Source organism: Cydia amplana, chromosome 23 (assembly GCF_948474715.1).
Source record: "Cydia amplana chromosome 23, ilCydAmpl1.1, whole genome shotgun sequence".
Taxonomy (NCBI): Eukaryota; Metazoa; Arthropoda; class Insecta; order Lepidoptera; family Tortricidae; genus Cydia; species Cydia amplana.
Genome location: NC_086091.1, coordinates 312,983 through 849,434, shown reverse-complemented (window position 1 = coordinate 849,434; position 536,452 = coordinate 312,983). Strand labels below are relative to the sequence as shown.

Here is a 536,452-nt window from a genome sequence, read left to right as displayed (position 1 = left end):
GTTTATTGGTCTGACCATTTCCCACTAGTCATTGAATGTAACTTGGATGTAACTCTTTCAAAAATATATAATTGTAATATTGATAGGTCAAAAGTTTTCTGGGGTGAAAGACAACCTAGTGATATTATCAAATATGAATGTAAATGTAATGATTTGCTAAAAGTTATTGACCTTCCTACTCAGCTCAGTGAATGTGCAGATAGCTGTTGTAATATTGGTACTGACAACTTGCATAGGGAAGTTATTAATAAGTTGTATAGTGACATAATTTATGCCCTTAGTTCGGCCTCAGTATTATGTAAAAATGACTTGCAGAATAGGAAAAATAAACATATAATGGGTTGGAATAAACATGTGGGTGAGGCTCACAGAGAGGCCAGGTTTAGATTTCAGATCTGGGTGGCTAGTGGTAAGCCCCGTTCTGGTCAATTATATGATTCCATGTGTGTAAGTCGCAAAGTTTTTAAAGCCAGATTAAAATGGTGCCAGCAACACCAGGATCAAATTAAATTGGACCGGTTGGCTTCTTATCATGGTAAAAATGATTTTCGCAATTTTTGGAAAAGTACTAACAGATTAAATTACCGGCCTGGGCTCTCTGTGAGTATTGAAAATGAGACCAATCCTGTAAAAATAGCCAACTTGTTTATGAATCATTTTTCTGTCAAGTCTCCCCTTAGTGCAGTACCCAGAAGGGAGGTGGTAGGGGCAGCGGGGTCTGTGTGTACTACTAAAATTACAGCAAATCAAGTAAGTAAAGTAATTAAAAATATGAGGAGGGGCAAGTCCCCTGGGCATGATGGGCTTAGCATTGAGCATCTGCAACATGCCGGGCCACATCTGCCTAGGGTTCTTGCCATGTTCTTCTCCCTTAGTATCAGCCATGCTTACCTACCACCCGATATGATTCGCACTGTGGTTGTTCCTATTGTAAAAAATAAGACAGGTGACATAGCGAAGCTGGCCAATTATAGACCAATTTCTCTAGCAACTGTGGTGGCTAAAGTGTTTGACGCGGTGCTTGATGCTCAGCTTGATAGATATATACAAATCAGTGATGCGCAGTTTGGGTTTCGACCCAAACTATCTACTGAGAGCGCGATACTGAGCCTCAAGCACACCGTCGAATATTATACACACAGGAAGACTCCTATATATGCATGTTTCCTGGATCTCTCCAAGGCGTTCGATCTGGTTAACTATGAGCTCTTGTGGGCCAAGTTAGAAGAGGCGGGGGTCCCTATGGATATTGTGCATATACTTAGGAGTTGGTACTTGTGTCAAGTTAATGTTGTCAGATGGGGAAAAGACATGTCAGAGGAATACAGGTTGGAGTGCGGAGTGAGACAGGGTGGGAGAACGTCTCCGAAACTCTTCAACCTGTACATAAATGCTCTCATCGAGGAACTCAGCAGCATACATGTCGGCTGTCATATTGGCGGTGTATGTATGAATAATATTAGCTATGCGGACGACATGGTGCTGTTGGGTCCCTCACCGGGAGGACTTGAAATATTGTTAAAACTATGTGAGAAATATGCATGTAAACATGGCCTCAGATATAATGCTCTTAAAAGTGAACTTATGGTTTTTAAGTCTGGGACGAAAAGTCCATCTCTTGTACCACCGCTATATCTAAATGGCACACCCCTTAAGCGAGTGACATGTGTCAAGTATTTAGGCCACTTAGTCAATGAAAATTTGCGTGACGACGCAGATATAGATAGGGAACGTAGGGCGCTGGCGATAAGAGCGAATATGATAGCACATAGGTTCAGAAGCTGTACGGCTCAGGTCAAAATTACACTCTTTAGAGCCTACTGTACCTCTCTTTATAGCTGCAGCCTGTGGGCTAATTATTCGCAAAGATCGATCAGCGCCCTACGGGTTCAGTATAACAACGCCTTCAGGGTGCTGTTGCGTCTGCCACGCTTCTGCAGCGCGTCAGGCATGTTCGCGGACGCGCAGGTAGACAGTTTCTCTGCTACAATAAGAAAGCGTGCCGCCGCGACGCGTCGCAGAGTGCTGGACAGTAGCAACAGTATCCTGAGTGTGATAGCGGGTAGGCTCGATAGTAGCTATATGCAGCACTGGTCGAACCTGCACCATTCCTTAGCTCCCTATGAAATGTAGTAGGTAGATAGGGTAATAAGTTAATTTTAAGCACTAACATAGTCTAATTTACAAGCTCCTGCATGTACATGTTCGACTAACATATTATGGATTTTTTGTGGTCCGAAATAAATGATTTTTATTTTTATTTTTATTTTATTTTATTTTTTTATTTATAAAACTAAAAAAAATATATTATGTACATTACCATGCAAACTTCCACCGAAAATTGGTTTGAACGAGATCTAGTAAGTAGTTTTTTTTTAATACGTCATTAATCCCCTTAATACGGAACCCTTCATGGGCGAGTCCGACTCGCACTTGGCCGCTTTTATTTTGCTTGTTTTGCTCTATTTTTTGTTGATGGTGCGGAACCTGTTTTTAGGGTTCCGTAGCCAAATGGCAAAAAACGGAACCCTTATAGATTTGTCATGTCTGTCTGTCTGTCTGTCCGTCTGTCCGTGTATGTCACAGTCACTTTTCTCCGAAACTATAAGAACTATACTGTTGAAACTTGGTAAGTAGATGTATTCTGTGAACCGCATTAAGATTTTCACACAAAAATAGAAAAAAAAAACAATAAATTTTTGGGGTTCCCTATACTTAGAACTGAAACTCAAAAATTTTTTTTTTTATCAAACCTATACGTGTATCTATGGATAGGTCTTCAAAAATGATATTGAGGTTTCTAATATCATTTTTTTCTAAACTGAATAGTTTGCGCGAGAGACACTTCCAAAGTGGTAAAATGTGTGTCCCCCCCCCCTGTACCTTCTAAAATAACAGAATGATAAAACTAAAAAAAATATATGATGTACATTACCGTGTAAACTTCCACCGAAAATTGGTTTGAACGAGATCTAGTAAGTAGTTTTTTTTTAATACGTCATAAATCGCCTAAATACGGAACCCTTCATGGGCGAGTCCGACTCGCACTTGGTCGCTTTTAGTCACTCGCGCGACATGTTTCGGAGAGCTTAGGTCTCCTTTCTTAAAGCACTAACAGTAAAACCGTAACAGTACACCTTATTTTATTTTATTAATTGTTACTATGTCTCACAACAGTTTAAATTCGATGTTTATTTCTATTCAATTTATTTTTGTCCCGATCCCGAAAATATTAAACTCCAATACAATTTTACAAAAACTTACAAACATTCTATTCAACAAACACCTAAACATTAATATTCAAACGTTACTTTCGTAACGCGTATGGCCCAAGGAGCCGTCCTTGAGTCCGTTAGTTACGTTACGTTGCTATCGCGATCTTAGTTCGGTGCCAAGGACGCCATTGTTGCCAAATTTGCAATCATTATAAAGAAGTTTGGACAATGTGACAAACATCGGGTACTCTAGAATTAAATATGGACTAGTTTCTGCCCGCAACTTCGTCTGCGTATACGTATTTAATCAATGATGTTCTTCGACTTCTTTGTGATAAACATTATCCTTTGTAACCTTTGTTTCATACGAAGTTTCGATTCATCTGAGATCAGTTCACTTGTTTGGATGAAGATGAAACAGACAGACAGACAGAGTTACATTCGCATTTAGGTATTATAAAGCTAGAGATAGTAGACATAGGGTTTTCGCTATATATTTCTATGCGCGTGCATGCCACAGATATTAACATGATTTTCAATATAAGCAATTTCTGATGTGCCGTGAGAGAGCTTCAAAAATTTCTACATTGAAAAATATCGGAAAATTCTTGTACCTATTTTTGGATAGGGGTCGAAATTTTCTCTTTCCAAAAAGAAAGTTTGCTTAATTTCATATGTAGTATAATTACATTAATTAAGGCTTCGTCACACAGGCGCATTTTCCGGGCGCGGCGTGAGCGGGGCGGGGCGCGGCGTGAGCGGGGCGGGGCGCGCCGCTTTTACATATAAAATGCTCACGCCGCGCCCGGAAAACGCGCCTGTGTGACGAAGCCTTTACAGTACCTACAGCTAGCTTGGTCGTACTCTTGTACTGTTTTTTTAAATAAATAACGAACATGTCAAGTTTTACAAAAACCTACAAAATGCTAAGAACGTCCTACCAATTACTTTAACTAAAGAACATTATAATGTTCTAACTCTAACCTGCATAGAGTCACGGCAGGCGAAACATTTTAATTTTATTCTGGCGTTCCGCATACAGGAGCCCCATTCAGATACAACAACTTGTTATGGTTTTGATCTTATTTTCATACGACCTTGAAGATGGGTTAAGATGACAGTCCATTTCCACCGACAGCTGCACTACTGTTCATTTTACTATGGAAATTGACAGTAACACCGACGCGTTCAATACCAGGTAGTGCAGCTGCGGTCAGAAATGGATTACGCTGATTGGTGCTTGCGAAATGAAGTGAAAGTCGTGCGTGAGATGCGAGCCAATCACTAAGACCATCGACGGTGTATCAAAACCAGCGCGACCCCGTATCAAGTTGTTAAATCAGAATCGGCATCCAGGATAGCATGGGGCTAGTTCAAAAATGGAGCCCCAGTGTTAGCGAAGCATACACGACATGTTCATAAAGCCCATGAATCTAGTATAATTGGATGAGGCATGAGGGGTGGGGGGAAATGACCGAACGGGATAGTCTTATGTATCTTTCAGTAAGAGTAGCAGCGAAAGCGCTATTATTGTTTGTCCTTGTCACAGTCTCACATATTGTTTTTATTCCCCACCATAAATTTAGTATGTATTATGGTATTTATGGTGGGCAACAAATAAATTCGACCAATTATAATGTCGCATTGCGTATGTTTTGTCCCTCATGGACGCACGCGTATAGCTCATCTATCTCTAGGATCATACCATCTATGATAAAGCCTAATTTGGCTGACCAATACGAGTAATAACAGTTTTGAATTATTCACGGTTAGTTTCATTAGACTTATATCCAACGCAGCTGACGCGCACGAATGAGGGTAGACCGAGCGCGGTCTACACAACTTTGACACCCGCCCGCTATCTTCAGTTACCGTAAACAAGATGCATGTAACTGCGTCGAAATATCGGGAGCTCGAAAACAATACAAAAGGTAATCACGGTTCATATCCCGGTCGATATAAGTGTACGAGTAATAGGTACTTACTGCGGTGCACTGTCCACAAACAAATAAGCCCGGTGTTTCTCCTTGCCAGGTCTGTAGAAGCCATAAACCAGCTGCAGTCGTCATCCCATACCTTTTCCATATTAAAAGCCGTTACAGACGGCCGCACCGGACCGCGTCTTTGGTGCGGTACGGCGCACGTTCGATCGTGTGTAAGGTGGTCTAGACCAGGGGTGCCAGGGGTGTGGTCGTGCACGCAAAGTTCCTCGCTTCGGGCAAACTCGGCTCCGTTCGGCTCAGCATTGCTCCGAGCAATTATTAGAGTTGGCACAACTTGACGTCCCTTTGCGTGCACGACCACAGATAAGATGACTTGAACTTTGACAACCCTAAATAGCCAAAACAGATAGTGCCATATATTAGAAGGGACATCATGATTCCACACTGAACCGCTGTCAAACTTCGGTTTTGTAGAAAGTTTCCTTTCTGTACGGTAGTACTACATATTATTTATTCTGTGCCCGGGTACGTCCGTTAAGGATGCAGCTATAAATGAGAGCGAAAAGATATTTTGACCGCACCAAGGTCGCGGTCTGGTACGCCCGTCTGCGACGCCGCGCCGCGCCGCTACAAATGGCGCCCCACCTCAACATCAGCAGAGCATGTAAATATGTTCAACTCTTTTAGGTTATGCCACGTTGGAACAATTACGTTCGAGGACGGACGCAAGGACGACACACGAATGAACTAACATGTTAAAGTTAGACCAAGAAAAGTCTGCAGCGATTTTGATAGCCCACGCAGTGCAAGTGTTATTTATACGTCATCATTTCATAGAAGTTTGACATTTAAAATAACACTGGCACTGCGAGGGCTGTCAAAATCGCTGCAGACTTTTCTTGGTCTAACTCTAAGACAGAGTTACAAGAATATTGATTGAGTCAATAGTCAATAGTCAAAATATACTTTATTCATGTAGGCCTAGCAACAAGCACTTATGAATCGTAACATACTTATAGTTAGTCCTAAGTCACGGTACGTTACTACATAGACATTACCTTACAGAAGTTTGACTTTTAAAATACCACTTGCTCTGCGTGGTCTGTGTGTGCTATCAAAATGGATGCAGACTTATCTTGGTCTAAGTAACTCTAAATATATACCTATATTCATCCAATACATAGATGTTGGTTGTATGATTTATTGAAATCCAATGCACGAAATAAAATCCAAAAAACTTTGGGAAATTAAGTATTAACGTAGAGCGCAGTAATTTTGGGTTATTCCCACTAGTTACCACCAAGTTGTTACCAGTGGTAACTACTGGGAATTTTTTCCCCACCTTTTACCACTGGTAACTACTGGGAAAAATTATTCCCAGTAGTTACCACCAACTCGGTTTGGTGGTAACTACTGGGAATTTTTATTCCCAGTAGTTACCACCAAAATTTTGTTAGAGTTAAATACTAATAAAAACAGTATAAAATAGTATAGTATAAATATAGAGTGATTTTGAATTACCGAATAAAATCACTTAAAAATAATCTAAATGGATTATTTAATTTATCCTTGCATATATTATAGTTTTTGTACTAGTACCGGTTAAACTGTTTCAATATTTTTTCGTCACTTTTAAGGCAGTTTACTAAAACACTAATCGACTTAATAATGATTTAATAAATCACTCTATATTTATTTTTTATTTTTTTATACTGTTTTTATTAGTATTTAACTCTAACAAAACTTTGGTGGTAACTACTGGGAATAAAAATTCCCACTAGTTACCACCAAACCGAGTTGGTGGTAACTACTGGGAAAAGGTGGTAAAAGGTGGGAAAAAAATTCCCAGTAGTTACCACTGGTAAGAACTTGGTGGTAACTAGTGGGAATAACCCGTAATTTTCTACAAACATAAATTTACTTTATGTAAGCGCTGGTGGCCTAGCGGTATAAGCGTGCGACTTACAATCCCGAGGTCGCGGGTTCAAACCCCGGCTCGTACCAATGAGTTTTTCGGAACTTATGTACGAAATATCATTTGATATTTACCAGTCGCTTTTCGGTGAAGGAAAACATCGTGAGGAAACCGGACTAATCCCAATAAAGCCTAGTTTACCCTCTGGATTGGAAGGTCAGATGGCAGTCGCTTTCGTAAAAACTAGTGCCTACATCAATTTCTGAGATTAGTTGCCGAGCGGACCCCAGGCTCCCATGAGCCATGGCAAAATGCCGGGACAACGCGAGGAAGATGATGATATATTTACTTTATGTGCCTAGTTCTAAATAGCCAGCTTAAAGATGCAGCTTAGTACATCTAAAGTGAGCGGAAATTGGGCAAGTGTGCGCAGACACGGCGCCTGCGCACTCTAATCGACGCACGCGCAACTTTGCACATTTACTATTAGTTACGATGCTGCTCGTATATAGGACATGTACCGAGATGTCAAAAGTACCTAAGTAATTTAGATTTTTCTAGGCGTTGGCTTAGGCAGTATGTGTGCGAGCTATATTTAAATTAAACACATACTTTGGCGGTAACTACTGGGCTTTTTCTCAGTTGTTACCACCAGGGTCAGGTAGGAAAAAATCCCCGTTGTTACCACTGGTAACAACATTGTTTTAATGCGGTGGTAACAGTGGGAATATTCCAAATACCCAGAAGTGTTAAAAAAAGAGTAGGTAGCGTTCGTTCGTGAGCGACGCTGGTTGTACCTATAGTTCGTTTTTTTTTAACATTAGAAAAATGCTTTTTAAATATCAGTAAATTATGAAAGCAAAAAATTGTAAATGATCGTATATGATTTATAATTGTCACATATTTGCCGTGACCTATTTTTCAAGTGTTTTTCAATAAAAAGACACGTCAAGATCGCGTCTTTTTCTAATGCTAAAAAAAAACTAACTATATGTCCTACACCGACATCTCTTTGGTAGTTATGCAGGCGACACAATTATCTCGAGATAGATCCCAAGATAAACCCATTCCATTGTTGTTGACAGGCGTGGAAGCTATCGTATGATAATGTGACGGAAAACTATTTCGTAATTTAGGTGAGCTATTATCATTAGGGTTCCGTACCCAAAGGGTAAAAACGGGACCCTATTACTAAGACTCCGCTGTCCGTCCGTCCGTCCGTCCGTCCGTCTGTCACCAGGCTGTATATCACGAACCGTGATAGCTAGACAGTTGAAATTTTCACAGATGGTGTTTTTGTTGCCGCTATAACAACAAATACTAAAAACAGAATAAAATAAAGATTTAAGTGGGGCTCCCATACAACAAACGTGATTTTTGACCGAAGTTAAGCAACGTCGGGCGGGGTCAGTACTTCGATGGGTGACCGTGTTTTGCTTGTTTTGCTCTATTTTTTGTTGATGGTGCGGAACCCTCCGTGCGCGAGTCCGACTCGCACTTGGCCGGTTTTTGGTAATTTTTGTGCACACGTCATGGTATCCGCCAAGTCATATTGCAGGTCATATTAATGAAACATAGCTGGATAAAACATAGGGTATCCTATGGGTAAAATACGAAATACTTTTTTTGTTCAATTCAGTTGAAGGGTTCTTTCAGAATTAAACGTAACTGTTCAGCTCACAAAGCCACTAGTTAAAAGTTATACTACAATATAGGTACCTGCTTGCTAATGACGATAATAGCCCAATTGGGGACAGGTCGTTAACCTAATTAAGCGAAATAAATAAACTCTAAGTTTAACGAATAAATCCACCTACGTGTCGATAGGCATGCCATCTAATCAGAAACTAAATAACATCACTACATACTATAAAACAAAATCGCTTCCCGCTGTCAGTCTGTCCCTATGTATGCTTAAAACTACGCAACGGATTTTGATGCGGTTTTTTTTAATAGATAGAGTGATTCAAGAAGAAGGTTTATGTATAATTTGTTAACCCGTGCGAAGCCGGGGCGGGTCATAGGTACAAATACTGACCAAAGCCTTTAGAGCCTAGAATGGACCTGCGTCTTCCAAAATAAAACTATTTTATTTAAATTATTTTAAATTTTAGTTAGTTTTATATTCCTGTCTATGTCTTTTAGTAATTTATATTAATAAATGTTTATTCATTTTATTTAAAAATAATTGGATGTTTTCATAGTTAAATTATAACTAATTTCTTTTTCAGATAAACTCTTCCGGCTGCTATAAAATGGCCCTGAAACTGAAATACACCGACGAACACGGCATCCTACACATCAACATGAGCCCCTCATCCACCCCCAAACCCGAATCCGGGTCCGACCTCACCGACGCCAAGTTCGGGTCCGACCTCACCGACCCCAAGTTCGACACCATCAACACTAGATTCCAACAGTATGATCTCTTTGGAGGGAAATACGAAGTGGAAGGGGAACCCAAGTCACTGTTCAGAAGCCGCTACAACAGTATCGAGGAGGAGTTAGCTAATACGCCTTACGCGTTCAGCGGCGAGCGGTCGTTAGATATCACTATTAAACAATCTTTAGACGCGTCTCCGTCTAAAGATATAGAAGACGATAGATTCTTTAGAAACTTGGACGATGGACTATTCGGGCCGCAAATAGATAAGGCTAGTTCCGATGAATCGCCAGCGTTTACGGTGACACAGTTAATACACGCACAGGACCGATATTTTGACTTATCGTCGAGACAGTCGAGTGTGTTGGATAGTCCGCGAAGTGGTAAAGTTGTGGTTGAAGTGAGAAGTGCGCCGGGGTCTGCCAAGAGGGATGAGGCCTTCAAAGTGCTGCCCGGGGAGGCTGTGAAGGCTGCTCCCGCGAATCCGTGAGTATTAATTTATTTATTAGTTTATTAGACGTATTTAGTTATCGTCAGATGGCAACCAAAACTCACTAATTACTGCCACAATAAAATTAAAATTAAATTGTTTCTACTTGCGTGCGTGCGCAGACGTTTCTACTTGATACAAATTTTACTACCACAATTTCAGAGCCATATTGAACCGTAAGGTAGTCCCAAAACAAGATCGATTTTTATTTAATTCTGACTCGAGTTTGCAAACCTTGTTTTGTATCTCAGCTGTGTTATTACAAAAAAGCGGCCAAGTGCGAGTCGGACTCGCCCATGAAGGGTTCCGTATTTAGGCGATTTATGACGTATAAAAAAAAACTACTTACTAGATCTCGTTCAAACCAATTTTCGGTGGAAGTTTACATGGTAATGTACATCATATATTTTTTTTAGTATTATCATTCTCTTATTTTAGAAGTTACAGGGGGGGGGGGGGACACACATTTTACCACTTTGGAAGTGTCTCTCGCGCAAACTATTCAGTTTAGAAAAAAATGATATTAGAAACCTCAATATCATTTTTGAAGACCTATCCATAGATACCCCACACGTATGGGTTTGATGAAAAAAAAATTTTTGAGTTTCAGTTCGAAGTATGGGGAACCCCAAAAATTTATTGTTTTTTTTCTATTTTTGTGTGAAAATCTTAATGCGGTTCACAGAATACATCTACTTACCAAGTTTCAACAGTATAGTTCTTATAGTTTCGGAGAAAAGTGGCTGTGACATACGGACGGACAGACAGACGGACAGACGGACAGACAGACAGACATGACGAATCTATAAGGGTTCCGTTTTTTGCCATTTGGCTACGGAACCCTAAAAAGCGTCATTTTAGCATTTAGGATATAAAAACACAGCTTGAACTGTGAACAACGTTTCATTAATTTCAAATAGGTGAAGTTTTTTGGTTCAACTAACTAAACTCTGTAATCAAGGGATCTATTTAAATTGTATGTATTCATAATCACCAATTTTTATAAGAAATTTAATATTGAGGTTTTTAAGTCCACCGTTTATTAGACTGTGTACCTAGGAGATAGCCTAGACACCACATAATTATCTGGTTGGGTTTTACTTACTAGACCGTAATAATTAGGCAAAGATAGAATCGCATTTCCACTTCATAATTAATCCTTTACATCTCGTAGGTAATCTTTCTCTCTCGTAGGTCTCGTATCGTAGGTAATAAAATTCCCGCATTGAAATAATATATCTGTCTTATTGTAACAATCCATCATCTGTACATCAACATGAGTGCAACAAAAATACTTGAATACTTGAAATTCAAAGTACAAAAATGTGAGTAGGCCTCAAGGGTTATTTCACAATTCAATGTACATATCTACTTACCTAACATTTACAGTGACATCAAAAATACATAGCAATATTTATAAATAAATACCTACACAACAACCAACAACAACATTTTATAAATAACAACAATAAAACATTTTTGACTTCTGACGATAGGTAATGAATATTTGGCACATGACAGGTTGGGTATATATATGTACATGTTATTGAATATAGATTTTCATAATACAAGTATTTGTGGTATGGTACCGATTTAATAGTTATTTGTACAACAAGTGATCAAAGTTTGATATTTCTTCGAGTGCTTATTTTGAGTCCCGTGCAAGCGAAAGATTCTATAATCGCTACGCTCGTGAATCTAATTTAGAATCTTGAGCGTAGTAAGGGACTCAAAAGCGCACGAGATGTATATAACTTTGATCTCGTGTAGTACACAACATTTTTCACCTGAGCAGTGAGAATATACCTATTAGATTAGACAACTTGAAAAATGTAATCCTTCTTCATCACTTAATACCTGCACTCATGTTTTCTTAAGATATACAAACAATTAAGTTTAATTACCGCAATGGAACAGAAAAACAAAACGTAATAATAAATTCCAGTAAAATAATATAGAAATAACAAACAATCGACAACTTCTTTTTGTAAAAAAAATATTTGTAAGATACGGTCCGAATTGCGGATACGTACTTGTCAACTATGGTAGAAATTCTTAAAAGTAAAATTATTAATTTTGCGTGATGATCTGTGTATTTTTTGAGTTCATTATTGTAATTGTACAATAAAATACCTAAAATTTTGTATTTTATCAGTTTTTATCAAATCTTAAACTTTATTTTTATTAATTAATTATTAAGAATTCATACTCGTACGTGGTTTGGAACGACGCGGTCTGAAGTTTTTCGGGGGTCTATTATAAACCGTGAATATATCGTTGAATGTCGTTTTAACTTTTTTTTGTCCGTTTCTTTTTGCTAACAGTGTGAAAGGGACAGAGATAATAGAACCCAAGTATTTCGAACTTTTATTAGACCCCGCATGTTGAAATGACATTTGACTATAAAGGTCACTTGAATGTCATTTTGTCTCACTCAGTGAGCAAAATCGCATTTTGCTCACTGTTTTTAAGAATCAAAGTACCCTTGTTCGAGCTGCTGAGGTGATCAAATTGTATTACGATTTCAGGCAACATAAGAGATAATATGTTGTGCTTAAAATATTAACCTTAATTAATATTAGGTACAGGGACATCAGCAGAAGACACCCAACTTAACAAGCGCCGCAAATATGCATTTTAAAAAGACAATTACATATTTGCGACGCTTGCAGTCGAAACCTTTAGGCCATGGTCATATGACACCAGACAAGCTGTGAAAGAAATTTCAAATAAACTTAGTCTGGGCATAGAGAAAAAAATACATAGAGTGCTCACTCCATACATCAGTTTTAGTACCAAAAAGACTATTAGCATCTAGCATCCAGTAGCGGAACTATCAGTACTGCTACTTGACAATAGATGTAGCAGTACTGATAGTTCCGCTACTCGATGCTAGATGTAGACACTGAAATTAATAGTCTGAACTGATGTATGGAGTGAGCACTCTTGTCTTACTATATTTCTCTATGGTCTGGGTGTCTGCCGACTTCCGGGCGGGCGAATATTTCGCTCAGAGGCTAAGTCTGGCAACTTTAGGTTTTATTTTATAATTTATCTTAGAACATGGACTTAATAAATACACGTACATTTATAAATAAATAGAATGTTGTTTAGTACCTACTAGTAAGTAGTCGACACACGCATAACAAAGCATACTGTTAAATCTAATGACAGCATCTTGGGTTTTTGTTTGATAATAAGAAACATCCGGAATTACAATATGTTGATGATACTTCGTTGTTTAAAACAATCATAATTTCATGACTCAGTTTTGGTTTGTCTTACATGAACAGTTATTTTGAGTTGTAGGTCCTACAATCAAATTAAGGAAAGAAACAGGATAAAAATCTAAGCTAGTTAAATAAACCCAATTCGAATAAATACTGTGTATTCGTATCAATCACAATCTAATTGTTTAAAGTGCTTAAACCAATCAGCCTTGGTTAATACCTATATTATGAAAACTTTATTTTAGCAATAGGTACTTCGAAATAACCAAAGCATTCCCCATTTTCTGGTTTTCGTATCCATTCAAAATTGCGTTGATGGGCACGCTCAAAAAGAAAGCCTGCATTGTAGGTAAATGTCCCAATATCACACAGAGACAATTAGTATAATTAGATTACTTTTAAACTAAGCTTAGAGGTGCAAATGCAAACTAATGATACATTGTCAAATACCGGCACCTATAAAGTAGTATGTAGCTGACGGGGCCTTATTGTCATTGGGGTATTTATAGGTAAGTAATAGTTTTACATTTTTTATTTATTGCTATAATTTAATCCAGTGCAATAGACTTTTTAGCGTGTTGTAACATAATTAGAATAAAAGCAGACGAGAAAATATCAAAATGACATAAAACAATAACGTTTATGAGTTAGGTACTTTAATTTCTAAAACGATTTTACGTAATGAAATTAGAACATTAAACAACCTACTTACGCCTTCACCGCAGCGAAATATAAACTCTTATTACTTTAAAACATTATACAAAATGCGGCTTTGAACTAGTAACATCAAAGTTAAAAATGGAAAATCAAATAGGCGTAAAAATGGCTAAATTAATTACGCGAATGTACATTTTTATGATCTCTAATTTTAATAAATATAACGTAGTCAGTCAGTTTAATATAGTCCGTTAATGTTCTAGGTATTGAGACTGAATAAATGTGCTATGATTTAATTCAAAGTTAATGAGCAAACGGCGTTGTTTTGCTTTTAATCTTAGTTTGAAAAGAGCTAAGAAGTCATATAGGTACAAAAAAAAATCTATAGCTTCTTCATAACCAAGGAGTTTTAGCCGAAGAGTATCAAGTTTCGGCGTTTCCTCGGCCGACTTCCTGACACAGCGGGGTTGCGAAATACATCGCAGCCAGAATAGTGTGTGCTTTATTTTTTAAATCTATTTTTAAGGTTTCTATGGTCCTAATCTATGGGGCAATAATTGCCTGAAAATAAAGATTTTCCATTTCATTTAATCATAATACCGCAGATCGTGTCACTATCCTATCACACTCTAAGAATTGAAAAATGATTACAATGTATTGAAAACATCGTCACTAAGAGACCTGTATTCATTGTTCTTTGTATCATTAGCAACTGTAATTTACATAACACTAACAATAAAAATAACCAACATGATGTCAGTTCTGAAGAGTCAAACATTGGAACATTTACCGTCTGAAATGTCTTCGAATCGTCTCCTAACTATATTTGAGATCCTAACCAACTAAAGTCTGTGATGTATAGTCACAACGTGTGGAAGTGTCATCATTAATGTCAAATTTCTGTGAAAATATGACACTACCTCACTTTGTTTCTGTTCAAGTCCGTGCAAAGTTTGCTTATATTGGTAGTTAAATGGGCTCTATATTCTTTTACTTTTGACGTAATAAATACCTACTAGAAAAAATAGATGACAATTGAATATCCACTGTCACAATTCGCTGAGCTAGAAGAAAGCATAATAACATTTATCAGCCTCTCCGACCATAAACAAAAGGCATATTTTTCACGCACGAACCACCATCAAAATTAAGAGTGGTCCAAATCACACTCATTTGGACCACTATGTACAGTTAGCATCGATATATACTCGTACCTACTGTGCCATCGGAAAGTGTCGAAAATCACGATCTTCCACTTTGAATAAAGTCGGAAACTTGTGATATTTCGAGTTGAAATGTTCTATTTCCAAATTGAAAATTTCCTTTGTGTTTCGTGTGATTGTTTCCTAAAATTTCCGAAAACTTTTCCAACTTTTAGAAGAGTGTCCGTAAATTGCACACGCTCTAAAATTGTATCTGCCACCCGCTAATAGTTTTAAAAATAGGAAATATGTATACAGATCGCGTTCAAAAGTTTCTTCTAATTTTTGATCGAGCGAGCGTGAAGCGTCTCCGTTTTAGCTTGGACTAAAATGCATGCTTTCGTGTTTGAATGTTCTCCTCTGCAGGTTTTATTTCTCAACCGATTCTCGTCAAATGTATTTAGTAACGAGGTTTGATATCTTATATAAATTAGCTCAATTCAGTTTTTGTTTTTGTTTTTTTTTTTTTTTCAAAATGGCAGAGCCAGGGGGGTTCAGATCTACAGTTCACCGAGCCACCAGTTTTAAAGTATCGAGACATATACTTGGTCAACATCTTGACAGTAGAAAAAGGCGGAAAATTTGAAAAATGTAGGCGCGAAGGGATGTCGTCCCATAGATAATTTGAATTTCGCGCCTTTTTTTACTGACAAGATTTGGTTGACCAGCTATATCTCTTTTTATAAAGCTGTTATGGAATACTTTTGCACCCGCTGCTGTCGACGCTGACTGTACATTTATGCAATTTCGGTTATTTTCGTTGATGTTTATTCATGCCGTGATGTAACTCGAGGTTACGATGTTTCCTGATCTCTGGTATAGTTTTAAATCGGTTTTTAAGGTTCCGTAAATTCGACCTAATATAATCATCAAATAAAGTAAAATAAAATACAACAATATAAAAATAATCAGCACAATTCTAGTATCCAAAAAATAAAATAATGAAATTAAAACTTATTACGAGTATATTCTGACATTTCATTTATAGATACTTGGCCCCCCAATAAAATGTTTTATATAAAAATGATAAATCAGTAGGTAGTAATAACTGGGTCAATTTCACCAAACGAGCATTTTTGTCTAATTCCCATGGAATTTTGAAATACTAACATTACACAAAAAAAATTATGCTGATAATTTGATAAAAAATATAATAAACATTAATTTTCTTATGGGGTAAAAATATTCATAAAACTAAAAAAGTTATTTCAATTTAAAATTTTGGTCAGGGCACGGGAATTAGTGTGTCCATGGGAATTAGATTTTACTAGCACGGAAATTAGAACATGGCACAGGAATTGTTTTCTTAACTTATTTTGGTAGTTAAAACTATTATTTATGTATATTTTAATCTACAATAATGTACTTTAACCATACTGAAGCGGCATCGAACATATTTACCTTCTTTAATTTTAGTTTCGGACGACAAATCTACGAAAGTATGATACACTAAAAACTACGTATTTGACTAATCGTTTCCTTGATTTTAATGGCAACTAATCTCTCTTTCTTAGTAAAATGTACATATTTCAAAACAATACCTACTTACATACATACATAGAGTCGGACCAAGAAAAGTCTGCAGCGGATTTGATAGCCCACGCAGTGCAGGTGTTATTTTAAACGTCAAACTTCTATGAAATTAGGACATATAAATAACACTTGCACTGCGTGGGCTATCAAATCCGCTGCAGACTTTTCTTGGTCCGACTCTACATACAAAACTATTCATTAAATTAAAAAGTGTCATGATGTATCTGCATGTAGATAGGTACAAGGTGTATGATCTGGTATATGGCCGTATAGGAAATGATACTAAGAAATAAGTAAATAGGGGCACAGTGAGAAGAAGTTATTGTGTAAGTTAATCTGAAGAAATCGAATATGCTGCCTTCATAAATTCATAACACAAAAAATTGTTTGACCACATATGAGGTAAGGTGGGGTAAGACTATCACAGACAGACAGACATGACGAATCCATAAGGGTTCCGTTTTTTGCCATTTGGCTACGGAACCCTAATAAGGTATCTAATAGTATTACGATTTTAATACCCCCTGGCACTGACTAAAATAACCGACTTGGTTTCCCATTACATCTCAAAACTTTTTTGTAGTAGAAGAACTGCGTTGCGAGACTTGCATCTTTTTACATGTAATGTTTTTGATAGGATCCCATCTCTTTTTGTAGGCTGTCCTTCTTTTCAGGTAATCATACCCATACCATACTGATACTATGTATACACATCTTTATTCATACTCACATCGTACGTCGTAGTGTACCTTTACTTTCCCTACTAATTGTAAGAACTAAAAGGTAACGTTGTTATCGCATATATTTCTATGGGATTACAAACTTATTTATGCAGTTATTAGATCTTTAGAACGTGACTAATATTGCAGTATTATTAGATTTTTATTGGCTTAAAAAGCTAAAACCAAATTACGTTTCAAATTTGGGTATGCTAGAAGTACCTTAAAATAATGATGATCGTGAGTGATTGTGTCAGTGACAAAACTAAGGGATTGTAAAGTGCATTAAATGTTATTTTGATAGAATGTTATTGAGATTTGATGGTACGGCCGTGCCACTTTGTTTTGCTCGACTTGGCGGCGGCACTGCCGTGCCCCCAGATCCTTTGTCCTTCCCCGGGTCTCAAACTATCTCCATGCCAAATATCATCAAGATGATATTGGTTCAGCGGTTTAAGCGTGACGAGATAACAGACAGACAGACAGAGATACTTTCGCATTTATAATATAGTAAGAATAAATATATTTATTTTTTCTTGTATTAGAAAAGCTAATTTATAACAACTAATCTATTAAACGAGCAATTCTTGTATATATTTCGGGGATCTCGGAAACGGCTCTAACGATTTCGAATGAAATTTGATCATATATGAGGGTTTTTTGGGGTGAAAAATCGATCTAGCTAGGTGTTATCTCTGGGAAAACGCGCATTTTTGAGTTTTTAGGTAGGTATATGTTTTCCAAGCAAAGCTCGGTCTCCCAGATATTTAAACTTTATACGGTATACGCTGTCAGCTGTCAAATTTACAAAAAAAAAAACATTGCAAATTTGATTCATTTTGTTTCATGTAACCTTAGGTACAGGTATTATAATATGTAATAATTCCAGAAATAGTTTTATGTTTATATAATATTTTAATTTTATAATATTTTATGATCAATGAATAAGGTAAGGTGGGGCAAGACTAACAGTACAAGGATTCCATACAAGTGATAGTCTTACCCCGGTGTCGTCTTACCCCACCTTACCTTACGTATTAAAATTGCCCGGGTTATTCGGGTCCACCCTGTATGTACTATAGTACTTATACTAAAAAACCGTTCACAAATTTTTGTGCATTCTTTAAGATTTCCTTAAATGCAAAATAGAAAGATATACGTCATATTATTATTACATATAATATATATTCAATGCCAATATACATAAATGTAATAATAATATGACGTAAACATTGCCAATTAACTTAAAGTGCCCCCAATAAAAGATTTGTTGACAATAAATGTAATACTTTCTAATTCCCGTGCCACTTATCAGCTATTTTAGGTAAATTTGCTATGGGAATTAGGGCACGGAAATTAGAATTCGTAATAAAAAAATTCGCCAAAAATTTAAATCGTGTTTGACCAAACTGTTATGTTATCGCTTACATAAAGATACATAAAGGGCTCCTAAATATGACAATTGTTATTGAAAAGCTATGTGGAAAATAAAATTTATAAGGGGCATCGAAATTAGAAAAAAATTGTCGCCCACCCGGATTCCGAAATACTTACGCGATTTGCTCAAACACGCCACGGCTTGACGTACATCCGTTTGCTTTGAAAGACAGCCGAATACTGCCAGTACAGGTGAGGCGGGACACGAGGCGGTTCAAATACAGACGTCGGCTGTCAGAGCCCTGTGAGTTTTGCCGACGAAATTGTACTCGCGCGCTCGGACAAAATTTAAACATCGATCACGAGTTATTTACCACAATTAATTTAATAGTGTATGTGCTCAGTGATAGTAAATATCATCTAGTTTAAGTATTTGACACTAAATTAGTGATACTAATGTAGAATTTTTCGTAGGATTTTTCATTATGCTCAAAAGTAGATTCCGGACAGGGCACGGGAGCAGTAATTTGAGCCTTTAGGTATTTTTAAGTGTACTCTAAAAACCAATTAATCAGTGAATTCATATGGAACTCGGTGTGAAAGTGTGACTTCTTTATGTAAAAAAAAAATGGTAAGTATTATCTGATGCTAACCCGCGATTTTCATCACGGACAGAAAAAAAATCGTGTTCAGAAATTGACCCAACTGCACTCGTTCTGTTTACCGTTTTTACGATTACAAGCTATAATTTTAGCTATCTCTTCAGTGATAAGTAAGTAGTTAAAACTAGAAAGCTGCATCAGAAAACACAATAAAACGATTGCGCACAAAACACACCAGTTATATTTATATTTTCTAGCGTATTATCAATCGTAGAAATGACATTCAGTGTTCAATTACGTATGTTTGATTAGCAGTAGTAGATATGAAATACATGTAAAATACTATACTTACAATAGGATCGTTTCCTATAAATAGGTACAGTCAAAGAATTTAATTTCCTACCCATTTTGTACTATGTCACAATGACAATAGTATGATTTTTTATCTGAATTTATTTCGTGTCCGTAGAAATAGGCTCTGAATTTCTGATAAATTCAACTCATGTGTCGTCATAAAGACTAGCTGATTTGTACTCTTCAAAGGCCGCAAAAATATGTGACACATGTGTGACACGCTCTTATTGCGCTACAAATAAGATCGTGTCAGATATTTTTATGGCCTTCGCTCTGTAAGATATTATTGCAGGAGACTGTACACTACCCTATTATAATGCATCAAATGCATGGCTGAAAAGGAGACTGCTACGGAACCCTCAGTAATGTATGCGCTTCTGTGTACAGTATATGTGGTATGTATGTTATAGGAAACGTGCGTTTCCCGCCCGTGAAATACGGGTCTAGGTGGCGGATATACGATCACCTTGTTTCTTTAAAGGCACATTCACCATTTAAGGTAAATGTACTAGTGCTCGACATGCTAATGCCCAATAGATGACACCCTGCTGTCACCAGAGATGTGACTTATTTGAAATACTTGTATTTAAAATGCAAATACTAAATGCAAAATACCTATTTTGTATTTTGTATTTAAATACCTTTTGAAGAAAACTATTTTGTATTTTATTTGAAATAGTTTTTGGGACCTATTTTCTATTTTCAAAATACAAAATACTTTATAGTAGGTAATGTAGGTAGGAGTTACAATCTCTTCTGATGTTACAATCCTGGCAACTCTCTCATACTGTTGAATCTGTTTAGTAACGTCGCACATGACCACAAGCGTAGCGAGTGGTTAAAAAAGTGGAATCTTGAGTGTTGCGAGGGTTTCAAGGTACGAGAGGAGAACAAACTTTTCTGCCCTGATGAAACTTTTTTGCACAAACGAGACGTTTTCATCACACTAACGAGAGGTATTATACTAGCTGTAAAACATTACAAATCTAAATTAATGCTTTTAAAAATTGTCCGTTATAAACTATCATCCATCCATCCTTCCGGTTAATATGAGCAAACAACTAGAAATTTGCACTAAGAGGACTGATTGACACACTGTTTTCAAAGAATGAAGAGAGTCTTTTCAATTCGGATATTTTGAGTAATACTTTTTAATTCAGACTAGGTATTCACTATTCAGAGTACCTTTTATCGCAAAGTATTTGTATTTTTAAAAAGTATTTTGAAAATACCTATTTCGTATTTTGTATTTTAAATACAAATTCAAAAACTATTTTGTATTTTGCATTTGAAATAGTATATCAAGGAAGTATTTGTATTTTGTATTTAAATACTTTTTATAAAGTATTTTTCACATCTCTGGCTGTCACATCTATTGAATATGACTTTATCTTTTTTTGCTTTTTGAAAGTTCACTGCACTGGAACTTACCATTTTATTTCGATAGATTAGATACAGCCTTATTTAGCGAGTTTTAATAGCACGTCTATGATTTTCGGTTCGTCGACTCCCTGTTAATTTGGCGCCGTTTCAAATATGCAAACGCAAGAGGCCAAAACTACCGCCCACGCCTTTATTAGTGGTTTGTCGAATGATATTAATAGTTTTAAGTACCTACAGGAAGAATTTCTATAAAATATTGTGTGTTGTTTGTGGCGGGGTGGCCTAGGGGTTCAAGGCGTTAGCCCGGATTGCTAAAGACGCCGGTTCGAATCCGGCCTTCACCACTGGAGGGCTTCGTTACTTTTTCTTTAAAGAGGTGGGTTATGAATAGGGAGAGAAGGTTTGAGAGGGGGGTGAGAAGGGATTTTAAGGCTACTGCTACAAAAATAATGTATTCCAATTTAAAATGGAGCTATAGTAATACGCATAATAAAAAAAATGATCCAACAATCTTCCAAAATCACCTTTGTATGAAAACCCCTCTCACCCCAAATACGAGGCACTACGGATGAGGTGGGTTTTCCTCTTTATCGTAAAAATTATGAAATGGAACTAGGTACCCAAAATAAAATAAAAACTAAAACACAAACGTCCGGAACACTTATTATATACACCATTCAGTTTTCATATGTAAAAATAAAATGTTATCGAGGTTTGAATTTCAGTTTTGACCCTACTCACCCCATTTTACGGTATATATGACATCTTTGAGTTTAATTAAAATGTGTTCCTTTTATCTATTCTGGCTGAAGAATCATAAATTGTAAGCTACAGGCTTACGCCAGAATGTTATTGAATGTTAACTTTTTTTTACGTTGCCATAGCATATTTATTTTATCTACATTTAAGATGGTAAAAAAATTAAAAATGATCGATATTAAACTTTCGTGAGACACATTTTAAACTGTTTCACTCACTTGAATTTTTAGTCGCTATTGGCGACGTGTTTCGGGCCTTCGGGGGTCCATCCTCAGCACGTCGCCAACAGCGACTAAAAATTCAAGTGAGTTAAACCGTTGTCGTCTAAAGTCTATTTTTTTATTCGGTAGACTAAAATAACATTTCATAGTATGAAATGACATTTTATGTTCATACCTACTATGAACTGTTATTTCAGTCTACCGAATAAAAAAATACACTTTAAACAGTTTAGAAAAGGCATGCTTTTATATATTTAAAGTAACTAAATTCAAATAGGTACATATTCAAGTTGGAAGTTAATATAATCTTTATCTGTAACAGCTGAGTTTGTACTGTTGCTACAAAATAAATTCATACTAGAATACGGGTGTTTTTCGCAATTACCCGATGAAGGTGATTTGGAGTTACCCGAAACCCTAAACATAACCTTTATTAAAAAACCTTAGATGGTCATCAGGCATACTTTATGCCTGAACCCACATTATTGTCTTATTGTAGTATTTAGAGCGCCCATCGTTAGCGGTCAAACTGTAAAAACTGTTTGTCATCAACGGAGCGTGGCTGCATTCTTTACTGACCTCCGCACTTCCGAGGTACCTAATTATAAAGGTTCCTTATAATTTTCTAAAGGTTCTATTGGAAACTAGTCAACTTTGAAAGGTTAACATTTTGGACGCCAATGACCGATATATCCGCACCGTAGGTTCAACGGTTCAACGCCAAAGACCGATTAATCGGTCACATATCACAGAGCAACATAGACCTACGTGCATATGCATAAAGTTCAATTTCAGTTTTGACACTTCGGTGACGTGGCGTCAGCGTGACAGCTTTTGTGTTTGACACGGCGTCGAAAAGGTTAATATACCTAACTACATAAAGGCAATTGTAGTAAAAAGTAGGATTTTAGATTTTTTTGCAGGTTTTCATTGCTCTCGTCTCGTTGATATGGTGAAAAATCGGTACCTAGCAAAGTGTTTTTAACCTTTATGCCTTTAAACCCTTGCGACACTCAAGATTCTACTTTTTGAAGCACTCGCTAAATTTTGGAATCTTTCGTTTGTTACCTGGTATCTGGTTAAACAACAACTATAACTTTGTCCCCAATGATCTGCAATTCTGCACAACCTATAGTTGCTCTCTTGGCATTTGAAGTACCTACTTATTTACAGTCATGTGTGAAATATTGAATATCAAATTGAACAAGAGTTATACCTTGTGCACTCGTATTTGCGTCATTTGACACATGACACTGACAACAGCAATAAAACGTAAAATATCTTGCACATAGAGAAATTACAAAGGAAGACAATTGCATTGCGAACGTTTACGTTCGACGTCTTTTTTTTTAATTTAGGGTTGGCCGGACACTACCGTTATAAATCGGTAGTCGTCTAAGTAAATCGATATACATTTTTCATTTTAGGTCGCAACAATTCAATTCAATTCAATGTTTTATTCATAAAATATACATTTTACACGTCAAATTTTTAAACATTATAATATTTAGGTAAATTTTGTTATAAATCATTCATATTACAATAGTTATTAGATATTTATAACAAAGTATTATTAAATGTATTATGTCTTCTTATTATTATTTATTAACCATATAATTCTAGCTTTATTTAAATCTCAAATAAAAATTCATTAAACGTCACAATTCGATACCTCAGTTTAGGTGCCATCCAATCGTAATCGCTTGCTGTAACAATCGATTTGGGTTAATTACATCTCTATATACGTCAGTCATAATGTGTCAAAAGACGCAAATAAAAATAATTCCATTATACTCGTATCAATAATTAAGTCAAACTAGATCTTTTTATTTATTCCTTTCCTTTCTATATATTTAGGAAATTCCGTAAACATTGTTCCTGCTCAAAAACCACTCTGTCATCGCCACAAGACTGAAAAAAATGTCTACTGTCATTCTTAGTAAAAAAAAGTGTACTTAATGTCGTTCCTTTGTTTATAGTCTGTAGTTTGTTTTCGTTTTTTAGGAGACCTTGGCAATCGCCGTGTAATGCCAAGAATCAGGTGAAAAAAACATTTGCAAAAAGCTGCGATTCTTTGATTCCGTCTTATTAAAAAGCAGTTAGGTTTTTGTGAGATGGATGCTATAATAACTTATGCAAGGGTATCTTTTTGAGATGATAATGGTCGTATTTTTTAGCAGATAGGTATTAGGTACGATACTAACTAACCTAACCTTTGACGCTATTTGACGCTTTAACTTGCTGAACCGATTTAGATGAATTATAGTAGGTATAGACTATTTTTGTTATATAAAAGGCAAATGGGCAGACGTATCGCCTGATGGTAAGAAATTACCGTCGTTCATGGACACCTCTGAAAACAGACCAAGTGCGCATCACGAGTTGGCCGGTCGAACTATTCTACAGATGGCGCCAGCATAGGTCTTTCTTGACAATCCTAGAGATAATGTTAATTCAAATAAATTTTTAGGGCAAAACCTATAGAACGAAACTAGGAAAAAGTATGCTGGCACCGTCTATACTTTTAACTGTTGCCAACTCTATTTATTGCCTGAACTAACGTCATCTTAACTTAACAACTAGAGCAAGCATCAATATTACAGGTTATAACACAGTTTCCTAACATTATTCCTAACCAGAAACACAATAAAAACTGTTCTCGTTCACTTAAAGAGCTATTATTGAATAGTTAAATGAATATTTCTCCACACTAAACGCTCTGCTGCTTCCATTACGCCTTGTTACGGCAAAAAGTACTAAATATCTATTAGTTTTAAGTGCAATTAGGGTGAGTTTCGTGTAGTTGTAGGTAAACCTTGGTTTTATTTGAATGAATTGAGGTGTTAAGTAGAATACAATACAATATCTTTACCTATTCAATTTAGGCATTAACATAATGCATCTATAACGGCAAAGTCTAAGGCGATCAACATAATATGATGTAAAATATTGAATACTAAATTCGAAAGTTTGTTAGGAAGTATGGATTTCTATATGTGTATATTTCTTAATTTGATATGCTCAGAATGATTTGACTGGAAGGCAGAATTGGATGATATTTGCCATGGACATGATTTGGATAGGTACAGTCAAGGACGTACAAATACAAAAGTAGGTAGTAACTGTATTGTCCGTTATACACATACTACTCTGTGTCGTTTAAATCACGTCTAATATTGGAATAAGGGCGAAAAAAACTATTGGTTTTGGAGTGTAGTTTTGTTTAGTGGTACCTACCTAATTGTAAAATATTTTATCTGGACTTCAGTCCGCTAATCGTATCCATCTGTCAACTTTACTTCAAGTTCCGCCTCCAGGGGAGAGAAAGAGAAATTAGGGATGAATTAACTTACTAAAACAGACCGAATTCCACGCGGGCGGAGCCGCGGGCACAGCTAGCTAGTATTGAATATAATCATTTGTCAAAAATTATATTTGCTATGCACCTTATTAGCACCAATGTCAATACTATTAACTTTGCATACAAATTTCTATACAGGGGGGCCGTAATACATACATGATACATGGAAATAGTCACGTGACTTTTCGTAGCATCAAATTCAAAAAAATTCAAAATTCAAAATTATTTATTTCATGTGATTTACACACATAGCTATACAACAATAAACATACAAGAATTACACATAAACACAACATATACACATTAGAATTGACACATAGCTAGATATAAGTAATACAGTGGTAGCCAAACTTTCAATTTTTGCTACCACTGTATCACACTTGTAGGGGAATGTAGTCCCTCACAGTGGAGTATTATGGGACAGTCTGGTTTCTCCGCTATCATTCTCAAGATGGTGTTGGGACTTTGGGACTGTCCCTCACCCGGCGCATCAGCGATGCGGCGCGCCCACGCAAGGTCGCCTGAAAACAATCGACGCTCGCCTCAGCAAACATCCCTGATGCGATCAGTCATCGCGATACATGTTTTCGTTTTGCGTTTATCGATGTACGTTTGTCATTTTGTCTAACTATTGAGGGTTGATTTTCTTACCAACCGACAGACGTCAATGATCTACTTTTCGCATTAATCAAGTAACACTTAACCCTTAAATGCATGATTTTTTCTTTTTGCCCGAAATTAATATATGTATCAGATAATTGTTTGCAGTTTCTAGGAAAAATAGTTAAAAAAATTATATCATCGATTTTCACTGCGAAATCAGTGTTAAAAGTTGCATAGGCTAAATCATATTTTTGGAAATATATAGCTATTAGTAAAGGGTATAGGAAAAATCTTAACTGCCATCAGAAAGGTACACTATTTATGATGTTCCTATGATAAAGTTTGTAAATATAAAGTAATTACAAACCCCGAAAAATCTGCCCAAAATCACATACTAAAAATCATCAACTTCCAGGTTTTTCCAAGTTTTCCGACATTTCGTCTATAAACAAATGTAATTTTTATAAATTAAAATACTGCGTAAATTTATGTAATAATTCGAAAAATTTATTAGCTTTACTATTGAAATAATATACAGGAGCAAATAGAATTTGTTTAACCCTTAATCTGTGAGCTGTTTAATGCTTTGTAGACATTTGGCAACACTATGCATTTAAGGGTTAATAGCAAACCAAGCGAAATATGAAACTATGCGAAAAAAGTAACGCCTATCAAACTTAACCCCAATATTTTAAACATGAGTTTCTTGCTGAACCAATTCGTAATTCATTATTAAGAATGCATGCATTAATCTACTTAAGCCAATCTACAGTAATCCTTTGCAGTTATTGCATGAGTTATTTAGATTTCTACTTGAAGGTACTATGGGTATAGTATAATGACTTTTTAATTTCTCATGCTCTGAAAGAGGGTCATTGTTGTTCTATAGTTCGTTTTTTTTAGCATTAGAAAGATCTTGCAAGATCAGTGGCGTAGCTAGAGGATATGGCGCCCGGGGCAGGCACCAAATTTGCGCCCCCTCCCCCAAACCAAATGAACTAACGAAAGGGTTACTTTTTACTTATTAAAGTTTACTTTTGATTTAGACAAATAAGTGTTTTTTTAGTCCACCGGTAGCTAACAAGCTTACGACTCATCTGATGGTAAGCGGTCACCGCATCCTATGGACGTCTACACTCCAGGGGCGTTACATGCGCGTTGCCGATCATTTTAAAACTTATACACTTCTTTTTTGGAGATCTCCTTAGACTTGAAGATTCAATATCGCTTGTAAGTTTGGGATCGTAGGCTATTCATAGCGCGCCTTTGGACTGATTTGAAGGGACTAAGGTGCCATCTAGGTGCTCCTGCCCAAAGGCAATTGAGCACACCGAGTTTTTTGGATACGAGCGCAGCCTACCCAGCAAGGTGGCTACGAAATTATTGGACGTCACTGATGGAGATGTCAACACCGAGGCTCCCAATACTCCCTGACATGGGAAAGGTTGTGCCTTGAAAAATTAGGTTTTCTTAGCGGTAAACGCGCAAAATTGAGCCTCGGTGGGATAGAATTGGACTAAATTCTCCCGATCCCACACCGAAACTCTGGATAGAATGCTCTCAATACCTGGACACAGGTTTTTCACGGCATTCTAGTATCACAGAACGAGCGATGTTGGCACGGCATGTGTTATACAGGTTGGTCCAACCTTGCCGTTCAAAAAAATTTTTTAGATTCCTCACGCTGTGGGCTATCAGAATATGTATGTTAGCCGACTTTTCGTAGTTTTCGAATTATGATTTTTATTTTTATTACTTTTAACTTTTGTTGAGAATTTCCGGGGTGAAGCAATTATTTATTAAAAAAAACTATTGAACTTTTTTGAATATTTCTTTTTGTAACATAATCCTTCACAAACGGCGCAGTTGCTAAAAAAAAATCACACCCTCACTTGGCTGAGTTGGGAAAAAAAGACAAACTTTTACGTTCAAGCATGTCAAGCTTAGATGTTGCCCTTACCTAAATAAATAAAAAATACATGCAATTTCAAGGAGTTTTGGTTATTTTAGAAACTGCTAGACCCTACGTTTTTTTAAAAGGTCAAAAAAGTGATACTTATAGTCATAATTTGTCAGAGTTGCCGGTCAAAGGAACTGAGGTGGAAAGCTTCCAAATTAGTAATTCATTATAAAAATCCTCTTTTGTTTTGGACGTCAAGGTTTGGACCACCCTGTATAAGGGTGGCTAAAAAATAACTGCATTTCCGTTGCAAGGGAGGTTTTGGGATTATACTGAGCAATTTTTACTATGAGACCCAACTCCTAAACCGCGAAAAAAAAATTTTACTGTTTCCTACATTTTGGCTGGTCCATTTTCTATGGGAGGTCTTTTGCCCATTTTGGCGCCCCCCCTTGGACGGCGCCCGGGGCACGTGCCCCCCCCAGCCCCCCCCTAGTTACGCCACTGTGCAAGATAAGCGATCTTGACATGTCTTTTAATTGAAAAACGCTTTTTAAAAATCAAAAACTATTACTTATGAAAGCAGAAGAATAGAAATGATCGTATTAATAGGAGCTAAGAAAACGAAATGTGCTCGTTTAACCAAGAGTCATTTGAAACAAACTGTACCTGGTTGGAATTTTCACGTTAAGGAATGTCACAGTGCTTATATTTTAATTGTTGGCTGGCCGCTGGTAAGCCGTCCACAGGTCAATTGTTTGAAAACATGTGCGATAGTCGTAGACTCTTCAAAAATAAACTAAGATGGTGTCAAAAGAATGAAGAAAAAGTTAAATGATATTTTAGCCGCGTCTAGGAAGAACAAGAACTTTACGAAATTTTGGAATGAAATTAAAAAGCACAATTTCAAACCTCAGTTACCAGTAAGCGTGGACGGCGCCCAGCAACCGGCGCTTATAGCCGATATTTTTAGTCATAGGTTCAAAGTTTCACCAAGACCCGTGCCCCAGTGTGTGCTTAAGGATGTGAGCCACAGGACCGACAACGCTCAGCCACACCCTGTTCGTTTCTCTGCCGAAGAAGTCGCGAAGGTAGTTAGAAACATGAAGCGAGGCAAATCGCCAGGCCATGATGACCTTAGCCTTGAGCACATACTTTTTTCGGGTGACGTCATCTATGGGAAACTTTGCACCTTATTTAATCTATGTTTGCGGTACTCTCATCTTCCTGCAGACATGATACATACCATTGTCGTCCCGATTGCCAAGAACCGAACAGGAGACTTGTCATCATCGGCTAACTACCGACCAATATCCCTTGGAACGGTGGTGGGCAAGATATTTGAGCGGTTGCTGCAGCCCAGACTACTCAAGGCTCTCAGAATAGACGACGCGCAATTTGGTTTCCGTCCCGGTCTCTCGACCGATTCCGCGATCGTAAGTCTGAAACATGCGGTGGACCACTACGTGAGTAACAATACTTCGGTCTACGCATGCTTTCTCGACCTTAGCCGTGCATTCGACCTTGTGAATTATGAAATTCTGTGGGGTAAAATGCGCGGCTCCGGAGTACCTGAGGACTTGGTACGCGTGTTCGAGTGCTGGTACGGAAACCAATCCAACTGTGTGAAATGGGGCGACACGACATCTAATAGTTATAGATTAGAATGCGGGGTACGCCAGGGTGGACTTACTTCTCCGGACCTCTTTAACCTTTACGTCAATGACTTGATGGGGAGGCTGAGGAGCACTGGAGTTGGGTGTCACGTGGGTGACGTCTGTATTAACAGTCTCAGCTACGCTGACGACATGGTGCTGCTCAGCCCCTCCATCAAGGGTCTGAGAAAGCTGGTTTCAGTCTGTGAGAATTATGTTGATTCTCATGGGCTGATTTACAACGTGGCTAAGACAGAACTGATGGTTTTCAAGGCTGGAAGAGGTCCGGATAACATACCGGAAGTCAAATTAAATGGAGAGAAGCTGCGTGTTGTGCAGCGGTTCAAATATCTTGGCCATATACTGACGGAAGACATGAGGGACGACAGTGACATGGAACGCGAAAGAAGAGCTTTGGCTGTCCGTGGCAACATGATAGCCCGCAGGTTTGCCGGGTGTAGCAGGGGAGTCACATGTACATTATTTAATGCATATTGCCTCTCTTTCTACACCTGTCAACTGTGGGTCAGGTACTGCAGGAAATCGTACAGCGCCATCCGTGTGCAGTATAATAATATATTCCGGACACTGATGGGGCTGCCGCGTTCCTGCAGTGCCTCTACCATGTTCGCGGAAGCCAGAATCCCTGACTTCTTTGCAGTGGTACGCGCACGCATTGCTTCCTTCTGGGAGGGGATGCGCCGCTCGCATAACACCATCCTCATGTCGGTGTGCCGCAACATCACTTGTAACATGTTTAGGCACTGGCTTTCAGTACATCAAAACGGAAACAAAAAATAGTAACAATTAACTATTTAACTTGTTTTACTTTGCTTTTATTTTAGTTTTAAGTTTTAATATTTAGTTTGATATGGGTGTACTATCTACTGTACGTGATGCCTGAAAATAAAACTTTATTTATTTATTTATTTATTATTTATTTTATTTTATTACATTCATAATTGTTACATATTTGCCGTAACTTATTTTTAAAATGTGTTTTTCAATTAAAAGACACATCAAGATTGTTTACCTTATTTCTAATGCTAAAAAAACGAACTATAAAAAGTGTGCAGTAGATGATACGTTTCTGCACTAGAGCATTTTACGTTCCAAGTATGATTTTTTAATTTTTTTACGACAAGCAATTGGAATTTGTGTTTAAATGGATTTGTTATACAATTTCCATTGTGATATTTAACTCCCAATTCCATGAATAATGATATTTTTGCGTAAATTATTAATTGAAAGTACCCTCAAGAAATACTATAAAAATATATAATTAGTCATGTTTAAAAAAAACACATGCATTTTAATCTCCTCGTATTCGAAATGAAAAGTAGAGTGATTAACTCGGGTGAAAGGCAGCCTTTCATCCCTTGGTTAACAATCTGTAGTTGTTTAGATTACAAATAATCTTACTAAAAACTTACTACTTAACTGTACTTAGTACTTATTTTACCAAGTAGAAACTCCAACAAAGTATCAAATCAATGCGGTAATTTCACCGCTATGAAAATTATATAATGTGCTAAGTTTTTCAAGACATAATGAGGTTAATACGGCCACTCCATGAGATAGTCACGTGCTACGCTGGTATTATTAAGTCATTCAGCTTGCGCTGTGGATAAAAAAAAATGTGAACGTGACATGAATGTATTATATTTATTTATAGTAAATGTATTGTGTCTCGAAAAACCTGTATGGCTAATCGGTAAAATTATTTAACACAACCTCCAGCGACAAATCCAAGTGGAACTTTATTCTACGACTTTATAGGTTTAGGATTTAGGTAAGGTATAGATCTCACTACGTTTGGGATTCTACTGTAAAATCCTTCGCTTCGTTGAAGATGCATTTAATGTATGCCCTCGTCGTTATATTAGGTAGGTACTTACACTAGTTTGTTCTCTTGTGACACAATCTACTACATATTACAGTACATATCATATGGTGCTAATACTTTACCCCACTAGTGCGATAAATAGCACATTACGTAACTAGGTCGAAAATTTATAGAGCCATAATGTAAAACGTACATGTACATGTGCGAATAGGTAATGCGCAACTCGTGTCGAATTGAAACACTAATTTCGGTCGAGTTTTAAAGTATCGCCACTCGTTGCGAATTTCCTATTTTTTCGCACTTGTATCGTAATGTAGGTACGTAATTTGTTATTATTATTATTTTGTTACAATACAATATAAATTTAGTCAACTACCTATATATTTATTACGTTTCCCTAAACGTTAGCCTAAGATACGTTTTCTTGAACGGTAGATACGTTTTCTTGAACGGTATACGGTATACCTATACATACCTACAGTTATTGGACTAATAAAATTAGTCTAATTATACCCTACAAGTAGGGTTTGCAATCCGGATCCGGAATGTATGAAATTATCCGGATCCGCGGATCTTCCCATACATTTCGGATCCGTCGTGCAAACCCTACCTACAAGAAATGGGCTCTCTAGGTACCCAGGTACAGTGCCAAGTCGCATGACAATTGACAATTTTTCACACATAACTGTACCATCTCCGCGGCTAATAGAGTTACTTAAACTATTTTATTTGCATGTCGACGTAATTACACAACCTCTTTATTTGACGCACACGGTGAAACGCCAACAATGAAATTGCCTTTCCAAAGAATAATGTATAATGCACGTTTCGTATGATATTGTAATGAGAAAAGTATAATTTCTAACAAAAGGTGTACAAATAATACGTACCTACTGGTTTTGAGGTTACTTAATCCATAGTGTTTTTTTACTTTTTTGTACTTCGCGGTTGCTGGCAACTTTTATTTATTTATTTATGTAGTGATAGAGGTTGGTATAGACGGTCAACCAGATCTTGTCAGTAGAAAAAGGCGCGAAATTCAAATTTTCTATGGGACGATATCCCTTCGCGCCTACATTTTTCAAATTTGCCGCCTTTTTCTACTGTCAAGATCTGGTTGACCAAGTTATATATAAGTGATTTTATAAGTAAGTAATCATTGGTTATCGCTAATACATACTGTTATTGTACGCACCAATAAATAGTTATTTTCACCACACCAGCTTGGAAAGTCTTACTTTGCACTTCAAAAACGGAAAATTCTTAAAAGTAAAATAATTAATTTTGCGTGATGATCTGTGTATTTTTTGAGTTCGTTATTTTAATTGTACAATAAAATATCTAAAATATAGTATTTTATCAGTTTTTATCAAATCTTAAACTTTATTTTTATTTATTAATTATTAAGAATTCATACTCGTACGTGGTTTGGAACGATGCGGTCTGAAGTTTTTCGGGGGTCTATTATAAACCGTGAATATACTGTTGAATGTCGTTTTAACTTTTTTTTGTCTGTTTCTTTTTGCTAACAGTGTGAAAAGGACAGAGATAATAGAACCCAAGTATTTCGAACTTTTATTAGACCCCGCATGTTGAAATGACATTTGACTATAAAGGTCACTTGAATGTCATTTTGTCTCACTCAGTGAGCAAAATCGCATTTTGCTCACTGTTTTTAAGAATCAAAGTACCCTTGTTCGAGCTGCTGAGGTGAAAATAACTATTGTTTAATTAAGATACACCTACATGACTCGCACAACCAACCATACTAGCCATAGTAATTTAAATAAGCAGTAAAATACACCTGCCTTCTGTCAGTTCAGTTCTGTTTCGCGCCAACATGTCGTTTACGCGCGAAGTCAACTGTCACCGAAACGGTGCGTGCGTTCGATTAAAAAGTTTAGTTTGTACTTTATTATTCTACTTTTTTTTATGTTTTATTATATTTTATTCTGTATATTTTCGTATTATGTATTACTAAAAGAAATTAAAAACTAGCCTAAATCTAAAATAGGCCCTTGAGGCATTGTACCAAGGATGCTGGCGACATTTCCTCGCTGTATCGCAATGCTGATACGTTGTGCGAGGTAGCCGCCAGCTCTTCGGTCACCAGTTACGTCAAGATGCTGGCTGCGTTACCCCGCTGAACTGCCAATAGAGGCAATTACATTAAGACGAAACAGGAGCTGAGATTTAAATATTTCAGCTAAATATACCCGTCTCGCTAACGGAAGCGGCTCCTAAAACTAGTGCGATAAGGACAAGGCGAAAAATCCTGCGCAAAAATCTCAAAAATCGAGGTTTAGTACTCGACTGTTTCCTCCTCCAAAACTTAACCAATCGTAACCAAATTTGGAAATCTAAATGATTATGAAATTATCTGTGTCGGACCGTTTTGCTTTTTTGGCTAATTGATATCAGTTTTGAGTAACACGCCTCTCATTGCGGCATAGTCAATTAGGCCATTATGGCCATTATTGAAGGGCTCTAGCGCCTTAAAAAACAAAAATATCAAAAAAATCAAAACGGTCCGACACAGATATTGACAATATTAATCTGTGTTGAAAAAATCATTGCTCTAGCTTCAAAACCCACGGAGGAAACAGTCGAGTACGTTTGTATGGAGAAATGACCACTCCTGTTGGCTCTTAATAAAGAACCACAAAGAAAAATTTCAATAACCAGATAATTATTTTGTTGCCATAGTAAACTACAGACTGATTTAGTTGTTTATTCCTACTTTATCTAAAGAGAGAAATATGTACAATTCATGAGTCCATGTAAAAGACAGTTGACATTATAATTCGCTAAAATATTTCGAACGGATGTTTATTTTTTTTTTCAAGATATTGGGTTTGCAACTACCACACAAAACTTCTTCGGTATAACCTAAATAGGTACGGTACAACTACAAAAACTCTCAAAGTAATAGGTACGGCTAGACATACCTAATATCACCCTAGGTATTTATTTTACTACGTATAGGTACATATGGTGCTAATTTACCGCCCTAGTGCGGTAACTGGCACAATACGTGCATATGTTAAAAATTTAAAGAGCCTTATGTACCTACTGTAAAACGTTGTCTTATACACGTGCGAAAAGGTAATTCGCAACTTGTATTGTTTCGATTTAAAACACTCCCTTCGGTCGTGTTTCAATTTATCGCCACTCGTAGCGAATTTCCTACTTTTCGCACTTGTATCGTAATCTATTCCACACTTTTCTATGGTCTCCAACATCCATGGTTGCTTCCATAGACAATTAACTCAACACATCAACCAATTGGCGCCAAATTACAAAATGGCGAATCGATACGATACCATCCCACAACTCTATCCTCTAGCCGGCCAGAGACCTATAAAAAGGTCTACTGTTCCATTCTAATTTGAACTTTGTGTTGACAAAATAAAATTTCATTTTGCTTGGCAAGGTTTGACGTATGGGTGGCTAGAGGCTATACCTAATTGATAACAATTAATCGAGTGTGGCAACATGTTCGCGTGTAGGTACCACAATCCATTAGTCACCCGTTTCGCTGTGCGATATTGTGCCAATTTAGGTAATTTTAGATAAATTTGAGGGTCGAGAAGGCAGTTATCACGTTAGTTGTCTAGATTTAAAACGGATAGATAAAATAATTGTTACTTTTAAGAACTGAGAAATATTCTCATATTTATCTCATAGCCTTGTCGGCGGCCGAACGCACTTAATCCGCCAGATCATGAAATCTTCTGTCCTATTACGTAGAGACATTGAGTGCGCCAATCTTGGGATTAGAATGCCGAGCGGACCACGAGCTCCCCTAGTGAGCGGGACAACGCTAGGAAAACGATGATAAGATGAGATAAATAATAGAAAACAGCCAAAATTATCCAGCGCTACCGGGATTCGAACCAACAACCTCTTCGAAGGCAGACTTATAATTAACTAGACTACGCAGGCCCTTAAACTTCATTTAAAACATCGCTCATGAACATTTAAGTACCCGATACGATTATACTACACCTAAGTAGTTTTTAACAACCATTATACCTACTCGTATACTTACTCCCCACAACAAAATAGTAATCAACAGGTGCTCATTATTACGTTTCCCAACATTTTGAGTGATTGAAGACAACAGATTATAGACGACCACGCATAGATGCCGTTCATAAAGCGTTTACAAAGACCGCGAGGTCAACATTTGTGAAAGTTGTGAAATACACAATACACTGCATCCTACACAGTTCAATAATTAAATAAATAAATATTATGGGACAATCTTACACAAATCGACTGAGCCCCACAGAGTAAGCTCAAAAGGCTTGAGTTGTGGGTACGATACGGGTACGATACGGTACGATGTGGGTGAGATAAATAATTAAAAACATAGAAAACATCCATAGCTCAGGCACAAATATCTGAGTTCATCACACAAATAAATCTCTCTCTGTGTCTCTGTTGGGCCCTATAGTTGACTGGTAGAGAATGTCATTTGGCATTAAGTCCGCCATTTGTACATTGTTGTACATATTTTGTGCAATAAAGTTTAAATAAATGCCCTTACCGAGATTCAAACCCAGGACCATCGGCTTCCTAAGCAGGGCCACTACTGACTAGGCAAGGCCGGTCATTCATATTTACTTTGGCCTCTGTTGTGTGCTTCGTCTTACGCACGTGATCTGTAACAGATGCGCCCACGCATGATGCAACTCTAGTTGCACTTGGAGGTAATCAGTTTGGGATTATACTTTACTAATTGTGAGAAAGATTAGATTATAACTGATATCCAGAATTAGGAAGAGTAGTAAAAAATAATACATGTAAGTAGTTAGCTACAGTACCTACTGATGGCACTTTAAAAAATGGTCATGGTCCATAAAAGCGTTATTAACATTAACATTTCATTCAGATTGTAACTCACAATTGCCACCAAAATGCTGACAAATAAACACTGTGTAGGTATAGTATAGACGCCATCAAAAACAAAATACAAACATTAATTAAGAAGAATAATTAAATTAACTTTTTTTTTCGTAAAGTCATTTATTTACAAACAAGATATATACAGTGGTATTACTAAAATAAATTAATAACTAGCTTAAATCTAAAATAGGCCCTTGAGGCATTGTACCAAGGATGCTGGCGACATTTCCTCGCTGTATCGCAATCCTGATACGTTCTGCGAGGTCACCGGTCACCAGTTACAAAAACAAATTATTAAATTAATTAAAGTTCAAAAGCTCATTACACTTCAGTTTCTCGGCCATGGCCTGATGAGTCTGATGGTCCTATAATAGCTCAATAGCTGCATCATACTGCGCATCACATTGCCCAACCTCAAACAATAGACGCGTGTGGGCACGTGTGTGAGAATTTGAGAATTGTGAGTATGGGCGGGTGACTCACTGCTTGGGTTGAAGGGCGTATTAAGAAAGTGGAGGTATGATATATAACCTTATAGAATTGTGTAAAGTCGTATAAAACTGTAAATATAAGTACCTACTATTGTGTGCCCTTACAGGGTGTCATGAACTGGCCTTTTAAATTGTAACACCTTATTATGTAGGTACATGACAATGCAGTATTGAATAAATGAATAAATTGAATAAATGACTAAATGATTGATTTGTATTGTGTTGCTGGTTTTACTTTAATAGTAGTCTATGGCTGTGACCTTACAACGTGAACTTTGAGCCTTTTTACAGCTTTAGCTTTTGGAAAAAGACTCCTAACTGTACATCGGAGGACTTATTTATTACAAATGGCATAAGGTCCACCGATGTACAGTTAACAGTGTGGGCCGTGGGCGATGGTACCATACCATGTAGGGATACTTATAGGAATGATTTAGGCCTTTAGCTTTATACATGTTTGACTAGATCCATTAACATAGTTTTTGAAGACCGAAGGTTAAAATTCTGTAATAATGGCTAACCTCATTGAATTACGGGTGTTTAGAATCGGCTTTAAAAAGTAAATATTCTTTATCTGTCAATTGGAAGTAATAATCTTCACTCTTGTCGTAGTCCCGGTGTTTAACACGGCTCACTAAGGGACAATTGGGATCAGATAGGCAACCTGATGGCGTGCAATAGCAGAAGCCATATATGTCCAGCAGTGGACGAGACTAGGCTGATGATGATGATGATGAAGCAACCTGATTCCAAGAATTAACCGTTAAATTACACCGGTTACCTCACGATGAATCCTTCACTAGCAAGATGAGAGGTAAAATATCAAATAATCTTTCTTAAATTAGTAACTGCAGTCACCAAAAGTGAGATTCTTCTCATCCAACCCACATGCGTACATCAGCTATTGTTTTAGGATTAAGCAATATACCTGATGCTTGCAGGTACAAGTGGTATTGTAGGATGCACTCATCCATTATTGGACCATCCTCAGGCCAAGGCCAACATTCATTTAAAATTATCATAATTTGATTCCACTGCTTATTGTTATTAACAGACAGACACTTTTGGGTTTTGTGCGTTCATTTGGTTAAAGTAGTCTATTTGGAAGTGATTGTAAAATATGATCGCGATTGATTTTAGGATCGGGACGGTGTTCTATACTATGTATAGGTACGTATTAAAAACATTATATATTTCAAAATCAAAAAAGTCGTAAATAACATTAGTACTACCTAATTATGAATGTCAAAGTACATATTAGTTATAACAATCAGTCGTTCACCGTTTATTATCTATTGAAATTGAATGAGTGTAAACGGGATTTTTAAATTAAACCAATTTTCAGGAATTACCTACTTACTCGAGATTTTGTCTATTGTTTTTCTTCAAACTAGATTTAAACTAAAAAGTAATACTAAAATAAATCTAAAAAAAATGTATATATTAGGTACGCTATAGACAAAGAGAAAATTATCCTTATCCAATCCCACACAGGCGGGGCTGTGAGGCTTGGTAACCTATAAATAAGTTTTTTCTACTCCCGTACTTTTATTTGTCATTTAAAGGGTCGTGCACACACCTTTAAATCCCTATATTATAGTTGTCAAGACAAGTCTTTAGTCTATTCCCCAAAAAAGTATTTGTGCCTACACGCAGTATCTTTTTGGCACTTTTACGATACTTCGTGTAATCGCCACTTAAAAAATATTGTATAAAATACATTGTTGCCAACATAATTTTAATTGTCATCTCTGACAGATGAGCGAACCATAGACATGTTTTTTTTTATTTCATTCATTGTTTTCCCGCCCGTACCTCCATTCATGCTACTTCTTGAATGAATAATATTTGTAAAATTTACAATTTTATTTCAAAGTAAGTGCTTGGTCGTAGAAAAAGTATTGTATGCAACCTTGTTTAACTGAGTCAAAAAATACTCGTGGCGTCTTTATTAACAATTTTCGGCTTCGCCTCAAATTGTTACTCACGCCACTCGCCTTTTTTGACCTCTCTTAAACAACGGTTGCATAAAATACTATAAAAGTAGATTCACTTTCAATAGTTTCAATGGAACAAAAAATATCGCTCGTTTACATTCGAGCTATAAACTAAATGCAACTCGACGGGTATCGAACGTAATCCCTTTTGGCGAATGTCGTGAAAGCAACGCGATATCAACATCAACACTTTGCTAGCTAGCAAACAGTAATAGTTATTTGTTTTACAAGGGGGTAAAGTTGTTGTTCTCGTGTTAATATTGATACCCGAGCAAGCGAAAGATTCCCAAATTTAACCACGAGCGTAGCGTGGTTCGAAAAATGGAATCTTGAGCGTTGCGAAAGTTTCAAAGCACGAGGGTTAAACACAATTTGCCCCCGAGTGAAACACAAAGTTTTTCACCACACCAACCCGAAGAAAATATTAACTGTAAGATATCAAACTAAATCAAACAAAATCAAATCCAAATGAATGTTATTAAATATTTGTCATTCGAAATCATAACAGTTTGACTTTTTAAAAGTCAATTCTACCAGCAAAAATAAGAAAACAACTCAAAATTTGCATTTGATTACATTGCCTCACATGTGAATAAAATGCAACTTTGCTGTCAGTTTTTGAACAACCAAGAGATCCTTTACCAGTTGGTGTAGTGAAAAAACTTTTAGTACAGTCGAGTTAACAAACATCTTTATCGTTTCATAAATATATTTAAACGACCTTATTGTCTGTTTCTTAGATGCGCTGTAAACATATTTTTGGAACGTCGGCTTGTATCGATGTTTATGAACTATCGACCGTATATCTACCAAGTACTTTTAATTCACAGAGACATTATTCGTATTTAAATGTGTAGACAGATAGCTACGAATACTTATCGAATATTTTCAATTAGATTGTGTTTTGTTTAAGATACCTAAATTCTCATCTTGGAAATAAAAGTTTCTATAATACCTACTAATCGCTGTGGTTACAAACGAAGGCTTACACGCTGAAGGCGGGCTGCGGTTCCGTTCCACACTTATAGAAAGTAGAAAGGTACTATGTGGCGTCTAATAACATATTGTACTAAGCCTGAATTTCTACGTGTTATTAAACAAGTTTAAAAATTGATAGTAATATGGCAAAGTTATCGTAAATACTTACGAGGTAGGTAGGACGTTTATTTCAACGACACATCATTATCTAGTCGAGGCGAGTCTAACATCTTTAACTTGAGTAAGTTAGTTAATAACAATCAATGTCATGTGTTTCATGTCATGTCAATTTGGAAAATAAATACCTATTTGTTTTTGTATTTATGTCTGTTTTACAAGGGGGCAAAGTTGTTGTTTGACTCCTCGTGCTAATATTAATACCCGAGCTAGCGATAGATCCCAAAATTGATACTCGAGCGTAGCCAGTGGTTCGAAAGGAATCTTGAGCGTTTGAAGAGTTTCAAGGCACTAACTAAGGGTTAAACAAACTTTCCTACCGTGTGAAACACAATTTTCACCCAAAAGCAGAAGATGATGTCTACTTACGACTTGAATACATAGTTATACCGGCAGCCGATTTTATATGTACTTGTGTTGTGTCCATTAATATATCACGTGGCAAGTGCAACGTCCATCAGGTCCACAACCGGCATGCTCGGTGCGCGGAGGGCTGTAATTGTCACTGAACCGTTTAGCCATAGTGCGTTCAATCGGCGCGGCCCAAGTCATAAGGGACAGTCTTTGGAAGAGCTAAGGTTACCTCAACTTAAGGAGGACTCACGCTAGACCGGGCCGGGCCCGGGCCGGGGCGTCCGTCATGTCATTTTCTATGACGGCAGGTCGGTGACTAAAGACCGTATTGCGTATTAGATACTTATGTACTATTTCAAAAAATCCTATCTCTAATAAAATGTACCTATCTCTTCTGCAGACAGAGGATTTACAACTCTAAACATCCGTCGAACAGATTTTCATTTCCAATTATGACATTTGATCTAGGCAATAAAAGGGTTTCTACTTTCTATTGTTTCCCAAAAAGTTTAAAGTTGTAATGTTTTGTTTGCCCGCATTTTCGTTAGTCATAATTTTATTTATTTGGTTCAGAAACGCGTCACTTTTCAGGATTGCCATAAAACAAACCTATCCTAACCTATCTATCGGCTCCTCTACACGATGGGCCAGCGCCGGCCACTCCAAGGGACGCATTTATGCGTTAGAAGGAGCAAGTGATATTGCTATCTCATTCTACCGCAAGGCTGCGTCCCTTGGAGTGACCAGCCATATAGAATAACCTCACGAAAATCCTGAAACGTTAACGGTTTCCGTTTTAGGACTAATGATAATACGACAAACAATACATTATGACTTAAAACTTAATGCTGGACTACTAAAGCAGTCACGAGCAACAACTACATACGAGCGAAATGAAGATGCTTAGATGGGCAGGTGGTGTGACACGTCTGGACAGGGTCCGCAACGAACACGTGAGGGGATCGTTTAAAGTAGCCCCAATAGCGGAAAAAATCAAGGAAAGCCGACTGCGCTGGTTCGGACACATTTCCAGGCGAGAGGATGACTATGTAGTCAAAAAGGTCCTGAACATACCCAACCGATCCAGAGGACGAGGTAGACCCCCGCTACTTGGTGGACCAAAGTACAGAAAGAGATGAACCAGGACAGCCTAGATACGCAGACAACCCAGAACAGAGCTCTCTGGCGCAAACGTACAAGGAGACCCGACCCCAGATGAGCTGGGAAGAGGGTTGGCCAAAGAAGAGAGGAGGAGATGACTTAAAACTTAATGGGAAACAAATACCCCAATAAAATCCCAGTTTCCGCTCCCGCTACCGCCTATGCCCCGCTCGTGCGCACCCGCGCGTAGCGGGCGAAAGTGCACACGTCTACGTAACCACAGCCCTACTTACGAACCGTGTTTAGGTACTTAGCCAACTGTTTTAGTTAAACATGATTACAACAAAACTAAACTATACAACAGTTAACATCAAAACAAAGTTGAATTTTACTTTTCACTACACCAACTGGTAAAGGCTCTCTTGATTGTTCAAAAACTGATAGCAAAATTGCATTTTATTCACATGTGAGGTTTGCCTCACTTTTGCGTTTGATTACTTTGGTAATCAAATGTAAATTTTGAGTTGTTTTCTTATGTTTGCTGGTAGCATTGACTTTTAAATGATGATTTTGAATGATAAATATTTAAATAACGTTAATTTGGATTTGATTTGGTTTGTTTTTGTTTGATATCTTACAGTTAATATTTTTCACCTCAGCAGCTCGAACAAGGGTACTTTGATGCTACTTAAAAACAGTGAGCAAAATCGCATTTTGCTCACTGAGTGAGAGAAAATGAGCAAAATGCGATTTTGCTCACTGTTTTTAAGTAGCAAAGTACCCTTGTTCGAGCTGCTGAGGTGAAAATTTAATTGTTGGTATATCTTAAGAAAACATGAGTGAATAGAGGTAAGTGATGATGAAGAAGGAATACATTTTTCGGGTTCTCTAATATGTTCTCACTGCTGAGATGAAAAGTTTTGTGAACTACACGAGATCAAAGTTATTTACATCTCGTGCGCTTTTGAGTCCCTTACTACGCTCAAGATTCTAAATTAGATTCACTCGCTACGCTAGTATAGAATCTTTCGCTTGCACGGGACTCAAAATAAGCACTCGAAGAAATATCAAACTTTGATCTCTTGTTGTACAAATAACTATTCTTCGGATTGGTGTGGTGAAAAATATTTTCCTTTATTACAGTGGATAGCTAGCTAAGCTAGCAAATAAATAATTCATTAAGGCATTAAGTCTGCAATTAAAGAAAAATAACTGTATATTGTGAATTTGTGAAACTTTATTACTAATTATTATTTACATGTCCACGGTGAAGTTATTTTGCGCGCTGAGGGCCTACCGCCTACGCGTTGCCTCTCTGTCGCACTTGTAAATTCGTACGTAAGTGTGACAGGGAGGCAACACGTCGAACGTGGTTCGCGGTAGGCCCTCAGGTGGCCTAGCGGTAAGAGCGTGCGACTTACAATCCGCCGCGGGTTCAAACCTCGGCTCGTACCAATGAGTTTTTCGGAACCTATGTACGAAATATCATTTGATATTTGCCAGTCGCTTTTCGGTGAAGGAAAACATCGTGAGGAAACCGGACTAATCCCAATAAGGGCCTAGTTTATTACTCTTTGGGTTGGAAGTGTAGTGGCTTTCGTAAAAACTAGTGCCCACTCCAATTAATGGGATTAGTTGCCAAGCGGACCCCAGGCTCGCATGAGCCGTGGCAAAAATGCCTGGACCCGCGAGGAAGATGAGATAAAGTTATTTTGACTGCGACAACCAACATTATCTATAATTTAGGCCACGTGACCTTATGTGGCTTAAATTATACAAACAATAGTTTTCACACACATTATTTTAATTCGGCGACCATGGCTGGATCCTTGAAGTTGACGCTAAGGTGTTGGCGGGGTCAGCGAAAGAAATTGTCGCTTTGCGGGACGAACTTTCTTTTCGTTAAAGTTTGCAAAAAAATGTCTAACAAATAATGTGAAACGCAAAAAGGAGGTACAACTATATTTACCTACCTACTTAAAAATAGAAGTCAAAAGGAACGGATTCAGACACTCGTATTTTTTATATCGATATTCGATATTTTAGGTGGAACAAAAAACTATTAGACATTATCTATTGGATTTTACACAAAAAAAAACTTTTATGGCGGGCTAGGACCTCCGATTTTTGAGTTGTTTGATAGCACAGACTGTGCAAGTGTTATTTAATCGTCATTTTATACCACGTCGGTAAACAAGCATACGGCCCGCCTGATGGTAAGCAGTCACCGTTGCCTATGGACGCCTGCGACACCAGATATATTACATATATTTAATTCAAGTTTGACGTTTAAATTAACACTTGCACAGTCTGGGGCTATTAAAATCGTTGCCAACATAGCTCTAATCTAACTAGGCTACTAGGTTTCAATATTCACAACCGAAACTAACCGACCAATAAGCTAAATTCTAATTACTCACAATTCGTTCCATAGCAAAAAAGTGTTCACCCGACCGTCTCGATCAAGGTGATGGCTCCATTATACCGCTTAAGTATCAATTACTTGAATTATCGCATTTCGCGGGTAATCAACTAATAAATAACTGCATAATGTTATACTTAATCGCCGTAATTGGTTAATTAAACATCTTGTTTCACTTTCGCATTTAATTGAGACGTTTGATTGGTTAATGTTTTTATTGAATTGGTTTGACTTTGATACTTAGATACTTTTACTTCACCAATACTTTAAATTTTACAGCATGTTCACCACTAAGGATATTAATTTAAATTTCATTAACACTCAAGAGCATTAAAAACGGGTCACTTTGTACAGAAGTGAGAACTTAATATCTAAATTTATGTAGATTTTTCCAATTTAGCTAATACGTAGTTGTTAAGTTGTTACCCGTATGCACGTTTAACCCCACCAAGCCAAGTAACTTCAAAAAAGTTGATTACTTAGTTTACACCAAATTAAAAAAAAAACCAACAAGCAGTGGGTAATAAATTTAATTATAATTAATAGATTTATTACTTAAGTGATTCTCTTAAACAACATTAATAATCTTCCAAAAAAGAATTCAAAATACGACTGCGAACTGAATAGCTAAAAAAAGTTATGGTGGAATAAAGAAACTCACATACAAACATGAACCCTGAAAACAAAACACACTCCTTTTTTGGGCAGGCGTGTAAAAATCATGCAGTTTCTATTGTCGAAACAATAGTAGTTTGTGTTACAAAGGATCAAAATGATATATATTTCCGTCAAGAGCGTACATTGAATCCTAAATGAAGCGATGGATTCTAATGTAGAATCCTGAGCGTAATGAGGGATTCAAGTGTTAACGCCCAAGACGAAATAATTTTGATACCGTGTGACACATGTATACTGCTTTTCATATCAACTATGAGGAAAATAAAAAAATCTTAGTGTTGACACCATCTGATGCTTAAAAAGATTATTTAAGCTAAAAAAATAATGTGCAAAAAAATGTAAAGATAGTGTGCTAGAACAGAAAAGTGTTACTTTGATCCCTCCTAGCAGGGAGGAAAAGTGCCACTTTGATCCCTCCTAGCAGGGAAGAAAAAGCTCTTTTCTGAATAGGAGGTGTGAAAACGGTCAAGCAACCCCCTCGACGAAGTTCGCCGTAGCGTTGGTCAACCCCCCTGAGGTCCCGAGGTCACTCGATACTCGCCACTCGAACCGTCAGTCCGTCACGAGCACATAACGATTAAACTATGAACCTAACGGATTACATGCGATGTGGAACATAACTAAGAGGCTATAATCTTATACCTTTAAACAAGCAATTCTTGTATATTTATTTATTTATATATTTTGAGGATATCGGAAACGGCTCTAACGATTTTGATGAAATTTGCTATGGGTTTTCGGGGGCGAAAAGTCGATCTAGCTAGGTCTTATCTCTGGGAAAACGCGCATTTTTGAGTATTTATAATGTTTTCCGAGCAAAGCGCGGTCTTCCAGATATTTTATTATTAAGAGGGAAGAATATGCAAAGCTATTCTTCCTAAGCAAAGCCATAAAGCTAAAGCTATTTCTTCGCAAAGCCTTTGCAATTCCGACAGAAAACGATTTCCACTGTGACTTTAATTAAAAGTGTGGCAGAAAATTAGCTTTCGAATATTTTTTATACCGCGCTTACACGCACATACCTACTCGTAGCAAGGATAGAATTAATTTAATTAATGATTCTAATGTTACTTTTTTTATCTGTATACTTATAAAACAATTAGCGCAAACATGCTCAGTTTAAATACCCATAACACAAAACTGTACAGTTTTACATATTTTTTATATCCATGCATTATATGCACGTAGGGCTACCAGATCCAAATCAGGATCTTCCTGACAAAATTCCTGATTTGTGAATTTTTTTCCTGACGCTCGTATCGGCGGGCAACGGGGAGGTCTAGCCGTATTCGATATCTATGTATGCTTGATAAATAAATTTAAATAATGCACCTTTTTAGGTATATATTGTTAATTCACTAAAATTCCTGACATTTTCGTATTCCGGCCGCATTCTCGACAAACGGCCAAAATTCCTGACATGTCAGGAAAATTCCTGACGTCTGGTAACACATTCGCATAAGTACTCAAATAAATAACAAAAGAATAACCTCACGCATAATAATAAATCCCACGCACCACAATTATGATTTTATGAAAAAATCACCCAACGTCTGACTAGAGTCATCAACTTTTGACTCACTCTCGACTTTTGACTTTTCAAACTTAATTGACTCACTAGGTCACTACTTATCAAGTTTGACTCACTACTTCGCCCATAGTGGATCGTAACTACAAAATGACGGCGAAAATTGCGGTAACAAAGAAAATAAAGAACAAATAACATCCGGTATAATGGGTGCTTTTATACTTTACCGCGATCTACGGCAACGACACGATTTATCATCATGTTAAAACAGAGGGCCTACCACAAACCACGTTCGACCTGCCTCTCTGTCGCACTTGTAAATTCGTACGTAAGTGCTGAGATGAGGCAACGCTACGTAGCGAACGAAACGCAACTGTCACTGTCACACTAATATAGAAGAGTGATAGAGAGACAAAGCGATTCGATGATGAAGCGCAAGCGATTGTCACCTGCAAATTTATCTTTTAAGGCATCCAGCGAACATTTATGCAATGAGAGAAATAAATATGAATAAGTAACTAACTGTATGCATGCAGTCCCTTTTACGGTATCGTGGACATTGAAAATTTCAACTGCCTAGCTATCACGGTTCATGAGTACAGCCTGATGACAGACATACAGGCGGACAGACAGACAGACAGACAGACGGACAGCGAAGTCTTACTAATAGGACGGACGTTCACTTCACAGTACCTACACTAAATTCGACTATAGACCAGAACCCCTAATGTAAATTTCATTCGATAGCGTGACGAGCGTTAGCGTTGCGTTATGGCTATTTTTGTGTGGGATTTTGAACAGCGCGCCAAGCGGGACGTTTTGGAAACTCAAAATCCCATACAAAATCTAATACCTTTAAACAAGCAATTCTTGTTTATTTATTTCTATATATATTTATTTATATATGTATTTCGGGGATCTCAGAAATATATTGACACTTAACGCAAACGCGTACCTACGTCACGACACGCTATCGAATGAAATTTACACAAGAGCCCGTAACATAAGTCACTGACAGTGTGACTGAAAACTGACATTATACGCTATCGAGAACGTAATTTACTTTCTATACATCTCGCTCGCACTAATATGTAAGTAAAAGCGAGATGCATAGAAAGTCAATTACGTTTTATTTTGCCCAGCGGATCAGCATTGCCATCCAGCGGGGCAATGCGGCCAGACCACGAACCTTCCACCTACGCCACGACCACGACCACGACCTAGGCCAATTTTTTTATTTATAATGTTTTATTTTACTCTTATGTCACTGCCAAACTGGTGGTAGCCGCATAGGGGTATAAGTAAGCAGCAGCTTTATCGTGGTGATAAGTCGTGTCGTTGTCGTAACGACCACGCTAAAGTTTAGTATAAAAGCGCCGAATGAGTTGCTGTCTTTAATTTGTTTGTGGAACTGATAAACACGAGGGTTATTTAGTGAGCACTTTTATTCGGTTTGGGAATTAGAATTAATTGTATGACGATTTAGTTTGAAGCGTTTAGGAAATGAAGAGTAATTTACGAAATTAGTTAGTATGAATGATAGGGTTACACATGAATAATATTGCTGTTAATTTTAACAAAACATCATTTTGGAGACATCATCAAATCCTAATTTTGAATGGCCGAAATATGCCTAGTCAAGATGCTGCTAGAGTCTGTTCGAAAAGAGAAGAGTCGTGAAATGTATTGGGCCCCATACATTCCGCAACTCTTCTCTTTCCGAACAGACTCTACTACTACGTACTATATACACAGGTGTGGGTTTCAGCTTAAGCTCTCTTTTCTGGTGACATGACATGAGACAAGAAAGTTGATCGCTGTCAGAATGTAATTTAAAAGTATCTATTATTGCCGGTGTCCATGGGCGACGGTAATCGCTTACGATGGCGATTCATCTGCTCGTTTGTACCTATCATAAAAAAATAATACTACTATATAATAAACTAATGAAGTACCTACTATTGAATGTCTAAAACTGAAATGTTTCTTCTCTTTCAGCGTGGTGCCGACGGCGAAGCGGAAAAAGGAGTCATCTTTCGCGATAATAGCGGAGACACCCGTCGCGTCCCGCCCTTCCAGCCCTCGCTCTCTTCCCATCGAGACCAGAACTGGGAGAGTCTCACCCTTTAAAGGTACTGTAAAACCACCCAACTGACCCAACTAAAGTCCAGCGGCGGTAGCACTGTCGCATTTTTATCGCTTGTCACCATGCCTGTCACGTTCTAAGAAGTGTGCAAGTGCGTAAGGGGCGGGCATAGTGACAGGCGATAAAAATGGAACCATGCGCCCGCCAGTGTTGGCCGAAACGTTAATGCAATTGAAAATGTTGGCCATTAACCATTATAAATTGAACCGTAAACTGTAATCGTCCGTTACGGTTTAAGGTTCAATTTATAATGGTTAAAGGCTAACATTTTCAATTGCATTAACGTTTCGGCCAACACTGGCGCCCGCGTACTTCAACCATGATCCTGATGTTCCACCGTATCATCGTTTTAATTATAAAGTCAGAAGGTGAACATTAAGTATCACATGTAATTACTTTCTCTCTCTCTCTCTCTCTCTCTCTCTCTCGACCACGCTAAACCCTCTGCTAAACTCTCTGTTTTCCCAGGACGTGGCTTCAGAGAAGAGACCTCCCGCCACAACACCCCACGGACCTCCGCGGCTAATTCTCGCGTCAACTCTCGCGCAAACTCTCGCGCCAGCTCTCCAACGCGCAGGCGCACCAACTCCCTCTCCAAGGCGGACAAGATGGCCGCCGCCACCCTCGCCCCCCTCGCTCTCAGCAGGCCGCACTCCCCCCGCAACTTCCTCAAACAAAACATAGAAGAAGTCAGAGAATTAAGTGAGCTGAACAGAGAAAAGCATGAAGCTGAGGCAGAACAAAAGAGAATAGAGGAAGAAGCGGCGTTGTTGAAAGAAATGGGAATTCTGGATAAAAATGCAAGCGCCGAAGTTGTAAGAAGCGTTGTTGGCTCTAGAACTACATCGAGATGCAGTTCGCCTAATAAAATCAATTTGAAGAGCAGATCGAGCTCTCCAGTAGCTATTATTCATTATGAGAACATACCTGCTGATAGTAAAGAGTTTGTTAATGGGATTGATGAGATTGCTAAACCTGTGACACATGTGTCGAGAAGGGCAGTGTCGCGATCGCAGCCGCAGTCTAACAATGGATCACCACAGCATTCTAAGATCCCTAAGAGACAGAGTTCTATGTCACCAAAAAGAACAGTGGTCACTGTCCTACGCGATTTTTCAAACTCAAGGAAACCTGTTGAAAGTAACTTGAACAGGAGTCAGAGGTATATGTCAAATAGTACAAGTAGCATACATGAGACGATAAGGATCGGAGGCGGAGCGCATGACAAAAGGAACATGAGTAAGAGCACTCAGCATTTAAATGTAGCTCCAACTGTCAAAGGAAAACCACCGATTTCCCCCGGGAGGGGAGGACCTCCTCCTTCTAACAGACTTATCAATGCTAAGCGATTGTCGCCCATCGTTGGGACTCCAAACAAGAGCCCCACAGAAGACCTGAAACCAAGCTCTGCCAAAACGCCAAAACCTTCCCCGTTAGCCAAGAAACCAATAAAAACTGCCGGTAATACACCTGCTACATCTAGATTGAATTCTAGACAGCCTAGCAGAACTGTAAGCAGAGACCCTAGCCCGGAGAAAAGACGGCCTCTCACTAAAGTCTCTATTTCCTCTAGACCTCCATCCAGACCTGCTCAGACAAAACCCGTGAATAGGACAGCGAGCACTCGATTGACTCAGAAACCTAATGTGACCAAACCTGAAGTGAAAAAACCTATAAATAGAACGAACAGCATGAAAAGTTTAGTCAGAACACCCAGTACAAAAACACTAAATGAAAAACCACCCTTAGTTAAAAGGGAGAGTAAAAGAGATATCAAACCTAAAGCTCAATCAACTCCTAAATTAAATGAAGTCGGTATAAAGAAAGACCCTGTGAGAGAAGAAACACTACGAAGTGCAAAAAGAGAACCTGCGAAAGTTGAAAAAGCTAAATCTGCTACTAAAGATAAGGTAAAAGAAAAGGTTGAAGAAACTAAAATCGAACAGACCGTTGCAAATACTTCGATGGAAAAAGATGACGTTAAGCGTCAAGACAATGAAACACAATATGACAAGATTGTAAATGAAAATGGTGAAATAGTGCTTTTAACGAAGAAGAGTGTTATTTCAATGACAACAGCTGCTATAACTGCTCAGCCGTTAGACGTCGTCACAAAAGTTACGAACCAATTACCCGCTGCTTTTGAAAAAGCGAGAGAGAAAGGTATTTTCGAAAGACACAGTTCGAAGGACTCACTAGCACCTAAAGATGAAGACAAAGAAAGAGAGAAAGAGAAAGATATCGCCGAAGAAAATAACATAACTGAAGATAAGCCTGAAGAGAAGAAGGCGCCAAAGCCAGCTAAACCTGAAAAGAGTTCAAATTTCATGGATGATAATATCAAATTTAAACCTTTACTGCCGCCTTACACTAATCCCCAAGTGGAGCGAGTGAGACAGAAGATAGATGATATCCTTAAGACGCCCGAAGTTTCCACTGAAAATATATTAACAGCTGCTGCTATAGCTGAAAAAGAAGCTAAAAGCAAGGCTAAGAACATCGCAGATAAAGCTAAAGACGAAATAAAAGAAGCTAAAAGCGAAATTGCAACTAAAGCAGCGAATGCTAAAGACGACATTGTAAAAGAAAGTGACAAGGCAGTAACAGAGATTCGTTCTGAAGCGACTAAAATTGTCGACAGCATTATAACACCAGTCGAAGAGCCTAAAGCCGCAGAAAAAATTGAAGCAGCCAAAAAGACTATAGAACCAATAGTTATGGTTGTTAACGAGAAAAAACCTAGTGAGATAGTTGAAATTATGAGCGGGACGCTGGTTAAAGGAGAGGCGGAAGTGGAAGTGCAGAGTTCTAATTTGTCATCTCCGGGGAACAAGATGGCGGTGCAGAACAAGATGGCCGACGGAAACGATTCCGACAAGTCGACGCACAGCAATGGAGGGTAAGTTTATTAATTATTTGCTTTTTTACACAACACGAGGCGTGTTCAGATATTTGTGAGCGCCTTAGCCGCTCCGGTATAACCGATACCTTTAAACTAAATGGGTCAAAAACGTTTTAGCATGAGATAAGACAATGCTGTTTACCTGTGGAAATCATAAAATAAACCAACTCTAACGCCCGATTTTCGTAATTTATCCTTATACACATCTTAAAACCTTTTACTTCTTTAATTTGTACGTATGATGTCTTAGAAAAATGTAAGTACCCAAATCGTCAACTTTTGTAATTTTTACAGAAGAAACGCAGCCGTTTTTGCCATTGGTTTTTGACCCAAATATGAAATACATTCACATGCATTTTACTCGTAAGTATTCGAAATTAAAAGTAGAGTGTTTAACCCGGGTGAAAGGCATCACTTCAGCCTCGGACTATTAGCGCTCTCACTGCGTTCGAACGCCAAATTACCTCGGCAGAAATGAGTACCTTTCATCCCTTGGGTAAAAATCTACTATTACATTATGTGCCCTAATTGACTGACGCTGCTTAGGAATTTAAATTAATATTAAACAGTATTACAGAACACGGAAATCAAACCATAAGTAATTAAAGACAATTATTCCACATTTTATTGCGTAAAGAAAACTTTCTTCCTCTAGAGTGTTTTCTCTATGCCTATTAAGTTAGTGAAAATGCCCCAGAGAGTGCGGCCTATTGTCTGTGGGCTATCGTTTTCATCAAGCCAAAGACAAATAAATAGTAAAGACTGTATTTCATAACAATGTCAATTTGATCTTATCTTTAGTAGAGCATTACGAATTTACGACATCCGGATAAATGCTCTACTAGCTTACCTGGAATTTCGTACTAAAATTATTTTTGACATTTTAAATTGAAAATAAATTTCATTATTCCTGGGATAATCAGTATACTTGCACTATTTAAATAATTTCTGTTAAGCCGTTTATGCGTTTCAAAGTAATAAAACTAATAAACATCAAAACAAAACATAAATTGTGCCGTTACAGGGTCCAAGAAAACATTTTATATTTGACATCTATACTGTACCAGTGCCATGGTTGCAATGCTTGCAATAAAGAATAATGAATTAGATATTTTTTCAAGTGACTTTGTAAGGTAAACGTATTAGTGCTCGACATGCATAATGCCTAATTTTGAAAATAAATCACGTTTAATTATCAAAAATGTAAAATTATAAAAAAAAAAAAACAGAATAAGCAACAACAAAAACATGGCGCTAGTGCAGGGTGGAGGTAGACGGGCTAGGTATGGCTACACTATCATTGAGACCGAAGAAATGTTGGATGGGTTTGAATTTGTACCGTGTCCCACGGATACACATGCTGGTGGCTCGGATTATCGAAATCATAATTTTGGATCTTAGCCAGCCCATTATTACGCTAAGGGATCTGTCCCAACGGTTAATATTTAGCGATGGCTTCACCGAGATGTTTGATGAAGGTGGACATTTGCGGAGCGAAGATTCCATCGACGGATGTGACGAGGGGAGTGAAATAATGCCCAATAGATGACTCCCTGCTGTCACCTCTATTGACAATGACTTAAGTTTCAAGATGACGTACTGGGACCGCGTCGAGCACCAGTACGTTTACCTTATGTAGGTAGAGAATCTTTTATTATTTGTCTGTCTCTGATAGAGGAATTACGCAGTTAGTCTGTGGTTGCGCTCGGGTGCAGGTGGAAAAAGATAGGTACTTAAATTGTTCGTTCGCGGCAGGTGCACAGATGTCAGATGCTTAATTCTAAGGGCTCATACTCATGGAAATAGAATTTCAATTTAAAGTTCTGAGGGTCTAGCGCGAAAAACGAAATTTAAATTATGCCTCGGCGCTTAAGGCTTAAGGCATTATTGGCACCAGGGATCGGAACCGGTTTTTTGCAAAAACATAGAAATAACCATATTTTTCGAATAATTTTATACTCGAATTGTAGGACTCAGTTGTGTTTTTAGATTACGACGTCGTATTATTAGATTGCCCAATTAGAAATGACCAATTAGCAAAGAACGAAAAAATACCGTTTCCGTTCCCATACAAAAAATACCGGTATCCGATCCCTGATTGGCACACTATTTTTTTGTATTTTTAGGGTTCCTTACCTCAAAAGGATAAAACGGAACCCTTATAGGATAACTCGTTTGTCTGTCGGTCCGACCATTCTGATCGGTTTAAAATTTTAAAAAATACACAAAGTAGTTCTTTCTCTAGGTATAGAATAGATGAAAGGAAAACATATTAGAAATCGGACTTAATGTACGGAACCCTTGGAACGCACGAACCGATAAGTTCCTACAGCAATATTAGGACTATGGGCAAATGAGGCATGAATTATATTTTTATAAGCTTTTTCGTTAAGTAACGAGCTTTTTTGTAGATCAGCTGTCTAAGCTAAGGAAACCAGGTAACTGATTTTCCGGTCCTACAGATCAGTGTTAATTAAATAACTTGGTCAGAAACTTCATGTCTCTAAGTAAGTAATATTTATTAGCACAAGAAAAAAAAACTTCATCCAGACGAACAGAACTGTGCTTAAAAGGTCCTCGCTCAGCTTGATGTCTACAAGCCTGGGGGGCTATCGCGAAAACTGAAATTCGCGAATTGCGGGGATCTTTCTCTTTTACTCCAATGAAGGCGTAATCAGTGTGACAGAGACATATGCCCGCAATTTGCGAACTTCGACTTTCGCGGTTATAGCCCTGCCCTAGTAGCACGGTAGCATTTTTATCGTTTATCACCATGCCTCTGTCACGTTCTAACAAGTATGTAAGTGCGAAAGTGACGGGCATAGTGATAGTCGATAAAAATGGAACCGTGATGAGCCCGCTGGTAATAAATACATAGTTTTCGGCAAGAAAACTTAGCGTGGTCCGTATATCTACGCTATGTATTTCCTGTACTACCGTCTCAATTAACTGTCCATTTGTAAACCTTATTGCAACGACATAAGATCTACCAAATATCGGCTTAGTTGGTATTACTTGGGGGCAGTGCCGTGACCGCAACGCATTTACATATCGCCCTACCAATGGTCAGGGCTGATGCATCCGTAAGAAACACTTGTATTAGGGTGTAAACTCAGGTTACTTTGACCCAATGAAGGGTAATTTTGACCCGATGAAGGGTAATTTTGACCCAATGAAGGGTAATTTGGACCCACATGAAAACCTCATTTAAAAGGGTCTAATAAAAAACATTAAAACCAACCTCATGGCATATTTCCATAATTATAGTGCAATAATAGGTATAACCTGGACCGAGTAAATCTCAATGGCCAAAGTTACCCTCCAGGGCTAAAGTAACCCGACTTTACGGTACCACAATATACTGAACACGTTTTATCTAACTCTTTCTAACAAGAGCAGTGTAATATAAGTACATTGAAATAAAGAAAGAAAGAAAAATATTTTATTTGGAAACTGACATAAAAACAAAAACATGAACGAAAAAGTATAAAAAATAAATTAACTACTTAAGTGTACCAGAGGGCCTACCGCGAATCACGTTCGACGAGTTGCCTCCTTGTCACACTTACGTACGAATTCACAAGTGCGACAGAGAGGCAACACGTCGAACACGTCGCGGTAGGCCCTCAGCATAAGGGCTGAAGCTCAGCATAGGCCCCGCAAGCGTAACAGCCATAACTTCCACTGGATACGGCTTTAATGGAGCTCCCACATTGACTGTTATAAAGTGTTATTATAACTTTATAACATCGTGTGACAGGGACAACATGATAGTGTGAATAGTCTTTTATTATGTTGTCCCTGTCACACAATGTTATATAACAGCCAATGTGGGAGCACCATTATGCGTGGTGGAAAGTAACGTAATAGGGTCATTCTCTCATTTCGTGCAAATCGGTGAGATTCTCTCGATTTGTAATTTTTCTTTTAAATGGTAAACTTTTGGGTTTCGTCAATTTGTGGATTCATTTATTAACATTTTTCTGCTAAAGGCACCTTTGTAACCTTATTACTTTTCATTTAATAAGGCTACTGGTAATGAACTACGCGCTGGTAATGAAATCGGCCGAGATGGTAATTTTATCTGTGGACGGTAATGAAACAAACTTATGAAATCGAACATAAAAAAACTGTATTTCAAGAAAATTAACACCAATTAAAATCGACAATATTAAAAACATGTGTCTTAAGCACTGTGGAGATGATCAAACCGACTTAACATACACTTGGGGTTGACAATCTCAACTTATAATGTTCAAGCTAGATGGTACATTTACCATTTACTTATCATCATTATAAGTCGAGATTGTCAACCCCAAGTGTTTGTTAAGTCGGTTTGAACATCTGCGCACCATATCACATAAAACGTAGTTTTCAAATTTTCAAAAATTAGCATAGACAAAATATATTTAAATCATTCGCGTTTTGTACCTATGTAATTTATTTTTATCGTTTTAACCCTATAGTGTGGGGTGTCGTCGGATAGGTCTTTAAAAATAAATAGGAGTTTGCAAACAACATTTTTTGATAAAGTGAATCATTTCGGAAATAATAATTTAGAAAGAACAAAAAACGGTTATTCCTTCTAACTTTTGAAAAATCGATCCAAAAATATGAAAAAAAAAATCATAAAAATAGTGCTTAATAAACTCATTCAAACAAAATTAAAGCAAACTTGATAAGTTAAGCCGTTTATGAGTTATCGCTAAAAGTCTTCCCTTCTTATTTTATTTAAAAGCCTGGCAACCCTTATTTGTGATCGGATTTTCGCAAGCAACCCTATAACCACATAATAGTGACCGGGAAAAGATAGGCAACCTAGTTGATTTATATTGTACAAGTTGTATACTTTCCATTGGAACTTATTTTGTTTGTCAGACAGATCGGTGAAATTTGAAAAAAATAAATTTTTTTTCAAAAATTAATTAAAAATAGTCTTGACCATATTTCTTTAAGCAACCCTATTTATTTATGTTCAGGAACATATTTTCTTTCATAATATGTAAGTTTCATCCGTCAGACATATCGGTGAAGGTCGACCATCTTAGACTACAAAGGCTCCCCTATTATCATATACAGTTTTAAATGTTTATAACAGCGTAGTATTTATAATTACTAAGCCTCTTTTCATTAAATGCACTGCCTCGAATATATTATCATTACCTTCTTAAGTCATTCATTACCTTCCCCAGTAAAATTGGAAGGAAAAGAAGTGAATGAAACCGATATGAATGAAGTTTTGGAAGTTTTTGTCGCCTACATCAGTTGGCATCAGACCTTAATTTTGCAGAATAAACCATCTGAAAGGCGACACTAAAACACTTCATTACGTATAATTATAATAATGTACACTTGCTACTTACTGTATAAATCACGCGATGGCGATGAAGACTATCGAGAACCACACTCCTTCCCGACCCGAGAGATCGTATATATTTTCGCTAACAGTGGCACACGGGCATCCGCTACGAGATCATGCGGCCAACTGACTGACGAACAATGTGTTGCATCGGCGGTAGGCGCTATATACCCTCGCTATGTAGCAAAATATAGCTAATCTATTTCTCGCGTCGGTAATGAAGAAATTACTTGAACCATACACTTATAAGGCTGTATAGTTTTTATTATTTATTTCTAGCTTCTAATATTATACGATTTAAAACATAACTAAATAAGTCATTTATTGCACAAACAACGAATTTTCTATTTGTAGTATCTTAAGGTTAAAATGTAGGTCAAAGTTATATCTTCACGCGTTACATATAGAGATGAATGAAAAAATTGGGTGTTAATTGTACATATAAAGAAAATACTAACTTTTTTAGAATTGTTCATTGGAGATACATATACTTTAGGCCCTATGTTACAACCTTGCATTAACAGATATTCGAAAACGCCACCACATTTTTGGTAAATTTCCGAAAACACCGATTTGCACGAAATGCGAGAACGACCCTATATTAAATGCGGAATTGGTCCTTCGAGCCGGATAACATATTGCAATTGTAGTAGGATCTCTATTGTTTCCCAAAAATGTTTAGGTCATAATGTATTGTTTGTCCGAATTTTCGTTATTCATACTTCATTTGGTTCATAAATGCGTCACTTTTCAGGATTTCCATAAAACAAACCTAACATATGTATAGGATAACCTTACGAAAATCCTGAAAAGTTAACGGTTTCAGTTGTATGACTAAGTAATGATAATATGACAAATAATACATAAAGCTTTATGGGAAACCAAGGGGGGAATTGCAGTAACCTCAAGCCTGCTAATAACGCCTTCGTATTGTTCTAAATTTTCGAATTTTATTGAATTCGAGTTATAATTGTATCAATGACGGCTGCCTAATTTTCTTTTAGCGTTTATATTTATTCCGAACATGTCGAGGATCTGAAGACGTACATTGGCAAGGAAATTATCGACCGATATTACTTATTAGATTAAAAATTACAATGTAAAAGGTCTCGGTATCGGGCTCAGCCCATTGTGCTGATATATTTTCAATTTCCGCTGCGTACGTGTATGGAGGCCGTTCTGCCGGATTTCCCGCGCTCCACTTTAGGTCACATGTGGGGTCATTTTTTTGCGCACCTACCTATACAATACTAGCCGTGCCTGCAGCTTCACCTGCGAATTAGGTATTTGGTCTCTCAGGTCAGAGAAATGGAATAAAAGAAGAAATCTTTGTCAATTTACTCTATGTCTTAATGTGTAAAACTTCCCATAAAATTTTGAGAACGTTTTAACGGTGCTAAACGGTTTGTTAGGTTTATACTGTCCAAATTGCCATTCTTAATTACTTATACGTCTGCATCTGGTTCGAAGGACCATTTCCGTTATGTAGCTATGTAATGTGAAAATGTATTTTAATGTCTTTAATTTGACGAACTCATTAAGAGTCTACGCAGATTGTAGACCCACGATAAATTCCACCTTGACATTTTTCTGTTTGGCATTGTTTGACTGTTAGAGAATGCCACGAGGCATTAAGTCCGCCATTTATACTTTTTTTAATAAAGTTTAAAATAAATAGATGAATAACTCTTATTGTTCTTTTACTCCTTTGTGAGTGTGAGTCTAAATCTTAATTTGGTCTAAGTATAGGTATACAGGGTGCTTCCTGTAACAGGAGCAATAAATTAAACTGTTGGCTGTACTCCTCAAACTGACCGACATTTGTACAGCAACTTTTAAAAATTATGAATACTTTAGACTTCCTCTTTTTCATACAAAATAAATATTGCCTTCAATGTACGCTGACATCAGTGTGTTTGACGTTGCTTGTCACGCTTTAAACATAACAAAATTTGCAATACATTGCGTCTTAGAATAAACTTTAAAGTGTAATAAAAATTAAAACATGAGTTATTTTCAAAAGTTGCTGAACAAATGTTGGTCAGTTTGAGGAGTACAGACTACAGTTTAATTTATTGCTCCTGTTACAGGAAGCACCCTGTATATATACAATTAAAATGTCTGTCCGAGTGTCTGGCAGACCATGTGGAAAACCCTTAAAACCAATTAAAACCATAAAACCTTACTTAATATTACGTACAAACTCCTTTGTTATTCTTAACGACCATAAAAGCATAGAATTTAAATAATCAACTATGGAGGTAAACAACAAAATTTCTTTTTAATTCACCCTCAAAGAAAGTGGTTAATGCAGTCTCGACCAGTTATAATCTCGAATAGCACGCAAGTCTATACGTAACTTGGCACTCGATACAACCCTTAAAGAAATCGGGCAAGCAGTCCGCCTTGGAACGGCGAACACCACGCCCGCGCGATGACCGCCATCTTGGAAATAAATAAAAACGCTTGCAATAATAAAACGCAATGACACGTGCAGCATCATCGTTCGCGCGCATTAAAAAAAATCAAAACGTCAACTAGTGCTTGCAAAATGATAACGTTTCCGATTAGTGATGTGATTCAATCGGTTCTAAAGTGAATATGATACACAATAGGACTGTCTACATTTTGCCAAATGAACTACTGCCAAAGCGGTATGGCAATGATAACGGGTAATTTTTTAAATCATGTGTAGTTTTTCTGAATACATTTGCGTGTCAACTTAGGCAATAGTCTGACCTTAATAATAATAAATAGCACACATAAGGTGTTATGTGGAATTCTTAATAGCCAAGTAATTTTATACAAATACCGTGACCAAAACGTAAAGGCACCTTGGATTTGTATAATGAGCCATGTCACCATTCTTTTAAGACCAAAATGGCATAGTCACAACAATGAATGAGGGGCATATTTTAATTTCTTTAATTTTTTCAGAGATATCCTAAACTTTCTGGGCTTGGGGTAAAATACATATACTTCTATTCTATGTCTTATCATTGGCTGTTTTTAACAAGCAATAAACATGATTGTATTAATTGAAACATCAAGTAACTGCTCATTAGTAAATATTGTGGTCTCACTCACGCAACTGTATCGTGGAAACGTGACTAATTAATTATATGGTCCTTCGAGCCGGATCAACACGCAATAGCAATGAAAACGATCCCTTTGTACAGAGACGTCAAAGTGACCGGTTTCCGTTGGTCTTAAACGTATATACAACGCACACTTGAGACTCATGTGACAGATTTAGGGCCCATTTAGACGGCGCGCGAACTCGCATGTAAGTTTAGTTACATCTGATCTGATTTAGTTTGATCTGATTCAGCTGACAGATCAAATATCGCAATGTAAAGAGATTAGTATACGAGTTCTCGCACTGTCCAAATGGGCCTTTAACTAGAATTCTACTACAATTCAGAAGAAAAACATGAATAGAGTTAGACCAAGCTAAATTGGCAGCGATTTTGATAGCACAGACTGTGCAAGTGTAATTTAAATGTCTTAATTTCATAGAAGATTGACGTTTAAAATAACACTTCCACAGTCTGTGCTATCAAAATCGCTGACGACTTAGCTTGGACTAAATCTAACAGATTTAGCACTGTTACTCGAGCAAGCCAGCTTTTTAAGTCGAAAAAGGCGGCAAGTTTAAAAAATATAGACGCAAAAGATCGATCTCCCATACAAATTTTTAATTTCGCGCCTTTTTCTACTTATAAAGTTAGCTTGCCAGAGTATAACTAGGTACAATTCAGAAAAAAATATCTAACACATTCATTCATTGGAACCGTATTGATTGAAAAATAATGTAAAACTAAAGAATGTCATTTGTTTTCCAAATTCTAGTTACCTCGGTCAATCCACGCTGCAAAGGTAAACGGAAGCTCGCATGTCGGCGTTCTGAATGCGATACACGAATGCACAAACTATACGAACTACACTACTTAGGGCTTTATACACGATCCATTCTTGCTGTACCTATAGCCTCCTAAGTGTAAGGCCTGAGTGGACGCTCGAGTTGGGAGTGCAGCGGGGCGAGGCGTGCGGCGTGCATGTTAAACAAATGCAAGCGTATAGAAGCGGACTTAGTGCACGCTGCTCACATCACGCGTGAGCCCGACGCCACGCTGCACGCCCCGCCGAACGCTCCGCTTCGAGCGTCCACAGGCCTTACACTAAGACCTACGATTTATTTTACATATCCAAAACATATTTGGAACTTTCATTGAATAACTAGGGGTTCGACATCGACACTCCTTCATACCTTGACATAAATACTGGCATGGAAAAATGAAACCTACCTATTACGTTAGAACTAGTCTTGCACCCAATCATAAAAATAAAAGTCTTGAATTTTGAGGTTGAACACATGGAAATTAACTTAATTAAAATTAAAAACAAAGCATGAATAATAAAGACTGATTATTGGCATGGTTTAAATTTAAATAGATATACATAAACTACCTTATTTTAAATAGTATTATATACACATTAGGTATGCAAATAGCAAAAAGGTTAATCGTTCGTTTAAGCTAACAATAAATGTCATATTTATTGCCACACTTCCACACTTTGCCATGCAAAATCTGCGCAGAATTAGCTTAGACCGACTCTATATTGTATTGTGTGTGTCGCGTTTGAGTTTTTGGTGGCGGCAACGGAAATTACGTAGTACTGACGTCAAATTGCCATTCAAGTTATAAATGCCAATAATGGCTTTCGATAAAAGGCTTATTTTTTGGTGCAACCTTCTATTTTCCAGGATTCAAAAGTGTAGCATTATGAAATATAAGTAGCTTAACAGAAGTTAAAGCATTTTTAGATTTCATATTCAAATTAATATTTAGAGATTTTGCATTCCTTTCAATGATTTTAAAAGTAGGTAGTGAAATACTGCATAGTGACTGCTTCTCATTACATTTTCATTTAACGCAATAATTAAAGCTTACCACTTACAGATTTCCCCAAAGCACGAGCACCACCCCGAAACCCCCCGCGCGCGCACACCGCCAATCAAAAGAGGAAGACAAACCCAAAGATGACCCGAAAAAGCCCAACATCTGTTCCCGTCTCATCGGGAAGTGCAGACAGTGCTGCCCTTGCTGCGGCAAGCCGAAGGTTGATGATGATGAGGTTAAGAATGTGGAGGGCAAAGGGGTTATGAGTAAGCTGAACTGCTGTAAGAGGAAGAAGGCGGAAGAGCAGAGGATCAGGGATGTGGAGAGAGCGGCGGGGAAGGTAAGTTCATATTTAATACAGAGTTACACGTTTACATATCGGCTAAAAAGTCGAACAATCCAAGTTACTTTGGTACTTCTTCTTACTGGTACCAATTAATCTTTTCATCATCATCATTGGCCTGTACATCAATAAAATGATGGTTCAAGCAGCGTCCATAAGAGAGCGGCACTTCCGCAAATGACTATTAAGTCCAATGCGAGAGCGGCAGCCGCGACCGCATCTTAGCTGGCATCAGGAGAATGCCGTGCCGGGTGACCAATCACCGGGCACCAATCTTTTACACACTACGGTTTTCTTTCCATGTTGTAACTATAACTTCTTAACTATATTCTCTTGGAATCAGCTCCAATTCGTGTGGCTCAGTTCTGTTTTATAAAATCCATCTTTTATCCTGTAAAAATATTTTTAGGACTCGTATATTTTTATGATTAAGAAACATATATACGCCTGTCTATGTTCTCAGGCGGCAATAGAATTCGAAAACGAAACGAAGCGCAAACGCAAACTCCGTGACGTGATCTGCTGCTGCGGCCGGCGACGCGTCAGCGACAGCAGCATCTCTGGGGTCCCCTACAGCGTCAGTGAAGATGCGGCGCAAGCTGGGTGCTGCGGGAAAAGAAAACCGGTGGTGGAGCGCCGAGACAGCATACTTAGCGACCGACAGCCTGCCACGTGAGTAATTATTCACTGCAATTTTTCGGACACCGCCAAAGCCTCTGAATTCAGAGTCCAATTCAGTAACATTTGTTTATGGTCAAGGAATCTTAGTGTTTGTAGACTTTGTCACAATAGACATTAGGGCCAATTCGTAATCTTGCTGCTGCCGGCGACGAGCTAGCGACACCAGCAGTTTTTGAGTTGCGCTTGTGTTGCGGGGACACTGATAAAATTTATCATTTGTTTGTTTTGGACAAGACTCTTGGATTAGTTTAAAACGTTATATGACATTTGACGACTGTGAAATAGTATATAATATGCCTTGACATTTTACATTTTTCCCACGCTGTTTGTTGGTGTCGCTTCTATTCCCCCGACCACGCAATTCTCACACGAACACCAGAAGAATAACTCATTTTATATCTTCATAAATCATAAGGAGCTGTTGTGCCTTCGTGGGTTAAACCAGCTACTACCAGCGACAAGGCAACCCTTTGAAAAGTCAGCACAGCTCTTCGCGTGACTTGTCGTCCCGCAACAACATGTTTTTCTATTTAAATACCACTGCTTTGTAAAAAATTAGAGGTGGCGTGACAAGCGAGCGAAGGAGCCAGTTGTGCTGAACAGCCCTTCTGGATTCTGATAAGTACATTGATTTAAAAAAATACATGTAAGGATTGTAAGGTCAAGTAATTAAAAGTCCTAATCCTCATAAATTGATTGATTCTAAAGTGGCGCCCAACACGGGACTTGAAAAGTCCCATGTTGGGCGTAATTTTTTAACTTATGGATTCCAATCCAACTTGTATTTAATTATCCAAATCTGAATCCGGATTCAATATACTATTGGAATCCAGATGGCAAACCTGTATATCTGCTCAATTTTGGGTCCACCTTAAGTTTTCACTTATCAAGAAATTCATTCAACGTGTACCTATGCTGCTAAATCACATTTATCACCGTTGGTTGCTGTAACAGTTGCTGCAACAACCGGCTCTGCACGTGGTTGCGCGGGATGTGTCGCCGCCGCTCCGAGCACTCCTCTAGCCGCAGGACCAGCCTCTTCTCCAAGAACAAGAGCATGTCCCCCACCCTGCCACCTGAGGTAAGCATGTGTTGCTGTAACAGTTGCTGCAACAACCGGCTCTGCACGTAGCTGCGCAGGGTGTGTCGGCGCCGCTCCGATCATACCCCTATCCGCCAAAGGCTTGTAGGATCCCTACAACGATGGATCACCCTAGGTTCCTCTTTAGGAAGAGGTTCCAGGTGGATGAAAAAGTATATCTTTCCGATGTGTTCGCGATTTTGCACGATTGGTCACTTATTCCTATCCACCTTGTCACCATTTTTGTATAATATTATACTCGGCCGTTCACCTACTGTGGTCGCCGAAACAAATGCCATTCAACACACATTATTTTCATGCGGCGAATATCCTTAAACTAACTTACTGATAAATTGCTTGAGAATCCTATTCTTAGTCGTTAGAACGGCAAAACTTTTGTTCCAACATTATCGACAACAAATACTCCATAAACGACTTTAACCACGGCGGCAGCACCTTGAACGGACTTCCAAAAAAACAGTCAACCCTCCGCCAGCTGACCTTAGCCGGCGACATTTCCACGTAAATCATTGACCCTCGGTCCCTCGCATAATGTGGCGGCCAGTTGACACGCAAACGAAGTCATTCTGTAGTCGCAATGGATATCGATATTGACATTACTTGACACTGGAGAACTTAAATTGCTATCAATATTAGTTTTATTAGCGTTAAAGTGATGATTTGTAGACACACTGATTTACTTAAATTAATTGCACTAGTAGTACAAACTATTGCTTTTGAATTACCTATTTAGGTAGGTTAGGTAGGTGCTATTTCTTTGCGACTAGACGTTTAGACAGATTTCAACATATTTCAAAAGGTAAGCATAAATAGAGAGGCAATCCTAATAAAATGTAGGTGTGAATGAAAACCCTTCTACCCTACTTTGTAGTGTTAGATTAGAAATTATAGCAATAAATTTCTTATATAATTATAACTTGTAGTCACCTCACGCTCACTGGTAGGTACCTTCCTGAAGAAACTTATTTAATTATGATGCAACATTCGTGACACAAAGCAATAATTATTGTGGTATAAGTATTTAACTACAGTTTGCAGAAAACGATAAGGATTAATAAACTTCGTGTTTATTCTTCTTACATATTCTATTTTTAAAAAGCTAGGTTAAACTTGATAATATTCGAAGTAACAATTAAAGCAAATGTTTTTAGACACATGTGGCACCAAGTTTTTTAAAAATTGGCGCCCAACATAGGTTTTTGTGAAAAACCTTTATTTTTATTTTTTGTCCACAATTTAACGGTACGTAAGAACACGAAATGGTATTAAAATTATATCTACTTTACTAAAACCAGTATTCATAAACATTTACATTAAAGATCGTCTCTAAAAAAAATGGCGCCCAACATGAGACTTTATTAGAACAACTATTTATAACTTTGAATTAACGACAATAACACGAAATGTAATTATAATTCTCGTTGTACAATATCAGCGTTACCATAGCGTTACTATGAAATTTTAGTTATATATGACACAACCAACTTGTTGGTCTGCAAACTTTTTGATGCATTACCACAGATAACGTCTGGCTGGTAAGGTTGCGTTTAGTTACTGCACAATGTCAACTGGGTGTCGCGTGTGGTGCCGCCTTTTTTCTTGCCGCGATTCAGATCTTCCGCATACATTAAAAATGTTAAGTGGAAAATAAATAGGATGAATAGGAGAGTTGGGACGTGATTCCTTTCCTAGCTTTTCTTTCTTACTAATGTTACGATAATTAAACCGGGTCAGAGGAAGGAACGACAGACATGCGATAGACAGAGGGTCTACCGCGAACCACGTTCGATGCCTCTTTGTCGCACTTTTAAATTCGTACGTAAGTGTGACAGGGAGGCAACACGTTGAACATGGTTCGCGGTAAACCCTCAGATCTATAGTGTCTCATGTCATGAAACCAAGAAAGAAAGCCCTCTGCAGTAATTGCAACATTAGGTACCATATTAACTAGGGAGGACTAGATTTTTAAAGCTTAACTCCTATAATGCCCTTAGGCTTATTACTGAAAATTGTAGAGTCCCTTCACACGTTTGTAAATTTTCCACACTTCACCAAAAAGTATTACCTACTATGGCCGACTCTTATAACTTTTTCACCTCAGCAGCTCGAACAAGGGTACTTTGCTACTTAAAAACAGTGAGCAAAATCGCATTTTGCTCACTGAGTGAGACAAAATGAGCAAAATGCGATTTTGCTCACTCAGTGAGCAAAATGCGATTTTGCTCACTGTTTTTAAGTAGCAAAGTACCCTTGTTCGAGCTGCTGAGGTGAAAATTTAATTGTTGGTATATCTTAAGAAAACATGAGTGAATAGAGGTAAGTAATGAAGAAGGAATACGTTTTTCGGGTTTTCTAATATGTTCTCACTGCTGAGGTGAAAAATGTTGTGTACTACACGAGATCAAAGTTATTTACATCTCGTGCGCTTTTGAGTCCCTTACTACGCTCAAGATTCTAAATTAGATTCACTCGCTACGCTCGTGAATCTATTATAGAATCTTTCGCTTGCACGGGACTCAAAATAAGCACTCGAAGAAATATCAAACTTTGATCTCTTGTTGTACAAATAACTATTTCCCATGAAATTATTTTATGATGCATTCTCTTACAGAACCCTAAAACTACTACTATCGTTTGTAAATATTATTCGACTTTGAAGCTTCTATATTTGCAATAAAAGGAACTGGGTTAGTTACAAGGTTGTTAAACAGTTCGATATTCAATCAAACATATGCATATTATCGAAAGGAAATTGATATAGACAGTCAGTGCGTGGCCTACGACAGCGCGAAATAGTTTAAACCGCAAAACATTCCAATATATTTAAATATTGTGGAAAAGCCCGCGGGAACATTCCCGGTGTTATAGATCAGCAGATTCCTAAATAAATTAAATTAAAAAATTCTAAACAGCGCAAAATGATAAACTTAGTTTTTCGAAGTACGTTATAAATATAAAGCTCGTATGGCCAAACTGGGTTAATAAGGAAAGCTAAAAGTAACGAAACAACCAGATAAAACCATCATAAAACAAATATAAAACGTAAACTTAAATTGTTTGTCTTACGAGATGCTTACGAGTGACATCACCATTCACAACCTTTCTTCAATTAGATTTTTTTATAAATTAAAACTCTCATCCTATAATCATAGGTGAAAGTCTCACAAAGTCGTGCGGTATACAGCAAAAAATCGTTCTTATGCAAAAAAATGCTAAAATACTGATTGATAAATGTGTCCAGGCTCCTTAACAAATATAGGTATAGACGGTACGGATTAATCGTTCGCGTCGCTACATTTTATAAAGTCCTTGAAAAAGTCATCATGTCGACTTTGATGCCCGTGACTCCGGTGCCGTCCCCGCAGTCCATGAGATCATCTAGGGCTCCGTCGAGGGCCCGGGTCCTGCTCATGAGGGATTCCATGAAGGCTGACATCGATTTGGACGAAGATTTGAATGTGGGTATTGAACTTACGAGTGCCATGCAATGCTTCTTGGATTAACAACAGTAATTTAGTCAGTTTACAAAAAAGGAAAGAGTAAACGCACTAATAAATATGACACCTAGGTATAATAACAAACATTGATGCTGAATTTTTAACCTGTCATTTGCTCTCGACGCAGTTAAGCCATCTCAAACCTCAACGTCCTAGATCGTTTCACGTGTATCCTTAAGTATTGTGGAAATTCTTCTAACGGATTATGATTAACATCATAACAGCTATCACTATGCCCGTCACTTTCGCACTTATATACTTGTTAAAACGTGACAGGCATGGTGACAAGCGGTAAAAATGCGACCGTGCTACCACCGCAGCGTGTCTTATGTACGAGAATGGTAGAAAACAGATTTTGGCGTGATAATGTAAGTTAAAAATCATGAAAATTCTTTGGGCCTGATTGGCCTGATGACAGTGGACTTTCCATTTCCAGCATTCTCAAAAATGTGAAAAAAGAAGTATTTCGTTAGCGACTGTTGGAATTAAATCGATCTGTAGGTACCTTCTCTAACTAGTAATCTATTTCTAGTTTCTAGTATGTATTATATTGAGATGTTTTTTTCAGGATACGCGGAAAAAACTTGACCCCTCACTGGTGGAACACTCAAGCATGATGCGCGCTGCGATCCCAGCGCTACCCATCGTGTTGGCCTACTGGTGCCTGCTCTGCAATATAGTCGTGCCTGGATTGGGTGAGTCGTTAGGGTTTCGTACCCAAAGGGTAAAAACGGGACCCTATTACTAAGACTCCTTTGTCCGTCTGTCTGTCAGTCATCAGGCTGTATCTCATGTACCGTGATAGACTGTTGGAATTTTCACAGATGATGTATTTATGTTGCCGCTATACCTAACAACTAATACTAAAAAGTACGGAACCCTCGGTGGGCGAGTCTGACTCGTACTAGTCCGGTTTTTCATCAATGGCATAGATTTCGTTAACGCGAAGCCACAACCAAGCGAGGTTTTCTTCAAGTATGTAGAAAAATGTTAAACGAGGGCGCAATAAAATGATCTTGTAATAACTGTGTTCATAAAAAAAATATCGAAGAAAATGAGCTCACTATACTTGGTCAACCAGATCTTGACAGTAGAAAAAGGCGGCAAATTTGAATAATGTAGGCGCGAAGGGATATCGTCCCATAGAAAATTTGAATTTCGCGCCTTTTTTTACTGACAAGATTTGGTTGACCAGCTATATAAATTAAACTATAGTTGGTCAAACCAAATTGTCAGTAAATAAGAACAAAAAACTATACTCATCCTTTTCTTTTGGGTGCTAGTACTAGTGTAAGACGAAAGTAGTATGATTCTCTCTGTCTATGTTTGAAATGAGACAATCCTTTGACAAACTATAGTTCCATCTATTTACAAACAGAAAAACTAAACAGTTTTGCCTTGAACTAATGCTCGTGTTACAGGGACGGTGTTCAGCGGAATTTTCTGCCTGTGCTTCGGCGTACCCAGGTTCGGGGTTCACGACGGCGCCAAACATAGGATAGGTGAGCAGGATCACATATTAAAATAATCAATTTTTTAAGAAAAAATCGGTAACACCGTTTAAAATCTTCTAAGGGGCTATCACGAATATATTCGATCGTTCGTTCGTGTCTCCGTTCGATCGAAAAGGAAATTTAAAAAATCCTAAATAAGTAATTACTTATATAGGTTTTTTTTTATAGCCGCAGATGTTCAGAATTTTCATTTTATTTCCGTACAGAATGACAGGTGGGAACGGGACGTCGCTCTACAAATGCATAGCGCTCTCTCGCTTGGACATGTCATTGCGTAGGCTTATGAAGACATGAATCCCCCTCCACACTCGTGCGCGAATCGACGAGTGTGTAGGGGGCTTGACGTTTTGTTCCTACTAGTGATTATATTCTCTTTGGTTCCTACAACTTTTACGTTTTGTTGCTGCAAAGTTGGTGCAGTTTTATACTCCGACAAGCTAACTTTGTCAGTAGAAAAAGCGTAAAATTCAAATTTTAATGAGGCTTGCCATCACTCGCTAATTTTTAAATTCAGAACTAACAACACTGCTGACACGACTGGCAGGAATCCCGTGATACCATATTCATACCAGTGTTACCATAGTTAATAAATGAATGATTGCAGGTTCGTTCGTGATCAACTTGCTGGTGGGTTGCGGGCAGCTGTTCACGGTGCTCTTCTGTCTGGTGGGGTGGGGCTGGTCCATTTGGTGGGGAGTCATCATGGTCAGAGTTTCCCGTGAGTATTAATTACCACATTGGCTGATGGCTCCTAGACTTCGCGAGTCTGCATAGGTAGAGTCAGACCAAGAAAAGTCTGCAGCGGATTTGATACCCCACGCAGTGCAAGTGTTATTTACACGTCATCATTTCATAGAAGTTTGACGTTTAAAATAACACTGGCACTGCGAGGGCTGTCAAATCCGCTGCAGACTTTTCTTGGTCTGACTCTAGCTTGGCGGTAGGTTGCGGGCAGCTGATGGTAATGCTACGTTTTATTAAATGTTGGAATGACTGTGGCCCCGTGACTATTACTACTATTAGGCATAAGACAAAGAAGAATCGGTGGTTTAAGTAAGTGTCACTAGATGACGCTGACGTTACACGCATCTGGCTCTAGACTTTTGCAAATTATACTTGGTCAACCAGATCTTGACAGTAGAAAAAGGCGGCAAATTTGAAAAATGTAGGCGCGAAGGGATATCGTCCCATAGAAAATTTGAATTTCGCGCCTTTTTTTACTGACAAGATTTGGTTGACCAGCTATATTTAATGATGGCGCCATCATAGCTTGCCCTTTTTCTATGAGATTTGGCTTAAACGGCTGGCATCCAGGGCATTAAAAAAAAACAAAAATTTGACACAATTCTAGGGATTGACAGGGCAAGCTATGATGGCGCCATCTGCTAAATACTTTGACCGGCCAACCCCATTGTTAGTTAGTGACACTTTATAAACGATCCCACAGTTAAAACCATATTAAAAGTAGCTTTGTATAGTATAGAGGGCAGCAAAGCAATGAGCCCCCTGTTCATTGGCACGAAATGTATGTAAAGGGCCCTCCACACTCGTGCGCGAATCGCGGCGCGAAGCCGCGAACGCGAGTGTGGCGTCGATTTCGCAGATTGTTCACACCTTCGCACATTGTTCCCCGTTTTTTGTCGGTTTTTCGGCCCGCGTCAAAGGAGGCGCGAAGCGCGAACTAGCAAGACTCCACATTACTCACTATTTTGGCTCATCAGTTGCAAGATAAATATTAATTATATTATATAAAGCGGCTATAGTTTACGGTTTTACAACAAAACAAAATGGAAAAATAGCCACAGCAAGTATGATGCCGTAGATAAATGACAGTTAAACTCGATCAGCTGATGCTTTTCCGCCATCTTGGCGCGAACCAAACTGCGAATTTACCGTGAAGTGTGCGAGTGTGGAGTCATACGTCAACGTCGCGATATGTTCGCTCCGCGATTCACGCGCATAGTCTGGAGGGGGCTTTAATGTGAAGTTTTCGATTTAGGCCACTAGATCGCAGACCCTCCAACGCGCACGGCGTATCGACTTATGGTATCATACAACGAGAGCGATACTCGTTTCATCGTTACTCATCACACTTGTCTTTGTGTTTCCAGGTAAATACCGGAAGTTGAAAGCAGAGGCGGCGGCGGAAGAGGCTGAGGCGCCGCCGGTTACTTCCAACAACCACACGGCTCGGGCTTAACGAAAAAAACCGGCCAAGTGCGAGTCGGACCCGCGCACGGAGGGTTCCGCACCATCAACAAAAAATAGACCAAAACAAGCAAAAAAACGGTCACCCATCCAAGTACTGACCCCGCCCGACGTTGCTTAACTTCGGTCAAAAATCACGTTTGTTGTATGGGAGCCCCACTTAAATCTTTATTTTATTCTGTTTTTAGTATTTGTTGTTATAGCGGCAACAGAAATACATCATCTGTGAAAATTTCAACTGTCTAGCTATCATGAGATACAGCCTGGTGACAGACGGACGGACGGACAGCGGAGTCTTAGTAATAGGGTCCCGTTTTTACCCTTTGGGTACGGAACCCTAAAAACACCATCGTTGTAATTGTAACCATAGAGAAAAAAATACATAGAGTGCTCACTCCATACATCAGTTTTAGTAACAAAAAGACTATTAGCATCTAGCATCGAGTAGCGGAACTATCAGTACTGCTACTTGACAATAGATGGTAGCACCGACCGGAAAGTCTTATGCTGTTGAGATAAGACTTTCCGGTCGTTGCTACATCTATTGTCAAGTAGCAGTACTGATAGTTCCGCTACTCGATGCTAGATGTAGACACTGAAATTAATAGTCTGAACTGATGTATGGAGTGAGCACTCTTGTCTTTATTTCTCTATGTTGTAACTAAGTTTGTTACTTGTTAGTAACTAACTACTTATACCGACTCATTGCCTCGGTTAATTTGCGGCCCGTGGCATTTTGGCCGCTTTGTCACCCTATCTATAGGAGTGTAAGTCGGTATAATTAACTACCATTGATTACCTAATCTATCATTCCCCCGAACCTATCGCATATTACATTTTAACTCGTGACTCTGTGACAGAGGCTCACTGCTGTACCAAGCGAGCTATAAAAGCTTAAACACGAATAAGTTCTAGCCTATGTTGAAGAACCGAAAAAGAGAGTTGTAAAAATATGGAAAAGAGTTAACTTAAAACATGTATTTGCCGACGAAATTTTGTTTGTCGGCTGAACATTTTGAATATTAAAATAATTCGAACATTCCCTTTTAATTGGGAGAAATCTTGTAGAAATCTGCTGGTCAGACACATTTTTATCGCATAAAAGCGATACTTGTTTTGTAAAATCAAAACTTCCATTAAAGTTTTCCCGGCCAATTTGTGGTCTTTTTAATGCATCGTAGAAAAGCACAAGAAAGCCCCAAGTGCTAAGTATTATACACGTATAGTTAAGATAGATTAAACTTTTGTATCTGACCAATTAACATTTTTGAATATACCTATATGTATCTGCATCTGCTGCCAATATATTTGGACAAGTACATACCTACGCAAACTACAGTATTATTTATATGGCGCCAGCATAGGTTTCCCATGTCTCTAGTTTTGTTCTATGAAATTTGGCTTAAAAGGTTACCATCCAGGTTATAAATTTCCAAAAAAAAAAACAAGTTGACACATTTCTAGGGATTGACATGTAAACCTATGCTGGCGCCATCTGTAAAAGTGGTTTACAGTTTTGTCCAAATGTATTGGTGGGTACTTCATAGGTACACGTCTATCATATGTAGCAGACAAGTAACGTAGCAATTTATGAATTATTTTCTTATTATGCGTAAATTACTGACAATAAGGGATCATCCCTTCATGTAACGACAAAGTATTTTGTATCAAGGGAAATAAAAAAAGGTGACACATTTTTACTCATTAATGAAAAAAATGATGTAACAAAACTGACATTGAATTTTTTTTATGGTAATATGAGTCACTTTATTTAATTTCACAAGTACATACTAACTTAGGAAAGAAAATAACATGTGCATTATTCAAAAGTATATTTATTTATTCATAAAAAAAAACACAAATTAAATTAAGACAAGATGTAAATGTGACTAAGTAATTATTTCGACGGTTTAAAATTGGCAAAAGATTTTAATTTACATTGTTAAATATAGTTCTTCCAAGAAAATTATACTTAAATCTTCCAATTGCGAAAGGAAATCAGTATTTTACCATTTGCTTATTTTACTAGCAAATGAATTTAAAATGTATTAGCATGAATTGATCATTGTTTCGATTTCGAAAAGTTTAAGATATTGTTTTACAAAGATATTCTAAGTTAAGTTTGAATATAATTCTATATATTATATATTATAGTCGCTTATGTACAACGAATAATCAATAAAAAATTACTTTGATCTTTTTGTTTGATTTCTATGAAATAAGCAAGGCCCCAACGTTCTCGGTTCTCAGTACAAAATTTATCTGTCAAGCCGTAGCCATTTTGGTGGTGGGCAAGCTGTGTATGTGTGCGTTAAAATGTGTATGTGTGAGTTTATTGCACGTTTCTAGGGATGTAGATTTGTCGATTTTAATCATGTTATATATCGATACTCTCTACACAGCGGAACGTAATAGCGATTAATTGAAGCTTCGATATCTTCACTAAAAATAAACAACCGGAAATGCTAATGGATAATGAATACTTTATAAATTTTATAATATAATAATAAACTCTATTATTGCGAAAAACATATTTTATTTGGTTTTAATGTAACATTTATACATATATGTGGCGTTCCATGCCTCCTTTAGACAATAATTCAAATAATTATAACGGGGTCATAATTAAGAGCAACTTATAAGTAAAGAACTTCTAAATTAATGTTATAATAGTTATCTGTTCATTTTAGATAGTTTAGATCCTTTCAAGTAAAATTTAAATTGTAAAAAGGCCGTATAGTTTATCGATATGACTTTATCGTCGTGGCCACATGCCTCTGGTTCCTCATTGTAAATCGTACATAAAATGTGTCTGTGTGTGTGAGGCTACGGTGACAGGTGGCTTACGCTCCATCTTTAAAAATAATACATCTATGGAAATAAGAATGGCTGACATTTCAATTTGGCGCCAAATGTAATTTTTTTTAAACCTATTCAAGACTTAGTAAAAACTGCTTGACGAATCCAGATTGCCAAGCTATACTTGGTAAACCAGATCTTGACAGTAGAAAAAGGCGGCAAATTTGTAGGCGCAAAGGGATATCGTCCCATAGAAAATTTGAATTTCGCGCCTTTTTATACTGACAAGATTTGGTTGACCAGCTATATTTAAGAAATACTTAAACAATGACGCACTGTTTTTAAATAGTAATTGTAAGTGGAATAGCCTGAAATAAAATTAATCCTAATTGAATACTAGTGAATTAATTTAAGAAATATTGCGGTTTTTATCTTTATTATAAAACAACCATTCTCCTATCTCTGAACAGCTCATAATGTTCGGGTTTCAGTCCCTCTACCTTCGTGTGATCAAACTTTTCTTTCCGCTTCCAATGTACCTGCTGAATATGCCTTCTAACAAAGTATGGTGTGTGGAACTTGGTTTCACAGATCGGACACGGGTGGGTCTTCTCCGTGTGTTTCCGTAGGACATGGAATTTACGCTCGCTGGCTGAATTTAGGCTAACATCACACAGATGACAGGGATACGGTCGCTCCCCAGTATGTAATCTGGTATGTTTAATAAGAGCAGTCGTGCTCCCAAGCGTATCTCCACATATAGAACACATCGTCTTACCCTTGCCCATATGTCTGTCTATATGAGCCTTTAGCTTTCTTTTATCTAAAAATCTTTTGTTGCAAATATCACACTCAAACGGCATCACTTTAAGATGATAACGGTTCATATGGGTCTTCAAAATGAAACCATGTCTTGCAGTATAGTCACAATACTGACATTTGTGGCGGTAACTGTGATTTGGATTAATTTCAGCAAAATGCTGCATCTCACGCATATGCAACAAGTACTCCTTTTTCGTTATAAATTTGATATCGCAGAATTGACAGTGATTGTTTCTGTAGGATTCCACTCCATGTGCGTCATTGCAGTGTTTCTGTAATTTCAGTTTACCGGTAAATGTTTCTTTGCAAAGCGGACAGGAGTAGGACCGCTTCAGAACAATTCTTTTGGGTTTCTTCGGTACATCTTCATGTGCCATGGCATGTATGGAGGCTTGCATGTCATTTTCAAATTTAGAAGGGCATTTGTCACAACTGTACGTTTTCTCGGCGGTTGTGCATTCCGCTTCATGCTCATACAAGCTCTCGCTGGGAATAACACAGCTACAGTAAAAGCATATTTTGTAGTCCGGGTGGAATGTGTCGAAATGACTAAAATACTGTTCTCTCAAGTAAAATAATTTGCCACATAATTCACAATTGTCAGCTAACTCGTCCATATGTTTTTTATCAACATGGGATATGAGCGTTGTCAGCATAGTTGCAGTATAAGGGCATTCTAAACATTTTATCTTTTGAACATTATCCTTTTTTTGATTTAAAAAGTGTTTAATAAACTTATCATGCTCACATGGTCTTTTCTTGCATTTTGGGCATAAGATATTTTTGAAAGGAATGCTTTCTACATTATAATTAAAACCTGCTTTAGTTTTGCACAGACCGCATGTATTTAAATGTGCTAATAGGAACTTTTTATCGCAGAATTCCTTGTCACAGTATCCGCACACATAGTTTTTCGTTATTAAATGCCTTGAAGGACGCTCGATGACATGGACTTTTTCTTTGACAGGTTGGTTATTGTGCCACTTGAATTTCTCAAGCTGTTCTAACCCCTTTTCATTGGAGAATATTTCTTCCAAGACTATGACAGCGTTAGCGCACGCGGGGTTGTCTGCCATACAGTTGAGCAGGTCTACAGTCTCCGAGTCGAGCTGAGTGAGGTAGTAGTGGAAGTTTTCGGCTCTGGTTTGCGTGGAGCGTATGAATTGATAGGAGTAAACAAGCTTGGCCTGGCAGTGGTCGCAGATATACTTGCTGAGAATGATTCGGGAGCCCTGAAATAACAAAGGACTATCAAGTCAGAATGTCAGGAGGCCTTCACCCAGAGAGGGATCCATACAAACAAACAAAACAACTAAGATAAACATAGATAAACTAAAAGAAGGAGTACGGAAGAAAAGGCTATAATAATAATAATAATCAAGTCAGAATAATGATTTTTATTGGTGGGTGAAGGAAAGTATGTTGATGCAGGTTTAATTCCTACTTTGGCTATTGAGATCCTTGGTCACTTTTTCATGAATTTCATTTTGTAATTTATAAAGCAGTATAATTATTAAAAAAAAATGTTTTACTATTATTATGTGTTAAGGCAGTTGAAATAACTGATAATGCCTGTATCCAGTCATCAACAGAGTTTTCCGTGTTGAGTAGAATTTACATTGTGCTAATCTAATTTATTTTCAAACTCCCAGTGTCAATACACTGGGCCGATATTACGTACAACATAATCTTATGAACACAGGAAGTAGTCCACAGTGTCTTAGTAAAGATATTAAAAATCTAAAACGCCTGGGAGTAAAGAGGTTTTAGACATTTTGAAATGCTGAAAATTTTGGGGTTAACCTTACCGCGTCTTGAAACAATTCGTGCAGTATTTGCCGGAGGGTTAGCGTGGAGATATATTCACTCTCCTCAACGAGAGGACAGTTGTCTAGATCGTGGAGCTGCACCGCAGACTCGTAGCAAATTGTGCAGAAGCGCGGAGTATTTAGGATGTTCCGTAACTTGGCCAAAGCGGGCTTCGGTTGACTCGTCGCTGAGAACGTCAACTCGTTGAACATTGCCATGGCGCCTTACACATTGAAATATATAGACGTATACAATGTTACATACGATAAAATAAACTAAGTGACAAAGGATATAAAGGATTAAATGCACGAAATTGGCGGTTGCTTGATTGTACAAATCTCTGACATAAAAATGAATGCAGAATGACATGACACCATGACAGCGTCATTCCACAGACAAAAAACTCTTTGACGCTATTTCACCTCAACGGAAACCGAATATTTTGAACAAACGAGTAGGTTGATGTACAAATATTAAAAGGTATTGTTAATTATTATTCACCTTTATTGTCATTATAATTAAAATTCATACAAACTTTTGTATTTAGATAACATCGCAAGACCCGTCATAAAATGTTTTTCATCAAAATGAGCAATTTTTATTTAAAATGGCCGCCAGCCAGCCTAGCATGCATGTTGCTGTGCTACCTATTTGCTGTCATGTTACAGTTAGGGTTGCCAACTATTTTTTGGTAGAATATAGTATTTTCCAGAATAGGGCATCAAAAATATAGTACATTTAAAAAAAATATGGTACTTTTAGATAAAATACTAAACATAAGTGTAACATACGTTTAATCGGAAATATAGTATTATAGCGTACTATATATTTTTCCAAAAGTATATAGTACAGAGAGCCAAAATATAGTACAATACTTAATATAGTACGGTTGGCAACCCTAGTTACAGTGGAAGTGGAACGCACTTATCAAATAATGAATTATCAGTCAAGTCAACTTATTGAGCTTATCACTAAATTATTTGGATTCTGTTATAAATATTGTGAAGTGTTATACTATGTTTGAAAGCTACAACCACAAATCATGGAAAAAATAGCAAGAAATTTTGCTAAGCCAGGCGTTGTGAAAAATTTGAAGACCTTTCTTCAATGCACAACTTTTTGCACTATTTGTTTTGATACCAAAGAAGATAAGAAAGAAGAATTACTACATTTGGACCATTCTCTGGTAACAGAAGACATAGAACAAGAAAAGATAACTCTTAGAGAACTACTGGAAGCTATATTTGGAAATGTAAGTGTCACTAGCTTTAAGCAGTTACCTAAAAAAGTTTATTCATTCTTTGATAAATATTATTTAGGCTTCTAAAATTTTAGTTACATAATTTACCTGAACTATACATGCTTTGCCCTCCTATATATAAAGTTTTGGAGATGGATGATGGATACTTCCTGAACTTTTATAAAATGTTATTGTTTATGTTTTCCAGACTCGAGACTTAGTTACAAGTGAATACATCTGCGAACCATGCAAATCGTTAGCATATAGCAGTTATGCTTTTATTCACAAAACCAAAAGAAATGTCCACATCTACAGTGATTATCTCGAGCAACTTCTCAAGGAGACTACAGAACTGTCGGTAAGTTTCAGCAATGATTGGAAAAGAGCTGTGATTGTTTTAGACAATTATGAGAAAATAGAAAAACCTAAATCCAAAGAGGTAGAAAAATTTATTTGTGATAAGTGTGGAAAAGATTATACACGGAAGAGTTTTCTGATAAAACACTTTAAGAGACATAAAACTGATTTGAAAAGTTTTAACTGTCCGCACTGTGATATATGGCCATGCATACACGAGGAATACATACTAGCCTTCAATGAACAGCGGCAGTTCAAAACGAAACCTATGTCTTGTTTATGTGGCTATAAATTTGGACAGACCCTGCCTTACCTTATTACTCATGTTAATAAAGACCATTTGGATATAAAACCAAATACTTGTAAATGTGGAAAGTCATTTTACTTAGAAAAGCAGTATTGGAAACATTTTCAATACTGTCATAATAATAAGCATGCTTGTAAAACATGTTTCCGAAAGTTCCCAAAGATAAAGCATTTAGAGACACATATGGAAACTTGTGTTGTAACTGAAAAACCGTTTAAATGCAGTAAATGCCCGATTATCTCAGAAAATAAACTTATGCACCAGTTACACACAGTTACACATACTAGGAGTTACCCTAAAACACTTTCAAAAGTCAAAAGGAGGAACAGAATATACAAATGTCTTATATGCGATAAAGTTCTGAAAACTAAGTTGGAATTACGGTCACATATAAACAACAAGCATGAAAAGAAGCCTAACTTATGTTTGTACTGCAATAAACAGTACAGTTCTAGACAAGAATATCTACAACATGTTCAAAGTGAAGAACACAAAAACAACATACCATATGCTTTTAAACACCACTGTACTCATTGCGACTACTCAGCGAATACTCTAGACATGCTTAAAGCGCATATAAATAGAATTCATCTGAATATCCGACCATTCGAATGTGAACATTGCCATAAACGGTACTTCGACAGTACTCAACTGAAAAACCATGTTAAAACTCACACCGGCCAGCGGAAAACTAAAGTCTGTGACATATGCGGAGCTAATTTAGCCGGCCCGACAGCTTTAAAGAAGCATAGAAGACTACATACTGGTGAAAATCCTTATTCCTGTCCGTATTGTGAAGTAAAAACTAACTGTGGGAGTAGTTTAAAGACTCACATAATGCGAAAGCATATGGAGCCAACTATACAGTGTCCGCTTTGCGACCTCAAGTTCCATACAATGAATAACGCTAGAGGACATGTGAGGAAGACACATTGGAAGAGTAAGGAAAAGTTTGATTATACCAAGCTAAAGGGACTGTCGCCGGACGATTATGATTTCTTTAGAGATAGGAGAAAGGCTGTCGTGTAATGCTCATACTCATATATTTTATTGCATTTCATGTGTACAGAGGATCTTAGGGCTAAGTACAGTTTCAACATGAACCCTGCGAGGGTATAGCAACATAACAGACTAACTAAAACTAAACATCTAGATCTCACTTAAAAAATCTTGGATACAATAATATGCTTTGCTAATTAGACTTTATTGTGATGGAAATAAATGTCAAGCATGAATTATTTCTTTGATAAATATGATCTGAATAACGGTGAAGAAGCCAATTATTGAAGTGGGGGGGGGGGGATACAATATGGGTATAGTTTACGCTCATTATTTTTTAGGAAGGCAACACAGAACGAGTTGTCATCCTAACTAACCAAAAATGCGCGGGAAAAACCGGCATTGCCATATTTTCCCTGTGCAAATTCGCAGGGAGTAAAAGCTAGGAAATAATCAAATAATAAATAAAAGAACGGCTATTACGTCATCGATTTATTTCATTACGGTTCATACGGCTATTATAAATTACTAGCGTAAGTTACAGACGAATATGGCCGATATTATGTATTCCTACTCGATCCTACGTGGCATGATTACTTGTGACAAACATATTTCAGGCAACAGGTCAAAATAACCCTTTACGTTTATTTAGGCTTAAACCTCATTCCATTGACGCGACATAAAAAAGCGTCCATGGAAATTGGAATTGAGAGCTTATAATTATAATCTAATAGAAATACAAATGAACTTGAAAATTTCCTTTACACTAAGACATTAATGGACATTGAAAAGCATACTAAAAACTGTAGAATATAAAAATAATTGTTTTTAACATAATACAGGTAGGTGCGTTAGTTTTCGTCCAGCTCTAGTTTTCGTCCACTTGACGAAATTGAATATAAATCTACATTGCTGCACAAATTTGGACTTAATACAATCCTTAATGTCGAGACAATATATCTATCTACATAAAAAATGTATTTAGCAAGTAGTAAATTAAATATCAAATATGTTATTTGCTAATCTGTCATGTGGACGAAAACTAGAGCATGGACGGAAACTAGCACAATGACCCTACAGGACATAATAGTATAGTAATAGTGACTACCATGTCTTAGCTGTATTTATTTCGGTTATGACGCTCTATAAATTGCCAACCTAAAATTTTATGTCACAATACTGTTACTACAAACTCTGCAAAGGGGGTTTTCTATGAATTTTTGAATAAATACGTGCATAATATTAAACCGTGTTGCCGTCTTTCAAACCTAAGCTTAATTATTGTCAATAAATCGAAATCGACAAATGTTGCGATACTGGGTCAAAATGACCCGATTGGGATACGCACCGATTTTGAATATTACCTCCTTGTGAGAAGGTTTCATATTTAATTTATTTATAATTAATAAACTTGCTTATTCTAGTCTATTTCGATTTATTTACAATAGTCAATCATCCATTTTAAAACTAAGCTATTTACAAATTTAGAAAAGCTATTTTAATGATAAGATGTCTGTGTGCGTTCAAGCCTCGTGGAGATAGTACAGACTATAAACACGACAAATATAACAAGACAATAACAATAAAAAAAAACTACAATGTATTGCAACGCAACTCTAACTTAAAATACCTTTTAAAACAAATAGATATGCAATACAATCATTACCCAAATTCGAATAAGAAATACACATTTCAAACATAACTTACCATTCTTTTTAGGCGGTATTCAATATTTAGCACACAAATCTGTATTTATGTCGGAGCTTAGTCATATTTATATTTTCTCCGAAACATTTCTTAAAAGCGTTTATCATTATGACAAAACAACCTACACCACACAGTGCAACTTGTATGTGATATCAGAAAAAAAGTAATTACTAATAGCCAGTACATTAACTTTTCAAGTTTGCACGCACACAGTACATTTACAAATTGCACACCAATATATACGAGTCAATGACGCGTAGCACCGCCAAATACAATAATAATGTGTTTCTAGTTTATTTAAACCGTGGCATAATACGCATAAGTTATCATAACTACAAAACTGAATATAAAATGACAATTAATTTAAATCTCACAGATCAGTGTTAAAAATAAATCTATTTAAAATGGTTTCGAGAAAAATAGTTTGACTACGACTAAGGACGATTTCCCCATTCTACGTTTTTTGTTAATATTATTTAAAATGTTTACCAAAAGGTATTATATTATTAAGTACAGCCAGTAAATGTCTGAGCAGCCGAATTCCATTTTTTGTTATCTAAAAATAAACCTTATTCACTAAAGCTTATGGTGGAATTTAGTTAATTGACTGCTCATACATTATCTGAAACTAACTTTGTATAGTGATAATCCAATGGCAATGGCTGTCTTTTTATGCCTTTACAGGGTCATTTTTACCCACAGGTTATAGTCAGCCAAAAATATCTTACGCCCTGATAATAAGATTGGTATTCTTACATATTTACATATTTTTGACTTTGACTGTACCTTGTACCTAGAAGGATTGTCACATTTTCCGATTAACTACCAGTGCAATTTTGACTTTATTGTAAGTTAATAGAGGTGCTATTACTTTGCTTCTATTGGATTTATTATAAATAGGTACTATTATTATAAATTATAACTAGTGCCAGCGTAGTAGAAAATAAATTTAGGCCAAAATAAACAATTTATTTGATAATTAGCATCGGCCCATAAAGGCAAATAAATTATAGCATCATTTAAAATAATATTTACATTGAAAAATTATTTGTTAAAAAAACTACTTAAAAAAATAAAAAAACGCTCTATGATAGCGATTATCTATGGCAAATTGTACTTAATTATCACTGTTAATTGTGTGGGGGGGGGGAAGGAAATGTTCGTATATAGTAATAGGTATTTAGGTATACATATAGAAGACAAGTATTTTAATTCTGAGATATACACTAACTTATTAGGGTGCGTTTCCACCAGAGATACGCCAGGATGCGTGCATGGCGAGGAATGTCAAACACAAAAGCTGTCACTTATACGCCAGGTCACCGAAGTGTCAAAACTGAAATTGAACTTTATGCATACGCACGTAGGTCTATGTTGCTCTGTGGTATGTAACGGATTAATCCGTCTTCGGAATTGGACGAACGGTGCGGATATATCCGTCATTGACTTCAAAAAGGTTAAGAACCAATAGAATAATTACATTTACCTATTCTCGCTCAGCGCAGCTCTAGTCGCCAGTTTTCTATTGGTTCTTTACAAACACATCCGTCGCTACACATCCTCGCAAGGCTCTGGTGGAAACGCAGCCTTAAGGGCTTTGAAGCAACCAGGATTAAAATAAAGGTTGATGTAAAAAAAAAACGTGACCGGCAACACTATCCGTAAATAATCATAAAAAACATGGGTTGCATGCGATAGCATAAAGTGTCATAAAATTCGTAAAATAACCCTAAAAACGGTATTGGGTAATTCGCCAGTAACTGGCCACCCTAAACTAAATATGAATTTTATTCGCCTATAAACAGAATTCATTTTAGTATGAGGTGGCTAGTTATTGAAGGCTGGCCAGTTATTGAAATCTTATACTAAAATGAATTCTGTTAATAGGTGAATAGAATTCATTTTTAGTTTAGCGTGGCCAGTTACTAGCAAATTACCCTAGGTGGGATTAATAAAAACAGTATGAAAAAAAAAATACCGTACAGGTTTTTCTCCTGGTTTTACCTTTACCCCACCTGACCTAACATTAAAATAAACTTTAAAAAATCTTAAATAGTGTTGCCAGTAAGTTTCTTCAGCTAAACATACAATTTTGGAATTCTTTGGTAAGTCCATACCAAACTTGTAAGGTCTGATTGCCACGATGAAAAACTTTGGTACAGACCTAAGGCCGTGTTCACACCGGGTGCCTGACTTAGTGTGAACCACGCTTTACTAACCTAAAATGTGTCGTTTTCAGAAAAAGGCTTATTGTTGTATTGCCTTATTGACAATAGCAATACGTACGCTTTTTCTGTAGACGTCACAAATGTTGTATGTCAATTTATATGAACACAGAGCTTTCAAAAATAATTGTTTTTTTTATATTAGGTACAATATACCTATGTTCTGTTGAAAATATCTATTATATTTAAAGTGTACTGAATTGATTTTGAGAGAATTTATACGACCTGTAATTTGTGTATATATGTTATATTTATACTTTAAATTATGTTTGTTTTAGAAGTCTTTAGCCTTTGATCGCCAAAGACGTGAACAGACGGGCGAGGCTACAGCCCAATATCAACCTTCGTGCATTCCAATAAGGTTCACTTCACGATGACGCGCCGCACACGAGAGGCGGTGCGTTCAAATTACTTTTATAGTTTTGTATCTTTTAATTTAAACTATGATTATAATGTAAAGATATTCTTATCTTTTTGAGTTTATTTTCTCTCGCTTTCATATAAATTGTCACAAAAACACATAGCACTATAAATAAGCAAAAAAATAATATAAATATAGGAAACAGTAATGAGTATTCCGCGACTTATAAGCTATATATAAACGAATATAAGCTACATACAAAAGCTCTCAATATTATATGAATATACCTACATACAATCGAATTTGAATTGTCAAAATGTTAAAATTTCTTTTTAGTGGCTCGATTCTTATAATAATTGTAAATATTCGTTTTTGAAGTGAAAACTTCTTTAGTGGCGCTGTGCACTTTTTGAGGTGGGGAAAAAATGTTAAACTCGCGACGGGTCACGTGACCTGATCGAAAAACTGTTACAATGTCATTGAGTTTTCACTTCTGCCGGCACTCCCGGAGTGCAACCCGTTGGTTTTTTTTCACTTTGCTTTCGTATTTGTTGATAAAATGTATTTTAAGAATCGACCCAGATTAAAAATGTATTTGTCCAAACATTTTTTTTTAGATAGACCGAAATCTGTTTCAAACTTAAAAATTTAAAAATCACTTTAATTCTAATCAAGCTCTTTAGACAATGGACTTAATAAGCATCCCTTTTATTTCGGACAAACACAAGTCATTATTAAAATACAACTGCAGAATAAGACGATATATCAAACTTGTCGGTATGCAGAAAATGAAGCCCTATACACCTAATTATAAGGCTCAAATTACAAGAAGATATTTATCCTCAATTTTTTAAACTAACCTATACCTATACTAATGGACTTCAATACCTCCTGTATTAGGAGCGTTGCACCACTTTGCTTCATATCGTATACAGGGTGCTTTTTCAACCCTTGGCCATATTTTGCGACGTGAATTTATAGGTCATGCTGATAAAATTTTACAACAGAAATCGCAAAAAAAAAATACTCTGTCAATCTATGATGTGAATGGGACAGCCATTTTTTACGTATTTCGGGTTACTCTCAAGTGAACATTGTTAAGGATGACCCATATATTGACTTTCCAGAATTTGGCGAAGGATTTAAAAAAAACCCTGAAGATAGTCGGACAGTCAATATTACGCAAAATTATTTAATTACAAGATAAGTGATAACTGTTTTTGCAATACCATGAAGGGTTAATCCCACTAGTTACCACCAAGTTGTTACCAGTGGTAACTACTGGGATTTTTTCCCACCTTTTACCACTGGTAACTACTGTGAAAAATAATTCCCAGTAGTTACCACCAACTCGGTTTTTAATTATTTTTCCAGTAGTTACCAGTGGTAACAACTTGGTGGTAACTAGTGGGAATAACCCACCATGACGCATCGATTTCGTCGAAATTAGCGTTGTAGATAATTGATTATACGAATAAAATACAGACCTTTTAAAATTCTGTATAAAATGCTCAAATGAGACTTGTGGAGACTGCACCAATGTGTTTTTTTTATTCACTGCTAATCAAATGCTAATATTACATTTAAAATAGTGAAACTTAAACATTTACGAACATGTATAAAAACAAACAAGTTATTTTTAATTTAACGATTTCCACATTAAACAAACAAAACAGAGTCTGTATTTTGTCAAATATCGTATCGTTTATCGATAATTTACTGTCAGTCATAAACATATAAACGTGCCTGAACGGACAAAAATATCTAAACGAATCACGTATTTGTCACAATGTCCAGATATATGAGACTTTGACTGTAAAATGAATATATTAAAATGGACCTAGCGCGGTTTAGAACCGCTATAAAAGTATTAAGTCACTGTGTACAATTCAAGCGATATTGGGCTTAATTTACTGTAAGATACAGTTGTTTTTCCGCTGGATCTCCACCTGGGATAGGTTTCGTTCTATTTCGTCGTCGTTCGCTATCCTGAAATATTAATAATGCAAAGGTAAATATCAAACTAATACAGGGTGTTCGGTACATCGTTTGCCAAATTAAAACGGCAGATAGGTTGAGTCATTTGCTATCTTCTCATTCATTCATGTGTGTCCGAACCATAGACTAGGAATCCTCTAGACTGAGCATAGCGTTACTCCATCTTCGAGTCAATCCCGTGCCGTGATTGGTCCGTGTCTTTGAACGGACCAATCACGGCACGGGACTCGCTCACCTCGTCCCCCCGCACCCCCGTATTTTTGGCAGCATCGGTTTCATGAAATAATTGCTCTAAACTCAGTCTAGAGGATTCCTAGTCTATGGTCCGAACAAATCACTAAGTACTAAGTTCATAAAGTGCCTTTACAATACAATACAAATCCTCTTTATTGCACAACCTCAATAAAACATTTACAGACAGAGAGACATACATAATACAATGAAGACAGAGGTAACAACAGGCGGTCTTACCGCTAAAGAGCGATCTCTTCCAGACAACCTTTAGGTAGTGGAGAAATGATAATATTAATTAAACTACCTAGTTTAATTAATATTATCATACCTATCCTATATTATTATCCTCCTAAATACCTATTTAGGAGGTGCAAAAACCTAAATTGGAAACTACATAGCTGTGAAGAAAACACCTATAAATATTAAATCTACAACAATATAACAATACTAATAACATACATACTACTTATATATTACATATCGCCGCTATACTTACTCAACCTCGCATCTGCAACACTCATTTGATAACAAAAACACCCGTATTCCGAATGAAAGAAAAGCGACATTTCCATCAAATGATTGTTGCAGATATGAGGTTGAGTAAGTATAGCGACGATATACGGCTTTACTTTATTTATTAGGACATATTTTTGAAAATGAAATGAAACATGAAAAAAGTTTATTGTATAAATTTAGACATACAGTAAATCACGTCCCTGTGTCCTGATCTAGGAAACCCTGTGTTACAGGACCCAGTTTCGTTACTTATACTAGTTTCTTAATCTATATATTGGTAGGTACAAATTGTACAGAGAGTTACACTGTGTGTGTGTGTGTGTGTGTGTGTGTGTGTGTGTGTGTGTGTGTTAGTGTGTAAAAATGCATACTATAATATTTATGATAAGGAAGTATTATTTCAATGTTATTATTATAAAATGTATATCTATGTAAGTATTGTAAATATTTAATTAATTATTTTAACATGTTTAGGAGGAGTTCAGTGTCGTGGTAATCTAGTTGAGTAAGCCAATTAGTTAAATACCGTTTGCTAGGAGGTCTCTTTATGGGATGTAGTTTGCAGAATGATTTCATTACTAGAGCTGAAATGAAGGGGTGAAATCTTTGGGCAAATTTTGTACGCGTTTTTGTGGTTTTCCAGCGCTGACGGCGTCTTGTGTCTGCTTCAAAAATCAACTCAAAAATCAACAATCAACTCACGCTTTCTCCTGCTCGTCCATCTCTTGCACCAGCCTGTCTCGCTCGTTGACAGCAGACAGTAGCTCCTGTCAAAACAAACAAGTTTAAAATAAACGCTATACTTGGTATAGTTTGTAGCTTTCTAATAGACCCCGAAGGCTAATCCTATTGTCTATTGTTCAGTAAAACCGCACGTGCTACTTACCTGCAAAAAAGGGTCCTAATTATTCTATTTGGCACCTGAGCGCGGGCTAGTCCAACGCTCAAACAACCAGTGTAGGTGCGCTCTCCGATAACGCGCCTTTGTTACGCATCTCGATGACACATTTTAGACTGGTTCTGTAGCGTTCGACTCGCCGGCACTCAGTAACCGAAGTACCGATTTTTTATGCAGGTGGTTGTGGCACGTGGCACGAGCGGTTTTACTTAACAATAGACAATAGGATTAGCCTTCGGGCTCTATTAGAAAGCTACAAACTATACATCACTAGCATTAATCATTAGAAAACAACATTGTAGGACACGAAAGATTTTCACAGTTGACGTGAACAAAACGATGACAGATAAGCAGACAGAAGTTTCTGTGGCAAAAACGAGTGTTTGAGAAAATGAAACATCGATAAGTCATGGGTGTGTAATGCTTAATATAATTATAAAAAAAACTATCATACATTTGTTATAACGCCATTTGATATATTATTATACGTTGTAATGTAATTTTTATTATACGTTTCCTTTGTTATATTGTGATTTCATCTAAACTGTCATTGATATAATGCCTATTGAAATATAATTTTTAATTAGTATAAATACATGACCATTATACCAATATTAACATTATGTGTACCGTTAATTAGGTATTGCGGTAGTATGCCATTTATTACGTTATTCAGAATAACGATATATCAAACTGTAATATATGAAAAGTAATTATAAAAAATGTAATGCACCCATAAGTCATAGATTAATATTTCCAAGATGTACTTAACTTTTCTACTAGGTAAGTTACCGAGAAATTTCAAGAATGCCGAATTCCTCACGATGTTTTCCTTCACCGAAAAGCGACTGGTAAATATCAAATGATCTTTCGTACATTAGTTCCGAAAAACTCAATGGTACGAGCCGGGGTTCGAACCCGCGACCTCCGGATTGCAAGTCGCACGCTCTTACCGCTAGGCCACCAGCGCTTCCGCTGCAGATAAGAGATTAAAATAAATCGTCTCAATGAAGTATAATTGTTAGAGATGCACCGGATATCCGGTTACTATCCGGTATCCGGCCGTTATTTTAGTATCCGGCCGGATACCGGATAGTGACCTATTATCCGGCCGGATACCGGATAGTTAAATTAACACATTTTGGGATAAAAAATGGAATCTAAAAAACAGTCACGGTCATAATCGAATCAGTATATTCTTTTAAAACAATATTAACTTAATATTTTCTTTAATAAAACAATTTTAATTAAGTTTGATGATCATTAAAAAAACGAGTTATTTGTCTTTAATATTGGAAATCCATCAAAGGCAAATTGTGATACGTAAGGACATGATAAAACTCGTTACGATCCTAGAAATGTGTCCGCGCGAACGTTCATTACGAAACAGGTCGAAACCTGCACGACGCGCACTTGCAAATCTCAAAATATAGGTATAGTACCGCCGGCCGAATATCCGGCGGCCGGATACCGGATATTCGGCCAGTGTCCAGGCCGGATATCCGGTATCCGGCCAAACTACTATCCGTTGCATCTCTAATAATTGTCACCTGTAACAAGAGCCGCTCCCGCCGCTTCTGTCCGTCCGTCTTCCTCCACTCCTCGACGCCTAAACTGAGCCGCAGCTCTCTCGCCAGTAACTCACATCGCCTGCTGAGATCCTCTTCCTGTTCACTGTATAAAAATAACGCTTTTGTCATTCAAATTAGCAGGTAAATTATGAAAACACCTCACGTAACGAAATTCCAAAATCGTAATAAAAGTTGTAATTTAATTATAATATTATAGGGCCATTTTATTTAAAGTTGTCCCCTACACTTTTTTTTTAATTTGTGAATTTATATATTATGTTATTTCTACTCAGAAGCACGAGCTCTTTCTATCCTAATAGGAGAAAAAAAGTGTCCTAAGGTTTTTTTCCCATTCCGTACCATTTTTTCATAGACTTTGTATGGCGGTTACGGAATGGAAAGATCGAAAAATGTATGGAAATCTTGGGACACTTTTTTTCTCCTATTAGGATCAAAAGAGCTCATGATTCTGAGTAAATCCCAATTTTGAAAAAAAAGTGTAGGGGACAACTTTAAATAAAATGGCCCTATAACGTACCTAGTGTCATTCTATGGAACTTGCTAACTATGTAAACAAACCGCCATATTAAAATTGTCTCTGAAAGACAATTTTTACTAATGACTTTTGTTTACATAATTAGCAAGTTCCATAGAATAATACTTTACAAAGCCGTTAATTTTGATAATTTTATATCCATATAAAATATTCAGGAAACTTATGAACACCAGAACAGGAAAGTTACGTTACACCGTAACACGTCTGGAGTTGCAGACGTATATAGGCTACGGAGACTGCGTACCATCAGGCGGGCTGTATGCTTGTTTGCCACCGACGTAGTATTAAGAGCCAACAGGAGTGGTCATTTCTCCATACAAACGTACTCGACTGTTTCCTCCGTGGGTTTTGAAGCTAGAGCAATCATTTTTTCAACACAGATTAATATTGTCAATATCTGTGTCGGACCGTTTTGCTTTTTTTGATATTTTTGTTTTTTAAGGCGCTAGAGCCCTTCAAAAATGGCCAAAATGGCCTAATTGACTATGCCGCAATGAGAGGCGTGCTATTCAAAACTGATATCAATTAGTCAAAAAAGCAAAACGGTCCGACACAGATAATGTCATAATCATTTAGATTTCCAAATTTGGTTACGATTGGTTAAGTTTTGGAGGAGGAAACAGTCGAGTACGAACCTCGATTTTTGAGATTTTTACACAGGGTTTTTCGCCTTGTCCTTATCGCACTAGTTTTAGGAGCCGCTTCCGTTAGCGAGACGGGTATATTTACCTACAATATTTAAATCTTAGCTCCTGTTGGCTCTTTAAAGAAACAACTTACAGAATGTTAAGTTGCATCTGCCGCCTCAGTAAAGCGTTTTTCTTATTCACGAGATTGAACCACTGAGACATCAGTCTGTCCTCTTCCTGCAAGAAAACATACCATCACTACATATTATAAAACAAAGTCAAACAAATGCTTGTTTACTGAGCTATGTGTAATTAAGGGTCAATATAAAATTGTCTACTTTAGATAGGATGAGGATATTAAATTGTGGTATATATAGTTGCTAATGACTTTATGATCTTACACATGGTATTTGGCTTCACTCCGTATGTTTGTTTCCCGATGTCTGGTTGAGATGATATCTAGTACCTACCTACTTTTTCACATGACAATAGAATATAATATATTAATAATTACTAATGGAACTAAGGTATGTCTGTTACGTATAACCGTTTGTAAGAAATCGCACACGAACAACTATAATTTAAGTAAGAAATAACTTACTTTACGATGGTGGAGGGTAGAATAAGTTTTCTGCCAACAAACTGCTATGCAGTTTGGCAGATAAGTAACAATTATGTAACTTCCCCTTTTAATAATAAATAAATTTAAAAAAAAATATATAATAATTAATGTTCACAAAATAAAACTATTAAAACGGATTATATAGCGTATATTTAATATTGACCACGAACGCTGTAAAGGGTTCGAACCGTCGGGATATACGCGATATAATAGGTCAGATGGCAGTCACTTTCGTAAAATCTAGGGCCTACGCCAATTCCTGGGATTAGTTGCCAAGCGGACCCCAGGCTCCCATGAGCCGTGGCAAAAAAACCGGGATAACGCGAGGAAGATTAACTATCGCGGTAACCGAAAACAATATAATGTTCATAAAGTTCGTCTTTTTGGTTTGTCTGGCCATAATGCTCCCTGCATTAGTAGCCAAGCGGTATCGCCTTTCCAACCGGATATTGCGGCTTCGAACCCCGGCTCGTGTATGCTAAACATAATTTAATGGTCGTCTTGATGAACCGGTCGCTGTGCGGTCATAGAGAAATAAATACATAGATCGCTCACTCCATACATCAGTTTTGACATAGAGAAAAAAATACATAGATTGCTGACTCCATACATCAGTTTTAGTACCAAAAAAGACTATTAGCATCTAGCATCGAGTAGCGGAACTATCAGTACTGCTACGTGACAATAGATGTAGCACCGACCGGAAAGTCATATGCTGTTGAGATAAGTCTTTCCGGTCGGTGCTACATCTATTTTCAAGTAGCACTACTGATAGTTCCGCTACTCGATGCTAGATTTAGACGCTGAAATTAATAGTCTTTTTGGTATCAAAACTGATGTATGGACTGAGCACTCTTGTCTTACTATATTTCTCTATGGTTCGGTGAACCTCTTGAGACCTGACCAAACCGAACTAACTATTGAGGCTCAGTGATCCAAAGTGAATCTTTCTTCCGAATCGAGAGCGTGCCACCATTCCCGATCCTGAGCAACTTCCTGCCAGTTACCGACGCGAAGCTGAAGCACACACACAAACACACAAACACACACACACACACACACTGTCTTCGCAGCGATACCTGGGCCGACCCGAACGGGACCGAATCTTCTTCCTCGCGTTATCCCGGCATTTGCCACGGCTCATGGGAGCCTGGGGTCCGCTTGACAACTAATCCCAAGAATTGACGTAGGCTCTAGTTTTTACGAAAGCGACTGCCATCTGACCTTCCAACCCAGAGGGGAAACTAGACCTTATTGGGACTAGTCCGGTTTCCCCGCGATGTTTTCCTTCACCGAAAAGCAACTGGTAAATATCAAATGATATTTCGTACATTAGTTCCGAAAAACTCATTGGTACGAGCCGGGGTTCGAACCCGCGACCTCCGGATTGAAAGTCGCACGCTCTTACCGCTAAGCCACCAGCGCGAACGGGACCGAATATTACTGTCTATAGCAGGGATGTTGCGAATATCCGCATCCGCATCCGCAACCGCGGAACTTCCGCATTATTTTCAACATCCGCATCCGCATCCGCATAAAATCGATGCGGATTTAATGCGGATGCGGATGTGGAACAGTTCGGCACAGGAACGTCTTAGCATCAGCGTAAGTGCTAGACTGCTAGGTAATTTAGTCATTAGCCAAAAAAACCTATTAGAAATTAGCAGTCAAGCGTGAGTGGGACTTAATGTACCCGGTTTTTTTAAATAAAAATTACTAAAATGTAATATTTGACGTTTTTTATGTACCTATCTTGACATCCGCATCCGCATCCGCGGATGTGAGCCTTTAAAAATCCGCATCCGCATCCGCGTCCGCGGATGTCAAAAAATCGGCATCCGCAACATCCCTGGTCTATAGGCATGTAAATAGGCCATTGCTAACCATGTATTCGGTACGGGCAGGCGTGGCTCACTCCGCGATTTCGTCGCTTTGCTACAGGTAGCTAAAAGTACATCCGTTCGGCCCCAATTTTGGGGAAAGCCATAAGCCGCGCGTGGCGCTGTCGCCACCTAGCGGCCATATCTGTGCTGATCGTAACGGACGCGTTTTGTTAGAGAGTGAGTCTTCTGTACCTAGTACTATTATTTATTCTGTGGTAAGGGATGGAATAGAATTAGGACAGGATACCGGGTCTAGAGGGCGGATACACTGCATGACGAGTAGTTTCCACTTGCGCTGAAAGTACATCACGGATTCATCAGGATTTCAGGGAACATGTTGCTGAGCGATTCTCACATATTTTGCAGTAATTATTTATGTATCTTTGAACTATCAGATAAATTATTATACAATTGAACAGTTTACATAAACCTGCATCGAAGCGTCGAGATTAGGGTATGTTCGCGTTCGACCAACACATGAAAAGGAGGGATTCTTGTGTCACACAACTTTAACCTTTTGGACGCCAATGACCGATATATCCTCACCGTAGGTTCAACGCCAAAGACCGATTAATCGGTCACATACCACAGAGCAACATAGACCTACGTGCATATGCATAAAGTTCAATTTCAGTTTTGACACTTCGGTGACGTGGCGCCAGCGTGACAGCTTTTGTGTTTGACACGGCGTCAAAAGGGTTAAAGAATCTTAATGATCGGGAATAAAATTGGAACATTCCAACCTCCATCGATTATTAAGTAAGAAAAACCCAAAAAGTAAGATAAAGATAAGTAGGTAAGGTAAAATTTTAGATAATTTGTTTTATATAAAACATTACATTTTTCATACCTCTGTATTGTCTGCGCTCTGCATCACACATCGCAGTTGTTTTTCCAAAGCGGCTGCTCTCTCGTCGATGGCGCTTTGCTCCCTTTCTAACGCTTCTAGCTCGCTTTGAATGTAAGATCCCGTTTCTCGGCCCTGTAATAAACAAATATGCAAAATTAGAACTAAGTTTGCAATTTAGAAGAGTGAATAGGCTATTACTGAATCGGTGAGCTCCATCTTAGGCTATGTTTTCACTTTCCATCAGGTGTGACTAGAGCCAATCATTAAAAAATATAGTTTTATCGAACCAAATTAATCAAATCATTTTTTTTCCTAATAACATACCTAAATACAAGAAACAATCGCACTTTTTCTAATTTTCGTTAAATAAATACATTAATTTTTCAAATAATTTCAAATAAATAAATTTTTGCTCAGGTCCCCAGTTTGGAAATAAAATATACCTGCGACGAAGTCAAGAAAGGCTTGTTCCGTTTATGAATTAGCGGACCACTTCAGATGCTTCTAAGGACTACCAGTGTTAACCCTTTAGCGGACATAAGGGTCTCGCAAATTAGGCAAAATTGGACCCTGTGGCTTTGAAATAAAGCTAAAATCATTGTGGGAAATATATTCCCTCTGTTTTAAAAATAATTAACACAGCATTAATGGATACCAACCTCTTCGGCATTCGCATTGTCAAGTAACGCCGCTAGCGGTAGCGGCGAGCGGCCTCGAGATCCCACGGAACCCTCTGAGGATTAAAACAAGTAAGTATAAGCGCTGCTAATTATCTAAAATAGAAATACAATCATGTGTGTCAGTTCTTGAAGGAATAATTCAAGCTGATTATCTAAAATAGAGATTTAAAATTTTTTGAGGGTGTTCTTTCTTGAACGAATAATTCAAGAACTGTTAAACTTAAAATATAAAAGCATTGACGAATATATCTTTAACGTGGTTAAAATCTTAATTAAATTACTCTTTGATTTATTTGCTGCTGGTTAAAGTTCAAATTGGAAGCTTAGAAACCGATTCGTATTTTTTCTCTCCGCTGACGCATCGAACACTACTCGTAATTTTGTATGCGTCGTATTGGCTGCGCGAACCGCGTGGTGTGTGAACAATAACGATAATCTGGCTCGACTGTGTACTGACATAGAGAAAAAAAAATAGAGTGCTCACTCCATACATCAGTTCTAGTACCAAAAAGACTATTAGCATCTAGCATCGAGTAGCGGAACTATCAGTACTGCTACTTGACAATAGATGTAGCACCGACCGGAAAGTCTTATGCTGTTGAGATAAGACTTTCCGGTCGGTGCTACATCTATAGTCAAGTAGCAGTACTGATAGTTCCGCTACTCGATGCTAGATGTAGACACTGAAATTAATAGTCTGAACTGATGTATGGAGTGAGCACTCTTGTCTTACTATATTTCTCTATGGTACTGATGAGAAGCTGGGCTATAACCGCGAAAATCGAATTTCGCTAATTGCGGGCATTTTTCTCTGTCACTCTAATTACGCCTGCATTGGAGTAAAAGAAAAAGATCCCCGCAATTTGAGAATTTCGGTTTCCGCAGTAGCCCCCTTGTTTCTTTGTGTGTTAGTGCAGACGAATTTATGTTTCCATTTATCACTAAAACAGGCCGATTGGGTCGCGGTTAAGTAAAGTAACGATGGTTCTTAGCAGGGATGTTGCGGATGCCGATTTTTTGACATCCGCGGATGCGGATTTTTAAAGGCTCACATCCGCGTATGCGGATGCGGATGCGGATGTCAAGATATGTACATAAAAAACGTCAAATATTACATTTTAGTAATTTTTATTTCAAAAAACCGGCCAAGTGCGAGTCGGACTCGCGTTCCAAGGGTTCCGTACATTAAGTCCAACTCACGCTTGACTGCTAATTTCCAATAGGTTTTTTTGGCTAATGACTAAATTACCTAGCAGTCTAGCACTTACGCCGATGCTAAGACGTTCCTGTACCGGCTTGTTCGACATCCGCATCCGCATAAGCTCCGCATCGATTTGATGCGGATGCGGATGCAGATGCGGATGTTGAAAATAATGCGGAAGTTCCGCGGTTGCGGATGCGGATGTTCGCAACATCCCTGGTTCTTAGATACGATTAACTCACAAGATGGTCGATATATATTTTATTTTTAATTAAACATACCTGACCGATCCGGACTGGCACTCTTTCTGGAGCCAGGACTGGAGTGTGAGCTCTGAGACAGCATCGCTTCTAGTTGCTCTACGCCACCAACTGTGCCATTGAACATTAGTAAATCTACAGGAGGAAAAACAAAAAAAAAAACAATAAGTAAAAACCATAGACTAGGAATCCTCTAGACTGAGCATAGTAACGCTACCCCCTCTGCCACTTATACGGTAGTTTTACTCCATCTTCGAGTCAATCCCGTGCCGTGATTGGTCCGTGTCTTTGAACGGACCAATCACGACACGGGATTCGCTCACCTCGTCCCCCCGCACCCCCGTATTTTTGGCAGCATCGGTTTCATGAAATAATTGCTCTAAACTCAGTCTAGAGGATTCCTAGTCTATGGTAAAAACTAAAAATATAAACTAATATAAATTGAATTAAACGCATATAAAATGATAAATGGACCACAAAATATTTAAAAAAAGTATCAGAAAAAAAACTACGAAAAAAGGTTACTAAGACGATGATGATAATGAAAAATAGAGATTTTTTTTTTAAAGAATAATTAGCATAAAAGGTTTGCTGCGACATAATAGAAAAGGATGTTCCTTCATAGACGAATAATAGAATAGACTAGTAGTAAATCTTTCATAAACGATATCTCTATTTTACAATCAATAATTATTTGTCAACCTTTTCTGATGGCCTGATATAAATCTGTAAGGATTAAAAGGAATAGTTATGTTTTAATTTTAAACGAGCAGAAACGTCTGCGAACGATGCTATTACGCTTAGAATCACCCAAGACAATAATTTCCACTTTTAAATTTATTCTAAGCTTAATAGTAATGTTTAGGATTACATTAGCTCTAATCTTATTTAAGATGTATATTATAAATATTTGTCAAATAACAAACCACGTAGGGTAATTCGCCAGTAACTGGCCACCCTAAACTAAAAATGAATTCTATTCACCTATAAACAGAATTCATTTTATTATAAGGTGGCTAGTTATTGAAGGCTGGCCAGTTATTGAAACCTTATACCAAAATTAATTCTGTTTATAGGTGAATAGAATTCATTTTTAGTTTAGGGTGGCCAGTTATTGGCCGGTGGCCAGGTACTGGCGAATTATTTAACATAGGGTTAAACATAGGGTTAGGGCTATGAGCCTCCCTAGGGCTCATATATGGTGGAAATATTCACTGAATTGGGTACGGTCTTGGTAGCTCAGATGGAAGAGCACTGTACTAGTGATCCAGTGGTCGTGGGTTCAAGTCCCACCCAAGACAGTGAATTTTTCCACTTTTAATTTATTTCGAGGGTTAAATACAATCAAGAAATTAAATAATGATATTGAATGATATTACCTGCAGCGATTTCGTCCATGACGGATTGCTTGCTAATGATCTCCACGGTGCCTCGCGGTGACCGAACTGAGCCGGTTGGTGATGTTGGACTGCAAAAAAATGTATACAACTTTAGACCGACTTATTACAGCCTCTCGAGTCCCCATGTCCTTTTAAAAGGACAAATTGAAGTAGAATTTTGAACTGTTATGGAATTTAACAAGGTTCAAAACTGCAAAATTTATTTAGGAGACAGCGGAAATCCTTAAATCTTTATTTTTTTCCATAGAAAAGGGTTTTTGTTTTTTTGTTTTATTGGGTTTATTTCAATTAAGAAGACTTTTTGAAGAAGAAGAAGGGTTTATTTTATACGAATAAACAAGTACCCAACAACAAATACAAATCAGTAAATTCATTGCATGACACCTAAACAGATAGAACAAATAAAGTGTGATATCTAGACCCCGGATTCTTGTCGCGATCACGTGACAAAAGGGTGATTTGGGGAGTAAATGGAATGGTAGAACAAGATAATACTTAAATTATAAGATAACATAAAAAAGTACGTCATATTTTTTTGGTATACAATTATTTCGTCCCACTGTTCCATTATTCTGCTAAAAGACGTAGCCTAACCGCAAGTCATTTAGAACAACTGTTGATCTGTTACGGAGAGTCCGTTAACAATAGAGCGACGTCGACATTTTAATCTTTTTTTTTGTATTATCTTATCTTAATAAATCCGTATTAATTAATAGGTACTGTTCCATTTACTCCCCAAATCACCCTTTTGTCACGTGATCGCGACAAGAATCCGGCGTCTATGATATCCTTTCAAAGTTCCTAAGGATTCAACTTTTCTCTCATCATCATCATATCAGCCTTTTATCGCCCACTGGTGAGCATAGGCCTTTCTCTAGTACGCCACTTGTCCCGGTCCTGAGCTAAACTCACCCAGAAGTGACCCTATATGTATACAGGGTGTAATCTAAAACGTGATACAAGATAATCAAACCTGAATCTTTTCATGATTCTGAACAACTTTTACTATGGGGTCAATTTTGTAATATTAAAAAAAAAATGAGCTGTTCCATAGAAATGGTCAAGGAGAGGTAGACAAAAATGTATGGCAATAGTTATTTGTACAACAAGAGATCAAAGTTTGATATTTCTTCGAGTGCTTATTTTAAGTCCCGTGCAAGCGAAAGATTCTATAATAGATTCACGAGCGTAGCGAGTGAATCTAATTTAGAATCTTGAGCGTAGTAAGGGACTCAAAAGCGCACGAGATGTAAATAACTTTGATCTCGTGTAGTACACAACATTTTTCACCTCAGCAGTGAGAACATATTAGAGAACCCGAAAAATGTATTCCTTCTTCATCACTTACCTCCATTCACTCATGTTTTCTTAAGATATACCAACAATTCAATTTTCACCTCAGCAGCTCGAACAAGGGTACTTTGCTACTTAGAAACAGTGAGCAAAATCGCATTTTGCTCACTGAGTGAGCAAAATCGCATTTTGCTCGTTTTGTCTCACTCAGTGAGCAAAATGCGATTTTGCTCACTGTTTTTAAGTAGCAAAGTACCCTTGTTCGAGCTGCTGAGGTGAAAAGATTTTTTTTATTGTTAATTTTTGTAAATGACCCCATAGTAAAAGTTGTTGAAAATCATGAAAAGATTCAGGTATGTATATACTTTCTATACATACCTAACAATACCAGCTCTCGCGTTGGCTATCAGCTTTCTCGCTCGCTCTCGTAGCATTTGTTGTCTCTCCTCTTCTGTCATTGGCTATGGGAAAAAAGAGAAAATTAATTTTAATTCTACCTATTATATGTAATACCTTTTATTCGAATATTCTTTTCTCAGTGTTGAAGTTATAGTGTGACATAAAATAGTATAAATTAAATAAAACTACAAAATTTCCATACTAATTTGTTGCCATGTTTAAGCATTTTACGTCAGAAATATGACAGCTACGTAGGAAGTGGCGCCCTCAATAATTTTCTTTGTCGCACTATACGTAAACGCACAGACCTTTTGCTTGAAGCGCTGGTGGCTTAGCGGTAAGAGCGTGCGACTTTCAATCCGGAGGTCGCGGGTTCGAACCCCGGCTCGTACCAATGAGTTTTTCGGAACTTATGTACGAAATATCATTCGATATTTACCAGTTGCTTTTCGGTGAAGGAAAACATCGTGAGGAAACCGGACTAATCCCAATAAGGTCTAGTTTCCATCTGGGTTGGAAGGTCAGATGGCAGTCGCTTTCGTAAAAACTAGAGCCTACGTCAATTCTTGGGATTAGTTGTCAAGCGGACCCCAGGCTCCCATGAGCCGTGGCAAATGCCGGGATAACGCGAGGAAGAATAAGAGACCTTTTGCTTGAATTAAACCCTGAATAAATGAAAACGTATATTGAAAACATACCTTCGTTGGACTCAAATCTCCATTCCTAATCCCATTAACTTGTTCCTTTTCATCTTTCTCCTTCAACTCCTGTCGTTTCTTCTCTTTCGCTCTCGCCTCTCTCTTCGTAGCCTCGAGCAGCTGTCTCGCTCGCTCTTTAAGCTCATCGTGACGCGACAACAATTGCTATAGCCAATCGCGTTAAAGCGTATCAGGTTTCAACCAATGGGAGCGAGGTATTAGACGGACCAATCACAGCGTCGCATTTTGGACCAATCAGAGCGTCGCATTTCGTCCAATAGCAAGCGTAGCACACATGTTTAAAGCGATGTCGATGAGTGATATGTGGATGGGAAAAATAAGTATATTTTTAGTCTAAGGCCCAAGATACACTTGTAAGTTTTACTTACGCAAGTAGGGACACTGCTATATTACAGAATGAGAGATGAATATCGTTATCTCATTCTAACAAATAGCTTTGTCCCTACTTACGTAAGTAAAACTTACAAGACTAATGCGCGATAAATCTTCAAAATAAGCAGAAAATGTAAGTGATGAAGTCAATCTTTCAATGATTTTCTTGTAATCCGAAAGCAAGTTAACAAAAGACAAAAAAAAAGCGGCCAAGTGCGAGTCGGACTCGCCCATGAAGGGTTCCGTATTTAGGCGATTTATGACGTATTAAAAAAAACTACTTACTAGATCTCGTTCAAACCAATTTTCGGTGGAAGTTTACATGGTAATGTACATCATATATTTTTTTTAGTTTTATCATTCTCTTATTTTAGAAGTTACGGGGGGGGGGGACACACATTTTACCACTTTGGAAGTGTCTCTCGCGCAAACTATTCAGTTTAGAAAAAAATGATATTAGAAACCTCAATATCATTTTTGAAGACCTATCCATAGATACCCCACACGTATGGGTTTGATGAAAAAAAAATTTTTGAGTTTCAGTTCGAAGTATGGGGAACCCCAAAAATTTATTGTTTTTTTTCTATTTTTGTGTGAAAATCTTAATGCGGTTCACAGAATACATCTACTTACCAAGTTTCAACAGTATAGTTCTTATAGTTTCGGAGAAAAGTGGCTGTGACATACGGACGGACAGACAGACGGACAGACGGACAGACGGACAGACGGACAGACGGACAGACAGACAGACATGACGAATCTATAAGGGTTCCGTTTTTTGCCATTTGGCTACGGAACCCTAAAAACAGTCAGCATACAATTAAACTGAAATTGAAAGCAAAACAATATTTGATTCTAATCTCTATAAAAACTTAATCTCTAAATTAAAAAAAAAACTCCTATTATAAATAAAATTTGAAAATTCGGATCATGGTTTTTTTTTGTAATAAATGCTGACTGTGTTCCCCAAACCAGGGACCGGAACCGGTTTTTTGCAAAAACTTAGAAATAACCATATTTTTCGAATTATTTTATACTCGAAATGTAGGACTCGGTTGTGTTTTTAGGGTACGACTTCGTATTATTAGATTGCTCAATTAGAAATGAAGTAATTAGCAAAGAACGAAAAAATACCGTTTCCGTTCCCATACAAAAAATACCGGTATCCGATCCCTGCCCCGAACATTTCACAAATACAATAAAACCCCACTTAGTCTGGTTTTTTTTAATATCAGATTCAGAGTCCGTCTAAACTAACTTTGCACCCAGCAGAACAAGGTGTGGGAGTGTCATTATAAACGTCATACTTAGTAATTTGACATTAATTAAGACATTTCCACACTTTGTAAATGCCATGCAGACTTATCTTTTCCCGACGCTATAATGTAACTGAATAAAAAACAGACAAATCTTCATAAAGTCAGGACGCTAAGCACGAAGAATTCGTTCATTGATCAGCCATTTCCTATCTCTATCGCACGCGCATATTGCTGTCCCGCCGATGATACCAGTGTCAATGCCACTGTGAGAGCGAGACAGCAATAGATAGAGTTATGGCGTTATTCATAAACGCGTTACTGGTCTGAATTAGCTATGAATCGTTTGTCTTTATCTGTCATTTTGACTTGTGTATTTGTAAGGAAGAGATGGGATAAACCATAATTTAACTAAATCAGGCCCGTAAAGTTTTATGAAATAGTTATTTACGATACAAGTGCGGAAAAGAGGAAATGCGAAGCGAGTGGCGAAAAATTAAAACACGACCAAAGGTGTTTTAAATTAAATCGACACGAGTTGCGAATTACCTATTCGCACGTGTATCGTACAACGTTTTACAGTACATATGGCACTTTAAAGTTTCGACATACGCACGAAAAGTGTTATTTTACGCACTAGTGCGGGGAAATAGGGCCATATGTACTGTAAAATCCCTATCCCTGTTGTGACAATAAATGCTTTATCTATCTATCAATCTAAAAATGTTTTATAGATAGGAAATGGTGACCCAATGTACAAAATTATTCGTGCTTAATAGCGTCTTCACTTTACACATCTGTAGAATACCCCATAAAGCATAGACGTGGATCAACTATTTCTTGTTGTTATTCTGTCCGGTCAGCCAGGAGAAAATAGTAGCATAGTTTGTTAGAAGACATTGTCCACCACCTTCTTCTGACACGCTTGGTAGACGACCCTCAATGGAAAGGGTTCATAAGTTTCACAAAAAAGCGTGTTTGGTGAATTTAAATGCCTATAAATCAGGTTTTAAAGAGTGACCCAGAAGAACGTAACCATGGCAACGAGTGACAAGAAAAAGTCGATTCACCCATAGAACGCGTACAAGCCACAGCATACAAACATGAGTGCACTCACCGGCGTGGGTTTTGGTAGGTCTGGCGTAGTTTCTTTTACGAGTGGCTTCTCTGTTTCTGGCTTCTCTGTGATCTGTAGCGGGTCCGTTGTTGCGGGTTCTATTTTTGGTTTCTCTGGGGTTTCTGAAAAAAAAAATGGCTGTGCCATAATATTCATAAAGGGAGCGCTAAATAATGGTAATTTATATTTGGCAAAATAAGCCACGTATAAAGTTTGCTTTTAGTAGAATCAATAAAACAAAAAAATGCCCTTTTAGTAATTTTGACTATCAGTTTTTTCTTGCCACAAGACGGGGGTCCGTTGCTCTATCGATTGAATAGATTTACCCAATGGCACTGATTTTTCTAGAAGACCTACCACATAAGTTTGTAAATGTCAGCCATTGGTATTGTACCGACAATATTATACGATAGGTATCGCAAGGTCTATAATAGGCTCCTTTCAATATAAAACCCTTTTTCTGCAATAAATCCTCATTTCTTAAGTCTTACCGTCATTATGTTTGGTGAACGTGTTAATAGTAAGCGTAGTGGTAGCGGAAACAGGTGCGGAAGGCGAGTCCTCGTTTTATAACCTTTTGATAAGTGTCATCCATTGGTAGGGTGTCGACGATAGGATAGTTTATAAAATCCTCATATCTTAACACTCACCATCAGCCTGGTGAAGGTGTTGATAGTAAGCATAGCGGTTACTCAGTGGTTGGCACTTAAGTACCAGTCATTGGCAATAAAAGTACCAGTCATTGGCACTTTTAGTACCAAAACTCACCGCTACCGCTTTAGAATAAAGTTGAATGTGTCAACCATTGGTATGGTGCCGAAAATAGGGCAGATTTGGTCGCGCGAGCTGTATAAAACACTCCTAGTCGTAATTATTAACACTTACCATCAGTAAGCCTGGTGAAGGTGTTGATAGTAACTATAGTAAGCATAGCGGTGGCGGGAACAGTACCAGTCATTGGCAATAAAAGTACCAGTTTTTGGCACTTTTTAGAACCAAAACTTACCGCTACTGATTTAGAATAAAGTTGAGCTGTCATCCATTGGTATGGTGCCGAAAATAGGGCAGATTTGGTCGCGCGAGCTGTATAAAACACTCCTAGTCGTATTTATTAACACTTACCATCAGTAAGCCTGGTGAAGGTGTTGATAGTAACTATAGTAAGCATAGCGGTGGCGGGAACAGTACCAGTCATTGGCAATAAAAGTACCAGTCATTGGCACTTTTTAGAACCAAAACTCACCGCTACTGATTTAGAACAAAGTTGAGGTGTCATCCATTGGTATGGTGCCGAAAATAGGGCAGATTTGGTCGCGCGAGCTGTATAAAACACTCCTAGTCGTATTTATTAACACTCACCATCAGTAAGCCTGGTGAAGGTGTTGATAGTATAGTAAGCATAGCGGTGGCGGGAAAAGTACCAGTCATTGGCAATAAAAGTACTAGTTTTTGGCACTTTTTAGAACCAAAACTCACCGCTACCGCTTTAGAATAAAGTTGAATGTGTCAACCATTGGTATGGTGCCGAAAATAGGATAGATTTGGTACTCGTATTAACAAATGTTACCGTCAGTAAGCCTGGTGAAGGTGTTGATAGTAACTATAGTAAGCATAGCGGTGGCGGGAACAGTACCAGTCATTGGCAATAAAAGTACCAGTCATTGGCACTTTTTAGAACCAAAACTCACCGCTACTGATTTAGAATAAAGTTGAGGTGTCATCCATTGGTATGGTGCCGAAAATAGCGCAGATTTGGTCGCGCGAGCTGTATAAAACACACCTACTCGTATTAATAAATGTTACCATCAGTAAGCCTGGTGAAGGTGTTGATAGTAACTATAGTAAGCATAGCGGTGGCGGGAACAGTACCAGTCATTGGCAATAAAAGTACTAGTCTTTGGCACTTTTTAGTACCAAAACTCACCACTACCGCTTTAGAATAAAGTTGAATGTGTCATCCATTGGTATGGTGCCGAAAATAGGGCAGATTTGGTCGCGCGAGCTGTATAAAACACTCCTACTCGTATTAATAAATGTTACCATCAGTAAGCCTGGTGAAGGTGTTGATAGTAACTATAGTAAGCATAGCGGTGGCGGGAACAGTACCAGTCATTGGCAATAAAAGTACCAGTCATTGGCACTTTTTAGAACCAAAACTCACCGCTACTGATTTAGAACAAAGTTGAGGTGTCATCCATTGGTATGGTGCCGAAAATAGGGCAGATTTGGTCGCGCGAGCTGTATAAAACACTCCTACTCGTATTAATAAATGTTACCATCAGTAAGCCTGGTGAAGGTGTTGATAGTAACTATAGTAAGCATAGCGGTGGCGGGAACAGTACCAGTCATTGGCAATAAAAGTACCAGTCATTGGCACTTTTTAGTACCAAAACTCACCGCTACCGCTTTAGAATAAAGTTGAATGTGTCATCCATTGGTATGGTGCCGAAAATAGGATAGATTTGGTACTCGTATTAATAAATGTTACCGTCAGTAAGCCTGGTGAAGGTGTTGATAGTAACTATAGTAAGCATAGCGGGTGGCGGGAACAGTACCAGTCATTGGCAATAAAAGTACCAGTTTTTGGCACTTTTTAGAACCAAAACTCACCGCTACTGATTTAGAATAAAGTTGAATGTGTCAACCATTGGTATAGTGCCGAAAATAGGGCAGATTTGGTCGCGCGAGCTTTATAAAACAGTCCTACTTGTATTTATTAACACTTACCATCAGTAAGCCTGGTGAAGGTGTTGATAGTAACTATAGTAAGCATAGCGGTGGCGGGAACAGTACCAGTCATTGGCAATAAAAGTGCCAGTTTTTGGCACTTCTTAGTACCAATACTCACCGCTACCGCTTTAGAATAAAGTTGAATGTGTCAACCATTGGTATGGTGCCGAAAATAGGGTAGATTTGGTACTCGTATTAATAAATGTTACCGTCAGTAAGCCTGGTGAAGGTGTTGATAGTAACTATAGTAAGCATAGCGGGTGGCGGGAACAGTACCAGTCATTGGCAATAAAAGTACCAGTTTTTGGCACTTTTTAGAACCAAAACTCACCGCTACTGATTTAGAATAAAGTTGAATGTGTCAACCATTGGTATGGTGCCGAAAATAGGGCAGATTTGGTCGCGCGAGCTTTATAAAACAGTCCTACTTGTATTTATTAACACTTACCATCAGTAAGCCTGGTGAAGGTGTTGATAGTAACTATAGTAAGCATAGCGGTGGCGGGAACAGTACCAGTCATTGGCAATAACAGTACCAGTCATTGGCACTTTTAGTACCAAAACTCACCGCTACCGCTTTAGAATAAAGTTGAATGTGTCAACCATTGGTATGGTGCCGAAAATAGGGTAGATTTGGTACTCGTATTAATAAATGTTACCGTCAGTAAGCCTGGTGGTGTTGATAGTAAGCGTGGCGGTGGTGGGAACAGGTGGGAAGACATCTTCTTCCTCGTCGGAGCCGAACGGGTCCGTGAGCTCCTTGCGCGTCATGAGGCGCGGGCGTTGCACGGGGGATGTGATAGATGGCGCTGGCTGGAAACGGAAATATAGTTGGTCAGACCAAATTTGTCAGTAACACCATAGAGAAATATAAGACAAGAGTGCGCACTCCATACATCAGTTAGACTATTAATTTCTGTGTCTACATCTAGCATCGAGTAGCGGAACTATTAGTACTGCTACTTGACAATAGATGTAGCACCGACCGGAAAGTCTTATCTCAACAGCATAAGACTTTCCGGTCGGTGCTACATCTATTGTCAAGTAGCAGTACTGATAGTTCCGCTACTCGATGCTAGATGCTAATAGTCTTTTTGGTACTAAAACTAATGTATGGAGTGAGCAATCTATGTTTTTTTTTTCTCTATGGTAACACAGAATAAGTAATAGTATTATCAAACAGAACGGCCACGCACCGCCCCGCCCCGACTCGCATTACCTCGCCCCGCGACTGCAATCTGACGGACTTCTGGCGTACTCTCAGTAAAGCGACTTACCCACACCATAGAGAAAAAAATACATAGAGTGCTCACTCCATACATCAGTTTTAGTACCAAAAAGACTATTAGCATCTAGCATCGAGTAGCGGAACTATCAGTACTGCTACTTGACAATAGATGTAGCACCGACCGGAAAGTCTTATGCTGTTGAGATAAGACTTTCCGGTCGGTGCCACATCTATTGTCAAGTAGCAGTACTGATAGTCCCGCTACTCGATGCTAGATGTCGACACTGAAATTAATAGTCTGAACTGATGTATGGAGTGAGCACTCTTGTCTTATTATATTTCTCTATGCCCACACATACAATGACGTGTCGTGGACACATATAAACGCAAATGATTTTTGATGTGTGGCGTGTCCGCCCTGTGTCAGTAAATAAGAACAAAAAAACTATACTCATCCTTTTCTTTTGGGTGCTAGTACTAGTGTAAGATAAAGATAGTATGATTCTCTCTGTCTATGTTTAAAATGAGACAGTCCTTTGACAAACTATAAGATATCGTAATTAGAACTTTTTTTAGCAAACATGACCTGAAATTAGCTCATTTAAAGTCAGTCTACAATCAACATCAGATATATCCAAACGGTCAAACTGTTAATATAAACTGTCTAGTATTAAAATCATCAATATCACTACATAGTAAAAAACAAAGTCGCTTCCCGCTGTCTGTCTGTCCCTATGTATGCTTAGATCTTCAAAACTTCGCAACGGATTTTGATGCGGTTTTTTTTAATAGATAGAGTGATTCAATAGGAAGGTTTATGTATGATTTGTCAACCCGTGCGAAGCCGGGGCGGGTCGCTAGTCGTAATATAAAAGAGCGTTACCTTATCAGGGGTGTACCGTTCTTGCGAATGTCGAGATGGAACCGATACTTGCGAATCCTGTGATACTTGTGACCTGAAAATTCATTATACTAAATTAATTTACTTTTCACACCACCTATTCGGAAAAGAGCTTTTTCTTCCCTGCTAGGAGGGATCAAAGTGGCACTTTTCCTCCCTGCTAGGAGGGATCAAAGTGGCACTTTTCTGTTCAAGCACACTATTTTTAAAATTTTTTGGACATTATTTTTTTAGCTTAAATAATCTGTTTAAGCATCAGATTGTGTCAACACTAAGATTTTATTTATTTTCCTCATAGTTGATGTGAAAAGCAGTGTGTCACACGGTATCAAAATTATTTATTTATTTATTTAAACTTTATTGCACAAAATATATACAGCAATGACCAAATGGCGGACTTAATGCCAAATGGCATTCTCTACCAGTCAACCATAGGGCCAAACAGAGATACCTTCAATTTGTGCAGAGAGAGAAAATATATTGAGTGAATTAAAAAGCAAACTATACATATAAATAAATTAATTAAATTATTTCGTCTCGGGCGTTAACACTTGAAACCCTCATTACGCTCAGGGTTCTACTTTAGAATCCATCGCTTCACTTAGGATTCAATGTACGCCCTTGACGGAAATATATAATTATGATCCCTTGTAACACAAACTACTATATCTTTATTCTTATCTTTCTATTCTATTTCCAGCGATAAGAAAACCGTTGGTATACATACTTTTTCAGTTTATAGTTAAATTTATACTTAAAAATTAACAAAATGTTACCCAGGTCTCGGTCGGTTTTCCATATTCTTAGATCTTCTCGTACTAATTTCTCTACTGAACAGATCTCGTGGTAGCGACCCGTCCGTGTCGTGTCGACCGACTAGATATGACGACTCTGTTTCATCGTTGCCTGTAAAAAACAACGGGTTGCACTCAGGGAGTGCCGGCAGAAGTGAAAACTCAATGACTAGTCCAAAATTCACTATGTATAATTGAGGTTAACGCCATCTAGCGTTAGCGTTAATAACTTGAAACCCCTAAGCACATCACTGTTAGTACGACTCTAGTTATATTAATACCAGTTAGAGCGAAACTCACTAGATGGCATTTAAATCAATAAAGAAAAACTCAATTACATTACATGTGACAGTTTTTCGATCAGGTCACGTGATCGTCTTACGCTGTCTCGGGTTTAACATTTTTTCCCCACCTCAAAAAGTGCACAGCGCCGCTAAAGAAGTTTTCACTTCAAAAACAAGTTTTTGTGCAATAACTTTCTGTCTTTATAAATAAATCCGTCTAGTCTGTGTAATTTTTATTTATTTTATGTTTGATAATCTATTTTTTTTTGCTGTTGACTCGTCAAAACAAATAATATGTGTTTCCTTACCTAATTGTTCTACTTGTAACTCGTTGCCAGTGAAATGCGCCCGAAGTTGGAAAAGGTACGTCATTATCTGAAGAAAAAAAACAATGGAAAAAATCAATTTGGTCAATTTACTACAGAACAATCTAAAAATGTCACTGAATGGAATGTAAATACAAGGTTTAGCTTGCTGGTATCAAAAGAGTATGCATTTTTCATCGCATATTAGATCACCCATAGGTTTCTTATATGATGATTGATGAATGTGTGTGTGCGGATTCAACGTAAATGTGTCGACTCCACTTTAATGTGTAGTCCAAACTGTGAATGTGTACTCACCGCTAGCCTATCAGGTTTGCTTTTGCACACGTCAGCCGCTGACAAAACTTGCGAGATTCCGAGCGTAGCGCTGGCTTCTAAAGCTACTCGAAGATTTTGTTCACTTTCATCAGGTTGTAGGCCAGAGAAGTCACTACAAATGGAGAAACAAAAAATGTACATGTAATAAACTGTTAAATGATATATACATTATTGTATATCTTAGTAATTATTCGTATTTATAAACTACAAAGCTGATACAGGGACCATAAACATTTTCTTCTTTTAACAGAAAACGTAGCGTACTTGGTTCCCCACATAATAATGCCGTAATCAAATCAGGCGTACACATATGCACAGTATTGAATATTACTAGTATGTAGCGATTACCTAATGCTAATTGCTATAAAACGATAAGTAAAGAAAGTTAAATGTTCCTTTGTATTTATTTGACATAACACTTAAAATCAGGCACTCCAGTTAAGTTTTGAAGTAAGTAATTAATAGTAATAGTGCTACTTGAGATTATTACTTTTACCCTATAAAGTACCCAAAATCCTTATACCAAGTTGTTTATTGCTAAAAAAACAAATATAATTATGTAATCACCAAGTGAAGGATCCATCCTTAGAAATTTCTACGAGTAAGAGGCCAATTCGAACATGTACCTGACATCAAACCGATATTAGAATTATATTGGAATCATATCAGTTACCTGTCATTCGCGCGTTCATTTCGCTCAGACTTGTGCGCACAAGTGTTAGTGCGAGACGCCCGCGCGAATAACAGCTAACTGATATGATTCCAATATAATTCTAATATCGGTTTGATATCAGGTGCACGTTCGAATTGGCCTGTATATTGAATCGAATCTATTACGCGCGCTTCGGCCGGTCTCGTAATGAGTGATGCTTGAAGTAATGGTTGATTTTTCGAAGTGATAGTTGGGTCAATCAACTATTTCTTGTTGTTATTCTGTCCCATGAGCAAGGAGACAATAGTAGCATAGATTGTTAGAAGAACTGCTGTACCATGTTCCAATAACATGCTCAGTAGATGTCCCATTATAGAAAGGTCTTATAACTAGCATAAAATGCAAGTTCGTTTCATTTAAATACGAAAAACCTATAATTTTAAAAGTGACTCAGGAGACCGTAACCAACGCATAGCAACGTGTGACAAGAAAAAGTTGACTAACCCAGATAATTTGTGATATTACGAGCATTACTTACACACGTCTAACTTACATGAGATCAGGCCGGAAGCGGTGGATGATGGCGCAGAACGCGAGTCCGGACCGGAAGCTGGTGGTCAGGTTGGTCACCCGACACTGTTTGTATTCCGCTGTCACCATCTGACACCATTCTAGTAAGTCTTGTACCTAAACAAATATAACTATTTAGTACGATAATCACTATATAGTATAAAACAAAGTCGCTTCCCGTGGTCTGTCCCTATGTATGCTTAGATCTTTAAAACTACGCAACGGATTTTGATGCGGTTTTATTTTTAAATAGATAGAGTGATTCAAGAGGAAGGTTAATGTATAATTTGTTAACCCGTGCGAAGCCGGGGCGGGTCGCTAGTTGTTATTATAAAAGAACGAAGATACCACTTAAGTAGAGTAGCTTGTCTCATTTAGTAGTAATAATAAGAGTTGCAGTTGTTTTATTTACCCCAAATAACGGTGCTGTAATCAATTTAAGCGTGAACATGCGCATAGTATTTTGTTATAGTGTTAAGAAATTGTTGAAAATTCGTTTATATTTACCAATTATGTTGTATGATCTTGCTCATTAGTTTAGGTGTAATGTATACTAATAATTGGACAACCGGTCTGGCCTTATATTTGTTCCTGTGTCATGGTTATTTTCTATATATTTAAGTACATATTTGTATATTATAAATATAGTTGTCTGAGCCAAAACACAAACCTCCTTTAACTTACTGTGAGGCTTTGTGTATTTGAATAAAGATGTCCTATAATATTTATTTAAAATGACATAATAAAGTTTATTTTACAGTACATATGGTGCTACTTTCCCGTACTAGTGCGGAAATAAGCACTTTTCGTGGCTATGTCAAAAATTTAAAGGGGCATATGTACTGTAAAACGTTGTACAATACACGTGCGAATAGGTAATGCGCAACTCGTGTCGATTTAAAACACTCCCTTCGGTCGTGTTTTAATTTATCATCGCTCATCGTCGTGTTTCATTTATTTAAATTCGATTATCATTACTCGTCGCGAATTTCCTACTTTCCGCACTTGTTGTTCTGGAAGGGGCCGACCAAAGAAGCACTAAAATGTTACAGTTCCGTGGTCGAGTCGCCCTACGAAACTGAGGGGGAGATTGTAACAGCACCACTTCCAATACGGACAGTTTACCCAATTAATCGTTAGATGGCGCTAGCGGCGAGATAGATCGCGCAAGCGTTAGTCTATCACAGTTTCATGGCATGTATTAGACATTAGTATGCAAACCGCTCACTAGATGTCGGTGGCATCGAGATAGAACGCGCAAGCGTTAGTCTTTCGTAGATTAGTTAAGTTCTAAGTTTGATTTTTGTTTATCTGATAGATTCGATAGGTAACACGGAGATACTCGGAGACTGATTACCTAGTAATTGAAACCGGTGGTTGCTCCTGCATACTCTTGTGGGTCTGCACCCTTTACGCGGGCAGAGTTGCCTTTTTTGTGCACTGTTACCAATTGTAAAAATCCGCCAAGTTCAAAATAAATCAGTAGTCGTTAACTTACTGTCTTTTGCTGATTGGAACGCCCCAACGATCCCGCCACTTACAATCTATTTTAAGATAAGATATAAGTTTTAAGATAAGATATCTTACCGGAGTTTTGTCCTTATCAATCCTCCCAATCTTTTCCTCGCCCGTCGGCGTTTTCTCATCATCCTCATTATCATTCCTATCCAGCCCTATACTATTGAAATTGGACTTTAAATCCAACGGCTTAAGGTTCAATCTCGACACCATCTTCGGCTTGAAGACTACGCTTTTAAAACTTTCTTGCGGCGTGGTCGGTTTGGGAGTTGAAGTCATTTTGGGTTCGATTTTTAAAGTTTTAGTTAGGAAGTCGGGTTTTTTTAGGGTTTCTGATATTTTTAAGTCGTTAGTAGGGGTTTGGTCGGTGAGAGAGGAGGTTGGGGTGGTGGGGGTGCGTTCGTCGAAGCGGAGGCTTTGGACACTGTTGGGCGTGGCCATGTCGCTGTTGGTGAGACTTTGGGTCATCTCTTCCATCTGCTGACGGAGATCGGACATCTGTAAATGAAAATGAAAAAAAAAATGAAAAATGAAAAAATCGTTTATTGGTCACAGTCATTATTGTGTAACAAATTTAGAAAGGGTTGGGACCTCCTAGTAAGTATATCAAGTACAGTAAATAAAAACAGGGATTCTCGTTAATTCAATACAAATAAGAAGCGCTGGTGGCCTAGCGGTAAGAGCGTGCGACTTTCAATCCGGAGGTCGCGGGTTCGAACCCCGGCTCGTACCAATGAGTTTTTCGGAACTAATGTACGAAATATCATTTGATATTTACCAGTCGCTTTTCGGTAAGGAAAACATCGTGAGGAAACCGGACTAATCCCGATACGGGCCTAGTTTACCCTCTGGGTTGGAAGGTCAGATGGCAGTCGCTTTCGTAAAAACTAGTGCCCACGCCAATTACTGGGATTAGTTGCCAAGCGGACCCCAGGCTCCCATGAGCCGTGGCAAAATGCCGGGACAACGCGAGGAAGATGATGATTCTCGTTAATTCAATACACAGACAAGACATCCTCCAGACTGAGCATAGTAGCGCTACCCCCTCTGCCACAAATATACGGTAGTTTTACTCCATTTTCGAGTCAAAGTGTCTTTGTGTGACGTCCGTGTGTTTGAACGGACCAATCACGGCACGGGACTCGCTCACCTCGTCTCCCGCGCCCCAGTATTTTTGGCAGCATCGGTTTCATGAAATAATTGCTCTAAACTCCGTCTAGAGGATTCCTAGTCTATGATTGAATACAATAGGGTATTTGACTGTATTTAAAATACATTATTTTATACCATGCAAGAAATAAAGCACCACAAAAATAATAGAGAAACGTAGAAAGCAGTAAATTTTAGACACAGTTTCTATTTTAAAACCCGTATAAAACTATAAAGAGTAGGTAATTTGATTGTGACGTCACATGCTAGCGTTTCATATAAATTTCATAGTGGCAAAATCGTTTTGACAGTTCGTAAAAAGAAACTGATTTGACTAGTAGTCAAATACCCTATTCACACTTTTATGGCGTTATTCATAAACGCGTTACTGGCTTGAATTAGCTATTAATCGTTTATCTTAATCTGTCATTTTAACTTATGTACTTGTGAGAAAGGGATAAAACAGAAAGGGTTAAAATGTAGTACATAAATATAGTACCTGTCTTGTGGAGTTATCAGAAAGTGTGTAATCATCTTCGTCTAAATCTTCTAGCACCGCTATATCCGAATTGTTGTTGACAGAAAGAAGCGAAGCAAGGGATTGCATGTCCTCATCCCTATAAAAAAAGAAACATTTAAATTATTTTACTTTTTTGAAATGACAGATAGTCGAAATCGTCGTTTTGTCAGAAAATCGTAGCGTACTTTGTTCCCCATATAATGATGCCGTAACTAAATCAGGCCTATGCATAAGCATAGTACGAGTAACCATTAAACTGTCGATTGAAAACTTTAGCAGACGATAGTTTATCTGTTCTTAGTGTGTGTTAGGAAGGGGCTACTCACGTAGCCTGTCCCTCCCGTAGCAGCACACAGTGTAAAGTGAGATGCAATGATGCTGACTGGATCTTTTGTGTCGTCGGTTCTAGGGTTAGAACTAAGGCCCGTTGGGAAGGTTCTAGGGAGGCGTATTTCCGCATGTTGATGGCGCATACCGCGAGTCGACGGCGCTTTCCTGTCGGAGAGACCTGGGGAAGAAAAACAGAGTTGTGTGGATGTGACCATAAATAAATTGAGACTTGCAAGTTTTTGATAGATAACGATGACCTTGAATGTTTTTTTTTATATAAGCGACTGGTTTGTACGCTCAATGAGTTAAATAAAAAACCGGCCAAGTGCGAGTCGGACTCGCGCACAGAGGGTTCCGCACCATCAACAAAAAATAGAGCAAGACAAGCAAAAAAAACAAGCAAAAAGCGGTCACCCATCCAAGTACTGACCCCGCCCGACGTTGCTTAACTTCGGTCAAAAATCACGTTTGTTGTATGGGAGCCCCACTTAAATTTTTATTTTATTCTGTTTTTAGTATTTGTTGTTATAGCGGCAACAGAAATACATCATCTGTGAAAATTTCAACTGTCTAGCTATCACGGTTCGTGAGATACAGCCTGGTGACAGACGGACGGACAGCGGAGTCTTAGTAATAGGGTCCCGTTTTTACCCTTTGGGTACGAAACCCTAAAAAGGACACACTTAGATTGCTTCAGATACGTTCCGAATACTTGTACATCTTTGGAATAAAGTGGTAGGCCTATAGTACCTATACTAGTTATGTGACTGATATTGGAAATACAGTTAGCAGCAGAAGTTGCTAAGCGGGCGAGGTGTTCAAAATTACCTTGACGCGCTCTTATTCTCTTAACAATAAAGTCGCGTCAAGATCATTTTAAACACCTCGCCCGCTTAGCAACTATTGCTGCTGACTGAACATTATTTTGCTGTGACACCATATATTACTGCTGATGAAGTAAAGAAACTTCATTCAACTGGGTCAAGGTGAGATCTTCGATACAGACAGTCCGAATATAAGTTTAATAGGGATGATGACACATGTTGAATTTTATAACAAAATCTAGTAAAATAGATAGCAAACGAGCAATTTATCACAATAATGTGGATATTAAAATAAAATATTGAAAAATTACAAAAATACAGGACCTGAAAGTTTCAAAATTTAAGTTTTTTTTTTTAACTTCCAAAAACGATAAAAGTAAGGGTACCATTCGATTCCTTACATTTCATGCAATAAAATATTGTATAACAACTATATACATAAACGCAATATTTCACCGACAAAAACGCAATTTTCTTGTTTTGTCCATACTACAAGATGGGCGATGACGTCACGGCCCCTGGCCGTTTTGTATAGCGCGTTTCGCGAGTGAAGTGCGACTGTCGGCCTTTGACTACAATTTCTGACTTTTGTGTTACTTTAATGCAACGGGTCCCATATAGACATTTGATCCTAAAAACAAACCCGATCGATTGATTGAAAAAAAATTAGTCATGTAGCCTATTAACTTACATCTTCTAGCACGAAGGTCCAGTCCTTATCTTCTAGCTCGTTCGTGCGAGCATCTTTGAAGAGGGTCACCGCCACCGAACGATTCTCCGGGACCCCAAACATAACGCTGCCTCTGTTAATGTAAATACAATGTGTCTTAGCAAAGGGGTCATCCATTAATTGGGTTAATCAACTTTTTCTTGTCACACGTAGCTATGGTTACGGTCTCCTGAGTCACTCTTAAAATTCTAGGTTTTTCGTATTTAAATGAACCAAACTTGCATTTTATGGCAGTTATAAGAGCTTTCCATAATGGGACATCTACTGAGCATGTTAGTAGAACATGGTACAGCAGTTCTTCTAAAGTCAATTTTTTTATTCGGTAGACTAAAATGACATTTCATAGTATGAAATGACACATGATCTTCATACTATGGAATGTCATTTTAGTCTACCGAATAAAAAAATAGACTAAGAATCTATGCTACTATTGTCTCCTCGCTGATGGGACAGAATAATTTAAATAAGTTAAAGTGACGTCACAAAGTTTTAGGGACCTCCCCCTGTCACATGTAACATTTTCTTCCCACCCCCCCCCCCTAAACGTGTGATGTAATTAATGGATGACCCCCAAAGCATTCGTCAGACGAAATCACAATTCCGAAATACATACAATTCAACGCCATGACCAGGCGATCAAATCGTTCGTTCTAACTAAGCTAAAAGCTTTCTCAACCCCTATCTGGGGGCGCGGCCGTGCCCCAGCCAAGTCGAGAGATGTATCTTTCCATCATTTCCGTCTTCTTTGTTGACTTCTTAGATCGTGCAGCTACTTAAAAAAAACCGGCTAAGTGCGAGTCGGACTCGCGCACGGAGGGTTCCGCACCATCAACAAAAAACAAGCAAAAAAAACGGTCACCCATCCAAGTACTGACCCCGCCCGACGTTGCTTAACTTCGGTCAAAAATCACGTTTGTTGTATGGGAGCCCCACTTAAATCTTTATTTTATTCTGTTTTTAGTATTTGTTGTTATAGCGGCAACAGAAATACATCATCTATGAAAATTTCAACTGTCTAGCTATCACGGATCGTGAGATACAGCCCGGTGACAGACGGACGGACGGACGGACGGACAGCGGAGTCTTAGTAATAGGGTCCCGTTTTTACCCTTTGGGTACGGAACCCTAAAAAGCGACATAATAAGTATTTATTTGTTCCATTCTAGTGTTTAAGCTTCATGATATCCATCCACTGCAATATGTATGAATATGAACAGATCAAGGGTGAAGATCAGTGTCCAACAAAATACCCACTTGAAGATAAATATAATTACTTGAGTGGATCCTTCAAAGATGGCTCCCATTGGACCGGATCCGTGACGACCCGCCGCGAGCGGCGCGTCCACACGATCGACAGTTTGTTTGGTTTCCTGAAACAATAAATAACAATTATCAATGTATAATATAAATTTATTGTGTAGTTAAAGCCATCAAGTATACCTATACATATACAAGGTGCAACAAAAATTGTGGGAATCCGTTTAAGGGCTTATAACCTATTAACCTATATTCGGTATGGTGATCTGATTAGAAAAATTTAGAAGATTTTTTTTGACGTTGTAATTTTTTTATTGGGCAGGTCGTCCAAGTCGGCCAACCCTCCATGCTTTATACAAAGGCCAAAATACAGGCAAATGAAGGCGATGTACAGGCAGCAGCAGAAGTTGCGAGGCGGGCCAGGTGTTCAAAATGATTTTGACGCGACTTTATTGTTAAGAGAATAAGAGCGTGTCAAGGTAATTTTGAACACCTCGCCCGCTTAGCAACTTCTGCTGCTGACTGAACTCGAACTTGGCGGCACGCTTGTTCTCGCGTTGGACTGGCTCAGCTATAAACAACGTCTAGCCGATGATGATGATAGATGTAGTTTACCATTTGGGCGAGGTGTCGAGGTCCACGCGGTGGTAGGAGGCGGTGTACTCGAACTTGACGGCTTGTTCACGCGCTGGAACCGTGTCCACACGGAGGCCACGCGGTGACTGGCTCAGCTATAAACAACGTCCAGCAGATGATGATGATAGATGTAGTTTACCATTTGGGCGAGGTGTCGAGGTCCACGCGGTGGTAGGAGGCGGTGTACTCGAACTTGACGGCTTGTTCACGCGCTGGAGCCGTGTCCACACGGAGGCCACGCGGTGACTGGCTCAGCTATAAACAACGTCCAGCAGATGATGATGATAGATGTAGTTTACCATTTGGGCGAGGTGTCGAGGTCCACGCGGTGGTAGGAGGCGGCGCGCTTGTTCACGCGCTGGAGCCGTGTTCACGCGCTGGAGCCGTGTTCACACGGAGGCCACGCGGTGACTGGCCCAGCTATAAACATAGATGTAGTGTACCATTTGGGCGAGGTGTCGAGGTCCACGCGGTGGTAGGAGGCAGTGTACCCGAACTTGGCGGCGCGCTTGTTCACGCGCTGGAGCCGTGTTCACACGGAGGCCACGCGGTGACTGGCCCAGCTATAAACATAGATGTAGTGTACCATTTGGGCGAGGTGTCGAGGTCCACGCGGCGGTAGGAGGCGGTGTACTCGAACTTGGCTGCGCGCTTGTTCACGCGCTGGAGCCGTGTCCACACGCAGGCCACGCGGTGACTGGCTCAGCTATAAACAACGTCTAGCCGATGATGATGATAGATGTAGTTTACCATTTGGGCGAGGTGTCGAGGTCCACGCGGTGGTAGGAGGCAGTGTACTCGAACTTGGCGGCGCGCTTGTTCACGCGCTGGAGCCGTGTCCACACGCAGGCCACGCGGTGACTGGCTCAGCTATAAACAACGTCTAGCAGATGATAGATGTAGTTTACCATTTGGGCGAGGTGTCGAGGTCCACGCGGTGGTAGGAGGCGGTGTACTCGAACTTGGCGGCGCGCTTGTTCACGCGCTGGAGCCGCTTCCACACGGAGGCCATGCGCGCGGTGGACTGGCTCAGCTGTTAATGAGCACAAATAATTTACATTAGAACAGGTAAAAGCTTATGTAGAATTGAAGGGATGTTTACAAAAACAACATAACTGACTACACTGGTTGACACCTGAAACGATTAACAATGTTCTTAAAAAAGTGTCAACCGCTCTAAGCAGTTATGTTGTTTTTGTAAACATATCCCTTCAATTATTTTAAGGGTCTATTTATATGTCACGAGTTTCTCGTACGCCTTTTCGCATCATAAATACAAAGTTGTCTCTTAGATAATGAGTAGGTAGTTTTATTATTTTATGTACCTATAGAAATGTTACGTGCCTATCTAAAGAACCTCACTTTCAATCAATTCTTATTTTTTTTTTTTCATAATTGTATGTAAAAATAAATAGCAGTGACACAAATAAATCACTACTATCAAGCGTAGTGATAAACCTACAAAGTAAGCATAGTTGCAACAAATAAACGGTTAGATAAGACACAAGGATCACTCTATATTCTCAATTGACCAGTGTCAATGACTGCAAAACGAAGTAAACTAAGAGATAGCAATAACATTATTTTTAATAAGGTCTAATTTAACTCACAAATCACACAATGCTGTTAATTTTTAAATTTGACAACTTTCAAAGACTAAATTTACGCATTAAAATTTTTTGTGAAAGAAAATACCTTTCTTTTCTCATGGTTCAAGTGATGAACGGCATTATTCTTCAAATTCAACCACCTTTCCTTTATTTTTATGGAATTCATTGTCACATTGTCACATCACACTTACGAGTAACAAGATCACCACTATATACCTACACTATGTAATGTAATCAGTGATGCGTGTATATCACACTAATGCATAATATTAACCATATTTTCAATTAAAATCCAAAATCCACGTAGCTGTGTATGTATTGACACAAATTATATGTATGCCTTTAAGGAAAATACAATGTAACATTACTACACGCCATGTTATACATCAAAATACTGAAAATGTTAACCATAATTTATGAACATTTTTTTAGGTACCTACATTAAATAAGATAAATTGTTTTAAAATACGTACAACATTACATTATGTTTAGACTATGTTGATTTGAATGTTTAGATATAAATATGTCATGAAAACATTTCAAAAACATTTTTATCTGTAAAAGGGGACATGAATATTAACAGTTCTGCGAATTATTGTTTAGCTTTAAGGTAAGTAATCACGAAATAAACTATCTTTTAAGATTTTGGTATACATAGTATAAAATAATAATAAGAGTTTTAAATCCCATTAGCTTCACTTTTTGTGTATAACTCTCATTGAAAGCACTTATTTCACGCGAACACACATAAATATACACACAAGTTAAAGAATAAAAAAGGCAACTCAAAAGTAACTTAATTTTGCTTGAATTTCAGAGTAATACTCGTAGTGTGCACATTGGACGTATGTTATTAAGGATAATATAGGACAGACTGTTCCTCCTAGCACTTGGTCTTATCGCGTGATAAGTTAATTGTTATGTTACCCGGCTATGTCTGTTGTTTATTGGCATTGTTTATTTATTTACACAGGATGTGTGTACAGTTGGCGATAATTAGTCTCCGACCGAAACCGGTTTTATGCAGAAACCGAAACTTAGGTCGGACATTAGTATTAGTATATATTTAATAGTAAGTAAAATGGGTCAGTACTTAACTACTTACGACAGTAGTATGGATCGTGAACTAATCGTGAACTCAAATGTTAGAAATTAGATGCCCGATTCATTCGAAACTGTCGCGCTAATAAAATGTAAATATAATAAGATTATAATACAAGCCGCCAAACATATCTATCTATCTATCTATCTAATACCTTTAAACGAGCAATTCTTGTTTATTTATTTATTTATATATATATATATATATATTTCGGGGATCTCGGAAACGGCTCTAACGATTTCGATGAAATTTGCTATATGGGGGTTTTCGGGGGCGAAAAATTGATCTAGCTAGGTCTTATCTCTGGGAAAACGCGCATTTCCGAGTTATTATATGTTTTCCGAGCGAAGCTCGGTCACCCAGATATTTTTTATTAGTAGACAATTTGGTCCTTTAAAGATATCATCGCGATACTGATAATTATTTTTATCGGCACTCCATGTGCGTAATGAATTGATAAGATTACCACAATGCCAGTATTGCCAGTTGGCCACTTGGCTAGACACAGTTGTGTTGTGTGGACATCGACAGTGGCCAAGTACCCGTTCCGCACTGGCTTGCATTTGTTTAGATAAGTACAGTTAGCAGCAGAACTTGCTAAGCGTGCGAGGTGTTCCAAAATACCTTGACACGCTCTTATCCTCTTTTAACAATAAAGTCGCGTCATCATTTTGAACACCTCGCCGGTTTAGCAACTTCTGCTGCTGACTGTACAAACAGCAACACTCTTAAAGGCGAGGCAAAAAGGAAGCGAAGTTAAGTGCTGAAGCTTTGGTGGCCAGGAGCCTGTTATATTTTTTTTGTCAATCATTTCATTTTGATGTAAACTGTACTTTCTTTCAACAATCATCTACTACTCATCAAGATAATTAATATTAAATTCAACAGGAATTTTCTTTATTAAAAATAAGCTTGATATCCTAATTATCATATATATCAAGGTACTCCACCACCACAATAAATGTTCCAGAGTTTGGGTTTAATTAAAGAGCAGTTTAATAATGTAAGTACAGTCAGCAGCAGAAGTTGCTAAGCGGGCGAAGAGCGCGTCAAGATAATTTTGAACACCTCGCTCGCTTAGCAACTTCTGCTGCTGACTGTACTTACATTATTAAACTGCTCTTTAATTAAACCCAAACTCTGGAACATTTATTCACCAAATTCTAGGTACAACTACAACCAATGAAGGGACTATTCTAAAACAGCCTAAATCCAAACTCATGTCACTCAAAACAGAACCTACTTATCTTAGTTATAAAGTCCACTTTTAAACCTCACCTTCAAAAGAAAACACCCAGTCAGCTGCATATTATTGTAGGTGTAGCAATGATCTTCAAAACGTAAACATTCTTACATTTTCTCTCAACCTTGTCCCTATACTTTTAAAGTTCAAATTCGCTTATAAGGAAGTACAAAGTACACCCACTTCAAACTAAATATAACGTTGATGTGCAGATGACCTCATGACGGATGTGTGTGCTTTATTGCTAAGGTCATAGAGTTCATGTTTGTTGTTTAACATTGTTAAGTTTGGAATGCTTGGGATTTTCGATATTGTTTATTTTTAATAGATTGGTCTGGATTAGTCTGGAATATGAACTGATAGTGATTTAACCCTTTAGATACTATTTAATTTATACATATTTGAATTGAATAGGCTACATGACTAATTTTCATTTATGGTATCAATCGATCGGGTTTGTTTTTAGGATCAAATGTAACACAAAAGTCAGAAATTGTAGTCAAAGGCCGACAGTCGCACTTCACTCGCGAAACGCCCTATACAAAACGGCCAGGGGCCGTGACGTCAAGGTCTCTGGAAGCCCATCTTGTAGTATGGACAAAACAAGAAAATTGCGTTTTTGTCGGTGAAATATTGCGTTTATGTAAATAGTTGCTATACAATATTTTTTTGGATGAAATGTAAGGAATCGAATACCCTTACTTTTATCGTTTTTGGAAGTTAAAAAAAAACTTAAATTTTGAAACTTTCAGGTCCTGTATTTTTGTAATTTTTCAATATTTTATTTTAATATCCACATTATTGTGATAAATTGCTCGTTTGCTATATATTTTACTAGATTTTGTTATAAAATTCAACATGTGTCATCATCCCTAGTCATGAACACTATGAATGAACAGAAATACAATAAATGTGGCGATTGTGGAGATATAATCGTCTTGATGAGTAGTAGATGATTGTTGAATGAAAGTACAGTTGGCATAAAAATTTGTATCAAAATGAAAATTTTACAAAAAACTTATCCAACATTTTTAACAATGTACTCGTTTTTAATAGTGGCCCGCCGAAGTTTTGTTTCATTTTTGGCAGGTTTCGGAATAAAAATCATGTTCCGGCCGAAGCTAGAGCAAAATTGAGGCTTTGGTTTCGGAAAAAAATCCTGTTTTGGTGAGACACTTCTTTTTAGGATTCCATACCCAAAGAGTAAAAACGGGACCCTATTACTAAGACTCCACTGTCCGTCTATCTACGACCTGGCTGTATCTCATGAACCGTGATAGCTAGACAGTTGACATTTTCACAGATGATGTATTTCTGTTGCTGCTATAACAACAGATATTACAAAGTACGGAACCCCCCCGGTGGGCGAGTCCGACTCACACTTGTCCGGTTTTTAATCAACAGATGATTTTTTCAATAGGTAGTTTTCTCAATGAGCTCAATATTATATACTTATAGTTCGTTTTTTTTAGCATTAGAAATAAGGTAAACAATCTTGATGTGTCTTTTAATTGAAAAACACATTTTAAAAATAAGTTACGGTAAATATGTAACAATTATGAAACTAAATACGATCTTTTATAGTCTTCTGCTTTCATAAGTAATAGTTATTGATTTTAAAAAAGTGTTTTTCAATTAAAAGACATATGAAAATCGCTTACCTTCTTTCAAGTTCTTTCTAATGCTAAAAAAAACGAACTATAGTAAGAATTGGGATTTATCAGCTAACTCATAATTCTAAATGTATCTGTACATTGAAATTGAATACACATTACAATGAATTTAAAATGATAACAAACTACATTGAAGTTATCAGCCAAACAGAAGGACTTCCTGTTGTTTTACTATAAATAAACAATCAATATTAGTATTTTTATACGGAGCATCTGGTTTTAAGCAATATTGAACTCTGTTTAAAAGTTCACAGAGTGCTATTTTGACTGCTTTCTCAACATACCATCAGCAGCAGAAGATAAGGGGATGAACAAGTGCGCTTTTAACAGTAAAGTTGTGCTCAGAGGGGCTACCGCGAATACCGAATTTCGCAAATTGCGGTCATTTTTCTCTGTCACTCTAATTAGGCCTTGTGCAACCTATACTTAAAAATAATGTAGTGGTGTAAGTAATGCTACGCTTCTACATTATTACTTGATCTCACTACAGGGGTGACATAGTCACTGTGTGACAAAACCCCTTTAAAAATTAAGACTAAAAAAAAAAATTAGGCTTTCATTGGAGTAAAAGAGAAAGATCCCCGCAATTTGTGAAATTCGGTTTTCGCGGTAGCCCCTCAGATCATTACGCACAACTGGCCTGCTTTTAGCTACTTTTGCTCCAGACTTGTACAACATGTAGGATACTCAGGAAACAATAAATTTATAAATAAATAGTTTTATGACGACCAGTCTGACTTAGTGGGTAGAGACCCTGCCTTTGAAGCCAATGGTCCCAGGTACAAGTCCCGGTAAGGGCATTTATTTTTGAGATGAACACAGATATTTGTTCTTGAGTTGTGGGTGTTTTCTATGTATATAAGTATGTATTTATCTATATATGTATGTATATTGTCGTCCATAGTACAAGCTTTGCTTAGTTTGGGGCTAGGGTTGTCCCCAAATATTTATCAGTTTCAGTTCTTGCATTTACTAATGCTAGTATGATGGTTCTTCTAGTATGGTTACTCTACTATTAACAATACAACAATGGAGGTACTTGCAGGTACTCTGATCTGACCAATCCTTCACGATGTGTCCTCTTTGACTGCCTCGATCCAAGTGAACGAACTACACGAGCCTGTCCAACTGGCCACGTGTCCCCACCACCTACCGTGTTGCCAGTAGTATAATGTTATTTTCCCAACTACCCCTGTATTAATCGGGGTAACGCAATAATATTGCCACATTAAAATTATTATTCAACTGCTATCTTTAATGTAAACATAAATAAATCATGACACTAGCTTATAAACAACTTCAGTGCCAAGCACCCAATTTTCTATACACAATGAACCGACTTAGTGGGTCCTTGGCAGTGAGTGTTAAAAATAGACTTTACTAGCATAATATTAAGAGTCATTGTCCTTGGTGAAATGCAGGAATTATGCATAGTCACTTATGCCGAGTGACCTTTTATAGCAATGATTAATTAAGGTCATTTTAATAAGGTTTTTTATGTTCTCCATTGAATGCAGAAGTACTGTAGTGGTGAAATGAAATGTTTTTGTGAGATTTTAGGAAATACGCTTGGAAACTTCAACGAAGGGCGCCAAAACTCGATTTCGCTCTACCCTGATCAAGGGCTCGGGCCGGCACTGTGGCAGGCTTTAAAGTTTGTGATTTTTCATTAGTTGATGTGTCTTCAAAATACAGTATTACTACATCCTTATTCAGACATTAATTAATTAATTAACTCAAATTAAATGTATTCTTCTAGAAAAAATATTTTTTATTACTTTATTAAATTCAATGATTTTTCAGGTTCCAGACACATAAAACATGTGTATTTGTTATATCAGATATTGGTTGTTATTTACAGGGGAGCATTGCAACTGATAAAGAATTCTGTGAAGCATTTTTATCACTAAACAACCATCAAAACCATGTCTTTATACCAGAAACCAGCTTCAACTTCATATAAACATGGCTCCACAAAAGCCCCCATAGCAAGTCGATTTCCATGGCAGTTTACTCCACAAACATTGACATGAAAGGACCACAATGTAAACAGAATATTAAAACGCACAAACAAACAGACGCCGACATGCGCGTAGTACTCTAAGGCTAAAAATAACACACAGCAATCGAAGGAAACCCTACATGCGTCTCGGAGTCGTAAAATTACATCATGCCCCACCAGGGTTCAAGGAACCGGCCGTGATATCATCGGGCATCACTCTCTGCAACGCTAATTAACACAAAAAACCCCGCTCCGCTCAAAATTACGATCACTCGACAAAACCTACGATATACTCACAGAAATCAAAATATCGATGTGTCTCGCATCAGAATAATAAGGACATTACAACACTTGTCACCGTTTCTTTCGCACTGGACACAAAAACTGTCTTTTTATCACTCGTTTCCTACTAATAAATGACTAATTCCTTTTTATAGATGCTTATTTTTTACGTAAATTACTGTGAACACTGCAGAAAATTTCAGTCCATTTTTGACGTTTGTCTAGACGAAATGCAATGTTACTGCGCTGAAATAATAATTATGAAATAAATAGACATTTTTATTTTGACTTTTTTGTATGAAAGTTATTTATAATTTTAATTCAAATTGTGTTTATTACTAAATCTTTTGTATGAACACTGCAAGATACTGCTACTCAAAAGCAAAAAAATTTCATACGTTTCAGAACTGTCAAACTTTTTGCGCTCAAGCAACAACAAAACGCAAAATCCAAAATGAAATCGAAGTGGTCTTTTGATTTGAAGTCCGTAAATTGTCAGATTTTCAAAATATGAAGTAATTTAATAATGATTTACAAGCTGATTGTGTAGTATTTACCAGATGTAATTAAATATATATACCGCAGAAGTGTTTTTGATTGTTACGTGATTATTTTTTTTACAAGCACCGGAGTTGGAGGTTATGAAATAAGAATCGCCCTTTAAAAACATATTTATGTTTAAGCTATACAACAGAATTACGTAAACTATGTCGAGAATACTGCACAATCGCATAAGGTAACCTCTAACCTGTTCTATTATCTGTCACCTTGAAGTTATTTTTACAAACCATTTAACAAAAATATCTTGATTTTCAGGTCGTCATTTACGAAGTCTCCAGTATGGTCATGTGTGGACAAGCGAGCCGTCGCGTTCTCGGTGTGGACGGGGCGCAGCTTGCTTCTCCGGAAACCTGTAGACACCAGTCATGTCCAGAAGAGGAAGTATGGGATGCTGGTGGCCCGGGCGGTCAGAGGGCTCCTGAAGATCAGATATCTGGTGCTCGGAGGCGCCGTGGGTGGAGGCATGACGTTAAATAAGGTAGGTACAGTTTTATAGATCATAAATATGTTTATTGCACTTGTGTTGCACATACTTACCTGTAGATAATATCTGTCTCTCATAAATTGTTCCTTTTCATGTACTATCTATATAAATATAGATCAGGGATGTTGCGAACATCCGCATCCGCATCCGCAACCGCGGAACATCCGCATTATTTTCAACATCCGCATCCGCATCCGCATAAAATCGATGCGGAGCTTATGCGGATGCGGATGTTGAACAAGTCGGTACAGGAACGTCTTAGCGGCGGCGTAAGTGCTAGGTAATTTCGTCATTACCTATAACGAAATCGTCTAGATCCAGAAAAGTCGGCGAAGTTACTGTTTATTAAATATAACGCACCTAAATTCTTGCTCAAATACTAAACGTTTGGTTTTTTAATAAAAAAATACTAAAAATGTAATATTTGACGTTTTCTAAGTACCTAAACTTGACATCCGCATCCGCATCCGCATCCGCGGATGTGAGCCTTTAAAAATCCGCATCCGCATCCGCATCCGCGGATGTCAAAAAATCTGCATCCGCAACATCCCTGATATAGATCTAAAAATTCTGTCTGTTCAATCACCAATCCCACATAGAGTAGAATCCTTACCTTATAAAGTCTTGTGATCAAAATGAGTGTTTAGATTGAAAAAAAAATGATTGCAAACTTTCCATGACAAAGTAATGAAAGAAAAATTACTTAAAAACAAGATACAATTAGAACTTATTAAACTGAAGAATGTCAACGCTAAGTACTTTTTAGAAGACACTTTTAAAGATTGCTGGATTGTGTTTTTGCTATGAACACTCCAAAAAAGAAAATACATTCTTAATAAAAAATTAACTAGCAGAAACATCTGCGACCAGTGCTATTACTCCGGTAGCTGTTTAAGAAGTATAACACTCCTACGGTAAATGCCGCTCGGGTCCCCTAGACCCATAATGTGGTGGATTTGCTGGCTATGGATGAGGTCTTGGTGGCTCAGATGGCAGAGTGCTGGAGTATCGATCCAGAGGCCGTGAGATCAAGACACTCAAAATAGTCTCAGCCATTACATTCTTGTTTCCAGAAATACATAGAATGGAAGGATGGCCTCCCCGACATGGGTTGGGTAAATGAGCTGCTACCCGACGAGAAGCAATGGAACCAGTTCACCACAACCCTCCTCAATGCTAAGGAGAAGATCGGGGACAACCTCAACATTGGTGAGGAAATTATTACTTATCTGATTCGGTTTTAACATTCTGCTAGACTTGTGTATCGATCGGATCGGGATCGGATACCAGTATTTTTTGTATGGGAACAGAAACGGTATTTTTTCGTTCTTTGCTGATTACTTCATTTCTAATTGGGCAATCTAATAATACGAAGTCGTAACCTAAAAACACAACTGAGTCCTACATTTCGAGTATAAAATAATTCTATAAATATGGTTATTTCTAAGTTTTTGCAAAAAACTGGTTCCGATCCCTGATGGCCATAGAGAAATACAGTAAGACAAGAGTGCTCACTCCATACATCAGTTTTGGTGCCAAAAAGACTATTATTTTTAGTGTCGACATCTAGCATTAAGTGGTGGAATTATCAGTACTGCTACTTGACAATAGATGTAGCATTGACTGGAAAGTCTAATGCTCAACAACATAAGTCTTTTTGGTACCAAAACTGATGTATGGAGTGAGCAATCCATGTATTTTTTTCTCTATGGTATGGCTAAGGTAGTTCTAGTTGGGGTAAGTTCAATCCTATAGTTTGTTCATGTTAATAACCTTCAATCTTTTCAATTTATTGCTTGATTGGAAATTGGAAAGTAAGAAGTAAGAATAGTAGTTTGTGTTACAAGGGATCAAAATGATATATTTCCGTCAAGGGCGTACAATGAATCCTGAATGAAGCGATGGATTCTACAATAGAATCCTGAGCGTATTGAGGGATTCAAGTGTTAACGTCCAAGACGAAATAATTTTGATACCGTGTGACACACTGCTTTTCACATCAACTATGAGGAAAATAAATAATCTTAGTGTTGACACAATCTGACGCTTAAACAGATTATTTGAGCTAAAAAAATAATGTGCAAAAAAATTTAAAAATAGTGTGCTAGAACAGAAAAGTGCCACTTTGATCCCTCCTAGCAGGGAGAAAAAAAGCTCTTTTCGGAATAGGTGGTGTGAAAACACTTTTTCTGTGCCATTATGTTTCATTATCATTGATCACATTTGCTTGTAAATTGGTATGAACCAGCACATGTCACCGCTTGTGTCCAAGCTAGTCGTTTGCCGGTAGGTGAGCCCCTGATGCTTGTCGCAGATCCGCGGCTCCGCGACGCCGGACTAGCGCGCGCCGCCGAGCTCAGGGAGTGGCTGGCGCAGAGGTATGAGGATGCTGTCGCTGCTGCCGCTGTCAACAGTCAGAATAATATCGGTGAGTCCGGAGATATAGTATTGGGCCAAAGTATACGTTGATTTTGTAGAATGGCTCTCTTAGGGCCACTCGCACCGATCAATAACCCGGGGTTAACCGGTTAATGAAATGAAAATGAAATGAAATGAAATGAAAAATATTTATTTCGAGCAACTATGGACTCATACAGATTTGTTAGTAGACTTACGTTCCTAATGTTAGTACCTAATTAACTATTACTGTTCGATAGCAAAGGTGGACTGTATTTAGCGAAAAAGGGGCGAAAGAGAGAGTGAAATTTAGGGCCGATGGAGCAAGAAAGTTGGGATAAATTGGGGATAAATAATATGGAAATTGAAACTAAAGTGTGTATAGGTGTAAGCGAAGTTACCTTTGATCCGGAGACAGTGGGAACCAAATCGTTGGTCACCGTTGGAGACCGCTGGTGGTGATTCTGGCTTTCTGTCGCAAGCTAGAGGAAGCGTAAAATCGTTACCTGCAGTCGGCCAACTTAGACCTCAGATTTTCCCCGCCACGGATGAGTTCGGCGTCCTCCGGTACACAACACTGATCTTAATAATGTACTAAGGGTACTTAGTATAGTAGTGCTTTTAATAAAAGGTGCGAAAATAGACGAGAGCAACGAAAGGGGATGTGAACTGGTGGTAGGTTTTTGACACACTGGCTCTGTCAACTGTATGACAGAGCAACAGTTTATTTTTTTAAATATTTGAATTTTAACTGTGACAAGGTGTTGCCACAGTGAATGCGAAAAATACATTGTAATATGAACGGCATAATTGAACATTTCCGCCCACCAAAATACACTAGTATTTTGACTAGACAAAAAGAAAGACGATACAAGTAAAGTTAGAACGATAATACTAATACTATACACAGAATAGACGACACGATAGTAGCGCTCAACGAGCGATTAGACGGGTAAAGGGCACAGCTTGACCACGGGCCGTTTGTACAATCCCGTAGCCGTGCGCACGGTCACCACACGACAAATCCCGTCGGACCCGGGATGAGTGTCGACGATGCGACCCAGAGGCCACTTCATGGGGCCTGTCTGCTCGTTAACCACGAGCACGAGAGCACCGATTTGGACGTCGGTTTGCCGGTCGTGCCACTTCATTCGCTGCTGCAGAGTATGCATGTATTCTTTTGACCACTTGTTCCAAAAGTCTTGGTGCATTTTCTGCAGCAACTTCCACCGTTGAAGTGGCCCTACCCGAACATCCGAGAGATCTTCCTCGGGCACGACAGATAAGGGCTCCGTTGTGAGAAAATGGCCCGGAGTGAGGGCCGATAAGTCATTAGGATCGGTACTGAGAGGAGTAAGAGGTCTTGAATTAAGGAGAGCTTCAACCTGAGTCAAGACTGTCAGAAACTCCTCGTACGTCAACCTCTGGCTACCGATGACTCGAGCCAAATGTGTTTTGACAGCCTTGATTCCGGCCTCAGCCAGACCTGAGAAGTGAGGGCTGCCTGGCGGATTAAATTCGAATTTAATCTCGCTATTCGTAGCAGCATTTCCTACGAGACGGTGCAGAACATTGCTCGCGCCGACAAAATTCTTGCCCTGGTCGGAAACCAACCGATTACACCGACCACGACGCGCGACGAAGCGGCGAAGCGCGGCGAGAAATGCATCTGAGGACAGCTCAGTGACGAGTTCCGTGTGTACAGCCTTAGTCGAGGTGCACACGAAGACGCAAATGTAAGCCTTGTAGGTCTTGTTGCCTCGCCCGCGACCCAGAGCTATGTCAAAAGGTCCTCCGAAGTCGACAGCAGCACTCAGGAACGCTTTGAGCTGGGCTACCCGATAAGACGGCAAGTCGCCCATGAACGGCGCAGGAGCACCGAGTGGTCGAACACGGAAGCATTTCATGCATTTCGACGTGACTGAGTGGATAGCTCGTTTTGGGGACAGTATCCAGAAATGCTGCGCTAGCAAATTATGAAGCGTTTGCACGCCTGGGTGCATGAAACGCTTATGGTACTCGTCGATCAAGAGGGAGGTAAGACGATCGTCGCGGGGTAACAACAGGGGATGTTTAACATCGAATTCGAGAGAAGCTCGCGACAGGCGTCCGCCCACCCTCAAGAGACCCGCGTCATCGAGGAATAGAGACAACTTCTTAAATGCCTTCGGGAGAGAGTTCGACAGATTGTTTTTAACTTTCTCGATCTCCGAGGCAAAGTGGTGTTGTTGAACAGAACGCACGAGGAACATAAGCGCCTGTTTAATCTCCAGGGGTGTTAAAGGACCGTCCAACAGGTTGTTGGACGTCTTTTGGTTTCTTACGTTGTGCGCGAAACGAAAACAATATGCGAGGACACGTTGGAGTGTCCTCAGTGCCGAGAACTTGTTCATTAGGTTGTCTGTCCACGTTTCCTGTACTGAGACAGTGAGGACAGTCACCTTGCGCTCTTCGTGTAGGACATCCACGTCGACTGACAACGTTGACTTAGGCCAGTCAGGTTTGTCCAGCACGAGCCAAGATGGACCCTTCCACCAGTTACTATGGTGGACCAGGTCATCCGGCAAGAGCCCCCGCGACCCGCAGTCGGCTGGGTTGTCGCCAGTCCTCACGTGTCGCCAACAATCGGGAGGAATAATCTCCTGGATGTGGCTCACGCGGTTAGCCACGAAAGTTTTCCACTTGGAAGGGCAAGACTTTATCCAAGTAAGCGCAACGCTAGAATCGGACCACGCCTGTACCTTATCGATTTTGTGGAGAGGCTCCAGAGCTGTTGCGACCGACTCCACCAGGTCGGCAAGCAGTACCGCGGCCAGCAACTCCAGACGTGGTATAGACAACTTACGCAGGGGTGCCACCCTCGATTTACCACAGACCAACTGGACATACTGCGTTCCGTCCTCGCCTGACGTTCGAACGTAAACCACCGCGCAAAACCCTCGCTCTGAGGCATCGCAGAACCCGTGGACTTCGAGCGAAACGAAATCTTTGACCATACGACGCGGAACAGAGACGGACTTCAACGAGGGCAGCTGCGCTTTGAACTCACGCCATTCGGATACAATGTTCTCTGGCGCGTCGTCATCCCATGAGACACCTGAGACCCAGAGCAACTGCATGAGGTACTTCGCGAAGAACGTCACAGGTGAGAGCAGGCCCAGAGGGTCAAAAATCCGAGCAATTTCCGAGAGGATGGTACGTTTAGTGCACCGACGATCTTCGACAGCCACTCGAAAGGTGAAGTCGTCCGCCTGAGGTAACCACGAGAGGCCAAGAATTTTTAGAGAGATGTCCCCAATGGAGTTGAACTCCCGAAAGTCTTCAGAATACAAGTCTGAGGAGGGGACACCGTCGAAGAACTCCTGGTGGTTTGACGTCCACTTCCGCAAATGGAAGCCACCAGAAGCTAATATCGTCGACAACTCCGAACGAAGCTTCCGTGCTTCTTCGACAGAATGAGCTCCAGACACCACATCGTCGACATAGATGTCGCGGTCTAAAACTGCTGAACCAGAAGGGTATTCTTCCCCCGATTCCCTCGCCAATTGAGCAATGGTGCGGAGAGCTTGGTAAGGAGCGGACGAAACTCCGTAAGTAACGGTCAGCAGCCGATAGTCCCGGACAGGCTCATTGACAGACGGACGCCATAGGATACGCTGATATTCAGCATCTTCCGGGGACACTAAAATTTGCCTATACATTTGCTTGACGTCGGCCGTGAAAACAACATTATGCCACCGAAAACGAAGGAGTAAGTGGAAGATGTTGTTTTGCAGCTTCTGCCCTGGTAGTAGCGCGTCATTTAGCGAGATGCCTCGGTTGTCCTTGGCACTGGCGTCAAACACGACCCGGAGAGGAGTACTGGTTGACGAAGGCCTCAATACTCCGTGGTGGGGAATGTAGAAGAACTTCCCCACATCCACCCTCGGAGGGTCACACTCCTCGAGGTGGCGACAGCTTTCGTAGTCCTTCATAAAGGCTACATAGTTTTTGTAGAAGTCGGAGTTACTCAATAACTTCCGCTCCAGCGACGAAAATCTCTTAAGAGCGATGGCTCGAGAGCCCGAGAAGGTGGGTTTATTGGAATGGTCAGCGAAAGGTAGAGGAACGACAAATCTACCTTCTTCTGTGCGACGAAAGTTAGCGAGAAAATATTCCTCGCACAGCTGATCCTCCTTCGACAAGATGACGGTGTTCGGAGAGCTGACATCTTCCAACTCCCAGAACCTCTTAATAGAGTCGTCAATCGATAACTTGCCCACGACCAGTTGGCAACTGTTACCACGGAACCGAGAACGACAGATGTCCGTAGCACAGTCGCCAGCGTCACCCATCAGAATCCACCCGAAAATGGTGTTGAGGGCAGTCGCCTGGCCAGGGGCCCCATGGATTAAACCAGGGCGCAACGAAGAAGCGAGAATGTTAACGTTCAGGAGCAAGTCAACAGGTCCTGGAATGTGCCAATGAGGGTCAGCCAACTCTAAGCCCCTGATATGTCGCCATGATGAGACATCAACGTGATCCGTTGGCATTTCCGGACAGATTTTTGGCAACAAATAAGCCTCTACCGAAATAGCAGTATCAGAATTTCCAAGGCTGGACGAGACGGTACATGACAATGTGCCACCAGGCCTAGACACCACTTCACCGATACCAGTCACGGCATGCTTCCCATATTCTGCCCGGAGACCAAGCTTCTTTGCACATGCCTCGCTTACAAAGTTGCAAGCACTGGCACAGTCAAGCAAAGCCCTTACCGCTACCAAATCGCCTTGGGCATTCTTCACCAAAACCTTGGCAGTTGCAAACAAAGAAGAGGCCGCAACATTACTTGCCACCATTGCCAGCGGATTTGATGTGTCAGGTGGATGTTTCGAACTATTTACAACCACTGCCGGGGAGACAGGCACATTTACATTATTAAAATGCAACAGCGTATGGTGGGAGAAACGACACTGCTCACACCGCTGTTTTGACTTGCAGGACTTGACAGAATGAGATCCCGACAAACATAGAATACACAACTTGTTTTCTTTCACGCATTTAAACCGATCAGCGGGGTCATATTCTAAAAAGGTTGGACAGGATACGAGGCTATGAGCCTGTTTACAAACTACACACGTTGGAGCGGTGACCACCAAGGCCATTTTTGGCTTACTAGAAGGCTTACTACTACTAGGCTGAGGAGTACTAGCGACAAACCCCATTGACCCTGCAGCATCTAGTGCCCGATGTCTTTTTTCAATGAAATCCTGCAATTTCCCAAACTCCGGGATATCATCCGAGTTGTGCTCTAACTCAAACTGCTCCTTTGTGCTCCTATCCAGCTTTGACCACAATAATTGAATAAGCAAGAAATTCTTGTCCGGCAATTCGAAACCTTTCAGGATAGACAGATTCTCAGTGAAAACCCGATGAACCCGCTGTAGGTCACTAGCCCGGGACGCCTTTACAGGTTCACACTGAACAAGCTTGTCATAATAAGTTGTAGCAATTAATCTAATTTTATTATATTGCTTGTACAGCGCCTCATATGCTACCTTGTAATTGTCATCGGTGACAGGATAATTTTTAATAAGGTCATATGCCTCATTTTGAACGCTCGATAACAAATAATGTAACTTTTCAACCGGGGCAATGTCTGTACGCTTATGTACTAATGAGTTGAATAATTGTATAAATGTTACCCAATTGTCAATTTTCCCATCGAAAGCTTTAATTTGCAACTTCGGCAACTTCGGCAAGACCGGCTGCGGCGACCCCGACACTCCGGAAGCCCCAGCGAAAGCCTGCTTTCTATTTTGTAAACGCGACCTCACTGCCCTAACCTTAGAGTCGAACATCGCGGTATGGGAACAAATCTCGCGGTGTTCGCTTCGCGGAGCACTACTTAGAAGCTTTATTTGAGCTTCATGAAAGTTCTTCGCAATTGTACACAACTCACTCTCGTCACACAAAGCTAATTCAGCATCCGACAACATTTGCAAATACTCTATTCTCATTACCTGATAGTCACGAGCAATCATCACCGTATCTACACCAGCATCCTCTTTCTCGACAGATTTATCACCGCCTGCCATATTAATATACACAAAACTCCACAACAATTGCAGTAACTACACAAAAAATGTTCAAAACAAACTGCAATTCACCTTCCACAACTTCAATGAGTTCAATGACTGGCAGCTGACAGTTGACACTTGACAACTATGAAAATTGTTGCCAGTGATATTAACAAGGTGACCGAATGATTTTATTAAAGCACCACTACACGACCAACTTTCTTGCTTACCCTCGAACTTTTATAAGTCTACCCTAAATTTTAAATGTAAAAGATGACAACACAAATTCGATAAGCAACTATGAATACTAAAACGAGAAACGACAAACCATAGGTACTTTATCAAAATATCCGGCTCGAAGGACCAAAATGTTCGATAGCAAAGGTGGACTGTATTTAGCGAAAAAGGGGCGAAAGAGAGAGTGAAATTTAGGGCCGATGGAGCAAGAAAGTTGGGATAAATTGGGGATAAATAATATGGAAATTGAAACTAAAGTGTGTATAGGTGTAAGCGAAGTTACCTTTGATCCGGAGACAGTGGGAACCAAATCGTTGGTCACCGTTGGAGACCGCTGGTGGTGATTCTGGCTTTCTGTCGCAAGCTAGAGGAAGCGTAAAATCGTTACCTGCAGTCGGCCAACTTAGACCTCAGATTTTCCCCGCCACGGATGAGTTCGGCGTCCTCCGGTACACAACACTGATCTTAATAATGTACTAAGGGTACTTAGTATAGTAGTGCTTTTAATAAAAGGTGCGAAAATAGACGAGAGCAACGAAAGGGGATGTGAACTGGTGGTAGGTTTTTGACACACTGGCTCTGTCAACTGTATGACAGAGCAACAGTTTATTTTTTTAAATATTTGAATTTTAACTGTGACAAGGTGTTGCCACAGTGAATGCGAAAAATACATTGTAATATGAACGGCATAATTGAACATTTACAATATTTACAATATATATACACTGCTGGAAACATGCATTTCGCAGCAGTGTCTCATATACTATATACCTGGAGTTACCATAGTTACCAATACAATTTGACACTGGGTTAACGGTTTAACCGCTTAACCCCGGGTTAGTGGGATGGTGCAAGTGGCGCTTAATGAATTAAACATACTTTTATGGGTTTTCTGCTGCTAATCGAAATTAAACTTTCGTGAGACATATTTTAAACTGTTTATTCGACAACGGTTTCACTCACTTAAATTTTTTGCGCGCGCGCTGATGAGGCGTGATTTTTGTAAAGGTTGGATTCGATTTTGACGAATTATCCGCTTGTCTTAGAAATAGATGTCCCTTACTTAATAACCATAAAATCTACAGCCAATTCGTCATTAAAGCGTCGACAAATATACAACGTGTTACATCAGCCACTGAAAGTGGGGTGGGTACTAGTGTTGCGAATAACGCTCATTTCGAGATTTAAAGATAAAAGATTTTTATTCGTGACGATCCCAAAACATGTACGGATTACGGACATGTACAGATACCAACAGCAAGAAAAAAAATAAGTCAATAAGTGTGCTTCACGAAATGGACCCAACTTAGCTATAAAGTCAGCGCTGATCTTCCGTAGGGCCCATTCGGTGATGCCACGACATATAACCCTAAAAATAAGCGTTATTCACAACACGGGTAGTCGTTGTATAGGTCACACTGAGCAACTTTTACTATAAAAAAAATAAAATAAAATAAAATAAAAAATTTTCACTCCCATACAAGATATCAACATCAACCAGCCAAAATGTATGGGACAGTCAATTTCTTTTTTCGCAATTACGGGGTTGGTCCCCCATAGTAAAAGTTGTTCAGTATGACCTATACAACGTGTACCCATCCCACTTTCAGTGGCTGAAGTAACACTTTGTATACTGCCACAACGGTAAAGATCTTGGAGCTGTGAATTCAACAACATCTATCACAATCATGAGGTTATTAGGGTTCCGTAGCCAAATTGCAAAAAACGGAACCCTTATAGATTCGTCATGTCTGTCTGTCTGTCTGTCCGTGTATGTCACAGTCACTTTTCTCCGAAACTATAAGAACTATACTGTTGAAACTTGGTAAGTAGATGTATTCTGTGAACCGCATTAAGATTTTCACACAAAAATAGAAAAAAAAACAAAAAATTTTTGGGGTTCCCTATACTTAGAACTGAAGCTCAAATTTTTTTTTTTTCATCAAACCCATACGTGTGGGGTATCTATGGATAGGTCTTCAAAAATGATATTGAGGTTTCTAATATCATTTTTTTCTAAACTGAATAGTTTGCGCGAGAGACACTTCCAAAGTGGTAAAATGTGTGTCCCCCCCCCCCCCTGTAACTTCTAAAATAACAGAATGATAAAACTAAAAAAAATATATGATGTACATTACCGTGTAAACTTCCACCGAAAATTGGTTTGAACGAGATCTAGTAAGTAGTTTTTTTTTTAATACGTCATAAATCGCCTAAATACGGAACCCTTCATGGGCGAGTCCGACTCGCCCGAAATAGTTCAATGTCGCCAACAGAACCAGCCCCGAAGATCGTGAACAATCTGCAGAGCAAACCCGCGCCGGCGGCGACGGGCGGCGGCCGGGCCAGCGACGACCGCACTTATGGTGAGACCACTCATGCTGTAAAGCAGGGGCATTGACTAGGAATCCTCTAGACTGAGTTTAGAGCAATTATTTCATGAAACCGATGCTGCCAAAAATACGGGGGTGCGGGGGGACGAGGTGAGCGAATCCCGTGTCGTGATTGGTCCGTTCAAAGACACGGACCAATCACGGCACAAGATTGACTCGAAGATGGAGTAAAACTACCGTATAAGTGGCAGAGGGGGTAGCGTTACTATGCTCAGTCTAGAGGATGTCTTGTCTGTGAGCAGGGGTCACCAAATGGCGGACCGCTGACCTATATTATTTTTTAACTTATTTAATAAACGCAAGTAGAAACGGACCGCGATGGTAATTTTTTGAAGTGAAAACTTCTTTAGCGGCGCTGGGCACTATTTGAAGTGGGGGAAAAATGATAAACTCGAGACAGCGTAAGGCGATCACGTGACCGTAAGGGGCGTAAGCCTAATTTAGATGGCATTTAAATCAATAAAGAAAAACTCAATGTTATTTGACATTTGTGTTGCGGACTCCTTTTCAAGACTCTTTACCTATGTTCAAATAATTTGACGTTGTCACGGCAGTATGTAAATAAACATGTCAATGAAAAAGTGTGATCTTATTTGAGAATGATAATAATATATAATAAATAAATAGAATACCTCCGCTAAACGTATGTACCGTGTTACCGGGCGTCGGTAACATAGTGAGGTGAGTTTTCACTTCAATCGGCACTCCCGGAGTGCAACCGTTGTTGCTTTTTTTTAAACCGGACCCCTGATACCGCGAAACCTCACTAACTTTTCACTCGCTCAAAGATCTGTATAAAATGTCTGTCTCAATACTCTCAATAAACTTTCACTTGAAACATCAAAAACACTTTTTTTTTCTCTAGAAAAACGCGTCCATGCTCTTCAAGAGGAAGTCCTGGCGCTCCAAGCTCGCTACCAGCGCGAGCTGCAGAGGCTCGAACAAGAAAACAGAGAATTAAGACAACAGAATATGCTGCTACGTCAAGGCAGACAGCCTCCCGCGAGGAAGATTAAGGTGAGATATGTCTTTTTTCTGTTTTTCTACATATATTCTGTTTGATTACATATAAAAAACACTGCAAACGCTTAATATTTAATAAACAAAAGGAAATGGCAAATGTACGTATCTAATAGGAAAAATAAATAAATAAATAGAATAATAGATGAGTAGTTTACAAGATTCTAGCACTTTGTTATTTATTCAATTATATGCACTAAATTTTATTTTGCCTTTTTTTCGTTAGTGGCTAAGTCTAAATATTATATCTGTGTTGTGTAGATGTTAAGTACGGAGCTAATTTAATTTATTTTAATTGGTAACCTGGTCTGGGCTGAAAAACAGTGCTGCAGTGTCACTCATGCTGAGTTGATGCTGGCAGCATTATGCTGACGCCCAAACCATTTGTCACAGCAAATGTTTAGTTATTAAGTTACAATAGTCTGGTTAAGTTTTTAGATAATAGGTATACCTAATGTTTATAGGTTAAGTAACTTAAATTCTTTTTTTTATATTGTGTGTCATGTATTCGCTGTTGTGTTGTGACAATAAATACATCTTCTTCTTCCTCGCGTTGTCCCGGCATTTTGCCACGGCTCATGGGAGCCTGGGGTCCGCTTGACAACTAATCCCAAGAATTGACGTAGGCACCAGTTTTTACGGAAGCGACTGCCATATGACCTTCCAACCCAGAGGGGAAGGCCTTATTGGGATTAGTCCGGTTTCCTCACGATGTTTTCCTTCACCGAAAAGCAACTAGTAAATGTCAAATATTTCGTACATAAGTTCCGAAAAACTCATTGGTACGAGCCGGGGTTTGAACCCGCGACCTCCGGATTGAAAGTCGCACGCTCTTACCGCTAGGCCACCATCGCTTCTTAAGGTGAGATATGTATACTGCATTAAATAGGGAAATTTGCGGGCTCAGCACGGTTCCATTTTTATCGACTATCACTATGCCCGTCACTTTCGCACTTACATACTTGTTAGAACGAGACAGGCATGGTGATAAACGATAAAAATGCGACCGTGCTACTAGGGTTGGAAGTACTTGGAGGAGGCCTTCACCCGATGAGGGGTTCTGATCCGTCACGATAAAAAGAAACTAATTATATAATTGTAAATACCTAAATTAAATGTAAGTTATTTTTTTTGACATACTTAATCATAATTTTGACATAGATACAATGCAATATAATATTAAATAACTATTGATGTACCTACTTAAAATTTTATTTTATTAATTTGTGTTAACTAGATATTTAGAGTCGGACCACGCTAAGTATTCATGCCAATTGCTATGTCGTTTCAACTGTTGTCATTACGTTTTTATACTAACATAGACTAAGACATTGTAACTAACGATTATAATGGGTCCCAAGACTGAAATAAATGTATATAGGGTGGAAAAAATTAAATTATTGATTTTTATTTTTAATATCGCTAGTCTAAAAAAATCTTGTCTTGAGTACTAAATATTCGACATTATGAATATTTTGTACGACAGACGAGTGTAAGACCGGTTTTTGGAGAATCTTATCATTAACATTAACTTTGTCAATTCAATTTTTTATTGCAGATAATAAATGATCCATATTACATTAACATTTTTAAATTGCATTAAAATTACGCACACTATTAAAATAACAATAAATAGGAACACTTACAAATGATTAAGATATTAAATGTATCGATGTAATATATCGACTAGTAGAATAAAATAGCGAGTGTTTATATTTCAGAATTTTTAGTCCAAATTTTCAACACTTAACCTGTCGAATCCCACGATATGACGTCACCATAAGCGTTCTGGCTCATATATGAGCCGTGGGAGCCTTGGAGGATACAACTAAACGGAGTAGCCATTAACAGGCTTTCCCCTCTGTCGAAAATAGGCGGCCAACGGTCATACACAATGTATGGACTGACGTTTATCTGACATGGCTATTTTTACGTTACGCATACATTTGACGTTCCCCTCCCCCGCAAAAATCGGCAGACTGTTTTGTACAGAAAATTACAGACATGGCGTCTCCGTTTGATTATATCCTCCAAGGTGGGAGCTGACAGATTAAAACATGTGATACTTTTGTAATTGGTCCAAATTTGTAGCAGTTAAAACATTTGACTTCGGTTACCGCGATAGTTACTCATGAAATAAAACTATTAAAACGGATTATATCGCGTATATTGAATTTATACTACATCCCTATGTTTCGAACCCTTTACAGCGTTCGTGGTCAACGGGTGTCTGAGGAAAAACTACACTGTGCAAAACTACCCACTTATAAAATAATGAACCATCATAAACTATACATTTTAAGGCCAGTTATACATGCAAAATTGGTTCATAAAGCTAGTTCTACATTACAACTATTTTGAAGTAAAGATACGCGATAAAGCTACGCCACCACCACCGCGTTGACCACGAACGCTGTAAATGGTTCGAAACGTCGGGATGTACTATAAATTCAATATACGCAATTATCGAACGAGCGAGCGAAGCGAAGTGAAGTTCTTACATTCAACTTGGAGCACACGGCTGGCTAGGGGCACGTCCCGGCATTTCGATGTTTTTAAGCTGAACTATCAGAGGATAGTTTGATACACAATAACTTAAGTAAATTTGTTCTAATTTCAATTAAATTGGGTACATGTGTAGTTGAGGGCATTATATTTTAGTCATTAAATTATGAGCAGGCTCGATCAAGGGGTTATTGAGCTAGAAGAGCTTAGAAGGCTAAAAAGCTATTTGTCAGGGGTCTTGCTATTCTGGTCATCTTTTTTGCAAGAAAGTATGGTCGAGTTTGGTATCAAATAAAGTGCTCGGCTTACACATTTATAATATAGTTTTTAAATTATGTTAAAATAATGATCTTACATTTTGGCGAACCGCGAGTTCTCAGTTCGGGGCGAACTACTAGTTTCATTAAAACATTTCGTTTTCCAGCGCTCCCTAATCGACATGTACTCGGCCGTGCTGGACGAGCTGTCGGGCTGGGACGCCGGGGAGACGGACCGGCTGCCGCGCGTCGTGGTGGTCGGAGACCAGTCCGCGGGGAAGACCTCGGTGCTGGAGATGATCGCGCAGGCCAGGATCTTCCCGAGGGGGGCTGGGGAGATGTGCACCAGGTAGGACAGTGGCTGACCTACTAGTCGACGTGTACTCGGCCGTGCTGGACGAGCTGTCGGGCGTGGTGGTGGCCGGAGACCAGTCCGCGGGGAAGACCTCGGTGCTGGAGATGATCGCGCAGGCCAGGATCTTCCCCAGGGGGGCTGGGGAGATGTGCACCAGGTAGGACAGTGGCTGACCTACTAGTCGACGTGTACTCGGCCGTGCTGGACGAGCTGTCGGGCGTGGTGGTGGTCGGAGACCAGTCCGCGGGGAAGACCTCGGTGCTGGAGATGATCGCGCAGGCCAGGATCTTCCCCAGGGGGGCTGGGGAGATGTGCACCAGGTAGGACAGTGGCTGACCTACTAGTCGACGTGTACTCGGCCGTGCTGGACGAGCTGTCGGGCGTGGTGGTGGCCGGAGACCAGTCCGCGGGGAAGACCTCGGTGCTGGAGATGATCGCGCAGGCCAGGATCTTCCCCAGGGGGGCTGGGGAGATGTGCACCAGGTAGGACAGTGGCTGACCTACTAGTCGACGTGTACTCGGCCGTGCTGGACGAGCTGTCGGGCGTGGTGGTGGTCGGAGACCAGTCCGCGGGGAAGACCTCGGTGCTGGAGATGATCGCGCAGGCCAGGATCTTCCCCAGGGGGGCTGGGGAGATGTGCACCAGGTAGGACAGTGGCTGACCTACTAGTCGACGTGTACTCGGCCGTGCTGGACGAGCTGTCGGGCGTGGTGGTGGTCGGAGACCAGTCCGCGGGGAAGACCTCGGTGCTGGAGATGATCGCGCAGGCCAGGATCTTCCCCAGGGGGGCTGGGGAGATGTGCACCAGGTAGGACAGTGGCTGACCTACTAGTCGACGTGTACTCGGCCGTGCTGGACGAGCTGTCGGGCGTGGTGGTGGCCGGAGACCAGTCCGCGGGGAAGACCTCGGTGCTGGAGATGATCGCGCAGGCCAGGATCTTCCCCAGGGGGGCTGGGGAGATGTGCACCAGGTAGGACAGTGGCTGACCTACTAGTCGACGTGTACTCGGCCGTGCTGGACGAGCTGTCGGGCGTGGTGGTGGCCGGAGACCAGTCCGCGGGGAAGACCTCGGTGCTGGAGATGATCGCGCAGGCCAGGATCTTCCCCAGGGGGGCTGGGGAGATGTGCACCAGGTAGGACAGTGGCTGACCTACTAGTCGACGTGTACTCGGCCGTGCTGGACGAGCTGTCGGGCGTGGTGGTGGTCGGAGACCAGTCCGCGGGGAAGACCTCGGTGCTGGAGATGATCGCGCAGGCCAGGATCTTCCCCAGGGGGGCTGGGGAGATGTGCACCAGGTAGGACAGTGGCTGACCTACTAGTCGACGTGTACTCGGCCGTGCTGGACGAGCTGTCGGGCGTGGTGGTGGTCGGAGACCAGTCCGCGGGGAAGACCTCGGTGCTGGAGATGATCGCGCAGGCCAGGATCTTCCCCAGGGGGGCTGGGGAGATGTGCACCAGGTAGGACAGTGGCTGACCTACTAGTCGACGTGTACTCGGCCGTGCTGGACGAGCTGTCGGGCGTGGTGGTGGCCGGAGACCAGTCCGCGGGGAAGACCTCGGTGCTGGAGATGATCGCGCAGGCCAGGATCTTCCCCAGGGGGGCTGGGGAGATGTGCACCAGGTAGGACAGTGGCTGACCTACTAGTCGACGTGTACTCGGCCGTGCTGGACGAGCTGTCGGGCGTGGTGGTGGTCGGAGACCAGTCCGCGGGGAAGACCTCGGTGCTGGAGATGATCGCGCAGGCCAGGATCTTCCCCAGGGGGGCTGGGGAGATGTGCACCAGGTAGGACAGTGGCTGACCTACTAGTCGACGTGTACTCGGCCGTGCTGGACGAGCTGTCGGGCGTGGTGGTGGCCGGAGACCAGTCCGCGGGGAAGACCTCGGTGCTGGAGATGATCGCGCAGGCCAGGATCTTCCCCAGGGGGGCTGGGGAGATGTGCACCAGGTAGGACAGTGGCTGACCTACTAGTCGACGTGTACTCGGCCGTGCTGGACGAGCTGTCGGGCGTGGTGGTGGTCGGAGACCAGTCCGCGGGGAAGACCTCGGTGCTGGAGATGATCGCGCAGGCCAGGATCTTCCCCAGGGGGGCTGGGGAGATGTGCACCAGGTAGGACAGTGGCTGACCTACTAGTCGACGTGTACTCGGCCGTGCTGGACGAGCTGTCGGGCGTGGTGGTGGCCGGAGACCAGTCCGCGGGGAAGACCTCGGTGCTGGAGATGATCGCGCAGGCCAGGATCTTCCCCAGGGGGGCTGGGGAGATGTGCACCAGGTAGGACAGTGGCTGACCTACTAGTCGACGTGTACTCGGCCGTGCTGGACGAGCTGTCGGGCGTGGTGGTGGCCGGAGACCAGTCCGCGGGGAAGACCTCGGTGCTGGAGATGATCGCGCAGGCCAGGATCTTCCCCAGGGGGGCTGGGGAGATGTGCACCAGGTAGGACAGTGGCTGACCTACTAGTCGACGTGTACTCGGCCGTGCTGGACGAGCTGTCGGGCGTGGTGGTGGTCGGAGACCAGTCCGCGGGGAAGACCTCGGTGCTGGAGATGATCGCGCAGGCCAGGATCTTCCCCAGGGGGGCTGGGGAGATGTGCACCAGGTAGGACAGTGGCTGACCTACTAGTCGACGTGTACTCGGCCGTGCTGGACGAGCTGTCGGGCGTGGTGGTGGCCGGAGACCAGTCCGCGGGGAAGACCTCGGTGCTGGAGATGATCGCGCAGGCCAGGATCTTCCCCAGGGGGGCTGGGGAGATGTGCACCAGGTAGGACAGTGGCTGACCTACTAGTCGACGTGTACTCGGCCGTGCTGGACGAGCTGTCGGGCGTGGTGGTGGCCGGAGACCAGTCCGCGGGGAAGACCTCGGTGCTGGAGATGATCGCGCAGGCCAGGATCTTCCCCAGGGGGGCTGGGGAGATGTGCACCAGGTAGGACAGTGGCTGACCTACTAGTCGACGTGTACTCGGCCGTGCTGGACGAGCTGTCGGGCGTGGTGGTGGCCGGAGACCAGTCCGCGGGGAAGACCTCGGTGCTGGAGATGATCGCGCAGGCCAGGATCTTCCCCAGGGGGGCTGGGGAGATGTGCACCAGGTAGGACAGTGGCTGACCTACTAGTCGACGTGTACTCGGCCGTGCTGGACGAGCTGTCGGGCGTGGTGGTGGCCGGAGACCAGTCCGCGGGGAAGACCTCGGTGCTGGAGATGATCGCGCAGGCCAGGATCTTCCCCAGGGGGGCTGGGGAGATGTGCACCAGGTAGGACAGTGGCTGACCTACTAGTCGACGTGTACTCGGCCGTGCTGGACGAGCTGTCGGGCGTGGTGGTGGCCGGAGACCAGTCCGCGGGGAAGACCTCGGTGCTGGAGATGATCGCGCAGGCCAGGATCTTCCCCAGGGGGGCTGGGGAGATGTGCACCAGGTAGGACAGTGGCTGACCTACTAGTCGACGTGTACTCGGCCGTGCTGGACGAGCTGTCGGGCGTGGTGGTGGTCGGAGACCAGTCCGCGGGGAAGACCTCGGTGCTGGAGATGATCGCGCAGGCCAGGATCTTCCCCAGGGGGGCTGGGGAGATGTGCACCAGGTAGGACAGTGGCTGACCTACTAGTCGACGTGTACTCGGCCGTGCTGGACGAGCTGTCGGGCGTGGTGGTGGTCGGAGACCAGTCCGCGGGGAATACCTCGGTGCTGGAGATGATCGCGCAGGCCAGGATCTTCCCGAGGGGAGGCTGGGGAGATGTGCACCAGGTATAACCGCTCCGCTCCGCCCCTCCGCACTCACACACTTGAATGCACTCTTGGCATCAGCACCCGAGTGCGACCTGTTTGCGTGGCGTTGGGTGTCTGTGAGAAATGAATGCCTGAGATTCTGTGAGGTGATGGATGCGAGGCCTACATACATTAAGGTGTAATTGTGGATGTGATAAGGGACTATAGTGATTTCTAATTGTTTGTTTGTACCTGATTGTTATTCGTAATAGTTATATGTACCTGCTTGGTATACCAAGCAGGTACATACAGGGTGCTTCCTGTAACAGGAGCAATAAATTAAACTGTAAGCTGTACTCCTCAAACTGACCAACATTTGTTCAGCAACTTTTGAAAATAACTCATGTTTTGATTTTTATTACGCTTTAAAGTTTATTCTAAGACGCAATGTATTGCAAATTTTGTTATGTTTAAAGCGTGACAAGCAACGTCAAACACACTGATGTCAGCGTACATTGAAGGCAATATTTATTTTGTATGAGAAAGAGGAAGTCTAAAGGATTCATAATTTTTAAAAATTGCTGAACAAATATTGGTTAGTTTGAGGAGTACAGCCTACAGTTTAATTTATTGCTCCTGTTACAGGAAGCACCCTGTATAACTATAAAATGAAAAATGTTTGTTATTAATATTAATGTAAATGTGTATGTTAATGTTAAGTTTCATGGCGCATTGGATCTGTCTGTAAGGTCATGTAAACATTTTTCAAATAAATAAATAAATAACAAACCTTAATAAAACTTTAACTACTCCTCTGTTAATTAGTACATCCATAGTAAATTTTATACTACTTTTCGAAATTTAAGGTCAGCTAAATTGTTTCAGCAGTTTATGCGTGTAGAAATAGAAGAGAAAGTTACTTATTTATTGCTATATTCTATATTAGCTGTGTTCTCTTATTAAACATTGTGTGACAGAGACAACAAATACTCTTTCAATACTGTCATGTTGTCCCTGTCACACGATTTTATATATCGTTTTATAACTGTCAGCGTAAGAGCAACATTAATTGAAAATAACACTTCTTTTATTTCAGAGCTCCCGTAAAGGTGACCCTATCAGAGGGTCCGTACCACGTGGCTCAGTTCAGAGACTCTGCGCGCGAGTTTGACCTCAACAAGGAGTCAGACCTCGCAGATCTCAGGAAGTAAGTATGAACAGCAACAGTAGCAACACCTTATTGTGCAACGGTGGACCTTATGCCTTTTGTAATAAGGACGAACTGTCGGTTAACAGTGTGGGCGATGGTAAAATGAAAGGCAATTTTTTTTTGAATTCCTGACAGAATGGTTTATATTGTGTAAGTTTTTATAGCTCATTTAGATCGAGAATCTGTGAGATAGGAAATTATACCTTAAAATTACGTTTTAAAATAACTTGAAACCTGTAGCTTTACTTTCGACTGAGGCAGAGTATAATATAATATATGGTGCTTGTAGAGTCGGACCAATAAATGTCTGCAGCGGATTTGATAGCCCACGCAGTGCAAGTGTTATTTATACGTCATAATTTCATAGAAGTTTGACGTTTAAAATAACACTTGCACTGCGTGGGCTATCAAATCCGCTGCAGATTTTTCTTGGTCTGACTCTAATTTTCGATCGTATGGATTACCGAAACATGAATTTGTTTGCCTAGCGTTTTATCGAACGAGCGAGCGAAGCGAAGTGAAGTTCTTACATTCAACTTGGAACACACGGCTGGCTAGTGGCACGTCCCGGGATTTCGATGTTTTTAAGCTGAACTATCAGAGGATAGTTTGATACACGATAACTTAAGCAAATTTAGTCTAATTTAAATGAAATTCGGCAAACGTGTAGATGAAGGCATTACATTTTAGTCATTAAATTATGAGCAGGCTCGACAAGGGGTTATGGAGCTAGAAGGGCCTAGAAGGCTAAAAAGCTATTTGTGGGGGGGTCTTGCTATTCCGGTCAACTTATTCGCAAGAAAGTATGGTCGAGCTTAGTATCAAATGAAAGTGCTCGGTTTACACATTTAAATTAGATTTAGAATAAATTTTTAATTTACGATATTCAAATAATTGGCGAGATTTATAAAAACAAAATAAAATACGTAAATATCATCCCACCAAAAACATTTTCATGTAAAATGTTGCCAAGACGAAACCATAAGGCTCGCACTGACAAAAAGTTATCAGATATCTTGTAGAGCCAACCTTCTAACTCTACACAGGCCCTACCTTCACAGACTCTACACCTTAGTCAAAATATGTGGCTTGACCGCTTCGTCACATGGGCGTAAGGTGAAATATGTATTCACTATTCATTATTATTTTTATTATAAAATAGTTCTTGTAATAATGAATGAAACGGCCAAGCCACATATTTTGACTAAGGTGTAGAGTCTGTGAAGGTAGGGCCTGTGTAGAGTTAAGCTTGGCTCTACAAGATATCTGATAACTTTTTGTCAGTGCGAGCCTTATGGTTTCGTCTTGGCAACATTTTACATGAAAATGTTTTTGGTGGGATTTCACATCTTTTTGTAAGTTGCTTATGACAATCTTCTGATTTAAAGGGTTGCGGGTGATTTACTATTCAAAATCCTGAAATACGTACCTGGGGGGCATCTTTTATATACAATCTGCTTTTTTACTGATTCCCCATACAAACTTCAACCCCCCTTTTCCCCCTAACGCCTGTTTCCACCCCTTTTCACCCTTACGGGGTGATTTTGGGGTTGAAACTATTTTATATCCTTCCCCATAACAATAACTATCTACATACCAAATTTCCCATACAAAATTCCACCCCCCTTTTCACCCCCTTAGGGGCTAATAATTTCAAGTTTTTGAATTTTTCTGTTGTTTTTGGACTAATACTATTTCACATACCAAATTTCAGCTTCCTAGAACTTCAGGAAGTACCCTAGAGGTTTTGATGATCAACAGTGAGTGAATGAGTCAGTGACGAAATCGGGGTTTTTTAGACATTAATAAAATCCAAAGTATAAGAGCTATGCAATTGAATTTTTTTATGCTTAATAAGTCTGCTATTGAAATCATATCCCGAGAGTTTTGTTTATCTGGTATAATCCAAACCCAAGTTAAGAGGGTTCAAAAAAACGACGAAGCGCTTCGAGAAAAGGTAGGTAGTGCCCTTGCGCTTCGCTTTGCTCGTCTTGGCGGGGGCACTACCGTGCCCCCAGATATGGGAAGGCATTTGACATTTGACAAGAAAGATTACGGCTTACCTACTACAGATACTGTCTATTTTAAAATCTATGGTGACAAATCTATCAGTTAAGGGCTCCACAGACCTTGCAATAAATCGCAAGCGGATGTCGATCCTTTGCTGACTAGATTCAATTGATCTAACTAGTAGTTCGCCCCGAACTGAGAACTCGCGGTTCGATAAAATGTTAGATCATTATTTTAAAATTGTAAATTTAAAAACTATAGGTACCTATTATAAATGTGTAAGCCGAGCACTTTCATTTGATACCAAATTCGACCATACTTTCTTGCAAAAAAGATGACCAGAATAGCAAGACCCCTCACAAATAGCTTTTTAGCCTTCTAAGCTCTTCTAGCTCAATAACCCCTTGATCGAGCCTGCTCATAATTTAATGACTAAAATATAATGTCCTCAACTACACGTTTACCCAATTTAATTTAAATTAGAACAAATTTACTTAAGTTATTGTGTATCAAACTATCCTCTGATAGTTCAGCTTAAAAACATCGAAATGCCGGGACGTGCCCCTAGCCAGCCGTGTGCTCCAAGTTGAATGTAAGAACTTCACTTCGCTTCGCTCGCTCGTTCGACTATTTGGCAAACCGCGAGTTCTCAGTTCGAGGCGAACTACTAGTATCTTTACAAGTTAAAGTGCCTGGCGTCCGTTGGCTCGTTGGGTATTGCGGGTCACTTCTGGGTGAGATTGGCTCAGGACCGGGACAAGTGGCGTACTAGAAGAGAGGCCTATGCTCAGCAGTGAGCGATAAAGGGCTGATATGATGATGATGAAGTTAAACGCTGTTATTTTTACTAAACGCTTTCCAACCGATTCCCAATTTGATGCGATAAAATTATGTCCAATTTGTTCTTTTTTGTTTATTCGCATTTTGCAATAGGGAGTATTACTGCAATGTTTTGCCGCCAGAGTGCAGCACTAGCGCCTTTCGTAAACCATAGAATAACTTATACATACTGTGCCTTAAACTGTTTTTTGACAAGTTTTCACAGACAATCAAATATGACATTGATATATCAAAGCGGTTTGTTTACAAAGGGTCTACCGGGAAACGCGAAATCGAAACTCAGCTATCTGCCTCTTTATCGCTCGAATATGCAAGAGTGATAGAGAAGTTGGATAACAAAATTTCGACCTCTCGTTTGTGGTAGACCCTTAGATTGTGACTGGTTGTGGGAGTGGCGCCCCCTACGAAGAGTTTCGCGTAATATTCCCTATTCCTAAGATGTAATTATTTTTGAAAAGATGTGTCCCGCCGAGTTTGTTGCCGGTCCCATATTGGGATACCCTCCTCCAATTGAGGGGGGATTTAAATCTTCTCGGGGCAGAGGTGTAGGGTTGGAGCCGGTGTAGCTTTATTTGACGTTCATAAGCGCATTGTAATTATGCCTACTTGAATAAACTATCTTTTATCTTATCTTATCTTATTCAAAACACATTATTGTTTATTTGCCAACAGGGAAGTAGAGCTGCGTATGCGTAACAGTGTCCGCGGAGGCCGCACAGTTTCTACTGAAGTCATATCCATGTCTGTCAAAGGACCTGGTATTCAGCGGATGGTTCTGGTCGATCTGCCCGGTGTCATTTCAGTAAGTTAATTTCACCAAGTACACAGTTTACGAACTTCAAATGTTGTGTTAGTAATTTCCAGTGATTGGCGATTTGGTTACAGTAGTATTAGTACATTACTGCAGACGCCGGGCAAGAAGGGCTTGCCGGGCGAGTAGGTATAGCCGGCCGACCGTAGGGAGGCCGGATAGTGATACGAAGCCGGCAAGACCTTTTCACGGCTAGGCATGTATAGTGCTTTTCTCAAACATGCAATGAAATAAAAAAATACACCACTCAAAAAAACAAATTTATAATCTTTATAATAAAAATCCAACTTCACAACAAAAGTGTTTTTAATTTTCCTTCCAATCCCGCCATAATTGTTTTTTTTTTACGGAAGTCGTCCGTATTTCGCGTGTGTAGTGTTCGAATAGACCTTATTAGGGCCATTATACACAATTTGATAATAAGAATCTAAATTTCTATAAATAAAATAAATGCAGAGGATTTTAAATATTGTCTATGGTCTCTGGTGACTTACGTATAGACAAAATTTTAAATTTATTCATCAACACATTGAGTCATACAGATTCGTATTCTTAGTATCAGTACGTTCGTGTATAACAGGCGTTAACATGGATATTTTGGTCCGATAACCATTCATTCACCAAAAAAAAAATTATAATTCGGTTGTTTAGTCTGTTCATGGACACAGACCCCATGTTTACATTAGAATTAAAAAAAAAAAAACTTCCCGGCCTAGGCCTTCAATTTCGTATGAAATTCCTTTACAGTTCTCTGGAGTTGCTCCGCCCTAAACGTGATACTTCGAAGCCTGATATAACGCCCGGAGCGTCGACATTTCATTGCATTTTTGAGAAAAAACATTTTATAGGCCCGTATTAGCAATGGTATTATGCAATAAAGATAAAAAATGTGTCAATATGAAGCCTGGAATCCCGGAGTATATCCCATACATACATACATAGCGGTCATCCCCCCTAGTGGCAACTAAGGCCCACCATTTCACTAACCCGGGTTCACCAGTTAAACTTGGAGTTACCATGGTTACCAGTACAATTTGACACTGGGTTAACGATTTAACAGCTTATCCCCGGGTTAGAGGGATGGTGCAAGTGAGCTTAATCGCCCATCACTTATAATTTCTAAACGAAAATTTTCCTAGATCACTGGCCATCTTCAAAATCAATAATTCATAATGGGGGGTGGGGGGTATTACTGCAATGTTCTGCAGCCAGAGTGCAGCACTAGCACACATCGTAAACCATAGAGTGACTTGTACATATTGTGCCTTAAACTGTTTTTTGTCAAGTTTTCACAGACAATAAATTATGACATTGATCCATCAAGGCGATTTGTTTACAAAGGGCCTACCGGGAAACACGAAAATCGAAACAGCTATCTGCCTTTCTATCGCTCGAATGTGCAAGAGTGATAGGGAGGTTAGATAACAACATTTCGACTCTCGTTTGCGGTATACCCTTAGATTGTGACGGAGCCTACTACTCGGTCGACGAATACCTACAAAATAACAATGACTAATTACACAAATAATATTCCGGGGAAACACATGCATCTCTGTATCTTTCGTTCCTACTCCTATTCTGTAAATGAAAAGTATAAATTTCCTTTTATTCCTTTTATATTTAGTAGATTGTAAATTGACATATAAAAATTATAATATTGTAATGAAACAACTAACTATTTAATAAGTGACATATATCCAGAGGCGTATTTACAAATTAGGCGCCCCGGGCCATTTTGATTTGCCGCCCCCCTTCATCAGTGACGATAATAGTATTTTATGCAACCGTTGTTTAAGAGGGGTGAAAAAAGGCGAGTGGCGTGAGTAACAATTTGAGGCGAAGCCGAAAATTGTTAATAAAGACGCCACGAGTATTTTTTGACTCAGTTAAACAACGTTGCATACAATACTTTTTCTACGACCAAGCACTTACTTTGAAATGCAATGAAATAATAATAAAAATGGATGATGATGATTGTTTAATTTCCTAATATGATAGGTTGTTCAGTGCGTGGGATTCTTAAGGGGAATGAAAATTTTATTATTTTTGCGCTACGATGCACGGTTTAGGAGATACAGCCCTATAAATATTTTTTTTTTTTTTAATATTAAGTTAGCTCCCAGTGGCTCAAATATGAGCCAGAACGCTTATGGGTGACGTCATATCGTGGGATTCGACAGGTTAATTAGGGGTTTCTTACAGAGGAATGGACATTTTATTATTTTTGCGCTACGACGCACGGTTTAGGAGATACAACCCATAAACATTTTTCTTTATTTTTTTGTTTTTCGTGGTTTTTAAATATTACTTAGGGGATTCAAAGGGGAACGAAAATTTGATTATTTTTGCGCTACGACGCACGGTTTAGGAGATACAGCCTTATAAAGTTTTTTTTTTGTTTTTTTTTTATTTGTTTTTTTTTTAATATTAATTAGAGGTTTCTTACAGAGGAATGAACATTTTATTATTTTTGCGCTACGACGCACGGTTTAGGAGATACAACCCATAAACATTTTTCTTTCTTTTTTTTTAGTTTTTTGTGTTTTTTAAATATTACTTACGGGTTTCAAAGGGGAACGAAAATTTGATTATTTTTGCGCTACGACGCACGGTTTAGGAGATACAGCCCTATAAAGATGAAAACTGATGATGATGATGATGATTAACCAAAACATGTCTATGGTTCACTCATCTGTCAGAAATGACAATTAAAATTAGGTTGGCAACAATGTATTCCATACAATATTTTTTAAGTGGTATCGTAGTAGGTAGTAGTAGGTAGGTATCGTAAAAGTGCCAAAAAGATACTGCGTGTATGCACAAATACTTTTTTGGGGAATAGACTAAAGACTTGTCTTGACAACTATAAGAGAGGGGTTTAAAGGTGTGTGCACGACCCTTTAAATGACAAATAAAAGTACGGGAGTAGAAAAAGTATTTTATTTAAGAAAAAAAAACCTGCAACAAGTACCTTTGGGGTATGAAATAAAAAAAAACTAAACATTTAACATTTACTCACATAGGCATTTACATTGTTTTCCTATGTACAAATTGGTTGACAAAATCATCAATGACGCTGTCGTAATTTAAAACGTTTGTCAGCTCAGCTTCTATATTAAGAAGAGCTAAGCTATTCAGGCGCTCTTCGCTGATAGTGGAACGTAGATAATTTTTTATTCTTTTGAGTGCAGAAAATGATCGTTCTGCACTCCAATTAGTCACTGCAGTGCAAAGAAAAATGAAAATGGAAAGCTTCTTTAAGGCCCTTATTTTTTATGAGTACCTAAGCTTAGTTGCCTTAAGCTCATTTTATTTTCGTAGGCGGTCAGAAAATGATTTAATAAAACACATTCGTCTTGTAGGTCTACCGCGAGATCTAACGGGTATAGGTACTCTTTGAAGGTTTACGGCACTCCTTCTAACTTCTGCCTCAGACATTGTGTCTAATTTATCTAAGAAGACAAAATTGGCCGTCACTACGTAGTATGACGTTTTGCGCTTCCTCAACTCGGCTAACAATTGATCACAAATTGGGAAAAAGGTACTTATTGACTCGAAAGTGGTCACGTCCCTGTAGTATCACTTCTCCTTTGCGACTCTCGTCATACCGTTTTTTCCTCTTGATAACTCTTTCTTGGTTGAGCTTGTAGTCTTCGGTTGATTTCCTTTTACCTGCCTCTTCAAACTCGTCAAAACATTCTCTTTTAGTTTGAATAAATTTAATTAAGGAGTCATAAAGGTTAGAAACAACCTCCAGATCGGAGTCAACCCCTTGCAGAACTTTTGAAGCTATGTTATTAAATTGCTTCAAAATAGCTCCCCAAAATTCTGACAAGATGGCCGTTTTCAGGGAATTTAGCTGTTTAATCAACCCTATAGCTTAAGCTTAGCTTAGCTTCATTTTTCATTAACACGGTTTGGTTGCCAGAGTCACATTTTATTTTAGTTACGCCGTACTAATACTTCTTGAACGAAAATGTTGCTTAATTTAGGTACTTGTTGGTAGATATTTTAAGCAATTGGTGGTTTGAAGCGTTCGTTTGTTTATTAATTTAAATGTCAATTAAAATATAATAATAAATATATATAGCTAAGTTTGATTATAAAAGGCGCCCAGAAAAAGCCGCGAAGGGGCGGCTTCGCCGCCCCCCCGAGGCCTGCCGCCCCGGGCCATGGCCCCCTTGGCCCTAGGGTAAATACGCCCCTGCATATATCTTTTGTTAATGCATGGTATTTTGATGGCGACTGTACTATATATCATTATTCATATGACGACTGTATTATATAGATTTTATCTGTAAGTGAATTGCAGTGCCCTCTCAGGGTTGTGTTGAGACATAAATATTATTAATAAGACCTACTGTACACACAAAGCAAGGAAATAAATGAAATGAAATGGATTGTGGAAGTGGCGCCCCCTACGCAGAGTTTCGCGTAATATTCCCTATTAAAGCAAGGTTTTCTTTTTTCTAGACGCAGACAGTAGACATGGCGTCTGACACGCGGGACGCCATTAAGCAAATGAGCAAACAGTACATGGAAAATCCAAACGCAATCATATTGTGTATACAGGTAATCATCATTATCACCCTAGTGGTCCGCTCGGCAATCTAATCCCAAGAACAGTTCAAACATCAACATTTATTCAGCAAATAGGCCACAAGGGCACTTTTACACGTCAACATGGAATTTACACACAGCAAAAAAAACACATCAACAATTATAAAATACAACTAAGCCGCAAATATCAAATCAAACTAAAGTATTACATAGAGATGTATAAAGTCTCTAAATGTCGAATTACAAAAAACGCTATAAGTAACAATAGTACTGAAAAAAAAACATAAAGATACAAAAACTATAATCTAAAATTATTTAGAGATGTAAATGTCTCTAAGTGTCATCATAACTAAAAGATTACAATATATAGTAGTTAATCAAATTATCCTTAGAGATGTATAGGGTCTCCAAGAGTCAAAATCCTGTATACCTAATTAAAACATTCATTAAGAAAGAAAATGATAATAAAAATAAAATTGCATACGAGAACCGAGTTGCTTTTAAAAACAGCTACTTTCAAACCAATCATCTTGATTTTGTACGCGTTTCATACTCAAATAACTGATCGGTTGAATAAATTGGGGCAATCAACATTTCATTTTAGTATGTAAATCATCTGAGCTATAAAAACACTTTTTATCACTACATAGTATAAAACAAAGTCGCTTCCCGCTGTCTGTCTGTCCCTATGTTTGCTTAGATCTTTAAAACTACGCAACGGATTTTAATGCGGATTTTTTTAGTAGATAGAGTGATTCAAGAGGAAGGTTTATGTATCATTTGTTAACCCGTGCGAAGCCGGGGCGGGTCTCTAGTCTGTTATATTTTCCAACTTATATTTATAAGCAGTTTTATAAGCAGACTGCTTTATTGAGTAAAAAATGTTTTGTGTTGATATTTTAGGATGGTTCAGTAGATGCCGAGCGAAGCAACGTGACCGACCTAGTCTCATCTTGCGACCCGTCGGGCAAAAGGACCATCTTTGTTCTAACTAAAGTGGATCTGGCTGAGGAAAACCTCGCTAATCCGAACAGAGTAAGTTATTTTCATTTATTTTCTCTTTAACAAGAAAAAATATGATTTTTACACGCTATAAAATTTTATGACACTACAATATTACTACAGTATATTTGGGTAAGTATAGTATCATAGTAATCTCGTGTCTGTTTTCATATCCACTATTTATAATCCTGCACGCAACAAACTGTCTCTGTTTAGCCCAATGGTTGACTGGTAGAGAATGCCTCAAGGCGTTAAGTCCGCCATTTGTACTCTTTTTGTGTAAATTTGTGCAATAAAGTTTAAATAAATAAATAAATATTATTAAAAAAATATTTGGTACGCAAGTTTGAAAAATACCGCTTAATTTTCGTCTCGCTTAAAATTTTTCAAGATTCCACTAGCATTCGACCACTGACAATCCAACCTCTAGACTGAGCTTAGGCCAATTCTTTCATGAAACCGATGCTGCCAAAAATACGGGGGTGCGGGGGGACGAGGTGAGCGAGTCCCGTGCCGTGATTGGTCCGTTCAAAAACACGGACCAATCACGGCACGGGATTGACTCGAAGATGGAGTAACGCTACCGTATGTGTGGCAGAGGGGGTAGCGCGACTATGCTATGTCTAGAGGTTGGATTGTCTGTGCATTCGACTAACGCTAGTCTAACCAGTATTAATCAATTTATTTGACAATAAAATACAAGCAAGATTTTATTTTATTTTTTAACAAGCAGAAACGTCAGCGAACGATGCTATTAAGCTTAGAATAAATTTAAAAGCGGGAAAATTACTGTTTTGGGTGAGACTTGAACTCACGGCCTCTGGATCGATACTCCAGCGCTCTGCCATCTGAGCCACCAAGACCTCATCCATGGCCAGCAAATCTTTCCACCATATAGGTCAAGGCAAAGCAAGATTTGACAAGATAAGTGCTTTGCAGCCTGTCCTAATGGCGTTCTGGATTTAATTGGTTCTGAACATGGTCTAATAAAACATGGTCTTCTCTTCCCAGAGTGTCACTTGCCTACGTCACAATAACATTGCCACTTTATTTCAACATAACATATTACATGGGTACATTATATCTATGGTTAATAAGTTAAAATATTTCTTTATAATTTTATAATTTTCATTTATATGTATTTTATCTTAAATTTTACAATAACAAGTCATTTTTAATTATTCGTTAGCAATATCTTCCGATTCACGAAAGAACTTTCAGACGTTCGGGTAATTCTGTTTACACTACTGGCAACACAGGATAGCGCTGTCACATTTGACAAACCGCCATTTTGTCCCTGACCGTCATCCTTGTCGAACGCGTGTTAATTGTTATTTCCTTCTCGCTCAGTGTCAGCAGTCGCAGTGTTTTCTAAACTTTTCACGTCGTAAGCTTGGTAATTAATGTTTCGTTACGAAAATGGTTAGCTGCTCTATTCGGAACTGTAAGAGTAGGAGTGAAAAGTGCAGTATAGATTTGTTTTATTTTACTATGTTTCTACATGAATAACTTAAAATTAATGCCGTTAAAATAATTTTCACCGTTGGTTAAAATTCTCCCACATTTTAAAGTTTGAGAACCTGTAAACAGCATGATGACGTACGCAAGTGACAGTTAGGTCATTCGCGAATCTCGGAAGAGAGTACCAGGCGGAGTATATTATTATACCATGGTTCTGAAGTTTCTGAACCCTAGCCTTACCGTTTCTCTTTTTTAAGATCCGTCGTATCTTGGAAGGAAAACTGTTCCCAATGAAGGCTCTCGGCTATTATGCCGTGGTGACGGGCCGCAGTAGGAAAGATGACTCCATCCAAAGCATCAGAGAGTACGAAGAGAGGTTCTTTAGGTCTTCAAAGCTGTTCAAGTAAGTGCAAATCCATGTGTCAAGGTTAAAATTAGAAATACTTTTAACTTACGTTTTTTTCTTAGAATCGCCTCCTTTTATCAAAGTCCGGTAAAATGTAGAATATGACATGATACAGATACATATAAATACATTCGTTAGACTCCAAAAACTACTTATATCTGTTATTTTCTGGAAAATCAGCCTGTGGTAGTATTTAAATCGGAACATCGTGAAACCTTGTAAACTATTGCTGGTCAAGCAAATCTTGTCAGTAAAAAAGGCGCGGAATTCAAATTTTCTATGGGACGATATCCCTTCGCGCCTACATTTTTAAAATTTGCCGCCTTTTTCTACTGACAAGATCTGCTTGACCAAGTATAAAAGGGTAGGCAACACGCGTGTAACTAGAGTTGCAAGCGGCCATAGGCTGTGGAGGCCGCCTAAAATTAGTCGGACGGGGTTGATAGTAGTGATGGGTAGGACATCAATTTAAAATGAGTTTGTATGAGTACCTCATTTTCTAAAATGAGGTGTTACAATGTCTTACTTTAAATGAGGTGAGGTACTAGCATATTTTCAGCGTCGACTATTCCATTAATTCAAAAATATTTAATGTATATACATATTTATGTATTCATCACTTCCTTTATAAATAAATAAATAGTAACATTTAATTGGAGTGCAATTCTGGAGGTTAAGAATAGAACTTTTAGGAGAAAGATAATTTTAGAATCAAGTAAAATGAATAGTGAAGTAAGACATTTTAGCGGTACGAAGTACTGCGACAAATTAACAAAATGAGTGGTACAAATGAGGTGCCTCACGTGTGAGCGACTCAACACTAGTTGATAGATAATTCATTCGCTAAATATTGTTATAATAACATTAATAACAATCACATTCCTTTTCAGGGACGGCCTGGTTACGCCATCCCAAGTGACAACCCGCAACCTGTCTCTAGCCGTGGCCGACTGTTTCTGGCGAATGGTCCGCGCTTCTGTGGAACAGCAAGCTGATGCATTCAAGGCCATGAGGTTCAACCTTGAGACAGAGTGGAAGAATACCTTCCCTAGGTAAGATTTAAGAAACCTCATCCCATCCCTAGTGACAACCTGGAACCTGTCTCTAGCCGTGGCTGACTGTTTCTGGCGAATGGTCCGCGCTTCTGTGGAACAGCAGGCTGACGCTTTCAAGGCCATGAGGTTCAACCTTGAGACAGAGTGGAAGAATACCTTCCCTAGGTAAGATTTAAGAAACCTCATCCCATCCCTAGTGACAACCCGCAACCTTTTCTAGCCGTGGCCGACTGTTTCTGGCGAATGGTCCGCGCTTCCGTGGAACAGCAGGCTGACGCTTTCAAGGCCATGAGGTTCAACCTTGAGACAGAGTGGAAGAATACCTTCCCTAGGTAAGTTTTAAGAAACCTCATCCCATCCCTAGTGACAACCCGCAACCTGTCTCTAGCCGTGGCCGACTGTTTCTGGCGAATGGTCCGCGCCTCTGTGGAACAGCAGGCTGACGCTTTCAAGGCCATGAGGTTCAACCTTGAGACAGAGTGGAAGAATATCTTCCCTAGGTAAGTTTTAAGAAACCTCATCCCATCCCTAGTGACAATCCGCAACCTTTTCTAGCCGTGGCCGACTGTTTCTGGCGAATGGTCCGCGCTTCTGTGGAACAGCAGGCTAACGCTTTCAAGGCCATGAGGTTCAACCTTGAGACAGAGTGGAAGAATACCTTCCCTAGGTAAGATTTAAGAAACCTCATCCCATCCCTAGTGACAACCCGCAACCTGTCTCTAGCCGTGGCCGACTGTTTCTGGCGAATGGTCCGCGCTTCTGTGGATCAGCAGGCTGACGCTTTCAAGGCCATGAGGTTCAACCTTGAGACAGAGTGGAAGAATACCTTCCCTAGGTAAGATTTAAGAAACCATGCCCCATCTCGTGACAACCCGCAACTTGACTAGTCTGTTCGGAAAGAGCCGTGGAATGTATTGGGCCCCATACATTTCACGACTCTTCTCTTTCCGCACAGACTCTAGTCGTGGCAGATTGTTTCTGGTAAATAAATTGTCAGGGCCACTGCGGAGCATCAGGCTCATGCTTTAAATCGCGATCCCTTCGGAAACCAATCCCAATGCACTATGACATTACGATTTGAGCCCAAACGTGCATAACTTTGGAACTATTGACACGTCGTAATGTCCAGATTGACCATATTGTAGTCTAAAATTAAGTCTAAATAAGAACTAGTTAGTAGCATGCCGATTGTCAACTTACCTACATATGTTTTTATTAGTAACTGCAGAACTAAAATATATTTTCAAGTTTACCTTGAAAATGCATTTGAAGGAGGAATGGATTTGTTTTTGTTGTCTTGAAGGTTGTCTGGAAGAGATCGCTCTTTAGCGATAAGACCGCCTGTTGTTTACCTCTGTCTTCATGTATTATTTGTGTTTCCATGTACATTTATTCTGAGGTTGTTCAATAAAGAGGATTTGTATTGTATTGTATTGTATTTTAGTTTATAATGTTCTCATGTAAGTGAATTTGTAATTCTTATGAGAATACAATGATATTATATAACCATAGATAGGTTATGCTCATACTTGAGGAGCACAAAAAACACTTCCATATTTATTTTTGTGCCTACGAAGAAATCTGTTATTTTTGATTAATTTTCTCATTCCATCCATCTTTGTAACATTCGTTGTTCAACATAAGGTCGTCTCTTTCTCTTTCGGTGTGCGGGAGCTCGTTAACACGTGCACATTTATCGCTTGTCCAACCGCGTCTAAAGGCAACTTGTCCAATTTGTCACAAGTTAAGCGCTTCAATTCTGGAACGCCTATAACCTATCTTGAGTTATAAATCATTGTGAGAATAAAGAATCTTTAACCGTAAAATGACAAAGATTATTTATTCTAGACAACGCGAGCTCGACCGCGACGAGTTGTTCGAGCGCGCCCGCGCCGAGCTGCTCGACCAGTCCGCGGAACTGTCCGCTATTCCCGCCGCCGCTTGGGAGAAGCGCCTCACCAGCGCCCTCTGGACCACTGCCTCCGGCAAGGTGTTCAATGGTATATACCTGCCTAGTGCTGCGGCGGCCCAAGAGGATGTTGGTAAGCAGATTGTAAACAGATTAAGGATCAGTTGCACCGAACCGTCAGTCACCGTTAAAGCGTTCGCTAAATGTTGTTGTTTGGGAAGTTTCATAGTTCACAGCCGCTGATCAGTCCGTCAAATGAGGTTGGTGCAACTGATGGCCCTAAGTATGATCATTTTTACTTCTCACATGAGGCATTATCCTGTTTGGTATAATTGGTGGCCCATGAGGGGGAGAAATAGCAGTCTATAACCAGGGACAAGAATCCGTAAATCTAACACCGGTCCCCGCCTTGGAGAAGCGCCTCACCAGCGCCCTCTGGACCACTGCCTCCGGCAAGGTGTTCAATGGCATATACCTGCCCAGCGCTGCGGCGGCCCAAGAGGACGTTGGTAAGCAGATTGTAAACAGGTTACATATGATCATATGTACTCAACAATGTGTTTGGTATAATTGGTGGCCCATGAGGGGGAGAAATAGCAGTCTGTAACCAGGGAATCCGTAAATCTAACACCGGTCCCCGCCTTGGAGAAGCGCCTCACCAGCGCCCTCTGGACCACTGCCTCCGGCAAGGTGTTCAATGGCATATACCTGCCCAGCGCTGCGGCGGCCCAAGAGGACGTTGGTAAGCAAATTGAAAACAGGTTACATATGATCATATGTACTCAACAAATATGTACGCTGGTTGGTATAATTGGTGGCCCATGAGGGGGAGAAATAGCAGTCTATAATCAGGGACAAGAATCCGTAAATCTAACACCGATCACTGCCTTGGAAAAACGCCTCAAAGGCGCCCTCTGGACCACTGCCTTTGGCAAGGTGTTCAACGCGATATACCTGCCTAGTGCTGCGGCGACCCAAGAGGATGTTGGTAAGCAAATTGTAAACAGATTAAGGATCAGTTGCACCAAACCGTCAGTCACCGTTAAAGTGTTCGCTAAGTGTTGTTATTTGGGAAGTTTCACAGTTCACAGCCGATTGCCGTTGGTCAGTCCGTCAAATGAGGTTGGTGCAACTGATGGCCCTAAGTATGATCAGTTTTACTTCTCACAAGAGGCATTATCCTGTTTGGTATAATTGGTGGCCCATGAGGGGGAGAAATAGCAGTCTATAACCAGGGACAAGAATCCGTAAATCTAACACCGGTCCCTGCCTTGGAAAAACGGCTCACTAGCGCCATCTGGGCCACTGCCTCCCAAGGTGTTCAACAGGATATACCTGCCTAGTGCTGCGGCGGCCCAAGAGGATGCTGGTAAGCTGATTGTAAACAGATTAAATATGATCATATGTCCTCAATTGTGTACGCTGTTTGGTATAATTGGTGGCCCATGAGGGGGAGAAATAGCAGTCTGTAACCAGGGAATCCGTAAATCTAACACCGGTCCCTGCCTTGGAAAAACGGCTCACCAGCGCCTTCTGGGCCACTGCCTCCCAAGGTGTTCAACGGGATATACCTGCCTAGTGCTGCGGCGGCCCAAGAGGATGTTGGTAAGCAGATTGTAAACAGATTAAATATGATGATATGTACTCAACAATGTGTTTGGTATAATTGGTGGCCCATGAGGGGGAGAAATAGCAGTCTATAATCAGGGACAAGAATCCGTAAATCTAACACCGATCACTGCCTTGGAAAAACGCCTCAAAGGCGCCCTCTGGACCACTGCCTTTGGCAAGGTGTTCAACGCGATATACCTGCCTAGTGCTGCGGCGACCCAAGAGGATGTTGGTAAGCAAATTGTAAACAGATTAAGGATCAGTTGCACCAAACCGTCAGTCACCGTTAAAGTGTTCGCTAAGTGTTGTTATTTGGGAAGTTTCACAGTTCACAGCCGATTGCCGTTGGTCAGTCCGTCAAATGAGGTTGGTGCAACTGATGGCCCTAAGTATGATCAGTTTTACTTCTCACAAGAGGCATTATCCTGTTTGGTATAACTGGTGGCCCATGAGGGGGAGAAATAGCAGTCTGTAACCAGGGACAAGAATCCGTAAACCTCTGCCTTGGAAAAATGCTGCTCAACAGCGCTATCTGGACCACTGCTTCTGACCCCCCCCCCCCCCCTAGATTTAAAGGAGTTTTACTAAACATAAAGCCATGTAGATTTCATTGCTCCCGAAACTTATTATAGGCCTAGATCTCCCTGTAGTCTCCGTTCAAAGCAATTATACCTTGATATTCTAGGCCTGTATCTTGAGCTACTCAGAGCGAATAGCGCTCGACGCGACCAGAACAAGAAGCAAGAGCAGAAAACAGCCAAGAACTCGAAAGAGAGAAACGAAGCGAACGAAAGAGATGACGGTTGTGAGTCCTATCCTTTCCTAATCCTTCTCCCAATTTCTACTGTCAAACAACTTTGTCAGTAGAAAAAGGCTCGAATTTCTTAAGGCGGCCAACTCTGCAAATCCGCCACTGTATGTTAGACTGTTTGGAAAAGACGATCGTTTTAAAAATTATTACTTTTATGTTACCATATGCCTCTTTAAATGAATCTTCACGTTTGTAAAAGAGTTGCTACTGTAAATAAGGGCTCATTTAGACGGCACGCAAACTCGATTTTAGTTACATTGCGGACTATTGAGGTTAAATCCAATTCAGCCGACCGATCAAATACCGCAATGTAATGAAACTCGCATGCGAGTTGTCGCACCGTCCAAATGAGCCCTAACCGTGTCCCTATAGCCAACTTTCCTTCCCATTCCCAGACAAACTGGTGTCAAAACCGATCAAGTTAAAACAACCTATCGACCCCGCGGCACTTCGTTCTGGGTTATGGATCGACCCATACGATATAGATGCCAGTGAGATATAAACAAACGTCATTCGTATTTCGTAGTCTTTTATAGATTCCTATCAATATTTTATATACTGAAAGTAGTATTAGGGATTAGGGTTTCACATCGGAATGAGATGAGATGAGCTATAAAGGTATACCTATTGTCATAATTGTGTCTGAGTTGTAAGTTATTCAAGGTTAATCTTTAATTATTATCATTAATTTATTTATTTTAGTACTTTTCTAGTGATTTAGTGTAGATAAGTCTTCTGGTAGATTTAATTTGTGCTACCTTACATTGATGTACAGGCCAATGATGGCCTATTAGTCCTCACATAAATATTTTCTACATATGTACATGGTTTCTAATTTATATATTAAGGTATTTCGTATGATTAATTACTAACTTAATTAGCTGACTAAAAATTAACGTGAATTTAATATCACCAGCAGTACCAAATTTTTATCGTTTTTTTTTCTACACTCAGACAAATTCAACACGTCAGTGGACATAAAGCTCCGAGAGTGGGCCGAGACGGAGCTGCCCATACAATCCATCCAAGCCGGCCTGGACGCTCTCAGGGAAGAGTTCGAGGAGGTCATGGCCAAGGGGGGGGAGGGGGACCCTGTGTTCGAGGCCCTACGAAAGGTACAATACATACTAATACTAGTGGCTCTGTGAGCTGTAGACCTCGCGAGCAGAGCTTAAAACTGAATAAATGTATGGCAAAAATATTTATTAAAATATAGGTATAGTACATGTAATATAAACAAAAAATTAAAAACTACATAAAGCTACAAACAAAAATTAAACGAATACGCTTAACCCGCGCTTGATAAAGGGTGGATCAACTATTTCTTGTTGTTATTCTGTCCGGTCAGCCAGGAGAAAATAGTAGCATAGTTTGTTAGAAGACATTGTACACCACCTTCTTCTGACACGCTTGGTAGACGACCCTCAATGGAAAGGGTTCATAAGTTTCACAAAAAAGCGTGTTTGGTGAATTTAAATGCCTAAAAATCAGGTTTTAAAGAGTGACCCAGAAGAACGTAACCATGGCAACGAGTGACAAGAAAAAGTTGATTCACCCTAAATAAAAAATACGAAATTTTTAATTTTTTCAAAATAAAAAAATAAAATAAAAAACAACTATACGAAATTTAAGTATAAAAAAAATACATAAAGTTATGTAGCAGTATACAATTACTGGGGATGGAACCAGGGACCTCCCGATGCAAAATAAAAAGGGAACGTTTGCAAAATACGCCATTATAGTTCTTACTAAAGCTGACGAAATTTAGCTACTCATTCTCAAGTAAAAACGAAATATCTAAATACCGCCAAAATCAGCGATACAAATTTTCTGAATTTTTGGCCATTTAATCTATAAACATATCTCAAAAAGAAAAAGCTCTTATGATACCGATACGACTAGGCGGGAGCTATCACGACTCCGCCATTTTGAAAAATTTCCAAAAACCGGATCGACAAAAATTTTTTATTTAGTCATAGAATTCGGTCACAAAATTTCACGAAAATCGGTTAAGGCCGTGCATCGAAAAATAACAGGATCTTAGAAACGTGGCAGTGGCTAGCCCCGGAAACAAACAGTAGTGATTTTCGGATATATGTTTCTTGACTATATGATAAGTGATTTCGTAGTAGTCGAAACACGAATGCTTAAAATTTTCTCGATAGAAAATAAATCCAAACTTACGTGTTCATTTTTCGGTTTTAGCTTCGTGCAACTAGAAAACACATCCATATCCAGAACAACCCACCTTACAGCAAAGGTTTTCATCTCGTCTTAACTTTCAAAGAACTAAATATTAACTTATTATCCTTTACCGATGGATTTATTATCGATTTTTGATTTTACGAATTCAACAGCAAACGCCCATTTTACGCAGTTCGGTTTCTCTTTCTGTCATGCGTCAAAGTCATAAATGCATCCTTTATGCCAGTAATGTTAGATGGCCGTCGTGCCTCAAAGAGGTAAGACCTATGTCACTTCGCGCAGCGCTCCGAATTACGTAAAATTTTAATATCCAATAAACGTTGAGTCGTAACTCCATTGAGTAGTAACGGAATCGGAGGTAAACCTATGATGGTGCCTTCTTACAGGCCTATACGTTACGCATGTGTGCGTGTTTGCTAGGCTACGTCATGCTACGTCGAAATCTATACTCTTTGTCAGTTACAACGGGTTAGGAAATTTCGACAGATATTGAAATGTATCGGTAGCTGTTTGGTGTTTAGCCATCAGAATCTAACCGTAACTTTTTGCTTTATTTTTGATTGAAAATAAAATATCTATAAGAATATATTTTTTGCTTTTTTTCTATTGTAATGATAAAAATAAATCTAGTATGTTTCATGCTCAAATAATTTAAAATAATTGAATAAATATTAAAAACTAATTGATATTATTCGTTTTAATTATTATATTATTAAGTTTGTTTGAATAAAATATTTTATTTCAATAATACGAAAAGTTATTATATTTAAGTACCACTAAAAAAGGTCCTTACTTAAAAAAACTCACTTGCACGGGCCGGGGTTCGAACCCGTGACCTCCGGTTTGAAAGTCGCACGCCACTACAATTTCACATAAGTAATTTACAATGACATGATACCGTGGAAAAAGTGAATATTACAATGTACTGTGTTACTATCATTTTATTTTATAGTTTATTTTGGCTTGACAAGGAGTAATGAGAAAAACGTGCAGAGCGAGAGGATTAAATCTCTCTGTCCCTTTCTTAAAGTAGCCAATCCTAATTATGACATCTGTTTTGATATTAATTCTTTGAACATAATTTGTCGATGTTCTTTTTTATATCATCGAGAAAGATTTTTATTAAAAAAATGTGTTGAATTTATGTTTTATTTATGTTTTTTTGGCATAAATTTCATTACTTTTGACACATTTTGATTGTGATGACAAACGATTTGATGTGATGTGTGAAACGAACCATGTGATCAACGTTGTGTCTAATAAAACTTCATTTAGTCGAAAAAAATAGTTGTCTACTACCGGGTGGAAAAAAATTATGGGCCCTGGAGGGAAAGTGCCTTAAAACCTTAAGTTTGCTCATTTTACTTAAATGAAACATTATTGTTTTTTAAAGAAACAACTGCATTCAAAGATTTTTGAAGTGAAAACTTCTTTAGCGGCGCTAGGCACTTTTTAAGGTGGGGAAAAAATGATAAACTCGAGACAGCGTAAGGCGATCATGTGACCGTAAGGTTTAGATGGCATTTAAATCAATAAAGAAAAACTCAATGACATTACATGAAAAAGGTTATAATCTTGTACGGGCTGAAATACGAGGATCTCACAGTATTATAACTTTATATCACTCAAATATAATTCAATAAAGCTACATCTTGATGAAATCGCTAATAAAAGTGAACTCTAGTACTGGTGAATAAAACTCAAAATATCATGACCAAATATATTTAGATGCGAGGTCTGCAAGGTAACTTTACAATTTCTATTCGAATTTTAAACAATTAACGCTATAAATTTGAATTTCGAATTTTAAACAAGCTCACTGACCAGCAATTTCGGAACCAAAAGTTTTCAATAGAAAGGAGGATGGGTCAATTATACATAGTGCTGCAGACATTTTGGACTAGTCATTGAGTTTTCACTTCTGTCGGCACTCCCGGAATGCAACACGTTGTTTTTTTAGGGTTCCGTAGCCAAATGGCAAAAAACGGAACCCTTATAGATTCGTCATGTCTGTCTGTCTGTCTGTCTGTCTGTCTGTCCGTCTGTCTGTCCGTCCGTATGTCACAGCCACTTTTCTCCGAAACTATAAGAACTATACTGTTGAAACTTGGTAAGTAGATGTATTCTGTGAACCGCATTAAGATTTTCACACAAAAATAGAAAAAAAAAACAATAAATTTTTGGGGTTCCCCATACTTCGAACTGAAACTCAAAAATTTTTTTTTCATCAAACCCATACGTGTGTGGTATCTATAGATAGGTCTTCAAAAATGATATTGAGGTTTCTAATATCATTTTTTTCTAATCTGAATAGTTTGCGCGAGAGACACTTCCAAAGTGGTAAAATGTATGTCCCCCCCCTGTAACTTCTAAAATAAGAGAATGATAAAACTAAAAAAAATATATGATGTACATTACCATGTAAACTTCCACCGAAAATTGGTTTGAACGAGATCTAGTAAGTAGTTTTTTTTTTATACGTCATAAATCGCCTAAATACGGAACCCTTCATGGGCGAGTCCGACTCGCACTTGGCCGCTTTTTTTAAATTCGCTTAGTCGCGCCCGGGAATCGAACCTACTTTTTCCACACTGTATAAAAGAACACAAATGCTTTTCTTCTGGTAACTTAAATGTTCTATCTATCTTGGTGATATGTCAATGCAATCAAATAATCTGAAAAAATAATAATAAACCAATTTATGAATTCCGTTCCTTCAGAAAAATGCGAAATGTACGTACAATTTTTAGGGATATCGTACTTTTCCCAGAGACAAATTTAGTTGGCTAAGAGACATTTTCACTGATTTGGGGTCTGTACTAATAATCTAACATAATATGATAAGGACTTAATCGTTTTAAGCTCAAGAGTGAGTTTTCCTAAAGCTTTTTCTAAAAATTATGTCTTTATTAACGTTAGGAGTGCATTGCAGCATGTCAAATGTATGCCAAAATGTCAAGGGAGAGAACAATAAATTAAGTTTCAATTCCACTTCCACTCATCAGCAAAGTGATATAAGTATATCAGCAGTTTAAAGTTATTTAAGATTACAAAATTAGCGCATCAAAAAAATCAAAGTGCATAGAAAAAAAGTCTCCTGAGTCATAATAAAATTGATGTCTCTTGGGTCATCAGAAAAGTCACCAGGGAGAACGATGACCCAAATCACATTTAAAAGAAAATGTAAATTTTGTGTACTACCTACGAACATTTTTCAAAAAACTATGTTTTTATAACATATTAGACCCAGGATAGATCTAATACCTCTTTTCGTACCCCGGATAAAATGGTCGGCGACTAAAAAAGTAACTGAAACGTTACGTTATTAGGTTCACGATGCCGCGTTGTACCCTTGCCTTCGTTGCGATATGTTTGGTAAGTCAGGAGACTTAAAAAATGAGCCATGATTTTGGGACATATTAACAAATATTATTTTGAATATATATTAATTTTAGCGGACTTTAATAATTTACCAGTTAAATTAGATGTAAATACCTTTTTAGTTAATCGTTAATATGATATATTAGTAGCAGTAAAACATTTTATTGTACAAAAAGACACATAAAACATGAAAAAACACACATCCTTCGTATATGGTAGAATATATTTTTCACACTTATAAGTAAAAACCAAAACCGATACGCGATTGGAATACGCTCTTTTTGTATGGGATACAAAAAAAATTCTCCTGGGTCACCAAGAAAAATCGACATATTAAAATAATTCAGTTTGTTTTTAAGTTCTAGTCAGATTGACTTTTTGGTTATTTGAGATAAATTACAATAACGCTTAGATTTGAGAAACATGATTTTCTATTTTGTTGCGATCGACCCGGGTAATAAAAATACGGCGAATTTGAACTTTTGTTTGTTGTCGTTGTAAAATGTATTAAAAAATAATGTAGGCACCCCTGACAATTGAAATTCAAAATTGAAATCATGAAGGGTTCCGTATTTAGGGGATTTATGACGTATTAAAAAAAACTACTTACTAGATCTTGTTCAAACCAATTTTCGGTGGAAGTTTGCATGGTAATGTACATCATATATATTTTTTTAGTTTTATCATTCTCTTATTTTAGAAGTTACAGGGGGGGGGGGACACACATTTTACCACTTTGGAAGTGTCTCTCGCGCAAACTATTCAGTTTAGAAAAAAATGATGTTAGAAACCTCAATATCATTTTTGAAGACCTATCCATAGATACCCCACACGTATGGGTTTAATGAAAAAAATTTTTTTGAGTTTCAGTTCTAAGTAAGGGGAACCCCCAAAAAAAATTTTTTTTTTCTATTTTTGTGTGAAAATCTTAAAGCGGTTCACAGAATACATCTACTTACCAAGTTTCAACAGTATAGTTCTTATAGTTTCGGAAAAAAGTGGCTGTGACATACGGACGGACAGACGGACAGACAGACAGACAGACATGTCGAATCTATAAGGGTTCCGTTTTTTGCCATTTGGCTACGGAACTCTAAAAATGAGTGTTTCAAAAAGGCACCCTGTATTCCTTACATACCTAAATAATCTCTTATTCAATAAAACATATAATTACTAAACACTGTGATTTATTTCAAATAAATGCAAATCGATCGGATAAAAGATATTAATACCTACCTATACAACAATGAATACGAGTACAGTCAGCTGCAATAATATGTTACACACCGAAGGCCGTTTTGCGGTAGATCATGTTAGATCTTATTTGTAGAGCCATAAGAGCGTGTCACATATTTTTGCGGCCGTCGAAGAGTAACATATTATTGCAGGTGACTGTACCTATGAAAAATTCGAGGGTTAAAAATCATTTCAACCAAAGCATTTATAATAATAACGACTATGGACGCCTGCAACCCCAGGGGTATTGTAACTCCATAACAATAAGGTTGAAATTTGCATTTAGTGACCGCAAAGTCAGGTGAGCGTAATCAAGTAAATCTGTTTTCATCATATTTTATCAAAAATAATCTATTTTCTGTTCTTGTGCTATTTTCTTATTATCACTCTTAACTTATATGCTATATACGCTGCTGCTTCTATGCTGTTAACATCTTCCAAAACAACAATAAATATGCAGGTATATGAATTAATTATTTTATTGTTTGCTATTATGAACAAATAACAACGCCATCTGTTTCAATTTTTTCCGAATTCAAGTTTCTGGCCGACCGCAGCGACCGCGTATAATGGTAGTTAACTTCTGTAACGTTAGATGGTGCTAAAAGGTCACACAAACTTCACGTGCGGCGCGAAGCGTTTCCATGTGTGCGTGTTAGCGGGGAGGGAAGAACTAGCGGGCGTGGTTTACGAAGCGCCAGACGCGGCTGCAGTAGGCCCTTAAGAATTGCGACCTGTAGAGGAGAACATCCGGACATACAAAAGCAAAATGCCCGAGTCAAAACGTAGACCTTCGCTACGCTTCGGTCAATAATAGTACTAAGTACATAAGACTCACTCTCTAACAAAACGCGTCTGTTACGATCAGCACAGATATGGCCGCTAGGTGGCGACAGCGCCACGCGCGGCTTATGGCTTTCCCCAAAATTGGGGCCGAACGGATGTACTTTTAGCTACCTGTAGCAAAGCGACGAAATCGCGGAGTGAGCCACGCCTGCTAATATTATAAATGCGAAAGTGTCTGTCCGTTTGTTACCTCTTCACGCTTAAACCGCTGAACCGATTTAGTCGAAATTTGGCATAAATACACTTTGAGTTCCGGGAAAGGACATACGATACTTTTTATCCCGGAACTCACCACTCAAGGGGGTGAAAAGGGGGGTGGAACTTTGTATGGGAAATCAATAACCGCTGAACCGATTTAGATGAAACTTGGTATGCGGATAGTATGAGCTGTGGAGAGAGATATGGAAAAGTTTTTATCCCCGAAATCATCCCTTTAGAGTTTAGGGTGTAAAAATATGGGGTGAAAATGTATAGAGTGGACCAATTTGGGGATGAATAAAAAGCAGATTTGTTTAAAAAGTAAGGCGAACTAATTTGGTATAAATCAGTATCTCGATAGAACAGTTATTTAACCGGTAACCGCAAACGGAAACGAAATCCTTTTCGTTCTCAGGTGAATGAACGAAACCGGTTTGAAAAATAAAACGGTTTCCGAGCCCTGGTAGCTATATCAGTTCCCCAAACGCGTTAGCTCCGCGTAGCATTATTTCCATTCGCATTTTTCCCCACTAGAGTTTTATTGCGTTCATGTACAGTGATACAGTCAGGTGCAGAGATAACTGACCCTCCATGCATATACATTTGTTAGCAGAGAGGGTCAACTATCTCTGCAGCTGACTGTACCTCCCCATTCGCATGGGCTAGCAGGCGTTATTTTCTCTAATACATTTTTATTCCAATCGTTTCTTTTCCAAAAACATTTCCTTTACAACTTAACTAGACGATGTATTTTATAATTGTTGTTTGTAGGAAGCCGTGGAGCAAGCGCTAATGAGACATCGGTGGGAGGACCGGGCGCAAGACGTGAGTATATGTCTATTTTTAAATATATCTAATGGTCTACAACCTTCGCGTAACACCGGCTTTGATATACCTAATAATAGCAAAGAGAATGGATAGTATAGAGGGGTCCTGTCATAGTAAATTTTGTAGTCACAGTAAATTTACTGCCATCTATTACTGGCCCATATGCTTGTTTGCCATCGACATGGTATAAAAAGAGAAGTGTCAGTTAACGGGTTCCCTGTCAGTCACTGGTGCCACTACGTACAGATTTTCAGATTCACTAGCTCTTTCGGTCCTGAAAAATGTGTCCCAACTCCCAAGGTTTTTATTTCTATTCCATTACCATTTTTATAAATTTTGTATGGCTCTAACGAAAAAACAAAGGAAAAAATAATGTTTCTTTTTAAGTTTTGGTAGTTTTGTGTAAACATCGTTTTGGTTACAGGTACTCCGAGTTCTCCAACTGAACGCCCTTCAGGACCGTTGCGTGGGCTCCCGAGGCGACTGGGACAACGCCGTCGCTCTCATGGAACAGGCCCTGAGGGACCAGCTGCAGGCTACAGATAAACAACTCACCACACTCACAGGTATCATCATCATCAACTGAACGCCCTGCGGGACCGCTGCGTGGGCTCCCGAGGCGACTGGGACAACGCCGTCGCTCTCATGGAACAGGCCCTGAGGGACCAGCTGCAGGCTACAGATAAACAACTCACCACACTCACAGGTATCATCATCATCAACTGAACGCCCTGCGGGACCGCTGCGTGGGCTCCCGAGGCGACTGGGACAACGCCGTCGCTCTCATGGAACAGGCCCTGAGGGACCAGCTGCAGGCTACAGATAAACAACTCACCACACTCACAGGTATCATCATCATCAACTGAACGCCCTGCGGGACCGCTGCGTGGGCTCCCGAGGCGACTGGGACAACGCCGTCGCTCTCATGGAACAGGCCCTGAGGGACCAGCTGCAGGCTACAGATAAACAACTCACCACACTCACAGGTATCATCATCATCAACTGAACGCCCTGCGGGACCGCTGCGTGGGCTCCCGAGGCGACTGGGACAACGCCGTCGCTCTCATGGAACAGGCCCTGAGGGACCAGCTGCAGGCTACAGATAAACAACTCACCACACTCACAGGTATCATCATCATCAACTGAACGCCCTGCGGGACCGCTGCGTGGGCTCCCGAGGCGACTGGGACAACGCCGTCGCTCTCATGGAACAGGCCCTGAGGGACCAGCTGCAGGCTACAGATAAACAACTCACCACACTCACAGGTATCATCATCATCAACTGAACGCCCTGCGGGACCGCTGCGTGGGCTCCCGAGGCGACTGGGACAACGCCGTCGCTCTCATGGAACAGGCCCTGAGGGACCAGCTGCAGGCTACAGATAAACAACTCACCACACTCACAGGTATCATCATCATCAACTGAACGCCCTGCGGGACCGCTGCGTGGGCTCCCGAGGCGACTGGGACAACGCCGTCGCTCTCATGGAACAGGCCCTGAGGGACCAGCTGCAGGCTACAGATAAACAACTCACCACACTCACAGGTATCATCATCATCAACTGAACGCCCTGCGGGACCGCTGCGTGGGCTCCCGAGGCGACTGGGACAACGCCGTCGCTCTCATGGAACAGGCCCTGAGGGACCAGCTGCAGGCTACAGATAAACAACTCACCACACTCACAGGTATCATCATCATCAACTGAACGCCCTGCGGGACCGCTGCGTGGGCTCCCGAGGCGACTGGGACAACGCCGTCGCTCTCATGGAACAGGCCCTGAGGGACCAGCTGCAGGCTACAGATAAACAACTCACCACACTCACAGGTATCATCATCATCAACTGAACGCCCTGCGGGACCGCTGCGTGGGCTCCCGAGGCGACTGGGACAACGCCGTCGCTCTCATGGAACAGGCCCTGAGGGACCAGCTGCAGGCTACAGATAAACAACTCACCACACTCACAGGTATCATCATCATCAACTGAACGCCCTGCGGGACCGCTGCGTGGGCTCCCGAGGCGACTGGGACAACGCCGTCGCTCTCATGGAACAGGCCCTGAGGGACCAGCTGCAGGCTACAGATAAACAACTCACCACACTCACAGGTATCATCATCATCAACTGAACGCCCTGCGGGACCGCTGCGTGGGCTCCCGAGGCGACTGGGACAACGCCGTCGCTCTCATGGAACAGGCCCTGAGGGACCAGCTGCAGGCTACAGATAAACAACTCACCACACTCACAGGTATCATCATCATCAACTGAACGCCCTGCGGGACCGCTGCGTGGGCTCCCGAGGCGACTGGGACAACGCCGTCGCTCTCATGGAACAGGCCCTGAGGGACCAGCTGCAGGCTACAGATAAACAACTCACCACACTCACAGGTATCATCATCATCAACTGAACGCCCTGCGGGACCGCTGCGTGGGCTCCCGAGGCGACTGGGACAACGCCGTCGCTCTCATGGAACAGGCCCTGAGGGACCAGCTGCAGGCTACAGATAAACAACTCACCACACTCACAGGTATCATCATCATCAACTGAACGCCCTGCGGGACCGCTGCGTGGGCTCCCGAGGCGACTGGGACAACGCCGTCGCTCTCATGGAACAGGCCCTGAGGGACCAGCTGCAGGCTACAGATAAACAACTCACCACACTCACAGGTATCATCATCATCAACTGAACGCCCTGCGGGACCGGTGCGTGGGCTCCCGAGGCGACTGGGACAACGCCGTCGCTCTCATGGAACAGGCCCTGAGGGACCAGCTGCAGGCTACAGATAAACAACTCACCACACTCACAGGTATCATCATCATCAACTGAACGCCCTGCGGGACCGCTGCGTGGGCTCCCGAGGCGACTGGGACAACGCCGTCGCTCTCATGGAACAGGCCCTGAGGGACCAGCTGCAGGCTACAGATAAACAACTCACCACACTCACAGGTATCATCATCATCAACTGAACGCCCTGCGGGACCGCTGCGTGGGCTCCCGAGGCGACTGGGACAACGCCGTCGCTCTCATGGAACAGGCCCTGAGGGACCAGCTGCAGGCTACAGATAAACAACTCACCACACTCACAGGTATCATCATCATCAACTGAACGCCCTGCGGGACCGCTGCGTGGGCTCCCGAGGCGACTGGGACAACGCCGTCGCTCTCATGGAACAGGCCCTGAGGGACCAGCTGCAGGCTACAGATAAACAACTCACCACACTCACAGGTATCATCATCATCAACTGAACGCCCTGCGGGACCGCTGCGTGGGCTCCCGAGGCGACTGGGACAACGCCGTCGCTCTCATGGAACAGGCCCTGAGGGACCAGCTGCAGGCTACAGATAAACAACTCACCACACTCACAGGTATCATCATCATCAACTGAACGCCCTGCGGGACCGCTGCGTGGGCTCCCGAGGCGACTGGGACAACGCCGTCGCTCTCATGGAACAGGCCCTGAGGGACCAGCTGCAGGCTACAGATAAACAACTCACCACACTCACAGGTATCATCATCATCAACTGAACGCCCTGCGGGACCGCTGCGTGGGCTCCCGAGGCGACTGGGACAACGCCGTCGCTCTCATGGAACAGGCCCTGAGGGACCAGCTGCAGGCTACAGATAAACAACTCACCACACTCACAGGTATCATCATCATCAACTGAACGCCCTGCGGGACCGCTGCGTGGGCTCCCGAGGCGACTGGGACAACGCCGTCGCTCTCATGGAACAGGCCCTGAGGGACCAGCTGCAGGCTACAGATAAACAACTCACCACACTCACAGGTATCATCATCATCAACTGAACGCCCTGCGGGACCGCTGCGTGGGCTCCCGAGGCGACTGGGACAACGCCGTCGCTCTCATGGAACAGGCCCTGAGGGACCAGCTGCAGGCTACAGATAAACAACTCACCACACTCACAGGTATCATCATCATCAACTGAACGCCCTGCGGGACCGCTGCGTGGGCTCCCGAGGCGACTGGGACAACGCCGTCGCTCTCATGGAACAGGCCCTGAGGGACCAGCTGCAGGCTACAGATAAACAACTCACCACACTCACAGGTATCATCATCATCAACTGAACGCCCTGCAGGATAAATAATAGTACATACTATCGTACAGAAAGGACACTTCTTACAAAACCGAAGTCTGACATCGATTCAGGGACGAATCATGCTATCCCTTAATGTATGTCACTATCCCTTTCGGCTATTTAGGGTTATCAAAATTCAAGTCATTATCTTATCTGTGGTTGTGCAATTTTTGCATGCAAAAGGACGTCAAGTGCCAACCCTAATAATTGCTCGGAGCAATGCTGAGCCGAATGGAGCCGAGTTTACCCGAAAGGAGGAGTGTCCCCCACTGCTTGTACTACTATAATATGGCAATTAGCCACTTTCAGTGTTTAACGGTAGCACTCTGATTTACCGTAACATATAAACGCATATTGCTTGTGTCAGCGCAACCTAACATGTATATTTAGGCAGGCATTTAGAGAATATACGTTCTTATTCTATTACACTTAGGCCGACTTGCACCATTCCACTAACCCGGGGTTAACCAGTTAAACCTCGAGTAACCATAGTCACCAGTACAATCTGACACTGTGTTAACGGTTTAACCGCTTAACCCCGGGTTAGTGGGATGGTGCAAGTGGCGCTTAAAGTGTTTCAATACATACTCCCACCACCTGCTCAAAACGATATAACAAGCCTCATCTTGTTATTTGACTACCCTTTGTTCGGATCTATATCTGAATCCCTAAAGTCTTTTCTCCTATCTTTGCATTCCCTAATATTGTTTGTCATAATGATCAGTTGTCCTAACACTAAAAACCCTAATTTTGGTTTCCCTAATTATTGATCGCTTATCCTAATGTTATTAAGCATATTTTCTGTTTTGCGAGGGTCGCAGTTCTAACCCTAACCTAACCCACTTTTGTGGCAGCAAGTTCTAAAACCTAACCATTTTCCAGAACCTTACATTATGGAAAATAATCGTTATGACAATTGATCGTTAGGGCATGTGCCCATTATGACAAACCAGTTAGGGCAAGTGACTTTAGGACAAACGTTGTTAGGGATTCAGAATGACATCCCCTTTTTTCTCAGGTCCCGGTTTCAAAGACCGCTGGCTGTACTGGCAGAGTAGTAGCGACGAGCAGAACCGCCGCGCAGAGGTCCGAGCCGAACTAGAACGGCTCGGGTCGGCGCGACCTACTCTAGCGTACGACGAACTAGTCGCCGTGAGGGACAACCTGAGGAGACGGGGCGTCGAGGTTGACAACGACTATATTAGAGAAACCTGGAGACCTGTGTATCTCAAGTAAGTAGAATGTGTAAAGTCTATTTTTTTATTCGGTAGACTGAAATGACAGTTAATAGTATGAAACCAACAGCACAGTAGCAGTATTGATACCAGCCTAATGAAAATCAATCCCAAAAAAAAAAAAAAATAAATAAATAAATAAATATATATATATATATATATATATATATATATATATATATATATGTCGGCGACGGATGGTCCCGATGGCGGTGGGCGCGTGGGGGTAGTACCTAGATGTATTACTTCACAGCCAAAATAGTAGGTATGCTACCTACGCATGAAATAAACATTCGGACTCATTAACCATACTAGTGCCTACTATTATTTGAGTACTAAATAATAAAAATAACTAAACGATCTTACGATGGAATCGGAATTCAATAAAAATAAAAAGATCACATGAAATCGTTCAAATCTTTATTTAAGTCAAATTAAACCGGTTCCAACCCTACACCTCTGACCCGAGAAGATTTAACCCGGCAACAAACTCGGCGGGACACATCTTTTCAAAACAACACATAGTTTCTTTATTTTACAAAAGTAAGCTTCTAATGGCACATAAGAAATCAAAATAACACTTGGAATAAAACACTTAGCTAAACGGTTAAACAACGTGAGAATCTATAAGCTTTCAGAATAATCCTTCAGGTGTAAGCCTTCAGGAACGTAGCGAATTAGGCACGAGCTTGGCTAACGTCCGATCTCTAGCGCGGTCCGATCAAGAAGACTGAAGCCAGTTCCAGCGGCGGAGCCAACCGCTCCCGCCTCCAATTCAAGTTGGTAAACCTGCCTGACCAGTCTACCAACATAACGACAAAAATGTCTGCTCGTGCCTACCTTCACTCAAGATACACATCTTGACGTTCCAAAGCCTTCTACCTGTCATTTTAGTTCAATAATACGCCAATAGATGGTGGCGTTACTCACTACGCAGCTTCATTATTTCGTTACAAGCAAATAATACATAGTCAAACATTGCTAATCGACTTTTACAGGCGTCTAACTATGAACTGTAATGCTGCAATACGTCTTTCTGGTGTCTCGCTCCGACATATATATATATATATATATATATATATATATATATGAATAGTTAATAGTATGAACATGAAATGACATTTCATGTTCATACTATTAACTGTCATTTCAGTCTACCGAATAAAAAAATAGACTTTAGAAATACTTTTAACATCGGTCATCATTACTTTCATCACAGGGCGGACACGCCATACATTAAAAATCATTTGCGTTTATATGTGTGCGCGGCGCGTCTGTACACGTGTCATTCTGTATGTGTGATAGTCGCTTTACTGAGAGTACGTCAGAAGTCCGGCAGATTTGTGTCGCGGGGCGAGGTAATGCGAGTCGGGGCGGGGCGGTGCGTGGCCGTTCTGTATGATAATACTATTACTTATTCTGTGCTTTCATACTATTTATGTGAAAATGTCCTTAGCGCAATTAAGATCGCGTTATAGCGCCATCTACTGTCAAAATTTGAACCTAAATCAAATGCCCGTTAAAGTCGTCTAGTTCTACTATATTATTGTGTGGTAGTTTATAATATGTAGTTAAGTAATGTTAACTCTCTTAGTGTGAAAAAGATAGCATAGTGTATTAAGGTCGCGTAGAACTAGAACGGCTCGGGTCGGCGCGACCTACTCTAGCGTACCTGAGGAGACGGGGCGTAGAGGTTGACAACGACTATATTAGAGAAACTTGGAGACCTGTGTATCTCAAGTAAGTATGTATAAATAATACTCATCTAGATATAGGACAATTTGTGTGCCCTGACAGGGTGTCATGAAAGCTTCCTGTATAACTGTAATAACATCCTATGTACATGACTATACAAATAAACATCTTATCTTATCTAATAAAATACAACCGCAAAATTTCTGAAAACACACATAGTAGCTCACCTTACACGATTTACGAGAAAGTAGCGTTATTAGAGAAACTTGGAGACCTGTTTACTTGAAGTAAGTTGAAGGTAGGGAATGGCGCCATCATAGCTTGCCCCTTTTTCTATGAGATTTGGCTTAAAGGGCTGGCATCCAGGGCATTAAAAAAACAAAAAAAAACGGTTTGCACTCCGGGAGTGCCGGCAGAAGTAAATACTCAATGACATTGTAACAGTTTTTCTATCAGGTCACGTGTCCGTCTTACGCGAGTTTAACATTTTTTTCCCCACCTCAAAAAGTGCCAGCGCCGCTAAAGAAGTTTTCACTTCAAAAAATGTGCACAATTCTAACATCAAACATCAAACATCAACATTTATTCAGCAAATAGGCCACAAGGGTACTTTTACACGTCAACATGGAATTTACATACAGCAAAAAAAAAACACATATACAATTATAAAATACAACTTTCTAAGCCGCAAATATAAAATCAAACTAAAATATTACACAGAGATGTATAAAGTCTCTAAATGTCGAATTACAAAAAAAAAAACGCTATAACAATAGTATTGAAAAAAAAGAACACAAAGATACAAAACTATAATCTAAAATTATTTAGCGATGTAAATGTCTCTAAGTGTCATCATAACTAAAAGATTACAAATATATAGTAGTTAATCAAATTATCCTTAGAGATGTATAGGGTCTCCAAGAGTCAAAATCCTGTATACCTAATTAAAACATTCATTAAGTAAGAAAATGACAATAAAAATAAAATAGCATACGAGAACTGAACAGGGAACAGGGCAAGCTATGATGGCGCCATCTGCTAAATACTTCGACCGGCCAACCCCGTTGGGTAATTCTACGACTAATATGACAAAAAAAAAATCCCTCGCCCGCCTATATCCTCCTAAGTTGCATTTCCTTTGTTTCGTTAAATTTTCAAACAAATAATAATCAACTCTATTCCCTGCACTATAGGTTCATTTCAGTGGCAACTTTTGGGTTTTACATTTGTATGGCTGGGCCTTAGGAGGATACCACACTCGGCAGGCAAATCCCTGTTTCCTGGCCTGTGTCACAATGTACCATTTGTTCCAGGAATTTCCTTCAACGCGCGCAGACGAGAGCTAGAGATTGCAAGAAGAGCTTCTACCTGTACAGTCAACAGAACGGCAATGGCGTAAGTTTACTTTTTTTATCTGAAAAACTAAATTTAATTTTTTTGGAAAAACAAAACCATTTTCATTAAATATGCGCGAAGTTTTATCATTATGTCTTTGATAATACAAGGCAATAATAGATCTTTTAGGTTATTCATTTTTATTTTTGAATCACTTGCATTTTTTCAATACTTCATGATTCATGGCGCAGGGGTTGCTACTGAACTTGCTAGCCTCTTACTGCTAAACGACCTCGCTTACTCTCGGCCGTCTACTTCACACTTTGCAAACTAAAGCTTATTTTCTAGCATTTGATGTGCTATATTATCAATAGCAATCAATTGTTGCATCCAATTCTTTTTTTTTTGTGTTGCTAGATGTACTTATATTACGTTTGTATTGCCCACATATCTAAAAATCGCTTGTCATTTCATGCCCATCTCATTTTAGCTGCAAAGGACTAACGGAGTAAGTATACATATGCATGACTTATATCGACCGGGATATGAACCGTGATTATCTTTTACGTCACCCGCTACGCGAGGCGAAAATCTCACTTCCTGGCCAAGGCAATAAGACGTAAAACTTTAGACAAACCACGGGCGGTAATTCGTAAAGCCCCAGATCGCATATTTATGGCCCCCACCTTCGGTTCGGGCCACAAACATTTGCGATCTGGAGCATTCACGAATTTACCTCCCTAGGTTAGTATGTAAAGCTGGCCATACACACTAGGGTATGCCTGCACAGTTTTACCTGTACAGTTAAACTGCACAGGTAAACCCTAGCCGGGTGGAGCACATACACGGCAGCGGTAAACCTGCACAAACTCTCAGTTGTGTAGCCATGGCACCGTCGTCAGCTGTGCTTGATGTTGACGCAGCACTATATTAACGTTATTATTTTTAATTATAAAACGCAAGAAAGACAAAAAATTACGACTTCGGGGTCCCATAATATAAGTTGTTCAATATGAGTATGACCTACATTATCCACACCTTAGAGTATGGTCAGACATATGGTACCAGACGTATGGTACCAGGAAGACGGAACTTCTATTAGAGTGTAAAAAAAAATGTCTAGAGTAGAGTGTTTTGAAATTTGTGGGGTTAGGGATTTGGAAACTAATATGTATATGTATATGTTGCTGTTACCAAAATGACAAAAAATTTGACATTTTTATGGAAAAGTTAGAACAGCTACTACAGTACTTCCTTGACAAAAAATGTATTATCTGCGGAGACTTTAACGTAAATATGTTAAAAGATGATAAGAGGAAAAATATGTTCATTAAACTTTTGCGATCATATAACTTTAGGCATCTTGTTCACAATAAAGTGACGTTTAAGCGCAATGAATCTGAATCGTGCATAGACAATATCCTGACAAATTTGCCTGAAGAGTGTGTGTCATGGACTTTAGTGGATCATAATGGTCTGTCAGATGGGCATGCAGGTATAGAAACTGGCTTTGTAGTTAATAATAATAAGCACGTTAACAACAAGGAAAAAGCCATTTTTGTACATCGTAGAGTTTTTAACAAAAAGAATCAGGAACTTTACAAAGATTACATTAAAAAAGAAAATTTGGATATTTTAGGCATTAATGGGTTCCTTAAAACATTTACTGCTATATTTCAAAAAAGTTTTAAAAAGGTAAAGAAAAAAATTAATTTACATAAAACTAACAAAATTAAGTGGATAACAAAGGGAATCAAGGTAGCAAGCAAAATGAAACGTGTGCTATTATCAGTAGATAATGTTCACAATGATCAAAGTTTAATTAGCTATAGCAAAGTGTATATTAAGATATTCAAAAGGGTTCTCAAGACTGCAAGGAAGTTAACAGTACAAAAACAAATTATACAGGCAAATAACTCTGCTAAAAGCATCTGGGAAGTAGTAAACAAACGTACAAATAAGAATAGAGTCCATAGTAATAACAAACTTTTACTTAAAATAGACCAATTAGTAGTAAGCAATGGTGCGGATATAGCCGATATTTTTTCCAACAATTTTGATTCCGCAAATTTTCAAGTAACTGGTGACCCTGCCCTAGCTTTTTCCTTACTAGAGTCGAATTCCAAAAGAGTACAAAATAATATGGTAATAAGGCGTACTTCATCATTTGAAATTAAGTCAATTGTCAAAGCCATGAAAAATAAAACTTCTAGTGGTTATGACGATATACCTATAACCGTCATCAAAGATAATATTGATCAGTTAGCTCAACCACTTTCATGTTTTTATAATAATTGTATTGACCAGGGTATTTTTCCCGAGCAGCTGAAAATTGCTAAAATTATTCCTTTATATAAGAAAGGTTCGCGAACGGATCCTAAAAATTATAGACCTATTTCCTTATTACCGACTTTATCCAAAATTTTTGAAAAGATAATAAAAAAAAGACTTACGGCACACTTATTCAATAATAATATTATTAATTTAAGGCAATTTGCCTATCAAAAAGGTATTGGTACTTCTGAGGCCATAGATACCTTAATAGGGGATATTATCATATTACTGATAACTTAAATGAAAAGTTAAGGGTGGCTGGTGTGTTTCTTGATTTGAAATCTGCATTTGACACTATTGACCATGACATCTTATTGAATAAACTAGAGTTTTATGGCACCAGGGGAAATGAATTAAAATGGTGCATGTCGTATTTACGGAACCGAAAACAGTTTGTAGAAGTTAGGGAGGTTCAGGAAAGTTCTATTGAGGTCACACATAGGTCAAAATACGTCAACATAACAAGAGGCGTTCCTCAGGGATCTGTGTTGGGACCCATATTTTTTGTTTTATATTTAAACGATTTTATTTCATATCTTAGTAAAGAAATTCCAGGATTAAAATTGGTAATTTTTGCTGACGACACGAGTGCAGTCTTGTCGAGCCCAACTATTGCTGATCTAAACGTCAAGGTCAATTTAGCGCTAACAGCATGTCAAACATGGTTACGGGCAAATAGTTTGATATTAAACAGCTCAAAGACTTATGCTATGCTATTTAAAACTACAGCTAGAAATAAGGATACTCTAAGTGTTCATATCAATGGCAACCTCATTCAACCCGTGGATAGCACAAAAATATTGGGTATTAACTTAGATGCACTATTAAACTGGAAGGATGAATTAAACAGTATTGAGAACTCAATTCGTTCTGCTTGTTATGCTATTCGCAGCCTTAGGGATGAGTTGATTGTTGAACAACTTAGGATGGTGTACTTTGCTCTTGTAGAATCCAAACTCCGCTACAGTATAAAACTTTGGGGCAACAGCTACAGATACAACATAAATCGCGCTTTCGTGGCCCAAAAAGATGCAATACGTGCTATCACTAGGCTTCCTCCATGGGGAAGTTGTAGAGAACACTTCAAGAGTCTAAAAATACTTACTGTACCCAGCCTCTACATACTAGTTCTTTTAACGGATGTTATCAAGCATCGCAATCGTTATAAAACGGAATCCGAAATGGTGTTGCGGGAAGCCTCTAGGACTAAGAATTTGACTCCAAAATTAGCTCCGAGACTGGAGGTTGTAGAACACAGCGCCAGAGTTCAAGCGGTCAGATTGTTTAACAAGATGCCTACAGATTTTAAAGTTTTAAAATGCGCCGCAACTTTTAGAGATAAGTTAAAAGTATATTTGTTAGAAAAATGCTGTTATGACATTAGTGATTTTTAATGTAACACTTATTATTTATTGTTGCTGACATAAACTTAAGTATATAATTGATTATTATTTATTTATTTTCTTACTTTATGATGAATTTGCTGTGGTTGTTTGTTGAAACGCTTAATGTCATAATAGAATTTATTTATTGAATAATCATGTATGTTTTGCATGCTTTTCTGTTTTGTCCACTAGGCTAATCATAACTGTATATATATTGAATATTCAAACACGATGTAAATTGTTCTTGAATAAATAAACTGAACTGAACTGAACTGAACCAAATCACCATGTATACTTCAAGTCTAAAAAAATAATACAAGAATAAAAAGCGGCCAAGTGCGAGTCGGACTCGCCCATGAAGGGTTCCGTATTTAGGCGATTTATGACGTATAAAAAAAAACTACTTACTAGATCTCATTCAAACCAATTTTCGGTGGAAGTTTACATGGTAATGTACATCATATATTTTTTTAGTTTTATCATTCTCTTATTTTAGAAGTTACAGGGGGGGGGACACACATTTTACCACTTTGGAAGTGTCTCCCGCGCAAACTATTCAGTTTAGAAAAAAATGATATTAGAAACCTCAATATCATTTTTGAAGACCTATCCATAGATACCCCACACGTATGGGTTTGATGAAAAAAAATTTTTTGAGTTTCAGTTCGAAGTATGGGGAACCCCAAAAATTTATCGTTTTTTTTTTTTTTTTTTGTGTGAAAATCTTAATGCGGTTCACAGAATACATCTACTTACCAAGTTTCAACAGTATAGTTCTTATAGTTTCGGAGAAAAGTGGCTGTGACATACGGACGGACAGACAGACGGACAGACAGACAGACATGACGAATCTATAAGGGTTCCGTTTTTTGCCTTTTGGCTACGGAACCCTAAAAACATGTTTTATCATCAGGGGAATTAGGCAGGGCTCTGATTTATAAAGTTAATTTAACTCAACTAGCGTTTTATTCCGCTTACGCACACGCTCAGTTTTAATTGTACAGTTCAAGAGCACACAGGTAATAAATATCTATTTTCATATACGCGCAGGTCAACTGTGCAGTCGTAGAAAACTGCACAGTCGAATGCCACACACGCTCCTTTTTACCTGCGCAGTTGAACTGTACAGGTAAAACTGCGCAGGCGTACCCTAGTGTGTATGGCCAGCTTAATGTACTATTGTATTGTTCTTTTGTTTTGCATTGCTCGAAAACAATACAAAAGGTAATCACGGTTCATATCCCGGTCGATATAAGTCTAATGAAACTAACCGTGAATCATTCCAAACTGTTAATTATATTCATGTCATTATATAAACTATTTGTGCGCTTATATCTTGCCTAATATTTCAGCTATCAAATTTTTAGCACCAATACTGATAGTTCCGCTACTTGACTTTAGAGGTAGACCACGAAAATAATAGTCGTTTTGGTAACAAAACTGATGTATGGAGTGAGCACTCTATATGTTCTTAATTCTCTTTGCTACTATTTGTTAAAGGACTGTCTCATTTCAAACATAGAGATAATCATACTATCTTTGTCTTACACTAGTACTAGCACCCAAAAGAAAAGGATTAGTATAGTTTTTTTTGTTCTTATTTACTGACAATTTGAAGTGGCTAGTGGCCTAGCGGTAAGAGCGTGCGACTTGCAATCCGGAGATCGCGGGTTCAAACTCCGGCTCGTACCAATGAGTTTTTCGGAACTTATGTACGAAATATTATTTGATATTTACCAGTCGCTTTTCGGTGAAGGAAAACATCGTGAGGAAACCGGACTAATCCCAATACGGGCCTAGTTTACCCTCTGGGTCGGAAGGTCAGATGGAAGTCGCTTTCGTAAAAACTAGTGCCCACGCCAATCCCTGGGATTAGTTGCCAAGCGGACCCCAGGCTCCCATGAGCCGTGGCAAAATGCCGGGACAACGCGAGGAAGATGATTTACTGACAATTTGGTTTGACAAACTACTTAGGTCATACTGAAAATTCCTGGACTGGCCACTTAGAAAAAAATAGTTTTTCTCATATATCAGAATCCAGAAACTTTCAGTATCATCTTCCTCGCGTTGTCCCGGCATTTTGCCACGGCTCATGGGAGCCTGGGGTCCGCTTGGCAACTAATCCCAGTAATTGGCGTGGGCACTAGTTTTTACGAAAGCGACTGCCATCTGACCTTCCAACCCAGAGGGTAAACTAGGCCCGTATCGGGATTAGTCCGGTTCCCTCACGATGTTTTCCTTCACCGAAAAGCGACTGGTAAATATCAAATGATATTTCGTACATAAGTTCCGAAAAACTCATTGGTACGAGCCGGGGTTCGAACCCGCGACCTCCGGATTGCAAGTCGCACGCTCTTACCGCTAGGCCACCAGCGCAGAAACTTTCAGCATGACCCACGTATATTGCAGAAGGAATGTTGCGAAGTGGTGATGTTCTGGCGCGTGCAACAAACTCTGCGCACCACCGCCAACGCGCTGCGACAACAACTAGGCAACCGAGAGGCGGCGCGGCTCGACCGAGAACTGAGAGAAGTGCTCGACGAGGTCAGTTCCATCGGATTCAACTCGTCTAGATTAGATATATTTATTTCTTAAAGAAAAAGACACAGTATTTTACACAACAGGATAAAACAAAGGCTTTGACTATAAGATCGTCAACGTAACCACAGAACATTATTAAAGAGGTTAGAATGGCTATCGCGCGCAGTTAGTATCGGAACCGGTGTCGCCGCTCGTTCCTCTCCACATTTACTAACACTCGCGCAACGGTAGTAAAAACTTGTGTGCGTGGTGAATGGATACGCCTTCTTTAGACAGATTTGATGTCTGGCTTCTTAATCTGAAGGTTATTGTGACGCAAAAGGCATGTTTACTTCGTTTTCGGTCAGCGCGGGCGAGTAGCGTGCGAGCGTTTGCTCAAAACCGGCGGCGACACGTACCCTGCTCGCATCGCCATTCTAACTTGTTCTGTGAACGTAACATTAAAAACAGAAAGAAAAAAAGAAAGAAGATACTTGGCAGCGAAAGTGTGGAAACGCCACAATAAATCATACTAATATTTACACACTTGTGGTTCGTTTTTTTAGCATTAGAAAAAAGGTAAGCTATCTTGACGTGTCTTTTTATTGAAAAACACTTTTGAAAAATAAGTCACGGCAAATATGTAACAATTATGAATCATATACGATTACTAGCTGTTGCCCGCGACTTCGTACGCGTGGATTTGTATATTGGTGGTTATATATTCTATATTAGCTTAGAACATTATGCAGAAAACGATAGCAGTAGGGACTGCAGTTAATCATTTGTTAATTATTATACACAACCTGGCTACGAAGTTTCAAGCCCCTAACTGAATAAAATTGTTCTCTATATAATCCCTCTCAACCCCCAGCATATTTTCAAGTCCACTATTTAGTAAAACCTACTACCTAACTACCTATTTACGAAGTTTGAAGTTCCTAGCTTTAAATAACATTTGAACTCTCTACCAACTTTCAACCCCTTCTTAAACCTTTTAGGGGATGAATTTTTAAAAAAGCTGAAATTACTTATTATGTATTATAATAATATGCCTTTTTTATACAACGATTAAAGCCCCGCACTCAAAAAAATGTTTGACCTCCATACAAATTTTCAACCCCTTTTTTACCAACTTGAGGGAAGAATTTTCAAAAATGCCGAAATTACTTTTCTTGTATTCTAATAATATGTCTTTATACAAAGATTCAAGTCCCGCACACAAAAATGTTTGATCTCCATACAAACTTTCAACCCCTATTTAAACCTTTTAAGGGATGAATTTTTAAAAACTCTAAAATCACTTTTCTTGTATTCTTATAATATGCCCTTATACGAAGATTCAAATCCCGCACTCAATAAAATATTTGATGTGCATACAAACTTTCAACCCCTTTTTCACCACCTTGGGGGATGAATTTTCAAAAACGCTGAAATCACTTTTCTTGTATTCTAATAATATGCCTTTATACAAAGATTCAAGTCCCGCACTCAAAAAAAATGTTTGATCTCCATAAAAACTTTCAACCCCTATTTAACCCTTTCAAGGGATGAATTTTTAAAAACGCTGAAATTACTTTTCTTGTATTCTTATATTATGCCCTTGTACAAAGATTCAAGTCCCGCACTCAAAAAAATATTTGATGTGCATACAAACTTTCAACCCCTTTTTCACCACCTTGAGGGATGAATTTTCCAAAACGCTGAAATTAGTTTTCTTCTCTTTTATTATAATACCTTTTTACGAAGTTTCAAGTTCCTAGCTTAAAATAAAATTTGTACCCTGTACAAACTTTCAACCCCTTTTTAAACCTGTTAGGGGATGAATTTTACAAAACGCTGAAATTACTTGTATTATCTTCTAATAATATCCCCAAATACAAAGATTCCAGTCCCGCGCTCGAAAAAATGTTTGATATCCATACAAACTTTCAACCCTTTTTTCACCACCTTAGGGGATGAATTTTCAAAAACGCTGAAATTAGTTTTTTTGTATTTTAATAATATATCTTTTTACGAACTTTCAAGTACCTAGCTTAAAATAAAATTTGAACCACATACAAACTTTCAACCTCTTTTTAACCCTGTTAGGGGATGAATTTTACAAAAGGCTGAAATTACTTTTCTTGTCTTTTAATAATATCCCCAAATACAAAGATTCAAGTCCCGCGCTAGAAAAAATGTTTGATATCCATACAAACTTTCAACCCTTTTTTCATCATCTTAGGGGATGAATTTTCAAAAACGCTGAAATTAGTTTTCTTGTATTTAAATTTAATATCTATATGCAAAGTTTCAAGTTCCTAGCTTAAAATTAAATTTGCACCCCAAGACGAACTTTCATCCCCTTTTTAACCCCCTTAGGGGTTGAATTTCCAAAAACGTCGCAATTACTTTATTTTGTAATCGGCTATTATGCCTTTCTAAGAAGTTTCAAAGCATTTGTAATAGATTCAATCTTTCAACCCCTTTTTAACCCTGTTAGGGGATGAATTTTCAAAAACGCTGAAATTACTTTTCTTGACTTATAATAATATCCCCACATACAAAGTTTCAAGTCCCACACTCACAAAAATATTTGATCTCCATACAAACTTTCAACCCCTTTTTCACCACCTTAGGGGATGAATTTTCAAAAACGCTGAAATTAGTTTTCTTGTTTTTTAATATAATACATTTTTACAAAGTTTTAAATTCCTAGCTTAAAATAAAACTTGTACCCCATACAACCTTTCATCCCCTTTTTAACCCCCTTAGGGGTTGAATTTTTCAAAATCGCTTCTTATCTCTTGTACACTTTATAAATGCAACCTAGTGTGCAAATTTCAACTTTCTAGCTTTTGTAGTTTCGGCTCTGCGTTGATGAATCAGTCAGTCAGTCAGTCAGTCAGTCAGTCAGTCAGGACACTTGCATTTATATATATAGATTTACATTATTTTGCTTTCATAAGTAATACTTACTGATTTTTTAAAAGCGTGTTTCAATTAAAAGACGCCAAGATCGCGTAGTCTTTTTCTAATGCTGAAAAAAAACGAACTATAGGGCTGCACCATTAACTAACCTGGGGTTAACCGGTTAAACTTGGAGTTATCGTGGTTACCAGTACAATTTGACAATGGGTTAACGGTTTAACCGGTTAACCCCGGGTTATTGGCATGGTGCAAGTGGGTCTAAGTCGCTTGTGCTTGCCTAGTCGGTAATAAATTCGTTTAAACGTAGGTATCTTAAAAATATACTATTTTCTACGTGAGAAATTCCACAAACGGAGCGACAGCTGACGTTTAAATAGCTTTATGAATTTTATGATCCATTTCCATTTTCAGATAAATAATTTAAATATTATGTATGTTTCTTTCACAGATGGCAGCAGACCCTGAACTCAAGAAGAAACTACTCTCCGGCAGAAGAGTAGAGTTAGCAGAAGAATTAAGTAAGTAAATTTATATACAGGATGCTTCCTGTAACAGGAGTAATAAATTAAACTGTAGGCTGTACTCCTCAAACTGACCAACATTTGTTCAGCAACTTTTGAAAATAACTCATGTTTTGATTTTTAGTACACTTTAAAGTTTATTCTAAAACGCAATGTATTGCAAGTTTTGTTATGTATAAAGCGTGACAAGCAACGTCAAACACGCTGATGTCAGCGTACATTGTAGGCAATATTTATTTTGTATGAAAAAGAAGAAGTCTAAAGGATTCATAATTTTTAAAAGTTGCTGAACAAATGTTGGTCAGTTTGAGGAGTACAGCCTTTAGTTTAATTTATTGCTCCTGTTACAGGAAGCACCCTGTATATGGATGATTCAACTTTTTAATATCACCCGCCATGGTTACGGGTAGTGGTCCAGACGAAAAACAAATTAAAATTCTGATTTTATGGTATTAAAAACCAAACATTTATCTGTCCCTAATAACACTGCAATGTTCTGTCGCCAAAGGCAGCACTAGCACAAACCGTAAACCATAGAGTAACTTATACCATGCCTTAAACAGTTTTTTGACAAGTTTTCACAGATTATTTGTTACGAATAAATACGGCTTTGATGCATCAAGGCGGTACAGTTTCTGCTAGTGGCGCCCCCTACACAGAGTTTTGCGTAATATTCCCTATTGTAACACTGATTTACTATATCTCTCAACAGATTTTTGAAATAAAATATTTAACTTATAATATTTTCTTTTCAGAACGAGTCCGACAAGTCCAAGAAAGACTAGAGGAGTTCATAGAGGCTCTGAACAAGGAGAAATAGATGTAATATAATGTACATTGTAGTTAACCAGGGCTGCGTTTAGTAGGCACAGACACATGTAATAATAGACGTGCAAACTCGAAAATTGTTCAGTCGAAGTACAGTTGTAGTGCACAATTATTTTCCATCGTATTTTCACGGAAACGTACGAACCTGTCTTGCTGTTTCAGTCAGTCTCGGTACAAAAAGTACTGATGTTGACTGAAGTAGCATGACAAAATCGAAAGTTTCCGAGAAATTACGATCGAAAATAATTAAGCACTACATCTGTAGCAGGGATGTTGCGAACATCCGCATCCGCATCCGCAACCGCGGAACTTCCGCATTATTTTCAACATCCGCATCTGCATCCGCATCCGCATAAAATCGATGCGGATTTAATGCGGATGCGGATGTGGAACAGTTCGGTACAGGAACGTCTTAGCATCGGCGGAAGTGCTAGACTGCTAGGTAATTTAGTAATTAGCCAAAAAAACCTATTAGAAATTAGCAGTCAAGCGTGAGTGGGACTTATTGTACGGAACCCTTGGAACGCGAGTCCGACTCGCACTTGGCCGGTTTTTTGAAATAAAAATTACTAAAATGTAATATTTGACGTTTTTTATGTACCTATCTTGACATCCGCATCCGCATCCGCGGATGTGAGCCTCGAAAAATCCGCATCCGCATCCGCATCCGCGGATGTCAAAAAATCGGCATCCGCAACATCCCTGATCTGTAGCTCATAATTGATTTGCTAATTTATTGGGCACAATCACCAGTAAGGCTCACGGTCCTACAGTCAGCAGCAGAAGTTGCTAAGCGGGCGTGGTGTTCAAAATTACCTTGACACGCTCTTGTTCTCTTAACAATAAGTCGCGTCAAGATCATTTTGAACACCTCGCCCGCTTAGCAACTTCTGCTGCTGACTGTACCTCCTTATTAAGTTCGATGAAATTTAAATCATTTTCAATCGGAATAGAGATGCATTTGTTTTGTTTCGTTCAATTGTTAACCAAAGCAAACTATGCCCAAACCAAAATCCACTCTATTCCCTACACTAAAGGTTCATATTTGACTGGCAAATTATGGGTTTGATTCTTTTATGGCTGAGCTTCAGGACGCTATTGTAAGGCGATAATTACCACTGTAAAATATGATCTAGCAATGTAGTATTTGTAGTATTATACCTAGATTTGTAGGACTATGTAGTGGCAATCATGGATTTTGTTAAATCTGGTAAAGGCAGGCGTGTCTCACTCCGCGATTTCGTCGCTTTGCTACAGGTAGCTAAAAGTACATCCGTTCGGCCCCAATTTTGGGGAAAGCCATAAGCCGCGCGTGGCGCTGTCGCCACCTAGCGGCCATATCTGTGCTGATCGTAACAGACGCGTTTTGTTAGAAAGTGAGTTTTCTGTACTTAGTACTATTATTTATTCTGTGGTAAAGGCTCAAATTAAGCGATGAAACGTGCTGCTGTTTGCAGTCGGAATTGGAATCATACCATTAGTAATGAAATACTCAAACCAAAATTCTCATTCTCATATTTATTATAGGTAGAATGACTAATAATGTAATAACAAATGTTTTAACGGCGAGACAATTTTCACTTTGCACATCTATTATATGATATGGTCTGTGGTAGAGGCATTAAGTTTGTATAGGAAAGTCACTAATAATAATAGGGACTGTTAACCGGTAAATGTTATCATGTTGATTGTATATTTTTACCATTTAATGATCTACGTAACCGCTGTGTCATTCATTCTATAATACCATATTTTAAAAACGGCGTATATATTTTTAAAATGGGTCTATTGTATCCCAAAAAGTTTTAAGTCATAATGTATTGTTTGTACGCACTTTCGTTAGTCATAATTTGTTTGGTTTAGAAATGCGTAACTTTTCAGGATCGCCATAAAACATACCTAACCTAACCTATCTATAGGATAACCTTACGAAAATCCTGAAAGTTGACGGTTTCAGTTTTACTAATGATAATATGACAAACAATACATTATGACTTTAAACTTTATGGGAAACAAAGGGACCCCTTTTGAAATACCGGTAAGGGTCCCTGAAAAACTGTTATTACGATTATAAATAGTAAAATCAAACATGAGTATATCACACAAATATGTATCTCACATATAGTACAGTCACCTGCAATAATATGTTACTTTTTGAAGGCCGCAAAAATATGTGACACGCTCTTATGGCTCCACAAATAAGATCGTGTGAGATATTTTTGCGGCCTTAGTTGTGTAACGTATTATTACAGGTGACTGTACAGTTATGATCAGAGGGTCTACCGCCAACATCAAAAATCGCTAACTACCTCTGTCGCTATTGCATATTCGAGCGACAGAGAGGCAAATAGAGTCAGACCAAGGAGATTTTGGTAGAACAGACTGTGCAAGTGTTAAGTAAAAGTCATTTCATGGAAGTTTGACGTTTAAAATAACACTTGCACAGACTGCTATCTCTAAGGCTCAAGATACACTTGTAAGTTTCACTTACCTACGTAAGTAGAGTAGGGACACAGCTATACCACAGAATAAATAATAATAATAGTACTAAGTACAGAAGACTCACTCTCTAACAAAACGCGTCTGTTACGATCAGCACAGATATGGCCGCTAGGTGGCGACAGCGCCACGCGCGGCTTATGGCTTTCCCCAAAATTGGTGTGGAACGGATGTACTTTTAGCTACCTGTAGCAAAGCGACGAAATCGCGGAGTGAGCCACGCCTGCCTATACTACAGAATGAGTGATGAATATCGTTATCTCATTCTTCCAAATAGCTTTGTCCCTACTTACGTAAGCAAAACTCACAAGTGTATCTAAGGCCTTACGTTTTTAAAATATTTGGCTTTGGCAGTAGGCCCTCTGATACAATAAGTTTTTGGCAAACATTAAATTTTTGGTACAAGCTTTTATCGCTGACTGTACTTTTCTTACGACAGACAACTAATACTCATCGAGACAATTCTAAAAACTCCAAACACAATTAGGTTGCGTTGTTTCATCACAAAGTTCCTATGGCCACCTCCTGTCTCCATCATCAGATCAGTTCGACAGTACCATATTATTGTATTGTCATCAGAACTACATACAGCTGCCAATTTTCATGACGCTACGATCCTTGGAAGATGGTTAAATTAGTTACCTTAGATTCCATTACATAGTTACATACAGGTCGACCTAATAAAAGCTTGTTAAAAAGCGAAAAAAGTGTACATCAATATCTGTGTACAAATATAATGAAGTAAAAATAGTGACTGTACATAACTAAGGCATCTCATACCAAGTATTTTTTTGCATTTCCAGCCAATATTTGATTAATTTCACGAAGGCAAAACTATATCCTATTGTCATGATATTAAAGTCCTAATTTATTTAAAACTCATTACCTTTGTGATTATACCTTTTCAATGAAGTGAGAATAAGACAACTGCTGATATAGCTGGTCAAGCAAATCTTGTCAGTAAAAAAAGGCGCGAAATTCTAATTCAAATTTGCCGCCTTTTTCTATTGACAAGATCTGCTTGACCAAGTATACCTATTGCGCAATTAATGTGTAGGTTTCAAGCAAAAGGTCGTTTGTCGGTGATCAATAATGCGCTTTCTCTAACCAAAAATGTGGTACCCTTTGCGTAAAAAACCTCACAAATATAAATGTCCATGGACTCAACCTAAAGGGGGTTACTTATAAGGGGGCATTAGGACTTAGTACCTAAATGGTCGCTATGTTCCCTAGTTATTATGTTGCTACATGTGTTGTATCATTTCTTTATTTATATAACTGCTTGATCTAAGTTATCTCTAATAAAATGTTACACTGAAGTTTTTGTTTTAATTATTAAACACTCCGAGGTTGATCTAACAGCAATAAAATGTACACTTTATTGTAAATGAAGTAGCAAAAAATATAAGAAATACGAAAACTCAAAACTTTACCGAACTAGGAAGTCCCTATTTTCATCTTACAGTATAGAGTTCCCTTTAGACTATAGTCTGTAAAACAACTTTGTCAGTTGAAAAAGGTGCGAATTTTTTTTCTATGGGACGATAACCATTCACGTCTACATTTTATAAATTTGCCAATTTTCTAGAGTCTGCGCGGAAAGAGAAGAATCGTAGAATGTATTGGATCCCATACATTTCACGACTTCTTTTTCCGCAAAGACTTTACTGACGGAAACGGTTTGACAGACTATATTTTCTTGGTTCCGTTTTACGAAATTCAAGGCAGAATGGTATACAGCCGTAATGTAAAATGCTAAAAAAGTATTTAACGTCAAACCGTTACGTAGCTGTCAAACTGCGTAGTTAGGTTATGTTAGCGTCTTATTTTTTGCTATAAACAACTCAAATAATCAACAATTCTTTGATATCACAACCATGACGTCGTTAAAACAAGCCGTATTACATTCATTATTACAGAAGGAAAGTTTGTGCTGCTTGTGTTTCGCCGCACTTGGATCTGATCATGTTTATTTAGACGATGAGGCGATGGTGAACGATTCTGGCAATGTAAAGCTTGCTGAAGCGCTGAATTATATCCTAGGATGTGATGTAAATAATCTTATTTAGTTATAGTTGATGCTGATAACTTTTAAAGCTTAGGTAACATTGAATAGGTTTTCAGAAATTAAACTTTTTTCTGTAAAACATTTCATGTTAGCTAAGCGTTCAATTACTAATCAAAAATCGCAATACTTATTTACAATTAATGAGACAATTATGTTACAGGTGATGAATAACTTAGCTTTCCAAACCGTATGCGATGATTGTGTCGTATCAACCATACAAAGCTACATGTTTATCAAAAGATGCAAAGGAAACACTGAAAACTTACAACAAGCCATCGAAAATCTAGATATTTCTTTACAAAACTCAACAAGCAATCGAGAATCATGCAAGACAATATTTCTTTCTTTAGACTCGAGTCTTGACGCTCAAGTTTACTACGATTATAAAAACCCTGTTAGTTCACTTCCAAAAGCCTTGGCAAGATTTAAATATGTCTCATCTGATGTATGCAACGGTAAATATTACATAGAGAGATCTGTGAGAAAAGAATCTAAAACCTGGATTGTTCCAATTGTAGGTGAAGGTTTTGATAGAGAAACTAAAAAGGGTCATAGAGGTAAAGATATTTTATCTGCAAGTGTGATGCTTCATGAAAATAGTACAAATAAGAGGCTAATATGCAACGGTTGTGAGAAAACATTTGAAAACATCACCATGTTACGATTGCATTACACGAGGGTCCATGCAGTAAAGAAATTACAGTGTCCAAAATGTGATCATAAGTTTGCTACTAGCAAGTTGCTAGAATACCATCTAAGTCTTTCCCATGTGAATGCCGTCTGTTATGAATGCGGAAAAACCTTTACTAATATAGCGAGTTTAAAGAAACATGAACTCTCCCATAATGTCTTATCTAAGTATATCTGTCAGAATTGTCACAGAGTATACAAAACATTACGAACCATGAAAGATCACATTTACAACGCAGTTTGTGAGCGGGGAGGCAGAACAGGAAAATCAGTTAATATAGGAAAGTTTATTTGTGATATTTGTGAAAACCATTTTGCTACGAAGAATGCTGTACGCTCACATATGATCACTCTTCACGGGTTTGGATGTGACGATGCTGTACACACTTGTTCATGGTGTAATAAGAGATTTGAAGCGCTCAGCAGTCTAAAAGGCCATATAGTTAAGCATACTAGAGAACGCAGGTTCCAATGTGATCTTTGCAATGAAAAGTTCGTTACACATCCAGCATTAGTGATCCATACTCGGTTGCACACTGGGGAAAGACCATATCTGTGCGACTACTGTGATGAAGGTTTCATCTCTGCTTCAAGACGGATGGAACATATGAGAAGAAAGCATTTGGAACCATCACTTCCATGCAGACTCTGTCCCATGATATTTAAATCTGGCGCTGGTAAACGGAAACATGAGCGAAGGCATTTTAATCCTGCGAGCAAGCTATATGTGCAGAAGGCTCTCAGGCCCGTAGGAATCAAAGAACCAAAAGAACCTACACCATCTACGATCAAAAGGACGGTAGTATGTAGTTAGTTTCAATATCTAGAAAACTAATAAACGCACATTAAGGATAGGATTAAGTATCCCTTATTTTTAGCATGGTTTAATTTAAATAACACATTTTAAAGAGGCCATTAACGGAGCGGAGAAGAAAATTTAGGGCTACCATTTGTAGTTTTCTTTTTTCATCGTATTTTGTGCAACAAAGTTTAAATTAAATAAAGGATTTATGTTGTTTTATTTACTTAATGCATGTGTGTCGAACATGAATCTAGTATTAAACTGGATTGGGCATGAGTGGTGGGGATAACTGACAGAACGGGATAGTCTTATGTATCTTTCAGTAGGAGTAGCAGCGAAAGCGCTATTATTGTTTGTCTTTGTCACAGTCTCATATATTTTTTGTTCCCACCGTAGTATGGATTATGGTGGGCAACAAATAATTTCGACCAATCATAGTGTCGCATTGCGTTTTTGTCCCTCACGCGTAACCACTTCTATAAGATGCTACCTTCTATGCTTTTATGGCTGTTTAGTAAAGGTCCTAAGAGAAGCGGATGCTTTGTTATATCAAATTCAACTTTCATAAAAATGTGTCCACAAATATTTCGAACAAATACTTAAATACCTTTTGAATACATCAAACCATTATGTTACTGGATTCGTCAATCTACGCGTCCAATGTTAAAACGGCCGTTTTTGTTTTGAGCTCATAGATCGACGAAACCAGCATCATAAAAACTAGTTTGATGTATTCAAAAGGTACTTAAATACACAATACACCCTTTTTTAAATACCTTTCGTTAAATTTAAATAATCACGATTAAGCTTTGGATTCCTCCGAAAACGGTGCCGTCATATGACGGCCGTCATATAGCGGCAGCAAAAGACGGCCGTCTTTACGGTGGCGACATGTGGAAAGTACCACGGCGTCATAACACACCGTCATCCACCAAGGTCAAAGCGGCAAATTTGAAAAATGTAGGCGCGATGGGATAACGTCCCATAGAAAATTTGAATTTCGCGCCTTTTCCTACTGACAAGATTTGCTTGATCATCTATAATTTACTTGGAGGATGAAATATTATCAGAAGAGGAAAATAATCGTAGTACGGAATCATTTATTCAAATCTCGTGTCATTTATTCAAAATGGCGTCACCGCTATCTAATAAAACGTTCACGAAACTATCGACAAGAGGGCCTACCGCGAACCACGTTCGACGTGTTACCTCCCTGTCACACTTACGTACGAATTTACAAGTGCGACAGAGAGGCAACACGTCGAACGTGGTTCGCGGTAGGCCCTAAGGTCATGACGGCCGTCATCTTACGTAAAGCTTTGGATTCCTCCGAAAACGGTGCCGTCATATTACGGCCGCTATATAGCGTTGACTGACGTCACTAGAACGTTGTCTATGTAAACAAGATGGCGCGGTTTCCTAGACGGCGTTACGTTACGTTGATTGTCAACGTAACGTAAGATGACGGCCGTCATGAACTTGTCGATAGTTTCGTGAACGTTTTATTAGATAGCGGTGACGCCATTTTGAATAAATGACACGAGATTTGAATAAATGATTCCGTACTACGATTATTTTCCTCTTCTGATAATATTTCATCCTCCAAGTAAATTATAGATGATCAAGCAAATCTTGTCAGTAGGAAAAGGCGCGAAATTCAAATTTTCTATGGGACGTTATCCCATCGCGCCTACATTTTTCAAATTTGCCGCTTTGACCTTGGTGGATGACGGTGTGTTATGACGCCGTGGTACTTTCCACATGTCGCCACCGTAAAGACGGCCGTCTTTTGCTGCCGCTATATGACGGCCGTCATATGACGGCACCGTTTTCGGAGGAATCCAAAGCTTTACGTTGACAATCAACGTAACGTAACGCCGTCTAGGAAACCGCGCCATCTTGTTTACATAGACAACGTTCTAGTGACGTCAGTCAACGCTATATAGCGGCCGTAATATGACGGCACCGTTTTCGGAGGAATCCAAAGCTTTATTTAGCAGTGGCGCTAGTGTGCTCGTTGATGGGCTCTTTTAAAAACCTGACCCCAACAAAAAAGAAAAAAATACAAAAATAAATTCCCTCTCCGGGATTCGAATCCAGGACCATTAGCTTCCTTAACTGGATTACTGCCAATACCCGCTAGGCTAAACGGGTTGTCAATTCTAATTACAATGGTATCCTACCAGAGCGCTAGTAGTATTAAACGAACTTTTGAAAGGGACATTTTTTTGTATCGAGTTATCGTTCTTCTTCTAAAGTCTATTTTTTTATTCGGTAGACTGAAATGACAGTTAATAGTATGGAATGACATTTCATGTTCATACTATTAACTGTCATTTCAGTCTACCGAATAAAAAAATAGACTTTAGTGAGTATTATATTCCTTGATGCTACCTTCTAAGGGTCAAATGTACAATAAGGACAGTGAAAATTTCAGTTGTCATTTTGAAAAAAACTTCAATAAACTGCCAGTGTCAAAGTCGGTGCGTTTGGTTGCTAAAGGTTTATTTCAGTTTATTTACCTGCTGCAGTTTATTATTTTCGTTATAATGACGGAAATTAAGAATGCTCTATTTAATGCATTGTTACGGAAAGAGAGCATGTGCTGTTTGTGTTTTAACACAGTGGACGACGCCGCAATCCATGTAGAAGACGAGGTGGTGCTGAAAACAAATAGTGTCACAAACCACTTGGAGCTCTCAGAGGTTCTAAGTTTTGTTTTAGGGAATGAGGTAAATATTCTAGTTAAAAATCTATTCTATATATATTATGTAGTATAACTTCTCTTGTCACTACCGGTAGAACATCTTATACACGCATATTCATTCAGTTACGAAAATGGTGTCTTTCCAATATAACACTTTAAATTGTCAGTAAATTCTGCAATAGACGCTCACTTCTGACGACTGCTTAGCCTATAGTTCGTATTTTTTAGCATTAGAAAGAACTTGAAAGAAGGTAAGTGATTTTGACATGTCTTTTAATTGAAAAACACTTTAAAAATCAATAACTATTACTTAAGAAAGCAGAAGACTATAAAAGATCGTATTAGATTCATAATTGTTACATATTTATCGTAACTTATTTTTAAAATGTTTTTTTCAATTAAAAGACACATCAAGATTGTTTACCTTATTTCTAATGCTAAAAATAACGAAGTATAGTGTAGCGGCAGTGTCCTACGAAGCTTTAGTCTCTATATTTGAATCCCAGGCCATTTATTTGTGAGGATGAAAAATACTTGTTCTTGAGTTATGGATGATTTCTATGTATAAAAGTATCTATTGTACGACTAGGTTGATTTGTGTAATATTGTCCTATATTATTATATCTTTCTTCCTTGAATCAATAAATCATCTGCAATATACACGACTATGTGATGAAAACAATAATACAAAAAATAATAACAATACTTATTTTATATTTTGCAGGTCAATGGAATCCTCGCTTTTGACATAGTTTGCAAAGAATGTGCAATAACTGCATTAAATTGCTATACATTCATCAAGAAATGCAAAGAAAATACACAAAATTTACATAAAGCTATAACAAATCTGGATCATAGTATACCACATGACATAGAACATGTTTATTGCAAGTCTCTATTTATTTCTTTTAATGAAGATCTAACAACTCAAGACTTTTTTGATTATAAGAGGCCTGTGAATTCACCGTCAGCTATCTTAAAGCGGTTTCAAAATGTTTCTAATATAGGAAATGCTAAAAATGGTCTACAAGATGTGAAGAATGATGATTTTGATTACTTTGAACTTAACACTGAACCAGTAATTAAACATAAAAAACACAAAAGTAAACCTAGGAAAAGTACATTGCCGAAAGAACTTATACTACATAAGGATAGTATGCATTTGTCATATAAATGCAGCGGATGTCTTAAAATTTTCCAAACACTAGATTACCTGCGACAGCACTATCTCAGGTTACATGCACCGAAAACTTTTAAATGCCCAAAATGTGAGCGCAGCTACGCTTCATACAAACTGGTCGAGCAGCATTTAAAAGACTGTCATCAGACCGTGATATGTGTGGAATGCGGAAAAACATACAAAAACCGTTTCAGTTTAAAACAACATGAACTCTCGCATAGACTAAGATTTGTCTGCCAAAGTTGCGGCCGCGTTTACAAAAATAAAGACACATTCAAACAGCATATTGAGTACGGAATATGTGGTCAATCTGCTAGAAAATCAGCAACAGAAGGCTTGTTCAAATGCGATATTTGCAACAAACAGTACTCCCGTAAAAACACATTGCGTGTTCACATTCAATTTGAACATACAAACACAGGGCAGCAACATGTGTGCAGTTGGTGTAACAAGAAGTTCAGTTGTCAAAGCAGATTGAAAGCGCATACAGTTAAGCATACACAGGAAAAGAACTTTCCTTGTGATATTTGTGGCGGAAAATTTGTTACGAAAGAGTCTCTTCTGTATCACACGCGTATACATACTGGAGAGAAGCCATATAAGTGTTCATTCTGTGATTTAAGATTCCTATCTTCGTCCCGACGGGCCGAGCATGTGAGACGTCAGCACATGGACCCAACGCTGTCTTGCGACATTTGTAAAGCCAAGTTTAGGAGTCATTCCTGCTTGTTGAAGCATAAGCAGAGGCATGCAAACCCAAACAGCAGGCTGTTTGCTGTTGAAGGTAAGCCTCAGGATGAGGAAAATGAGTATTGCATCAAGAATTAAGTTTTATTATTGCAACTAATAAAGGTCGAAGAAAGTTGAAATGAGAATATGTGCTGACTGATATCTTTATAAATGTATAATCTGCCTAAATTTAAAAATTTACCATAATAAATATTGGCTTTTGAGGTACTTTATAAGTTTTTGTGTGGAGTTTTTTTTCATGTTTTTTGTATGTTTAATCTGAATTATCTGTAAACACATTTATTTAACTACACTATACCTAGGTATAATAATCAAAAATAAAAACGATTGTGATCAGTATGATTTTCATTTTATTTCATTACATTACTCGGAACATGATTTGGGCCCAAAAGCCATGCATTTATTCAAAATCATGCATTACATTTAAATATGGCCCTATAACACAAACCAAATGTAGCTCAGGCAAGTTTATGGCCAACAATTAACATAGTGTCTTTAGTTCTTATCATGACTTGCTGTCACTTGTATTACAATTTTACAACTGAAATATTGGCAAAATTAGAAAAGAAGACGCCTTATCTACATTTGATTCAACTACAGAAAACCATGTTACGAGTCGCGTAGTTGGTCACATGAGCCAGCCTTCAAAAGGCAGGTCCATTAGTCTCATTTTGCTCTTCTGTAACATGTTGTCTAAAACGTGGCTAGCGTCCATCAGGGCTTTACGAAAATACTGAGTGTATCCTTCTGGTTCTAGAAAAACAAAAATAAATTGTAAAAAAACACAAACAGATAAAGTAGTGCTTAATATCACAACCATGATGGACATGATGGTAGATCTTGGATGGAAATAATTATTTTCGATACAAGTGCGAAAAAGAGGAAATTCGAAACGAGTGGCGATAAAAAATCGACACGAATTGCGAATTACCTATTCGCACGTGTATCGAACAACGTTTTACAGTACATATGGCACTTTAAAGTTTCGACATACGCACGAAAAGTGCTATTTTACGCACTAGTGCGTAAAAGTAGCCCCATATGTAAGTACTGTAAAAAAGTTTACCTTTATCACTTAAATTTGTAAGTGTGCCAAGTGTGTCCTTAATTGGTTTACATTCAGATCCTGAAATATAAAACTATTCAACATGTAAGTACAAATGACTTTGGAATTTCTTTGCAATTAATGTGATGTCTTTTATTAGTTTTATTTACCATCAACAGCAGAATTCCTAACGATATAACACTGATCCTTAAGTTTATTTCCATGGTTTACAATAAATTTGCATAAATATCAGAATATTTGAGTGGTAAATATTAGGATTTTAAAACATTGCCTTTCTATTTCGCCAATTTCGTGGATTTCCTTTTCCAAAAAAAAGTTATTGTCAATTTTAAATATTCGCGCATTCGTGACGTCTGAAAAAGGTGCGTTCAACATATTTTTTTCTGACATATGGACCGAATCGTCAATGTTGCTAGAGTACAATAATGTCGAAATTGCAATAACTAAACGCAGCGCAAACTTTTTTTTGTGTGACGCAGTCAGATGGATACGTCGTCAGATGGAAGCACTAGACGAGCAATCTGTTTGTTTATTGGTCGAAAGGTGGCCTTCTTTCTTCAATAGCAAAATGGCCGAATTTCGTAGGAGCACGACAGACGTCCCGGAATGTTTGTGTGCATAAACGTGGAATAATCATCGTTGTAAATAAACTGAAGTGGAAGTGCCGTCCTTTTGTGTCAGTGAATGCTGTGTTACCCAGTGCTTACATTGTGATCTAAGTTTTAACAAGGTGTTTTATCAGTGTTTTGTGTCTTGTTTTCCCGAGTAACATCGGCCTGACATCTGTTTTGGATTTATGTTGACTTCATAACGGTTAGTACTACCCTTTGACCCTTTAATTAATACTTGAAAGTACTTTGAAATAGTTTGGAGTGTCTTATAAATATTACTTTTTGTTTCGTAAAGTTTTGACACGTAATTCTATCCTTGTTTACTTTACGGCGATTTGGTTAGATAGAACGGGATAGATGACGAAGTATGTGGTATTGTCAGTCCCCTATCCTTTTTGGAAAGTATTGTTATTGTTTTGGCGGTGACCTATAATGAATGCTTTGGAGTCCTGTATTTATGAGAGGTCGAGTTGGTAATTGGAGTTGACCTCTGTTCATTGGATGTGACATAACTGGCGTAGGACGGTATGACTGCCAGTGACATCATTGCCGCGTATTTTGGGAGTAAATTATTTATTTTCACTGTCCACGCCGAACGGTACGCGTAAAAGTTCGTGTCGATGCTTATTGCACATACAATCACTCATTTTACTTTCTACACATCTGCAATTCAGTTTTATTGTTATCACTGTATTGTAGTGTGTATGACACAGAATTACAAACACTATTGTAGTCATCACTGGTGTAAAGGATGTAGTGATCAGAGTACCTACTCGAGTTATCAATGAATAATAGTAACACAGTTAGGGCATCCTGCCCTTTGACAATGTCCCAGAAAGTTTAGGGTGCATTTTATATGGCTGCGGCAGTGAGGCTTCATATGAAAAATATGTGGCAAAGGTTAAGTACCTAATCACATTAATGTTGATAAACAATTTTAAACAAGTTTTATTTGTTTGTTAATGTTTGTAAACATAGATCTATGCCAACATTATAATTATTGATACAAATGTTAGTTTTTCTTTTAAGAGGCCGGTAGCGATTTTAGTTGCAAAAATGTAAAATTGTTAGATTTAGTCGATGAAATTGTACACCTTTTGTTATGTAATAGAAATAACAAGTACTGGTATCTATTAGCATGTCTTCACATCTTGCACTTTTACAGATCATTTTTTTGAAAACAGACTCACTACATTAGTAATGTTTTTTTTTTTCTTTTGGACTTTTAGGTAAACGCGCGTAAAGCATTGATTTTGTCGATCTTATTTGTAAATTTCGTAATTTAATAATTATAATAATTCGTAATTTCTTATTTGTAAGTTTGGACTGCTAAACATGGTCATTTTGTATTAATTAAACATATTCTCTACTCCAACTTTTATAGATTACGTTTTTGTTATATGATATTGAACAAGAAAGTTAGACGAAATCAATTTTCACCAGTAATTACTTCAAAACAAGTGACAATTTTCCGTGAAAATGGACTTAATTTCAAAGTAATTTTGATACTTAAACAATCTACAACGTTTCCTGAAACTGTTCTTATACATCATTTTGTATAATTTACCACTATAATTTTTTGATGAATTTTTAAAAACTGCCCCTTCTCGTCATATATTGCCCGTGACTCACGCTCGAGACCTCATTATTAAAAGGCAAGATGAGAAGACGTGCTAATAGAAACCAATACTTGTTATTTAGATACATATTACATAACAAAAGGTGTACAATTTCAATGACTAAATTATTTTGGCTCTAAAATCGTTAACAGGCTCTTAACCTTTTATCCTTTGCAGCTTTTATTCATTATTATGTTAAAGGATTTTGAAACTTGAATTTGAAATACTGTCATAACTAAATCATAACTTAAAAAGTTTTGTCTTTGAGAGATCTTTATAAAAAAAAAACCTTTGAACTTTGAAAAATGAACAGCAAGTTATTTATCCATTTGCACTAGTGCTCATTTTGCGACTTGGACATTCTGCTATGTATCCATTATAAGTAGGTATTTGTACTATTTTTTTAGAAAGATAAAGAGAAATCATTATTTTTGTCATGTAAGGTCAATGTGGCTAATTCCGTCATAGGGGCTATACCGTCCACAAGTGTATATTTCTTTTTCAATCGTTGGAAAAAAAAACCATCTGCTTTTTGTTGCTGAAACTAAAAGCAAGGGCTGATTTATCCATGAAACTGTCAATTTTGTTTGTTGTTCGAGAAAAATGCTAGTAGACGGAATAGTCCCTATGACGGAATTAGCCACATTGACCTTATATGCTTGCCAAGTAGGTAAACCCAAAACCTTGGCTTACAAGAGTGACAGAATCCACACTTTAATAGCCATTCATAAGAATGACATAATACACCTGGCAAATACGCATATAAATACGAATATACAATGACTTCACTTTACCTTGTGGGTTTCTAATTGTCTGGTGCACACATGCATAGGTATGTGTTGTAGGTCTTACAGAAAAAAACAAAAGTTGTGTCTTGTGTTATTGAAAGTTTTGGACACTGGCTGGAGTGTTAATTCGTACTAGCGCCATTTGCACCATCCGTCTATCCCGGTGTTAACTGGTTATACCTGGAGTTACCATGGTTACCAGTACAATTTGACACTGGGTTAACGGGTTAACATCGGGTTAGTGGGATGGTGCAAGTGGCCCTTAATCATAATCATAATCATTTAATCGCAATCCATGGTATTACATTGGTATTATTCATTTCATTGGATCATAAATGGCGGACTTGAGTCATTCTCTACCAGTCAACCAATGGGCTAAACCAGAAAGATTCAGTAGGCAATATGAAATAAGTTTGCAACGATTTTGATAGCACACACAGTGCAAGTGTTATTTTAAATGTCAAACTTCCATGAAATTATGACAGGGTCCCGTTGTTTCCCATAAAGTTTTAAGTCATAATATAATGTATTGTTTGTCATATTATCATTAGTCATAAACAATGATCGGAATAGGTAGTGCCATTTGGGGTGAACGACCTCAAACATTGTACTTAACATGGATAAGACTCGGGATTCCAAGACTCTTATTTCAGTTTTTTCCTTTTGAGGTACGGAACCCTAATAGGATCACTCGTGCGTCTGTCTGTCCGTCCGTCTGTCACAGCCTATTTTCTCCGAAACTACTGGACCAATTAAGTTGAAATTTGGCACACATGTATTTTTTTATAATTTTAGAATTAATAGTTTCGCAGTTATTCTGCAGTTAAAATGACCATAACCCTCCTTATCTCCGAAACTACTGGGTCTAAAATGTTGAAAAAAATGCACAAAATAGTTCTTTACCTATAGATGACAGGAAAACCTATTAGAAATGTGCAGTCCAGCGTGAGTCGGACTTAATGTACGGAACCCTTGGAACGCGAGTCCGACTCGCACTTGGCCGGTTTTTTTCACAAAATTATTTCTTGGCATGTCTTTAATTGAAGTAGGTAATATGAAATCCCGGCGTGAAAAGGTATATCCATACTAAGCTTACGCACCGAAGTCCCGTGAAATGGCACTACCAATTCCGATCACTGGTCATAAAACTGAAACCGTTAACTTTTCAGGATTGTCGTTAGGTTATCCTATAGATAGGTTAGGTTAGTTTTATGGCAATCCTGAAAAGTGACGCGTTTCTGAACCAAATGAATTATGAGTAGGGTTGCCAGATCGAAAGTCGCTATTATCGGGAAAAAATATCAATTTTTCGGGATTTGGGACTTAAGTCGGGAAAAAAAAAACATTCAAAGTAAAGTAATTGTATTAAAAACAACGATATTTTACATTATTGGCACTACGTCAGCTGCTCTGCCCAATCTCGCCACGCGCACGCGCTGACGGGCTCGACGCGGGTCGCTCGCTTGCTCGACGACAGTTTGGAACTTGAAATTATTATTTTATAACGTGAAGCTGTTTTTCGGGACAATTATCACTTTGTCGGGAATCGGGAACACATGCAAAAAATCGGGAGAATCCCGCCAAATCCCGACCATCTGGCAACCCTAATTATGAGTAACGAAATTGCGGGCAAACTTAAGGCTTCGTCGGAGGTTATTCGTCGACCGCCATTTTGATAACATCGCCTCGTGATTCATTTCTTTGTTTTTGCTTATTAATGTTGTTTAAAGTGTAATATTGATAGCGTATTATGCAGTAAACTAATGTGGAAGTGTGCAGATAATGAAAAATTAATCATGAAACGCGTTTGACCACCATTCTGGCGTCAACGCCGGGTAACCCACGCGGGTCCTTGTAAAGTCCAGCTATCGCTTTACAAGAGCTGCATAACCCAACTACCGAACAACGTCGTGCTCTAGAGCATTTGGTATTTCTACCTCTAACCGTGGCTGGCTAGAGCCCTAGAGGCCATAATTTTATACTTTTATACCGTACACTGGCTGAAGTTTTTTACAAATAATACTTATTAATTCGATCCCACGTGGGATACACTTTGACGTTGGCGAAATCATCGACAGTATCGATGGAGCCATATTACGCAAATATTGAATTGAAGGCTTCGTCGCACAGGCGCGTTTTCCAGGCGGGAAACGCGCCTGTGTGACGAACCCTTTAAATTATGACTTAAAACTTTTTGGGAAACAGTAGAGACCCATAAACAACACTTGCACTGCATATGCTATCAAAATCGTTGCAGACTTGGTCTAGCTCCAGTTTCATGTTCGCAATGTTTTAATTCCTCCTACTTATATGGAATTATGACTATTATGAGCATTGAATAACATAATTGGTGCATAATTTTACACTCTGTTTGGTTATCTAACCAACATAGTTTTTCGTAAGTGACCTAGCTATTCAGGTTATCTTAGTCATCTAATGCAGCCATTCTCAAAGTGTGTTCCCTAGGGTTCCGCGACACCCCTGCAGGGGTTCCGCAAGAATTTAGAATTATGCTTATTTAATAAAAAAATACACTTCTAAAAACTATTGTTTTATTGTAGGGTTCCATCAAGTATTTCGCTTTCCAAAAGGGTTCCGTCAAAAAAAAAAGATTGAGAACCGCTGATCTAATGTTTTCATTTGACGTAGGTATCATAGTCATAATACAGTGAAATAATTTAATTTCCGACCAATTTCGTACCTTGTCACAGTGACAATCAATAAAAAGGTCGCTAGAGACCTCATACTATTGTCACAGGGCGGACACGCCATACATCAAAAATGATTTGCGTTTATATGTGTGCGCGGCACGTCTGTACACGCGTCATTGAATTTCTGACGGAATCCTGACGGAATCTCAGTAGAGCGACTTACGCACATTCATTTCGCGGCCTGTCGCGGGCGAGGTAATCCGAATCGGGGCGGGGCGGTGCGTGTCCGTTCTGTATGATAATACTATTACTTATTCTGTGCTATTGTCACTGTGACAAAGTACAGTCAGCAGCAGAAATTGCTAAGCGGGTGAGGTGTTCAAAATGATCTTGACGCGACTTTATTGAGAGAATAAGAGCGCGTTAAGGTAATTTTGAACACCTCACCCGCTTAGCAACTTCTGCTACTGAATGACTGTACAAAATGGGTAGAAAATTAAATTCTTTGACTGTACTATGGAGATACATATGCGTGCGAATGGCATTGCGAATCGCGAGACATTCGTATGCTCCAGCATAGTAAAAATCAAAAGGCCTTAATTTTCTGGGGCCCGTTTCTCAAAAGCTTGCAACTTGTAATACAAGTGGAAGTCCGTTTCTAACAAAAGCTGTCAAAAAGTGACATCGGCTTGTATTACAAGTTACAAGCTTTTGAGAAACGGGCCCCGTGTGCCCCTGCTGGACAAAGGTCTCTCCACGTCTCCCGCTTTAGTGGTTCCGGCCAGTTGGTGTCTAGTGTCTAGGTCGTCCCGACATTTACGTCTGCCACATCTGCGTAAATCTTCTGGCATCCGCTTGGTAGCGACTCTTTCTGGATGCATGCGGCAGATGTGACCGGCCCAGCAATATATATCTAAATTATCTAAGGGCTCATGCGAGAACTCGCATGCGAGTTTCATTACATTGCAGGTTTTGATCGGTCGGCTGAATTGACGTAACCTCAATGGTCCGCAATGTAACTAAAATCGTATACGGCTCCCCCCGAACCTCGCGTGATTTGTGCACAAGCCCTTTTTACCTTTTTCTTGCGTTGCTTCTTGTTACCTTTTTTATTATGTTCGCGTTCAATATTCGCCTCCCGACTTCGCATGTGTAAACGCGGTATTACGTGTATTATGACAAGGTTCCACGATGATTCAGTTCGGCCGTGCGTGCGCGCAAGGATTCTTGCGTAGGCATATCACAGATCTAAGTGAAACCGACCAATTATACACGTTACGTCATGGCTATTACACTGCTAATATTGTATGTTGTTCAGCCCTAATAATCTGGAAATTCCTAGAAACAAAGGTTGGCAATGAATGTTTAATGCTTCGTCACACAGGCGCGTTTTCCGGGCGGGGCGTGAGCGTTTTATATGCAAAAGCGGCGCGCCCCGCTCACGCCCCGCCCGGAAAACGCGCCTGTGTGACGGAACCTTTATAAAGAGATATATGTTTCTAAGTGTAAGACAATGAGTGTGGTTTCAAACTGTTTCTTATTGTAAAAAAAATGATTATAGGGTGGCATATACTTTCGGCGCGTTATTTCATCCACTACTTTGGATGCTGAATGTACCATTGCCCACACTGTTATCTGACAGTTCGTGAACCTTATTATAAAAGGCATAAGGTCCACCGATGGACAGTTAAGACTGTTACTGTTTGTACTCGTAATTCATAGTGAACAAGCTGTGAAGGGCAGCTGAGATACAGTCAGGGGTATCCAACCGTCTCTGCCCGCGACTTCGCCCGCGTAGATGTCGTGAAAATAAAAACAATTCACCGCTTCGAACAAGTGGAGCACCTATTTTCGAACATAGGCCAGATTTCGGACATAAAAATTTCTCATGCACACTCGCGTGAATCCCGAGAATTAGCACTAGTTTTTACGAAAGCGACTGCCGTCTGTCTGAGCTTCCAACCCAGAGACTAATTCCAATAGGCCTTATTGGAATTAGTCCGGTTTCCTCACGATGTTTTCCTTCACCGAAAAGCGAGTCACTGGTAAATATCAAATGATATTTCGTACATTAGTTCCGAAAAACTCATTGGTACGAGCCGGGGTTTGAACCCGCGACCTCCGCATTGAAAGTCGCACGCTCTTACGACTTTTTAAGGCTAGACCTTAAAAAGTCGTATTTTCAAAATTTTATTGGCTACAGTTAACACAATGTAATGAGATTCTTCTTATGATTCTGATTCTGCGTGCTGTCTTCTTCAAATAATCACAGTAACTTATGAATTATGAAACTTATTTAATTTGATTGCATATACAATACCAGCTTAACTATGTTAATTATTAACCATAACATTACCATTACCACAAGCGTTTGTAACAAAGAAAATGTCCATTGGCTGAACAAAGAGTAATAAATCAGTAAAGCGTTTGATTTAGCACCTTATTGTTTGAGGAATAGAGGCCATTTCGCACCTTTGGGGGTCGGTGTGATGAAAATACCTATCTAAGCAAATATACAGGGCCTCTACAAACCTTAATGCTACAGCTTAATCGCATGCCACTTGCGTTACATTACGGCATTGATCGATCGATTCATTTCGTTGCATCTACAATTCTACATCTTAGGTAGCTGGTACAGTCGCAGGCAGTCAGATATATCGGAGCGGCCGAGGTGCTCACAATATCTGAACACGCAATCTAACGCTTTGACAATGACAATAGAGGCGTGTTCAGATATTTGTGATCAACTTGGCCGCTCCGATGTATCTGATGGCGACTGTACAGTAGGGCCGCGATAACAATATTTGTAAGATAACAGATAGTTTAATTAGTTTAGTGTACTATTTATTTACTCATTATTTTTTAAATATAATGTTGATATGTCTTGTTTTCGAAGCAATTCAAAATATTTAATTAATAACAAAACTTCCGTGAGACACAGACATCAGTCGAAGATCGCTCCACAACGAGGAGCTTCAACGGGAGCACGCGTTGCCGGATTGAGGCAAATATCAATGTTGCTAGATGTGTTTTGGATGCGTGGTAAAATGTAATATTTTTTTAGTTATTTACTACGTCCATTTATTATAGTAATCATTAAATTTACTTCTCATTGTATCCCACTTGAAACAAAAACAATAGAATTCGTCTAATGTACACTGATTGTTCATCCTTACGATTAATTAGAAGAACAAAGGCAATTAGTGGTCCCGTAAAGAATGGGCCACACAGCAAATTGTTTAGCCATTGTTCTAATGATAGTAAAATACGAATAGAGTGCTAAACGGTTGGGTAAGCCTGAGCTTAAGTAAGTAAGGTAAGCTTAAGTGCCACCCCACACTAGCGTCTTTTGAGCGTTGGCGTCTAGTCAGCGCTATGGAAAATGACGTCGCTGCGGAGTTGCGCCAACTTTGCGTCGAGCAGCGGCCATACAGTTGACTAGACTCCAACACGCTAGTGTGGGGTGGCCGTAAACCTCAGTTCAGCACAATAAAGTCACGAGCTGTTTTGTTTTTTCCCTTCAAAGAACATCTAATACCATAAATCTAGTATTTTAACTGGATCAGGCATGAGGGGTTGGGGGAAATGACCGAACGGGATAGTCTTATGTATCTTTCAGCAGGAGTAGCAGTGAAAGCGCTATTATTGTTTGTCCTTGTCACAGTCTCACATTTTTTTTATTCGCCACCGTAAATTAGTATGGACTTATGGTGGGCAACAAATAAATTCGACCAATCATAGTGTCGCATTGCGTATGTTTTGTTCCTCACGGACGTACGCGTATACCACATCTATTAGGATCCTACCATTTGTGGCTAATACGATCTTTTAAACCTGATAGTTTAGGACAGTGGTTCCTAACCTTTTCAGTCCGGTCACCCCTATGACTAACTAGGGAACCTCATTTTACCCCTCCTCCCAATGGTAATAAAAAACAAAACGTGTACGTTTGTTGTATTGTTATATTAGGTTAGCTTATTACACCCGTAAAATACCAGTTTTACCCCCACGGGGGTAATTACCCCCAGGTTAGAAACCACTGGTTTAGGATATAAAATACTCCCACCGCGACACGTGAGACCTTCGATTCCTTGTGCTCACTGACCGATGGACTGCGCAAGACAGTAAATCAGTAATTAAATTTAATGCTCACGCAAATAGAAGCTTTGTACGAAAACGCTTCAATTAGAGAGCGGATCGTATGTGACGGCCGCTTGTCACACCGACACCAAAAACTTAGCACTCTTGGCGAGGAAAGAAATCATCATACCATCATCAAATCAGCCTTATATTGCCCTGCTGAGCATATGCCTATCTTCGAGTACGCCACTTATCCCGATCCTTAGCCAATCTCATCCAGAAGTGACCCGCAATTTTCCGAATGTCGTCCTCCCAACGAGCCAACAGACGCCAGGAAAGAAAGGCTGCTAGGCCTTTTTGCGTCGATATGTCCGACTCGACTGGAAATGTTGCCCAGCTGCCTTCGATCGAAAACCCTCCTTACCTTCAAGGATTTGAGGGTTTTTACGGATACATTTCGACCCATGGACATTTTATGTTACATTGCCGCTTATTAAATTTGTACCTACTCAAGAGCGTATTCGACGACGATGGTTCAAGGACAGTGCTTTGAATTCCTTTAGCCCTTGCTACACGGTCGCCGACAAGCCTACTAACCGTCTGACCTTGGTCTGACCTTGGTCAGTTTTGGTCAAATTTTGTTGGAAACAACTGTCTACACGGTCCGTCCAGACCAAGGCCACGCGGTCTGAGGGGCTTGTCGGCGACCGTGTAGCAAGGGCTTTTGATTATTTGCCATTTCTATTGAACTCCACCACAGAATAAGTAGTAAATAGTACTACTGTACAGAAAGGACACTTCCTCAGTGTTGTGAATAACGCTTATTTTTAGGCTTAAAGACTGGAGCCCACAAGACTCGTAAGTCTTCAAGACTCGACTATATATGAGAATTGTATTTATTTAGTTTACGCGTATGGATGTAAGAAATCGTCTTTGCCGCCCTTGAGGCGTTAAGCCTCGAGAGTCTTAGGGGTTCGAGTCTTTATGCCTCGAAATGAGCGTTATTCACAACACTACTTCCTACAAAACCGAAGTTTGACAGCGATTCAGGGTGCTGGGTCGAATCATGATATCCCTTTCTAACTTATGGCACTATCCCTTTCGGCTATTTAGGGTTGTCAAAATTCAAGTCATTATCTTATCTGTGGTCGTGCACGCAAAGGGACGTCAAGTTGTGTCAACTCTATAATAATTGCTCGGAGCAATGCTGAGCCGAACGGAGCCGAGTTTGCCCGCAGTCAGGAGTGTCTCCCCACTGACTCCACTAAGCTACTGCGTCACGGTGTGATTGTAGCCATGTCTAATGTCAAACAAGCAAACAAAACCGGCAGTAAACCACTGGTATTGCAACAACCAATCTGTTTACCAACAGCCTAAACGTATTTATCAATACTCGTAAAACTGTGGGCAAGAAATTGCGGCCTTCTGCGCTTGGAATAAAGATCGAAGTTGCAAGTCAACTTTTGAGGAGTGTGTGAAAATGGATAGTCAAATGATATTTTGTTTGCCTTGTGAAGTTGCGAGACTGAGTAAAGGCGTGCTTTGCTTATCAACGAGGCATACATGAAATACAATTTGATTCCTGTTTGAATCATGAATGCAGTGGACGTCAAAGATATGTTTACATTTTTCGCATTATTACTCTTTACATTAGTCAGCAGCCGAAGTTACTAAGCGGGCGAGGTGTTCAAAACAAAATGATCTTGACGCAACTTTTTGGTAAGAGAATAAGAGCGTATCCAGGTAATTTTGAACACCTCGCCCGCTTAGCAACTTCTGCTGCTGACTGTAATATAATATACGTTGCTTTTGACTTCAGTTTGCTAGTTAGGCTAATAGGAATTAGAAACATCTAAGCTGTATAAGGGTCTAAGACTTCTTAGCATCTATCTATATTTAGTTGGACCGGTCAGACGACTACGATGAGCTAACTGTGACGTAAGAGCGGTGACGTATGACGACGTATGACGTGTGTTATGACTTAAATGTTAATCACCTTGTATTGATGTGATGAGGGGTCGTGTCATGTTAACTACTCCTTAATGAAATATGTGGCATTCTATCAGAGAAGGGTCCTTATATACGTACAATTGCACATGGAGCATAAAGGCCCTTCTGTGATAGAAAGCCACATATTTTTCTCTGTAAGTCTGTAGTCTGATTACGAATTTAGGATTAAAAAAAAATTGATTGTCTCCATATGAGTGTAATTAATCCTCCATGAGTTTAGCGTAATTGGTGAAACGATTAACTGGCTCATTGCCACATCCTGCACCACCGGAAGTTGTCAATAAAACCAATTGCCAACTGGCAACACGTTTCCAATATATTCGGCAGTTTGGTCAATTGGTAAATATTTATGATCTAACTTGGCTAAAGACATGTGTATTGTTCGGTGCACTGCTTAAAGTTCCGTCACACAGGCGCGTTTTCCGGGCGGGGCGTGCGCGGGGCGAGCCGCTTTTACATATAAAACGCTCACGCCCCGCCCGGAAAACGCGCCTGTGTGACGGAACCTTATGTATACGTTTTTATGCGCGTTTTACCGCGTTACAGTTGAATGAGCAATACGAAATGGAAGTGTTATAATTTTACTCTAGTTACTCTAGCTGGAAGTTTTTCTAACAAATAAAAAAAAAAGATAAATTAATATTGAAGAGGAAAGAGGGTTGTTATAGATAGTGTTGGTTCCTACCTACCTACCTACCTTACTCGAGACCTTTTGAGTCTTTCGAAGAACTCCGAACTTCCGAGTATGATAAGTCCCGAGTCGAGTCCTTGAGTATTTTTTAGCGCAACCCAAATAAAGACTCGGTCACTATTTTGTAGGTATTATCTAAATAAAGTGAATAAGCGTACTTGTAGCAAGTATTGTGAATCGTTTCCTATTTTCATTAATTTTATAGAGCCGGTTCCATTTTAAAAATCCTCTTCAACATCTGATTTTCTGAAACGGGGATCCTCTCGTCATTAAGGTCGTCTGGAGAGGTCGTTAAGAGCTTTGCTTGTTATATCATACTCCGCATATTCGTGTGTAGGGTCTCTTTGGATGATGTTTGAATATTTTTGGGATTTTTGTGGAGGGAAAAGCTTTTTTTTAGCTTTTGTGTATTTATAAAAATGTCTGTGTGTTTGTGGTGGAAGCTATGCTCTTCTTTCAATATCATGTATCATGTTGCTTAAATACGAGATCCAAATATTTATTTTATTCATTTCAAAAATATAGGTAGTTAACTGATTAAACATACAAATTATAAACTAAAATAAACCTAAGAATGAGTAAAAGTAACTTAACAAGTAAAATATCACCTCTCACTCTGATTGTCTCCCGGATCAAATGTGCCAAAAATACTGGCCGCATTACCCCGCTGAATGGCCAGTGATATATGTTGGACAAGGAAAGAACCAGAGCGAGGGTCGCAGCCCCTATCCCTTAAACGTCGCCCTATATCCTTAATAAAGGCTTTGGCCTCGGCACACCAAGGCCCCGCCGTCTCGACGGCAACCGGGACGAAATCGTACACTTGTTCAAGGTTCGCGTACTTGCTGTGCTTCAACCTAGCAGCACTTTCAGCCGCTGCACCTGCCTTGTTCACCGTGCGCGCGAGATGAGTGGGTGCAAAAGTACTCACACACGTGGCATCCCAAAGCAAGCTGCGGCCCTTCGCCCAAGGAACAAGTGTAAGACCATCCGGTCTCTTACCGTCCAAACGACTTAGGCCCTGGGGCTCCATGATACATGGGACGTTCGCCGACACCAAAGCTCGCCTTATTAACTCATTGATGGCACAGTGCCTAGGTATCCTACCCACACACCGTAAACAGCTTAGCCCGTGGTGTCCATCCGTCTCCACCATTACCCCGCACTTACACTGATGTGGCTCGCACACCTTGCCCCCGATTCTCAGTGCTACCGCCATCCGTAACGTGTCATTATCAAGTAAGGTTCCCAAGTGTGGTGTCGGCAAGGCATGCAACCATGCCCCGGACTCAGGTTCCCTAACAGCCTTTAGCCTGGCAACGTCCTTCCCCACAGCACTCTCCAACAGGCCCTTATGCCACTCACGGCACAAAATATCATCCCAAAGTCTTTGTGAAGAGGGGTTTTCTGGTCGTTCAACTCCTGCAAAGCGGCACGACCACTCGGAAAGAGCCTCCTGAAGAAATGTAATACAGATATTGCCACCATTGAAGGAAAGAATTCTAGTGGCAAGACCTGATGCCGCATGAAATGATGCTAGGAAAGCCACCAAACCGACGTCACGCATGCAACGTACCCCCAGACCCCCATACCGAACAGGAAGTGATGCCTGGCGCCACTGTGGTTCATCGAAGCTGACATTCAAAACACCCTCTAAGCCCTGACGAAGTACACGATCAAACACCTGTACATCTTGATCAAACCTCCATATCGGTGCAGTTCTCAAGATATACGTCACACGAGGCATTGCAAAGCAGTTTCGTAGAAGAATGAGTGAAACGTGCGCCGACAAGTGTTTGAAATGTACAAAAGCAGACTCCAGCGCCTGAGTCTTGGCCTGAACCGCCGAGCTCATCCCCTCTGGAAAAATGGGTGCTCCTAATAAGGAAAATGAAGTTTTGTTCAGCAGCCGGAGACCTGGAAAAACCGACTGGAAGTTAGGCACGGAATCTAATGCTGAGGTACCACATGGATACAGCTCACATTTTGTGGAATTTACCTCCAGCCCAATTGATTGCAAAGCCGGTAAGAGCCTACTCACATCATCCAGAACTACATTAGGGCTTCCTCCAATAGTGCCATCATCCAAGTACCACACATTCAATGGTGACTGCAAAGTCGTTATACAATTCTGTATCGCAAGACAAAATACCAGAGGACCCAACGGATCTCCTTGTTGAGCACCAACCTGTGAAGAGATCGTGCTGTCACCAAAGAACAGGTTACTCGGAGAGGAATAACATTGGAAAAGAAAGGGATACAAAGTTGGAACACATGTCTTTACCTGTTCCAAAATTATATCCCTTTCTACCGAATTAAATGCGTTCTTGACGTCAAGCTTCAATATAACGGTATCGCTGTTCTCACGGGACTCAGCAAAATGCCTAGTCGCATGGATTGCCGCCTCGCAACCTAAAGGAGTGCCAAAACCTATTTGACGTGGCTGAAAATATGCTGCCATCTCATCCTTTACTGAACGGCAACCCAATTTAGCAACGAGTCGCCGTAAGGTTGTACCTATTGCAATGGGCCTTACACCTCCATCTTTTTTCTTACGAGATTATACAACAACAAAGGCATAAAGTAATTTTATGCCAGGCAAATGCCTCGGATATTTAAAATGATATCGATAATTTTATCGGTCCGAATATAAGTGAGGGCCGAGATGGGTCGAGGATTAAATGCTCTATGTGCAACGCTCTTTTCTGATGGAAAGGTCCTTATGTACATGAAGCATAAGGACCCTTCTCTGACGGAAAACCACAAATGGGCATTTGCAGACTTCGACTGCGAGGGAAATATACAGAAATATCAAAAACTTCAGTGGGAAACTACAAATAACGTAGCGGTCGATTAATGGATTCTAACTGTCCTCAGTTTTTCTGCAAATTAATATCTATCATGTGTCCAATTCCTACGCTAAAAGAGTAATGAGTGTAAGTAATGACTCTAACCGGACGCGTTTTGCTTTTGCTCGCCTGATGACTTTAATGTTACCAAATGGCATGACTGAGTAATTGAGTGTGATTGTTTTCCTTTCGTGCCTTTGTGTAGTTTTTCGGTTATTTAATGTTTTCTGTTATTAATTGCTCTATTGAAGTTAAAGTACACACTATTTTGGACTTTCTTTTAATGCATGAACTGTTAATTATAAAGATGTGTCCCGTCGAGTTTTTTGCCGGTCCCATATTGGGATCTCCTCCATTCATAATCTCCATTGGGACATCTTGGGCAGAAGTGTAGTGATAGAGCCAGTGTAGCTTTATTTGAGTTCATAACCGCATTGCAATATGATATGCCGACTTAATAATATACTATCTTTGCCTGTCAAAGCGATTATGTATTTTCAAATACATTCACACTTGTGCTTGTTTACTACCATTCTAGAAAAAAGACAGCGCAACAAACACGTTCCAGGCATTCAACGCGATGAATACTGGAACTAAAACTATTCTAGTCTAGTTATTGCGTCCTAGATTGACTCCCCTATAGGGAAAGGGGTTGTTACTTGTTATCTAACTTTGAATTGCGTTGCAGGCAGGTGCATCCAACAATAAAGAGCTTTACGGCCCAGTTATCTCTGCAGCAAGGGTTGAAATGGTGACTTAAAATAACACCATTTGAATTACGAAACAGAAAAAACGTTAGGGAGGCCAATCCAAACCACCGTGGCTCACTCCGCTATTTCGCCGCGTCGCTACAAGTACATACATTCTGCCCACACCAATTTTGGTGACTAGCCATAGTAGTTGCCGCACACCGCTATGGAACGGACGCATGCTCGCGCTTACGCCACCTAGCGGTCATATCTGTCGTAATAGACGCGTTTTGTTAGAGAGTGTTTCTTCTGTACCTAGTACTCTATTATTTATTCTATGTCTAAACTTACATTTTGTCATCACAATGATGTTATTTTATCATCATTTGCCTGTGCGTCTTGACACGGACAAGTACCAGCCTAATGCACACGCGAATGATAACAAAATGACATAGTTTTGATATCAAAATGTAAGTCCGCATTGGCCAAGTCCTGCTTTTATCTTTTATTACTCCTGAATCTGAAATAGACAGAATAGTGAACGATTTTATGTACACCTTTCTGCGCAGACAAATATTTCATACGTAATTCTTAAATGTTGTCATGTTCCGTTTGAAGACTTTAAATAAATTCATACATTATGATTATGACGGTTTGCTACTAAATATTTCGTTACACTTTGTAAGAATTGCCAACAGAAATAAAAAGCGGCCAAGTGTGAGTCGGACTCGACCATGAAGGGTTCCGTATTTAGGAGATTTATGACGTATTAAAAAAAACTATAAATCTAATTTTCGGTGGAAGTTTGCATGGTTATGTACATCATATATTTTTTTTAGTTTTATCATTCTCTTATTTTAGAAGTAACAGGGGGGGGGGGGGGACACACACACATTTTACCACTTTGAAAGTGTCTCTCGCGCAAACTATTCAGTTTAGAAAAAAATGACATTAGAAACTTCAATATCATTTTTGAAGACCTATCCATAGATACCCCACACGTATGGGTTTGATGAAAAAATTTTTTTTAAGTTTCAGTTCTAAGTATGGGGAACCCCCAAAAAAAAATTTTTTTTTCTATTTTTGTGTGAAAATCTTAATGCGGTTCAGAATACATCTACTTACCAAGTTTCAACAGTATAGTTCTTATAGTTTCGGAAAAAAGTGGCTGTGACATACGGACGGACAGACAGACAGACATGACGAATCCATAAGGGTTCCGTTTTTTGCCATTTGGCTACGGAACCCTAAAAAGCTTTGCATTTTTTACTAACAGATATGTCATTTCTGTACGTCATTCATTATTTCAATGGACGTTTCCGTCATCTTTATTTTCATGAGTTATGATTGATTACGTACTTTTACTGCGCAATATAGGAATATTTCTCTGGACAAAACGATCTACTAACAACATTATTAACTGTCCATCGGTGAACCTTATCTCTTTGCAATAAGGTTGGCAATGCAAATGTTTAATCGACAGTGTCAATGAGGATGGTATCCTACCATCGCCCACACTGTTAACTGTACATCAGTGGACCTTATTACAAAGGGCATAAGGTCCACCGATGGACAGTTGTTAAGAGTGTTGCTGTTTGGACTAACACTAGAATCGACGCGATTCACTAGAAATGCTTTCGATTATAACTAACTGTAATGCAATTCACAATCCACAGCGTTGTAGTAGTGCGACTTTTCCGTTTTTTAACCAATAGGAACGCGACTAGGAATCAGATCTGATGGCATGTGACGTCACTGACCTCCGCCTCTCTATTCTGAATTCTGATTTTCGATTTCCAAGTCTTCTGAACAAATAGGACGGTCTAGATATGCAAGGTTATGGTAACAGTCTTGCAAAAGGTTTCTTGTAATAGTTGTAATGTTGGGGTAAATTGGTTGGTCTCAGAACTCGACTCTGCCAACCAATAGGAACGCGGATAAGAATCAGATGGGCTGACGACATGTGACGTCCGCATCTCGATTCTGAGTAAGTGTATTTCTAAGTCTTCTGGATAAATGGGACGATCTAGATATGCAAGGTTATTGTAACAGTCTTGCAAAAGGTTTCTTGGAATATATGTGAATCAAACTCAGTATAGTTTGATGTAATGACATGTATACAAAGATAGGTTTGGTGATATATTTATTATTATATGAAATAAATATAAAAACTCGGCCTGTATACGTCCTACTGCTGGGAACTGTCCTCATCTCTCAGGCTCTCAATGACATATTAAACTCCAAAAACATATAAGGAAGATTTATTTAGATTTTAGACGAACGAATGAGCGTGATGTCCAGCAATGGGGATGGCAACTGTCAAAGGTTTGCATAGATGGCGCCATCATAGCTTGCCTTTGTCTATGAGATTTGGCTTAAAGGGCTGGCATCCAGGGCATTAAAAAAACAAAAAATTCACACCATTCTAGGGATTGACAGGGCAAGCTATGATGGCGCCATCTGCTAAATACCTCGACTGGCGAACTTCATTAGTAAGTGTAATCTATTATACTTTGGTAACAAAATATACGTGCAGTTCAGCATGTTCCATATACTAATGGGACCAATACAAAGAACTTCCGATTAATTACATTAACATTACTTACATGGGAAACGGGAATCATAAAAGAGGAAGTTATATAACTGCGATAGGAGCCGCTGTCTATAACAAAACAGCTAATAATTCTTCAACAATGGCGGATCTATGGACTTGGAAACAGATTACAGTACTTATGTAAGATTAAATCGAAACTCTTTTAGCAAACTCTCTTGAAAATGTTCTAATCGAAAAGTCTGTATAAACGTTTCAAGCAATAGTTACTTAGTGAAGAGTTTGAAGGTCAACAAATTGTTCAGCAAGCTACCGACCCAAAAATGGTACCTTTTACCTGAGAACGACACCTAAACTCCAAGTATCTCATTGGGATAAGCAGTGATTACTGATTACAGACGCTTGTAATACCGCTCATCCAAAACTTCCAAAAGATGACCGTTAGATACTTGAAAACTCTGAGAGCATCATTTCCTTTGCACTGTTTAACCTGAGTTTAGTTCAGTCAGGTCAACTAGATAAGCACTTTCTCTTCCCTACAATACATTTTCACCGATAAATATTGTTATACGCTCACTGAAGTATAACTAAATATTCCAAATATGGTGCGGTCCGCAGACCAAAAAAACATAACCTACAACCTACAACTGTAAACGTAAATGCCCATTCTGGGTCAATTCCAATACCTCATCTTCATTGTTTTCTAAACAATACATTTTAGATTGAAGTGTATTATGAATATTCTGTATTGGTGTCGGCACTATGATTATGAGTATTGTAATTGTTTACTATTCCCATGGCAATATTTAGAACAGCGGAACATGCAACGTTTGAACTGCTTAGAATAAACACGGGGTATTTAGGGTGAGCTTGTATGTACATTGCATTTTATCTAGCTTCTTAGAATTTACGTTTTCCAGGTTGCCAAAGTAGGACGTATAATTACATTACATTACATACAAAGAACATACAGCCCTATAACTCAATTCACCAGATTCAAAAGAACTAAGGTTTAGGATTTATTGTTGTTCTACAAGATTCCAGACACTCCATCAAATAGCACTGATCGGTCAGACTGTAAATGTAAAGTTTCTAGCTCGCAAATCTTCACATCACAAGAATCACAAGCCAACTACATAAACGTCGAGAAGACTTTTCTTCAAATCTTTGTAACGCGTCGTAAATCCCGTGTTACTCATATACATTGGAATAATATCTTCATGCATTTGAGGTCTTATTCCGAAAGAAAGAAGGTGCAAAATATGATTTATTTTACAGTGACTGTACATACAAGCTACAATCCTAATTGAAACTTGCTTTGATAACCTACTTTTGAGCGGAACGGTCATAGGAGTGTCGCTAGATAAGATAGGGATTCTGCCTTGTGACCTTTATTGTGACGTGTTTAGTGTTGTTTTGCTTTGGCTGGATGTTTGTTTGGTTTATTACTTTGACCCCTTAATTGTGTATTCATTATTTGTCTGACAGAGTGTCTGTTGAGATTTGAGATTATCATCTGACTTGTTCGCCTTTGAATGTCTATTCTCCGTTTTTAGTCAGTTTTCAAGGATTCTAGCCAGTTAAAATTGCTTTACATATTCATTTGGTTACAATGGCCAAAGCCGATTCGTGATGGTTTTCAAATCGAGGTCAAATAGGTACGGTCTAGTTTACCTTGCGTAGAGATTTTTACGACAGCGTTTTGAACTTTGATCCTATCTAAGAATTTAAGTAAATACTTAAGTTGCAACATAGTTTCAATATCATTCAAAGTATTCAAACACATTGGTAGACCGTATATCGTTGCAGGAAGGTTTGAATTTGATATTCTTTGGATTGTAATTGCAACAGCACTACAAGTGCCAATTGATAGCCCTTATGTCGTTGTATTAAGGTTTACGAGAGATCAGTTAACTGTGTCCACGATATCTATCTTATATCATGTCAGGACCCCGTTAAAACAATTAACTGAAAGCAAACCGTAACCTCACAGAGGTTAAAGATAGCTGGCTGTTACGTCAAAATATGCGGCCTTGTTTTTGCACAGAAGAAAAAACGGCGCAGTGTCATTTGAAGCTATGAGTCAGAGGCGAGCGGACGTCTTTGCTGTAGTCCCATTGTGTCTGCGATTAAAATTTCGAATGCTGGATCTGACCTAGAGAGATAACAACTATGCGAGTATAAAAACAGCTCTTTGATTGCTACGCCCTGACAATAGAGGCGTGTTCAGATATTTGTGAGCGCCTTAGCCGCTCCGATTTATCTGATTGCGACTATACGAAATAAGAATAACACTCCTTTCGTTCCGCCGCAGAAAATTTCCTAAACCTTATCACAAAGGACTAAAGTCTAATGTTTGTTTTGGTCACGCTCAGCCGAGTTTACCGGGTTATCGGTAATAGCTTGTTTTTACCTTTGTAGTGCCGACTGTAGTTGGAACTGTTGTAAACATTATTGAAATTATAAATTAGGTGGATATAAAAGATATATGGTTTTTGCGCAGAACTTCTTGCATATTCGAGATATAGCCTCCTGAGTCCCAGAGGCCTTTATAAAGGATTTCATTCAAATCGAATTTTGAATTAAAATGGAATATAAGAAGGATCCAAATTCAAAACTGTAATAATCAGGGGGGACTCAGGAGGATAGAGAAGCTAGCTAAGTGATTTAATTTCCCTCTAGACTCGGGCCAGGGCACAGAATAAATAATAGTACTAAGTACAGAAGACTCACTCTCTAACAAAACGCGTCTGTTACGATCAGCACAGATATGGCCGCTAGGTGGCGACAGCGCCACGCGCGGCTTATGGCTTTCCCCAAAATTGGGGCCGGAACGGTTGTACTTTTAGCTACCTGTAGCAAAGCGACGAAATCGCGGAGTGAGACACGCCTGGCCAGGGTAAGTTTACACGCCAAGTGCTACGTCAAGTATGGCGTATGGATATGTATGAATTCTCACTGTCAAGTCGTGCAAAGTTAGCGTAGTCCGACAATAGTAGGCTTTCTGTACTTTTAGGCATACTAACAACTACACTTATGCCCTTGCAATAAGATTTAAGAATTGTCAATTAATGGATGATGATTGATGATACAGATATTACAGATACAGAGCAGCTGAGCATTCTAAATTCTATCTGATACCTTGTCATACTGAGGCGGTCAAGTATGCGCTTCAAATTCGTCATATCACTGTCTGCGACAAGGTACTAAAAGCTTGTTCGATTGAGCGTGAATGGGAGTTATGAGCAAGGTCAATGTACTTTAATGCCGTGTCCATGTACAATTAGCCTTATAAACCAGCGTTACTTGATCCCCGAATACATACAGATATTGCGTAGTTAAAGAACATAGTTATATTGTTTTGTGAGGGGAATAGAACTTGCCACAATTAGTCTTACACTTGTCTTAAACCAGTTAATTGATGACGTGGGTCTAGGGCCCGTGTTAATTGCACTCAAGTGTACCGTTTAAGTGTTAAAACCGTGTTGAGCAGTGGCGGGGCGTCAAACGTATTACTAGGGCAAGGTAGATCTAATTTTATTTGTAGATTTAGTCTCAATTGATAGCATTTAGGCCAGAGTTTAAGTTTAAGAATACAGGGCCGAAGGCGGGTCCTTGAGTTACTCCTCTCCTAGTCCTTAATATCAAAAGGCCATAAAATATACACATTTGTTGCAGTTTCTCATAAGAATTTAGCCGGCTCGTAAAAACTCTCAAATCAGGTCTCAAAGAATCCCTTTAATGTAGTCATGTACGCGTCCTCATGATTACCGGTCCGTTCCCATGATGGCAGACGATAGGAATTCGCCAACGGCCTGAACGGTGACTCAGTGCGTTATCATCCAGGGGCCCTTGATTTCTTGAGGGCTAATATAATTATAAACTCTCCATTTACAATTATGAAGTATGGGACGAAGGCGGACCCTTGAGGTACTCCTATTATTTATGATCGGAATTCGCTGTTGGCTTGAAATGTGATGAATCAGTGCATAATTATTATTTATAAATTCGCAATGGCTTCATGTTAAATTTAATATTACAGGGATAAAACTTCGGAGACAGGGCGGACCCTTTTAGTACATTTATTATATAAATGTGGTAGGTATGATAGGATAGGAATTCGCTGTCCGTGTAAAATACTGTGAGTCATTGCATTATCATCAAGTGGCCCTTGGGGCTGATATAATTATAAGTTCACACTTGAGAACGATCATTTTAATAGTTAAATGTAAATTTTGGAGTAGTTAGCATACCTTAGGATACCCTTCAGGCACACCTTTATTTCTACTCATGTTGAATTTTTATTTTTGTACAATTGCCTCTATCTAAGATCGACCGTGTAACCTTACTTTTGTAGACACGGACCACAATACTGTTACTCGTAAATACCTTTCGTCGAAGCAAAAATATCTTCCCGTAGAACACAACTGTTGCTAAAGATCAATCAATAGCTTTTGAGTCTGTTGACAACTGTCTGTTGGCAGTGCCTAGTAAAAAGACTACGTGTTTGGCTGCGTAATAAATGTAATAATCCCACAGACAACAAAGTGAAGTTCACACAGGATAGTTTCGCGTGGAATGAGGTCACGACCGACGTCCCGTCAAAACAGAACTTTGTAGGGCGAAGGTCTCAAGGACAAATTTTCAGATGACAACTTGTTGGAGTTAGAACAATAATAACAATGATGTTTTCTTTATCGTAGAACTGTTATCAGGCAATAGACAACATATGGCTGTACATTGAAACAATAATGTGTCACTCTTTTAATAGTTGATTCAGTAAACTAAGATACGATATCTTTTTGTTTCAGGTAAGTTTTGCGAGTTTTACACAACCACGGAAAAACTATAAGCAAGGGATGTATGTACAAACAACAACACTTTTAACTGTCCGTCGGTTGACCTTATGCCTTTTGTAATAAGGTTACGAACTGTCAGTTAAGAGCCAACAGGAGTGGTCATTTCTCCATACAAACGTACTCGACTGTTTCCTCCGTGGGTTTTGAAGCTAGAGCAATGATTTTTTCAACACAGATTAATATTGTCAATATCTGTGTCGGACCGTTTTGCTTTTTTTTGATATTTTTGTTTTTTAAGGCCCTAGAGCCCTTCAAAAATGGCCAAAATGGCCTAATTGACTATGCCGCAATGAGAGGCGTGCTATTCAAAACTGACATCAATTAGTCAAAAAAGCAAAACGGTCCGACACAGATAATATCATAATCATTTAGATTTCCAAATTTGGTTACGATTGGTTAAGTTTTGGAGGAAGAAACAGACGAGTACGAAACCTCGATTTTTGATATTTTTACGCAGGATTTTTCGCCTTGTCCTTATCGCACTAGTTTTAGGAGCCGCTTCCGTTAGCGAGACGGGTATATTTACCTAAAATATTTAAATCTTAGCTCCTGTTGGCTCTTAACAGTGTGGGTGCTGCTGGTGGTACGCGACGTGTTTGTTTATTCAATTTCGGATGGAGCAAGTTTTTGCTGTTCGAAGCCTTCATAATCATAGGCTACATGTTAAAACATTTCTAAGAAGCGGGAATTGTAAATTGAAACAGTAGTCATATTATAAAGTTATAAGGCCCAAACTTTTTGAATTGGCATCGGGACGGATTGTATGAGGTGTTCTTCGCAGATCAAAGTAAACTCACTTTTGTATATGCTAACAGCAACACAATCAATTGTCCATCAATAGACCTTATCTCTTTGCAATAAGGTTCACGTAGGGTCAGTAACTGTGTCATGGCGCCCATTGCTGTTATATTGTTAGACAATGCGATCTCTCACCTCATTTGTAGGTCTTCACATACGGTGTACCGTTGCAGAACTCTGACTTTATACAGGGTGGCCCATTTAGATCGGTCAGTATAGGAAAGTCTGAAACTATAAGACATACGAAGATTTAGGAACCATGTCATCGATTTTAATAACAAGAAAAACTGCATTCATACATTAAAAAAAAAACCTGTACTCAGCTCGGGAATCGAACCCGGACGTTTTGAAAAATAAAACTAAAACTATCTCTATTTAGATATCGATTGTGTAGGTCTTAAGCAGTAAATTTTACTATGAAACATGATGTCTAAAATGAATAAAATGAATTGCTTTCATATTCTTTAATTTATTTTAGTAAGTGTTCGAAATGACCACCGCCTTTTTATTGTTTTGAGTACAGGTTTTTTTTTTAAATGTATGGATGCGGTTTTTCTTGTTATTAAAATCGATGACATGGTTCCTAAGTCTTCGTATGTCTTATAGTTTCAGACTTTCCCATACTGACCGATCTAAATGGGCCAACCTGTATATCCCTCGCTAAAGTTAGATCTGTATGTGGCCGGCAGGTCTGTCTGGCAGATGTGTCTTGACTTTTATCGAGGGAATTATGTAGTCACAGATGTATCGGAGCGGCCGAGGTGTTCACAATATCTGAATACGCACTCTAACGCCTTGACAATAGAGGCGTGTTCAGATATTTGTGAGCGCCTTGCCGCTCCGAAATATCTGATGGCGACTGTATCTGCCGATTCGGTATATCGTCTTGGGTCGTCCTATTCGTTAATATTCGTCCTATTAGTTCTTAAATTAGTCCTATTCTGCTTTCGTCACCCATTCTACATTGTGACGAATGTAGAATGGGTGACGAAAGCAGAATAGGACTAATTTAAGAACTTGACGAAAAACGAATGGGACGACCCAAGACGATACCGCCGATTCTGCCGGAGTTTTTGTTAATAAAGTGTCATATATTTTTTCACTTTTAACAAGAACTGCAGAGGCAGTGTGACACTACAGAATATTTTGTCAGTTCCATTTGACAATGTGGACGATATTGTAGTGAATTTTATAAAAAACTCACTAAAACTAAAAAAAACGTCTTTTACAGTGAAAACTAAGTTAAGGTATTGTTTATATAGTTCTGTGCCGTGAGAACGAGATGCCCTGTCATGTTCCAGTTTTGTGCGTGCTGACTCATACCTCTACCGTACACGTATTTACACTGATCTTTCTTAATCCTTATTACAATGACGTATGGTATATTATTAGTCAGTTAAATGTTGCAGTTATAGTAAAATCAAACGCTCGGTGCACGCGAATACGACGCATGCTCTCTGTCACACTTACCTAGGGCGGGTAGGTGTGACAGAGAGCATACTACGTATTCGCGAGCAGTACTATAGTGTTAGTGTAGTGGCAGTGACTTGATAGCGTTGCGATTATTCAACCGTTATACAAAGCAAATATAAACCGCATACCTTTCTGGTGTGACGTCAGACATATGGTTATCTTATCCGATTGTAGCGACTACGGCGTAGCCAAAATGAAGGGTTATGTTTTTTTCTAGATTTTATGTCGAAGCTGATTTATATCTCAAACCCCATGTAGGTTGAAATTTATGTCAAATATAATTAATACATATCATTATAGTGCCAATATATTTTTATAATTACTAACAAGGAAGGAGTTAGCATCTGACCCAATGAATTCTTCAAGTACCTAAGTACCAAAATAGAAGTAATACTGTAGCCATCAGATATATTGGAGCGGCCAAGGTGCTCACATAGAGTGTGTGTCCAGGTTTTTTGAGCACGACGACTGTACCTACTTCTGATGGTAAGATTTTTGAGCGATATGTTTGCAATATTTAGTAGTAATCTTAGTTTAATTTATTACACTGTTACAGTGAATTATGTGAAACGTAATGCGTAGTAAACAAATAAGTCTCACGTATGAACGCATCAAAAACTCTAGTTTGATTTATGAAAGACTAGCTTTTGCCCGCGACTTCGTCCGCGTGGTGTTATTAGTAATTTGGGTAGCTTATTTTTGATCCAATTTGCTTTTTATCGATTCCCCGTACAAACTTCCACCCCCCTTTTCACCCCCTTAAAGGATGACTTCTGGGATAAAAACTACCCTATGTCCTTCCCCGGGCCCGGGACTCAACTCAAACTATCTCTATACCAAATTTCAACTAAATCGGTTCAGCGGTTTAAGCGTGAAGAGGTAACAGACAGACAGACAGACACACTTTCGCATTTATTTTATAATATTAGTATGGATTACTTAGTAACGAAAGCATGTTTTGTTCCATAGTTGATAATTTGTACATATTTCAAATGTTCCCGTTGGAACGCAGCCAAGCTATTTGTCTAATTATTTGTATTACGTTTACACGATTACTCATGGGAATAGAGTAAAAATAGACACTTTATTATTATACAGTGTACACATTTACCTCGCTCTTATTTATATTACGCAAGGAGCTTCTAATGTGGATCCGCATGCCGCTTCGGTGTGTGAGCGGGAAATCCCTATAAACGCGCATAGTACTGCATATCTCTCGCTCGCACACCGGAGCGGCGGCATTTGACGAAAATACAAAAATTTACCTGCGATATACCTCTTCCTGACCATAAGAAAGAGGTATCTTAAGGAAACAATGGAAAGCGTTACGATTCGAGGGAGATTTGAACTCACGACCTTTTGAAATAACTGGTTCAGTTGCCCTAACCATCTCGGCAAAATTTTTGTCTTCTTCTTCTTCTACCTAGCGTTTTCCTGGCCTAGCGCCAGGGTCCGCTTTCCTACTCAATCTTCTCCTTCCGTTCTTCAGCATCCTCAGGTGTGGGATTATTCTCTTCCATATCAGCTATCACGTCGTCCAGCCAGCGCTTCTTAGACCTACCGCGGCCGCGTGATCTAGGGCCTTGGACAGTGAGGTTGACCCATCTATTTCCTCAGCTATTTTTGTATTTGCTATAATTTATATGCACTCCAATGCATCATCATACCAGCAAATAAATCCATGAATTGTACCGATAATTCGCGATAATTACTTTTGGCATTAGCTGGCTTTTCAGCGATTGTTAGCTTTGGTTTATGAGAGTTGACCGACTAGCTCTATCCATCCAGAGATCCCTTTGGCTAATAAAGAAATTTATGATGATTTCGACTTGCATCTAGAAATCTGTAAGGTACCGTCTACTTTCTCGTTTCAAAAAACATTGGCACAAGCCTAGGGTTGTAACGCTTATAACTTGTAAGAGTTGTAAGACGCACATCATACCTCGCAACTTCTACAGAAGTCTATACCATTCCTCTTACCTTTTGTGTCCCACTGCTGGACGAAGAACTGCCCTTTCTTCCGCCACTCATCACGGTTTGGTGGCTGCAAAATACGTCCAGGTCGTCCCGCCATCTCTTTTTTGCCCGGCTAACCGGCGCTGTCCATTTCGTCAATTTCATGGCCAACCGATCCGGGTGCTTTCGGCAGACGTGTCCCGCCCAATCCCACACGAGCTTGGCGGCCATATTGCCTTCTATTAGACAAACCTAAAAGTGTAAGGAATTCTGAATTTCATAAATTTTGCAACTATCGTTAAATTCGCGTGAAAAATCAATGGATTAAAGTCATTCCGGTCATCAGGCCGAAGAAAGTATTCATGAACACTAAGAGCGGCAGTATATAACTGATCGTCTATGGATCTTATGTCTTCACAATAAGGTCCACAAAAGTTCAGTCCGTCGAAGAATGTATGGCTTAGCTTACGGTTTTTCTCTGGTAATTATAGCCATCAGCCGTTTTTACTTTTATTGCTTTGCTTTGCTCATCTTTATGACGCTGTGTGTTATGGAGGCAGTGAAAGTGCGATGGTACCTATTTGATATAAAGAAAATATAGTTCGGCGTTGAGTCGAACTTGTTTATTTAGCATTAGAATTTTTATCAACCGCTTTATTCGGTTTAGTAATCAAAATATCTGGGAGACTGAGCTTAGCTCGGAAAACATTTAAAAACTCAACAAATGCGCGTTTCCCCAGAGATGAGACCTAGCTATAGATCAATTTTTTGTCCCCGAAAATCCCCCAATATACCTATAGCAAATTTCATCGAAATCGTTAGAAGTGTTAGAACCGTTTCCGAGGTCCCCGAAATATATACCTACCTAAACCTATACAAGAATTGCTCGTTTCAAAGATATAGTGGGACCAAGCTAACTCTGCATGCTGCATGGCATTTGCAATAGCAAAGTGTGGCGATGTCATCATTAATGTAAAATAAATAAATAAAACATTAATGTTAAATTTCTATGAAATAATAACGTTTCTAATGACACCTCATCACTTTGTTCTGTTCAAGTCGGTGCAAAGTTAGCTTAGACGGACTCTAATTCTCAATTATTATCAATATTTTCTTCGTGAACCCATAGCAAATCACTTAACTTAAAACTAGACAAGCGGATGGGAATCGAGTTTTATGTACCTACTCCACCATTCCTAGCTTGTGTTTATTCCGCTTACTCCGTAAATCTCTACTGTATTTACTAGTTATGCACAATTTTAAATCTGTATTGTATATGATGGTAACAATACATCATCATCATCGTCCAGAAATAGCTCCACCCCCAACTTAATTAGGTGTCAATGCTATTAACCTCTCGCGGCGGACAGATAAAAAGTAGTCTAAACATTGTACAGTTGAGTGACTCATCTTTGAATCTTTGAGTGACTCATTCTCACAAATTTCGATTTATACTCGTAAAATATTTACGAAATGATTGCTACACATGAATATAGAATAGAATACATATAATATAATAGTTTTTAGGGTTCCGTACCCAAAGGGTAAAAAGTCCGTCCGTCCGTCCGTCCGTCCGTCCGTCCGTCTGTCACCAGGCTGTATCTCGCGAACCGTGATAGCTAGACAGTTGAAATTTTCACAGATGATGTATTTCTGTTGCCGCTATAACAACAAATACTAAAAACAGAATAAAATAAAGATTTAAGTGGGGCTCCCATACAACAAACGTGATTTTTGACCGAAGTTAAGCAACGTCGGGCGGGGTCAGTACTTGGATGGGTGACCGTTTTTTTGCTTGTTTTGCTCTATTTTTGTTGATGGTGCGGAACCCTCCGTGCGCGAGTCCGACTCGCACTTGGCCGTTGCAGTTTGTAGTTGTACTAGGTACGAGTAAGTCAACATACTGCTAACTCTACATAAACCACAAAAACCCGTAACAGGAAGCACGGAATATGCTCCAAATGCAATAAAACATTCACTCCGTACTAAATCAAACCGTATTTACATTACATTAGAGTCCATAATACGACGAACACACAAATAAACACAGGAGGCGAATATTTATTTTAGTTGCGCAACTGTTTCACATACTGCGATAATAAAAGTTCATCGATTTCTGGATGTCTAGTTAGAAACGGGATTTGTTTCTTTGAATATCGACATACAGTCGCCATCAGATATATATTGGAACAGCCAATTTAAAGCTGTCAAAAATAACAGAAAATACACTTTAACGTCTAAAGAGGCCCACGGATTAACAGTCCGCCGGACGGTATCGGCGTGTCAGTTAGAATTAGAACAAAAAGTTGACAGTTCCGAACAACTGACAGGCCGATACCGCCCGGCGGACTGGTAATCAGTGGGCCCCTTAATACATAGATGTTTTGTCATATTAATGATGGCGTTGTGGAGACATCGAGAGAACTCTTCTAATATTACAGGAACGCCTAGTGAGTTGTGTATTATACTTTATTTTTTATTTTATTTTATTTTATTTAAGGATACTTATGCAATAGTAACTCGTACAGTCAAATAATTAAATTTCCGACCCATTTCGTACCTTGTCACAGTGACAATCAGTATGGAGGCGCTGGAGATCCCATACTACTGTCACTTGAAGTGTAAAATGGGTAGGAAATTAAATTAATTGACTATGCTGTGCCTACATTTTCTCTCAGAAAGCAACATTTAATAAAGTGTAACGTGTAGAAATATGGCATATTAATATGCTAAAACGATTTTTTTTTGGTAAAAGCTATAACAAAACAATAGAGCTAATAATAGGGACACGTTCGTAGGCGTACACTGCCAAATAATAATTACCGAATAGATAGAACATAGCTGTTTTAAACACGGCCATTGTGAATATATCGGCCATTAAACGTGACACGCGCGTGTTGTAAACTTGTAAACATTTCCCGGAGGTGATGGTCGGGCGGTTCGCCATTTGCATATTAGTTGAGTTTACAAATGTATGTTATTTTAAGTAACATTATTTAAATCGCTTATCTTAATTTCGTTATCTGCCGTCTTGTTCGGTAGGTACCGTCGTTACTTTTCGTTCCTAAACTGCAGGCGTATTATGGATGGCTTTATCCACATGACAAAATAACTGTCACTTTTTAACACCGCGTGATAAAAAGTGACGGACACCGTTTTATCACGCTGTCACGTAGACAAGAACTACCATCATATCTGGTCAGGATATTGAATAATCACAGTGGTTGAAATAGGGCCCCTAAATGTTTAAGCAAACTTAGAAACCTCCGGTTTTAGTACTGTTTAAGCAAACTGGCACCTACCGTTTTACCCGTCTAACTTAATTTCTTACTAACTAAAGGTGCACCTTATGTCTTTACAATAAGGTTCACAAATCGTCAGTTACCAGGACAATGGTACCAACTCGCATCGGAACTCGGAAGTTTCGGACAGGAGATAACATCCACAGTATCCGCTCCGTGCAACGGCGTCGCATCGTCTGCCATCGATCGCTGCACGGACGGACAAACAGTCTGGCTTCTGTTATTGTATGTTAATGCAACGTGTGGATTAATATTCGTGCGGGGAACACCGGAACGCAAGGGTGACGTAAAAAGTGGGATATTGTGACTGGTCGTATGCCTATTACATACCTAGTATTAACCTAATTTGTTCATTACAAAACACACAAACTAGAAAGAAATACCTTGAATACTAAAATCCCTTTCAGTCGCGTATTTCATGCATGATTCCAATGAATAATGTCACAATTACAACTTTTTTTCGTATTTCACCACTTGTGGTTTCATTAAATATATAACCCACTATAAATTTTTTGCTATTTAGATTAATAACTTGCGTAAAATAACCGTTACAAGTTGAAACTAACCCAAATATGTGAACTTTTGGCATTAGAATGACAGTGACATTGACAGCGTGACGTTCGGTCGTATTGAAGTCTGAACTCCTAGTACAGAGTTAATACAAACAGTCCAAAACGCCTAAGATTTTAAACTTCCCGCTATGTTTTGAGTATGTTTGCTACTGGTGAACGTAAAATACTTCCACACAGGAGTGTTTTTCGGAAAGAGGCTGAAAGTATCTCAAAGTAAAATAACACTTGCAGGTTCGTGCGTGTAGAGGGGCCATAAAGCGTTCCCTTTTATTATAATTTAGTCTACTCAAACTGACTACCCGACTATTGCCTGTGAATGTGTGCGTAGACGTCATTGAGAATATCTCCGTCTTTCTCTAAGACGCAAGCGTGAAAGGGATAGATCTTGGTAGCATCGAACTTTACGACTTTTGACCTCTTCCTCGGTTATGGTAGCCTGGTACTTTTGGTAAACATTTGTCTTGATAAATCACTGGTCGTCGGTTGCATATCGCTAATAGGTACGGGGCAAATGACCTCTTCCTCAGTCATGGTATCCTGGTACTTTCTGATTAATGTTTGTCTCGTTGTGTCGCCATTATGTCGCCGTTATGTCGCCAGTATGTCGCCAGTATGTCGCCAGTATGTCGCCGTTATGTCGCCATTATGTCGCCAGTATGTCGCCGTTATGTCGCCAGTGTGTCGCCATTATGTCACCAGTCGCCAGTATGTCGCCAGTATGTCGCCAGTCGCGAGTATGTCGCCATTGTGTCGCCAGTATGTCGCCATTGTGTCGCCATTATGTCGCCATTATGTCGCCATTATGTCGCCATTATGTCGCCAGTATGTCGCCGTTATGTCGCTAGTATGTCGCCGTTATGTCGCCATTGTGTCGCCGTTATGTCGCCATTATGTCGCCAGTATGTCGCCAGTCGCCATTATGTCGCCAGTATGTCGCCAGTCGCCATTATGTCGCCAGTATGTCGCCGTTATGTCGCCAGTATGTCGCCATTGTGTCGCCAGTATGTCGCCATTATGTCGCCATTATGTCGCCAGTATGTCGCCAGTATGTCGCCGTTATGTCGCCAGTATGTCGCCATTATGTCGCCAGTATGTCGCCAGTAAAAGAGTATAAAAGGCAGGAGCGGACCGCCGGTATTCATTCATTCTTCAACCATCGGCTAGCAGTGACTCTGGTTCTCGGGCGTTTAAATATTCGGTGAGCAAAGTTCCTCTACTACTGTTACTATGTTTGTTTTTGCCGGGAATTATCCTGGTGAATTTAAACGTGGAAATGGTGTCTGTGTTTGGTTTTACGGGGACAATATCGTCGTAAAGCTGATCTTAGACTTTTGTGGAGATTCTTTGTTACCGTGTACGGGATTTAAATATAGTGAAGTTTTCTACACTGTGTTTTCTAAGTGCCGTCACGTTATGCAGGGACAATATCGTTGCATAGCAGGGGCTTGGAAAGCGTGTCTGTGTTTGGTTTTGTGGGGACAATATCGTCATAAAACTGAACTTAGATAACGGTGTTTAAGGGAATTTCACTTCTGTGTTTAGTTAGTTTGATTTTGTGAGTAGTTTGGTTCGTAAAATTGAACCTAGTTATTTTAGTGTTTTACTATGGGGTCTTTTGCTATATATTTTAAAACCAGATCATTGTTTGGACTGACTGTTTGTCCGGCTGGACCGCTCACCCCTTGCGGTGTTAAATGTGAGCAGTCTAGGAGTCTTTTTGCTCCAAGATGAGGGTTATCTTGGCACCTTCTCTTTACCAACATAGAAGGTGAAAAACGTCTCCCTCCTTAGCTCTCCAATGTCCAGCTGTTAGATGAATAATGGGGATGTCACGTGCGCATCATCCGGAGTAATCTGGGCCCATTTGAAATCTACAGTATTTGGAGGCTTCGTATATTAAATATATTTATTTATACCACTTATATACATAATAGGGCCCTGTCTTACCCATGTTGCCACCCTGCCTTTGTGCAACCCGCCATGGGGGGAGACAAGTCCACGAGCTGTTAGGTTGCATTCTCGGAATCGCTCGCCGAACTCTTACAGCTTCTTAGTAGGGATACACTTGCGTATATTCCAAAGTACCAGGTCGATGGTAAGTACGAACTGTGCTTTGGTTATACTAGAGTAGGGACAAGGGTAGGTTTAGGGTAAATTCACACACTAATTATTCGGAATTTAGGGTTCGTTTTAGTCTTGGTCTGTAAAACTGATGTATTTTTCTTCTTAAGGGACTTCAACTACGGTCTCGCTATACTAAAATTGTGCGTAAATAGGTATAGGGTTTGAATTGCTTAGATCTTCCAATATTTAAATTATTTGGGGAAAATAACTAACGTAAAATCTTATCTCTATTTTTATTTATGAAGTTCTGGTTTTCTGGTGTAAAGACGAGGTACTGAGAATTACAATTATGTTTCTAAGGTATTTACACAATAAAATCATAAATATCAAGTTGGGATTAGGAACACAGTCTATTCGGAGATAGAAAATCGACGACTAGCTGTTTTAGGGAACCTTTGGCAGGCAAGAGTAATCCAAAGGATAATTTGAGTGAAATAATGCTCATCTTGATATTTCAGTCTCATAAAATTTAGTATATAGTTTAACAAATAAACTTAGTACTTCGTTCATACTTCTAAAAAACTAGAAATACAGTTTATATTTTAGTTCTGGGGAATGGAAATGGGATTCGCATCCCTAGCTTTTGAAATAAAAAAGAATAGTAATTTTGATGACTGATGGATACTTTGACACTTCTCTTCATAGTCATCTAGGCACGCATAGGTTCCGAAGTGTTGGTCATAGCCCGTCTGGCTAAAGAGGTAGGGTAGGAGTTCCAATTGACCTTGCTGATTGGACTAGGAGCCCCCAATCCTGCATCGAGCGTATGGGTAGCATATTTCGAATAGAAGCTGGTAGATAATAATATTAAATGCTAGGGTGTAAATGGGCTTACCCCAGGAGTGCTACTCATATGTTATCCCGGAGGCTTAATAGATTGTAGCAGGCTTTTACCAACCCCATTTTTAAACTCATTTTAACAAATATATTTCTTTTATATTCATATTATCATATATGCTGCATTTACCTAAATAATATCACTTCAAGTAAAATATAACTCCATTTACATTACAATAATAAATTCTGGTAACTTTTGGTACTATTTCTGTATTTTAATAAATTATTCTAGTAAGTTATTCGTTAACATCATAACAAAACGCGCTTTCAATATTGTAATATATTTTTCCTAAAGTCCAGGTAATTGTAAGTAAAATCAGAGTTCAAAATTTAGCTGATACTCATTAAAGAACCTAGGGTACCGCGGTTCACTTCGAGGGGTCCTAACGCTAGACTAGACGATCACGACTAAATCACATGGCCATGTTCTAGGGGTAAATCTAAAGAGGGTGTTTATATTATGGTTAGTTAAGTAAGTAAGTAAGATAGGTAGTGGGAGGTGACATTTTGGTTCCGTGACCAAGGGATCTAAAATTTACCTTTTAGGTTCATTTTGGATACCGAGGTTTCTAAAAATAAATAATAGAAAGTAGCCTTTATGGCTACATTTTGCTGACCGTGTTATGGAATGGGTACACTTAGTTTGGACTCTGCTTTTATTGTGGTATAAATAAAAGTCATGAAGCATTATCTTTATTATTCAATAGTCACTACGCATTGAAAAATAAAATAAATAAATCCGAGTTACTGTTTAATAAAAATAAAAAAGTTTATTATTTTCATTCATCATTCTTGCTGTTGGTAGGGATTCCTTTTTATATTCATGGGTTAGGATGATTACCATCAGAAAAAAATCAATTTTAAGTCCATCTTCTTGCGTCATTGATATCTGAAAAATAAAGTAACAAAATTAAAGCCATGTAGTATAATTTTAGCACTTACAACGGTTATTTTAAGTGAATACGATTGTATTTCTTATCATTTCTTAGACATTTCCCCTTGCGTCATAGAGTTAAGAAACTAGTTTATCTCTAGTACCATTAATGATAATGAAATAAATAAATAAATATATCGGTCAGGACAATCTATCACATATCAACCTGGCCTTGGGCTAGGCAGTGCTTGTACTCCTGGTATTAGGCGGCGCAGTGCATACCTGTATGGATAAGTACATACTTAGATAAATAGATAATATTCATGACTTGGGAGCGCATATTCATGTGGTAGACGCGCAGGAGCATGCCGTTGCCAGGCAGTATTCACAGACCGGGTCGCTATCGACTGGGCTAGGAAGCAGTTGCCAATATTCTAGACATAGATTTATCTCAGATAACCCAGGCTAAGATATCTAGTTGTATAAGAAGATAGGCTTTATTTGAATATTATGGGGGCGTGGAATTGCTCATTTACACGCAGAAATACTAAGGAGCAGCGGGCGTATTCCACGTTCTTATTCTCCCATCTTAAAAGCCGACAACGCACTTGCAAGCCCTCTGGTTTTGCAGGGCGACGGTAATCATTTGTTTTCAGGCATTTCGCCTGTTTATTTGCCTTTTATATCCCATCTTAAAAGCCGACAACGCACTTGCAAGCCCTCTGGTTTAGCGCGGCGACGGTAATCGCTTACCTTCAGGCGGTTCGCCTGTTCTTTTGCCTTCTATATCATAAAACAATATTAGCTACGCGCATGCGTTAATATAAAAGTTAGATTTGTTAGATGGCCTGTTTACAGATAAAATATCACTCTAGGAGTATAAGCTACAAAATGAATAATAGAACTTCATATGTACATAATTCGACGGCTTAACATAGCCTTGACATTCATAGAATAGTATCAAGTAACAGACAATTATGTTAGACCCACGCGTAGAAAGATTAATATTGTGTCTTAAGTGTCAATCACAAGTCGTCATCAAGTTCGCCTTTGTATATAAATGCATGTAAATTTTATGTGAGCCCGTTTTTGTGTAATGAAATAATTTACTACTATTACTACTACTACTACTACTACTACAATCACGTCTGTTAGGACTATGTTTGGGTTGATTAGTAAACATCACACATTTGCTATGGTAGAATAAACAAGTATTTATGTATGTACTGTTAGGATATTTAGTTTAAGAAAACAGTAATAGTATCATTATTCATCTCAGCCGAAAGACTTCCAATACTGGACTAAGGCCTTCCCCAAGGATCTCCACGACCATTCATTCACTGCCCTCAACTCAACCAACAATTATTACTAGAGGATTAGTAGAACATACATAGTATTAGAACATATACCTCTACGGTACGGGACCCTAAAAATGTCACAATGTCTGTCAGGAATAAGAATAGCACTGAAATATGTATAATTACTGTTTCATTGTTTTACCGTTATCTACAAGGGCTCCTGCGAGCTGTCTTGTGTACCTCAGTCATTTGATAATGACTAACTACTCAATCAATTTCATGGAAATGGATTAGGATTTGTAACGAGTTAAGCCCCTGGGCGAACAGTGTGCATACATAAGCATTTTTGTAGTACAAAGTGGTACTATGTTATCATAGCTTGGCTTAGGATTACAGTATACTGTTCTGCTGACGGTACTTTGCTATCATGTTCTGATTACTATCAAATAAGTGTACAGTAGGTTAAGTTAGCATTCTTAGTACCTAACACGAAGGAAAATCATGGTGTTTCATTTTTCGGTAGTGTTCTGTGGAGACAACAGGCACAGCCATGGTTGCAGCAAAAGTCTAGAGACAAAGCCGTCGAACAGGCGTCTTGAAGTATCAGTAGCGGCAGGGCCCTTGTTAGTCTGAAATAACATAGACAAGTATTAGGAATTTCAGTTAAAATGAAGTAGAATAAGTAGCTGTTTTCTTTTCCTTAGAGTCAGTTTTAGCTGGGCAATATGTCAACATTATTCTTAAGTCATCCAGTCGCGGGGGCGCATTATTATTTTTAATACATGTGCAGTATACTGAAATACGAGGGTACTTCAATAAAACCAGTCTGGATTTGTAATAACAATGTATATCAATGCATCCATGCAAACTGGCGTGCTCTTGTGTTGGAGGCCAAGGCTCACTTTAGGTCATTAGGTCTTCGTGCCGGCCAAGTAAGTAAGTAATCAAGTAATACACCCATGGAAATGTTAGGCTTCACCGAGTAAACTAGGCATTAGTTACTTAAGTTTTCCAAAATCCAAAAAGTTTGAGAATCATTGCTCATACAGGGCACATTTCCATAAAGTTAGGCCACCAATAAGCTAGTTTTAAGTTTACTAAGTCAACAGAATTAAAATAATGAAAAGCAGAATACAGTTTTCATATCCCCGCTCTTTCATCGAGAACTCTCTTTAAAATATTAGTGACAGACATAAGCCATGAGTTATTTAGCTTATAGTAAGTTTTGTATTTATATAATAAGATCAAATACCTTTCATAAATGGGAGCAGTCAGTAGATGTACAGTGAAGGCAGTGTTGACACTGTGGCACGGGTAGTTCTCCGGGAAAACACTGGAATTGAAAGTGTGAAAATGTTAGCTAAAAGTAAGGTGTATTTATAAGCCTCATCGAAAGTGTTAATTATCTACTGCAAGTAGGGTCTTCACAGAAAAAAAATTGGAAAATAATAAATAATTCAAAGATTTTTGAAGAACAATTGAAAAAAAAATTAAATTTATTTATTTTCTAAGTGGGATTCAGTCTAAGAATTACGTTTTAGTGGCATAGTAGTTATACTTACTAGAGTAGTGTCGAATCACTCTGAAGAACCACGAGGACAGCGATGGAAGGTTGCTCCGTTCGACTTGATGTACCATTGACGGCAGCTGACCATTTGGTTTGCTGAAAATTTCGGCATATATTGGTGAATTTATTGCAACAAGATGAATAGTTTTCACTAGTGAAACAATTGGATAGATAGATAACATTAAAATGATATTTTGTGACCACTTCAAAAGTTAAGCCGTTCACTCTAAAATGGTTTGTACATAGTTAACTGAGAATAAATTGTAACAACAGATAGAACGGGTCAAGAATGTGTTTATGGAAATTGTTTTCAATATTTTCAGCCATAAAAAAAAAAATAATAAAAAAAAATGATTCATTGTAAGTTCAGTCAGTAAGTAACTAATATAGTGTGTAGGGACATTAACGATAAAAAGCCTTTTTTGAATGGAGATTGTCTTCTGCAGATAGTAGGGTCGACATACTTTATTTAAGTTGCCGGACCACCGCTGGTTCCTTTTTAAGAAAAATACATATTCACTACAAATTGCCATTAACATGCAAAGAAACCTGTTTATTTTTAGCTGAGGCATTCATATATTTAGTCAATTTTATTGTATTGCGCTTCCAAGTTCGAGTTTTTATTTAAGAAAAAAATTGAGCCAAATCATCTTTCTAGAATGTCGACATTGGAAAATGCCAAATACAGTAAGTACAACTCTAAGAGTATTTGTATGGTAACAGAGTTGTTTTACTTACGTTAAAAGGTCAGGAAAGAATCGTCAAAACCAGCAAAGGGAGGTTCCACAGCATAATTTCAACTTCTTGTTCTTCGGTAACAGGTTATGTCATATCGGACACCGGGAATCATTTCAGTAGTTGTCAGCTTACTGAAAAGGCAATCGTAGTTGGTAATTATTATTGCAATATAAATAAGTGTAGAGAAGGACTATTAATGTTAGATAGACAGCGATAAACAAAAATCGACACGTCCATTTTTTTTAAATACCGGGTTTTACTTTGATCTCTTTCAGTTTTTCAAGAAGAAATGTGGTTAAATTGCTGTACAAAGACTAAAAATAAGGCAACAGGATACATTAGTCATAAGCATTATAAGTAGAATCATAACAAACTATGGAAACCATATAAAAGGTTAGTCTGTAAAGAACAGAGGATCGGTCAGAAAAGTAGGTTTATTTATAGAAACTTAGGTCAAATTGCGACCGAAATTACTTTCCGTTAACTGATATTTAAGTATATTTTACAGGGTCTCCACAAGAGTGAGTCGTCTAAAAAAGGAGAAACCAGAACGTAATCTTACCTTGTTTGCAGGAACGGTCTTTAAACTTTCAACAACATTTCTTTCACTTTGGTAGTAGTTAGACACATTAAACCGCCTTTGTTTTAGATTGTAAATTCACTTGTTAACACAAGAAACATCGTCGAACTGATGAGACAAGTAGAAAACACGTGTTCATTCGGTAATTTTGTTTTTCCATTTCATTTGTCTCGTAGTATGCTTGTCGGATTCCGCCATAACACTACAGGTGAAAACATATAAAACTTTTGCAGACATTCTTAGCGTTATAGTTTTGTTCTTAAAATTAATTTAGCGATTTAATTTAGCCATCGTAAACTTCTAAAGCGTCTTCTTTAAAAGTTTTGAAGAGAAAACACACAAAAAAAAGTACGAAATACAACGGAACTTAGAAAATTGACAGACACTAAAGTTACTATAGACAAATGTCTTCGAACGTTCCGTATCATTCCGATTTCATCAAATATTCTGATTTTCTAGTTGTAAAATGTGTCTATTAATATAAAATACGTATTAAAACAACAAAATCTTTGCTGTTTTTTATTTATTTAAATTCAATCACAGGTAAACAAATGAACACGACCATATTGTGTTGTTGGTTTGGTGTATTGTCGGGTGCGTTAGAGCGTGTGTTATCATTTCGTCACATTGTGTATGCGGTCCATTGTAAAAGTGAGTTTACACGATCAATTTCGTTTAGCATAGGAATAAATAAATAAATAGATTGCCAATCATTACTTTATGAACATAGATAAATACGGATTAATTTTTAAGCAGAAAATTCCAACCGTTGTCATAAAATCAAGTACTAATTCCGTTTGTTGTCAAATTACAGTTTGATTTTCTTTCTTTCTTCTTTCTGATATTTTTAGTTATGTAATATAGATGTCGTTAGTAGTCTAGAAATTCTCCGAAAACCTAGATTTATTTAGTTTCAATTTTGACAGATTCATTAACATTATTATTATAGTTCGGAAGCCGAGGTCGCGGTGCGGTGCGGTAGTGTGTTAGGACCAATCATAGTGACGCGTTGCGAATGTTTTGTCTCTTTTGAACGTCCACGTATAGCACATCTGTAGGGTTCTACCATCTATGGCGGACATAGATACAATAAGTGCAAACAAGACTAAATATTACTAACTTATTTCTAGTTGATAATTGTTCGTTTATATTGCTAATAATATAAAAGGGATAGGTTCTAAAAATCACTAAAGTAAAATACAATTTAGCGGGACGCGCGGGATTCAAGTTTTACTTCTGAAAGGCCGGGTTTTACGCATACATTTTTGGGTTTGCCGCCATTGCTACAGACAATCGTGGTTTGACAAGCTATACTTAGAATGTTGCCTCTAGAATGATTGTCAGTTGTCAAAAGTTATTGTAAAGATGGAGGTTGTTTTTGTTTTTAAGGAATGGAAAAATAAGACTGGCCTGCTTTTAATGAAAATCTTTATGTAAGATAAATACGGATAGCTGTAAAGTTTAGGTTAAGTGCGTGTTAACAAATTACGGCCATGATATCTGGTCAAATCGTGTTAAAATAAAACGTGTCGGTTTTGTAAACGGGTCAACTTTGTTTTGGACAGAAATATGTTATTAGGCAGTATTACAATGGAATATACAGTGTTTTGAACAAAAATAGAAGTAGATGCTTACTCAGAGAAGGTTCTTAGTGAGTGAAAACGCGTATTTTGAGTGAAAAAAGGAGTTATCTTGCGAACGCAAGACACGCAGTGTACGAGTCCATTTTGTAAACAAAGAATTAAATTCACGTACTTTCCTGTGGCAAATTTACATTAAAGTGGTTATTTTACGTGCTTTAGTGCAGTGTACATATGTACAGCGGTGATAATAGTCAAGAAATAACACGTAAGTACAAATATTTTGACAATTAGACCCGGAACAATTGTAGGTTACGATCGTATATGAAAAAGTATCTAAAATCGCCGGTTCACATTACATAATAATGATTTGCATTCTAATTCCAATCCTTCGAATGTTCCAAAATATTAAACACATGCTTTTTTTCTCGTTCAATAGCGGGTTTATAAAGAATTCCGTGTGATTTGTTTGTGTGGATTGTAGGTACAAAGTGTTCGTATTTACCATTTAATTGTTTGCGTTCCATTTTGTTTCCTTTATAAATAAAAATCTTTTTGTTAGTAAATATGCGCTTAATTTACTTGAAAAATAAATCAAAACAAGTAAAAGTGTTTCTTTGAAACCCATTGCTAAATTTGTCCAGTTTTCTCAATGTTCAGTTAGCCTAGCGGTCTCAGTGTCGGACGAATGTATGGAGAAAATGCTTATGAATTCGAGTTCGAAGCCTGGGTAGTGAAAAATGTTTTAATTTTTATTGTGAATTTATGAGACATTTTGCAATTTTATTGCTGTATTTAGGATAATTTTAGAGCATCATTTTATGTAATTTGTTTAAGTGACGTGGTATATTGAGGTATTTTTATTAGCAATACAAAATATTTTATGAAACAAAGACGAGTTATGAATTAAATTACGGTCAGTACTCAGTGGTTAAGGAACACCTATCTACGTACCTATCTACGTACCTATCTGCGTACCTATCTACGTACCTATCTACGTACCTATCTGCGTACCTATCTGCGTACCTATCTACGTACCTATCTACGTACCTATCTACGTACCTATCTGCGTACCTATCTACGTACCTATCTACGTACCTATCTACGTACCTATCTGCGTACCTATCTGCGTACCTATCTACGTACCTATCTACGTACCTATCTGCGTACCTATCTACGTACCTATCTGCGTACCTATCTACGTACCTATCTGCGTACCTATCTACGTACCTATCTACGTACCTATCTACCTACCTACCTATCTACCTACCTATCTACCTCTACCTATCTACATCTACCTATCTACATCTACCTACTTACCTATCTACCTACCTATCTACCTACCTATCTACCTACCTATCTACCTACCTATCTATCTACCTACCTATCTACCTACCTATCTACCTACCTATCTACCTACCTATCTACCTACCTACCTACCTATCTACCTACCTATCTATCTACCTAGGTACCTACTTAGTTCTCAAGATACCTAGATGTTTAAAAGCATTGAATCGGGTTTTATTGAATGTTTTATAGTGTAAATATAAGTGTTAAAACCAGTTCAGGTGAAGTGAAAAACGAAACTAACGATATTCAAATTGAGTGAGATAAACGTTGAGAAAAGTTTTAGTGTTACAGTGAGTTATGTGTATAAGTGCATACTAAGGCTTCGGAATTTTTGGATATTTTAGTCACGATGCCCGTTGGCAACCGGATAAACTGGACAAGATGGTTGTGCCATCGATTTGGAGGAGAAGAGACAGCATCCAGTCTTCAAGCTGCTAGTGTAACTAAGAAACAACAAGCATTACTGTTCCTGTGGCTACCATCCTAAGGATTGCAGAGAACTTACAAGACACGATTTTCGGGATAGAAGATACAGGTCAAGAAGAGATACCTATACATAAGCTTTTGAACACTCAATGGGAAATTTATGTTTTTAACACTTTTTTTTATTATATTTTAATATGAGGTAGCTAAGATCAAACAAAGTGAATGTTTTGTAGCTTAAAACCCCATTTAATATGAAGGTATAACATTCTTGTATGTTTGTAGGTATAGTTATTTGATGTCAACGTAAGTGCGACAGGTCAATGACCTTAGGTAAAAAAATACATTAAAATAGGTATCTACCTAAAAGTTTATAGAAACAAATCGTTTTTTGAGTATGTTTAGTTGCATGTATTGTAGTTTATTAGTATTTATGAATCATCATCATCATCATAATCAACGTTACAAACGTTATAAATGTTCGGTATTGTATTGGGAAATAATTTCCGATAAATTTTAACTTGGAACCTTCTTGCTTTGAACCTTATCTTATATGTACCTTTAAACGAGCAGTTCATGTGTATTTGTATGTTTCAGGGATCTCGGAAACGGCTCTAACGATTTCGATGAGATTTTCTATTTGGGGATTGCGGGGACGAGGGATCGATCAGGCTGGCTCTTGACTCTGGGGGGCGCGCATTTTCGAGTTTTATATTTATGTATTCCTAGCGGGGCTGGGAATCCCAGATATTTTTGTTTATTCGTAAGCACGTTTTGAATTATTTTGACTGGCCAATGGGCTAATCATATAAAATCAATATATAAATACAAGTAGAGTCAACATATTTTTTTTTCAATGTACTAAACACATTCTGGTTTAATTGATTTATAATTTAGTAACAAAATTGCCCAATGTTAAAGTGGTTAGATCGGAATTGTATGACAATCAGCCGGTACACGGTTATTGCTTCGTCGTTTTTAGAGCAATATTTAAACGTTGCAAGCAGCCATTAGTCAACTATCTGGGGTTGACAGTAGAATAGTTGAGCGTGTTTCAAAATTAATTTTCCATTAATTGTATGTACAGTCAGCAGTAGTATTCGCTTGTTCTTTTCTCGAATCCTCATGACTGAGGGTCGAGACCATCTGAGGTCGTTATTTTGTTCACCCAAACCTTCCACTCTGTGCCTGTGCAGATCGCTATTCTCTATCCTTATTTATTTTCACTTAGCAATTAAAGTTATACGCAGATGAGTCGTTTTCTCTGCCACCTACGGCTAATTATCTTAATGTTTCTTTTCTTTCCCTAAATAGATCATGTTTAATAAATAACAAGAAAAATTAAAAATAGGGTAGGCTCGGGATAGGTGCCACAGTTATTTTTTAAATCATCTGGAACTAGAAATATTGGAATGGAGACCTCATGGTCAGGACAAAATAATTTCTTTACTCTCTCTTTTTCAAATGATTACATAATTATAAATAAAAGTTTATATTACCTCATTTTGATTACTAATCGAAGCGTTGGCTGTCTGTTAAGATCGAAGCGAAACTGAGCATGAGGAAGGAACAATACTGATTTGAGTGATTGCACTTACGGATATGAGTATGTGAGGATTTATATGTGGGATGTATATGAAATGATGGATGCTTAGTAGAGGAATGTATTTATGTGTTGCTGAGAAAGGATCGATACAGATAGACAAAAGCTAGATGGTAGTCAAACTAGATTTGTCGGTATTTGCAGGGGATCTATCAGGGGAGGGAGGGGAAAACACAACTAGCCAGGAAAAATCTTATCAGTAGGATAAAATCCATTGGATTCGACCCATTTAAAGGGTAGATTTTTATGGCTAGTACTCCACAAGGTAATAAAACTTTCACGAAACTACTCACTCGTCTTGGATGAGATATATCGGCATTCGACATATTCTGATGAGCTGTGAGCGTCCAGAAAGGGCGAGGCTCTTTTCAAGAGGTTATAATTATTTAATGTATTCACACTTTTATGTTGTTTTTATTGGTGGTATGACTTATAATTATTGACAATTTTTTTTTTCTAATTTGGATTAATGATTCTTTGATTTTATATGTTTATCGTATCATGTTGAGGTACTTGTGTCAATTTTAAGTTTGTTTTCTATAAAAAAAAAACACACCCAAACAAACTTAAAGGTCGGTGTATTTTATTCAAATACGAGACATACGCCAAGAAAACGTGGCTGGGGGTGATAAGGCAACGAAGTTTGGTTTGAATTCTGGCAATGGAGATTGAAAGCTCCGTACTTATAAAAATTAAAGGTCTCTTCGTTTTGCATGGAAGTTTTTGCTGTCTCATCAGATGCTCTTCTACGGAAGTGTACGGCGCTAAAGGTAGAGACAGGAGTAATACCCGTGCTGCCGGGTTGAGCTAGCAAGAACGGGTTAATTAGTAACCTGCTAGACCCACAATCTGGTTATCTTTGGCGGAGCGAGGTGACTGGGGAAAGGGCTGTCATGGTTCATTGACAGAGTTCTGATGGACTGATTTCAAAGCTGAGTCACTAGCGGTCACTTAGTATTGAGACACACACTACACGTTTAGAAAAGGGGGGGATATTTCCGACTAATCTAGAGTAGATTGAAGTTTTTTACAAATTACTGTTGTAATTCATAAAACACTTAAATCGGGGGCGGATGTGACTGGTCGTATGCCTATTACATACCTAGTATTAACCTAATTTGTTCATTACAAAACACACAAACTAGAAAGAAATACCTTGAATACTAAAATCCCTTTCAGTCGCGTATTTCATGCATGATTCCAATGAATAATGTCACAATTACAACTTTTTTTCGTATTTCACCACTTGTGGTTTCATTAAATATATAACCCACTATAAATTTTTTGCTATTTAGATTAATAACTTGCGTAAAATAACCGTTACAAGTTGAAACTAACCCAAATATGTGAACTTTTGGCATTAGAATGACAGTGACATTGACAGCGTGACGTTCGGTCGTATTGAAGTCTGAACTCCTAGTACAGAGTTAATACAAACAGTCCAAAACGCCTAAGATTTTAAACTTCCCGCTATGTTTTGAGTATGTTTGCTACTGGTGAACGTAAAATACTTCCACACAGGAGTGTTTTTCGGAAAGAGGCTGAAAGTATCTCAAAGTAAAATAACACTTGCAGGTTCGTGCGTGTAGAGGGGCCATAAAGCGTTCCCTTTTATTATAATTTAGTCTACTCAAACTGACTACCCGACTATTGCCTGTGAATGTGTGCGTAGACGTCATTGAGAATATCTCCGTCTTTCTCTAAGACGCAAGCGTGAAAGGGATAGATCTTGGTAGCATCGAACTTTACGACTTTTGACCTCTTCCTCGGTTATGGTAGCCTGGTACTTTTGGTAAACATTTGTCTTGATAAATCACTGGTCGTCGGTTGCATATCGCTAATAGGTACGGGGCAAATGACCTCTTCCTCAGTCATGGTATCCTGGTACTTTCTGATTAATGTTTGTCTCGTTGTGTCGCCATTATGTCGCCGTTATGTCGCCAGTATGTCGCCAGTATGTCGCCAGTATGTCGCCATTATGTCGCCAGTATGTCGCCGTTATGTCGCCATTATGTCGCCAGTATGTCGCCGTTATGTCGCCAGTGTGTCGCCATTATGTCACCAGTCGCCAGTATGTCGCCAGTATGTCGCCAGTCGCGAGTATGTCGCCATTGTGTCGCCAGTATGTCGCCATTGTCGCGCCATTATGTCGCCATTATGTCGCCATTATGTCGCCAGTATGTCGCCGTTATGTCGCCAGTATGTCGCCGTTATGTCGCCATTGTGTCGCCATTGTGTCGCCGTTATGTCGCCATTATGTCGCCAGTATGTCGCCAGTCGCCATTATGTCGCCAGTATGTCGCCAGTCGCCATTATGTCGCCAGTATGTCGCCGTTATGTCGCCAGTATGTCGCCATTGTGTCGCCAGTATGTCGCCATTATGTCGCCATTATGTCGCCAGTATGTCGCCAGTATGTCGCCGTTATGTCGCCAGTATGTCGCCATTATGTCGCCAGTATGTCGCCAGTAAAAGAGTATAAAAGGCAGGAGCGGACCGCCGGTATTCATTCATTCTTCAACCATCGGCTAGCAGTGACTCTGGTTCTCGGGCGTTTAAATATTCGGTGAGCAAAGTTCCTCTACTACTGTTACTATGTTTGTTTTTGCCGGGAATTATCCTGGTGAATTTAAACGTGGAAATGGTGTCTGTGTTTGGTTTTACGGGGACAATATCGTCGTAAAGCTGATCTTAGACTTTTGTGGAGATTCTTTGTTACCGTGTACGGGATTTAAATATAGTGAAGTTTTCTACACTGTGTTTTCTAAGTGCCGTCACGTTATGCAGGGACAATATCGTTGCATAGCAGGGGCTTGGAAAGCGTGTCTGTGTTTGGTTTTGTGGGGACAATATCGTCATAAAACTGAACTTAGATAACGGTGTTTAAGGGAATTTCACTTCTGTGTTTAGTTAGTTTGATTTTGTGAGTAGTTTGGTTCGTAAAATTGAACCTAGTTATTTTAGTGTTTTACTATGGGGTCTTTTGCTATATATTTTAAAACCAGATCATTGTTTGGACTGACTGTTTGTCCGGCTGGACCGCTCACCCCTTGCGGTGTTAAATGTGAGCAGTCTAGGAGTCTTTTTGCTCCAAGATGAGGGTTATCTTGGCACCTTCTCTTTACCAACATAGAAGGTGAAAAACGTCTCCCTCCTTAGCTCTCCAATGTCCAGCTGTTAGATGAATAATGGGGATGTCACGTGCGCATCATCCGGAGTAATCTGGGCCCATTTGAAATCTACAGTATTTGGAGGCTTCGTATATTAAATATATTTATTTATACCACTTATATACATAATAGGGCCCTGTCTTACCCATGTTGCCACCCTGCCTTTGTGCAACCCGCCATGGGGGGAGACAAGTCCACGAGCTGTTAGGTTGCATTCTCGGAATCGCTCGCCGAACTCTTACAGCTTCTTAGTAGGGATACACTTGCGTATATTCCAAAGTACCAGGTCGATGGTAAGTACGAACTGTGCTTTGGTTATACTAGAGTAGGGACAAGGGTAGGTTTAGGGTAAATTCACACACTAATTATTCGGAATTTAGGGTTCGTTTTAGTCTTGGTCTGTAAAACTGATGTATTTTTCTTCTTAAGGGACTTCAACTACGGTCTCGCTATACTAAAATTGTGCGTAAATAGGTATAGGGTTTGAATTGCTTAGATCTTCCAATATTTAAATTATTTGGGGAAAATAACTAACGTAAAATCTTATCTCTATTTTTATTTATGAAGTTCTGGTTTTCTGGTGTAAAGACGAGGTACTGAGAATTACAATTATGTTTCTAAGGTATTTACACAATAAAATCATAAATATCAAGTTGGGATTAGGAACACAGTCTATTCGGAGATAGAAAATCGACGACTAGCTGTTTTAGGGAACCTTTGGCAGGCAAGAGTAATCCAAAGGATAATTTGAGTGAAATAATGCTCATCTTGATATTTCAGTCTCATAAAATTTAGTATATAGTTTAACAAATAAACTTAGTACTTCGTTCATACTTCTAAAAAACTAGAAATACAGTTTATATTTTAGTTCTGGGGAATGGAAATGGGATTCGCATCCCTAGCTTTTGAAATAAAAAAGAATAGTAATTTTGATGACTGATGGATACTTTGACACTTCTCTTCATAGTCATCTAGGCACGCATAGGTTCCGAAGTGTTGGTCATAGCCCGTCTGGCTAAAGAGGTAGGGTAGGAGTTCCAATTGACCTTGCTGATTGGACTAGGAGCCCCCAATCCTGCATCGAGCGTATGGGTAGCATATTTCGAATAGAAGCTGGTAGATAATAATATTAAATGCTAGGGTGTAAATGGGCTTACCCCAGGAGTGCTACTCATATGTTATCCCGGAGGCTTAATAGATTGTAGCAGGCTTTTACCAACCCCATTTTTAAACTCATTTTAACAAACATATTTCTTTTATATTCATATTATCATATATGCTGCATTTACCTAAATAATATCACTTCAAGTAAAATATAACTCCATTTACATTACAATAATAAATTCTGGTAACTTTTGGTACTATTTCTGTATTTTAATAAATTATTCTAGTAAGTTATTCGTTAACATCATAACAAAACGCGCTTTCAATATTGTAATATATTTTTCCTAAAGTCCAGGTAATTGTAAGTAAAATCAGAGTTCAAAATTTAGCTGATACTCATTAAAGAACCTAGGGTACCGCGGTTCACTTCGAGGGGTCCTAACGCTAGACTAGACGATCACGACTAAATCACATGGCCATGTTCTAGGGGTAAATCTAAAGAGGGTGTTTATATTATGGTTAGTTAAGTAAGTAAGTAAGATAGGTAGTGGGAGGTGACAATATTACGATTAAATAGGCTTTGAGTACCTAATATTTTATCATTAAATTAACAGGGTCTGACGAGAGGTTAAGGATGACTAACTGTTATCTGTCATAGAAAAGTAAGCACCGGATGCTCCGGCCCGGACACGGCCCGGTTACGTGAGCCATCCTTTAAGAGACTTCACAATGCACTTTTCGTAAAACGAAGTAGACATTTGAATGGACTATACCGGCTTCTATTTTGTTTATGTAGGCTTGGCGTTTTGTATCAACGATTGACAACTTGGCTAAGCCCCATTGTGTAGTAACGCCCAGCTCATTGCGTCAAAGTGTAAATGACGCATTAGTGTTACTAGTGTTTACTCGCAAAGTGTTAAGTCAAAGCTTATAATGGCGTAAGTGCCATATTTTATGAAACAACACAAATACCAGCATCAGAACGATCATCAGATTACCGAAATCACAGCGACATTACTCAACATTAAAAAAAAAAAAAAAAAAAAAACATTCATTCAATCATGCCTGCTACTGTTAATATTGTTACGCAAGTTGATAAATGATAACGATACGTGCCCGAGATGGGCACGATCTTTCTGTTATTATACAATAGTAATAACAATACACTGAAAGAAATAATTAACTGAACTAATTGAGTACTTTAAGAAATAGTTCAACTTAAGTTACAGCGAAACAAATTTTAGTTATATTTACAAAACTAATTTTGTGGTGTACACAATACTAGTCATGTTATTTTGTATTTGATGTGCAGTAATTTAATATTGGGCTGTTATTTACTTAATCAACTTAAACAAAATGGTAGGGCTGCGGCAACGAAACCGTTTTTTTAAATTAACTTAAATGTATCCTTATTTATTATCAGTATGTTGGACTATTTATTAACAAACTGTGTAATGTTGTTATAACTAAACTGTATATAATTACTAACTGTTAATGTGTTTAATTGATTTTAACCAAATCTAATCGCATACTTATAATTTTACCTAAATAACAATCAGGAAACAATATCATTCAGATATTTGACAAACAATTATGTTATCTTCAATTTACTACTTTATTTATTAACAAAAAATAGTTTTGTAACAATTAAGTGGCTTTTCAACTGTTTATGAGCTTAAGCAAATGTACGAAATTAACAAAACTATAGTTATAAAGTACGCAATGTTTAGTAAGATAGCTACCAAACTTTTGTTATCTGTAGCACGAGTGATTGTTTATAAATATGTGAAACGGAACGACGCGCACGTTATAAAATGGACCGAAGCAAACCTGTTTGTTCCTGTTTCCTCTGTCAGTTGTGAGTCCGGAACGTTAGTAAAGTTGTTCACTAAATTTTGTTTCTACAAAGATACTAAATATATTGATGGTTTTTGTTAAAAAACCTTTCAGGCAAGCCCTTGTTGTTAATATGGACGAATTTGTGGAGGCGGCGGCGGCGGAGTCCGCCGGAACTCCGCCTGAGCGTGATGCCTCATGTACAAGTTGTACTACTACGACCATGGAGGAGTATTTGAAATCATGGGGACTCCCTATGTATATTGATAAATTTAAAGGTAAGTAACAATATTATTTAATAACATTAATTAATTACATGATATTTGCGAGTTGTAGCGTTACTATTAGACATCTACCTAATGTGTTCAATGCCCAGAAGGGTTGAATGCGCAATTAGGTAGGTGAAAGGACTGGCTATATTGACATTCGTTGGAATTGTTGGAAAGTTCTATTGTACCTATCTCCTTTATCAGTGAACAATTGAACATAGGTATGCTGATATGTGCATGTTTTAATTTCAGAACACAGCATCGATTTCGATACTCTTGGCGGCCGTCTAAGCAGGTGCTGGAGGGATTCATTATCCATGTGAAAAGTGCGGCGCAAATAGAAGACACCATCGCACGCAGAGCGGAAAAACTTCGCGGAATGGACTTAACGTTGCAGCCGGCTATAGTAATTGTGGGACCTCGTATCAAAGAAATATCAGCCAGGTACATAATTGTAAATAATGTTCGTTACGAAGTAACGTCTATTGTAAATGCAGTTGATGCGTGTTTTAAAATGGCTACCAAAATTACCCCCGCCCCCTGTACCCGTCCTGTTGGGTAAATATCCAGCTGCTGCCCATATATTTTTTATATTAATGTTTGTAACGTCAGTGCGGCCAACTCCGTCATAGGGACTATTCCGTATACAAGCGTATATTTAATTTTTATCAACCATAGGAAAAAAGCCCCTCTACTTTTGATAGCTGAAACTAAAAGCAATCACTACTGCTTTATCAATGTAATTATTACCTAAATCTGTACTGGTGTGTAAAAACCCCTCCTGGGGGGGAATAGCCCCTATGACGGAATTGGCCACATTGACCTTATGTATTAGAATGTCTCTAGTGGCCACAAATGGGAATGATAATGATTACCTAGTTACCTTTAATACGTACTCTTGTGCACTCGAGCATTTTCCTTTAAGTAGCTGATAATGATAATATTTGTTGTATACAAATTTGTTACCACTAGTGACAGCTGAGATTTTTTTACCTGTTGCCACTGATAAGTACTTACTGGAAATATAAATTCTCAGCTTAGCAACTGGGAATTTGTATTCCCAGTACTTATTACTGGGAACAGTATTAGAAATATGTAGAACTATAATTATTTTTACTGAGGACGCTTGGGAAGAGATGGTACTTTTTGATTAGACCTAAATAAACTAAAAACGATTATATTGTAATATTGTTTAAGACTTCATAAATACAGTAATTATTAGAATAAACATATACTTATCATTTAAAGGAAGAGTTTTACTATGCTACCTATACCTACCTAAAAACCATACAATTCAAATATTCATATCAAGTTGCATTATGTTAATTTTCTGAAAACTTTCAAAACTGATTTGCTAAGGGACGGAGTTATGCGACTGTAGTTCCGTCCTGTAGCAATTCTGTTTAGGTGCTAAACAGAATTGCAATAAGACATCATGGTAAGGCTACTAAAAGGTATACTTACAATTCATTTTGATTATAAATTACTAAATCGGTCAAGCTACTTGTAGCTAAACAGTTTAGTTACTAGTTACCAGACTAAACAGTCTTATTTACAACTTAACCTACTGTAACACATCAGCAAAATAAATAAGTTACCAGTTGACGAACAATGTGGCTGCTAATAAACAAATCAATTCAGAAAATAATTCAACAGTTAAACTACTAAGTAAATGTGGGATTATTTAATTATGACAAAGTATTTTTGTGTTTGCAACCAACTAGAAGATATTAGATTCATGAACAATTTGGTTATTAAATAATTAAATTGTTTCCTCAATAGTAATAAAATGATGCTGGTACTTTTGTTGTAAATTACAAAATATTATAATTCTTTCTAGACTAATACTTTTGTTATAAGTAGAACATACAATTTAATATAGTAACATAAATAGTTAAGTTGTTCATATCTCAACACAAATAGCAAAACACGGTTTGGTAATGGATAACACCTAGTTCGCAAGTCCCAATTTTTTAGTAAGCTGTAATCAAATATTTGGTTACAGTTATGCAAATATTTCTTTCAGTGTATCATCTGTAATGTAACGTGTTTGTTTGTGGAAAGGTTGTAATATGTATTATCTAAGTTATCTATTATTATTGCAATAGGTTTTCAAGTAAACGACCAATCGCATTTTTGCTAGGCGTTTTCGTAATGTTTCGTAATGATTCTGACTGCCTACAGTAATTTAGACACCAACATCTTAGTACTAAACGTACTAAACGTACTAAGATGTTATACTTATAAACTTAAATAAACATAAAATATTTAATAGTTTTGTAGCAGCAAGTATCTTGTCATAATCAACAGCTTAGGCTTTAGGTATGTACCTAATAAGTAACAAGAAAACTACCGCATTGCAATCTGTGCTACAAAATCCGTCAGTACCTCTGTATCTGTCCACACTGATGATAATACATAACCCTTATCACCAAGAAATAAGGTCGATCATTAGTGAATTGTTGTTAGTATGCAAGCTGCGCCTTGCCTAATGAGCTGGGTTCGTGCCTCGTGCCCTATTTGCATAAGTTAGCCAAATCTGATAGCCGACCGGACCGAGCCTGGTTAGACGCTGGCAAATTGGTTTTTGCTTTTTTGAGCGCGGTACAGTCGGGATTCTAAATATGCATGCGAGATTATATATCAGACCAGAGTTATCGCATAATTAAAACCGGCCAAATGCGAGTCGGACTCGCGCACGGAGGGTTCCGCACCATCAACAAAAAATAGAGCAAAACAAGCAAAAAAAAAAAGCAAAAAAACGGTCACCCATCCAAATACTGACCACGCCCGACGTTGCTTAACTTCGGTCAAAAATCACGTTTGTTGTATGGGAGCCCCACTTAAATCTTTATTTTATTCTGTTTTTAGTATTTGGTGTTATAGCGGCAACAGAAATACATCATCTGTGAAAATTTCAACTGTCTAGCTATCACGGTTCGTGAGATACAGCCTGGTAACAGACGGACGGACGGACGGACAGCGAAGTCTTAGTAATAGGGTCCCGTTTTTACCCTTTGGGTACGGAACCCTAAAAATTGTGGTCGTATGTCGGGGTCGCATTTTTGTCGATATCGATGGCGAGTAATGTGGCATTACACATGCAATTAGTTCACGTGTCAAGGGACTGAAATGAGTAGAAAGTGTACCGTCATCAAATTAACATCACATGAACGCAGACTTGGACCAGACACGTCTCTTTCTTTGCATATGGGAAAGGCGTAAATGCATGTGCATGTATGCAAATAGCTAAGCAGTGTTGTTGACCAAATAAACATAATGTGAGCCCAAACCACAATGTATAACTAGACTAGATAGTCTATTAGATACCTAATAGTACTTACAAAATGCGTTGTCTAACAATCCCGAAGTTTGATGAGAAAATATCGCGTGTTGAAAACATTGACATAACTTAGCTTAACATTTTCTGTTCACAGTGCCTCATAAATAAGAGTATGGTTCGATTTATGAGACATACTACTTCTTATAAACTTTATGAATACATAGAAAATTGTAAATAGTTTGCTAAAGCGGATCTCGAGATCCTTGAGGAATTTCAGGATGCAACCGGGAATACTCTAAGATGGCGAGGAGTTAGAAAACAGTGTCAAAACTTTACGTGCCAATATTTTAAATATTTATATTTATTTGTTATCTTATTTATGACCCACTGCTGGGCAAAGGCTCTTATTCTTACACGAATCCCAATCTATGGCAATATTAGGTAAATATTTCCAAAAGACGTCAAAGCGTGCCGCTATCTCCTTCGAGGTCTGCCTGGTGATGGTAGTTTTTTGGTCCACAATTCGATTGGCGTAAAATAACCACTAATTCATTGATATCAAAGCCTTTGTTTTAAGGTTTTATCGTCAAGTAGTATGATACTATTAGAAGTATTAGAACAAATTAAATTATTTTCATGTTCTACCTTAGAGGTGGCCAGGGGGCGCCATAAGCCTTCAGTAAGAAGTGCATATACTTGGAAAAATTCGACCTATGCCGCTCTGGGCACAGGCACCTGCCGCGATAGCAGAGGACGATGGTTCAGTTCCAGCCTGGGCCACTGGAGGCCTTGGTCACTTTTTTCTTAGTATATGACATTTATTTCAGTTTATATAAGTAGTATGATAATAACCACTATTGACGTATCTGTTTTATTTTCCAGGTGATGCTGGGCGGGGCAGGGTCGCCGGGCGGCGATGAGCTGCTCACCGTCACCGTCGTGCGCGACGAGCACGGATACGGCATGAAAGTGTCCGGTAAGATACAAACATAGACTAAACTTGACCCCGCACTGGTCTTTGAGCGTCGGCGTCTAGTCAGTGCTATGGAAAATGGCGTCGCGTCGCTGCGCAGTTGCGCCAACGTTGCTTCGAGCAGTAGCCATAGAGTTGACTAGACACCGACGCTTGGGAGACACTAGTGTGTGGTGGCTCTTAACAAACGCATCCCTCGCTACGCATTTTCGTTAATTTCCGGTGGAAATGCAGCCTGAAGAAACAGTAGTATGTCGAGAAATGTATCCAAACTTGTTCCTTATTCTCACACGATGTTCGTTCACATTTCAGGCGACAACCCAGTATACGTGCAGTCAGTAAAAGAGCACGGGGCCGCATGGCGCGCCGGGCTGCGGGCGGGCGACCGCATCCTGCGGGTGGACGGCGTGCCTGTTCACCACCACACGCACCAGCAGGTCGTCATGATGATCCGAGGTAACTTATATATCAACATATGGCTATTTGACTAAATACATGATAATGTTATTGTTATCTAAACTGTATTGAATAGACTGAATAGTGCACATTTTTGGGCTAAGTAGTGAAATAATAGCTTGTTACCGAATATTCTAGAGATTCTGAAAATACCTGGTTTTTGTATTTTGCAATCCTATTTATTTGCTTGCCTCAAAATCCCTGAATATCATACTACTATACTTTCGATTCCAGTGTACAACTGCACAGACTCTATTTGATAATTATCTCAGATGTATTGCGGCCATAGAAAAAGTAACCATATACCTAGGTATTTTAATTTAGCCTTATTTACGTTTCAGCCAACCCAACTGCCGTCCTGACGGTGCATCAGAACACCTCGCGCCACAAAACGCCTATCACCGCGCCTCAGCCTGTAAATGTGAGTCATTATCATTATTTTCGTACTGATTATCACTGATAATGATAACGGAAACAGAGTTGTTCCTACCGATGTATAGATAGTGAGACACTGAGGGGAAATCCAAAACTGTAAAAGATACAGGGAAATCGTCTTAGAAAAACCTTTAAGTATTACCTATTTGTGACAACAATTTTAGAATAGACAAAATCATGGCCAAGTGCAAATTGATCCTGAAATTATAACCTGATTTTGATGTTATATACTAGTGACAAAAACTGATAAAAAGCGTAGGGCTTGCAAATATTCGAAACTTTCAGATATTCGAATATTCGACTTTTTCTGACGACGTATTCGAATATTCGAATAATTATTCGAATATTATAAAAAATAAGAAAAGGAACGAGAAATCGGTTTATTATCGTTTTATTCAAAAGCTTTTTTCACATATTGTTAAAACTAAGGATATTTGGCAGAAATCCACTTAATTGACTAGATTTTATCATCCTACTATTTATAAGATGCCCACATTTATAAAAACTAGTAAAACGCCAAAATTAGACGTATTTAATATTTCTAGATAAAACTTATTATAAATGCGTCGTTGCGTGAAATAATATAACTTTAACCATCCAAACACCTAGGTATGTAAGAATTTTTTTTAGTAGGTAATTATTTTCCGATTTAATCACTCAGAGGCCTGTAAAAAGGCCTTTAATTTCATTGTATTTTGAATCTTTATTGACTTTGTTTTGGCAAGTTATTATTCCTAATGGTCGGCTAATTATATAATATTGGAATATTTAAGGGAAAAAGTTAGTTGAGTACTGGGTGGATTATTCGTCAGCTAAAGGTGCATTGTTAGATTACCAAGTTGGGCAGGTTTGGTATGATTAAATTTGAGAATTGCGATAAGTGGCAAGGTTTAGACTTCAAAAATTCGCTTAACGCGCATAACGTACGCTTGTACTGAATAAACAGAATGACCCTTTAACTTAAAACTTACGCACCGTAAAAATAACATACTTTTTGATTTCGTTTTCATTTAAATTGAGTTAGGTTTCACTGTATTCACGAAGTCTATTGAGAGGAATACAGTAAAAATATTATTTCCTTCGTATTTGGGTACCTACCGTTCCTCATTCACTGTAAATACCCGTAAAACACACTGAAACTGTAACTACAGCGGATGACATAGATTTTTTATAGTAATAAAAAATATTCGAATATTCGAAACCTGAGCGGCCGAATATTCGATTATCAAAACAGGTCGAATATTCGACAAATTCGAATATTCGAATATTCGAATTGCAAGCCCTAAAAGCGACAAAGCCATCCATTGGATTTGAAGTTGAACCGGGTCAGCTGTCGCGGTTGACATGACAAAACAAAATGTTTAAATATTGAATGAACTTAATTTATTTTCTTTCAAAGATTTCATGGCATTGAAAAAAAAAACGCTGTAGATAAAGTTATTATATTACTCAATGTTTTATAATTTATGATTTCCAAAAAAGACTTACCTATTGTCATCCCTTCACAATTGTTATAACTTCACAGTTGCTATAAGTACATAATATAAAAGCGAACTAGATCAAACTAGTTACAAAGCAAGCGCATTTTACATAATATATTCATCGGTACATACATTGTCTGCCACATAACTTGAAAAAGCCTTCAGGTTCAAGGCAGTGTTTACACAGGTGATGAAATTTTAACACTTGCAAATGTTACAAGGGCGTACTAACTCTCTTAATTGACCATTTTTGGGCCTTATGTCTTTGGAATAAAGTTAACGAATTTTGAGTTCTCACCGTGGACGATGGTGCACTTAGCATCAAGAGTAGCGGATGAGACTACACGTGAAATAATCTAAATGATCTAAAGTTATGAAATACAACAGAGAAACGAGTGTTGGGTATAAGTTGTTTAGTAAGTTCGATCTATAAAATGAGGGCTAGGGATTCGCTTAGAGATAAGTTCAAGGAGATTAATATATTGACCGTATACTCCCAATACATTTATGAAAATATTGTATATGTCCATAAACATATAGATAACTTCAAAAGAAATTGTGATATACATAACATTAATACCAGAAACAAGGACAAACTAGCAGTGCCTGCAACACGTCTGCAAAAGATCAAAAACTCTTTTAAGGGTAACTGTGTGCGGTTCTACAATAAACTGCCAAGTAGTGTAACTGAACTTCCATTTAATAAATTCAAGAAACATATTAAGAGTAGATTAATTTGTAAAGCCTATTATAATATCAAGGATTATGTAAATGACAAAAATGCCTGGGACTGAGCTGACTTACGCACTTCTATTATTTATATTGTTTCTGTTGACTTTTATTCCTTTTTTGTGTTTGACATGGTCTTTTTATTTATTGTTAATTGTTACCAATTGTATTGTTATTTTAATATTATTATTTTCTGTTTTAATTAATCTTTGTAATATTTACGTATACTTTGTATGACTTGTCAAAAGTGCTTATTAATTCATTATTAAGCCTACTTGAATAAATTATTTTTGAATTGAATTGAATTGAATTGAATGAGTAAGGAAGACTCCCAACCAAAACCCACTAGCATCGGTTGTTAATACAAACCGTACTCTCAAAAGTATGTCGTCAGGTGACAACCAAAACTCACTAATTGCAACAATTTTTTATTTATTAAAAAGCATTTGAACTGACAAACATGTTTTATGTTCCACAGCCCGAAAAACAAAGGCAGTTAGAGGTGTCCAAAGTGCACACGATGAGGCTGATGCTGGAGCAAGAGCAGAAATACATCCGTGACCTACGCAGTGAGTATCCCAATATTTCCCTAACACTGACTTCACGATTATTACAAATACAAAAATACAAATACAAATACAAATGCATTTATTTCATTACTTTTTACATCAGTATTATTATTGACTTAAACGAAAGTGGACGACTGCTTTTCCATACAAAGCCTGTCTCTACATTCCTTTCTGGATATTGACATAAAGGACATTTCGAGGACGGTTTATACGTCGGGTCTGTAAATGCTAACCAAATCATACATTCCTAAAAATCTGTAAACCGAAAATAGATCAATATTCCCCCTTAATTAGGTACTAAATTACACATTAATATTTCAGGAACAGCACAACTTTTATATAACAGATGGCATGGCAAGTCTAATATAAGCGCTTGCTTATCAAGCCTTGTATATATGTATGTATAATGTGACGTCTACTGCTATGCTTAAATATGTATAATCAGCTCATTTCAGTCAAAAGATGGTCGTTGTAGTCATTACTATATCATTCTTCACACTGTCAAATTATATTTGTAAACCTTATTGCAACCACATAAGGTTTACAGATGCACAGCTAAGAGGGTTGTTTAGTTTTTGTTTTCAAGCTGAGCCAGTCAGTCATTAGTAAACTTATGCAAAGGCTTTTTAGTTATTGTGGAAAAATGTCATCTGCTAGTATCCATTTGATATTGTTTGTTGTTTGTCACTGATGTCTATATGAGAAATATAAAATCATGTATGTTTGTAGCACTTGTTATTGTTAGAAAAAGAAAGTATTGCTCAGCCATTTCACATGCAGTTGTTTCTATCTTCTAGACTTTGCGTCTGCTACGCACTAACAAGCGTGATAAAGAAGTCAGAATATATGGCAAACCTATTGTCGTCTGTGGAAAAAGACGACCGATTTGAAAATTTATGCGCTAAGGGTGTATCTCCCGTACAAAATTAGAATATTCGTTTTCTGATTAAAAATATACTTTTGTTAAAAACTATAATAATAAAGCATTTTTCCTCTTCAGACGAACTCTCCAAAGTGCCTGACGTGAGAAAGCAGGCGCAACTGGAGTCCTCCGAGCAACGTTGCGCCACTCTACAGCACGAGATAGACTCCATCACCGCCGGACATCCCCCACAGGTACTAAGAACACTTAAATGACCATCGGTAGACCTTACGTCTTTGGTTGGAATAAGGTTTACGAATTGTCAGTTAACCGTGTCGACGATTTTAGATACCAAACGAAACTCGCATCAAATACTACTCGTATTTATGTAGCTTACTATTTGGATACAAGTGGTGGTGATGAGTTAAGTAGGTAAAGTAGGTTTTGGGACAAGACGGCTAATAAACAAAACTCAATGGCATCGGTTGTTAATATAAAATAAACGTCTTACTTACGAAATTTAATTTTGAGGGTTTCTCAGTGATTTTAGGTGGTCAATTGATGCCCACGATAGCGGAGTTCTCGTAATCTTACTTTTTTACGCATTATTTTTAAAGTACCATAGATAAATAAATAAATTACTACTAGTGTCATCTATGTTCAGAAGAAGTTTGGTTCAAGCTGAAGAGTTCTTAAATCTTTCTCCTGTGCATCGTTTTGCTTCAACTTCTTTTACTTTTTCCAAATATTTTCTGACAGGTCTTATTTCCTATGCCATACGGTTGAAATTCACTCCAAAATCTACATGAATACATCTGCGTGAGCTGTTTTCTTGTTTTCAAACAAACATTGTGTTAATTTTCATTCAATGTTTGCTTGTTGTACATTTTAATTTACGAAGCACAAAGTATGGATTCATTAATTAATAGTGCAAAATCACGTGTAAAAATAGTCACAGTAAATTTGTTATTAGTAGACCATTTTTGCTCACGTATTTCGATGGTTTATCACTATGTTGCAGCCATTTATTTTGATTTCAGTATCACATTATGTTTTTATTTTGGGCTTACAAAATTGCAAATTTCCACCTATGTATCGTAGTTAAATGTCGCGTGTGTCTCCTACTGAATTAAAGTGTGGTCACCGAAGCACGAAAGGTCAATGCATCAAGTTACTCATGCTAGTTGGCCGTACTTTATTTTTTTAAGTTTATTCTGGAAAACAATAGTACATGAGTGAAATAATAAGCATTTTTTTGGGCTCAAACGAGGCGAAAGTGTATTTGTCAATGTAACACGGTACATCTAACTCCTAACCGGGTCGACCATCGGTAAATAACTCCATGTGGTTTAATGTGTTCTTTGAGAAAAGGGTCCCAAGGTCCTTTTTCTAAACGACACAGTCCGATTCCATGTTATCATGTCCGCTTCTGTGCATGTTTGTTCGTGACGTCCGGGTGATCTTATTTCTATTGTGCTAAGGGTTGTTTTTGAGTGATTTTTCTTTTTAAATGCTTTTGTATGAGAGAGGCAATAGAAACATTTCAATAAGCATTAATTGCTCTTACAAAAAAAAATTGTATATCTTGAAGTTAATAACGAAAATGAATGTTTCAATAAAGGCAGACATTCGTGTTTTTTAGTTAAAATAATAATGTTCGAATTAGCATTCATATCTATAGCAAATATTGATGTGATGATGTATTAAATCTTTGACATTTTCATGCGTAGAATTTGTTATTATTATATAATAATTATGATTCGAGTAAAGTTTTAATTTGTAATAAGACGCAAACTTGCATAGAAACAGACAACAAATTAATACGAATAAGCTTTCGCCTCACGTTGTGGGGGTGGTCTCTGTAACTTTGTACAAACATTGCAGTATTTTATAGAAACACTCTTTTACCGTGTGGAGATACCGAAAACTAGTTCTTATAAACAAATAAATTTGGTGTACCTACATTTTATTATTTTATTGATTTATATAACATCAATTGGAGTTTATTAAAAAAAAATCTCATTACTATTATTTATTTATAAACGAAGTTGTTGACTTTGCTGAACATTTATAGCAAATACTTTGATTGACTGGCCTAAATAAATACTTGTAAAGATGTACCTATGTAAAATATTTTTAAACCGTGTCCCTAAGTAAGTACGGTCATAAGTTTTAAACGCTATACAAAAAGTCTACTAGTCTGATAATACTGTTTAATTTAGCCTAAATTATTAATAATGTCTTAAAGCCACGAAAAGTTCCGATCGTCATGTCGATTTGTAATTTTGTCAATTGAGATAAGACCTAATTACGCCCGGATTTTAGTCTTCAACTACACCAAGACATTCGGTATCTCAGCACAAATATTGCAATGTCCACGCTTCGTAATTAACACAATTTCTATAGCTCGAACCGTCGCCGGCCACTCCACGACTCTCCAGAACCAAGACCAACCTGGACAAGCCCGCTGGCTCACCACCACCAACCAGCTTCCTTAGCGGCCTACCGAGATCTTTAAGCAACTTAACCGGACAAAGCTTAAGGAATCTGAGGACTAGACAAAACAATAAACAAGAGAATACACCACCTTTAGTCAGACAAAACTCCGACGAAACAAACAAAAGACGACACGTACATAACAACACAGTTCCAATGGTCCCGACGACATGTCTGGATAATACACCCCCACCGTTACCTCCCAGGTCTATAGAGCGTCCGAAGCGAAGTCCGTTATCGCCGAACATGGCTCCGATGAATCCTTTAGCGAAGCCGAAACCGAGCTCTTCCGTCTCGCCTGCTCACAAGTATTATAAAAGGGATAGAGGATCGCCGATGCATCAGTCGATGCCGTCATACGAGAGTCAGAAGTTAAGGATGTCGTCTCATTCGCTGGATGGGGAGTTGGATGGTCCGCAGCCTAACTCTATAGCTCTTCAGATGAGCTATCCGCTGGTGAACGTCCCGCCTCCGCCCTTGCAGGTATAGTTTTGTTACGAGGTAGCGAGGTTATTTTATATGGAGACTCAGTGGTAGTGAGGGATTCTACAGTAGAATTTTTTGGTTTAATCTTGGGGTTCGGATGCAGAATTCTCTGTGGTATTCTTAATTAGAATTCTGAACAAAGTCTAAGTTTAAAATGAGATTAAATAATTTCGCTACTGAGTAACGGGTAAACTTTTTACTTCACTTATGGGTGGGTTTGTTCTTTTAATAGGTGGAGTGAAAAGTATGTTGAAAAATCGGTTTCACATAGATTAAGCTGTATAATTTGGGCATATTATACTTGAAATTTACTTTTTCAAGAAGATCTAATTTTTCATAAATATTGTTTTAGTCAAGTTCTATTGTTTAGTTAAGTATCTTTGTATGAAGATGGATGGATTTTTTGGCTACCTATGTGAAATTCGATTTTTAAAGTTGATAATTAATTAGGCTTTCTTATTTCGACCACGGGAAGAGATAAGGGACAAAAAAATAATTCTTTAACTTATGTACAGTCGCCATCAAATGTATTGGAGCGGCAAAGGTGCTCAAAAATATATGAACAAGCACTCTAGCACCTTGACAATAGAGGCGTGTACAGATATTTATGAGCGCCTTGGTCGCTCTGACATATTTGAAGGCGAGTGTACATTACGGTAAATATTGTCGTTATTTTATGGTGTCTACTGTCTCCCGAATGCTTATGTCTGTGGTTTAATAAGGAGGTCAAATTCTTGGTTGTTTACGTTTAATGGTGAAGGGTTTAAAGTAATTGCATTAACTTATAATTGCAAAGCTTTTTACACTGTAAGTATTTATTTATTTCATTATAATCTTACGATCTGGCACTTTCAATATGTTGCGACCCGTTTTTTCCCAAATTATATTTGTGTGTGCTTTGAGATATCTAACAATTTGTATCGACTTGTGACTAACAACGCATATATCGGATTATAATTTTTTAGGTACTTTTAGGTGTCTAGGTTATATTAATAACTCAAATATTTCTATTGGTTTAAGTTTATAGTCTGAGATGTCAATACGCCTTGAAAATATGTCAATTTCAATCAACTACCCAACTTAAAAACAATAGTTTATTAAAACTGCTAGCAAACACTTAATGATAATGAACAAGACAATTATAAATCATAAGATACATATTCCCACGTAATGGTACTAATGGCCAAAGAAATATTTCTCATATTGCCACAATGATGACAATATGAGATTCTAAGTTTCTATCATAGATATTGATTGTCACTGCGTATAGTGGCACAGTCATCATAAGACCCCTAGACCGTTCTTGTATACTGGACTACTGGGGCCCGTTTCTCAAAAGCTTGTAACTTGTAATACAAGTGGAAGTCCCTTTCTAACAACAGCTGTCAAAAAGTGACATCCGCTTGTATTACAAGTTACAAGCTTTTGAGAACCGGGCCCCATTGCCCTGTTTCTCAAAAGCTTGTAACTTGTAATACAAGTGGAAGTCCCTTTCTAACAACAGCTGTCAAAAAGTGACATCCGCTTGTATTACAAGTTACAAGCTTTTGAGAACCGGGCCCCATTGCCCTGTTTCTCAAAAGCTTGTAACTTGTAATACAAGTGGAAGTCCCTTTCTAACAAAAGCTGTCAAAAAGTGACATCCACTTGTATTACAAGTTACAAGCTTTTGAGAACCGGGCCCCAGTGCCCTGTTTCTCAAAAGCATGTAACTTGTAATACAAGTGGAAGTCCCTTTCTAACAACAGCTGTCAAAAAGTGACATCCGCTTGTATTACAAGTTACAAGCTTTTGAGAAACGGGCCCCTGGTCTTAAACAGTGAAATTAAATGCACCAAGGTACTTTTCTGATTTTGTTGGCCCATATCTTTGTATTATCGGTTTTTTAAGAGCCCATCAACGTGCACACTAGCGCCACTGCTCAATAAACGTGATTATTTAAATTTAAATTTTAAAATTTAAATTTAAATAAATTTTAAAATTTAAATTTAAGGGGCCGCTACGTACTGTATCTTGTATTAAAGTACCTTTTGAAGACATCAAACTAGTTTTTATGTTGCTAGATTCGTCAATCTATGTGTCCAAAGTTAAAACGGCCGTTTTTGTTTTGAGTTTATCGATTGACGAATCCAGCAACATAAAAACTAGTTTGATGTCTTCAAAAGGTACTTTAATACAAGATACAGTACGTAGCGGCCCCTTTTTAAAAAAATATATTTTTTTAAATTTAAATAATCACGATTATTTAGCAGTGGCGCTAGTGTGCACGTTGATGGGCTCTTAATGATTTTCTCTCATGATGGTTTGGGTAGTGGATTGGCACAGTTGGTGTTACTTGTATATAAAATCACGTGAATGACAATTTGACAATTTTATCACGTTCCAGATGGACGATAGAACAGGGTTGCCGATTCTGCATGTTAGAAGCCAATCGTCGCCCGAACATTTGGACCATGGGCTACCTAGGTGTAAGTACTGTACAAAACAGTAGTGTTTTCTTAACTTATATTTTGTTTTGTTATATCTATCTAATACCTTTAAACGAGCAATTCTTGTTTATTTATTTATTTATATATATATATATATATATATATATTTCGGGGATCTCGGAAACGGCTCTAACGATTTCGATGAAATTTGCTATATGGGGGTTTTCGGGGGCGAAAAATTTATCTAGCCAGGTCTTATCTCTGGGAAAACGCGCATTCCCGAGTTATTATATGTTTTCCGAGCGAAGCTCGGTCACCCAGATATTTATTATTAATGGGCGGACGACGGATGCAATATACGTCAAAATCATGTTGTCTTATTTAAACCAATTTTAATTACGTATATCGTTTGACATGATTTTGACGTATATTGCATCCGTCGTCCGCCCAATAGTTATAATAAAACATTTTTTTGCACACACACACACACACACACTCATATGGAATTGCAAGTCCTTTCTCTCATAGGTTATTTAATAATTTTTTTTTGCTTGTATGTAAATTCAATGTTGACGTGTAAAAGTGCCCTTGTGGCCTATTTGCTGAATAAATGTTGAAGTTGAAGTTAAACTTATTATTTTTGTTATTTTTTGGTGTGTTCATTTTATTTCTTTTTGTTTCTATATTAATTTAAAAAAATATATTGTTGTTCAATTAGTAACTAAGGAAGAGCGGTGCCTGTTAACAGGTATTTGTTACTTAAAAAACTTACAACTGTATAAGTAATGCTTAAGAGCCAACAGGAGCTGAGATTTAAATATTTTAGGTAAATATACCCGTCTCGCTAACGGAAGCGGCTCCTAAAACTAGTGCGATAAGGACAAGGCGAAATATCCTGCGTAAAAATCTCAAAAATCGAGGTTTCGTACTCGACTGTTTCCTCCTCCAAAACTTAACCAATCGTAACCAAATTTGGAAATCTAAATGATTATGACATTATCTGTGTCGGACCGTTTTGCTTTTTTGACTAATTGATGTCAGTTTTGAATAGCATGCCTCTCATTGCGGCATAGTCAATTAGGCCATTTTGGCCATTTTTGAAGGGCTCTATCGCCTTGAAAGTCAAAAATATCAAAAAAATCAAAACGGTCCGACACAGATATTGACAATATTAATCTGTGTTGAAAAAATCATTGCCCTAGCTTCAAAACCCACGGAGGAAACAGTCGAGTACGTTTGTATGGAGAAATGACCACTCCTGTTGGCTCTTAAACAGAATAAACATTTTTACTATAATGCCAACCCCGAAAATTCGATAAATATAGCTGAGAAACACAGTTTTGAAAACGTTAAAGTAGGATATAGAACAAGCTATAATGGCATACCTTTTAACGTCCGTTTTTATTCATTATACAAGTATTGACTTGACTGAACTGTAATGGTCATTATGACACCGTTTCTAGCGGGCTGGGCGCGCGGCACGCCGCCGCCCGGCACGCCGCCGCCGCCCTACGCGCACAACACGCAGCCGTGCGCGGATCCACAGAGAGCGATTATCTCTATGGAGGAAGATGACTCGCCCGCCTGTGTAAGTATCATACTGATGTACACACTCCTCTCTCTTTCCTAAATAATTCCTATTCTTATCCTTCTTCTGTTTAACATAATTATAAATTTTATTTCTGGTAACTCGTGATGATCATGACCCCCGCGATACAGGCCATGCCTGGTGCGGGGCTCAATGTAACCTTCCTGCTAAACTTTAATTATGAATAAAAATATTGTTATTGTTATTGTTATGTCAAATCAGTATCGTCTTGGGTCGTCTTATTCGTTTTTCGTCAAGTTCTTAAATTAGTCCTATTCTGCTTTCGTCACCCATTCTACATTCGTCACAGTCGTCAGTGGCTTTCAATGTAGAATGCGTGACGAAAGCAGAATAGGTCTAATTTAAGAACTTGACGAAAAACGAATGGGACGACCCAAGACGATACCGTCAAATCTCTATTTGAGTAAAATGATGATTTAGTTAACTTTAATATAACTATTATAAGTTATATAACTTTTATGTTAAGTATACGTATTCTTATTTGCAGGAAACGTCCAATCCCGGCCTGTTCTCGAATCTTCGAACAGTGTTGGATTCCAAGGCGCGAACGGCGGTCTTGCTCAATTGGCTTTTAGGAGAGAGAAGGTAAAATACACGAGTAATTAAAAATATAAATTTCATCTTTTTATTATACTCAACTAACGACCCTCCTACATACATTCCTCTTGAATCACTCTATCTATTAAAAAAAACCGCATCAAAATCCGTTGCGTAGTTTTAAAGATCTGAGCATACATAGGGACAAACAGACAGCGGGAAGCGACTTTGTTTTATACTATGTAGTGATTGTACAATAAAATTTTAAATAAGCATTTCTGCTAGTATTTTTAACATAAATTCGTTTTATGATTTTTATTTCTTTAAGTTTGTGTAAAAAATAATACAAATATTTGGTTCTGTAGCTATCACCAATTACTGCCAATTGCGAAGGTTTTGTAGGTATCATACACACAGTAAAGAAACTATTCTTAAACCTTAATGCAACGGACATAAAGCCTAAGAAAGGTCAGTTAAGAGTTAAGAGCGTTGCTGTTGCTGAGTGACCTAACTGTAGCTTTGGCGAAAGGATAAATAAACCAATATTAGCAATATTAGAATAAAATACGGTTTGGGACCACAAATGAAAATGATCACTTTTAATAATGTCCACTACTAAAAATACCCGCTTCGCAAAATATCCACAGCACAAAATGTCCTTGCATAATATGTCTATTTCTAATATTACCCATTTCTAGAATTACTCGCTCTGTTAAATAACCTACTACTTTCTTACTGTTTCTTTGAAATAGTCATTTTTAAAATTACTCGGTTCGTGTTATCACCACTTCTTTAAATGCCCGATTGTTGAAGAACAAGTCAATCATTGTAATGTATACGATAATTACTAATAATTGCGAATTTTTCAATTTATTTTCGTGTTCTGGAATGAAATGATCCAAGCGAAAAATATGAAATGCTTGTAGCAACTTAATATGCCATATTTTTTACTTCACCGGTACTTTTTCTTCCAGATGCGCTTGCGCCACCCTCCTCCTCCTAATCACAGACGGCTACCGCTCGGCCCAGGGTGTACCCACGTCCACCCTCCGTCGTTGGGCCTACGAGATACAATCCACGTTCCTAGCCCCGGCGGCCGTGTTACGACCTCCAACTTTAGACCCGCAGGCAGTTAAAGAGGTCGAAGATGCGTTACACGACGGTAAGGCATGGTAGTCGTTTTTGAGGTTTTTGGGATAGTTAAAATAGCGATATAAAGGGATACAATCCACGTTCCTAGCACCGGTGGCCGTTTTACGACCTCCAACTTTAGACCCGCAGGCAGTCAAAGAGGTTGAAGATGCGTTACATGACGGTAAGGCATGGTAGTCGTTTTTGAGGTTTTCGGGGTGGTTAAAATAGCGATATAAAGGGCTTGGGGCACTCGGTGTATGAGTACCAGCTCATGAGAGTCATTTATGAGGTTTCCGTGGTAGTCAAAAGTCACTATATCTACCCTCCGTCGTTGGGCCTACGATGTACGAGATGCAATCCACGTTCCTAGCCCCGGCGGCCGTTTTGCGACCTCCAACTTTAGACCCGCAGTCGGTTAAAGAGGTCGAAGATGCGTTACATGACGGTAAGGCATGGTAGTCGTTTTTGAGGTTTTCTGGGTAGTTGAAATTGCGATATAATAGGGCTTGGGGCACTCTATGTATGAGTACCAGCTCTTGAGAGTCATTTATGAGGTCTCCGTGATAGTCTAAAGTCACTATTATATGTCTAACTCTCCGTCGTTTGGCCTACGAGATACAATCCACGTTCCTAGCCCCGGCGGCCGTTTTACGACCTCCAACTTTAGACCCGCAGGCAGTCAAAGAGGTTGAAGATGCGTTACATGATGGTGAGTCATGGTAGTCGTTTTTGAGGTTTTTGGGGTAGTTAAAATAGCGATATAAAGGGCTTGGGGCACTCAGTGTATGAGTACCAGCTCATGAGAGTCATTTATGAGGTTTCCGTGGTAGTCTAAAGTCACTATTATATGTCTACCCTCCGTCGTTTGGCCTACGAGATACAATCCACGTTCCTAGCCCCGGCGGCCGTTTTACGACCTCCAACTTTAGACCCGCAGGCAGTCAAAGAGGTTGAAGATGCGTTACATGATGGTGAGTCATGGTAGTCGTTTTTGAGGTTTTTGGGGTAGTTAAAATAGCGATATAAAGGGCTTGGGGCACTCAGTGTATGAGTACCAGCTCATGAGAGTCATTTATGAGGTTTCCGTGGTAGTCTAAAGTCACTATTATATGTCTACCCTCCGTCGTTTGGCCTACGAGATACAATCCACGTTCCTAGCCCCGGCGGCCGTTTTACGACCTCCAACTTTAGACCCGCAGGCAGTCAAAGAGGTTGAAGATGCGTTACATGACGGTAAGGCATGGTAGGCGTTTTTGAGGTTTTCGGGGTAGTCGAAATTGCGATATAAAAGAATTTGGTTTGCTTTGTGTATGAGTATGAGACCATAGACGTCATAGTAGTCTTTGTTGAGGATTCCATCATAGACCATGGTCGATTCATATAAACATTTAAAACTGTCGTCTTGTATTAAGTTTTAGGAGGATGCTGAAATTTAAAATATCTTAAAGATGTTATGACATCCAAAGGAAAAAACAGCCCTGAATTAATCCTAAAAAAATAATTTACGTATTTATCTTATCTTATTCGGAAACCCGAAATTGATATTTTATTCTTTATTTATTTATTTTGTTTAACCCTTGTCGATGGCGGCCCCATTTTACTAGGACCCGCTTTCGATCTGTTTGTTTTTAAACAACAGTCAGTTCATGATAGTAATTTTTTATTTACATTTCTTTACAGATTACGACAAAGAAGAAATACTTCGCAATGTTTTCCGAAAAGCGCGGCAGAAGGCCAAAGAAGAAATGGCGCAACAACTCAACGAGTTTCAAGTGAAAAGACAAGTCGGTCTAGGCGGTCTCTACGGACCGGACGACGCTCAGATCGAGAGATGCGTCGTTGACAAGGCTCAGGTAATTATTATGTCACTTTACTCAGTCTATGTATACCATTATAAGAAAATAGTTAAAATACGAGTCAGGCGGTCTCTACGGACCGGACGACGCTCAGATCGAGAGATGCGTCGTTGACAAGGCTCAGGTAATTATGTTCTAGGAGTTTGTTCCGTTAATTTATTATATAAGATTTATTTATTATATAGAATAAGACTGGCCTTACGTGCACTAAAAATCGGCCAAGTGCGAGTCGGACTCGCGCACGGAGTGTTCCGCACCATCAACAAAAAATAGAGCAAATAAATTGTGTTTGTTGTATTGTATGGGAGCCCCCCTTAAATATTTATTTTATTTTATTTTTAGTATTTGTTGTTATAGCGGCAACAGAGATACATTATTTGTGAAAATTTCAACTGTTTAGCTATTGCGGTTCATGAGATACAGCCTGGTGACAGACGGACGGACGGACAGCGAAGTTTTAGTAATAGGGTCCCGTTTTTTACCCTTTGGGTAAGGAACCCTAAAAATGGTACTAGTTTAGCGGTGTTACTCACAAATTTGAGCCAGTTGTGTAGTCTAATGTAACTAGTTGCGATGAATCGCGCGGTCGCGCGCTCGTGATGTGAACTTATCAACCAATCACGTTGCAGCTTTTTCACACCGTTGTACTGGCCCCATTTATACTCCATTGTTATTGCCTGTAAGGCTAGTCCTGAGTCCTGAGGTATATATTAGTGTCCGACCGAAACATGTTTTTTGCCGAAACCGAAACCGAAGGTTCGGCTTTGGTTCTAGTTTCGGCCGAAATCGAAACTGAAACTTTTGCAGATATATTAAAATAGTTGAAAAAATGTTATTAAACCGCTTTTAAATACACATATTAAGACTGTGTCGACCGTCCAGTGACGTCCTCATTAGGGAAATTGTGTTTTGTAATAAACCAGTTCAATTCTGTATACATAAATATTGTTGTCCCCAACTTTTGGTTTCTGTTACATACATGTTACATAGTTTAGTTTCATAATACAAAATACTGTTTCGGTAAAGGTTCGGTCGTTCTTTGGCCGAAACCTAAACTACGGCCGAAACATGATTAAATGGTCGAAACTGGCCGAAACCGAATCTTCGGTCGGACTCTAGTATATATGTCAATGGCGTCAAGGTATTTTTGAACGCCTCGCCCGCTTGGCAACTCGTGCTGCCGACTGTATACTACATTTCAAATACCAAGGCCCGATTGCACTTGAAACTTAACAATGGGGCTCATAATGTTTGCCTTTTGTTATCTAATTTGGAGCACTTCAAAATACTTCAAATTGGCACGCGTCGGTGCAATCTGCATTGTTTAATAGGCGTTTAAGCAAAAGGGTCTAGCCAGGTATCTTTTGTTATCACTAATCCTATTGTTAACGCCCAATGACCGTCTCAAGTGCAATCGGGCCTTCGTATTTGAAATGTAGTATACCTGCGTATGTATTTTGCAGGAGCAAGTGATAGTCGAGCGTCTTCTAGTACAGTGTTTGTCTGGAGTGGCTAGCGCCGGCGCGGGCGCTGCGGCGGGGGGCTGCGGCGCGCGCGCGGAGGGACGCGCAGCCCTATTGGCTGCTTTACAAGCCGCCGCGCTGTACCTGCAGTGCAGGTGAGAGGGGGCCGGGGTGCTGGGGAAGAGGGAGAGGGAGATACACTTCAGCTTGCATGTACGGTATAGAGCGTCTCCTAGTACAGTGTTTGTCTGGAGTGGCTAGCGCCGGCGCGGGCGCGCTACTGGCTGCTTTACAAGCCGCCGCGCTGTACCTGCAGTGCAGGTGAGAGGGGGCCGGGGTGCTGGGGAAGAGGGAGAGGGAGTAACTTCAGCTTGCATGTACGGTATAGAGCGTCTCCTAGTACAGTGTTTGTCTGGAGTCGCTAGCGCCGGCGCGGGCGCGCTACTGGCTGCTTTACAAGCCGCCGCGCTGTACCTGCAGTGCAGGTGAGAGGGGGCCGGGGTGCTGGGGAAGAGGGAGAGGGAGGTAAACTTCAGCTTGCATGTACGGTATAGAGCGTCTCCTAGTACAGTGTTTGTCTGGAGTGGCTAGCGCCGGCGCGGGCGCGCTACTGGCTGCTTTACAAGCCGCCGCGCTGTACCTGCAGTGCAGGTGAGAGGGTGCTGGGGAAGAGGGAGAGGGAGTAACTTCAGCTTGCATGGACGGTATAGAGCGGCTCCTAGTACAGTGTTTGTCTGGAGTGGCTAGCGCCGGCGCGGGCGCGCTACTGGCTGCTTTACAAGCCGCCGCGCTGTACCTGCAGTGCAGGTGAGAGGGTGCTGGGGAAGAGGGAGAGGGAGTAACTTCAGCTTGCATGGACGGTATAGAGCGTCTCCTAGTACAGTGTTTGTCTGGAGTGGCTAGCGCCGGCGCGGGCGCGCTACTGGCTGCTTTACAAGCCGCCGCGCTGTACCTGCAGTGCAGGTGAGAGGGTGCTGGGGAAGAGGGAGAGGGAGTAACTTCAGCTTGCATGGACGGTATAGAGCGGCTCCTAGTACAGTGTTTGTCTGGAGTGGCTAGCGCCGGCGCGGGCGCGCTACTGGCTGCTTTACAAGCCGCCGCGCTGTACCTGCAGTGCAGGTGAGAGGGTGCTGGGGAAGAGGGAGAGGGAGTAACTTCAGCTTGCATGGACGGTATAGAGCGTCTCCTAGTACAGTGTTTGTCTGGAGTGGCTAGCGCCGGCGCGGGCGCGCTACTGGCTGCTTTACAAGCCGCCGCGCTGTACCTGCAGTGCAGGTGAGAGGGTGCTGGGGAAGAGGGAGAGGGAGTAACTTCAGCTTGCATGGACGGTATAGAGCGGCTCCTAGTACAGTGTTTGTCTGGAGTGGCTAGCGCCGGCGCGGGCGCGCTACTGGCTGCTTTACAAGCCGCCGCGCTGTACCTGCAGTGCAGGTGAGAGGGTGCTGGGGAAGAGGGAGAGGGAGTAACTTCAGCTTGCATGGACGGTATAGAGCGTCTCCTAGTACAGTGTTTGTCTGGAGTGGCTAGCGCCGGCGCGGGCGCGCTACTGGCTGCTTTACAAGCCGCCGCGCTGTACCTGCAGTGCAGGTGAGAGGGTGCTGGGGAAGAGGGAGAGGGAGTAACTTCAGCTTGCATGGACGGTATAGAGCGGCTCCTAGTACAGTGTTTGTCTGGAGTGGCTAGCGCCGGCGCGGGCGCGCTACTGGCTGCTTTACAAGCCGCCGCGCTGTACCTGCAGTGCAGGTGAGAGGGTGCTGGGGAAGAGGGAGAGGGAGTAACTTCAGCTTGCATGGACGGTATAGAGCGTCTCCTAGTACAGTGTTTGTCTGGAGTGGCTAGCGCCGGCGCGGGCGCGCTACTGGCTGCTTTACAAGCCGCCGCGCTGTACCTGCAGTGCAGGTGAGAGGGTGCTGGGGAAGAGGGAGAGGGAGTAACTTCAGCTTGCATGGACGGTATAGAGCGTCTCCTAGTACAGTGTTTGTCTGGAGTGGCTAGCGCCGGCGCGGGCGCGCTACTGGCTGCTTTACAAGCCGCCGCGCTGTACCTGCAGTGCAGGTGAGAGGGGGCCGGGGTGCTGGGGAAGAGGGAGAGGGAGGTAAACTTCAGCTTGCATGTACGGTATAGAGCGTCTCCTAGTACAGTGTTTGTCTGGAGTGGCTAGCGCCGGCGCGGGCGCGCTACTGGCTGCTTTACAAGCCGCCGCGCTGTACCTGCAGTGCAGGTGAGAGGGTGCTGGGGAAGAGGGAGAGGGAGTAACTTCAGCTTGCATGGACGGTATAGAGCGTCTCCTAGTACAGTGTTTGTCTGGAGTGGCTAGCGCCGGCGCGGGCGCGCTACTGGCTGCTTTACAAGCCGCCGCGCTGTACCTGCAGTGCAGGTGAGAGGGGGCTGGGGTGCTGGGGAAGAGGGAGAGGGAGTAACTTCAGCTTGCATGGACGGTATAGAGCGTCTCCTAGTACAGTGTTTGTCTGGAGTGGCTAGCGCCGGCGCGGGCGCGCTACTGGCTGCTTTACAAGCCGCCGCGCTGTACCTGCAGTGCAGGTGAGAGGGGGCTGGGGTGCTGGGGAAGAGGGAGATAAACTTCAGCTTGCATGTACGGTATAGAGCGTCTCCTAGTACAGTGTTTGTCTGGAGTCGCTAGCGCCGGCGCGGGCGCGCTACTGGCTAGTTTACAAGCCGCCGCGCTGTACTTACAGTGCAGGTGAGATATACAGGGTGGCCAACTTAGAGGTATACAACTTTTTTTTGCCGCCATTTTATTTTGGCGGTAAATATGACAGTTATTGCATGAAAATTAGTTTGTGTAGATACGGCAAATTTATTATGGAGAGTTTTACAAGAATAGAATAGAATAGAATAGAAACACTTTATTGACAAACTGTGTACAGAAGATGACATTTATATAATAAGAACATTGTCCCAACAGTTACCCGACATGGGCATGCAATGTTTACTTACATCTACTTAATACCTATATTTACATACATGCAATTTATGTCTTAAACTAATTAGTTAGGTACTACCTAGAACTAATAGTTAGATTTATGATTTAAAAAAAAATATTTTACGACGGAACAACGTGTTTTAATCATTAAAAACAATAGAAACATTAAAAATAACGTTTCCCGGTCGATTAATTTCGAGAAACGGTGACATTGACTGGCCCCCAAGATCGCCTGATTTAACAGCTCCTGACTTTTTTCTGTGGGGCTATCTAAAGGGACGTGTCTATGCTAATAGGCCAACGAACCTTCAGCAATTAAAACAAAATATTCGAAACACTGTCGCTGAGATAACGCCAGAAATGTGTGAAAAAGTGATGAAAAACGCGATGAAAAGGGTTCGCATCTGCCATGCAGCTAGAGGTGGACATTTGTCTGACATTATTTTCCATGTGTAATTGCTGAACCTACATATTATATTTAACAAGGAATACTTAATATTTTTTATGTTTTAGAATAAAATTTCAAAAATAAAGTGTATACCTCTTATTTGGCCACCCTGTACATACTGGGGGTGGTGGGGGAGAGAGAGAGGGAGATAAACTTCAGCTGGCATAAATAGGTCACATGCAATGATATTATAACTCAAGATAGGTTATAGGCGTTCCAAAATTGAAGCGCTTAACTTGTGACAAATTGGACAAGTTGCCTTTAGTGGTAGCTGGACAAGCGAGAAATGTGCACGTGCTAACGAGCTCCCGCACACCGAAAGAGAAAGAGACGACCTTATGTTTAACAACGAGTGTGACAAAGATGCGAGTGCGAGTCGGACTCGCGCACGGAGGGTTCCGCACCATCAACAAAAAATAGAGCAAAACAAGCAAAAAACCGGTCACCCATCCAAGTACTGACCCCGCTCGACGTTGCTTAACTTCGGTCAAAAATCACGTTTGTTGTATGGGAGCCCCACTTAAATCTTTATTTTATTCTGTTTTTAGTATTTGTTGTTATAGCGGCAACAGAAATACATCATCTGTGAAAATTTCAACTGTCTAGCTATCACGGTTCGTGAGATACAGCCTGGTGACAGACGGACGGACGGACGGACGGACGGACGGACAACGGAGTCTTAGTAATAGGATCCCGTTTTTACCCTTTGGGTACGGAACCCTAAAAATGACAAGGAAATAAAAAGAATCAACTGGCATTGACGATATTAGAACGATTTATACTGCAATCAATGTCTCTTCGATATCGCAAACGCGGGCACCGGTAGCTAATGCGCTCGAAGCGGCCGCTTCTACTGTCAAAACGTCATAATGCGTGTTCAAATATTTTTGAGCACCTTAGCCGTTCCGTTATATCTGATCGCGACTATAAAATGATTCACAAAACGCCCCAGACCTACCTTCTACAGATTACAAAACCTTAATTTTACATCTTGATCTTATCGGATTTATTTATCCACATAAACACAAACATAGTCAGATAAGCGACTCATATTGTCCAATGCTTGACTTAATCCACGTGTAAAATGTACATCCACAAATAAAATATTGAAATTATTTCATTTTAAATTGGCAAAGTGGCATATTTTTGTTGAGTGTTTGATTTCCAGTTGTTTTTTGGTCATTCGTTTAATAAGTTAAACGTGATAATTATTACATCTTATTGCTATTAGTCATTGTAACATTTAATACTCAAGTGAAGAGCAATGAAATTGGTTCATTTTGTATGGAAATTTCGATATGTAAACATGATTTTTCATTGCTATGGAGTGTAGTGTGCGCCGTTTAAATAATTAAAACATTTAACAACAAATTTTAAGGAAAATATCCTTATTGTATGGAATATCAGTTGTTAGTTTAAGGAAATAATGTTCCGCTAAATTATTACCTACGTCAATTACTTGCTATCCCTATCGTTCATACAACATTTACATATTTACCTCTTTGTCTGACGTAAATCCCAATAAGAAATAAAATTGTTAATTATAAGTAGGTAGGTAGGCTTATAAAAGTTATACGTACCTAATATTTAAAAAAAATATAAATTCAGTTTTATTTTTCCGAACGACAAACTTCAGGAAACGAATATCCTTTTGTACAGTCGCCATCTAATATATCGGAGCGGCTAAGGCGCTCACAAATATCTGAACACGCCTCTATTGTCAAGGCGTTAGAGTGCGTGTTCAGATATTGTGAACACCTTGGCCGCTCCGATATATCTGATGACGACTGAACTTAGTTTTTTATTACAAATCGTCAACACGTTCATAATTATATTACTATACCTATTCTTGTTTCCTGATTCTGTCCCTTTTCCTCATAATATTATTAGCGAAACATATTAGTATTAATCTGTCTGTACGTAACTACGGTTGACTTAACAGTATATTAATAACTTTTGTCTAAATGCAATAGAATCGGGTCAATTTGTATGTAATATATTTCATACGATATGATTAATTTTTACTTCATCATATTTAGCGTAATTACTTTTTATTTTATTCGTAGTTATTAAAAAGTAAAATATAAAGATATAACTCTTCCTTAACTCAAGGTTTTCATAGTGAAGTCACGAGTGTAAATTTTATGAATTAGAGAAAAGTGGAGTGTGCTAGAGTGAGATGGTGGTATTGACTGAAGTGAGTGAAACGCAGGCAAAGGAGATTAGAAAGAGATGGTGGCAGTCTCCTAAGAATAATAAAAAGAAAAAGCTGACGTGAGTTTAAAAGAACGCCATAGTATATGGATGAACGATACGCTACGTCTGTTATATGCGCATTACCTATTTAATAGTTATTTATGAATAGGTAATTCGCACGTGTATCGTACAACGTTATACAGTACATATGGCCCTTTAAATTTTCGACGCAGTTACGTAATGTGCTTATTATAGCACAGGATGTCGTAATGGAACACCATATGTACTGTAAATGAATATCAATCGATTTTAGGTTCCAAGATTCGACCTACACATTAGTAGGTACAGTCATAGAGAAAAAAGTACATAGAGTGCTCACTCCATGCATTCGTTTTAGTACCAAAAAGACTATTAGCATCTAGCATCGAGTAGCGGAACTATCAGTACTGCTACTTGACAATAGATGTAGTACCGGAAAGTCTTATGCTGTTGAGATAAGACTTTCCGCTCGGTGCTACATCTATTGTCAAGTAGCAGTACTGATAGTTCCGCTACTCGATGCTAGATGTAGACACTGAAATTAATAGTCTGAACTGATGTATGGAGTGAGCACTCTTATGGTACAGTAGAGTAGTATAAAATGTGTGTGTGTGTGCGTCAGGCCAGCGACGGTAGCGGCGGCGGCGGGCGGCGCACGCGCAGGTTTCCTACAACGAGACAAGCTGTACAAACAACGCGTCAAACAGCTCGCCAAGATGAACCCGCAACCGGTACGTACACTAGTACAGTCACGCTCCGTGATTGCTGAGCCATTTAGGGTTCTAGCTAAATTGGACATTCTATAGCGCAAGTATTGAACAACCATTTTAACTAGGACCTTAAATGACATCCTATATAATATTACTTTAAATCTATAAGACATACTTAGGTATTACAAGATCGTTTGTTTAATTTTTTTTAATGATTGAATATTTTTTAAATTATATATTTATTTTACCGTCCTTACGTTGAAATGGAAAGTAGATTGTTTAATTCCCATGAAAATATCCATTTAATTGCATCCGAGATATTTTCGATATAGTTCGAGACTAAGGTATATCTAAAATATCTCGGATGCAATAAACCACTTTCAACCCTTGTTTAACAATCTACTATTGAGTTACTGTATTTGATAATAACCGATATTTTTTTTATTTACAGTTCATAGTGCGCGGGCACCACCTTCAGCTCCAAGCTCTGACCTCGGAAGCTCACTGCCATTATTGCGACGAGGTCATTTGGGGTCTGGCCCCTCAGGCATACTTCTGCACGGGTATGTATATAGGTTATAGGTTTTCGCGGGCTTGGTTTCCGCAAGTCGTCATAATATTGCGCCTATTGCACTGCACGGGTATGTATAGAAAATATCGATTAAGGGGCTACCTGCGGTTTTCATCGATTTTTGTTTTTTTTTTTTTTTAATAAATCTTACAGCTATCTTAACAATTTCCCAATGCGATAGTGTAGGCAGGCTATTAACATTAAGAGCTAATTACTTATAAACTAGGTATATACTATAAGTACTATAACTAAGAATAACACAACACAAACAATGTAACCTTTACAAATTCACTTTCAGAACAATAAAATACGTCAGTTCGATTGGCAACTTGGTTAAATGTGCGCAGGGCTCTCTTTTGAATCGTATCTCCTACTTTTGCACCACAGATAGAATTATAAGACAAACGGCTATCAGTTCTACAATCTTTTATCCCCATTTTTGTCAACCGGATTTTGAAAGAAATGAATGCTTATTGTTTTATGATTTTTTTTGAACATGGTCTATATAAACACTTTTTTCGTATCTAGTTTGCTGTGAAGAATCTTAGATATACGAAATCTACATATATTTGGGTTCGTCTTTGACGTCTCGAAAATCGTGTTGAGGATTTTAATTTTAAACTAATTAGCACAAAAGTTATAGCCAGAAAACCAGTTTTTTGGCCTAAAATTGTTCAACTTTGATGCCAAATATCGAAGACTATGAACTTTGAAGTAAATATGGGATACTATTGTTTAAAACTGTTGCTGTTAATGTGATAAGCTACAAAAATATTAGAAAAAATATAAATATAAATATTATTCAGATCGATGGTCATTGGCGTGGGGGGCCCCTTAAATTGAAAATCCAATAGTCAATCATCGTCGCCATCGAATTACGAATTTAAGGCAGGCGTCGACACAAAAACGAAGAACCCTTTATTTGATTGACTGAGTAAGATTTCTCAGATTTTGGAATAAAAAAATAATGTTTGTTTGTATAATCTTCTTTTCATTAAGTTATGTGTGTACGATTGAAATAACTATAATGAATTTTAACGTACCTAATTTTAATGTGTTATGAGGTTATTCATAAACGACTACTAACTTAATCAGTTGATGATCATCTTTTGTCCCTGTCTGTCGTTATGCCATAGAGAGAGACAAACGACGATCATCAGCTGATTAACTTAGCAGACGTTTATGAATAATGAATTACTAGCAAAACTTTCTAATTCCAACAGATTGCAAGTTGCGCGTCCATCGCAACTGCGCCAAGTCCGTGGAGGAAGCTTGCATCATAACCGGTGACCACAACAACCGGATATCCCGTCTCATAGACCTAATACACCCCGCTCATCAGCCACAAGACGACAAGAAAGCGAGAAAGGCAGCGAGCACAGCACATTTTCTCAACAGTGAGTAGAATACACAAAGTTAACGACCTCGCTTCACTCGGTCTGCAAGTTGGAACCGAATATCCCGTCTCATAGACCGAATACACCCCGCTCATCAGCCACAAGACGACAAGAAAGTGAGAAAGGCTGCGAGCACAGCACATTTTCTCAACAGTGAGTAAAATACACAGTTAACGACCTCGCTTCACTCGGTCTGCAAGTTGCAAGCGGATATCCCGTCTCATAGAACTAATACACCCCGCTCATCAGCCACAAGACGACAAGAAAGCAAGAAAGGCGAGCACAGCACATTTTCTTAACAGTGAGTAAAATACACACAGTTAACGACCTCGCTTCACTCGGTCTGCAAGTTGGAACCGGATATCCCGTCTCATAGACCTAATACACCCCGCTCATCAGCCACAAGACGACAAGAAAGCAAGAAAGGCGAGCACAGCACATTTTCTTAACAGTGAGTAAAATACACACAGTTAACGACCTCGCTTCACTCGGTCTGCAAGTTGCAACCGGATATCCCGTCTCATAGACCTAATACACCCATACAAACACATTCAAACAAAAGCTATTGACAAATATATACAATATGAAACGAACTATTACGGTAAAAGACTACGTTAAAGTCTATTTTTTTATTCGGTAGACTAAAATGACATTTAATAGTATGAAATGTCATTTTAGTCTACCGAATAAAAAAATAGACTTTAGCTAAACTAGATTTTATGGTATTCGCTAGTTTCTTCTTGGTTTTGTCAATTAAAACTAGAACTGTTATTTACCTTGTCATGCGCTTTTCCAGTGCGATTATTCTGTTCATACCATAGAGAAATATAGTAAGACATGAGTGCTCACTCCATACATCAGTTCAGACTATTAATTTCAGTGTCTACATCTAGCATCGAGTAGCGGAACTATCAGTACTGCTACTTGACAATAGATGTCGCACCGACCGGAAAGTCTTATCTCAACAGTATAAGACTTTCCGGTCGGTGCTACATCTATTGTCAAGTAGCAGTACTGATAGTTCCGCTACTCGATGCTAGATGCTAATAGTCTTTTTGATACTAAAACTGATGTATGGAGTGAGCACTCTATGTATTTTTTTCTCTATGGTTCATACACAGGTCTGTTAACACATTCATTGCCACCCAGCCAAACAAGACATCTGCACCAGGCCACAAAAATTTCTTCATATAAAGGTGTAGTACCATCGGGTCGTCCGGCCTGGGAACGGAATCATAAAATAGCCGATAAATAAATAATAAATATTAGCGGACTTCTTACACAGATCAACCTAGCCCCAAACTAAGCAAAGCTTGTACGACAAAGCTTGTGCTAGGCGACGATATACATACTTATATAGATAAATAAATACTGTAGGGTAGGTAGGAGATTTACTCGAACGCCAATGTCAACGATACGTTTATTGACTTATATATAGGTGCATACAATTATCGGGTTCATACAAACTGGTTACTTCCTAACTAAATTAAATCGAATAGCAGACGGCAAGGTTGAGCACGCCTACTATCGATGCAAAGAGCCAAGGGACAGTCGGGACCTATCGCCAAGGCACTAGCTAAACCTAGGGAGGTCAGGGAGAAGACTGCAAGTGGCTATCGAACTCCCGACCCATAGAAACTAGCCAAAGGACAGAGGTGTACCTATCGCTAAGGCAGTCGCTAGCTGAATGAATCTGATGCGGCGCGGACTGCGCCTTTTATTCGGTCCGCTCGGCGATCGTCGTGCGCGCTCGGTGCTCCTCGGTGGCTGGCCGGTGTGACGCAGTACTGTGCGAGCGAGAAAGTATTCGAGCCCGCGCGCCGTGAGAATTTGTATTATTACAATACTTATATACATAGAAAACACCCATGACTCAGGAACAAATATTTGTGTTCATCACACAAATAAATGCCCTTACCGGGATTCGAACTCGGGACCATCGGCTTAACAGACAGGGTCCCACCCACTAGGCCAGACCGGTCGTCAGATAGTCGGGTTCAGGGATGTTGCGAACATCCGCATCCGCATCCGCGGAACTTCCGCATTATTTTCAACATCCGCATCTGCATCCGCATCCGCATAAAATCGATGCGGAGCTTATGCGGATGCGGATGTCGAACAAATCGGTACAGGAACGTCTTAGCGGCGGCGTAAGTGCTAGGTAATTTCGTCATTACCTATAACGAAATCGTCTAGATCCAGAAAAGTCGGCCAAGTTACTGTTTATTAAATATAACGCACCTATATTCTTGCTCAAATACTAAACGTTTCGTTTTTTTTTAATACAAAAATACTAAAAATGTAATATTTGACGTTTTCTAAGTACCTAATCTTGACATCCGCATCCGCGGATGTGAGCCATTAAATATCCGCATCCGCATCCGCTTCCGCGGATGTCAAAAAATCTGCATCCGCAACATCCCTGGTTCATACACAGGTCTGTTAACACATTCATTGCCACTATTTGCAACCCAGCCATACAAGACATCCGCGCCAGGCCACAACAATTTCTTTACATTAAAAGTGCAGTACCACGATCCCGACTATCGGGTCGTCCGGCCTGGGAACGAAATCATAAAATACCCGATAGTCGGGTTTTCGGCACTGAATGTGTTAAATAGGGATGATGACACATGTTGAATTTTATAACAAAATCTAGTAAAATAGATAGCAAACGAGCAATTTATCACAATAATGTGGATATTAAAATAAAATATTGAAAAATTACGAAAATACAGGACCTGAAAGTTTCAAAATTTAAGTTTTTTTTAACTTCCAAAAACGATAAAAGTAAGGGTACCATTCGATTCCTTACATTTCATCCAAAAAAATATTGTATAGCAACTATATACATAAACGCAATATTTCACCGACAAAAACGCAATTTTCTTGTTTTGTCCATACTACAAGATGGGCGATGACGTCACGGCCCCTGGCCGTTTTGTATAGGGCGTTTCGCGAGTGAAGTGCGACTGTCGGCCTTTGACTACAATTTCTGACTTTTGTGTTACTTTAATGCAATGGGTCCCATATAGACATTTGATCCTAAAAACAAACCCGATCGATTGATACCATAAAAAAAATTTGTCATGTAGTATATATTGAATGGAACGGTATTAAAATGGTGATATGTCCGCAGTGGAACGTAGCACCCGCAAGCTTGAAGACGACCAGCTTCCCCGAGCGGAACACGCCCTTACCCCGCCTCAAGGTCAGTCACTTTACTTTACCGATACCCACAGACAATCCAACCTCTAGACATAGCATAGTCGCGCTACCCCCTCTGCCACACATACGGTAGCGTTACTCCATCTTCGAGTCAATCCCGTGCCGTGATTGGTCCGTGTGTTTGAACGGACCAATCACGGCACGGGATTCGCTCACCTCGTCCCCCCGCACCCCCGTATTTTTGGCAGCAGGTTTCATGAAAGAATTGGCCTAAGCTCAGTCTAGAGGTTGGATTGTCAGTGCCCATACCAAGCTTGTGTTACGATTAATTCTAATCGACATATAATATTTAAAACTTTCGCGTTTTGAACACATATTAACTCACATTTATAGACGGGTCTAACGCGAAATTTATTCACATACCTTTATTTACCGACGTGTCGGACTATTGACAATAATTAACATTATGTGTAGTAGGTAGTGCGTGGTTTGAAAATGTGATGTCTACCCCAAACTTTTTCATACACTTTTCGTCGGGTAGTTGCACAAATCTCTGTTTTGACATTTTGCTGGGACATCAGTTAGCCGCGACCATGACTAGTGAAACCTGTGTCGAAACTTTGGTAAATAAAGGCAGGTGAATAAATTTCGCGTTAGACCCGTCTATAAATGTGAGTTAATATAATCGACATACGAGGGGTATTCAAAATATTCTCGGTATGAGAATGAAAACAAACAAGTACGAAAAGTTTGATATTTTTATTTTTCAATATACTCCCCCCCTATGTTCATACACTTAAAAGATCGATCAATTATTTTTTTTAATCCCTCGTAAAAATATTTTTTATCTTTCGTGTAAAAATGCTCCTCCACTGCCGCCTTCAATGCTTCATCGTCAGAAAATTTATTTCCACGCAGATCCTTTTTAAGATTGGGGAGCAAAAAGAAGTCGCTGGGGGCTAAGTCCGGACTATACGGTGGGTGAGTAACAGTTTTAAACCCACGTTCAACAATAGCTGCCTTGGCAATATGAGCAGTATGGACGGGGGCGTTGTCATGCAGAAGCAGAATACCTTTGGTTAACTTTCCTCGCCTCTTTTCTTTAATTACATCCTTTAATTGACGTAGAATGTTAGCGTAGTACTGTCCTGTGATATTTACACCTTTTTCTTTATAATCGATTAGTAATACTCCTTCACAATCCCAAAATATCGTGGCCATGACCTTGCCAGCTGAAGGGATGACCTTCAACTTCTTGGGATGAGCTGAACCCTTAATGTGCCACTGCATGGACTCTTGTTTACTCTCTGGGTCATAATGATGAACCCAGGTTTCATCTCCAGTAACTATTCTTTGCAGCACCTCATCAGGATTTTCACCGCACAGGTCAATAAAATCGGAACAACAAGCTACACGCATGTCTTTTTGAAGCCGAGTCAGCATTCGCGGAACCCATCTTGCACTTACTTTTGACATATTAAGATGGTCATGTATAATATCATGTACGGTACCAATAGAGAGATTGGTTACTTGTGCTATAGATTTTACCTTCACTCGACCATCTTCCAATATAAGTTTTTCCACTTTATCAATATTTTCTTGTGAAGTAGCTACTACAGGCCGGCCAGGTCTAGGGTCATCTTCAATACTCTCCCTTCCGCGTTTAAACTCGCTTGACCACTTTTGAATGGTAGATAAAGAAGGAGCAGACTCACGGTAAACACAATCCATTTCCTCTTTTATGGTTTTTTGATTTTTACCCTGTTTTGTCAAGAATTTTATCACGCATCGATGTTCTAATTTAGTTAACATTGTCAATTCGCACAGGATGTTCATGTTTGTTCAGCAATTGCAGAAAAACAAAAGACTATCTCGGTTCGAATTATACTTTTTTTTAATGTCAATGAATAAACCTTAGCGGCCAGTAACGAAAGAAATTTTAGAAGAGGTCGTAAGATATCAATACCGAGAATATTTTGAACGCCCCTCGTAGAGTCCTCCCACACTAGCGTCTCGCGCGTAGAAGTCGATGTGTGAGTATATACCTTAATCATAAACGTCTGCTAAGTTAAACAGCTGATTATCATCGTTTCTCCTATTCTATGGCATAACGACAGATAGGGGCAAATGACGATCATCAACTGATTAAGTTAGCAGCCGTTTATGAATAACGCCAATAGTGTTTTTTAGTGAATAAATTAATCATTGTGTTTAAACGTTAGCATGGAGAAAAAAATACATAGATTGTTCACTCCATACATCAGTTTTGGTACCAAAAATACTATTATTTTCATAGTCGACATTTAGCATCGAGTAGCGGAATTATCAGTACTGCTACTTGACAATAGATGTAGCACCAACCGGAAAGTCTAATGCTCAACAACATAAGACTCCGGTCGGTGCTACATCTATTGTCAAGTAGCAGTACTGATAATTCCGCTATTCGATGCTAGATATCGACTATAAAAATAATAGTATTTTTGGCACCAAAACTGATCTATGGAGTGAACACTCTTACTATATTTCTCTATGACGTTAGTGACCGTTGTTTCATTACCACAGAACAAGTTAGAATGGCGATGCGAGCAGGGTACGTGTCGGCGCCGGTTTTGAGCAAACGCTCGCACGCTACTCGCCCGCGCTGACCGAAAAACGAAGTAAAAATGCCTTTTGCGTCACAATAACCTTCAGATTAAGAAGCCAGACATCAAATCTGTCTAAAGGAGGCGTATCCATTCACCAGGCACACAAGTTTTTACTACCGTTGCGCGAGTGTTAGTAAATGTGGAGAGGAACGAGCGGCGACACCGGTTCCGATACTAACTGCGCGCGATAGCCATTCTAACCTCTTTAATATGTTCTGTGTTCATTACCTTATCGACACGTAACAATGTATTTAGTATTGTTTGACGTACACAACACAAGCTTGGTATACCTATATATTTATAATTTAATTTACTGAATGATACTCGCACCGGAATTGGAGATTTAAAACGCACTTTCTGAGGTGTCTATCTGCGTTTTTCCTTAGTGTTTCTTATTAAGGTTTTACAGGAAAATAGGTAAGTGTTAAATATTCTATTCTGTGCTTTATGGACGTAATGTTAAGTACTACTGATATTATTTACTTACTACCGTAATATTTTGCGGTTAAGTGATAAAGACGGTGACTATTCTTTAGTACCTATTTATGGTTAAATCTTACTATCTATTACCTACGATTTAACAGCCTAAATAATAATTATAATTAACAATGTTACCGGTGTAACTGAATTGTACACTACATTAATCAGTACATGCAAATTTACGCTAATGCTAGTTAGATACTAGTTAATTATGTTACCCTATGGACTAGCGGTTTCGTACGTATAGCAACAAATACGTCGGATATCGGAAGTAGGATCCTACATCCGCGTAGTCAGGCGCCGGCTTTAGCCGTCACGCACACAACAACAAACATTATGCATACAGATACGCACACAAACAGATATTATCGGTCATGACGGGGGTATCCCACATGGCTGAAAGTATCCGAAGTGCCTTCCGAAGGCTCTTATGAGAAAAACAGCTGCAGGAGAGTGCCATTGGCATTAATTCCGCCTTTTTTTGCGTTGTCTATAGTTTTAGTAATAATGTATAAATAAATAAATGCAGAGAAACACATATTTCTTAAATTTTCTTTCGACATCAGATATCGGATCGGACAATGTGAAAACGCTCTAAAGGCTTCGTCACACAGGCGCGTTTTCCGGGCGCGGCGTGAGCGGGGCGCGCCGCTTTTACATACAAAATGCTCACGCCGCGCTCACGCCCCGGCCGGAAAACGCGCCTGTGTGACGAAGCCTTAAGGGAGCATAGCAGATGGGGACTGACCACCCTAGTATTAGTGACTTACCAAATCTAATCGATCGGCTTTTAGCCTCGATGTATCATTGAATGCATCATGTTATTAGTACGGTAGGGCTGTGCGTAGAGTGCATTACTGATGTACCTATCTATTACAGCTAGGTACAGTCAGCTGTAGAAGTTGGTAAGCGGGCCAGGTGTCCAAAATGATCTTGACGCGACTTTATCGTTAAGAGAATATGAGCGTGTCAAGGTAAATTTGAACACCTCGCCCGTTTAGCAACTTCTGCTGCTGACTGTACCACATCTAATCGATCGGCTTTTAGCCTCGATGTATCATTGAATGGTTCATGGTATTAGTAAGGTAGGGCTGTGCATAGTGTGCATTACTGATGTACCTATTTCAGCTAGCTATACAAGGTGTTACACCAGCCATTGAAAGTGGAATGGGTACACATTGTATAGATCATACTGAGCCACTTTTACTATGGGACCAACCCTGAAATCGCGACTGACTGACATTCCCATACATTTTGGCTGGCTGATGTTGATATCTTGTATGGGAGTGTCAATTTTCTTATCGCAATTTCGGGGTTGGTCCCATAGTAAAAGTTGTTCAGTATGACCTATACAACGTGTACCCATCCCACTTTCAGTGGCTGATGTAACATGTTGTATATGAGTATGACGATAGCCTGTGCGGTGGGGCTTGCATAGGGTTGCAAATAGAAAAAAAAACAAGTATTTTTTTTCAAATTTATGAAAAAAAAACATGAAAAAAAAACCTGGCACCATGGTTTTTTTCTAAATTAGGTTTTTTTTCAGATGAACAAAAATATGCCACAATAACGGTTTTTCGTGATTTATTTATATAAGTAACTTAACTAAGTACATTAAAGTAAGTATGTCAGTACAGTATCCGGAATCCCTGAATTCCCCGATGCGGCGACGAGAGGCGTTGGTGTTGCCAACTACAGATTTCATTTATGTTGTTATTAATCAAAGTTGTTAAATTAAATTGGTTTAATGGTTAACATAAAGTCTAAAACAAGTAAAACAACCGTATAAAAGTATTAACTGCCTTGCAAATTTTGAGTTTTCATACTTTTGAAAAAAACGTACTCAGAAAAAAAACGGTTTTTTTTCACGGTTTTTTTTTTCATGTTTTTTTTTCGAGTCAGAAGAAAAACCCTTTTTTTACAACCCTAGCCGCTTGCATAACAAATGGAAAGGGGCCGAAGGGTGGCAATGTGGACGTGGGGCGGTTCGTGTTTATACAGCCCTGGATGTTCCAATGGAAAAATATACTTCAGCGCCACTTTTTATTTAAATTAAAATAAAATTGCATTAAACTTAGAACCCCTCGACCTATATGGTGGAAAGATTTGCTGGCTATGGATGAGGTCTTGGTGGCTCAGATGGCAGAGCCCTGGAGTATCGATCCAGAGGCCGTGAGTTCAAGTCTCACCCAAGACAGTAATTTTTCCACTTTACGCGACTTTGTTGTTGAGAGAATAAGAGCGTGTCAAGGTAATTTTGAACACCACGCCCGCTTAGCAACTTCTGCTGCTGACTGTACAATCTAGACCTGCGGTTAATACACGTTTTTTTTTGTATATAGTGCCAGCCGGGCTAGCACATGATAGGCGCGACAGTATATCGCATGGTTAGAAAAACAATAACATACATGGTTAGAAAAAGACGGGTAGCCTACTGTTGAGCCAATTCCAGTGGCTTAGATCTATACCTATACCTAATATACCTATCCAACCTGAGTAGGTGTTAGCTGCGATGGTGCATGTGAATGGATCACTGCATTATCGAACGGTAACCTGACGAGCGGGCAGGAGGCCTATTCGGATAGACATTTCTTGTTCATCATCCTCCTCGCGTTGTCCCGGCATTTTGCCACGGCTCATGGGAGCCTGGGCTCCGCTTGGCAACTAATTTCAGGAAGTGGCGTGGGCACTAGTTTTTACGAAAGCGACTGCCATCTGACCTTCCAACCCAGAGGGTAAACTTGGCCCTTATTGGGATATTTCGCACATAAGTTCCGAAAAACTCATTGGTACGAGCCGGGGTTTGAATCCGCGATTGCAAGTCGCAAATGCTCTTACCGCTAGGCCACCAGCGCTTCCCATAGTAATTTCTTGTTACGAAACTGTTATGTACAGGACCTGTCAGCTTTCTCATTGGTTTTTGGAGAATAAAGAGAGCCTTTACGAACTGGCGTGGTGAAAATTATACGGCGCTGTACAGTCGGTAAAACTTATTTTTCACACCACCTATTCGGAAAAGAGCTTTTTCTTCCCTGTTCACTTTTCTGTTTTAGCACACTATTTTTACATTTCTTTGCACATTATTTTTTTATCTTAAATAATCTGTTTAAGCATCAGATTGTGTAAACACTAAGATTTTCTTATTTTCCTCATAGTTGATGTGAAAAGCAGTATGTGTCACACGGTATCAAAATTATTTCGTCTTTGGCGTTAAACTTGAATCCCTCATTACGCTCAGGATTCAATGTACGCCTTTGACGGAAATATATCATTTTGATCCCTTTTAACACAAACTACTATTAAAAACCCAGATTCTCGTTGAAGTATTAAAACACAAGTGTATTTCTACAAATATAATATTTACGAATGTTAGGGAACCGGAAATGCAATAAGAAAGTAGCTAAATAGGGCGTAATTACACAAACTGGGTCGCAGACTCGCGTTTCCGTCCACCGCCGGTGCATACATTCCATTATTAGTCATGGGCGTGTGCTGTATACTTTTAAATAACTTCTGCCAGTGACTTTGTCTGTGTAGCATTAGTAGTTCCATAGTATATTTTTCGATTGAAATGGGTTAATCAACTTTTTCTTGTCACACGTTGCTATGGTTACGGTCTCCTGAGTCCCTCTTAAAATTCTAGGTTTTTCGTATTTAAATGAACCAAACTTGCATTTTATGGTAGTTATAAGACTTTTTCAAAATGGGACATCTACTGAGCATGTTAGTAGAACATGGCACAGCAGTTCTTCTAACAATCTATGCTACTATTGTCTCCTCGCTGATGGGACAGAATAACAACAAGATATAGTTGATTGACCCAAGTATCGTTTTTCCCTTCAGGAAAATCATTTGGTCGATTCGCTACACGTGACATTTAGGTACCTACTTAGGACTAAAATTTTCTATAATGTAACATACACTTAAATGGCTAAAGGTAAACCTTATTTACATGGTCATAGAGTCCACTAAACGTCACTTTTGTTGTTAATACCGAATGTAAGTTTATCTAAAAGCCGCAATTTACCGTTTGGAAAATTATCTGTCTTTGTTACATATAGTGCGTCAAGCAAATCTTTTCAGTAGCAATGTACTGCAAATTAAAGTAGGGTAACACCATGTAACACTCAAAGAGCAGAATTGCGCTAAGAAAAGCAGCAATGTACATCGAACCAAAACGTGTTTATTTTTCCGCCCTTCATACGTCAGTTCGAATGAATTATCATAACCTCAAATTTTAGTAATGTTTACCCGTTACCGTCAACGAGCATGATTGTACATTGTAGGCACCTTAGCTTTGCTTGAGGTCATGCATAATCTTGGTATTTAATGGTGACAGCAGAAATTTCTCTTGAAATAGGAACGATTCAGAATGTAAACAATAAGATGATGGCTGTCATTCACGATCCACATTCCACAGATAACACACAGATGACACACGCGATTTTGGAATTATTCGAACACAGTGTTGCTAACCCGCGATTTTTCAAATTTGCCGCCTTTTACTACTGACAAGATTTGGTTGATCCAGTATATATAATAAAAAGAGGCGGAATTTGTACTTGATGGTTAAGGATAATGTGACAGTGACCTACTGACTGTGAATATAATTATATCCTATAACCTACCTTTTGCTTTAGAACATATACAATTGGATTATTAATTGTTTGCTAAAACAATATGGAATTAGCTGGATTGTGACGTTCCAATTCAACGCTGTAAGTTTTAGCGTAAATATAACTACCTCATTTTAAATATTAGTAGGAATTCAACTATTCTTGTATATTTAAGATGAAATTTCAACACAGCATAAGCCATTTTTATTGCTCCGAAGTATATAATAAAGCTGCTAGTATTCGCGAGTTCGCTTTCGCTCTGAAGCTATTTGTAGAATTTTAATTGTTCTAGAGAACGGAATGTTGAGTGTTGTTTGACGGGTTCGATGCCGATTTAGACACGGCTAACATGTGGTCACTAGAGTTGCTTTTCTTTTAATACATTTCGAGTTGGGTTACTACAGTCACCTGCAATAATATACATATTACTCTTCCAAGGCCGCACACGGACACGCTCTTATGGCTCTACAAATAACACTAGACCCTACTCTTGTGTTGTGTTCCTGCTGGTGAGTAAGGTTGCCAGAGCTCAACGAGGGTGGGTGAGGGTAAAAAGGTCGGCAACGCGCATGTTACACCTCTGGAGTTGCAGGCGTCCATAGGCTACGGTGACTGCTTACCATCAGGCGGCCCGTATGCTTGTTTGCCACCGATGTGGTATAAAAAAAAAGATCGTGTCAGATATTTTTGCGGCCTTCGTTGTGTAACATATTATTACAGGTGACTGTACCCGATGATAGGCACTGACAAGTATATAATAATTGGCACATATTTGACGTATTAGTAGGAAATACATGATTGTAGTTCACTAAAGTGTTTCGTAATGAAGCTATTATAGTTGAGTCGGGAGTCGACTTACTTTTACTTACTACTTACTTACTTAAAGCAAATACAATTTTTATTCCATTCCCCTAGTTAGGTATCAATAATTCTAGTAATTTTATTATTAGGGGGGCGGGGGGCTTAATGTAACAGGGGTAAGTAGTAACGCTCAATTTTGACGGCGAATTAAAGACATTTTAGTTTTTTTTTTACTGAATGACTTTCTTATAACTCGAGGAATAACGCAAACACCGCCATTGCCCCACCAGACATAAGTACTTATACATTTTATTTGATTATCTGTTGAATCATATTTGCAGAAAAGAAAAACAAATGCGGACTTATGACCATAAGGCATTCTCTAGGTTTTCTTTCAAATTCATTATTATGTCATTTACTATCAGCAACTACCCGTCTTTTCTTTTTTTTTCTAGTTCATTTCTAATTCACCTGCTCTAATTTCTATTAAGCAATACGACTTGCCCTTTGCATGATTAGATTAACCGCTTGCTCTTAATCTGAGGTCAAGATACTTGTGGCATAGGTATCACTACATAGTATAAAACAAAGTCGCTTCCCGCTGTCTGTCTGTCCCTATGTATGCTTAGATCTTCAAAACTACGCAACGGATTTTGATGCGGGTTTTTTTACTAGATATAGTGATTCAAGAGGAAGGTTTATGTATAATTTGTTAACCCGTGCGAAGCCGTGAGGGGTCGCTAGTATGGTCTCTAATATGGAGTAAGTAAAGTTAGTACAAGAAAGGTAGGTTGAAAGCTACTTACTTGTATTTTTTTAATGAAAGTAACAATGCGTGGAAATACTCGTACTGTTTTACTTTCGGTTAAACCAGCATTGATTGTCACATTACATTAGTAATTACTAATTAGTACCTACTCGATACGTGTAGACGTCGAAAAAATACAAGTAACATTAAAAAAAAAAATTATACTATGTACTCCGCCTTTATGTATCATCGTCGTCGTTGTAAGATTTTCAGGCCAATTAAAAAAAATCACTTTTTAAGACAATTAAACAGAAATCCTACCTAGCTCTTAAAGTTTACATGACAGAATCACAATCAATGTGCCCGCAAGGTCGCTTACGTAAAGTTTACCAAACTTTGCTGAAGCGGCTGAAAAGCTTTCAGCGTTTCAGTGTAGGCCGGTCCGTCGCGCCGCACGGCCGTCGGTCCTTCGGCTTCACGCTTTCGAACGATTCGGGTGTTTACGAAAGCTTTTGCAATTGTGTGAGCTGAAAAGTGGTGATTTTTGGTATAACATAGGTATAAAAGTTTGAATATTAAAGAAAGATATTTGGTCGTATACTAAAGCTATTTGTTTGGGTTGAAAAATGATCAAAAAGTTTGAATTCGATGCAAAATTCTTCCCGTAAAGTCAGAGGTTGTGTTGATAAATCTTGTGAATGGAATATATGTAGCGATCGTGACAATTTGATTGCTTTTTGGTCCTAAAATAGTCAAAAAGTAGCAGTACAAGAAATCAGTTAAATTACCTACAAAAGTGGTAGTAAGAATTTGTGAAGTGTATTTTTGTGTGGTCATTTTTGGATTGTTAGTTCATTACGTCGGTATGTAAGTGTAAATGATTAACTGACTATTTGTGAACCTTATCGCAAGTGAATAAGGTCTGCATAAAGTCAGTGAAGCGTGACTGTTAGTATTTTGACGGCGTTGAAATTGGCGCCAAAATTACTTGCGTATTCACAAAAAAAGAATACTAATGACATCGCAAAACGATCTTTATTTCTTTATGTTTAAAGCATAATTTAGGGAAGTGGTTTTTTCGGTGACATTCTCTTGTTTTTGCAGCAAAAAGGTCGAGCCAATAGAAATGTTTAGCATTTTTTCTCTTTCAAAATGTGACATTTTCAGACGGTAATGCTTGGCCGAAATATTCGTGAAATTGTTTTGGGACTGGCGTTATTTGCTTTGGTATTCGGTAATGTTTCATTTGATATAAGTACTAAATGGTATACGTCTTGGGAATTTTAAAAGTGCGTTTTTGACACTTTATGAATTGCGTCAAAACTACAGTCACCTGCAAAAATATGTTACTCTTCGAAGGCCGCAAAAATATGTGACACGCTCTTATCGCTCCAGAAATAAGATCGTGTCAGATATTTTTGCGGCCTTCGAAGAGTAACATATTATTGTATTCTATAATAGCTGTACAACGGCAGATGTCTCTATATGTAAATCAATTACAGTGTAACATAATTTTAAATTAAATGCAAAATGTTAGAGATATTTCTTATTGTAAACATATTTAACAGAGATTTTTGTCGAGTTATTCTGTATGACTGATACTGTATAATTGATACATATAGCCATGTATATGTCAATGATAAAATGTAGGTAGGTATTATATCTAGAGTGGCTAGAGTGCTGAAGGTTTAATTTGAAGTGGTAGCTTCGCTATCCTTGTAGCCAACGCCGTTACGCGTAACAGGTATTCCCCGCGTTTTAGTTCCTAAACGAGTTACAATCCTAGTTTTTAGTTCACTGATATTTGACTTCGTTCACGTTGAATTCCTTAAAAACGTCGTTCAACCCCATTTTCACCCCCTCCTCTTCAAAAAACGAATTTGCAATGTTCTTACGGTACAATAATAAGATTGTGTGAGATATTTTTGCGCACTATACTTACTATTGCATAATATGAACATAGGAAAATATTTTCCTTTCCTTGAGTGAAACAGGAAGAGTTGCGGTCGACCACTATAGTATTTAAATGGACATTTCAATTGTTCTCAATAGTTCAATTGTGCTTATTACATGCTGGCAATGATACGTCATTACCGTACGGGTCAACTATGTATACTTTACTACTGATTTTACTACGTAGGTGGCAAGAAAACATAAAAAAAATAAGATAACCAAATGATTTATGGCGTTATTCATAAAGGGTTGCTAACTTAATCAGTTAATGATTGTCTTTTGTCCCTACCTGTCGTTATGCCATAGAGAGGGACAAACGACGATCATCAGCTGATTAACTTAGCAGACGTTTATGAATAAAGGGGTTAGTGTCGAACCAAGGTAATTCTCACACTTTCTGTCAAAGTCGATTGATTCGGTCAAGTTATGTTCTAATGTATGGGGAAGACCAACTAATTATAGCCAGCATTAAATTATTGTAGTATGATACCTTTGGGTATGGTGCTTTACGCACACTAGCGTTATACGAATACGTACATAAAGGTTCCGTCACACAGGCGCGTTTTCCGGGCGGGCGTGAGCGGGGCGCGCCGCTTTACATATAATACGCTCACGCCCCGCCCGGAAAACGCGCCTGTGTGACGGAACCTTAACAGTATAATACAACCGGGAAATATTTCATGCTAAAAGGGGGGGGGGTTGCGTCAGGGGGAGGGCATGGGACACTAGTATGTATTATGTATGTATAAACTCTTTATTGTACAAAACACAAATTTATGGCACAGGATAGTAGGATAGGAGGATTTATGGACTAGTGTGCGTAATATATACCTAAAGGTATCATACTACATTAATTTCAAGCTGGCTATAATTTGTTTTTCAAGAAACACAATTTGACCGAATCAGATGCAGAGATTGCAGAGTTACTTAGACATAATCTACGTATTTTTACAGACCAAAATGAAAATTGAATTAGTAGTAGTAGTAGTAAACTCTTTATTGTACAAAAAGACATATTAAAAATAACATACAATTAGAAAGAAGTACAAAGGAGAACTTATCCCTTTGAGGGATCTCTTCCAGTTAACCTTTGAGTAGATGAGAGGAGAAAGTGAAAAGAGGGTGACAAATGCAGCAAAATGTACAACAAGGTACCAGAAAGATAAAGGATATAAATACATACAAAACTTATAACATAAACATACATATATTACACAAAAAGGAATGGGGAAAATACACTAAAAATGAATGATAATGAATTAAATGTAGTAACCGAGTGAATGATATTGTACCTATAACTACAAGGCAGACAGACAATGCCCTGCTATCTAACATGGATGCATATCCTGTGATATAATTTAGTTACCGTTTTGCGAATTTTGAATCAAATTTTACATAAAATAGTTCGATATTTTTATTTTGTTCAAATTAATTGTATTGCTAATAATTTATGTAGATAAAAGTATTAACCAGACTACGGTTTTTAGGGTTCTGTACCCAAAGGGTAAAAACGGGACCCTATTACTAAGACTCCACTGACCGTCTCTCTGTCTGTCTGTCACCAGGCTGTATCTCATGAACCGTGATAGCTATTATAGACAGTTGAAATGTTCACTGATGATGATGTATTTCTGTTGCCGCTATAACAACAAACACTTAAAAAGTACGGAACCCTCGGTGGGCAAGTCCGACTCGCACTTGTCCGGGTTTTTTTTCGTAATGCAGAACAGCCTAACATATAGGTACGAAAGTATTTATGCCCACGCTGCAACGGAGACGCTTTGCGCTCGCTCGGTCAATAAGTCATTTGTCTTTTTGTAAATCGCGATATTTATATAAAGCCCTGCCCTTAATTTATTAAAATGGCGGAATATGGAGCAAATTACGTTGTTGGTTGTTTACACGCGGTGTGGGAAGGGCGAGATTTTGGGAGCGCCAAGGCGGGCCCTTAAGAGGCCGGTATCGATTTTAGTCGCAAAAATGTAAAATTAATAGATTTATTCGATGAAATTGTGCACCTTTTGTTACGTAATAGAAATAACAAGTACTGGTATCTATTAACACATCTTCTTATCTTTCATTTGTACAGATCATTTTTTTGAAAACTGATTCACTAAATTAGTAATGATTTTTTTTCTGATGGACGTTTAGGTAAACGCACGTAAAGCACTGATTTCGTCGATCTTATTTGTAAATTTCGTAAAGTTTGGACTGTTAAAAATGCTAATTTTGTATTACACATATCCTGTACTCCAACTTGCATAGACTACATTTTTGTTATTTGATATTGAACAAGAGTAAATGAAAGTTAGACGAAATCAATTTTCACCAGAAATTACTTCAAAACAAGTGAACATTTTTCGTAAAAATCGACTTAGTTTCAACGTAATTTTGATACTTAAACAATCTGCAACATTTCCTGAAACTGTTCTTATACATCATTTTTTATAATTTATAACTATAATTTTTTGATGATTTTTTAAAAACTGCCCGTTCTCGTCATATATTGCCGGTGACGCACGCTCGGGACCTTATTATTAAAAGGCAAGATGAAAAGACGTGTTAATAGAAACCAATACTTGTTATTTAGATATTACGTAACAAAAGGAGTACAATTTCAACGACTAAATCTATCAATTTTACATTTTGGCTCTAAAATCGTTAACGGAGCCTTAAATGAGCGAAGCGTGTGTAGAGACTTTTATGATAGGACAGTTGTTTCGCGTGCGAACTTGACAACACTCCCATTAAGGGCTTCAGCGTTTAGGAAATTGTATCAAGCATAAAAAATCTCACGCACTTAGGGAACGTGCGCGGGCGGCGTGACTTGTGCTCAGCACAATTAGTGCTTCGGATAGTCGTTAAAGCTAGGCCTGTCGACTAGGTATGTAGACAATTTGGCACTACAACTTTCCGTCTCAGGTCAAAGATCCAGGGCCAGACCCAGAACAATCTCTGTCTAAAGGAAATGATTGAAAGGACTATGTCGTGGAAAGTTGAAGCAGAGAAGCTTATAAGTATTAGGAAAGCTGACCCCACCACCATGTCGGATACGCGGCTAAGCTATCTCTGCACCGACTGCGAGTGTGGAAACGCTGTCATAAACGTGGAATTCCTATGCAAATATGGCGTTTATAGAGGCGCTGCACAGTTGGCCATGTTGGTGCAGAGAGCTTTCACAGACTGTAATTTATTCTAGTCAAGTGGTTTACTTGAATTTAGTATGCCCGTGGATCTGATAAGTTTTTCCGTGACCCCAACACAGACATTTGCAAGTTTTTGTTTTATGAAAATGTAATAAAAATCTATAATCCGTTGCGTCATGATGTCGTTAGGTACCTATTAAAAATCCTTTGTAAAGCTGCATAGCTTTATCACTAGACAGCAAACTTTTTTAGCCTTGTTATGACGGCTCACCGCGTTGACAGCAATTTATTTGCTTGCGTCTGGGCCGGGCAGCTAGAAATTAAATTCTAATCTAGATCTAGATCTACCTTCTCCATAGCCCGCTGTTGAACTTGGCGCGTTTGACGAGGGCTCTCTTCAGGGCTACTCTTTGTTTACAGAGGCTGTGGCAGGGTTAAGGGTAGGCACTTGGTGCGCCGGGAGGGTTTCCTATAATTTGGTTGACATTCGAATTTGGAAGACTTCCTTTACATGTTTTTCGGGGCTAGTTCCATGTAATGGTGTAGGTAAACTATTTTATGTTTTAAAAACGTTGTTTACTTTCCTGTTACGTGTCCCGTTATCTATGTGTTTGTATTAAACATGAAAATACATAAAAGATCATACGGCGTTCCATCTTTAAAGGGTCCGAACCGAATGTTTGAGCATGTTTTATATTAAAAGTTGAAACGGGTTGTCTAAAGGGGCCCACTGATTAACAGTCCGTTGGACGATATCAGTTAGAACAAAAAGTTGGCAGCTCCGAACAACTGATAGGCCGATATCGTCTGGCGGACTGGTAATCAGTGGGCCCCTTAAGTATTTTCTATTGAGTTGGTAACTAAGGTAGTTACCTATTTTTTTTTTAATAGCCTATATTGTGTCCCACTGCTGGGCAAAGGCCTCCCCTGTCTCTCGCCACTCGTCACGGCTTTGTGCATACTCCCGCCAGTCGCCACAGAATGAGGCCTGGTCGTTTCGCCATCTCATTTTTGGTCTGCCTCAGCCTCGGGTGATCTGTGGTGCCTATACCTATACCTATTGAATATATTTCGTAGAACAGCGACAAATAAAGAGTGATAAGGCATAAAATGAAAGGTTAATCATGGAGTACAGACAACTTTATTAAATTTAATGCCTACGCCGTGTAACACTATTAAAAAGTCGATCACAGCAGATATTACATCATAACAACAATAACTATTATAAAATAAAACGTCGATCAACGGCGCCTGCTCGTACCGTGGATAATTACATTCTAATAATAGTGAAACGGGAACATCACACGCATCCGTGTACTACATAACTATAACATCGGGATATCCATTCTTTATAGTCGAGTTCACAAACATCTTTACAAGACAAGGTTCCAAAAATATCTTTACGCGCAATCATTTATTGAAAACTAGAGATCCGCCCCGGCTTCGCACGGGTTACACAAAACCTTCCTCAAGAATGACTCTTACGTATTGACAGGTGAAAAAGGCACGAAAATCCGTTCAGTAATGTGTCATTCAATAGAACTTGCTAACTATGTAAACAAACCGCCATACTAGAAAATTGACACTAAATGTCAATTTACTAGTATATAAGTTATATAACTTTTCAATGTATGGACATAGTCACGTGAGTTTTCGTAGCATCTGTACCCGACATAGTTTTTTTTTGGGCGTTTTTTCTTTTTTTAGGGTTCCGTACCCAAAGGGTAAGAACGGGACCCTATTACTAAGAGTACTAAGACTCCGCTGTCCGTCCGTCCGCCCGTCCGTCCGTCTGCCACCAAGCTGTATCTCACGAACCGTGATAGCTAGACAGTTGAAATTTTCACAGATGATGTATTTCTGTTGCCGCTATAACAACAAATACTAAAAACAGAATAAAATAAAGATAGTGGGGCTCCTATACAACAAACGTGATTTTTGACCGAAGTTAAGCAACGTCGGGCGGGGTCAGTACTTGGATGGGTGACCGTTTTTTTGCTTGTTTTGCTCTATTTTTTGTTGATGGCGCAGAACCTTCCGTGCGCGAGTCCGACTCGCACTTGGCCGTTTTTTTTATGATATAGGAGGCAAACGACCGGACGAATTGCCTGATGGTAATTAAGCGATTACCGCCGCGTCTTTGCTAGGCCCCCAGGACGGATTAATCGAAAGCCATTGATAGAGGACTTTAAGAGATAAGTACCAAATGGACCCCTATGCAAGCGGAAATTAATGGGTTTTGGAGAACAAGGAAAAAAGTGTTGGTACCTACCTACGTAACAAAAGTAAAAATTAAAACGTCACTATACCATTTCCGAAAGTAAGGCCAATAGCTGACAATTCATAAAACCTTATTCCAAACCCATAATCTATCGATGGTCAGTTGAGACCCCAAAGCCTGGGCAAACGGAACGAAGGCTGTAATCCTCTTACGTAGGCGTTCCATTGCGAGTCTGCGTTGAAAGTGACGCCAATAATAGTTCGAGGCTAAGGCACAGTATAATAAAGAGTACTAGCATACAGTATGGACGCTTCCTGCCTCCCGTTGAAAGTGCCGCCCACCCGCTGAGACCCGCCCTCGGTTACCTCACAGTTACCCTACAATGTCTTATCTCACTCACACAAGCATGGTACGCGTTCACATACACGAGCTTAGGCTGTGTGCGTAGGAACGCGTTTGTTTCATATATTTGATCGCCAGTGTCCGAGGTGTGGCTAAGGGCTCATGCTCATTTAGACGGCGCGCGAACTCGTATACGATTTTAGTTACATTGCGGACCATTGAGGTTACAGTCAGCAGCAGAAGTTGCTAAGCGGGCGAGGTGTTCAAATTTACCTTGACACGCTCTTATTCTCTTAACAATAAAGTCGCGTCAAGATCATTTTGAGCGCTTCGCCTGCTTAGCAACTTTTGCTGCTGACTGTACATCAATTCAGCCTACAATCTACCTACAACCATTTCACTAAAACAAAACGTTATTACCTTCAAAATATTATGCGTGGGCTTGATACACAAAGCTAAAGCTTAGTTAAAATTATCAACAATATGGATGTCGGCGGCCGATCGTAAGATCAGGCAGATCGTAATGTTCCTGTGTAATGTTTTGACGACAGTGACATTAAACCAATATATAGGTAGGACAGGTTCGTTAGGTTGCTTTAGATGCCCGAAGGGCAAACTGCCCAGAAATAGGAGCCCCGCGACTCAGACAACGGGTCAAAGATTTTCACGTTTCACGATATGCCTAGGAATTTCACGATATGCCTGATCTTACGATAGTCCTCCGACAATGGACATATTAAAAACAATTGTCAACGTATTTTGAGCCACCCTGTACTCTCAGCAGTGGATATGCAATGAGAGTACAGGATGCCTCAAAAATACGATCTGTATTTATATATGTGGTCGAACGGAATTTACTGCAAGCAATATTCAAACAAGATCGACTTCTTATTCTTTGAGTCAGAATGCCGCTCTAGGTCGGAATGGCCACTTTGCAGGAAATTTCGCGAACATGGACCGAATATAAGTAGTCTTAACGTGCTTGACATTGGACCACAGAACTGTTTCTCGAGGCAACGATATATGTATATTGTATACGGCAATAGCAATAAAACTAAATATGCTTGTACAGTCAGCAGCAGAAGTTGTTTAGCGGGCCAGGTGTTCAAAATGATCTTGACGCGACTTTATTGTTAAGAGACTAAGAGCGTGTCAAGGTAAGTTCAGTACATAAATATTATCTAGTATTATCCCTGTATATTGTCCCAGAAGCGCTGGTGGCCTAGCAATCCGGAGGTCGCGGGTTCGAACCCCGGCTCGTACCAATGAGTTTTTCGGAACTTATGTACGAAATATCATTTTGATACTTACCAGTCGCTTTTCGGTGAAGGAAAACATCGTGAGGAAACCGGACTAATCCCAATACGGGCCTAGTTTACCCTCTGGGTTGGAAGGTCAGATGGCAGTCGCTTTCGTAAAAACTAGTGCCCACGCCAATTACTGGGATTAGTTGCCAAGCGGACCCTAGGCTCTCATGAGCCGTGGCAAAATGCCGGGACAACGCGAGGAAGATGATGATTTCCCTGTATATTAGACTTTAAATATTCATTATAAACTTCGTATGTACTCAGGTTTTCTGGTGAATTGATACAATATAAACGGATTTTAGGGATCCGTTGATAAAATGGAAAACCTTGATAAAATGGTCTTCATATTTTTCGAATAAGTACCTAATTGAGTTATTGTACCATTTTTTTTGTCATAACAACCCTAAAAAGTGGCCAGATGATTTATTACAACAATGTGCACTGATTTCTAGACGTCTCACACTGTTTATTAAACTATTTAATATATAATATAAAATTATAATATAAAATTCTATTTTATATCACAAATCTGAGAACTGAAAAGATAGACACATTTATTAAAAAAAATATACGTCAGTTTTGCTTATTCCTATTCTATAAAGTCAGCATAACATAAGTACCCTAGTACCTTCCCAATTCTCGAGTTGAAAGTCAGTCCGCGTGCACCGCCAACGCAACCGTACTCAGCATTTTCAGTGCACAATTATACCCTCCTAATAATAAGCTCTCCTAAACGTGTGACATGTAACTAATATTAATATAACGAGTAAAGCCGTAAAATTATTACCCAATTTCTAGTAAATGGATACAGTCGCTGTCAGATATATCCGAGCGGCCGAGGCGTTCAACAATATCTGAAAACGCACTCTAAAGCTTTGACAATAGAGATTTCAGATATTTGCGAGCACCTTGGCCGCTCCAATAGGTATATCTGCGACTGTACTAGGTGTAGGGTCTAGTGCTCGAAGGGCTCGTATAAATTAAGAGACGGGTCTGATATTGCGGTCACGTCACATGGGCCCTCAATATCACGGTCAGAGTGGTTTTGGAAAGGTCAGGTTTAATTAAGACACATTACAAAGGCTTTTAGTATCGTAATATCAGGTAATAAACATATTTAATCGTAGCCTAAGTTAAATTTTTTAAGTATTTATTTTTGTATGTGATTGATTGATTGATCCTTCCGGCCGATTTCGACCATAGCGACCACTTCGACTCCTAGTTCGTTTTTGTATATATAGGTATAGGTACATGTATGTATGTACTGGTGGCTAAAGTACAGACAGATTTTGTTATGAGAAAAAGTCTTAATTGTATTTAATTTGTTGTTGTGTTATATCTGCTTCACCTAAAACTAAGATCAAGAGGTCGGATTGATTTAAATGATCGCCTTTTTTAAAAAGCTTTATTAATTTTATTTTCTACCTATTAAGAACCAACGTGAAAAAAGCGGTTCGCGCTTGACCGGCCTATTATTTGGACAATATTGAGTAAACATGATTATGCTGATTTTGTTTACGCTAACGTCCTCGTAACAAAAAGTTTTTACATAAATCATTCACTCAACGAATTCGCATTCATAACGTATTGTTTAGGTACGTTTTTACGGCGGGTTTCATCGTAAATTATGAAATTTTCGTTTATTAGCGCAAACAAAGATAGAAAACAAAAAAATGTTAGAAACTACTCAAACGAACAATCCATTTAGGGCCCAAGGGCGACCTCTGAGAGCAATTAGTGCGACCTTGGTCTCTCGGGGGCCTGTCGTCACCGACAGTTTTCCCTTTCCGTTTCCGTTACCATTTTCTAATGATCTCCGTGATAAGTTTCATTAAAATTTTCATCCCCAATTTTAACTTTTTGGTAAGGTCAATGTGGCTAATCCCGTCATAGGGACTATTCCGTCTACTAGCGTTTTTCTCGAACAACGAACAAAATTGATTATTTCATCGACAAAGCAGCGATTGATTTTAGTTTAAACTTTAAGTAATCAAAAGATGGTTTTTTTCCTACGATTGAAAATCAAAGAAATATACGCTCGTGGACGGAATAGCCCCTATGACGGAATTAGCCACCTTGAATTGACTGTAATTTCCAGAGAGAAAAATGTGGACTGCGTTTGTATTGAGAAGGGTTCGTCCACGTTCCTCTTAAATATCAAATCGGTATTTTTGTCAAGGCCCCCACGGATTCGAATCGAACTACGGCCATTTTCCGGCAATCGTAGGTACTGATCGCCATTACGGGCGATAAATATTCAGGACCCGCGTAGACCTTCGCTCGTTTATTAGAGGATCCTTGTACAAGGTCTGTCAGGAGTCCATCAATTACTATTACGGTTAATGTTTATTTATAAATTACATAAATATATTGTGCTTTCATTTACCTTTATGGGAGTATAAGCTTCTGTCCGTGACGCGTAGAATAATACACGTGCATTATGGATTCACATTGAAATAAAATGTTACCATACGTATTTTATAGAATTTTTAATTTTTTTGAGGACCGGTCCGGCCTGCCTATGCAAACGATGGTCGTGGGTTCGAATCCCGGTAAGGGCATTTATTTGTGTGAAGAGCGCAGTTATTTGTTTCTGAGTCATGGAGCCTGAGGCACTATATACACATATATTGTTGTTTGAGTATCTATCCCAAGCCTTGAGCTTACTGTGGGGCTTAGTCAACTTGTTTACAGTCGCCGTCAGCTATATCGGAGCTGCCGAGGTGCTCAAAAATATCTAAGCACTTACGTCGACAATAGAGGCGTGTTCAGATATTTATGAGCGCTCTGGCGGGTCCGATATATCTCATGGTGACTGTACCCAAATCAGCAAGGATATTAGCAGGTAAATCTGTATTTGACCGAGACTACCGCAAATGGTCAGAATTTAAAAACAGAATATCCTGTAAAAAAGGTGAGATCAAACATTTTAGAAGACTGACTAACGTGAATCTGCCGAATGTGTATGACAATCGGAAAGCCCGATCGCTTGAATATTTCTCGGTCAGAAAAATAAATGATACCCTAACACCCTACCAAATCACAATTGAACTCTATTGCAAAATACACTGTATTTCCTCTGCACTAGGTATAATTTCAAACGAATCTCCTTTATTGCCTTTTTGAGTTATAGTGATGAAATGGGGTGCCTAGTAGATTGATTGCCCGTTTGGTGGAGTCACGTTACTTCATATGTAACAGCACTAACTGAGCGTATTTATACCCTATGTCGTTGCAATAAGGTTGACGAATTGTCAGTGGAAGATGTGAGGTTTCGTATCAATATCAGCAGCATCGGACAGTTGACTGATCATTTGTAACCCTTATTGGATGTTACACAAGGTCTATTTATGTCTTAGTTTGTATTAAAGACATAGTAACTGGCTTTTAGCCTGGACCGATAGGAAATGTAACGAAGTTAGAGTTGGACCAAGCTAACTTTGCATGACATTTGCATTGACAGTGCGGTAATGTCATTGTTAATGTCATAATTGCTTAACGTCGTTTTTAAATTGTGTATCGGTACGCTTACTATACCTACCTATTCTATGTACAGGGGTTTGAGTGCTTTACATTTGCCCCATTTTACTAAACAGTCTAGGGACTTCACAATCTAAAATTCTAAAAAATTAATAAAAGCAAAACACGATTTCCAAATCCCTAATTAATTCCTTGAAGCAAAGGCCTAAACAATTCCTTTTCAACATTTTAGAGGCGCCCTTATGTTTTGAAAGAATCTGTGCGTTCTGTTTGTGAAACGTCTTCCCGGCCTAGGCCATTGTGTTTAATATTCCGTTTGTTTAAAAACATTCTATAGCAGGACAGGAGATGGAAAAATTCACTTTGAGCTGCAAAGTGAAAGTAGGACAGTAGGTTTACAGTTTAAATTGTTATAAACTAGCGTCAGTCCGCGACTGAGTGGTACCCGGGTGGTACCCTTTGTTGTACAGATACAAATACAGGCTACAAAATTGTATGCCAATTTTCACCCCCTTGAAGTTGAATCTCAAAATTCCATTCTTAGTAGAGCCAGATCCAGAGACCAGGCAGATCGGTATCGTACCGCTGTGACTTCTTACAAGCATTGTTCGAATCGGGTCGTGTAGGTCCATTGTCAGGCAGTATCTTAGCAAATACATCGTGCTTTGAATTTGACAGGTAAACGATGGTGCTGTAGGTACAGCACACATTTTGCGGTAACTCTGATTGTCAAAAGTTGACTTTTAACCATTCAGTGATGTCAAAGTTTTCGCACTTCTGACTTAGACTTATCTCTATTACAATCTATTCTCTTTGATATAAGTTAGATGTTGATTATTCCAAGCCTTCAAATGTCTGATCCACGGGATCACAGAGCCGACACCAAAAGTTCAGGCAAGTGTAATTGAACGGCCGGCTACAGCGATGTTTGTTCCGCTTCCGGGTTCTATTCCGGGACACCGCGATAGACGGTATGCATACTTATTGGGATACAGAACCGTTACAACTTGCACCTGCATTTTCTAGTAAAGTCCAATCGGCAGCAGACGTAGGTACTTTATACCGGTCTACTCATGCATTCTTAATAAGCATCTAAGAAAGCATCTATAGAAAATTTCAAAATCGGTATACCGATTTTGAAATTTTCGACTACATTTTGTCAACCACGTCGGTGGCTAAACAGCCTACCTGGGTGCTGGTGTATTATTAAAATAATTGCACTGCCTGACTGTGCGCTGAAACTTGGCAAAGTTGATTTTGAGTGAATCATTGCTGACCTGCTAGCATGTGTTGCCTTCTCGCGCGCGATGTCCATACATTTAGCGCGACTTTAAGTATGGACTGACTAGTAACTCATGCTAGACGGTCTGGAAGCATAAAAAAACAACGGGTTGCACTCCGGGAGTGCCGGCAGAAGTGAAAACTCAATGACTAGTGCAAAATGTCTGTATAATTGAGGTTAACTCCATCTAGCGTTATTTCGTCGCATTACTTGAAACCCCTAACCTAAGCACATCACTGTTAGTACTCGAGTTATATTTAATACCAATTAGAGGGAAACTCACTACATGGCATTTAAATCAATAAAGAAAAACTCAATGACAGTTTTTCGATCAGGTCACGTGATCGTCTTACGGTCACGTGATCTGTCGCGAGTTTAAAAAAAAATCCCCACCTCAAAAAGTGCACAGCGCCGCTAAAGAAGTTTTCACTTCAAAAAAAAGTATTATAAAAGGTCAAACATTTTGGTACCCAGCTACGCTGAACTGTAGGCCTAGCAAATGATTGGCGCGACAGTATCTCGCGGCGAGATAGACTTTTTCTATGTTAATAAAAGAGGATCGGATAGTCTATCTCGCCGCGAGATAATGTCGCGCCGATCATGTGCTAGCCCGGCTGCTAATGGTTAATCAACAATAACCTGTACAGCAAGCGGAACCACTCATAAATTAGGGTCACCAGTTAGGAACTTCCGGGCGCTGTTCGAGCGGCGCCAGCCACCTGGCAGTAATATTGTTCACGTAGAAAGTGGAGGCGATATTACGATGCTGGTCAATAACCTTTAGGAAAAAACGCTGGTGGCCTCTAGCGGTAAGAGCGTGCGACTTGCAATCCGGAGGTAGCGGGTTCGAACCTCGGCTCGTACCAATGAGTTTTTCGGAACTTATGTACAAAATATCATTTGATATTTACCAGTCGCTTTTCGGTGGAGGAAAACATCGTGAGGAAACCGGACTAATCCCAATACGGGCCTAGTTTACCCTCTGGGTTGGAAGGTCAGATGGCAGTCGCTTTCGTAAAAACTAGTGCCCACGCCGATTACTGGGATTAGTTGCCAAGCGGACCCCAGGCTCCCATGAGCCGTGGCAAAAATGCCGGGACAACGCGAGGTAGATGAAGATGGTCAATAACCTTTAGGAAATAAATAGGCTGTGATAGACGAACGGACAGACAGACAGACTCACGAGTCCTACTATAGGGTTCCGTTTTTTCCTTTTGGGGTATAAGGAACAAAACGCGTCTATTACGACATATATGACAAGCGCGAGCAGTCGTCCCGTGCCGTAGCGGTGCGCGGCAACTACTATAGCTAGACATCAACATTGGTGTGGCCCGCATGTGCTTTTAGGTACTTGTAGCGACCGACGAAATCGCGGAGTGAGCCACGCCTGGTACAACGATATTAAATAGATCCATCTAATTTTCACTGAAGTGTCTCGGTCTGTTTGTCCGGTCGACGGGCCTTGAAGACGGCCTGTAAAAAGGTAATTATTCCGTACGGCTCTGGCGACCTTCGGGGCCAAATTAGATGAGACGAAAACGCCCAGCGACCTGAGGGCTTTGTTCGTCACACGTCACGCACAGTCAGCAGCAATAGTTGCTAAGCGGGCGAGGTGTTCAAAATGATATTGACGCGACTTTATTGTTAAGAGGGGAATTGTGTATCTGTATAAATAAGAGCGCGTGAAGGTTATTTTGAACACCTCGCCCGCTTAGCAACTTCTGCTGCTGACTGTACACTCCGCGTAAGATCATGCCTAATGATTTTTTTACAAGCCTTTATTAAGAGGAACGCGTTCACGTATTTTTAGTCAATCCCGCGACATGTTTCGGAGAGCCTATTAGGTCTCAATTTTTTTTATATAGCCTATATTGTGTCCCACTGCTGGGCAAAGGCCTCCCTGTCTTTCGCCACTCGTCACGGCTTTGTGCATGCTCCCGCCAGTCGCCACAGAATGAGGCCAGGTCGTTTCGCCATCTCATTTTTGGTCTGCCTCTGCTTCGGGTGATCTGTGGTGCCCATTAGGTCGCTATTTTGGCCCATCTGTCCGGGTGCATCCGACAGATATGTCCCGCCCAATCCCACTTGAGCTTGGTGGACTTCACACCCACATCTGCGATACCAGTTTTGGAGCGCAGCTCTGTGTTCCTTATCCAGTCGGTCTCCATTATCAGCCGTAAAATTAATCTAAGAGGGATTAGCCAGGGAGATAGAAGGAATGAAATGATATGTCGCGAAACTTGTGACGAAGTATACTGCATTTTAGCGGGCTTTTGCCTTTTATGTCAAAAACTCTGGAAACACCAGTACTGCTGTTTAAAATTTGCCTTGTCAGATCCCTCGTCAATAGCTATATCTATTTCATATTAAAATTATACTGCGGTGCTGTGGTATGCATTCACGTGTTTTCATGAATTTTCCCAACACAACTTTAACATTTTAAGGTTTTGGTTAGTCTGCCCTAGCAAATACAGTCAAAAATGTTTAAGTCATTTGCCCTTGATTAAAAGAAGTCAAAATTTAATATAAAAAACTATAATTTTGCGTTAGCCTCTTAAAACCTGAATCGTTCGTTTCCCAATCTAAACAAACATCGCTTTAAACGGAGATGCCCTTTGGAGCTCATTTAAAATTGACCGACTACCGCTAGCAGGCTATCTGGGACCTAGATCACACGTAAAGGTCAGATAGTGCTCTCGTTATAACGCAGACAGGCCGTCTGCTGTGACGTCATCGTATCAATGGGACGATGTACTTTTACGCTAGGCCACCAGCGCTTCTACACAATGACTTATATCCACTTTATTGGGAGAATTTCTGAGATCTGGAATTTATCTGTTTCTCAGGTTTTTCACTGTTTTTTTCTCTTTACTATTTTTATCAAGACTGAGTTTTACAAAATCAAGTCTTTTAGAATTTCTGATTACAAAAGTTTGCTGAAACAAAGTTTAGAATTTACTGTTCTTCACATTAATTATTGTCAAAACTCATGCAAACCGACGAGACGTCTTCCCACGCATGAAACCCGTCACATTGATAAAACATTTTAATTTAATTTTGTTGCCCAAGAAAACAATAAAGAATTGAATGACTTTTCAATGGATTTGAAAGCTGTTGGTCCAACTTGCAATTCGTCCAAATGGAATTTCACCACGCTTTTCTTCCAACACGCTTTGTTCACGTACGGCTGTTATAAGTGATGGCCGGGGCCTTAGGTGGTATGAAAGAGCCAGATTTTGAACGAGCCACTTACAATTTTTCGTGTCGAATTTTGTGCAAACTTTTATTTTTTGTGAGAATATCAAGTTCTCGGTACTACGGTACGGCTCTACCTACAAAAAATTTACTTTGAAACTGCCGAAATAAAGTCATTGCAATTTTTTTTTCTGGTGGCCGAAAACCAATGCTGTTAATTTTACAAGCGATTCTCATGAAATTTTGTAAGTTCGTTTTTTTTTAAATAACGGGGCCGCGGGGGGTTCACTAAGCCTACACACACACAGCTCACAGAGCCGCTAGTTTTAGTTTCGCAATAAAGGGCCTAAACAAGTAATCTATCTTTCATAATTTCTTCGTAACCGGGGTTGCTTCGAAATACACGAAACCCGACGGCGTCCCTCGCTGAGTCAACACTGACTCAGTTGGCACAGTTCCACTGCGTAGCGGGTTCAAGTTTATACGACGCATATTTCACGACTAATGTGCCGGAGATAATGTCTTCGTAACGCGGTTGAGGCTCAAGAAATGCGCGAAAAAAGGAAACCGCGTGAAAATTATATGCATTAAACAGTAGCTTCAAGTTTCGAAAAAGAAAGAGGAATTCAGCAGAAATCGTCATGATCTTTTCCTACGTTCTTGATTTCTCGAAGTCTGATTTCACAAGTATTTTTTTTACCTATATCACATATTCCTTATTATTTCTTCATTAGTCTTATGAAAGGGATCCTTAGTAATAGTAAATATGGGAGGAGACCGTTTATCAGGTAAAACCGTATACAAGCTCTTTCGTCGCCTCTATCTCTTGTGTTTGTACATACAGAAGCATGCAGAAGGAGCGAAGTGAAGCTGTGTCTTAGCAAAGTACGTAGCACGTACGAGAGTTCTTTATATGCCGCTCTTCCCCACATTGATCTTGCTCAGAATTTGTTTACACTAAATAAATAGAAAACAGTTTATAACACCACACATAAATATGTATTATAGGTGCCTTTTCTCTTATACCGGTGGGTAAATAGGTAGATAAATACGTAGTTTCCTGTTAGCTTTATGCTGTTCAGCGTACATAAATAAGGGTAGGGTCCATACCCGCCCACTTTCATTACAGCTTCCGTAATATAAACAACCTTAACTAAAGGATCTAAGATCCAAAATGCAGTGGCGATAGGTAAAAGCTAAATTGAAAAGTCTAATGTTAAATATATATTTTTTTACTTTATCCATTAGGGTTAATTTATGAAATGCCGCCTGATAGGCTGTAGGTACACCTAAAACTAATTCAACCACTAAATTAAAATAGAATAGAACAGAAACTATTTATTCGTGACAATCATAATAAAGGCAACAAGTTAATGAAAAACATGTAAAAAGAAGAAAAAACTCACAACACATAACATAAACATTAGTAGCCACGACATCGTCCCGACTCACGAAAAGAAAGTAAAATAGAACATTTTCATTAAAACTAACCTATTAGACCTGAAACAGACATTGTTCAACGTCTTGTGCCCACACCTTCCACCTACAATTTTTAACAATCAACCCTAACCCATAAATCACTAGATTGTCTTTCCAATACCCGATGATTTTGATAAATGTTCCGTTACAAAGAGGAACACGGTTCAATGTGTAACTTACGTATACATCGTATACGTGTATACGGAGATGTCAGCTGTCAAAACAGGGGCAAAGTTAACTCAACCTTGTCAAGAACTGAAGGGAAGATGTAGCTTCGTATATGTTTTTGTTGAACATGAACTTTTCATTATGTTGGGGATTGCGAGAAAATTCAAGATGGGGGATGGAGTCACATAGTTAGCAAGTTCCATAGAATGACACTTTAATTAATCTAATACCTTTAAACGAGCAATTCTTGTTTATTTATTTATTTATATATATATTTCGGGGATCTCGGAAACGGCTCTAACGATTTCTATGAAATTTGCTATTGGGGTTTTCGGGGGCGAAAAATCGATCTAGCTAGGTCTTATCTCTGGGAAAACGCGCATTTCCGAGTCATTATATGTTTTCCGAGCGAAGCTCGGTCACCCAGATATTTATATGTAATATGTATGTATTATTATTGTAAATGTTTGTAAACTTACTTTAAGTATAAAGTTGCTGACTGTCGTCGTAGGATTTGCGCAAAGTTATTGGGCTGAATTAAACGCGAGTCGTAATCGATGTGCGCTACCATTTTAACCTTCTCATGTTTCTACGCTTCGTTTGGTGATAGAGATGTGGCGGCTGCGTCCTTTTAACAGGTTTTATACAATCCCCCCTTGAACCTTGGACCGGATTCTGATACAATAATAGGTTTTTATCTGTATTTATTATGGATATCATCTGTCATTGTCACAACTCACAAGGGACTTTCTGGCCCCTATTTCACCACGGCGACGGGTGCGACAATTCGACAAATGTCACTGTTGCTGGCGTCACAGGCATCCATGGGCTACGGTTACCGTTTACCATTGGGTGGGCCGTATTCCTGTTTGCCACCATCATTGTATTATTAAAAAAAATTATTATATCGGCAAAAAACAGGTATTTCTCTTTCGAAGTTTATGATGATGATGACGACAATTGTCACACGATTTTTCTATATAACTTTCGGTAATTCTTGACGGGAAATGAGTTCTGTGTCGGAATTTCGTGATAATTGTTGTGTTTCTTGTGACAATTGTCATTAGCTTCGCAAAATAAGTACTTATTTTTTGGCGATATAATGGAGTTTTTTTAATGAATATGTTGGTGGCAAACAAGCACACCGCCCGTCCGATGGTAAGCTGTTACCGTAGTCTATGGAGGCCTGTGACGTCAGTAACAGTGATGTCGACAATTCTCGCACCTGTCACCTTGGTGAAATAGGGGCCTGGTTGAAGACATGTCACTACTGTCATTGACAGATCATATCCATAACAAATCTAAATCAAATTCACAAGCTGTTATTACAATCGGAATACGCCTCCTTGCTTCTCACAAAGCTGTTATTGATATGTTACGTCAAGGCTTAGAAATGACGGAAGAAATGCTGTCTCGCGTGAGACTCGAACTCTGTTTTTTCCTTTAATTTTATGTATTATAATTGTGGTATAGTTAGAATACGTTTTACTTAATACGTCTCTTTGATATGCTACTTGTAGGAGAGCATATCGCTTGTAATATTAATGCTTACTGTCATAAATGTGAAGCAATCAACATCAATGTGTTCGAAATCTTTGAATTGGCCTTTCTGGAGCATATTACATTTTTTGTTTTACATATTTTAAGCTATAGAACCAAGTGCATCTAACCCCTGTAGTAATAGATTATTACCGAACTTGAGTGTCGTGTTGCGGTCTGTAGTGCAGTAAGCTGCCTTGGTAGTTGTATGATTATTTATGATTTATACGAGTTACTTGTATATTAGGAAAGCTGTAAAATAAACAGGTCATGGGGTTAATTATGTTACTGGTCATTGTGTTATGGATTGGGTCCTTCTTGTAATTTGTATCAAGAAAGTCAGGAAACAATATTTATAAACACTGAAGTACGTCAAACTGCACGTTTACTGCAGTTTTTGGCTCTGCCATTAGAGACCGTGGCCAAATAGGTCATGGTGTGTCAGCGAAATTTAAAGAACACATTCTTAAGTTACAAGTTGCGATTTATGGCTAACATTTAAAATGTCGCATACAATTTGAAAAAAAAAAAACCTGTTGTGCATATTTTTAGTAGGTACCTATAAAAAATGGAACAACTGAACTGAGAATGCTTCAACAAATAAGTAGGAAATTTAATAATCATATTACATAATATAAATATATAAAGCATATACAAAAGGTTACATAATTTGCAAATGCTGCAATGAAAACTTTTTACGCCATTGAAAAACGATTCGACCCACTTTAATCCCGAGAATCGGGGTTTCAGAATGTTTAACGAATTTCCCAGAAAATATTTCACAAACAAAGTTGACCTAAAACTAGTATTACTAAATTCCGAGCTCTAGTAGTCCTCGACTCCCCGCAGTGTCCACAAGTTTCAAAAGCCCTAGGGCTAGGCCCTAGGCATTCCAGTTGACCGTTGGGCTTGAAATGCCTAGGTATCTATACAGTCTCATTAAATATAACGTGATGTAGGTCATTGGCTTAGGGCTGTTTTGCAGTTTGAACAAATAACAAATTGAACATCCGACGGTTGCAATTTATTAATATAGCCTAACGTATGTTACTAAACGTGTGTGGTCAGGTAAGTTTATTTTTATTTAAGTTACAATGACCTGTTTGTTAGAGATAGTTTTATGTATAATGTTTGACATATTATATTAATATTTGTGACGCTTTGGCTTGTTAGCTGTAAGTTACAGATGTATATTGAAATAAACAATAAACAATAAGTGTATTGCCGATTAAGGATGATTGTTGAGTGCTACCGTTCGCCAACAAACTGTCATGCAGTTTGGCGAAAGAAAATGTATAATGTAAATACATTACACATTTTCTCTAGAAATCTGTGTATTTTTTATTGAGTAAATAAATAAATAAATAAAAAACAGATCTAAATAATGTCGATATTATATGTGGCTCATACATTTGCAACACATTCTTTTGTAGAAGACAAAAATTAAAAGAATTACCACAAGGTAATTTCCTAGATCTCCTACTTTTCCTTGCCTATATTTGGTTGCTGCAGCTAAAACTCGAATTATAAAAGTTGCTAGTGGAATTTATTGGCTATGCATTTGGAAGACTGATTTAAGATTAACAGCAGAATAATCGCTTGTAGAAGATATTTTAAAGAAACAAGCTACGACAAGTAAGCATAAATTCACTAGGTCCTCTACTTTTCCTATTTTAGTAGTAGTAGTAGTAGTAGTAAACTCTTTATTGTACAAAAAGACATATTAAAAATAACATACAATTAGTAAGAAGTACAAAGGCGAACTTATCGCTACGTACTACGTACGTACTATTTTATACGTAGCCTACGTACGCCAAAATCTGAACTAAAGTGCATCATCTCAAGTACTACACTCATCCTTGCGTACACATACAGCAGTCTATTGACGTTAACAATGTTACTGCTAACAAGCGCATCAAAGTGCACGGTTTGGGTGAATCAATAACATTTATCAGAGCTGGCCGGCTGCCAAACGGTCAAGGGCGAGCGCGGTGGAATCTGGCATTACACCCGGAAGGCTGACATAACAACTTCGCACTTAACTGTTAGTAGACCTTATCTCGTTGTAATAAGGATTACGAAAGGTCAGGTAAATGTCGACACGAGACAGTGACAAGGACAACACATGAGGTGGAACGTGGAACGAGCTCTATGAAAGACAAAAAAAAAATTATTCGCCATGAAGGAGTGTATCAGAACATCAAATCTCTCTGAGCTAAACGACTTGCCTAAAATGGATCTATATCTGAATCCCTAAAGTCTTTTCTCCTATCTTTGCATTCCCTAATATTGTTTGTCATAATGATCAGTTGTCCTAACACTAAAAACCCTAATTTTTGTTTCCCTAATTATTAATTACTTATCCTAATGTTATTAAGCATATTTTCTTTTTTGCGAGGGTCGCAGTTCTAACCCTAACCTAACCCACTTGTGTGGCAGCAAGTTCTAAAACCTAACCATTTTTAAGAACCTTACATTATGGAAAATAATCGTTATGACAATTGATCGATAGGGCATGTGCCCATTAGGACAAACCAGTTAGGGCAAGTGACTTTAGGACAAACGTTGTTCGGGATTCAGAATGACACCCGCCTAAAATAATCAGGTAATTTTAGTCAGACTATTCGAAATGTTTTCGATCGAAGACAGGGAAATGTCATAGGTCCCCTACTTTTTCTTGTTTATTTCTTTATTTAAATGTTTATCGCTTATTCGTTAAATAACACTATTTATGACAATGACGTATCGTACCTGCTGCATTAATAGACTCCGTTTAGCTATAAAGGTAGCATCGCAAAGTACAATTTACATACTTAACCCTACAAGACTTATCGTTGAGACCTTGTTTTCAGCTACATTTGAATACAATTTAGTGTGCATTTGAAAGTCAACCTCTGCTGGTTCTTCGAACAATCAGACAAAGGCCTTTATTACTAATACTCAATATCCATTCCTTTAATAAGTAATTAACTACTTTAGATCTAGAGATTTTTGACTAGTTAAATGCTGGTATTAAACCACCATTAAATATTCCTACTACATATTAGCCAAACTGAAACACTTTACAGAAGATCCCTTTCATGAATTTCTGCGTAAGGTTCTCCACAGCATTTCCTCTCAAATATAGCCTCTGTTTAATAATTTTAAGGTCTAAATAGGCTTGTTCTGATATGTTTGCGTAGGGGGTCAGGTTACGCCCTCACGTCTAGACGAGGGTAGAAATGGCTAAGTTTGTGCTGCGGCGCCGCTTACGTTTTGTAGTGTCAATTGTCAAATGCGATCTGAACTATACAATAGGTAGTTGTATTTTGTAATTCACATTGTCATTTTCAAATGAGTTTGTCACATAAAATAAATGAATTTATTGTAGTGAATGCACACGTATTGTAGTCAGTGTAAGTGGACTTTTTTCTCAACTAGGGACGGAATATATATTGAGGAAGCGCTCAGTACATTTTTGTCTTCAAATAACGGTCTATATGACTACCTGACACATATCACCTGAAAGTTATCCCTTTACCATAGATATACCCCACCCGCAGCTTTGATTATTACCCAATACACCATTTTGCGCTATTAAAAAAAGTTGTGATTGGTCAATAAAATATGTACTCGTAATTGGCTAACATAAAATTCTTATGTCAGACCTCTGGCGCGGCATTAAAATATTTGGCGTTGTCAAGCTGTGCGCAATACAGTAGAGTCGCATATTATTCTATGAAAACTTCCATGGAATGTAACACGTTTTCATTGTACTTTAGTGCAGAGAATAGTTCCTGAGCCTGCGTCTCAAGTAGCGACCTTGCCCTGAGTGTTTGTTTTGTGAATCTGAACGTTACGACCGATTTTACGTTTCCCATCGTTCTACGAGCTTCTGGTTTGAGATTGTTGGTTTTGGTGTTTTAAAAATAATCGTCAGTGTCATTCTGGTGAACACACCCTGCTAGCAAAAAAAGCTTTGTAGAGAAGACTCAATATTGATGCGACTTTCTCGATGCATCGTTTTTACTCACAACTCATGTTCATAGCTTTTTATGATATTAAATTTCAATTTTTTTTCTGTTTAGTGTTTGGAACATAGTGAAAAAAATACATAGAGTGCTCACTCCATACATCAGTTTTAGTATCAAAAAGACTATTAGCATCTAGCATCGAGTAGCGGAACTATCAGTACTGCTACTTGACAATAGATGTAGCCACCGACCGGAAAGTCTTATGCTGTTGAGATAAGACTTTCAGGTCGGTGCTGCTACATCTATTGTCAAGTAGCAGTACTGATAGTTCCGCTACTCGATGCTAGATGTAGACACTGAAATTAATAGTCTGAACTGGTGTATGGAGTGAGCACTCTATCAGGAAAATGTTTGGAAACTGGGCTTATCTATAGGCTAAAATGTTCATACCGATTTTGAAAAACACTTCGAACAGAGAACCCGTCTAGCGGGTCGCTGGCAATTACATTGTTAAAAACTAATACAGTCGGCAGCATAAGTTGCTGAACAGGCCAAGTATTAAAAAAATAATAATAACGGGTTGCACTCCGGGAGTGCCGACAGAAGTGAAAACTCAATGACTAGTCCAAAATGTCTGCAGCACTATGAATAATTGACCTATCCTCCTTTCATTGAAAAAGTTTAGTTCCGAAATTGCTGGTCAGTGAGTTGTTTAAAATTCGAAATTCAAATTTGTAGCGTTAATTGTTTAAAATTCGAATAGAAATTGTAAAGTTACCTTGCAGACCTCGCATCGAAATATATTTGGTCATGATATTTTGAGTTTTATTCACCAGTACTAGAGTTCACTTTTATTAGCGATTTCATCAAGATGTAGCTTTATTGAATTATATTTGAGTGATATAAAGTTAGAATGTAACTGTGAGATCCTCGTATTTCAGCCCGTACAAGATTAGAACCTTTTTCATGTAATGTCATTGAGTTATTCTTTATTGATTTAGATGCCATCTAAAATCTAAATGAGTAGCCATCTAAACCTTACGGTCACGTGATCGCCTTACGCTGTCTCGAGTTTATCATTTTTTCCCCACCTCAAAAAGTGCCCAGCGCCGCTAAAGAAGTTTTCACTTCAATAAACTGAACACGACTGTATTATTTATCGGTTATGAGCATGTATAACAAACGATATAATTTTACTATAACATTAAATCCGCGTGTTAAAACAAGTTCCGCAATTTCGTTGGCATACAGCCCAAATATTGGTCAGTTCGCTAACTAGCTCTAAACTAATTTCCACAAAGACTCGACCGACGTTCTCTTCCACCTAAATATCAGTTCCATCTCCATGGAGTAAGGTGGATATTTGCATGTATGTAAATGTAAAGATACGATTTTTTAAAATGAATATCAAAACGCATTCCTATATACTGAACCGACATGTTCGTCCACACAAATGTCAGTTCTGTCTCCATGGAGTAAGGTCTATATTTGTATGTATGGAAATGTGAGGATATGATGTTTTAAAGTGGGTAATGTCAAGTGCAGGGAATGCACGTGATTCAGATATTCGTATTGTAAATTAGTTTTGTTTATGTTGCCACTCGACAGGCGCGGTTTAATGCAATGCTAATGTGTAGCAGTTTCGATGTAAGTAGACTAACACAATATGGATTTAATAATCTGTTTTTTTTTTAAATACTAAGTACGGAACCCTCGGTGGGCGAGTCCGACTCGCACTTGTCCGGTTTTATTTCGCTAGCTGTAGCGCTTTCTTTCACACTTTTTCGCTTACCAAATCGGTGTAGATAAAGATAAAGATAAAAGATAGTTTATTCAAGTAGGCATATTAAAATGCGCTTATGAACGTCAAATAAAGCTACACCGGCTCCAACCCTACACCTCTGCCCCGAGAAGATCTAAATACCCCCTCAATTGGAGGAGGGTATCCCAATATGGGACCGGCAACAAACTCGGCGGGACACATCTTTTCAAAACATTATTAAATCTTATATCACGAAACATTTTTGTTCTACAGACTTCGAAATTAAAATATATGGAGCGTTAATAATGTTTGCACATAGAAAAAACAACCCTTAAAGAATGTTTCATATACAAAAAATGTTAAGCTAAAACACGAGGCGTATATAATAAATACAAACGAACATGGAATGAGACAAATTAAAGAAATTGTTTAAAAAGAAATAAATAAAAGGAAAGATGTTTTCCAGCGTTGTTTCGTACAGAATTCCGGCAATCTTAAAAGCTTGGAATGTCATAATTTCTTTGTATTAAAGTTTGTCAAAGGACTATCTCATTTCAAACATAGACAGAGCACAGACAATCCATCTTGGTTGGATTGTCAGTGTAGACAGAGAGAATCATACTATCTTTGTCTTACACTAGTACTAGCACCGAAAAGAAAAGGAGGAGTTTAGTTTTTTTTTTTGTTTTTACTTACTGACAATTTGGTTTGACCAACTATAGTTAAATATCTGCTGAAACAAGAGAGTATCGTTTATTATTCATGCCAAATATCGGCTTCTTGGCTTTATCAGAAGTGTTTAAAAAATAGCGTCATACCATAAAATCGGGATGTTTAGAGTTGTATTTAAACCCGCCGCAAAAAGAGGGGTGTTATACGTTTGACACCAATGTCTGTCTGTTTATCTGTGGCATCGTAGCTCTCAAACGGATGGACCGATTTCGTTACGGTTTTTGTACGTCAAAGCAAATTTCCTTGCGGTAGTTCTTGGCCAGTTAGTGCGCTCGATTCGAATAGTTTGAAGAGAACAATCAACAGAAGAAGTTGCTAACCGGGCAACGTGTTCAAAATGATCTTGACACGACTTTATTGCTAAGAGAATAAGAGCTTTTGGGTTAAAATGGCGTTTTTAGGGTTCCGTACCCAAAGGGTAAAAACGGGACCCTATTACTAAGACTCCGCTGTCCGTCCGTCCGTCCGTCCGTCTGTCACCAGGCTGTATCTCACGAACCGTGATAGCTAGACAGTTGAAATTTTAACAGATGATGTATTTCTGTTGCCGCTATAACAACAAATACTAAAAACAGAATAAAATAAAGATTTAAGTGGGGCTCCCGATACAACAAACGTGATTTTTGACCGAAGTTAAGCAACGTCGGGCGGGGTCAGTACTTGGATGGGTGACCGTTTTTTTGCTTGTTTTGCTCTATTTTTTGTTGATGGTGCGGAACCCTCCGTGCGCGAGTCCGACTCGCACTTGGCCGGTTTTTATTTATTTTATACAACTAACCGTAACCATGGCAACGAACACTACAAAGGCCATGCACATTGCACCAATGTATAACTATTAATAACATGATACAATGCAGAAGCGTATGAACGTTATGCACACATATGTGGTATTTGCTGCGGAATTTCCTGCCTCCAACTAGACCAAACTGACTAGATCAAAGCATTGCAGCGCTGGTATTCAGGCGTAAATTTACTAGAATAGCGAAATTAGAACATGGGTGTAAAGTAAACACGTCAAAGGGTAAATTATAATTATTTTCTGTTTGTGGTTTGTTTAAACAGTACCTATACATATACAATAGTTTGTGCAATTAGCAGTAAAAATAGGTAGTAATTTAGTCATTTAGACATTTATGACTTCAAGAACGCTCTAAATGACTGACATTTCTTTGACACACGACACACACTGACAGAATTCTTCTCTAACAAGTTGTGATTGGTCACTAAACGTTATTATGATTGGCTAAAATTCCTCATGTCAAATGAGTTTTTACGAAATATCAGTTAATATTTGCCAGTCACTTTTCGGTGAAGGAAAACATCGTGAGGAAACCGGACTAATCCCGATAAGGGCCTATAGTTTACCCTCTGGGTTGGAAGGAATGACGGCAGTCGCTTTCATAAAAACTGGTGTCTGCGCCAATTCTTAGATTAGTTGCCAAGCGGACCCAATGAACCGTGGCAAAAAGTCGGGATAACGCAAGGAAGATGATGATAAAATACATATTAAACAGCTGATAATGATAATGAAATACCCCACGAAGGTTAACCTAATCGGTCATCTTTATGGGTATTTTATAGCTCATAAACGCCGCACCGTCATGACTGTCAATTATTATTGACGTGCGTTATCGCGATCAATACTGAGGGCGTGTACTGACCTTACCAAGTATGTGTGCCGGGTTGACCAGGGTGCAATCAAATGTCTTGACATTGACCTGATTGTCCTTAATTCGTCATCTCAGCCGAAAGACCACTGTAGGACAAAGGCCTTAATTCATATTTCCAAAATGTCATCTCGCTCGAATCTGCCTAACAGGAAAAGTAATTTTACCGTACCTACTGAAAATCACAGGAGGCGTAGCTATATTGATTTTAACAGAATACTTATAATATATCGTAACTATAACTAATCCAGATCTAATTCATAACCTGTTATTAAAATCAGAATACGCCTGTAAGTCAAAAGTGACCTTTCTTCAACCAAAAACGTCACTTTTGACACTGACAGATCAGATCCATATCTAATCGAAATCTAATTCACATCCTCTTATTAAAATTAGTATACGCCGGGTACGAACTACGATCGTAACCTGCTCGTAGACAGACAGACCTACGACGGTGCTACGGAAGGCGCTACTTGCTACGCCGCTAGCCGCTACAACAGTAGCACCTTTCGTGTATAATCTGTATAAAGTGTCATTCTATGGAACTTGCTAACTAATTATGTAAACAAACCGCCATATTGAAACTCAAAAAATATGTATTTACTAGTGACTTTTGTTTACATAGTTAGCAAGTTCCATAGAATGACACTTTAACTATAAATACGTTTTATAAAGTGCGTTAAATACCTAACTATAACACTTTATCACGAGTATTTTTATTACGAGTATTATAATTGAAATCTTTTATTATTTAAGCGTTTCTTTACTTGGAGTCTTTTTGAAATTGCTATAATTACCAATAAGTAGACATTAATTTATTAGGTACTGAGCTTTTAGCGAGGAGCGTGTGAAATGGGACGATAGAATTTTCCTAATGGATTCATATACATAGGTACTTAGGTTTAATTAAATGCGATACATTTAAATAATGATACAATTATATGTTGCCATATTTTCTTCTTCATTGCTTTGAACATTATAAATGATATTTACAAAAGGAATGGAAAATATATTTTTATATTTAAATATAGGGTATATAGAAATGTGTAAACGATTGTTTTTTATTATTACCTACAGTATTATTTTGCGCGAAAATATATGACAAGCGTTTGTGGCTTTAAAAATAATATGTCAGATATATTTGCACGCTTCGTTCGCTTCGTTGAGCACGATCATTTACACGTAGGTAACAGCGCTTGACAGTTTCTTTCAAAAATTAAGATCGGTCATTTACTACTAACTACTTTTTTGAAATGTTAGTTTTAAAAGCTTATGCAAAAGCCCTCAAAATGCTTGAATTCGTCTCGTGAGATGAAAACTCAAGTTGGACCATTAAATGCGAATTGCGAATGATGGTCTAAATTATTGCGCTATAATGTAACGAAGTCGAACTTCTTTCGTTTTTCGTGTTCGTTTCTTAAGGGGACCACAGATTATCAGTCTGCCGGACGATATCGGCCTGTCCCTTCTTCGGAACTGTCACCTTTTGCGTTAACTGACAGGCCTATATCGTCCGGCGGACTGGTAATCAGTGGGCCCCTGTAGTCCCGGTTGCGTTGGTATACGTCGTGCGTATATGTCAGTTTTTACACTGTCAGTGGCTCATGGTATAGTCGCCATCAGATATATCGGAGCGGCCGAGGTGCTCAAAATATCTGAACACGCATTCTAACGCCTTGACAATAGAGGCGTGTTCAGGTATTTGTGAGCGCCTCGGCCGCTCCGATATATCTGATGGCGACTGTATATCCTGAAGTCATGTTTATTTAATATTTACATCGCAACCCCCCAAATGTCGTCGACCTTGATACATCTAACCCTACCTCACCGCTTTGATCTCACGGTGGCTGCTCGGCCGTGGAAGGGTTAAGCGCAATGGACCTTTAAACGTTATTAATTTTTCATCACGGTCAATAAGGCTTCAAGAGAGGGTTGTGTAGGTGTTTAAAATGTGGACTTTTGTAATAAATAAATAAATATTCAATTCAATTCAAAATATACTTTATTCATGTAGGCCTAGCAACAAACACTTATGAATAGTTGGGTATTACATAGGTACATATTATCTTAATCTAATTATCAGAGCAATTTATTGATGTTAATATTATTCCGAATAACATAGGATTATTATACAGATCAAATTTAACACTAAGAATTTCACAAAAAGATCGTCAAACATATTTTTTTTTTATAAAAAATACTAGTCTAGAATTTCTAGAATAAAATCTAAATATCAAAAAAAAAACAACAATAAATATTGGGGGACATCTTGCACAGATCAACCTAGCCCCAAACTGAGCAAAGCTTGTACTATGGGTACTAGGCGACGATATACATACTTATATAGATAAATACATACTTATATACATAGAAAACATCCAAAAGGGAAATTTAATCAAGCAGGAATGTACCTATAGGGCGAAGTTTGACACACTTCTTTTTTCCTTAATCGTCAATAAATAGGGTAGTAGTTAGTATGAACTTCAAAATGATTTATTACAACGAATTCAATATCAGAACGCCTTCTGTGACATCGCAATTAGTCTACCTCCTAATGAGTTTTTGTTAGTTTTCAAATAATCGAAATCTGAAATTTATTTTTAGTGCCATAAATTTGATTCCGTGACAGCGTCTAAATCCATTTTCATTATCTTTATCTATTAGCCTTCTAAGCCGTACGGTCACCCATAATACTTATACTTACCTACTTCAATCTTATTTGAACCATTTTCAATCGGAACAGAGTTGAATTTCTTTGACCGAAAAAAAAAAGTCAAAAATTTCGCGCGAGTGACTCAAAACAAACTTGTCCAAACCGCAAAATTATTTAATGTTAGTATGTCTCACAACAGGTTAAATTCGATAAATTTAAAAATATTTCCTACACTCTTAATTTCAAATTCACATGCCGTTTTTTTAGGGTTCCGTAGCCAAATGGCAAAAAACGGAACCCTTATGGATTAGTCATGTCTGTCTGTCTGTCTGTCCGTCTGACTGTCTGTCTGTCCGTCTGACTGTCCGTCCGTATGTCACAGCCACTTTTTTCCGAAACTATTAAACTATACTGTTGAAACTTGATAAGTAGATGTATTCAGTGAACCGCATTAAGCTTTTCACACAAAAATAGAAAAAAAAACCGGCCAAGTGCGAGTCGGACTCGCGCACGGAGGGTTCCGTACCATCAACAAAAAACAGAGCAAAACAAGCAAAAAAACGGTCACCCATCCAAGTACTGACCCCGTCCGAAAAATTGTGTGGGGTATCTATGGATAGGTCTTCAAAGATGATATTGAGGTTTCTAATATCACTTTTAGGGTTCCGTACCCAAAGGGTAAAAAACGGGACCATATTACTAAGACTTCGCTGTCCGTCCGTCCGTCCGTCCGTCTGTCACCAGGCTGTATCTCATGAACCGCGATAGCTAGACAATTGAAATTTTCACAAATGATGTATCTCTGTTGCCGCTATAACAACAAATACTAAAAATAGAATAAAATAAATATTTAAGGGGGGCTTCCATACAACAAACACGATTTTTTGCTCTATTTTTTGTTGATGGTGCGGAACCCTCCGTGCGCGAGTCCGACTCGCACTTGGCCGGTTTTTTTTTCTAAACTGAATAGTTTGCGCGAGAGACACTTCCAAAGAATCTTCTGATGTACATGCAAACTTCCACCGAAAATTGGTTTGAACGAGATCTAGTAAGTAGTTTTTTTTTAATACGTTATAAATCCCCTAAATACGGAACCCTTCATGGGCGAGTCAGACTCGCACTTGGCCGCTTTTTTTCTTGTATGATGGGCCATAGGAAAAACCCCATTTTGTTATTGGTTTCTGTGGGCCTCACCTATTAATAACCATCCGAACATCAGATAATAAAAGTCGTGTCGTATCGGAAGTGATCGTTTATTTTCATACAGGCTTTTACTGCCGACCTTACGCCTGTTTGTGTATCGGTTATAGATATAACATCGTTAACACAGCTAAGGCCCACTTGCTTCATTTCACTAACCCGGGGTTAAGCAAGTAAACCGTTAACCCAGTGTCAAATTGTACTGACGACTTGTGTTGACGACCTAGTGGGTTGTTGGTCTGGCCTAGTGGGTAGTAACCCTGCCTGTGAAGCCGCGGTCCTGGGTTCGAATGCCAGTAAGGGCGTTTATTTGTGTGATGAGCACAGATATTGGTTCCTGAGTCTTGGTTGTTTTCTATGTATTTATGTATTTGTATATTATATATATCGTTGTCTGAGTACCCACAACACAAGCCTTCCTGAGCTTACTGTGGGACTTAGTCAATCTGTGTAAGAATGTCCTATAATATTTATTTGTTTATTTATTTACTGGTAACCATAGTAACTACAGGTTTAACCGGTTAACCCCGGCTTAGTGGGGTAGTGCAAGTAGGGCTAAGAGTCTCACGAACCCGCCGATAAAATACCGCTCCCATACAATCAAAGTTAAAGTCGCATTTTTAAACGACAAGCTGACATAAGAAACTTTGCATCCGTTATTAGTTTTTGTTGCAGTGAAAAATGCAGGTGTTAGAGACGATGGTTAGCGCTCAAAACACGGAAAATATATTGCAATCCGTGGCCCATGAGTTGTAAACCGAAGTATATCTAAAATCGCACAATTGAAAGCATATTTTATATCTGTAGATATTAATGTCTCAATTACAAAAACGCCTTTAATGTTAAAACTTCAAATCTTTGCGGCGTCTACCGAAGAGATCTGGGAAATGTAATAAGCGTAATGGGAGTCCATTTGTCCCGGAGTTTTGGGGCCTGATTGGCAGATTACGGACCGGCTCATCCCGTGATTGATACTCGAGGTCTTAGATTCTGGTGTAGGTACATAATTTGACCTTTAGACAACCTATCATAATTGGTGCTAAACGTATACTAACTAAAACTTATAGTACTTAGTTGCGTTACAGCTAGGAAAGCGTTGTATACCTAATAGGTTATGATTAAGGGCTCATTTAAACGACGCGCGAACTCGCGTCCGATTTTAGTTACATTGCGGACCATTGAGGTTACAACAATTCAACCGACCGATCAAATGACGCATGTCATGAAACTCGCATGCGAGTTCTCGCACCGTCTAAATGAGCCCTTTTTACGCGTACTTGGACACTTTAGCAATGATTTGTCATTTTGATTTGATGATTGATTTGATTTGATGTCAGAAGGGCTACCGCGAAAACCGAGTTGCGCAAATTGCGGGGATCTTTCTCTTTTACTCCAATGAAGGCGTAATTAGAGTGACTGCGAAAAAATCGGTTTTCGCGGTAGCCCCTCAGCCTTCACAAATGAACTGTCGCCCTTTGTTGTTTGATATAACCTCTATACTGGCGCAGTTGGTAGTCTCTACTCTTAGTATAATTTGGTGGTTTCTACTCTTAGTATAATTTGACCATTGAACAGTTATGTCAATCCAAAAATGACCACTTCCACTTTAATATCTTAAGTGAGTTACAAAGTTATTATTATTTAAAGCCTGTCGTGTCCCACTGCTGGGCAAAGGCCTCCCCCCAATTTCTGCCTATTAACCTGTCGAATCCCACGATATGACGTCACCATAAGCGTTCTGGCTCATATATGAGCCGTGGGAGCTGACAGAAGTTACAAAGTAGTCACCAAAATATGTGATGTTAATGTTTAGTGTATAAATTGAAGTAGAATATCTAAAGAGTTAAGGTAAAGTGCAAGTGTAAGTGCAGTGTCAATGAACAATGCGTGTGACGTGATGAGTTCGGCCGAGGACGGCGGCGTGCGTCGGCGGCGCAGCATTAAGAGACTCCTGCGCAGCCTCACGGCCGACAAGCTGCAGACAGGTGCATTATTCTTCTTTTTAGGGTTCCCTACCTCAAAAGGAAAAAAAAAACAACGGGTTGCACTCCGGGAGTGCCGGCAGAAGTGAAATTTCAATGACATTGTAACAGTTTTTCGATCAGGTCTTACGAATTTTCAATCTGTCGAATCTGTCGGTCACGTGACCTGTCGCGAGTTTAACATTTTTTCCCCATCACAAAAAGTGCACAGCGCCGCTAAAGAAGTTTTCACTTTAAAAAACCTATACTATAGGATCAATAGAGTATCTGTCTGTCTGTCCGACCATTCCCGAAACTTATCTCCGAAACTACTGAGTCTAAAATTTTGAAAAAAATACACAAAATAGTTCTTTACCTATAGATGACAGGAAAACCTATTAGAAATGTGCAGTCAAACGTGAGTCGGACTTAATGTACGGAACCCTTGGAACGCGAGTCCGACTCGCACTTGGCCGGTTTTTGTTTTATAAATGTTTCTGTTGTTACTTCAGCAAGCATCATTTCCAAGATTCAAACCTTGAGGTACAACATTTTTTAGATGTGGTTCGGAACCTTAGTGGTATTTCCCCGCTGTGACCTATGAGCGAGAGTTTTAACCCTGATCAAGATTAATTCAAACAATTAATACAAACAAATGCAAAAAATCTGTTACCTCCATGGAATATATGTTTTACCTCCACAGTTTCTTACTAACGCTATTATGTTACACTATATTCTAAAGTAGACATATTTATATTAACGAATTTTCGGTATCACCTATTTGCCGTGATTTTCGTGGTGCTTGTGAAATGAAAACTACGATATACTCGTAGATACAATAAAAGCAAAACTAAATTCAAAACTATTGTTGGTTTAAGCTCCAAAAGCACTCTGAAATACGCAGATAAACTTAAACACAGGAAATCTCTTCGAAAACTGAAAGCTCTAGGATTCTGGGCCTACTTATATCCAACTTTGTATAGACGGAGTTTTAAGTATAACAGGATTTGTCAAATGCTCAACTGAGAAAAAGCCTAAGTACTTACTTTAAAAATCTGTGACTCATCTCAAAGTCATGGAGGTACGAAATAAATAAATAATATGAGAGAAAACACTAAATCTGGAGTCGTGTATGTTAAGGGGAGAGGCCTTGACCCAGCAGTGGGACACTCGAATAGGCTAGGCAAAAAAATGGGACATCCTTTACAAGTCGACCAAGACTACACTCAACAAGGCTTGTGGCTACCCACAAGGGTAGGTACTAGAGTAGACGATGACAAACAATTAGTTTTTCCAAAATGTATCCCCCAGTAATGAGATACCACTGCCCGCCCGAACAATTGAATGCAACACTGGTATTTTAACCTACGATTAGCAGTTGTGTATGTTGGATGTGAGTGAAACTGTAGCGAATACCTGACGTAATACTTGTTTTATGATAAGATAAGCAGCAATATTCGGCGCCAAGTCAAGAGCATTGATTTGAATCTCCCCATTCATATAGTTGTTGGAGTTAGTGCCAGAAGTAAACATGCCAAAACACGCTGTGTACACGTGATGCCTTCATTGCATTAAAATTACGATGTTTGTTTAAGATAGGATTTGATTTAAATCACAAGTTTTCTGACAATTTATTTTAAAAGACTCGCTTATTCAAAGGCTTATTCTAAATATTCGTATACCATTTTCATAATTCGACCATTTTAAAGGTTAATAATCGATGTAACAACATTATTTGCCATGTTATGAAGGGACTTTTGTCCATGGTGCATAAGTCATTATTGACGATGCTCCTATGCAAAGTCCCTTTTCATCACAGATATTGTCGTATTTATTTTAATCCTTTTCCACTTTCCTAAACGACCCAATTACTTAATTAACGCTCATACCTTCGAATAACACTAACTCTAATGAAAAGCTAACAGTTTTATATTGCGTACAATTTGAATCACAGATCAAAGATTTGACTAGATGCCACAAGCACTTGAACCAGCGCAAAGCACCGATTTTTACCGATTAAATAAATGATTGTTGATTTATATTGTTGGTTTCGTCTACTTGTAATAAATAAATGTTTGGGGAGATTCTTACCCAGACCCCAACTAATCAAAGCTCATAACTAGGCGACGATACACGTACTTAATTAAATGAAACTACCATAACCTAGGATAAACACACATTTAACTACCCTTACCGGGATTCGAACCCAGGACCCTTAGGCCCACTTGCACCATTACACTAACCCGGGTTTAACCGGTTAAACTTGGAGCTACCATGGTTACCAGTACAATTTGACACTTGGTTAACGGTTTAACCACGTAACCCCGGGTTAGTGGGATGGTGCAAGTGGGCCTTAGCGTCGTAGACAGGGTTTCTAGGTCGCTACTGACTTGGCTAGAAGGCCTGTTATTCAATATTGTTTTGGTAAAAGCATTTGTAGATATGAAAACGCAAAGAACTACGCAATAACTTAATATGATGACACTAAAAATAGTATCACAGAAAATCCCATTAATTCCTGATATGATGAGTAATCTTATCAAAAGTATACAATGATTTGTCAGTCCACGAAATGCTTTATCCTAAATTAGATTTATCCTATCTTATCATTGATTACGTATTATATTTGAAAAGCTGTGCGGGAATTTCCTTCCGCAAACGCTTCGGCCGTAGGATGAACTGAAATAGTTTTGCCACAGAATAAGTAATAGTATTATCATATGTAGTTTTGCCAAGGGACTTTATTTATGCGTTTTAAGATTCCAGTCAAGGTCATTATGCTTCCCAAAGAGTAGGTACACAGGTTTTAAAAGAAAGCTTGTAGTGTCACAATAAAGATTACATTCTAGTGGTAAATGCAGCTTTGCTTTTCAATCTCGGAGTCCCGCTCACTCCGAGCCTAAAATCACTAAATTCCCATGTCTCTGCTTTCTCTGCCGACCGGTCTGGCCTAGTGGGTAGTGACACTAGTGACTCTGCCTGTGAAGCCGATGGTCCTGGGTTCGAATCCCGGTAAGGGCATCTAATTGTGTGATGAGCACAGATATTTGTTCCTGAGTCTTGGGTGTTTTCTATGTATTTTATGTATTTGTATATGTATTTGTGTTGAAATGTAGTGTGTTTATGTGATGTTTTATATAATTAATGTAATTTTGGTGTATCTGACATTTTATTAATCAATTATAATTGTATAAATTAATAAATTAATTTGTATAATATATATATATATATATATATAGGTATCGTTGTCTGAGTACCCACAACACAAGTCTTCTTGAGCTTACTGTGGGACTTTGTCAATCTGTGTAAGAATGACCAAGATATTTTTTTATTATTATTTATTTTTATTACGAAATCTCAGCGTCTCGGAATTCCAATGTCCATCAGCGGTTATAATTTGTCGAAATCCACCGTCCCATAATCTCGGAATCCTGATGTTTTGTGTTCCCGGAGTCCTGTGTGTACCTAATACCTATAGACGTGTTGTTTGGTACTGCCGCTTGTCGAACTCGAATGTTATGATAATATTTCCGTAGTTCATCAAAGGCTACAAATATTACCGTTCGCTGGCGCTGCGCCAGCTGTCGTTGTTTACTGATCAGGAATTTTCACGGATAACTAGCTTGTTAATAGCCGTTTCAGGGTTCCATACGATAAAATGATAATAAAATATTGGTGGTAACTTTTAACTGGATCGGTGGATTTTTAACAAAATTACTATTTAAGGGGAACTGATATTCTAAAGCAGGGTCCGTCCTTTTTAGCCTACAGAAAGGAAGCGAGAGAGCAAAAAGTAGGGGTCATCCTGATAGGCAGATGTCTCCCTCATCGTCATCCTTTAAAGGCAGATGTCCAACCGGCTGTTGCAATCGACTATTTTCTCTTGCAAGAAACGAACGTGTAAGTGTAGAATTGTAGAACACTGATTTAAACTTTCACGATTTTTACACATTATTAAATTATACAACGGGACTTAATCGCGTATCTAAGTTTTAAGATTTACCTCCGACGTTTCGAGGACGGCGTTGTCCCCGTGGTCTCGGAGAAGACTAAGTCCCGCGATTAAGTCCCGTTGTATAATTTAATAATGTAGAATTGTAGATCCCGTATAAATAAAAAAGATGCATATAGGTTAGTTCCCGATTCGCCGGATTCTTGTTTTTTGCCGGATTTACTTTAGGACGTAACAGGATGTCACAATCCGAGTATATGAGAACCCGACGAAACTAGAATCCGGCGAATCGGGAACTAACATACACGGTTAAGAAAAACACTAGCCTGCGAAAAAAGCTGTCCCGTCACTACTCGCTACTCACTGATTGCCACTAGTCGAACACCTGCCTAAATATTTGCTCTTGTTTGTCTTACCAGGCAGAATTAGTTAAGACAAGCAAATGGTTCAAAATTTATCTAAACACACTTTTATTCTATTATTTTATAAACCTCGTCCGCTAACAAACTGAGTTGCTACTCAGAAACCAGGTACACTCATACCTACTACGAAGTTTTATCAATTATATACCGTAGAAAAACAACCAAACCACAGATTATATAATAGTTCTTACGAACAGATACTTATCTCTCAAAGAAAGCGCAAATACCTACCGTATTAAAACCTACACTAAAATACAATGGAATGACCTTTAACGCGCCGCTCCCCGCACCGCGCACACCGACGCAACGCTAGGGTTGGCGACGCTTAAATTATAGATTCTATAGAAGATACCTACCTACTTAGGTAGGTACAAATATAAGTTTTAACTGTCAAACTACCATTAGAACTGGCCATATAAAAGCATAGCGTAAAATAACCATGAGATGAGCAAGATAAGTCGCAATAAGTAAAATATTACAATATTCCGTTTATGCGTTTCATTCTGACGAGTGACTGCGTGACATTTTAAAAGGTCATATCTCCCTGCAGTAAACGCAGTGTTTACGCCGTTTTATAAACCGCGTAATGAATCAATAATTCAATACCACCTACGTAGCTTGCTATCGTAAAAATAAAAACAATTGGTATAAGTACTTGTATTGAGAATGTCTTACTTTTCCTATCTATCGGAAGAGCAAAAACGGTATTTTTTATTAGTTTTGTAGTTTCTGCATTCATCCACACTACAAGTTGTGTTATTTCTTTTGCACACATTTTAGTATTTATATTCGAGCGCGCGGCGACGCGACGTGCGTGCGTGAGTGCGCGTGACAACCAACTGGCTTGCTTTTCTACCGTGAACGGGAACGGATTCGTAGGTATAAAACCGAGCTCGCGTGGAGAGTTCCATAGGCCTGACCAAACTAAAACTATGTATTAAGGGGCCCACTGATTAACAGTCCGCCGGACGATATCGGCCTGTCAGTTGTTCGGAACTGTCAACTTTTTGTTCTAACTGACAGGCCGATACCGTCCGGCGGACTGTTAATCAGTGGGCCCCTTTATGGCTTGCCCGACCTTGCCTTTCCGTCCGCTGATTTGATAAGTAAATAAACGGAAAACGGACATATCTAATTCTGAACAGAAACCAGAATCCTGAACTTGACGCGTGTTTGTTGTTCGATGACGCAAGTGAAATTAAATCAGAAGGAAGAAGGAAGTAGGTAGGTACTGAGGTATGAACTATTTATCCTATTAAATAATTGAAATCCTGTTCATTTATGATTTCTATGCAAACTGACCCGTTTTCCTTGATCTCTAGTGTGTTATTAGTATTAGCTATCCAACCCACGCTCACTTCATATTTATAACAGAATTCTACTTATTATTGTAACAGTAAAGGTGGCATTCCAATTACGAATGCAGCAGCGTAACTGATGCTGCGTTGCAGTAGCGAGAAACAGTCCATGATACTGTCAATTTCTATTGATAAATAGCGCTGTCGATGTCACATTGTCGTGAGTGAATCGTGCAAGTCTGTCCCCATGATATCGACGAGATTCAGTGACATCGCCTACTTCCCGCTAAACTGCACGCTGCACCAGTAAAGCATCCCTACTGGTGCGCCGTGTGCGTGGCAGTCCCAAACTCCCAACAGCATCCTTCGAATGATAGCGGACAGGGTTGACTGTCCCTACTTGTCGTACTGTGAGGGATTGCATTCCCCCATCAGTGTTGTGTTGTTTTAAATTTTTGTTTTGTACCTACTAACGCCCTAGCTTGTAAGCTCTACTAGTAAAAATGTGTCCATGTGTTACACGAAATAAATAAATATTCATTTATTCAAATGATGCTGAAGTCACAATCCGAATGTAACGTTAACACACAACATTCTATTAGGTTCACTGCACACCATCGATCTAATGACCTAATTTTATGTAATGTCAAGTTTAAGGTCACCCACATCTCGTTTAAATTCCTCTTTTACGAAGGAACCTGATGGAACCTTTTCAAGACCTTCGTTTATCACATACATCGTGGGTATAATGACGGGCCATTGAAACCTAGATTTCCAATTAAGCCCCAGGTTTCAATTAAGGCCTGGAGGAGCTTTTGTTCTCTGAATGCCTATTTTTATTCTTTAGGCGTAGGTGTGGGATGTGGTCGGGGTTGGGAGGTGGCGGGAGCGGGCGCGGAAGCGAGTTTGGAACTAGAAAATAATGGACATTCTGTAATATTTTAAAAGAAGTGCCAGAGAATGATTCACCCTTTTCATTAACGAAGGAGTGAGGCTAAAATTTCCTAAACCAAATAAGTACTACTCGTAAACGTTACACATTTCAAAGAGATTTGAAGTTTTTGGTGGTACTTCCACACAGTCACTAGCTAAATCATAGATGTTCCTCTCCTTCACATAATTGTCAACATTGTAAGTATCACTTTGTCCAATGTAGGTAATCTGTTGGTGTCCCGTATAATAAAAATAAAGTTGGTGCAGAATTAGCTTACACATACTTTTATTAATTTTTTCTATTCCTATGGCAAAGCATGGCCTTACACTGCCGTGCAACGGACCGACACAATGCATTCTGTATTATGTATACTTACAATACGAGCCATGAGCTGTCCAGTAGTTCCCAACCCTCTGATGCAGGCACAAGTTATGTCTTCCTGGTACAGTGATGTGTCATAAAATCATGGCTTTTGGCCTGTAAAGTCTATAGCTGACGAATCAATGATTGATCGTGTGAATTTAAAAGACTTTCTAAACCAACTTTCTAATATATTTCATAAACTACACTCTAAAAAGTGAACAAACCCTCCAAGTGCCTATGAACCGTCGTCTTCAGCTTTCGCGGTAACTCCATAACCGCTAGGCCATCCGGTCGCGGCATACGTCCCGATTTCTTTAGCACAGTCAAAAAAAAAATTTTATGACTAACAGTTTTGAATGATTCATGGTTAGTTTCACTAGACTTATATCGACCGGGATATGAACCGTGATTACCTTTTGTATTGTTTTCGAGCTCGTTTTGTTTGACTGTACTAAAGTTTTCGCTGAATAGGAATTGTTGTTAATTCAACATCTAATATCTACCCAGTGAAAATGCTCTTTGAGTATAAGTTATGAATGTAAAGAACTTATATTTGGATACCTACTTATGCTTCGTTCAGACAACATGTTAATTGTGACATCGATTAAAATGAGACCAAGGAACCGCTTCCGTAACAGCTACTGTTTAGGTTGGTATACTTCCCGAATAAGTATCGAATACATACATCATATCATATTACCTACCTACTGTTAACAATTAATTAGGCAATTGCCTAATTAGCTAAGTTTACCCACCTATGTTTTAAGGGAGTTCCCTCTGCCAACAAACTGTCCTGCAGTTTGGCACAAGAAAAAAAAATGTATGTTAGGGTTTATTTCATCTGAATAAACGATTTATTATTTATTTATTTATTATTTTATTTACATACCTATTGTGCTGATTGATTCTTATTTAGTGTGTTCTTTTTTTCCTAACAATAATTTTGTGTTCAGTTCATTTTGAAAACCTTACGCTTCTGCTTCTGTTGTGCTTCTGCACTTCACTGTAATAAAAGCGTTTTAACTGACAGAAGATAAAAGAAGACTTGAGGTTCCCAATTGAATCAATCTTCATATTTATTTCTAACTAGCGACCCGCCCCGGCTTCGCACGGGTTAACTAATTAAACATAAACCTTTCTCTTGAATCACTCTATCTATTAAAAGAACCGGCCAAGTGCGAGTCGGACTCGCGCACGGAGGGTTCCGCACCATCAATAAAAAATAGAGCAAAACAAGCAAAAATAACTAGCAAAAAAACGGTCACCCATCCAATTAAGTACTACTGACCCCGCCCGACGTTGCTTAACTTCGGTCAAAAATCACGTTTGTTGTATGGGAGCCCCACTTAAATCTTTATTTTATTCCCTTTTTAGTATTTGTTGTTATAGCGGCAACAGAAATACATCATCTGTGAAAATTTCAACTGTTTTTACCCTTTGGGTACGGAACCCTAAAAACCGTATCAAAATCCGTTGCGTAGTTTTAAAGATCTAAGCATACATAGGGACACCCAGCGGGAAGTGACTTTGTTTTATACTATGTACTGATAAATATTTTGACTTGTTTAGCAATACATATTGTAACATTTGAGAACACCAAAAGACATAGAGGATTTGGTTATATCCTCCAAGCCAAAAGACGACGGAATTTTAATGTCACAATATTTTTCTTTTTCGTTTGATCACACAAACGTAATTCGTTCTTGAGTAAATCTCCAATTCCTGTGTATTGAAGTGGAAAGATCAATATTTTCTGAAGTGTAATATTACTCGTGGTTATTCCGTATCCTAATCAAAATTGTTTTGTTTACAGGTAAGGCTTATTCCCAGTTCAAACGATTTCGTGATAATAAGGTAAGTGAGAGCAAAATTCATGAAAGTTTGTTCGAATGGAACAATTCAAGTATTTTCTGCAAATGACACCCTGACAGAGTAGAAGAGAAATACCTAAATTAGTCATTCAAATACAAGCTTTTATGAATTTCCTCGATTTTCAGTATTTTTTTAGTATCATCCTCAGCGCCATCTGTGATCGTCAGGCGAAACTTCTACAATTTCGCACGTTTAGTTCGCCCGTTGTCCGTTTGTGTCACTACTCGCCGTAAGATGGCGTGGTGTATCTGAAAAAAGTTGTAGGAAATTCCACTTTGAAAAAATGGGTTTTTCGAAGTTTTTGTTTGGTCTGTAATGGAGGAGTTTGTACACTGCGTGACTTAGTACATTGGTAACGAATTCTAGTAAGTTGCAAGTTCATTTTGTTTTTGCCAAGATTTTAAAGTAAGTATTTACGTGGCGATAGGTTTTCGTTGCCGTTTATTTCCCATGTTGCCATTTGGTACGTAATTAATTAGTAATATTGGCAGGCTTGTCATTTGCGACTTTTCTATTGCGAAAATTGGTAAAATTAGTGGTTTTCTATGGTCCTAGGAAACTAGGCAAACCTTTTGTCCCCATTGTTTGTCTTGGTCGTGTGCGAAAGTTGACGTTTGGATTCCTACCGCAGCCAGGCGTGGCTCACTCCGCGATTTCGTCGCGTCGCTACAAGTACATGCGACCCACACTAATGTTGGTGTCCATGCAGCCATAGTAGTTGCCACGCACCGCTACGGAACGGACGCCTGCTTGTGCTTGCGCCATCTAGCGGTCATAGTCGGAGAGTGAATCTTCTGTACCTAGTTGTTGTTGCCGCCGCTGCTGTCAATTAAATAATAATAATTCAGCCTATATATTAATTTCAATTAATTTATTTATATTTTGCTACAAAATGACATTGTATAGTTTATAGAGCATAATACTAACAATATTTTATAAGGCATAGTCGTAAGTACTAACAAAAATGATCCCTGATGGTCCTGTAATAAATGAATGTATTTATTATTTATATATACGCCGCATTGGGCTAGAGCGGGGACTAATATAGCCCAATCCCTCTCGCGCATGAGAGGAGGCCTGTGCCCAGCATCTGTCAATTGCCGATATACAATAGCATAGAGAAAAAATACATAGACGGCTCACTCCATTCCATACATCAGTTTTGGTACCAAAAATTATTTTCATAGTCGACATCTAGCATCGAGTAGCGGAATCAGTACTGCTACATGACAATAGAGGTTACACCGACCCAAAAGTCTAATGCTCAACAATTAGTCGGAACCGGATTAGTCGGAACTCTATTTTCAACTTCTTCGGTTTTAATATTAGTTGTAAACACTGGTTGTAAATTGTTGTTCAATACAATTTTCGTAAGTCGCGCGCGACTCACTAGACATCTAGTATCAAGTAGCGGTACTGATAATTCCGCTAATCGATGCTAGATGTCGACTACGAAAATAATAGTATTTTTGGTACCAAAACTGATGTATGGAGTGAGCACTCTCTATTCTTACTATATTTCTCTATGACAATGGTCAATGAGTGACTTTCGCTGCCACTATTATAACTTAGGGTGTTCAAAATGATACAGACACGTTTACGCCAGCGGTCGTCTTCAGCTTGTGACGATGAAATCCCTGGTAATTGACTAATTATGTTAACAGAAGCCTGGGGATACCTGGCAGGTGATTATATGAAATGAAAACACACGGCCCGCTTTGGTGGTTAGGGACTTTTTATTGTTGTTGTTGGGCTTATTAGATTATAAAATGTTGTTATTCTGTCCCGTAATTGTGTCACCAAATATCAAAAACATAGTTATAATAAGCAACCCACCATGATGATTGGTAAAAATAAATACCTTAAAATCAGGATTTTACGACCGGTTTGGTGGAAAACTATAACCGTAACCATGGCAAACAATGACATTAAAAGATGATTCACCCTTATATTAGTTAGACCACATTTTAAAAGTACCTACCTATGCTAAATGCTTTCATTATCTGCCTCTATATCACTCTTGCATATTCGAGCAATAAGCATACTTATATAAAAAGATTTCGATTTTCGCGGTACAACTTTAGGTTGCAATCCTTTCCCGTATATGCTCAATTGCTCACGCGCACGCTACAGCCACCTGCCTGTGACGTCACGCCCGTTGCACCTTGCCCTCTATCTGAACAACATATACACTAATTCCACCATCTCTGCTGCAATTTCAACTTTAACACATTAACTGTTAAGTTCAAATTCCGAGCGACACATCACAAGAAAAAAACAGTGAAGTTTGATAGACAATTGCGTTGGAATTTGAATCGTGGTACAATGCATATAAAGTTTAGATTATAACGAGTGGTAAGTGCGGGAAAGATGTAACCTTTCCTGCTGTCATAGTAAACAGTGGCGTATGACCACAATGGCGTGACCGCTGGCTTTTTACTACGGTATTCCCTAAGTATTAGAAATACGGATACGCAGCGACAGTTAGCGTTCCGTGCACCCGCTCGACGTTGCTGACGCCCTAAAAACTTGAAGAGAAGATACTTATTATGCTGCCAGAAGTGCGGACCAGATACTACCAGTAATAATTGACATAATAATTTTAATTTTTAACAAGCAGAAACGTCTGCGAACGATGCTATTAAGCTTAGAATTTTAAAAGTGGAAAAATTACTGTCTCGGGTCGGGTGAGACTTGACCTCACGGGCTCTGGATCGATACTCCAGCGCTCTGCCATCTGAACCACCAAGACCTCATCCATAGCCAGCAAATATAACTTTTAATTTTATTCTAAGCTTAATGACATAATAATGTCAATAATTTATTTTAATCCAATCACTAAACTGTCAATATTAATAACAGTCTTATTGATAGCGTCTGGTCCGCATCAGAATGCTGTCAATAATGTCATCATGCGCGTTCCATGAAATAACACCGTCTCTAAAATAACTGACACTCGAGGCCGCAGTAACGAAAACAGTCAGTCAACGACCTACCTTCAGTTCGCGATGTTCCATCAATACGAGTATTTATACCGAGCGCGTTGCCAAAACTGCGTGAAGAGGTGCCGTGTTGCTTGTCGATGGACCACAGTCACAGAATCAATAATAGTACCTACACACAGAAACACACACAGAAACAGAAACAGACACAGAAAGGAAACTTCCTACAAAACCGAAGTTTGACAGCGGTTCAGGGTCGAATCATGCTGTCCCTTTCTAATATATGGCACTATCCCTTTCGGCTAATTAGGGTTGTCAAAATTTCGAGTAATTATCTTTGTGCACGCAAAGGGACGTCAAGTTATGCCAACCCTAATAATTGCTCGGAGCAATGCTACCGAGCTGAACGGCGCCGAGTTTGCCCGAAGTGAGGAGTTTCGCACCCCTGCCACAGTCCACAGCACTGTTAACTTGTTTACAACTCGTGAACCTTATCGCAAACACATAAGGTCTACCGGCGGTGGGTTAGGTGTTGCTGTTAGTAGGTACTTTAACATCAGCAAGGAATGGAGCAAACTCGGATTACACGCATTTAGAACCAAATGAAGGGATTAAGACGATTTCCAGCTTGCTGGGAATTAATTCCTCAAAACGCTTATTGATTGGATCTAATTTGATTGGCCTGTCTAGTATATTTTTAAATAAATAAGCACCTAACGAGGTAACGAGTGTGATGGTCCTTAACAATTCTTAAACGTTCCACAAGAAATCTTGAACTGTGGTTAATTATCCATTCCACCAGTTTGGTACAGCGCGCCATCTGCTCGGGTTAAATTTAGCCGCCACCTGCTTCCGCAGACGTCGATATTCGGGCTTTTAAAGATGCCTATTTGAAATAAAGGAAAAAAGGAAATTCACCGCCTCAGTAGGTCTAGTACATGATTGGCGCGACAGTATCTCGCGGCGAGTTAGATTACCCGTATTTTTCTAAGTATGTTAATAAAAGAGGGACGAGTAGTCTATCTCGCCGCGAGATAGGTACTGTCGCGCCAATCATGTGCTAGCCCGGCAGGTGATAATCGATCTGAAGCCTCAGCTTCAGACATAGATTGGGATACTGAGATGTACGGCTGGGCTGCGGCGATTTTCACAATTTTTTTCTTTATTACGCTCATGGTAAAATAAACGTCTGCGTCATTATGGATGTTTAGGGAGACCTTAGCGAGTGAGAAATCTATTGTGATTGTATTGTGATGTACGAGTATTGTGATCGCCCAGTCGTGGCTACGGTGTCATAGCTGAACCAATAAATTGTACCAACCTGTATAACCTATGAAAGCAATAAACACACTGATTACTGATTACTGATTACTGATTACTGATTACTGATTACTGATTACTGATTTCATTACTCGTAACGTACTGCAGAGTACACAAAAAACCACTACGCGAAAGTGGACTTACGAATACCTTCGGTAAGAAATCTTTTTGTTAAGGATATAGAATAGTAACTTTTGTGACAGTTAAATCCATGTGCATAAAGTTTGACTTTGCAAGCCAGAAAATCGCAATTTCTTTAGGTATCTGTCTCTGTCGCTCGAATATGCGAGATCGGTAGACCCTCTAGGGCTAGGGAGTCTAGGGTCGCCGTTGCCGATCACGGTACGGATAGCTAATAATAATATCCAGGGCCACATCACAAACTCATCAATATCTTTCTTATTTTAGTTTTAATGCCACAGCGAAAGATAAAACTTACGCAAAATCAAACACATTTTTGGGAATATTTATTTGTTTAGTCAGTGAATGACACTACATTTAGAGCAATTTGCGGCTACCTCTCAAGACGGTGGATGACACTTGATTTTTTGCCGTAAGCCGAGCTTGCCGTATCGATGACATCATGCGTGCCCGTTTGTTTGTCTTGGGCGTCTGCCGTTCGTTCACCGGCGAGCTGGAATTAGACAAAAAGTGGTCGAATGTCCATTTACTACATTGACGATGGCGAATACCTCATGCTATAGGGATAAGTTTGTTTAACCTCCTACGTCCCAGTTTAAAAGAGGGTACTTCCGATAAAGGTCCATTGTCCTAATATTAGAACTAAATAATGAAGTCGTGAACGCCCAGACCAAAAATTTTTCATATCTATTTAACCTCAATAGACCGATTTCATTGCTGTGGTGTTTAGTGACAGAAGATTGAAGATAACCCTCCCACCCCACTTGAAGCAGTGCTGCCACCATGCCAAGTATGTCCACTAACTAACCGGCAATGTAGGCATGACGTGGCGCGTAATACAAACACATCAGGCCCCTATTTCACCACGGCAACAGGTGCGACCATTCGACAAATGTCACTGTTGCCGACGTCACAGGCATCCATGGGCTACGGTTACCGCTTACCATCGGGCGGGCCGTATTCCTGTTTGCCACCATCATTGTATTATTTAAAAAAACTTTATTATATCGGCAAAACACAGGTATTTCTCTTTCGAAGTTTATGATGTTGATGATGACAATTGTCACACGATTTAATAGAACTTTCGGTAATTCTTGACACGAAATGAGTTCTGTGTCGGAATTTCGTGACAATTGTCGTGTTTCTTGTGACAATTGTCATTAGCCGAAGCTAATAAGTACTAAAATTCAATAAGTAGCAAAATAAGTACTTATTTGGCGATATAATGGAGTTTTTTTTAATTAATATGTTGGTGGCAAACAAGCACACCGCCCGTCCGATGGTAAGCGGTTACCGTAGTCTATGGAGGCCTGTGACGTCAGTAACAGTGATGTCGACAATTTTCGCACCTGTCACCGTGGTGAAATAGGGGCCAGGTGACCGAAAATATTTTGTTCCAGTATCATCACAGTGGGTCTTTTCTCCAAGTCTCAATTTTAATACTTGGGCTTTCACTGCAAACTGATTTTGTCGTAGTATTATCACTTTGAACCCCAGGAGGTTAATTTACATAGTTTATTACCTATGGCTATACCCGCCTCTACAGCTAGTTTAAGCCTCTTGTAGTGATTAGACCAATCGACCTTTAATCATGGTCGTATTTACCAACCATCAACAATGTCAATATTTTTGCCACACGTCATTCGAGTTTGCAACAACAGGCGTAGCTATAAATCAAACTTGCGTATGTATATAATAGCAACATAAAGAGATAAATGCGTGTCTGTCGGACCCGCCGGCCTTCCGCCGAGGTCGCGGGCTATCACTAATGCCAATAATGTTGAATTAAAGATTGATCAGCCTGTGTGCTTACTGCAGTTACTGCACAGTATGAGGAGTACCTACGGTACGTAAGATATCGCCGACATGAAAATGATTCCTTCTCGTTTCTCCAAAATATTTAACGTTCATATTCATATCTCGGGCGCAACCAATTTTCACCCCTACTTAGACCATGATTTAGTCATAACTTTTAGGTACTACATGACCAGGATTAGTGTTTATTGCGAGTTCATACATTTGGTACCCTGTTTTTAGTAAATAAGCCATATTCTGAAGGAAAACATCGTAAGGAAACCGGACTAATCCCAATAAGGCCTCTTTCCCCTCTGGGTTTAAAGGTCAGATGGCAGTCGCTTTCGTAAAAACTGGTGCCCACGCCGATTCCTTGGATTAGTTGCCAAGCGGACCCCAGGATCCCATAATCCGTGGCAAAATGCCGGGACAACGCAAGGAGGATGAGTTAAAAAACTTTGTAGGTTAACGATGCGTCTGAAACGGTTCACGGTGGCCGCAAACAGACGGGCAGACACGTTGGTTGTTAGTAACAATGTCATTAGAGTAAACTGATGTCGCCTGCCATTGAAATCGTTTGATCTAGTTCGCTTTAGTGTTCTGAGAAGAGACGTTAACTATATTTTATCTTCTAAAATTATGTAATATATCTTTTAATACTCAGTTATAATGTATACACAGTGATTTTGTTATGTCTTACCATACTCTGAGGGACGTTGGTCATACCATACTGAACAACGTTTAAATACTAACCACGAAATCGAAAAACATGCGAATATATATGATCAATTGATCAGAACTCGGTGCGTGACTGTCCGAAACATCCGGTCCCTTAAAAGGAACAACAAATATCATATTGTTTGATAAAGCAACCGTTTCATCTTCATTAACACCGATCAGCTCGAAAATATTGCTTATTTACGATAGTCATACGATTATAAGGAAGCCAGTTAATGTGTTCGTAAAACGCATGTAAACAGAGATTCACCAAATTACACATACCTTTTCAGCTAAACAACTTAATGTTGTTTGAGGTTCTTTTTAAACTGGTCCGCATCTTCTGCATCACATCCGACCGGTTTGAAAATACACCTACTTAATATGACAGGTCTCCTGAATGGGCCACGTTTATATTTAGCTCTTTATTTACTCTTAACTGACCAAATGTAGGTCTTAAGCCTTTGGAATAAGGTGTACGAACAGTAAATTGTGGGATGGTAGGTCACGGAAGTACGTTATCATCGGAATCAGGCCTTGGGAAAGATATTTCTTATCCTTTAGCTGACAAAAGGAGGTATCAAATAATATTAACAGTGGCGCCAAGAAGTTATTGGTTTGGGTTCATGAACTTTATACTTGAGGAGAAATGGCGAATCTTTTTGTTATAAGACATTTTTAAGGTTTGAGGTACTGTGCTTACAAAAGAGGAAGACGAGGAATGTAAGCCGGAAACCGGACTCTGTGCTTCGAAGCAGCAGTCCGAAGCAGGACGCAACAGATAAATCTGCGTCTTAAAGAAATTTGTGCTCCGCTCAGCTATCTAATCATAAAAATTGTTGTCATAAAACCATGTCCAGTACACGCAAACGCTGTGGCCGAAATTGGCTGTGTCATCATTATCATAATAAGGAGTCTCGGAGCTATGTAACCTTCCTCCCTATTCAGCCCCTCTTAGTTTACCGAAAATATAGTTTTCAATAATAATTCGGTATCGTTGAATGTATGAATTGACAACATCTCTTGAGTCCAACAAAATCCAGTGAACTTCGATATTTTATTCTCAGAAACGTGACCAGGATTATCAAGAACACACTATTTAAATCCTTGACGTTCTTACCATGCGTAAGGCCTCAGAGCAATGCCATAAATGACTAAACCTGTTGACAAAGCAAAAACTGATAATATAATTAAATTTTCCTCCATAACACATGAGTTAATACTCTAAAATAAATCCAATTCCGTTCTAACGTAACGTGTCAAGGATGAGATCATATTTGCGTCGCGTAGTGTCATACTCTCTTAGTTGACAATTGTTGGACCTTAAGTCTTTGGAATAAGGTCTACGTGTTCTCAGTTAATAGTTTGGACGTGTACGTGACGTGAAATTAATACTGGATAATTCGACTAGATCTGGCGACTTTTCGTGACCTAGCAGACATAATGGTCATGTTGATGACAAATTGTTGACCTAGGGAAATCAACTAAGGATACACTTTTCATAATAATCATACTCGTAATGACACGATATCTTGAGTATAGTAGTCCAATATTTATAAAATTAGGGAGTTTAGATAAATAAAATATTTAAGCTTGAATATGATAAGAATCAGCCTGGGGGTTACTTTAACTTCTTAACCTCTTTATACAGTTAATTAATAATATACAGTAAAATCCCTCTAACTCGGTCACCACCCCTGAGTTAGAGGGATTTAACTGTATATTATGTCGAGAGATCTTTATTTGGGGCAAACAACATATGGACATTTGGGCACTTTCCTTGTCTCGCCGCATCTTCACTACATTATAATCATGTGCCGAGTTGTCTAAAGACAAAGTGGAATACTGCCCATTGAGATGATGATCAGAAGAAAGAAATTGTTTTGAATAGCCCATAGTTTGCTTATAAACGACATTGCTTTTGATTTGACTTCAAATGAGTTCTCAATTCGTTTTTCATGCAACATGATACCTCTGTTCTTTATGAAGTTTTTTCTTGAAACCATAGCCCAAGGCGGTCTTATATTAATTTACTCTTAGCCAGGGTTTGATGATAGTTATAATTACAAATGTACAACTGTAATTATAATACTCAAACTGATTGGCACTTTTAATATAGGTTTTAAAATGTGGTCTAATAATACAAATGGAGCAAATTCTGAGGAAGTGATTGTGATAAAAAAAAATTAAAATGAAAGGTTCAATAAGGAAAAGCCCGAAAATCGAGTTATAATGGGAAAGTATGCAACTACGTGATGTTTGTTATGGGTTGTATGGCAATAACTCAATTTTCAATAAAGAAATGGGGCTTCAGGAAAACCCGAAGTGTTTCATTATGATTGACGATGACGGGTAACTAGAAAATTAGAACATACAGATATTTAAGAATGTAGCTAGTTCACCTGGAAGAAAATTGAAAATTCTTATTCTTATTCTTCTTCTTATTCTTTCTTCTTCCTCTGTGTATGTGTATGATAAGGATGCTGACAAAATTATTAGTCAAGTTCTTGCGTTTTTCCCGAGAACGTTGTTTTTTACTCTATAGTCAATTATACGGCACGACCAAGTTCTGAACTCACGGTTTTGCCCACCACACACATACGAAAGGTTAAAAGTTGGTATACGGCGTTATTTTTAATCATCTGCTAAGTTAATCAGCTGATGATCATCGTTTGTCCCTCTCTATGGCATAACGACAGATAGGGACAAACGACGATCATCACCTGATTAAGTTAGCAGCAGTTTATCAATAACACCATTAGTCTAAAGTCACCTGTATAAATTATTTCACCTCGATCTAGACACTAGGTGCGACTCAGTGACTAAAGCTCGGTGACATCATCTTACATGCTAATTTGCCATACCATTCAAAAACATCATAACATCGATACAAAATTCTCCACATACGACCTTCTCAATACAACTACACTTTAAGATCGTTATTCTAAAACGAAGTAAGTGTCATGTTACTGCTTTTTGTGAAGCTAAACATGTTTGTTTTCAAGAAATCCTGTTTTGTTTTCCTATTAGCGGTTCTTGATGTTTAATTTAAAGGTGAAGGTCGACGATTCGTCTTAATCCATCATTAAATGGTTGTAAATGACATAAACTCTCGTAATATGTTTTTATAGTTTGTGGACCATGAATGTAAAAAGTCACACTAACGTTAAATTGATTGATATGACCGGTTTCATCAGTTTATCCATTTATTTAATTTATAGCAATTGGTAGGTGTATGTGAAGTCCCCAATCCGCATTGGGCTAGCGTGGGGACTATAGCCCAAGCCCTCTCGCGCGTGAGAGGAGGCCTGTGCCCAACAGTGGGACGTATAAAGGCTGAATTATTATTATTATTTATATTATAGCAATTGGTATTTTTACTATCGTGTTATTTCACTAAATTTATTTTGTTCAGTAGCTAATCATGTACGGGTCAAATTTATTTATTTTCATAGTGTCGCCTATACAGAATATACAAATTAAACAAATTAACTTAAATTCAAAGACATTTTGTGTCGGTTCTTAAAAATTACTTGGAAAATTTTTCTTCTTCATATTTATTTCAGTGCCGTTTACTTCTCTTGAGGAATGCTTTTAATTTAATTACAATTTTATTACCATCATATAGTTTTAACGTCGTTTCCGATTTTATCTCTTAATCTTTTACTTACAAATATCATTATCCTTGCTACCTCTGTTTCCTGTGACTTCCTCGTTCAAATCCTTCCTCGTCCAATCCTTCCTCTTTCCCAATTAGTTTATACTTATACTTTTTACCTGTCGCATACAAAATACCTTTACTAAGGAAATTTACATTTCCTAGAAACATTGCCAGATTTGTAATATTCTATAAACTCTTGACATTGTAGCTGACATACATACCAAAAGAATCTTGCTGGCAATATGATTGATGAAAATTTTGAAAACTGAGATAATATATTTGGATAATCGCTCGGTGAGTAGATAATGGTCATTGAAATCTGTATCGCCTCCTATTTCTATATCAACGAACCATTTTCTTAAAAAGAAGCTGACTTGATAAGCCAAGCAACATAACTATATAATTAATTAGTTTTAAATTACCTAGAAAACCCAGCAGGAAAAAGTTTAACGTTAGTTAATAAGAAATATGCGTTTAGTAGGTGATGGCTCTTCGCTGTTTACTAAAAGAGTTCAGTTCATTGAGTGTTCACAGACCTAATTTATATAGACACTTGTATTTTTCAATAAATACCGTTCGTATTAGAATCATAAATTTAACAGTAGTGTGCAAAAAGTAAAAACAGATGTAGATTGTTGAGGAAACTCGACTATTTCCGAACGCTGTTACACATTCCATACCTAATACATTCAAATATAAAATTAAGCTATAATATTATAGTACACGTACACTGTCAAGGTGAACATTGCGTTACAAAATCATGGCTTTAGTAATAAATTCTATGGTTGACTCATTACCAGAATCTACAGAAGTTAAAAGAAATGTCAAATCCAGAAAATATCCGTGTTCACAGTTCATCTGATTCAATCAATCTCTGACATATGTGAATCCAGCATAATGTATATTTCTGCAGACAGCATCACGATTATCACGAACTATATTTCTACAAATCTATCTCAATTAATATACATACTTAGATTCCTTAGACTGTGTAGTGTAGTTCCAAACAAAGTATTTTAGAATTTAGACGTGTTCGTATAAAAATAAAAAGTTCCCGTTTTAAACCGTAAATCCCAATCCCAACGTTTCGACGCCAGCGCACGATACCCGACACAAAACAGAAGCTGTTTAGAGTTTTTACCAACTAAAAGTGGTTCAGTCAGCAGCAGAAGTTACTAAGCGGGCGAGGTGTTCAAAATGATCTTTACGCGACTTTATTATTAAGAGAATAAGAGCGTGTCAAGGTAATTTTGAACACCTCGCCTGCTTAGTAACTTCTGCTGCTGACTGTTCCTAATTGCGGAAAACGTTGGGCGCACGGATATGCCAAGATAGGCTTGAAATTGTATGGGAGAGAAGATCTATAATAAATGTAATCGTTACCGTGGGGTCCAAGCGCACATGTTCTTTTCATAGAACTATGCAAAAAGCTCATCGATACAACCGGTGACCAGAGAGCTGGCAGCTTTCTCTCGCAGCGCATAAGTATTGCCATTCAGCGAGGGAATGCTGCCAGCATCTTTGGCAGAATGCCAGGGGGCTTTATTTAAATGTTTTATTTTATTTAGATTACATAGTTTCGTTTTTAATTTTACTATCGTTACCTATCTATAGAAATAGAAATATATTAACTATTATCGTTATAGTATTTGTTGCAAGATTGTTGAATCTAAGATCAAGTTTTTTTCGTGTATTTTGTTGCGGCATTGACGAAGTTGCGTTGAGATGAGAATGATAGCAAGGAAGCGTCAAGATTGGATAAGAATTGTATGGGAAGATAGATCGATACTAGTTTGTGTTGCTTGCAGTGTTATGACTTACAAAAATTGTCACTTTTATTACGAACTCTTGAAATTCAATTCTGAATCAAGCTTATATCTTATTTCCACATTAGTGACCTGCATTATTTGATTGTATGTGAGAATGTGCTTCACAGTCTTGAACACCGCAATCCATGTCCAAGGCATGACTACAATAGAAAGTAAGATAAAACCTAAGAATCTAAAATGTTCAGAATTTTTGTCTCTTTTCAACAAATATCAGAATGGACTTTATGTGTCAATGTGACACATAAGTCCATTCTAATTTTTATAACAATTAAGACGCAGCATTCGATTTTAAAAGAAGTTTTTAAAGTCTCGTAATGAATTATCAAGTATTCAAAACTTAAATGATTTAGTGTAAAAAAAACCATGATTATTTCTGAGCGTTTTTCTCACAGTCATTAAACTGTTTGCAATACATAGTAGGTATGTTAGTCAAGTAATTTTATTGTCTCCATTTTTTTGTTAGTATACCTTCAGTGACACTGAATGTGCATTAGCTGTATGTTTTTATTTGGTGATGTTTCTCCTTGTCAGTCTGCCGATGAGCAAGAAACATCGTTGGAACTGATTGGAATGTCAGTCAGAAGAATTTCATAAGTTGTTCATGTCAGGTTGTTTATAAACTTCCTTGCGAATAACTTGGCGGTTATTAGCTGTATCTTATGCGTTTTTTATTGAAACTTTGCTGTTTTTATACGTTCATTTGTTTTCGGATGTGTTTTTCTTTAGTCGAGGTACTTACACAATTTATTAGAAGTGCAGTGAAGATAATGATATAGAAATCACAATATTAATTTTCAGTAGTCAGAAGTAATTATCGCAATTTATTAATCTTTCCTCGTCAAGCACTACTAAACAACAGCCTTTAAAAATATAAAATCCTTTCAAATCTTCTTATTATTTTACCCGCAAAATTTTCCAGAACATTAGTATCATTACTCACAATAAGGATATTTGCGGCAGGGATGTTGCGGATGCAGATTTTTTGACATCCGCGGATGCGGATATTTAAAGCCTCACATCCGCGGATGCGGATGTCAAGATTTGGTACTTAAACGTCAAATATTTCATTTTTAGTAATTTTTATTTAAAAAAATCAAAACGTATAGTATTTGAGTAAGAATATAGGTGCGTCTTATTTAATAAACAGTAACTTGGTCGACTTTTCGGGATCTAGACGATTTCGTTATTATACACCGTGTTTTTTTGATTTCCGTTAATTTCAAGGGTGCATTCCTGAGCTTAAATCAAGTAACTTTCTCAAAGACACCGGTATTCTAATTAACTCCATTTCGGAGATAATCAATAATTTAAATTTTTCCTATAAGGCCTCTACAAGCGTGTACACTTGCCTTAGGGCCGGTTTACATATTGATTAGTGTTTAGAATGAGTTCATACATTTGCTACTAAACTTAAGTACAATCTCGGTCAATCGATGTTCGAAATGACATTGATATGTCACAGATTTCAATTGTTTGGTTGAGTTAAATGTAATGCCCGTGTTACAACAACGCTATATGCTACATTTAATTACTTTTTAAACTTATTTTTTTTTGTAAAAAAGAAAAAAAAATTTTTTTTTGAAAATTTACTATGCAAAATAGTTATCTTAAACGTATTTAACCATACCCCGAAGTTAACGGAATTCAATAAAAACACGGTGTATAATGACGAAATTACCTAGCCTTACGCCGCTGCTAAGACGTTCCTGTTACCGACTTGGTCGACATCCGCATCCGCATGAGCTCCGCATCGATTTTATGCGGATGCGGATGCAGATGCGGATGTTGAAAATAATGCGGATGTTCCGCGGATGCGAATATTCGCAACATCCCTGATTTGCGGTCCCAGACCAAGGGTCAAAAAGCCGTGTCACGATAGGGAGCGTCGGCGGAAACATTCCTACCCTAGATTGAAAAAAAAATTATATATATATCTTGCACATTTTTTTAGGGTTCCGTACCCAAAGGGTAAAAACGGGACTCTATTTTTTTTTATACTAAGACTCCGCTGTCCGCCTCTCCGTCCGTCTGTCTGTCACCAGGCTGTATCTCATGAACCGTGATAGCGACAGTTGAAATTTTCACAGATGATGTATTTCTGTTACCGCTATAACTTATAATTCAATTCAAACTTCTTTTAATTTAAAACTTTAAGACCCCTTGGGGCTTAAATAATTTTTGAGAGCGTCGTCCTTTTGAAAAAAAAAATAACAACAAATACTAAAAACAATTAAATATTTAAGTGGGGCGTAATAAACAAACGTAATTTTTTGCCGTTTTTTGCATAATGGTACGGAACCCTACGTGCGCGAGTCCGACTCGCACTTGGCCGGCTTTTTAGGGTTCCGTAGCCAAATGGCAAAAAACGGGACCCTTATGGATTCGTCATGTCTGTCTGTTCGTCTGTCTGTCCGTCCGTATGTCACAGCCACTTTTTTCCGAAACTATAACAGTACTGTTGAAACTTGGTAAGTAGATGTATTCTCTGAACCGCATTAAGATTTACACACAAAAATAGAAAAACAAAATTTTTTGGGGGTTCCCCATACTTAGAACTGAAACTCAAAAATATTTTTTTCATCAAACCCATACGTGTGGGGTATCTATGGATAGGTCTTCAAAAATGATATTGAGGTTTCTAATATCATTTTTTTCTAAACTGAATAGTTTGCGCGAGAGACACTTCCAAAGTGGTAAAATCTGCCCCCCCCCCCCCCCCTGTGACTTCTAAAATAAGAGAATGATAAAACTAAAAAAAATATATGATGTACATTACCATGCAAACTTCCACCGAAAATTGGTTTGAACGAGATCTAGTAAGTAGTTTTTTTTTATACGTCATAAATCCCCTAAATACGGAACCCTTCATGGGCGAGTCCGACTCGCACTTGGCCCGTTTTTTTAAACAACACAGGAGGAGCGACGACACAAACTCATAAAGCTCAGTCAAGTGTAGGTTTCATTTTAACTATGTAGTTATGTCTTAACATGCAACGGTGTCGTTGAACTTTTGACCGATTGCAACCATAAAGTTAACTTAACTGTCAACTTGACAGATCGGCGACAAAGCCTCTAATCGTTGCAGTTGAGTAATCGACGAATTATACAATATATTGTTCAGTGGAATTTGGCCAACTACTGCATAGCTTTTCGCCATATGCTGACCCTGACCATAAACTCACCAGCGATTTGGCAAAAAAACAAATCACAGTCACACTCCCAAGCTAAATACAACTCTATTACAACTTCATAAAGTTCAAAATAAATTACTCGAAATGGTTATAATGACATTTGGTTTTACAATAACTCAATGCTCGGTCGTAGCTCTGTCTTACTCAGTTGTATGCATTGTTTTATTGTTATCCTACTCTAACGAACATTCAATTGTAAGTGCACAGGTGCTGGTATCTCCGTCTCGCTCGCACGCGTAGCCGCGTCGGGTCAGTCTCCGCTCTCCTCTCGCGGACGCACGACGCGTTCGAAATTCAAAATTTCAAATATTAGAAAGTGTAATGTCAAGTGTTTTTTTAATGACCAAAGACCCCTAGTGTGTGCCGTGTTTTTAGTGATGCTCCTGGCTTTGTTTTTTGGATTTGTCGGATTGGATTGTTCTTCCAAGTTGGTACTTTGTTTTGTTTTCGAACTACGAGTTTGTTGCCTTTACTGTTTTGCATTTGAATAGGGAATTTTGTTTTGTTGGAAACAATGTTTAATTAACGCATTCCGAATAATTAAAGTAAGTAATAAATCAACAATTTTATAGGTTATGTTTTAATATAAGTTTTTTTACACTCGGAGCTTACTTAATATTTGTGGCTTCAATACATACAAAACATAGCTAAATATATGACAAACTTAACAATGCCATCCACAACTATAGGTAGTTACAATTTACATATGGACGAAGTAATACATATTAAAATCTTATTGTCACTTGTTGCGATAACCTATTTTAAAATGGATATTCCCAGCGGAACTGGGAAAAGTCCAGTTTGATAACCTTACTAAGCAACCATTTTCTACAACGGCCAGTTATGAGTCAATTTTGACACCTGTCAGTTGTCAGTCAGAAAGTGAAATATTAAAATTTGGTGCCAAAAATTAACTTTACTTGTGGTTGTGAATAATGATGGGCGTATCCCGTATCCTGTTGTGAACTAAACTCTGTTTTTATATCCCAGATACTAAAATTAAAATTTGGTTTGCCTGTTTACTACACAAAGATCCTCCTTCTGTGTAGCCTGTCTATTTTTCTAAGATCGAAGAGAATCGAACAGGGGGCCGATTTTTGAATTTCGACCACTCGATGTCGTGTATTTCGGTAATTAATATCTCCACTTCTAGGCATTTAAATTCTACTAATAGAATTGAAATCGAGTGGTCAATACCAATAGATTCCAAATTACGATCGCTCGTATTTCTAAAATTAGCATTTCGCCGTTTTCCACAGATTTTCGAGTGACGAAATCGAGAGATCGAAATTCAAAAATCGGCCCCCAGGCTGTACCAATTTTGTACTAAATTACGGATCGGTCAGATGCATTGGGATCATCGACGTATCATTACAGCATCTGCGGGCTCAGCACGGTTCCATTTTTATCGACTATCACTATGCCCGTCACTTTCGCACTTACATACTTGTTAGAACGTGACAGGCATGGTGATAAACGATAAAACTGCGACCGTGCTACTAGGGCTGGACTACAAAACAAGCTTTAATCTTTTATTTGTGTGTGTGGTGGTCAAAAATAGTGGGTTCAAACCTTGGCTGTGCTCTAGTAGCAGAAAAATAATCTAAAAAAAAAACCCAAAATGATGACTAAAAACCGGTCAGAATCCTTATCATACACAGACAAGATGTTGTATTCGCAGGTGAATATGATCTCATTCTTCTCTCTGTGATTACGAGTGTATCAATCGGTCAATAGTACAGGATAGACAATTATGCTGTTAGTTAGGTATTGGAGGTTTCCTTATAACTGCCAAGGCCGTTGGACCATGTCTGACTCAGTTGACTATATGGTCTATATGTAGTTTGTTCGTGTAGAATGAGTTGTTCTTATTTACATTTTGAAAATATACATTTTTTTTAATACATTAAATCCTCCCCCCTCATGTCTCATTTTATGGACCGTTTCTTGCCCCCTTATCGTGACGTGATTTGTGACCTAAGATGGCTAAGATGCTAAAACCAGAAACATAATAAAACAACACCCCTTTGTCTTCAGTGGGGGGATAATTTTTAACAGATAATTCGATCCCTTCTTATCCAAATTGTTTGCTGTGCCTTACATGGTGTCATATTTTATATAATTCTATGAAGGTTAGTTAGTATAATGTATCATAATATATTCAGTAGAGTGAACGAAATCAAATAAAATTGGTCCTAGAATTATACCTAGCCCAACTATATTATGTTGCAATCCAACTTGCAAATTGTTTTGCTTAAGTAGGTACCTACGGAGCGCACATAATTAAAACAGAAGACTAGTTCAGTGAACTATAATTGTTTGTGCAATCGATATCGATTTAGCTATGAGCTCAGGAGCTTGGGTTATCGTGAGGTTCCATAGTACTTGGCTTAAATTGTTTTGGCCGTCTTGGTCCGGTTTATTACACTAGACTGTTTGGCTACGAGATTCTTGACAGTAGTTAATTTAAAGACTTGCCAATATGTATTATACAAAACGTAATGGCATTGTGTGAAATTGCGCGCAAAGTTTGATATAATGTTTATTTCATTTCTATCTGTGAGTACTTACCTGTAGTTGGCTTTGTATTGTTACTTAAATCTGTATAATATTTTTGTAGCTGTTGGTACTCCTTAAAAAAAAAGTATGATTTTGAAATTTTGTTACACGTTATTAAAGATATATTTATTTGCAAAAATGTAGTGATAAACATAGGTGGACAATAATTTTGGAGGCGTACATTTCACTTGAAGAAGCATTCAAATTTTTCTTACTAGCTAGGTACTAAAACTAAATATATACAAATTGAATTGATTCCTGGATAAATGTTGAACATATATCTCATTCAAGTCATGTTTAACTCAGCCACTGATTTTTAAATTACCTAGTCTCGTGTAGATACTTACTATTTTTCCCAATTTGTAACTGATACAAAAACAATTAGCGAACTAACAGTAATAGAAAATCAAGACACTTAATAAAATGTACTTTTAAATCTTTATAACGATACTAGTTGAATTTGACACATTTATTGCTTATTGCATTTCGTTAAATAGACCCTTTAAAGAAGAAAATACCTTCACTCCACCTCCAGCCGCAATGTTCAAAGAATTAAAAAACTAAAATGACGCATTTAAAAATATAACCACTAAGTTCTTAATAATTTTTAGTGCCCGCACGAAGGAAGACCATTTCAAGTTGAACTTCCTTAAGATTCAGTTGAATCCTTTAATAGTACAATTTTAACGAAAGGAGACGCCACGCCAGGAAGGTCAACAAATAATAGTCCTCTAAATCTGGTACCTGCGTTCAAGCAACCAAAAGACTTGTGAAGACTTATACAATAATAGTTCTTACGCGTGTAACTATTAATAGTATACTTGCGTGAAAAAACAAAATGGACTAAAGTCTGTCTGGATCTCAAAAGAAGTTTCATTCTAAAAGGATATAAAGAGGTTTAAATGTATTGGAGTTAGTTCATTTTAAAAGTGAGAGTAAAGTATGATCTCATAGTTGGAACGTGCTCGTTGTGGCTTGTATTTCGAAGGCGCATGTGTTTTCATGCCTTTGATAACGTTTAGTGGTGTTTTACTACTACAACGATAATAATTACGACCGTTTCTAAGGAATGCTTTTAATTGGAAGCCTCGACGTACAGTCACCACACGGGATTGTTACGCCATTTAGAGTCCTAGCTAAATTGACTGTTTCATACTTACGCTATGATTTCCAAGTTACGCTAGTAATCCCACCTAACAATCCTAAAATTAGCATACAAGACTCGCTCACTAGCTTTTACTGTAAAAAAGTTATCTCAGCCCCTAAGCTCTGACTTATGACTTTGATAACCCTACTACCTTGGTTTGTATACTATGGCTTGGCCGTCCAGTCAGAAAAAAACAAAGTACTATTGTAGGCTGGTGATCAGACCTAGGTTAGCCTATACTTCTTTCATAAATCATAAATCATTTATTTGGGTGAAAAGGGTACAGTTACAGATGTTCACGTTTATTGTTGTCCTCCTTATTCAGCTGTCCACAAACAGCATGCAAACAATACAGTTTTATAAGCAAGAATATTAAAATATGCCTACTTATTAAACACTTATATAGCTGGTCAACCAAATCTTGACAGTAAAAAAAGGCGCGAAATTCAAATTTGCTATGGGACGATATCCCTTCGCGCCTACATTTTTCAAATTTGCCGCCTTTTTCTACTGTCAAGATCTGGTTGACCAAGTATAACTATTAAACTAAACCATGCCTATATACAAGAATGTCCATGTGCACATAATTAAATAACATAATTCAAATTTTATTTTCATAATTAACATAATATAGGATCATTATTGAAATAAATGGGAATTATTAATATTACGTAGGTATTGATGTTAAATTATATTTATATTAATCATAAATTGGTTTGATTCTTAATATAATTCATTAATTTCATTACATTCACCTTTCTTGTATGAGCCATTTGTGTAGGGCCTTTTTAAATTTATGGTAAGGCATATGTTTTATGTCCTCTGACTCCTCTGGTATTTTATTGTAAATTTTGGTACACATTACACTACATTTTTTTCTTAATAAGGCAATCTTTTGTGGCTTACCAACTACTAATCTATCCTTATTTCTAGTACCCCTTGGGTATATGTCACCAGCCGTAGTAATAGCTCTATATGCTCCTTTACAAATTTTGCCGTTTCGTATATGTACAGACATGGAAGGGTAAGTAAGTTTAGCGAAAGAAACAATGGTTTGCAAGATTCGGTTGGAGCGATTCCCCAGATAGCACGAATACATTTTTTTTGGGATATAAATACTTAATGTTTATTAAAACCATTTCCCCATACAAATAGGCCATATATTAAAGTGGATTCTACGTATTCATGATATGCCGCTAAAGCGGTTTTACAGTTTGTTGTTCGTCGTAATCGATTTAGGACATATAAAAATCTATCTAGTTTGCTGCATATACTTTGGATTTGATCTTTCCGTCTTAGCTCGTTATCTAATTTGATACCTAAAAATGTTGTAGAATGACAATGTTGGAGATCGCAGTCATTATAAGTAATCTTTAGAGATGTTATGTTCCCATTAAAATGTATGTAGCTTGTTTTCCCCAAGTTTACCTGTAAATTATTTTTTTCTAACCATCTCACAATAGTTTCAACGACCTTTGTGATTCGATAGATATTAAATTCAGAATTTATACTTAATTCTGCAAAACTTAGTCATTTCAAATCGTCGCATCATGGGCGGGCCAATATGAAGTGCAAAGAACACGATAACAAACATCATGCACATTACAATGTCAAACTTAATGGCTAAGCATTCCTAACAACACATAAAGATATAGAAACGACCAGGCCTCAACAATGCAAGGATTATCTTACTCTTTATCATACTCGTATCTGTTTCTGTCGAGGTATGAACGGCATTGTGTCTACAGTGTAAAAAACGACAGCATTTCAAAGCCTTCTTAGGTTCAATTTTCCGTAGGTTTCACTGGACAATCACAATTTGAGCTGATATATCGAAATTCCCTTTACGTCATTTTGTCAGTAGGTATATGTGTTCACTCTCTTGCGAATTTGTACTTCGAGCAAATGCGGTCGACAATATTTTCTGCGAACCGCCATTAAAAGTTGACATTGAAATAAACAACGGCTCGCATGTTTATTACCTTTTTGTCGACACAATTCACTGACCATCCACACACCTTAAGACAACAAGATAAGAGCTACCAATTGTCAGAAGTTTATTGCTTTATGAAGGGCAGTAGGTGATGGCGCCTAATTTTCTCTGAAACGCCGCCACCCATCCACAATTACAGAAAACGTGTCCTCCGCCCTCCCACGCCGGACCATTATCACCCCTGATTGTTCCCAGAACGCTTATCTTCTCCTTTTACCCTTTTAGCTTATTTCACGTTGTCTCTTAACGAGCTTGGCTGTGAGACCTGTCCCTTAAGGGTCGCTATTTATTCCCTTGAAATGTTTTGTTTACTTACCTACTTTATTTTATTACGCTTTTAGGTGGGTGGGTCATTTGAAAGACAAAAAAGAGTCTGCTATCTTTTTTGCATTTTTGCTACCTAAAGGTTGTCTGGAAGATATCGCTTTTTAGCGATACCTGTTGTTTATATTTATTTAAACTGCAGTATTATCTACCATGACAGGTCAATTCTACAAAGAAAACCATCACACCATCTATTTTTATAGGGTTCCAATTTAGCAATGCTTTCAAGTTTTTTCAACTGTTTATAATAAAGCTACATCTGTATCTAAAATAAATATCCTCCATCTTTCCACGCTCGTAAGGCGTGTTACATTCTCTAGCAGCAAGCTTTGAATTTTTATTAGATTTCTTAACAAACGCGGCAATTATTCCTTACCGAGTATGTGGTCATTTGCATTTACTAGTACTCCAAGGATATCTAGGTACTTGGACACTTATCGAAAGCGCTTTGTGTTGGTCTAATGCATCAGTATTTGTTTCTTCCGTTTCTTTTTCACGCAATTTGACGTATTTCTTTGATGGAATGTGAACATTGATATAGTATAAAGAACTGGATACCCAATCAGCCGCCAAAAATGGCCCCACAAAAGTGATGTCAAAACAGATCATGCATTACTTTTTCGTTTAGTCTTGTTTGAAACGCTCAAATGTGAAGTTGTCAACAATTACGAAATGTGCCGTTAAAATATGTAAAAATAACAATGATAAAACAAGGAAAAAGGATGGAATGTATTTCTTTCGGTTAGTTCTTTGGATAGCATTACATAATTTATGTAATCTGGTGGTAATTTTATGGTTTTGAATAAATTAATTTGTTAGTACCAAAGAAGGGATGTCAAGGAACAAAATTCTATTGAGTCGATGTGAGGTCAATATTTTTTTATATTTTTATATGGAATTCATAAGAAATAATATTATGTTTAAATTGAAGATTTCCAAGAAAACCTATGCGACGTGTAAAGTGGACTGCTATTTAATTATAGCAAGAGATAGGGGTGATGCAGTTTTAAACAAGGCAAAACGGCACTTGTGTGTTTGGCCCATTTCCCTGTTTCCGACATATACACCACCAATAAGGGCTTATATCGACTAACTGTAAATGCTAAACCTGTCGGAACACAGTGACAACCACAGGATTTTTTTTTATAAAGTATAGGTAGACTTTATAAAAAAAATCCAATCAGTATCTAAATGTCCCCGTGCACCCGTGCTATGAGTAAATGTAGATCTTAAATACACAGTTATTTAATAAGTAGAATTTATTTCAAGGAAATTAGTATTTAAAGACGTATACTTACGAATTAAAAATTTAATTTGTTTGAATTTGAACCACGAATTAATTTTATTTGAGCTCCCGATTAAATTAAATTTGTTTTATTTATTACTTCAATTTTAATATTTTCCTGTACAGTAATACATATTAAAGTGTACCAAAGTGACTCCATTCGTTCATTATTCTCGTTTGACGTTGTTTGACGTAAATACGTTACGTTTAGTGCCATCGGACTAAATTTTTTAACAGTGTTGGTACTTATGTTTGCAAATTTGACACTTAATGCTTACGACATTAAGCTCTTTTCTGTACGAAACATTTATCTTGACTCAAAATTTACGTAAGCGTTTTTATCATCAATGCAAATGGTGCGAAACGTCATTGGGATCCACATTTCTTGACGTTTTTGTTCTGCTTTGTGTGTCTATTTCTTTTATATTAAGTCAGTGAATGTGAACGTCTAATTTGAAAGGATTAGTGTTCATAGCTTCTGTCACGTCACCGTTACCATGCCTGTTGATTACGGGCCTTTCCATTTCGGGATTCGACCCGCATTCCGGCGGCTTCTGTGGTCTAACTTATTTGTATTATTTTATTTACGATTGGAGATAATTTAGAAGTTATGACTGTAGCATTGACGCTTACATAATTGGTGGTCCGTTTATCATCGAATTCATTGATTAACTGAAAGTTATTTTGTGGTGACAGTTGGAATATATGGGACTAGTTAGGACATAAATTCTTTTCGTAATCGAATCGGACTTTTAAAAATAACGAATTATTAAAACATCAAGAGACTGTTTTTTGTTTACAATTAATTATAATACATAGTACTACGTCATAGTAAAAGGTAAGTGTTGATGATATATGTATGATATATAAACATTATATCATTTATAAACAGTAAAATTTTACAGTGATACTGCATCATCGAATGGCGTCATTCATATTGCTATCACTCGTCTGTGTAATATAGTGCAAATTGAAAATTTGCTGGGGTGCTTTTATGAATAGCCCGTTCCTTTCTTACTTGTCGTGTTGAAGTGAAAGAAAAGATGTCTCGCAATTAAAGTAGATATTTAATTGCTTTCTCCACTTTAGCTTTAAATGTTTATGCAGGAATTTCATTATGCTCGCTTAGATAAGAAAAAACTTTAAGTACCAAAGTATTTTTATAATGTCTTCTGAACTTCTATACTAGCATTCTGTTTTTCACCTTATTGCAATAGATGAATAGTTTCGGGAAACGATTCTAAAACGTTCTTATGTTCTTTGTCCTATATTATCCTGTCCGTTTATTATAAAATTTTAAACCTACAGAAATCAAACCAGCCCACACAAAAGTCCAGCCCTCAGTTCTCCATATACATCCGAATTTAGCGCGCGTGCCAAATGTGCTCTGTATTTGGAGTCGCACTATGCTCACTAAAGCAGCACCCGCTCCATTCTATAACGTCTTTGGTGAAGTTTAATAATGAGGATTATATAATGAGGAAACTTCGTTTTAGATTGGAGAGGACTCGCTGCGGGGGTGACCTCGTAATAATGTGACACAGACTACCGATATAGATGCACTGGCTTTCTTGAGGATATGTTATCGGACGATCCCTTGGAGTTGGCTGATGCATTGTGCTATTTATGTTCTTAATTTTTTTTTTGATATGGCGTCATGTATTTTAGCCATTATATTTGAAGATGCCAGTAATCTGGCGTCTAATTTGGCGTGTTCCAATTTTCATTTTTGAGTAATTATTGAATGGGCCCAGCTTAACTTGTTCAGATCCATCATCTTAATCTTTTACAGTAAGTGAAATATTCTAAGATTGTAACACATCAGCACATCACATATTCTAATTATGTACTAACTTACTAAGAGAACTTCGATATTCTATTTAAAGATTAGTTGTCACACGGTTGATTGGATTTCAACGTGTGACTCAACTCAAACTGATATATTTGTTATATCGAAAATAGACAAGACGAGTAATTTAAAATCATCTAACATGTGTTAGTTACTACATAATGAAGTATGTTAGTAGACTTTTAACCGTAACTATTTTTTTCTCGTAGTAAATCTTTTGGGTTTGCGTTTCATTAGATATACTTCCGTGGATAGGATAGGTATATGTGGAAGAATAGGACATATACAAAATATTTTTTATGTAGGCAGATCATAAATGTTTAATAATATTAATTCTTGATCAAGTGTTTTTCAAACTTCAAAACAATGGAATTTCTCTATTCACCGTTACATTGTCACGTATCATGCCTCTATTATCGCCTTGTTGTCATAAAAAATATTTGGAATATCCAAGTTATACTAATTCGTTTCGAAGATTCGCCATCCATGACAGACTGTTTAACCAGCCGCTCGTAGAATCTTCATCGACACTGTTACTTGATAATAAATCAACCTTATTGGAACGACATAAGGCATATAAGTGATCAGTAAACTATTATAACTTGTCGAAGTCAATAGCAGTGACAGAAGGCTGTTGTAGTGAGTCAATGTTTGCTGCTTACTGCTTACTTGTCGTGACATTGCTTTGCGATGATACTTGTAGTGTGAATACTGATTGATACATTATGATGCATAGCAGAATTTTCTTAACATTTCATTTACAATTTTTGAATCGAAATAATGTTATACGTAAAGACCTCACTTCGTTAAAATTGGTCCAATTTAATTGACTTAAATTTTCTACACCATTAATGAAAATTAACCCTTAAATTAGAAGCGTCAAGTTAATGCTTCTTGCACGTGTTTATGAATTTTTGCGAAGGATTATTTCCCGTGTTCCTGTTCCCAAATCTCGTGACATGAGCCCATTAATCTAGCTAGAGTAATATTAATATTTCATGCAAGAAACTAGGGTAGGATGTGTCATTCATTAGTAACTTGCCAGCTTGAAAAACTTTCTTAAAAGATAATAATATCATTGCTATGATGTAAAATTATCCTTAAAACTTTTATCATTAATCTTATCCTTATTTGCTTTATCTCCAAACTACTACTTGTACTCGTAGTACTACTTACTACCTGCACTACCTTTGCAAAATTTCTAAATCCTTTTGATATTTTTGCAAACCACCACCTGTGGACCGTTACCCTTTGTTAAACAACAGGTCACTCAGGTAACTATTCAAGCTTGATGCAAAATTAGACTTTGCTAATATGACATTAAGGTCGACATTATAATAACTTGATCAATTGTATTTTTGTGTAGGCTCGTGCTGCCTGTCGGGGCTGTCGGACATGATCGGTACTTTTATGTGTTTATAAGGTGGTTGATTAAACCATGATATTGTTTAGTCTGCACATGTTCAACGATTTTTAGGACTACAAATGTTAAATCTACATAACATTATCGAAGCTTTTTATTTTTAACAATTTTTCCGAAGAATTAAGGTTTTGATTCCATTAGTAAAGCTGTCGTTGCTTTGAAATTACCAAGAAATCATTTAAAAAAAAGTCACAACATATAAATGATCGGTCAGATTTAACAAACTGGATGATTTTCCTACGAACTCACTAGTTTTATGAATATCTAATTTTGTCCTTGATTAAATCTCAGAATTATCAATTGAAGTGCCAACTGACGGAAGTTCTTTGGAAAACGTGGCATTTATAATCTATGCCATTTCGGTGGAACGTTTTTTCACGAGAAGCGTGTTTCCAATCCAAAGCTACTTTATAATGTATTCTTCCATGAAAACAGTTTTGCCAGCACCGTGTATTATCGAACATCGACTGAAGTATTTATAGTCACAACGTAAACGATTTGCAGTCTAAACAACGCCCATTCATTGATTCCTTCTTTCTCAATATAAATATCTTCTTCTATTGTTATTTAATGCATATTATGAATGGAATCTAAATCTAATCCTCTGTCCAATGTTATTGTTGAAACTGTAAAATGCGCACTTTTGTGTCAATGCCAAATGCCTTGCTTATCACTTGGCAATGTTGTCATCTATGTACGCTAATAGTATATTTGGGTGTTATTGAAAAGCCATTACATTATGTTATTGTTTGTAAGGTTTTGTATTGAGCGTAAGTAGCAGGGAATTCAAGGTAGATACAGTTGCCATCGGCCATCGGTCGGTCAATGTGCTCAAATATCTGAACAATCATTCAACGGCTTTGTTCAGATATTTGTGAACACCTTGGCCGCATTGATATATCTGATGACGACTTATGTCTTTGCAATAAGATTTACGAATTGTCAGTTTAATCTGTAGCCGATGGTACCTATGCTTAATATAATCTGTTGGTAAGAGAAAATGCCATCCAAATGAAGTGAATTATTTTTGTCTTGTAGCTATAAATTTATAAATATTTTGTCAAAAAGCTAAGTTCTCTTGGTTAAGTGTAGCTTCGTGTGTACGGATTGCAGCTTTTATCGTATTTGTTTATTCTGTCAGTCTTCGTTTTACCGTAAATCGAGTTTACCGCGAATACCATATTTATTTGTCTTCGGGATTCTTTGCTTCCCCTTCCTTATAACATGGTTTGTTTTTCATACTTAAATCTTTACAAACTGTGTTTAATAATACTTAGCGTAATTTCATGTTAACTAGCAACTTCTAAATGTACTTTAATAGTTAGCTTTAGTTATTATAATTAATTTTTGGCCTATTGGATTTTGCTATTTTACATGAACAAATGCTTAGTGCCTTAAATTTAATTCTTGTCCTCGTAAGTTTTTTGCTCTAACCAGCTTAGTTTGCCAATTGGGAATACCGCGACCTTCCCAGGGGTTAAAAGGCTACAAGATATACGCGCACTTATACATTCCAATGTGTATTCAATTCATATTATCATACGCTTACTACAGTTGAATATAAGAAGCATACTTGTATTAGGTTAGATGTTATTCTAAAGGTCTTATTTTAATTACAAAGTGGTCTTAAATTACTTCTCGGTCATCGTCATTATTTAGTCCTATCTTGCATCGTAATTTAAGTTGCTATTATTATGGGTACAAGTTATTATAGGTACATGTCATTCGTTCACAGGAATCCCGTTGTCTTTTTTATCCCACGTCCATTCATACGATCTCACCTGCCGTACGAAAGATCCATATACCACCTTGAAATAACAACATTCCTATATCAGACCATGTAAAATCAATGTAATGCCAATTACGTAGTAAGTGTGAACGGGTTCCCCCAACCCTTGATTCCAGAATCTGTTTTTTGATATTTCACAATTTCGAATCCTTTGGCTTAGTAGTACAGTCGCCATCAGATATATCGGGGCGGCCAAGGTGTTCACAGTATCTGAACACGCACTCTGACGCCCTGATAATAGAGGCGTGTTCAGATATTTGTGAGCACCTTAGCCGCTCCGATATATCTGATGGCGACTATACCTATCCACACAAGTATTTCTTGAATTTCCTCTACGGACAATGTAAACAGCGTCTGTTCCGCCACCTGTATCTTTGAAGTGACTCCGATCTGTTCGGATAGTTTGCAATTTCCTTTGTGGCCGGCTGTGGGCGTTCATATACTGAGAAGGTATTGCAAAGTTTGGTCGAAGTTGTTGATATAAGAAAAACAATATTGTAACCAGAACATACCGCAAGAAATATTCCTCAACAAGTTGGACCAATGACCCGGAGCTGGAGGCCTAGTCAAGATGACAATCAAAAAGCAAAAAGAAAAGAAATAATATATAGGATAGGATAATGGTAGATCCTGCATTATTATAGTTTCGATTGGTCAATGTTTGTTATCTTGACTAAGCCCCCTGGGATATTAAAACCAGCTTAAGCATCTTAGCGATGATATTGACCTTCTGTACGGTAGGTAGATTTGCGATACAGTAAAAATATCAACACTCATTGTGCTGTAAATTCCTGTGATGTTTACCGACGTATGCCTATTGTGGCGTTCTCGGTAGCGCCCTTAGAAGAATCCCACATGCCGTCACGTTCTGACTTCAGCTGTCACTGTTGATAGGTATCAGGCTAATTTTGGATGGTTTTGTATTGGAAACAAGTGTTTCGGTGGTCTTTGAAGCCAGACTTACATTGTATACACAATGTTATTGATTCTGATGATGCTACATAGTCTGGTGTTTGGTTAAATCTGTATAATATTGCGTGTATTAATTATTACGAAGCGGCCGGAAACGAGCGATATTCGAAACTGGAGGCGTTGCCGCAGCTCGCGTTCGATTTCGTTTTGCGATGTTGCTATATACCAATATTGTTAAAAGTCTAGTTCTAGGTTACAGTTATAATCATCTTCTTCGCGTTATCCCGGCATTTTATTGCCACGGCTCATGGGAGCCTGGGGTCAGCTTTGCAGCTAATCCCAGGAATTGGCATAGGCAACAGTTTTTACGAAAGCGACTGCCATCTGACCTTTCATCCCGGAGGGTAAACTAGGCCTTATTGGGATTAGTCCGGTTTCCTCACGATGTTTTCCTTCACCGAAAAGCGACTGGTAAAGCTTTTAGCTTCTAGGTTACAGTTATCAGTGTCGGAAATTATTCAGACCATTCTTATGTCTTAACATAAAATTGCTGTGAAACGTACAAACAGCAGCACTCTTAACTGTCCATCGGTGGACCTTATGCCCTTTGTAATAACTTAATAAGGTTTATGAACTGTCAGTTAACAGTGTGTGCGATAGTACATGTCGATTTCTTTTTGAGAATGTTTAAAGAATCTTACCGCCAAATTACCTATGTCGTAGACTTTATCATTTGACCTGTCTTGCAAAAATAGAAAGAATAAAGTACATCAAAATTATAGACATTACGTTATGTAAGTATATTCAAATATTTAGTAAAATGGTTAGTTCGCGTTGCTTTCAAAAGGAAGCGTACAATTATTTCTCCGTATACGTGGAATATCGTAACTGGAAACTGGTATTATATCATAGCCTGCTATTATAAAGTCAATGTCATAAATCAAATGAACTGGATGTCTATAATCTACAAAACGATGTTTAGGCTTAATAGCAGGATAGTCTTCTTACTGCAGGCATATCATCTGCATTATTTGCTTTTACAAAAATTCGTCCCAGACTTTTTAATTTTTAACCCTTTTACCCTTAAGGCATTTTAGGGTTAAAACAATTTTTACTCCTTTCGGAACAAATATTTACATGCTATTCATCATTTATATGCTATTCTTCTCATAAAAATCAATATTATATACCTTCAAAAACATCTTTCTAAAATTAGTACTCACAAAATTAATACACATTGCTCTGTTTTTCATACCGCCTGCCTGTCTTTATAAATTTTCCTATCCACTAATCCGTTTAAACACTTTAAACTAAACAATAATATTAGATAAAGATTATGATGGACGCACGCGCATGGTTATAGTAAATCGTAAAAACGATTACATTAAACACTCGCGTCTCTGATAATGATAAAAATAGCCCTTTTTAACTTTCTGTTCGTGAAAAATTAGTTTGATGTTTTGCCGGTTTGTGCTTTGATTCAATTTGTATGTATCTTTTTCAATTATTACCCTACTGGCCTGATTGTTCATTTAAATCATGATAATTTTCTTAAAATATATTGTTTACATTTTTAGTTAATGTTCGTAGTTTACAATGTTTACAACATGAGATTTTTTCGCCCTCCACGCAAATACCAGCAGTCACCGCGTATGTTCAATCTCTGAAGCGATTGATAATATCCAGAATCGATTGAAGAATTCCAAAAAGGATTTCAAGATTCACTGGCCTATTTAAATCGTGTACCAGTGCATTTATGAAATCCAGTCAGACCGGATATTTGTAAAGATTTTATGGAAGATAGTAATGTTATGATGAATTAGATAAAAATCCACAAAGAAATATCATAAAAATCTGTTTATGTTTTATATGCATAACAAAACCAAGAATCTTAAGTAAGCAGTCAATTAACATCAAAATCTCAACAAACTAGCGGAAGATAAAGTAAAACCTTGTAATTACAAATTTAATCTAAAGAAAGTCCAACATAATACGTAACGCGATTCTCTACAAAGATAAATCTTAATTGCCACCGACGTAATTGTTTGAAATCACCGAGAGCGTTTTCGATTGTTTTCGTACGTATAATAAATATTGTTTTTAACGAGACGGTACATAAAATAAACAGAAAACATCCATTGATCAGTTGTCGCATAATGAGTGCAGCAATACCAGAGGAGACAAACCACAAATCGTTGAAGACGGTATTGATTGTAAACATACAGTAAATATCTTGACGGCTTCCGCTATATACAAAAACATTTAGCGATTCCAACGAAACGGGTATTATCTTGCTCCAGTTATTGTAACTGTCAATGAATTGAGAAATAAGGTTAAAATGAATTAAAATGCTAATTCAAGCATATGGAAAGAGATAGACGAAAAAATAGGGATACCTAATTGGTAAATATTTGCTACTGCGCTGATGTATTTGTGTCTAAAAATGGTTCTATGATCATAATAAAGTTAATAATGGGTTTTTATTCATATATTAATGTCAGCCGTTGATACAAGCTTGGCCCTCATGACATTTTGAGATTTGTGATTGTTAGAAAGAGTCAAAACAGAGGTTTGCTAAGTTTTATAAATGAGAGGCTTAATCTATTATGTCTATGAGTAAGTTTGTAGCGTAATATGCGACTTGTGTACCATTCACAGTTAGTTACAAGTTGCTAACAGCACCCTAATTTTCTGAGTCGCTTCTTATGGCACTCTTGAGACGTGGCGGTGTAAGGTAAATGAGGGGACAAATTCAATAACATTTAGTTAAGATTAACAGTATTTGTCGAGGATCAAATATAAATACTGAATAAATCTAGGCAATAAAAAGCTTTAGGTTCAGCTCATCAAATACTGTAGAGGCAGATAAGTTTGATAAGATAACATCATGCTGATGATATATTTCTCCGTTTATTAAATCTCGTTTCGATACTTCTGAAACTAGGACAACAGTTATGAACAATTGATATTGTTTATTTATAACATTGGACAAAACAGCAACAGAAATTTACACTCTCTACCAGTCAACCAAAGGAACAGATTCACACACAGATGGAACCATAAATCAATAGGTAATATCGTGTACAGCGAAGCGTTAAAAATATTTGACGTATAACAATTTTATATATTTTCGCCTCCTTCGCTGTACAAGTTAAGTCAAACAGAACATATATTATTTATATCAAGAAATTTTCATCGACCATTATCATAAAGTCACCAATGTTTCCTGATCGTAATCGTGAACATATTTCATCCCTCATATAGCCCGCGTCCTTTTAGATATGACATTAAAGATGGATGAATGTCTAGATTCCTGTGACGGATGGCTGGAGGCTAAATCTGTGCTCAGACTTACTGTGCTTTGCTATAAGTACTGTACTGGCTATAGTTAGTTCTTTTGTCTTTGCAATAAGGTTAAAAAAATCAGTGTGGACGAAGTTACATTGGATACTTATACGGGCGTTTGAGTTTTGAATCTTAATGAAGTTTCTGTAGGAAATGGCGAATTAAAACGCAAGATATTAACGAAGAAATATTGCATGCTGGTGTAAACCTTATACTGTCATTATAACTTTTTGGGATAAAACAAATTTACAAATATTTCTAATGCTAGTTTAATAAATTATGAAGCACCTTTAGTCTCTCAAAAATAAAAATGTGTACAAATAAAAGGACTGCTTAAAAAGCGATAAACGTATCCTCCATAGGACAGGATTCAAACCCATAACACCGCACCCCAGAAATAGAGAAAATCAATGAAAAACCCCAGGAAACTACGCTAACCTGCCAAGTGACACGTAATGTAAATTACACGCGAAGGGGACATATTTAGTAGTTTAGTAGCAGGATGCGCTTCCGGACTATACTAATTTTGTACCTGGGGCCTGGCGCGATGTCGAACGCTTGGCGAAAATCGACAAAGATAATATTTTGAGAATATATAAAGTTTCTGTGATCGACTAAAGTGACAGTGACAGAATGTCAACCAATATTAATGAAATTCGGTCGGACCGCAGTTCAGAATAATTTGCTTTGTAGGTACGTTTGTTTATTGAGAATCGATCGGGATATCGGCCAGGAGAATTGTCACTTTTGAAAAGAAGAACTTTTCGTAATTTAAGGATTTCATTTTGTATGTACAATAACGGCTCTCCTCGCATGTAAGTTGCTCAAAAATTGAAAGCTGTATTCATGTAATCTATAATTGTAGAACACTTTATAAGTGGAACATGTCAGAAACCTAACCTATTTCTAGAAAAGAACCTTGTGGTTATTGACTGAGGTATTATACCTAGTGATGTCATTTTCCTATTGCAATACACAACTATGTGTTTCAGAGAAATCTATGACTAGATGTTGACTATTGACTATGGTGTGTAACAAGCATATGCTTTCGTTAATTCTTTAATAATACACTAACTCAGTTCCTTAATTGAAGTAGAAGTGTGAAATTTCCTCATCAAAATGATTCATTGGAACCCGTGAAGCCTCTAATTATATTCCAGTTTCTTTTTTAGCACCGAAACCTCTTTCTTTGTGCTTTACCCTATATTTAGTGCAGTTTTTGATGCATCACTCTTTTAGCTCGTGTTAATTATATTTTCACACGTACTCATATTTTTAAATTAGCCTTTGTTTACATTAACGACCGACGGTTTGACGACCGGTCTGGCCTAGTGGGTAGTGACCCTGCCTGCTAAGCCGATGGTCCTGGGTTCGAATCCCGGTAAGGGCATTTATTTGTGTGATGAACACTAATATTTGTTCCGGAGTCATGGATGTTTTCTATATATATAAGTATGTATTTATCTATATAAGTATGTATATCGTCGCCTAGTACCCATAGTACAAGCTTTGCTTAGTTTGGGGCTAGGTTGATCTGTGTAAGATGTCCCCCAATATTTATTTATTATTTTATTTTATTTATTTATTAACACCCCGGGAAGTTTAATTTTAAAAGTTTTCACCAGTCGTTCATGTAGGTAACTTATTTTCCAAATACATACATATCTAAATTCAGAAAATATTATACTTAAACACATCGTTTAAACTGATGAGGAAAGAAAAAATATAATTTGCTGAATTATGAATAATTCATATTAAAAAAAAAATACTTATGTCAATTATTTTTATAAGTACTTATCAGCAAGTACTTATAAGTAGTTATTCAGCAAATCAATCAATTATTGCATTGTGAAGTTTTTGTAGATTGCTTTTGGTAAATAGATTGATTTGATGAGCTTTAAGACTAGTTAACAATATCAAAGACCCTAATAGCTTACACATTATACATTATTTCCCAGGTTTGATATTAATAGCTATGCTAAGGAATTGAGAGTACACTCAGCACTATGCTCAAGTATTATTGAAAACTCCATCAACGCAGAACAGCCAACTGAACCAACACTATCAGAACAGTTCTTCATTAAAATATAATTTCAAACCTACTCGTCCTTCCAACCCCCGTGCACCCTCCCCTACACCCCCTCCCCGACGTCTGGCAGCTAAATGCATTTACGGGCGGCGCGGCGGGCCGGAACACTTTTTACTTCGCCATATGGCTTGAGGCTTCGGTTATTTTTATTGTTTTTTGTGCTTGAGTTGAGACTATCAGCTGTTCCTTGTAATACCAGACATGTAGTTCCATTGATTTTAGTTTATACATACATGATTTTAATGTAATGTATGTCGACAAGAATACCGGATCACGAAGTTGAAAGATCTTCATAACCGTTATACTTAATTTATGTCTATTAATTATTTATTTAAGGATTGCCACAAAATTGTAAATAATGTACTTATATACATATTAGTTAATTGTTTTAAAATTAAATAATTGTCGTATTGTATCAGGTAAAGTACTCTGGGACTATTGTAATGCAACATATGTAATACATACGATGTGGTTGTACTTAATAAAATAAAAATAAAATGTCTACTTAATCTCTGGACATTGGACAATTATCTGGAGATAGGTAGGCTATTTGATTTTTGTGCCACTTCGTAACTTACCATAGCCACAGTTCCTTGAGATCCCTAGTGTAATTAAGATACTTAAATAACTCTCACTTCTAAAACTCTGCTAATGTTTACCGAGAATGTCATTAAATAATACGTCATTCGACTCACGACCGATAAGTTAAACCATAACGCTACTGCTTACTTCCTTATCCAACACAACAATAAACCGGCATATCTTAATCTTTTGCGATCTGCCATAAACTCCTAAACAACCTGTATTTAGACCCTAATGACAGCGATTTAGATGAAACTCGCCATTTCGTTAAGGCCATTGGCAACATTAGTCAGTACATACAATCTAGCTGACCATGTTTGAACTTTAATGCAACAAGATAAGGACTACAGATGGTCAATGTATTGTTAATAGTACAATCACTATCAGAGCGGTAGTGTGTAGGCCGCTTCCTTATCCAGCTTCCGGCGCGCACGCATCTGGTCTGTTTATTTCTTAAACGACGTAAATGGAGAGTTGTTTTGTTGCTAATTTAGTCTTACGTAGTACAAACGTAGTACAGTCATCAGCAGAAGTTGCTAAGCGGGCGAGATGTTCAAAATGACCTTGTCATGCTCTTATTTTCTTAACAATAAAGTCGCGTCAAGATCATTATGAACACCTGGCCCGCTTTGAAACTTTTGCTGCTGACTGTACCATGACGACATTCCCTCGATGTTAATTATTCTCCACGCTCGTTTACCAGAATATAGTAATTTCTTTCATCAACTCTATTATGGACATAAGTGCTGTTTGTGCGGCTCAGCGATAATCGTTTAATTAGCTACGTACAAGTTTCATTTGTTTTGCGGTGACGTTAAGTCTGACATTACGTTAAAATGCTTGCGCGGGTTAGGAATCGTTTTCTTTATCATTCGTTTTTTTTGGTTTTCTTGGCTTTTTATTGGGTAATTTAACTTTCATCTTTCATCGGTTTTGTAACGTTTATTCAAAATTTGCTTCTTGTATTGTATATCTAGTTTTGATCTATTGCTTTATTGACCTATAAATTCTAATGTTCATAACGTTTTGTAATTCAGTTGTACAAATCTGGAACTTGATCTATATTAAATTCTGTTGGAGTTGCGCCAAACATAAAACGTTTAGATTTCTGATAAATCTATATTGATGTCATGTTAATGTATAATTCTGTCGGGAAACATGTGACTCAATAGATTAGCTGAATGTAAAACAAATCTGAGTGTATTATTAGACCGAGTAAGGGCGACAATCTCAATTTATAAATAAACGAATAAAACCGGCTAATTACAAACATTGCCAAGAGCGTCACTCAGCTATGACGTCTTATTTTGCAGCTAAGTGAATTCTGTAACACAAATGTAAATAAAAGTGGATAAGGAGATAACGATTATGTAACTGCTAAACTAACTAAAGAGACCAGTGAAAATTTAACTGAAGTGTAAAGTGAAACAGATGTGAGTGACTAAAAAGTATCACATATGGTCGGAACGATGATGTGGTTCAAACGGGAGCCGAAGGTTGTGGACAAACCTTCAGAGAATGGGACGGTGAAGGGAGAGAACGGGATGGTGAATAGACTCAGAAGGAAGAAGGCGATAACCCTCAAGCCGACGAGGGAGTCGAGCGAGAGGGAAACGTCGACGGAGAGTGAGAAGGAGAAACGACGACATTCTGACATTTTGGACATGAAAGTGTCGCTAGGTAAGTTGTTTGAAAAATATATGTTTAGTACGATTTCCCTGCCATTTGATAAAGATGACGATATTCTTTATTTAGTTTATAGAAATTATAAAATATTTGAAGGAAATAACGGCGAATGCTTTCAAAGTCAAACATTGTTGTTTGATATTTAATTGAATAAAATGGACTAGAAATTATGCCTATTAGGAACTTTATCGAACATTAGCATGACTTAAGAAGTCATTATTACCTGGTCGTCATATTTATAAACACGTTGTAATTATAATTTATGATTGATTGAACTGTAGGTCTTCATGGCATAATGTAAATAAAATGTGATGTTTATTTGTCATAGAATTGGTTTTGAGAATAGTATGCATCGAGATTATCGAGAACAAATCATACACAGCTACTTAATTAAAACATAATGTAATTATTCAGACAGTACACAAATTTGATCATTAACTTAAATAAACTTCTAGGCTTTGAAAATGAAACCACTAGCTTTTGAAAAATAAGGAACATTAAATAAATAACTTTCTGAATGTAGGTAACCTATAGGAAACTTTAATAATGGAAACCATTAATATATTGATTATATAAATGAAGACCTTGAAAGACGAACACAAAGGGTAGACTGTAATAGCAGTAATATCACTAATGTGTATATTTTATTTATAGGTTTGGGTTGTTTAAGCAAGGTCTCTGTATCGATTTTTTACAACATTCTGAATAATAAATCATTGTGGTAATATCACTTTTACATGATACTAAAATTACACAATAGAATACCTAATACCGAATATCAGTATGCAAATGTAATAAATACAATGATTTAGTTTTTTTGCACAAAATTTAATTAATAGAGTAGACGCTTATTCAAACGGCAAATTGGCACTAAGATAATGTGTATCATCTTTAAACACATTGTTGATTAGTGTTAAAATAGGCTGTAAAAATTTAACACACATATGAGATAAGGTGATATTGGCACATAGCCGCATAACCTTGAACTCAGAGGTTAAAGTCAATTAACAATGGCTCGAGTAAAACAAGGCTAGTTGATAACCCGATAATGAGTCATGGTCCGAATTAAACGTTTAAAAACAATTTCGACACGTGCAGTCGTGCATAGTGAAATAGAAAATGGTAAATAGTCACGTTTAATATGTAAAGTGTTTTTGATAATTTGTGGTTATGAAACAAAACTGCTTGCGTTTAATAAAATACGATAAACGATTGTAGAAAATAAAATGGTATATACTTCGATTCGATTTTATGTGGCAAATTTTGCATTAATCATTGGTTCAAGAATATATATTCATCCAATTTCTCAAAGTTGATAAAGAAATTATGATGTTAACAAACTTAGTTGTTAACCAATATGCTGATTGGGCTTTAGTCACAGGAATTAAATTATCGGGCGAAGTGTCGAACTTCTGATAAACTCGTGTTACAGTAATTAGGTATATATAAACTTCAATAAAATAAACAACTTCTGTTTCAACAAAATACTTTGGTATGTTTCATAGTTCATTGGTAAAGTTATCAGTTACGTCAACTACTTGGAAATTAGCGTCCTGATAAATAAGAGATTTGTTTTCTTTTGTTACGTTTTACAATTTATTATACATCCCTTTATTGGATTGAGAGTTCATTAACAGAAATAGTATTTATTCCTAATTACAGTGTACTTTAAGGAATGCGCTTTTATAATTTTCTGTTTTTTATCTTCGAAAATACTTAAAAATAAGATGAAACCAATTCAATAACTGAGATAAACATGAACGGACTGACAAATAACCTAGAAATACCATTAGTATAGTACTTAGAAAACCATACGGTGCTAAGAACCCAAGACCACCAGGCAGTAAAGCTATTCTTAGTGCTTAAAGCTATTGAAAATAAACTATAGCTTCAAGCGATACTAGACCTAATGGTCAAAGTTATAAGCGCTATGTGTTTGTTATTGTGGCCGTTGTAAACCGTTGACCGTCTGACACGTGGCGATTTTTTGCATTTGGACAAAGGAACATTAAATACGATGCTTAACTAATTTTAGAAGGTTTGAATGGAAGAGCCTTGTGTAACAGCCTTCGATCAACACGGGCTTCCGACACGTCGGAAGGGATAGGCCCAAGCGATATCTTGACATTCAAATCATTCTGCCATTTTCGCGGAGGGGAACGTGCACACAGTCGCACTTCTCACACACATACAAAATCCAATCTGTAATGACGACACAAATACATAGAAAATGACACCCTACACAGACAAATCTTGCACACCTCGATCTGTTTTTGTGTACGGACGAATCACAAGTGTCACAACACGCACACTGTCGCACACTTTCGTCAAAGTATTTTATTGTTTTCTGAGAGATGAGAAGTCGGATTTGTGGCTCGACCGATCCGCAATTTGTACTGGGCGAGCAAAATCGATAAATCCAGCAATTACATGAGACTAAAATATAATAATTGTGTTTAAATGTAATTAAACGTATGACATGTAAATAAAATATTACATGTGAAATGTAACACCTTCTTTTTGTTAATTTGAAGTCCCCGACCTCTTTTTACAACAAAAAACCGAGCAATTAGGCATTTTTTCTGCTGTTGTGTTCACTTGCGCTTGTGGACTTGGTCTAGTTTAAAATCCGAGCGCAACTGTATTTATTACCCGCGCTAGATCAGTTGATCTTGTACCTAGGCAGAGGGGAAATAGTGCGAATGCCGTCTCCCTTCCGTGTTGCTTTAAGGTAACAGCTTAACTAAACATATTCAGAGAGGAGGCTGGCAACGCACTTAGAACCCCTTTGGTGTTGCCGATGTCCATGGGCGACGGCAATCGCTTATGATCAGGCGGTTCGTCTTTTTGTTTGCCTCCTATATCATAAAAAATACTCACAGAAACACGGAAAAGTTGAATTGTTTCTAGTAAATGTTACTCTAAATTAAATACTCTATGAATATATTAGTAGCTTCGTAATTATTTCGGTAGCTTCTCATCTAAGGCTAATAATATAATACAACCTTCAATAACCTATCTAGTTCTACTATACAGTCTGTCTCGTGATCTGATTCGTGCACAAAAAACGTAACCGAAATATATTCCGTTTGAATTCGCCAACGGCCCAACGGTCTCACGGATGACGTGGTTATATAAGGGCACAAACTGATGGTGGTTTTTACACACCGGGGGATATCAGTAGAATTGCCAATAGTTGTTGCAAAAACACTTAAAAAGATAGCTTTAATTCCGAAGTTTTCGACTTGTGTAACCTGAGGACTTGTGTAAACTGATAGACAATCTTATTATCTTTATTGAACACTTGAATAAAAGAAACAGAAAAAATAATTGATTGTTATATTGTGGTGTAGTCGCTGGAAAGCGATCTCTTTAAGACTTTGGATAGAGTCTAGAGATAGTTTTGTCCGAACTGAGAAGGTAATGAAGATGATTTTTATTCTATTGATTAGTCCAATTTAACTCTTAATGTACAAAAGTTTTTTTTTTTTAATTTAAGAAAAACAAGAAAATAAAACTTTGCTCGGATTTTAAATCACGGAGTTTATTTCCACCCAACTGAACTTTTGAATGCAAATGTAATTAAATTTCGTAAGCAGACGACTTTGCTTGATACAAAATTCAAATTAACATCAAATTGCACGCACTTTTTAGTAAACTCCATTAGTATTCTCAGAAATATAACTAATTATCTCATTAACATAGCAGTATCAATATCAAAAAGATGACACTACCAAATATAAGAATGACCTCATTTTTTATCACACCACAGCAGTTTATAATTTAACGAACTACGCCATTCGATCATTATTTCACTTCCATAATGATACAACAGGCCTTCAAGCATAATATACATACAACACTTTAAATTTGCATACTCGAAACTTATCAAAAAGACTAAAATGTATTGAACTTCAAAGACATGTAAGCCATTTTGAAAGTAAAGCATCAGACAATGATGTGATGACTCATATGCATCTATACGTTGAGAACCCCTCTGTCTGTTCTCTTAGGAAACAAATGTAATAAGTTCGCAAGTAATATACTAGCGTTATGTCTTTTTAACAGCTACGTAGTAAAGTTTTAATTTAAGTTCAAGCTGTGAGACTGTAGACATTACATTTTCAATATCGGTTAAAATAAAATTCAACTCTTATCCTTTTTCAATTCAATACAAGCTTCATATTTGTATACGAGTTTGACTCTACTAATAGCAACACTTAAATATAATATATGTACTTTGGTAGACTTTATGTCACTGCAATAAGGATTACCATTGGTTAATGGTGTCGCCGCTGATTTTCCATGCATTTCGGCAGTTGACCTTGACTAGGTCGATGATCTATGAATAAGTGGTGGGTCATAATCTAGAATGAGGAAGTGAGCATGGTGCGTAGGTAAGGGACATGCAAATGTAGAATAACGGCTACGTCGGAAATCAGTGTTGCGTGTTAAGTTTTAAAATATTAGCGGGGTGTAAAAGATGGCGGGACTTTAATTGCTAAAATAAGAGGAATTTCGCTGATTATTGAGCCTTTTACTTTCTCGTCAAATAATTTTGTAGCATAGGTAGCAATAAGAAATTGACGTCAATAGGAAAACAGAGATATATGTATTTACAAAATTTATAGGCACAATGAATAAAAAGCAGCCAAGTGCGAGTCGGACTCGCCCATGAAGGGTTCCGTATTTAGGGGATTTATGACGTATTAAAAAAAAACTACTTACTAGATCTCGTTCAAACCAATTTTCGGTGGAAGTTTGCATGGTAATGTACATCATATATTTTTTTTAGTTTTATCATTCTCTTATTTTAGAAGTTACAGGGGGGGGGGGGGAACATTTTACCACTTTGGAAGTGTCTCTCGCGCAAACTATTTAGTTTAGAAAAAAGCGGCCAAGTGCGAGTCGGACTCGCCCATGAAGGGTTCCGTATTTAGGCGATTTATGACGTATAAAAAAAAACTACTTACTAGATCTCGTTCAAACCAATTTTCGGTGGAAGTTTATATGGTAATGTACATCATATATTTTTTTTAGTTTTATCATTCTCTTATTTTAGAAGTTACAGGGGGGGGGGACACACATTTTACCACTTTGGAAGTGTCTCTCGCGCAAACTATTCAGTTTAGAAAAAAATGATATTAGAAACCTCAATATCATTTTTGAAGACCTATCCATAGATACCCCACACGTATGGGTTTGATGAAAAAAAAATTTTTGAGTTTCAGTTCGAAGTATGGGGAACCCCAAAAATTTATTGTTTTTTTTCTATTTTTGTGTGAAAATCTTAATGCGGTTCACAGAATACATCTACTTACCAAGTTTCAACAGTATAGTTCTTATAGTTTCGGAGAAAAGTGGCTGTGACATACGGACGGACAGACGGACAGACGGACAGACAGACAGACATGACGAATCTATAAGGGTTCCGTTTTTTGCCATTTGGCTACGGAACCCTAAAAAGCGGCCAAGTGCGAGTCGGACTCGCCCATGAAGGGTTCCGTATTTAGGCGATTTGTGTCGTATTAAAAAAAAACTACTTGCTAGATCTCGTTCAAACCAATTTTCGGTGGAAGTTTACATGGTAATGTACATCATATATTTTTTTTAGTTTTATCATTCTCTTATTTTAGAAGTTAGGGGGGGGGGGGGGACACACATTTTACCACTTTGGAAGTGTCTCTCGCGCAAACTATTCAGTTTAGAAAAAAATGATATTAGGAACCTCTGTATCATTTTTGAAGACCTATCCATAGATACCCCACACGTATGGGTTTGATGAAAAAAAAAATTTTGAGTTTCAGTTCGAAGTATGGGGAACCCCAAAAATTAATTGTTTTTTTTCTATTTTTGTGTGAAAATCTTAATGCGGTTCACAGAATACATCTACTTACCAAGTTTCAACAGTATAGTTCTTATAGTTTCGGAGAAAAGTGGCTGTGACATACGGACGGACAGACAGACGGACAGACAGACGGACAGACAGACATGACGAATCTATAAGGGTTCCGTTTTTTGCCATTTGGCTACGGAACCCTAAAAAATGATATTAGGAACCTCAATATCATTTTTGAAGACCTATCCATAGATACCCCACACGTATGGGTTTGATGAAAAAAACATTTTTGAGTTTCAGTTCTACGTATGGGGAACCCCCAATTTTTTTTTTCTATTTTTGTGTGAAAATCTTAATGCGGTTCACAGAATACATCTACTTACCAAGTTTCAACAGTATAGTTCTTATAGTTTCGGAAAAAAGTGGCTGTGACATACGGACGGACAGACAGACCGACAGACGGACAGACAGACATGACGAATCCATAAGGGTTCCGTTTTTTGCCATTTGGCTACGGAACCCTAAAAATGATGTAAACTAATCTAAAGATTTATTAAAATAAAAATACAAAATTCAAGAATTTGTTTTGCAAGTAGGTAGGCGTCAAGGGCTCGTTTAAAAGTCCATACAATATTTACAGTGACATCACATCATGAAAAATACATACCAAATGACAAAAGAAAACAGCGGCTCTTTAGGCGTTTACGATGTTTACTGTAAGCATGTAAACAAGTCTTGTCAACAGTTTAACCACTGTTACTCGTTGCGCAAGCGATTACTTTACCAAGTACACTGATAACGCAACCTGCTGTTAAATACAACATAAACACACCACAGGTGTTTTATGAAATAAGGGTCTTAAATAACCAAAATTTTGCGGTAGCTTAATATTTACATATTTTTGTAATTAGGGTTAGACCAAGAAAAGTCTGCAACGATTTTGATAGCACACGCGGTGCAAGTGTTATTTTAAACGTCAAAGTTCTATTAAATTTTAACGTATAAAATAACACTTGCACCGCGTGTGCAACCAAAATCATTGCAGACTTATCTTGGTGTAACTCTATTGGTATTTGTAACATTTTGTTTTTGGATTTGAAAAAATGACATTTAATTTGATGTGTTCTAGAAATGTCGAAACTATAATTCCATCATTGACTGACATCATTAATATGCCAGATACGATTTGTCAAGGGCAGTTTAGTGTGTTGGATACGCACGTATTTTTTATTAATTATTATATGTAATGGAATTACTATACGGACTAGGAAAGATAAAACCACAATGAAAAACATATGAACTTTAAATACCTATTTAAGCACACCACAACCAGCTTATCTATTTACCAAACACTAAAACCGCATTTCAAAACGTGTTTAAATGCTCGCCTACTTTCAATAAAAACCTAAAGCCAGATTAAGATATGCCTGATCTGCATACACAGGAATCTCGTATTCGGGTTAATACTGCTCTCATAACCAGTTCTAGGTTTGTTGACACCGACGCATGCGCAGATAACAGAGAAAATTACGATAAAGAGATAGGCCGTTAGGTAATACTTAATTGTGTTTATTTTGAGATGCCTACTCACTTTTACTAGACAAAACAATGAAATAGAGAACTTAATAGGCACTGCATAAGGTACTAATTTGAATGATAAAGTAAATGGAGTTAATGCAGCATAGTAGCTATTTCATAAGGTCTTGTTTAACCCACGGGTGTACGTGAAATTGAAAAAACTTTCACCCTTGTTTTACAAAAGACAAACAGAACGTTTTACGTAAATTTACATGTTTCAAATCTGACTGTCCACTTAGAAAGCGTCGCCTACCGTATTGTATGTTAATGTTAATTAGGATAATAGCCTTTTTGCAAAGCATTCGCCGTTCTAACAGCCGTGAGTCATTCTGTAATCTTGACATTGTCTCGTCATTCGACAATTGATTGATTGAAATACTTTTTGTACTGTCTGATCTCAGATCATTGTGTGATTTTTTATTGATTATTGCATACACCTTTAATGGTGCTGACTGCAAACAAACAAATGGCAAGGAAATCTGTAGTGTCCTCTAACTCTAGAATCTTCTAACGCCTTTAAAATGTTCCGACAGAACGGAGAGATGAGAGCGACGAATCGTTGTATGAATCAGCTGATTGCCACAGCGACGCCGTATCAGCCAGTGATGATGCGATTCCAAGACTCAGTAAGAGCCCCACCATGAGCAAGGAATCTCTTAAACTGGCCGTAACTGACGAGGAGGTCGATTTTGCGAAAAATAAGAAAACACATCGAAAAACCATGTCATTATCTAACCCTCTGGAAATAGTCAAGAACCTTGGCGATGACTGGTTCGATCACAAAAGAGATCTCGACAAACATTCTGACAAAAAGAAATCCAGAGAAAGCCTTTGGAGTGAAGAGGAAAAAGACTCGGTTCATGGATCTACCACGAAACTAGAGCAGATGAGGAAGAACAGCAAGAAAGAGGATAAGAGTAATTCTAGCAGTAGAAAAAGCAGTACCACTGATGCTCCAAAATCAAGGAAGAGTAGTAAAGGTTCCTCCGTTGGCTCTTTCTTCCTCAGAAGGAAAAAGACTCCGACGACTGTCAAGCCAGTGGAAGCTGTGGCTGAAGATATTGACAAAATCGTCAGTACGACTGAAATCCTAAATTATACTAGATCCTTTCTGGAAGAGGAAAAGCGACATGCGTCTGTAACCTCACAGGATAGCAAACCCTCCGAAGACACCGACACTGACGAAGAACTACCAACGCCTAAAGTAATCGGAGAACACAGGCGGAGGTTAAGCCGACAGACTTCTAGAAGCAAAAGCAAGGTCAGAGGGAAAAGTCAGACTGTCAAAGTGAACACATTAAGAAAATCACATAGTGGGACTTTAAAGAAGTCGAAAAAGAAAATCAAGACTCCTCAAGCTGTAAGAAGTAGGCAGGCGAGTGTCGTAGAATCGACGCCTATTGTGAAAAAGAAATTTGATGCTAGCAACACCAATAAGCATAACTCCTGGCTGTTTAGTGGAAATAGAGGTGAGTTGATTTTTATTATTAAGTAATCTTATTAGAAAGTAAGGATTAAAATTCAGTATACATATTGGCATAGGATCGGATTTCGTTTAGCCTCGAATGTCACTCCGGAATCCAGGTCATCTGCATATTGATGGCTTGACCATTAAACAATCGATGCACCGACCTTAGCGTGGTCTTGAAGCGTCGCGGTAGTCACGACAAACGTTTGTCAGTTTGTCGGTCATCCGCTGCTTCCTTGTCCTGTCTGTACCACCGTCCAAACTGACAATTTGTAAACCTTATCGTAATGACATAAGATCTAACATTGGCTAGTTAAGAGTGTCTGCATTCGGCATTGATATAGTATAAAGAACTGGATACCCAATCAGCCGCCAAAAATGGCCCCACAAAAGTGATGTCAAAACAGATCATGCATTACTTTTTCGTTTAGTCTTGTTTGAAACGCTCAAATGTGAAGTTGTCAACAATTACGAAATGTGCCGTTAAAATATGTAAAAATAACAATGATAAAGCAAGGAAAAAGGATGGAATGTATTTCTTTCGGTTAGTTCTTTGGATAGCATTACATAATTTATGTAATCTGGTGGTAATTTTATGGTTTTGAATAAATTAATTTGTTAGTACCAAAGAAGGGATGTCAAGGAACAAAATTCTAATGAGTCGATGTGAGGTCAATATTTATTTTTATATGGAATTCATAAGAAATAATATTATGATTAAATTGAAGATTTCCAAGAAAACCTATGCGACGTGCAAAGTGGACTGCTATTTAATTATAGCAAGAGATAGGGGTGATGCAGTTTTAAACAAGGCAAAACGGCACTTGTGTGTTCGGCCCATTTCCCTGTTTCCGACATATACACCACCAATAAGGGCTTATATCGACTAACTGTAAATGCTAAACCTGTCGGAACACAGTGACAACCACAGGATTTTTTTTATAAAGTATAGGTAGACTTTATAAAAAAATCCAATCAGTATCTAAATTTCCCCGTGCACCCGTGCTATGAGTAAATGTAGATCTTAAATACACAGTTATTTAATAAGTAGAATTTATTTCAAGGAAATTAGTATTTAAAGACGTATACTTACGAATTAAAAATTTAATTTGTTTGAATTTGAACCACGAATTAATTTTATTTGAGCTCCCGATTAAATTAAATTTGTTTTATTTATTACTTCAATTGGTTTTCCTGTACAGTAATACATATTAAAGTGTACCAAAGTGGCTCCATTCGTTCATTATTCTCGTTTGACGTTGTTTGACGTAAATACGTTACGTTTAGTGCCATCGGACTAAATTTTTTAACAGTGTTGGTACTTATGTTTGCAAATTTGACACTTAATGCTTACGACATTAAGCTCTTTTCTGTACGAAACATTTATCTTGACTCAAAATTTACGTAAGCGTTTTTATCATCAATGCAAATGGTGCGAAACGTCATTGGGATCCACATTTCTTGACGTTTTTGTTCTGCTTTGTGTGTCTATTTCTTTTATATTAAGTCAGTGGCATTCGGTTTCATTTTGTGGTTGAGACGATTTATCATTATCGGTCGTTGCGTTTAAGCGGATTAGGCTTGCAGCCATTATTGTAGAAGCTAATGGTTTTTGCCTAACAGCCATTTAGAATCTGGCAGTGCTCTAAGACTCAAATCACTTTTTGCTTTGGATTCTTTTAAATGTGTGAATTTTAAACTGGCCTTTTTAAATGTTACTTATACCATTGAAAAAAAATGCAAAGTTAGCTTGTCCTGTAGAATTGTAATCGTTTTATTATAAAAGGTGATTTAATTGATGAAGGCAATGCAGTAAAGGAAATAACAAATTAGGCCTTACAAAGACTATTGATTGAGGCAATTGCTCCCTGGAATTCACACATCACTTAACACAATGGAATCGTTTTGCAGCATTATACAATCTCATTAAAAATGCTTCACCTTTTAAGATTCGTTTATGCGGATCTTTATCCTGGGGTGTTTCTTGAACATCGTAAACGAAATAAATGTCGTGGTGTTTCTTCTTTAAGAGTCCTTTTTCTGAAGTTGACTTGTGAAAGTTGTGAAGGGTGTGTCTTCCAGGAATTGGCGCAAGCTCTATTTTTTGCGAAAGTGGTAGATTAAGCACTGGCCTTCCTAAAGCCACAGAAATGCGATTTAAATTAGAAAAGTTCGTTATTTATCAGCGAATTTTTGCACAAAAAATATCGAATCTGATGAAGAATTAGTGAATCAATAGTTTTTCACTTTATTTTCTTCCACTTGATATGGCAATAAATTATTCTTATCTCTGTATTAAAATTACAAAAACATTCATTCTCTCTATTATAAAGACAGAATATTGGATGAATAAATCCACAAGTTGACTTTGGCACACATGTGGTAAAAAAGTTTGTTTACCTAGTTCCAAATCAAACCTGTTTCTTATCTCGATGGTCTTGATGTTGATTTATACCGTATACTTGAAACTTAATGCATTATTTATTAGTCTGTATCGTACTCGTTTAAATCGCATTTGTTACTGTTTTTACGTTTCATATTGCTGATCACTTTGTCTTGTCTTTTTAGCACAAGAAGTAAATTGATACTGACAATGACAATGATTTTTTACGTTTCATGGTAATCATGGTTATTGTAGTTTCGGAATTTCCAATCTATTCTTTTAGTGGCAGATATTGACCAAGACAAGTCTGCAACGATTTTGATAGCACACGCAGTGCAAGTGTTATTTATACGTCATCATTTCATAGAATTTGACTTTTAAAATAACACTTGCGCTGCGTGTGCTATCAAAATTGTTGTTAGACTTTTCTTGGTCTAACAGGTCTAACTCTAGTTCTCCTATATTTAGAGCCTCATTTTTATTGTATTGATGTTTGACTTGTTTGATCGTTAACAAAATCTGGTCATCACGTCGACGTCATGTGGTGAGATCCTTACTCGAATCTTAAAATTAACACCGCTCCGCAAATGGTTATTACGTTCACGTCTAAATGTGTCGATTAGTGGAGGGTAGGATTTGCATTGAAATGGATTGATGGATGAATTTGGATCTGGATCCACTGTACGCTTTAGATCCAAATTGCAAATCCAGGTGTTCATTTTATCGGTTTCGCCGTGTTAAAATAAATTGGCGTATTGAATCGTTCCATCACCGTCGACACACGTTAATGAACACTATTTCTGTACGGACGATCTGTTGCACAGTTTACAGCTTCCACCGTCTGAACTCTCTTGAACCTTATGTCCAAGACATAAGGTATACCAGTGGACGTTATGGCGCACCGTGACCGGCGGTAACATTCCGCAGGCGGTTGAAGGATAACATTATACACAGTGATTTTACTTTGTAAATACATTTTGAATTGGCCCGGGTATATAAGCATGTGCCTGTGACTTCGTCCGCGTAATAGTCGCATACTACATGTGCTCGTAACTTTCTGAGTACCTATTCGTAACTTCAATATCTTTAGAGTTTACATATTTTGGTTGGCTGATTGAATAAAATTTTGCACCCTAGATATTTTTCATAATATCACAGTCTCACAGTGTTATTATACAAAAAGTTGTTACACCAAATGTCATAAAAGAAACTGATCGCAGCTTAGTCGTAGAAAGTGAATTTGGCCCTAATGATCGTTCACTTTCGATTGAATTTTTTGCACGGATTATTACCGGTGATTGTTCCATGGCACCCATGGGCAAAGTTTCCAATGAGTCATAGCCGAGTAAAACACTCAGATAGATAACTGGCTATACGTAAACCTTATTACAAGGGCATAGAATTCACAAATTGTCAGTTAAGAGTGTTAAATACTTTGATAGGCGTATAATGTCCAGCGATGATTCAAGTACCAACTTACTTTTGATAGACCTTATCTCATTGCAATAAGGTATACGAATGGGCAATATTATCAATGATAGTAGTAGCAACAATTCGAGATAATTATCTTTTTGATTGCCCTGAAAAATTCGCACAAAAAACGCACCTAGATCAACGGCCCGATGACCGATGTTGGAATGCGAAACCTACTGCTATAAGTATAAATCGAGACTTTACTGAGACTGGCACTTACGCCGCAAAGAGTCGCGTTGATATTATGAAATTTTCAAGAATGACATAAGCGCCAATGGCCCTAAGGTCCTTTCTTATAAGAAAGGAGTTTATATAAGCCATCGGTACGGTATGCGATAGGTCGCGTATCGTCAATGGGCCGCATTGAACTTGAATGAGAGTCTTATACAGCTATTATTAAACGTAGATAGCACGTGTGGAGCTGAATGGGCCCCAACCTGCAGGACAAGTATGTATATGAAATGAATGTGAACTAAGCGAGCTAAATAATGAACAAAGCACATAGAACTACCTATAACCCATTCTAAATGTTCTAATAACGATCATTCGGGGTTCAATTCTTAAAATATTTTCTATTTGTTGATATAAGGCCGTGCTTCTAAGATAACATCAAAAAATAGTACTATAATTGAGAATGTTCTCTTATTTTGGAACTGGATTAACCAGATAACTGTTTCATAATGTAAGCTCTAAAATTAAATACATTCACAGGCCGTGTCTTACTAAATTAATTGGTTCTGATGCTGATCATCATTTTTTTACATACTAATAGGGATGCTGTTAACTGTTATCGGTCTTCACATAAAAAAAAATAGTTTACGAATTGCCAGTTAACAGTTTTGACTACGGAAACTCTGAGGACTATATGCAAATGCAACTACATAAACAATATAGAAACACAGTGGGAACTGTTGATCCGGGTATAAACCCATTAACAGCCCAACTCTAACAAAACAAGCCCTTGCACAGGTGAAATGTGACACGAACATAAAGGCACAAAAGAACATTAAGGACAAAACGCGCAAAAGGCCATCGGAATGGAGGAAGGTTTTAAAGTTAACTTATTGCACGTTTATAAGATCTGCGGCGCTGATCTGAGAGTTTTCCGAGACAAATAGGGAATGACAAAGGATTGAAATGACGTGGTGCTGTAGATAAATAGTGGAAACAAACGTGTGTGGGAAATGCTGTTAGCTTTATTACTTCAACTTAACAAGCATCTATTGCGTAGGTAATATAGGTATGTATTATATTTAAATAAACACGAATGTAAAACTTATTTACGGATCTTCCATGTAAATCTTGACCCCTAGTTACGCATTGGACTTCCAGTAAGCCTGTTTTGCAACATGTAGTAGTGAAATTGCATTTGCAGTAGTGAAAGAATCGTAATACTTCCGATTCTCTTCCCAGTTTGTTTTCGTTTTCATTTAAGTCACTGGGGTTTAAGATTATCAGACATGTCAACAAGCAGTGCCAATAAAATGAATTTGCAATTGGAACTGGAACCAACGTCGTCACTACGACGAGCGTAGCTTTACGTTCTGGCAAACGGCCATTGGCGGTTTATTTTTCATTGAAATCCGTTGCATGTTCTGCTTTGTTTTCAAAAGCTCACATCTCCCTCAGTTTTTCAATTGCAAAAATATCTTTGTTTTATGCGATATAAAGATTAAATTTGAACGCATCTTAGCAGGGAAGTATTATATACGTCTATGTAAATAGTGGTTTTGTTTATCAGCCATTGTTTAAATCGTTTACTAATAGACACATGTTGCCAATTATAGTTCTGCTGTACAATACCTGCGCGGTGACATCACATCACTGATCTATTGTAACCTGTTAGGCATTCAGGATGGAGATGGTTTTTTGCATTCTTAGCTGATGGTTTTCTTTTGTTGGTTGTCAGGTAAATGACCAATGACTGCCTAGTCTTGTGATCTTTTTCAAATACCTCCTGAAATTAGTCGAATACGAATAGTTTGTCTCCATATGGTATCTTCCAAATACAGAATGCTTTTTAGATTTTTGGTTTGGTAACGTGCAAACATTTCTGTTCAAAGAGGCTGCATATTTGATGTATAGACATAATAACCCTGTTACTGTCACCAATTTTATTCTTCCCTTTTACCATGAAAGTCCCACCGATATCAATCAGCTAACTTCAAACATGGCTGACAATGGCTCCCGATTGGGATGCGCGAGAGCACCTCGACAGGAAGTCGATATAAATACATATCCTCTTATAGCACAGGGAAGCAATCGCGTCAGGTCAACTAATGTTATATTGATCCCTGATTACTCATTGTCGTTAAGAATCTCGAGGTCACAGGTATTGGGAAGGGTTGAACGCTCGCAAGTGATTGAAAATATAGTGATGTTATTCCAATTGGAGTACTAACAGCAATTCTCTTAACTGTCCGTCGGTTAACCTTATGGCCTTGTAATAAGGTTTAAGAACTGTCAGTTAAAAGTGCGGATGATGGCGCGTCATAGGCTCAGGTGATCCAGTATATTAAGTGCGATCTTCATCTTGTGTCACACTAACACTGAAAGTTGGTAGTTAACTTCGAGCGCCAATCTAAATCTAGTTTACCTAATCACTTAGTTACTTGTAGTTTTGTGTGTACAGTTTGACTGCAGACTGATGGTGTAATTTCTAGACTTTCGTTAGATAAATTGTATATCATCCAATGCTAATATCCTGATATTACGGTGCCCGGTTACCTGCAGGAATGCAATGATCTCAGGAATACGCGTTGTTAGGGCTCGAGGTCTCATTACACTGGCACCACAGCCCAAAATTGGCCTGCGTGCGATGTGAACACGGCCTCGTGTCGTGACTCACGTAGCGGGTTCGGATCCCGGCCACTCTCCGTGCTGATTGCTGATTGTCGTTTGGGGGATTAATGGTGCGTTTTGCTATTTCCAGCGCGCTACAGTCATCGGTGACATGTGTGTTGGTTGCTTTAAAGTTCGGATGTGCTTGGCACTGGCAGCAAGAGCATTTCCTGCTACCATGACTGTCTAGGAAATTAGAATTGGTTTTTGTTCTATGTCATCTAAAGGTCTTCATAATAAAGTGTACTCGTAGTAGGTATTAGGTGTTGTTTATTTTATTTGTGAATGTGACTACGTTTCCAAATGTGTGTTGTGTCTTTGTCACTCGTTATTATCATATTCCCGAATTAGTAGAAAAAGAACCGCATGGGGCGTCTAAAAGTGAAGTAACATAATGTTGGAGTGAAGCAATGCTTCTTCTAGTTCTAAATACTGAATCATATTTTAGTACCATTTATGAGCAGAGCCGTTATTTAATTTCCTGGTTTACTAAATTATAGTAACAGGAAAACGGCAGGCTCCTTTTTTACTAATATTATTCCTCCTATTAAATCGTTAAGATAAATATTTTTTTATTTTACCTAAATTAATATCTTTTGAATAGAGAATTATTTCTTAACAAATGCTCTAGGGTTAGATAGATTAGATAATCTATCTACCCAGATGGGTACCAGAATAATGTTTAATGTTATTACTTATTATATACCTACAGCCTGTCATTTCAGTATTATTATACTTATTATTTTGCTATTTTACCGCTATAGCTATCATTCTACTTTATCGATCAATACTGCTCATGTTTAGTATTTACTATCTTTGTTTATTTTTCACGCAAAGCATTGCCGTAATAACAACAATCTGAAATAAATTCTTAAACATGGTATTGAATAAAAACAGACTATAAAATGGTATACGTTCATTCAATTCTGAGCAATAAAAGTGAAATAACCGCAACGTACGATACCCAAAGGTCAGACCTCAATACCAATGGGCTCAATACACTGTTCCCAGAAGCCAAATTATCATTATAGGTACTTCACAATGATGTCTTCGTTCAATTGAATGAAGGACTAATTTATTTCTGAAGTTGTACCAACATTTGTAGACCTTAAGTCATTGCAGGAAGGGTTTACTAACGTCAGTTCATTTAGCTCATTAGGAAGCTCAATTAGAGTTCGACTCCGAATTAGGTCTTGCAGCAATTTGTATCGGGTGTCTATATTATGCAATAGAGACCCACATTTCAATAGTTCATACTCGTATGCTACGAGTACGATGTTTATTTAGTCGTGATCATTTTGTGTTAAACATGCAAACTTTTTTTGCAGATTAAGTCATTATTAAGGATTTGTTACCTCGATCGCATGGTAGAATATTTTATTGTACTCTCAACAAGTATTTTCGGGTATTTCTAAACCAAGCCAAGGTGCCCTAAAAATTTTCTTCTATTTGGCATATTACATTTTCTTGTAAATCAATGTGGTCACAGTAATGCGGTCGTAGAGTTACCGTCCTCTATGTTTTACAATATCATTTTTGTACTCCACGAAGAATGTGTTTTTTTTTTTAATTTTGAGGAGTACTCATACATCTAAATCTGACACGTTACCATTTTCCTGTTAAACCTGTTAGAATTACCGTTAAGATGGCTTTTCCGTGACTCGTTCTAAGCGATGAGATGCATTCTCAGTATGCTTATGATTATTATGCTTATAATTTACCTGTGCATATTTAATATGGCTTTCTCGTTTAGTTCGAATGAATACCTATTACACGTGAGATGAGATCTCATCCGAAATTCACGTAAATTTAAGTTTTGATTGTTTGCCACATAAAGCTTTTAAATCGCTTTCGGCCTGACAAGTGATATTATTGTTCAAAGAAAAATTCTTGAGATTTAACCATTCTTCCTGAACTACACGTGGGAATTTTCTCACAAAATGACCCATTTAAATTGCCTCCATGCAATTATGAATCAATTATTGTCTAAGTATGTTATTCTCTTTGCGGTCTTTTGTTGCGATAGAGATCGTTGGCTATTGCATTAATAGTGCACCTACGTCAGTGCACTTGAAGCATCGATTACAAATGCACAGGATAAATTGAGGATGTGATGTGGGTCGACTTATAGATCGCAAGAGAATTGGTACAATCAACATCCTTAACTGATCATTTAAGACCTTATCTCGTTGTATTAAGGTTCACCAATGGTCAATTAACTGTGTTGATGATACGGGCGTTGCAGTATGATGCAATCAATTTAGGTTGAGATTAGTGTTGAGTGATTTTAGTGTGTCAAATGACCTAATCTCGTGGACTGTTTGCTTTGACTTTTGACCGATATGAGTAAATGAGTATTTTTTCAACTCGTCTCGTTTTTATAGCAATATTATTGTTCTGTAGTTAAGAAACATTACCCAATGGTCCTTTATAGGTAGTTTTAGGCCTTTATAAAATTGTCCTTAAATAAAGAATGGTCTTTTATAAATTTGTTCCAAATCTGATTCGAGGAGTCCTTTTTGCAAACATTTTTATGAAATTATAATGGCATTTTTTTCATCATCCTTTTATAAGTTTCTTATACCCTTGATATTTGGTTTTTGTCTTTTTTTGGTTTTAATTCTCCTGACATGCTCTATTTTTGTTTTCTAAACAGTATCGTTGAAAAGTGCCATCAAGGTTGCTTTTCCAATGTATTTAAGGTTTATATGTCTCCTTTGTTTCTCGTGTCTGTTTACGCTATCAAACACTTCATGGATCATTAATGCTGGAATCAATCATCCTAACCGTGTTAGTGATATAGGTTCAGTGCTTTCTCGATTGTGATTTGATTTTACACTATGACTTCTTTAGCTGATCACAGTGGTTATGACTGGCGTGATGACGTCTGTATTGTTTTTTATTTCTTACTTCATTAAGGTGATTATAATTAATAAGATCATTTGTATCCTCCTTTAAAGAGCTTGTGAGTTTATGAGAATTGAATATAATCACTGCTTTATTATCCTACTACTGAATCTGAACGCTTGTTATGATACTCTACTAAATAAGCGAATTAATGAAATTAAGTTGACTTTGGAAACTACATAGTCTATGTGGACAGTCAGCTTGATAGTTGACCACGGATAGTGCTAGATTGTCAACTAGTTGGTCAACTATCTCTGCAGCTGACTTACTTTAAGAAGGACTGCGAAATAATAATAATTTTCTCTTAACCCTTTACCCGTCAAAAACGTCAACTTACGTGCTCTGCTACAGCTCAATATCTTCGTACGTTTCGACAAGGTTCACAAGCTTGATTTATATCGCGACTACATCTGCAAAGAAATGTACTATTCCCGTTGTTTATTTTTGTAAGTTTCTACAGTTAGCTCCCAGCTCCCAGTCCATGCCCTGTTTTCGATAAGGAGAATTCCTATTGAATGTAGGCCGTTTAAACAGTGTTTACATTCCGACCAGTTGTAAACATGTATTGTTTTATGTGTACACGATCGGTGTTTTGTAAATTCCTATTTGAATGTTATATTTATCTGTAACAAATTTAAATACAATAGCAATTTTAAAATGTTTGTCATTTTGTATATAGGCCAAACGATATTCTGCATATATACTAAACAAATTACCTGTGTCATTACCAAGTTCCGTGTGCGATTATAATCTAAGAATTTATTTAAAATCACGAGGAGGTACTTATCATGATTCATGGTCGTATTTTGCTCCAAATTACATCATATTGCGTACCTACTTAAATGATATAATTTTATCTCATTGTTTTTGTATCTCTTCTTCGTTCTGTATCCCCACCCCCACCGTTTCGAAATCTAAGTGGATTTGCACAAATACCAGTGCTTCTTGGCTTCCAGTTATGTTTACTATATCCCCGTTGTGTAAACCTTCCTGTGCCGGCGCTGTTTGATCAGGATATTATGACATGTTGTTGTAATGATTGTTTTGCTCATTGCCTTTCTCTCGCTTAACGGTGGATGTAATGTCTTTGGGTTTTGTTGTTTGAACCACGGCGCAAACAGGTGATTCTTTCGTGTTTTATAACACCAACAACATATTGTTCTATTCGTAAAAACTTTAACCTTATCGAACTCTGTGCTGTCGATTGGACAGAAACTGCTTTTGACAGAGAATCATGGCGGCATTTGGCGCCGAAGGTTAAGATCCATTTCGGTTCGTCAGGCTAAACCTGTGTCGAAACGTCGGTAAATAAAGGTAATAAAATAAATTTCGCGATAGACCCGTATATAAATGTGAGTTAATATGTGTGCAAAACGCGAAAGTTTTAAATATTATGTTCTTAGATATCTTCAATATCAAGTTGCTTATATTCCTTATCAATTAAAAATATATAATCAACGTCAAACATATGCGTTAGATTTTACGGACACAACCCGAGTGAATCATTTGGTTAATATTTAGCAACGCTGTTGATAAAGTCATCCGGTGGACTACCGAATATATTTAATTACTGTTAAAATAAACGGAACTAACGGTGATTAGCCTGCTTATAACAGTAGCATTTAGTAAGTAGACAAAACCCATAATTTATGATTCGTATCATGTTTTACATTGTTTGGTCTTAAAATGTTACGAAATCTCAGACTTTTTGTCATAAGTATACCTATTAATTTAATTCCCGATCTTTGATTACTATCATATGTCGTAATATAATTAATAATTAATTAATGACTTAATTTGTCTTTACATGTACTTAGTAATTTTTCCTGTAATTATCTTCTAATTATTCAAGCCACATCGGAATGCTGTGCATTTCCCTCAGTTCTATGGCTTCTATTATGAAGGGACACAAACGTGTTGACGCTCTGCTCCGTTCAGAATAGGATGAGATCATCGCTAATTTATTAACACTATTGCACTTCGAATAGCGGCTTATGGCTTTAGTTTCTACGGTAACTTGTGATGTTTTTCATCCGTAAGACTAGATGACTTATTGCGATGATGAGTATTTGCGGCAAGTTTTTGTATTAAAGCACCGTTCTGGAATTATGTTAATGTTGTTTTTAGAACCAGATTTTTTGAGATCATGTCTCACTTGAATTTGCAATTTGAGTGACGTAAGATTACTCGTACAATTTATCCTTATTAGACTAGAAGAGCTCTAGCTAGTAAAACAAATTTGTTAAAACGAAGTGACTTTCCATAATTTTGTGTAAATGGTAAGTTGTGTTTCGCTGCGCTTTCGCGCAAGCGCTGGTGGCCTAGCGGTAAGAGCGTGCGACTTGCAATCCGGAGGTCGCGGGTTCGAACCCCGGCTCGTACCAATGAGTTTTTCGGAACTTATGTACGAAATATCATTTGATATTTACCAGTCGCTTTTCGGTGAAGGAAAACATCGTGAGGAAACCGGACTAATCCCAATACGGGCCTAGTTTACCCTCTGGGTTGGAAGGTCAGATGGCAGTCGCTTTCGTAAAAACTAGTGCCCACGCCAATTACTGGGATTAGTTGCCAAGCGGACCCCAGGCTCCTATGAGCCGTGGCAAAATGCCGGGACAAACGCGAGGAAGATGATGGTAAGTTGTGTTTCGTTTTTATTTTCTTTAATCCAGATATAAAGTAGCTACCGCAGCCTATGGGCACATGCTATTCTAGTAGTTCTTAAGTGTAAACAAATAATACATATGTAGTATAATTTTAGATTCTTGCCTATCTCTTCCTTAACTATTTATTTACTTCAGTTGGAAATTTTGATTATAACAATATTTGATTAAACTTTGTTTCGAATGTTTTGATTAACAAATACTAACTATTGTTTCCGGGTTATTCTTTAATGAAATTCAGAATTTGGAATCCTAACTCATATTAATTAGTATAGCGACATAAGGCTATTTGTATTTACTTATTACAAATTATTGTATTATGAATTTAGTTTTCCCAGTTATGTTATTTTCTTCTTTCGCTTCGTGAAATCATTGTATAAATTGACAGTTTCATTTGTTCTATTGTTTTTGTGTCATTCTGTTGTTTCCTTTTCAATAAAATTGACGTCTGTATGACTCATTTGAGTAACAAACGATGTTTAGCGGTTAATAAAATTTGATTGTAACAGGAAGGTTATTTGCTTGTGATTAAAAATGTTAACATCATTTGTACTTTGTTTAATGTCTTCTATATTTCCTTATTGGTTTTTATTAAATACATTTATAGTCTGAGGTGATGATTCTCAATGAACTGATGGTTTGAATTTGGCTTCTAATTTGTTATAATTATAATTTTTCCTCTGGATTCTTCAGTTCATTTTTTCACTTGAGACATTATGAGAGGTGTTACTTGTGGTATGTACCTATACTAGTAGCGGTTGTTACCTATGTTGATTCATCAAAAAAAATGGCAATTTTTATCAAAAGAGTTTTATTTCCTAGATTTTTGTATTTTGTTATAGTTTCTCGTGTGGTCAGTATTTATGTAAATTCTATTTATTTCACACTGTTCCACGTTATCCGTGCAGTTGTTATCAGCTTGACATTGAACTGTTTCCGTGGTGACAACATGTAGGTTTGTTTTATATTTACTTTTAGGTACATTTGCTCTATTTCCTTGTACAAATGAGTTGTGTAGGAGGGCCACTATTCGACTAGGTTGCGAGGAAATATCAATTCTTTATTTTATAAATTAGTAGGTAGCTTGCTAAGGTAAGTAGCGTTCGATGTACTTTTACAAGATGGCATTGAGGATTTTTTATTGATTGATTACTTTTAATTTGATTTATTCTTTTATTTAACCATACTAGTTACCAATAACAGCCCATACTCTTTGTGACATCCATTATGTAATATGATAATTATTGTATTCATACAATAACCAGTTTTTAACTGAAACTACACATTTTCCGAATTGTAGAAATCGTACCTACTGTCATTTTAGTGTCTGAGATAAAAAAAAGGATTACACATAATTGTATAAGAAGTATGGTCTGTTATTAATAATGATCTAAAACCCGATGTTATTCCAACATCTTTGTCATATTCTAACATAACGTTTTCTGTACAGGAGAATCGAAACGAGAGGGTTCCTCCGAAGAGCCAACGGCCCCGGAACCCGAGTCGGAAGTCGCTAGTGATGTCAGCAAGGACCCTCCTAAGGACACCAAGTAAGTCCACACAGCAACACTCTTCACTGTCAATAAAATAATAATAATAAATAATAATGTGAGCCTATATACGTCTCATTGCTGGGCACAGGCCTCCTCTGATACGCGAGAGGGCTTGGGCTATAGTCCCCACGCTAGCCCAATGCGGATTGGGGACTTCACATACACCTTTGAATTTCTCCGCAGATGTATGCAGGTGTACTGTCAATAAAATCATAGAGAAAATAGTACATAGATTGCTCATTCCATACATCAGTTTTGGTACCACAACGCCTATTATTTTCGTAGTTTACATCTAGCATCGAGTAGCGGAATTATCAGTGCTGCTACTTGACAATAGATGTTGCGGCGAACAAAAAGTCTAATGCTGAAAAATCTTCAGTTAATATTATAACCGCATTCACCGGAACTCTATTTTCAGCTCGTTCTGCTTGTAATGTTACCTAAAGTCTATTTTTTTATTCCGTAGACAGAAATGACATTTCATAGTATGAACATCATGTGTCATCTCATACTATGAAATGTCATTTTAGTCTACCGAATAAAAGAATAGACTTTAGTTGTAAATTGTTGACCAATAAAATTTTCGTGAGTCGCGACTTTACTATTGCTGCGACCAATGCGTTGGCGTTTGCACTTATCTAACATCAACCCTCTTAACTGACCAATGTTATACCTTATCTCCTTGCAATAAGGATCAAGATAGTCATAATGTGTTGTTGCGAGTACATAAAATACAACGGTGACTAACGCCTATATCTAAACGATAGTACAAAGGTTTTGTTTGTAAACAGTGTAGTTTTATGGCTATTTTTATACCTACACGCTGTTAAAAAGTAGATTTCATTCGCATAACTACGGGGTTTGAAGGTCGTACATTCGTTATTTGTTGAAATTAATGATAACGAATGCCTTCCACAGTCCGTTTCGCGTCGTCTATTCTTCACTGTAAATGAATTCGTTATTTTCAAGTAAGACAATGATTTACATGTTCCCTTATTAGCCAAGAGCTAAACACCATTTATTATAGAGTTATTTTGCGGTTATTTCGTTATGCTACTCACTCCTAGATGGCGCGGCTCGTAGATGTAACATATTGTAGCCACAGATGGGGCTGGCCAGTCTATATTTTACAAATTGGTTTCCTGTCAATCCCTAAAATTGGGTAATTTTTTTTTCGAGTTTTGTGGCCTGGATGCTAGTTGCCCATTAAGCCAAATTTCATAGAAAAAAAACTAGAGACAGGTAAAAACTATGCTGGCGCCATCTATAAAAACCTTTGACAGTTGCTGACCCCCTTCCTCTCATAGCTCGAGTGCAGGCTGTATACTTCTCTGTCTACATATAACACTTACTATTCTTATCTCATCAGTTGGCGCGCAGCGTCATCTGGCGGCCGCGGCGTGAACCGCGCTGAGAGCTGTCGCGAGCGCGACCCGCCGCGCCGCGGCAAACATCGGAACGCGAGCGACCCCAACCGGCTCACCGCGCACAACAACCAGTAAGTACACAATTTTGGCCATAGGTGGCGCTGTTATCAAAGTTGAAGATTGTGTTTTTCGGTAGAAAAGTTTATCCTTGGTCTGTAACGATCTTTGAACTGTGTTTTCATGCGAATGAAAAAATGCACAAATGAAATTACGAAAAAAAAAAAAGGTTTATTAATATTGTTATTACTTAAATAGGTTTTATGCCATGTTATTTTTTTTATTGGAAATCACAGTCTTAACCCCTCGTATGCGGCCTGTCAGATTTGTTTATTGAAAAAGTGACCTTGAAATTTAAAACAATAGATTTAAATTCCCACGCACGGATCCGTGTCTAAGCATACGAGGGGTTAAAACTAGTGTCATTGTTAAAGTAAGTCAATATGAAATTCTTTTTAACCAAGGTTCTAAGGAGGTGTATCCTAATATAGTTTGACTAGAGTTGTCTGTTAGAGTCAGTGCGACATAGGCAGAGATAATCTCCTAATAATCGCCTCTATTGTCAAGGCCTTAGAGTACGTGTTCAGAAATTGTGAACACCTTGGCCGCTCCGATATATCTGATGGCGACTGTACATGATGTAAGATGAAATAGACATAAAAAAATATTGAATTTTCTTCGATATTTTCATAATATTGACTTGCTTTGACGTCCCACTATTTATATTCCAGATATCGAAATACCAGAAATTTTATTTATTTAATCGTATGGCAAACATATACCAGAAATACACTTTGATGTTCACCTTCGATATTATATCAATTCGTTTGACGTTAGTTCCCTACACGTCCAAAACCAACACACGCCATCTTGCTTTTTATTTCAGCTATTTTAGACCAAACTTAATTCCAACTGAGACAGACATGAGAAAGACTTATCTCAATTATAATTAATTGAAAATCAACTTTATTCCACTTGGAATACGGTTTAGTTTATATTGCACGCGTTTAAATGCGATGGTAGTTTGTATGTAAACAAACGAATTTCAACAGTATTGTTTACTTGAAAGAGTTTATTTTTATTTGAAATCGATTAGTTCTTTAATTTATCTAATCTAAACGCATCGTTCGATAGACAACTTTATCACTTTAGTTTTAAAATCCAATTTCCATTGCGGATAACACTAATACCTTGATCCATATAAGTTGAGTCTCGTATTCCGTACATTTCTTTGTGACGAGGGTTCTTTTTATACTAGTTTTCAGTAATGTTTCAGTGTTAAGGTATTTCAGAATTCAGTGGCCGTCGTGAAGCGATCCCGTACGCATTGCGGTTGCATTCCTTTAAGTTTATAAAAAAAAACAGTTATTTTTGTGAGTTTTAGTGATTTTGTTTGAATTTAAATAAGGTTTGATTTGATAGAACAAGATACTATGTTATAAAATGATCTCAGGGTGTCATAATATCGTATAATAATAAATATCGAAATCAGAAATATATTTTCCAAATTTGTTATACCTACATGCGATTTTTTAGTAAATTTACAATTGGATGGGAAAGTTAAGACTAGGTACTTCGCAGGTCACTTTCATGATATTATTAATCAGCTTTTATTACAATGATAAGAATCATTTAAACAGCCTGCAATAAAAGTAGGTACTACAGAAAGGTATACAATACAATACAAATTCTCTTTATTGCACAACCTGAGAACAAATACAGAAAGGTATATTAGTATATTAGTTATTTATTATATATTGTCGATGAAATAGGTCGGTTAATTTGAATGACAATACGGAAATATGCGGCTTTCTATATAGGTATATCCTTCTAATATGTCGATTGGAATGGCACTATGTTTTCTAAAGAGAGTTAGCATACGTGTTTATCTACTCCGCTTGATCTGTTCATTTCTGTTACTACTAACTTCTGCCCCGACTTCGTCTGCGTGGAATATGGCTATGTCTTTCCCGGTCCTCAAACTATATATCTCAATAGGTACCAAATTTGTCTAAATCGGTTCAGTGCTTTAAGTGGCTCCCCCACGCCAATATGAACTTCGATCTGAATCCCTTAGTTTTGTAATGTTTTCTGTAACTTATCATATTAACAGCAACGGCTTTAAGCAATATAGTATCCCATATTTACTTCAAAGTTCATAGTCTGAGATATTTGGCATCAAAGTTGAACAATTTCGTTTATCTAAGATCCTTCACAGCAAACTAGATAGGAAAAAAGTGTTTTTTAGACCATGTTTAAAAAAATCATATTAAAATACGTAAGCGTTCATTTCTTTCAAAATCCAAAAAAAAAATGGAGATAAAAGATTGAAGAACTGATAGGCGTTTGATTTATAATTATATCTGTGGTGCCAAAGGAGGAGATACGATTCAAAACTCGTCAAAAATCGATGAAAACCGCAGGAAGCGCCTTAAGCGTAAAGTTATTATATATTTCAACTAAATCTTCTTTTATTTCTGATATCTATGTAGATACCTTTAGCCGCACCTCGAGTTGACATTTGCCGTTAACGTTAGCGACTACTTATACTCGATCGCAGTCCATCTCGCTCCCACTGATGGATTGGCACGATAGAGAGGGAATGCGATCGAGTCGCAGTCGCTAACGTAAATGTCAAATGCCACCTCGTGGTAGCCGTGCTATGAAAAAATATAACGCTAGATTACCACCATAACTTTTTCCTACACTCAGTACAGTCGCCATCAGATATATCGGGGCGGCCAAGATGCTCACAAACATCTGAGCACGCCTCTATTGTCAAGGCGACTGTGCCAGATGTGTGAGTTTTCCAAGATGCTCACAAATATCTGAACACGCCTCTATTGTCAAGGCGACTGTGCCAGATGTGTGAGTTTTCCAAGGTTTCCCAAAAGTGTCGTCGTATTCATCAAACTCGTCCCAAAACCCGTCCGTCCCTTATCCAGAGCGCCTACCGCGAACCACGTTCGACGTGTTGCCTCTCTGTCGCACTTGTAAATTCGTACGTAAGTGTGACAGGGAGGTAACACGTCGAACGTGGTTCGCGGTAGGCCCTCTGGTGCCTTGCGCTCCATTAGTGGAGAAGCGAATGGTAACGAGATTTGTCTAGAGGGGGAGGGAGTGAGGGGGGAAGCACAGACCATTGGCTGGAGTAGACGCAGCAAGTCCAACCTGCAATAATATGTTACACAACGAAGGCCGTAAAAATATCTGATGCGATTATTTGTAGAGCCATAAAAGCGTGTCACATATTTTTGCGACCTTCGAAGAGTTACATATCATTGCAGGTAATTACTACTTCGCAATCTTCGCATGTCTCTTTATTTATGTCAGGCTTTCAACACCGCTAGGTTAGAAAGGAACGGGATTCCTGGATTAAATTTTTCTAGTATAGGCACAGTATAAAAACTTATAGTACCTAACCTATATGTATCTACATGTATACTATGTCAAAATGATTTAATAATACGAAGTAAGGCTTAAAAACGAATTAGGCGTCTTCAGAGATAATCCGCCCTTTTAATGATTTTTGTTGATTTTAAAATACTTACCCGCAAAAACGTTCCATCTTACTTTTTCTATGAGTTTCTGAACCGATGTGAAACAATTGTTTTATCTACAGAAAATATCCATATTCAGGGTACTTGCGGAATCTAACTCAATTTCAGGTCTGTGGGATGACTTTCATGAACCTCGCCTTGGCGGATTGAAGTTTTAATGGAAAACTTTAGATTTAAGACAATTTAAGTGTCGGCTAGTCAAGTTACGATGAGGTAGAACAACTTGACTTGTTTTAATGAGGCCGAGGGGCGGCAATGTCACCGGTATCAGAGAATAAATAATAGTACTAGGTACAGAAGATTCACTCTCTAACAAGACTCATCTATTACGACAGATATGACCGCTAGGTGGAGGTGGCGCAAGCGCGAGCAGGCGTCCGTTCCGTAGCGGTGCGCGGCAACTACTATGGCTAGACACCAAAATTGGTGTCGGCCGCATGTACTTGTAGGTACGATCACGTTTAATACGATTTCCCGCATAATACGCCATTTCACGCCGATCCCTGCAACTTTGGGCCTGTTTTCATACAAATTTTCACGGTTAATACGACTCGCGTCCCGCTTAATACGCCATCTAAAATGTATATATTACTTATCGGTCCCATTATGCACCATCTGCACGTTTGTTTTTTGACATAACCGTCGTATTGTTATGCAATATGCCGTTAGCCAACATTTCAATGTGTTTATTACCTACCTTAGGTTTTTTGTTTTGTCTAATATCTTTTGTCGGGTCCTTATCGGCGTGAGAATTTGATGTCATCTGCTTGACCATTATGGACCACGGAGTGCAAGCTATCGCTCCCAGATTTATCTGCAGGCAGTTACTGCACGACTTTCCAGTTGAGCCTATCGTTAGGGTTCCAGGATTATTTAACTGCGTGTGAAGTTATACCTTACCTACACTTAGATTTAATTCGCTCATTATAACCGTTATTATAGTTTTTTTTGTTCACGTTTAATACGATTTCCCGTTTAAGACGCTTTTTTGCTAGGTCCCTTCAGAATCGTCTTAAGCGGGTTCTACTGTACTTGTAGTGACGCGACGAAATCGCGGAGTGAGCCACGCCTGCCGGTGAATTATTTTTGAAATACTTCTAGCGTAATAATCACCGGTCCCTTAGTTATATAATTTTAAGGTATATACATAATAAGTTGTATAATATTCCAGGATTGTAATGAAAAAGAATGTCAAAGTCTATTGCTTTTTGACATTTACTTGCTTAAAATAATAATGATTTGTCAGGCCTATGTATTTAAATAGGTATTCTTTCTTTTAAATAATCCCTACAAATATTATAAATGGAAAGGTAACGCTCCCTACTGTCTGTCTATCTGTTCCCTCTTCACGTTTAAACCTATGAACCGATTTTGAAATGGAATTTCGAATGGATACATGTAGTTTGAATCCCCAGGAGGGACATAGAATACTTTGTAGCACGAAAACCATCATCCTACGCAAATGAAGCTAATGTCAGATAAACTTTAAAGGATAAATCAATACATTGCAGTACTTAAAGCACACCTCAACCTGTATATAGATCACACCCTGTATACAGACACCGCGATTGTCTATTGTCGAGCACGTATTGTCCGTACGCTAACCATAACATCGCATATTGTACTCATTACAGTACTTATACAAATATCTACCTTAACTCTAAAGAATAGAGTTTATAATTCATTGGATGAAGTGCGGATTAGTTGGGTATATATTGTACTCATTACAGCGTTTAAACAATTATCGACTTTAACACTCAAGCACAGCATTTATAATTCAATAGGAGTACGATTAGTAGGGTGTGCAAATGTCAACCCTAATGGAAAGATATAAGGCGTTGAATTTAGTTGTTATGCGTAAATGCTGGGTGATTGGAATTTGAGTTTTATGTTGAAGGCACAAGGTGCAATTTTGGTTGGATATAAATTGTAAGTGATGACATTACATTTTCTACATTACATTAGTAGCTCATTTGTAAAGGGATTGAAGCTGAAATGGGTATAAAATATAAAGCAAACGATGAACACGAGTAAGATAGTCGAATGTATGTCGTTTTCATGATTCTTGCTTATAAGGTTATCATTCCCATTCCCCAAATCCCCACTCACATATCATAAATAGGGATGTTACGTAGTATGACATGCCCATAGTATTAATCAACTTGATTGAAAACTGTATCAAAGTATGTACAGTCACCATCAGATATATCGGAGCGGCCAAGGCGTTCAAAATATCTGAACACGCACTCTAACGCCTTGACAATAGAGGCGTGTTCAGATCAGGGATGTTGCGAACATCCGCATCCGCATCCGCAACCGCGGAACTTCCGCATTATTTTCAACATCCGCATCCGCATCCGCATAAAATCAATGCGGAGCTTATGCGGATGCGGATGTCGAACAAGTCGGTACAGGAACGTCTTAGCGGCGGCGTAAGTGCTATTAGGTAATTTCGTCATTACCTATAACGAAATCGTCTAGCTAGATCCAGAAAAGTCGGCGAAGTTGCTGTTTATATCTATCTATCTATCTAATATCTTTAAACGAGCAATTCTTGTTTATTTATATATATATTTCGGGGATCTCGGAAACGGCTCTAATGATTTCGATGAAATTTGCTATATGGGGGTTTTCGGGGGCGAAAAATCGATCTAGCTAGGTCTTATCTCTGGGAAAACGCGCATTTTCGAGTTTTTATATGTTTTCCGAGCGAAGCTCGGTCACCCAGATATTTAAATATAACGCACCTGAGCGTTTTCCAAAAAAAGTGTACATTTCATTCATGTCTTCAAAATATTGACTTCTTGGGCTCATTTTACTCAGAATCATTTGTACATTCACGCCTCATACATAAAAAAATGTGTCCAAAAATTTCCTTTCCTGATCGTCACATTCTTGTATGATTTTTTTTTTATTTGTATGAACACACTGGAAAAAATTTTTTTCATACAACATTTTGGGACACTTTTTTCATGTATGAGGCGTGAATGTACAAATGATTCGGAGTAAAATGAGCCCAAGAAGTCAATATTTTGAAGACATGAATGACATGTACACTTTTTTTGGAAAACGCTCACCTATATTCTTGCTCAAATACTAAACGTTTCGGTTTTTTTAATTAAAAAATACTAAAAATGTAATATTTGACGTTTTCTAAGTACCTAATCTTGACATCCGCATCCGCATCCGCATCCGCGGATGTGAGCCTTTAAATATCCGCATCCGCATCCGCATCCGCGGATGTCAAAAAATCTGCATCCGCAACATCCCTGGTTCAGATATTATATTGGCGACTGTATTGCCAAATTCTCTAGACGACCATGGGACGAATTATGAAGCAGACCTTTTCAAACAAATGTAAAAAAATTTCAACAAATCGGTCCAGCAGCCGTCTTCCAGAAATCGGGGGAAAAAAATACAGAAAAAGAGCAAAAACAAAGATCTGGACTGGACGAAGAGCCGCCTAAAAATAGTTTTTTCATACTTAAATGCAGAAACATTGCCAAGAGCGAGATTCCATCGATGTGTCCGTCGCTCGTCATTCTTTTGCGTCAATAGACGTCGCAAACGTCATCTAATCCATCAACACTTACAACGCTACACACAACATTAAAAGTGAAAAAATTTAAAAGTAAAAAGTTATTTATCGTTGCAAAGAAAACATACAGTAACAAATCAAACGAAAAGAAAGAAAAGTTAATAATATTATACATTTTTAAGATCCTCTTTCTCTTTTTGTGTGTGACCATTGTAGGCTCTTCTAACTTCTTCTCACTTGCACTTCGTCTCCAAAAACAGGGGTCTTCAGATCCCTACAGTAGGTCTGACTCTGCACAGAGTTTGCAGTGACAGAGTGGAGAAGTGTCACCATAAACGTGAAAGTCCTGTGAACATGTGACGCTTAAAGTCATCTACACTTCGTCACTTCCAAGTCTGAGCAGAGTTGGTTTAAATGGCACTGCAAATAACATCAACTGAGCCATGTTTTCCCCAGGACCACTATTCAAGTAAATATTTGTAGAATCATAGAATTCCCCACCGGGCAAAGCACGGTCGAATTTTTATCGCCTGTCACAATGCCTGTCACGTTCTAACAAGTATGTAACTGCGAAAGTGACGGGCATAGTGACAGGCGATAAAAATGCAACCATGTTGCTACCGATGAAGTACCAGATAACTAGAGCTGAATTTATACAGTAACGCCTACAATCTAACTAGTAGAACATTACAACGTTAGTGTACAATTTCGTAAAATTATAGTCCAGGGTTCATCTACGCTGGCGTGAATTTATTTCGCCATGTGTTAGCGTTATCAGAAGCTTGGCGGCGAGCCAGCGCCGCTCGGGATACCCTGAGGTGACGCACCGTCGTCCGGTTATATTCGGCTGGTAGACCAGGCAACGAGGTCGATTTTCCAAATAACTAGCGTGTCTTGGATGTGGTTGACGTTGTCGATTTTCAGGTACTTAGTGACCCAATTATATATGTCTAGATTCTTACCTCAATATTACATTTTGTGTCTCCTACCGAGTGAATCTAAGTATTATGGTGTTTTTGCCGTTTGTCTCTATCGTTGTAGTGAATATTTTATATGAAAAAAAAAGAATACAGAAAATCCCACCGAAAAATATGACCTCATTTTATGGAGACTATTGGAGTCAGAAGACAGAATTCAATACGACGAAATCATAAACAATTTGGCTATCTCACACCAAACATACCTTCTAATTAATAGGATAGGAATTTACAAATGTATGGATGGGGTTGATAAAATAAAGATCACCTTTTAAAATTGCCGGATTGAAAAAGCCACAATCTCATTATCAGGCCGTCAAGTAATTAAGTATGACCATCATATCCGTACAGGAGTTTAGGATTGTTTTAATTATTTAGTCATTTGCAAATTTATGCATTGCTGTGTATTCAGCTAAAGTAAAATTTGTCCTCGTTGAGTGGAGTAAATATATTAATTAGAACGTGCGCTGACGCCGTCAAGCGCGTATTGATGAATCTGCTGACATTCGCCGCGAGAACTGGGGAAACACATTCATATTCAAATATTGAGTGGCAGAGAGAAATTACAGTAAAACCACGGTGACAGACAAACTGACGAGAAGAGATTGAGCAATTGAAAATACAAATAGTGAAGATATACGATTAACCGGTGGTCGTCAGATCTATCTGGCAGGTACGTCCTGGTGGATAAATACATCATTGTAGTGGGAATAAGGCGCAAATGTGTCTGCCCCATATCTGTCCGCAGACGTATCTTGTAGATGGTGGTAGTTTTTTCTTTAAAAGGCAAGCATTGTCAGTCAATATAAAGTTGTTTGAATGGCAGAAATATCTGTAACTATTAAAATGTGCCTTATTTTAGAGTTAACCTCATCCAGTTGAAACCTCAGTAGTATCCAGAGTCTGGGCCAACCCTCCACCCGTGGATCAGATGACATTTCAGGATGTCCAACTGACATCTATCAAAACAGCGCACACTCCAAGTCAAATTCGCATTAGCCTTACTTCCCGTTGAAACGTAAACAATAACGCCAACTGAGATGTTAGCATTGAAGCAGGATTAATGGCTAGGAATCCTTTGAGCAAGCCAATGGCCTATAAACAGATTTGAGTCTTTAAGAGCCGTTGCAAGAAAGTATCCGGTCCGAATCACAGAGTGAAAAGATAGGCAGAGGTAAGATTGGGAAGAAACTGTTTCATAGCGCACCAATTTCTTAGTTTTTACGCGCAACACGCATATATTGATAAATCTCCCTAAATTATAAACTGAAATAGATGTCATATATAGGTGAACCAGGATCTATTGAGGGTGCGCCATTTTACGGAAATTTGTTGGTACTAATTTCTAGCAATGGCAACAATTACCCTCTATGATAGTTGTCAATATTGACAATGTAAACATTGCTTTGTTTAGTTTCGTGTGAATTATTATTAGACTGCAATAATCATGCCGAAAGTTTTAGATTTTACAGAGAAAAAAGTTGTAAATAGTCTATATAGTTATTTATTGGAAAAAAAAAACGTGCGGGAGAGAAATTTCTTCCATTAGAAAACATAACGAAATTAGCATCTGAATTGACGGGTAAGTTTTAAACTTATGGATAAATGTCACTATAGTCAGGTCGTCACGATTTGGTTGATGTCTTGTAATCATTTGATTTGTGTATTAGGTGCATCGCATGCATCGGTATCACGGATTGCTAGCGAAGGGCCTAAGGGCGTAATTAAACGACCAAACCAAAAAAAAAAAGAAACCAAAAAAAGAAAATTGACTTTACGCTATTCATTTTATCTAAATCGAGTCAGCCATTTAAGCGTAAAAACCGAAGAAATATCCAAACATCAAACTTCGCACTTATTAAAGTTGTCGGAATAAAACAAAAATCATCTGCCAATTTCCATTGTCCCCACTATACAAATTGTTGCTATATAAAATTCAAAACGAGCGCCCTCTTGACAATACTCCCAAAGTTCTGGTTTACCTATAATAAAGGAAACGTGACCAAGCGGAGTCCAGTGGCGGAGGCGGTATTCCAACTTGCGTGGCTAACTCCTAGGTTACCCCCGTCCCAGCGGTATTCGTCCCAGTGTCTTTTTAAGTAGGTACTCACTAGTATTCATGCGATATCGACTTATTAAGAAGTCACAGTTTTGTCTTAAAGGATCCTACCTCTGTCTACTTTTTAACTCTGTTCAAATAGCAATGTCGGTCTAGATTCCAGAATTACATCGGCAATGCAAATGCATACACATCCGGAGCCCTGTACTAAAGATATACTAAACGATGGTTGTTTAAACGAAGGCAGACGGTAATGGTAGGATAAGAAATCGATGAAATCTAGGCGCATTTATAAAATAGATAAATACAGAAAGAAGCTATTAAGTACATTATCATCATTATAGCGAGGGTTACCGCAGGGTTCCATTATAGGACCAATTTAAATGGTTCGAAATTGATTATGCTATAGTTTATGTACCTAATATAAAAATAACTAAACTTGCGTACGATCTAGACATACATAAAACACCGCATTAGCCAGATGTTATTACAGCATAGGTTTTACCAAACAAATATATCTCTAAAATAAACTTTATTGTCAGAAAAAATAGGTGGATAAAAGAAGAACGTGGAAATAGGAGTAAAATATAACTATGAAATCATGTCAAATCATTCGACGAAATGTTATGAAAAACATAATTTCAGAAAAACCCCAAAACGATTAAAACGAACACAAACAAATTAGCCAACATTAAAACAGCGGATTGTTTAGAATCAGAAATAGTTTCGCGGTGCGATGCAGATGTCAGCCCGGCCAATGTCGCTTCCGCGGTTGCTTGACATTTGTCATATTACGCAATGAAGACGTCGGATTAAACGTTCAAGGAAACGCGCTAAAGTTAGACTGTTGTCTGATTTTGTACGAGTTTCTTGAGGAAAGTATCTGGTATTGGTAGTCTTGCACTAAGAATATTAATAGTAAATTAAAAAAGATCTCCTTTCCTGCGCACAATTTCAGGGATTTCAGGGAATAGGCATGGCTACAGATGCAGATGAGTTTGGTATCAACACGAATTACAGAACGTTTTAGAAATAGAATGGATCAAAAGTTTATGTGATAATACGAGAAATATGCTGATCTACACGGGTGTAAATTGAACAGATAGTAATTTAAGTTAAGAGATGTATAGGTACGCCATTTTAACTATAGTTCTCCCTCCAACTTTATATATATTGCACAGTGTTCATGGACTTCTCGTAACTCATACATAAAACGAACTGGCAGCTGAATTTCATTAACTTTCAGTTCCTCACTGAGAACACTACAGCGAGATGTTTTGTTCCCAGTAACAAGTTCGAGTATTGTGCCGTATCCGAGGGATAGTCGAGTGTACATTGTGCTGGATGCTGTTTCAGTGGCTTATTGTGTACAGAAAAGTCGTAGGCTCCGCTCAACCAGTGTACGTTGTTTTCTGGTGTTACTTAAAGTTAGACCAAGATAAGTCTGAAACGATTTTGAAAGCACTCGCAATGCAAATGTTATTTTAAACGTCAAAATTCTAAATTATGATTATGAGACACTTGCACTGTGAAAGCTATCAAAATGGTTGCAGAATTTTCTTGGTCTTACTCTAGACATATTATATTAGGTTTAATAAATAACGTAGTCTAGTTCAATACAAAATGTAAGCTAATATCAAACAAAAAGTGGAATTAAATTAAAATCATTCAAAATAAATAACCCCAGTTTCAACATTTTAATGGTGTCACAGAAGACCACAGAGACTACTTTTTAGTTGGGTCTAATGTTTTATTTGTTTTGTCTAGTGTTTTATAGCGAAATACAAATATTGATAAAAGAGCAAATACATTAAATAGTCAGAAGACTATTTAATGTATTTGCTCTTTTATCAATATTTGTATTTCGCTAAAAAACCGAACCTATGCAAATAAAACATTAGACCCAACTAAAAAAAATAGCTCCTAAACTTTTAGATTTTTGTAATTATGTAATACTGGTTAGCCTAAGACTCTTCTTGCGCAATTAGGAATCATACGCGGCCTGGTATCATCCAGTACGGTATACTCGCATAGCACAAAGCCTGCCCCGGAGCGATACCGCGTCAGACCTGACAATGTTCATTGTCATAACTTTGCTGAAGTAATAATTACTCGGGCGATGTGTTGAATTAATCGGAAGTTGATACTGGCATATATTGAAGCGGTTATGCTTTTGTATCTTCAGTCTAACTTCAGTTTAACTATAGTCTGAACATCGTCACTATTTGCAGTTGTTGTTGTTCCTGTTTTTTGACAAATGGAACGCCTGCATCTATGGATTCTGCTGAATGTGTCGCCCTTGGTTGATACATCTGTCGTGTTTGCTTTCCACGGAGAATATTTTATTTCTCCCAATAATATAAACATTGAGTCATCTCATGAGTCTCATGACAGATATTTGCAGTCGTTTGGGATGCCTAGAAAAGAGTTGTTTGTTGTTTCCTGTCCTGGCTGTTTAGGATTTCCTAAAATATGTCACAATCCGTATACCTATATAAATTTGTTTAGTCGTCGTGAGTTCCAGGAAATACAATCTTCTTTCTTCTTGGAAGTATCATTATTCATGCATTTAAGTTTCAGATTCTTCGCACAAGAATATTTTTTTACTGTGTTTTGTGTATTAAAACGTACTTTTTAGACTATTTTATTTTCTAACGTAACCAAATCACATGTGATAACTAGTATAACGTCATTTTCTTTGATAATCGCCACAGTCTTTAAATCGTTCGATATCACATCAGCACATCACACCTCTATCCAAAAATATCCGACCTCTCACATGAATACACGGAAGGACTCCTAAACCTTGCTTTCAAAACTCACTCATTAGTCATTTTCCCGCGATTCCAAGGAGATCACAACACGTACTAACGCGAATATGTCATCTATGCAAAAACATTGGGAGATTTGTACCATCATCTACATTGTTTGCTGACTATTCGTAAACCTTATAGTAAAGGCATAAGATCTACCGATGATCAGTAACCTAAATATTGTTGTTACTATTATACCTGGCAAAAACTGATATTTCATGTTATATGTGATTTATGGATCGTATATGTCGTGATCAAAGGTGACACGTAGACGGGTGCTCGTGTTTTCGATGTTGTTGTTACTAAAATGGATCGAGATAGGAATGCGATTGAATTTGAGTTTGATTGTTACAATGACCTGCGCTATAGGCACAACCTACAATTTTACACTTTATGACCGTGGGGCTTAGTCAATTTGTGTAATAATGTCCTATAATATTTATTTATTTATTTATTTATATGGCACACCTTACACAATTTAAATACAAGTGCGAGACATAAACAAAATATTCCCAAAAAATCTCTGGACTTTCTGATTGCCTCTTCGTTTATTTTATGTTACCGCAAGAATAATCCTTCGTACAATTCTTGCGTTGGTCAACGTTTAAATTATACTAATAATTTATTTTGGCGTTAACTTCCTTTCATTATATGACCAAGTTCAAGGCACACCAAATAATTTCAACTATTTTTCTTGCATTGTACTTACATTCCTTTTAAATAATTATCTTCAGCAATTTCAACAGAATATTTAAAAACAGGTTCTGCGACCATCAACAGGAACTGTTATTGCATCGCTCGGATTCTCACATTTCAGTACTATCGGAATCCGTGTTACTGATTTTCTAACCAGGCCAAATATCGGCCCAAATCCAGTGGCGTAATTTTCCGCGTCAATCATTCCTATCTGTTTATCGCGTTGAGTGCGTTTTAGCCGCTGAGTTAATTGATCCAGTCGCTAACCACAGATTTGGATGTTATTCATGTAAAGTGTAGTGTATTTGATAAATTGAACACAGCGATTACTAACATTGGTGGAAAAACAATGGATGATAATGCAAATGGTTTCATCATACTCGTATATTCAAGCGTATATTTTACGGTGCTACCATCATACTCAAACATATGTCTCCATACTCTCCATGGTCATATGTCGGCGAATTAATACCTTATTGGGGTTCTGTTTCTTTGAAATCGTCCAAATTATTTAGCCTTTTGTAATATATGTTTGCTATGATGTTTCAACGTGTGATTGCTGTACGTAAGTCAAAGTATATCCCTTTTGCTTCAGCATGTGTACAATCTCCCGAAACTGTCGAACGCTTCTAATGATGCTAGAACTATTCAGCGATGCGTTTCGTGTGCTGCGGTTTGGAAGAGTACACCATGTGAATATCTGCCAATTAACATTTATGTGACAGGATTTTCCGGGACATAGGCCTAGCTAAATGGTGGGGTACTTTTAATAATAAATTTCCCCGAGTTCAGCCTTAATCCCTTCGGTATCCGTCCGAGAGCGGAGTGGACACCACATAACTGTCATGTTTATAAACCGCGCGGCCACCGCTCTGTCTGTATGTTTATATACGGATATATTTATAAAGATTTAGCATTGACACCGTTTCGCGCCACGTAATTTGAGATTGGGACTGGAGAAAACTTTTACAACTGCGCATTTTGGTATTTCGTAAGAGGAATCTTGCAAGTTGGATCATTATTTCATCACTCAGTTCATTCTTATCATTGTCATCTAAAAATTCTGCGTAGCCGTTTTTGTTCTGATGACATTTAATGGCTTTTCTCAAAACTTACTAGTATTAGTCCAAAACTTTGCTCACATACATTCTCAGAAAAAAAAAAACAATAGAAAGAGACTGGAAATAATGCTTCTAAATAAGAAATAATTTCATGATCATTGATCAACATATTGCCAAAACACAAATAATTATACATACTTAGTTAAATAAATATTTAGCCTTATAGCTTAAGCTTAATAAGCGATTTACCTATTCCAGACAACCCTTGGATAGTTGAGCAAAAATTAGTTGGGTAGGAGTTATACATAGATTGTTTCGTTGTTCAGCAACATTTGACTGACATAATTTACGTACATTGTCGTCATTAAATCCGCTTAAATCATCAGCCACAGCATTCCGAATCAACTGGTCGTTAACTTTACAACGTTGTAAATCAGCATGGGCCAAATGGATATCGAACTACATGATTTTCGAGGGAAACCAAATAAGAATGTAGAATGAGAATTTTAGGACGTAACTATAGTCCGTCAACCAAATCTTGTCAGTAGCAATGTAAAGCAAACTAAAGTAGGGCAACACTCAAAGAGCAGTATTGCGCTAAGAAAAGCAGCAATGTACATCGAACCAACAGTTTTTTTTTCCGCTGAGCGCGCCCTGCGTACGTCAATTCAAATTGTCACTCGCGGTTTATTGAAAAAAATTGAAACATGGACGGACAATTTAAAAGCGATGTTAAAACAATGTTAATCAAAATGATGAACAAATTTGAAGATATCAAAAACAACTCCCTATCGTAGTGCTTATATTCTCTTTGTTCCCTATCTATGTCTTCTAAGTTTACTAAAATAAAATCATATCAAAATGCAGATAATTAGATAGTGCATATATTTGTTATTTACAATATAATATGCCACTTGTTAATGTAAATTAGTGTACTGTTCTGGATGAATATGACATACCTGTGTAATTTTTTTGATTGGTATATATTGTACAATATACATATTAAAAATAAAACAACTGATATTTGGGTGTTTATTTAATTTAAAGGTAAATAAGATAAGGGTCACTTTTCGACTTGGTTGCGTTGTACACGTACATAAACCGCCATAGGTAAGTATTGTCTGAAAAGATACTACCTACTACGAACGCCTTATATTGGGCAAGATTTAATCCTGCAACAAACATGTATGGATTAGGTAGATATTGCGAAAGAACGGCGATATAATCAAGGCTCTTAATACTGTTTAAAAGGTTTACCTTTGTAAATGACTATTTACAAAGGTAAACCTTTTAAAAGACCATAAATTGTGTAGTCACAACTGATTGCTGAAAATATTAGACATGTGGGCCTATGGACGGTTTCCAGGACACAATTTATGGTCTTGTTGGATAGATTTAGGCATACGTTTTAATTTTATTTATGCCTTTTAACCCTAAAACAACAAAACTGAACATAATCTTAAAAGTTCGAAAGAGTTCTTCCAATACTTGTCATAACCTCAATTTTTAGTAATGTTTACCATCAACGAGCATGATTGTACATTGTAGGCCCCTTAGCTTTGCTTATTCTTATTTAATGTATTGGTATTTAATGGTGACAGCAGAAATATCTCTTGAAACAGAAACGATTCAGAATGAAAACCAAATGAAAACAAATAAGGTGACGGCTGTCATTCACGGTCCACATTCCACAGATAAAACACAGATGACACGCGTTTTGGAATTATTTGAACACAGTGTTGCTAACCCGCGATTTTTCAAATTTGCCGCCTTTTACTACTGACAAGATTTGGTTGACGGACTTTATATACTACGTGTTGCAATTAGGTCAAATTAAGATCTATTTAAATCGGTTGTCATGGTTCGGTCAAGGATTTAAATTTCTGTGCCCCTTTTGTACCTTGATACAGTGACTATAAATGATCCCTCGCTACTTTTATATTTTTTTCTGTATTACAATGACACAATTGTTCGACTGCTATTGGGATGACGGTTATTCCAGAGACATGCGTAACATTAACATTAAATAAATAGTCTTCCTGATCTTAATTTAAGTAGGTTTCTCAATCTTCTTCAATTGCAATACTTTTAGTGAAAATATTCAGATTTCTTTTAAGCATTTGGTTTTATTTTTGCGCATCCTGTGCCCTTACGAATGCGATGACGGACCGTCGGACGATTTATAAATAACGGAAGTACAAGTATTTATAAAGTCTGCTTTGTGTTTTCGGGTGAATACAAAAGTTTCGTCTTTACGTACCTACGTAAACCAAATGTTAGTTCTTTGACTTTCTTGACCCCCGTAAATTTTGTCCTATCTTTATTAATAATAGGTGTGTATATTTTTAAACCTATGAATGAATGAATGAATGAATGAAATTAATGTATTCAAGAAATATTCCATATGTGATTAATTTCTAAAATATTTAAAACTATACCTTACCCTAGACCTTATAATCGTTTTAAAACCTTTATTTGGGACATGATAGTCAGTATTTTCACAAAAGGTGTTTCCTTTAATGGCATTGAAAATAGTTAATTTCTATATAATGACTTTAATCTTCAAATGGAGTCCAGTTTCAAAATCTAGTTTCAGTTTACTTCTGGTCCATTTTTAAAAACCCATTACTTTTCTGTAAAGTAGAATTGCGTATTCAACCTACGCTTTGTACCTACAGTTGACGTAGAGTACGTGACGTCTTGGAAGTTTTCTTTAAATTATTTCCCGACTTATCTCCTGGCGCGCGGACGCTTTTGTCTCCGGTTTAATCTCCAAGACAATGACGGTTTGCATTCTTTCCTTTACTAAGGATTTTATAAGAGAGTACTTAATAATTTTTTTTATCTTAGTTTGAGGCTTACATAAGTAGAAGTGTAAAGAAAAACTGTTTCAGTAGTATATCTCTCATGTAATACGAATACTTTGACGTTAATCACATTCGTCCAATCCAAACTTGGTCATATACCTACGTAAATTGCAATAGAGATCTTTATATTTCGTAGGTAACTTTTCTCACTTTAAGTATAATTATATAATTCGTTCCATTTATTATTTGCACATTTACATTCAGGTTAATATTAAAGTCACCATGACTGTGCAAAACTTTCCTACTCAACCTGACTATTATGAGGAATATTTTTACACAAATTTCAACTCTATCCCAATGGAAATAGGTTGAGAATTTGGTCGTCTCTCTGTGAAGTCGTAGCACTCGTAGACCCTCTACGAGCGCGTACGTAGCAGTTTACGTTGGCTTTGTCAGCAGTTTTTAGAGACCCTTATGCTTATGGAGGTCGAAAGGTCGTAAGAAGTGTTTTTCGCACAAGTTAAGATTTTCATTTTTTTACAAGGGTTTATTAAACTTACCGTGATATTTACAGACCAATTAAGAGCGTCTCGCCCGCGCCAATACATGCACGGACAAGTACCTACGTGCAAAATGCACGATAATTAAATAATATGATTAAAATATAATGTTTAATGTCCGTGTCGGTCTAAACTTGGAAAAAAACTCAATTTAAACCACTTCCTGGCGTTTGCTTAAGAAAGACCGAACTCGAAGTCACAATATGATGACGTTGAGCATCTGACTGGGCCATAGTTTGGATTTGATTGAATCGATTGTTGAAAGAAAAATACAATGCTATAATTAACATGTATCAAAAAGGACCTTGTTTGCTGCAAGCAAAAATTATATCCCTACTAATATTATAAATGCTAAAGTAACTGTCTGTCTGCCTCTCTGTTACCTCTTCACGCTTAAACCGCTGAACCGATTTAGATGAAAATTCGGCATGCATTGCAATTTTTTCAACAAAACCATTGGGGCTTCGAACACCTTTTTCCACAGCGAAACTTTCCACACACGCGGACCTACCCATGTTGGCCCATAAACCTGCAGGGGCGGGGCCGTGACGTCAGCGTCTTATTTGCCCCGTGTGTTTGTGCCCTCAATGCGCTGACTGATGGGGTCTGTTCTAACCGCTGTATACCACCATCTGGGTTTATGAGGCGTGCAATTAAACAGCAATGGAAACGTTACTTTTAATGTAAATTTACATACAAAGTGTCTCTTTTTGATTGTTCTTGAGTATCCTTTGTTGTTTTTATAGTTCTCAAGGTTCCTTTTATGTATTGGTTGGGAATTTCTCGATGCCCTTGCCTTGTTAGTTTCTTCCTTCGAGATAACGCTTCTTACTGATTCGGAAGTCTGGCTGCACATTATTTTTAACTGAATAATTCTGTGCTGCTTCATCTATCCTTATCGGTTTAGCTGCACATCTTTGAGATTACTAAGTATAATGGCAAATCTCATGTATTTTCATTGAAATTGCTATTTTGGCAACATGCCAAAAAAACAGGAAACGCGTGTTAATTACTTTTATGCTAAAACACACCACAGATCATATATTCCAACGCTGTCCCCTTCACTCGTATTCTGGACCAGCTGAAGATTTGGACTCAGTCCCGCCTGAGTTGGTTACCTGGCTTAGCGACCTCAAAGCTATACTCTGATTGTCCTTCTTTATGCATGCCATACGATTAAACAATAAATGCTAAAACAGACTCTTATCCTTAGCATGTTTGTCTAATGCCATCAAATATTATAGTTAACATTTATAATCTTCATGGGATAAATTCTGCCAACAGTCGCTGTTTGCTTTTATAAAACCAACAAAACAGTGACGCAATGTGCAGTACTGTTCGCAAAGCTAACAGGCGACAATATCGAGCAAAGAAAGGCTCAGCCGTGTCAAAGGGGTCAAGCTATTTACGTTGAAGCCGCACAACTTCGACCAATTGTGATGCGAATGTGACGAAAATGAGAAAATTACTACTGACTCAACATGGCAACCAGCTCTTAATATTAGTTAGGGATATAGGTACCTAGAGATGTGTCTACCAAAGATGTGTCCGCAGACACACATCTGCCAGGTAGCTCTGACTGAAATCCGAGCCATTCTGTAATATGGTGCAGTATGTAGACACAAGTACAACGGTATCCGCCGCAAATGGTGATAGCCAGATTTTTTTGATTCAAAGCAGTCTTGAAGGCTTGACTTCATATTATTTTTATCTTAGTTCTATTTTGTTAAAATGCGTATAAAGCACGAAATACTCCTATTGCCAAAGAAATTTAGGAAACGTTAATAAATGCCAGTGCAGTTTTTAGCCCACTTTATTGACCGAAGCGTAGCGAAGGTCTACGTTTTGACTCTGGCATTTTGCTTTTGTATGTCCGGATGTTCTCCTCTACAGGTCACAATTCTCAACCGATTCTTGTGAAATTTTGTGACCATATTCTATGAGTAAATATTTTTTTTTTGTCGATCCCGTTTTTGGAAATTTTCAAAAATGGAGGAGTTGTGATACCTCGCGCTTAAACAAATAGTTGTATCGATATCATAAGAGTATTTTCTTATTGAGACATATTTACATAGTAAATAGCAAAAAATGCAGAAAAATTGTATTACTGGTTTAGGCGGTATTTAGATATTTAGTTTGTACTCGAGAATGAGTAGCCGAATTTCGTCAGCTTAGCTAAGAACTATCATGGCGCATTTTGTAAACAATCGCTTTTTTTGTTTGCACACAGAAAGTTTGGGTTCGATCCCCAGTAAGACATGACTTTTTGTATTTATTTTTTTTTCACTTCGTATTTTTATTTAATAAATTAAAATCTTTGTATTGTTAATTGATCAAACCGCTGTGTGGCGCTGTCATCGTGCACGGTCCCAATAAGCTATGCTCGCGAGGTCTACAGCTCACAGAGTCACTAGTTAGTTATTACTTATTAGTCAGAATCCAATGACGTATTTTTTTTGCGAATTGTATTTCAAGACTTAACGCGCGAAAATGTCAGTATTCCTGCCTATGCAAATACATATTTGACAGTGTGACCCAGTCCGCATATAGCCGTCCGTCCGTCGGTCCGTTTAACGACCCGTGGCGGACCGTCGTAAACTGGGCCTCGTGGCCAATTTGAGGCAAACGAGCGGTGTCGCGGGACTTTACTAGTTTACTGGCACGATATTTGGCTAATATTGCAGTGTCTAGGAAAAAAGTACAGGTCTTGTAATTTCAGAAATTCATCTTTTTTCATGCATGGAAAAGTGATCTTACTCTATTCTTACTTAAAAGTACCTATACGGCTACCATCAGTTTGGCACTGACATAAACGCCGTCGAGAACGTAATTTACTTTCTATACATCTCGCTCGTACTCGCATATTAGTGCAAACGAGATGTATAGAAAGTAAATTACGTTCTCGATAGCGTAAATGTCAGTTTTGACACTGTCAGTGACTCATGGTACGGGCTCTAAACTGTAATGTACTGGTTTTAGAAACTAAACGCTGAGAAATATCTAAAGTATCATATTTTAATATGTCATCTAAATTAGCTAAAGATGTATACTATTTACTATTAATATCCTTCAACTTTTCTGCTGAAACTCATACCTAACTGCTGCTGCTGCTGCTCTGCTGAAACTAAAGCCTAATACTTCAATAACCACTTTTTTAAATTTGGTCTGAAGATGGCCTTCAAACGCAAACGCTTCTAATAATAAAGTATAAACACAATTCATACCAAGTGGAGTGGTTTTCTTAGCCATATTCATACCTAGCCAATGTGGGTTTGCTTTGTGAAATTATTTTCTTTCTTTTGTGTTTCCTGGTCTGAACCTTTTTCTGTGCAGGTACTTATTCTCTTGACATCTTCATTCATGCCAGTTTTAACCGGTTATTTTTTCAATATCCCGTTCTAAAAATTTCCAGTAGCTGTCGAACGCAAAATTTTAGTCTGGATTTGAGCTGTCAATAAACTGTAGAGGATTTAAAGCTTTCGGATTGCGGCGGGATTTTATTTTCACACGGGCAACGGACGGTATTACTGTTATGCAAAAACGAGAGTCGTAAAAGCTTTGGTGTCGGACTTTCCAGCTTCTTTTTTTGTCTGGTTTTGTGCTTTTGCGCTTATTGCACAGTTTACCTTTGAATACTAATCGTATTTAAAAAATAGATGAGTTATTAATGAAAGAAGTGAACGAATAAAGACTACAGATGGTTGTTTTTAAGTTGATGTTAAATTCTTGACTTACATATTAACTTTATATTGCTATTTATTTTGAGTTTATATAATTTAGTTTCATACGTGTGTTAAGACAAAACAAGCTATAGATGTAATGCATAGTTATTTCCCATCGTGTTTTCGCGGAAACGTACGAACTTGTCTTCGGACGTTGACTGAAGTAGCATGACAAAATACTAACGTTTCCGTGAAAATACGATGGAAAACAATTATGCACTACATCTGTATACTCGTTGTTGCGAACGCAACCTTTATATTTGTATAAATTCTCAATACCTATATTACTAATGCAGTAGCTAAACGCGGTCGTCGGGCTCGGCTAGTATTCGGAAGCTTTTTCTTAAGCACCAATAGGAGCGCTCCACATACTTTGTATCGCGGCCAATTAGAGGCACTTAAATTTAAACCACCTTTTGTACTGATCAAATATTGCAAATCACTCTCTCATCAGCCTTCATACAATAACTACACCACTTCTACATTTAACCGTTTTGGCAAGAACCCTTGTAAACCAGTACTTTGGAGAATTATATCAGTTCACTAAGAATTGAAGCTTTTTATTTGAGTCGTCGAGCTCCTGACCTGCACGGCGGCTACACTCGTACATAATATATATCTATGTAGGTTCCTCTCACTTTATACGTTTAATATGTTACCTTGAAAGTAAGTACATTTAAAACGTAGATTGGAGAAAACCCTACCTTTCTCCACGTGTGGGTGTTTTAATTTTCCACTGTCAACATTATTGTAGCCATATTGACTTGAAGGCGTGCCAGTGTATTGTGGTCGCTTGATAAACGCGAGTCTGTCACCAACACCAACCAGCTTTGTTTATGATATAGGAGGCAAACGAGCAGACGAATCGCCTGTTGGTAATCGGTTACCGTCGCCCATGGACTCCTGCAACGTCAGAGAGTTTGTAAGTGCGTTGAGCCAGTCTTTAAGAAGGGAGTACGTTCTTGGAGGTTTGAAAATCTGTCCGAAAATACCGCGAACGACAGCTCAATCCATAATATTCTAAAATTGTTTTCTTGGATCATAATCTAGCTTAAACAATCAAGTTTTGAGTGGGTCCTAGAGTTAGACCAAGAAAAGTCTGCAGCGATTTTGATAGCCCACGCAGTACAAGTGTTATTTACACATCATAAATTCATAGAAGTTTGACGTTTAAAAAGACACTTGCACTGCGTGGGCTATCAAAATCGCTGCAGACTTTTCTCGGTCTGACTGTATTAAATTTGGGCCCTTCACCATCTTTGGACCCTATCCAAGTTCATCTGTAAGTCTTTGGCGATGGCGATACCCTTGGAATTGTGAGGTCAGACGGCAGTCGCTGCAGTTAAAAACTGACATTCTAAAATGCTAAGTCAAAGATGAAAGCGAGGCTATAAAGATTTTAATTTCTTTATATAAATATACCGTTGGCAGGAACGTTTTGCAAAAATCTGGATTAATAACTACTCATAATCCTAAAACGCTATTACGCTGGTTCGTACAACGCTCCTGCTTTCGTTAACCGTTTGGAATAACACCAAATTGCCAGGGAAATTTCCCGTCATCCACCCTCATATTCCACACAGTTAAAATGACACTTACTAACTTCGAATTAAAGTCTACAATGCGTGGAAAGTTAAAGAAAAAAAAATGACAAACACCATCATATCCACAGACGATTTTAAAGCTTATACTCCAAAGTTAAGAATGATAATAGTGTATCAGATAGAAGACGAAATGACGAATGTAATTATTGTACCTATATTTAATTACTCCTTTAGTTGAGTCTATGGTTATTTTCCTAGTATTAAGGGTGTGTTTTGAAAATATATATTTTAAAGAAATGAAATGTGTTTATAGTTGAATTATCAAGAGTAATTTTATCAGCAGTTTCACAATTTTCACATATGTTTTGGTTTATGTATCCAGGGAAATTTTTACTTACTTGTAGATACGCGGTTAATTTATACAGGTAATTACCTAATTCAAAGAAATTAAGATAAATGTAGGATTAATTCTGAAAAACTATTTTTTTTCGTGTTGTAAAAGGTTGGGTCCTTATTGCAAAAGGCTTGCGATAAACCTGATTCCTGTGATGTACGAGTATTTTTCTTTTGTACTCGCAAAATAATAAAGGGTCCGCCCCGGAACCTAATCCTAAAAATAATCGCAGACACTAATTGAGATTGATTTTTCCCAATTTCATTGTAGGTTACCAGATTATTTTCAATAACATGTTTTCTCTGAATATTACGCACTAACGTGGCCATAAGTACGCGCTTTACCTCACTCTAAACACATATTGTTTATGGCCACAGGAAAACTCATAAACAATCTTTATTCCTTTCCGAGTATGGTGTTCCTTCAACACGCATTCGCGGAAACCTATTCATAAAACCATTTGACCTATACCAGCGGTTCTCAATCTTTTTTTTTGACGGAACCCTTTTGGAAAGCGAAATACTTGATGGAACCCTACAATAAAACAATAGTTTTTAGAAGTGTATTTTTTTATTAATTAGCATAATAATTATGCTTATTTTATTATTCTAAATTATTCTAAATTCTTGCGGAACCCCTGCAGGGGTGTCGCGGAACCCTAGGGTTCCGCGGAACACACTTTGAGAATGGCTGACCTATACATACAAACTATATGGGAACTAGTGGATCTGTGAGTTGTAGACCTCGCGACCGCCCACCGCTTCGCCATTTAGAAAAAAATCCAAAAAATTTGTTGGCAATAATTCTTAGGGAATATTACGCAAAACTCGGCGTAGGGGGCGCCACTCCCACAATCAGTCACAATCTAAGAGTCTACCGCAAACGAGAGAGTCGACATTTTGTTATCTAACCTCTCTATCACTCCTGCATATTCGAGCTATAAAGAGCAAACAAGAGAATATTGTAAGCAAACCGCCTTGATGTATCAAATTGTCTGTGAAAACTTGTCAAAAAACAGTTTAAGGCACACAGTATACAAGGTGGCCCATTTAGATCGGTCAGTATGGGAAAATCTGAAACTATAAGACATACGACGATCTCTTCTTAGGAACCATGTCATCGATTTTAGTAACAAGAAAAACTGCATTCATACATTTAAAAAACAATGTGTACTCAGCTCGGGAATCGAACCCGGACGTTTTGAAAAAAAAAAACTAAAATTATTTCTATTTAGATATCGATTGTGTAGGTCTTAAGAAGTAAATGTTACTATGAAACATGATGTCTGAAATGAATAAAATGCATTGTATTTATATCCTTTAATTTATTTTAGTATGTTTTCGAAATGGCCACCATTTTTTTCAATACATTTTACATTAAAAAAAAATGAAATGTACGAATGCAGTTTTTCTTGTTACTAAAATCGATGACATGGTTCCTAAGAAGAGATCGTCGTATGTCTTATAGTTTCAGATTTTCCCATACTGACCGATCTAAATGGGCCACCCTGTATATAAGTTACTCTATGGTTTACAAAAGGCGCTAGTGCTGCACTCTGTTATATGACTTTTCTTAGCACCTGTCATCCCGATACATTTTTCTTTTCGGTTGGCGTTTGTCGATGTACAACTGTCATCTTGACTAGCCCCCCTGTTTCACCACCCTGACAATTTTATTGTCAATTTTTCTCGACAGTTGTGGCACTTGTCAGCGTGGACCAGAGTCCAGGCGTATGCTGGTCTTGAAGCTTTGTGAATATCTAACTTGTTTCTAATACGTACGTAGTGTCTTGGCAGTCCACGCCTAACTCCGGACGCGAGCGGACGTACATACGGACATACATATATGTTTATGTATCGCGAGTGTTTGTGTTACATTTTTAATATAAATAAAATTGTGCGTGGAGAATTGTATGTTTTGATATATAAATGTGAGGAATTTGTGGTGTGTTATATGATAACATTTTAACGTTTAGATTGGGTGGTAAGGATAAGGAATTAATTATTTACGTGAAATAAATAATAATAAAAGTGCTTTTATCAACATATATGGGAATTATCGTTTTAAAGCGATTATTTTTTTTAAATTAACCCTAAAAAAGTTGGTTAAAAACACAACTTATCTTATCGAAACTTTTCTTTTTTCTAGAATTATTATTTAGACTTGGACGGATTTTAAAATCGTCTTTTCTCGTCCAAGTTAGAGTACAGGGTGTTTTAACTTTAGGCGTAGAAAATTTTACACACTTTTTATCACACTGCTTAGTGTCGAAGAATGATATGTTTTTGATGTAAATAGTATATTAAAGCGTAATTTGAAACAGTATACAGTATGCATTTTAAAAGTCAAAAGTAACCCGCGTTTAGCGTTCCGTACTGTAAATAGAAAAACGTTGCAGCACCCGAGGAATCCCAACAATGTCCGACTGTCAGTCTCTCATACGCGATTATCTCACAAACTAAATATATATGTACGTTCAACTTTTGAATGATGATTATATTTTAACTAAATATGTACATATACATTGAGACAATACTGTTTGATCAAACTCGTATTTACATAATCATGACCTATAAAATGGATATAAACTAAAAATATAGTTTAGTGTCAGTCAAAATGTCAAAATATATGAATTTCAATATGTTTACTATAGAGTGTCACTCTCAAAGAACATACTTACTTCGTGATATTTTGTATGTTAAAAATTTATCACTCTCTTAAGTACGAGTACTTAGTCTGATTATAATAATATAATTTAAGAAAATAACTGAGTGAGATCCATCGATAAGTACTATAATATTATGTATTACAATAAGTAATTAAAGTACATTACAATACATTTAGTTATATTTTAATATACTATTATTTTCTAAATGTTTTTAAAGAGCGAACATTACCGTCTACCGTTACCTAGAGGTACATTATTCTATAACACAAAGCATTATGTACTTTAACACTATAAATATACATGCTATATCTGCTCAGTCACATGTTAATAGCTATATGAGTTTTAATTACAACAAAACAGCCTCAAATCATTTTGAACTTAATATAACCGTGTTAAGGTCGGGTTTTGTGCTAAATCCTACACCGTTTATGACATTTATAATTAGGTTTTGGTTTAGTGTGTCTCGGTTATGGCGGATTGACACGATCTGCGCGGTTGCCGCTCGAGATACTGGCTTAATTGAATGTAATTATAATTGAAATAGGTAAACAAGAGTTAATTACCTGGTCTTAACTTTGAAGCCGGCTGCCTTAGTGTTTAAATTGTGTACGGTAATAATACTGTTCGTGATTGAATTGGTAGAAAAAAGATTGGTACTATAGTTGGTCAAAACATTTTGTCAGTAAATAGGAACAAAAAAACTATACTCATCCTTTTCTTTTGGGTGCTAGTACTAGTGTAACAGGACAAAGATAGTATGATTATCTCTGTGTATGTTTGAAATGAGACAGTCATTTGACACACTATAAAATTATTATCTTCAATATCTTCTTTATACGTCCTAATTTTACTTACTTTTCTTTATTCTTCCGTGAGCTTCAATACAATTACTGTTAGGTATAAGGGTTAAAAGTCTCTTAATATATCTAGATCTTCAAAAACAAAGCTTACTTATATCTTATATCAGCAACGCACTTGCAACCCCTCTGGTGTTGCAAGTGTCCATGGGCGACGGTGATTGCTTACGATTAGGCGAGTCGTCTTCTAGTTTGCCTCCTATATTATGATACAAAAAAATATATCTTAATCATGAATATTTTCATATATTTTCATCAGCGCCGTCCGTCATTTTTCCTCAGTCAATTATTTTTTATTCAGTACCTACACATTTATAAAGATCTGGCTCACACGCAGTTGTCAGTATTTTTAAAGCAGATATAATATACGTAGTACGGAAGACTGTAATTTATTAACTTAATTATGCAGTCCAAAATACTATTTCTATATGGTTCTCAAACCGCGGAAGAAATCACTGCACTAGAAAAAACTACGACAGATACTTATTGAGATGTTTATGACCATACTTAGTTCTTCTAAATAAGTCGTCCATCGTTACTTCATACATTTAAGGGCGATATTCGCTAGACATCACTTGACCACTTGCCTTTGTGTTTCAAGGAAATGTAAACTCTGTTACAAAGGATTGAGGTTGGCTTTAAATTGATCAGTGCAGGCTTGGTGCATTTTTATATACAATTTGTAAGTTCCGTGCGCCCTTGCGTTCTATAATAGGGGATAGGCAATGTAGGAAGAATACAGTTTTTATCTAATGAGGCCGCGGTCATAGACACTTGATATAGTTGTCCAGGTATAATGTAGGCACAGTTGGATACAAAAGCGGAATCTAGTATAATCGAAAACGGTCAGATTGGTATTAAAACTGAAATCGTTGTTCGCGGCAATAATTTACCTCATAATTTAAATTGTTGGAAAGGTCAGAAATAACATTTGAAACCAGGAAATCAATTATACAGTCAATAGCAATGAAAACTATGTATGGGTTATCTATACAAAATGTATCAATTTCTGCTTGATAATTTAACTTATTTGTCATATTAATAGCAGTTACAAAAATAGGCTTAAGGAAAAAATCTAAGTGATTATGTGACTAAGTAATCAGCGAGCTATACATAGAACCAAGTGTACACAGTGAACTAAGTGTGTACAGTGAACCAAGCGTACACAGTGAGCAAAGTATAAACAGTGAATAACCATGGCGACTCAAGCGCCGCCGCGTGTGTCACGCAATGTCTCGTTGCCGGCGGGACGGCAGCCACCAGCGGTCAGCTTACTAGCCAGAAGGACTCTGTCTGAAAGGTATGAATCGGGTACACAGTGAACCAGTTGCAGTTTTGGATTTAGAAACCTTTATTATTCTATTATAGTTCGAAACTAGATTTGGTTTTTTGTACTTTTAAAAGGACATCAGGACGTAGGAGGATATTTTGTAAGGGGTTTTTATTTACTGAACTAACTGAACTTGGGCATAAATAAGCCTTTTTATTAAAGCCGTATCATCAGCATAAGTGACGTAGCAAAAACGACACAAGATGACAAGACTCGTATTGAGTTTAAGAAATTGAGGGACATTTCCGTCCAAACTAGGGCTTCCAATACCGGGATCCCGGTATTTCCGGATCCCGGGATCCCGTCTTTTTAAACGCATTTTTCAATACCGGTATTTTTAAAGGCAATACCGGGATCCCGGTATTTAAAAAAATGAGGGAAATGCGCAGTATAAACCCTTTAAATCCATTATATTCGGCTGTATCAAAAAGCTTACTAAAGGTCAGACGCATCTAGAGTTAGACCAAGAAAAGTCTGCAACGATTTTGATAGCACGCGCAGTGCAAGTGTTATATTAAACGTCAAACTTCTATGAAATTATGACGTACAAATAATACTTGCACTGCGTACTGCGTATGCTATCAAAATCGTTGCAGACTTTACTTGGTCTAACTCTAACTGGTCTCTAGCCCGCATTTTATTATTGAAACAAGATCGTTGCCTAATGCGTCAGATAAATATTTGGTGGTTGGTGGTGGATGAATCCTGAAGTTATGTGAGTGATGAATATGATGATAGTGACATTAACATTAACATAATTAGTTCTTATAATTTTATCAAAAAATAAAACGAAAGAGCAAGGATAACTGTAATAGTGGCAAACCAATTTTGACAGAAATTTGAAAAAATGTTGTCTGGTTGGTTAAGTTGGACTACAAATGTGACTGGTGAGGTGAAGTCAACAAATTGGATAAAATTATTGCCAACCTGGAGTGTGAAATAAAATTATTGCAGATGGCGGCATTGATTGTTTATTGTTGTAATAGCTTTTAGGACATATCTGGTATTCCAGTGAGACTTTCTAATTCCCCTTTTTAATAAAACTATATATTTTTAAGCGATTCATATCCAATACCGGCATCCCGGTACTGATAAAGACATTTTCGGTATTAATACCGGTATTGTGAGAAGTCCGGTATTTGGAAGCCCTAGTCCAAACCACATCCCTTAATCTGATGTAAAAGGAATTGAGTTTCTGCTCCAATCTCACGTTATCGTTTCAAACGAAAACCAAACCCTAGCCTCGATATTAGAAGCGGCATTCGAATGTTTAAATTTGATCCTGGTTTGATATTAATTTGACATATGCACATCACATAATAAATTATGCGTCGCTCGTACCTCGCACCAGTACCGTATAGTTTTCAACGCTTTGCAACTTCGGGATTCTGTCGTACTGCGCAATTTCCACTGATGCTGTAATTCCGGTAACGCAAAAAAAACGTTTTTTTGTGCATTTCTATGTTTTCTATAGAACAGTCAAATGTTTTTCGCAATTTTGATTCAATGTTTCACAGTACAAAATGTTCAGTATTATAACTTACATTTTCACCTCGCGTATGGTTACTTTAGTTATATTGCCGATTTCTGGTAGGCCTATCCCGAACCACTTCGTTCGTTAGTTCGTCTATTCACCTCTATAGTTCGAATATGCAATATTCGAATATGAATAGCTGAAGATAACGAAATTACGATTTACAATTTTTGGCGGTTTAACGGCCTCTGGGGCACTACCAATTCAATATGTCATCTAAATAATTTGATTTGTTCCCTAGTTCAACAAAACCCGCATGCGAGTTTCCGAACCACCTAAATTAGCCTTAAAATGCAATTATTGAAAAAACAATTAATTTAATTAAATTCAAGTTAAATCTATATCAAATCAAGATAAAATTTTCAGTCCGAATGCCGCATCAAATGTAATGGCCGACCTCGAATTGGATCATTAAGGGCCCGGGATTGCCGTGAAATTGGAATCGCAAGAAACGACTCGCGTCACGAACGGGAAGACATCTCGTAACCTTGTGTTCTGGTGGAAGGGTTAGGTACTACCTACGTTTTATTTGAGTATATATGTCGGCGGCCGATCGTAAGATCAGGCATAGATAGTTTTAGATCGAGATTTGATAAATAATGAAATACTGTCTGGTTTCGCTACGAACAATTTTCAACACTAAAAAGCATGGAACTTGTTTGTACTTCTATAGTTGAAAAAAAAAAATGTGAATATGGAAACAAGAGATAAAGATTAGGAGAACTACGTTCCTTCTATTATATATAGAGATAGTTACCGGTCCAAGACGTCTGAACTCTTGTTAAGAAATTAATAAGAAAGCGTATTACTTGTTATTAGCAATTATTCCAAAATTATTTAATATATTATTATCTTAGCCCAAACCCCAAGTAACAAAAAGTCCTTTTTTGAAAAACAAATCAAAACACGTATTTCTTAATAGTTTGCAAGTTCCCTGTCTTCATTCTAACACTAACTATAAATAATTCAATTCAATTCAATTTATTTATTTAAAAGACAACAATGGCCCATAATGGTTAGTAACAAATAAGATTAAAAACTAAGTGTTAGTAGAACAAAAACAGAAAGCGATTTACAACATACACATACACAGACAGCAATAACGTAATCTATCACCTAGTAGCGGTTATGACACACTCAAAATGCCGCATTACAGGTGAGTCGTATCGGCCCGCTACAGTAGTCAGGATAATGAAACGTATTAAACCGTCAAAGAAACTTATTTATAACTTCTAAAAATAACAAGATATTTATTTTGTTCAAGTATTTTCCCTAACATCAAATATGTAAGTCCAAGACATTGTGTTAAAACAAAACTTGGCAAATTCTTTCGACCATGCTTTGATCCCATTCTGATCCGAGGAATTCAATAATGTTGCTTTTAACAGTTCGGAATTTTAAGTGATTCTAGCCAAGACACATAAGATACATTGCTGCCAGTTTTGATATAGATGTATTTACTTTGGAGCGTAGTCATGTGGAATTCCTAGTGTGATACAGAAAACTCTTAAAAGCTTTCAAATCAGTTCAGAATGTTGCAAAAAATGTGAGATTATTAAAGAAGAAATAATCCAAATCATCCACTTTCAGTGAATTCTATTTGTTTTCTTTTCGAATTGCGTAATTACGTAAATACCTAGTATACCTACACCAACAGTCGACACAAATACATCTAAATATAGAAGATAGGTGCGTCGGATAGATATTGACAGGCAAGACAACACACAGCCTAAATGAATGAAGGGAGAACATTAAACATTTTAACGTTTATTCTTCAAATGTTGTAGTGATGCACTAATACAGGACTTTTGGAACGTAACCCATAATGGGTTGAAAAAGGGGCTGTCGCAGATGGCACTAGCTTATAATAAGCATATTCTCGTTTGTATTAATGCGATGTCGTATGTCATCAATCTCACCTTTAACCTTTATACGATTTGTCATAAGTTACAACAAACGCTCACCCACTCGCATTGTCTTCATCCTTCCACAACGCCGTAAGGATCCGTCTCATATGTTATTGTACAGTTTTTTCTTCTCCACGTAGGCGTCTGTCTGTCTGTGTCGTTGCCCCCAGGCTGCCGTCTCGTTGTGACGTAGGTTTTGGTGCAGGTGATTCCTCATTACTGTGATATTAGGATGCTCTCGATGTTGGTGATATGATCAGGATTTTGGACTTCATCATTTTGTTGTGAGGCGTTTTACGTGTCCGTGAAGACGGATTAGTTTTGGATTGGATTTAATGGATTCAGAAAATGATGCCTAAATATTTTAAGTACTTATTGCCAATTTTCTTAATATTTAATAATTAAGTTCGAAATAGCAGAAGAAGGATCTTGTTTCTTTTAATAATTTGGATTGACTCAATTTGGAAAGTAAACGACGAAAGGTACCATGGGTTCCTGTTATCACGGAAAATATCAAACCCATTAAACATTTTCCACATAAACTTGCACTATCCCGACCGTGACCGACTTCTATAAACACTGGGTGTGCAACATGTCACTTATTACTCGTAATTATCTAATAGTTTCTTAGTAATCGTAGTAAATAATGATATTGCAGCCCAGGGTTATCAAATTCCGAAAACTGCGCAGTAGCCTTTGTATTTAGGTTAAACTGACAGACATGATGATGATTAAGCTTAAGTACCAAAGAAAAAAAAAACTATTCACTTCATATTGGCAAATAATAATGTAATCAATACGGTTTTTGTTTATTGATATACATAATTTACAAGAAAAGCAATCTACACAGAATCTGAAAGATTTTGTGTCGGATTCCTGTCTAGAATCTAAATTTGTGTAAAAATTGTGCAGGACTGTACGTTTTTGTAATAAACAAACATGCATACACCTTTCACCTTGCTAACAATAGCTCTACCTCCACCTTATTAAAACACCTTCACAATTTTTCCAAATAATAACCAATACATACCAAGCCCATCCAATATATATATATATATATTATATTAGATTCTACGGCAAATGATGAAGCAATTAAGGAATTGCTTCATCATTTGCCGTAGAATCTAATCTGCAACTCATTTGTCATCCCCCCTCCTCCAATCTTTCTTCTTACACCCCTACACTTAAGATTCAATATCCTTCGCATATGTTTGTATGGCCTCCTGTTTAGAACCCATCAAATACCGATCAAACGCTGTCCGGTGCCATCCATCATGGCGTACGTTACCCTTTGAGGCCTAAAAATAGATTTTCAACTCATTATTGATTTGTGCGGATCAAATAGGAGATAATGGGGATTTGTTTCATTTTAAATTGGTTATGCTAAATTAATATGAATCGTGGTAGCCAATAACAATGATTAATGGTGAAAGTTATTGGGGTGTACCTCAAGGTTGTATATTAGGTCACCTACTTTTCGTCAAATGGAAAGACTAAACTTTCAGACTTAAACTAATAATGGACGTCATTAATCTAGAAAAAGTGACCAAGGCCTCCAGTGGCCGAGGCCGGGATACTTTTCAGACTTATTGTTCATAGAAACTTATTTATATATTTTTGGAGATTATTAATGATGCGTTATCGAACCAAACAGTGGACTAAAATATGGCATACAATGACATTTAGAAAATCATTCATATGTTGCTCATATTTCTGCTTAGTCAGATTCTGTTATTTTATGTCTATAAAAGCCCTAGGTTTACATAATGTTTTCCAAATGTCAACAGTCATTAAAAAGTCCTAAAACATTGTAAACTTAAAACTTAACAAAATCGACAATTACTATAAAAGCTCTCACAAAAGTCGATAGAACAAAATATAAGTGTCGGAATAACCCGCTGAGATGAGATGGAATCGGATTAGAGCTGAGTGCTCTCGAGTCGCGAATTATGTCGCCGTGGCGGATAATTTCATATCTGGAGCGCTTCAAATTGTACGAGAGAGTTGAAAATTGTGCTTGATATAAAATTTAATATATTCATGCTGAACACTGAGTAGTCAGTCTTTGTAATTAAATAGTATTGTAAGTTAACTGTGTTGTTTCCATTTAATTTTTATGTAAAGTATGGTTGTCAACCGACACCAAAGTTTTTATACAGACACAGGTTTCTAGATAGGAATCCTACACAAAATCTTGCAGATATAATGAGTGATGCGTTAGCTTCTTATTGAAAAATAAGTTTTCAATCGTAAACGTTTGCATATTGAAAGTATATATTGAAAATAATGTTTTCGCCCAAGAATTCGTCCAACTTTTTATTATTTGGAGCCTGTCGTGTGAGTCGTGTCCCACTGCTGGGCAAAGGCTTCCCCCAATTTCTCCTCTGATTTCTATCCAGTGCTGTGTCTGGCTACTCGTTCGAGAAGGAGTCCTTTTCACTCCGCGCCGTTGCCGGCAGGGTTTGCCAGATATTCATCCAACTTATTGTTCTGTTTATACTTCCTCGGTTAACATTAATCCTTTCTCTACAACATCTTCCAACGATTTCCTTTTAATCGTCCCCATATCTCACACTTTCTCAGCTCAACGCTCGAATCGGGTCGTGTGTCAGATGCCAAAGGTTAAAATACGGCGCAGCTCATTGCTCGCCAAATTTGCAGTTTCCTGTTCTTGTTTGTACAATATTACACTATCAACAATCGTGGGGCCGATTCTGGCTTGACTATTTGATATGGTTTTCATCTTATTTTGATACTAGCTTCTGTCTGCGACTTTGTCTGCGAGGAATGATGATGAGGATCAAAACTACCCAATTGCCTTCCCCCGCGCATCAAAGTATTTCCATATCAAATTTTATCTAGCACTTACTCGTAGTAGTAGTTCTAGACCGAATAATTTTCGTATTTAAAATATAATAGTAGGAATTACAGGAGGGATAGTAGATAATAGTATTAAGGGATAGTATAGTTTATAGTAGGGCTTAGTAGGGATGACCTTCGGTCGGCGTTGGCGGATGACCCATTCAGCGTTAACGGCTCTCGTGAAAATGAAATGTTGTGTCGTCTCACACGGTATTTCGCTCGCACTTATTAGTGCGTGGGAGACTTCTGATGACAAGGCAAAGGTCATATCAAAATTATGGTGACTGGTCATGTTTTGAAGACAGAATCGGCCTCCTTTTCCAATCAGCAATTAAATGTCATTGAATCATAATAGCGTTTCGGTTGGTATTGGTGCAACATCAGGTGCCCACGGGTGCGAGTTTTGGCACGAGTTGGCTTTATTGGGTTTTCATTGTTCTTTGTTTCGTGGTTAGCTTTCCAAGTTGATTCAATTTTCTCGAGCGTGGTTTTAATTTTAAACAACTGGTTTACTAAATCTGATCTTTGTCGGACGGCGAAGATCTTCAATTCTTCTTCTTTAGTAATTTTTTACTAAACCAAAAAGATCTTTATTAAACAGGGTGCTTGGTATATCGTTTGCCAAATTCAAACGGCAGATAGGTTGAGTCATTTGCTATCTTCTCATGCGTAAAAAAATGGCTATGGTTTTTTTTAATATTGCGCAAGTAAACATTTGAAATTTACGAAAAACTGGCATAGAGCTGAAAAAAAAACGTACGCAAATGTTTTTTTTCTAGGCATGAGAAGATAGAAAATGACTCAACCTATCTGCCGTTTTAATTTGGCAAACGATGTACCAAACATCCTGTATATAGCTATCATATCTTTAGGTAGGTACCTATATCATATTCATTATAAAATTGTATGGTGTAATTGAGAACTTTTTACATGATAAGAGGTCGGTAGTCTTTACATAGGTTTTATATAATTTATTTCCTACGCATTGCATCTTATCCATTCAGAACTAGGAAAACTATAACAGGATATCTACAACTGTAAGTCTTCAGGTTACTCTCACTATTTCATAACCTAAAGAAAATTGTGATCTAGCCTTCAAAGAACTAAGTCTTATTTGCAACTGCGCTTTAGACGCTAGTGCGGAAAGTGAATGGTCTAAATGCGTTTGTGTACTGTACGGGAATAGTCCAGTTTCCGGCCGCGGCTTCCTTCGCGACCGACCTCTGGTTCGATTTGTGTGTCATCTCTATATTTAGAGCTAGATCTAGAACAGGTATTGTGCGGTTCAAGGGGATACCATATTTGTGTTGATGAATTAGTGATAAATGCTGTTTTTAGTTCAAGCCTTAATGTGAGTTTAATGATCAACTGTCTGCATTGAGAGACACTAGGGCAGTAATTAAGTAAATGCTTGTTATTTTTATATCTTTACGTCTTAACTTAACATATATACTTACTATGTAGATTCTCATACACCATATAAGTTAGATTTTTGTAATCTTTTAACGCGGAATATAAAATGATTACGTATACGTACATGTTAATAAAATAAATATTTGGACTTGTTGGTTTTGGACTAGGGATTTACGCTGCAAAATTAAATACTTCCAAAAAACTATCGAATATTATATTTTTTCTTTTATTGATAATGATTAAAGAAATATTAAGGTCGCTATAAATACTTATGCAAACCTTATTTCCTATATTTCTTTGTTTAACTGTCTAAATCGCATTAATGGTTGCACCATACTGGTTCTTTCCGAATTCTTAAGCATGCCGTTTGGTGTTACAGTGACCTGGAAGGTGGTGCGGCGACGGCCCCATCCGGCAGTTCCAGCAGTTCCAGCTTGTCTTCCAGAAGTAACGAGAGCACCACGGTGCCTGCTGACCCGCAAGGTGAGTTATAATAGTTCTCACAGTGACCTGGAAGGTGGCGCGGCGACAGCCCCATCCGGCAGTTCCAGCAGTTCCAGCTTGTCTTCCAGAAGTAACGAGAGCACCACGGTGCCTGCTGATCTGCAAGGTAACATGTTCTCCTCTTTAGATACGAAGCGTTTGGGGGAAATTGATTGCATTCAAAGATCCATACCAATTGTACAGTCAAAGAATTTAATTTCATACCCATTTTGTACTTGTCACAGTGACAATAGTATGGGGTCTCTAGCGACTTTTATACTGATTGTCACTGTGACAAGGTACGAAATGGGTCGGAAATTTTATTCTTTGTACATGAATCGTAGAATAAGTACCCAAATTTTTTGAGGTGTTTAATCCCATTTCTCGAATAATAGACAAACTTAGACGAAAAATTTCATCGTTTTCCCCAGGATTTTTAATTTCTTAAACCGAGCGCTGTTTTTTTCTGTCAACGTAACTTGTTAGCTGGTAATTTTTAGCCCGTATGGAGTTACCCGTTCTATTTATTAAAAATATAACTTTTTGTTGTGACTAAATAGAAAATTCGGACACTCAGGAGATATTGTCTTGCCCACTGACAGTCGAGTTTCTGAGTCATATCGACGATCTTGATTCTCACGCGGATATCCACATTTATATCACATTATAATGTTCCTTCCAGCTTCCCAATCGGACTGGTCGGAGGAAGAGGATCCCCTCGCCCCGCAGTGGGCGGACAGTCTCCCCCCTCAGATCCTGGACTCGCTGCTCCTGGATAAGCGGCTCAGGAAGCGTCAGGAGGTCATCCATGGTAAGTTGGTCACATCACAGAAAAAACCGGCCAAGTGCGAGTCGGACTCGCGCACGGAGGGTTCCGCACCATCAACAAAAAATAGACCAAAACAAGCAAAAAAACGGTCACGCATCCAAGTACTGACCCCGCCCGACGTTGCTTAACTTCGGTCAAAAATCACGTTTGTTGTATGGGAGCCCCACTTAAATCTTTATTTTATTCTGTTTTTAGTATTTGTTGTTATAGCGGCAACAGAAATACATCATCTGTGAAAATTTCAACTGTCTAGCTATCACGGTTCGTGAGATACAGCCTGGTGACAGACGGACGGACGGACAGCGGAGTCTTAGTAATAGGGTCCCGTTTTTACCCTTTGGGTACGGAACCCTAAAAATATGACCCAAAGCTTTGTAGTAAGAAATAACTTCCTTTTTTTAAATTCTTCAACAGAACTAATCGTCTCCGAAGGCTCGCACGTCCGTTGGCTCAAAGTCCTCGGCGTCGATTTCCTGCGACCGTTGGAAAAGCAGCCGTCCCTTTTACCCGCCGAAGAACTGAGGGCACTCTTCCCCAACCTCCCTGGTGTTAGAGAGAGACACATGAAGCTGTACGCGGATCTGAGGGCGCTGAGGAATGACTCGAGTAACCATATTGTGCCGATTAGGGCTGTTGCTGATGCCATGCTTGGAACGGTGAGTAATGCCATCTCTCTTACTCTTAGCACATTAAAGAACTCATAGTCGTTTTGTCTTATAATTCTATCTGTAGTGCAAAAGTAGGAGATACGTTTCAAAAATCCATGAAAACCGCGGTTAGCCCCTGTCAAATCAAATCCCACGATGTGACGTCACCATAAGCGTTGCGGCTCATATATGAGCCGCGGGAGCTGACGAGTTAAGGGTGGTCCATCTGTCCAGTTTCTTTGTCCAATCTGTATTTGCATCTCACATTTTGCTTAGTGAGAGAGTGAGACGCAATGCACATTGGACAAAGAAATTGGACAGGTGGAATATAAGAAATAGGCGAGGCATGATGGTAGGACACCTTATACGGCATGACAACTTTTTCCTAAACACCCTGGAAGGCGGGATTGAAAAGACGAGAAAAAGGGAAACCTAGAATAGGCTACATGACTAATTTTTTTTATGGTATCAATCGATCGGGTTTGTTTTTAGGATCAAATGTCTATATGGGACCCATTGCATTAAAGTAACACAAAAGTCAGAAATTGTAGTCAAAGGCCGACAGTCGCACTTCACTCGCGAAACGCGCTATACAAAACGGCCAGGGGCCGTGACGTCATCGCCCATCTTGTAGTATGGACAAAACAAGAAAATTGCGTTTTTGTCGGTGAAATATTGCGTTTATGTATACATAGTAGATATACAATATTTTTTTGTATGAAATGTAAGGAATCGAATGGTACCCTTACTTTTATCGTTTTTGGAAGTTAAAAAAAACTTAAATTTTGAAACTTTCAGGTCCTGTATTTTTGTAATTTTTTAATATCCACATTATTGTGATAAATTGCTCGTTTGCTATCTATTTTACTAGATTTTGTTATAAAATTTAACATGTGTCATCATCCCTATTACTTATATCAGAAACAAGAAAGAAATGATTGGTTATAGCTCCATCCGAGTAAGTTATGATGATGATGATGGTATACCACCCTTAAGCCACAATCAGAAAGATCATTCAATGCGCACAATCGTAATTTAATAACAACCATAATCCAAAGAAAGTTTCAGCAAATATGAAATGAATGACTAATTTATAAAACATATCCTCATATGTTTACAGTTAGAGAAAGTACTTTATAGACTTTTATTTTATCTATGAAAGCAGCAAGCAGAAGTTGCTAAGCGGGCGAGGTGTTCAGAATGATCTTGACGCGACTTTATTCATAAGAGAATAAGAGCGCGTCAAGGTAATTATGAACACCTCGCCCGCTTAGCAACTTCTGCTGCTGACTACGTCGTATTTCTTGCATATATTCCTTTTCTTTTGTATTCTCTATTAATTATTCCTTTTGTGTGTCTTTGTAGTGTTTTAATATGTAGCTTTATGTGTTATCTGTCGTGGCATCACCGAATGGATACGGAAGACCAGCGCTGGTTTTATAGCATTATGCCGAGTTGGGTCCATTTCGTGATTGATTTCTTCTTTTCTTGCTGTTGTTGATGTCTGTACACGTCCGTACATGTTTTGTGATTGTCACGAATAAAAATCTTTTACCTTATCTTATCTTATTTTAATTTTTAATAAGCAGAAACGTCTGCGAACGATGCTATCAAGCTTAGAATAAATTTAAAAGTGGAAAAATTTCTGTCTTGGGTGAAACTTGAACTCACGGCCTCTGGATCGATACTCCAGCGCTCTGACATCTGAGCCACCAAGACCACATCCATAGCCAGCAAATCTTTTATCTTAGCTTGACCACCGGTCTGGCCTAGCGGGTCACTACCCTGCCTGTGAAGCCGATGGTCCTGGGTTCGAATCCCGGTAAGGGCATTTATTTGTGTGATGAGCACAGATATTTGTTCCTGAGTGGGTGTTTTCTATGTATTTAAGTATTTGTATATTATATATATCGTTGTCTGAGTACCCACAACACAAGCCTTCTTGAGCTTACTGTGGGACTTCTGTGTAAGAATGTCCTATAATATTTATTTATTTGTTTATTTAAGACCTCATCCATAGCCAGCAAATCTTTTATCTTATCTTTTCTTTTCTTATCTTATCTTTTCTTATCTTATATTTTCTTATCTTATCTTATCTTTTCTTATCTTATCTTATCTTATCTTGTCTTATCTTATATTATCTTATCTTATCTGTCCTCAGCTGGGTGACTCGGGCTACGCGTCCTGCCTGTCCCGGTTCTGCCGGGGCCAGCGCCTGGCTCTGGAGACCCTCCGCGAGCGGCGCAGGAAGAACAAGGAACTGCACCACTTCCTGTCGGCCCGCGAGCAGCTGCCCAGGTGTGGGAGACTGCAACTGAGGGATCTACTCGCCTGTGTCTGGCAGAGGTAAGATAAGATAAGATAAAAGATAGTTTATTCAAGTAGGCATAATTACAATGCGCTTATGAACGTCAAATAAAGCTAGGTAGACCGGCTCCAACCCTACACCTCTGCCCCGAGAAGATTTAAATCCCCCCTCAATTGGAGGAGGGTATCCCATTATGGGACCGGCAACAAACTCGGCGGGACACATCTTTTCAAAAATAATTACATCTTACATCTTAAGCTTTCCTCAGCTGGGTGACTCGGGTTAGGTGTGGAAGGTTGCAACTGAGGAATCTACTCGCATGTGTCTGGCAGAGGTAAGCTTTGGATTTTTGGGGTTCCGTACCTCAAAAGGAAAAAAACCGGCCGAGTGCGAGTCGGACTCGCGCACGGAGGGTTCCGCGCCATCAACAAAAAATAGAGCGAAACAAGCAAAAAAACGGTCACCCATCCAAGTACTGACCCCGCCCGACGTTGCTTAACTTCGGTCAAAAATCACGTTTGTTGTATGGGACACTTAAATCTTTACTTTATTCTGTTTTTAGTATTTGTTGTTATAGCGGCAACAGAAATATATCATCTGTCACGGTTCGTGAGATACAGCCTGGTGACAGACGGACGGATGAACGGACGGACGGACGGACAGCGGAGTCTTAGTAATAGTTTTTACCCTTTGGGTACGGAACCCTAAAAACGGAACTCTTATAGGATCACTCGTGCGTCTGTCTGTCTATCTGTCCGACCATTCCCCCCGTCTTTATCTCCGATACTACTGGGTCTAAAATGAAAAAAAAAACCTATAAACTAGTGGCTCTGCGAGCTGTAGACCTCGCGAGCATAGCTTATTGGGACCGTACACGATGACAGCGCCACACAGCGGTTTGATCAATCAACAATACAAAGATTTTAATTTATTAAAAAAAAGAAGTTTAAGTGAAAAATAAAAATACAAAAAGTTATGTCTTACTGGGGATCGAACCCAGACTTTCTGTGTGCAAACAAAAAAGACATTGTTTACAAAATGCGCCATGATAGTTCTTAGGTAAGCTGACGAAATTAGGCTACTCATTCTCGAGTACAAACTAAATATCTAAATACCGCCTAAACCAGCAATACAATTTTTCTGCATTTTTTGCCATTTACTATGTAAATATGTCTCAAAAAGAAAATACTCTTATGATATCGATACGACTATTTGTTTAAGCGCGAGGTATCACAACTCCTCCATTTTTGAAAATTTCCAAAAGCGGGATCGACAAAATTTTTTTATTTACTCATAGAATCTGGTCACAAAATTTCACAAGAATCGGTTGAGAATTGTGACCTGTAGAGGAGAACATCCGGACATACAAAAGCAAAATGCCCGAGTCAAAACGTAGACCTTCGCTACGCTTCGGTCAATGACAGGAAAACCTATTAGAAATGTGCAGTCAAGCTTGAGTCGGAGTCGTCGGACTTAATGTACAGAACCCTTGGAACGCGAGTCCGACTCGCACTTGGCCGGTTTTTTTATTACAAACGTTTAAAAACTTGTCGGTATTGAGGACAAAGATAAAAGTTGTGTGATAGAGTTTAGGGGAAGTTTCCTCTACTTAAAATAAATTATTTCACACCACGCACGAAATAAAACACCGAACATAGATTGCAGTTATTTTTAAACACAATTTCTAATTAATAGATCGGATAGAAATATAAAAAGTAAGTGAGTTGATCGTGACGTCACTATACTCGTTTTCATATAAATTCCATATTAGCTAATCGTTTTAACAGTTCTAAAAAAGAAGCTGATTTGACTAGTAGGAAAGCAGCCTATTACGTAGAATTTTCTGTCGATTCTGATTTCGAATATAACTTTAAGGAGTTTAAGGGTACACATACCAATCATTTTTTTTTGCCAGAAAACTCCATCAATCTCTTAACCCGTCATTTTCCACGATATGACGTCACCCATAAGCGTTCTGACGCAAATTCCTTCCTGAAGATGTGGTCTCAGCACAAAATGTGAACCAATTTAAAAATCAACTAGACAAGCACACCTATACATCAACTTGTCAATGACAACTGTCAATGATTACTGGATACAGGCAATATCAGTTGTCACAACTGCCTGCCTGCTTATAGAATAATAATAATAATAATAAATTTGAGCCCTCGGGAGCTGACAGATACTGATAATACCATTAACTTTCGCATTATATTCCAGATTGACGAAATACCAACTCCTGTTGCAAGGCGTCGTGGACACGGTGTGCGAGTCGGACGCGGACACGGACGAAGATATCGCCCAGCTGAAGAAGGCGCACGACACCGCCAAGGACGTGCTGCAGAGCGTCGACACTGCCATCAGGACCGCTGAGAATGACCACAGGTATGTCCTGAGATACCAACTCCTCTGCAAGACACGGTGTGCGAGTCAGACGTGGACATCGCGCAGCTGAAGACGCACGACACCGCCAAGGACGTGCTGCAGAGCGTCGACACTGCCATCAGGACCGCTGAGAATGACCACAGGTATGTCCTGAGATACCAACTCCTCTGCAAGACACGGTGTGCGAGTCAGACGTGGACATCGCGCAGCTGAAGACGCACGACACCGCCAAGGACGTGCTGCAGAGCGTCGACACTGCCATCAGGACCGCTGAGAATGACCACAGGTATGTCCTGAGATACCAACTCCTCTGCAAGACACGGTGTGCGAGTCAGACGTGGACATCGCGCAGCTGAAGACGCACGACACCGCCAAGGACGTGCTGCAGAGCGTCGACACTGCCATCAGGACCGCTGAGAATGACCACAGGTATGTCCTGAGATACCAACTCCTCTGCAAGACACGGTGTGCGAGTCAGACGTGGACATCGCGCAGCTGTAGAAGGCGCACGACACCGCCAAGGACGTGCTGCAGAGCGTCGACACTGCCATCAGGACCGCTGAGAATGACCACAGGTATGTCCACGTCCTTAAAATCCATACCTACTACAAAAAAAATGGAAAAATGACATGTCCCACGAATCTGGAAAAGCCTAACTGATAATGTATCTCCAGTAGATCACAGACTTAAGCCTGTGCACAACGGATGCGTGTTTTTGGACGTGCAAGTGCCTGTTGTAATACACAGAATCTTGTGAGCGACGGCATATCGCTTGCACGGCTCTAACATTTTAGCTCACATGCATGTATGTCGGTGTTTGACCTTCCGGTTGTATTTCCCATACAAAATCAGTCCCAGTGCTCCCGAGATTTCCAGAAATGAATGCTAGCAATGACCACTGTTACATAACATTAAGACCTCACATGGCGACCGTGCCAAATGAGACTACATTTACAAAATGACTACATTCACATGGCGACCGTGCCAAATGAGACTACATTTAAATATAGTTTGTAGCTTTCTAGTAGACCCCGAAGGCTTATCCTATTGTCTATTGTTCAGTAAAACCGCACGTGCTACTTACCTGCAAAAAAGGGTCCTAATTATTCTATTTGGCACCTGAGCGCGGGCTAGTCCAACGCTCAAACAACCAGTGTAGGTGCGCTCTCCGATAACGCGCCTTTGTTACGCATCTCGATGACACATTTTAGACTGGTTCTGTAGCGTTCGACTCGCCGGCACTCAGTAACCGAAGTACCGATTTTTTATGCAGGTGGTTGTGGCACGTGGCACGTGCGGTTTTTCTTAACAATAGACAATAGGATTAGCCTTCGGGGTCTATTAGAAAGCTACAAACTATTCCAGCGCACAGCTAAAGCGAGTTCTTTGCTTACTTGATATTTGATGTGTAATAATTGACTTGATTATCTTGTTTACAGGCTTCGAACAATCCAGAACAAACTGGAAATCCGCGCGGGCAGTGAGTGGGAAGAGTTGCGTAGACTGGACCTAACCCAGAGACAACTTCGCATGGAAGGAGATTTGGCTATTAGGCATGATGGCAATAAAAAGATCAGCGTTCTGGTGAGTTATGCTCTACAATATATATTTTAGCTTCATCTGCTAGAAGTTACTGCACAGTGTTATTAATCTTCAGAAAAGTTACTCCAAGATTTATACTTCGTTTACACTTTAATTTACACTAGGAACTTCTTAGGCGCATACAGATTCACTCACAAAAGGCCTTGCTGATTTACAATAAAATATGTACCTAATAGGTGACATACGTATACATGACGTATATAACGATAAATATCTGGGAGACCGAGCAAAGCGCGGAAAACATATAATAATTCAAAAATGCGCGTTTTTCCCAGGGATAAGTCCTAGCTAAATCGATTTTCGCCCCTGAAAACCCCCATATAGCAAATTTCATCGAAATCCTTAGAGCCGTTTTCGTGATCCCCGAAATATATATATAGATAAATATACAAGAATTGCTCGTTTAAAGGTATTAGATTGGATGACTTTTTACAACAGGACATTTTGCAGATTAGATGACACTTTAAGGCATCGGAGTGGGATCTTTTTCTAGGTCGTTTCTAGGGTCATCTAGAGTAGCGATGGGCGAGGCGAGTTATCTGATTCGAATAATTCGAATCAGCCTACAGATGAGTTAATTCGAATCAAGACTATGGGCAATTCGAATCAACTCGACCACTAGCTAACTCGGCGAACAACTCGCCGAGCCGAGTCAACGCTATCACACTGCTACTATTAAGGCCATTCAAAAATAAACCTTAATACCGTAGCCTGAAGGCTCTCTTTACAACAACTGCCGCTCGATTCGCCGTCTCAACTCGAGTTGGTACTATGACCATTCAAAAATAAACCTTAATTCCGTAACCCGTAGGTTCTTTTTACAACAACTGCCGCTTGATTCGCCATCCCAAGTATCCCAACTCGAGTTCACTGCTAGTATGGCCCTTCAAAAATAAACCTTAATTCCGTGCCCTGAAGGTTCTTTTTACAACAACTGCCGCGTAACTCGCCGTCTCAACTCGCTCCGCGCCTGTGCCTGTGACCTTGTCGCGAACCACGCGAATCGTCGAGTCGAGTCAACTCGATTTTGAATTCGAATCAGCGGCCGAATCAATTCGAATGATTCGAATTGAAAAAAAGTGGACTCGTCACATCGCTAATCTAGAGTAAGGGACAAAGGACATTCTGTAACAATTGCGTATGTTTCCAGGCTTTGATGCTGACAGACGTATTAGTCCTGTTACAACGTGAAGGCGACAAGTTCGTGCTCCGCCCCATTCCCGCGCCGAGCCAGCAGGGGGCGCTGTCGCCTCTCGTCAAATGGTTAGTCAAAAAAATTCAGAATCAGAATCAGAACATTTATTGATAAAAGCAAATTTCATTTACATGTCAGAAATGGGGTTATAAATATTTACAAGATACGTCACAACAAGTATACATTCATACAAATTTATAGGTACAGGCAATAATACAAGTAGGTACAATATCAAAAAAAATGTTAGGTACATTAGTTTGTGGTTTGTTTTTGTAGTAGTGGGTCAATGAAATAAATGAATGAAATGAATATTATGGAAATATTCGTCAATAGTGTAATAAGCCAATTGTAACCTTATGTTTAGATATGAAAACAGAACCTTTTATTACCAACTTTCAGGAGTGTTCTAGAGACTTGCGGCCATATTCGAACTTTAAGATACGTCAATTACTAGAGATTGAAACGATATGGATTGGATATGTCAGCGTCAAACAAGTGTCAAAAGTGACGCGTTTGTTTGAAGAAACGTCACTTTTGACACTTGTTTGACACTGACATATCTATTCCATATCGTTTCAATCTCTAGTATTTGACGTATCTTAAAGTTCGAATATGGCCGTTGGAGTTTTGTTCTGTGCTGTTTGTATATGACACCGTAAGATTGTGAACCCGTTAGTTTATAATCTAACGTAGGTTAAGTTAGTTTATAATCTCCCTACCGTCAGTTTATAATTTAACTAGCGAGATTATGATCTGACGAGTGTTTACAATTTTACGGTGACATATACAACGCTATAATGAACCAGGGATGTTGCGGATGCCGATTTTTTGACATCCGCGGATGCGGATGCGGATTTTTAGAGGCTCACATCCGCGGATGCGGATGCGGATGTCAAGATAGGTACATAAAAAACGCCAAATATTACATTTAAGTAATTTTTATTTCAAAAAACCAAGTACGAGTCGGACTCGCGTTCCAAGGGTTCCGTACATTAAGTCCCACTCACGCTTGACTGCTAATTTCTAATAGGTTTTTTTGGCTAATGACTAAATTACCTAGCAGTCTAGCACTTACGCCGATGCTAAGACGTTCCTGTACCGACCTGTTCCACATCCGCATCCGCATTAAATCCGCATCGATTTTATGCGGATGCGGATGCAGATGCGGATGTTGAAAATAATGCGGAAGTTCCGCGGTTGCGGATGCGGATGCGGATATTCGCAACATCCCTGTAATGAACTGTCATAATAATACAGGGTGCTTCCTGTAACAGGAGCAATAAATTAAACTAAAGGCTGTACTCCTCAAACTGACCAACATTTGTTCAGCAACTTTTAAAAATTATGAATTCTTTAGACTTCCTCTTTTTCATACAAAATAAATATTGCCTTCAATGTACGCTGACATCAGTGTGTTTGACGTTGCTTGTCACGCTTTAAACATAACAAAATTTGCAATGCATTGCGTCTTAGAATAAACTTTAAAGTGTAATAAAAATCAAAACGTGAGTTATTTTCAAAAGTTGCTGAACAAATGTTGGTCAGTTTGAGGAGTACAGCCTACAGTTTAATTTATTGCTCCTGTTACAGGAAGCACCCTGTATAGTGTGTATGTATTTCAGGGACAAGGTGTTGTTCCGTCCGAACGCCGCGGCTCGAAACACGTTCTTTCTGATGAACATCAACGGGGTACAGATGCACGAACTATCCGCTAATACGCCCGCCGAATACGCCACGTATGTACAATCTATAGCTATCACGTGTCTGTCTGTCTGTCTGTCCACGGCTAATCTAGTCTCGGAACAAAAGTGTACTAATTTTGTGTGTAATATTCGATGGACTCGAGTGTAAAGTTTAAATTATAGTCTGTCAAGCTCGATATGTCCCTTAAGGGGATAAGTTCGCCTTTGTACTGCCTATCCTGTGCCATATATTTGTGTTTTGTGTTTTGTAAAATAAAGAGTTTATACATACATACATACATGTCAGTAGCAATGTAAAGCAAACTAAAGTATGGACCTAGGAAATTAACAAAAAAAAAGCAGCAATGTACATCGAACAACGATGAAATGTAAACAAAACAACACAGATAAGATATAAATGACACATTGCCGCCTTTTTCTTCTGAAAAGATTTGCTTGACCAAGTATATTATAATTAAAAAAACCGGCCAAGTGCGAGTCGGAATCGCGCACGGAGGGTTCCGCACCATCAACAAAAAATAGAGCAAAACAAGCAAAAAAACGAAACGGTCACCCATCCAAGTACTGACCCCGCCCGACGTTGCTTAACTTCGGTCAAAAATCACGTTTGTTGTATGGGAGCCCCACTTACATCTTTATTTTATTCTGTTTTTAGTATTTGTTGTTATAGCGGCAACAGAAATACATCATCTGTGAAAATTTCAACTGTCTAGCTATCACGGTTCGTAAGATACAGCCTGGTGACAGACGGACGGACGGACAGCGGAGTCTTAGTAATAGGGTCCCGTTTTTACCCTTTGGGTACGGAACCCTAAAAAATTAAGATTCCTGAGCCACTTTATTATTGTATTGTAAATGTATTTTGAAATAAGATTTTAAACTGGCCACCGTTTACAACTTTTCACTGCATGTACCGATTGCGTTAAGCCTGTTCAACAAGCTTAACCCTTAAATGCATTATGATGTAGATCTACATCGTATATTTTGATGGCCCTTGGCTCAATATGCATATATAAACTTTTAATTACATACTACGATTTTTTACTTTATTTTCCCACAATCTATACAACATTACCCATCTATTTCAATTTCATAATTCATAATTTATTCATTGCTTTTATGGGTTTTACAAGATATTATAGTATTTACATGTTCCAACATAAACCCCGTTGGGGCACAGCAATATACATAAAGACTTAAAAACTAATACTTATTAACTAGCACACACTAGCAATTAACATTATTAAGACTTATAATTTTAAGATACTCCTTTATATTGTAAAATGAGTTTTCAACCAAGAACTTTCTTAGTTTGTTAAAGAATGTAGAATCTTTCTCTATATGTTTTAGTTCTGACGGTATGTTGTTATATACTTTATTAGGAAATTATACAAAAAAACATGCATTTAAGGGTTAGTTGCGTACAAATTGTAAATTTCCCTATTTTCCATTATAGATGGGTGAAAAACATCCAAGAGTGTCCTCTGGCCAAACTGACGGAGCAGAAGCCGAGCCTCACCCCGCAGCACGCGCACTCGGCCTCCACCGCCAGCCGCACCACCGACGACGAGGGTACTGTGCAAATACAATACAATACAATACAATACAATACAAACTGACGGAGCAGAAGCCGAGCCTCACCCCGCAGCACGCGCACTCGGCCTCCACCGCCAGCCGCACCACCGACGACGAGGGTACTGTGCAAATACAATACAATACAATACAATACAATACAAACTGACGGAGCAGAAGCCGAGCCTCACCCCGCAGCACGCGCACTCGGCCTCCACCGCCAGCCGCACCACCGACGACGAGGGTACTGTGCAAATACAATACAATACAATACAATACAATACAAACTGACGGAGCAGAAGCCGAGCCTCACCCCGCAGCACGCGCACTCGGCCTCCACCGCCAGCCGCACCACCGACGACGAGGGTACTGTGCAAATACAATACAATACAATACAATACAATACAAACTGACGGAGCAGAAGCCGAGCCTCACCCCGCAGCACGCGCACTCGGCCTCCACCGCCAGCCGCACCACCGACGACGAGGGTACTGTGCAAATACAATACAATACAATACAATACAATACAAACTGACGGAGCAGAAGCCGAGCCTCACCCCGCAGCACGCGCACTCGGCCTCCACCGCCAGCCGCACCACCGACGACGAGGGTACTGTGCAAATACAATACAATACAATACAATACAATACAAACTGACGGAGCAGAAGCCGAGCCTCACCCCGCAGCACGCGCACTCGGCCTCCACCGCCAGCCGCACCACCGACGACGAGGGTACTGTGCAAATACAATACAATACAATACAATACAATACAAACTGACGGAGCAGAAGCCGAGCCTCACCCCGCAGCACGCGCACTCGGCCTCCACCGCCAGCCGCACCACCGACGACGAGGGTACTGTGCAAATACAATACAATACAATACAATACAATACAAACTGACGGAGCAGAAGCCGAGCCTCACCCCGCAGCACGCGCACTCGGCCTCCACCGCCAGCCGCACCACCGACGACGAGGGTACTGTGCAAATACAATACAATACAATACAATACAATACAAACTGACGGAGCAGAAGCCGAGCCTCACCCCGCAGCACGCGCACTCGGCCTCCACCGCCAGCCGCACCACCGACGACGAGGGTACTGTGCAAATACAATACAATACAATACAATACAATACAAACTGACGGAGCAGAAGCCGAGCCTCACCCCGCAGCACGCGCACTCGGCCTCCACCGCCAGCCGCACCACCGACGACGAGGGTACTGTGCAAATACAATACAATACAATACAATACAATACAAACTGACGGAGCAGAAGCCGAGCCTCACCCCGCAGCACGCGCACTCGGCCTCCACCGCCAGCCGCACCACCGACGACGAGGGTACTGTGCAAATACAATACAATACAATACAAACTGACGGAGCAGAAGCCGAGCCTCACCCCGCAGCACGCGCACTCGGCCTCCACCGCCAGCCGCACCACCGACGACGAGGGTACTGTGCAAATACTATACAATACAATACAATACAATACAATACAAACTGACGGAGCAGAAGCCGAGCCTCACCCCGCAGCACGCGCACTCGGCCTCCACCGCCAGCCGCACCACCGACGACGAGGGTACTGTGCAAATACAATACAATACAATACAATACAATACAAACTGACGGAGCAGAAGCCGAGCCTCACCCCGCAGCACGCGCACTCGGCCTCCACCGCCAGCCGCACCACCGACGACGAGGGTACTGTGCAAATACTATACAATACAATACAATACAATACAAACTGACGGAGCAGAAGCCGAGCCTCACCCCGCAGCACGCGCACTCGGCCTCCACCGCCAGCCGCACCACCGACGACGAGGGTACTGTGCAAATACTATACAATACAATACAATACAATACAAACTGACGGAGCAGAAGCCGAGCCTCACCCCGCAGCACGCGCACTCGGCCTCCACCGCCAGCCGCACCACCGACGACGAGGGTACTGTGCAAATACTATACAATACAATACAATACAATACAAACTGACGGAGCAGAAGCCGAGCCTCACCCCGCAGCACGCGCACTCGGCCTCCACCGCCAGCCGCACCACCGACGACGAGGGTACTGTGCAAATACTATACAATACAATACAATACAATACAAACTGACGGAGCAGAAGCCGAGCCTCACCCCGCAGCACGCGCACTCGGCCTCCACCGCCAGCCGCACCACCGACGACGAGGGTACTGTGCAAATACTATACAATACAATACAATACAATACAAACTGACGGAGCAGAAGCCGAGCCTCACCCCGCAGCACGCGCACTCGGCCTCCACCGCCAGCCGCACCACCGACGACGAGGGTACTGTGCAAATACAATACAATACAATACAATACAATACAAACTGACGGAGCAGAAGCCGAGCCTCACCCCGCAGCACGCGCACTCGGCCTCCACCGCCAGCCGCACCACCGACGACGAGGGTACTGTGCAAATACTATACAATACAATACAATACAATACAAACTGACGGAGCAGAAGCCGAGCCTCACCCCGCAGCACGCGCACTCGGCCTCCACCGCCAGCCGCACCACCGACGACGAGGGTACTGTGCAAATACTATACAATACAATACAATACAATACAATACAATACAAACTGACGGAGCAGAAGCCGAGCCTCACCCCGCAGCACGCGCACTCGGCCTCCACCGCCAGCCGCACCACCGACGACGAGGGTACTGTGCAAATACTATACAATACAATACAATACAATACAAACTGACGGAGCAGAAGCCGAGCCTCACCCCGCAGCACGCGCACTCGGCCTCCACCGCCAGCCGCACCACCGACGACGAGGGTACTGGGCAAATACTATACAATACAATACAATACAAATACTCTTTACAATACATATGGTGATACTCTCCCGAACTAGTGCGGGAAATAACACTTTCCGTGCGTATGTCGAAAGTTTAAAGTGCCATATGTACTTAAAAACGTTGTACGATACACGTGCGAATAGGTAATTCACAACTCGTGTCGATTTAAACACTGCCTTCGATCGTGTTTTAATTTATCGCCAATTAATCTACTCGAGACTGGGCCAAAGGTATGGCGCCATCGCTCGAAAAGATTGCACCATGGTATTTGAGTAGTGTCGAGTAGATGGCGTTAATTTTTGACATTTAACAAGTTGACACATATCAGTGAAATAATAAGGGTCAAAGTCAAATGGCGTGCTAACAGTTTCAGTCTTCTGTCGCTAGATGGCAGTAAATTTACTGTGGCTAAATAATTTATTTTTACGATAACTCTATACACTCGTATATAAGTTAATTTTGCTCTGTGTACACTGTACAATGTACAAGTAACTAAAGTTCCGGGTTCCGGTTGTAAAAAGCCTTGCGAAATTAAACCTTATTCATCATCTTCCTCGCGTTGTCCCGGCATTTTGCCACGGCTCATGGGAGCCTGGGGTCCGCTTGGCAACTAATCCCAGTAATTGGCGTGGGCACTAGTTTTTACGGAAGCGACTGCCATCTGACCTTCCAAACCAGAGGGTAAACTAGGCCCGTATCGGGATTAGTCCGGTTCCCTCACGATGTTTTCCTTCACCGAAAAGCGACTGGTAAATATCAAATGATATTTCGTACATAAGTTCCGTTAAACTCTTTGGTACGAGCCGGGGTTCGAACGCACGCTCTTACCGCTAGGCCACCAGCGCTTCGAAATTAAATTTGACGACCGGTCTGGCCCAGCGGGTAGTGACTCTGCCTGCTAAGCCGATGGTCCTGGGTTCGAATCCCGGTAAGGGCATTTATTTGTGTGATGAACAAAAAAAAAAAAATATTAATGTTATTAAAACTCATTTTCGAATATCATCCATAGGTAGCAACGTATCTCGCAACCCGTCCGATGCCTCCGAGAAATCCGCCGCGGCCGAGGAGCGGGACAGAGTTAGCGCCGAGAGGGAGAGGGAACGAGCGGTCAGCGCCGAGAGGGAGAGAGAGAGGGAAGCGGAGAAACAGAAGGAGAAAGAGAAGGAACGCGAGAAGGATGAAGTTGTTGATAGGGAGCAGCATGTGTGAGTATTCGTATGTTTTATACATTTTGTAGTGTTGTTCAGGGATGTTGCGGATACAGATTTATTGACATCCGCGGATGCGGATGCGGATGCGGATATTTAAGACAAGACAAGACAAAGACAAATTATTTATTTGTAAACATAGGTAACAGTGTTGGAGTGTTGTTAAAGGCTCACATCCGCGGATGCGGATGCGGATGCGGATGTCAAGATTAGGTACTTAGAAAACGTCAAATATTACATTTTTAGTATTTTTTTATTAAAAAAAAAACGAAACGTTTAGTATTTGAGCAAGAATATTGGTGCGTTATATTTAATAAACAGTAACTTGGCCGACTTTTCTGGATCTAGACGATTTCGTTATAGGTAATGACGAAATTACCTAGCACTTACGCCGCCGCTAAGACGTTCCTGTACCGACTTGTTAGACATCCGCATCCGCATAAGCTCCGCATCGATTTTATGCGGATGCGGATGCAGATGCGGATGTTGAAAATAATGCGGAAGTTCCGCGGTTGCGGATGCGGATGCGGATGTTCGCAACATCCCTGGTGTTGTTTAAGCATAGGGAGTATTACTGCAATGTTTTGCCACCATAGTGCAGCACTAGTGACTTAAGTATACCATAGAGCAGTGGTTCCTAACCTTTTCAGTTCGGTTACCCCTATGACTAACTAGGGAACCTGATTTTACCCCTCCTCCCAATGGTAATAAAAAATAAAACGTGTTTTTTGTATTGTTATATTAGGTTAGCTTATTACCCCCGTAAAATACCAGTTTTACCCCCACGGGGGTAATTACCCCCGGGTTAGGAACCACTGTTCTAGAGCAACCATACTCTAAGTGTGTTCCGCGACACCCCTGCAGGGGTTAGCAAGAATTTAGAACACTATGCTTTAGTCGCCTCGAAAAATTTTACTATGCCGCCACCGTATTGTAGGGTTCCATCAAGTATTTAGCTTTCCAAAAGGGTTCCGTCAAAAAAAAACCGGCCAAGTGCGTGTCGGACTCGCGCACGGAGGGTTCCGCACCATCAACAAAAAATAGAGCAAAACAAGCAAAAAAACGGTCACCCATCCAAGTACTGACCCCGCCCGACGTTGCTTAACTTCGGTCAATAATCACGTTTGTTGTATGGGAGCCCCACTTAAATCTTTATTTTATTCTGTTTTTAGTATTTGTTGTTATAGCGGCAACAGAAATACATCATCTGTGAAAATTTCAACTGTCTAGCTGTCACGGTTCGTGAGATACAGCCTGGTGACAGACGGACGGACGAACGGACGGACAGCGGAGTCTTAGTAATAGGGTCCCGTTTTTACCCTTTGGGTACGGAACCCTAAATAGATTGAGAACCGCTGCCATAGAGTAACTTATACATACTGTGCCTTAAACTGTTTTTTGACAAGTTTTCACAGACAATCAAATATGACATTGATACATCAAGGCGGTTTGTTTACAAAGGGTCTGCCGGGAAACGCGAAATCGAAACTCGGCTATCTGCCTCTTTATCGCTCGAATATGCAAGAGTGATAGAGAGGTTAGATAACTAAATTTTGACTCTCTCGTTTGCGGTAGACCCTTAGATTGTGGGAGTGGCGCCCCCTACGCAGAATTTCGCGTAATATTCCCTATTTACGTTGATGTTATTTGTAATAGTTGAGGAACTTTTGCATTCACATTGGAAACTTAGAAGAATAATAGGCAGTATAAATAATGGCAACTGTTAAAGTGTTAATTAAACAGCTAAAGACGAGTATGTATTGCCATTATTTATTAAAAAAAAATCAAGTAAAAAAAATGCAAGTTTGACTGTCCTTATTTGTAATTTAAGTACAAAATTGGTACAAAGACAAAACGATTGCAGTAAATTGGTTAATATAACTGTAATTTTACTATTTTAATTCCTTGAGTCCAAAGGCCTTGTGTCAGCCAAACGACTAATTTCAGATTTTAAATTTATAAATGAATCCGATATCACATTCGTGGGTTCGAGACGATAATAGGGTATTTGACTGTATTTAAAATAATTTATTTCACACCATGCATGAAATAAAGCACCAGAAGATTAATAGAGAAACATAGACAGCAGTTATTTTTAGACACAATTTCTATTTTAAAACCCATATAAAAGTATAAAGGGTAGGTAATTTGATTGTGACGTCACATGCTAGCGTTTCATAGAAACTGATTTGAGTAGTAGCCATATACCCTATCTATTGTTGGTGTCGATACTGTCGATGTTGCCAGGCCGCGCCGGCCCACGATGTCCCGCATCTCGACGCACGAAGCCCCGCCGCCGCGGGCCCTCGAGCCGCAGGCCGCCGTCACGGTGAGCGCGGCCCGCGCGGAGCAGGCTCATACCGCCGTCAGGGCGTTCACGCCACAAGGTAACTTATTCTAAAAATAATAAAAATAGCCCCCACGTAAGATCAATCAAAATATTCAACAAGCTCCCTCATAATATATCTACTGAGACGAAAGACAAAATATTTAAAAGAAAACTCATTAACTTACTTACCGAAAAATGTTACTATAGCATCGATGATTTCCTAAATGATGATAACCTTAATTAATTAACTAATCTGACCTACTTTTCTAGATGTAAGGTAAAAACGGTATTTTATTCGAATTAACTATATATTATAAATATAATTAAATTAAGATATTAGAGAATTAAGTAAAAATTTCGTATTGCTATATAAGTTAGTGATTAAGTAAATGTAAGACAGCTACAATCATATTGTAACACCCTCACAGGGTAACATGTACGCTTCCTAACATTAAGTATAACATCATGTATTTCTATGCATCAATGTACATGTATGCAATAAATGACAATAAACAATAAACAATAAATAGCGGCAATTTTTTAAACGAGACGATTTTCCAATCTTGATATTTGTGCTATATACATCATCGAGCGTGCTCGTGTCGCCGGGGGGTACGAAGTTTTGTTTTATTTATCAGACAGCGGTGAAATGAGCCCGATATTGTATGTCTTATATATCAGTCTACGGCGGTTAAAAGGTTAAGGGGCTGCCTGCGCTTTTCATCGATTATTGACAAGTTTTGAATCGTATCTCCTAATTTTGCACCACAGATAGAATTATAAGGCAAACGGCTATCAGTTCTTCAATCTTTTATTTATCTCCATTTTTGTCGATCGGATTTTGAAAGAAATGAATGCTTATTTTTTATGTTTTTTTAAACATTGTCAAAAAAAACACGTTTTTCGTATCTAGTTTGCTGTAAAGGATCTTAGATATACGAAATCTACATATTTGGGTTCGTCTTTGACGTCCCGGAAAACGTGTCGAGGATTTTAATTTTAAACTAATTAACACAAAAGTTATGGACAGAAAACCAGTTTTTTGGCCTAAATTTTTTTTCAATTGAAGTAAATACGGGATACTATATTGCTTAAAGCCGTTGCTGTTAATATGATAAGCTACAAAAAAGTCAAAAAACATTAGAAAACTAAGGGATTCAAATCGAAGGTCATTGGCGTGAGACGATCCTCTTAACACTATAATATGAATAGTGTAATATTAACCAATCATAATGTGATTTTTAGAGTTTAGTTTATATTTTTATAATATGTATGCTAGTTTTTAAGGTATATATGGGCCACTAGTTGCCTGAAGTCACAGACGAGACATCCTCTAGACTGAGCATAGTAACGCTACCCCCTCTGCCACTATATACGGTAGTTTTACTCCATCTTCGAGTCAAAGTGTCAGAATCCCGTGCCGTGATTGGCCCGTGTCTTTGAACGGACCAATCACGGCACGGGACTCGTTCACCTCGTCCCGCCGCACCCCCGTATTTTTGGCAGCATCGGTTTCATGAAAGAATTGGTCTAAACTCCGTCTAGAGGATTCCTAGTCTATGCCTGAAGTAAAGATTTCATTCATTCATTCCATTTTGACGACCGGTCTGGCCTAGTGGGTAGTGACCCTGCCTGTGAAGCCGCGGTCCTGGGTTCGAATCCCAGCAGTGGCGTAGCTAGAGGATATGGCGCCCGGGGCAGGCACCAAATTTGCGCCCCCCCCCCAAACGAAATGAACTAACGAAAGGGTTACTTTTTACTTATTAAAATTTACTTTTGATTTAGACAAATAATTGTTTTTTTAGTCCATCGGTGGCTAACAAGCTTACGACTCACCTGATGGTAAGCGGTCACCGTATCCTATGGACGTCTACACTCCAGGGGCGTTACATGCGCGTTGCCGACCATTTTAAACTTACACTTCTTTTTTGGAGATCTCCTTAGACTTGAAGATTCAATATCGCTTGTAAGTTTGGGATCGTAGACTATTCATAGCGCGCCTTTGGACTGATTTGAAGGGACCAAGGTGGCATCTAGGTGCTCCTGCCCAAAGGTAACAGCAGTACTCATTATATGGGATCTGTCCATGGTCGTACGCAGCATTTTTTAAGGGGTGGGGCAGAAGTAGGGGAGGCTTCAGGCTGGGGACGTTATAACAGGGTACGGTTGAAACAGAGATTCTTATATAGCTTATGGTCAGAGACCAGGGTGGGACAACTGCCCCACCTTGCCCCACCGTGGGTACGCCTATGGATCTGTCTGCCCCAGAGTAAAGTATCGCCTCCCTTTATTGAGCACACCGAGTTTTTGATACGAGCGCAGCCTACCCAAGGTGGCTACGAAATTATTGGACGTCATTGATGGAGATGTCAACACCGAGGCTCCCAATACTCCCTGACATGGGAAGGGTTGTGCCTTAAAAAATGAGGTTTTCTTAGCGGTAAAAGCGCAAAATTGAGCCTTGGTGGGATTGAATTGGACTAAATTCTCCCGATCCCACACCGAAACTCTGGACAGAATGCTCTCAATACCTGACATAGCTTTTTCACGGCATTCTAGTATCACAGAACGAGCGATGTTGGCACGGCATGTGTTATACAGGTTGGTCCAAACCTTGCCGTCCAAAAATTTTTTTTAGATTCCTCACGCTGTGGGCTATCAGAATATGTATGTTAGCCGACTTTTAGTAGTTTTCGAATTATGATTTTGATTACTTTTAACTTTTGTTGAGAAATTCCGGGGTGAAGCAAATATATATATAAAAAAAAACTATTGAACTTTTTTGAATATTTCTTTTTGTAACATAATCCTTCACAAACGGCGCAGTTGCTAAAAAAAATCAGCATCCTCATTTGGCTGAGTTGGGAAAAAAAGACAAACTTTTACGTTCAAGCATATCAAGCTTAGATGTTACCCTTACCTAAATAAATAAAAAATACAAGCGATTTCAAGGACTTTTGGTTATTTTAGAAACTGCTAGACCCTACGTTTTTTTAAAAGGTCAAAAAAGTGATACTTTATAGTCATAATTTGTCAGAGTCGCCGGTCAAAGGAACTGAGGTGGAAAGCTTCCAAATTAGTAATTCATTACAAAAATCCTCTTTTGTTATTTCTACTATTATTTTATGGGGTAACTTCCTCATCGCTATTTCATGTTATCAGTACAAATACCACGAACAAAGCTTCACCCCGGAATTTCTTAACAAAAGTTAAAAGTTAAACTCGAAAACTACGAAAAATCGGCTAACATACATGGGGTATATTCCAGGTAGGTATATTCTGATAACCAACGACGAGGATTCTAAAAAAATGTTTTGGACTCAAGGTTTGGACTATCCAGGGTGGCTAAAAAATAACTGCATTTCCGTTGCCAGGGAGGTTTTGGGATTATACTGAGCAATTTTTACTATGAGTCCAACTCCTATGTCGCGAAAAAAAAATTTTACTGTTTTCTACATTTTGGCTGGTCCATTTTCTATGGGAGGTCTTTTACCCATTTTGGCGCCCCCCCTTGGACGGCGCCCGGGGCACGTGCCCCCCCCAGCCCCCCCTAGTTACGCCACTGAATCCCAGTAAGGGCATTTATTTGTGCGATGAGCACAGATTTTTGTTCCTGAGTCATGGTTGTTTTCTATGTATTTAAGTATTGGTATATTATATATATCGTTGTCTTAGTACCCACAACACGAGCTTTCTTGAGCTTACCGTGGGGCTTAGTCAATTTGTGTAATAAAGTCCTATCATATTTATTATTATTATTTATTATTATATATTCCGTTACAGAACAACTCCGTCGCTTGGACGAGGTGATCAGCCGCTCGCTGCGGGCCAAGAGCGCGGTGGTGGCCGAGCTGCTGGGCGTGCCGGCCGACAGCTACGCGCAGGTGGCCGACCTGGCCGTGGCCGAGGCTCTAGGACAGTGTGGTGAGGCCATGCTACACATGTTACAGAACAACTGCGTCCCTGGGCGAGGTGATCAGGCCAAGAGCGCGGTGGTGGCCGAGCTGCTGGGCGTGCCGGCCGACAGCTACGCGCAGGTGGCCGACCTGGCCGTGGCCGAGGCTCTAGGACAGTGTGGTGAGGCCATGCTACACATGTTACAGAACAACTGCGTCCCTGGGCGAGGTGATCAGGCCAAGAGCGCGGTGGTGGCCGAGCTGCTGGGCGTGCCGGCCGACAGCTACGCGCAGGTGGCCGACCTGGCCGTGGCCGAGGCTCTAGGACAGTGTGGTGAGGCCATGCTACACATGTTACAGAACAACTGCGTCCCTGGGCGAGGTGATCAGGCCAAGAGCGCGGTGGTGGCCGAGCTGCTGGGCGTGCCGGCCGACAGCTACGCGCAGGTGGCCGACCTGGCCGTGGCCGAGGCTCTAGGACAGTGTGGTGAGGCCATGCTACACATGTTACAGAACAACTGCGTCCCTGGGCGAGGTGATCAGGCCAAGAGCGCGGTGGTGGCCGAGCTGCTGGGCGTGCCGGCCGACAGCTACGCGCAGGTGGCCGACCTGGCCGTGGCCGAGGCTCTAGGACAGTGTGGTGAGGCCATGCTACACATGTTACAGAACAACTGCGTCCCTGGGCGAGGTGATCAGGCCAAGAGCGCGGTGGTGGCCGAGCTGCTGGGCGTGCCGGCCGACAGCTACGCGCAGGTGGCCGACCTGGCCGTGGCCGAGGCTCTAGGACAGTGTGGTGAGGCCATGCTACACATGTTACAGAACAACTGCGTCCCTGGGCGAGGTGATCAGGCCAAGAGCGCGGTGGTGGCCGAGCTGCTGGGCGTGCCGGCCGACAGCTACGCGCAGGTGGCCGACCTGGCCGTGGCCGAGGCTCTAGGACAGTGTGGTGAGGCCATGCTACACATGTTACAGAACAACTGCGTCCCTGGGCGAGGTGATCAGGCCAAGAGCGCGGTGGTGGCCGAGCTGCTGGGCGTGCCGGCCGACAGCTACGCGCAGGTGGCCGACCTGGCCGTGGCCGAGGCTCTAGGACAGTGTGGTGAGGCCATGCTACACATGTTACAGAACAACTGCGTCCCTGGGCGAGGTGATCAGGCCAAGAGCGCGGTGGTGGCCGAGCTGCTGGGCGTGCCGGCCGACAGCTACGCGCAGGTGGCCGACCTGGCCGTGGCCGAGGCTCTAGGACAGTGTGGTGAGGCCATGCTACACATGTTACAGAACAACTGCGTCCCTGGGCGAGGTGATCAGGCCAAGAGCGCGGTGGTGGCCGAGCTGCTGGGCGTGCCGGCCGACAGCTACGCGCAGGTGGCCGACCTGGCCGTGGCCGAGGCTCTAGGACAGTGTGGTGAGGCCATGCTACACATGTTACAGAACAACTGCGTCCCTGGGCGAGGTGATCAGGCCAAGAGCGCGGTGGTGGCCGAGCTGCTGGGCGTGCCGGCCGACAGCTACGCGCAGGTGGCCGACCTGGCCGTGGCCGAGGCTCTAGGACAGTGTGGTGAGGCCATGCTACACATGTTACAGAACAACTGCGTCCCTGGGCGAGGTGATCAGGCCAAGAGCGCGGTGGTGGCCGAGCTGCTGGGCGTGCCGGCCGACAGCTACGCGCAGGTGGCCGACCTGGCCGTGGCCGAGGCTCTAGGACAGTGTGGTGAGGCCATGCTACACATGTTACAGAACAACTGCGTCCCTGGGCGAGGTGATCAGGCCAAGAGCGCGGTGGTGGCCGAGCTGCTGGGCGTGCCGGCCGACAGCTACGCGCAGGTGGCCGACCTGGCCGTGGCCGAGGCTCTAGGACAGTGTGGTGAGGCCATGCTACACATGTTACAGAACAACTGCGTCCCTGGGCGAGGTGATCAGGCCAAGAGCGCGGTGGTGGCCGAGCTGCTGGGCGTGCCGGCCGACAGCTACGCGCAGGTGGCCGACCTGGCCGTGGCCGAGGCTCTAGGACAGTGTGGTGAGGCCATGCTACACATGTTACAGAACAACTGCGTCCCTGGGCGAGGTGATCAGGCCAAGAGCGCGGTGGTGGCCGAGCTGCTGGGCGTGCCGGCCGACAGCTACGCGCAGGTGGCCGACCTGGCCGTGGCCGAGGCTCTAGGACAGTGTGGTGAGGCCATGCTACACATGTTACAGAACAACTGCGTCCCTGGGCGAGGTGATCAGGCCAAGAGCGCGGTGGTGGCCGAGCTGCTGGGCGTGCCGGCCGACAGCTACGCGCAGGTGGCCGACCTGGCCGTGGCCGAGGCTCTAGGACAGTGTGGTGAGGCCATGCTACACATGTTACAGAACAACTGCGTCCCTGGGCGAGGTGATCAGGCCAAGAGCGCGGTGGTGGCCGAGCTGCTGGGCGTGCCGGCCGACAGCTACGCGCAGGTGGCCGACCTGGCCGTGGCCGAGGCTCTAGGACAGTGTGGTGAGGCCATGCTACACATGTTACAGAACAACTGCGTCCCTGGGCGAGGTGATCAGGCCAAGAGCGCGGTGGTGGCCGAGCTGCTGGGCGTGCCGGCCGACAGCTACGCGCAGGTGGCCGACCTGGCCGTGGCCGAGGCTCTAGGACAGTGTGGTGAGGCCATGCTACACATGTTACAGAACAACTGCGTCCCTGGGCGAGGTGATCAGGCCAAGAGCGCGGTGGTGGCCGAGCTGCTGGGCGTGCCGGCCGACAGCTACGCGCAGGTGGCCGACCTGGCCGTGGCCGAGGCTCTAGGACAGTGTGGTGAGGCCATGCTACACATGTTACAGAACAACTGCGTCCCTGGGCGAGGTGATCAGGCCAAGAGCGCGGTGGTGGCCGAGCTGCTGGGCGTGCCGGCCGACAGCTACGCGCAGGTGGCCGACCTGGCCGTGGCCGAGGCTCTAGGACAGTGTGGTGAGGCCATGCTACACATGTTACAGAACAACTGCGTCCCTAGGCGAGGTGATCAGGCCAAGAGCGCGGTGGTGGCCGAGCTGCTGGGCGTGCCGGCCGACAGCTACGCGCAGGTGGCCGACCTGGCCGTGGCCGAGGCTCTAGGACAGTGTGGTGAGGCCATGCTACACATGTTACAGAACAACTGCGTCCCTGGGCGAGGTGATCAGGCCAAGAGCGCGGTGGTGGCCGAGCTGCTGGGCGTGCCGGCCGACAGCTACGCGCAGGTGGCCGACCTGGCCGTGGCCGAGGCTCTAGGACAGTGTGGTGAGGCCATGCTACACATGTTACAGAACAACTGCGTCCCTGGGCGAGGTGATCAGGCCAAGAGCGCGGTGGTGGCCGAGCTGCTGGGCGTGCCGGCCGACAGCTACGCGCAGGTGGCCGACCTGGCCGTGGCCGAGGCTCTAGGACAGTGTGGTGAGGCCATGCTACACATGTTACAGAACAACTGCGTCCCTGGGCGAGGTGATCAGGCCAAGAGCGCGGTGGTGGCCGAGCTGCTGGGCGTGCCGGCCGACAGCTACGCGCAGGTGGCCGACCTGGCCGTGGCCGAGGCTCTAGGACAGTGTGGTGAGGCCATGCTACACATGTTACAGAACAACTGCGTCCCTGGGCGAGGTGATCAGGCCAAGAGCGCGGTGGTGGCCGAGCTGCTGGGCGTGCCGGCCGACAGCTACGCGCAGGTGGCCGACCTGGCCGTGGCCGAGGCTCTAGGACAGTGTGGTGAGGCCATGCTACACATGTTACAGAACAACTGCGTCCCTGGGCGAGGTGATCAGGCCAAGAGCGCGGTGGTGGCCGAGCTGCTGGGCGTGCCGGCCGACAGCTACGCGCAGGTGGCCGACCTGGCCGTGGCCGAGGCTCTAGGACAGTGTGGTGAGGCCATGCTACACATGTTACAGAACAACTGCGTCCCTGGGCGAGGTGATCAGGCCAAGAGCGCGGTGGTGGCCGAGCTGCTGGGCGTGCCGGCCGACAGCTACGCGCAGGTGGCCGACCTGGCCGTGGCCGAGGCTCTAGGACAGTGTGGTGAGGCCATGCTACACATGTTACAGAACAACTGCGTCCCTGGGCGAGGTGATCAGGCCAAGAGCGCGGTGGTGGCCGAGCTGCTGGGCGTGCCGGCCGACAGCTACGCGCAGGTGGCCGACCTGGCCGTGGCCGAGGCTCTAGGACAGTGTGGTGAGGCCATGCTACACATGTTACAGAACAACTGCGTCCCTGGGCGAGGTGATCAGGCCAAGAGCGCGGTGGTGGCCGAGCTGCTGGGCGTGCCGGCCGACAGCTACGCGCAGGTGGCCGACCTGGCCGTGGCCGAGGCTCTAGGACAGTGTGGTGAGGCCATGCTACACATGTTACAGAACAACTGCGTCCCTGGGCGAGGTGATCAGGCCAAGAGCGCGGTGGTGGCCGAGCTGCTGGGCGTGCCGGCCGACAGCTACGCGCAGGTGGCCGACCTGGCCGTGGCCGAGGCTCTAGGACAGTGTGGTGAGGCCATGCTACACATGTTACAGAACAACTGCGTCCCTGGGCGAGGTGATCAGGCCAAGAGCGCGGTGGTGGCCGAGCTGCTGGGCGTGCCGGCCGACAGCTACGCGCAGGTGGCCGACCTGGCCGTGGCCGAGGCTCTAGGACAGTGTGGTGAGGCCATGCTACACATGTTACAGAACAACTGCGTCCCTGGGCGAGGTGATCAGGCCAAGAGCGCGGTGGTGGCCGAGCTGCTGGGCGTGCCGGCCGACAGCTACGCGCAGGTGGCCGACCTGGCCGTGGCCGAGGCTCTAGGACAGTGTGGTGAGGCCATGCTACACATGTTACAGAACAACTGCGTCCCTGGGCGAGGTGATCAGGCCAAGAGCGCGGTGGTGGCCGAGCTGCTGGGCGTGCCGGCCGACAGCTACGCGCAGGTGGCCGACCTGGCCGTGGCCGAGGCTCTAGGACAGTGTGGTGAGGCCATGCTACACATGTTACAGAACAACTGCGTCCCTGGGCGAGGTGATCAGGCCAAGAGCGCGGTGGTGGCCGAGCTGCTGGGCGTGCCGGCCGACAGCTACGCGCAGGTGGCCGACCTGGCCGTGGCCGAGGCTCTAGGACAGTGTGGTGAGGCCATGCTACACATGTTACAGAACAACTGCGTCCCTGGGCGAGGTGATCAGGCCAAGAGCGCGGTGGTGGCCGAGCTGCTGGGCGTGCCGGCCGACAGCTACGCGCAGGTGGCCGACCTGGCCGTGGCCGAGGCTCTAGGACAGTGTGGTGAGGCCATGCTACACATGTTACAGAACAACTGCGTCCCTGGGCGAGGTGATCAGGCCAAGAGCGCGGTGGTGGCCGAGCTGCTGGGCGTGCCGGCCGACAGCTACGCGCAGGTGGCCGACCTGGCCGTGGCCGAGGCTCTAGGACAGTGTGGTGAGGCCATGCTACACATGTTACAGAACAACTGCGTCCCTGGGCGAGGTGATCAGGCCAAGAGCGCGGTGGTGGCCGAGCTGCTGGGCGTGCCGGCCGACAGCTACGCGCAGGTGGCCGACCTGGCCGTGGCCGAGGCTCTAGGACAGTGTGGTGAGGCCATGCTACACATGTTACAGAACAACTGCGTCCCTGGGCGAGGTGATCAGGCCAAGAGCGCGGTGGTGGCCGAGCTGCTGGGCGTGCCGGCCGACAGCTACGCGCAGGTGGCCGACCTGGCCGTGGCCGAGGCTCTAGGACAGTGTGGTGAGGCCATGCTACACATGTTACAGAACAACTGCGTCCCTGGGCGAGGTGATCAGGCCAAGAGCGCGGTGGTGGCCGAGCTGCTGGGCGTGCCGGCCGACAGCTACGCGCAGGTGGCCGACCTGGCCGTGGCCGAGGCTCTAGGACAGTGTGGTGAGGCCATGCTACACATGTTACAGAACAACTGCGTCCCTGGGCGAGGTGATCAGGCCAAGAGCGCGGTGGTGGCCGAGCTGCTGGGCGTGCCGGCCGACAGCTACGCGCAGGTGGCCGACCTGGCCGTGGCCGAGGCTCTAGGACAGTGTGGTGAGGCCATGCTACACATGTTACAGAACAACTGCGTCCCTGGGCGAGGTGATCAGGCCAAGAGCGCGGTGGTGGCCGAGCTGCTGGGCGTGCCGGCCGACAGCTACGCGCAGGTGGCCGACCTGGCCGTGGCCGAGGCTCTAGGACAGTGTGGTGAGGCCATGCTACACATGTTACAGAACAACTGCGTCCCTAGGCGAGGTGATCAGGCCAAGAGCGCGGTGGTGGCCGAGCTGCTGGGCGTGCCGGCCGACAGCTACGCGCAGGTGGCCGACCTGGCCGTGGCCGAGGCTCTAGGACAGTGTGGTGAGGCCATGCTACACATGTTACAGAACAACTGCGTCCCTGGGCGAGGTGATCAGGCCAAGAGCGCGGTGGTGGCCGAGCTGCTGGGCGTGCCGGCCGACAGCTACGCGCAGGTGGCCGACCTGGCCGTGGCCGAGGCTCTAGGACAGTGTGGTGAGGCCATGCTACACATGTTACAGAACAACTGCGTCCCTGGGCGAGGTGATCAGGCCAAGAGCGCGGTGGTGGCCGAGCTGCTGGGCGTGCCGGCCGACAGCTACGCGCAGGTGGCCGACCTGGCCGTGGCCGAGGCTCTAGGACAGTGTGGTGAGGCCATGCTACACATGTTACAGAACAACTGCGTCCCTGGGCGAGGTGATCAGGCCAAGAGCGCGGTGGTGGCCGAGCTGCTGGGCGTGCCGGCCGACAGCTACGCGCAGGTGGCCGACCTGGCCGTGGCCGAGGCTCTAGGACAGTGTGGTGAGGCCATGCTACACATGTTACAGAACAACTGCGTCCCTGGGCGAGGTGATCAGGCCAAGAGCGCGGTGGTGGCCGAGCTGCTGGGCGTGCCGGCCGACAGCTACGCGCAGGTGGCCGACCTGGCCGTGGCCGAGGCTCTAGGACAGTGTGGTGAGGCCATGCTACACATGTTACAGAACAACTGCGTCCCTGGGCGAGGTGATCAGGCCAAGAGCGCGGTGGTGGCCGAGCTGCGTGGTGAGGCCATGCTACACATATTTTATTCCCAGCAAAAAAAATGGGCTCCGTTAACCCTTTGAACACCACACTCATGCAACAAGTTTTGTAAATAGGTAATATAATCATGGGCGGAGGCAAAACAGACCGGCCCGGGGGGGGGGGGGGGCAGGTGCCTCCCTGGAGCTCATATTTTACATACAATGCCCCTCTGTTACTCCACTTGCCGCCCCCTAGTTGACTGGCTGGCCACGCCCTTAAGTATAATTTAGCCTATGATTGAATATAGCCGTATTGTTTACAGATACATCTGGCGAATTACGGCTTCAGCGCAGCGTCAGCAACGAGGAACCTTCGGAAATACACACGCTGTTGCTCGCCGCACTCACGCAAGGTATTATGTTTACGTTATCTTATATATTATATTAAGATTCGTAATATGAGAAACATTACCAGAATTTCTCGGAACTCCTTCTCTTATACAGTTGCCATCAGATATATCAGAGCGGCCAAGGTGCTCAAAAATATCTGAACACGCACTCTAACACCTTGACAATAGAGGCGTGATCAGATATTTGTAAGCGCCTCAGCCGCTCCGATATATCTGATGGCAACTGTACACTGTCAAAAATATTTCTTACTTTAAATTTATCAAGAACTGAAAAGATACTGATTTTTTCGTAATTTCGTTTTTTTGGTCGCTGAATACTAAAATTGTACTAATTTTACAGCAAACCAGCTAACCGAGTCCCTCACCCGAGCCCTGAATGTGAACGAGGCGGCGGCCGTGGCGGCCCGGGCCCGCGGCCGGTGTGACCGCTGCGCGAGGCACCCGCTACAGCGCAGCTCCACCCTGAGGGCCAACAGCAGGGAGCCTGCTGGTGAGACATGCTCACAAAAAAGTGTCCCAAAATTTCCATACATTTTTCAATCTTTCCATTCCGCGACCGCCATACAGAGTATGAAAAATGGTGACGTAATGGAAATAAAAACCTTAGGACACTTTTTTTCTCCTCTTAGGATAGAAAGAGCTCGTGATTCTGAGTAGAAATAACATAAAAAATCCCAAATTTGAAAAAAAAAGTGAAGAGGACAACAAAAAAAACGCCCTTACACCGTCTTTCGTCGTGAATTTTTCCGTGTTCAAATCCCATAGAATCATCTTGAAATTTGCAGAATAGTTATTTGTTTTACAATAGCTCAATGTTGTTGTTTAATTCTACCAACGAACATAAAAAACAACTCAAATTTTGCATTTGATTACTTTGCCTCACACGTGAATGAAATGCTACTTTGCTATCAGTTTTTTGAACAATCAAGAGATCCTTTACCAGTTGGTATGGTGAAAAGAATTTTTCTACATACTTATAATTGTAATATTTTCACATGGTAAATTTTCAGTAACTGCTAACGAATTCCTTTGGGAAATGGAATACTCCCTTTCGAATAATTTTTATTCTTTCCGATGAAATCTTTCAATCTCTCCATTTGTTCCAATGCCGACTAAATATTTCCTTAACTTCCTATTTTAAATATTATTATATTTTTTTCAGAACCCCCATCACCCCCTCGATCCCCGGGTCAGCTGGACTCTCGGCTGGACGATTCAGTGTCCATGCTGGACACCATCTCATCACTAGAGAAAGAAGTCTCGTTCGACATGCTCAGTGACCTTGATCCTCCAGAACCTAACGCCGAAGACGCTCTAGGTAAGTCCACTCTTCATCCATCATCAGGCCAGCTGGACTCCCGGCTGGACGACATAGTGTCCATGCTGGACACCATCTCGTCACTAGAGAAAGAAGTCTCGTTCGACATGCTCAGTGACCTTGATCCTCCAGAACCTAACGCCGAAGACGCTCTAGGTAAGTCCACTCTTCATCCATCATCAGGCCAGCTGGACTCCCGGCTGGACGACATAGTGTCCATGCTGGACACCATCTCATCACTAGAGAAAGAAGTCTCGTTCGACATGCTCAGTGACCTTGATCCTCCAGAACCTAACGCCGAAGACGCTCTAGGTAAGTCCACTCTTCATCCATCATCAGGCCAGCTGGACTCCCGGCTGGACGACTCGTGTCCATGCTGGACACCATCTCGTCACTAGAGAAAGAAGCCTCGTTCGACATGCTCAGTGACCTTGAGCCACAGGAGCCTAACGCCGAAGACGCCCTAGGTAAGTCCACTCTTCATCCATCATCAGGCCAGCTGGACTCCCGGCTGGACGACATAATGTCCATGCTGGACACCATCTCGTCACTAGAGAAAAAAGTCTCGTTCGACATGCTCAGTGATCTTGATCCTCCAGAACCTAACGCCGAAGACGCTCTAGGTAAGTCCACTCTTCATCCATCATCAGGCCAGCTGGACTCCCGGCTGGACGACATAGTGTCCATGCTGGACACCATCTCATCACTAGAGAAAGAAGTCTCGTTCGACATGCTCAGTGACCTTGATCCTCCAGAACCTAACGCCGAAGACGCTCTAGGTAAGTCCACTCTTCATCCATCATCAGGCCAGCTGGACTCCCGGCTGGACGACATAGTGTCCATGCTGGACACCATCTCGTCACTAGAGAAAGAAGTCTCGTTCGACATGCTCAGTGACCTTGAGCCACAGGAGCCTAATGCCGAAGACGCTCTAGGTAAGTCCACTCTTCAGATCAGATCGGATGTTAGAATCTTATTAGTTAGTTGTCATCGGCGCGTTTATTTAAAAAAAAACATGGTCTACTCAGCACAGAACCGCCAAATATAGGACATCATAGAAGTTCAAAATTATATTCAGTGGAAGTTATTCAGTTAAATGTGTATGTATTTTTCAAGCAGACATGTCTGCGAGCGATACTTCAAATTATATTTAAAATTAATATAAATCATATTTGCTAGTTAAAATTTTATTTAGCAAGGGTTAGCACATTTTTACTGGTGAAGTCTCAATACAATTTGAGACTTCGGGGCCGTCTTTCAGGAGATGTCGCTTTACGCCACCTCAAAGGCGTGTACATAAGGGAAGAAAGATTTGCGAGGAACTCAATTGGTCAACAGCAACGCATTGCGAAGCTTGCTGGTTCAAGTCCTAACGTTTTCTATGTTTTCCTTTAACCCTTAAATACATGATTTTTTCGTTTTGCCCGAAATTAATATATATATCACATAATTGTTTGCCGTTTCTAGGAAAAATAGTAAAAAAAATTATATCATCGATTTTCACTGGGAAATCAGTGTTAAAAGTTGCATAGTCTAAATCATATTTTTGGAAATATATAGCTATTAGTAAGGGGTATAGGAAAAATCTTAACTGCCAACAGAAAGGTATACTATTTGTGATGTTCCTATGATAAAATTTGTAAATATAAAATAATTACAAACCCCGAAAAATCTGCCCAAAATCACATACTAAAAATCATCAACTTCCAGGTTTTTCCAAGTTTTCCGACATTTCGTCTATAAACAAATGTAACTTTTATAAATTAAAATACTGCGTAAATTTATGTAATAATTCGGAAAATTTATTAGTTTTACTATTGAAATAATATACAAGAACAAATAGAATTTGTTTAATAATGCATAACATTTGATGTTTATGTTGTGTGTATAAATGCATCACTATGCATTTAAGGGTTAATATAAAGTTTGAAAATATGTATGTATTTGTTGTTCAGAGAGTAACTTGACGTCGGCCTCCCTGGCGGCCTCGCTGCTGCCGCTGCACGCGGGGCTTCAGGGCACGCTGCGGCGGCTGCTCGGAGCCCTGCCCGCGCTGGAGGCCGCGCGGCGCGAGCTGCGCCAAGAGCTGCCCGCGCTCAGGGACGCGCAAGACGCGCTCCGGCACAACGCGCCACGTAAGACATTAACTATTCAACTAGTTGAACCCTAGGGTTTGCACGACGGATCCAAAATGTATGGGAAGATCCGCGGATCCGGATCCAGATCCGGATAATATCATACATTGCCCTGCCCGCGCTGGAGGCAGCCCGGCGCGAGCTGCGCCAACAGCTGCCCGCGCTCAGGGACGCGCAAGACGCGCTCCGGCACAACGCGCCACGTAAGACATTAACTATTCAACTAGTTGAACCCTAGGGTTTGCACGACGGATCCAAAATGTATGGGAAGATCCGCGGATCCGGATATAGATCCGGATAATATCATACATTGCCCTGCCCGCGCTGGAGGCAGCCCGGCGCGAGCTGCGCCAAGAGCTGCCCGCGCTCAGGGACGCGCAAGACGCGCTCAGGCACAACGCGCCACGTAAGACATTTACTAACTATTCAACTAGGGTTTGCACGACGGATCCAAAATGTATGGGAAGATCCGCGGATCCAGATCCAGATCCGGATAATATCATACATTCCGGATCCGGATTCAACGCGCCACGTAAGTCATTAACTAACTTTTACTCCCGTACTTTTATTTGTCATTTGAAGGGTCGTGCACACACCATTAAAACCCTGCCTAACAGTTGTCAAGATAACTCTTTAGTCTATTCCCTAAAAAAGTATTTGTGCATACGCGCAGTATCTTTTTAGGCAGTTTTACGATACTTCGTGTAATGAACACTTAAAAAATATTGAATGAAATACATCGCTGCCGACGACGCCCTGAGGCATGCCGCGCCACGTAAGACATTAACTAACTATTCTACTACCGTAAAATGGGGTGAGTAGGTTTCGCGGGGACAGTTGGGTTATGAATGGGGAGAGGTTTGAAAGGGGGGTGAGATGGTTTTTTAAGGCTACTGCCACAAAAACAATGCATTCCAATTTAAATTGGAGCTATAGTAATACTCGTAATAAAAAAAGATCGATCCAACAATCTTCCAAAATCACCTTTGTATGAAAACCCAACTCACCCCAAATACGAGGGACTACGGGGTGAGGTGGGTTTTCCTGTTTATCGTCAAAGTTATGAAATGGATTTTTTTTTTTTTTTTTAATTAGTATGCAGTTTGGTCGACCTTGTGACCAGTTATGAAATGGAACTACCCAAAATAAAATAAAAACGAAAATACAAACTTTCGGAACACTTATTATATACACCATTCAGTTTGCATATGTAAAAATAAAATGTTATCGAGGTTTGAATGTCAGTTTTGCACCTACTCACCCCATTTTACGGTACCCAATTTACATGTATGTGTGTATGTGAACACTTTATCTATCTATCTAATACCTTTAAACGAGCAATTCTTATTTATTTATTTATTTATTATTATTATTATTATTATTATTTATTCAGGTAATTACAACACAATATCTAATCTTAATTACAAAAGTATCGGTAAACCAGTAAGGTTTGTCTCGATACTCCATCCGCGGTAGATTTTATACAACAATAGAATATCATATCTTTTAACTTAAGAAACTACTTACATTCATAACATGCTCAACTTAATCTATCATTTAAATTACAACAACCGACACCACTGCACTGAGCGCTAAATAAATAACATTTTTCCTTATCCTATTGTTCTGCCGACCGGCCGCTCTGGCCGGACCGGACTGCACTCGCCTGGGCACAGGATGCTCCAATTTTGTTTGAGTATTTAATTATTTTATTACGTACCTATAGTTAACTAATAACCCTACCAATGATTTCAAATTTTGTAGTTTAATATTTGAAATTAATTACTATTATTACTTATACAATAATATAAATACCTATAAGTGCGAAGTTGACTCTGCCTGTCGGTCTGTCTGTCAAGTCATCACGCTCTAACCACTGAACCGATTTTGATGAAATTTGATATGGAAGCTATAATTCTTAGGAAGCGAAGGGTGGGGGGGGGGGGGGATGCAATACGAAAGTACTAATTCTAATTCTACAACTAATTTTCTTACAGCTGATTCAATAATGCTCTTTTAAGGTAGTTTGTAATATTGTTAGGTGAAATTTCTGCCTTCCATTCAGTTGGGAGTTTATTTATGAGATCTGGTAGTATAAATTGCGATGTACGTCGTCCATAGAAGTTTTTAAATTGAGGTTTCTTTAGCACGCTATTTGTAACCCGCCTGGTCGTTTTTGGATGATCAACTATATGCTGTATTTCGATCCTAAAATATTGTTCTTTCAGCATTTGGTATTCAAATTTCGTGTGTACTGGTAATACTTTGCACATTCTAAAGAGGTCTTTGTCAGATTCACGATTATTTTTAACATTGAGGGGTACAACAAGCTTAAGTAACCTAACCTGTAAATTGTATATTTTGTCAAGATAAGACTTAAAGGTGCGACCGTAGCTACTTAGACCGTAAGAAATAATGCTTTCAACAAGCGCGTTATAAATATCTAATCGTATTTTAAACGGGACTCTATTACGTAAAATATACATTTTTGCCATAACTGCCCTTAACTTACCACAAACGAGGTCAATATGAGCATCCCAATTAAACCGGTTGTCAATTATAAGGCCTAGATATTTTTGTTTTAGAACTTGTTCCAACTGTGGACATTTGCAGCTATTCGTTGAGTCTATTTTTCTTGAGTGCAGACAGTCGTGAACATGACCTACAATGTGAATTGCGCGCACCGTTCTCGATTGGCTAGAATGCACATGTAGAAGCTTCGTTTTTTCAGCATTTAAGACGAGACCTGCGTCATGAGACCACATACAAATCAGGTTAAAGTCGTTTTGCAGGTTCCTTTCAGCAAGCCCTATGTCTTTGTCTGCAGCTACAAGACACGTGTCATCAGCAAACTGATAGACACTACAGTTTTGGACACAGTTGTTCATGTTATTAACGTATGTCAAATAGTGGAGTGGGCCGAGCACAGACCCCTGTGCTGTGCCCTCTGTCACCAGAACTTTGTCACTGACAGTGTCTCCTATTTTTACATGGTAAGACCTATTACGTAAGTAACTCATGCACCACTCTAAGAGTTGACCTCGTACACCAGTGTCATCTAACCTTTGAATTAACGTATCATGCCGTAAAGTATCAAAAGCCTTACTGTAGTCAATAAATATAATAAGCACATGTTTTTTATCATTAAGGTGTTGGTTAATCTCGTCTGTGAACCTGGACAGCAGCATGGACGTGCTTTTGTTTGGCTGGAAACCATACTGATTTTTAGAGAGAACATCATGGGTTTGGTAAAATGTATGAATCTGACCACTAATATATTTCTCTACTATTTTGTCGATGGTAGGAAGCATTGTGATAGGCCTATAATTTGAACACTCCTTTATAGCACCGCCCTTATAAATTGGTCGAACTAGTCCTACCTTAAGCTCGTCAGGAAATAAGCCAGCGGCCAAGCTACTATTTATTAAGTGGGCTATCGCTGATGAGATTTTGTCAGCTATGAGCTTTAAGTCCACAGATCGAACACTATCTATACCCGGGGCTTTAGAGTTGTGAGTTTTCATAATTATATTAAATATATCTCTAGAAGTTGCCTTTTTATGTAACATAGACCTATCTATTGGTTTTCTATATCTACCCGAGTTAAGCAACGGAACACTGCAGTTGGGTATTATGTTTTGCACTGTTTGTTTGAAATTTCCCGCAAATAAGTCAGCAATCTGTTTATCCGAATGTAAAGATTGAAATGCACTACGTATGGTATCATTTATGGATGACGAAATTTTCCCCGACATTTCCTTTAAAACTTGCCAAAGTTTCCTAACATCTCCCTTTAGTGCTCCTATTTTATTCCTATAATACAAATTTCTCTGGGTTTCCACTAGCTTATTTGTTTTGTTTCTTTGCTTGTTATATTCAAGTCGGTTAATCATATTATTTGTGTCTTTAAGCCATTTTAAATACAACAAATCGCGCTTTTTACATTCCTTTTGAACCTTTCCGAAAACCCACGGTTGTTTATCTCGTCGGGAATCGTTAACTTTACAAGTATATCTTGAGTTTTTGTAGCAGTTTGACAGATTATCTTGGATGAATTTATAAATAGCTAATGGACAATTTAAATCTTCATGTGGAGTCCAATTGACCCCCGCTAGTTCAGTTTGCAATTTTTTATGACTAATTTTTGTAACATAATTAGGAGCAGCCTGTACGCAGGGCGTTCCCACGAGTGCCACCGCGGTCATTCTATGGTCGGCCAGTTTAGTGCAGAGCGCTCCGCAGTACACATCTTGCAATCGGGATCGTGCGAATATGTGATCGATACACGATTTTGTCACTTCATTTTTCCGGGCTTCTACTCTTGTGTAACTCGCAATCCCGCTTACAAGACCGTGGCTGCTCATCATATTTTTGTATGATTCTGTTACAGCTTCAATGTTATTTGCCGAAAGGTTAATATTCGTATCCCCTACTACAATTAAGTCAGATCCCAGTGCAAAGTGTAAAATACGATCAAGTTCAGCCACAAATAAGTGTTTATTTTTGTCTGGCGGTCGGTACACCGCACACAGAGCTAAGTTATATTTTGATGGGGTTATGAGAGTGCCGCCAAGACACTCAAAATTATTAGTGGTTTGTTTTAAATGTATGAATTTGTGTTTTTTGTGTACGTAAACAATGATGCCCCCGCCTTTTCTGTTTTTTCTTAGCTGTGTGTGCATTGTATAGCCGGCCAGGCTAAACAAGTTACATACCTTAGTAGAAATGTTCGCTTCGGTGACTACTATAATGTCAATGGTGGACCGATTACATGAGTAAATAACTTGTTGCAGGTTACTAAAGTACTTTAGGAGTGACCTTAGGTTTATATGTATACATATTTATATATATATATTTCGGGGATCTCAGAAACGGCTCTAACGATTTCGATGAAATTTGCTATATGGGGGTTTTTGGGGGCGAAAAATCGATCTAGCTAGGTCTTACGAGGGGTGTTCAAAATATTCTCGGTATGAGAATGAAAACAAACAAGTACGAAAAGTTTGATATTTTTATTTTCATACACTATGTTCATACACTTAAAAGATCGATCAATTATTTTTTTTAATCCCTCGTAAAAATATTTTTTATCTTTCGTGTAAAAATGCTCCTCCACTGCCGCCTTCAATGCTTCATCGTCAGAAAATTTATTTCCACGCAGATCCTTTTTAAGATTGGGGAGCAAAAAGAAGTCGCTGAGGGCTAAGTCCGGACTATACGGTGGGTGAGTAACAGTTTTAAACCCACATTCAACAATAGCTGCCTTGGCAATATGAGCAGTATGGACGGGGGCGTTGTCATGCAGAAGCAGAATACCTTTGGTTAACTTTCCTCGCCTCTTTTTTTTAATTACATCCTTTAATTGACGTAGAATGTTAGCGTAGTACTGTCCTGTGATATTTACACCTTTTTCTTTATAATCGATTAGTAATACTCCTTCACAATCCCAAAATATCGTGGCCATGACCTTGCCAGCTGAAGGGATGACCTTGAACTTCTTGGGATGAGCTGAACCCTTAATGTGCCACTGCATGGACTCTTGTTTACTCTCTGGGTCATAATGATGAACCCAGGTTTCATCTCCAGTAACTATTCTTTGCAGCACCTCATCAGGATTTTCACCGCACAGGTCAATAAAATCGGAACAACAAGCTACACGCATGTCTTTTTGAAGCCGAGTCAGCATTCGCGGAACCCATCTTGCACTTACTTTTGACATATTAAGATGGTCATGTATAATATCATGTACGGTACCAATAGAGAGATTGGTTACTTGTGCTATAGATTTTACCTTCACTCGACCATCTTCCAATATAAGTTTTTCCACATTATCAATATTTTCTTGTGAAGTAGCTACTACAGGCCGGCCAGGTCTAGGGTCATCTTCAATACTCTCCCTTCCGCGTTTAAACTCGCTTGACCACTTTTGAATGGTAGATAAAGAAGGAGCAGACTCACGGTAAACACAATCCATTTCCTCTTTTATGGTTTTTTGATTTTTACCCTGTTTTGTCAAGAATTTTATCACGCATCGATGTTCTAATTTAGTTAACATTGTCAATTCGCACATGATGTTCATGTTTGTTCAGCAATTGCAGAAAAACAAAAGACCATCTCGGTTCGAATTATACTTTTTTTTAATGTCAATGAATAAACCTTAGCGGCCAGTAACGAAAGAAATTTTAGAAGAGGTCGTAAGATATCAATACCGAGAATATTTTGAACGCCCCTCGTATCTCTGGGAAAACGCGCATTTTCGAGTTATTTTTATGTCACCCAGATATTGTACATAACATAAGACAGGTTAAAATACAATCATCTTCTTTGCGTTGTCCCGGCATTTTGCCACGACTCATGGGAGCCTGGGGTCCGCTTGGCAACTAATCCGAGGAATTGGCGTGGCCACTAGTGTTTACGAAAGCGACTGCCATCTGACCTTCCGACCGAGAGGGGAAACTAGACCTTATCGGGATTAGTCCGGTTTCCTCACGATGTTTTACAGTTTTAAAGCGACTGGTAAATATCAAATGATATTTCGTACATGAGTTCCGAAAAACTCATTGGTATGAGCCGGCGTTCGAACCCGCGACCTCCGGATTGCAAGTCGCACACTCTTAAGACTGGCATCCACTAGACTCGCCGAGGCAAATCGAATCGAATCGCAATAATTCGCCTCCTATACTTTCTATGCAACTGCGTCCATTGACGAATAGCCGCGGCGCGCCGATTCGATTCTCCGCGCGTATTGCTCGTCAGACGAATTTCTGCGGCTACGCGTTTCGACTCGACTCGACAAGTCTAGTGGACGCCAGCCTTTACCGCTAGGCCACCAGCGCTTCACAGGCATAAGTACAACAGAATATATAAAGTGTACAAAGGCGTGAACTTATCCTTATTTGTTTTGTATTTTTAAACAGTTTTGTCTGCTCACGAAATTACAGCTTCAAAAAAAGTTCTATCTTTCTGGTTGAACTGCTTCGTTCTGGGCAGTTGTTCCCCCAGTGGCGATAAAAATAGTTAAGATAATACTTATTGAATGTTTTTTTACATGAGTAACATCAATAAAAAAACTTGCCAAAAACATTTTTGAATATTTTGACATTTTGATTTTTATTAAATTGTACAACGGGACTTAATCGCGTATCTAAGTTTTAAGATTTACATCCGACGTTTCGAGAACGGCGTTGACAGACATGTCAAAATCGCTTACCTTCTTTCAAGTTCTTTCTAATGTTAAAAAAAAAGAACTATACGACTGGAAATTTTTAAGTTTTCTGCACATAATGTACACGTGGCTAGCTGTGTCATAGCACAAATATGGCCGTGCTGGTGCAAGTGACAGCTGTCAGGGCTGTTCTAGACACGGCAATTGCCGCAGTGTTGCAGTGTATTAATAGTTTAGTTTAATTTTTATGTTTTAGGTATAGTTATAGTTCTAGTTTTTAATTAGTTAGTTAATTAAAGCATAGCCGCCTCGTCGTCGAACGGCGTACGCCTGAGTCACAACGGAAGAACAGCGCTGGCTTTGCCAGCTACATGCTGAGTTGTGACCCTTTTATGGCATTTGCTCTTTATGTTATACACCGTGTTTTTATTGAATTCCGTTAACTTCGGGGTATGGTTAAGTACGTTTAAGATAACTAAATGGCATACTTAATTTTCAAAAAAAAATATTTTTTTTTTTGCTTTTTTACAAAAAAAAAATTAAGTTTAAAAAGTAATTAAATGTAGCATATAGCGTTGTTGTAACACGGGCATTACATTTAACTCAACCAAACAATTGAAATCTGTGACATATCAATGTCATTTCGAACATCGATTGACCGAGATTGTACTTAAGTTTAGTAGCAAATGTATGAACTCATTCTAAACACTAATCAATATGTAAACCGGCCCTAAGGCAAGTGTACACGCTTGTAGAGGCCTTATAGGAAAAAAATAAATTATTGATTAATGATTATCTCCGAAATGGAGTTAATTAGAATATCGGTGTCTTTGAGAAAGTTACTTGATTTAAGCTCAGGAATGCACCCTTGAAATTAACGGAAATAAAAAAAAAAACACGGTGTATATACATTGTATATTTGTCAACAAGTTTTTGTCATCCGTGTTTGTCATAAATAAATGTATTTTCTTTCTTTCTTTCTTTTCGTTGTCCCCGTGGTCTCGGAGACCACGTAATGGAGAATGTGTAAAAGTCGTGAAAGTTTAAATCAGTGCTATTTTGATCGTTCTCACATTTTTTTTTTTTTTTTTTTTTTTACTCAAATAAGTGTCACAGCATTACAGTAAAACCAATGCACTGTGAAACTAAAAAACAAGAAAAACTAATTATTTAAATATATAAAATAAATGTACCCTCTTACAGATTACCAGCTGACCGAAGAGATGTCCTCTCCCGCCAACAGCCTGGACCGATCGCTACAGGTTTGCAGTTTACTTTACACCAATGATTTATAACTCAAGATAGGTTATAGGCGTTCCAAAATTGAAGCGCTCACCTTGTGACAAATTGGACAAGTTGCCTTTAGTCGCGGCTGGACAAGCGAGAAATGTGCACGTGCTAACGAGCTCCCGCACACCGAAAGAGGAAGAGACGACCTTATATTTAACAACCAGTGTGACAAAGACGGATGGAATGAGAAAATTAATCAAAAATAACAGATTTCTTCGTAGGCACAGAAATAAAAATGGAAGTATTTTTTGTGCTCCTCAAGTATGAGTATAACATATATATGGTTATATAATATCATTGCTTTACACAACACTTTTAACCTTTTCGACGCCGTGTCAAACACAAAAGCTGTCACTCAGACGCCACGTCACCGAAGTGTCAAAACTGAAATTGAACTTTATGCATATGCACCTATAGTTAGTTTTTTTTAGCATTAGAAAGAACTTGAAAGAAGGTAAGCGATTTTGACATGTCTTTTAATTGAAAAACACTTTTTTTAAATCAATAACTATTACTTATGAAAGCAGAAGACTATAAAATATCGTATTAGATTCATAATTGTTACATATTTACCGTAACTTATTTTTAAAATGTGTTTTTCAATTAAAAGACACATCAAGATTGTTTACCTTATTTCTAATGTTAAAAAAACGAACTATAGGTCTATGTTGCTCTGTGGTCTATGACCGATTAATCCGTCTTTGGCGTTGGACCTGCGGTGCGTATATATCGGTCATTGGCGTCCAAAAGGTTAAACAAAATATCACCACTAACAACGACAACACACAACACGAAATATAAAATCCGTTTTTAGGGTTCCGTACCTAAAGGGTACAAACGGGACCCTATTACTAAGACTACACTATCCGTCTGTCTGTCACCAGGCTGTATCTCAGAAACCGTGATAGCTGGACAGTTGAAATTTTCACAAATGATGTATAATTTCCGCTGTTGCTATAACAACAAACACTAAACACGGAATATAATAAAGATTTAAGTGGGGCTCCCATACAACAAACGTGATTTTTGACCGAAGTTAAGCAACGTCGGGCGGGGTCAGTACTTGGATGGGTGACCGTTTTTTTGCTTGTTTTGCTCTATTTTTTGTTGATGGTGCGGAACCCTCCGTGCGCGAGTCCGACTCGCACTTGGCCGGTTTTTTGTATAAACTGTTGTATAAATCTGACCTTTTATTTTGCAGGACCAACCGAGCAACGGCGGGTGATGGCGCAGGCGGTAACTTGCGAAGAATCTGGCTGGACCACGGACACGCGAAAATACGAGAAAACAGCGCCCAACACAAGGTCGCATTTTACATACAAACTTTACGAAAACAACCTCAAAATAGGCGGTTTTCATATACTTAAAAATAGCGATCTAACGCTAGGCCGCGTTTTTCATATAAATTCTATGACGGGAGCGGCTTTCTTAAGTGCGTTGCGCCATTGAATAAGTATTTCAATGGATGGTTTAGTGACTTTCATATTAATAATGTTATTGATTAAAATTATTGTAAAGGAATTTTGTCGAATAACACTTACAGAGTTATCAGATACCCTTAAATAAGAAGTTTGATCAATATCAATTAAAATACAGTGAAACCTGGTTAAGTGGGACCTGGATAAGTGAGAAACCTCTGTAGCTGGGGCTCATGGTGCGGTCCCGACACTTTCGCACTGGATTACCTCTGTTAGTGAGATAAACCCAACCTCTATAACTGGGATTAGTTGTTGTGATTTTATAGTCACATTTACCTCTATAATTGAGACAGAGAGTGTTACCTCTTTTAGTGAGACTATTAGGAAGATTACATTTTCCTAATTGTTTTTTTAGAATTTAATAGGAATTGACCTCTGTATCTGAGATAACGTCAATCTATGACCTCTCTAACTTGGACTTTATTGATCAATTTCCGTATTCTTTCTAACTCTTAGTCTATGCACAAATTCCGCATTTGCTTAATTGTGTCCAAACTCCAAACGACTTCAATTAAGTTTTATTTAGTTACTTTATGTAGTTAAAACTATCGAAACGAAAGCTGAAATCTTGATAAGTAACACGAATAAACAAATTTTCATTTAATAGATTTCTAAGACGCAATAAAGTCCGTACCAAATTTAATTTAAGAAATCTATCCTTTGGAGAATCATTCAAAATAAATTCAAAGAAATATTTAAACAGACTTAAAAAATATTTAGGGACAAGAGGATTATTTAACCTTATTTATTTTTAAAGATAATTACAAAATACCTTATTAACCACCTCTATAACTGAAATATATCCTCTATTCTCACCTCTATTAATGGGACCCTCTGTAAATGAGACAGACATTTATTTGAACCTGGCTAACTGAGAGCCTGGGTAAGTGGAATACCTCTTTAAGTGAGACAAATCTGCTCGTCCCTTGAAGTCTCACTTATCCAGGTTTCACTGTATCATATATTTAATCAATAATATTGTAAGTATGATAGTTTTAGCGAATCGCTCGAAATGACTTTTAATTATTGTCTTTAATATAAATTTTTAATATTTCGTTAATACTTTGTTCCGATCTATTTTTGTAATTGCTTTTATCGATCCGATCCGAGTCGAGCCTCTGTATATTTTGTAATAATTTCTTAGCTTTACTCTTGTAAGTACGAAATTAATGTAGTATTAAAAAAAGAAAGTTTTTTATTTTTATGATTCCATACATTATGTGATCTGCCGCATATATGTGCGTTTCTTTATAATAATTTTCCAGAATGTTCTAATTAAGTTAGTTCATGTAAATATACCTCTAGAGCGACTATATGTTTTATGTACCTAATCTAAATTTTGTAAAAAATAATCAAAAATCCTATATTCAGTGTATTTTGCTGTTTGTATTCGGAAGTATTACTCGACAATATTATATTGGATCATCATTAAATTATGATTAGATATTTGTAAATGCACAAATGGGGCATTATCTATGAAAAGGGACCTTATTGTCGATGGCGCTTACGCCGCACAGCATTGCGGGGCATTGTATTTATATTTACGTATTTATTTTACCTGTACACTACACCATTCTAAGTACACATTCAATAACAAAACATTTAACGAAACATCTACCCATATAATCCATCATTGAAACAAACCAAAACATTCTTTTACCAACAAAACTACATCTTTTCATAAATTCCTATATTATCTCGATACAGTACCATCCCCATATATTTTACTCATTATTATAACGAAGCCACTACGTAACTCTGTATTAATATGTCACATCCGTATTAAAATGTCAAGTCCGATACACATTATGATTCATAATAATAAATGTCTTAAAACCCAACTAAAATTATCCTAAATTTTATACAATGTTAGTCTAGTATAATATGTACCTATGGTTAATAGTAGGCACATATTGTGTCGCATTCTTAAATTTTTAAAATTTAAGTGTACTAAGTCTTTCTACTCTTTAACTTTAATATTACAACAAAAAAATATTCGATTCAAAACAGTGCACGACGACTATGAAATTTGAGATGTAATAACAGGCTATGACAAATATTGTATCTAAGTGTAAAAAAGTTCTATTGTTATGTTAAACAAATGAAATAAAACACGAAATATTAAAATGAGATTAAATTACCTATACATTCAATTTACTTGGAGCTAGGAAACGTAATGAGTATGTGCCATTCCTTTAACCTTATTACTGTTTCGTCATCAGGCAGCATACTTAATTATAAAATACTTAATTAAAAATATTACCACACTTCTTCCGATTATGGCATCACCAAAAAATTAAGAAAAACTTATTGAAACTAAATTTCATTTAGGTATAACACTGTATAAAAATACAAGATAGCAATTGATAATATTACAATCAACTAAATCTAAAATAAGTAGTGGATATAATACCATGCTTCACCAAAAAAAAATGTCAATCAACTGCTTATAACCTAAAAATAGTTACACACACAAATATCACAATTTCATTTCCGGCTGCAACTTCCAACTTCTCTGGCTTTTATTTAAAAATTATAATTTGTTTTATTTTAGTCCATTTTCACTTTTGTCTTTTCGCCACTTGTCCAATTTTAAATATTAATTTAGATATTTTAACACTTACACTATTTAGTTAAGTCCACAATACACATAATTTTCATTTGTCTTTAAAACACCAACCCATAAGTTCTATCAGTCTTTCAACCTTACACTTCCACTTTTTGTTGTATTGGTCATAAGCGCCATCGACAATAAGGTCCCTTTTCATAGATAACGTCACAAATTATGATTTTTTTTTACTGTTACGTATGTCGCAGTAGATACCTAAACTGAAGTGCCCTACAACCCAGTACCTTGTATATGCCATATTTAGTAGTGATATATCAAGTATGAAAACATTCTAGGCAATGCCTCTATGAGTGTGATATTTATTTAGCAGGGTTACTAATGAACACCTTTTATAAAACTTGAATTGACGACAAGTCACCCTGTATAATAATAACAGCTTATATAATAAGATCATCCGTACATATTAAGTATGAAATTCCATATAGCGAGCGATTTTATAAATGTATACACTTAATATACGAAAATATATATTTTATACGTAAGCTAGGCATCCGATCCCCTCCAATTTTTCCGAATATTTGTATGTTTGTATGTTATATAAAGCTTTTAGGATTTGAGAATTAATTGGAATTGTATTTTCATTCGAATCATTAGTAAGGTAATTAACTAATAATATACATGAATAAAAATTTAATATACGGCCACATTTGCATTTCCAAGATGGCTGCCGTCAGCCGAGCTCGCTTCAGCTTCATATCCGAGATATATATTGTAATACATAGTTAGTGGTATAAATAAATACCGTTACATACAAATGTATCTGCGAGTTTTATTTAATCACCTTTGAATTAGCACTTAGAAATTATTACGGTTCAATATCTTAAACAGTTCTTGTTACTTGATATATACCTAAGAATTACTACATTATATTATGTTATTGAAATAAAACGACAGCAGAAATCATTACGCGTAGTTTATTTTGATTATTAACTTAACCATACAGGGTGTCCTGTAACAGGAGCAATAAATTAAACTGTAGGCTGTTACTCCTCAAACTGACCAACATTTGTCCAGCAACTTTTGAAAATAACTCATGTTTCGATTTTTATTACATTTTAAAGTTTATTCTAAGACGCAATGTATTGCAAATCTTAAAGCGTGACAAGCAACGTCAAACACACTGATGTCAGCGTACATTGAAGGCAATATTTATTTTGTATGAAAAAGAGGAAGTCTAAAGGATTCATAATTTTTAAAGTTGCTGAACAAATGTTGGTCAGTTTGAGAAGTACAGCCTTCAGTTTAATTTATTGCTCCTGTTACAGGAAGCATCCTGTATAACCATGACGACTACATCAAACAGATATTTACAGTTCTCTATTTTTATTTTTAGGTCTCTTAGCAATTTGAGCAAACGATTGATAAGTTACATTAGCTGTCGTGTTGTCAGTAATACTACTTTAGCAGATACCCCTCTTTTTGGCAGTTGGGTAAAACAAACTAGCAACGTTTTTACACAAAATGAACACGAAACGTTTATACACAAATAGTCCTTCGAACCGAATATTGTCACAAGTGAAATAAATTTACTTGAGTAAGAAACCAGCAATTACGACCAGTAAACTGACAGTACTAGCGAATGTAGTATGAGCAGAGGACCGTTCTCCGGTCATGTAGTATTGCATATGACTCAATACAGCACGCTTGGCACGAGCTAGTTCTTCTGTCTCACTTGATGCTGTCGATCTGAAAAGAGAAGGAACGATCAAAAAACCTATACTTATAACCTTAGTTTGAACACAGTACAGTTGCCACACGGGATTGTTACGCCATTTAGGGTCCTAGCTAAATTGGTTGTTCCATACTTACGCTATGGAATGTTCAATTTAGCTAGAACCCTAAATGGCGTAACAAGCACGGAGCGTGACTGTACAGGGGTTGGGGACTTGAGACAATTGTTTCTCAGAACAAAATAATACTTCGTAGGTCTGAATAACTACATTTTAATCACGTCTCGCATTAGGCCCCATAGATGCCCAGGAATCTAGAACACTAGCAACTATCACTAAACTAGGGAGACTGATATAGTTATTAGCCACTACCACAGAATATTAATACCACAGAATAAATAATAGTACTAGGTACAGAAGACTCACTCTCTAACAAAACGTCTGTTACGATCAGCACAGATATGGCCGCTAGGTGGCGACAGCGCCACGCGCGGCTTATGGCTAGCCACCAAAATTGGTGTGGAACGGATGTACTTTTAGCTACCTGTAGCAAAGTGACGAAATCGCGGAGTGAGCTACGCCTGCCACTACATAGTAATTGGCCACTGCTAAAAAATCAGACAGAAACAAGCAATAGGTAGTTAATCAAACCAATTTGTCAGTAAATAAGAACAAAAAAAACTATAGGTACTCATCCTTTTCTCTGGGGTGCTAGTACTAGTGTAAGTTCTCTCTGTCTATGATTGAAATGAGACAGTCCTTTGACAAACTATAATTGAATAGTAGTCACCCTATAGGGACTGAAATAATATTGTATCACCAGGCGTGGCTCACTCCGCGATTTCGTCGCTTTGCTACAGGTAGCTAAAAGTACATCCGTTCCACACCAATTTTGGTGGCTAGCCATAAGCCGCGCGTGGCTTCTGTACCTAGTACTATTATTTATTCTGTGGTATCACTTACTGTACTGCCCGGCAATGCGAATCCGTAGGCACCACATAAACAGGCGCCATCTCCGTCGCATGGGTAACATTAGGCCCCATCGGCGCCCAGGGATTCAGAGTAATAGCAACTATCACTAAACTATAGTATTTAGTTATGTTTCTAGGGTTAGCTACTTCTTTTAAGTCTCGCCGTCATGTACAATTTATCTTAGTTTGACTACCATTTCATAATGTATCTCTCAGTTACTTAAAGGTTAGCTGGAAGAGATCCCTTAACGGGATAAGTTCGCCTTTGTACACATTTACTGGATTATCTCTGTGTTATGTACTTGTTTTGTGCAATAAAGTGTTTACTACTACTACTACTACTACTACTACTACTACTACTACTACTATACGAAATATTTTTGTAGCACTTACTGTACTGCCCGGCAATGCGAAACCGAAGGCACCACATAAACAGGCGCCATCTCTGTCACATGGGTGACATTAGGCTCCATAGGCGCCCAGGGATTCAGAATAATAGCAACTATCACTAAAACTACTAATTTTTGTAGCACTTACTGTACTGCTCGGCAATGCGAAACCGTAGGCACCACATAAACAGGCGCCATCTCTGTCACATGGGTGACATTAGGCTCCATAGGCGCCCAGGGATTCAGAATAATAGCAACTATCACTAAACTATCCGAAATATTTTTGTAGCACTTACTGTACTGCCCGGCAATGCGAAACCGTAGGCACCACATAAACGGGCGCCATCTCCGTCGCATGGGTGACATTAGGCCCCATCGGCGCCCAGGGGTCCAGGCCGCCGGCCACGGTGACGACGCCGTCCGGCAGGTGGCGCCCCGCGAACAGGGCGTTCGTACGCCACACGCCCGAGGCGAGGAGTTGCTCATCAAAGCTAGAATCATAGAAGGTAGGATCCTATAGAAGTGGTCTACGTGTGCCTCCGTGAGGGACAAAACATACGCAATGCGGCGCTGTGATTGGTCCAATTTATTTGTTATGGTAGGCAACAAATAAATTCGACCAATCATCATACTAATTTATGGTGGGGAATAAAAAAAAAGTGAGACTGTGACAAGGACAAACAATAATAGCGCTTTCGCTGCTACTCCTACTGAAAGATATACATAAGACTATCCCGTTCTGTCAGTTATCCCCACTACTCATGCCCAATCCAGTTTAATACTAGATTCATGGCTGGAATACAAGATATAACGTTCAAGCAAGGTTTTTTTACAATTTTATTTGCCAGACAACACAAGAACGATACTATAACAATAAAGTCATAATGTATTGTTTGTCATATTATCATTAGTCATCTGAAACCGTTAACTTTTCAGGATTTTCGTAAGGATATCCTATAGATAGGGTAGGTTAAGTTAGGTTTGTTTTATGCCAATCCTGAAAAGTGACGCGTGTCTAACCCAATGTAATAATGACTATCGAAAATGCGGGCAAACAATAAGAGGAACTTAGAATAAATTTAAAAGTGGAAAAATTACTGTCTTGGGTGAGACTTGAACTCACGGCCTCTGGATCGATACTCCAGCGCTCTGCCATCTGAGCCACCAAGACCTCATCCATAGTCAGCAAATCTTTCCACCATATTATGGGTCAAGGGGACCGTAGCGACATCTACCGTAAGAGAACTCCGGTACTTGAACTCCGTGACTTGGAACTCCGGTAGCCGTTTAAGAAGTGTAACACTCTTACGGTAGATGTCGCTACGGTCCCCTTGACCCATAATATGGTGGAAAGATTTGCTGACTATGGATGAGGTCTTGGTGGCTCAGATGGCAGAGCGCTGGAGTATCGATCCAGAGGCCGTGAGTTCAAGTCTCACCCAAGACAGTAATTTTTCCACTTTTAAATTTATTCTAAGCTTAATAGAATCGATCGCAGACGTTTCTGCTTGTTAAAAATTAAAATAAGAGGAACTGCTGATTGTTGTTGTTGGTTGCTTGATACCAGCCGTATTCTACGTAGGTCTAGTACCAGTATTGTAACTATATTATACTTTACTCACTATGAAGAGAAGGAGACTGCACGTCTGGTGGAAGTACTCTAGAGGAACTGTGTTCAGGAACGGAGCGGTTGAATGTTGCTGGTGGTTACTTGATATTATCAGACCTAGCATCATATTCTGGAGACCTAGTAATAGTAGTACTATAACTATAGTATACTCACTATGAAGAGAAGAAGTCTCTGCACATTTGGGGGAAGTACTCCAAAGGAATAGTGTTGAGGAACGGTTGGTTGTTGCTGTTGGTTGTTTGATACCAGCCGTATTCTGCGGGCCTGGTACCAGTACTGTAACTATGTATAGTATACTCACTATGACGAGAAGAAGTCTCTGCACATCTGGTGGAAGTACTCCAAAGGAATAGTGTTGAGGAAAGGCTGATTGTTACTATTGGTTGCTTAATACCAGCCGTATTCTGCGGGCCTGGTACCGGTACAGTATACTCACTATGAAGAGAAGAAGTCTGCACATCAGGCGGTCTAGCATGAGTTGCGTTTACGCGCGAGACTCTATACATCTTGCGCGACTTCTAGTATAGATTCGCGCGCGAGAACGCAACTCATGCTAGACCGCCTGGTGGAAGTACTCCAAAGGAACAGTATTGAGGAAAGGCTGATTGTTACTATTGGTTGCTTAATACCAGCCGTATTCTGCGGGCCTGGTACCGGTACAGTATATACTCACTATGAAGAGAAGAAGTCTCTGCACATCTGGTGGAAGTACTCCAAAGGAATAGTGTTGAGGAAAGGCTGGTTGTTGCTGGTGGTTGTTTGATACCAGCCGTATTCTACGCAGGTCTGGTACGTCCAGAGTCGCACTGTAACAAAACACGGTGTTATACTGATATACTAAAGTCCGTCTAAGGACTCTAAGGAAATTCTGGTACCTAAATAAAACAGACCTACAATGTGGTAGGAGTACCTACGGTCTATTTTTTTATTCGGTAGACTAAAATGACATTTCATAGCATGGCACACATGTTACAAACATATCATCACACACACACACATCACACATGTTCATACTATGAAATGTCATTTTAGTCTACATAATAAAAAAATAGACTTTAGTACTCCTACAACCTAGTATTAGTAACCATTACTTAATTACGTAGAAAAGGGACAGGCTTACACTGGTCCTATGGGATAGCAGTTGGTAGGGATTATGAATAGTGCAGGTTTAAGGTGCATCGAAGCCTGCAGATTGCGGCCGTGAGACTCACGGAGCACAAGACATACATACATTTTGAAATGTTAACAGTATAGGGTTTACCATACTTTGAATTGAACGCTAAGAAACTCGAAAAGCGTCGGAAGTTTTGGTACCCAGCGCCAAAAATGATTATAAACGTTTAGCTTCTTAACCATTTGACCGCCAAAGACGGCCACACACGCGCACAGTTACAGTTTAAATATAAACCATCACACATTCTAATTACGGATATGATATGATATGATATAAGAAATGACGGCCAAAAGCTTTATTACTAAGATTAATTGAAGTTCGACATCTTTGTTCAGGATCACCTTGTAAAAATAAATTAGTTAATTTATTTTTTATTTTTAAGCACAAAAATTTTAAAACGACAAGTGTTTGGTAATGAAAAAGACATATAAATTGAGTAATAATCTAATAATCTAAATGTTACTAAATACTAAGTGCTAAGGATAACATTTATCCTTATTCCTTATTTATCCTATCAAATCCGCTGCAGACTTTTCTTGGTGCAATTATAGACGCGAAGGGTCATCGTGCCATAGAAAATTTGAAATTCGCGTCTTTTTCTACTGACAAGATTTGCTTGATCAAGTATACCTACATGGATTGGCTTAAAGGGGTCGTATCCAGGCCATAATTGTTAAAAAAATACTTGCATGGATCGTTTGTGCTGATCATTATCACACCAAAGTAGAATTGACAACGGTTCTTAACTTAGTGATCCAAGTGAGATGAATTCTTTTTGCTGTTTATCTGAAGGATTTTAGTGTAGTAAATTTTATTTCTCAAAAGGATCCAAATGAATTGGATCATTTTCGTTAATAATATTAAGGATAAAAAGTGTGAATTACATTTTCTTAAAAATGATCCAAGCAGGTTGGATTTCTTTCGATAAAATAAATGTGGAGCAGTTCCGTAATTGATTGAATATAACTAAAAGGTTCCAAGAGAAATGGATACTTAATTAGCGAATATATATTTTAACCCGTCCTACATGTGGGATGGTATCCCATGTTGATTAAAATATGAAAACGCAGTCTAAACTGGGCCTGTTTTTGCTGAATGAAAATAGACACCATAGAGACCTCTCTGGTATACTTAACTCATGTTTTGGTAATTTTGTGGATTGGATCTTTTACCTGTAACTACGTCCAAATAGCGTTCGAGCGGAATACCGCACTCAAGTAATAGCTTTTACAGTAATTCTAAATGTTTGTTTACAACGTTCACTTTGAGTGAAGTAAGTCGGTCAAATATTACGTCTAGATACGATATGGATTAGATATGTCAGTGTCAAAAGTGACGTTTATTCAAACAAACTGACATCCATATCGTATCTAGACGTAATATTTGACGTATCTTAAAGTTCGAATTGGGCTGTTAGAATCTCATTAATCGGTTAGAGATAGTTTACTGTAACAGTCCTCTACTGTCATGACGCAAACTGTATTGGCCATGGTTAATAATTCTATTTAAATTAGTCTAGACAGAAACTTGGTAATAACTTTAAGAGGTAGGTATTATTTATTAGCAGGCATACTTTTTTTACTCTGCGCAATATAATGAGGTCTATTGATTCTTTCAACAAACATGTTTACGTAAGTAAGTACCTACTCATCTAATAAATTAGGAATGTCTTTAATAAATCTGTAATTAAATATAGTTTAGGGACCGTTTTCAATATGCATACTTATGTTTACTTAGATTATTTGGTAATTTCCATAAAATATTTTTTTTGGATATTTGATATTACAATTTTGCTAATAAATTATAAGTGGATGGCATGGCTAATCTTGTGTAACGTTGGCAAGTTTGTTATGTCTACACTACTGCCCACAAGCGGGGTTTAAAATATATTTTTACCAATATGAATGAAGTATGTTATTATTTATCACATAATATTACATTATGCATTATCTAACATTATATTTCATCGTCCGTGTCACGGGTCGCCCGTGAGTAGTCTATGTTTCAGGAGTAGGTACAAATTAGCACTGAATCTACAATGCAGAACCCCCCTCCACCACCCCCTACTGCGTACTGGGTAGTGCCGAAATTATTACGTAGGCCTCTGCAATCATTGGTGCGAGCATGTGAGCCTGCCTGAATATTGTTAAATGTACCATGTACCCATACCCACCCACACTGTTACCTATGTGTTTCTTACTCCTATACGAACTACTATCACACGTGTGACAGTAGGGCGTTACTAATTCTTGTAATTTCAATAGAATGTATGATTGATGTCAAAGAATTCACGAATTCACGAATAGAGACACCTACATGTTAAATAGAAACTGTACTCTACAGAAACTTTCATACGAAAATCAACATGAAAAAATTGTTCCAAGAGTTTTCTTTGTTTTACCCACTCGTAGGATAGAAAGAGATCATACTCATAGAAATAAGAGCGTTTTCAAATTATATCGGATGTCATATTTCATATTTCATTTATTGCATAGTCATGACATGAACATAATTACATAATAAGATGTTACAGTTAAGTTGGTCAATTCATGACACCCTGTTAGGGCACACAATGTCGGAAGACCCTTTATTGGAGAAAGATAGCCCTTTATGGTATCAAAGTCATTTTAGCAATAATTCTTTTTTTTAACAATGAACTGGACTCCTTTTTAAAGGAGTGGCTAGACATAGCACTAGACAGAGATTTGTGGAGAAATTGGGGGGAGGCCTTTGCCCAGCAGTGGGACACGAGCGACGACGGACGACTATAATAAAATTGATTACGCTAAGCCCAAATTAATGCCCATATATCCATTTATTATTAAATTCACAAAGCAAATCATATCCCGGTAGTCTCAAGTGGAAAGCCAATAACAAACAACCAAACAAACAAACAAACAACAGAAACATTGGAATTATTCCGCCGGTTAGCGCCAACTTTTATTTATTTGGTCAGAGTTGAGTGTTTTGGAATTTTGGAGTTTGAAATTTAATGTGATCATATTTGGGTGGAAATGTAATTTTTGGTTTAAGTAAATCCTTTTCATTGTAATATGTACTAGCTGACTTCTTTTTAAATCTAGTGTTTTATATCCCAAGTAGGTACTAAAATTGTACCCATTTTTGTTTCTTTTTTATGTAGGTAGTACACCTACCGACATAATTATTTGAAAAATATTATTTAACATCAAATTTGAAGTAACTAGATATTTGTAATAATTAGAGTATTATTTGTGATGGTTTACCTAACTTATTGTGTAGGTAAGTAAATGTATTCAGCTGATATATAGTTCAGGATTGAGCACAACTATTTAAGACGAATATTATGTAAGATCAATACCCCGTACCTCGATCGTACCTCGTATCAATACCTACTATACTCGTATCTATACACATCTATAAATATGTAAAGTTCATATCCATTGTAAGATTATTACCTACGTCATTTTTCCACTTCCCACACACACGTAATAATATTGGCAAGGTGCGCAGTCGGTGGAGGGGGGAGTGGCGCTGATCGTCACAAACACAGGTAATCTTATGGAATGTCTCACATTAGTACTAGCGGCAGCCGCTTGAACTAATTTTACTCCATAAGATTTAACGTAGAAAGTCTGCCAAAATGAGGGCAGCACCAGTCGTGCACCTAGCGAATACCTATGTTCTGGCAAATGAATGATTTCCTCTATTTGTGTTCAATCAAAGCGAATAATTTAATTCCCCGTATTTGCTTTAAGCGTACTATAAATTTAATGAAAATCTCATTGTCGAGTCCTATTTACGTAGCTGTGGTGATCGCATCGCTTACAGAGGCTGAGCCGAAGGATTCGCTCAACCACTCAATAAATCTGTCCCGTTTCACTACGGTTACAATTGTCACCTAACAGTGACAATACGCCGAACTGATAGTAAATTGTTTTAATATTGTCCCTTCCAGGTTAAATAGTAGGTAATAGTTATAAGGGCGTATCATTATGAACATATCTGTCAAGGTAAATTAAATAGTGGACTTGGAGACTTGGACGGCGTAAATAGGAACATTTTATGAAACCGATGTTGAAAATAGTATTTTGTTATGTTTTCAACTTCTTGTGTTTTGTAAACAAATAAATTTGATAAGTGTAAAGCGATATTTTGAAAATGAAAAAAAAAATTACAAAAGCCTCTATCTCTGCTTTGCCTAATGGTTGACAGAGAGATTGGTAGAGACTGCCTCATGGCATTAAGTACGTCTTTTGTACTGTAAGGTTTTCTTTTGTGCAATAAAGGTAAAATAAAATAAATAAAAGGGGATTATATGTGGGACGTTTTGCGTTAGGAAGGGTTATTTACAGAGAAAATTTTTCGCCCTTAAGGCCCTAAAGCCTTTTTAAATTCAATGTACGAGGGGTGTTCAAAATATTCTCGGTATGAGAATGAAAACAAACAGGTACGAAAAGTTTGATATTTTTATTTTTCAATATACTCCCCCCCTATGTTCATACACTTAAAAGATCGATCAATTATTTTTTTTAATCCCTCGTAAAAATATTTTTTATCTTTCGTGTAAAAATGCTCCTCCACTGCCGCCTTCAATGCTTCATCGTCAGAAAATTTATTTCCACGCACATCCTTTTTAAGATTGGGGAGCAAAAAGAAGTCGCTGAGGGCTAAGTCCGGACTATACGGTGGGTGAGTAACAGTTTTAAACCCACATTCAACAATAGCTGCCTTGGCAATATGAGCAGTATGGACGGGGGCGTTGTCATGCAGAAGCAGAATACCTTTGGTTAACTTTCCTCGCCTCTTTTCTTTAATTACATCCTTTAATTGACGTAGAATGTTAGCGTAGTACTGTCCTGTGATATTTACACCTTTTTCTTTATAATCGATTAGTAATACTCCTTCACAATCCCAAAATATCGTGGCCATGACCTTGCCAGCTGAAGGGATGACCTTGAACTTCTTGGGATGAGCTGAACCCTTAATGTGCCACTGCATGGACTCTTGTTTACTCTCTGGGTCATAATGATGAACCCAGGTTTCATCTCCAGTAACTATTCTTTGCAGCACCTCATCAGGATTTTCACCGCACAGGTCAATAAAATCGGAACAACAAGCTACACGCATGTCTTTTTGAAGCCGAGTCAGCATTCGCGGAACCCATCTTGCACTTACTTTTGACATATTAAGATGGTCATGTATAATATCATGTACGGTACCAATAGAGAGATTGGTTACTTGTGCTATACATTTTACCTTCACTCGACCATCTTCCAATATAAGTTTTTCCACTTTATCAATATTTTCTTGTGAAGTAGCTACTACAGGCCGGCCAGGTCTAATGTCATCTTCAATACTCTCCCTTCCGCGTTTAAACTCGCTTGACCACTTTTGAATGGTAGATAAAGAAGGAGCAGACTCACGGTAAACACAATCCATTTCCTCTTTTATGGTTTTTTGATTTTTACCCTGTTTTGTCAAGAATTTTATCACGCATCGATGTTCTAATTTAGTTAACATTGTCAATTCGCACATGATGGTCATGTTTGTTCAGCAATTGCAGAAAAACAAAAGACCATCTCGGTTCGAATTATACTTTTTTTTAATGTCAATGAATAAACCTTAGCGGCCAGTAACGAAAGAAATTTTAGAAGAGGTCGTAAGATATCAATACCGAGAATATTTTGAACGCCCCTCGTAACTCAAAAACTCAATGTAATGGAAGTTTATATGGGGCATTATCTATGAGAAGGGACCTTATTGTCGATGGCGCTTACGCCGCACAGCGTCACGCGGCATTGTATTTATATCGGGGCATCGTTAATATACTTAATATTAATGGCATAAGCGCCATCGACAATAAGGTCCCTTTTCATATATAACGTCACATATTATGTTACACTGGTTGAACAGGTAGTTACAACTGCCGCGCACGCACTGGCAATAACCAGCCAGTGCACAATGAATGGTGCTCTGGTCAACAAATTAATTCAAGCCACCGTCACATGAGCCAGGTTCAATTATTATTGTAAACTAGTTTAAATTAGTTTGCCTATGGCTATTGTGTTTAGGATCTGCAAATAAATAACAAATAGAAAATAATATACTACCTAACATATTAATTATGATATGCTGCATGACAATTATCTATTTATTAATAAATAATAATGATAGGTACTATCCGCTTCCTTTTAAGAAGTTTTTGTTAATTTTTAATGATTCGGAACAAGATGTACAGTCAGCAGCAGAAGTTGTTAAGCGGGCGAGGTGTTCATAATTACCTTGACGCGCTCTTATTCTCTAGTCGCGTCAAGTCGTCTTAAGTCGCGTCAAGATTATATTGAACTCGTCCGCTTAGCAACTATAATATTGCTGCTGACTGTACGTACCACTTTTTTTCCGTGTATAAAATCTTTAGTATATAAAAATATGGATATTAGTTATATCTATCAGTAAACTAAACTTTCTTTAACCATTATTCTTGCGACAGCAAAGTTGAATCTGTCAAAATATTAATAATCCATTCTTTATTTTGAAATGTACTGAACTTGTAGCATGAATAATAACTTGCCAAGCAGCGCTGCAACGTATCCATTTTACTTATTTCTCGAAAATATATATTCGCAGACCTTTAAAAACCACCAAAACATGACCCCGGATCTTACTATATTGATTTACAGATGACGGTTCAAGATATCCTGGTTTTTCATTAAAGCGAAATAGCATAGCTTGCGAATTTTTCAATATTGATGGACAAAACGAAAAACAAGGATTGCATTTTATAAAGCGTAGTTCGGTGTTAAGCGATTTTGTTCAGAATTTACAAGAAAACAAAGTGTATTTTTGAGTTTTATGGATATTTAGCATTTAGGGGCGTAGTGTTTTCTAGGTTATTGGGTGTTTGAGCCATATTGCTTGTAGTTTACTTTGTTTGAAGGATTTTTAATCATGGAGTCTTTTCATAACATAGCGTTCGTTTGAGATTCATAAATTTGTTTTTAGTTTCTTTGGGAACTTACAAATCTACGCCACATAAAGAGTTCCATACCATCTTGCATCTGAGTCCACGATGGACATAGAAACTGTTGCCGCGAGGCCAACTTAGATAAACAGACAGACAGACATGGCGAAACTATAAGGGTTCTTAGTCGACTACGGAACCCTAAAAATGTAAACAAACAAACAGTTACTATTAAGTAACTCTGTTATGAATGAATGAATTAATGAAATCGTTTATTTCAGGCAACTAGTGGCCCATACATAAATACCTTAAAACTAGCATACATATTATAAAAATATAACTAAACACTAAAAAACACATTATGATTGCGATGCATTACGCAACCCCGCAGTGTCAGGGAACCGGCCGCGGAACCGCCGAAACTTGACACCCTTCGGCCAAAACTCCTCCTTGGTGAAGGTCGCTAGATGTTCAGTCGGAACGGTCACCACAAACGAATTAAAATTCGCATTGTGTCGAGATTCCAACTTCGCTTGTTATGATCTCTGTCCTTATATTTTTCTCTCTTTACAAGAAGCTACGCTACGCTACTCACTGACAGCCTGCGGAGCATCATAGCTGGTGTTGGTGTGTTGGTCCACTATGACGGTGTAGCGGGTCTCGATGCAGGGCTGCGTCCAAGGCTGGCTGGTGATCCAGTTGGCTAGACGCTGGACCGGGTCATCTGTCAAGAAAAGCTATATATTGAGACCAGGCGCCTATTTGATTTGATAATTTTCACATGACAATTTTCTTAACATTTCTGTGTCGATAAGTATGGATAAGAGCTTGTAGGCGGTCATACCTGATAGATGGTTATATTCTATCGCTCGAATATGCTAGAGAAACACAGACAGATAGAAGATAGATATAATTCAGCTTAACCATAGAGAAATATTAATAAGACAAGAGTGCTCACTCCATACATCAGTTAGACTATTAATTTCAGTGTCTACATCTAGCATCGAGTAGCTGAACTATCAGTACTGCTACTTGACAATAGATGTAGCAGTACTGCATGATAGTTCCGCTACTCGATGCTATATGCTAATAGTCTTTTTGGTACTAAAAGTGATGTATGGAGTGAGCAATCTGTGTAAGTATTTTTTTCTCTATGGCTTAACTTACCGACAGAGGCGTCAGTTAAGACAGCGCAAGCGTCAGGTATATCTCCAGGAGTGGCGTATTGCACCAAGTACGCGAAGGTTTCCGTGATGCCAAACCAGAAGAACGTGGCCATGTCCAGGGGAGTAGCCTGGATGGTGGAACAGGTGCTGGGGACGAACAAAAGTTAAAATACTTAACATTTTCAGTGCCGAGCGTCGCATTTCCAATACAAAATTAACACACATTACGTGTTATTGGCAGTGATTGTGTAGAAATCCTTCGGGTGGCAACTGCAGCGACATTAAAACTACTGCGGCCTTCATAAGGGCCCTGGCGGATGTATCCTACACATTAGTTTTCTGACGATTGTACGGAACCCTAAAAATAATAGGCACCCATTTAAAAGTCATTTGTGGGTAGGATCAGAATATTAGTTAAAAATAATTTCGTACTTATAACTAAATGCTACCTTCGGAGACAGGAATTTAAAAATACACAGTCTAATTAGGTCAAAACGTTATGTGGGCGTTAGGCTGAGCTTTAAAAAAAGCTCAAAGATTTAATTAAACTAATTACCTACGAAATTTATTTATAAATACGTACGGAGCTAAAAAGTAAGTACAAGTTAAAAATATCTGACATATATTTAACTAAAATGGAATCAATTAAATATAAGGTACTTTTGTCAATCTCGCTATGTCCTAGAGGACCATAAAAATCTAGAAAAACTGGGTAAAAAATACAAAAAGTCTGACTCGTGAAGGATTTGAACCTCCGCCCTCCGATGGTCAAGTATTGCTGTATATCGGCGCTCTAACCTACTGAGCTAACGAGTCGGTGCTGCATCCGACGAAAACAGTCATCGTATGGCGCGAAATGACGTCAGCGTGACGTCATTAGTGTGAAGCTCGTTGCAAGGTCGTGAGTTAGACCGGTAAAAAATATTGACGCATAAAAACTATTTTGAGGTCTGACCAAGCAAAAAGTACAGACAGACAAATTGTCAGGTCTCATCACAGGTGAAACAGAGACCTGATATAAATTACTTACTTGAATAAACTAGAGATATTATCAGGGCCAGTGGTGGTGGCAAGTTGCTCGACGATCCGCTCGACAGCTTGCTCGATGGTTGTCAAGCATGCCTCGCTGCCCTGGCTGCGAATCGCTTCTGTGATCACCTCCAGGTATTCTGAGAATTACGAAAAGACATTTCAATAGTACAGTTAGATGCAGAGAGAGAGGTGACCCCCCCCCCCTGCATAGACTGATTGTATTCAGGTGGGGTCACCTCTCTCTGCATCTGAGTACATTGCTGAAGAGGCTAGAAAGTGACACGCTAGACCGGGCCGTGCCCCAGCCGAGGCGGCGGCGGACATGTCATTTTCTGTGACGGCTGATCGGTGATCACGTGGTGCTTTACATAGAAAACGAAGCGCCGGAAGCGTGAAGCGTGAGTTATCCTTAATAGATGGACTAGTCAGTTTGAGCGCCGACCCGTCAGGGGAGGCCTAATGAAAACACAGGTGGTTTTTCCTTCATTTGGTGATTAGATTGTCGTAGACTTTTTGAATTTAGAGTATACGGGAAATTCTGGGAGCTGGAGCCGATACTGCGGTGCGGTGCTAATAAAAGGAAATTTATACTCGCAGTAGACTACTTACCCCGTTCGTCCTTAGTCCTCGTCCACTAAATCTAAAGCGGTTTCTTGTTATTAATATGCGGCGGGAGCGATATTTCAGCGGGTTACAATTTTTTTTTAATGCGGAATAATAAATTAAATCGCTTAATACGTGTAAAGTCAGTCCATGAAAAGTCTGCAGTGCACGTGTTATTTTAAACGTCAAACTTCTATGAAATTATGACGTATAAATGACACTTGCACTGCGTGGGCTATCAAATCCGCTGCAGACTTTTCTTGGTCCGACTTCTATCTTGCGGTAATTAATTTTCAAGAATGATGTCTGTTGTCAGTATGTCAATATGTCAGCGTCATGTCTAAGGTGGCCAGCAGTCACCGTAGAGTTTTTATTTTAAAAAAGGTCGAAAGGGAATTTTGGCGCAGTGGCGCCACCATTTGGAATTCATCGAGGATTGAGGTCGGTAAGATAAGAAGCGGTAAAAAAAAAGAAGCGGTATGACAAACCAAATGTACCTGGGAAATCTTCCTGGGCGTGTAAGGGTCCACTGTCGGAGAAGGCGGCGTCTATGAGATGAGGATATCCCAGTTTCATCCATGTGGCCATGCTGCCCGCGTAGGAGCAGCCCACTAAGCCAACGGAGCCATTCCTGTTCAACATATGTCGTAAGTCATCTTGAGTACAAACCAGCGGGGGCATAAGATAGATGGCGTTATCGATGTGATAAATCAATCGTTACTTATAATTACCGCGTGATTTAAAGAGACGGATAGTTTTTAAACATTTCACCAACTCAACAATCAGTGGCGTAGCTAGGCGTGGGAGAAGTGGGCCGTCGCCCACGGCCTGGCGCCCCAAGAAGGGCCTCGCGCGAGGCCCCTTCGGGCACAGTGAAAGAAAAGGGCCTCGCAGATGCGATTTCGCACTCGGCTAGATTAGTTCATGCTACGCCACTGTCAACAATTGGCATTGGATTAGTTTGTCAACTTACCTGTAACGACCACTTTGGAAAGCATCGCTCTTGACATGCTGAATGAACTGAGCGAGGTCTCCCAAAGCTTGGTCCACGGTCAAGTATCGTAGGTCTTCCACGCTGGTGTCCCTGTTGACAACATATTAATATACTTTATTGTAGGTACAAAAAGAAACATAAAAGTGAAAAAACACACATCATGTTAGGTATAGGCTTATCTAATATCCATGAAGCTGAAATTCGAAATAAGTGGGGAAGAAACCTAAGCAGTGACTTTGCCCCCCCCACCCCCCTAATATAGGTACCTATTTCTATTTCCCTTCAAATATTCTAGCAAATATTGAATTAACTTTCTGATTAAGCAAGCAATTTTTGTCGACTGATTCCTTCAAAGAAAATTTAAACACAAATTATAACAGATAACACAATCTTCCATTTTGCGCTTGCATAATATTTTGCTAGAGCGTATCTGCTAGACTATCTTCTCGTTGAGCATGCACCGACTTTGGAGATAATCTCTTAATATCGCTACTTGAGACAAAATCGATGAGTAGGTATACTGCAGAGTTGTAACTAATGCGGGAGGAGTAGATATAAGTAATAGGGGGTATTACTGCAATATTCTGCCGCCAGAGTGCAGCACTAGCGCCTATCGTAAACCATAGCATAGAGTAACTTATAAGATAACTCACAGATGACAAAATATGACATTGATGCATCAACGCGGGTTGTTTACAAAGGGTTTACCGGGAAAATCTAAATTTTTATCTGCCTCTTTATCGTTCGAATATACAAGAGTGATTTTCTTGTTTCGCGGTAGATCCTCAGATTGTGATGGATTGGGGTAGTGGCGCTCCCTACGCAGAGTTTCACGTAATATTCCCTAGTCCGAAATATTTGGATAGGTAGTAAGTATTTTTGAAGCCGAGAATATTAAGATTACTGGAAGCTAGATGACGTCATAATGTCTCGACGCTATGGATAAGTAGCCTGAATTAATTTTACTGTCCCTTTTCAATATAATTACGACTCTGTTCTCATGCGTTTTAGGTTGAAAGTCGCCAATAAAGCGTCGTGTTTATGATTCGTAAAAGTCTTACGGGTGGATGGACACGATAAAGTTTGGGAACGACTCTAATTCTTGCCATAACTTACGGGGTGTCATAAAGTTTGGGGATCGTGTGTTTGTTTGTGTGTCTCGCTTCATTGGGTGCGTAGCCAATGAACACTAATGTGTGTGTCAATTCGAACATGAAAATAATACATGTCTCGAAATATATATTGTGTATTGTAGTTCAGTTCCTTTACTAAACTTTCTTATTTAAATAGGTACTAGGATAATAGGATAGATGACAAGTTTTTATTGATGATATAATATTATGTGATGCCCACTCGTGCATTTACAATAGAATAGAAATTGGTGTAAAATATAAAACCTAACCTAATACATCTTATTCTAATATATTCTTACACCAAATTGGATGCCACTCAGCATATGCCGATGTCTAAGGTACTTAGCCATGGCGCTGGTTTTCAGGGCAACCAGGTATATATATATATATCTAGGTCTACCCAACACTGGGAGGGTAATGTCAGAAGTGATGATGCAACACCTAACATTACCCAGCCAGTGTTGGGTAGACCTATGGTAGACCTAGATGTGTACAAGTAAACCCCGAATACAGATAAATGTTGTTTAAATTTTCGGACTTTACCCAAAAGGCTTGGGTAATACTAGTTATACCCGGGTAAACTTAAGTTTAATCAACCTTCTAACATTACCCGTAACATATACCATTAACTGCGTTATTTACTGAGTAAAGTTTAATTACCTTATACTTATAAATAGCTAATACTTACGTTTTATATATTTAAAAGACAACAAAACACATTCAAACTTTTCTGAGGTATCTATACCAGTATACCTAATGAAAGGTGATTGACCGTATAGAGAAACCAAACCATCAAATTTGACTCCAGAAATATCACATTCTCGGCCGCATCAGAAACCCATCACACATCACATATACGCACACTATCATAAATAAACATGTTAGTTTACTTTGGCAAGTCTGCTTCCAAGTTTCCGAACTTGGCCGTAGTTTTTGCTTTATTTAGTTCGTGACTTGAACGCTCCTCTTCTTTTAGATGTCGTGTTTGCGTTGCGGTCAAAATAAGTTAAATGCTTCCTTATTTTAGTAGAAGGAGACCCGAAGATGTTCTCAAGAGTATCGGGTTCTTTCAGTAGAGGTTTTAAAAGGGTTATGGTGGTTCCACACTGGCTGTTATATAACGTATAGTGTTTGTTAACACAATGTTTTAATAACGTAACGTTAGAAACTGGCTGTTATATACAGACGAACTTGCAAGAAAGGGCGCAGACACACCCCTGGTCGGCCCAGAACCGTTCTGTGGAATCACAAAACGGGATGCATATTCTCTGCTCAGCGACTTAGAAAAAAAGAGAGCAATCGATTGGTGGAAGTTCGCTAAAGGACAAGTACACTCGAAAGCTCTAATCAAAGGGTTCAACAGCAAAATCGCTAAGGAGCTGCTGGGGCTCAAAAGGCACAAAACTTGCGCGGTGACTAGAATACTGACTGGACACTGTAAGTTGAACAAGCACATGTTTCAAATTGGCAAGAAACAAGATGCGACATGCAGGTTCTGCCAGGAGTCAGAGGAGACTGCAATGCACATTCTCTGTTCCTGTGGACCACTAATGTCAAAAAGAAGTACCTACTTAGGGCGGCATGTATTGCAACCCTATGAGGTACAGAACGTTACGGCCCAAAGCATCTGTAATTTTCTGGATGCAACGGGCATTAGTAATGAACTTTAAAGGGCCGTCACAATAGATCAATACTTGGTCGACGTGACACTCAAAGGCCCGATACCACCCCAATAATAATAATAATAACAGGTGGTTGGATCAAGGGCCAGATGCAGAAGGCGGTGATCTTGGACACGGCGCGGATAGTCCGCCGGTTCCTGTCTCTGCAGCCCTGACCACCGGTAGCTTGGGCCTTGCCCCGCTGCTGGCGGCACCCTAGGTTAGGTTTTTTTATAATATGTTTATATGTTTTTTTTATTGTTTTGTAAATGTTTTTTATTTTACTTTTATATTCATATTGTAAAAAAACCTAAACTAAGAAGATAAATAAATAAAGAGAATAATAATAATAAATAATAATATATATTTCCTTAACAACCAGTGTGGGATGCATCGTGATGTGGTGGCAGTAGACAGGAACCTCACGCCGCTCTCCTTGGCAAACGAGAACTGGCGCAAACCTGTGGTACTAAGTACTGCGGATCGCAAGACGGCATGGGAGAGTAAGGTGCTACACGGGCGGTTCTACAAGGCCCTCACGGGACCCGATGTGGACCTGCTCGCGTCGGTGAACTGGTTACGATTCGGGGATCTCTTCGGAGAAACCGAGGGTTTTGCCTGTGCAATTGCGGACGAAGTTATGATGACGAACAACTATCGGAAATATATCCTGAAGGACGGTACGGTCGACATTTGTCGGGCATGCCGCCGTCCCGGAGAGTCACTCAGGCATATCATTTCCGGTTGCTCTCATCTTGCTAACGGCGAGTACTTGCACAGACATAATCTCGTAGCCAGGATTATTCACCAGCAGCTTGCTCTTCTATACGGCCTTGTGGACCGCGAAGTACCGTACTACAAGTATTCACCTGCGCAAGTTCTCGAGAATGGTCGTGCCACGCTCTATTGGGATCGATCTATCATCACTGACAGGACTATTGTAGCCAATAAGCCTGACATTGTGATAATAGATCGATCGCAGCGCCGGGCCGTGCTCGTTGACATCACCATCCCCCATGATGAGAATCTCGTGAAAGCCGAGAAGGACAAGTCTAGTAAGTACCTAGACTTGGCTCACGAGATAACCGCCATGTGGGATGTTGATTCGACGATCATTGTCCCGATAGTTGTTTCAGCGAACGGTCTAATAGCGAAGAGTCTCGACCAACATCTTGAGAGACTCTCGCTAGGTGGTTGGATCAAGGGTCAGATGCAGAAGGCGGTGATCTTGGACACGGCGCGGATAGTCCGCCGGTTCCTCTCTCTGCAGCCCTGACCACCGGCAGCTTGGGCCTTGCCCCGCTGCTGGCGGCACCCTAGGTTAGGTTTTTTATAATATGTTTATACGTATTTTGTATTGTTTTTGTAAGTGTTTTTGTATTTTATTTTTATATCCATATTATAAAATAACCTAGCCTAAGAGTTAAAATAAATAAATAATATATACCATAACAGCCAGTTTCTAATGGTGGTCAGAAACACTGGATTACCTATAATAATATCCATTGACTACGAGCTACGGTAAGGTTTTGATGAACGATGGTTGCTCTATTCTAGCTTATTGGTACGCGCGAGATGTATTGTGAGTCGAGTCGTGACAAGTTCCTATCGCAACCAATTTTTTTACAAATACCGCTCCAGACAATTTGACTGATTCCCGCTCATTTTTCCTGGATAATCCTGCGTTAAACCCTAAAGTATCTCCACTTCATTATATTAGGGCTAAGCTCGTCTTACGATTACCGACGCCGTAAATCTCCGTGATTTAGAACAAGCTCGCGTTACCCTTAAAGCCCGTTTACACTGTACGATACGCTCACTCCGACAGTCGGAGTTTTGTGCTGTAGTCTCATCGGCTAGGCTAATAGTAGTAGTAGTAAACTCTTTATTGTACAAAAAGACATATTAAAAATAACATACAAGTAGTGAGAAGTACAAAGACGAACTTATCCCTATGAGGGATCTCTTCCAGTTAACCTTTGAGTAGATGAGAGGAGAAAGTGAAAAGAGGGTGGCGAATGCAGCAAAATGTACAACAAGGTACCAAAAAGATAAAGGATATAAATACATACAAAATTTATAGGAAAAACATACATATATTACACAAAAAGGAATAGGGAAAAAACACTAAATATTGGAAAGAATTAGAAAAATTTATAAAGCTACTATACAATAGAAATATTGACAAATTATATATGTTGAGTTGTAGCTAACCAGCGACAAAACTCCCATTTCGATTTCGTTGGAGCGCAAACTCTGTATATACGAGTATTGCAGTGTATTAAAATCAAGTGAGACGCGGAAGGGTCTTAGATAATCCCCAGGCTAAATTATTTTGAACACACGCATTAATTGAGTCGAATGTTTCTATCCAATTTTCGAGGATCCTCTTTACGGAGCAACGACTCGCCTTCTCTGCACTTCACTTTTATGTTTGAGGCGCACGCGAGGGCATGGCATGAGTGGTGGGGATAACTGACAGAACGGGATAGTCTTATAAATCTTTCACTAGGAGTAGCAGAGAAAGCGCTATTATTGTTTGTCTTTGTCACAGTCTTATATTTTTTTATTCCCCACCGTAGGTTATGGTGGGATACAAACAATGCGTAAACGTCAAATTGGTGTGAAACATATGAACAGTGCAAAGATTATCAGGAAAAATATTGAAATCAGTGTTTCGTGTGCATGTAGTAGTACTTAAAAATTCAACAAATATGGTGAATTGCTCAGTTTTGCGCTGTACAAGTGACTGCCGGCAAAAACAGGACAACGTAACATTTCACAGGTAAATACAGTATTTTATACTTCGGTCACATTATCATGCTTAGTAACAGCATCCTACAATCTATATCAATTAAAATCTGTGTAGAAAAAGCATTTACAGTAAATAATAACTCGGGTAAAAAAATTAACCTATAAATATTTCCTGATAAATTAACCGACCAAATTACGTACGCATATTGACAGTAAGCCGTCACCCTTTTAATAATGTGTATTCAATTTAGTCGCATTGCTATTATTCGAGGGATACCAGCCCGTGATGCATACAATTACCCCAAAATTCGGGTATTTTGTATTTTAATAACATTTTTATAAATAATTTTGCTGTAGAACTGGACATATTATACGAACAATAAAATTGAACTGTGTTTAAATTAGAATGTAAATTATATTAACGTTATAGGGGGTTTTGCCACGACTCAGAGAATCTAATTCTATGATATGCTGCAGGCACTAATTCTTAATTTTGCAATAAGAGTGACAGATTACAAAATGAATATTTCGTTTATTACCTCCAGATTTCCACAAGATGCAGGCACGCGTGCTAAATGGATTTTAGCAACCAGAAGGAGAAACTGGGCACCGACGCAAAACTGCCGGATATGCTCAAAGCATATTACGAAAACCTACCTTTTCTATTTCTTCCTGTGGTAATATACCATGCTAATATGTATAATGAATCGCTTAATGATATAGACATTTTTGTTCATAGTTTGTCCGTTTTCAAGAACAAAGTTCGGCATATTTTGTTTACTAGTAATAAAATTGTTTCATGTAAATATTTTGCATTGTTTTCTTACTTTATTTGCGTGTTGTACTCACAACTATACCTACTGGTAATTTATAATTAACTAACCTAGAGACAAACCAAAGAAAGTCTGCAGCGCAATAATTTGACTTCGAATTAAAAAACTACATATGGCAATGTTTTTAAGCAGTCAGTAAATGTCATGCACTATGGTATGTGTTTGTCAAAATCGTTTAAATATTCATTGTGTTTTGTGATGAACGGAATAAACATGGTGAAACCTTACAAAACCGGCGTGCGGGAGTTACTTTTCCGCATGACGAATAATTTTACACTTGTATAAAGTCAGCACGAGGCGATTCAAGCTGAAAAACGACAATGTTTACAAAATTTGGAGTTGATGACGGGTAAGTGGAATGAAACATCTTAATACTTCACCATATATACCTACTTAGATAATATAATATTGGTTTAGACAAAGGTTTCACAGCAAATTGAACACACCTAATAGGTATAGGCATACTTATGAACTTCCTCTAACATTTCGAGAAACTCATTGGTACTAGCCGGGTTTTGAGCTCGAACCCACAACCTCCATGCTTATGCTCACGGCATGGGTACCTACTAGTTAAAGCTAAAATTAATTTTTAATATATGTTTATTGTTTTAATGGTTTATTTCGTTTTTCCGAAAACTTTAGTTCGCAAATTGCGGGCAATTTCTCTGTCAATCTAATTACGCCTTAATGGGAGTAAAAGAGAAAGATGCTCGCATATTGAGAACTTCGGTGTTCGCGGTAGGCCCTCTGTACCTATTTACCGCCGTCGCGGATATTACAAAAGCTTATTAATTTTGATGAAGCCAAATGTCACATTCTCCCAATATTATTTATCAATATTAGTATATGTCTACATATTAATAGTGACATCTATTGTTGGAATGAAATTTATTTTACCATAAAAATTAAGCTGTGAATACAGCTTAATTTTTTCATAGACGGTAAATATGGTAGAAGTTTCACAAGTATCAAGACTATTTAATCCATTTTCTGTGGTGTTGTCGCATACTGATTTTTAAAAACTACTTTTAATCTAGCGCTGCAGACTTTCTTTGGTTTGTCTCTATTTACTTTTCATTGTAATAGTCAACTTAGTAACGTATGAAACTTTAGGCCTATTTTTAGTAATTTTTGTAAGACTTATTTGTAAAAGGCTGTTTGTTTTCTACATAAAAAAAAAAAAAAGAAAATTGGCCCATTGATATTTTATTTATCGCTGCGTCTTACGTAGGCGAACTACTCGCGAACGTGATTAAAATTACCCCAATATTTGATAATATTGGGGTAATTTTTACCTATATGGTATCCCCGGGTTTGTGACGTCATCTATGTCTATCCCTTACGGGGGCACGCGGTAGGCCACATCTATAGAAATACTACCATCTATGGGCGCACGGGAGTTTTAAAGTTAAAATAAAAATAAGTGTCAATAATTTGAACGTCATATTAATGCCGTTTAGTACAGATTTGCCCGTCTTAAATTCACCCTCAGGAAGAGATCCCTGAAAGGGACAAGTTTGCCTATGTACAAGTGATGTGTGTTTTTTCCTGTTTTACGTTTCTTTTGTACAATAAAGTGTTTTACTACTACTAGTCTACTACTACAAGCCAAATTTGTCAAAAGAAACAGGCGTGACATTCAAAAATTGTATGGGAGATCGATTATCCATATGTATATCTTTAGATAATAATCCTGTGAGACGTAATGGCCAGATTGGTGAAGCGTAAGTGAATCCAGCGGCGGGTTAATTGGTCCTTACTCCAGTGACCCCGGGATCGTCGTCTATATTAACGGACAGACAAGTTCACTCACATTGACGTATATCTCAGGACGAGCCTTACAGACACTAAAATGGTACTAGGTAGTTCAGCGGTGACACTCACGAATTCGAACCAATCGTGCAGTCTAACGCAACTAGTTGCGACCGATCGCACGCGTAATGCGAACTCATCAACCAATCGCGTTGTAGCGGTGTCACACCGATGTATTGGCCTTTTCATGTCCCATTATTAGGCCAGTCCTGAGATATACGTCAATGTTCACTCAACATCTAATGTTCCCATTAATTTATCCGAAGTTGGTTAAACTTCGACATTTATTTTAGAGAAGCTTATACAACAAGTACTTAACGTGCAACATTTCCCTTTCTACGAATATACAAAACATTAAGGACAATAATAATAGGAGAGGGCAATTTTATTTAAAGTCTTTCACTATTGTCATTTTACAAAGGCCATGGCAGGATAAGCTAAGTGAATCTGCCCCCAGCGTGTTTTGGCTTGTACTTGTACCTCATTTTTTTCGATGATGTGGCTTTGTATTGGTAACAAGTATGCAAAATTTGAGCCCCCAAAAATGTATAGTTTTAAAATAAAAAATAAAAAACGAAATATGATCTTTTTTTAATATTTTTTTTCTAGTCAGCCGATTTTGACGTGACCGTTCTTTTTTGTATGGCAATATATCCTATAATTAATGTCATATATGTAATTGTCTTTACTATATGCACATTATACGTGACGCACGTCAAAATCGGCTGGCTAGAATTTTTTTAAAAAAAAGACCATATTTCGTTTTTTATTTTTTATTTTAAAACTATAAACTTTTGGGGGGTCAAATTTTGCATACTTGTTACCAATACAAAGCCACATCATCGAAAAAAATTACAAGCTAAAACTCGCTGGGGGCAGATTCACTTAGCATATCCTGCCATGGCCTTTTACCTCACTTATTTCTTTGTATAACCATTTTTGCAACTAAAACTAGTATCAATTATAGATATAATGTTACATAAATGTTCATGCCAAGTTGCATGTTAAATATTTAAGCATGTCGTTTAAAAAACCGGTCAAGTGCGAGTCGGACTCGCGCACGGAGGGTTCCGCACCATCAACAAAAAATAGAGGAAAAGAATCGTGTTTGTTGTATGGGAGCCCCCCTTAAATATTTATTTTATTTTATTTTTAGTATTTGTTGTTATAGCGGCAACAGAGATACATCATTTGTGAAAATTTCAATTGTCTATCGCGGTTCATGAGATACAGCCTGGTGACGGACGGACGGACGGACAGCGAAGTCTTAGTAATAGGGTCCCGTTTTTACCCTTTGGGTACGGATGAAATATGAAAAATGCTTTTAACGATAATTATAAAGTAAGTGAATAGCATTTAATGATAATTAGGCATTCAAAATTCCCAATAATCCTTGAGCAATATTCTCAGCACATCACTATGTCTAATGTTATCCTATCCTTACTAATTAGTTCACCAATCCAACCAGAAGTCACCTACACCAAAACAAAGCGATATAAACCTTAACAACATCAAATTAAAGGTCAAATAGACCGTACACAAAACTTTGCTATAAAGAGGTTAGGTGGCAAGTTATTCCAAAAGTTATTTAAAGGATTTTAAACTTTATATTTATATGAATACGGTCCACGGGAGTGGTACAGTAAGTTTGTAATGTAGTGTTTCGTATGCATGAGATTCGGCGCTCGTTTTCGATATTTTTCGGGAATTACACCCCGACGGGAGGCGCGTTCTGATTTTGAAAATATGTTATTGATTTGTTATAAAATTTTGTGCGTTAATTTCGTAGTGTGAGCGAGATAGGTAGTCTAAGATTTGTTGCCAGCCCGCCCTTAAGATGGGAAAACGCTCTTTTCTTTAGGGTTTGAAGGTAATAATCAATATCATATTCGCGAAAGGCGAGTACGCCTCTTGGTGGTTTAAATTCTGCAGTGGAGGCATGTTTAGTGGGAGCTGATAAAAATATCTTTAGAATCGAGTTTAAATTCAAATTCAAGCAGATTCAACGGCTTTTGAACACGGCTTTATATTTGAGAACTAGGTTTTTATGGTTAGAAGATGGTGGTTTAAGTATACAGGGTGAAAAAAAATAATGTGACCTGGAGGGAAACTGTCTTAAAACCTTAAGTTAGCTCCTCTAAACTTATTATATCGACCGGGATATGAACCGTGATTACCTTTCCTTGACCTTTTTTTTTGTGCGTCGATATATCGGGAGCTCGAAAACAATACAAAAGGTAATCAACTAATCACGGTTCATATCCCGGTCGATATGTCTAGTGAAACTAACCGTGAATCATTCAAAACTCTTAAGTTACTTATTTTTAAAAAGAAACAAATGCATTCTCATATTTGAAATTCGCTTCTAGCTTGTGAAATTTTATTACGGTTTCTGTTTAACGTAAAAAAGTGTAACTGATTTTAAAGGTCACATTTGCCTAAAATGGGTGACTTTCTCAATCGTATATCAGCTAAAAAGCTCTCAATTTTCATTAGATTTTTTATTATGGACATATTTCACAGGATCGACGTGAGCTGATCTGGCGACCCGCCAAACGGCTGCCGAAGGCACGAGAAATCTATGGCGAGTGCTTTTAGCACCTAACAATACTGACCTAGGTACCTTATATGTAACCTGTTTTGTGGCTAGAGATGAATTTAGAATGTATTTTGAGTCTAAATAACCTAAATTTACCGTTCTACAATCCAGTCACTACATAGATGGCGCCGTATAGTTTTAATAGTGGGAAATTGTGCCTATGTGTGTACCATATTCATCTAGTCCTGTCTCACTCGCTCTCCTACACCTTTCACACATACACCCACACACATACATATACACACCCTAAAAGCATACACCTTATCTCTCACACATCATTTTAATTAGGTTTAATTACTGTTACCTACTCTTTTGTAAGCCCCAAGATACAGGCTCACCCTAGTTTGGGGCTTAGCGTACCTTTGTGCATGCGTATTTTATTATAAATAAAAATTATTCTTATTCTTACCCATTGGGTAATATTCAAGCAAGGCTGCGGGTGGGGTATATTTATAGATACCTACGGGAAAACTATCATCATAACAATTTCTTAAATTTAAAATGTATTAAGAATTTCATCTATAGATAGATACATATGTCGGAATCGTGGGCGTATCATACTATCAGGAGTACATCAGGACCTTCAAACATGGACGGCGAGCCCTCGTCAATGAAATACGTTATTCAACTCACAGTCTTTACTGGATAAAACTGATTACAAATCATAGCACACGTTACACTTCTTATTCAAAGCAAACCAGTGGATTAGACCCAGGAACCGCCACAGACGTCATCTTCTCCCGTTCTTTCTCATCATGTTCTCATCTGAAGATTGATTGACAGCATGACTTCAATTGTTCTGGATTTCATTTGTTTTTGACAGCGTACTCTATGACGCCTTGGCGGAACTGTGCCGAACGCCACTCGTGCACTCTGTACACCCTAGTCTGCTCTATTTGTCAAAGATTGCGTGATGAAACGCCTCTTCAAGGCGATAGATGGCACAATTCAGCCATTCTCCGACATATATATATTCCGTCGCTGTTAGGTACGATGACACAATAATATCCACAAAACATCAGACGGCTAAAATCATAATATAATCCTTTTCCGTAGTCGGGTAAATAGAGCTTAACTTATCAGTTAAGTCCGAAGGGCGTAAGAATGTCTCACCAACGATACAATTAAGTAAAATATGTAGTGAAGAGGCCACTAAGCCGAAATGGTTCCCTTTCATTGATGACACTTTGCCGGATTCCAAGATTACAGCAGACTCCAAATAACTTTGAACCTTATAATTTAACAGTAAGGTTTAGTTGTAAGTGATCTAGTTAGTTAGTACTTTAGGGTATTAATTAATTTGGTCGTTCAGTAAGGTGTCGTTAAGAAGTAATGGTCCAGGTTTTATGTTCATGTGCTAAATTAAGACCTAATTTTGGAGAAAGGGTGTGAGCATGACTTATTTTTATTCGCTGTACAGTTAAATAATGAGATCTTGGATGTAACTTTCGTTGTGTTATAAAATTACTAATATTTATATATCAAAAATATTTTTTTATTAAAAAAATAATGCCGAGTTAATATTGTCGATTTCGTTGAAAACAAAATTGCCTAAAATATGACGTCACACCAGGGGGGGAGGGGTTTGCAAAATGTGACCAAGTGTGACAAGGAGGGGGGAGGAGTAAAAAAACCTAGAAATTCGTGTGACGTAATTTATGGACGATCCCTTATTACCGATATGCTATCACTAAATATATCAAAGTCTAAATTAAGTAAAACTTTATTTAAACTCATGCCTGCCCTGCACAAGAAACTGTTTTCCTATATTTAGTGGATTGGAGTATTGTATAGCCTATTTTAGGCCAGGTTACGTTGGTTGTCCTTTCAGATAGTCGTTGATAAGCGTGGGTTTAACAATGCAAATTTAACTCTAAAATATGGCTGTATTAATTATATTTGGATTTCCGAGGTGGACAATGGACATACATCATAATTAGTTGTGTGTGATGTAAGCCTGAATGTAATTCCTGATTAAAGGCTTTAACGCTAATATTACGAGTTTGATAGAGATAAATTTTATTATTAGGTACGATTTAGGAACGGCCAAGGACTTAATTGCATTTGTCTTGGCGAGTTTTAAATTATACTAAATCTATCTCTTAAATTAAGTTTGTAAATTTCTGTACTTAGATTAAATAGACGAATATTGTCCAATACAATTGCTCTTTTCTCTTAAATACTTACCTAACTAAATTTGCCCAACAGCACCTCTATTGTCCATGTGCATAGCGTTCCATTTGCGAACTATTGGACAATGTAAATTGTCAATAACTGTTCAGTGTTCTGATTGGGTGGCTATAAGGAGTGTCCATTGGGTGGTCCAAAAAAATAAAATCATGATTATTCATTTTCCACAAGGTTCTTTTTTATCCAAAATACCTACATAAAAAAATATCTACCTATACCTTGGAGGATATAATCAAACGGAGACGCCATGTCTGTAATTTTCTGTACAAAACAGTCTGCCGATTTTTGCGGGGGAGGGGAACGTCAAATGTATGCGTAACGTAAAAATAGCCATGTCAGATAAACGTCAGTCCATACATTGTGTATGACCGTTGGCCGCCTATTTTCGACAGAGGGGAAAGCCTGTTAATGGCTACTCCGTTTAGTTGTATCCTTCAAGACCTATACTGATGAGAAAGTTTCATTTTATCCACAATAGTGGCAAAGTTAATTGTTTCCTCGTGTTGGCTGTTAGAATTTACTTTTAAATGATGATTTTGAATCATATACCTATATAAAGTGTTCATGGATTTAATTCGTGATGTTTTACAGTTCGTATTGTCCTCGTGTTGTTGTGATTAACTCGGTAGCAAAGTTTAAACCTCGTGCTTTGAAAGTCTTGAAATCCCCGCATCGCTCAAGATTCCATTTTCGAATCACTCGCTACGCTCATGTCAATGTTGGAGTCTGTCGCTTGCTCGATCAATATTAGTATGAAGAGTTAAACAACACCTTTGCCCTCTTGTAAAACAAATAGGTACAACTATTACGTTATTCTTGCTAATAATGTAGCATTTACGAGTAATAGCGTTATGTGACAGGTATACGGGAGTTATACGAGTATACGGCTGTTATGCGAGTATTCGGCCGTTATACTAGTACACGGCTGTTATGGCTTGGTTCGTGCTCCCGAATGCGAGGCTTTAATTAATGCTCTAACGTTTGATTGCGAGGCCGCCTGTTACACTTATACAAACATGCAAACAATTCATAGATTAAACGCGTATTTGTCCCCCTTTTAGCAAAAGCCAATAGGCAATCACTACATAGTATAAAACAAAGTCGCTTCCCGCTGTCTCCCTGTCCCTATGTATGCTTAGATCTTTAAAACTACGCAACGGATTTTGATGCGGATTTTTTAACAGATAGAGTGATTCAAGAGGAAGGATTATGTATAATTTGTTAACCCGTGTGAAGTCGGGGCGGGTCGCTAGTTGTATATAAGTAAAAATTAAAAACAAAACCACCATACAAACAAAAAACAATCAGTACAATTTTATCAATAGAATTTATTTTGTTTTGTTTTATAATCGTACAAAAGAAAACTCTGTTCCATTTAATATTGATTTAAATTTCATTGAAGGTACTAGTATTAGGACCATGGGGCGCTAGAGGTTAATAAACCAAAATTATTGATTCATTACATACTCACACTATGTCAATAAGAACGACTCGTCACCAACTAGATTCATTCATTCATGCACTAACGGGAATCCATGGGCACTTTTTCAAAATCACGATTTCCTCTCTATTTTCCTGTTCAAGATGACGACGCTGCAGATTTTTCCTGGCCCGTGGGAAAATGAGCTTATTGTCGTCATGGAGTGATTAGCATTTTTATTGGACAAGGAAAAATGTTGTTCTACTTTTGTATTGTCAGTCATTTGTTAGGTAAAATTTCCGATGACCGTTTTGACGTAAGTAAGTACTTAAATTTGGACAGAAAAGGTGAGTTCGAAAATACGAAACGTGCCGAGAAAATATATGCACTGCCTTTTGCCCTTTGTCTCGTCTTGGCGGGGGCACGGTCGTCAGCTGCAGTAGACAACCTAACATCTACATACACACTCATCTGTTAGGTTGTCTACTGCAGCTGTATTACTGTTGCGACATTACTGCTGAGGTGTTGATGCTGCCGCTATCTATCTGTCAAGTTCCTTGATAACATGAGTTTTCCCTAAAAACGGGGTTTTACGGTGACAACATAATTATATGTGTCCCTACGAAAATTTCAAGTCTTTTATAGTTTCGGGGAAAATTGGTTATGATTATGACAGACGGACGGACGGACAGCCACATGAATAATCCTAGAAGGGTTACGCTTATTATTTTTTAGGTTCTTACGGAACCCTACAATAAAAAAATTCGGTGTGACAGGCGGCCTAACACATTACACAGATTCAGACGATACCGTCGTCAATATCAACTACTATTGGGTTAATGTGGAGCTTGTCGTATTAACTACGTACAGCGAACAATCGATAATGAACCTATACGCCATTAAAATAGAGTCCAAATATGTGTCACAACTATTCATTACCATACGAAATCAACCACGTATGCGGAAAACAAACAATAACGAATTTAAAATCTATTGGAATAAGAGTCAAAATATATGTCTTTTGTTTCATTGCAATGCAACCACATATTACTGCTACAGAAAACATTGAAATTTGAATCGTCCTTCTCCATCTTTATCGCTCTTGCATTAGAGTGACAGAGAGAGATGTACGAATTCGATTTTTGAAATTCGCGATAGGATTAGAATGAGGATTGTTTGAGTGCAACATTCGATTATCTGGATCCCATTTGAACAGACGCGATAATTTAGTTTTCACCTCAGCAGCTCGAACAAGGGTACTTTGCTACTTAAAAACAGTGGGCAAAATCGCAGTTTGCTCACTGAGTGAGACAAAATGAGCAAAATGCGATTTTGCTACCTATCACGGTTCATGAGATACAGCCTGGTGACAGACAGAAGGACAGTGGAGTTTTAGTAATATAGGGTCCCGTTTTTACCTTTTGGGTACGGAACCCTAAAAACTGAGCAAAAACGGTTTTGTGCCGAATACGTACAATAAGACCCGTGAATTTTTCCAGTAGCCCTTGTAGGTGAATTTTCTGTATGTGTTTTGGAGCGATCTAAAATCAAAGTGTCGGTGGCTGAGCCAAGTTGGGAGTTGGCACCAATCGGGCTTCGTGCCGGCTTTGATTGAAAAACCTCGGCACGGGTAACTATAGTGACGTGCCGTTGTTGTCAATATTTAATATTACCGGAAATATATGTTGGTAAAGAAAAAAGACTATTTGAAACCACGGGTGACCCTAGGGCTGGCTCATTCCTAGGCCAAAGAATAGGCATAGCTATTCAGCGTGGGAATGTACCCAGCCTTATGGGCACCCTTCCGCAGGAGACAGAACTGGGGGACCTAAGATAGGTGGGTAAGTTTTATTTATTTATTTTATTAGTTTAAATTTATTTTATTTTTACTTAATTTTAATAATAGTTTATAAGTTTTGTTTATGCAATAAATAAATTATGTTGGTAAATGGGCATTTTAAATTAAATGTAGTGATGTTACAGTTTCAATAAGTATGCCATGTGCAAAGATTGGCCATGTGTATGATTTTGACATAAAATAATCATTTATTTACAAACTAGATATACATACAGTGGTATTACTAAAAAAAATTAAAACTAGCTTAAATCTAAAATAGGCCCTTGACATTAGCTTATGGAAAAATAAGGCCTAAAAAGTGTGTTTCATAATTTCAAAACATTAATTTATACTGCAGAAAAACATTCTAGTTGATTTTAGACAGTAGATGAAAAAACTCAATTGTACGGAACACATCTGTTGTAGAATTTTCAATCAAATCAATCATCTAAAAATCAAAGGGCTGCTAAATTGGGAGTAGACACCCATCGGGCTTCTTTGCCCGCTTTGAATGAAAAATCTCGGCCCGGGTAAATAGTGACGTGCCGTTGTTGTCAATTATATTCCCGTTCCCGAGAAAAAATGCCGTTAAGGTGGTATTTCAAATTAGATGGAGTCATCTGACATGCAGTTTTAATAAAAAAACCCAGAAAACTGAGACGTTAGACGTTAACTTGTTTGAAAATAAAGCGTTTGTCTTTAATCTAATACCTTTAAACGAGCAATTCTTGTTTATTTATTTATTTATATATATATATATTTCGGGGATCTCGGAAACGGCTCTAACGATTTCGATGAAATTTGCTATACGGGGGTTTTCGGGGGCGAAAAATCGATCTAGCTAGGTCTTATCTCTGGAAAAACACGCATTTTCGAGTTTTTATATGTTTTCCGAGCGAAGCTCGGTCACTCAGATATTCATATTAATTACTACTACTACTACCTACTAACCAACCTGCCCAATCGAACTGTTTTTTTACTATCTAAGACATAAAGACAAAAAAACTCAGTCTCGGGTCTTTGATGAATCATGATGAATCAAGCAATAACTTAATTAAATTAAATAGTAATATAACATGAGAGAGAAGAGTTTTACGTTCCTAGGTAATACTTATTCTAGGCAATATGTGGTGTTATCTCGGGAATGTTTGGGCACAATGCCGGAATAATGAATATCTCGGGAATATTGGGGTAAATCGTGGGTATATTCGGCACAACACTATTATCAAGGCTTCTTTGAAAAGATATAAGTGAAAGATAAGACGAAGGTTACGCCTTCCTTCGCCTTCAGTTGGATTGTAATTTCATTTAGAAACACTCGTTTTTAGTACCAATATATATTTCTGCGACCAGAAAGCCTGGTTAATGTGGTTATTTAATACGAGGTGAAATATTGGTAAGCATCGGAGGCTGATATGGTCCTATGGTTCCCAATAAAATATTTGTCAAAATCGCAAGGAAACGTATGAGACCGATCGGCGTGGATATCTTTATGAAGGTTTATACATATCGACCGTGATATTATTATGATGATTATGACGAAAAGCTACCTATGGTATCTCAGTACCTTGCTTTGTTCTTAGAAATCGTTTAACATTAAAAAGGTACCTACTTTTGCGCTGGGAATTAAATTAGTAGCAATCTCTCTTTTGTTAAAATATACGTGAATTAACTAAGAGGAAGCAGTCGTTAATAATCAATCTCACGAATCTCATCTCTTGTTAAATTAATGTAGACTTGATTAGAGCAAGTCCGAGGGGATTTATTGCCTTGAGGCCAGAGAGGTGCAGACTTTTCAATTACAAATAAACCTTAAGTGTAAGGCCTGAGTGGACGCTCGAAGCGGAGCGTTCGTCGGGGCATGCAGCGTGGCGTCGGGCTCACAGGTAATTTGAGCAGCGTGCACTAAGGCCGCTCCTATACGCTTGCCTTTGTTTAACATGCACGCCGCACGCCCCGCCCCGCTGCACGTCCAACTCGAGCGTCCACTCAGGCCTTACACTAAGCTGTGTAACAAACTAGCTGCACGCAAATGCGTAGTATGAACTCTGCTGGGGTGAATAGGGAATTTTTTTTAATGTGATTTACCTAACAGTTTCTTACCCACACAAATTGTATCATTCGATTGAAAATAATAGTAGATTTTGTGTAATACTATTTGTGTGGGTATTTTCTAAGAAATTGTCGGGTAGGTAAATCACGTTTTAGATTTTGTCCCTAATCACCTCAGCCATCCCTATCCACCTCGGTTGACGGTACCGTTAAATTTCAAACAAAACAAAATCAATGATTTAAACTTTCACGATTTGTCTACATTATTAAACATTCATTCTTCTCCGAGACCACGGGGTAATGGGTATATTATAGTTTATAGGAAATCGGTAGCCCATTTAATAAAAATGCAAGAAATTCTGATAACACTTATTTATTCGACTGGTATTTCTAACCAAAGATACACGAAGTAAATTACATTGAGAGTGGCGCTAGGTGAGTAAAACAAGAAACTATTTTTTTTAAAGCAAGACAGGCTTGACGTCTAGGAATGTAAAATTTAATCTAAATCCCAATAGGGTAAAACTTAAATTCGTGATTGAGTCCCGTTGTACAATTTAATAAAACAAAATCAACCCTATTTCCTATTCCAAATAGTTTTCCTTAAATTAAGAGTAGGTTTATAGAGAAGAACATGGTTAGCACGAAAGGCTAACCTAAAACCTAACGCAAAAATTGGAAACTTATACTAATTTAGACTACGGATAGTATCAATCTCATTAGTTACTAAGCTTATTTTCTGTATTCTGTTACCTAATTTCAGCAACCTTGATATTTAGTACTTAGGATAAAAAAAAAACATATGTCAAGCAACATCTGTTACATGCATGCCGTGTTTGCCTGTAATTGGGTGAATACTCTAGCAATTTTATTTTTATAAATTGTCATTTATAAGTATTTTTTGTATTGCACCTGTTAGCGAACCTAAATAAATGAATAAAAAATACCAAAAAAGTAAAAAACAGCGTTTTTACCGTCCAACCCGTTTGTTCCCCCTACCACTTATTTACAAAGAAGCTCCTAGCGTCTTGAGTACATAACTGAGAGATCTGGTACAAAGCTGCATATTTGAAAGGCTTCGCCGGAAGCTGGATAAGCTCTCGTGCAAGTGATAAATACCGTTATAAAGCGCTTATTAAGTCTCCGATGACCGGTGCACAGTTGGAGAGAATAGTTTTAAAGTTTTGAAACAGTCTGCTATAGTTCGTTTTTTTAGCATTAGAAAAGGTAAACAATCTTGATGTGTCTTTTAATTGAAAAACACATTTTAAAAATAAGTTACGGTAAATATGTAACAATTATGAATCTAATACGATCTTTTATAGTCTTCTGCTTTCATAAGTAATAGTTATTGATTTTTAAAAAGTGTTTTTCAATTAAAAGACATGTCAAAATCGCTTACCTTCTTTCAAGTTCTTTCTAATGCTAAAAAAAACGAACTATAGTTAACTTAAGGGGAATAGTGTTGTGAAATATTTATTTCTGTAGGTACCCGTTAACTTGGAACAAAAGCCAGTTGCGTCTACTATTATCATATAAGTATACCATACATAGGTATTAAATATATTAATCTGATGCAGACTGCGGGCTGCAACTCTTCACAGTGCTCCTATTAAAGCACCTCGTTATGGAGCGTAGGTATATTTGAACTATACTTGGCTTTGTTATAATTTACTTAAGTAAATCTCACAGAACCTTTGTAAGTGTCACTTACTTTAATTTTATTTTTAGATGTAAACGCAGTCCTTAGTTACCTACTTACATAAATTTTACGTTAGAAACTTACAAGTCTAAATCCGGCCTTAAAATTACCGTACAATACAAAAGTTTTACTTGAGTTATTACTCACCCCTAACAAGATAAATTTAAAGGGTGTTAGTCTTTAAGGAAATACCCTAAATAATGATTGATAGGTTTTAGTGAGTCAGAAATGTCAGCGGGCGCAGCACGGTTCCATTTTTATCGCATATCACTATGCGCGTCCCTTTCGCACTTACGTACTTGTGAGAACGTGATAGGCATGGTGATAAGCGATAAAAACACGACCGTGCTACGCCGCCAGGATCAAAATAAGCCAAAATACTCACGCACTAGGCCTCGTGTTTCCATAATACCGGTGCTCAGTAATCTCAGTATAGAAGAGTGCTGCTATTTCATACACCAACCCCCTTTTTTTAGGCTTGTACGGTACTACGATAAGACCTAATTTTGTACAAAATTTTCGAAGCTCTATACCCTGGGAAATACCTAAAACTATTGATCGTTTTTAGGGTTCCGTACCCAAAGGGTAAAAACGGGACCCTATTACTAAGACTCCGCTGTCTGTCCGTCCGTCCGTCCGTCCGTCTGTCACCAGGCTGTATCTCACGAACCGTGATAGCTAGACAGTTGAAATTTTCACAGATGATGTATTTCTGTTGCCGCTATAACAACAAATACTAAAAACAGAATAAAATAAAGATTTAAGTGGGGCTCCCATACAACAAACGTGATTTTTGACCGAAGTTAAGCAACGTCGGGCGGGGTCAGTACTTGGATGGGTGACCGTTTTTTAGGGTTCCGTAGCCAAATGGCAAAAAACGGAACCCTTATAGATTCGTCATGTCTGTCTGTCTGTCTGTCCGTCTGTCTGTCCGTCTGTCTGTCCGTCCGTATGTCACAGCCACTTTTCTCCGAAACTATAAGAACTATACTGTTGAAACTTGGTAAGTAGATGTATTCTGTAAACCGCATTAAGATTTTCACACAAAAATAGAAAAAAAACAATTAATTTTTGGGGTTCCCCATACTTCGAACTGAAACTCAAAATTTTTTTTTTCATCAAACCCATACGTGTGGGGTATCTATGGATAGGTCTTCAAAAATGATATTGAGGTTCCTAATATCATTTTTTTCTAAACTGAATAGTTTGCGCGAGAGACACTTCCAAAGTGGTAAAATGTGTGTCCCCCCCCCCCTAACTTCTAAAATAAGAGAATGATAAAACTAAAAAAAATATATGATGTACATTACCATGTAAACTTCCACCGAAAATTGGTTTGAACGAGATCTAGCAAGTAGTTTTTTTTTAATACGTCATAAATCGCCTAAATACGGAACCCTTCATGGGCGAGTCCGACTCGCACTTGGCCGCTTTTTTTGCTTGTTTTGCTCTATTTTTTCTTGATGGTGCGGAACCCTCCGTGCGCGAGTCCGACTCGCACTTGGCCGGTTTTTTAGTGACTCAAGATCAAACTAAGCCATTTATAAATGTCAAATATTGTACTCACGGGCTTGGTCTAGTATTTCCATAATACCGATGCTCAGTATAGAAGAGTGCTGCTTTAGTTAACTCAGCTAGTTCATACGCCAACCCCCCTTGGGTCCATCCGGGATGGATGGCCCATTCACCGCCCACGAAAATCACGATGTTGTTGTTTTCGGCAAACTCGTCGTTGTAGTAGTAACGCTGAAAATGATAGGACAGGTTTTATATAACAGTTTTGAATGATTCACGGTTAGTTTCACTAAAGTCTATTTTTTTATTCGGTAGACTAAAATGACATTTCATAGTATGAACATAAAATGTCATTTCATACTATGAAATGTCATTTTAGTCTACCGAATAAAAGATAGACTTTAGACTTATATCGATCGCGATATGAACCGTGATTACCTTTTGTATTGTTTTCGAGCTCCCGATATTTCGACGCAGTTACATGCATCTTGTTCACGGTTCACATTCTGCTCGATATAAGTCTAGGTTATTTGTAGCTGTATGATGACAGTGGTATCTTGGAGTACCTAAAGAACTTAGTCATGGCACCTACTACGACCTACCTTCGATAAATAATCCTACAGAATCTGTCTACGCTAAGCTCTCACCATTCGGAAGGTATCATTGAAGCTGGCCTTGAAATGGTTCAGCCTGACAGTCAGCCATCCTTCCACGGGGTCATTCCTGGACACACGGCTTGGGGCTGGAGGCTCCAAGTCTCGGAGAGCTGACGCTAAAGCCAGGAGGAGCATCAAACTTGATAGCCCTGAATTTAGACTTGGAAGACAAGATATAATATGAAGATGCTCTCACCATTCGGAAGGTGTCATTAAAGCTGGCCTTGAAATGGTTCAGCCTGACAGTCAGCCAGCCTTCCACGGGGTCATTCCTGGACACGCGGCTCGGGGATGGAGGCTCCAAGTCTCGGAGAGCTGATGCTGATGCCAGGAACACGAGCAGTCCCGGGAGCCCTGAAATGTAGATTTATGTTTTACAAGCTGTGGGAGTATTTTTCCCGAAATTACTTTCTAACATTCATAAAATGTCCGGGAAAAAAAAAACGGAAGATTATAGATATCAAGCATTGCATTATGAAAGTTTAAATGTACCTTACCTACTTAATACCTTGTAAACCCATATTCAGCAAATAAATAAATACAATTACAAATATCTGGGAAACCGAACTTTGCTCGGAAAAAATATTAAAACTCAAAAATGTTTTCCCAGAGATATAAGACGAGCTCTATTTTTCGCCCCCGAAAACCCCCATATGCAAATTTCATCGAAATCGTCAGAACCGATTCCGAGATCCTCAAAATATATATACATATAAATATACAAGAATTGCTCGTTTAAAGGTATAAAATTATTTTAACAATTTCCGGCTACCTAAGTAGGTACATTCTTGAGAAAGGCGAAAGCTTAGTAGGTACACAACATTTTTGGCGTATCATTAACTCCCCAATTCTATATTTAAAAGTTAGAACAACAACACAATTTGCCTTCAGGTTAATTTCCCAATTCCCGGAAAACGGAACAGGCGAGATCATTATCAAAAACTAATATAAACAGTTAATTTATTGGAGAGTCCCGTGCAGAATTCAACCAGTTGTGTATTATCTAGTATTATCTGGTATTATCTGGATTATCTGTAATTACGAGACCCTATCGTAATTATAAACTAATCCTTTGGGTCGTGGATGACTTTTAGCGTAACCCGTTACAATTTACCTTTAATTTAAGTTTATATAAGTATGTACCTAATTACCTGGCGGCTACCTCGCACAACGTATCAGCATTGCGATACAGCGAGGAAATGTCGCCAGTACAATGTCTCAAGGGCCTATTTTAGATTTAAGCTAGTTTTTTTTAATTTCTTTTAGTAATACCACTGTATATATCTTGTTTGTAAATAAATGATTTATATTACCTATATTCTATTGTTTAATTGGGACTGTAGTAGTACAACTATATATTGACGTTTAAAGAGTCAACTTTTAGTGTAGGCATCCAAAGGAAACGTAAACTTAACTACTGCGTAACAATTATGACCTAATAAAACAAGGCAACATGCAAATCGGCACGCGTGAAAATCACCACAATATACCTATTTAAAACCGGGAATTTCTGATTCGTCTTTCAAATTACGTTCAAACACCTCGAATGTCTGTGGCACTGACCATCCAGCCTCTAGACATAGCATAGTCGCGCTACCCCCTCTGCCACACATACGGTAGCGTTACTCCATCTTCGAGTCACGCCTACACCGCTTACTTCAGTCGGCGGACCGGGCTCGGTCTAGAAACTTCGGTAGCTCGAAGAAGTTTTTGCTATCAAAAATGCATTATTGTTGTGTCAAATTGTGTGGCAAGAACACTAAAAACTCTGGTGTACAAAAAAATGGCATTTCATTTCACAGGTAAGCCGATTTTTTAGAGATTTGGATAAAAAATATTTTAATTTAAGCGTCTCATCAAATTTGACAGCGCTTGAAACTCGATGACGTCTTTTAAGAAAGTCTCTTTCTATCGCGCTGCATCCGTATACATCCTTTCTTGTCTTTTATTACGTGACATTCCTAAGCCCAAACTAGTGATGTCCATATCCATAGAATGTGATTGTTTACTATTGACAAGGTAATTCAATTCAAATCGCATAGGTATTTGCGAAAAATTCACTATAATACAAATAAATAATATGAGAATTACACTTACGGTCAGGTACCAATTTTCCCTTGAACATAAACGATATTGTCAATTCAGCACTACATAGGTACTCGTATTACTTTTAGCGATTATAAAAACATTGCAAATTTAAATTAATCACAAGACCAATTTTATACAAAACCACACGTTTGCAATTTAAAATGCATTATTTTGATTCCATTTTTGTTGAGAATAGTGGGCGTCGGTTTAACTTTTTAATTTTTGCTTTTTTTCTGTGTACGACTGCCAACATGGCAATGATACTTGAACATTCGGCCAAATAATTTAAACTTCATTTAGTTAGATTGTGTTAAATAACATTTCATTTACATAATAACAAATAAATATTTGATTTAAACCATGTAATATCTCTTAATAGAATTATACAGGGTGTTTTTAATGGGTGGGTATAGTAGGATACCGCGAATACAGGGTGGATTTTCTTTTTGGCTCAGTGAGGGCAGCTACCAGATCCCGTACTGCTACGAGAAAACGGTCTTAAGAGACCTTCCCTCGATTTCAAATTAATGAAGATTGGCATTTACAGATTTTGGAAAAAACATACAGGATACGAGAAAAAGGTCATTTTTTTTTATGCCAATCGATCCCATTCCTATTGAGGATCAAAAGCTTGTATGGAAGCAAAAAAAAATTTCCGGCTAGAAAAGCCACAAATCGAGGAAAACTTTTCCCATAATATTTGGCCAATCAGTCCTGTCCTGTTACATTTAAGAACCATAACACTGTATGAAGACATTGCTGTACGAATGATGGGCGAGGTAGAAAATTGTGAATAAAATTTCACATTTTCTCCATAGTAAATGTATGGAAAAAGTTTTTATTAATTTGTGGCTTTTTAGTACATTACCGTAAGTCGACCCCTAGGAAACTATTGATACTGGATAGGAATGGAATCGATTGGCATACAAAAGTAGCATGTGAAAAATAAAAGTTTTCATTTTCATTCAAATATTATGGGAAAAGTTTTCCTCGATTTGTGGCTTTTCTAGCCGGAATTTTTTTTTGCTTCCATACAAGCTTTTGATCCTCAATAGGAATGGGATCTAATTTGAAATCGAGGGAAGGTCTCCTAAGACCGTTTTCTCGTAGCAGTACGGGATCTGGTAGCTGCCCTCACTGAGCCAAAAAGAAAATCCACCCTGTATATAAAGCCGCAACCCGACTGATTAATTGACATAATTGCTCTCTCAGAAGGGGGTTCCTGGGGTATTTGACTTTGATACGGTCGTATAGAGGGGGTGGTTTGGTGACTTCCAGAAAAATCCGACTTTTGGTCTACCGGATTATCCGACTTTTGGTCACTAAACGGTGACAGATACGTGGGAGATGCTCGACCAAATGTCATAGAGGGACGCTGACAGTTTCTGAAGCCGCCATTATTTTTTCAAAATGGCGGATTCAAAATGGCGATCATTTTTCAAAATGCTCCCAGCGCGCTAAAATTTTGGTCACGAAAACTCGGGGTCACCTAGCTGTATTCCTATAGAATTTTTTTTTAATAAAACCAATATGGCGGTAAAAATGGCCACTTATTTTTTATGAAAAGCTTCAAAGGTGAGAGATAGGTGGGGGGTGCTCGACCAAATGCCATAGAGGGCCCGAGACAACACAAATTGCATTTAAAAAGTTTCAAAATGTACTAACTAACATAAGAACACCTTGTAATACCATGGTTGCAATAAAGAATTATGATTATGATTATGATATGATTTTTTTTTCAATTTGGTTTGAGCGCGTTGAGATTTGGCATGCGGCGAGCTTGGGGGCCCAAGATTAGTATGTGAATTATTTTTTATTAACACTCAAAATGGCGGCGGACACGGGCAAAGGAAAATTTCCAAGTAGGTTAAGCGAACCCGAAGGGCGAATATCAGGCTGGGAGGCCGAAGGCTGACCCGCCGAAGGCCCGAAGCCTTCACCCCGACTCCCAAGCGTGCAACCCTCAGTAAAGCGAGGCCGAAGGGCGAGCTGCGTGAATGAAGTGCTTCCAAGCAGGGATGTTGCGAATATCCGCATCCGCATCTCGTCTCGTCTCGCGCTTCTCTAAATCCCATAAGACGCCTTTTTACCAATAGTTTATTTTTAAATTAATTATATAAAGCAGATACACCTGCTAACGAAACCACATCGTTATGGATTAATGTTTTCGAACGAACGAAACCACATCGTTATGGATTAATGTTTTCGAACGAACGAATCAACATAGCATTCAAAACATGCTTGCATATTATTACTGTTATTACATTATTGACCGTGATTGACAATGTTATTATTCAACGTGTCACATCACTAGCGCCCGGCAGATATTTCTGTCTGACGCCCACGTGTGTTTGAACGGACCAATCACGGCACGGGACTCGCTCATCTCGTCCCCCGCACCCCTGTATTTTTGGCAGCATCGGTTTCATGAAAGAATTGGCCTAAGTTGAGTCTAGAGGCTGGATGGTCAGTGGTCTGTGGTTAACGGGTTTTCCTTGGTAATACCAGAGTTTGTAGACAAACAACCATATTCGAACTTTAAGATAAACAAAACTTTCTTCAAACAAAAACCTAACTTTTGAGACTTGTGTGACACTGACATATCCAATCCATATCGTTTCTATATCTAATATATGACGTAGGTATCTTAAAGTTCGAATATGGCTGATAACGGAGACAGTGTGTATCGAAGGTGAGACTAAGTTTTCACTAATTAATTGGGTTTCCCATAGTTTATCGCCACTCTTTACGAAGTTCTTACTTTTCGCACTATTTTCTGTTCCCTGTGCGGAAATTAAGCGCTTTCAGCGCGTTGCGCTAAACGAATTTGCCGCTATCCGGCTCCATCGGACTGGAAAAAGATTAACACACCTTACATGTGATATGAGATACCTATTTCTTACTTTATTGCCCTAGGTATTTAATACACTATTGAGATAGATTTTGCTGTCAAGAATTAGCACAACTCTAATAAATAAATGCCGATTACTTACACATGTTTAATCCGCGTTGGTCCAATTCTTTTTGTCAATAAAATAATCGGTTATCGCTATTATCTGTTAATTATCGTTTTATCTTGAGCGATAATATTCTAATTCGCTCGCTAGTTAACAAGGATGTAAGTCAAGAATTTATAATTTCCGGTAGGTACCTAAATTAGATTGACGCTTGAGCTTTATTTGACGTTCATAAGCGCATTGTAATATGCCTACTTGAATAAACTATTTTTTATCTTTATATTTATCTTAACTTTACGTATAGTTGAGGTGAGACGAAATTAAATGACTACAATGTAGCTTGAGCCTATTAAATATAGAATCGTTTATTGTTGTACATAAACTATGAGTTTTACACTTGCTGAAAGATGACGGATGTAATCCACAATAAAACAAAATGGTGTAAAAAATAATAAAATAAAAAATGATACGTCACGTTCGTATACATTAATAATAAAACCATGATCTTCAGCGGGCGCAATGCTCTGTCACTGATATCAAAGATGTTATATATTTTACAATACATTCCCTAAATAATAAAAATGTAATGCTTTCGTCACATATTCTGAGCTGTTACGCCATTTTGTATCTAAAATATCTAAATACTCTACGCATGTATGCTCCTTCCAATACAATACAAAATTTAATAACACCGTATACACATCCAAGCTATAAAGTATCATAAGTACTTTTTCGCGCAAAACATACTTAAATCGACCCTTTTCTCATACAAAACCAGGCCAAACTCTGACCTACAAACAAAACCCAACAATACTTACAAGAATGACATAAAGTGCGAAAATTCCTTTTTCTTTTTACACGTTCATTTTTAATATTCATATTTTAAATTTTCGTCATCTTTACGGATAATCAAGTCTTTCGCGATATTACGCCATTTTCAAAGCGGGCTTAATTTTGGAATAGGTACCTATGCTTTTAATCGTAAAGTTTTTAAGCCTTCAAGTAACTTTTATCACTTCCCTAAATATATATTTCAGAGGCACACCTTTTACTGTTGACCTTAAAATGAGAGCTATTTTAAAGAAGAAATGAAATAAATACGTCCTTAAAAAAATGTGATTTGCACAGCAATATACTGTGCAATTAGGTTTTAGGTTGGGTTAGTTTTTAAAGCAGTGAAAATGTGTAGAAGTATTTTCATCTTTTCGCCTCTAATCTACGAGACAAGGAAAGTTTAGACGGTTTTTGAAAAGAGAACCCCACTCAGCGTGTGTCACGCCAAATTAAGTGAAACATGTTTCTTGAAAGCACGTTTTTACAAAGTAGGTCAGGGCTTTCTGTCCTTTAACATTTACGTTTACTAGAAAGAATAGTTATTTGTACAACAAGAGATCAAAGTTTGATATTTCTTCGAGTGCTTATTTTGAGTCCCGTGCAAGCTAAAGATTCTATAATAGATTCACGAGCGTAGCGAGTGAATCTAATTTAGAATCTTGAGCGTAGTAAGGGACTCAAAAGCGCACGAGATGTAAATAACTTTGATCTCGTGTAGTTCACAAAACTTTTCTGAGCAGTGAGAACATATTAGAGAACCAGAAAAATGTATTCCTTCTTCATCACTTACCTATTCACTCATATTTTCTTAAGATATACCAACAATTAAGTTTTCACCTCAGCAGCTCGAACAAGGGTACTTTGCTACTTAAAAACAGTGAGCCAAATCGCATTTTGCTCACTGAGTGAGCAAAATCGAATTTTGCTCATTTTGTCTCACTCAGTGAGCAAAATCGCATTTTGCTCACTGTTTTTAAGTAGCAAAGTACCCTTGTTCGAGCTGCTGAGGTGAAAACAAAATTTATTAAAGGTTTTGCCAAATCTATTTAAAGGGGTCAATGGACAGATATTAAACAATGCTCATACTGATAGCTATCGCTTATTTTGTAATCATCACTACATAGTATAAAACAAAGTCGCTTCCCGCTGTCTGTCTGACCCTATGTATGCTTAGATTCTTAAAACTACGAAACGGATTTTAATGTCGTTTTTTTTTAATAGATAGAGTGATTCAAGAGGAAGGTTTATGTATAATTTGTTAACCCGTGCAAAGCCGAGGTGGCTCGCTAGTAAATTATAAATAAATATTTGAGGACATTCCAACATTGATCGACCTTACCGGGACTCGAACCCTGAACCTCCTGGTTCGTAGGCAGGGTCACTACTGACTAGGCTAGGCACAGTTTTACTCCCGGTCTGAGGGGCTACCGCGAAAACCGAATTTCGCAAACTGTGGGCATTTTTCTCTGTCACTCTAATTACGCCTTCATTGGAGTAAAAGAGAAAGATCCTCGCAATTAGCGAAATTTGGTTTTAGCGGTAGCCCCTCTAATTTTTAAACACGTTATTTAATTTCGTCCCTCCTTAATTTTGATTTGAGATCAAACAGTGAATAATTAAATTTTTCGTTGTAACATAAATTTGTTGGTTTTGAGTTATGTCACTTTACCCACGTGCGTTAAGATAACTAAGCCCGTGTCTGATAAGATTGAGTAATTAGGCGAATACTTTTTTAATCGTAAATGATAATTGATTTACTCTTTGTCATGTTTATATTCGCTAGCTATAGTTGGTCAAACCAATTTGTCAGTAAATAAGAACAAGAAAAACTATACTCATCCTTTTTTTTGGGTGCTAGTACTAGTGTAAGATAAGATAGTATGATTCTCTCTGTCTTTGTTTGAAATTAGACAGTCCTTTGAGAAACTATATTTAGCATTGAAGACATTGGAATTTCCATTCAAAATGACTTGATCATATATATGTGCAGTCATGCTCAAAAATCTCAAAATACAGTATAAGCATTGCTACTTTTAAAATGTGTTAGAAGATGCCAATTTGTGTCTAGTCTGATTGTAGTAATTTTATTATATCTGTGTAGACTTGACCAAATACTTTTACCTACTATTACCCTATATAATAGGAGTTAGTAGCCAAAAAAGTTTGTATGAAATTCGAGCAAGAAGAACTACCTTAACAGATAATATTATTATTAGTAATATATATCAGAAAATCGGGGGTTCGCCAAATGACACAAGTAGAAGATGTAAATCGAAACTTGACAGTTGTATGAAAATGTACAACGGGACCGCGTATTTAAGTTTTAAGATTTACCTCCGACGTTTCGAGGACAGCGTTGTCCCCGTTGTCTCGGAGAAGACTCACAACAACACCGCCGACAACAACGCCGTCCTCGAAACGTCGGAGGTAACTCTTAAAACTTAAATATGCGATTAAGTCCCGTTGTACATTTTCATAATGTGTTTATATAAGTTTAAATCAGTGTATGAAAATGATCACTATGACTTTTTTGTCGCATCTCTCATACCCATATATATATATATTTGTCGATTATCGTATGTCATTAAATGATTGACATTATATTATAAGCATTTATTTTCTTTCATACACGATATAAACTGGTGGCCTAGCGGTAAGAGCATGCGACTTTCAATCCGGAGGTCGCGGGTTCGAACCCCGGCTTGTACCAATGAGTTTTTCGGAACTTATGTACGAAATATCATTTGATATTTACCAGTCGCTTTTCGGTGAAGGAAAACATCGTGAGGAAACCGGACTAATCCCAATACGGGCCTAGTTTACCCTCTGGGTAGGAAGGTCAGATGGCAGTCGCTTTCGTAAAAACTAGTGCCCACGCCAATTCCTGGGATTAGTTGCCAAGCGGACCCCAGGCTCCAATGGCCAAAATGCCGGGACAACGCGAGGAAGAAGAAGAATACACGATATAAACTACATACTTATAAAGAAAATGAATCAACATGCGCTTAAACATCAAACATACATTATACCTAAGTACTTAATTGCTAAAATTCTTTCTCACATAGTCATGTAATCGAGATTCCAATAAGGAAGCTGAGGTCTGAGTCAGTAAAGGAAAATGGATAGACGCTGGCGTTAGCCTTATACATACAGTCGCCAATAGATATATCAGAGCGGCCAAGGTGATCACAAATATCTGAACACGCACTCTAAAGGATGACTCACGTTAGACCGGGCCGTGTCCGGGCCGGAGCTTCCGGCGCTTTTCTATGACAGATGCCCGGTGATCACGTGATGCTTTCCATAGAACACGAAGCTCCGGAAGCTCCGGCCCGGACACGGCGCGGTCTAACGTGAGTCATCCATAACACTTTGAGAATAGAGGCGTGTTCAGATATTTTATGAGCACCTCGACCGCTCCGATATAATATATCTGATGGCGACTGTGCCTGGGAAAAATGTAGAAATACCATGTGTGACTCATGATAATATGTGCACATAAAGTGACAAGTAAAGGAAAACCGGTTATGGACACGTAGGGCCTCGGGCGGCGCCAATACAACAAAGAAAATTCCTAAAACAGTCATATTGTAGTAAACATACCCCTATGATGGACATGACACCATTAATGGGATGTATTCCATAAATCTGTATTTATCATCAGTTTCAAAACCTTTAAATTTTACTATGCACGGTAAAAGTCCGAAATTAATGACCTCAACTAAATATTTTGTACTTTTACCGATTCAAATTGGTTAATTTTAGGTTTTACCGGTTCCTCCGTTTTACGGTTTAAAACCGTGTTTCGGGCTTTTACAGTATCATGTGCACACACTCTTGTAAACTATAGTAGGTACACAATTGAAGGGATGTTTACAAAAACAACATAACTGACTACACTGGTTGACACCTGAAACGATTAACAATGTTCGAATTTAAACTGTTGTGAGACATGCTAACATTGAATAATTTTACGGTTTAGACTCACTTGTTTTAAGTCACTCGCGCGACATGTTTCGGAGAGCCTAGGTCTCCTTTCTCAAGCACTAACAATGCGAGCAGCGTTCACGACGGCTTTGTATCGCGTACTGCGGCACGCCGCGTCGCACGCTGCGCGCGCGCCGAGAAAACCGGTTGGGGGAGGTCTTTCGCTGTCATTGTAGGCGGGCATAGTGGTGTCTTTGGGCTTTGGTCACCTAACACTTGTAGCGATACACAGCACGAACTCACTATGTCCACTACACTGTCACAACACTCACTGGTATTCAATCGGGATAGCGGCTGGACTGTGCCGCCAGCATGGAAGCCTGTGATTCCTCAGAAGAATACCAGTGAGTGTTGTGACAGTGTAGTGGACATAGTGAGTTCGTGCTGTGTATCGCTACAAGTGTTAGGTGACCAAAGCCCAAAGACACCACTATGCCCGCCTACAATGACAGTGGAAGACCTCCCCCAACCGGTTTTCTCGGCGCGCGCGCAGCGTGCGTGTACGCGATACACGGCCGTCGTGAACGCTGCTCGCACTGTTAGTGCTTGAGAAAGGAGACCTAGGCTCTCCGAAACATGTCGCGCGAGTGACTTAAAACAAGTGAGTCTAAACCGTAAAATTATTCAATATTAACAATGTTCTTAAAAAAGTGTCAACCGCTCTAAGCAGTTATGTTGTTTTTGTAAACATCCCTTCAATTGTAAGTAGTTCTTTGAAAAAGTATTTCTCCTAATAGGTTAGGATTGGGCAAAAAAACGTGTCTGTTATTTGAAACTACTCTCTAATCCAACATACATAGGTATGTCTAAGTAGACTTAGGTTACTAACATTAGTGTTGAGTCGCTCACTCGTGAGGCACCTCATTTGTACCACTCATTTTGTTAATTTGTCGCAGTACTTCGTACCGTAAAAATGTCTTACTTCACTCCTCTATTCATTTTACTCATTTACTCGCGCGCATCACAAACACCTCTTGCCACACTTCAAATTTCAAAAAACTCTTATCCGTTCAAATTCACTCGCGAGTCTCGCGACCCTCAAAACTCATACACTCCTCACAATTCGCAACAGAGTCCTTGGATTGCGCGAGGCGCTAGGTGCTCGCCAGCTCGCCGACACTCAAAACTCAAATGTCTCAAATGAAGAAACGAGTAATGATCCACACTGTCAACTGCCGAACTACAAACCTTATTGCAACGACAAAAGGTCCACTCGCCGCCTCTCTGTGACATGAACCCCTCAAAATCCTTTCAAAATGAAACAATGAATTAGAAATACCCAAAGAGGGAGTGAGACCGACATGCGACGTACTTCAATATCGCTTCGCGTCACCACCGAAAATACGTTAACAATTAAACACGAAAGACAACAAGCGTAAGCGCTGCAAGCTTACATACATCTTAAAAAAATTGACGCTGTTGGAATTAATGGAATAGTTGACGCTGAAAATATGCTAGTACCTCACCTCATTTGAAGTAAGACATTGTAACACCTCATTTTAGAAAATGAGGTACTCATACAAACTCATTTTAAATTGATGTCCTACCCATCACTAACTAACATAGTGTTAAGTCTAAAATGTTACTAACTAAATATGGATCGCTTTTGGTCTAAAGTAAAGTTTTTTTTTTATATTAAAATACGTAAACTAAATCGGAGCCCGACAGTTGAATACTTTTCCTTGTTAAGTGCTTTGTATACGGTTAATTAATGATTAATTAATTGTGGAAATAAAAATAACATCATTAAGTAACCGCATGCAATTAAAATTACAACTGAATTGTACAGATATAAAAAGCAACAAAATTAAACGAATAATTTATTTTTGTGGTTTCATGAGTTATTAGGCAGGGTAGGTACTTAACTTAGGTACAATGTGAATCATAATTACTGATGTACTCATTAGTAATATAAATTATAAAAGATTCAAGTAGGGACCTAGCTATAGGGGAATTCAGAAAATAATATTTTTTATAGGTTTAAAATCTTGATTTTTCTACCCTAGATTTTTTGACCAGTAAACTTTAGTTTTCAGCATGGAATGATTTACACTAGGTACAAATTTAAACGAATACATTATTTTTCTAAACAATTACCTGTATATATTGATGGACTTGCCTAATACTAAAGGGGCCCACTGATTACCAGTCCGCCGGACGGTATCGGCCTGTCAGTTGTTCGGAACTGTCAACTTTTTGTTCTAACTGACAGGCCGATATCGTCCGGCGGACTGTTAATCAGTGGGCCCCTTTAAGCCTGTTTATTTTATACCTACATAATAATAATATATGTACCTACGTCATCTGCACCATGTTATTATTAAAACACGTCTGCGTCTTACAAAACATGTAGGTATCCTCATTCCTCAAGTATTAGATACGTATAGGTAACCACAAATTATATATGACGTACGTATTAGGATAAAACAGTGTTGTATTTGTAAACATTTAATGAAATATTTAACAATTAATAATTAACTTAATTAATAATATTAATAATGTACCTACCTACGATCAAAACATTTCATTTTTGTACCATTGCGTACTTTGTCACCAAGGCTCGGAACCGGTTTTTTCTTCATACAAAAAATACCGGTATTATTTCGTTCTTTTTCGTTCTTTGGTTTATTATTTCATTTTTAATGGGACAATCTAATAATACGAAGGTGTTACCTAAATACATGATTCCTGCCTACGTAAAGAGCATAAAATAATTAAAAATACTGGGCTATTTTGGGTTTTACAAAAAAACCGGTTCCGAGCCCTGTTTGTCACAGTGAAATCATATCAATCATATGAATCTATAGGTAATCTAAATTGCATGAAACGTTATCAAGTGTACTTGTAAAATCAATCTTAATTCGTAGTGATAAAGGTCTATATTTCCTTGAATGGTAACGGCAGTTGACACCGTTGGGTTTTAGAATGGTTTCGTTATTGCATGCGCCCGGGCAACTGAGCATAGTACCTATGCTATGAGTCAAGCACGTGTCAATGTCAAATGCTACGGAAGTGGAGGTTCGACGAAGCGGTACTGCGGGCGCAGCATGGTTCCATTTTATCGCTTGTCACTATGCCCGTCACTTTCCCACTTACATACTTGCTAGAACGTGACGGCATGGTGACAAGCGATAAATATGCGACCGTGCTACCGCCGCTGAATCTGGGCGTGTTGGTCATTTGCTTATTTGAGGTGTTGTTTAGGAAGTTGTACGACTGTACGTTCTTTTAAAATTTGAGACTGTTGAACTTTCTTCTTATGGGTCGAAAAACAGTAACTTCTGCATTCGCTATCAAAATTTGTCGGTGTCAAACTCGTGGTAAGGGTACTGAATCATTACTGCGGTGCACCAAAGCTGATAACTCACAGCTGTACACCTGACTCAGCCGTTAGTCACTGCGATTGATTAGTCGCGACTAAACGCCACTGGAAGCGACAATCTCTAATTATTTATGTTGAAGTTCATCAGACAATGACACATCAACATCTTCATACAACCAACCTCAATATTATAGTATTAACTTAAGTAGTAAATAACTGATCACGTCACTATACTGTAGTGACTACAAGTCGCGACTGTAACAGTAATGCAGGCACGCTGCACTCGCTGCAGGTACACCGGACTCGGCCGTTAGTCGCTGTGCGATTGATTAATCGCGACCAAACGATACTGACGGCCTAGTCAAGGTGACGATCGCTTACGCTTCGCTATCGAATCGCTAGGGGTTCCCCTCATCTGGCATAATATTGTTTGTCAGAAATACATTTCGCATAACATCTATCGCAGAAACACTTTTAGTCGAATCATAATTTTGCATAACTATTACTTGGCATTACTATTTACTACGCATACAATACATTTTGCAGCATATCATTAAGCAGAAGATTACTGTTGCAGACTTTAATTTTGCATAATTTTATGTACCATAACCATCCTGCAGCATATTCTTATTATGGCATAATGTTTTTTTTCTGCTAGGAGAAAAGTGAGTAAGAACTGCGACCCCAACAAAATTGGACGTGTGCCTGAAAAGAAGATTAGGTTAAGTTAGAATTGCGACCTCCTACAAAAACGAATGGCTGTCAGAAAAATAGGTTAGGTTAGGTTAAAGCTGCGACCTCCTACAAAAACGAATGGCTGTCAGAAAAATAGGTTAGGTTAGAGCTGCGACCTCCTACAAAAACGAATGGCTGTCAGAAAAATAGGTTAGGTTAGGTTAGAGCCGCGACTTCCTACAAAAACGAATGGTTGTCAGAAAAATAGGTTAGGTTAGAGCTACGACCTCCTACAAAAATGAATGGCTGTCAGAAAAATAGGTTAGGTTAGAGCTGCGACCTCCTGCAAAAACGAATGGCTGTCAGAAAAATAGTTTAGGTTAGGTTAGAGCTGCGACCTCCTACAAAAACGAACGGCTACCAGAAAAGTAAGATCAACTGCCATAAAAACAGATTATGTTAGAGCATACTAGGTACTGCAGCACATTGGTAAGTCAATTAAAACCATTTATAACATCACCTTTAATTAAACTTGATAGCTTTATGCCACCAAAATAGTATGCAATACATTTATCTGCGAAATCAATATTCGTTTAAAATACTATTATGATCATCAACAGTATGCCAAAATATGCTTCTGGATAATAAAACTCTGCGAAGTGATTGTATGCTGAATGATACTATGCGAAATGTATTTATGCCAAACGACATTTCTGCCAAGTAGCATTATGCAATACAAATATATGTCAAAAAACTTTCTGCAACACATTAGTAACTCAATCGCTAGTGATAGAGATACGTTACACAAAGCGATTTGATGGCGCGCTTCGCCATCGAATCGCTCACCGAGCGATCGTCACCTTGGCTAGGCCACCTGGAAGCGACAATCTCGACAACTTCTTTAATGAGAAGTAAAACATCATCATCTTCGTACAATCAAACTCAATGCTCGTATTATCGTATTAACCGGTTGTCAAAAAGTTTTTTTTTATGGCTTTCCCCTCTTGTGTGTATTGGCAGGAGGGATTTTGCCAATGACGACGTTTTAAGACGTCGTACCACGCACGATAAGAATATTCGGTGAATAATTTTGATTTAGTGATAAGAATTGTTCGTCAAAAAGTTTATTCGCCCATAGAATACAAGACCTTTTTTAGGCATCTGAGTGGCTAGAGCACTATAACTATTATATCAATAACTATTATAATTATAATCTGTGGCTAGAGGACAAAACATATTTAGAGAACAGCTGCTATTTAAAGCATGCGATCAGCAATAAAGTGCACTTAAATAAATTGGCTCTTCCGCCGACACTCAGAGATCTTAACCTCGGCACGTGACTAATAAACACATGAGACTGATGAAGTGATGAACATTAGGTATGCTTTGGATTGCAGTTTTTGAGACCGGATTTTGCAGTGAGAAAAGACTCCAATAAGGTGGATCTGTTCAAATAGTCAATTAGATGAGAGTAACGTACGACTGGTCGTTGTAAAGGTCCTTGAAGGAGACCTATGTCGAGTTATAAACATCTGATATATGATTGATGTTTTATATAATGTGTACCGCGAGCCAGAAAGACTTATAACGGCGCAACTATTAAAGTACTTTAGGAAAATATGCTTCGTGAAGTCTCGTGAAAGTCGTGAACGTCAGCTGCCGCTGTATCAAATTAATGGGCCTCCAAGCCTAGTCGGTCTTAGAGACTGTCTACGAGAACTTCAAAAGAAAATACCTTAAAAAAGGTACCTTATACCTTATATAAAAAACTTTACCATGAACGGTATTTTCAAACAATTCTGGCACATCTAGCATCTTCCATTTGTTTCGCACGTGCATACAACTTTGAATTCAAACGCACTAAACTAGCGCTTTGCTACTGGCATGCGAGTAGCATGACAAGTCAATAGCGGGCTTAGTGACGCGAGTGGCATGGCAAGTAACCCACCTACTCGTTTTATGCAAATGTGGGTGACGTAATGGTGCTAAGTCGTTAGACAAATAGACACACCTACCAAATAATTCGTCATCTTTTTGATGTTATGGGGGGATTTTTAGGTCGGCTCGTTAGGGTAACATAAGTCCGCTCGGCTACCTAATCCCAATTGACGAGCACTAGCTTTTATAACAGCGACTTTTATTGATTTTCCAATCTAGATGGATATCAAAACACGAAATAATGCTTTTGACTTGCAATGATCGCTTTTCTACATATTTTTACGTCTGAAAATGTCACAGTGATTGATTTTAGTATGCACAAGCTTTAGTTGAATGGATAATGTTAGCATTGAAAAACTGTCACTCCGTTAGATTTTTAAATCTAAAAGTAACTTATACCTGGTAAAGTTGGCAGCAATTTCTTTAACCTTTACCAGGTTTTTTTATTTGCCATACGATTAAATAAATAAACCTTGTAAAGGTTAAAGAAATTGCTATCAACTTGCAAGTTTATTTACGTACCGTAAAACGAGGTGAGTAGGTTTCGCGGGGAGAGGTGGGTTATGAATGGGGAGAGAAGGTTTGAGAGGGGGGTGAGAAGGGATTTTAAGGCAACTGCTACAAAAATAATGTATTCCAATTTAAAATGGAGCTATAGTGATACGCATAATAAAGAAAAATCGATCCAACAATCTTCCAAAATCACCTTTGTATGAAAACCCCTCTCACCCCAAATACGAGGCACTACGTTTCCTCTTTATCGTCAAAGTTATGAAATGGAACTACCCAAAATAAAATAAAAACTAAAATACAAACGTCCGGAACACTTATTATATACACCATTCAGTTTAAATAAAATGTTATCGAGGTTTGAATTTCAGTTTTGACCCTACTCACCCCATTTTACGGTAACAGTTCAGTGCATTGTGCATTAGAAACTTAAATTGACTAATAGATACCTAATGATCTGACCACCTGGATAAGGCGTACACTCGAGAACAATTTAAACAGGGTACATATTATGAGAAATTTACACAAAATTACATATTTTTATTACTATTGAGTGTAGTCCCACAGTTTCTCAACCGCATTGTACCAAAATAGGGCAAACAGGAAAACTGCAGCTAATACCTAGTGAATGTTTACTTTCTAAAATTAGTCATCCTGGCTAAGAAAGGAGGCATAAAATATAACCCGTTTATAATTGTGCACTAATACGTCTATGTAACTTTATACTGGTATTACTCCTAATTCTAGGTATTTATTTTATTTCCGTGGTGTGTAACACGTAATTTGACCTACTTTCGTTTGTTAAATGTTATTTAGTACTTGTAGTAATTATTAATAATAGGTATGTCAAATAAATATAGTTCTGAGTAGTTTGTACAAAATTAGTTCGTAATAAAATTTTTGGCGTTGAATTCATTAGATTGCCTAGTGTCCTACTCCTATATACAGGACATTGATAATTGCTAAGAAGGTTATTTCTTTAAAATTAATATTATTCTTATTCTCTAGGTAGAACATATGATACCTAGAATGATATAAGATATAGGTAGGCTGATAAAGATCTTTTCAAAGTAGAATTAGACATAAGTACTTATATTTATTAAAGTTCTTGAGCGTTATCATTCAACCAGAGAGCGCAGCCAGAAAATACCTCCAGCAAGGTGGTTCGATAATTTGGTTTAAATCTCGCTTCTCTTTTCTATGTTCTTATTACTTACTTATTACAGTACAACTTCAAGTCTGACCCAAGACTTATTCTAAACTTATTACAGTTACTCTGCTCAACTCCGCTTAACATGATGAGCTGAAAACGCGCCAGCCTGATCCCATTCTCTACCACTAAGTGGCT

At 38.8% G+C, this 536,452-nt stretch overlaps 9 protein-coding genes, 1 long non-coding RNA gene and 3 other non-coding genes across 14 annotated transcripts; 10 read left to right on the top strand and 3 right to left on the bottom strand.

The window, feature by feature from the left end:
• Positions 1 to 9,309: 9,309 nt before the first annotated feature.
• Positions 9,310 to 70,633, top strand: LOC134658787 (protein stum). Of its 2 annotated transcripts, XM_063514431.1 has the most exons (11): positions 9,310 to 9,942; positions 47,984 to 48,117; positions 48,600 to 51,030; positions 60,245 to 60,271; positions 61,357 to 61,636; positions 62,103 to 62,311; positions 63,275 to 63,401; positions 67,488 to 67,614; positions 68,341 to 68,421; positions 69,038 to 69,151; positions 70,545 to 70,633. In XM_063514431.1, the coding sequence occupies exons 1-11, from the start codon at positions 9,329 to 9,331 to the stop codon at positions 70,631 to 70,633; spliced, it is 4,233 nt and encodes a 1,410-aa protein (XP_063370501.1). In that variant the 5' UTR covers positions 9,310 to 9,328. The 2 variants fall into 2 exon arrangements, with proteins under 2 accessions (XP_063370501.1, XP_063370502.1); XM_063514432.1 differs by lacking the exon at positions 60,245 to 60,271.
• Trnas-gga (transfer RNA serine (anticodon GGA)) lies at positions 21,275 to 21,347 on the top strand. Its single transcript has one exon. It is a non-coding gene; the product is annotated as a tRNA-Ser (tRNA).
• Positions 70,634 to 73,863: 3,230 nt separating the features above from the next.
• On the bottom strand, positions 73,864 to 76,434 carry LOC134658808 (zinc finger protein Xfin-like). The gene is made up of 2 exons (XM_063514472.1): positions 76,071 to 76,434; positions 73,864 to 75,494 (listed from the first exon to the last, which is right to left on the bottom strand). Exons 1-2 carry the CDS (start codon positions 76,287 to 76,289, stop codon positions 73,878 to 73,880), a joined length of 1,836 nt encoding a protein of 611 aa, XP_063370542.1. The 5' UTR covers positions 76,290 to 76,434; the 3' UTR covers positions 73,864 to 73,877.
• A 622-nt stretch (positions 76,435 to 77,056) lies between these two features.
• Positions 77,057 to 79,004, top strand: LOC134658615 (PR domain zinc finger protein 5-like). Its single transcript, XM_063514266.1, has 2 exons — positions 77,057 to 77,323; positions 77,520 to 79,004. The coding sequence occupies exons 1-2, from the start codon at positions 77,114 to 77,116 to the stop codon at positions 79,002 to 79,004; spliced, it is 1,695 nt and encodes a 564-aa protein (XP_063370336.1). The 5' UTR covers positions 77,057 to 77,113.
• Positions 79,005 to 84,942: 5,938 nt separating this feature from the next.
• On the bottom strand, positions 84,943 to 118,267 carry LOC134658613 (EH domain-binding protein 1). The gene is made up of 25 exons (XM_063514265.1): positions 118,184 to 118,267; positions 117,397 to 117,521; positions 115,870 to 115,965; positions 114,557 to 114,668; positions 113,038 to 113,219; positions 112,691 to 112,808; positions 111,112 to 111,540; positions 109,508 to 109,641; positions 108,282 to 108,414; positions 107,967 to 108,033; positions 107,357 to 107,486; positions 106,563 to 106,635; positions 105,111 to 105,264; positions 102,607 to 102,639; positions 101,722 to 101,843; positions 98,956 to 99,120; positions 98,237 to 98,319; positions 96,545 to 96,633; positions 95,187 to 95,300; positions 93,684 to 93,757; positions 93,025 to 93,156; positions 89,821 to 89,906; positions 88,464 to 88,587; positions 86,718 to 86,782; positions 84,943 to 85,256 (listed from the first exon to the last, which is right to left on the bottom strand). The coding sequence occupies exons 1-25, from the start codon at positions 118,262 to 118,264 to the stop codon at positions 85,178 to 85,180; spliced, it is 3,000 nt and encodes a 999-aa protein (XP_063370335.1). The 5' UTR covers positions 118,265 to 118,267; the 3' UTR covers positions 84,943 to 85,177.
• Positions 96,394 to 96,466, top strand: Trnat-agu (transfer RNA threonine (anticodon AGU)). The gene has a single exon. It is a non-coding gene; the product is annotated as a tRNA-Thr (tRNA).
• Positions 118,268 to 124,830: 6,563 nt separating the features above from the next.
• Positions 124,831 to 189,713, top strand: LOC134658864 (dynamin-like 120 kDa protein, mitochondrial). The gene is made up of 22 exons (XM_063514534.1): positions 124,831 to 125,136; positions 125,217 to 125,439; positions 126,519 to 126,654; positions 127,760 to 127,873; positions 136,418 to 136,507; positions 137,400 to 137,551; positions 140,484 to 140,665; positions 145,473 to 145,583; positions 149,109 to 149,238; positions 153,721 to 153,819; positions 154,711 to 154,842; positions 156,528 to 156,673; positions 157,567 to 157,728; positions 159,580 to 159,773; positions 163,017 to 163,177; positions 170,700 to 170,753; positions 171,181 to 171,322; positions 175,872 to 176,085; positions 179,097 to 179,178; positions 185,247 to 185,381; positions 188,719 to 188,788; positions 189,547 to 189,713. Exons 1-22 carry the CDS (start codon positions 125,108 to 125,110, stop codon positions 189,609 to 189,611), a joined length of 2,823 nt encoding a protein of 940 aa, XP_063370604.1. The 5' UTR covers positions 124,831 to 125,107; the 3' UTR covers positions 189,612 to 189,713.
• A 4,224-nt stretch (positions 189,714 to 193,937) lies between these two features.
• On the top strand, positions 193,938 to 194,665 carry LOC134658769 (uncharacterized). The gene is made up of 2 exons (XR_010097728.1): positions 193,938 to 194,169; positions 194,347 to 194,665. It is a non-coding gene; the product is annotated as an uncharacterized LOC134658769 (long non-coding RNA).
• Positions 194,666 to 194,728: 63 nt separating this feature from the next.
• On the top strand, positions 194,729 to 195,796 carry LOC134658768 (zinc finger protein 354B-like). Its single transcript, XM_063514409.1, has one exon. It carries the CDS (start codon positions 194,770 to 194,772, stop codon positions 195,688 to 195,690), a length of 921 nt encoding a protein of 306 aa, XP_063370479.1. The 5' UTR covers positions 194,729 to 194,769; the 3' UTR covers positions 195,691 to 195,796.
• Positions 195,797 to 198,196: 2,400 nt separating this feature from the next.
• LOC134658767 (zinc finger protein 91-like) lies at positions 198,197 to 200,485 on the top strand. Its single transcript, XM_063514407.1, has 2 exons — positions 198,197 to 198,410; positions 199,110 to 200,485. The coding sequence occupies exons 1-2, from the start codon at positions 198,228 to 198,230 to the stop codon at positions 200,391 to 200,393; spliced, it is 1,467 nt and encodes a 488-aa protein (XP_063370477.1). The 5' UTR covers positions 198,197 to 198,227; the 3' UTR covers positions 200,394 to 200,485.
• Positions 200,486 to 201,865: 1,380 nt separating this feature from the next.
• On the top strand, positions 201,866 to 450,448 carry LOC134658789 (uncharacterized). The gene is made up of 29 exons (XM_063514436.1): positions 201,866 to 202,194; positions 256,397 to 256,490; positions 256,800 to 256,943; positions 257,285 to 257,364; positions 260,067 to 260,157; positions 261,158 to 261,273; positions 263,426 to 263,998; positions 266,388 to 266,469; positions 267,894 to 268,018; positions 268,527 to 268,624; positions 269,551 to 269,738; positions 271,391 to 271,563; positions 273,030 to 273,184; positions 279,279 to 279,387; positions 279,818 to 279,929; positions 281,161 to 281,334; positions 284,474 to 284,545; positions 395,854 to 395,953; positions 397,326 to 397,454; positions 434,189 to 434,292; positions 434,848 to 434,976; positions 435,409 to 435,650; positions 437,803 to 437,987; positions 440,170 to 440,334; positions 441,774 to 441,918; positions 443,087 to 443,199; positions 444,754 to 444,867; positions 446,291 to 446,406; positions 450,249 to 450,448. Exons 2-29 carry the CDS (start codon positions 256,400 to 256,402, stop codon positions 450,446 to 450,448), a joined length of 4,125 nt encoding a protein of 1,374 aa, XP_063370506.1. The 5' UTR covers positions 201,866 to 202,194; positions 256,397 to 256,399.
• A 31,135-nt stretch (positions 450,449 to 481,583) lies between these two features.
• Positions 481,584 to 519,314, bottom strand: LOC134658612 (putative serine protease K12H4.7). The gene is made up of 12 exons (XM_063514264.1): positions 519,302 to 519,314; positions 519,049 to 519,147; positions 518,785 to 518,942; positions 518,190 to 518,368; positions 496,609 to 496,719; positions 496,133 to 496,266; positions 495,031 to 495,169; positions 494,002 to 494,147; positions 493,430 to 493,558; positions 485,391 to 485,523; positions 483,384 to 483,578; positions 481,584 to 481,743 (listed from the first exon to the last, which is right to left on the bottom strand). The coding sequence occupies exons 1-12, from the start codon at positions 519,312 to 519,314 to the stop codon at positions 481,584 to 481,586; spliced, it is 1,596 nt and encodes a 531-aa protein (XP_063370334.1).
• Trnad-auc (transfer RNA aspartic acid (anticodon AUC)) lies at positions 484,462 to 484,534 on the top strand. Its single transcript has one exon. It is a non-coding gene; the product is annotated as a tRNA-Asp (tRNA).
• Positions 519,315 to 536,452: the final 17,138 nt, after the last annotated feature.

Coding starts and splice junctions, on each gene's coding strand:
- LOC134658808 (XM_063514472.1), bottom strand. CDS start 76,289: ATGGCAATGTTCAACGAGTTGACGTTCTCAGCGACGAGTCAACCGAAG. Junction 75,495..76,070: donor ACGAATTGTTTCAAGACGCG/GTAAGGTTAACC, acceptor TTGTTATTTCAG/GGCTCCCGAATCATTCTCAG.
- LOC134658787 (XM_063514431.1), top strand. CDS start 9,329: ATGGCCCTGAAACTGAAATACACCGACGAACACGGCATCCTACACATC. Junction 9,943..47,983: donor AAGGCTGCTCCCGCGAATCC/GTGAGTATTAAT, acceptor CTTCTCTTTCAG/CGTGGTGCCGACGGCGAAGC. Junction 60,272..61,356: donor GGTCAATCCACGCTGCAAAG/GTAAACGGAAGC, acceptor TACCACTTACAG/ATTTCCCCAAAGCACGAGCA.
- LOC134658612 (XM_063514264.1), bottom strand. Junction 493,559..494,001: donor CTTAACTGACGCCTCTGTCG/GTAAGTTAAGCC, acceptor TTTTCTTGACAG/ATGACCCGGTCCAGCGTCTA. Junction 481,744..483,383: donor TCGCATTGCCGGGCAGTACA/GTAAGTGCTACA, acceptor TTCTCTTTTCAG/ATCGACAGCATCAAGTGAGA.
- LOC134658789 (XM_063514436.1), top strand. CDS start 256,400: ATGCTGGGCGGGGCAGGGTCGCCGGGCGGCGATGAGCTGCTCACCGTC. Junction 256,944..257,284: donor GGTCGTCATGATGATCCGAG/GTAACTTATATA, acceptor TTTACGTTTCAG/CCAACCCAACTGCCGTCCTG. Junction 440,335..441,773: donor ACCGCTGAGAATGACCACAG/GTATGTCCTGAG, acceptor TCTTGTTTACAG/GCTTCGAACAATCCAGAACA.
- LOC134658613 (XM_063514265.1), bottom strand. CDS start 118,264: ATGAATTCCATAAAAATAAAGGAAAGGTGGTTGAATTTGAAGAATAAT. Junction 95,301..96,544: donor CATGGACGAAATCGCTGCAG/GTAATATCATTC, acceptor TTCCTCCTGTAG/ATTTACTAATGTTCAATGGC. Junction 86,783..88,463: donor GGGAGCGGCTCTTGTTACAG/GTGACAATTATT, acceptor TTGTTTTGACAG/GAGCTACTGTCTGCTGTCAA.
- LOC134658615 (XM_063514266.1), top strand. CDS start 77,114: ATGGAAAAAATAGCAAGAAATTTTGCTAAGCCAGGCGTTGTGAAAAAT. Junction 77,324..77,519: donor TGGAAGCTATATTTGGAAAT/GTAAGTGTCACT, acceptor TATGTTTTCCAG/ACTCGAGACTTAGTTACAAG.
- LOC134658864 (XM_063514534.1), top strand. CDS start 125,108: ATGTCGAGAATACTGCACAATCGCATAAG. Junction 125,440..126,518: donor GAGGCATGACGTTAAATAAG/GTAGGTACAGTT, acceptor TCTTGTTTCCAG/AAATACATAGAATGGAAGGA. Junction 140,666..145,472: donor GCTGGGGAGATGTGCACCAG/GTAGGACAGTGG, acceptor CTTTTATTTCAG/AGCTCCCGTAAAGGTGACCC.
- LOC134658767 (XM_063514407.1), top strand. CDS start 198,228: ATGACGGAAATTAAGAATGCTCTATTTAATGCATTGTTACGGAAAGAG. Junction 198,411..199,109: donor GTTTTGTTTTAGGGAATGAG/GTAAATATTCTA, acceptor TATATTTTGCAG/GTCAATGGAATCCTCGCTTT.
- LOC134658768 (XM_063514409.1), top strand. CDS start 194,770: ATGCTTCATGAAAATAGTACAAATAAGAGGCTAATATGCAACGGTTGT.